Genomic DNA, 513229 nt, shown 5'->3' with positions numbered 1-513229 from the left:
CTAGGGTTACTAAAGTTGGTAGTACATATCGGTATCATCCTTGGGCTATTTTTTTCGGCATTGTTAATTTGCTAATTCTCCCTGCCAGTCTTACACTTTATTATTTTACTTATCAACGATATTCGCTGGAAGAATCCGGTGTATATTTTTGGAGTTTTCGACTATTTAATTTTGCTATCCTCCTGCGTTTGACTTGTATTTATATTCTACGTTTGTTTACGCATAAGAAAGAAGTACGTTTGTATACAGCTATTGATGAATTCGATAAGCAAATGATTGCGCTTGGTAAAAACAAAGAAATAACTGAAGCAAATAAAAATTTACAACGATGGAATATGATCGCCATTCCGATCGCGATTGTGACGTACATCTTAGGCGAAATATATATAAATGCCATTTCAAATACAGGAATCGCATGGTTTATCATTATTTCGAGATTTACAGGAAGTTTTGTCGGAGTTTTGGCCAAGTGTCAGTTTTATTTGTGGTGCACGGCGATTAAAGATAGATTTATCATGGTTAATGACCTAATGAGGAAGGTTAAAGAAAAATTTCAATTAAATAATATGTTTGTTGTGAGTGTGTATAAATATGAGCAGTGTATTGAAAAGTATGGCGATTTACATCGAGATTTAACGCATATGGCGCGTCAAGTGAATGGAATCTATCAATTTGATTTACTGTGGCATTTTACGCTTATGTTTATGGTTATCTTCACGAATGCTTATTATACCGCTTATACTATGCTCAGAGAAAAGGAAGATGCTAAACCTGTTGCGATGATATGTAATTTAATATTTATTTTTATTGAGATTGTGTTGAATATTTTCTCTAGTACGACACTGTGCAATGAGGTTAATATACTTAAGATTATTTGGTTGCCTATATAATATTTTATTCATTGATTTATTTATTAGAGTTATCAAGCATTGGATATATTCAATAATTTGAAAGTTGATCCCGATGACAGCTCTACTCAACGTTTGGTAATCTCTTCTATTTTTGAATTTAAAGAAAATCGTTTGGAGATTACAGCTTGCAGGTTTTTCAATGTGAATTTTTCAACGTTAGCTGTGGTAAACAATGAATTTTTTTTTTTTATGATTTATGATACATTACAGAAATTATTTTCAGATGTTGACTATTATAACGAATTACGTCTTTATTCTGATTCAATTTGAAGACACTAATGCTACTGGAGATAATAATTCTACGACGGCGATGATTACAACACTAATGCCAGCTGAATTATAAGAGATGTAATTGAATATAGCATAATAATTTAGTGTGATTATGTGCATTATATGTAGTGTGGTTTGAGCAAAAGATCGTAAATAAAACACTTCAATACGGTTGTTTCTGTCTTTGTATATTTGTGTAGCGTTAATTGTACAAGTAAAATTTATTTTTGACTAGCTTTTGCCCATGACTTCATCCTGGTAGTGTTTAATAAAAATGTAATTTGTTTTTACTCTCCTGTTCTAGACATAGTATTTGTCAATTCTATCAATAAGATTTGCAATTTTATTTAAAAAAATTAATTATATAAAGAATTGTTACTAATGCGCTTCAGCGCGCCATCTCGGATTCAATTATTCAATTGTAACTGTGATTGGATCTCAATGCCAATTTTTATCATAAAAAAGGCTGTCTTTAGGGTTTTCCCGGGTTTCCTAGGGTTTTTATTCGAATTTTTCTTGCCGTAGAAACCATCCTAGGACTTTAACAAATATTTTGAAACAAGAATTGGCCACATTGGTCTAGGCGTTGTTATGCGCGTACCAACAGATTTTGCGATTTATTAGATTACACGGCTCAACAAAAAAAAATTTTATTTTTTGTCCTAAAGTTTATTTTATGATTTTTGGGTTAATTATGCGCAACAACTACCAGCGAATACCTCATTTTGGTACAAAGTTTGCTTTTGTGATATCTGTAGTAATAATACTCATTTTCAATTTTCTTTTATAAATGTTCGGGTCAAGTCCGACAAACGTATTGATAACGCGGCGAAGTGTTATCATTTGCATTTGACAAAACACCTGCCATGGGACAGCTGCAATTATATGCTTTGTTCTCCCAGTTCACTCCAGACTGCAGCTGCATCATTTTTGCAACGTTAGCAGGAATGTCCCCAAAACCTGCATTTGCTGGTTGGTGGATGGCAGTCGAGTGACAAACTTCGATCAAATCGTTTAAAGTTAAAATGTCATCGCGAACGTGTAAACATGATGCTGATGCATTTTGTTATATATGTGGTCAGTTTATAAAAGTTCGAGACACAAAATTTAAACTGAAGACATCTCAGGTTCTCTGTGAAGCGTACGAAGCTTATTTTAATTTTCCTGTTCGCAATCAAGACAAGTCATGGGTCCCACATGTGGCTTGTAGTAGTTGTAAAAGATCTTTGGAACTTTTGCTTTTTACTTTTGCGTTGTAAATCCAAATAAAAGACGTAGCGGAAAAAATGCAAAACCTCTTGAATATCCTAATCTTGAGTCTTCTTCTGCTCCAATTGCACACGACCTGACACGACCAATTCCTTCTCCACCAAAAAAATTATCTCAGAAAAGTAGCTCATCTCTTAGTTCCATTGAAACACAATGTAATTCCGATAAAGAATTTTTACCTACTCCAAAACCACCAAGCTACCATCTAATTACAATGGAAGATTTTCACGACTTGATAAGAGATTTAAATTTGCCGAAAAGTAAAGCAGAGCTTTTGGGCTCTCGTTTAAAACAGTGGAATTTGCTTGCTGATGTTAAGATTACGGATCAACGAACTAGACATGAAACATTTTCTACGTTTTTCACAAAACAAGATGGACTTTGTTTTTGTAACGACATAAAAGGTTTGTTTGCAGAAATTGGCATACCTTGTGATCCTAGCGAATGGCGTTTATTCATTGACAGCTCTACGAAAAGCTTAAAAGCTGTTTTGTTACACAATGGAAACCAATTTCCATCTCTTCCTATTGCCCACTCAGGTCATCTTAAAGAAAATTATGAAAGTGTTAGAATCGTTCTTACATCGGTTAAGTATCACGAATATAACTGGCAACTGATTGGAGACTTTAAAATGGTCGGTCTGTTAATGGGAATACAGAGCGGATATACGAAATATCCATGTTATCTGTGCTTATGTGATAGCAGAGCAGATGCTAAGCATTATGTAGAGCGATCATGGCCTGTAAGGACGGAATTTTGCGTCGGAAAACAAAACGTGAAATTCGATGCAGTTGTTGACGTGGAAAAAATATTAATGCCGCCTCTGCACATTAAGTTGGGGTTGATGAAACAATTCGTTAATCAGCTTGACAATACCTCAGAAGCTTTTACTTATTTGAAAATTTTTTTCCCAAGTTATCCGAAGCAAAAGTTAAAGCTGGTATTTTTGTTGGTCCGCAAATTAGGCAAATTTTCGCCGATGAAAAATTTCCAAAATTGCTGAATCACACCCAAAAAGCAAGTTGGATCAGTTTTAAAGCAGTAGTAACTGGATTCTTAGGAAATAACCAAGCTAAAAACTACGAAAAATTAGTTGAAGACATGTTGAAAAATTTTAAGGCCATGGGTTGCAGGATGTCGTTGAAAGTACATATGCTACATGCGCACATAGGTAAGTTTAAAAATAACATGGGGGCATATTCCGAAGAGCAAGGAGAACGTTTTCATCAGGACATCAAGAACTTCGAACAACGATATCAAGGCCAATATAACGAAAATATGATGGGAGATTTATCTGGGGTTTATTGAGAGAAAGCACTTATGATCACAAAAGAAAGAGCAAAAATGTACACTTTTAAACTATATTTCACTTTTTTATAAGTTATTTTAATAATAAAATTTCATGAAAATGATAAATTAGGTTATTTGTATAGTTCTATCCTTAATTAAACATAAAAATCCCAAATTTTGAAAAATATTGTTAAATCTGAATTCTGAGTACAGAAGCAAACTTCTTTATGCCATATATTTTTTTTTCGTGTAGTTATGACCTAAATTATCGAAATTAAAACTTTAAACTGAAAGGCAAATTTTGTGTTGACCTGTGTTATAGATTGTTGCTTATTTTTGCATTGAACGTGGAACGCATTGCGATTATTGTTATCACTAACATTCTGGTCATGGCTGAAACGATCAAGGTGCATATATAAAGCGTAAATTTCTTTTAAATAAATATTTATTCATATTTACAGAAAAATAAACTTTAAATACAATACATATTATAATATGTTGAAGAAGTTTAATATATATAAAATTAAAGTTATTAGTTTAATTCTATTAATATTAATTGGGTGTAATTTGGTAGAAAATGTACATAGCTATTGTTTTCCTCGGAAACTCTGGCATGTAGAAAGACACACATTGCATTTTCCCGACTTGAATGAAATGGCACATGGTAAGTAAGTGTTAATATTTATTTATACGAAAAATTAATCAATTTATTTTAATAGTATTGTCGAAGCAATTAAAATCACAGTTCCATTATGTAAAAACCGAGGTTGCAAACTCTCCGGATTTAAGGGAGGAACCCTTTTTATTGACTACTGCAGGTAAATTTTATTATTTTCAATTAAAGTTGTTATTAATATTTGTATTCTATTTAGGATTAACTGGAAGTACTCGAGTGTTAGATATTGGTAGCCTTAGCAATCTAGTTCCACGTCCGAACCTTAAAAAAAGTTATTCTTTGGTTGATATGATGTCAATTGCTGAATTAAACACTGCTTATGCTTTTGGTGCCGGAGCAGGACCATTCAAGCAACTTGGGTACAATTCAGAAGTATTTTTAGTAATTAAAAGTTTTAATATATAAAAATGATAAAATTAAATATTTATTTAGGGAGTTTACAATTTTAACGTTAGAGATTGTACATTGCATCAACATTCTGCTTCAATTCGAGTAACGAACTTGCCAAATGGAACTTTTGGGTATAAACTTTTAAATTTGAATGATAGTCAAACTGACGTTGGTTTTCTTTGTAACTTGTTTGCTTCTAAAGGTCATCCTGGAAAAGTGAGTAATATATTTTTAATTAATGTATTGCTTCATGTTGCGTTAATTAATTTTTAGGTTGTTCAATTACATTTAAAACAACGCATAAATAGTACGTTTGTATTAGGCACAGGATTACGCCACATTCTGCGTAAACATTTTGGTTCTGAAAAACCCATAGGTGTGGGATTGGTTGGTTTGTTTAAAAATGGCGTGGCAGACACTTCTGTTATGCCAACTTTTTCTGAGGAACCAGTAGAAAATTTTGCTGATTGGGTGAAACATTTCAATACCAGTGCTCCCTTTGTAATGCTTGGAACTATTTTAACTGAAGATCAAGTTTGTATAAGCTGAAACTACAAAAAGATATATTTTAACAATATTTTTTTGTATAGGGGTTGAATTTGTATACGCCTCACATCCATTTTAGAAATGAACACCAAGGCGGCCATTTTATAAACGATATAAGCCCAGAAGATGTCGAATATGTCATATATTTAAGCCCAGCGGAGTATATTTATAGAGTCGATCAACCAGGGATAGCTAAAATTAATGGCAACTAAAAATAATTGATCTATAATGATACCAATATAATATGAACGTTAAAGTTTAAGGTTGAGGGTGATTTCCAAAAATTTATCTTAATAATATTTGATTATCAGATTTGTTTACCATAGACCAAAATATTCTACATCACGATTTCTGAAACTTTCATTATATAAAAATACACATTTTCTATTTTTATTTTTAATATAAAAAATTATGTAGATAATAAAGAAATCACTTTTACACGGCACTTTTTTTAATAGACCAACCAGTAAAAAATCTTTCAAGAAATAAGAATTTGAATTCTTTTTCCTCATTTACTTATTGAGATATTTAGAATAGAAATTTTTATTAAACTTCGACCTATAAAAACTTTGCAAAATAGTCCGACTCAGCCTTTTGACACAAAAAAAGTTTTAACAAAAATTTCTACCCTGGCTTTTGAGCAAAAACTAAAAAATACTAAAATATTAGGTCACATTTTAGGGAGAACTAAGGAAGTGGAGATTAGGCGCAAATAAAAATAAAAACAATCTTATACATAGAATATATATATAATTTAAATAATAAGATTAGTAACAACACAAACTGATAATTATTACATTGTCAAACTAAAAACTTAACATATTTAGAATAGCACCAATGAGCAAATTACAAAATTATTAAAACAATCGAAAGCATTATTAATTTAAATCAAGTTAAGCGTTGGAAGTGTGTACGACCTTCAACAAGTTTGATTCAAAACCAGTAGTAAAACACGATCAACTTGGAGAGATAGTTTATCGTATTTTACTTTGTTTTGCTTCCTTTCATAACAATTAAAATGGAGTCGCTCCGAGTGGAGAGCTTCTGAAGCGACGCCATCTTGCAACATTCAAATAGATAAAGGACATGACAAGGTGTTCCACTCCCTTGACAAACCTTACACCAATTTGAACATATAATGTTCTAGTTTAGTAGTATTGGTCGTACAGCCACTAATAAAGTATACGTAAGTAAACACTAAGAATTAGATAAAATTGAAATTTACATTTTAAAATCGTTCTCGCATCTCGTGTGCGTTCGCAACTCGTCACGCAGAAATCCCCCAATATACAAATACGTGTTCGATTCATGTACAAAATTTTACAATGTCTTCTTTACAATCGCTAAAACAAGTCTACGCTAAATCTCTATATAAAAAACGACATAAATACGCATCATCTAATGCCAGTAACTAACTAATCGGAATTGCACAGTCGCGTTTCAATTAAGTCGCGAAAATTACAATTGTTTTGCAAATTACAAACTAAAACTATTGGAATGACATTTCGTTCTCTGGACACATCTGCATTAAATTCAATACGGCGGAAATTTCCGCTTGTCTTTGTGTTGATTTCGATTTTGTTTGTGTATTTAGCCTTTCAAGATGGCCGTCGTCAGTGCCTTGTTTACACAGGCGGCGGCGGGCCATTGTGGTGTAGTGATGGATGCAAGCTGTTCGCAAACGAGTTCACAAGCGAGCAGCTAAAATCGTCCTCGGTAAACGGCACCAACGCAGCCGCTCCCAACAAGAGTAGCATCACCGCCTGGAAGGGCATCGAGGCACGCACGACGCGGCCCAAAAATGTGTAGCTTCGTCGCAACACGGACACATCTATTTCATCCGATTGCGTATTCCTATAAAAATAAACAATCAAAACATCAGTACCATAATTTCATACGAAATCAAACAGTCAATGTAACAAAAATAATGATATGATGTTAATGATGAATTATTAGTTGAGTTGAGTAGATTTGATGATTTTTCTGGGCTGTAAACATTTAGTGCATCTAAATTAGTGATTGATTGATAATTCCATAAATAAAAAGCACCATGATTAAACTACAATCAATTGTGTGAGGGTGTAATGAAAATAAAATTGAAAAAAAGATATTTACGTGTTCGCCTCGCTGCCTTGAGCGCTGGAGGGGCCCGGCTTGGCGTCTTGGTTGGCGGCGAGCTGTCCAGAAACGCAAACAAAGGTGAAATTGTGCTTAGATACTAACAACGGTACGAAACAAGGTTTTGGGGCATACAACATCGAGCAACAACAACAATCTGAATCAAAACGTAATCAGGAAGCCTGCGGCAACAATCCTTATCAATCAAATGTACCAAAATGGTAATTATAGTAAACGTATTGGTAACCAAAAAAATAAATACTTAATGAAAAACTTCAATAAGACTACAAAATACGGTCGAGACGTCTGACTAGCATCATTTTCGTTGCGTTTCTTTTAGAAAAAAGGTGAGAAATTTCTTACAAAATGTGGCATCTACTGGTTAAACTTACGTCTTGACTTAGATTGAGCATAGGGCCAGAGCCGACGCGAGTTTGCAAAATGGCGCTTGCGTCTCTGCCGAGCACGCCCGCGAGTTTCAGAATGTAGATGGTGGTGAGTCGCACGAGCGATTGCAACTTCAGACGTAGATCGGTAAGACGGGAGCAAATCCCCGACGAGCCGACGGGAGCATCTTCAGCGCGCAAGAGTTGATTCGCCGTTTCCTGCAGACTCATCACTCGCGGTTCGCAACGCTCCAAATCACATTTAAATTCAACAAACTGCATCAGCTTGGCGTCAATGGTTTCAGGCGATGCTGTGAGGTCAACTGGTTCCGAGGCACGTATCTTTTGTTCCTCGGCATCCAGCCACACGCAAAGTTCTGTCACCGTGTTATGGAATTGATTGTTCTGCAGAAAAACAAACCGATTAATTATAAACAATCAATTTATATTTTTTTAAATTCTTACCGCCATAAGTGCATGTTGTAAAGAGTTCTGCCAATCAGAGGCTTTATTACGAACAACGTCCCAGCGTTTGTTATCACTGTCGAGACGTTTCCTGAGAGAATCCGCCCGTTCAGTGTCTTCAGTATGGTCAGCCAAATGGGACCCGACGATATTCAGGGATCTGACTATACTCTTATGGCTGTCTAGGTCCAGTACAAACTCTAGATGGTCTTGAATAACGTCCTCCAACTGCTCAAAGTTGGACGGCGGTGATTTCTGTGTCTTCTGAGTACCTTCAGCAACCTGCAGCCATTGTTCTAAACGCCAAAGGTCGTTTTCCAATTGGGCCCAATTTCGTTTTGTGCACAAGGGACACAGGAGTCTACCGGCCTCACTATAAATAGATAAATATGTCATAAAAAGCTACACGCACTAAATAATAATAAACCAAAAAGAAATAACTTACTGTTCACACAAAAAGTTATAAGCATCAAAGGTAGACCTGCGACAGAATTAGTATTGCAATTAGATTAAAACCATAAAACCAATCAAACTCATTCAAATTAGTCGTTATGTAAAGCATAACAAATATTTCTGTTAAGTTTATCTATACATACCTAAGTTCTCTGATTTTATGTTCCTTTGTCTTGGCTTGTCCCAACAGTACTTGATACTTCTGAGACAGGTCCTTGACGCGGTCCGCGCAAGCTTCTTCTGGAGACGCGCTACAGTCGTTGATCAGAGTCTCACAAAGATGATTGATCAGTTCGACAGAAGATTCGCAACTTGCTGTCTGTTTGGCGATCTTCTTGCCTGTAGTATGAAGTTCAGGAGATCCTTGTTGAGGAATCTGTGCCAAAACCATGTCGTCCAGAGTGTTGATATGTTTCGAACACTCGTCCAAGGCGGCATACAATTCCATCAAATAAGCATCCTTTGCGCTAAGAGATGTCATGCGCTGCAAGTGTTTCGGCAAAGTATCCACCTGCACACCAGCGTCAGTTTCAAATTTAAGAGTCTCAACCTGAACAGCCTCCTCTCGTCTGAGGCGATCAGTTTGAGATTTGATCTGTTTCTGCAAATCCATTTTCACTGTAGATATGCGCGTTTGAATGTCCTTCCACAACAACTGGTATTCATCAATCATTGTCTGCACCTTGGAAATTTCCTCCTTTGATTGTTTCGAATCTTTGGGTTTGCCCTGTTGGGCCTTTTGCATAATCTTTAAGCCCAGCTCGTCTGCATCTTGCAGGGATTGATTGTATGTGGAGAGTTCTTCTTCGATATTCTAAGAATAATAAAGAAACATGACATAAACACAAAACAGAAATCAAAACAAAAGCAAAACATGGAATTTATATGGAATGTAGATAAAAATACTTACTTGTAGTTCAGCAAGTTTATCGCTGTCGCTCTGTTGATCGTCGCGTGCCAAATGCTGCAATTGTGTGAGACGCGCGTCAACCTTCGCTAGACCGACTAGGGCGCTGCCCTGAACGTCTCGGAATTCCTTGTAGACGTTGAGGTCGTCGGCGCGTGCTCGCAATGCGCCCCATCTGCTCAACAGCAATCTAACTTTAGCCGTCAAGCGTTGGATATTTTCAGGCTCCACTCCGCTCGTCTTAGCTAGTCGCGCATACGCCTGCTCCATCCTCTCACGCGCCCCCTCCTTGCCGGCAATTTCCTTCCTCACTTTGTCGAAGCGTTCAACCTTGTCATTGATCTTCCCATTGAACGCCTCCACATCGGCCAGCTTTTTCTCTTGTTGACCCACCCACTTTTCATTCTCATCATGCGTCGTCAACAGTTCTTGCAATAGTTTCCAAATTACCATAATGGCGTGTTTTCGTTCAGATGCCAAACCGCACAGATTCTTCCATCGTTTTTCCAGGTTTTTAATAGCTAGATTAAGAGTATCCGGGGTAAAACTGGTCCTCCAGACGTCCGTGTCATTCAGCAACAATTCACACAAATTAAGAACTTCACCAATTTTACCACTTTCCTTCTGAATGTTCTTCTTCAATTTTTCATTCTCGGCAATTAACTGATCATAGGACTTCTTGTTTGCTTCCGCAAACTCGATAGGTTTAGAGTGTTCTTGCTCCATGCTGGTCAGCCAAGTGCGAATTTCCGTAATCTGTTGTTCCAATGTGGACAAGGTCTTCATCATCTCCTGCAGTTTACTGCTTCGTGATTTCATCAGTAGTCCCAAGCGGTTCCATCGCTCCTGAACTTCGTTTGTCCTCACTTGCAGATTCTGTTTAGCCACTACATCACTGTACTCTTCGCCACATGCATTAACCAACTCATTACCCGTTGTCAACAACCACTGATATTCTCTTTCCTTCAAAGTCATCTCTGCATGCAGTTCAGTTTCTAATTTCCTGATGATTTCTTCGGGATCTACAAAAGGTCCGTAGGTTTCAGTCTCAGACTCAATCCTCCTTTCTAATTCCTTAGCCCAATCAACAAATCTAGTCTGTCTAGTCTCAAATAGAGTCCGCAAACTAGTCTTCTCTTCAAGTTGCAGTATCAACTTTTTGATTTCATGCTCGAGATCTTTCTTCTGATGCCACAGTAACCATACACGTTGACTAATAGTCTTCATATCAACTGGGCTGAAGCACTCCTTAAGTTGTTCCTTGATCACATCCAACTCCTCCAAATCCTTTGTTACATTCTCCAACTGTGACCTGGTCCTCTTCAGACTATCCAATCGATTGTTAATACCATAATTGGTGGATGGAATTTCCTGTGCAATAACATTCTGAATCTCATCAAAACTCTTCTGAATATTTTGCACCTTGCCCTCGTATGATTTATATTGATCCGCAATACGTTTCAGGAAAGACTTCCAACTTTCCATGGCGGCCTTAAGACTAGATATCCTTTGATTCAAAGCAGCGTGTTCCATCCTAATCGAGGTTGCAAAAGCATCATCACAAAACTGGAAGATCTTCTTTTGTTGTTTCTGCAGATTATCCAACTGATCTTCGCCCTGGGACATCCGATCAATCAGACTTTCAATCTGCGCAAGAAGTTTGGGCAATCGAATAACATGAATGTATTTAAGTTGTAGTCGTTCACGTTCTTTCTCCATCTCCTTCAACCACGCTAATGTGGAAGCCTGATCAACAGTGTATTGCTTCCAGGTCTGCAAACGATCTTCAACCTCATTGTACCTATCCATTATTTTAGACAGTGTTTCATTGTGAAGATTGGTTAATGTGTTAAACTGTTCCATTACACTGGGTTCAACTCCAGTAAGTTGTTGTTGTGGCATGAGAACCTTTTGTTGAGTAGTAAGCAAATTCTGATGGATTTGACAAAGATGTTGGTGTTCTGATAAACTATGTACATCACTAGGTATCGTGCCAGATAGGAACTGTTGCACATGAATGATATACTCCTTCCACAACCTAAGCGCGGCGGCACCATCTTCATTCTTCACTAGTCTTGAACTCAAACGATGGTATTGTTGGAACGTTTCCCGGAAAACGGTCTGCCAGAGTTCTAAAATTTCCAAAATAGACGTTTCTGTTGTTTCGGTAGTAATGGAATCTGAATCATAGTTTTCCAAGGTTTTGTCATGAATATCTTGTATCTGGTTTTCCGTCTTCCCAAGCCCCAAAAGATGTTGACGAAGAACATGAAGTTTCTCGTCGCTATCGGGGTCTGAGCCATTTTGAAGCTCGTTTACACTCTGTAATTGAAATATTAATGTATACTCAAGAGATATCAAGTGGTTTTATTATAGAACTTACTTTTTGAATTGAATTTAGGGTTGTTTTGGTGCCGTTAATCTGGTTTTTAGTTTGGTCGCGTTGCGCCGCCTGGTTCTCGGCCACGTTGGCCAAGATGGTGAGGGAATCCTTGACATCGACGAGCCTGCGACCAAGCGCGTCGACCTCACCGCCCAAAAGCGCGTCCGCGTCCAGACCGACGTCGGCCGCTATGTCTGAAACCAGCTGGCGCAATTCGGCAAGCCTTTTGGTGTGTTCGGCTAATGTCTCCTCGCAGACCTTTTGATTTGGAAACAAAAGAAAAACACGTAAACAATTAGTTAAAACCACAAACAACGACAAAAATAGAGTATAAAATAGGTTATGTTTAGTAATCAAAAACTTTTAAGTCTTAAGTCGGGTATAAATCAAATATAAATACATATTTAGACCTTAATTGTTCCGCAACATCCTGTGTATTCATCAAAAGCGTTTAATGCGTTTCCGGCCTTCATTTCTAATGAAAACGAAAACGAAGTATAAAACAAAAATGGACGCGTCGAACCGCCATTAACCTTGAACGCTGACTCGCGGCGCAACCGATATATTTATAAAATTGTGCGAGAAATCACACCTCTAGCCCGACCCAATTCAATTAGTTCCGTTGCTTTTGCTATAGTTTCGATTTTAGGAACGCGCGCGTGGTGAGCAAATTTTGAGCCGCCGCCAAGCGCGAGGCATCATCGCAAATGAATCCACATAAGTAATCGAGCATGCAGAGCGGTACCCGACACACACAATAAACGCCTTTCATTATACATATAAATGTGTGCTTTTGGGGCATGGGCATATCATCGAAATTGAAATATCGAAAACACGCAACGGCTCGAGTGCAAATAAAACGATCAACGCTGCAGCATGTAAGCGCTAATCACATTTCCAAATTGGGCGCAACCAAATTCTCACGATGCCGACCTCGGTAACGCAAATCGAAGAAAAACGTTTGAAATTAGTTTTGGCACTGTTTTGCATGTTGGCATTAAATTTCAGCCGGAAATTACGGAAATATTACATTATAAAGTCACAACTAACAAACGATACTCCAATTTCAAACAGTCAAACATACAACTACCTTGAGTTCTTCGCGTCCCCACATTTTTCCACATAATATTTTAATCACACGTATTTATCACCAATCTAAATGCCGTAATTATCAATTTAACTCGCGTGCCTTGTTGGTTCACACACACTTCGCTTGCATTTACGAATGACACCATTCCATTCATAAGCGCGTGCCGCATAATAGGGTCACGCACGTTTCACGAGCGGAAAATATTCGGCTGACGGCGCGCGTGCAATCGACAACTGAAAAAGCTTTGCGCCTCTCGATTCCTGCCACAAAATTTTCACACAAAACGAAAAACTCGCCGACACCGACACAAATTCGCGCGCGTAAATATGTTCTATTTTAAACCATTAAACGCATCCGAAACGTAAATATGCGTAGCGCAGCAAGAAAAGCAAAAATTCACCATCGACAGCGCGCGCGACGTGAAATGATGCATCGTATGCATTGATATATTTTCGGAGCGGATTTTTGTTTAATGCGTTTGGCTTAACGAGCGTTGCACCGACGACGAGGGGTGCGACCGCACTGTCTCGAAAAGCTCAGATGTTCGGCTCGTCGCCCACGCGTGAGGGCGAAACGACGACGAGCATTACACAAGGGAAGGGCATCGATCTTACGAGATGGGGATGCTGGGCAAAACTACTGCGCCACTCCATCACGCACCACGTGAATCGCAACGCAAATAAGTTCAATTCACACGAATCTAGGTAAAACGGAGATATTTCCCAACGTAAATATTTATGTGATAAATGCTGACATTTCATTTATAGCTTCATGTTCGAGCATAGCGCACAAATTCCAGCCGTTTAATGCACAATTGCTACGCAAACAGAGTCAAAGTTTGCGCACAGTCAAAACAAATGACTATGCTTTGCGGTATGCCTCATTTGTTTGCCGGCACCGTGCATCGTGTAATTTTACACTACTTTACTTACTCGCTTTTGTTAATTTACTGCGTGTTCCAAAGCGCGCAGAGAGACACAAAACACAATCGATATTCCGGCGAAACTTTAATAATCACACAGCGCAACTAAATTCACTCTAAACGTGCAAATCGCAATTTTAACTTCTACAACAGTTCATGGTATTCATTTATTTCGTGTGCGTTCACGGCGCAATTATACTTTCAAATGCCAGCAACCAACAGACCACTACTTTTATCCATCCTCAGGTCACAAATGGAAAATGCAAATAAGCGATTATGATGCTTAGCGTGTATTTTTAGCAATGAGCTTCCTCTATCTTCTTCACTTCTTCGCACAGGGTAAGATAATCAACGCACGCTCAAAATAGCTTCCAACTTGGGCGGATAAGTGCAACACTAAGTAAAACGCGCATAACGTAAACCAAACTTGCTCGTAAAGGATTTCTTCAAAGTTGGGTCAAACTAAAAACAGCTTCGAAACCTTCATAACCGATATTTTTGACCGACACAACATCCCGTACAAATCAGACTAGTCGTTAACTCGGCAAAACTGCTTTATCAGCGCGTTTCTTATCACTTCGCGCAAACACAAGTTCGCGCCGGTTGTGGGATGTCAGAGAAAAACTGTTTTTGAGGTCTCCCTACTTATGGCGCTCAATTATTGCACTAAAACCAGTTGATATACTAAATATAGTTGGATTTTTTAATTTTGTGCTAATCCATGATAAAACTACCATTAAAAAAACGTGTAAATCTTACCTTGACCTGTTTGACAACTTCTTCCGGTTGTTGTAAATCGCTGACACTTTCGATACTGGCATCGATCCATTCGCGCAAGACATCAGAAGTTTCACGATAACGTTGCCAGAGACCGGCGGCGTGTTGGTACTTGTCGCACAGCTGCTTCAGGCTGGCGCACGTGTCTTCCCAGGCGGTGCACGCCTCGGCAACTGCCGCCTCCACCTTCGCAGCCACCTCCGCGTCGCAGTCGGCCGCCAACGGTTCGGCGATCGATTTCAGCTCGTCGATCAGCGTTTCACGCCGCACCAAATCACCCGACACGCTCTAAATACGACAAAAAGAAAACAAACAACAAGGTATTATTAAATTATTATCACTTAATCACTTAATCCTCTCAAATTCCAAACTTTTAGTTACAAAACAAAAATTGTATTTTCAAGTTATTTACTTCTGACTACCTGCGCTACCGTTTTTACACAAACCACAAAATGTCAACAACAGTAAATCGATTCATATTGAAACGGACGTTGACAAACAACTCGTTTTCGACGCGGCAGTCGGTCTGCCGATAGCGCGGTTATTGTATAATGTTCAATAACGAGCATAAATTTGTTACCCAAACAACGCGCGTGCAATATGATTCGTTTTCGAAGTAATGTCGTTATGTAAATTTGTTATCAAACATAAAATGTGGGTCTTTGTCAAGCCAATGACATCATCCTCAACCGAAAATACCGTAAAATGCAAACAACACGTACTAATCTGTTTTACAACTTGAAAATGAAATCATTACTATTTTTAATACCATTATAACATTAAATGCAACTAACTCACCTCAAGACGCTCCGTGGCCTTCTTCAACCGTTCATAATCTACAGCTCCTTGAACAGTAAGCAACTCCATCATGAAATCAGCTTCCTGCACACTATGCTGTACCAATTCCAGTTGTCTTTCAAAGCGTTGCCACAGTGCCATTCGGGATCTCAGAAGAGCCAAAAGTTGGCCGCATCTCTTCTCCAACAAAGTATGATTATCAATCAATCCAGATATTTCCCGTTCCACTGCAATCGGTGATACAGAAACTTTAAGTCTCATTGGAAGCGTGTGCAGAAGTTGTCTTAAAGTCATCAGGTCTTGCCAGAGTGTTACCAGCTCCTCGCCCATTTCATAACATTCATTGACAGCCTTTTCCACACTCTCACTGCCCATTTTCTCGGCAGATTCGCAATGGTCCAAAACATCCGTAATTCTATTGTGATGTTTCTTGACGCGTTCTAAACCGCGTTGGATGTTCTGTAGACGCTCTTTAAGAAGTTTACTACCTTCCAATTCTTCTGCAACTTGCATTTCTAAGCGTTTTGATAGCGCAAGTAATTTACCAACTTTTTCAGATTCTGTTGCATTGAGCAGACCAAGTTTACCAAGTTCGTTCTCAATGGCTTCAATTCTCTTAGACATAATCTGTAATCTTTCCACATATAAATCTAGCTCATCTTCGTTCTTAATCACACCACCAAGTTGATCAATACTAGATTTCAACTCTTGCAATTCCTGTTCTAAAATGGTTAGCTTTTCATTGGTGGGTACATCAGAAGCTGAAATTGACTCCATGATGGCATTCTGTATTTCACCGATTTTAGCGGATACTTTGCCCCATTGTTGTTGCAAGACCGAATGGAATTGTCTTTGGACATTTTCATCAGCAACGGGTACAATCTGCATCGACCTATCCAGCTGGTTACCTGCATTGATGCGCAACGCGTTGTTAACTTCGTGTTGCGCTTTTAATTCCTACACAGAAAAAAAGAACACGAATAAAAAACAAATCAATAACAATGGCGTGTTTCGCATACATTTAGCAAATTATGAAATTATCATTGGTATTATGAAACTAAAACTCACCCAAAACTGACGCATATTGCTAGGGGCGGAGCCAACGGGTAAATTAATAGTTGCCAACTCCCTTTCGGCGTCCTTCAGCCAATACTCCAACTTATCACTTAGAATGTTGTACGTTCCCCACGTGTCACGGAACGCAATCAATCGCTTTAGGTTATTATTAACATCCTCCTGTAATCGCTGAATAATTTCCAATGATTCTGTATAAGTCTGCTCTAATGATGTGCAATTGACCAACTCTTGCAACTTGTTCGCTGTGTTATTTAAATGAACTAACTTTGCATGATGTTGTGCTATATCCAACGACAACGACTGATACAAATTGATATATTGGTCATAATCTGCCGAAGTGACATTATTCAGATTAGGAACTCTTTGCTGAGCAACCTGCAACCACTTCTGTTCATCTCGCATTCCTTGGTCTGAAATGGTCCATCTGGAAGCTGCAAGAGTCATCTGTTGGAAACGCCCTGTAGCTTGGTCCTGTAAAATGGTGCTCGCTCGTCTGTATAAATCCTGATGTAATGGAGAATGTTGATTCCTTGTGTCATCGTCAAGATTTTCCTCCAAAGATTCCAAAATACTTCTACAACTGCTCAAGGATCCAAAGAACTTTCTATGATTTTGAATTTCATCTTGAAGATGGGTCAAGTCCTGAACATTGATCGGACTGATGACTAAAGATTCAGCAATCTCAACAATATGTCCAAAATCTTTCAAGGTTTGTTCGTATTCGTCAGCAAGTGCCAAATGCTGGATGACCTTCTCACGCTCTGCTTCGATTCGGCGTTGGAGTTGTTTAGAAGTTTCACAATTAGCATAAACCTCGTGAGGAATGCTCTTACCAGGATAGTAATGCATTAAACTACGTGCTGTTTGTTTAAGTTTATGGGCCTGTTGTAGATTAGATTTATTTGTTGCTTCAATCTCTTCCAATAAATCAAATTTGGCCTGAGGTGACGCATCAACCGATGTAAGCTCATCCAACTTTCTGTTGACATCCTTTGAACTGTCCTTGATTGAATCAACACCAGCGATAAACTCTTCCCATTTATACAGATCCTCTGCGGCTTGTTGTTTATGCTCATCTGTAACTTCCTGAATTTCCGATAGTTTCTCTTGAAGTATAATAATAAATTGAATCAGACGATTGCGTTCCTGCTCGTTGCACACATCCTTGGTGTTGTTCAGAGTGTTCTCTAATTCTGTGATAGATTTTTTAATATTGACAATTTCATCGTTTAACGTTGTAAACTCTTTGACTTTCTCTTCAGATGGTCCATCAGGTGCTTTCTGTCTTTGCAGGTATATTCTGTATTCTATTGTTTCTAACCAAGTTGTAATGGTTTCAATTGTAGTGATGACAGTTTCTTCAATTATGACAGGATCTTTCTTTGCCACAGCATTTTTCAGCTTGTTTAGATTGTCTTGTACATCATTATTCTTTTGTAAGATAGATTCATCCGTAACAACCTCATTTAAGGTAGCCAAGTACAGAATGTTGCTCAAATGGGTTGTACTCTTGGCATTTTGCGGATTCTTCTTTTTGACTAGAGCCATGGCTTGATTCCACTTGATATCAACTTCCTGAGGTGGTGCTGTTTGTTTCTCTTGATCGATCAATTGTTGTGATGGTGATTGTCCCTTGGGTTTTACATTGTCTTTCCAAACTGGTTCATAACTCGTGCTAGGTGGTGATAGTGGAGTTGTATGAACTCCAGCTTCAGGACTAAATAGAGTATCACCAACAGGAGCTGGTGACATCACTTCTTCAATCGTGACAGATGTAGCATATTTTCCCTTTTGTTTACGTTTCTTTGGTTCCAACACATCTTTCAAATTGTCTGAATCTGGATGAGGTTCAGTTGGCGATGAGTCTGAGGAACTGAATGATTTTGGAGTAGAATCTTGAACGTCAAGGAGTGTAAGTGGTTGTGTAGTAATTTTGACATCGGTAAGAATTTCGGTAGGTGAAGATTCTTGTACTTCGGATGTAATAATTGTTGTGTGGATGTTGATTGGTTGACCATCTGCTGTTACCAATTCTGTTGTTGATGTTTGAATTAATTCTGGTTCAGAAGACTTTTTAATTGATTCCTCCACTGGGATTTCTAAACTTTTGTTCTCGGAATCTGAAGGGGAAGTTGGTGATGATAAGTCATCAGATTGTTTACCGCCTTTCTTCTTGCGGTTTCTTTTCTTTTTACTTTTGCCTGCGAGGTCATCCTCAGATGGTTCTTGTTCTTCGCTCATAGGTGAAATATGTTCATCACCCGGCTTGGCTTCTTTTTTATTAATAGGATCCTTCTGTTCCTCAGTTATCGTAATTTTCTCTTCAGAAATTTCTGTTTCTTTCTTTTCAATGGTAGTAACCACATCTGTTTGTACTTTGATTTCTTCTTCATCAGGCGTCTTTTCTGGTGTTTTAGCTATTGTTCGGTCTTCTGTTAGAATTTCTCTATCCACATCTGTTGTTGTAACATCTTCCTTAATTTCATCTCCTGTTACAATTTCCCAATCATCGTTCTTCTCGGAATCAATATCCCAAGAATCACCAGCTGCAAGTTTATCTTCGATGGGTGAACTACTAGACTTCTTCTTGGGCTTCTTCTTTTTATCTTTACCGATAGCTTCGCCAACCAATACATTATCTTGAACTACCATTTCTGGAGTTCTCACATCCGTAGAATCTTTAGTGTCTTTGGCGCCTTTATTTTTCTTGTTTTTCTTCTTTTTACCCTTTTCGCCTTTACCAGCTTTATCTTCATCCTCAGAAGATTCAATTTTTATGTTGATATTGACATCAATTTGAGTTTCTGGAGATGACACGGTTGGAGTTACGTCACCAGCGGTAGCCTGCATTCTTTCATTATCAAGCAGAGCAAGATTAGCTGCCTTGGGATCAATTTTCTTCATAGCTGTGGTTGTTACTTTCGTTGTTTTTACCAATACATCAATAGGTTCCTCAACATCCTGAACATCTAAATCTGTAACGATGGGTTGTTCTTGAGAAATGACGTCAACTTCCTGTTTGTGTTCTGAAGTTGCCGGTGATGTTGATCGTGATCCTCTTTTAGTTACATCTGCATAAAGGTCCCTTGGGTCAAGGTATCCTTCTACATCTTTAGTAACTGGTTGTTCTTCAGGCTGAGGAGACTCTCCCACATCTTCTTGGTGTTGTTGTTTAGGATGCTTCTTCCGATTACGTTTCCGCTTAGATTTTTGAGGACCTCGTTCAGAATCCAAAAATTCCTCATTGTCATCTTCATTACTCGAGGGCGATTTCACTCCGGTATGTGCTTCTCTTGGTGTTGTTAGATCTGTAGTTGTATCCGTATCAGACGGCACAACAATCGTAGTTTGAATCAAAAACTCATACTCAGTCGATGAAGAAACATCAGGACTCTTGGATTCTGCTTCCAAAACTGGGACAACAGGAGGTGAAGGAATATTTTCCACAGGACTACTAATTGTTTTCGCTGCATCAGTCAAAATATAACTTTCAGGGTATGGAATAGATGTCTGTGTTTCAGCAATATCAAACTCTGCAGGAGGAGCTGATGGCATTGGTGATGTTTGTGCCGAGTGCATAATAACAGCAACTGTTGGTTCTGCCTGAGTCTCTTGGCTAATCAATTGTACTTCAACTTTGTCAGGTGTTCTGATTTCTTCAATTTTTACTTCAGGCTCAATTTCTACAGTTTGAATGGCAGTTGCCGTATGTGGAACCTCAACAGTCTGAATACTTTCCTCAGTAAATTCAACACTATCTCTAACAGGTTTGTCTTCTGGAGAGGGTTCTCGGGATGTTTGAACCAGGACTTCAATTACCTCCAAAGGACTAGTCTGTGTTACAGTTTCAACAGATTCTGTGACAACTTGTGGTGATGGTTCTTCGGAAATTTGAGTTTGAATCGCCATTTCAGTTACTTCTTGAACAGGTTCTGGCGAGGTTTGAACAGAAATTACTTCCGTTGCTACTTTGGTAATAACTTCAGTAGCAACAGGTTGAACAATTTCTTCGGTGGGAATAGGAGATGTTTGAGCAATATTTTCTTGAGTGACTAGAGCCTCAACCACAGGAACCTGTGAGATAACACCAAATTCAACTTCTCGAATGGTTTCCTGATTATCAGGAGTGACAACCATTTGTTCTACAATTTTAACGGTTCCAACTTCCGATGGACTAGACATACTTTTATAGGAATCGTTTGGTGATGTAATTTGAACAACTGCAGCTTCCTGAAGGGGAACTTCAGCATCTTCAGTGTCTTTAGCTTCTTCAGTTCCAGACTCTTCATCCTTAGGCTTTGACTTTTTGCCCTTCTTATCTTTCTTACGTTTCTTTGCATCCTCCGCCGGTTTCTTATGCGAAGCCTCAGGCACTACTTCATCATCAGTAAACTGAATAGATTCACCCACAACCGATGAGTCATAGGTAGAAACAGGAGCGTTAGATTCTTCAGTCTCTTCAGGTTTTAATTTTTGCTTGCGCTTCTTGCGTTTCTTCTTCTTCTTATCCATATCATCATCATCTGCTAGGCTTTCATCTACAGTAGTTTTGTCGGCTTCGTAGCCAGACTTACTAGCAAATTCGTCTTGATCATGTTCCGAAGTATCAAAGGATTCCATGGTAGGCTTAGGCGATTCCTCCTGTCTGGAGGAATCTTCCTCTGGCATGCTAATCTCGGTAGAGTCAGCCAGTGAAGTTGAGTAATCGGGGGTCATTTCTTTCTGATCATCTTTACGTTTCTTTTTCTTTCGACTCTTTCGCCCTCCGCTGTCCAAATCACCACTGGTAATGCTATCTTCATGTTCGCTCTCTGGCTTGAAGACCATTGGAGAAACAGCGCTATCCTTGAACTTAATTTCCATCGACTTGTCCATAGTTTTTTCGGTTGTCTTCTTGGGTTGCTGTTCTTCCAAGTGTAGTTGAATTTCTACACGTTCTTCAGTTGCGGGTACAGAGCCATAAACAGTAGTAACAGAATCCTTTACCTCAGTAATGTCTAAAGTTGGCGAATCCTTCTTTTTGTCCTTCTTATCCTTCTTCTTTTTGCTGCCCTTTGATGGTTCTTCAACACTAGTAGGAGTGGGGATGCTTTGGGCTTTCTCACTTAGAATAAATTCCATGGTAGATGACTTGAAAGCAGGATCGTCATTAATAACACGTTCAATTTCTTCAGCAACAATCTCTTGAATATTCAACTTGTCACTTGCGGAATCATCACCAGCGAGAGATACAGTCTCAGAAACAGGCTCCTCCACCAACGGTACGTCAAGAGCATCTACCGGTGTTAGTGTGATCTCATATCTAAGTTCTTCAGGTGTCATCTCTACATCAATCTCAGTGTTGGTAATCTCTACCTTAATTCCAGTGTCATCTTCTTCTACAGGAACTGGTGTAGGTGTTCGTGTTGGAGTAGGAGTAGGAGTTAGAATCAAAGGTGTTCCGGTTTTCGATGTTTTAACAACAATTTTTGGACTTTCTGGTTGAATTACTTCCGGAACCGGTGTAATAGGTTTAACGCAAATCTCAGTCTGAGTAACATTCACCTCAATGGGTTCAGCAGTATCCAATTCATGTTGTAATTGAAGAAACTCCAATTTTGAACTAGGCCTTGATGTTTGTTCAGGTTTAGTTTCATCGCCAGTTGTTTTAATAGTCGGCGATTGCGTTGTTGTCGTAGTGGTGGTAATCTTAGTTTGAATCACATCCGGGGAAGGGTGAGGTGCTTGCATCGACGACACCGCTTCTGCAGAAATAAAATCGCTAACTATACTTTTATCATCGAGCGGTCTCTTGCCCTTTTTCTTGCCGCCCTTCTTCCGGCCATCGGATGGTGTATCTTCCGAGCTAGGTGGTGCGGAAAGCGGGTTCGAGCTACCAGAAGCCAACTTCTCATCAACTTGCGCCTCAATACGGGAAGTAACCGAAGCCGGTGCAGATACGGGGCTACTCTTGGTACTGGTTACTGATACTGGTGCAGCTGGAATGGGTGATGTGGCTACTGAGACATACCTCTCTGTATTTGCGGCATCCAAAGAACCCTGTTGTTGTTGTTGCGGGTCCAACACCTGCACACCTTCAGTTTTCATCACATTGATGCTCACCCGGGGAACACCTTCTTCAGTAATTTCAACTTCCTCGGGTTCTTCAATAATCTCCTCTTGAACCGTTTCCTTGCCATCAACAATGACAACTCTTCGGATGATTTTCCTTGTTTTGCGGATAATACGCCTAGTTACCTGTTGGACTACAGCTCTTACACTAGATGAAGAAGTGTGCAGTTCACCACTTTCAACCAGGTACTGCCCGGCTTCAGGAACAAGAACATTTTCATCAACCATCGCAAGATCTCCTTCATGGAATTGCACTCCTTGCATCTCCACTGTTTCCGGCTTTTGTTCAATAACGGAAAAGTGCGATTCTGGCTCACCTTCAAATTCATGCACTTGCACTTCGCCATCAGCACCTGATTTCACAATACGACCACCATAGTTGGAACTGGTCAGTGTTTCCTGTCTACCATTAGCTGCAATTGATGTACTACTCTGTTGTCCCATCAGGGTGACCTGAGAAAAGCTCTGCGTTATCGGGACATTATCATCTCCAGTGATTATAGTGCTGTGGCTACTTGATGTGGTAACATGTTTCTGTTGACGCTGCACCAGCGTTCTATGAAGTTTCTTTACAATAATACTCTTACTGCCATCGGGATTAACAATCACTTCGGTAGTAGTCTCATCAGGTTCAACAAAAACAGTTTCAAACCCTTGATTAGGTTTCATACTGGAAATATTAATCTCAGAAGTGGTTACATCTTCAATTTGATTATCAGCTTTTTCCTGTTTATAATTAGCTGCCACAGTCAAATCATCAGGTTCTTGCACAATAGGTTCCGTTGGATTGGTAGCAATATGAATGGTTTGCATCCCACCAGAAACCGTCTTGGTAATCTTAATACTCTCCTTTTTACGCTCCATGTCTTCTTCTTCAATAGGCACCGTCCCCAATAAACTGTCACCGGTTTGCGTTTCAATACAAATACCTTGTTGAAGAGTTTCTTCAATGGGCATAGAAATAGAATCCAAAGTGTCTTCAGACTCTTCCACTTTGAGTTCTTCTTTTACGGATAATTCAGGAGGTACTTCTTGTTGTAACTGTTGTTCTCTTTTAATATTTTCAATTTTACGCGATAAAATCACCTTATGTTCAGCAAATATTATCAAAATCGTTCTCAGCTGCTCCTCAAGAGTGAGCGCAAACTCTCTCAACTGAGGATCCTGCTTGAAACGTTCGCACACACTTTTAAGTTCGTCTAATTTATATTCTTTCGATTTAAGTTCGTCACTGATCGCGTCCAATGCGCTAGCGTCTCGCGTTTCAATCAAAAGGGTTTCGCGCACAGTATGCAACCACAATTCAATTTCAGTCAAAAGTTCTTGATAAATCACAATCTCCTGTTGTTGCTTATCGTGTTTCACTCTCGCTTCCTATATAAACAAACAAACCAAACACAAACAATTACATAACTTTTCTAACTCACAAATTTCATGTAATAATTACCTCAAGAGTCTTTTGACCAGCAGCAGCCTGACTCAACAGACTAGCTATCCTGGTACGAATCCCCGCAAGGGTCTGTGATAATTCGTAGACATCTTGATCCGAAGGCACTTCGATGACCAAACCCTCCAAACGTATCGCTTCGCCTGCGTGTTGTCTCAAATCACCAGTAATATCCTGCAACCAATCAATTAATGGCGTCTCAATTTAGTGCGCGTGTTAATTAAAACTAGAATCTGTTTGTCTAATTGAAAGTTACTTGAACAATGTGACTTAAGTCGCGACGAGCGATGCAAACGATGCGAGCGATTGATGCCAGCCGGCGTTAAAATAAGACTGACGCGCATCGATGAGCCGAGAATCAACCGGGACCACTCCGGCCAAAATTTCACAAATCGCACGATCACATCATCGCATACAAATACTACTTTGGCACAAACCAAACCGCAAACGAATGCATTAATATGTTTGCATTTCTTTTATTACAAGCAAGTGACTCATTAATTTTCTGTCGAGTTGAGGCGATAACGAAGTAAGCTAACGATGCTTTTATTTATAATTGTGATTTTTTATCAAAGCATGTCACAGTTACGCGTAAACATGTGCCAAGAGATTGCAATATAACATTGATTAAATAGGTCCTGCAAGCTCCAATTGCGCTCGTCCTGATTTATATTTTCAAGCCGCCCGGAATAAAAATAGCGATTGTGTTATCGTCGTAACTCGTATGACTAGTGTGTTAAGCTACTATACAGCACGAAACGTGCCGGCGAGAGGTCATTGTTAAAAATAGCATTTGTATAGACCGAGTTAACGATGATGTAATGTCCTCGTCGGACTCGCGGTGAATGTGAAGCTGAGCTCAACATGCGCGCAACAGACCCGTACTCGTCACGGTCAGATTTAACATCATAGCCACCTAATTTAAACGCCTTGAAAACAAAATCCGACCGATATTTAAGCTCAGCCTACTAAAGCAGAAAGATTAATGAATTGAAACTTACGCACTTTTGCGTATGGGACGCTTTATGAATGCACAATTATTTATAGCCCAACGCACGAGTTTTTACAAGGTGAATAATTTTCACACAAAACCGAAACAACCGATGACTAAATGCTAATAAAATGTTCTTTTAATTAATAAGCAAACAATAAAAATGACAATATTTACTGAGGCATACTTTTTATGATTTATTGATGACAAATTAATAATGACAGGTGAAATTTTAACTAACCTTCAGCGCGTTTATAATCTGATCGAATCCTTCCTTTGGTAATTCGACAATGGAATTCTCTGTGTTCTGCAAGGACTGATGCAGGTCTGCTACTCCTTCGGTTAAGGCCTGTTTAAAACATCAAATTAGTACAACCTTCACGATTAGCACGCGTTATGCACACATGGATTTATACAAGGGACTAAATTACAGTCAAACATGTTTTGTACAAAATGGCATCACGTAAAAATATCCAAGTAACCATAGAAAAACAAAACAATCAGTGATACAGTTTTGTTTTCCTCATTTACTCATTCCCACACATAAATAATGAAGATAACATGAAATGATTTTGTTTCCGTGTTAGATTTTAACTTTAGTTTTGTTTTTGGCATGTAAAATAGTTTCGGAACGTTTACATTCACTCACATTATGTTAAATAAACAAACCACGCACAACCAAATTATTAGAATTAAGAAAGACATAAAACAGAAGGCATTTTAAAGTGATGTGTATAATGATTGTATATTGTCATGCAATAAATAGGTGAAAAAGTAAAATGGCATGCAAAGGTCGGTTCAGATGATCGAATGCGAGCGGCGACAACGAGCAACACCATCACACAGTCTTTTTCACCTTCTTGCTCTGCTGATGGGTCTCGCCCATCTCTGCTTGGCTGCGTTGACGTTGTCTATTGGATGGCGACGTCGGTTGCTGCTTGGAAGGTCCTACAGGAGTAGTTTGGGCGGGGGGTGCAACTTTGGACAAGTCAATTGGGTTAGTAGTTGGGGTTTCACCTTGGAGATATGTGCTTTGGTCACGCCAATGGCACATTCCACCCGGAAGGGTTGCGCGAGTATATTGTGTATCATTTGAGGAGCTACCGTGTGAGGTTGGACCTTTACGACCTGAACCTGGTCCACCACCACCATTGGAACCGTCGGAATCACCTTTATCATCATGATCACCGTGATCATCTTTTGGACTTGTTTTAGATGGAGGGGATGATTTTTTAAATTGTTGGGCAAGCGATAGGAAGTAATCTTCTTCAGCACTCATGTACATAGATCTATCAGACCAGTAATCTTCTTGAACTAGGTTTTGTGATAGTTCGGAGTCATCAGTTTCTTCAAATGGTACCTGCGGTGGTGTTTTCGTAGGAGCAACTTTTTCAACTTTTGGTGTGACCGGTTCTTGTTTCAGGAGAACTTCTAACATTTTTGATTCTTTATCCAAGATATTTCCTTCAATGTCCTTCTTCGGGATCTCAAAAGTCTTTTCAGGTTTCAAATCAATGTCAATCAGTAGATTACCTTCAATGTCTTTCTTGGGTTTTACTTCTTCAATGATTTCTTCTTTGTTAGTTTTATTATCGTTTTTTGCATCCTTCTTCTTCTTTTTCTTTGATTCCTTTTTGCTTTCCTTTGATTTTGTTTCTTCTTTTTCAGATTGTTTACCTTCTTCTTCAGACTCTCTCATAGGTTTTTCTTTCTTCTTGTCTTTTTCTTTCTTTTCCTTGTGTTTCTTACTATCACCACCAGTCACCTTGGCTAGTAAACTGCCAATAAATGAACTGCGTTTTTCAGCTAGGGGATAATCGGCTGCAGGCTGAATACTAGTAGTTTCTTTAATGGCAGAAACTTCTGGTGTTACCTCAACTTCTACCTTCTCCACCTTTACAGATGGCTCAGATTTACTATCGGCAGATGGTTCAGTAAGTTGCACAAATATTTCATCAATCTCTCCTTCTAAAGACTCAACAACACCAGGAACCATTACAACATCGGACTTGGATTTCTTTTCTTTCTTGTCTTTGTCCTTTTTTGTTTTTGGAGGAGCTTGTCCCATCTCCCGGTAAACTTCCTTCACAATATCCTTAACTTCTTGTGCATGTGCTTCTGATTCTTCTTTAATCTTCTTGTCCTTTTTAGCCTTTTGTTTAGCTTCTTTCAGTTCCTTAGATTCCGCTTGATTAACATTCTTTGAATGAGAAAATACTGACTTTACAGATGATATCAAGCCACTCAAACCAGATGTTTGCTTTTCCTTCTTTTCTTTCTTAGATTTTTTGTCTTTTTTCTTATCATCGGGACTTTCTTCTTTAGCAGCTTCTTCAAACTGCTTCACAATATCTGAAACTTTAGGTACGTCAGCTTCTTCCTTCTGAGAAGCAATGTTAGCCCAAGATGGTACTTTCTCTTCCACTTTAGCTTCAATTTCAATTGTATCCGTCTTAGATGATTTATTGACAGGTGGAGATAGTGACAATGCGCCCTGAACACGATTCCTAGACCTCGACCTAGATCTACTACGAACCGGAATAGTAATGAAACCTTCTTCATCCACATTTATTGGATCACGTTTCGTAACAGTCGTAGTAGTATCACAAATAACCTCAATATGCACAGGAATAGATGGTTTCGCTTCCTTAGGACTATCCTTAGGTGATACCACCTCAATAGGTTGTTCTGAAGTGGGTTGTACCTTCGTACCAAATACTTTAGCATATGTTAAAGGAGAAGAGTTCTCAACTTGTGAAAGTTGAATAGGTTCAATTACAACTGGCTCCAATGAAGTATCAATGAAACTTTGTTCAGGTGTTATACCTTCCAGAGATTGATTCATGTGTTCCAAGTCATATTTAATTTCGTAATTCAACTCTCCTTTGATGGTATGTTTATTAGGCCTCTTTGGATCCTTGATCTTAACTTTTACATCCTTTTTATGTGTTTGTGGTGCAACTGGTTCCGGTTCAAAAGGTTCGTTGACAATTTCCTCCAGAGGTTGATCATTAGCAACTACATTCTTGTTGCCAGATCTAGATTTCCTCTTAGATTTTTTGGGGCTCATTTGTATATTACCATCACTTTCAGATGTTTCTTCTTCTTTTGTTACTATCACTTTAGTGAGGACAATCTCCACCGGTCTTTTCTTCAAACTTGGACTTGAAGGTGCTTCAACCTTGGTAGCATCAACTACAGGTAATTGTTCTTCGGATTTAGAGCCTGTATTTGCTGCAACAATATCTGCATAAGTCTGACCATCACTTTGTGCAGTCCAGACATTAATTGGTTGATTTATTAGTACTTCCTGTGTTTCCTTAACTTCTTTGCATAAAGGTACTAAATCCTTTAATTTTTCGGGTGAAGACCTTGTCTTAGGTGATTTAGATTTACGTTGCATGGGTTTTGCTTTAGGTTTGGTTTCACTAACATCCGACACTTTAGGTGGCGTTACTTCCTCTACCTTCACTTCAATGGGTTTCGGAGTTTCTAATTCTTCAGAATCATCCAAGATGTCATGAACCCATGAATGCACAGGAGGAAAATCATCGTCTTCTTTGCTAATGAAACCTGCAGATGGGCTGGTCATTACTTTGTCATATCCCCATTCAGGGTTGGAGGTTTCGGTTTTAATCGTAACACTTTCTATTATTTCAGATTTAGTCTTCTCCAAACCAGGAATAAATTCACGGGCATTTGGATTCAAATCTGAGGGTCTTATTTTAGGAACAAATTCCGTTGCTTTATGAACAATTTCTTCAAATTGGGATTTAGATGGTGTTGTTGGGATATCAACCGTACCAGTAGGAAGAGGGGTCAACATAGGTGATGCGTTTGAGCTCGAATCAGACATTTTAAAATCATCTAGGTCCAAAGTCAGTTCTTCTTTGTTAATTTTTGTAGTGTCCTTCTCTACTGTAATAATAGGTTCCACTACTTCTTCCTTTTTCTCTTTGTTACCCTTGTCTTTATGTCCTTTTTTACTCTTATGTTTCTTCGATTTCCCTGAAGCAACTACTTCAACATGGGTATCCTGTACCAAAGAAATATCTTCAATTTTGACTTCTTCTTTAGTTTGATCTGCAGCTTTCACTTCCGTAATTTCTTCAACTTTCGCATCGTCCTTAGTTACATCAACCTCTTTAACGTCTTGATTTTCTTCAACTTTGGGTACATCCTCTTCTAAAACCATTACAAAATCATCATCAATAGATCCTTTCTTCTTAGGAACGTCATCAACAATGTTATCTACGAATTTCGTAATTTCTTCCACTTGTAATATAGCTGGTTGCGTGCTATCATCGCAATTTTCAAGTTCTTCATCAATAATTCTAGCCATGTCATACACTGATGAATGGAAACCACTTCCGCTCATTGTCATAAAGTCCGGAACCTCAGTCATCAGCTTATTATCCTCAGCTTCTAACAAATCCGTCCATAACACTCCTGTTGGTTGAAACACTGGTTTCTTTGGTTTCTCAGGAGGGGGTGGTGTTGCTTCATGTTGTTGCGTTTCAATTTCAATCACCTGAGGAATTTCCTCAAATGAAACAGACTTTGTTTTCTTTATTTTGGGCGTTCTATCATCCATAGAATCAGATTTTCCTGTTTCTTCCTCAGTACTTAACTGAGAGGAAACATGTTCTTCAGGTTTTATCGATTTTTTGTTTCTACTTTTAGGTTTGCATTCTTCAAATGTCTCCCGAGTGTCAATAACTTTCGATGCAACAGTTTCTTCTGAAAGGATAGTGCCTGTTACAACAGTATTGTTATCAGTTTGGACAATTGGATCAACATTTGGCTCTTGAACAGTTGCGAATTGCATAAATTCAGGTGCAGGCTTGTTTTCCCTGGGTGATGATGGTTCCGAACCTGATTTCTTCTTATGCCTGTTACGTTTTTTCTTTTCAGGTTGCGGAGTTTCAGCACTTTCACGAGGAGTATCACTAGGAATTTGCTGCTCAACAGATATCAAAGTCTCATCAACTACGTCTGGTTTATCCAAAATCTTTTGAATCTCTGCTTCAACTGTCTCATCATTTAAAACATCAACCCTTGGTGTTGATGGTACGCTTCCAGTTTTCTTCTTATTACGTTTCTTTTTCTTTGTAGATGTTTCTGCCTCAGACTCTGTAGCAGTTTCTGATACAATAATTTCTTCTTTGTTTTCAACTTTATTCTCCGGTATCGTATCCGATATAATATCTTTGGTAAGCTCCGGAATATCAGCACAAGAATCATCTAATCTTGGAGTATTTACTTTCTTTTTATTTTTACGCTTCTTTTTGCTTGGTGCACTCTGTTCTTCAGTTTTACCAACATCAGGGACCTCTTCAGGTACCACAGGTCCTTCCTTCAAGATTTCCTCTACAACCTCATCAGGAATACTAGTAGGTGTCACTTCTGCAACATTCTCCTCAACAACCTCCTTTTTCTTCTTATTACGCCTGCGAGGCGTTCGAGGTGTTACCGCTTCACCCTCACTGATACTTTCAACCATTGAAGAAGGCATTTCCTGTGTTGAACTAGGAGATTCTGCTTGTTGGTGTTCAACTGGAGCAACATCTTCTGCTACTTTTTTAGTTTCATCTTCAGATTTTGACTTTCGATTGCGTTTCCTTCTACGCTTCTCAACCACCTCTTGACATTCAGAGGTATCCAGATCAGGATCTTCCACTTTTACAGGTTCCACATTTTCTGTCTTAGTTTCAGGCTGATAAAGAGAAAAAGAAGTTTGGTCGATGTTTGATGTCGTAATAGTTGTCAATGTCTCATTTGTTGTGTCATAATTAATGTTTTGTTTAATTACCTCTGCAAACGATTTTTTCCACACAGCTGGTTCAACCTGACTTGTAGCAACTACAGGTTGTGCCACTGCACATGCTCCACTTTCAGGAGTCACTTCTTCCTCACCACGAGGAGTTTTATTCTTATTGCGTTTGCGACGTGGTTTGCGTTTGGTGTCAGCCGGTTCATCGCGATTGCTCTCGCTTGTCTCGTCCTTCGCCGTAGTTGACTGGTCGGTTTCGTCATCTGAAAGCGGCGAGGGGATAATTTTAGCTCTGAGCTCCTCATCGGAACAACCGAGATATGTATCGACCACATCTGTCAGTTGCTCCTGACTATCAATCTGTTTAGGAGATTCTGACTCGGGTAAAACTGAGTCAGTATCAGGCAAACCTTTGCGTTTCTGTGGCTGTTGCTGGCCGCGCCGCTTCTCCACGATGTTCATAACTTCCTCAATCGAATGCACCTCGACATCAATCACCGAGTCTAAGCGGTCGATTCGTTGCGCACCTGTCACAAGCGTAGTTTCCAGGCCCTGTTTGTCATTTAGAGCTTGTTTTTGCGACGCCTGCTTTTTACCAGGTTTTTTGATTTCTGACGTGAGCATTGTTACAGGAGCATTTGGTCGGTGTTTCACTGAACCAAATATGGCCATTTCGATATCTATATCTTGAGCGCTAATAACACCAGAGTCTGTGGATTTGATTGAAATATCCATCGCTTTGCTATCATCCGTATCTTCTTCAAGTTTAGTGATCTCAGGTGATTGTTCAATAAATGTTTCTGTTGTTATCGGCGTCTCTACTAATTGTATCTCGCGTGATAAGACAGGTTTAAGTTTGATTTCTTCATGGGTGATTAGGACTATTTTGTTTGTGCGTGGGAAAGTTTCAAAGTGCTGATCAGTTTGTACAGAGTGAATTGTTTCCGGTTTAGATTTACGCAATATTTCAGAATATGATGTTACCGATTCGGAAGTTTCCACATTCTTAGTATTTACCGTATTGGTATCTGTTATTTTGGTACCCAAATTGTCAATTATATCAACCACCGCTTTAGGACTTGTTTCCTTCTTTGTTTTCCTCTCCTTTTTAGTTGGTTTTACTACATTTTCTTCAGGCTCTGATACTACCTTTTCCAATAAGTCACTTGTTTCTACAATTGCTGGCTTAACTTTCTTAGTTACAGTTGTTGTTTCAATAACCACCAATTCATCTACTTTATCATCCTGTTTAACTAGTTTCTTCTTCTTTTTATCATTTTTACCTGCTTTAGGTAATTCACCTTCTTGTGATGGTTCTGATTCACTTGCTTCAACCTTTTCAACTGTTTTTATAACTTTATCGTCCACTTTATGATCAACTGGTTCTTTGATAATTTCAGTTACTGTTTCAGTTATAATAGTGCTAGTTTCAACTGTTGGTTCATCATCTGAGAGTACCATTGGTTGATCGAACAAGTCGTCCCAAATTTTAGAACTGTCATCAATTGGTAAACCTTTGTAAGCAACTTTTACTGGTGTTTCTTCTTTTATTTCCGCAACCTCAACCGCTACTTCTTCTTTAATCTTTGCTACTTCAGCCAAAACTGGAGTCTCTGGCACAATTGCTGCTGGTGCATCTTTTTGTTCTTCTGATACAATAGGAATTGCTTCAGGTTTATCATCAATAGGCACTTTTGAGACTTCTTTCTTCTTCTTTTTATCCTTTTTGCTTGAGCGAGGACTCTGTACAGTAGCAGGTAATTCGACCTTCGCTTCTTCAGTTTGTTTTAAATTTTCTTCCTGTGTACTGATAGTATTACTAATAATTTCAGTTGTAACCGAAGTTACTTCACCAATTTCCGACTTTGGTTCGGGGACTTCCTGAACAACAACATCCACGGGTTTATTTTCACTTTCGGATGTAGTGTGTTTCTTCTTTCTCTTGTCCTTTTTACTAGATCCGGGCGAATCAACAACCTTTGGCTTTTGTTCTTCAATTTCATCTCTAACTACATGTTGCACTTCGGATTCTATAACTTTGTTAACTTCTTCGACAACTTCTACGCCCTTTTCAATATTAGTTACAACCGTTTCTGTTGTCGTCACTACTGGAGTTTCCTCAAGAGGAATTTGTTTTTTCTTCTTTTTATCTTTTTTGCTTCCTCTTGGAGAATCAACTACATTTGGTGTTTCTACGGTTTGCTCTGGTTCTGTAGATATAATCACTTCAGTTTTAACTTCAGAATGTTCAGTAGATATTACTGATTCCGGTTGATCAATGGAAATTTCAAGTTTAACATCAGATATTAATTTTTCTTCAATTTCTTGCCCTTCATTTGGTTTATTCTTTTTCTTGTCCTTCTTTTTAGATTTTGGTGACTCTGGTTTTTGTTCTTGTTCAGCATGCTGTTTTTCTGTTTCAATAAATGAAATTATTTCTTGAGTTTTATCTGGTATTTCAGTTACGTTCACAGTTTTAGGAATTTCAGTTACTTCAGTTGTCGCTTCAACAGGTTTATCTTCACTAGTAGATTTTGTATTTTTCCTCTTCTTTTTATCCTTTTTACTAGATGTTGACCATTCCACATCTTCTTTCTGATCATTCTGTTTATCAGTATCTGTATCAGTGGTAACTTCTGTCGTTACTTTAATTTCTTCAGTGACAACAATTTCGGATAGCTTTTCTTCGGTTTCTGATTTAGTATGCTTCTTTTTCTTTCTGTCTTTCACTACAGGTTTCCTTTCTTCCGGTTTTTCTTCAACAACTTCAATAACGTCAGAAACAGAAATTTCTTTCTCAGGTTCGCTAATTTGACTTATGGTTTCAGTTACAATTGGTTCATCATCCGAGAAAACCATTGGTTCGTCAAGAACACTCTCAAACAAAGATGTACTGTCATCAATAGGCAATCCTTTATAAGCTACAGCTACCACAGTTGGTTCAGGATCCGCTGGTTTTTCCTGCTTTACAACTTCCTCTTGAACTTCTTTTACAGGAACTACTGGAATCTCAACTTGTTCCATTCTTTCAAGTGTTTCTTCGGATTTACTTTCTGATTTCTTCTTCTTTCTATCTTTTTTAGTTGGTTTTGACGAACCAACAATTTCTGGTGGATCTTCCAAAATCTTCCTCTCCGATTCAGAAGTTTTACTTTTATCACTTTTGGCAGATCGTGGTAGAGGCATAGGTTTATCTTCATTTACTTCTAAAACAATTTCTTCTTTTTTAGTTTCAGTTATTATAGAATCTACAACAGTAACATCAACAGGTGCGACGAGTGTTTCCTCGTCTGATGAGGGCATAAGTTCATGTTGTTTCTTCTTTTTGTCTTTTTTGCTTGACTTGGGTGAAATCTCTTTAGGTTTAACATCTTCCTTCTCCAATTCAATAACTGCAACTGTTTCTTGGACAATTTCTTGAGTTTTAGGAATTTCGTCACTAACTACCACATCAGCAACAATCTCCGTTACTGTCTCAGATTTGACATTCTCAGTCGGCTTTTCTGTTGAAGAAATAGTCCTTCTTCTCTTTTTGTCTTTCTTGCTTGCTTTTGGTGACGGTGCTTCATCAGATTTCTGTTCTGGCACAGGATGTTCAATTGATTTAACTACAATGTCAACTACTTCTGTTATTTCCACCGGCTTGACAGAATCAGTTACGGTTTCAGGTAAAATTTCTTGTGGTTTCGTCTCAGTTTCAGATTCTGTTCTCTTCTTCCTTTTATCTTTCTTACTTGATCTAGGAGAATCAGGTTTCAAAGTTTCTTTAACCAAAGCATCTTGTTTTTCAGCTTCAATAAACGAATGAATTTTCTGAGTAACTTGGACAATTTCGGATTGCAAAGTTTTTACTTTAACGTCACTAGGTGGTTCAGTGATGATTTGATCAACTGGTTTAATTTCTTCAAGATTTGTTTCCGATTCAGATGTTGACTTTGTTTTCTTGTTCTTATTCTTCTTGCTGGATCTTGGTGATGTCTTCTCCTTTTCTGATGATTCCAGACTTTTTTCAACAACTTCAACTACTTCCGTATTCAATTTTACTGTTTCAATAACAATCGGTCTTTCTTCTTCTACAGCCACTTCCTTCGTTTCAACTTCCGGAGTTATTTTCTCTGATTCTGAGGTTGTCTTATTCTTCTTCTTGTTTTTCTTGCTTGTCCTAGGCGATTCAGGTTTAATGGTTTCATCAATCACTGCAGAGTGTTTCTCCAATTCAATAAATGTTTGTGTATCTAGAGAAATATCTTTAATTTCAGGTTTAGATATTTCTTTTTCAGCCTCGGGTTGAACAATTGATATTACATCTTCTACAACAACACTTTCAGGTTTAGTTTCGGTCCCAGATTTTGTTCTAGGCTTCTTCTTCTTTTTATCCTTTTTGCTCGGTTCGGTTAGTACTGTATCCTCCAGTTTCTCCTCGATCAAACATACTGGTTCAACTGTCTCTGGTTTTTCTTCTGATAAAACAACAACGTCAGGCTTATTTTCACTTTCAGATGTTGACTTCTTCTTTTTCTCCTTTTGCTTGATCTAGGCGTTTCTGGTTTAACTGTGCTATCTTGTTTATCATCTTCATTAACAGTTGGAACTTTAATTTCTTCTTTAACTTCTTCAGTAACAATTTGCACAGTTTCGGTTTTAACTTCCGGCGTAACAGAAACTTCAGGCTCAGTATTCTTAGGGTTTTGCTCAACTTCGGGTTGTACTTTTTTCTTCTTTTTATCTTTCTTGCTTGATCTAGGTGAATCAGATTTGATTTGTTCGGTGATCAAAGCGCCTTGTTTTTCAAGTTCAAGGAGCGTCTTACTATCCTGAGTAATTTCTTTGTTTTCAGGAATGGATGTATCCTGAAAGGTACTGAGTTCTGGGCTAGGTAATTTAGGCTTTTTCTTCTTTTTGTCTTTTTTATTAGCTTCAGGCAAAACGTTTTCCTCAAGTTTCTCATCAACTACAGATTTCTGAGTTGTTTTAACTACTTCAACGATTTCAGTAACCAATTTCGTTGTTTCAATTGTTTCTGGTTGGATTTCCGAAGTAACTAAAACTTCTGTCTCAATAGTTTCGGGTTGTTTTTCAGTTTCAGATACTGTCTTTTTTTCTTTTTGTCTTTTTTGCTCGATCTAGGTGAATCTGGTTTAATTGCTTCATCTGAAGATACAACTTGCTTCTCGACTACGACAACCGCAGCGTCTGATTCAAGTTTCGGTTGTTCCTCGGGTTGTTTCTCCGTCTCAGATTTAGTCCTGGGTTTCTTCTTCTTTTTGTCCCTTCTAGTTGGTTCAGGCAATACATCTTCAATGAGTTTCTCATCAAGCAAAGGTTCCAAAGTTGGTTCCACTACATTGACTATTTCAGTAACCGGCGGAACAATTTCGATTGTCTCTGATTTGACCTCCGAAGTTAGTAAAACTTCAACTTCAACATTTTCAAGCTGTTTCTCACTTTCTGATTCTGTCTTCTTCTTCTTTTTCTTGTCTTTCTTGCTCGATCTTAGTGAATCAGTTTTAGGCGCTTCGTCCGTTACTATAACTCGATTCTCAACTACGACCTCCGTTAAAATTTCTGTTGTAACTTGTGTTATTTCAGGTTTAGGTAATTCATCTGTTGCAATGAGGTCAGTGTTTGGTATCTCTTTTTCTACAAGTAGCTCTTTAGGTTGTTTTTCAGTCTCAGACTTTGTCCTGGGTTTCTTATTCTTCTTGTCCCTTTTAGTTGGTTCTGGCAATACACTTTCAACATGTTTTTCATCTAGCAAAGGTTCCAATATTGGTTCAACTACATTCACTATTTCAGTAACAGGTTGAACAATCAGTATTGTCTCAGATTTGACCTCCGTGGTTAGAAGAACTTCAACATTTTCAGGTTGTTTCTCACTTTCAGATGCTGTCTTCTTCTTCTTTTTGTCTTTCTTGCTGGATCTTGGTGAATCAGTTTTAAGCGCTTCCTCCGTTATTATAACTTGATTCTCAACTACGACCCCCGGTGAACTTTCTGGTGTAACTTGTGTTATTTCAGGTTTAGGTAATTCCTGTGTTGCAATGAGGTCAGTGTTAGATATCTCTTTTTCTGCAACCAGCTCTTCAGGTTGTTTTTCAGTCTCAGACTTTGTCCTGGGTTTCTTCTTCCTTTTGTCCCTTTTACTAGGTTCAGGCAATACATTTTCTATAAGTTTCTCATCGATCAAAGATTCCTGAAGTGGTTCAACTTTGACTGCCTCAACTATTTCAGTAATTGTTTGCGTTACCTCAATTACTTCTGGTTGAACTTCGATCAAACTTAAAACTTCAACTTCAGTATTCTCTGGTTTCGACTCAATTTCTGGTACTGCTGGTTTCTTCTTTTTGTTTTTCTTACTGGATCTAGGCGAATCAGGTTTAGTTGCTTCCTCAGACAAAATATTTTGTTTCTCACTCTCGATGAACGTTTGAATTTCTTGAACAACTTCTTTTATTTCAGGTGTAACAAGTTGTTTTTCTGCTGCAAGATCTTCAAGTTTACTTTCGGATTCAGATTTTGTTTTTGGTTTCCTCTTTTTATCCTTTTTACTTGATCTTGGTGAAGATACCTCAGCTGTCACAGGTTCTGCAATGACTTCTTTAACAACCTCAATCATTTCAGAAGTTAAGGAAGTTTCTAGTGTCTCTGGTTTGCATTCTTCAAGAACCTCCACAGGAGCGAGTACTATTTCTTCTGGTTTATTCTCCGTTTCAGATGGTGCTTTTCTTCGCTTTTTATCTTTCTTACTAGATCTAGGCGAATCGGTAATAGACGCTTGCTTTTCAGTATCAATAAATGTCACTATATCTTCTGTGGTTTGCACGATCGTTGTGGTTTCTACTTTTGTTTCGGGTACCACTTCAGTTGTAACTGACACCACCGGTTCAGATAATACTTCTGATTCAGAAATTGTTTTAGTTTTCTTTTTCTTGTCTTTTTTGCTCAATTTTGGAGAAACTTCAGCTTTCGGAATATCTTCAGCACTGGGTTCCTTAGAGACTTTTGTAACTTCCTCAACAATTTCAATCTTTTCAATTGGCTTCTCCTCCTTAGCTGCTACTTCAGTTGAAATTGTTCCCATCACTTCCTGATCAGGCACGATTTCAGTTTTAATTTCATCAGGTTTCTTTTCATTTTCAGATTTCGTCCTCTGTTTCTTATCTTTCTTGCTGGACCTTGGTGACTCTATTTTAGGCACTTGTTCTACCAATGTTTGTTGTTGTTCAGTTTCCATAATTGTAATAATTTCTTTAGTTTCAACAGTTGGTGTTTCAATAGTGGTTTCAGAAATCATTGTCTCAGTTGATACTATAACTGGTTCTTCAGGTTTACTTTCACTTGTTGATTTAACACGTTTCTTTTTTTGTCCTTTTTGCTGCCTCTTGATGAATCTGAATCATCCTTACGCACTTCTTCATGTAAGGCATTTTGTCTTTCAGCCTCAATCAAAGCCACAATTTCATGAGCAGATTGAACAACTTTAGCATTGGTTATTTCCTCTTTATCTTCTATTTTTACTTGTTCTGGTTTTGATTTAGCCTTCTTATCATTCTTTGAGGATTTTGGAACGTTAATTGGTTCTTCACTGCTCACTGGAACAACTTGTTTAATTTCAAGAGACACGTTATTTTGAATATTTTCAGTTGTTTCCTTAACAGTTTCAACCACATCTAACTTAATTTCTTCAGCATTTGTTTTAATATCCAAATGTTTATCTTCTGTTTCAGATTTAGTGCGCTTCTTTTTGTTCTTCTCTTTTCTGCTTGATCTAGGTGTTTCAGGCTTTTTCACTTCTTCATCTTTTAGTGCTTCTTGTTTTTCAGTTGCAATAAAGCACTCACTAACGTCAGGAACAATTGCTGCTATTTTCTCCTCCGTTTCAGGAGTTTCCGGAGTTTTAAATGTGCATTTTTGCATTTCGGCTTCAATATTAGTAGGAACTAAGGTTGATTCATCGACTATGAATTCAGTTGGTATTTTCTTCGCTTGTTTGTCCTTTTTAGAAGATTTTGGAGATTCTTCTTTAACAAGTATTTCAGCATTAGAGACATCTGCCACTTCAACAATTTCAGGTATTTGTACAGTTTCTTCGACAGTAGTTGACAACACAGTTTCTGCAACTGCAACAATTTCATTTGTCTTGATTTCTGAACTCTTAGATTTTTTCTTTTTGTCTTTCTTATTAGATTTTGGTGACTCCAATTCAATTGTTTCGGAAACAATAGTGATTTCTTCTTTCACAATCGGTTCAATGGCACTGGTTTGTTCAAAAACAACTTCTTCAATTGTATCTTCAAGTTTTGGAACTGACTGTTTGTCTTTCTTGCCCGTTTTGGATTTCTTAGTTTTAATCTTGTCTCCTGAATCAGAAGTAGGACTTTCTTCTTCAGGTACTGGTGTGCTAATTTCTTCGATTGTTGTTGACAAAATAATGGTTGGTTCAGGCTCTTGAACTTTTTCTTGTTGAATAAAAGCAGAAACTGTTTCTGTTACTTGTTGTAAAGTTTCTTCTTTTATTTCTGTTTCGGAGGGTTTCAAAGTTGGTTCTTCGGATTTAGGTGTATCTTCTTTTGGTGGCAATTTTTTAATTTTCTTTGATTTCTTCCTTTCAATTTTGCCAGGTGTAGCAAATGATTGTTCAGTAACTATGGGTTCAATTGTTTCTGTAGTAATAATTGTCTCTGTTTGAACAATTTCTACTGGTATTAATGGTTGTTCTTGAGCTGGCTCATCATCAGAGAACACCATAGGTTCATCTAGGATATTTTCAAATAAACTAGAAGTTTCATCAACTGGTAAACCTTTGTAATCAATCTTCTTTGGCTCTTCAACTGCTACAACTTCTACAGCTGGCGTACTGACCGGTTCAACTACTGGTTCAGATTCTGATACTTTAGGTGTTTTCTTTCCTTTCTTTTTCTTTTTGTCAGGAGTAATTTCATTTTCTGTCTTTTCAACAATTGTCACTGTAACAACTTCAGTTGTTGTAACTGTTTGTGGTTCATCAATAATAACAGGTTGAATCGTGGTATCTTTCGCAGCTTCTTCAGATACAGAAACTTCTGATGACACAGAATCGGTAAAGTCACTATCTTTATCTTTACCCTTGTTCTTCTTCCTTTGGGTCTTCGTTGGAGGACTATCAAGAATTGCTTCCAATTGTTGCTTTTCTTTTTCTATAAAGTCAGCAATTTTACTAGACACGTTTTTAAGTAGTATTGATTCTTTATCTTCTTTATCATGGGAAACAGTTTCTTCTATTTTAGTAGTTGTCACAGTAGTTTCTATAGTTGTTAACTCAGGTTCTTGAATGTGCTCAGTTGGTACCGCAGGAGGACTGTGATTTAACATCTTCCACTTTGGGTTCAACATCAATATCCTTCTTTGATTTTGACTTTTTCGGTTTTACTTTCTTTTCGACAACAGCCGGTAGATTTTCTTCTAAAGTTTCAACTGTTTCAATTACAGTTGGAGGTTGTAGCTGCTCTTCTACCAATTTTACAGCTGTAATTTCTTTAATTTTGGGTGATTCAGGTGGTGACTTTTTAGATTTTTTCTTTGATTTCTTCTCTGTATCCTTTGTGTCTTCATTTTGTTTTTCTGGCAGAGGAGCAACTACTTCGGGCACTACTTCAATTGGTTCAATGGGCTTAGTTTCGGATGTTGGGCTATCTGGCTGTTTCTTTGACTTTTTCTTGCTTTTCTTTGATTCTTCTTTTACAAGAATCGCTTCTTTTCTGGTGACTGTAGTTCATTAGTTGCAACAGTAGTAACTATAGTTGTAGTTGTTGTAGTCATAGTAACAGTTGTGCCTTCATCATCGGAGAAGACCATTGGTTCATCTAGTACACTCTCAAATAACGATGTGCTATCATCAATTGGCAAACCTTTGTAAACAACCTTTTCAACAACTTGAGGAACTTCTCCCGGTTTGACGACAGTTGTAATTGCTTCAATTACTTCAATAGCTGGTTGACTTGTCTCTGTTTTTTCAAGTTCTACTGGTGAAGATGGTTCAGGCACCTTTTTACCCTTCTTCGTTTTAGACTTTGATTTGGAGTCCTCAACATGAGTCTGTGGTTCTGGTGGCAACTGATGTTGTTCTTGCATAATAAATTCAACATTTGCATCGGTTGTTGTTGTAGAAACGATAGGTTTAGATTCTTCATCATCTGAGAAAACCATTGGTTCATCTAAAACTGACTCAAATAAACTTGTAGTTGCATCTATCGGTAGTCCTTTGTATGAAACTTTTTCTACAACTTCAACGACAGGTTCTATTTTAGTGACAGTAGTTACAGTAGTCACAGTTTCAATTATTGGTTCTGTTATTGTAACGGTGCTGGTAGTTTCTAAAGTTTCTACCAAAGAAATTTTATCTTCGTCTGATTTTTTACCTTTTTTCTTTTTGGATTTAGTTTTCTCAATTGCAGGTTGGGTAGATTCCGGTGGTAGTTGCTTCTGTTCTTGTGCAATAAAGTCTTGTATTTCAGTGACCAATGGAGAGCTAGATGTTTCAATTGGTTGCTTGTCTTCAAGATTATCATTTGAAGGTATTACTTTTTCACCAACAGCTTCAATAGATTCGGTACTGGGTGATGGTGATTTCTTTGGCTTCTTTTTCTTTTTCTTGTCTTCCGTTTCTACCTTTACTTCTTGTTCTACTGCTTTTATTTCTTCATCAGAGAAAACCATTGGTTCGTCTAGGACACTTTCAAACAAAGATGTGCTGTCATCAATTGGCAAACCTTTATAAGCAATTTTGTCTGGTTCTGTTTTTTCAACTTTTGGTTCAACTTTAGTTTCTGTAACTACTTCTGCCCTAATAACAGTTTCTTCAATTTGTTGTATTTGTTCAACTTGTGGTGTTTCATGTTTTGGTTCAGCTTTACGTGACTTCTTAGATTTTTTCTCTGGTTTTACTGGTTCTGAAACTGGTGTAGCTACTTTAATTTCTTCTAATTTCGGTTTTAAATCTTCTTCATCCGAGAACACCATTGGTTCATCGAGAACACTCTCAAACAAAGATGTACTATCATCAATTGGCAAACCCTTATAAGCTACTTTTTCTGGTTCTGCTTTTTCAATCGTTGGTTCAACTTTAGTTTCTGTAACTACTTCTGCGCTAATAACAGTTTCTTCAATTTGTTGTATTTGTTCAACTTGTGGTGTTTCATGTTTTGGTTCAGCTTTACGTGACTTCTTAGATTTTTTCTCTGGTTTTACTGGTTCTGAAACTGGCGCATCTACTTTAATTTCTTCTAATTTCGGTTTTAAATCTTCTTCATCCGAGAACACCATTGGTTCATCCAGAACACTCTCAAACAATGAGGTACTATCATCAATAGGTAAACCTTTGTAGACCACCTTTTCCAACTCTTTTGGTGAATCTTGAACTTTTGGTGGAACTTCTAAAACTGTGGTAACCTCTTTAGGAAGGTCTGTTACTTCTGTAGTGACAGTAAATACTTCTTCAATTTTAGGTACTTCAGGTGTTGTAGGTGGTGATTTCTTTGATTTTTCTTTCTTGTTTTTATTTTTCTTGTCCTGTTTAACAGGTTCAGGTAAAGGTGGAAGTTGCTGTTTCTCTTCGGTGATGAATTGTTGAATTACATCAATTGGCTTTGGCACGTCTGGAATAATAACAGCTTTGTCTGGTTTCTTTTTAGACTTTGATTTAGTTTTAACAACATCCACGGCAGATTTAATTGTTGTTTCTTGAACAGTTATTTCTTCCATAGTCTCAATTTTCTTCTCAGGGACTGACAAAGTATTCACTTCAGGTGTGTGCGGTGGTGATTTTTTAGATTTTGTTTTCTTTGGTGACGTTTTCACGTCGTCAACTACAGTTTCAACTTTTCGGTAACAATTGGTATTTCACTTTCTTCAATCTTAATCGGATCAACCTTAGGTGTATCAATTTCCTGCGGAGTTTTCTTCCCTTTCTTCTTTTTAGACACATCCTTGTTTTCTGCTGGTTTATCATCTATTTTATCATGTTCTTTTGTTTCAGTTGTAACTACAGTCGTAACAACTTCGGTAACAATTTCCTCAATCTGATCACTTTGTAAAGGTGCTTTCTTTGATTTCTTGTTTTTCGATTTTTGCGGCATTTCCTTCACTTCTTCCACTTTGACAGAATCACTTTCCTTAGGGTCTGGTTTTTTCTTTTTCTTGGGTTTTAGCTTCGAATTGTTCTCGCATTCTTGCGATATGGGAATTGCTTGTTCTTCCTGTTCTAAGGTAAAATCCTGAGGTGCCGGAGCAGGCTTAGTCTCTGCTAATTTCTTTATCATGTTAGGAACCAGTAGTGGTAGTTTCTTAAGTTTGGTAGATTCTTCAGCAACCAAATCAGGAGACTTTTCTTTCTTAGCCTTATATTCTGGATCTTCAAGAAGTTCAAGATATTCCTTCATTTTCTGTTGTTGATATTTAATTTCTTCTGCCTTTTCTTCTTCTTCAGATGGTTTCGGATCAACTGGGATAATTTCGATTTCAGCTGTAATTACTTCGGGTTCTGGTTCAACCTTTGGTTCATCAATTACAATTTCCGCTTCAGGTATTGATACTTCCTCAGGTATCACAGATTTTACTGGTTCTAGTTGTTGTTCATCCGTAGATAGTTGCGCGACTTCTTCTAGTTTAACAGTCAAAGTATCTTCAACTTTATTTTCAACCTGAGGCAAAGTAATATCACCATCTTGATCTAAGAGATCTGCCCAAGATGGGCCCTTAGTCAATCCATTCTTTATTGGTTCTTCTTCTTTGTGTTCTTCAACTGGTTGTTCAATCGTTTCTTGTAGAATTTCAGGAAGTGGTTCAGCTTTAGGCTCTTCAGATTCTGAAGTTTTATGTTTCTTATTTTTCTTTGATGATTTTGAAACTTTTGGCGTTTGTGTAACTTCAACTTCAATCACTTCTGTGCTTTCAACAACAGCTTCTTGAGGCTGCTCTGCCTTGGGTTTCTTATTCTTCTTTTTCTTACCAGTTTGAGGAGATTCAACTACTTCAGGAACTTGAATTGTACTTTCAGCAGCTTGTTTTTCTGCTTCGATTAACTCATTGCTGATATTAGTAACTGTACCATTCTTCTTGTTCTTGTTTTTCTTAGAACTTGGCATCAAGACTTCCGGAACTTTCACTTCAACTTCAGCTTCAGCTGTTTCAATCGGTACAACTGCATTCTTCTTGGCATTCTTCTTCTTACCTTCAGTTCCGGTCGTTTCCGTTATCGTTTTTGTCTTAGTTTCGTTAACAATCTTTTCCGGTTTCTTCTTTTCATCAGAAACTGGAACTTCGGTAACAGTGGTAGTAGTAGTCTTAACCACTGTCATAGTTTTAAAGTTCTTCTTGTTATTTTTCTTATTTTTGGGGGACACTGCTTGATTAGCATCACTTTGATCACTAGGTGACTGATTATCACCTCCCCGCTTAGGTTTAGATTCTCCACGTTGTTGAGAATCCTTCCTAGCAGGACGTTTGCTAAATTCGTTGCTTTCGTTGTGCCCATCTCGTTTGCGAGCATGTTGCCTATACGCAACAGCGAGGAATGGGTCCTCTTGCTCTTTAGTAGGGCGTGTGCCATCATCCTGAGGCATGGGCGTGCGTCGACCATGCGGTGGAGACGGCAAAAGTGGCGATTGTGGTCGTTTCGATTCGTACGTTGTGGTGACAACACTGGATGGCTGGAGATTAGAACGTTTGAGTCCGTGAGCGAGGACTTCAGCATAAGACGAGAAACCGGAAATCGAATCCGTTTCGGTCAGACTTGTCACACTGGTCATACTAGTCGCTGGTATATTACCAAGCGTCTTCGTTTCTTTAATTTCCTTCGAGATAATAGCTTCAGTAACAATCTCTTTTGCTACTACAACTTCTTCTGCTTTAGGCACTATTTCAACAACTTCCTGTTTAGGAACAGGTGCAGGTACAGGTGCAGGTACAGGTGCATGTTTAGGCTTCTGCCTTTTAGGAACTCTAGGTTTATCAAACCTTTCAGAGTGATGATGTTCAGGGGTCCTAGGAGTTGTAGGACGCGGCGGATGTTGAACATGATGCACTTCTTGGTAAACCCTTGTGTGTTGGGGTGGAGGTGCAGCTTGGACTTGAGGTTGTTGATACATATTATCATAAACAAACTCTTGGTATTGCTGAGGTTGGTACATCTCATTAAACTGAATGGCACTATTATCTTGATATAACTGATCACCGGGTGCAATAAAATTCACATAGTTGGGTTGTTGCATCAGACCATATAAATTCTGTTGGAAGTACTGCTCATTGGCATTGCTCGTAACCTGTTGCTGGTAGTAACCCGGCTGGTTGACTAACTGCGGTTGCTCGTAATTGTACACACGAGCTTGCTCGTAGGTCATGTTCATGTTAACATTGGCATTGGACCAGTTTTGATTTGGATGTTGAGCATGTTGTTGTTGTTGATGTTGCTGGGGTCTAGTAACATACTCACTGGGAGTAATGACAGGAGCTTGCATAACTGATCCCGTAGTCATCTTGACAGTTTCTTCAATTTGCTTCTGAATTTGTTCAGAAGTAGTTGTGGGTGGTTCAATTTGACCCATGAGAATTTCAGCATATGTGGTTGATCCAGGAACCCACATAGGACTAGGGGACCTTCCTCTAATATTCATAGGTTGAAGTAGTTGAGGTTGTGGTTCCATTCTGGATACCGGACGTGGATCAACATGAACTTGAACTTGTTGCGGACGTTGCATTGGTTCCTGAATAACAGGTGACTCAGGTTTTGGTGGTCTAGTATCAGGCCTGCGTTTCGGGGACCTTGCCCTTCGCTTAGCGGCTTTTGGTGTTGGAGCTTTGGGTGGTAACTTATCCTGGACATGTTGAACTGGTTCAACATGTTGTACTGGTTGTACTTGGACATTCTCTTCAACCTTTACGTTAACAATAGTTTCAACAGGAGCTTGTTGAACTGGTGTGACTTTAACCTTTTGAATATCCTTGCTTTCTTTTTTGGTAAGTTTGGCAGCGGGTGGTAGTGGTGCGGGTGAGGAATCGCGCGTGCTCGGATTGGTTTTCGGACTGGCGCGACCGAGCAGAGCTTCAGCGTACGAATAGCCGAGCAATGCAGTCTCGCTCGGTAAGGGCTGCACGTAGTACGGGTCCACCCGATGGATGATGGTGAGAAGGTGAGCGATGCGCCTCTGGAACACCTCAATCCGCGCCTGGATTGCCTGCGCCACGCAATTGTGCAAACATCAGTTATTTTGTTTTAAAACCGATCAAATGTGAAAGAAAACAACAAAAAAACAATAAAAATTTAGCACCCATTTTGTTTCTTACTACGATACGTTTATTGCTTGTTTTTGACTTAAAACATACTTTCTAAAACAATTTCAACAAGTTCTTGAATGATAATAATGTCGAATTTTGATTAGGCATACTAGAGATAAACATTGTTATGTGAGTATATCATTTCGGGGTTGAAACAGGCGGAGACAGGCGCGCAGCAAGTGATCATCCCCCGGATATTGAATCCGTTCATTCTTCGTTCTGCGACAGAGTGCGTGCGTTCGCTAAATATCATCGCTAGGTGTCTAACTGCACCGAGTCTGGCGTGCCCCGCTGTAGAATCAACTTGATGTGCTCATTGCGAGCCGCCATTTTAGTTTGTAGCGATCGCACTCGGTCTCTGCACGCCTGATTATTTTTTAATTCGTTCGTATCGTTCGTGTATTTGTCGTATCGTTTAGTGAAGGATATGTTGTGATAAAGATAGATTGAGAATAGGGAAAGCAGCACCGAGTAAATGATGAAAAGAGAAACAAAAACATAATGATAATCCGTGGCAGTGAAACAAAACAATGATCTTCAAATCAACACAAGTTGAAAACAAACAAAAACAAAAACAATCACACTCACGCATCACACACAATAAATATATATTGATGGCGTCGCTGTAAATATGTTTTCCTTTGGTTCGATGGCACTGTTATCATGTAAATGTAATTATTTCAAAATGGCGGTCATGTGAAGCGGTGAATCTGTGCTCGAGTTTGATAAATCGTGAGAAATCCCGGTGCATGTAGGTTAATATACTTGTGTGGTGCATGACGTGATCGAACAAACAAATGCGAAACGTAAAAGCGTAAATACACACACAGAAATCAGTGAAAACTATCAAGCGTAATGTAATAAAGCACAGAGAGAACGTTCTCAGACCGAATGTTTGATATTTCTTGACACAAATCGAATAAAGCAATAAATAAATTCCCAAAATTAGACCAAAAAACATAAAGTAGCCCCGATGCCCCGCGAGGACGTGAGGAAATTTTGAGAGTGGAAACACCTTGATGCAGAATGATATCAGTCGACGTCGGCGATCGGTCAAACTCTACTTACTTGCAGCGCCCCTCTGTCCTCGTCAACTCCCATCAATGACAAGTCACATCAATGTGTTTCCAAATTTATTTACTTCATTTTTTTAGTTTTAAAAAGTTTGTTTTAATTTGTAAATTCCGTACGCGCGTTAAATTTATTTTAATTTCAAGATCAAAGCTTTCAAAAACTTGGCTGTGCTGAATTACGTCGGAAGTATGAATATCACGATTTGCAACCTTGCTGGGTTGCTAATTTTGTCATCGGTCAACTAGCGACTACTTGGTGCGGCGGCACTCGCAAGAAAAACGAAATCGAACTCGCAAGTGTGTCATGGTAAGAAAGAGTCCTACCTGTTGATCCCGAGCAGCTTGGTCACGATCATGGGGCAGATGTGTTGGAGCCATGACTGCTCTCAGCTCCTGCTCTACTTGGACGATCTGTTGACGGAGTTGCTGCACTTCTAGTTGATACTTATCCACTTGAGCAATTGAGGATTCCAATTGTTGACTTTCTCCTTTGATGGTGGAATTCAACGATTCTAAGTCTGCTAAGATCTCCTTTGCTTGGTCGGACACCTTGGCATCTCCACCAATACCGGACCGGAAATGTAGCTGTAAGATAAAGTTTAGTAACCCTGAAAACACCTGAAAATAAAAATAAAAAAATGTACCTGAAGTTTTTCAATAGAAAGACTGATCTTGGTCTTTTGAATAGTAACATCAGCCAACATCTTTTCTCTAAGCGCATGTTGATCCCTTAGAGGTTTCTTTTTGTTCTGTTGCGATTCCAGGGCTTGGTGAGTTTTCTCCATCCATGTCTTGACGTCCTTCATCTTCCTCTCACATTGCTCCCATTCCTCAGCTGTTTCTTGCAACAATGCGTGCTGTAAACAGAAAAAAACTCAAGTGTTTTACTTTAAATTCCTCGTTTTGTGATTAAATCAAACGTACGATCTCTAAAATGTGAACTTCTACTTCAGTCTTGGCTTCTTCTGCTTCTTCCATTTTAAGTGGTAGGTTTCCAACTGAAGTCACAGCTCCGATATGTTCCAATTCCTTCGCCATGTCACTCAAGTTCTTCGTAGCTGCCTTACAAGACTTTACAGCGTTGTTGTAGTCATGAGACTTTTGCCTAGCTTCATGTAGAGTTGTCAGCTTGACTGGATCCTTCAAGAAAGTCCTCTTTTCACCAACCCAGGTCATAACAGTTTGGTAAAGTTGTAAGAATCTCTGCCAAGCATCAATAGTTTCTCCAATTTGTTGTCTCTTCTCATCCAACCAACCTCTAACCTGTTGCAGTTGGTCAGTCAGGTTGTTAATCGTCGATTGGATCAATGGTTTCTCTTCTTCATCCTTGGTCTTGTCAATAATAACCTTCCCGTTTTTGATCAACTTCTCCAAACGGTCTCCAATAGCTCCAATTTCCGATTGAATCTGTTGCAGGTGATCATTAAGCACATGCGGCTCAATAGACCGATCCTGCACTTTTAATTCAGCTTCCTTAATCCACGCTTGCACTTGTTCAACATCTTTAAGGTATTCACCCCTAACGGTCTTGGCTTTTTTGAATTCCCTATCTTTCTCATCCATTGCGTTGATTATAGCTTCCGATAAAAGTTCTAGATTATTAATATCCTGCGAAATGTCAGTGGGGATAAACTGTTGCTTCTTCTCGTAGGTTTCCTTAATGGCACTCAAGTTATCCTTTGCTTTCTTGATGGTTTCCTTGGTGTCCTTGCGTAACGCGTTCAGCTGCCGTTCGGTAACTTCGGTGTCCTCTCCAAACACGTAGAAGTTCTCGACGGTGGCTTGTAGCTTCTGTAAATCTTCTTTATGCGATTGTATCCTATTTAATGCGTCCTCGATTTGTCTCAGGTCCTCTGAGTTCTGTGCTTGCTTGCCGCGGAGATTCTCCAGGAGCCTGCGAACAAATCAAACCAGGTGCGATATGGTTTAGCGATGCGAGTACTTACGACGGCGACGAGTGTTTAGAGTGTTTACTTGACCGAAAGGCGCAAAATGGCAAAGCGCACTTGGGCGCTGAATTCGCGCGCGCGCACCCGCCTAAACGGTGGTTATTTTTAAAGATCGTGTGACCTCCCAGGACATGGCCGTGCCAACGTAAATACCTAACGGAATGCTGCGTTATTATCGCGATATAATCGTAATATTTCGACGGCGCTCCGCCACTTCGCCACTTTGCTAAAAATATTGTGTCGCGCAGCACGTGCCGCTCAAAGCTCAAGCTCAAAACCACAACGCAAACTTTCCTAGCTGTATGTATGGGTTGTGTGTAATGTAATCATTTACAATCACCTTGTCGCGTTTTGGCTGCAAACGTGACAACAAAGCACAGTCGGTTAGTCGGGTGGTGCCGCACGATGACGCACTTTATTTATGTCGAATTTTGAAATTTTCAAAAAGGTTTCACTCGATGAAAACTTTTGCGGCTCGTTATCGTGCTTTCGAAATGTTTGTACTTTTCGTCGGTCGGTGGTACGGAATCGATCGCACGTGGCTTTAATGTCGTTTGTACCAGGAGGTGAAATGGCTCCAGCCATCCAGTTGGGTTCGTGGTTCGAGGCGGTTTACTTTTCGGCAAGCGACAGCCGCATTTCGGACGCCGCGCGTCGCGACGCGACGCATTTAGAAAGTTTTTCAACGCGCATGCGGTTCGCACGTATTTTTGACCACTGCGCGTTCAAACAACCAGGAAGTTAAAAAATACCGCAATGAGCAATCAACAATTTTATGTTTCAACAACCGAAAACCAATTTTGCGCACGTAAATTAAAATCAAAATCAAAATTTTTGAAATCAAGCCAAAATGTGTCACACAAAGTTAAAGAAAAAAACTATATACATATTTACTAATATTATTCAATTGTTGTGCAAAACCGTAGTCACAACTTTAAAAAATTAAATAAAAGAATAGATAACTAGAAGATTGCGTAGGTGGTTTATATTTTTAGATTCTAAGACTAAAAATATCCAGACACCCAGTTACCAGTTAAGAAAACAGGTTTGTGACCCCAAAGATTTGTCATTAGAATGTCTGCTCTCCAAAATGCAGTAATATTTATAGAAATATTAAAGAAAATAGTGTTTTACTAATTATAACCTAATCTAACCTAATCTAACCTCTAAAAATATAACATATGCAACGTGCGAGTTGTCACGTTCACGTTTACGTTGTTCGCGGTCGCAAACAAATTAGATAATCGTTAAATTTTCTCAATCTGTGTATTTCCACGCAACGCTGCTATTCCTGCCTGGCAGGACGCCCGAAAAGGGAACGCGTGCTCGCATAACATAAACATGCGTACTACGCATTAAGCAAAAAAAGCGACTTACTTTTCGTAATGAGCGCCGAGGTTCTTGAGCTTGTCGCCCAGCGCAGTCGCCGAAGCAGCAGAGCATTCCTTCAAGAATCCAAGGATACTCTTTGATTTATCAAGGACTTCGTCGTGGAGATGCTTTAATGAGTCAGCCTCCGATTTCAGTTCCTGAAAATACAAAATTCAACATTACTCAAAATGACTCATCTTAACCTTGACATATATTTTACATACGACTAAAAATATTCTAAAACAATTCATTTTTTTTTAAATTTTGTTCTTGACCTACCTCAATAACATGTTGCGTAGCAATAACTTGCTGTCGATTTCTAACGATGGTATCAACATGTTTGGACTTCTCTTCCACTCCAACGAGGACACTCTCGAAGTGTTGCCACCGCCCCTCAAACACCTCCCAGGCGGCGGCGAGCGCATTCAACGCGTCACGACGCCGCTGCAAATCCGCAACTAACTTCTCCCATTCGTCGCTCACTTCCTTACTCTGACTTTGAATCGTTTGTTTATTCTTCGCGTCTGCTTGTTTGATGATTTCGGTTGCTTTCTGTTGCAGCGAATCCAATTCACCGTGTTGTGCCTTTGATAAATTAAAACAAACTCAATTTACTATCACTACAGCTAAAAACTGATACTTCAAGTAATAACAAGTTACAATTTTGTATTAATCACTGATCAAACACGAAGTAAGGATAAAGATAAAATTTAATCACCGAATTCGCTTGAAACGCGTACTGATTCGTCAATGAAGTACAACTAAATCATCAACAACTGAATTTACGATTGAATGAGTAAAAGTGTAAATTCCTTGACATTAAAACACATGAATTATGTAAATAATAATCACTTAAACTAAAAAAAATTTAACACACCACAAAACGTTGTGTGCATTTCGAGGCTCAATACACGACTGGAATAAAATTCATAAATTTGCAAAAAATGTTCATTTCGCACATGGCGCCTTGTTTGTGGTCAGCACCGGTGTTCATTTCGTAATAACGTAAAACATTTCGATTCGTTGAGCGAACACTATCGCAATGATGATGTCATTCATAAACGCGATCATGATGCTATTTTTGTATCGATTTCATCGACTTGTTTATCAAGGGTATACATAAAATATAAAGTGTTTCAATACCCAACATAATCATTACTTATATATAAATAATAATATTTAGTACACTCTGTATAAATATGTTTACTACAACTCACCTGAATGTCATTCAAAGCATGATTGATCTTCTGTATATTAAAATGGAGCCCAGCCAGAGTTGACACCGGCTCATCGGTGAATCTACTTCGCGCAATCACAGCTTTAACCTTATCCAAAATGGCGCAGTATTCCTTCCATAATTCTGCATCTTGTTCCAGTTGAGCTTTCTGTGATTTTGCCGAATTCAACGTGTTCTTCAACAGTTGCGTACAATTTTGTTGTTCACGACTCAATTCTTCTTGTTCACTTGATGTCAAACTAGGCCAGATCTTATCTGCTGCTTGTTGAATCGTCTGCGAAACCAATTCTTTCATAGTCGCTTCAGTGGAGAAGAATATTTTATGTTCTTCTAAGTCAGAGACAATATTCTCGAAGTCAATTCCTTCTTTGTTTCCTTGTAGTCTAATATCAGCTTCCTTTACCCAATCATAAAGACGCGTTTTTAGAGTATCATAAGTTTCTCTAAGAGATTTATTATTCTCCAAATATTTCTGTCTTTCATCAAGTTCCCTCGGCATTGAAGCAAGGAGAGATTTAGCTTCAGAAAGTTGTTCAGCCAGAGAACTAGGAAGACAATCATCATGTTTACAAGCATCTTGAACATGTTTCACTCTGTCTAGATATTTATTTATTTCAGACGCTAATTCTGTGTGTTTCTTCAAGTGATATTCTACATCTTTCACATCACGTTTTAGGAGAGGGCGTGATTGTGCTGCTGCTTCATTAGCATGTAACCAATCAAGTATTTCATCCAATTCAGCGGCGAGTTTACGATGTTCAGCTGCAGTATTCTCATGAATTTGTTTCTGTTTCTCAACAGCTTTACGTAAAGTATTCAGAGATTGTTTTAGTGTTTGTATTTGTTCTGTAATATTGTTACGATCTTGCGCGGAACCATCACAAGCTATTTGTTGTCCTTTATCAGCTGCTGATGCCAACATTGCTTCACATTCTTGGATTTTAAGTATGACATCGTTATAACGATCGATTTTTTCTTGTATAGTCACACCAGACTTCTCTATATCTCTTACTATTTCGGTGTATTTCGTTATGAAAGTCATAATTTCTGTGATCAACGCGATAAACTGCTCACGAAGTAGAAGAAGTTGTCTTAATCTCGCGATTTGGTCTTCAATTGACTTAATTAATTCATCTTGCAATGAAATAATATTAGAAAGTTCTGCTTTATTAGCTCCAGGAACATCTGATAATTTTGCTTTATTCGCTTTCAGATCTTTCAAGATTCTTTCATAAGTCTGTAAAACATTATGCACATCTTCAACTTTATTACCAATAGGTTTCGCCAATTCTTTAAGTTCATTCTGAATATCATTCATGAAATGAATACTATCTTGAATTTTATTGGCAGCGTCTTTCTGTTGTTGAATATTCTGTTTTAAAGCATTCGTTCTGTCATCGATGATATCTGATATCCGTTTATGTCTGTCTCGCATGTCTTTAAGCAATTCTTGCAATTCTAACTTATCGCTATCAGTTACAGTTGGAATAATAGCTTTTCCTTGCTCGTTAATTTTATCAATATCCCCATTAACTTTCTTTGATTCTTCCTGAAGTTTTATATACTTTACAAGCTGTTCTTCAAGGACTTCTAAGTTAGGAGTACGTAAATCTGTAGATGTTGCAACTTCTGCTTGTTTTAACCAATCGTTACAGGCATTAACACCGCTTTCAAACTCTTTTCTACCTTTCAGTAGATCACGTAAAGAATCGAGTCTTAATTTGGCTTCATTGATGAGTGTTTCGTATTCATCTTTAACTTCATTGAGTAAAGTTTGGAGACGAGCGCGATCTTCCTCGTCACATTCTTTTAAAACATTGTTTCCTAACTTCAAAAGGTCATTAAGGTCACCTTCTCTGAAACTCTTGATTTCTTTGGAGCATTTATTAGCCTGCGCGATTTCATCTTCTACCTTTTTAGTTTTTAGAGGTAAATAACCACTGAGTTTGCAAATATCAGCATTCTTAGCTTTAAGCCAAGCTTTAGCTTTTTCTAGATTACTCTCCAAGTTGTTTCTGGTGTTCAACGCTGCATTAACGCGGTCAATCTCTGATTTTGTTTTTGCAACCAGTTGTTCTTGTTCATTACCCAAGTTCTTCAACAGGGTTTCCAATTGGGATTTCTCACTAGGTTCTAATTCATTCATCATATTAACAACTCTCTTTCCGAGAGTATCTTTCAATACAGCTTTGTTTTCAGCTTCTTTGAGTAGAGTCTTCAAAGATGTTAATCTATCCTCTGCTTTTCTACTTTCAAAACCTAACAATGGAGGATGTTGAAGTTCTGATAGACGTTCTTTACACCAATCTCTTGCTTGTTCAATTTCGTTTCTTGTATCATCAATACCCTTCCTTGTATTGTCCAAAACCTGTTGTTTTCGTTGTAACCTTTTAGCGATATCATTATACCTTCTTTCAACACCTTTCAATTGCTCTTCAACTTGTTGTGAATCAAGATTATTCACAAACTCAATAATCTGCCCTGCCAATCTTTTAACTTCATCAACTCTTTTAGGTCCTTGATCATCAAACTCTGCTTGTAATTCTAAAACAGCATTCTGCTTCTGTGCGCATGTTAAACCACTGCCCTTATCGACAGCATCCACGCGTTTGATGATATTATCGAACCAGTTATTAATAACTTGGATCATTTGGCGATATTCATCGATAATATCTTGATTTGCTTGTTTTTGAGCAATTACATCAGAAAGATCTCTTTCGAGATTGTCTAACATTTTTTCTAACTCTGCATTATCGCCATCACCACTTTGTAAATCAGATTGTAAATAATTTTTACGTTGTTGTAAAGATGACATTAAGTCATTCATAGCGTTTAATTCCTGTTTGGCTGCATCAGCTCTCAATTTAGTTGGTTTAAGCTTCCAGTCTGTTATCGCAGCCTTTTGGCTGACGATCCAGTCTCGGAGGGCCGAGCGTTGCTTGGATTTCTCTTCAAAGTCGGAAACCGTTGCGGTTAGATTACCGAGATGAGATTGAACCTAATTATTATCAAAAATATTAACAATAAAATAAAAAATTTAAAAACCAAAGCATAATTAAAGCCACCGGTATTTTTTTAACTACTTTTTAAATAATGTTAGAATTATAGTTGCTGGTGTATTCTAATACCGATTGCTTTGTGCTAATGTTTTGCAAAATATAATTAATACTTAACAACAACCAACCTTATCAATTTGCATATGCAATTTGTTAATAAAACCATGCGCTTCTAGTTGCTGCAGGAGTAACTTCAGTCTACTTTCAGAATCTCGGTCTGAATTTGAAGTCTCAGTGAGCTTCTATGCGTTTTTTGGTCGCGTAAGCAAAACAAACAAACATACAGTGCGTGATGATTAAAGTTAAACAATCAAAACGTGAACAACACGTGCACAAAAACACTACATTTATTTTTGTTAAAGTAAACTTGGAACTTACCTGATCGATAAGGTCTTCCAACTTGGCCCTCACTTCAAGCTCGCGTTGTGGAATAGGAGCCGAAGGTCCTTCGTCAATGAAACTACCTGGGGTTCCAGGACGACTTATTGATGCTGTAGCAGCTTCACAGGCTTGCACAGCAAGAGCAAGACGAGATTTCTCACCTTGCAATTTGTTATGCATATTCTATAATCACAAACAAAGAATATTTTAAAAAAATAGAAAACACAATATTTTTATAAATACCTTAGCAATTTCAAGTTGTTCCTTGGCTTCCTTCAAAGTTTCAGTTGGTTTCTCAAGATCAACTTGAACGATAGGTTCGTAGGATTCCAAATTACTCATAATACTTTCCAAAGTGTCTTCATACTCCTTAAACTTGGCCAGCGACTCCAAAAGACGTTTCTTTATCTGTGTAGCAGTGTTTAACAGCGAATTATAACTTTCTTGCATGTTACTCAGTTGTTTCTCAATAACTTCTCTAATTTCTGGAGTTGAAGAAACATATCTAGCTATTTGTGCATGACCCATTTTCTTTACATCATCCAAAGTAGCTTGGTAGTTGTTAATATCATTTGTAAGAGCATTATGTTGTTTGATTTGCTCTTCAGTTTGTTCTCTATTACTGATATACAATGAATTATGAGCCATTAGATGGAAGGATACTTGAAGTAACCACTTTTCTGTATCTTGAATGCTTTGATGGTACGCATTGTAATCTAACATCTCTTTCTCCAACTCCATTTTTCTCATGTCACAGTTTTCGCTGATCTTGGCCAAGCGTAGTTGGAACTTCTTAAGTTCATCCCTCAACTTTGGATTCTTTGCCCAGTCTGATAAAGTATCACATTCTCCTTGAAGGCGTTCTAAGTCTGTTTGTTTTGATGTAATTTCATTCTGAATGTTTTTGTATCTTTCCATTTGTGTTTTCATTTCGGAAAGTTCTCCCTTAGTATTTATCTTATCCTTCAAAGTGGCTTCGTTTTCGTTAAGCCAGTTGTTCATAGCTTGTTTGGAAGCATTATAATCCTCCCATCTTGTTAGCGAAACCTTCAATTGGGCTTGAATTGAGTTAAGATCCATGTTTAGCTGATCCCAACTATTCTTCAAAGTAGCCATATCTTCTCGTAAATTATCCTGTTTATCAGCTGGTGCTGTATTGATTGCTTTGGTGAATGCATCTTGTAATGTCGTCAACATTCTCTGTCCTTCTGATAAATTGGTAGCAACACCACGTACTTTGGACATTTTGTCTTTCAAATCACTTTCATCTCCATTACCTAAACATTCTTGAATAACAGAATGAGCTTTGTGTAACCAAGCTTCTAACTCCTTTTTAGCATTCAAGAATTCTGTATGATCAGTAAGGTTCTTCTCAACTTTAGACACCAATCCCTGTGCATTTGTCAACAGATTACTGTAGGCAACCTGTAAGTTAACTGTTTGGTCCCTAACCCAACTCAAAGCACTTTGTTCCATGAGCATTTCACAAGCATCATTTAGCTGTTCCATTTGAACTTTACCACCGTTAACTTTCTCCAACAACACTTTACATCTTTCAAGATCTTCAGGTCGTTTATGTTCAGCTTTCATTTCTTTCTGAACCAAAGCATCATGTTCATTAATCCAGGACTTCATTTTGTTATAAGCCTCACTATAATCTTTCCATGCTTCAATACATTTGTTAAGATTACGATGTGTTTCTTTACAAATATATTGCAAGCCTTCCCATTCGTTCTTCAACTCTTCAATTTCGATTTTAATAGTGTCCTGACCTTCAGATCCTGTTGTTTTCATTACAGAAATACTCAATTCTATAGTTTTATCTACCAATTGGTCACATTCTGGGATTGATTCTAATATTTTACTTATCCTCTTTTCTTTATCTTTGATCACACCAAGTTGTTCATGAAGATCGGAACACTGTTGAGTTTCCACTCTTGTTTTCCTAATCCATTCATAAGCCTCATCGTAAGATTTCTTATATTTCTCATGTTCTTTAACTTGTTCTTGTAGTTGTTTAATTGATTCTGCAACTTGCACCTTAAGAGCGTTGTATTTATCAAAACAAGCTTCATACTCAGGTAAAACTTTTTGATCACTAAGTTTGGAACGAAGTTTATCAACTAAATCATGATGGCTACCAATTTCTTTCTGAATATTCCTGAACTTTTCAAGTTTAGCTTTCTTTTCACTGAGGTCATTCAAATCTTCACCGTCAGTTTGCATCTGTGCTTCAGTTTCCTGTAACCAGTCATTAAGCACTTTGTATGCCTTAGCAATATCTTCAAGTTGTGTTGCTCTATTCTGCAATTTAGTTCTAATATCATTCACGTCCACCAAAAGTTTTTCCATGTCTTGTTTCAAAGTCTCAGTATCTTCCTGAATTTTAGCCGCGCCACTTTGTTCAGTATTCATAATAACCCTCTCTTTCAACTCCATAATATATCTCAGTTTATTTTGTCCTTGTTCTAACATTGTCCTAATACCTTTGACAATCTGTAGTTTATTATTGACTTCATTCAAAGTATTAGGAATTTCTGAACATTCATTGAGTTTATCGCGAGTTCTAAACACCCAGTCTTGACATTCTTGATACAGGGTGTTGTGTTGTTGATGTTCTTGATAATGCATTTCTAAACGTCGCATAACTTCCTTCGCCAAAGATAATAACGCGTTGTATTTGGTAGACATTTGTGTAACAGCATTACTAATTCTTGTATCTGCACATGTTTCCAATAAAACTTGCGCTCGCATATTCAACCTGTCTAATTCCCTCTGCCAGTCAAACAAAGTCTGTAATTGAACTTGGAATTGTTCAAGAAGCATACGTTTCTCTTCTAGACTATCCTGTAATTTGTTATAGGACTGTACCAATTCTTCTGTCTGTGCAATCCATTCAGATGCCTCTTGATAATGTTCTTCATATTCTGTCCACTTAACAATTCCAACTTCAAGAAGATTTTTACTGTTATTAACAGAATCAACGTAATTATCAAAGTCATCCTGAAGTAAACCAATTTCTTCTTCGATAATATCTTTATCTTGAACATCAGCGCAATGCAAAGCAACATCTCCTTGTTCAAGAGCAAATTCTAACTTCTTTTGACCGTCGTTTAATTCGTTGAGTAATACTTTAAGTTGTGCAAGTTTTGAAGCAAGACTTTCTTTATCACCTGTTGGTTCTGAGCATTTACTCAGACGTTCTTTGGAGTAACGAATCCATTGAACAAAGTCATTTGCTGAAACCAAGCAACACGCAAAGTCAACAAAACTGGCATAAATGTCACGTGAAATTTCAAAATCAAAAGTCAGTTAATCACAATGTCACCTACTATGTACCTATTATGTACCGTTTTCTATTTATAGTTTTATTGATTATTTTATTCATAGAACACACTCATAGTTTTGAGCAAGTTTTAGATTTTAGAAAAAGCCGTAACAATATAAATAGCGATGGCATCATGGAAACGCCACAGTTATACAAAAAGAAATCACATCATCATCGATATGACGATATTGAGTTTGTACCACATCGCTTAAGACAAGTCAAATACAACTTTGAACACAACTTTAATCCGTACGATGAAGACACGCGATTGAAAAATAGAAAACATTACTTTCGACGAAAACAAAGAAGAACTACAATTGACTTTTTACCAGATCTTTCTAACCGAAAAAGTATTAATAATATCAACGAAAATGTTAATTTTATTGGTCATGGCATTGGTGGTGAGAGTAGAAAACCGCCAGCACAAATCAAACATCATGGTGACGAATATCAAATTATTACACATACGCCGCAACCTGTTAGAACTAAAGTTATTGTTAATTCCCATGCAGCTATGGATGAATTACCAGAAATACAGATCACACCAAGAACGTTCGAAACGGAAGCAACTAAATCCATTTTGAATTTGAATAAACTCGATATGCTTGAAAATTCGGAAGCTCAAAAGAAAGACGATGTTCGAATGATGACTGCAGAAGATTATAACACTAACATTAAACATTTACAAGATATTGTTGAAAGAAACAATGTTAATTTAAACCGGATGTATAAAAAAGACTATTTTAATCGCGACCGAGATTATGCAAGATTTTCAACTCCTACAACGACAATAAATCCACAAATAGAAGATGAAGGAATTATTGAAATTATTGAACCACCTCCTAAAAGTTATCAGAATGTTATTCCAAAGAGTAATGTTGATAAATATGATGAATCTGACATAAAAACATTGAGACCAAGTGAAATTTTGACAATATTTGGACCTGAAGTTGATTCTAATAATGATAACCCACTTAGAGATAATGTAGAACCCCCGAAAGAACCAAAAGTGAAAGTTAGTTATTTTAAACTTAATTTCAAAGAATCTGATGATAAGCCTTACATAGAAATATCGACTAATATGCCTTTATCAAGACAAAACATGGTGGAATCATTACCAACGTTACGTTCAGAACGATTCAAAATACAAAACTACCAGTGTTCCACGAGAATGAAGATGAAGATATTAATAAATGTTGTCATATAACAACTCATCAGGAGACATGTCATCCTAGTGATGATCTAACAGAAATAACAACTAGAGAAGACCAAGATCAATTTGGTGATATTACTGTACATGTTCGACGCTCCACTTCAAAATATGTTTATCTAAATCCTGAATTGAATAATCCTTACAAGGCGACAATGCAAACACATATAAATCAAAATTCAATGGAAAATGAAAAACTTACAACAGAATTGCCACAAACGGGTGTAATAAGAGAATTAAACAAACGTTTCTTTCATTTTGGTAAAAAATCTGAGAAAAAACAACATCCTGGCAGAATACAGTCTGATAAAGTTAAAGATAAACTTTTTTATGAACCTCAAGCGCAAAAATATGATAAGAATAAAGTGCAACATTATCCACCACAGAATAAAAAAATAACTCCTGCATTTATTGGGCCTCAATATACGACGAGTAGTTCAACTAGAAAATTTGATAATAAACAATTATCGAGTTTATCCAACGAAACAACAGAACAATCTGATTTAAGTTTGTTTAAAGAATTAGATGATATTAATCAAAAATTACGAGATAGTATCAATGAAGTGAAGAGTTATCATACAATGGTTTACGGAAATATTCATAAACCTGGTCATATTGTGTCAAAAATGGTACCACCAACAATGGATTATGAAACAACGGAAAAATTAAGTCCACGTTACTTCTGGGATGAAGATTTGGACCAAAAAGAATCGCCAAAAATGAATAAAAACTACAAAAGTAATAGCAACGCTGTGGATTCAGAATTTCGTAACAGAATGACCGAGACAGACAACTGTAAACCATCTTGTAAATCCATACACACTCAAACTACACATGGTGATCCATTATTGAGGGTTTTCGCAAATAATAACTATCCGGTACAAGCTGATGAGATTAATAATATTGCTTATCATCCCAAATATAAAACATATAGAGAATATTCAACGCAATCATCAAATGAGTACGATTTTGGTCCAAGTTTCCTCACAGAAAAAATGGATCCATTTCTAAACTCCGACTATTCAAGACTGAACCAGAGAAATATAGCAAATTTAATGCGAATGAAAGCACGGAGTAAAAATGTAGAACCACTGGAACCGAAATACGATTCCATTTACAATCGGGTCGAACCAAAGGGATCCTATGATTTGCATAATGTAAGTAAAATTTCATTTCATGCAATGATGCCGAAACAGTTTCCTAACAAGGTGTTGACAACGGCGATGCCCTTTGAAACGCTCACGAATAAAGGAACACATTCAAATCTTATTTTTGTTTCTGAACCTCAAGGACGCAGAGGACGTCAGGGTCGACCGCAGTTATGGCACTTTGGAGCTGGTGTAAAAAATCAACCATATCTCGTCGAAATGAAAAGAGAGAATCCCAGTGTAGATAACTTTGGAGGTATCACAAATTCTGCATTTACACTAGTGAATAAAAGACCTATAATACAAAATCAGTTAACTTCAGAAAATATGGATTTGGAAGATAATGTACCAATTGTGTATCCAAGACATTACGTTCTAAAACCTTTGGCCGAAGACCAACCAAACGACAGAATAAACATAGAAAGAAAAAGTAATGATAACAGCAATGATTACATCAGTTCCCCAACTGGAAGACTAAACAATCTGAATACGAATTTTAACAGACGCATTGGAACTAATAATGTAAGAGTCGACGATCTAAATAGTAAAGGTTCATCCTGTTCACCTCTTCAATCTCCAAAAATGCATTCCCAAGTAGCCAGTTATAAAATTTCTACAATGCCTTATGTAATTCCAGAATCTCAAATATATAATATACCAGAACCCGAACCCTGCAATCCCCCCACACCCGCAATAGACGACCATGATGATTTACTGGCATGTGATGATACAACCATACCACCAGTCCCCTCAGCTGGGTGTGAAGCTGAACCAATTACAGAATATACACCTTCAATTCCAGTAGAAATAACAACGTGTGAACCCGAAACAACTCCAATGCCTTTTAAATGTGGAACACCTGATGAAACAGATTATGATGCTGATGAAATTAAATCATCATCGTGTCCTCCAAAGAGTGATAACTCATATGTGCAACAACAGAGAATAATACACTTACAGGATCAATTGACGAGGTTAGAAGCAAAAGATAAATTCTATGAAGTTGAAAGAATTCAAATGCAAGCAGACGCTATAAAATCTCTAATACCACTGAAACAAATGATTGTTAGGTTAATGGAGGAAATTGATTTGATTTTAAAGAAGATTATTGATATGGAACAATTTCCACAATCGCCATCCGTTGCGGAACAATGTCAATCAAACCAAAATCATTTCAATGCTTTGGTTGAAGGCTTAACAGAATCTCAACGTACAATTAAACGTATTGAGAGTACTCTGGAGAAGATTGCTGAAAATGCAAGTGATTTGAAGGAGGAAAATGAAATAGGTTTAGACGAAGCCAAATTGAGAATGTCAGGAATATCCTGTCGTTTGGATAAAGAAAAACGAAGAATAATGGATGAGCAAAACAAACAATTAGTAGCACAACAATGTAAGAAACAAACAAAACGAAGGAATAAAAAGTTTCGTTTGTTTCGATGGAAGAGAATGTTGCAAGAAGCCATTGACATGTTGTCAAAATAGGTTTTGAAACATACTTATTTGTCAGTGATGGCATTCTGTGTGTCCGTTGTGACAATTCTGTAAGTGTCATTAAACGTTTCAGTCATGAACGAGCGGAAAATTTTGGTGATGTTAATTTTTGTTTGTATATTCATAGGTTCTAGCGCCGGAGTGGTGACCACTGATAGTGAAAGCGATGACTACAATGATATATCATTGGTGCTTGATAAAGAACAGAGAACCACTCCTGGAGGACGCAAAGCGACATCTAATGAAGATAAAAATGCAGGGATTAATTCACTGCAGAACTTTAATGACAAAGATGTTTATGATTTTATGAACATTCTGGGACCTTGTGATGACTACGATGAATGTCAACAACAGAAGGGATAAAATCTACTACAACCCCATCATCAATATGGCGGATGTTTCATTTATCTCAGGTGTTTATACCGGCTCCATCCCATAATAATATAAAAACTGGCAAGATTAATAAGAAAAAAGTGCATGCAAGGAAATCTCTTTTAAACCATATCAAAGATATGAAACGTAAAAGAAAGCAATCTGTAAAGATGAGAAATGTTGGTAATTTGCAACCAAGACAACATTGACAAAGTCAAAAATTGATTATCAGTCATGCGTCAAGTTAAATTTTCGAAAACATGGTATCAATTTTGGAATTATTCATAGTTTTATTATTTATTTTATTGGTTATGATTGGGCCTAACAATACCGCACCTAATTATTCCTCAAAACATTACGGGGGAAAGTTTAAATGCACAGGAGAATTGTATAAACCACATCACGCATTTAACTGCAACCCAATTAGCAAAAGTTCTTCGACAATAACCTCAACTATAAAGACAAGTATAGAAACGTCAACTATAACTGGAAGTACTCTAAATTCTTTTGAACTATGGAAGTTAACAAAAGTCTACTGCTTAGATAGCCAGTATAACCTAGAAGAAATTGCAACACTTCCTTTACCAACAGAATATCCTACATCAAATTTCGGAGATCATTCATTAGGAATACATTATCCTTACAAACTGAAAAGAAGAAAATCACGGCGATCGAGAGAAACTAAATTGAAACGAAACATTGTAGAAACCTTGAAAAGAATACTCAAGATTGAAGAAAGTTTACTCAAAACCGATGTCACTTAATATAAATGTTAGCTTGTAAGTTTAACTAAAAGTAAATAACACTCACCGGCATCGACAAACGCTTGATGTTGTTCCACGGTTTCCTTTTGTTTGGCATACAACTCCTTCGCATGTTTTGTTAGGGATTCATATTTCGTTGAAATTTCTGAAGCTGGAGCACCTTGCATCAAATTATCAGCTTTGGATGTTACCGATTGAATCATTGGTTCAAATGAGACAATATCTTGAACGATGTTGTTGGTTTCCCGAAGGGTTGCTTTACGTTCACCGATTGGTAATGAACTTAAACCACTTTGACCCTTTTTAGCTGTCACCTTTTGTTCACAAACCTGTTGTAATTTAGCTTCTCTATCAGTTATCCATTGTTGGAGTTGTGAGTAAGAGGAATCATAGTCTGCCCATTGAAGAAGAGCTGTTTCTAGGTGCACCTTTGCCGTGGACATCTTCTTGATGAGTTTCTCCCAATCTGATTGTAATTCTTTAATTTCGTTGTTGATTCTATCTCTACCATCAGATTTTGTATTACGAAGCACTTTTTCACCACTGTTGATTGTTGTATGAATCAAGTTTTGTCCTTCTTCGCGTTTTCCTAAGAGTTTTTGCACTTCTTCAAGACGTCCCTGAAGGGTATCTTTACTTGTGGTGTTGGCTCCTTCTGAACAATTTCTGATCAATTCACGAGCATCATCGATCCATTTTCTGCTCTTAGTTAGATTCTTCTCGTATTCTTTGTGTTGATCATGATTGGTTTCTACTTTCTTCAACACATCCTTTGCCAAGTTGATTTCTACCTGGTATCTTGAATTCAAAGCTTGTAGTTGATTGTTTACGTAGATATCCAAAGGTGAATTGAGGAATTTCTTAGCAAATTCGTTGAATTTGTCAAAATCCTTTTTGCCATTGTCTAGTTTTTGTAAGATTTCTTTGACGTCTTTGACTTGTTTTGCTTTCTCTGCTAAATTGCTAGATAAAGCTATTTTTTGGTTCTTGGTTAAGATAGCGATCTGTTGTAACCAGTCAGAGAGACGTTCATATTCATCCTTGTATTCCCGCCAGTGTAGAAGTACAACTTCAAGTTGTTCTCTTTGATCTCTTAATTCCTTGAAAAGTCTTTCGAAGGATTCCCTCAAAGCACGAATCTCGTTTTTGATCACATCCTGTCCTGAAGTGCTTGTATTTGGTAGAACTACTTGTGCAGTATGATCTAAAGTATCCAACAACACTTCACCTTGTGCTTGTTTGTTCAACAGAGCATCCAAAGGAGCAGAAAACATCTCAACAGACAATTTGTCACCAATTGGTTTTTGTTTAATTTGTGGAATCTTTTCTTGGGCTCTAGTCAACCATCTTTGGAACTCTTCATAAGCTTCTTTATAAGCTTTGTGATCTCTGAATTGATGTTCACGTGCATATAAAAGTTTTGTAATCTTATTAGACAAATCATCAAATTTATCCAAAGTAACTTTAGCTTCTTTAGCAGATTGACGTTGTTGTTTACTATTAAGTAATTCAGTTACTTTATTTCTAATGTTATCAACCTCAATCTTTTCACAACGGACTTTTTCTTCAACATTTTGAAGCCGATCAAGTTGTGATTTCTTTTCTGGTATGTTAGATTGTAGAACTGACAGTTCATCAACCTGTTGCTGCATCCATTCAATAGTTTTGTTGAGTCCTTTGGTTTGATCAAACAATCCAGCCCATTTTCTAAGACTATCATCCAGAATAGCTTTGGTGTCAATCATTTTAGACGCTAACAGAGACCATTGATCTGATAGTTTAGCCAGAGCATTGTTAACCTCTGCGTGACCTTCTGGTGCGGTATTTGCGAGAACAATCTGTGCCAATTCTACTAAATTCTGTATCTTACCAAAACCTTCTTCTTTAAATACAATTAAATCTTGTAATATCGCCATTTTCTTTTCTAGGTCTTTCTGTGAGGCAGCTCCTAAGTCTGAGCAATAGTTTAATTTGTTCTTAATATCATCTAACCAATGTTCAGCACTCTTAATTTTATTGTTGAAATCTTGATGATTTGCAACATATTGCTGCCAACGTGTTGTCAAATCCTTTACTTTATGATACAATTGTTGATATTTTACGCCCATTTCAGAAATCAAGTGAACTCCTTTGACTTAAACCTTTATGTAACATCTGAGCTTTTTCTGTAACGGAATCAATTTCTAACTCCTTTGCTCTAACTTCTCCTTGTAAATTTTTTAAAACTTCCAGTTGGTCGACCTTTTCATCAGCAGTTGATTTCAAATCAATTGAATGTAATTCTGTGTCTGTGTTTCTTAACCAAGCCATGATGCTGTCTTTCAATGTTTCAAATTCGTTCCAGTGTTGTTGTTTCAGTTCCAATGCATCTATTAAACTGTCAATTGTAGAAACCATAGCAGACCAGTCCTTGGTACAATTATCTACCTCAGTTCGAATTGCAGGCTGACCATAATCAATAGTAGCTGGGATGACTTTTTCGCCAAGTGATCTGATACTTGTTATTCTTGCTTCTTCTTCAGGGAGAGACGCCTTCAAAGCTTTGAGTCTGTCTAAGTTAGAAATCAAAGTGATTCTTTCTACGTCTACATCACCCCATGAAGAAATGGAACTTGTAGTGTTACTCATCCAATCATTCAAAGCACCAGTAGCTTTAGAGAACTGTTGATGATCATTTGTAATGACTTCATATTGTTCAACAAAGCCTTGTGCACGTTTCAACAATTTCGCATGTTGATCAGAAATTGCCTTCATCTGTTGATTAATCTTCTCGTTGACTTCCGGTAAATTATCAACATTATCTTTTAAGTCAATAATATCTTCTTGATGGAGAATTACATCATGTACTAAATTTCTGTAAACTTGCAATTGATCTTTCTTTTCTTGTAGAGTAGCTTTCAATTCTATTTCTTCCGGAAGTTGCTTAACGATTTGCTTAAGCCATGTTTTCATTGCTTCCATTGAATCTTCAAAACCACTTAGTCTACTCAACCTAGTTTTCAGGTCTCTATCTGTACTATTAATACCGTCATATAAGAGTTCTAAAGTTTGTTGTAGTTCTTGTAACTGAATACTAATGATTTCTCTGCCTTCATGTCCAGTGCTCTGATACAACTTCTCTCCTAATTCAATAGTATTGTTCAAAAGGGAAGTAGCACTTGTTTGTTGTGAGAGTAATTCTTCAAGTAAATTTATTTGATCGGCGATTGCCGATTTTGATCCACTCTTCAAATTCTCCAAACAAGTATCAAATCTACCTTTAGCTGCCGCAATCCAATCACTGCATTGGCGATATTTTTCGTTGTATAATTTATGATCAGCAACAGCTTGTTCGCATTTCTTAACAATTTCTTTCGCAGTGTTCTGGATGCTTTGGAATCTTGAAGAAACTTGTTGTACACTGACGGATATCCTGGTGTCTCCACTGCTTTCAACCAATTCGGTGGAATCATCGGTGAGTTTGTCAAAATCAGCTTCGTTGTGTCTCAGACTTACTATCAAAGCCTATTCGAGAAATAAAGTTAATTAATTTTGGGAAATTAAATGTAGAAACATGGATTATTACGAGAACATAGATAAAATTAAAAACATTTATAAAAGTACAGAATACAGAGATTTGAAGATACCATCACCTTGAATAAGACATGTAACATGCTATAATCTTAGAAAATTGAAATCATGCAGACATAATTTGCTCATGACATCAATCTTACTTGTTCTAAATGATCGGATAGTTTTGTAAACGCCTTTACGTCAGCAGCACGTGACTCCACGGTTTTACACAACTCCTAATATTTTTCAAAACAAAAACACAAAAAGTTTTAAAAATAAAATAAATAAAAATTAAAACAAACAAAAAGCATTTATAAAACATAAGATAAATCTAATATAATTTACCTGATATCTTCCGAATTGTTCCTGTTTTTCTTCCACAGTATTCCTGAATCCATATCCTTTGAGTAACATCTCAGCATCCGTCAACCACGCAAGTAAACGATCCATAATAGTATCATACTCGTTCCATTGATCAAGCCTCTGCTGTAATCTTCTTTGTACATCATTCATGGAAGTGGTAAACTTCTCCAAATCAAACTTTAGATTCGCCATATCTTTCTTCATCGCTTCTTTTGCTCTTGCCGGTAATACATTCGCTTTAGTCTCGATATGCTTTTCAAGTTCAGATAATTTTATCTGTGCTTCTGGAAGCTGATCAGCAATCTTGGTAACCTGTTGTAATCGTTCTTCTAAAATAGCTTTATTGCCAGAATAGTCTGAATATCCAGCGAGTTTATCCCAGAGTCCTTTCTGGTAATCTTGAAGTAATTTCTGTGTGTCATAGAATTGTTGGTAAACACCAAGACAATCTTCCAACTGTGATATTATATCATTGGAGTGTTTCAATAAATTTTGATATCTCGTATTGATTGAAGTAATAGTTCCTTCAACTTCGGAAGCCTTTTCTTTGTTATTTGTAAGTTGAACGATGATGTGAGCTTTTTCTGTGACACCTTCAATGACACGTTTGTGATTAATAATCTCTTGAAGATTTGTTTTGTATTTTAATAATTTAGCACGAACTTCTTGGACACTAGTCCATGTTGAAGGATCAACCTGCATCACCTTCTCCATTGAGTCCAACCATGCCAAAACTTGATGTAAGTTATCTTGATATGAACTCAACTGCAAACTTTGACTTTCCATGAGTTTTTGTTGGAGTTTAACACCTTCATCGAATTTATCCCAACGGTCACGAATATTCCTCAATTCATTCCGGATAATTTCACGTCCTTGCGCTGCTGTATCCGGGAATAATCTTTCTCCCATTAGAATAAGACTATTTACTTTAGGCTCACCTTGTTCTTTCTCTGAGACTAATAATTGTATTTTACTTGTGGTGGCTTCAATATTATCTCCTAAATCATCAGCTTTAAGTGTAGCTAAATGTTTTTCTAATGGAGTCAACCAATTAGACACATCTTCCAATTTTTCTTGGTAACTCTTATGATCATCAACCATATTCTGCCAACGGTTGAATACATCCTTACACAATGAATGTAATGATTGATAACGTGTAGTAATGTTGGATATTAAAGGTTTTATACGTTGAGACATACTTAGTTGGAGTAAAGCATGACTTTTATCAACAAACGCATCAACATTCTTCTCCTTAGCAACAACTTCATCTTTAGCAATTGTAATCTTCTTGAATTGTTCCAGTTTATCTTTATGTGTAATCTGCAAAGGTTGATCCCTAAATGCAGTTTCGGTGGTTTTGAACCAAGTTGTAAGATCTTCTAACTCTTTTCAAATTCTGACCATGATTGAAGTGTTCCTTCCTGTTTAATGATTGCAGAATCAACATTTTCTAGATGTGTATTTAATAAGAGTCTCAGATTCTTCAGCTCTTCATTACACATGTCAATTCCTTTAGGAGCTGTGTTGTTTCTCATGATTTCAATTTGTTGTTCAATTTCCTCAAGCATTTTTTCTGCGTCGTTTGTTTTCAAGGCTTTGATTGCTCCGATTCTCCGTTGAATATCAGTTTTCTCTCCAGATAAATCTTCAAGTTCTCTTACTTTCTCGCCTTGATCTTGTAACCAATCTTTGAAGCCCGTTACCAGTTGGTTATACTGAGTGTGTTTATCAACACAAGAATCTAAATTTCGCAATAAATCCTTAGATTTTTCTACAATATCTTGGAACAATTGTTTGATGGATTGTAAATAAATATTCAAAGATTTGTCTTGGGTTGCATCAACTAAATGTTGAGCTTTTTCACAAACAGACTCAACTAGTTGTTGATGAGACATAATTTCTTGATGCATTATTTTATGATTCTGTAACTGTGCACGTTTTTCTTGTAGTGTTGATTTTAATTCTGTGTGTTGATGCATTGCTTTTTCTACATCTTTCAACCATTTGGTGAGTTGTTCTTGTGTTGAAGTGAAATCAGCAAACTGAATCAAACATTGATCCAATTTATTCAAGGCTCCTTGAAGATCATCCGCAAATCCGTCCCAAATTGTTCTTAGATTCCTCAATTGTTGTCTGATAATTTCCCTTCCATCAGGAGATGTATGAGAATATAATTTTTCTCCGTTTTCAAGAAGATTTTCAAATGTTCCTTGACGTTGATTCTTCATTTCTAGCATTTTCTTAATTTTGACTTGTCTTTCCTGTAACACGTGTAAATCACCAACAATATGACTCATATCAGATAATTCTGACTCTTTCTCAGATAACCACTGCACAAAATCATGATATTCTTTGTTGAATGTTTGATGTTCTTTGTGGAAACCTTGATAACGATTGATACCTTCCTTTACAGCATTCTTCACTGAATTGTATCTTGTTACAAGTTGAGAAACTTTAGTTGCTAATTGTGTGTCAATATCAGGACTCTTAACTAATTCCCCAGCACTTTCTAAATCAACATTTTTAGTTAAAATCTCTTGTTCTAATAATTTTAATTTTCCACAATGCGCTAATTTAGTTTCTTCTGTACTCTTCAAGCTTTGATCTTTAACTTGTGCTTCCATCTGTTTCAACCAAAGATCTAAATCATCAATTAGTGCTTCGAACTCAGCATATTTGTTATAAATTTCATTCAGTTTTTCTTGGGCATCATTACACATCAATAAGAATTTATTCCAACTTTCTTCTTGTTCCTTGAATCCTTGTAACAAAGGTGGATGTCCACTTGGAGCTGTTTGTTTTAAAACAGTTTCAAGCTGAGCTTTACAGGAAGCAATAATTTTATCTCCGTCATCTTTCTGTCCGAGTAGATTTTCAACAATTATAAGTCTAGCATCTGCAGATTCTGAAGATCCTTCATCAACCAACAAAGCTGCTTCGGATGTCAAAGCACTCAACCAATCTCTACATTTTTCTAAAACTTGAATATAACTTTCATGCGCTGTAATATAACTTTCTGAGAGTTTTACTCTATCAGTGACTTGTCCTTGTAACAAATTATATTCTTCCAACTTTTCTTTCAGTTTCTTCTCTGCATCGGCATCTGATAATGATTTAATTTTATCAGAAAGTTGTTGTAAGATATTTTTATGTAAATTCACATCATTGGCGAGTGTTCTGTACTTATGATGAGTCTCTTTCTTTTCAGGTAATGTTGCATCAAGGTTTTGTTCTTCTAGTTTAAGTTTAGAGTCATCAATCCATGCACTCAACTGTTTGAATGAATCATCGAAGGAATTTCTTTCCATTAGAATATTCTCAACTTGTTTGTAGATTGTGTTGACTTGATTAATTAATTTTTCAGATTTATCTCTTAAATTCCTCAATTCAATTCGAATAGCGTCACGGTTTTCAGGAATTACTCCAGAGAACATTGCTTCACCATTTTCTACAGCTTTGTTTAGTAATTGTTGCCCAAGTTCTCGCTGAGCAGCAAATTGTTTTAACTCATCAAGAGTATTTTCACTGGGTTTGTAACCTTTGAATGTTTTTGCCTTTTTCTCTGCTTCAACCAACCAGTTTTCTACATCTTTAATACTCTCTCTATATTGTTGTTTATATTGTTTCAATTCATTCAATTTTTGCAGATAATGGGCTAAGAATTTGTTAACAGCCTGAAGTCGTGTATGGAGATGTTGTACAAATTGTCCTACACGTGATTCTGGTACTTCTTGCATCATATCATCACTGAGAATTGATAACTCGTCAAATTTAGGAAGATAATTCGTGATTGTTGTTTGCAATTTAGTAATTTCTTTAATTTTGTCATCCACTTTCTTAATATCCAACTGTGGAGTACAATCTGTTCTGGTTTTATTCTCAATATCTTTAAGCCAGTTGGAGATTTCTTCAGATAAATCATCATATCTTTTGTGTAAGTTGATATTTCTTTCAAGTAATGTTTTCGTAGTCTGGTAATTTTCTTTCAAGTCTTTTAGATCTAACAATAAATTATCTCTTTCGGCAATTAGAAGTTTAATAGTTTCAGGGGATTCTACACTTTCTAAAACTTTCAAAGATTCTTCAAGTTCCTTCTTTCTGAAGTCACAATCTTCCAGCGCTTTCTCAATGGGAATCAACGCGTTTAATTTAACTTCTAAATTGTATTTGTCACTAGCTGCTTCAGGCATACACCACTGAACCTTTTCTTTGTGGGTTTGAATTAATCTCTGCAAAGCTGCATATTTATCATTGTGATACTTCTTGAGGAACACTAACAAAGATGTTTCAATTTTTCCAGCATGAGCTAAAACAACATCGTATCTTTTCTTCAAATTTTGGTATTCTGATGGTAAAGATCCTACATTTGGATACGCAGCATTAAGATCCTTAATTTGAACATCAATTTGTTTAATATCTCCTTCATATTTTACCAACTTTCCTTTAGCTTCCTGTAATTTAACCAACCTTTCTAATACTTTAGTGTTTTCTCCAGAAAGGTCTTCACATTTGATAATTTCTTCTCTTAAGTTAGCAACTTGATTTGTAGCAATTTTAAGCGCCTTCTGAATAGCATTCTCCTTTTCGCTAAAGTTAGCAATAACTCCTTGTAATTTTTCTGCAGTTTTCTCAACATCTTCAAATTGATCTTCTAAAAGTTTCATCAATGCTTGAACAGTAGATATCTCCTTATGGTCACATAATTCTGAGAGTTGTTGATGTTTAACTGATACACTCTTCTTCAAACTCAAATAGGAAGGTAATTCATCTTTATATTTCGCAAGTTTAGCTTGTCCCAATTCTAACTCATTGGGTCTCTCAATAGCTAATGACAATTCCATGCTTTGTTCATTTATCCAAGCTAAAAGTTTGTTTTTAGTGTCTTCAAGATGTTTCCAAATCACTGCTTGTGATTCTGTAGTTTGTACCAACTTCAGAATAGTTTCATACACCTCACTCCATGATTTATGAGTGATTTGTAACTCATTACGTATGATTGGTGCCATACCATCAATACCAATTGATTTCTTGATGATATTATCTCCTTTGGCGTCCATTTTGTCCAAAGATATTTTGATCTTCTTCACTGCTTCTAAAGTTTTCTTTGCTTTCTCAGCATTTACATTCGCTTGGATGGAATCATTCGGTGTTTCAAGACTAATTTGTTTTACACTTTTAATTTCTTCATCAACACGATTTTTGATTTCTTTAAATTCATTGTAGGCATAGATAATATCAGAATATTTAAGTTTTTGTTCACGCATTTCTTCATGCAGTTTATCCCAACCTGTTTCTATAGTTGATAAAATATTCTGAATAATAGTAACATTCTGAATATCTTGTTTCATTAATTGTTGTCCTTCTCTTTGAAGACTTTCTCTTAAATCTGTAGTCTGAGCGTGTAAATCCAGTAATTTATTGATTTCATTAACAGCAGGTTGTAAATCTTCAGGTTTATTAATATTAACGTCAATGGCATTTAATTTTCCAATGATTTCATCTCTGTTATCATTAACTTGTTTCTGGATATCATCAAATTTATTCCAATGTTGTTTCAGTTGTTGTAAACCTTCTAATTTCTCAGAAAGTTGTGTTTTGTAACTAAGAGCCTTTTGTTCAATGTCTTTTACGAAAGATTCAGCAGTAACCGGAAGTCCTGCTTCATTCAAAACTGTCACAATCGGTTTCTTATCAATAGCAATAGCTGTTTGCTTCCACACAGTTAATTTATTAACAATCAAATCAATTTCAGCATTGAGTCTTTGTAATTCCTCTGGGTTACTCTTTTGACTTTCAATTTGGAATTTGATGTGCGATAATTGTTGACCAGTTTCTTGACACCAATTTAATAATTCATTCCATTTCTCAAGCGCGCCTTTCTTTTGAATCAAATTTGTTTCTATGTCTTTATAGTTATTAACAAGTTTAGAATATTCTTCATTAAGATCTTCATTTTCAGCTCTCGGAGTCATTAAATTGATGTTTTTCACTTCTTCGTAAATAGCAACAAATGTGGGTTGTTTCTCAGAATATTCCTGCATTAATGCATGGATATTAATCAACGCAGAATCAACTTTATCGGGTTTAATATCATCAATCTGTGCTACATTAGAAGTGAGCGTATCAACCCACGTTCTAAATTCGGTAATTCTTGTCTGGAATTCATGTCTTGCCATAATGGCATCGGAAACTTCATTAATTTTAGCTCTGGTTGCTTCCGCAAGTTGATTTAACCCTGTTTTTAATTCCTGTACTCTATGTTTAATTAGCACAGTTCCTTCTGGAGCTAAATTATGACAGACTGCATCAGATGCTTGGCTCAAAGTAATAACATGAGCTTGACGTTCGGAAATTTCGTTGTTTAAGTTTTTTAATTTTGCGAGTTCTTTTTCAAGTTTATCAGCATCTGGTGTATTTAAATTTATTGACTTTTGAACTATAATCTTTTGTTTTTCAATAGTCCATTCTTCTAATTGTTTGGCATTATTGTCAAAATCATTCCAATTAGCTACGAGTTTATCCAACCTTTGCGCTTGTTGCGCTGTAGCTGATTGAACATTCGAGAATCTTGCTTTCATAGAATCCACTTCATCTGGAGCATTTGTTTTAGTCACAATCATTTGGGAAATCTCCACAACTCCTTTTAATTTACCAAAATTAAGGTCACAATCCTTTGCAAACTGTGCATTTTCAGCTTGCATTTCAATAGCCTCCTGCATCGTAAGAGGCTTTTGTGGTTGCATAGCTATCCTAATCTCTGCTTGTTCTAACCAAGGTTTAACTTCATGTAAACTTCCTTGATATTTTTGCCACGTTGATAAATCTTTACTAACCAACGCAGCTTGACTTTCAACATTACCTTTGATGGTTCCAACTTTTTCTTGTAATGTTATAACATCGGCTCTCATTCTTTGAGCTTCAATATTTTCTTTATTGTCTGGTAGCCATTTCATGGCATCTGCTCCAAGAGAATCCAAAATTTTAATTTTGTGAACAATTTCTTTCTGTAGTAATTGTGTTTTTGCTACACGATCTTCAGGAGCAATATTTTCTTCATGTGCAGCGCTTAATAACTGAGGTGCACTTTGAAGTGTCCAATGTTGTAATTCAGCCAAATTCTTTTGGAATCCAGTCCATTTCTTGTTAAAATCTTCAAGAAAATCAACTTTTTGTTGAACATTTTCTAAAGTAGTGACTGTTTTCCTTTCAATAACAGTGACCTCTTCTTTCAGTTCCACTTTTTTAACTGGTGGTGCGACTTCAATGAACTTATTACACAAATCCCTCAATCTCCTTAACATTTCTTCAGTTGTTTCACGTAAATGTATAGCCATCTCTTGTTTGGCTTGTAATTCCGACACTAGATTACTAGAATTGTAATGACCAGGATGGATCCTGTTTAAGTCAGCATCAGCTTTAGCTAACAACTCCAAAATATCATTCTTTTGTTGATTGTAGCTGGTCCACAGAGTGTGGGTGCTCTTCAATCGTTTCAGACTATTGGCAGTTTCATCAAAAGCTTCCGTCCAACCTACTTCTAAGTTCTTGACTTCTTCTTTTACAAACGTGGGAGCATTAACATCTTTAGCTAACTCCTTACCACGTTGTAACATTGACATTATATTAGGACGTTGAAGATCTAGTTGGGTTATAGCAGTTTCTTGCTGTTTAATCATTGTAGAAACAGTTTCAAGACTTTCTAGAGGAGGTTGCTCCATAGATTGATCCTTAACGCGTTTTAGTAATAAGCATACTTCGCGCACCTCACGACGATAGGTGTAACATTTCGAAAGCACATCGGTTTTCACCATGGTTATCTCCAAAGTTGGGATAAGGTTCTTATAGCGAGAAATTAAGTTTTCTAACTTTGTTTGCTCAGCAATAGCTTGATTTTCCGGACAATGCGATGTAAGCGAATCTAAAGTTTGCACCAACCACTTCATATCTTCACGTTTAGAATCGGCATCTTTGCAGATATTCTAAAGTTTAAAATAAAAATAAAAACATAAAAACTACTCATAACCTTTTCCGATTTAAACATAACCTAATTTATGACCTACCATTAATGTCTTCAGCTTTTAGTTTGCGTTAAATTTAAATTTTAGTTTAATTTATTTTATGTTAATGAATATTTTAAAATTACACCTACTTGAAATACTGCCTTTTCTCGTTCAAACTCTTCTACGCTATTGACGTCGCTGAGAATGTTGCGCAGCATCCCGTCGACTTGATTCATCCATCCCACCATGGCATTAAACTTCTCATGATATTTCTCCCACTTTTCCGGCACTTGATCCAGCTGAATCTTGAGAGCTTCCGCCTTTGCATTCACGTTCTTCCAAGCAATCACTGCCTTATCGTAAGCTTCACTCAAACTCTTGTCATCAGGTCTAAATTGATTATAAGTAGTGGTGATTTTCTCCAAATTCATCACGCAGCGTTGAGTTTCAGCCATGATTCCGTGCGGGTTAAAGAAATCATTATGTTTACTCAAAATAGCATTGATATTTTCTTGTTTATTAAAAGCTTGCTGTTCAATATTCAACTGTTTTTCGATTTCTTTGATGTAATAATTAAATGAAGACTCATCCAGACGGAATTCTAATCTTATCAAATGCAACGGTGCAAATGACAAGATTTCCCTCCATTTTGTTTGTAACTTTTCAACTGATTGGATTATAGGTTTGTGTTGATCACTCGGAAGACAATTACACAAATCCTGAGCTGTTTGTGTTAAGTCATGTATCCATTTTTCATTCACACGTTCGAAGAAGTTTTTATGTAACTCCACAGCGTTTTTAGAATCGATGTGTTTCTCGCTTATCAGTTGATCAGCCTTGTTAAGCCAGTCAGCAATAACGCGTTCGCATTCCAAGAAGTTAAACCAACATCTGATTGCTTCCTGGAACTTATGCTCCCAGACTTGAGCATTCTCAACAACATAATCGAACCTGTCATTGAGTTGCTCCATTTTGGCATTTGTTTCAGCTACGTCCAGATTGGTATTTTGATCAATGCTTTTCACAATGTTCCGGAGGACTTTGTTTTTACTGTCTAGCATTGATTTGTAATACAGGGTCTTCGTGAAGAATTGTTTATGTCTATCCAGTTGTTTATGAAGTGTTTCTTTGTCACATGTCAGTGTTAAATGACTCAAATGATCTTCAGCTGCGTCTAACCAAGCATTAATCTCTTGTTGACCTGATTCTAAACTTTGTTGTTGAACCAAAAGTTGGTTAAAGAGATTAATCTGCATTGGGATCAAAGCTCTAACTCTGACTAAAGCCTCCTTTTCTTGTTTTAGAGTCGCCATCATTTTATCAACGTCATCTCTGTTCAACTCTTGAATCAACATTTGGAAAGTCTTGGAAACATCTTTGAACAATGATTCCATCGATTCAACTTCAGATTGAAGAGTCGTTAAGTCATTCAGGTGTTCTTGTATCTTTTTGGTTGATCCTAATTGTTTATTAGCAAGAATACCTTCTGCTTTTCTCAACCAATTAGAAATAGTATCCACTCCAGCTCTGAAGTCCTTTCTGTTTCTGAGGATATCCCCAGCATGACTATATTTGTTCACATGTGGGTATAACTTCTCCCATCTTTCTGTCATTCGGTTGTAGTGATCCCTCAACTCCATAGCAAGATTATCTTCACAGGTAGCAATCAGGAAACTCACTGTATCTCCAAGTAATTGATAGTTATCCCTCCACACACTGATATCTTGGAAGAATTCCATTTTTTGTTCCTCGTTCTGTTTGATGGCGACTTCCGCTTGGTCCAACCATTGATCAAACTGAACGGAGAGACCATCCCATCTACGCCAGTAAGCAACCACTTCTTCTAACATACTCTGAACACATCGTAACTCCATTGAAACATTCTTCCAACGGTCTGCTATATCTTTGATAAATTTATCTACTTCGTATTTTTCGTTTTTGTCTATGTTCCCATCCCGTTTGTATTCATCAATAACCGCTTGCATGTCAATATAAGCTTTGTTGAATTCTTGGAAAATATGATTCTTTGACACGAAATTTCTATACTGGTCTAAAAGTTGAACAACTTTGTCCAATCTTCCGTATTTGGCTGTCCAGGACTTTAACTTGGTTTCGGTGAGTTGCAAAAATGCAATAAGGCAACACTAAAACAATAAAAACATAAATTAATTTACATTTCAATTTAGTAATAAATTTAATTACATACTTTGTGTTCTAAGAATTTCAGTCTAACCCTCCTCTGGGCTGCTTTAGGTTTAATATCCCTTAGTCGTTCCGTCATGTTGTCCAACTGCACAGAAGGCACTTCTCGAACCAAAGGTCCCTGACAAGCCTGCGCAAACTTGGCTTCAATCGCTGGTAGATCAGCAAAGAACAATTTATGTTCCTCCAACTTCCTGCTGATAATCTTCGCAGTATCCTCATTCATAGCCGTTGGTATCTCATCATCATAAATCAATTTCTCAGCTTTCGCAAGCCATTCACCAACTTCCCCGAATTCACCAGGCAGTTGAGAATCCAACAACCACAACCAATACCTCATTTGTTTCTCTAACAAATACCAAAGTCTAGTAATATCAAACCATGATTCTTTTGCGATTGATACCAAACTCTGGGATTCAATCAAGTTCTTCAACTTCAAAAACACTTTTTCTTTCTCTTCGGCATCAGATTTAAAAGCCAAGTAATCATTATAATCACGAGATAATGAATTAGTCTGTTGAAGGTGTTCCAGATATTGAGTCTTCTTCAAAAGCCAAGCAAGTAGTTCACTGTACTCTTCTTGAATAGCTGCGATGGCGTCCGGACCTGTACTTTTAGGTTCCGGATATTTGTGCAGAAACTGTGCCACGTAAGTCATGATTGATCGTTCGTCCGGTTTAGGGACGTCTACGTCTTCAGGATCTAGGAGACGTGCAATACCCAATTCAGATTCAGCTACATCGAACGCTGTTTCCAGGCGGGTACGATTGGATTCCTTCTTCAATTCGGCGAGGTTCAACAGGTTGGCTTTGATGGCGTCGATTATGGCTAGGAAGGCTACACCATCACGCCAACTTGCTCCAAAGTCTTTTACTTCAATTCCTGAGTCACTATTTATAAAACAAAACATTAAATCTTTTATTATTTTAAATTTTATATAAATATCTACCTTGGTAAAGCATTAGAAACCCATTGTAGTAAAGTTTTCCTAGCTCCAAGTTTCCATTTGTCTTTTGTAGCAGAAGAAGTAGTTCCGGAGCTTTCTAAACTTGAAGAACTACCGTATTTGGCGAGATACTCCAAAGCTCTGCTATTCTCTTCAATCTATAAATGAATTTAACATTTTAATATATTTTTAATAACAATTTATAATTCTAAATGATCCAAAAATGAAGTGAACCTAAATATCCCTGTGTATATACAAAAATTCTCTGGACGAAACAGACACAAACACAAACACATAATTTTTAGTAACAAAACGTAATTATTTGTGTGTTTGTGTGCGTGAATGACGTGTGTGTGTGCTCGTTGAACTCAAGTTGGAGTTGAAAACGAAGAGTTAGTTTAATTTTTATGTTGATATTCGGTGTTGGAACTCACCACGATCCAAAAACTATTCCGTCGTCGCAGCTTTTAAAATTGTATCATGAAAAGATTGTTAAACAGTTATTATTTATTATTAAAATCATACAAATTAAAGAAAAATTAGTTTTATTATTGGTTTTATCAATAAATATCAATAAACTACAAGAATTGAATTTCTTTGTACATACCTGGAAGTATAAGATGATAGTCCAGATTAATCCTAGAACAACTGGTGGGCGTCCGTCGACTAGATCACTGGCGTTGATGTTGACTAATTTTATTCGTTTGCCAGCGAGAAATTGAAGGGCTGTGTTTGCGTTGCTTAAAAAGTGAGGACGTCTGAGAACTCTGCCTCTCTCCACAGGCTAAAATATAAAAAATTATTAATAATAATTCATTTAAAAATAACAATTTTTACTAACCAGCTTCTCTCCAGAAAGAACTTCCAACAATGCAAGTAATTTAGTGCCATCTTTGAGGTCGTTGATCAAATCGTCTACTCTTAGCGGTGGAACTCGCTGAAATCAAAAATAAATTAGTATATATTTACAAAACACGCGGCGGAAAAATCGTTAATCCTTTAATCACCAATTATTCGCTATTCGACGTTTTGATTTGAGATTCAATAGTAGTAGTGGATTTTACGTTTGCATGTTTTTGCGATGCGTCGATTAAGAGCCGTACCAAGTTGTACGAGCACGAGTTGAGTCAAATGCGTTTATGGCGGAGGCGCCGGGTGAAGGCACGAAACAAAAATGCAAACTGTTGAAAGTTTGGTGGAGGCGCCGTGAGCACCTCGTCGACTGACGGATCGCGGCGAACTGATCAAGCGAAACCGAAAACAGAAGGGTTGCAAGCCCAAAACCGACAACTAAACAAACTCAAACAAAACACAAACGCGAATGACATAGCTACAGGTATAAATCCATACATTTCATTGTCACTTCCTGAAATGTCTAAATTTTGTTCTAACTGTATTTTAAAACACCGTTTATTTCAAAAATTAAAATTTTGAAAAAATTTTTGCTTTTTCACTGATTTCTTTCCTTTCGTTGTAAAATTTAGATTAATGTAAAAACACCTTGTAGTTTTCATGTCACGTGAATTATAAGTTTCGCGGGCATCAATGTTCTTCATTGTTGTCCTGACATGCAAAGCATAACGAAACTTAGCTGCTTAACTGCGCGTAAAACGAACATTCTTAAACGATTCATTAACTAGTTTTAACTATGTGTGGCTTTAATTAATTTTCTTGTGTTTTGCATGCCTTGACATGCGTGCGTCCTGGTTTTTCTAGACATCTGCTTTCAATTATGAGATTGACATGAAGTGACTATAAATACCAGTGCATGTTGATATTAATTTGATGTGAAAGGTAAATTGTCTGCGTTTGTCTTCATTTGTCATTCAACTTACCTTTGACAAGTACGAATTGATCCAATTTACAAAGGTTTTCTTTTGTACGCGTTCTTGTTCATCTGGAAAAAATAAAAAGTCATTAAATATCATTAATATTAAAGACAGTCAAGTTTTCTTAAATTTAATTCCGATCAAACGCAAATAAATATTTTAATTGTGAATATCTCGTAAACTAAAAAAGTTAGAATTAAACGTACTTCAAATTCTCAAACCTCAATAGATTTTTAAGACTTTAGAGTAATCAAAACATAACATTTCAAGAACCGTATGATGATAGAAAATCCCAAAATGTTAAAAACCATAAAATTTTATTTTTACATTTGTGTTAATAAATATTGCGAAAAAATGGCTTGCAAAAACTCTCGCAAAAAACTCTCTTTATTTATGATGTAAATATTACCAATTTTCGATGGTACTTGTTAAGTTTGTTTATGCTCCGCATAAATTATCAACTGATTGCAAAATTTTTAGCTCGTGTTTTAATAAGCATCAATACTTATATTGTTTACTCAAGTTATTTAAGTTTGCACATAAATATTAAATAACATTTTTGCTGACAAATGGAGTTAAAAATAACGATGACATTATTGCTCATCTATGGACAGCAATTAAGAAATAACTAACATTGGAAACTGAAATAGAAACTAATTACAAATGGATTTTTATTGTCTCAAATTGCAAATTACTTAATTACTCGTAATATAATATAAAATTACAAAACGACAATCGAATCAAACCAAATAAATTTAGGTAAAAATTTTGTCAAAATTTATTTTATTTATTTTTTCACAATTCTGATTTTTTAAATTTATTAGTTATTTTCAATGTTTATTTAGGTTAATTTGCTAAAAACATCGAATTCTAGAATATAATTTTGTTTACTTTCGACATATTATTCCTAAGCGGCATTTTCAAAGACTAATAAATCGATAAAAATAAGGCAAGACTTAATTGCATGTCGCTGTCGTCGATGAATTTTAAACAATTTTAAGTCTCGCATCAGAATGCACAGGTTGTCGATTTCTACCAGCTTGGCCTACTCATACCTCCGTTTGAATACTACACTAGTCTAAAAATAACCCAGTGATGTAATACGTAATCGAACAAATCAAAAAGCAAAAAAAACGCAAGTAATTTTAACAAATTAAAATGTTTACTGCAATTCTACCAGACTTACAATATTTCCTTATCAATTTCTATCTAGTTATACTTCACCTTAGTATTCAACTCAATTAGTTAGAGTGTTGTTTTAAAATTAAAGCCAACAAATCCAATGTTTTCGTCAAAACGAAACTTCAACGATACACAAAACCAACATGAAACAATCATACAACGTAATAATCACGTCTTGTATTTTACTTTCATGTTCTTCTTGCACCTTTCTACGAAATATTTAATTTATGAGTATGTAAGTCCTGGTCTGATGAGTAAGTAAGGAAATGCCCTCGAAACTACTCCGGCGGGATAGGAAAAGGAAAAACTTCGGAGACGTCGCAAGCTATCATAACATATTTTTCCGCTATATACACTGCAGGGGCATGCACCCTGAAGCATCAACATGAAAAACGCAAACATTCAAACCCGTACTAATGCAAAACACTAAAACATTCGAATATCAAAAGGCGGAGTAATATTTTTATGTGTTTTATGTTTTATTGTCTTCTATTATACACCGTATAATAAAAAAACGCTTCCTGATCAATAATATCATAATTTAAATCATAACGTTATTTTTATAAGCATTAAAAACACTGTATATACCCTGTAGATATATTTTCGTTAGTTTTATTGTTAAGCGGAAACATTTTATAGATCCAGTTTTATATAGTTCTGTTCTTTTTTTGCGTTTTTAACGACATTTTTAAGAAATCGTACACAATAGCTCATTACTTAAACGTCAAGGGCGTTCCAGGTAGAATTATATTACAAGGCAGTGCTAATGTATTTCGGAAATGAACAAGATATTTTCAATTAAATTTGCCGCTTAATTATTTCATAATAATTACTTAATTTTTCAAAATTTCTATAGGTAACAAGCTTTTGCCCGTGACTTCGTCCTGGTAGTGTTTAATAAAAATGTAATTCGTTTTTCCTCTCTTGTTCTAGACATAGTATGTATCAATTCTATCAATAAGATACGCAATTTTATTTTAAAGAAATTAATTATATAAAGAATTGCTAATAATGCACTTCCGCGCGCCATCTCGAATTCAACTATTTAACTATAACTATGATTGAATCTCAATGCCAACTTTTATCCTATACAAAAGGCTGTCTTTAGGGTTTTCCCAGCAATTATTCGAATTTATCTCGCCGTAAAAAACCATTCTTGGACTTTAACGAACATTTTAATAAAAGAATTGGCCAAATTGGTCTAGGCGTTGTTGAGTTATGCGCTTACCAACAGAATTTGCGATTTATTTTTATATTATAGAATAAACCAATTACTTTCAAACCATAAAAATGGATGCTATTTTTTTCAAACAAACTTTCAACAAATATATTCTTGCATCTATAAACATTCATATTAAAAAATCTCTGTGTATAATGTTGTAATCTTTCAAATTTCACTTGAGGTGTTACATATCATGTAATCCATGACATAAAATATTAAATTGCAAGCAAAAACATGTACCTACCTAGTAATAAAGTAGGTTTATAAAACAACAAATCAATAAAGTATCAATAAAATTTGATATTTGCAATGAACTATAAGAATATTTATTAATTTAATACCTCTTACATCATCATTAAAGTGTAAATGAATAATGTAAATAGTAAATATTAATATCTTTTAGCTACCTATAAATTTCGCTACAATATTTACAAAAAAAATTAATTATATGTTTGCAAACATTTAATTTAAACGCAACTTACGCGTCTATCTAATACTCTTTTTTTTCTAAATTTGTTTATCCACAGATTATAAATTACACGTTAATTTGAATTCGGCAGCGATTAAATTAATTCAAAAAGTGTTGCATAATAATTTATTACATGTGCTCTTAACCTCCAGCCAAGAATGTACCGCTTGAGAAGTTTAAGAAGTTGAAATCGAGAGTCGCATTCGAAACTCTCGAGAATACTGCTGTTACATTGGCTCAATATTGTTTCACGGTTGAATTTCTAGCGATTTAGCCATGACCAGTCCAAAAGAATCTGAGTTCTATGAATTATGAATGGCTCGTAAATTGTGCTGCGAATAAATATTACAACATACTGTATGTAAATTTATTCGAGGATTTAATATGAATGTATGTGTGAATCTGTGAGGTGCGTGTGAATGTTAATGAAATTAAATGTTTAACATACAAGTACGAGTGTAGAGATTAAAGAATGAAAGTGATCGTTATTAAAAGAGATTAACTCATAGTATTAGTAATCAACAAGCAGTCAACACCGGATGAAATTAAAATTTTAACAGGTTTGATTTTAATTTTAAAATTTTTATGATTTTGACATAATTATTTGTAATTACTAAAAGAATTATATCTAATTAGCATAAATTATATCTTCTTATGAAATTTTTAAGTATTTTTATAAACTTTTAAACTTTCAAATTTTTAATGTCGCGACAAATTCACGGTTCCATTGAAAACATTTTAATATAATTTGATATTCAATCCATCTATAATCCTGGTAGCATTATGTCATTTTGAAACATTCAACATGAGAAGTCACATCACCACACGCACATCAGTACCAGCTGGCGATCATTCCAACATTCATAAATCTCGTAAATATTATCTTTAGCGTTTTACGAAACTTACGTCGTTGCTTTTTTCTTTTTCGATTCACTAACATACATAATTTCGATGTCGTCAGTTGACAATTTTATATTTGACAGTAAAGTAGTATTAGTAGTATTAGTAGTAACTATAAGTGGATACTAAATATATTTCGGGACTCCGGGATACGTTTTATAGAAGAAGTTATTATATTTGAATGAACCGACGTCAGATTATATCTTTTGGTGAATCTAAACTATATCTACTTTGAGTTAGTAAAATCTATTACCAGCGCAAATGTTCATCCAATAAACCTACTTTTTCTAACCTAATTTGAAAGCTTGCTATTTTGGTTTAATGGTGATTTAATGTTCAAATGTCACAAATCAGAATACCTACTTATGATAATCGTAATTTGCATTAAATTTTTAGTTTACTATCAATGAAACAGAAAAATTTACTACCTATACATTAAAACTAACTTATAATGTCTTAGTATGATAATTTTGGGTATTTTCAGCTGACCGCATTCAGTTTCCCAGCGCGTGTGTAATAATTGTATTAGTATGAGACAAACAGCCCTGAAAAAATCAATACCAAGTATGACTCACTGACCCTCAATTAATAGTGTGCAAACATGAACATGTAAAAAATGCAAGTAAACAAAAACGTACTTCTTCGTGTACTGTAAAGAAGAACTAGTAGGTATTGTTTAACTATATAGTTTATGTATCTTATTCGTATTATCTTCAACCTACTTGATGGTATGGTCGCGGGGAGTGGTGGACTAGTATGATGGAACTTTGTCTTTCATTCTCAGGGTTTGAGTTCGACTTAGGTAATACGACGTTTTCCGTGGCATTTGGTTCCCCCGTTAATAAATAGTGGAACGAAGTATAAAATAAACTTCGTGAAGTTTATGAAGCCATTGTTAGTTAATAAATTAATAATTGCTACTGTAACATGAAATTATTCCAATTTTCAGTACTGTATTGTGACTTATATAGTTAAATATACATTTCATTGCAGCATCATATTTATCACAAGGATTAGTACTTAAAGATAAGAACATGAGACACAGGTTGATATAAGGGGTAAAAGCAGATAGAGATCGTTACACACTTTTTGAATAAATTTAAAATCAAATTATACCAAGTAATTAAACTTGTACACAAAAAAGATGTTTCTACACTTTCTAATTTTCCAATTAGCAAGTAAGTTAACAAATTACTCCTTACAAGCCTAAAAGTGTAAAACCATAAATTACTACAAATTGTAACTTCTCCACAGCTTAAAAACTGAAATAAACTATAAAATATGCAGATTTATGCAAACTTATGTGCATATTGTTTTATTTTTTGACTTTTACTCATATCAATTAACATACAAAACATTCTAAAACGTTCTATATAGTTTGGTTTCATAGGATACACCAAACTTTAGTAGTACTCGTACTTTGCCTACCATAAACTTATAGCATATAAGGCTTTCTGGCAGTTAATTGCAAGCAATGCATATCAGCATATATGCAAATCGTGACTTGATTTGTCCGTCGACTGCACGGTTTTATACCTTTGTTGACCTAAATAAACTACTAGCATTAAATCAACGCCGAGAATTTGTTGTGACAAAACAAAACAAATTTCAAAATTTGAATTTTTAAAACGTGGCTTACATGTATTAATATACAAATAATTATAGTGTTGATGTAATTGTAGGTATGTTAATAGATATGTTTAATCGGTTAATTGAAATCCGTACAACACGCATCTCGATTAGCGTAAATTCCTAAACTGCTTAGAATGCCGACTGCCGAGTATGTTCAATTACGTACTTCACTTTTCGCACTTCGCGTGGCTGTGAGTACGCAATTGGAGAGTCACGTTAAGTGGCATTTCCGTTTGTGCAAATGTATACAATTAAATATAAATATACATTGTGCATTTCAAAATTAAAATTTGTTTATTTTTTCATATCAATACGGATTACGTGTATATTAGCATAACTGTGATTGAATTTGCATATCAACTTTTATCCTTTATTTTATCCTATTTTAGTTCTATTTTTGCGACAAAAAGTTACCTATTTGCTTTTCCAAGCTCAAAATTATTTCTATGTCAAAATTTATAACAATTGGTTTATTGAGATTTACGTGAAAGAGAACAAACACAGAAAAATTCTGAATAATAATATTGGAGAATAGAATGGGAAAAGTCAATTCAACTCAACAAATTATAATTACAACAAAGCTAAATATACTCAATGACAAATACAATATCACATAAAATACAAACGTCAAATGGTAAATTCGCAAGAAATGTTCTGCTAACTCCAACAAAAACAAATCAATAACATCTACTAAAATAGCTATGCAATATGCAAACACTTCATAATAAATCACAAGTAGTAATTAAATATCCAATATTAAAATCACCTTCAAAACTAATTTCTATTACTATTTTATTTATTTATACTAGTTGATGATGTATCTCAACTGCCTCAATAAGAGTATGCATGATCTGTTTTCTTGTTCTCGATTTAAGTAGGAGTACTTGACAAACAAAGCTCTAAAGCTCAAGTTAAGCAAAGAAACGCATGCATATGTCATCACAAACACAGAGCATGATCTCATCTCCTCAAATAAACATAAATATATTTCATCCAGTGACATAAACATTTGCTGTAGAGCACTACAGTAAATTTAGCTGGAATTAATAGCGCTGCATTTGCATAAAGTAAAGTTTAAACCAGTTATCATTATTTGCAGAAATAAACTATTTATAAGTTTTATTAATCAGGATGTTATATGTACATATAGATAGAGTTTTATTTATAAATGTAATAAGAGTAATTTTCATTGTTTAAAAAAAAAATTCTTATCATACTTAATATGAAAACAATGTCTGCATTAAGAAATGAGAAAGTAACCAGGTAATAAAAATATTAATCTGAAAATTCAACATAAAAGACTGTAAAATTGTCGTAAAATCTTATTGTTTAATATGCAGTTTCCAAGAATCAAGAATTGTCAAGAATTGTCATGGTTATTGTTCTATATTTTATATGTTCTGAGAGTTAAAATAAGTATGACACATTACATCCGGAATACTTGCATATCGATGCTAATTAAATTAGTAATAACATAAAATAATAATCAATTTTGTCATCGTATGCGTAATTGGTGTAAAAATAAATTGAGTAAACTTTTCCCATTAAAATAGCACATTTTTGCGGTATATATCTGAGATAAGAAGAATTAATTCGTTATAAATGCTGTTATTAAGTGTATTGCGCATGCGCTCATTCAAATTACGCGCCAGAGCATATCTATAATATAAAAATGTATCGCAAAATCTGTTGGTAAGCAAATAACTCAACAACGCCTAGACCAATTTGGCCAATCACTTTTTTTAAATGTTCGTTAAAGTCCAAGGATGGTTTTTACGGCTCACCGAAAAATTCGAATAATTGCCGGGAAACCCCTAAAAACAGCCTTTTTCTATACGATAAAAGTTGGTATTGAGATTCAATCATAGTTATAGTTGAATAGTTGAATCCGAAATGGCACGTTGAAGTGTATTAGCAAATCATTAATTTCTTTAAAATAAAATTGCGAATCCATTGATAGAATTGATACATACTATGTCTAGAACAAGCGAGTAAATACGAATTACATTTTTATTAAAAACTACCTGGAAGAAGTCACGGGCAAAAACTAGTTACGAAATGAAAAAAAATTTGATTTAATAAATATCACCAGTGCATTCACCGAAATTAATAACCAAAAAGATGAAGATATGATAAATGATAGACACTACAAACAAAATTAAACCAAATTAACGCAAGTTTTATTCTCCGCAATTAAATTTATATCTTTACATATATTTTCAAAGTTTCTGGCCTTTACAACGACCAATATCAAGTAAAGTCACTGAGCTGAAATAATTTTAGTGCTACTCCCATACACACGTGTGAAACAGAATTATTAACCGAATAATTATCACTTAAGTCACTTGAGTTTCTAGAAGTTTGTTGACTTGCTACATTTCAGACCTACAGATTTAGAGATTTAGAGAAATCATTTTTAAACAATTATATAATTTATTTTTATTAAATAAATCAAATTTAATCATCTTTAACATGATTTGATTTATTTACTTTGTGTACTTTGCGTAGTTCTAATAAATTAGGTCTGACACAGTGACGCTGTGCCGATTTGTGTCGATTGTAACTTGTTGTTCATTGCGCCTGCTAGCGTAACACGCCGGGACAAATTTAGTCCGAGGTTAAGTTAACATTGTGCGCGGATCGAAACGATAAAGTGATAATTTGCAAAACACACATACGAACACGCGCCAGAAATGGCTTAAATAAATTGATATCATTTCGGCGGACATTAGTTTGGTTAGGCATTAGTGCCAACCGATTTGGGGAGATTCAATCAAGCCGAAGTTGTTATTCTATCTTATCTTGAATAAATATTTATGCTTGCAATAGATATATGTATTAAAAATTGATCCCATAAAAAAACAAGTTGTAGGAGTCAAAATTCTTTAAATACAACATTTTTATAAAAAAAAGAATTTTCTTTATTTTAGTTTATAAAATAATTATTTAATGCAAATACCTTGTAATATCACTGCAAAACATAATTTTAGTCAGAACAAGTCTCCAAAAATAAGAAAAATGTAAAAAATTGCATTTTCCGCAATTAAATCATCAATTTTTAATTTAAAAAAAGTTTTTGTTGCTAAAATATTGATTGTCTTTATCATAATCTCAAAAACTTCAATTTTATTAACTTAACCTAGAAATATATCAATGTCTTATGAAATATTTAATTATTTTTACGTTATAAACACAATTTTAATTGACCTAATTTCAATTTAAAACCGAATTCAATTTCTTATCAATTAATTAAATTACATAACCAATCAGTCGGCGTTTACGCTTTGAAATTAAAACCTCGTTTATTTATACATCTCTTTCATTAAATTAAACCGTTATAAATAACCATGCATCTCGTAATTCTGCGTGTGAGGTTAAATTAATCGAAAATAAAAAAAATAAATAAATTAAACTTATGCTGACCTCTGATAACACTAATATGTTTGTCATACTCCGAGTGACTGTTGAAATAGCTCGCCGCATTGTTGTGCTGAAAACTCTGCGTCCTATAATCCGAATACCACTCTTGCGACGAATTCCTTCCGGAACTGTCACTATCCCATTCTAATCTCTCCTGGACGGGGTCTTCCTCAGGCTCTCCACTGAGGTAAACCTACTCGTTCCAGGTGAAGATGATTTATTCCCATTTGAAGTCAGACTTAGATTCGGATTATTATCATCATCAACATCTCCAATAGATAATTGGCTTTGACCATATCCGGCATATTGATGACTTTGTTCAAATTGTGTGTGATAGGCAGAATCTAGAACTTCTTCAGAAGGTGTTCTACTTGTGGAAGGTCCTATCCAAGTTGAAGATACGTAATGTTGTTTTACAGGACTGCTACTTCCGCCTTGGACTTTGACAGTAGTAGTTGTGGTAGTAACAGTCCTCAGGACCTTCCTAGTGATTCTTGTTGAAGAAGATTCCGATGATTCTATATCTCTCACATTGGTAGCACGTCTTGTATGAACATGTGTGGAACCACTTGGGGTTGATGCATCACCTGCACCACCCCCAGCGCCTCCACCCCAAATTTGTTCATAGAATTTCACGCGGTCGGAAAGCCGTGGACTGCCTGGTTTAAGCCGCTTGGGAGTCGAAGGTTCCTCCAGCACATTCTTCTTATCACGCTTATCACTCATCGTTTATTATACTTCTTCATATTTTACACAATTCACCCTTACGTCACATGATAAACTATGAAATTTTCAACACATTGCACCACAGATTTAAACCGAAGTTTTCACAAACACATTTTTATATTAAAACCGAAAAGAAAAAAGATATCAAAAGAGAATCTACGTTGTAGTTGGATTGAAGTGATCAACGCGCACCAGCTGGTTGGCGGATACTAATGTGTTGGTCGCTGGTTGCCGGTAGCAGAAACGTAATCAGCGATCGCGACGAACGAAAACAATGTGCGCGCCGCGTGCGCACTCCTCGCTGGAGGAGGAGGAGGAAGGTCGAAACCGGCGGACACGGACGATGGACACTACTTTCTGTTGTTCGTGGAAGTAACACACAAGTACTTTTAATTGTGTCCTTCAAAAACACTTCTTCATAGGCAAGAAAAGAATAAAAAAGAGAAAAATTCGGTGATTTTAAGAGGGTTATAGAGGGAAATTAATTATTATGAAATTATAATGTAATTTGTAATGCGTGAGTGTTATTTTGAGGTTGGAGAATACTTGGGGTTGAAAGGGGAGTGTGGCAGCCACGTGGCGCGCGTGTGGCGGCGCCAATTTATTGATCTTTTCGTGCACAGCCAAACCCTACGTCTTGAAACATGTTCTACGTCGCAGCATAATGCATTTAAAATAGTTTCAGTGGTTCTTTTAATTAAATTCTAAAAAATATATATATAACCTTAAATAATAAAAATTTTAAACTATCCACCAGCAGATGGCGCTGTACTTCACTATAAAACCCTTTTTTTATTTAATATTTTCTATTACATATTCTGAAATTTATCCATATGATTATGTTTAACTTGTTTAACATGTTACTCTACGTATTATATGTTGTAAGTTGTAGATAAACGAATGTTACGTAAATGTCGTCATGATGACACAACGATGACACTGACAACACGACTAAACTCTGAAAAACTCAAAATTTACAGAGTTGTTTAGTTTAGACTCGTTGAAGTAGTAGGTTTAATTTATAACTGTAGTATATATAATGTACTCGTTCTAGTGCTAGTTGTATTTTATTTATGTGTGTTTCTATTGCATTTGAACTATTCACATATTGTGAGTGTATTGTTGTGTTGGTTGCGTTCGACCTTGTCCTGCTCGACAACCGAACAGCGGCGAGTCTCAGTTACCCAATGACCCTGCACGTACGCAGGACGCACGAACTCGACCGAATTCTACTCTCTTCTCTTCTTTTTTTATTCTGTTTTGCTTTTAAGCAAAGAGTACGCAGGTTAATATTTTTCATTGTTGGTTTATTAAAGTGTACGTAGTTTATACGCAATTGTGATTTTTAACTGTGTGGATGTAAGGTGAATTTGTTTCTTTGGCAGAGTATTTTATTTCAACTCTAACCTAACCTAATTTAATCTAACCTAACTTCGAAGTTACCTCTTCATGTCGAAAAATAAAACGATTTTATAACTAATTTAAGTTAATGTTTATTGGCAGCTGCATTCATTCTCATTGCACCTGACAAACTACAACAGATATAATCAACGAACGGTAAAATACCGAAAATGCAAGGGGCGTTAAACACCTGTTGATTTTATTGCCAAAAATGTGTTCCACTTTTTTTTAATTTTAATAGAATAGATATAATATCAAAACTTTTAACTTTTTTACTGCTAATTAAACTTGATATTTTATTACTTTTAAAAATCGCAATTTATCATTTTTAAATGTTTTAAATTAAATTGAAGAAAGTTTCGACTTATAAGTTTATTTTTTAAAGTTAATTGTTTCGTTTTTCCGCACTCTGCACATTGCTAATATCCATATCTGCAGTTCGCTACAAAACTACAATTAATTATAAAACATGCACTTGTTACAGACGTAAACAACGCATTATAATCGACGTATTTAGAGCGCATTAAACAGTAAGCGAGCAACTAACTACGAGTATATTCTTCGCGACATTCGTTTATCGGTAATTCGAAATGCAGCTCAATTAAGTTAACTAAATTGACGTCATTAATCAAGGCGACACGCCACCGATTAACCATCGTGCTTTTTTTCTCTCTTTAGTTAAGTTTATAAATGTGTTCAACACGGAAATATTGTATATTACACATTCTATTGTAATAGATTAATATTTTCGCTTTATATGTTTAGATTATGTTTGGGTTATTAGCGCGTGATAAAAATTATTGGTGCATGAGCATTTTTTTAACATAAATTTTAAGAAAATAATAATATAACTACCCGCCAGATGTCGTAACTTTCAATTATGTGATTTTAATATTTCGCACAAATTATTTTTCAAACTACAAGCAGTTTCAAGTTACAAAACGCAGTCAAAGAAAACGCGACTCAAACCCCCAGATGAATTAGCAACACAAACAATCATAACAACAAAAGAGAAAGGTTAAAAAATCTCGGCTATTGCGATCAGTCTCCCCTCGGTTGCCGGTGGCAACCCCATTGTTGCTATGACAACGCCAAACAAACTCCAGCTACTACATAGTTACAACTTAAACTTTTCAAACAGAAATATAACTCAAGCCATTACAGTTATTCCAGTAAAATAAAGTAATAGTCAATAACAGAAACCGACAGTCTATATTATGTTTACACGCTCGATTAATATTTACTGCGGTTTAATCTCTCAGGCGCCGGTGCAATCAGTTAATACCGGCATAGCAGGTAATTCAGGCTACGCGACAATTCATAAAACCATTGGATTTACACTTGAATTAAAAATACTATTACGTCATCGATGTTTGCAAGTGTTGTATCGGCGCCAGCCGCGAATTAAAACGACCTCGCTTTATGCAAATTCAAAGTGAAGTACATCATGAAGTCATCGTATCAATGGTCAGTATATACATACACGTAAACAACCTCAACATTAACATTAACATTAACATTAAAATTGCACCTACATCTTTTTTACGACAGAAAAACACATTCTGATAATAATTAAACTGCATTCGGACATAGTTCAGCTATGTTCTTGAGACGTTAATTATCGCATTAAATGTTAACTTTTAAGTCATTGATGAATAAATAATTAATCAATAGTAGTACGTAGTAAATTATTAATTTATAAATGTCAATATGTATAAATAAGTAAGCATAGATTTACGTAAATGAAAACCATTTGACCTTTGTTAATAAATTTAAATATTTACAAACAAATTTGTAGGAAAACAGAACAAGAAATTAATGTTCAATATCAGCGCCATCTGATTATAGTGACACAAACTAAATACAGTTGTATAATGAGTCAAAGTCAATGTCAACTGTTATAAATCATGAATAACCGCGTAAAATTGATTTTCCTGCTAGAATGATCGATTTTCCAATTTTCATCGGTATTTTTTCATACGTCTCGACGTCGACGTCGCTTGAATCCATGCGATATTAATGAGCATGAAAGCGATGCCAACGCCGTCGATTACGTGGGCACCAGCGACCGCGATCGTCGCCGTGAGCAAAACAATCGACATCGTCCACGTAGCTATACGATACCTATGGCGTATTCCTCCAAAAGCGAGCGTTTCCTCACGTGCATGTTGACGGACAGAAACATGCACGAATAAATGTACAAATACGAAAACGATTCGGCCGACATTGCGGCGTGTTCGGCTTATCGCAGCCTCAGAACCTTCAGAACGCGACGAAATGTAGACGTAACGTTATGTAAAAACGAAGAAACTTTCAAACTGAACTTTCAAACAATAAGACGCTTTTATACAAGTCAGTGTAAGTGACGACGTTGATGGACATGGTTGAAAATTATGTTATTAAAAGTTTTATTGAATTAAGCAGTAATGTAGCATGTGATTTAAAGGATTAAAGTGTTATTTCTACTTGTTAGGGTAAGTTGGCTTAGTTTAAGTATAAAAAATATAAATTTACGTGCTTAAAGTTATAATTTTATGCATTAATCAGTAAAACAAGCTTAAAACAATATTTTTATGATTACTTTCTATTAACTTGCAAGAATACTCTCAAACTTAATTTTTTTAATAACATGTTAAACACTAACATTTTACTACAATACTAAAAATTTAACTTTTTCACACGTTGCTCTTAGCAACCACTAACAAGCATTTACTCTTTTTTACTTATTTTTAAATTTTACTAGTTTGCTATACTTATGTATCACTGGCATTCGGAAAATTTTCATTTTACACATAATGTACAATTCAATTGTTTTTCGAACAAAATTGGTAAATAATGGATCAAGTTATGCACGCACAATTACCTGCCGATCATTTTCATTTCGCCGCCATCCTACACACCACGCGATAAAATATAGCAAAACAAGATTTATGACACAGTGAAATTAAAGTGTTGACTGTCGATGAATCACTGACCTACTGTAGGTTTTACTCTTTCTTTCTTTTCTACGCTTTGCAAATTGTATTATTTTACATCATAGTTCTGGGATATCGATTGGGTACGTACTAAATTACTGAAACCTAAAGTTACAGTTGCGGAAAGCAGCCATATATGTGTCAGCAATGACAAAAATAAATATATGGTAGTATAATTTTATAAATATTATAAACTAACTTGTGCCCGCAACTTCGTTCCGGTGTTTAATAAAAATGTAATTCGTTTTTACTCTCTTATTCAAGACATAGTACTCGTATGTGTCAATTCTATCATTAAGATTCGCAATTTTATTTTAAAGAAATTAATTATATAAAGAATTGCTAATAATGCTCTTCAGCGCGTCATATCGGATTCAACTATTTAACTATAACTATGATTAAATCTCATTGCCAAATTATATCTTATTGAAAAGAGCTGTCTTTAGGGTTTTCCCGGCAATTATTCTAGTTTTTCTTGCCGTAAAAACCATCCTTGAACTTTAATAAACATTTAAAAAAAGAATTGGCCAAATTGGTCTAGGCGTTTTTGAGTTATGCGCTTACTAACAGATTTTTCGATTCATTTTTATATTATAGATATATGTATATGAATAATATTTTTAGGTTATAATTTACAATACACGATTTTTTTCTATAAAAAACAGAAAATTAAATTTTGAAACACACTGTATATTTTTATAAATAAAATCCATTGCGTGTTTAAAGTTGACTGGAGTAAAATGATAATAGTGACGTCACGGATAGCGTGCCGCTATTTTCGGCGAAAAAAACAACTAAAAAACTCTTCCTGCTATTCCTATACGAGTACATTTCAGTCTACTCGTAGGCATAATTTTCTATTTTGTCTCTATAGTTAGTCCGTTCGTCTGCATCTCTACATATTGGTTTGCGTGCGTAGCTGCAATAATCTCAGCGCACGCGTAACGAATCGGCGTGGCATGCGAATAGGTCGAAAGTCAAAGAATGTTTATTGCCCTCGTGCATAAATGTTAGATGTATACCGACTATCAAAAAACGAAAGAAGCGAATAGTAGGCTAGTAGTGGATTTAAATATAAGGAAATAAAATTTTGGTTTCGAATCAATATTTATACATAGGTTTAGGAATAGGTTAAAAATAGGGCTGAACTTTTAACTTTTGCCATTTTACAATAATGCGGCAAACGCAATATTGGCAATTGTAGTTTATATTTAGATAATATTATTAAAATAATTGCAATTTTTGTAAGTTTTTAGTCAAAACAAAAAGTTAACTAAGAGAGAAAATTTATGGAAATTTTGTGAGTAAAATAATACATATTTACTTTTTTATTTTAACGCAGCGCAACTTTCAACATTCAACATAAATAGGTAAACAACTAACTGATAACAAACAATCCGCCGTGTAAAACCGCGAGAGTTCACATGTACACCACTGTTTCAATTTAATTCAATATGCGCTCACTAACACCAACAAACAGAAATTTAATGCAAAAAGTGCATTCTACTGCCATCTCGTAGAAAGTAGAAACTAGAGAGGTAGATTTATCAAAAGTATAACCTCACGCAGATATGACTATCACCATTCAACACTGATAAAAATCATGATATCAATACGCAACTTTCTAGTAAACAAACAAAACTAACGCAAAATGAAACACGCTTCAATCCTACTTTAATGCAAATAAATGCATTGTATTGCCATCTATAGTCATATTAGTTAACTACATTAAAATATTGTGGGTATAACTCTTACGTTCACGAAAGCTGCATTTAATTCAATGCAAGTTCACTAACTTCAACAAATTATATCTAATCATTTATACAAATTGCAGTCTGCAAGACAAAACAACGTGATTTGTTATTCATTGTTATTCTCTATCACAACATTTATACCAATGAAGATTTTATCCAAATATTGAATTCATGTCTGCGAATTTTCCGCTAGCAAATAATCACGACGTTCCGTTTAATTTTAGACTCAGTCGAAATAATGAACCTCGCCGTCTGCTAATTTTAGCATTAATTTTCGCACTAATTTTATGTTTTAAGCAGATACCAGCCAAGAAACTATTCGAACTAAACGCTAACTAACGTCAAACAAGCAGTATTAGATACCGTGGAAATAAGCATAACCAGTAATTCAAAATTTAAAACAATTACAAACGTTGCCAAAAAGGCCACAGAAATAAAAGAAAATGCCAATGTTAATACAAAAGAATGCCAAAATGCTTTCTAATTATTTATAGTTAAAGGACACTTACAAGTTGTTTAGACATATTTCTGGCATGTTTAATGATGTACACTCGCGTGTGAAAATTGTAAAGTGTATCGATTCTAATTGCAATTGACAAGCGATTAGATATTACCAATTTGTGGCTGACTACAAACTCGTAACATATGCAAAGCCCCTATAGCTTGAAAGGCAGTGTCAAAATCAATTTAGAAACTCATCAACTAAACATTTCTCAGTTGGTTCTTGGGCGCACCATGTGGAAACGTCTGAACTTGGAGATCAAAGCCATCAAAGTGAAAATTGTGTGAAATTTTTACGAGCGAATGAATTTTGTGTGTTGGTGCGCATAAATTAGGCAACTAACTTTGCATGAGTGTAATTAGTTGCATAATATGTGAAAATAGCTTTCAACATAAAGGTAAAAATGAGTGGTCTAGAACACAACACGAAATCATTCATAAAATAAAAGATTACGACGAATAAATTTAAGAAACATAACTATTTTTCACAAATCACTTCCGTAAATAATATTTCGGGTATTTACGATGTATTTACAGCCTATAACCCGAATATTACGAAATTTACAGGCTGCTGCAAATCAAAACAATGAAGCAATGTTAAATTTACGCTTTTCATTGTCATGGAGATGAGTTTCGTAGACTGAAAGCAGTTTGTGGTTTACAAAGTTTTCACACCCGCTGGGAATTGACGGGGAAATGGCGCAACATGTCATTTTTTCGAAATAGCGATTAAACAAACAAACAGTCGTAAAATTCGGTGTTGATTTTCGTTTAATGGACGCGGCTCGACGTTGAAAACGGTGACGAGTTGCAATGATTCGACGCTACACAGATTTCAACGCCGAGCAGACGTCTTGTCTGTGGGAAATGTACACAAATGTAAGAACATTCATATAATTTAGTTCACAAAAGCAGATTTTATACAAAAAATTCAATGAATTTTTCACAATATTCTGTGATTTATGCTTGATTTAGCACAGGTAGAGACATCTATCGATAAATTTAATAACCTTTTTCAAATATAATTTCTACTAGCTGACCTGGCAAACTTCGTACCACCTTATTTATTTTTTATTAATTTAAACTTTATTACACAAAAAATAATATTGTACAAAAGGCGGGCTTAATGCCGTAAGGCATTCTCTGCCAGTCACATCGCTAGCGACCCGCCCCGGCTTCGCACGGAAGTAAAAAACCGCATCAAAATCCGTTGCGTAGTTTCAAAGATTTAAACATACAAAGGGACAGACAGAGAAAGCGACTTTCCTTCTCCAAACAAAAACATCAACCGATCAACTTCAACCCACACGTACACACATACACATGTCTATGCTTGGGGGGGGGGGCAAAATTAATGTATATTTTTCAATCTTTCTGAGACATTTTCCTAATATTTTTTCCGTAAGAACCTTCTACAGAGTATTAGGAAACTACAAAAAAAAATTAGCCAAATCGGTCTAGCCGTTTTCATTTTTATATATTAAGATTATCAAATAACTATTTAATATGCGATAAATGCGGAATAAATTCGTGAAATTTTGTACATTTAAGTTCAAAATATTTTATTTTTAAAACACTTTTATTTATTTAATCTGTAGACTCAACAATTGAAAGTATCTGAATGATGAGATTTACACTAAAACAATCAGAAATTCCCTATAAACACCAAGTCTGCGAAGTTATACTTTATACATCAAAGACATGCATGAAATGCGATGTGAAAAGTAAATGTGAACAACCTCGCTGAAAAATAATCACAGTTATTTTCACACTGCCCATCGTTGCACACACGAATTCAGAAACGCACACCACGACGGCTTACAACAGGCAGGCATATTTATAATTTACACTGGTTTTGAACTTTAGATGCTGCAAACTGGCCGGAAGTTATCATAATAAAAGATTTTAAAGACCAAAAAATGTTTAAACATGAAAAAGCATTGAACTTTTAGCAAATTTTTAAACAAATAAATTGTAGTTTATAAATATGAGTTTATTAAATGTCAATAAGTATTTATAATGATAAATAGTTACGCTGAAGTAAACTAGTAGAGTTTAAAATAAATATGGCTTCGTTGACTATTTAAAGCTACCGATAACCAATTTCCATACATTACTATTGATATATAAATTCCATAGATTATAGAAAGAGATAAGATGCAAGGTAATGCGACAATTTTGTACTTTCCGCTACTTTACTTAACTTTTACCTGATTAGTTAGCATAATTATCAAGTACGAGTAAGTTTTGACGACTGGTAGATAATTAATTAATTAATTAATTATGTATAAGTTAAATAAATTAATCTACTTGCTGTTGAAAGTAATATATACAAATATAACAACTTAATCAAATGTCAATCAAACTAAATAAAGAATGAAACAGGTTTATTTATACAGAATGAAACAAAAAAGCTCAATGTTAATCGACTACAATTTAATTTAAGTGTAGGAGTTTCTTTAAAGAATTACTAACTGTTCAAAAAAGGAATGTTTAAATATAAAATGATGTTGTAAATACTCAGACTTTTCAAATTGCATATAATTGCGTATTTTGAGATTAATTTTATTCTACGCGTGGTTTTGGTAATAATTTCACTTTGAAATGCATTTTATCCCTCTTAACATAGAGGGCACTAGTAAAAATCATAACCTTAACCTTACTTTTGTTCTACACATTATACCAATATTAAAATATTAAAATCTATGGATTTGTTTATTACTCTTGCACAATTCCTGCAATCCTTGTTAGAACTTGTTAGTAACCACGAGTATGTAATTATATGCACCATGTCATCCTGTGCCATCTAATAAACATCCTACGTAGGTAATATCATACATATGCGAACATGAGCAATCGCATGCGGTGATTTCCAAACACAAAACGTCTATTCATAAATGTGTGCTGTTTTCGTGTGTTGTGTTCCTATATGCATATTAGCACGTTAACGCTGATTGAGTCAGCAAGCAGCTCGCGGCGTACTTTTCTCTCTTTCGCTTTAAATGGGTTTGGTTAATGGCATTGACGGCTTGACAGCATGACGACCTGTGCGATATTTGGTTTAATTAACAATACTTGTTCGACACAATCACGTATCGAACAAGTGATACTACCTAATACTAAGTGTAAATATAACCTGGACTAGACAACAAGATATGTTAGAAAGAAACGTCATTAGTAGTATTTGTGTCATTATTTTGGCAGTTGACAATGTATACACTTATATTTTCCGCTTTGAGCGTTCTCTAGTGAGGTAAAGCTAAACTTTTATAATAATCTATAATATAAAAATGAATAGCAAAATCTGTTGGTAAGCGCATAATTCAACAACGCCTAGACCAATTTGATCAATTCTTTCTTTTTAAATGTTCGTTAAATTCCAAGGATGGTTTTTACGGCAAGAAAAATTCGAATAATTGCCGAGAAAACCCTAAAGGCAGCACTTTTCTATAGGATAAAAGTTGGCATTGAGATTCAATCATAGTTATAATTAAATAGTTGAATCCGAGATGGCGCGCTAAAGTGCATTATTAGTAATTCTTTATATAATTAATTTCTTTAAAATAAAATTGCGAATCTTATTGATAGAATTGACACATACTATGTTTAGAACAAGAGAGTAAAAACGAGTTACATTTATATTAAACACTACCGGGACGAAGTCGCGGGCAAAAGCTTGTTTAGATAATAAATATCTTAATACGGTGTAAGGACTATATATTTGACAATTATATACTTTACATGAAATAATAAAACCCAAAATTGAATAGAATTATATTTTGGGTGCGGATGATGACTACAATGTGTAATTGTAATAATCCGACAGGTGAAAACACGTCATTTAAAAACAATTTCAATAACAATAGACAAAAACAAAGTAAATATTCTAAATTTCAACTGCAATAGCAATATATATTTGAATATCAACACTTATACATAATGTTTAATTGACTGTATCGATTTCGATCGCATTACGTGAGATCACATGACGCGTTAGTTTTGCGCGTTCCATTCGAATAGTTGAAATCATTCGCGCCGCCATCGCCACACGAAATTGATGTTTGACTATTTGTCTACAACTAACTATACACGTACACGTAGACCACAAAGTTGTTGCCACATTCGGCGAATCGTGCAAAGCTGTTCCAAGTCGGTTGTTAGTCGAAGTCAAAGTCGCAGGCAAACCAACCGTTCGGCGATGATGCGATGATGGCGCACGACAGCAATGACAATTGCGTGTAACTAACCGGGCGTGCTTCCACATCACATCACATAACTTACTTGGAAACTTACTCAGCATAAGTGCAGTGAAATTTTAGAAACAGATTTGAACACGTTCGTTATAAAAGTGTAAAAATATCAAAACCTGTTTGCTTGGTATGCCTATGAGTTGACATCATACATATTATACAACATACAAGTAAGTTTTAGGTTACAAACACTTTACATAACCTTAAATTTGAGCTGAAGAATACGTCAAGTGACATATGTCAAAGAAAACCAATTGTCACGTGTCAATAATCACTTGTTTTTGTTGTTACTAAGCCAATCAATTAATTTTCCACTCGTTGAAAACTAGTTCAACAGATTATTACTTAACTATATACTAGTACTTAGTACTTTTCCAAGTTTCCATGCGTCCACGTGTTACTCGTTTGGCGGTTCGCATGATCACTTTGATTACTTAGTTAGTTATTACTTTGTAATTGGGATGTCAGTTTAGTCACGTTACGCATGCACAAAAATTACCGCTAGAAGTCAAACGAAAATAAAAATGAAAACGCGTGTAGTAAGTAATATTTATAAAACGAGTGTAGCAAATTATAAATTTTTAGTTTTTTTTAGGTGTGGACACACAGATAAAATTCGATTAAGCAACGTATACGTAATTTTATTTCTCGGTTTCGGTTGAAATGCTGGTTCAGCTTGTTCTGCTGGTGTGTATCGCATGAGTATTCGTGAATAAATGTTTGAATGCTCATAAAGCGTTGAAAACCAATGTCCTTGACATCGTTTTATACGCTATGGTTTTGCATTAGCTTTAGTTTTCACTTTTGTGATCAAATTTTAAAAAAATATATTTTTTATTATTTTTGAGAAATTTTTGGAAAAATATAATTTTATTTTACATAATTTTGAAATAAAATTTTGTGATTCATGAAAGATTATGTAAAATTTTTAAAAATCCTGTTTTATGCGAGTTTTTGCTGTTCATTATTTCTTTTCGGTATTTCCACCCACGACACAAGATATATTGACCATGACTGTCCATAACAGAGAGATAATTAACGCTCCACGTAAAATATCACCAATAAACCGCAATTAAACATAATAAAGCCAAAACAAATGAACAAATACACGCTGGGCATTTCAAAAGTGTTTTGTTCACGCAGGTATTCAATGTTTCTCGACACGAAATTCTATATTTCTCCTGCCTGCGTCCGTCGCCAGCGCGGCGTTATCTAATCTCCAGTGCCTTGCTTCCATTCATTATCGCCGCGCAATCGCCGCCATCGTGTTTGCGTTTATCATTATATCAATGTTATTAATAAAATTGTAAAATACGCGCTCGCGTTGCGCCTGCGAGTGTTATTGCGTTAATGACATGACAGTGTTCCAGCCATGGAAGCCGCCGACTCATCGCCACCTCAATGCGACACAACCGCAAGCAAAACGGAAGAAAAAGATGTCCACGAAGATAATGAAGAGGAGGATGGTGAATACACCAACGTCATTGACGAATCACCCGAGTTCCAAGAGATTATTGCACAGTTTAGGTGTAAACCGGAGCAGCTGGATGTACAGGTATGAGAAAAAAACAAAATGGCGTCGGATGATTGTATAAGTGATAACGATGTGTGATTGACACTGAATATTTTAGAGTATAAGTCTGGATTTACGCAATGGACCAGCCCTAAGAACATTTTTGACATTAATGTTGGCGTCGATTAGGAACCAGCCGGATGATGATACTCTCAAGAATTTTCTAACCTATGTGATGCATGATTTTGTAACGCTGGACGATTTCGACATCAAGTTTCAATTAGTCATAACACTCCAGGAGTTCATGCCAAGATTATACAGTAAAAAGACGTCGTTGATACTAATTGATCTTTGTGAGCAATTATTACTACCAGAAGATAGACTTATCAAAGAAGAAGCGTGTAAATTGACAGCCATATTGCTGGAATTGTTAGATGAAGATGGCGTCGCTGAGTTTTTAAAAGTCGTGCGCAAAATCTACGAAAATGAGTGGAATCGTTGTACTGGCATTGATTTAATGGCGATTTGTTTCTATAAACTTCCCGAAGCAACACAAAAAGAATTCCGCACGGAGTTTACAACATTGATGAATGATGATTCAACTTTAGCGAAAGCAGCAATGGCGCGGAATTATTGGAAAATTGTTCAACACTATCAAAAAGAATGGGTCGAAACTGAAGCAATTGAAACGTTACAACAATTAGTTGATGATATACAGGTAACATAACCTAAATTTTACTTTAAAGGCCTTATAACCATAAAAATTATATTTACAGGTTCCTGTAAGAATCCACGCTGTTGAAACAGCAATAACCATCGCTAGTTTAATCGAAGAAGATCTTATCGATAAACACCTCTCCACCATCTTTGAAAAACTCGCCCACGATAACTCTTGGAAAGTCCGGCTGGAAGTTGCCGCACGTATAGCGGACATTCAGAAAGCAGTCCGACCAAAGATGGCGCGCATGTTAATCATCACTCTTCTGAAAGCACTTAGTATTGATCGTGAAACCATCGTCAAAAAATGTCTTGCACACAACATTATCGACGTTGTAATACAATTTAAAGAAACAACGGACTTAGACCTCACGGATATATTTGAGGTTATCAACGAACTTAACAAAGATTGCAATGATGAGGTTAAGAACAACTTGATGAATGTTTTAATGGATTGTGCTTCGGTTCTTACAATGGAAGAATGCAAAATACACTTGTTACCTTTGATGAAAAACACTTTAATGTGTCAAAATATCACAGGCTTGTCCAAAGTCCACGAACAATGTGTACTGAACATCAACAAATTAATTACCGTCTTGGGTTATGAAGTAATGCAGGAAGAAATCGAGAAATTCATCTTTGGAGTTTTATCTGCTGATAGTCAATGGAGAACTAGAAGAAGATTAGTAATGACCTTGAATATTCTTGCACTAACTGCAAGTGAAGAATATTTCACAAAGATTTGTTTGTCTTTCTATAAGAAGATGTTGAATGATTCTTGCCACGCAGTGAGAAGGATAGTGCCAATGATACTTCCGGTGTTAACCGGAAGATTTGGATTCGATTGGGGAATGAAAAATATTTTAAGTTATATCTTCAGTTTTTACGATCATCCAACATCTTCGCAACGTTTATTAGTACTATATTCTATTGAAGAACTTGTAGATCCGAGTTTGATCAATATTTCCGGATCAAAGTTCGAGCAGAAAAGTTTTTTAAGTCATTCTATGAACAAGGATCATCTCTACAAAGTTTTCTCTTTGAACGAGATGTTAAAGTACAAATTGGATCAACTAGAGCTTAATTTTGACGATGACGAAGAAGATAATGTAATGAGTAGTGATTTAGTGTTTTATGGTGAAGATATGGCGGAGGAATTTGCAGAATTTGAAGTCCCATCACAGAATGTAATGGAGTTGTTGACTTTTGTTATAAAACATATTATTCCTATTCTAGCCAAGTGTCTCAGTGATAATGTTATTAATGTTATTAATAGAGCATTGAATACCTTTAAAATGGTCATGAATTTGCACAAGAAGATAACAAAAGAGTTCCAGCAGGATGTTTTTAAGGATATTTTGGATACTTTTAACAAAGAAAGTAGAAAGAGTATAGAAAGTAATATTTTGCATAAGTTAACTGAAGTTGATGGACACATGGAAGAGAAAATTGATCATCCAGTGCGCGGGCAAGATTTTGAGTCGAATGTCCGGTTTGAAGACGCAATGGAAGGTTCTTTTGATGGTGATGAAGTAAAACCACTTAATACCGATGAAGTATTGAAAGCTTTCGAAGAATTTGACATTCCCGATGATTTCAGGGATAGAAACAAAAATTTATTCGATTCGAGTGAAGATTTTCAGGAAGATACAGTGGACAGTTCAGAAGACAAAATGGCCGACAATAATAACGCCAAGAGTGAGAGCAGTGACAAAAATGAAAACAATGACAATGAAGTTGAGAAACATTTACTGGACGATGTAGATATGAATTTGTTTGACCAAAAAAAGACAGTTCTAGAGGTTTATAGTGATCCAAACAGCGATGCCATCGATATTTAATTTATTTTACTAGTGTAAAATGTTTAAATAATTATTAAAATAATGTATAGGAAGAATTATATGTTACCAATTTTAGATTTTGTTGTTCATACAGTTTTAAATTATTGTATAGTTCCTAATAAAAAGCAAACAAGTACAAATTGTACAAATTTTAGGTTTATGCAACATAACCTCAATTTTTAGCTACAATTTATAATACTTAAAATATCATTAGCAAAATTATTGATGATAAATGGAAAGCGTCATGCATGTTGGCAGGAGAATATTTTTTAGCGCAATATTTTGGCACTTCCTATTTTCGATAATGTTGAAAAACCGAGAGTGAATTATAAAAGCCAGCGGCGAAAAAAACACAAACATCGGCACATTTTAGGCACGCACTCGCACTACGTCCGGCTAAAAATAAGTTTGCGGTCGAGCGTCGCAGTCAATGGGTTAGAATATTTATAAAAATAGCATCGACGACGACAACTATTAAGATACGCATCGAATATTCCACCGGGAAATATTTCAGCGACGAGTATTTTCAGAAATTTATACAAACACCAATTTTATACAATTGTTATTTAAAAAGTATTTATTTGAGGTTATAACAGCATATGTATGAGGTTAAGCGTATGAATATTACAATGTTGGTAACATTAACCTAAAATTAGTATTGTAATGACCGCCATGTAATTTTTATGACCATTTCTAAACCTTAATAAAATTATACATGCGTGCAATACTCGTGTTTCAATACAAAAACATCGCTCAAATCAAAGTGTTAAACTTTTAGTGAGTGAAAATTGAAGTGCCGCTAATTTTAGCACGACGTATTTTAGCGTACTGTGAATAGTAACCGACCACGCGATTCGAGAACCGCGGTTATGTTATGTTATACTTTCAGAATATTACCACGACGTGACGCACTTAAATCTAGTTAAATCATACTTTACACCTCGGTTTTATGCGGTGCTTTATGTTCCGCCATTTTCATACATAACCTCATAAATACTCCATTAAATTGTTGGTAAAAACAATTTGTGACTTACCTTGTAGTTGGTAAATAGTCATCTGATACTCTGCTAGTTTCTCATCGATGTAGTCTTGTGATTGGTTGGCGATGATCTCGGCCGTCGAAGGCCCGTCGTTTTCGTCGTCGTTGGGGTCGTAATTCTGCGGTAAGGGAGGATGCTCCAACGCCGCGATCGCTTGTGGTGCACCCACGTATTCGTAGCTACGACTCGGGGGACCGTATTCGAAGTGTGGCGGCGTTGAAGGCATCGGTTGATAAGGAGACATACGTTCGGCAGGGATGTATGGGGATACTCCACGGAAAAAATCTGGTGGTGGTGGGACTGGGGATACACATCGCATCGGGGCCGGAGACGGCTGTAAACAAAAATTGTTTATGTGATTTCAATGTATTCTAATGTCATTTACATGTCAGTTTATTTTGTTATTCCATGATTATATTTTTTATTTTATTTGTAAACTTGGGGATGGTTTTGGGTACAAAGGTGTGTCATACGGAAAAACCTGCTGATCTGAGTGAGAAATGTAATGAGGCGATATTATTAGACACGAATGAAGGAAATTGTGAACCTGAGCAGAAAATTAACAATGGGGATAGTGAAAATGTTAAAGAAAGCAGGTCCGATATGAATTATGTATTGATTATGATCAGTCCAGATGTACCAGGTGATCCAAACTGTAAGGGCGTTTTTGGAGATGTTAAATTTCCAATGCATAGGACTATAAAGGTAATTTTAACCAGGAAAACATCCAGAAAATTATAAAAATTTATTTGAATTTATTTTTAAGCCTTTAAATGAGGAGCAACACTCAGGTTCGTGTTCAGCTCCAGGTAATAAAAAGCATCATCCAAGGGACATCAAGAAGACCTGCACTGATATGTTACATAAAAGTGTTTTGGATCTTGTTAATTGGGTACAACGCGAGAAAAAAATGAATACAGGTATTTTCTATATTAATAATAATAAAAAATAATAATAAATATATGAATTAATAAATTTATAGTCAGCATCACTGTAAGCAACCTCTATGTGGATCAAAACAAAGTGGTAAAGGTGGTACGATCCCCAGAGAAAGCTTCCTCAGAGAAAACTAAATCAAGATCTAGTAACAAACACCACCACCACAGCAATAATCATAATACTCATCATAACAGAAAAATACTACCTCATCCAATAATTTATAGATCTGCACGTTCACATAAGGTCCACAAATATCTGGATCAAGGTGATCCTGTTGATGATATTTACGATTTTGATTTGTTCCCCGAAGAAAAAGCTTTGGATTTGCAAATGGTTCCTACAGAATCTCCCCTTGATGCAAACTTGATTGCTATGACTAGAGTTGAAGAGGCACCTTTGGACCAAATTATTGCTGATTTTACTTCATCGAAACCAATACCAAAGAAGGAGATTACAGAAGGGGCAGAAAAATATGATGATAAAGGTAGTATAAGTACACTAAGTAGTATTAACAAGTATATTTAATTAATATTAATGTCTTTTGTTTAAATATAGTTTATGATGACATCGCAGATATGGTTTCTGACGTAGTTTCATCAGTTGCTTCCGATGTAACTTACAGTGTGACAACGGAACGTGAAATAACCTCAAAACGTCATCAAAAGTTCAGAACACCACATTCAACAACTTCAGAGTTACCCAAACGGACTACGGATGTTGAAAACAACTTTCATGATGAAGAAAATGATGAAACTCTTGGTATACTACGAAAAGTTAATGGTAAAAGTGCAAATGGTTTACCAATGTACGAATTGGTACCACCTGATATGCTTAACTCTAGAAAACCATCATATTCAGAAAAAAATGATTTGAATTTAAGCAATACTCCAAGAAATATTAAAATATTTGATAAGAAAGATACAGCAATCGATGCAGAATACGATGAAGACTTAGATGCAACCACAGAAGCATTATTGAAATACCGCACCACTTCTACGCCGAACGCGGATATCAAGACCACCCGAGCCTATTTACAACATTCATCTATAGATATGAGTGAAGGTTCGAAAGATGATAATACTGGGAGTAATTCTGAAGGTATTAACGAAGATTTACCCACAATAGCTCCTGAAAGTTGCACTTACTATACAAATGAATCTGAAGAGCCTGACTTAAGTAGTGTTCAAAAAGGAACTTCCACAAATAAATTACTAGAAGCAACTAATCAACCTCCATTGCTGGATATAATGTCTGTATTAAAACAACAGTTCTTTCATACATTTCTTGATACAATGTCATTGGATGAAAAAGGCTCTTCACCTTCATTGTTGGCAATGACACGAAATCTTTTCAAACAAATTGAGAGTTATCCATCAGTAAATGGTTACTTAGCATTGATTAATGGTGGAAATGTTAGTGATTTGAAGAATTGTTCATCAGATCTCGTCAAAACCCTACATTTTATATTCAGTGCTTCTGACCTTGAGAAAACTGTCATTGTTTTGACAGCTACATGTCCATCTGCTAATAATAATCTGCCATTTTTGGTTGCTGGCCCTAATATTGACAATTTTAAAAATGTTGTGACATTGCAAGATGTTCCTAATCAAATTAAAAATCATATACAACATAATGGAGGTACAAGGAATAATAATAATAATAATAATAATAATATTCATGATCGTAATAATAATAATTATAACAATGCTAAGAAACATGTTAAAAGTGATATACGTAATGGAAGACATAATATTCAGAGAAAACATAGAATTACCAATGCTCCAAGACAAAGAATTAACCAATTATTTGAATCTTTTCCAAATAGTGAAACATTCGGTGATGAATTAGCGGAAAGTCTAGTAGCGCCATCTGATATTTGGTATAGTGATATACAACTGGATAGCGATGCACAATTCGTAGACTATGACAAAATGGCGATGGATGAAGGTTATGAAAGTGAATCACATAATCAGGTTCAAGAGCCCAATTTTGACCAGGAGCATGAAATGGTTAAGAGAGAATCGTCAACGAATACTCATCTATCGATTAAAAATGGTAAACTTGTTATTTTAGGAGTGATTGTAAATATTGCAATTACTGTAAATTTATTATAAGTGTTTTAAATATTTGTTTGGTTAATTGTTTTTTACTTACCGGATGCATAGGCATTCTAAATGGCCGTGCGCCTAAGAATGGAGGCGGTGATTGACCATGAGGCGGTGGACCAGGTGAAGGCCAACGTGGCCGAGGGCAAGGCATGTGCGGTAAACGCGGAGCGCCAAACATCGGCATGCCTGGCGAGCCTAGACGCGGTGGCGGTGAAGGATTGTAGGGTGAACCGGGGCGGAAGTGCAATGGGGACCAACCCGGTGGACCACCACGCCCGCCTCCGCCAGGGCCCGGGCCCGGCGCTGACATCGGTGACTAGTTGGTGTACTACTAGTCGATGCAAAGAAATCCAAACATCTGAAATGAAAAATGAAATTTTATGAGATTTATTCATTCATTGTGATGTGAGTACATATCCACGTCACATTAATATTATTTTTACACAAAATACGCGGAATGAATCTCTAAAAATATCACGATTGAGTGATGCGGTTGCTATTAATATAAAATGCACACATATGTAGATGTGTGGAATGGCGGATACAATATGGCTGCGAATGCGTGGGTCGTGTATCGTGATGATGTGTGCCTGCAGAATGTTGCATATTTTGGCAATCGGTGGCGGCCAGATGCGCAACATTTGCTGACGCTGGTTACCGTGCAACCGCCGGCACCACGTTTGTTTACGCGAAATGTACGTATTTTCGGCGTTTATTTCAACATGTACTTAAGTCTGAATCATTTGCAGCGTGCTGTGATTTCCTAACCTTTAAAATCACATCAAACTATATGATTTCTTGCAAAATAATAATGAAATATCAAATTTACATATCTACATAGCCTCAAAAAATAACCTATAATATATATTTTTAATTTTAGTGATGAGACATTTTAATTAAGCCTATTTTACGACTTGCTAAATACAGACATTACGTAGCATGTTACATTTTGACTTTTCACCGCCCCAAAACTTTGGTTGGTGTCTTGACGACTCCGGCATTTCCAAAGTAACCGAAAGTTATGTGTCAAGTGTTGCGCGCTCGGAGCCTAAACATAGGAATTCATTTCTTGCGTGTCGCCCAAGCTCACGCGCGCATCTGTACTTAAGTAGCTTGTTCCTGAAGTTAAGTTCATTTTCCTATTTTTATAATGCTTCCGACGAAAATACACCTAGGTATAAAAACGCTACGCATTTTATTTTCTTACAGAGTACAAGTCAATTTGACCTTAGAAAAATAAAGAGTTAAAGAAGAGTTTTTTCCCCTGTCGCCATGTTTATGGATAATTTTTACTTCAGATACTATTTCACGTAATATTTTAATAAATATTTCTGTAAAAAAGTAAACATTACCTCAATACGTCACTACTATAACAATGAAATATGACAACAATGTATTTCTATATATTTAAGTTGAAAGTTTTGGAATATTGCCGATGATATTCATCACAATTAAATTTTATGTTTTGCGCTTGTTCGAGAAGTCTGCGATATTTTCGGCGGTAATTATTTATCCACGGTGAGCGTGTTGCATCTCTCGAAATAGATCGTAAATCACAGTGGGTCATGATGCAAGGCACAGATCGTCTCTGACTAACGCCGAAACATCTCAAACGCGTCGCGACGCGCTTGTGCAACATTACAACAGTGATATTCATTGTTAAAATACTTGCAATGCCAGCCATTACAACATGATGATATCAATGGCTGTCAAAAACATTATGAATGATCTCAAAAGACCAACATTTTAAAATTTCGAAATAATTTTTAAGATATTTTCAATTAAACTTGTCTTTAGTTAAAACTAACCTCAATTTAAAACTATTTGCAATTGTTTATCTGATTGATATAATTATTATCCTACCGTGTCCACTACGTGATCCAAAATGTCCCCTTCCTCCACGTTTTGGTAAACAAACTAAATGGCACAATAAAAAATTGAAAACTTTTGAAGGAAAAAAAGGACGAAAACCAGCGACGGTGCGGCACTACGAGGCTGCGTGACACGTGCGACGACGTGACCGAAACTAAGACCGAATTTTCGACGCCGGCGTCCGGCGTGCCCCTTCTTCCTGATCACGACGACGATGATGCTTCTCTCCGCCATCGTCGTCGTTAAATTTAGACACGGTACTTTTGGCACCGCTTGGCACTACCATGCGTATGACGACGCTGTTAGTACGGCGCTTCTTTCTATTAATCGACGATTAAACGCAAACGCGCTCGTTTTTCAACGCCCAGCTTAGATGAGCTTCGCTGTCTCGTAATTGATTACACGCATGAAGATTTAGTAGAATCTCTCGTCTTTCCGTAAAGGCGAAGAATGAAAAATAACAAAATGGCTGCCATTCCACTTAGGTTATTACGAACACCTATTTCTATCACATAATTTACAACGATTGTACTTTCTTAAAATTTATAATGTTTTATACTACAGTTTTATCACCTACTAGCTAAATCTTATGATTGGTTTTGGAAATATGTGATATAAACCAATTTGAACTGGAAACATTTCTCACTTTGCCATTATCAAACTCTTATTATTGAACTGCATGTAACTACATGATATAATAAGTATACTTTAAAACAATGGTTGTTAAATCAAGTACGAAAGTTGCAATAGTTGTGTTATGTTGAACAGTTTAGAACAATATTATCTGCTAGCTATATATTTCAATGTTAAAAAGTGCATCTTTGCGCCATCTAATAATGTTTTGGAATAATTTCACAGAGATTAATCAAACATGTATTTTAAGGAAGTTCTATGTTCTTTGATAAAGGTATTTATAACACCTGTGTGGGTACCTACTTTCACGTACAAGCATGTACCTCTAACCGTAATTCTACAACATTCATAAATATAACTCTACTCGCTTCTACTCGTATGTAACACCTGCAGATGTCGCTGCGATGGACTTGTCAGCATTAAATATTTGTTTGTTGTTAGTCGTGCGTTTGAATCTGTAAGTACATGTTGAATTTGAAGAAAGACAAGGTAAAAGTTACTTATTTATAGTGCATTAGACTTAGTTCTAGACCTAGACAATAAATAAATCCTTACCATAATCTTTATATTTTTCTTTAAAAAATGGTAACTAATTCATGACCATAGAAAAGATTAGAACAACAGATTTAAAACATAACAATAAACATAAACATTATAAACAACACCACACTAAATCCTTGATGCACTATAAAAATTATAATTTAACTTGAAAACTCTCACTAAACAAAATGACATTTTTTATAAACTCGTATATAAATTAATCCACAAAAATAATCCTCCTTCATTCCATAACAAGTAATTTGAGAAGTTTCGTAAAACGCGAAACATACTGCAGTAAAACCGAAAGCTGTTGAAACGTAACTAAGAGAATTAAAGATGAGTTTCATGATTTTATAAGTATCTAAAGTGAATCTAACACGTAATACAAATTCCTGAGTATAAGAATATGTGAATGATGAAGGTGATGAGCGCAGAAGTGCGTTGAATCCGTTAAACGCTAAAAATGGGAAAGTAATCGCAGTTTATGATTTGTTGCATCGTCCTTCAACTAATGTTATTAGTAGAGAAGACAGAGTTTAGCAGGTTTAACACAAACCCAATGTAAAAGAGCTGAGTGCTTGCAAGGTCGGTGAGTTCTATCTGAATTAATGTTAATGTACAACTAATGCAACTTTCTCAGTTGTATATTTGTTAGTATGGTTTAATTACTACAAATATAGGGTTAATATTCCACACACCTTCAAAATGAAAACGAAAATATGATTCATTCTTGCCTAAAGGGCTCATCCATATTTATCATCATCAATATTTCACTAGAATGAAAACAACTGCAGATTGCAAGATTTTTCGTCATTGTACTGAATGTGTTTATCCCTAAAAGCAGGTTATCTGATTCTTACCTTTACAAAAACACTATAAAACCCAATAAACATGTTGGGTTAGTTGCAGAAAACGAAAACAAACAGGCGAATTTATTAATATTATTGACTTGTACGTATATTTGTAATAAAAGTACTTCTTACATACTAATAATAAACAACCACGGTAAAAATATTCGTAATATTCATGTTCATGAAAAAACAAAATCATTCTACATCGATTTATTTCATTTATTAAAGTCTTCTAAAGATATTTAAAGCGTATCCGCATCTTCTGCTTTCATCTTGTACTTGCATTTCAACTTGTAGCTGCAGCATTCAAACAAGCACTACAATTCTCTACACTTTTTCAAGTTTTATCGTTTTACCTCGCACGTTGAAGACCAATTGACATCATAATCATGATCTAGATCAACATTTCATTGATTTGCAGGACAAACAACCAGTAACAACGATATGTCAAGTTATGTAAAATGATTTCCGATTTAAATTTAGTTTTTGGTAATTAACAACTGTTTCAAGCGTTCTTTTCGAAGAAAGCGTCAACAACAGTTAGTCGTACATAAGTACATCTTAAATTGCAACTTGCAACTGCGAATGATTTAATTCGGACGATAAGTTTAAGTTAAAAAGGTAATTTTGAGATAACAAACTTTCAGCGCACGTATTTACATGTAGTCGCATACGTTTTTGTGCTAGATACCAAAATAGGTTATTATTGAGGTTAGAACGTAATCACTCAGTGATCAAACAAAGCTATTTAATATTTCTTTGACAATGGTGAACGTGAACGCGAGCGAGATTTAGATCTAGATCGTGAATTGTGAGTTTTCGATCTTGATCTTGATCTAGACCTAGATCTATCTCTTTTATTATTTCTATTTGTATGAGGATGTGAGTGAGAATTTTTTGCATCAGTACTTTTTGCTGGAGTTGCATCCCCCCAGTCACTCAGATCATACTTAGATAAATCCCCATCATCATCATCCTCTTCCTCATCTTCTTCTTCTTCATCATCAACTCTTTTTTTCTCATTTTTTAAATCTTTTACAGCTACATTTTTCATCGGGAATCTATCAGATTCTTTACAGTTCTCGTTTCGCTTTTTCTTCCGCCCGAATTCATCATACTCGTCGTCTGAAGAATCTTCGCGCTCTTTGTACTCAACTACTCCTCTATCATTGTAACCGCCTCCAAAGCCAGTTCGTTCTTCAACTTCGCCGAATTTTGGCGCGTTGCAGACGTTACACTGCTGCCGACGCGCCCAGTTCACATTGCCGCACTTATTGCACTGCCAGTCGTCAGCGCTGAAGAGCCCCCGTGATTTTTCCGCCGCTTGTTTGCCGATTTCCTGACCGAGTTTCTTTTTCTTCTGGAAAGTTGGCGTGCGCGCTTTGGCGCAGCGGTTGCATGCGTTACGCCATGCAAAGTTGATGTTGCTGCAGTCGGCGCACGTCCAGTCACCCTCTGAAGAACCACCCTTCAATGACGGCGGGGGCGGCGGTGACGACGATAACTCCGCGTCGGACATTATCTAACAGTGCATTCAATTTGCAAGATTACACTACGGTTGGGTCGTTAGGCCGCAAAACTAGGGCATTCGCAATGTAAGACTTACTTCCTGAACTTGTGACTGAGCTTCGCAAACGTTCGAAAGTTGCGGCTTATTACTTAACTAATTAAAGAATAATATCAATTGGTAAAGCGAGTAAAACTGGTAAACATTTGTTGCGGAAGACAAACATTGTTTAAATGACAGCGCACGACAGTTAAATTAAAATGTCATCTACTTTTTGCAATGTTGACACTCCCCCGGCTCTGAAAAATCTGGAAAATAAATTATCTTGCCGTATCTTTAAACTAGATGATTAAATACCATAAATATTTAATTTTAGCATTGCTAATTGTTATTTTCCATAGTTTATTTGCATGCGTCGTACATTTGTTGAATTAACTGCTAGTAACTTTCATTTTTTTAGGTTGCATGGAATAGCGTTGCATTACTAGGTTGCCAAACTTCTACAAAACTGCACGTAAAGTTCAAGTTAAATAAAAATAAACAAATCCAAATAAAAGTTTTTACAATAATTAATAACAAACTACTAATTTAATAATAAAAATATATTTAGTATATCACTTTTATTTAAATTTATTATTTCAAAAATGTTTAGTGTTTAATTTAGTGCTTTTTAATGTTGGTAGCCCTTAGAAGTAAACCATTTTCGGCACATTCTCCGCTCGACCTGAAGCGCCGCCTGTCATGGGTTCTGCTAACGATTTCGTATAAAAAAACCTAAATCAAGAACGAGACGAGCGAGGCTTTGGCAACGTTTTTGATAATTTGCAAGCCGAACTCACCGAGGAAGCGTGTCGCGGATTTCGGTGCACGGTGAGAGCAACTCGCGCTTGCTTGAAAAATTCGTAGTAGTGTAGTGCCGCCCCGTTGCCAGCATTTGCTCCACCACAGATCGCATAATGGCAGCCAGCGATTCGGCAGGCGACGATTCGCTTTACCCGATCGCCGTACTTATCGACGAGCTGAAAAATGAAGATGTGCAGGTAAGCCACTTATCGCTCATTCACGCTCAGTCCAATCATTATTTTCTTTAATCTTATCTCCAATAATGCATCATACACACATACTCATCCACACCTACACAACCTAATAACATTGAGCATGATTACATATTTGAATGTTTTAAATTTGTCTAGTTGCGGTTGAACTCCATTAAGAAGCTCTCGACGATTGCGCTGGCGCTCGGCGTCGAACGCACCCGCACCGAGCTCATTCCATTCCTCACAGAGACTATCTATGATGAAGATGAAGTACTCCTTGCACTTGCTGAACAGCTTGGCAACTTCACCGTGTTGGTCGGCGGGCCGGAGCACGCCTACTGCCTGCTGCCGCCGCTGGAGAGCCTCGCCACAGTGGAGGAAACTGTGGTCAGGGATAGGGCTGTTGAGTCATTGAGAAATGTGGCAGTGCAACATAATCCTGGAGATTTGGAGACACATTTCATCCCATTGGTACTCAGATTGTCTTCTGGAGATTGGTTCACATCTAGAACATCTGCTTGTGGACTTTATGCTGTAAGTGATTCATCCTTTTTTCTTTTATGTGAGGTGTACAAAGTTTTACAATCAGTTTGTTTAAATGTTTTAATACATTAAATGCACTTGAATGTTGTGGTTAGACATGTTTTTACAGTTTGCTAATAATTCTATTATGGAAATTTTATGTTTTTGTTATTGTTATATAGGTTTGTTATCCACGCGCCTCAGCCACAATTAAAGCTGACCTACGTTCACATTTCCGCACCTTATGCACAGATGACACTCCGATGGTGCGACGTGCGGCAGCTGGAAAATTGGGCGAATTAGCGCGTGCCGTTGAATTGGAGTACGTGAAATCTGATCTTATCCCGATGTTTGTGAATTTGGCCCAAGATGAACAAGTATAATAATCTAATCCTCTATATATACTTTTTTATTGATTATTTTTTGTTATTGTCAGGACTCAGTTCGTTTGTTGGCTGTTGATGCTTGTATTACGATCGCTTCTCTTTTGGAACAAGAGGATGTTGAACAGTTAGTAATGCCTACTCTTCGTCAAAGCACAGGTAATTAATTAAAAATATTCGTATGATGTTTAATTTTACTTATTGATTTATTGTGTACTATAGGAGATACATCATGGAGAGTGCGCTATATGGTTGCCGATCACTTCACCAATCTTCAAAGCGCTGTCGGCGACGAAATCACACGCACCGACCTAGTGCCGGCCTTCCAGAGTCTCTTAAAAGACACCGAGGCTGAAGTACGCGCCGCGGCTGCTAACAAAGTGCGCGATTTCTGCGCTAACCTCGGTAAGCCCCATCAGGAAAGCATCATCATGACGAACATCCTGCCCTGTGTGAAGGAGCTCGTCGCCGATCCTAACCAGCACGTTAAATCCGCTCTCGCCTCGGTCATCATGGGCCTTAGTCCGATTCTTGGCCGTCACAACACAGTCGAGCACCTTCTCCCGCTCTTCCTTTCACAGTTGAAGGACGAATGCCCCGAGGTGCGTCTCAATATCATCTCAAACCTTGACTGCGTCAATGAGGTGATCGGTATACAGCAGCTCTCCCAATCGCTGCTGCCAGCCATCGTCGAACTTGCGGAAGACTCCAAGTGGCGTGTGCGCTCTGCAATTATCGAGTACATGCCATTGCTGGCTGGCCAGTTGGGCAAGGAGTTCTTTGACGAGAAGCTCAACGCTCTTTGCATGACGTGGCTTATGGATCACGTCTTTGCCATTCGTGAGGCCGCCACAATGAACCTGCGTAAATTGGTCGATCAGTTCGGCGCTGAGTGGGCGGAAAACACTATCATCCCTAAAGTTTTGGCCATGTCGCGCGACCAGAACTACCTGTACCGCATGACCTGCCTGTTTTGCATTAACGTGCTTGCGGAGGCGTGCGGTAGCGACATTTCTACGCGCCTACTCATGCCAACCGTACTGAGTATGGCTGGCGATAAAGTCGCCAATGTGCGCTTCAACGTCGCTAAAACACTGCAGAAGATTGCGCCGCAGCTAGACCAGGCCGTTATCCAACCGCAGGTGAAGCCAGTACTCGACAAGCTGAACGGCGACGCCGACATCGACGTCAAGTACTCAGCGTCGGAGGCCATCACTGGGATCGCAGGTAGTAGCACGGCGCAACCGCCAATCCCGGCACCCATTGCGGCGCACTAATAATGATGAAAATATTCTTTCGTCTGTTGCAGCCCTAGGTTGAACGAAAACTTGTTGATCGGGCGAACACACTGCATTTGTACACATAAATTTTCTAAAAACAAAAAACAGACAGATACAAATCCTCATTGATGCGACATACATAAAACAAACATAAACATAAAAAGCAAAAGCAAAAACAACCCAATAATCAACAACTCGTAGTTAGTTATAATTATTGTTTTAAGTTACTATGTCATGTAATCGAAATTTGAATTTTGAGTTGAAAACAAATGATGGACCTGGGATAAATACGCCGTAGAGAGAACATGCTAAAATGCGCTGTAATCGAGCGGTGCGCCGAGCAAAACCGGTGTTAGGGAAAATATGGTGATAAAAAGAAAACGTGTATAGATAATTTTTTTTATTGCTATATAATCGTGTCTCTTGTCTTGGTTCTCGAATAATTTGTAGGTTTTCGTTGTTCACACAAACACACCTTATTTTTGGGCACCTTTTGTATCGCGAAACGATTTTATTTATTGTAATGTATTAATTTTAGGGGAAACGTAATAACCATAAATTTATCTAAACATGATGGCGCATTCAGCGCGGCGACACGTGCAAAGTGTGGCATTGTGCATGCAAATTGACGATTGCTACTTAAACAAGTTATTTACTAAAACTGATATAAAAAATTGCATCGATTGTATAGTCGTAGTGCGACCCCCGATTGAATTGATTTTTGTTTCGTCGATTGCGATTGCGCCCGCTTGACTTGGAGCGCAGGAGGGCAACAAATACAGCACACACGACACACATGCGAAAGTCAGCATCGTTGAACATCTTTTTTTCGGCGACTTGGCGGCGATGAGTGTATAATCTTTTCTTTTGCATTGATGTGTATACAAAATGTTTGTTGATTTGGCGGCCATCATTCTATCTTACAAAATAAAATTTTATATAAAATTTAAAATCCGGTATTGTTCGGGGTGCTGTTTCGTGTTGGGGTTTTACGTTGATGTATTTTGGGTTGTCTAAAACAATGAATAAGTTGGACAAGCGAGAAAAGTTCCGTATTTCTGTTTTGGAGGTTTCGAGGTAACGACACCTGCAACAGAATTTAAGTATAGAAATTTTACATTATTTCCATAAATAACTTTTGTGATTAACTTCCTGAATAGCGACACAAATGGCATATTTCTGTTTCGAGTTGTTTAGAACTGCGGTGAAAATTGAACTTCAGCTCTTATCTCTATTTTGTACCACCTTGTTGTCGTCTAGATGGCGCGCTCATAGCTGCGTGCTATCCTTGCGCGTTTGATCTTCTGTTACGAGCCGGAAGCGCGCGTGGCTCAGTCGGCTGAAGTTGATTTGGTTGGTTGTTTCGATTCTCGATTAGTGGATGTGCTTTTCCTAAAACGTCGGTCAACATCTATGAGGTAAGCATTGCAATTGAAAACTAACCGAATTTTCATTGCGAGCATGTTTTTTCTCCCACAAAATTTGATATAGTAGTGCGAATTTATTTAAATATTCTTTTCCTTCTTGTTTCAGCACTTGCATTTAATGCGGGTGAGCGTAATATTCTGGTAAGTTTGGTTTTAAATTTATATTTCTAAAATTTACGCGTCAAATCTATCTAACTAAATTGTTTTGCTTTATTCTCGATGTGCGCTTTCGGTGTTTGTGTATAAACAACTTTTTTCATTGCTTTCATCACATTGAAATATCGCAAGATTTTTTTCATGAAATGCGTTGCTGCCCGCCGAAATTCCGCGTTAAATGTCTGAAAAACGTGATCAAACTTTGCCCTGTTTCGCAGTTTTTCAAAATATGCCGGCCCAAACCGATTTATATATTTGTTTGCTTATAAACAGTTATATTCGTATGCTATTTTGTATTTAGTAGGCGCAAGCGTAAACTTATTCCTCATTCTTTTATTTTATCAGGTAACCTCGGCGGTGGGTTGAGTTCGCCACACTTTACGATAGTCGATACCATTTAATTTCAGACGCTATGACCTATGAAGAGATATATTCAGGTTTCCTTTACTCTGAGGATTTTTGGTCTTGCTTCAAAATGTAAGTAATACATTGATAATACAATGATGCTCTAATAATTCTCTCTTTTCTCATATTAATTTTTCTTCTCTTCAGTTATTGACGATGCCCTGGAGGCGAATCATGTTTTTCCCAAAACCCCACTTATACTCTCTAAACTTATGTTAGTAAACCATCCGAATTCAATGCTAAATTTTTAAAAACATATCCATGTAGAGCCAAAAACAGATTCTGGAGTTTATTTATTAACATGTGAGGCTTGCCCAAAAGTATATGTTGGATAAACAGGGAGGTCCTTCAATGCCCGCTAAAGAACACGCGCACAGTTTCAAAACCAACTCAACACAATCTTCATACTCAGAGCATTTATTAAAACATAATCATATATTGCATCCTAACTTTTAAATTTTAGATAGGTATAAAAAGAGCACGAAATTAAACCTACTACAATGTTTGGAAATCAACAATTATAGCCCAAAGAGATTATTGTTAAAAGATCAGGTAGAAGTTAACAAATCCTCACTGCTTAATTTACACCCTTCAAAATAGTATCCCCACCACTTCTATAAATAGTTTAATTTTGCACTTTCACTTTTAATATTCATCTGCCTGATGATGCCAGAGTGTGGTGAAACTTGTTGCAATGTGTAACAAGTTTTGTGAAACCTTTAAGGTTTGTCCTTTCTTCTTCTTTCCTGCTAATCAACCATCGTGGACCACGCGAACATCATTGTTGTTGTCTCTCACCCGTGCTTTTTCATCCTTTCTGACTGATTCCTTCTTTGTTCTTCCGACAATCTGGACGGACAATAAAACAAATTAATACCACCATAAATATTATACATAATACAGCAAAATAAAATCAAGAAAAAATAGACGAAATACTCACAATTAAATACAAAATATAATTAAGGAAAATAAACAAACTGATAAAAAATCACCATAAAGTACAACCACGGGACCGACACATAAGAAGCAACAACTAATTCACCAACCCAACAAATATCAAGTTTAACGAAGAGTTACTGACGGTGCCTCCGAGACGAAACATTTATAACTCAAATACAGTTGTAATCTTTTCACGTTATGTAAATAACATTATATTAGTTTTCATTGACTTTCACACAGGAAGACTGAAAATATGCCAAGTGTTTAACAATGTGTTTTTTAGGTTTAAGTTTATGATGTTGCCCAAGAAAAGTGACATGACCCTGCTTCCTCTTTTCACCGGTAAATCAAGTCGTTCGAGGCAATTAAATGAGTAAATTAATTAAAAATAAAATAAGAAGAGATATCGAGTAAGCCAACTATCGCGATATCAGAATATGAATGGAATAGTAATTTGGAAATAGTTAATTGCACATAACTTGGCTGAAGGATATAATTATACATATAATTCGGACAAATCGGGGCAAAACTTGAATGCGTTTTTGAGACAGTTACCGCAGAATTTCTAAGGGGCGGCAAACATGCATCGTTTAGAATTACTCTTATGCTACAAGTATATCAAGGGGCCCAAGATTTGTAAAAATAATTCTTCTGATGTGCCGATTTTCGAGCAATTTTTAGTGCAATACTTATTTCTTCTGTGCTGTTTTAATTGTACTTAATTTTATATAACTTAAGTCAATTAATAACTTAATTATTATTAATTCTCACATTCTTCAAAAAAATCTTAAAAAGTAAATTTTTAAGGGCTTCTTAACTTTCTTTCATCTCAACATCAACATATCTTCTGCTCCACTACAAATAGGATCTCTTGCGCTATCTCTAGCACAGATTTCGCAGTCATCCGACTGATCCTCGCGTTCATCGACTTCTATTAAATAATCCAAAGGTTTTCTCGACCGCCATTTGCATGAGTGTATATCACAACAGTCGTTATCAGTCGTTAATGAAGAAACATTCATTGAACGTTGAGAATCTCGTTTTTTATGAAGTGGTGGTTTGGTTTGTGATTCTCTTCTGGGCGGAACACGCGGTGCGTGCTGGGTGTTGTGTTTCATGGATGAGGATGAATTTAAAGAAGGTCTATATGGAACATTGTGTCGATTAGCTGCGCCGAATCTATTTTTCATTAGGGATTCTCGTCTGGTTGAAATTGGTGGAGGACGAGAACTCGGATGAGATGTAAGTTGTTGCAGATTAGTCGCTTTTAGTAATACACTTGTTTCTGCACTTGCATCATCATCTGATTCGTTGGAATTTTCAGCATGATGTTCAAGGTCCTATTAAGAAAAATATTGTTACGATAAATTAATAAAATCCAAGGGTTGAAATTTGTTATAATTTCACATCGTGATAATTAATTAATTTTGCAATTTATCACAGGGTGAGATCACGTGGACATAATGTGGGACTCCGTGTCCAACATCTACCACTTATCCGTCCCGAGCCCCCAACACTACATTTAACAAAGAATTAATATAGACATACATATAACTTACAAACATTATCTCAGATAATGTCCTTCCACGCTTTTCAGCCAAACAATCTCTGGTAAATAACCATCCAGGTGCCTTACCCAGACAATTCCGCATAATTACTGCATTGCGACATGACGTATACAAGAATCTTGAGATAATTACTATACCCAACTATTAAAAAGAAAAATAAATACACTTTATGCCTCAAAAAAAAGAAATAACGTAGTTACTTGTATAAAAAGCAAGATGACACATATAGCCAGTATTATAACTAAACACATTTCGATTGGATATCGTATAATTTCTAAACATCCAGTGCGATATATACTCATTTCCGTTACTTCAGGTTGCTCCTGCCACATGTGCACAGAATCAATCTGTTGAAGCGGATCGTGGAAACATTGCATTGGAAAATCAATATCGCAACAACTCCAAGGAATAATAGGAAGATGCAAATGATCTTTACTCAACAATAAACTAAAATCGGTTGATAACTCAACTAAAAACAACGCAATTATGCTTTAACTTACGATTTTACCGTAGAACTATCTACTTTAATACGATATTTGTCCAACCATGATATCATGTACCAATCTTTATAATCGTTGACGCCACAACAACGCAGCGAAAACTGCCACTGATCAATTGTGTGTTTCCACAATGGATCTGCTAAATAATGCCTCATACCTTTTTCCATTGAATGTCGAATAGATCTGACGATGTGTTTCGATATTCTAACAATTAATCCAGCTAATATTAAAAGATCGAGGATGGTGTTACAGCAAATTATCAACCATAAATATAAATTCCTTTTTGTACTTCTCCTAATATAATAAAAACAATTAATAACTGTTTAAATATATTTTGTAAATAATTAATATTTACTTGTGTGCTTTAACAAAACAAAGCTGCACCAATTTAATCCCAATCAGATATTGTATGATAATATGTGTTCCAAATATGGCGAACACACTAAAAACAAACTGAATTTCTGCTTTCTCAGCGTACAGATTTTTCGTTACTGCAAGGCAGATGTAAATTGATCCGATGGTCATTATACAGCCTGCCAGAACTTGCAAAATGTTCAACGCGATAAAAACGTACGCTAAATATAATCGAGCTTGATAAGAAAATATGAATATCATAAAATTCTTCATTGTAATGTATTTTGAAGGATTACTAACGTCAAATAACTGTCAGATTTAAATTAGTTGAAAACTAGGTTAGATTAGGTTATATTTTCAAAATGGTGGAAATTCTAGAAGGCGTGGTACCGCGTTATTAAGTAACTAGGGTAACCAGAAACAAAATAAACAAAATTATATTGATCAAACAAACAGAACACGCAGCAGGAGAGAGATTGTGTGGCTCGCGAAATATTTCCGGTTTGATATTAATTTGTATTCGTAAATGAAAAGTGAATACGCAAATTAATACTCAAAATGGCCGGTGTATTGTTTGCGGACGATGTGGAAGAAGAAAAGGATTCATTATTCTCTGTAGATGATGAACAACAATTATGTAAGTGTTGCAGAATTTATATTTTATATTAAATATTTATTTTTAAATAATTCTTTAAAATTTAGTGGGCACTGATGAAAGTGCAAGATTAATCCAAGAATCAACTGAACCCGTTCCGGACTACACAGACGTAGAATTAGACCAACTGGTCAGTTTCGTAAAGCGTATGACAACACTTTACGATCTACGTCCAACCGATTGGAATGAACAAACCGACGACGCTATAAGGACTTATTTTCTAGAACCAAGTAATCAAGTTCTATGCGTTTACTTTGGCGGGAATACCCTTGTTGCTGTAAACGGATTTCCCAACGAGGTCTACGAAGATCTCACCTATTTCATTCGAGATAATCACAAAGAAATCTTTCGCGTTGACAATTTTCATGATAATATCACTTTCGGTACTATTAATGGAACCGTAGAAGGGACATTATTAGAATTATTGGAAAATGTCTACGCACCGATATTTTTCAACGCCAAATCATGGCCTGATAGTGTCAAAAGTGACTTTTGTGACCGACTACACAGTTTTCTATCGAAGTTAACTGATGTATACTACAAAATGTTAGGGTTTACAGTTTTGTACATCCCTAAAGAAGGATTAAACCTTACTATGGAAGAAGCTACGAAGGATAAAGAACTCGTAAAAAGACTGGAAGGTGTGGTTGTTTACTGGACCAGGCAGATACGAATTGTCTTACAGGATCATGACCAAAGAAAAAATGAAGTTGATTTGACTCCTATTGATGAGCTAGAACTATGGATATATAGATGTAAGTGTAATTTTAGTTATCGAATTAAATATTAAACTCTTATTTCTCTCTTAGATCAAAATTTATCTGGTGTAAGTCAACAACTTACTAACAAATACCTAAAGAAGACATGTGATACTTTAAACGCAGTACAATCATTGTACGTCAAACAATTTTTGACTGTGGTTGATGATATTGACGGAAAAATGGAGGAAGCTAAATCCAACATTGAATATCTTCAAATTTTACGACCATCTTGTGAAGATCTCAATAAATGCACAAATGCTTTACAGATACCTGAAAAACTACCGAGAATCTTCTCACAAATTCGATATATATGGCTACACAGCAAATTTTTTAATACTCCTTCACGTATTATCATATTACTACGAGCGTTGACTACGCAAGTCATATTAAAATGCACCGAATTTATTGATTTGAACTTGGTTTTCAAACAGAAATCAACTAAAGCTGCGATTCAGTTATTTAACACTTCATTAGAGTGTTGTAATCGGTATATTACTATTTACGAAATGGTAAATATTAATTTTATAACAAAATTTATAGAAATTAATTAATTATGTTTTAGATATGCAGTGCTCATACAAGATTAACAGATGTCCCCTGGGAATTAGACCGTCAACCAATTCTAAGCCATCTCGATTCATTCATGCAAAGATTAAAGGATATGATTGAAATTTGCGGGACAATGATAACTTTTGCTCGCTATGATGAAACTGAAGACATTCCAAAACCGAAATTTACTGGAACAAGAGCCTTTGAGTTTGAAAATTGGTGTGAAAAAATAGAAGACATGTTCGTTGAAGCACTCGACACTATTGGCGAAGTAAAAGATGTTATTCTCGCCGTGCAATCAGCACAATGGTACGATGAAATCCTAGTGTTTCGTAGTAAAATGAAAGATATCGAAATAGTTATCGAGAATTTAGTCAACAGTGTATTCGAACAGATTCCCACTGTTGATGAAGGTGTACAGGCTTTAGCAGCTTTTTATAATTATGCGCAACGTCCATCACTACGACCATTATTTGAAAGAAAAACAATGTATGTTTATAATTTATTTAAAGCAGAGATACAAGATACTAAAGCTGATTTAATTGCTGAGAAGGAAGAATATCCTCTGAATATGCCATATTATGCAGGAAGAGCAATAATGGCAAATTTAAAAGGCAATCGTTTGGAAGTTTTGAGAAATGTTTTGAAAAATGCGCATTGGATGATACCTTGCAGTATAGCCGATGAAGTTTTTCAACAATATGATAAACTAATGGCTGGTATTCATGAGTTTATCTTGAGTTGTTATAGAAAATTTGTTGAGTCGATTGATGACGATGTTCAAGGAAAATTAGAAAGACCATTGATGGCTCGCAGTACAGTTAAACCTGGCCTATTGGAATGCAACTTAGATCCGTAAGTTTTCAACATTTTTTTTTCAAATATTTTTATAAAATATTCATAAATATAATTATAATAGATCTTTGCTGAGCATGTATCATGAAGTAAGATACTTTCACCTCTTAAAATATGAAACCCCATCGATTTGCTCCCAAGTCTTCAATAAATTCTCAACCATTCACTTTGTTTTTGAAAATGTGATCCAAGTCGTCAAAGATTACAATAAACTGCTAGCTTCTTTATCTGAAGACGAGCGAGTTCTGTTCAAGCAACTTATAACTAACGTAGAGAAGAAAATAGCACCAGGTTTATCAAAGTTGACTTGGATCAATGAAATCGTCGATTCGTACATAGCAGAATGCTCTGCATGCACTGCAGATCTTCAAGATTTCGTAGATGATTACAAAACATGTAATCTTGAAATTGTTGCAATTTGTGAGAAGATTTGCGATACTTCTGTGGTACAAATTCAAACAAATTATTTATATACACTCGATGAATTAAGAGTGCATATGTCGACGTATTTGGAACAATCTGTTGATCAGTTCTTAGATTATATCAGACAAATATTAAATTATTTGATTATAGTCTATGAAGGTTTTGAGCAACATATTCAAAACATGTCCGATCAATGGATCAAATACATAATGCGTTTTGATATTCTGTTAGAAGAATCTTTGAAGATCAGTGTAAGGAATTCAATGGAACATATTTATGAGAGTTTGCATGGAGATGGAATTATCGGACCTAATGCTGTCTTACAATTGAATGCATTATTAAAAAATAATAGGGTAAGTTTAAATAAAAATCAGTACTTTGATAGCTTCTATTTAATGCGTTTCGGTTTAGATTGTGTTTGATCCTTCAATCACAATGGTTGCAAATCATATGGCTAATGTTTTATATGAGATAACAACGGAAATGCAAGCTGTACCAAGGATCTGTGAAAAATTTCACATCGAAGGTCCTGGCATCCAAGCATTTCACCTGCTTTTAGCTACCGAGTCAGAATGTGTCAATTTGCAAGTGTGGATTAATAATGGTGAGTGATACTTTTACGTTAGAAATCATAAAATATTGTTAAATTTCTATTTGAATAGAGGTGAAAGTAAATATTGCAAAGATACAAGAATATATTAAAATGTGGGATCCATTCCGTGATCTTTTCGAAGTCGATAAAGATAAATTTATCGAACGATACGAAGCAAATAATCCAGACGCGACCGATTTCGATGCGAATATCGCTCGCTATACAGAAATGGCAAACAACTGCCAAGTGATTGAAAATATCACAAACGTCTACTTTATTTTAATTGATTGCTCTGCTCTTAAAAAGGCTATAATTGAGCATTGTTTCGAATGGCAACTAAAGTTTACTACATTGTTATACAACAAAACAACGACTATGATTTTACATGTTTACGATTATTGTGCTTACCACTCAGAAAAGTACGTCTTAGTATGCTTAATTTATTAGGTGTCTTAATTAATATTATTAATATTTGTAGAATTGCTTATGTACCGCAAAATTTAAGCGAAATGTCATATGCAATTGATTATTACAACCGCTTAATTGAAGAAGTGCCCATAGAATCGGGCAAATTTCAACCTATTTATGACCAATCCGATATATTAGATAAATATGGAACAGAATTAGATCCGGAAGTTAAAAAACAAATGAGAAATATTCAAACCGAATGGGATTTGTATATCAGCGCTTTGGAGGAGGCTGATAAGATGATACAATTTACTAAGGTAGTGATTCCTTGCGAAACTGAATTAAAAAAGTTACAAAAATAACATACCATACCTAATAATCCTTATATTCCTATCCTAAAATCATTTTTTCCTTTCTAAAATAACAGAATAGTTTCCGAAATAACCTGCTTGAAGATGCAGAAGATATTAAGCGAGACGCTCAAGATTTGTTGGATACTTTCATGACCCAGGGACCTTTTAGTTCGGATGTAAAGTGCGCTGATGCATTGCAATATCTTGCAAATACTCGAAAACAAATTGCCGCGATTCGAAAAAGAGAATCACAATGTAAAGCTAATTTGGGAATATTTGATTTGAGCTTGATTGAATCACTAGATCTCATTGCTTTAGAAAAGGTTAGTATAATTTTTAATATTTTTGTAAAATTATTATAAAGTTGTTTATAGGAATTAGCTGTGTGCGAAATTGTATGGCAACTTACAGAAGAATGGGAAAAAGCGTGGAATAATTATAAAAGTGGTGAATTTTGGAATATACGCACTGAAGATATGGAAGATTTAGCACAGACTTTATTCAGAAAGTTAACTAAACTCGCTCGAGAGCTTAAAGAAAAGAAGTAATCAAAACACAAATATAATAAATTATAAATCTAATTTTAATATTTATTTATAGTTGGTCAATAGTGGAATATACGAGAAGTCGTGTAGATGCTTTCAGGCGAACTCTACCCCTTATTGCTGATTTGAAGAACTCGGCGATGAGGTCAAGACATTGGGATAGAGTACGTGATGCTATGAAAGAAGATTTTGACCAAAATTCACCCTCATTCAACTTGGAAGCGATTATTTCTATGAAAATGATTGACTATGCTGAACAAATCAACGAAATATCTAACGCCGCAACTATGGAATTACAAATTGAGAAAGGTCTCAAAGCAATTGCGGAAACTTGGAAGTTTGTCATTGTTGAAATGGCACCGTATAAAAATTTCTATCGTATAAAATCTGTAGATGATTGTTTTCAAATGTTGGAAGATAACATGCTTCAATTGTCAACAATGAAAAGTACTCGTTTTGTTGAACCATTTGCAAAAGAAGTGGATACTTGGGAACGAGCATTGAGCTATATTATGGAGTGTTTGGAGACTGGCCTTAATGTTCAAAGACAATGGTTTTATCTAGAGGTATGATATTCTTTCATAATACTAAGAACATTACCTATTGAAAATGTTTTTTTTTAAGAATATTTTTGGTGGTGAAGATATTCGTAGACAACTTCCAAAAGAAACTAAAGAGTTTGATGCTCTTACAAATGAATGGAAAGAAATATCAATAAGAATTGCAAATGCAAAAAATGCATTGAAAGCAGTCAATTATTTGCCGGTACCACAATTGCTCACGAAATTTAATAAAATGAATGATAAACTGGAATCAATCCAACGATCACTGGAAGCATATCTAGAAAAGAAGCGTCATATTTTTCCAAGATTCTATTTTATATCCAATGATGATATGTTGGAGATTTTGGGAAATGCTAAAAAACCTGAAGTTGTACAACCACATTTTAGAAAGTTATTTGATAACTTGGTCAAACTAAAACTACAAAAAGTATAATAAATCAAATAAATATTAAAAAATAAAAACTTAAACTTTCTTAAACCTAGAATCCTGTTACTACTAAAACGGAAGCCCTTGGTATGTATTCCGACGATGGTGAGTATATGGAATTCCCAAAGTTGTTGATTCTTGAAGGGCAAGTAGAATCTTGGCTTAATGATATTGAAAGCAGTATGAGATCAACATTGAAAACCGAATTCAAACCATGTCGAGCAACGTTAAAGAAAATGTTGAATAAACGTGATAAATGGTTGTTGACCTATTGTGGGCAGTTGTGCAACGCTTGCAGTCAAGTAATCATATCAATTTACCAAATAAACATAAACATAAAGTAAACAATTCTTATCTATAGATGCAATGGACTACAGATTGTACACGTGCTTTGGTCCACTGTAAACTAACAGAAAGCAAAAAACCTTTAAAGCGTTTACGAAAGAAGCAAAACCGAATTTTGCTCAAACTCTCCGAGTTAAGCCGAAGAGAACTTCCAATTTTGCAAAGACTTAAAGCAAATTCATTGATTACAATTGAAATACATGCAAGAGATGTGATTGATCGCATGTACAAAGCCAGTAAGTAAAAATTTGTAACGTTTAAGTAACTTTTTTTTAACACGTACGAATTGGTACGCATTAGATTGTATGGATACCGGTGCTTTTGAGTGGTTTTCCCAACTGCGCTTCTATTGGGACCGTGAAATTGATGATTGCATCATCCGTCAAACCAACACTCACTTTCTCTACGGATATGAATACAATGGAAACTCTGGCCGTCTTGTAATCACTCCATTAACGGATCGTTGCTATATTACTCTCACAACTGCTCTTCACCTCTTTCGGGGAGGATCACCCAAAGGTCCTGCTGGTACCGGCAAAACCGAAACCGTGAAAGATCTCGGCAAAGCCATGGGAATGTGGGTTATCGTAAATAATTGCTCTGAAGGTCTAGATTACAAAAGTATGGGTAAAGGATTTTCGGGTCTTGCCCAAACTGGTGCCTGGGGATGTTTTGACGAGTTCAATCGTATTAACATTGAAGTGTTATCTGTAGTAGCACAACAGATTATGTGTATATTGGCAGCGGTCTCGCAAAAACTAACATCGTTTGTTTTCGAGGGAATTGAAATTAATTTGAAACTAACTGTCGGTATTTTTATTACCATGAATCCCGGTTATGCAGGAAGAACGGAATTACCTGATAATTTAAAGTCTATGTTTAGACCAATTTCAATGATGGTGCCGGATACTGCAATTATTGCTGAGAATACCCTGTTCAGTGATGGTTTTCAAAACGCAAGAATATTAGCGAAAAAAGTGTTTACTTTATATCAATTATCTACAAGACAGCTAAGTAAACAAGATCACTACGATTTTGGTCTACGGTCAATGGTAGCCCTTTTAAGATATGCCGGTAGAAAACGGAGACAATTCCCAAATGTCCCTGAAGATCAAATTGTTTATCTTGCAATGAAAGATATGAATATAGCAAGATTTACCTCTGACGATCTTCCTTTATTTAATGGTATCATGAGTGATATCTTCCCTGGCGTATCATTGCCCACTGTAGAATATGAAGATATGACCACTGCTATTAAAAAAGAGTTTGCGCTTGCTGGTTTACAACCGATTGAAAGCGCTATTACAAAAGTTATACAACTTTACGAAACTAAAAACTCTAGACACTCAGTAATGATTCTTGGGAGATCTGGCACAGCTAAAACAGCCACATGGAAGGGTCTAAGAGATTCAATGACCAGATTGAAGAAGGAAGGTAAAGCTGGATGGAATGCAGTAGTGGAATACCCTATCAATCCAAAAGCCTTAAATTTGGCGGAACTCTATGGTGAATATAATCTCAGTACAGGAGAATGGACTGATGGTGTGATCAGTGCGACAATGAGAGCTACTTGTGCTGATGAAAACCCTGATGAGAAATGGATATTATTTGATGGTCCAGTAGATGCCGTATGGATTGAAAACATGAACAGTGTAATGGACGACAATAAAATCCTAACACTCATCAATAGTGATCGAATTACGATGCCTGCGCAAGTATCTTTATTATTTGAAGTTGGTGATTTGACTGTGGCTTCTCCTGCGACTGTAAGTCGATGTGGTATGGTTTACAATGATTATAAAGATTGGGGATGGCAACCATTTGTTGCGTCATGGATTCAAAGAGTTGAATATCGCGGTGCTGATTATCAAGCAATTGTAAGTACATACATTCATCAAAAACTATATCTAGATACTATTTTTTAAATCAGATGAAACAATATTTCAATTACTACCTCCAACCACTTTTGGACTACAAACGGCTCCATTGTGAAGAAACAGTTGCTTGCACCGAATTAAATTTAATTGCGTCCATGTGTAGACTTCTGGATTTATTTGCAACCAAAGAAAATGGTATTGATACTATCATGGAGGATCAGTTTGAAGATATGAGCAAAATTTGGTTTCTTTTTTGGTAAATTTAAGAAAACTTTCATTTGATTTATAATTAATTTTTCTTTTACTGAAAATTTAGTTTGATATGGTCTGTTTGTGCTACTGTTGATGATGTTGGACGTAAAAAATTAGACACTTACATTCGAGAACGTGAAGGTGTCTTCCCTTTAAAAGATACCATCTATGAATATTATGTAGATGTCAAAAATAAGTCTTTCATGTCCTGGGAAGAAAAATTAAATCTTGGATGGCGATATGAAGACAAGTAACTTTTATCAATCAACATAAACTGTATATATCTTAACATTAATATTTTTAGAATACCATTTTATAAGATTACAGTTCCTACAGTTGACACAGTCAGATATGAATTTATTCTGAGTCATCTTCTTGCAAAAGGACACCCTGTATTACTGGCAGGACCTGTAGGTACTGGGAAAACCTCAACAGCATATTCTGTACTCAGTAGTGTCAGTAAAGAAAAGTATGTTATCTTAAATATAAATATGTCTGCACAAACTTCTTCAATGAATGTCCAAGAAGCAATCGAAGGACGTATAGAAAAACGCACCAAGAATTCATATGCTCCACCAGCTGGTAAATTCATGATTACCTTCTTAGACGATTTAAATATGCCAGCTAAAGAAATGTATGGATCACAACCACCTCTGGAATTATTAAGACAGTGGGTAGACTATGGTTTCTGGTATGACAGGCAAAAACAATGGAGGAAATATATTCAGGTACTTATTTGGTACCAAATTATTCAAGTAAAAAGTTCATGATTAAAATTTTATAGAATATGTTTATAATGGCTGCTATGGGTCCACCTGGTGGTGGTCGTAATGTAATCTCGGAACGCTTCCAAAGTAAATTTAATTTAATAAACATGCCGTTCCCAGCTGAAACCACAATATGCCAAATTTTTGGTACCATGATCATGCAACACCTTGGCGATTTCTATGATGATGTTAAAGGTATTGCAAGAACTATCACCGAGGCTACAATTGACCTATACTTCAATGTTATCGCAAAAATGTTACCGACGCCAACAAAGACTCATTATTTATTCAATCTAAGAGATATCTCACGAGTATTTCAAGGAATGTTGCGTGCACATAAAGATATTGCAAACAGTAAATATTTTATATTGAAACTATGGATCCATGAGTGTTTCCGGGTGTATTCTGATCGTCTTATTGATGAAAAGTAAGATTTTATTACATTATCAAACCCAGAGAAAAATATAATTATACTTTTATTTAAATTTAGAGATCGTGAATGGTTTAAAGAACAAATAAACGAACAACTCGGCCGGTATTTCGAAATGACTCTACATTCAATCTGCCCGAATAAAGAGGTACCACCATTTGGTGATTTCATGCATCCATTTGGCCTCTACGAAGATTTTAATGATATGAACGTGTTGAGAACTCACATAATGGGCCAAATGGAAGAGTACAATGCATCCCCGGGTGTAGTCCGCATGGATTTAGTACTTTTCGAAGATGCTATCAATCATATCTGCCGTATAGTGCGGGTAGTATCACAACCTCGCGGAAATATGTTACTAATCGGCATTGGAGGTAGTGGAAGGCAATCAGTATCACGAATAGGTGCTTACATAGCTGAATTAAACACGTTTCAAATCAGTGTTACAAGATCATACAAAGTGTATGAATTTAAAGAAGACTTAAAGAAACTTAACCAGTTAACTGGCATAGAAGGTAAAGGTACATCATTCCTTTTTAATGATACACAAGTAATGGATGAGAGTTTCCTGGAAATTATCAACAATATGTTGAGTAGTGGAGAAGTAGCGAATTTATATAAACCAGATGAGTTTGAAGATGTTAAGACAAAACTATACAATGCTTTAGTGAAGTATAACATTACACAAACAAACGAAGAAATTTATTTATTCTTCATCAGTCGAATAAGAAGTAATCTCCATATTATACTTTGTATGAGTCCGATTGGTGAAGCTTTCCGTAATCGCCTGCGTCAATACCCTGCTCTTGTTAATAGTACAACAATAGATTGGTTTATGGACTGGCCAAAAACAGCCTTACTGGAGGTAGCCAACAAGTATATCGCTGATGTAAACTTTGTTGAGACTATCACTGGAGAAGATACCGTTCATACTCGAGAATCGCTTGTTATGTCAAGTCAAGAAAGACTCCGTAATGCCGTTGCAGGTATTTTTGCAACAGTCCATAGTAACGTAGCTTTCTATGCGAAAAAAATGAGTGAAGAACTAAAACGTCATAGTTATGTAACACCGGTGAATTATATTGAATTAGTAGGAGGATACAAAAGAATGTTGGATGATAAACGATTGGAAACTTCTTCACAAGCGAATAAACTACGCAGTGGTTTATGGAAAATTGAAGATTGTCGTTCCAAAGTTGAGACTATGTCTGTTGAACTAGCTGAAGCACAAGTAAAAGTTCAAGAGTTCCAAGCGGAGTGTGATGAATACATGGTGAAGATTGCATCACAACAGAAAGATGCCGATGAGCAAGCGAAACAAGTCCATGCGACCAGTCTTAAAATTGGCGAAGAAGAAGTTGTTTGTAAGAAATTAGCAGATTTAGCTCAGGCTGATTTGGATGAAGCTATGCCTGCCTTAAATGAAGCTGTTAAAGCATTAGACGCCTTGAATAAGAAAGATATTAGTGAAATGAAATCATATTCTAAACCACCTCAAAAAGTTGAGATGGTAATGGAAGCAGTAATGATTCTCAAACAAGTAGATCCTACTTGGACTGAAGCTAAGAAACAACTTGGTGAACAAAGATTTTTAGACGACCTACGAGACTTTGATAAAAATCACATTAGTGAGAAAACTTTGAAGAAAATAGCAAATTATACAGGAAATGAAGAATTTGTTCCGGAAAAAATTGGTACTGTGTCCCTAGCTGCTAAGTCCTTATGCATGTGGGTAATTGCAATAGAAAAATATGCAAAAGTATGGAAATATGTTGCCCCAAAACAAGCTAAGTTAGACGATGCTCTGGCTTCTTTAGAAGAAAAGCAAAAGATGCTCGCGGCCGCGAAGGCTAAACTAGAAGAATTAAATCAAATGCTGACAAGACTCCAAGCGGAATATGAAGAAAAACTAGCTCAGAAAGAAGAATTAAATCGACGTGCCGATCAGTTACGTATTCAACTAGAACGTGCTTCCTTACTAGTTGAGAATTTAGCCGGAGAGAAAATTCGTTGGGAAAACACCGTTTCTACCTTAGATGTATTCTTCAGTTCCCTACCTGGTGATTGTCTATTAGCAACTGCTTTTATTTCCTATCTAGGACCTTTTGTCTCCGAATACAGAGAATTGATGATTAACAATTGGTTAGATCAAGTTATTCTAAATGAGGTACCTGCTTCAGAAGATTTTAATTTTATCCGGTTCCTTGCTGATCCAACAACGATCCGAGAATGGAACATTCAAGGATTACCATCAGATGAATTCAGCACCGAAAATGGTATTATTATTACCAGGGGAGCTCGTTGGCCATTAGTAATAGATCCTCAGTGTCAAGCTCAAAAATGGATCAAAGCAATGGAGGAAGAAAGAGATCTCAAGGTTATAGATTTTGGTATGCCTGACTTTATGAAAGTGGTTGAGAATGCGGTATTATTTGGTCTACCAGTGTTATTACAAAATATAGCGGAAAGTATGGATCCATCTCTAAATCCGATCTTAGACAAAGCTGTAGTGAAGCAAGGTGGTATGGATTTGATCAAACTAGATGATAAAATGGTGTCTTACGATTGGAACTTTAGATTTTTCATTTCTACAAAATTGAATAATCCTCATTATCCACCTGAAATATCAACTAAAACTACTTTGGTTAATTTTGCAATCAAACAACAAGGTTTGGAAGCTCAATTACTGGGAATAATTGTACGAAAAGAAAGACCACAATTAGAAGAACAAAAAGACGACATGGTTACTACCATAGCCAAAGGAAAAAGAACCCTAGTTGATTTAGAAAATGAATTATTACGTTTACTGAATGAAGCTAGAGGATCTCTGCTTGAAGACGCCGAATTATTCAATACTCTGCAAATTTCTAAACAAACTTCAATTGCTGTTCAAAAAAGTTTAGAAATATCTGAAACTACCGAGATTGAGATTGATCAAGCACGTGAAGGATATCGTGCTTGTGCAGAACGTGCATCCATTTTATTCTTTGTGTTAAATGACATGGGTCGTATTGATCCTATGTATCAATTTGCTCTGGACTCTTATATCTACCTCTTTACTCAAAGTATTGAACGAAGTCCAAAATCTCAAAGTCTTGCTGAACGTATAGACATTCTCAATGATTATCACACCTACGCTGTTTATAAAAACACTTGCCGAGCAATATTTGAACAACACAAACTCCTCTTCAGTTTTCACATGTGTATGAAAATTTTGGAAGCTCAAGGAAAAGTGGTACCAGCTGAATATAACTTTCTGCTACGAGGTGGTGTTGTTCTAGATAGAACAAATCAAATAGAAAATCCTTGCTCCTGGTTAAACGATGTCTGCTGGGATAATATCAGTGAATTGGATAAAATCACAGGTTTCCATGGTGTGGCAGCGACTTTTGAACAATATCCGAAAGATTGGTATCAGTGGTATATTCACACCGAACCTGAGACACAAACTTTGATTGGTGAATGGGAGGAAATATGCAGTGAATTTCAAAAGATGCTTTTTGTAAGATCGTTAAGACAAGATAGAATATCTTTCTGTGTATCTGCGTTTATTGTGAACCAACTTGGACCGCGATTTGTTGAACCACCAGTTCTGGATATAAAAGCTGTGTTGAATGAATCAATACCACAAACACCATTGATTTTTGTTCTTTCTCCTGGGGTTGACCCTACTAACTCTTTGGTGCAGTTAGCGGAAACTGCAAAAATGAGTGCAAAGTTTCATGCGTTGAGTTTGGGCCAGGGACAAGCTCCTATAGCAACAAAGTATATTTTTATCGGGAATTTTTTTCTTAAAATGTATTAATTTGTATTATTTTAGGTTGTTAAGTGTTGGTGCTAGTGCAGGTCATTGGATCTTCCTAGCAAACTGTCATTTATCTCTAAGTTGGATGCCCAAACTGGATAAAATAGTAGAAACACTTCAAACTGGTAAAGTAAACCCCAAATTCCGACTTTGGTTAAGTTCAAGCCCACATCCGGAGTTTCCTATTTCCATTTTACAAACTGGTATCAAAATGACTACAGAACCCCCACGAGTATACCTTCAAAATATTTTTAATTTCTTTTATTATTTCGTACATTTTCCTAGGGTATTAAAGCAAATCTTAAACGTTTGTATCAACTAATAACAGAAGAACAATTCAACACATGTCAAGCAAAAGAAAAGTATAAAAAGCTCCTCTTTTCCTTATGCTTCTTCCACGCTGTTCTGATTGAACGTAAAAAGTTTCAACAACTTGGTTGGAACGTCGTCTATAGCTTCAACGACGCTGATTTTGAAGTCTCAGAAAACTTACTAACAATCTACCTGGATGAATACCAACAAACTCCGTGGGATGCACTGAAATATCTAATTGCGGGTGTTAACTATGGGGGTCATGTAACTGACGATTGGGATCGACGTCTTTTAGTCACATACATCAATCATTACTTTTGTGATGAAACCATATCATCAGCTCTTTATAGATTAAGTTCTTTGGGAACTTACTATATACCACGTGATGGTTCTCTTCAATCCTACCAAGACTATATAATGTTATTGCCAAATGTAGACAGACCAGAAGCTTTTGGCCAACATCCAAACGCGGATATTACTTCATTAATATCAGAATCACGTATGATGTTTGAAACTTTAATGTCCCTCCAAGTTCAATCCGCGGGTAGTGAAGAAGAAAGTAAAGAAGAGAAAGTAATGCAATTAGCAACTGAGGTTTTGATAAAAATCCCAGATGCGATTGATTATGAAACTACAGATAAACTGATTGGAGCTGTCAAAACACCTCTGGATGTGGTGTTATTACAAGAAATTTCTAGATATAACAAACTTTTGATTGCAATGAAAATCTCTTTAGAAGAATTACAAAAGGGAATTAAAGGTTTAGTGGTAATGTCTGCGGAATTAGAAGAAATCTTTACATGCTTCTTTGAGGGAAGAGTACCATCAAGTTGGCAAAATGGTAAAATCTAATATTCTGTGTGGTAAAACCATTTTAATCTATTTTTTATTTTTTGACAATAGCTTACAGTTCTCTAAAACTTTTGGGATCATGGACGCGTGATTTGATCCAGCGTGTTGAACATTTCTCCAAATGGGCAGAAACCACTCATGCGCCATTGCACTTCTGGTTAAGTGCATTTACATTCCCAACTGGTTTCCTCACAGCTGTATTACAAGTAAAATTTCAAAAAATCCCACAATTGTAATACGTTATCAATGTTTTTAAACCTTTTTAGACAGCAGCTCGTCTTCTAGAAGTCCCAATTGATACTCTAGGCTGGGAATTTGTCGTCAGTACAGTTGACGACGTTTTAGTACAAATGAAACCTGAATCAGGCGTATACTGCCGTGGAATCTATCTAGAAGGTGCCGGATGGGATCGGAAAAACGCCTGTCTCATTGAACCACAACCCATGCAACTAGTAACCCCATTGCCAATAATTAATTTTAAACCAGTGGAGCAATTAAAGAAGAAAACACGTGGTTTTTACGAAGCACCTTGTTATTACTTTCCGATTCGTGCTGGTACCCAAGGTAAACCAGCGTTTATCGTCGCTGTGGACCTTAAATCTGGCGTGGAAGGCGCTGACTTCTGGGTTAAACGGGGTACCGCATTATTACTCAGTTTAGCTAACTAGAGTAGTTGTATAAGAAGCACATTTTTGTATATTTATATTTTCAACAACCATTTGATGACCTTTTCTGATATAATACTAATGTAAAATGAATCACTTTCTGCTACGAATCAATACTAGATTCGAAAGTGAAGATAAACAATTCAATACCAGCGTGGGCAATATACAAAAATAATTATTTCATTCTCTTCGATAATTCAAACGTCACTTTCTTGATATTCAATAATTAACCATGTTTAACCGTATTGAGGTCATTATATATTACAACATGTGTTTAGTGTTATAACACCCTTAAATGTAACCTTAATTTGTAATTAATCACATTTTGACCTGTAATTGATTAGTTATGGTCTCCAACTATGAGTTTTAGTTGCCAATAAACTCATTTCTTTCTCATGTGAGAGTTTCAAACTTTTAAAAAGTGAATCCAAAGCTCTTAAATCATTCCGATCTTCATCAACCATTTTACTTCCAAACAACGCTGTAGTTTCAAATTTTCTATTACGATTAACATCCTCCGATCGTGGTTTTTTAACAAATAAAGGTTCTAGTACAACATAAGTTTTCGTTCGGATTAAATACTTTCCATTTAAAGACTTTGCACGTTGTTTTGGTTTAATTTTATTCGGTGTTACTTTTGCACTTACCGGTTTCAACTGCACCGCATTATTTTTACTGTTTACATTAATATTTAAACTTCGATCTCTTTGGTGGCCAACTAAATTCTTATCCGCCTGTGTTTTAATATGTATATCACCATCGGATTTGCTTTGTTTATGTTTGTATTTTGTTTTAATTGTATTAATAGGTTTGATTGATGATACTTTAGCTGTTTTCAGAGTTTTGACCCTTGTTCGGGTCGATCTGGTACGTGGTTTAGTATCGCGTGGTGAAATATCCGGTAATGGTGTCGTATTACTTGTAATCCAACTAGTTTGGTTGGATACTGTACTAGTTGTGGTGGTGATGAGTTGATTAGTAGTAGCGGGTGCATCGCGACGTTTTAACTTCTGTTTCTTGGACATTTATGTGTCCATTGCGTGTGGTTCTCAAGCGAGAAAGACGCGACACTAAATAGTGGACACAACTCGACGCCACGCGACGCTGAAATGATGTGACGACGGCACGCGACTGACTTTTCTTTAACGAACAGTGTTTCCCTTTCGACCGAAACACTTGGAATGAAAATTATATACGTGCTTTCAGACAGACTCGCCGTAGGTGAATTAATTCTTTATTTCGTTATTAATTTCCGATATTCGGGTGAGAAAAAAGCTACGAAAAGCAAAAATATTTTCAGTGAACTTTCAGTGCCTCACTCAAGTCGAATATTGTTAACTAAGGAAGTTAATCGTTGGCTATATGACGTTGAAAAACGAGCGAGTCTAGGTATATTACTACAAATGATGATGACCAGAAAGTATTCGTGCACACGCGGCGCCTTTCTCAATTTAGATATTCATTAAGATAAATATATATTCCGTGCCCAAATCCTTGATATTACTCAAGGTCATCAAAGAAAATGATCATGAACTTTTCTTTTCATTAAAACTTCGAGGAAACCATGCGAAACTAAAAAATGTAAGTTCATGAAACAATTCGAGTTAATCATGTACGTTATTTTTAGACTATTGAATTTTAATCCCACACATTGTAATCATACTCTCAAACATGACCAATACGAATATTTTTTGTTTGACTTTGTCTGATTAAAGTTCAATTACAATTTCTAGTATTCTAGAGCGATTGTACGAATAGGAAATACTGATTTTTAATTTAAAGCAGTAAACATAAGTTCGTGAAGCATTTACAATCAACAACGAAATGATAAGAAAAGGTTATGACACATGCGCAGAGAGTGGCAAGATTTGACCACCATCAAACCTTAAATAAATATATACAAAGTGCTCATAGATATTTATATTCAATTGAATTTTGAAGTTGGAAACAGAAATCTATGTCGGGGAATTTATCAATATGATAACACTTGTAAGAGGATGAAATCAATATGTTTAGTGCATGTCGATGGCCCACCTGCGCGACATATTCGATCTTTGAATATTTCAATTGATTTTTTCGATAGAGAAATAACTTGAAATGGTTTTATTATATGCCATTATCACATTACTCAATTAAACGTAATCGCAGCCTGACTAAGTTGCGGTGGATTTACTTAGTGAGTTAGTAACGAATTATGCGCGTTGCGTTAGGCAATTTGTACGAACGTGTGGAAAAGTTAAGTTGAATCAGCGGTTTAATTAATCAATCGACTTCGGAGTGATTGGACGCGATTCAATCAAAATTTCTGTTCATATTTTGTTAATTACTTAGCAAGTGTGTGAACATGAGTTCGTCTGATAAAGTTACAAAAGTGTGTGCTAAAAATGGTGAAGAAAGTGAAAACGTGGTTACTAAAAACTCTGCAAATAATAATACAATGAAAAATGATACGTGCAATAATAAAAATAGGTATTTAATTACTTGAAATAAGGACTGAACACGTGTGAATTAATTCGATTTGTATTGTTGTTGCAGAAAGTTGAAATTAAAAGATAAAGTGTTCGTCGAAAGAAAATCGCTCATTCATGAAATGTACGATGTGCAACACATTCGGAATATTCATTATATTTTTATGGTGTTGCTTTTGACGCTTATCGTTAACCATATTGTTCACGGTATTATACATGAAGGAAGGTAAATGTCTTTAAAATATTTAATGTAAAGTAAATTTAGCATAATATTTACTCGCTCCATCAGTAATTTTTTTTTGATAATTACTTTCGTATAAATCAAATTATATTGATTTTTTTTTACAAAAACTATTTAAGTATGAAATGCAATAAATGCAATATGAATTTGTTAATTTATACTCTGCAGTCAAATTTTGTTTCTATTTTATGATTTTTTGTGGAAAATTTTAATCAACAACCAAAAATGTATTATTATTTGTTTATCAATTAAGCACTAGCCACGTTAAAATAACATTACTCATATGTTACTCAATATAAAAAGATTCTAAATGAAAGTATATTAAAACCAGTTAACATATATTAAAAATTTTTAGACTGAGTTTACACATCACTCCAATCATACAGAATTTCTCCGATGGTCATCTAGCACTCGTAGGATGGCTGATTATTTTCGGATTAACTCTTCTCGTGTACCCTGTGTTTCACCTATGGGCATCAACTTACAGTCAAATAACAACAAGTAAAAGAAAACTCAATTTAATTGCTAAACTATTCCATAAACAACTATCGATAAAATGTTAATTACTTAAATTGTTTTATATGTGCAGCCATTTTGAAAGAATCATGGAACGGGTTATGGATAGCAATCGTGCTTGGATATTATTATGAAGTTTTCGAGTGGGCAGGAACGTACGTCACAGAAAACGATTTGACTTTTACGTCGTCCTTTGCATTAACTGTTGAAGCAGTAAGTTTTGTATTTAATTATAAATAATGTACTAATATTATTTTTATTTATACATTTTTTTTTACTTTTCGTACTGCTATTCGTAAAATAATTGATTGTATTATGTATTTTCGTTTACAGACTAGATTATTAATGAAAACCCACGCATTCATTCGCACCAACGTCACAAAACTCCATAATGAAAAAGAGAATTTCAAATTGGCACCCTTCCGCCACTATTTGGAGTTTTTATTTATGCCAACTCTAGTGTTCAGAGATTCCTACCCAAGGTAAGTCCACATAACCTCAATTCTGTGCTATATATTAACTCTATTTACATTGTATCCAGAACGAAAGCTATCAACTGGACGAGTGTCTTTGTCTACTTCTTTGAATTTTGTGGATGTGTTTTCTTCATCTGTTACCTGTACAACATGTACTTTGCGCCTGATTGCAACCACTTCAAAGTTTCTAGCAGCTTTCAACTAAAAGATTTCGCTTGGCTTATCTTTCGCAACACCGTACCAAGTCTCGGTATCATGATTATCATGTTTTATTTAATCCTACATTTGATCCAAAACTTGTTTGGAGAGTTGACACGGTTTGCTGATAGACAATTTTATCAAGTAAGTGAACTAATTTTCAGATTGAATGCCCTGCTATTTTAAATGTGTTTTTTTGTAGGATTGGTGGAATTCAACATCCTACGACGAATACTATCGAAAATGGAACGTTGTAGTCCACGACTGGCTGTACAACTACGTTTATAAGGACGTCTTTGAAGCATTCAACTTAAAATCCCCTTTAATACCAAAATTACTCGTCTTCCTCATATCTGCCATCGTGCATGAATACATTTTATATTATACCATGCGCATGTTCTATCCTGTTTTAGGAACAATATTCTTTACATTCGGAATGATTTTCACGTCGTTTAGAAGTCCCCAATATTGGCTAATCAGTGTTCTCTTTCTGTATAGTTATGGCTTAGGTTTTTCTATTACAATCACGTCGTATGTGATTGAATTTTGCGTTAGGCAGAACCCTTGCGCTGCCAATTCAACAATGATTCCTTTCGATTGGTTATATTCCAAAACTTTATTTAACGATTGCGTCAATTAGATTAAAATATAATTATATGGTGTATTTGGTATAAGTTGTATTATAGATCTGCGTATTTTATAAATTTTATACAGTTATTTGTAGGGTGAATAAATAAATAAATAGATAAAAATAAATTATGTACGAGTACTATTTAATTTCGCTGAAAATTCCATGATTGACATCATAAACCAACTCGATACCCGATACCCGATAATACGCATTAAATTAATTAATTTATATTTTATTTATATTTTAATTTTAATCGTATACACTGTTTTGAGCAGCAACAAGAAAATAATTATTTATCCACTAACCTTCTCATTGTTGAAGACGAAATGATGAAATAATCAGGAACCACAAGCAAAATAATAGCATTATTTTCACATATTTTACCAAATCGCGATTTACAACGTTCATTGTGTAAGTTTAACACATCTACCAAGTTATTGTTTTGATTTGTGTTGTTTACGAAGTTTTCGTGCGCTCGCTAGCAAGCACAATCTGCACGTGCAGATAAGCAGTATGCCATCTACCTATTATCCTTGTTAAACTTGGAATATTCTTTAAAAGTTTATCTTTGCGTCATCTAGTGACTGTTTAGAAAAGTGTTCTAACCTATACTTCGCATGTGTTTTAAATGATTCAAGTGCATATTCCAGTTTCACCTGTTTTTCATGTTAAAACTACTCGAAATTAGTGAAAAACTATAGAAAAATCACCAAATTAACAGATTTTATAATGTGTAGCGTTGGTGACGATAATTATGAAGGTGACGAAGCCTCGAAGTATTTACCAACAATAGAAACACTAAAGTAAGTCAACTTTTACACTTAATGTTTAGTAAACTGTTACTATTTTATTATTCTTTTAGACTTGATACACTTTGCAATAAATGCAGAACAAATCAACCATGCATAATCCTCAGACACAAAGATGCCTACTGCAAAGATTGTTTTCTGGCTGCAACAACTCACAAGTTCAAGGCTTTCCTAGGAAAACATAGACTAATTTACCCAAATGACAAAGTACTAGTTTCTTTCAAGGAAGGTCATGAGTGTGCTGCTTTGTTGCACTTTATAAGGAGTGGTTTGGACCTTACTACTCCCAAGAAGTTGAGATTTGAACCTATGATACTTTACATTGAAAGTGAGCATAATTCTCATGAAATTGCTTCAGTAAGAGTTAATAATGTGTTGCTTTTTTAGATAATAATCATTTAAATTCTGAAACCAGAAGAAATTTATTGAAATCTATTGATGAACAGGCTAAACACTTTAAATTTGACATATATTATGTGTCACTAGCTAAATTTATTGAGAATGAAGATAAATTTCTAGAAGATTTAACTCAGAATTATGAAGAAGTGATTTTAATTAATAAAGACCAGTCAAATGTGAGTGAGAAACTAAAAGATTTAAATAATAAAACCCAAAAGTTGGAAGTAATTAAACTTTTAGAGTAAGTTAATGAAACAACACTTTAATTTAATGGAAATATTTTTATTATTATGTTTTATTTAAGGAGGAATTTACTTTATAAAGTTTCTAAGCACTTAGGATGTAAACATGTGTTTACACCTGAACTAGGAAGTCATGTGGCTGCCGTATTGTTGACTAGTGTTTGTTTAGGAAGAGGAAAGCATCTACCACTTGATATTGTAAGTTAAACAAGTATTTAAATGCCATATAATACTCCATGGTATATAAATGATTGTTTTTAATTTCGAAAGGGAGTTTATGACAACAGAGACCCAGAAGTCAATATAATCCGCCCCTTGAGGCACTTTGAAACAAAAGAAGTAGCAATGTACAACTATTTTAACAATATCATACCAGTAAACTTGCCAAAAGCGCCAAATACTGACAGCAGTATTCAGAACCTGCTGAGGTCGTTTGTGGATAATTTACAAACTAATTTTCCAGCAACAATCACAACTATTGTTAGGACCGGCGATAAATTGGCTATGGATGATGAAATTACGAATAATCCAAGTTGTAAATTATGCAAAGTAAGTCATCGAAAATCTTCAGTTTGATGTGTTGCAGTTTAAATTTAACTTATGTTTTCAGGCTCCAATTGAAAATGCATCAACTGAATTAACATCAGCGGAATCTACAATGTTCTCTAGCTTAATTTCCAATAAACAATCGGACGAATGTCTGCCACCGGAAGAGGCCTATGCCAAAACAATTGAAATGTTTAGTGCACAACAGTCGCGGGATTATTGCTACGCGTGTTTACGATTACAATATACCTCTTAACTATAAATTTGTATTGTATATTTATAATAATTGTGATGCATAATTTGAAAATTGAATATATGTTTTACAAATCAATGGAATGATATTGCTTAATTTTCATGCATTAACGTTTGTCCACCATTTTACTTTTAACATTCTTGTGCGGTGCAAATTTCAGTCGAGTATTGATGTAAAATGATCTAGATTATATGGGCTTAGAGATTCGTACTTACCCATCCTATGGTAGATAACAGGAAACCAGTTCTAATAAACAAACCGCAACAAATTAATGCAACCAATATTTTATATCCTTACTAGCTTGAAATCACTGAAAGCAAACCAACACACGCCGTTGACCATCTTTGAATTGGTATAGTTTCAAAACATCCCGCTAGAGCACAACTTACTCTAATTTACACTGTTTTGATTCTAGGTTAACTTATGTTTACTCCAGGATCAAATCACCACTTAATTTTGTTTTAAAACAAAATCAATATACAAAACTAATTCAAAACACGTTTTATCGTAGTTCGTGTAGAATATGTAATTTATAATACATGACACAAGTTTAATTCAATTAAAATAACGCTAAAGTATCAGAAAACAAATTATGGATCGAAACAAACCAGCCCTGGGGACTCGCGGCCCCAAAAGTAAAATTACGCAGCAACCACCCGATTTATTTATTGCTTTAGGGGCGAAAGCAGGAAGCAGCCGAGATTCAGACCCCAAAAGAAATGTTCCAATACTTCCAAAAAGCACGCAGATTTCTTCACCAAACAGCAAAGGTAAAAATTATAATTTTAATAAAAACTATGTAAAATTGATTTATTTATTGATTCATTAATTTATTTATGTGAACTTTTAGTTCCACCTCCTGATAGAAAACGTGAAAACTCTTCAACAAGTCTTGGAAGTGGACCACCTTCAAAGAAACTAAAAGTTTTAAGCCGACCGCCAACAGGTGTGCCTGGACCTAGCATGAGCACAATTTTATCAAATGATAGAATAGCTTCACCTGGAGTAGAACCATGGGAAGCTGCAGCAATTGAAATAGAAGCAGTGGAATTGTTTGCTGCTGTTGTGGATGCTCTGAAAGTGAGCAACAATGATAAGGCAGTAGGTTTAATTCTCGGCGGAATCCGCAATCTTCGCTCAACGCAACGTTTCAAACCATGCAAAGTTTCATACAACGCCATTTTGTTAATCTGCCAGATTCGGCCATCTTTATTCGCTCATGATTTGATTGTTCAGGGATTAATGAGTTCGCTGAAACGCGACGTTTCTGGAGGAATGAAAGCCAACAACAAAGGGAATCAATATAATCAAATAATATTTATTAATATTTTATTATACGCGTTTGCGGATGTTGCAAACTGGCCGGAAACGTTTTTACGCATGTATGCAGAAGATGCAGTCGGCGATCGAATTTGGATCGACAATATTTATTGCAAACCTTTCGTTGATAATATAACAGCCGCTTTCAACACAAAACAACCTCCTAGGTCAATGCTACAGCCTGAATCATGGGTGCTACCTTCCGGAAGAGACACAGGAAGTCCTTTAACGATTACTTCGAACGATGATGATGAAGCTACAGCGGAACATCGTCAAATGGTTGAATCTTGGAATATTAAAGTCTTCAATCGTTACACACACATTCCGCAAGAAATCGAACATCTTATTCTGGAAGTTATTCAAGAACAAATCACACGTCGTCAACAACCTGAAGCAATCACTAAGAATTTCGTACGTTTACTGTCAACCACTAGCGGAATGGTTGAAATCCGCATAATTGCAGTGGCACGTTTGGAAACATGGGTACACAATCATAAACTAATGAAACCCGCACAGGAACTTCTCGCATACTTGTGTTACAATTGTTCTGCGAGTACACAACGTGATTTGGAGGTGGTCGTTCAACTGAGCAAGCTGCGTCTTAAAAACAAACCGATGGTAATATTCTTCAACTATTGCCTGAGAGAAATGGTCATAGCATTTCCCGAAAATCTTTATCCGTTGCTAAAATACACAATTTTCAACGAGCTATCAAATGCAAGAAACAGCAATAATTTGTTTGTCGTTGCCGCCATGTTCCAAGTTGAACCGGAAGCCAGTGCGGACGCATTTGCAGACATTTGCTTAGAGCTGCTCTTGAATAAAGACGATTATCTACGCTCATTACGCGCACTTTTCAAAGAAATCAACCGCGTATTAAAGCATGACTTTAATTTACCCACTGTGGTACATTCTTTGCTCAGAGAACGCAAAGATATGGAGAAAATCATTCGTGAATCCGAAGTTAAGGATAGATTATTTGTTTCTTTGACGGATTTGGTCGCAATGTGTATGTTACTGTGTGTTACACCACAAGTACGCGATGCTGCTACACAAAGTAAGCGAGATTTTACTGTTTTGCACGCGTTTCAAACACAAGTGAGCAATATTCAACGCGAAGCTGTCACATGGTTGCATGATTGGGGATTTAAGGTTTTCCGACCTTCCGCAATGGATTGTCAACACTCTTTGTTGAAATTAGTGTTGTTAGAACAACCAGAGCATTACTATAAAGTTGATTCATGGCCGGGTGAAAACGAAAGGATTTTATTTCTACGACTTGCTAGTGAAGTTCCATTATTGCAAGCTACACTGCTGAGGATTTTATTGATTGGAATATCTAAAGAGAATCCTATCAATCCAAATGATGTGATTGAAATCGCTGAGCAGTTAATACGAAGAGTCAGTAATATTGCGCCGTTAGAAATGGACAAGATTGAGATTATTGATTTCTTCTTTAATCTCTGTAGTTATAACTACCCGGAGAATATAGCTCTGCCAGTAGGTTATGTTCCGCCTAAATTGGCGATTTCTACACTTTATTGGAAGGTCTGGATGATGTTATTGATACTTGCTGCGCATAATCCGGTTACTTTTGGGAGTTTAGCATGGGAAAAGTATCCCACGCTGAGAATGTTTATGGAAATGTGTATTACAAAGTAAGTAAATTGCAGTTGGGTTGCCTATAGTGTTATTAATATATTTTTCTATTTTCAAAGTTTCTTCGCGTATCCTCCACCAACAATGATAACCGGCGATGGCTCCTATGACTACATCCTCAAGGATCAACAGATTCTTTCAATCGAAAGGCAGACAATCCTGGAATTCGAGACGCATCTTGCTGCCGGCAGTACCAAAGCAGAGATTACTGAACAGAGCAGTCTTTTACTTCCACAATTAATGGAACTGAATCCTTCGAGTCCTGCGCGTCAACCTCCGCCACACCTTCTTGAACAGTTAAACAATCTGAACTCAACGCTTAAATTAGGACATCTTTTATGTAAGTCACGACAACCTGATTTTCTTCTTGATATTATGACTCGACACGGCGGTACTGCGCATATGCCTTGGTTGGCTGAACTTGTACATAGTTCAGGATCCTTAGCGCATCTACCAGTACAATGTTTATGTGAATACCTGCTTTCGACTGGCCCAACTGAAAAATTAACCAAACACACGCAACTTTTGGCGCATTTGCGAAGAGTTGTAAATGGCCCGGATGCCAGTATGGCTTGTGAAGTTTTAGAATATCTTCTAAGGAGACTCACTTCTTTGCATGCATCTAGTAGAGCTCCTGCAATTCGAGGTTTGACTATGATACTATCGCCTGGAGAAGATATCGATCAGAATTCAGCGAGTATTGGCAAAACTGTTTGGTTGACACAGTATATTCTACAATTTCCACATCTGCCTAGTATTCGCCAAACATTGATACCGTACCTGAGACAAGCGACTTTACTTGAGACCAACCCAACCCATGTTGCAAACTATATTGGATTTTTAGCTGAGCATGGATTAGATGATTCCCTGCCGGAATTATTCGAGATGGTGTTTGATCTTGCGACATTAATCATCGAACGTAATAGTATAACGCACTATATTCTTCCAGGAGAGAATAATGATACAGTAAAAGCGTTGATTTCTGTATTTTGGGTGTATTTGCAAAAAGCGCGGGAATCTTCCGATTCTTTTTATTTATCTGAGAATCAAGATCATGTGCTAGTCACATGGGCGAATGGAGAACAATGCACTCTCCCGACTTTGACTATTCACGCATCAATTATTTTACTTACATACGGACCGATTGAAAAATTCGAAGCATTTGATGGTATGTTAGATCTATGGTTTCCTGTCAATGAAGAACACCCAAAGGCGAGTCTGATTGATTTATCCGAAGAAGTAATAATGGCACCCGATTGGTTAAAATTAAGAATGATTCGTTCGAATGTCCCGAGACTACTTGATGCTGCAGTGGAGAAACTCGAAGCACCACAGTTAGTTCTCTTTATTCAATCTTTTGGTATACCTGTGGTTTCTATCAGTAAGCTGTTGAAAGTGCTGGATAGAGTCACAGTAACCAATCCGAACCTGGTGATTGATTCTGTCCTTGATAAAAACTATATGATTCAATTAGTTGATGTTCAGAACAGACGTGGGGCGCTTGGAGGAAAAATTTTCGTTAAAGCTTTGGAAATGCAAACGCCACAATTGTACGAAGAAGATATGCACGTTGATTTTGAATCGAGGAAAATGGCTCCGAGTACTGTAACGAAAAAGTCTGAGAAACATTCACCAAACGAACTTGTTACAGCTGTGAAAAAGATATTTTATCCGAAATATGCGAGTGATTCAAGTGAACAAATCAATTTTGTGTGCAAAATTTTAACTACCGGAAAAGACAAAGAAGTTTCTGAAGTTATTGATGTCATTCAGAAAATGGCCGCTAAAGATTTAGAGGAAGCTCTGAATAACTGGGCAGTGCAGACAGTTCTGAAGTGTTTGATGACAAAGAAATACTTGAACGAACGCACTTGTAAGCTTGGAGAATATCTGTTAACAATCTTGAAACAGAATCAGAACTCAAATCCATTGATCAATGTAATAAAGCAATTTTTATCAGAATATCAGGAATCATCTAAAATGGATGTTTCCACATCGATTGACGATATATCTGGGAAGCTATCTGATACTTTGCTAGATAACTCGAGGGCATTGGCTAAACAGATAAGCAATATGCTGATTAACAAAGAAAATGTTGAGAAAACTGGTTTACTTGTCGATTGGTTGGCTACAGTTGAATTGGAAATGGCTAACGTGGATTCCAACAAAGTACAAATGGAATTACTCTTCGCCAACCAACAATTATCGTTCAGGCCGCTTTTGACTTCAATTGTACTGCAGCGAGCAAGTTGGAAAACGCTTAATAACGTGATTGACTATCTACTTATCCCTGATAATGTTTCTAAAAACTGTCCATCGTCTGTATTGGACTTTTTAACTGCTTTAACACAATGCCCACGATTATGGCAAGGTCGGGATAAGTCAGTGCCAAAACATTTCAAATCCGAAGATGTGTTACATTTGAATAACAAGAGAATTTTGACTGTAATTGACTACATTCTTGAAGAATACCACTTGGAAATGGATGATATTGACAAAATGGCGGAGAAAACAATGGAACGCCGACTATCATTGATTATAATAGCGATGAATAATTCGGATACAACTGAACAAGTTGTAAAGAAACTAGTGGGTTTGGAGCATCAACAAAGCGCAATGGATTTGTTATTGATGTTGTACATGAATTTACCACGAGTTGTAAGTTATTTAAGTAACAGACAATTTGCAAGTTTCCGCTTTGCCAAAACCAGCCGCAGTGCATTGGATTTGATCTCTCATACGATTCTAAGCGCTTTGACTGCTAATACACGTGTGAGGGATAAGGAATGGACTGCAAAGAGTCACGATTTGGAACTTTGTGCAAGAAAACTAGCGGCTACACATCCGGATTTAGTTTTAAGACAATTACCAATGCTGGCTGCTTGTCTGCGTGGGAGAGCGTTATATGACTGGAATGTTTTACGAAGTCGCGGTCATTTTCTTCTATTCGGGCAGATTATTGGACTTATGGAGTTGTTACAACCGTCGATCTATCAAGAAACAGAGACACTTTGTGCTCTACTGGATTCTTTCATTGATTTATTAAAATATCACGGGCATAATAAGGAGTTAAATAATATTGTTCCAAGAATTGTGACATTCTTACAAAACTGGATGATGCAGGATATGCAAAGCTCGTTGAAATATCTACAGAAATACGGTTATGTTCTTTGGTAAGTAATCATAACCTTAAAATTACTTACATATTCATTTAATTATTGTTTTTGTGTGTTTAGTGATCTTGAAATGTCTCATCCATGCGTGCGTCCACTTCTATCGAGTATCTCGTTGCCGTTGACTCCGGAAGCAGGCGGCAGTGAAATATTGGTAGGCGCACCAACTCCACCCATTATTCAACCGCCGCCACCCAATTGGCAGTCATTAATCGCAGGAATACAAAGCACCGATCCTCTGACAGCGCTTCAAGAGGTAGAACATTTGACTGTCAAACGCCCGCATCTGCTGGAGACAATCGCGCAGAACCTCTACCACTGTATCGGTTCTCGCAATGGACAAGTTCGAGTGGTTTCCATTAAACTGATGTCGCGATATTTAAAATACAACCCGAAGGCAAGCAGCGACGCATTACCATCAGTTTTAGCTTGTTTGGACAGCAGGGACGCCGATGTGGTGGATTCCATTCTGGAACGTCTACCAGAACTCATAATCGTGATGCAGGAATATGCCAAAGCTATTCTTACAAGAGTTTATCAATTGGGCATTCAAAGCAATTTGAATGCTTGCACAAATGTTGGAAAATGTATAGCGAGTTTGTGTCTTCAGCAAGGATGCTAAACATTTGATTTATTTCGATTTTAAGGTTTATAAAAACCTACCAAACAATAATGTATTATCTTTGATTGACCCTGGTATTATTTGCAAGATTTAAATACAGGTGCAAAAATTGCACAAGCTCATAACAAGAAAAATAGTTAACTATCATAGCGTACATGAAGTATTCAGTCATAATCATTGCTTCATCTCAGATTTATCATGAGAGAGAATGAAACATTTGATTAATTTGTACATTGCATACAGAAAATGACGATGGCACAGTGTATAGAATCAATTGAGCATATTTCAGACTTGTCTATGCCGATTACTTAATTTACTAAATTGTATAGGAATCACATGCTATAGAGAGCACTGCTTTCGTTTAGTTGGCGTGGATGACACTACATCCACGGAAGCCCATAACGACGTAGCTTCTGCCATCGTGGAGTTTATTGTTGAAGTTGTCACTGGCGCATTGGTTTGATTTGCTTGAAGAAAACTCGGAGCACTGTGATATCCCGATTCGTTGTGCTCATCTGTTTTGATGCTCTGTTGTGACATTGCCATGTAATCTTCATCGTCTTCGTCCACTTGGGCATCGTTGCCAAAACTGTCCGAGAGTTTTTTGCGCTGAGAGAGAACAGGACGTTGTTTCGGGGTGTTTAATCTAGACATCTCCATTGCTTCCGTGGCAGCGTTTGATTGCGCGAGTGGAGAAAACATGTCTTTGTACTCTATGTCCCAATTCATCGTTGATGTACCCAAAGCATCTGATGAATGATGAGATGAATCTTCCAAAAAATATTTTGTTAATATTTATTCAATTATTTATGGCAATGGAAAATAAACTGAAAGGGTGTTCTGCTGATATATAACATGTTAAGGGAGAAATATGAAAAACTACTCACCAAGTTGTGAACTGTTGTGTTTTTCAACAGCAGAGCAATCCGGCACAACGAAACTTCCATCAATTGACATAACTTGACTAGAATTCTTCTCCGTTTCATTTTTATCAGTCTCATCCTTCACACGAACAGCAGTCGTGCATATTGGCGACAATGGACAAAGATTAATCGCGTCATAATTCCCCGGAGTGCCGATCGTGCGTTGATACAACGTGCTATGCATATAGTGCAATCGTGACTCTGAAAGTCTTCGAACCGGCGAACTAAACTTCTCTGTTGGTTCATCATCACTTTCTTCATGTGGTGGTGATTGAGAATCATCGAATAATTTTTATAAAATTCAGAGTCTTGCCGAACGTCGTAGCCGACATTTTGTTGGTCTTGAGTAAAAGAGAAGTAAGGCTTCAGGACGCGTTCAACTTCTTCGGGGAGAACTGGTGGTAAAGTTAAAACTGTTTGAGCAGAGGATGATGTTATTTGTACTGGGTGAGCAGGTAATGATGATGTTGTAGTGGATGTGGGTGAGAAGACCTCACGGTCGGGTTTGATTAGGGGCACACCTTCACATGGCAGCATTGGACTAGGGAGAATTTGTTGCATGCTAAAGTAGGAATCGATGCGGGATTGAGTTACTTCGTCGTGTTCAGGAGATTCGAATTGATGGGAGCTGTTCTCATCGATTTCTGCCGGCTGCAGCATGGAAAGTTCGTCGATTGTCCATGAGAATTCCTTTTTCACCGGAGTTTTCTTTGTAAATAACGTTGGACTAACAAATAATGAATTAATATCTAATTTTGTGCGCATTTTAGTATAATTTGTGATTACCTTATGAAATTCGTGCCCAGATGTTCGCGAAGAACTTGCTCGAAGGGATTCTTCAGTTTGGTGATGCGTGCGGGTGGCGTTTGATAGTTATTCGTGTGAGATTGCCCCAGAAGTCCATGAAACGTAAATAATTTCTTCGGTGGCGTTTTGCAATCGTTTGCATGCATATTGCTAACTGGCGATAATTGTGTTCGGACATCCATTTTATTTTGCGCGCATGAGTTTCAGGTTTCAGTAGTTACGGTGTGGGTTTGTCGAATTTGCGCTGAAGCCAAAAAGCCGGAAGGCTCGCAACGGCCGCACCGACCGCTCACGTTTAACGGTTATCACAGTTTGAAAAATCAAACGTTTCAACTCGTCAAACAACCTTGTTTGCAAGGCCACAACGAATCTGCACGACTGCAAACGAGTGAAATTAGAGAGCACATGCGGTATTGTTTACTTCTTTTAAACGAAAAAGTAAACCCATACAAAATGTTAACTTGTAAATAAATGTTATAAGTTTAACTTATAATTATTATTTAGTTAATTATTTGTCAATATAATATTTATTTCTGCATATTTGTCTCTTTACCTATAGGCAACCAAGCACACATTCAAACCCAAACAAGTTATTCCGTTTATGCTATACACTTGAGCCGAACCAAACGTCAACAAAACTAACCTCTTCATATAACGAAAATTCCACAAAAATTCGGCATGATTTGATGAAAAACGCTCGAAAAATGTAAGAAAACTGTGCGAGTTTTGTGTCTGCCGTGCGTGTAATGAAAGAGTGCGAATAGACGCGTTGGTGCGGTGCTTGTGTCGTGCGAATTTCCGCGTATAAATGGATGATGGTGCGCCGAAGAGGGGCCGCGGACGTGGACGCGGCGCTCGGGGCCGGGGTCGCGGTCGCGGAAGAGGCCGTGGACGAGGCAAGAAAGCCATCAAGATCATTGAGAGTGATGAGGAACTGGACACACCGAACGACTCCATCGAGGAGCAACAAGTTCCTGCGATCGAGACTGAAAACAATGAGAACTCAACAACTGAAAGTAAGAACTTGAATAATAAATGTTAATAGTATTTTGAAACTTAACAAGCTTTGATTGTGATGGTTAGAATTGGATGTAATGTAATTGGTGTGTGATTTAAGTTGACCTGGAGGCTGATATTTCACAACTGGAGGCGCCGACGTTCACGACTATTAATAGAGGTCCGCCAGAGCCAATGTTGCGACTCGATTGGAGCCACAAGGTGAATCTCATCGGCGAGAAGGTGCTCAATCCCATGATACACTGCTGTGACAAGTGCTTGAAGCCGATTTTAATTTATGGACGAATGGTTTGTATTTTCATATAATTTTTTAGGTTATGATAAATAAACTTAGGTTAGATGCAGATTTCTTAAGGTTATGTTACCTGTTTTTGTTACAGATTCCTTGCAAACACGTTTTCTGCCACGCGTGCGGAAAACAAGAACAAAAACAATGTCCGCGATGCCTAGACAAAGTCTCCAGGGTTGAACAGACTGGTCTTGGTACAGTGTTCATGTGCACACACGGTGGCTCGCGCTACGGTTCCAACGGCTGCCGTCGCACGTACCTCTCACAACGTGATCTGCAAGCCCACATTAACCACCGCCATGTTTCACAGGCCGCTAACATCGAACCAGTGGAAGCCGCCGCGCCTCCACCGCCAACCACAGGTATTCCAGGTCGAATCAAAGGTAACGATCCACGTGCGGCCATTGCTGTATCAACCAACGTCCGCCAGCGTTCAAATGTTCCACCACCAGGAGGCGGTGCTGGCATGCGCACCAATCTCATCACTGTGCCCATCCAAGATTCCGCGCCGTGCGAACCACAAGGACAGCAGCAGCAGCCGCCCACGCAACAACAGTCGTATTACGGACAGTATCAACAACATCAACAAAACGCAGGCGGTGGATATGGACATGGACAGACCTCGCTGCCACCCATGCATATACCACCTCCGCAACAAAATCAGTACTACCAAGGTCATGGCTACGGTGGTAATCATCAAGGGCAGAATTATCAAGGGTATGGAAATCAGGCACCACCACCGCCGCCACCATCTGCGCAATACGCGCAGCCGCAGGCGGTAGGAGCGCCAAATAACCGCAACACCCAGCAGTACGATTACAGTTCGGCGCCGCCGCAACAATGGACTAACAATCATTTCTATAGATAAAGATAAAACGTTAAGTTAAGTTACTAAACCAGCAACAACAAAAAACAATTTTGTTTGACATTATTACGTAAGTGTAAGAGAATGCGATGTTGAAAGTGATGAGTTAAATAATTCGAACAAAGCTAACCAACAGTGTTTTATAATGTAAATAATGCAAAACTCACCACGGTAACAAACATGGCGGCCATTCGTGTGGAAAGAACAAAACACAATCGTTACTTACGTTTCTAGGTGCGTAACATGCATACAAAAACGTTGCCGTGTGGTTGAATGACGGGTGGTCCGCAATGAATAACTTCTCTAGCTCTCTCTCTCATATTTCTTAAAAAATAATCTAACAATGTTATTATCTCAATCAGTACACGTACAATACTCGTGATCCGCAATGCGTAATTACAGGTAAACTTATCGGCTAGTGGGGACACCGGTCCAGTCGAATATACATATACATACATCCGCCGCCATCTTGCTTCGTTTGTTGCCTTAAGTTTACGTTTCTTTAAAACTAGTTTCCGTAAATTTTGTGTAAAGCTTGCGTTAGACGTTCGGATGCGGCGTTGCGGGCGATGGCTGCGCCGCCGGAATTGAACTAGTAGTTGTCGCGCCACTGGTGGAGGGTAGCGACGACGTCGACGCTGACATGTGCATTTGTGGCTTCGCCGACTTGGCGAGCGTCGTCTTTTTGGGTATCAGCGGATGCTTGTCTTGGTGGTGAGATTTAGATAAGCGCTCACTTAATGCTTTCAGTGCTATTTGCCTGGAAAGCAGAAAAGATTACATTGTATTTGAACTGTAAACGTGTAACATGAGACAAGCGAAGCATGCACGCGCTGCATCAGCGGATTTGTGGTGAAGTTTACATTCATATCATTTCTAACTAAGAAAATAAGATGAGCAAAATTAATCTCACATTATTTTGCATAGAACATAACCACAAAACCGCTATGCTGTCACTCATTGGACAACCTTGATTGTCTATAGCAAGTTGTATTTACCTGCGCCGTTCCATATCATGTTGATCAACACCAGGCACACTGATCGTCACCCCTGTAGGATTCGAGATATCAAACCTCCGAATGACTCTGCGACAAATCCCGACCTTGACTAGCGCCCCATGCACTGTATTCCCCACCACAGCAATCGGTGGCTGGATAACATTCGGGAAGAAGCTCGCAAACGTAAAATAATCGGCTAGGTCACCTTTACTCCCATTGCTATGCCTCTGATAAAACCTCAGGTATATCCAGCTCACCAGCAGCCCACTCAGGAACATTGTTGGATATGTGCCATCCAGTAACCCTACCAGCCACACGATCAACGTGAGAAAGAACACGATCAGCGGCACATTCCTATTGCTCAACTTCCCGAGCGGCGTCTTCACCAGCACCAGGTCTGGCATTATTTGTTTCACGGCTACTGATACCCCAGCGATGTAACCCGCCAGGCCATGTATGTGTACAGTGAAGAGTAGATTCGTGTCAAATGTACACATGTACAAAACAAAGTAAAACGCGGTGGCAATGACGGCGACACCAAGATTGACAACAGCGAAGAATGTGAGCATCTCCTGCTGACCCCATAGCGGTTCGATTAGCTTACCGCAGAGACCCACAGTGACGATGTCGACGAGCACTTCCCAGAAGTGCAGCTCGAGGAAGCAGAAGGTGAATGCCGTCCACAGCCAGAAGCTGGGAGGCATCAGGTACCCGGGGGTCACCGACAACACGTCGACTGCATCCTGTGAGTAGGATAGGCAGTAGCTGAAGAGCACAACGCCGCAGATGAACTTCACCGATGTGCTGGTGTTGCCGAGGAGAGCGGCGAATTGCTGCCGGAGGTACGGGAAGTTTCTATTCAGCGCTCGGAATATTGACATCTTCGAACAACATTGAGAGTGTTGGGTTATGTTTTGAAAATCAACTGACGACAACTAAAAATTTTGAGTGAACACAACTGTTCGACGACTGCAAATCCTAGGGAAGTACTGCAGTGTTAGGTTGGTGTTTATAGAACTTCAAATATTAGGCGATAGATGGGGCATTGAGTACGATTCTCAATGTGAGATACATTGCAATGCAGCTATTTTACAAATTTTAGTAAAATTTAAGAAACACGATTTCATCTGCATGACTTTTTGTGCCATAAAAGCCTTTTACATCCAATTATAGACAACTGTGAACCGATTTACAACTTGCTGGTCGACTCAGACGCGGCTAAGGACTGTGACCGATGCATGGTACCCTTATATATACTACGTGCAACCCGCAAAAAGTGGTGTAGGTAGCCCAATCAGCGCTCATACAACCCTTGCAGGTATAAAAGGGCAGCGAGGTCTACATTGCTCAATTGTCCTTGAGTTGATCAGCAGTCCTCTCACAGATCTTCAGGTCCCTGCAAATGAAAAAAAGATTTCATCCACTCTTGTGATGCTTTGGTTACAACCCTACAAAAATAATTTGTTGGTAATTTAATTAAGCTATTTATTGAGTAACGCAAATACGCAGTTAAATGTCATCGGGTAGACTCCATAAATTTCGTACCTAAACACGAAATAACACTCGGTTGAAAAATAGCAATTATAATTGGAAAATTACCCCAATCAAAACAGCTTAATTACGACTGGTCAGTAGTTTTATAATCAATAATTAAACCAATATTAATCAGCTACCAAGTCACGTATAAAAGCCACGACTAGATGCGAAAATCTCTATTGGTTACTACTAATCCATATCTACGCATCTAATTTTTGCCGTTTAAAAATGGCCGAGTGTGAAAATTTGAGTGACTTAAGTGATATTCAAAAATGGTACGCCGGACGAAGTGTTTTTATTACTGGTGGTACAGGTTTCATGGGCAAAGTGCTTGTTGAAAAACTTCTTCGTTCTTGCAAACTCATCAATAAGATATATTTGCTTGTTCGTGCAAAAAATGGATGTACTCATGATGAGCGCCATGAAACTATGATTAAACTTCCTGTAAGTTAAAAAAAACATAACCTATATCTCTACATTTGTCTTATTTATTAAATTGTTTCTTTAGTTATTTGATAGAATTAAAGACGAATGTCCTAAAGTCTTGGGAAAATTGGTATTCATAGAAGGGAATTTACTCGATAAAAATTTAGGATTAAGTGATCATGATTGCGATGATTTAATTGAAAACGTATCAGTGGTTTTCCATTTGGGTGCGTCTTTGAAACTACAAGCAGGATTAAGTGATGCTGTTTTAACAAACACGCTAGGAACCAAAATGGTATTGGATTTATGCTGTAAAATGAAAAACATTGTTGTAAGTCATTAAAATAACCTCAAATGTTTGCTCCTTAATAATTGTCTACTATTTAGAGTGTTAATCACTTATCTACTGCATTCTGTCATTGCAACATCAAAGAACTAAAAGAACAAGTGTATAAACCAAATAAAAACCCGTACGAAATGATACACTTAGTGCAAAACGTGTCTGATGATGTTTTAAATGAAAAGAAAGAGGAGTAAGGGAATAATTAATATAAAAATTTGAATTTTTCCTAATTTTTGTTATTATGTATAGAATTTTGGAACATCATCCAAACTCTTATACATTTTCAAAATGTCTTGCTGAATGGATAGTAAAAGATTACGAACGTTATATTCCCGTAAGTATCACTCGTCCCTCAGTGGTCATTCCAGCTCTCCGTGAGCCTATCCCCGGATGGGTCGATTCACTAAACGGACCCACTGGTATCATGGTCGCTGCAGCTAAAGGTGTTCTCCGTTCATTAATCTGCAGAGAAGATTATCACGCAGAGGTGATCCCAGTTGATCTAGCTATCAATGCATTTATTATTATATCTTACGAGCGTGGAAATGACCAAAATTATAATGCGACGCAAAATCATATTGAAGAAAAACCAAACTGAAAGAAAAGAAAAACGGGTTGCATAAGACAATGCCAACTGAACAATCTAATGAAATAGATAATATTATGGAGACAGACAATAGTGAATCAAATTTATTCACAACAAGTGTTTACAACTTGTCATGCCCACGTGATGTAGTCACAATCACATGGGGAGATGTTCTCAACAGAGCAAAGAATCTTATTCCAGCCTATCCGTATGAATGGATGTTGTGGTATCCAGATGGCGCTCTACGTACAAATAAATGGGTGCATTGGCTTGTTGTAATATTGTTTCAGTGGTTGCCTGCATTGTTAGTTGATGGTTTGTTGATGCTTATACGTGTTCCTACTTTGTAAGTTATTCATACTTTACATAACCTATAATATATGTATATGTATATTGTGTTGCCTAGCATGGTACGATTACAACGTAAACTAGTCGCAGCCTCAACTGTTTTCGAGTATTTCACAACAAAAGTATGGAACTTTAAAGTGGAACGCGTTATAGAAATGACGCAGCTATTATGTCCGCAAGACCAGAAGACTTTTTACGTTCTTCATATAGATTACGATATTGATGAGTATATGACGCACTGTATTCTTGGCTCACGCAAGTTTTGTATGAAGGAAGATGATGGCAGTCTTTGGTTTACTCGTATCCACTTCAGAATGTAAGTTGAGTTTGTGCAAAGATTTGGATTCTCTGCTTGCTTTGACACTTTCTATGCGCACTTCGTGTTTGCACGTTGTGTTTGATTAAAATACTAACTGATAAAAATATAAACACTAAATATTTGATATAATTCCATTTGCTTTTTAAATAATAGAAAATAATTTCAGGAAATTTTAATAGTGGTTAATTTTAAGGTTATAGCACGCTTTTATAACCTCAAAATTAGTTTTCTGAACATAATACTGTCATTTTAATGAGTTTAGAATAGTTTTAACTCTTGTGCAAATTGCTTTCTTCTGTTTAAACACCATTCACACTTCCGCTTTGTTTTGTTTGCTTATTTGCAGATTGCAAGTGCTGCACTACGCTACGTTGTGCTACGTTTGGTATTGCTTCGTTTGGTACACGTTGCGGATTCGTCACGTTGAGCACTTTCTCGATGCGGTCCAAAACCGAATCTTTTAAATTTTAAGCCACACCGCACAGCCGCCATGACACTTTTTATGTTGTTACATTTTTATGGATTGGAATATTTACCGCTTCACTCTTCTCCGGCGACTAGTTAATTATTATTATATCATTTAAGTTATTTATCGCCATTTTATTACATAACCTAAAACAATTGCTATTTTTAAATATTTTTCTGCGTGTGTTAGGTTGCAAACATTAAGAATCCTATAAATATTTTCTAATTAAATTTTTTCTCTGCACGGTTCTATAATTGAATAATTTGCTAAACGGTGAGTAAGTTATTAAAACGATGATTGGGCTATTAAGTTTACAGACATCAACAAAGTAGTCAATATTTTATGGAATTGAAGGAGAAAAGTGAGAAATTCAAAGTCAAACCGTAGAAAAACACAAATTTGCCGTTTCATTGCATTTATTATTTTATTTTATAATTATATTTATCGTATTATTTTAATGAATTCAATAATGTATGTACATTTCTCTTATTACCTTCATAAAACCTTTTTAAAATTTGAGTAATTTTAAATTATATGTCAGCGTAATTTTAATTAAATCCACCATGACTAACCGCAAATCCCTATTCAACCTCTCAATAATCTTTTCGTGTGACTGCTCAAAGAAATCGAAATTATAAAGCGTTGCAAAACAGTAAAGTGCAACGTTTTTGTTGAATTAATTCTCGTTCGTTTTTCATTTTCACTTTTGAATGCATTTTACAATACGCAAAGAAGTAGATGATTGCAATTGCTATCGCAACTCATCAAATTATTTTCGTTATTTTCTTATGCGCAAGTATTACTATTAGTGAATGGTCATTTTTTCCGGTGCACTAATAAAGCAAGTGTGCGTAAGTGCCCACTGATTGTACTTAATAAATAATAAAGTCACCTGCCTTCACTTCATTTTACTGTACTTTTCTTTGCGTGGTCGTGATTATTGAAGTTCTTGCGACCGTTATTAGACGGGCAGAAAATGTGAAAATCAACGTTTGTGTCATTAGACGCGCTTGCGCATTCGGTGTTGCGTAATGTTCCATCGAATTATATCCTCGTTAGAGAGGTTAGAGTGAGGTTAGGTTGACATTTCTATATGTATGAATTGTAAGAAGACATAATGTTATAATTATTTGAAGATGTTGAATAGGTTATTATGCAAAAAATACAAATTACGACAATATTGTGTCAAATTGCATACAATCAAGTTTTTAATACCAGATGGCGTAGCTTTCAATGAAAATTTATACTAAAATAACCTCAAAAGTAATTTTTTGACGTTTGCTATGTCAATATTACGAATACAAATTTCCCATTAGAAAAAATAAGTGAAATGTTAATTATTATGTTCTCTTATCACTTTCTAGTGTTAATTTTCCCATAAATCCTATTTTTAGAATTACATTCTAAAACTTATTGAAAAGTTACGAACATTTTGTATGATTTTTGATATTAGTATGCATTAGTCGCATCAAACACTCTAATTATGCGCCCCTCAACAATCACTCGCCGCTGGTCACTACTCATCGGCGCCGTTGTATGAAATACGAATAAAATCGTCGGTGTTCGACTCGCACAGTTTAATTCAGCGCGGCGCTCCGTCTAAGCGCGTTCTTGAAACAAATTGCACAGCAACGCGACTTGATTGTACTTAGATTTTATTTTATTTATCGTTATTTAACACATTTTAGCTATCTTATTAAGTTTGTCGCTGTGCAAATAAAAATAAGCGTGAAACTTTATTTACTTATTTAATTTGTGATTTGTGATTTTTGTCAGTAGTGCCAGTAGTAAGAGAAAAGAAAATGTCGCGAATTCAAGAATGGTACGTGGGGAAAACTATATTTATTACCGGCGGGACTGGATTCATGGGCAAGGTGTTGGTGGAGAAGATTTTGCGTTCTCTGCCAGATGTTAAGAAAGTTATTTTGTTGATTCGGCCTAAACGAGGAGTTGATCCTATGCAACGTTTGGAAAATATTAAAAATTTACCGGTATGTACATAATTAGAAATTAAAAAACATTGACAATCTTGAAAAAACTACAATATCAATAATTACAACACATTTTAACTAATACTAATCTTTAAAGAGAAAAAAGAGTCGAAATTTAACAAAGGTAGATCTAACCTTGGAAGTTTTTGTTGGTGAACGGCCATTAATCAAACGGCTTTGATCTTGAAATTCACAAATGTTACAATACAGAAGTTGGGTTATACAGATAATGTATATCGCGCATGCGCGATATTGTTACGCGTGTTAAAAAACTTATTTCAAGTTATTTCATACCTTAAAAACGTAGGTTTTACATGGTTTATTTTACAACTATTTAAACTAATATATTTAAAACTTCAAGCGTTTAGTTTATGTTCTACGCTAATAAATACCCTTGACATGTCTATTAGAGATTCTTTCAATCAAACGCATTTATGTTCATCAAAATATGTTCAAAACGGAATAAAATTATCGGTGTCAATAAAATTCAATGTATATATCGACGCCTTTGTTATTTAACGATATAAAACAGAGTGCAAACTGTAATTCAGTGTTGATATTATTCACTATAAACAGAAAATATATTTAAGCACATACGCATGCATCACATATAGTGGGAGTAAAGTTAGGTTATGTCTAGTAGGCGGAGCATGTTCTAATATTTAAATATTAAAATATGTTTGTCAGGTTTTCGCTCGATTAAAAATAGAACGTCCAAAAGCTCTGGATAAACTTGTCATCATCGAAGGAAACTTAGAAGTGGAGAATTTGGGATTAACGGCCGCTGACAAACGTAAACTGATTGAAGTGTCGGTGGTTATGCATATGGCGGCGACTCTTCGCCTGGAAGCTGAAGTAAAAGACGCCGTTGTTGCAAACACAATCGGCACCAAAATGATTCTCGATTTGTGCAAAAACATGAAAAATTTACAAGTAAGTAAAAGTATTCCACGCCATAAATTTTCTTCTATTACATATTTATTACTCGAAACAAATTTGCATCGGAAATTGAATGATTTGTGTGATTTGAATGAAAATCGACGCGCTCATTGCGTTATTGCGTATCGACTGCGTAATTACACGAATAGAAAAGTTTCAACACGATCATCGTAAATTACATTCTTATTAAATACTAATAATATGTACATGTGAATAGCAATTTTCGTTACTGCATCGCAAAACTACGATTTGTTTGTGTGCACTTTGAAGCGAATAAAAAGTGCGCGTGCGATCTGAAAAGAAAATAGAAAGTAATCAATTCGTTGTTGATTGACGGCAAACTTGATTAAAAAACTATCTAAAAAACGAGCTGGTGCAATACAATACACCATTTATCATCCAGTAAAAATGTTATCACATGTCAAAAAACTGTTTTTTACAGTTTCCTGTTTAATACTTAATTAATTTTGTTGTTTGGCACTGGTGGCGTCATAAAATAAAAGTTTGATTAAATATTAACATAATGGTAATTATTTTAGTGTTTTATACATTTATCCACGGCGTTTTGCTATCCGGACAAGGAGATTCTCGATGAGAAGGTCTACGAGCCGCATCGCGATCCGTACGAAGTGATGAAATACGTGCAGACTGAGAACGAGGAGGTGCTGAAGAGAAAAATGCAAGAGTGAGTGTCTTTTTTTGCACTTGCGTTCGCTTCAACTATTTGCGACATCGCACAAAAATGGAATACGTTACAATGTCGCATTGGATTAAACAAGTTTGTTGCAGAATTTTAGGCCCACATCCAAACAGTTACACATTTTCAAAACGCCTAGCCGAATGGTTAGTAAAAGACTATGCGAAAGAATATCCTGTGGTAATTGCACGTCCTTCGGTCGTGATTCCAACATTTCGTGAACCTATGCAAGGATGGGTTGATTCTCTAAACGGACCGATTGGTGTTATCGCTGCTGCAGGCAAAGGCGTCTTAAGAAGTATGTTGTGTGTTGAAAGTAATCTAGCACAAATCATTCCATGTGATTTGGCAATCAATGCACTTCTTACCATACCAACTGAAAGAGAAAAAACTAAGTAAATATTTTCTCTCAGAAATATTAACAAAACAAATCATAACATATAAATAATATTAACTTTAGAGACGACATGTTGGTTTATAACCTCAACGTCCCAAGAAACGTAGTGGCGATCTCATGGGGTGAGATACTTAACCTAGGCCAGAAGATCATCAGTCAATATCCATTTGAATGGATGTTGTGGTATCCAGATGGCGCTCTACGCACTAACGTTTACATTCATTGGTTGGTTTTGATTCTATTTCAATGGATACCAGCCATATTTCTCGACATGTTGTTCTTTTTGATTGGCCGTGAACGATTGTAAGTAGTTATAACATAACCTAACTTCAAATATATACTAATTTTGTTTTCTGTAAAATTGTTTAGTATGATTCGTGTACAAAAGAAAATTATGGTTGGTTTGGACGTCCTGCAATATTTTACAACGCGTGCTTGGCAATTCGACACAACAAACTACGAGAAAATGTCTTATGCGGTCACTGGTAAAGACGAAGAGATATTTTACCATTTGAATGTCACTTACGACCTAACAGATTATCTCACTCAAACCTTACTGATGGTTAAGAAGCATATTTTCAAGGAACGATTCGAGAATCTGCCTTATATCCGTCTACATTATAAATTGTAAGTAAAAATTTAAAATATAAAAAATAATGGCGGTGTCAGGCAAGTTTTTGTTGTTTTGTTGACACTGAACTTGAACTATAGCATCAATCAAGTTTATAGTGTTTTAATGCACACTAATAGTAGTTGTGTGAATGTATCTAATATGTAATTATCGTTTTACAGTTTATGGTTGTTGCATAATACAATCAAGTTCACCTTTCTCGGCGTAATGGTACTCTTCGTTGTGCGCCTTCTAGGCATCGACGTATTACTCAGTCGATCTTGTTTCCACGGTTAACTCACTTAATATTTACTCTACCAACATTTTTTGTTAATATTTTGAATATATTGATATCAATGGTCAAGGTCAAAACAAAATATGGAAAAACAGTCTAATATCCAACAAATACAATAATTATTTACGTGTTAATCTAAGCTTTTAATTAGGAATGTGTATAAACGGTGTAAATTATTATGTAATTGTTGAAAAAAACAAAGAAATAAGCAATATTTGCATAAATAAACGTAGATATTTATTTTGGTAATGTTACGTGTGTGCGAAAATTGTACAAGCGCATGTAACAACGCGTAACGAGCAATGGGCGCAATTAAAAGCAATCAAATCATCATTATCGACATTACCGAACCCAAATTGCCGCCGACATTCGGCTGGTTCGATTGAGATGTTCCATTTTAGAAAATGTCATCGTAATTACATTCAAATAAACGTAAACGTCAATTATTTCCTGTTTTGGGTAATTGTTTTCGTTAGGTAATTGTGGTTTACGACAATTATTCACATTAGAGACATCGTACAGTGTGTCCAACAATTAAAGGCGAATTTAGCGTTTTCTATAAAAAATATTAGTACCTTTTACACGTGCAGGTACCAATCGTAATTATGTTTTGCTTGCAATACGCGAATTGTGAAATAGTGTTTAATGTTCGATGTGCATATTTAATTGGTGTCTATGTTTACTACTAATAATATTTTGCAAGGCAATTGTTAAATAATTTGTCTTAAAACTCACAAAACATCAAATTTGATCATTTTAAAGAAGGTAAACACTACTCTGTGTAACTAAAACAGTGAAGTCTATTTATAGACACTGGTAATGTATTAAATTGAGATTCGTGAATGCTCTACGCTGTATTTTAATTCATAAATATCACAAATTTTGCGCAACGCTAGGAATGAACGTCTAAATTCCGAAATAAGCGTACAAAAAACATTTAACTGTCTTCAGCTGAACAAATATCCACAATACTTTGCACTTTTTCATCAAAATCAAATCCTTCGCATTCCAATTTCCATTCACGTAAAGCATCCAACGCTCGTAATAATTTCTCCTTCTCTTCATCATCTTCACATTTACTTTTTAACGCAGTAATGAATTCATCATCACTAACATCTAGCTTAGAAAACAATTCTTTGATCAATTCAACGTAAGAATTCATGACTGTTTCCGTTACACTCTTCGGATTCAAAATGGCCGCCATTTTAATAATAGCCACCGTTAATTTGTAACATTTCATACCAAAAGCGCTTAAAACATAGTCGATCGATTGAAATACAAAACCAACATCTTCAGTAATATCAAATTCATCCGCATAACCTTTGAGTATTTCATGCAACTCGCCGAAAACGACGATTTTATGCTCGTCTACTTTTCGTCTAATAGCTGCCGTCGCCGGTGTTTCAATCGCTTGACAATACACCGCCATATTTACTAAAACTTGCAATAAATGATTCATGTTACGTTTCACAACATCCGTTTTGTACGCGTCTGTTTCTGAATCATTTTCCGAATCGTAAATTACTTTGAACGCGGTAAAACATGCCTCTAACAAATTCTCATGTAAAAATTCAACGGGTAACTTCTTATCAGAAGTCATTTTATCAACTGCATCCAGTGAAATCTCTAATAATCCAACGTTCATTGAATTATACAGAATGAAGATGATTTTCTCCATGATTTCTACATTAGCAAACTCGATTTTCTCAGCTTTGAATGCAATTACTTTTACAAAACGCATCAATTGAATCAGTATTAAGTGATCATCAGTATCAATATGATCCAATATAATAGGTAAATGTTCGGATTTTAATTCTGGCGTTGAGTCTGGTGTGCAAATATTGCCTAGAATGCCAATTAAGATCTCAATGAGTCTGTGGTTAATGTCTGCTTTGAGGACAGTGCATGCAATGGCTGGAAAATTCAATTCAAACAAGAATTTGCAGACATCTTCTTCCACAGTCATATCCCAAATGAAACAAAGATCATTTTCAAGGTCTTCTCCCCAAATGCAGTTGATTTCTTCAAGGTTATTAAATCTCATAAGTGTTTTGATGACAAAAGATTGGTTGTACATGGTGTCTCCAATTTGGTCGCCCTTGAGTTTCGCTTTGGTGTCGTCGTCGATTGAGGTGCTTTCCATGTTGTAGTGGCGTGGTGAACCACCGGGAGGTCCGAGGGGTTTGCAAACTTCAGGTGCCGAGGGTTGTGGTTCTTCTGAGGGTGTTTCAGGGGCTTCAGTGATGGCACAATCTATGTCAGCCATCTAAACAATCATATTCGTGCATAGTATGTTATAATAAAAGATTTACATTTATTACCTTTATCAGTGTATATCAAACAAGCTTCTTGGTAAGTTTATTTCACAGTTGTTCAATATTTAAACTGTTTATTTACTTATTTATGTTTGTAACCTCAAGCGAATGATTAACTGTCATATAGATGTTAATTTATGACCTTGAACATAATTTACAAAAATCTAGTAAAAAGCTACCATGATTCTTGTTAAATAATTAATGTTAATTAACAAAGTAATGCAATGAATTTATATTAAACATACATTTGTTTCGCTTATTTGTTTATTACAATTTATAGTAGTATTTAAAATCGACTTGTTCAATATTACTTATGTGTAGACCTTTTGTAGATAGATGGCAGCATGTATATTATTTTGTTATTTTATTCTTGGTTTTACACACACGAATCATTAGAATCGGATTTGCAAATACTTCTGCTTTTCTCTTCTGGCAGGAACTCTCCTTTGTATAATTATATTCTGTACAAATTATTACGTTTTATTTAATTTAAAATATATTCTCAATGATTCGCTGATTGCATAATCAAACAAGGAAATGGTGTTAATAAACTTTTCGCAGCAGTAACCAATTAAATCAATCGACACAAGATTGAAAATTGCAACAGAATATGCAACATTAGTTCAAATTATGAAATATTTGCCATTGTGGGTTACATTTAGCGAATGTATCACGTACTGTCAATAAAACCACCCCTAAAACTTCCCCGCGAGGGCGCAAAAGTTATTGGCGAACCTCAGAAGACTTCTTCATGCGTGGCATACAGATAAACCTACAGAAAACATGCGCTAGTAAAGTGACTACAGTGTACGTTATTGACTCGAAACTCTTATCTCTTAGCAACTTTTATCAAGTCCATATGATCACGTGTGCTTCAAAACCAGTGATGCCCAATCAGCAAAAGTGTTGTATCCACGAACTGTACACGTAAATGAACGTTATGAACGTCATCGCTGCGGTCACATTAAAATCTCGGTCAAAAACTATCGCGTCGAAAAATGTACCATGATGATTTCCGTAAACCAGTAGATGAGCTCACCAGGAAGTTCCTATGCGGTTTCCCAATAAAAACCATCACTTGGGATGTAAGAATTTAAACCTAATCAAAGATAACCTCAGAAATTATTAAATGAAATTTGCAGGAACGATTGAATAATTCGGATGCCCAGCGACTTCTTGTTAACAGCACTATAAATCACTTGCGTAACATTGCTTTTCCTATAAAGCGTTCCTATCAAAAAGCATTTTTAAAATGGGTTATAAATAATCTTGAACGAAACACTGAGACTGAAATACAGGATTGTGTTTACAATGCTTTATGTAATTTAGTGAGTGAAGCTGATGCTGATAATGTGAACTATCATAAACATTATTTGACTGAGTGTAGTGTAGTGAGTTTATGTGAGAGCGAAAAGATTATTTCAGAGGGCACGACTGGTGAGTATTTATAGATAGCTGTGAAGTCTTCCAAATGTGGGAAGTAATATCAACAAATACATTCTAAAGTTAAACAGAGATAATGCTATCTATAAAAAAAGTTAATATCCTGTTTATATCTTAATATATATAAATCTCGTGTCACAATGTTTGTCCTCAATGGACTCCTAAACCCCTTAACTGATTATAATAAAATTCGCACACCATGTGCAGTTCAATCCAACTTGAGAGATAGGGTAGTTTAAATCTCAAATTATAGTCGCAATTTTAATTTATTGCTAATTATTTGTCTGTTATTATTTGACAGTCACAATTATCTGTTAATTCCAAATGATTTTAACTGATGTTGATACCTTTCGACTGTTATTATTATTAGTTGACAGATAGAAACTCATTTTGACAATAATTATAAAAGTGAATGAATTTGTAAATTTAGAAATGGAAACTGTGAGTTTTAATAATGGATGTGGCACATATACCTAGCTAAAAAAGTCTTTCAGAAATTTCGAAAATATTTGTGAAAGATAAGTCGGGACAACGTTCGACAGGGCCGCTAGTATTTCTATATATTTAGTAATGTAAATGACAGTGACATTACCATGTTTTGTTGCTAAGATACAGATTATTTGGCATTTGTTGACATTTTGTTCATGTTTTATTCACTTGCAATGTGTTTTACACACATGAATCCATATTTATATATGTTTTTGTGCATTTTACTACCCTTTGCTCAGTTATTTTTGCTTGCATTGTAATTCCGGTAACATTTATGTAGTATTTTTGTATATTTTGTTAGTAAATTATGTTTTGTTTGTTTATCAAAGGTTTGAGCACGTGGCAAGCAGCTCTTGTTCTCTCCGAATGGTGCGCCTCGAATAAGTCCTTTTTTAAGGGCAAGACCATTCTAGAACTTGGCTCCGGTTTGGGTTTGGTAGGATTATCACTTGCTTTGAACTGTGAACCCAAACACGTAGTCCTCACAGATTGTCACCAAAAGGTGTTAAAATTATTGAGTCAAAACGTCACTTTAAACTTGACATTATCAAAAATCCCACAAATCATCCGAATGCTGAAGATTATTTACGAGGTGTTGATTGTCTTGTAAGGGGGTGTGTTGAAAGGAATGAGGGTGGCACACACACACGTAGTTTAATTAGTGTAGTCCGCCATTGTTGGGGAGAAGATGATAAAGCATTCGCGGATAACATAGGCGCTGATATAATATTAGCTGCCGATGTTGTTTATGACTCATCTTTGTTTCCTGCTCTTACTACTTGTATAAATGCATTTTTACAAATGAAAACTTTTGGAGATACCAAACCGGAGCTGGTTCTAGTTTGTACTGAGAGGAATTCATGCACTTTGGAAGATTTTTTAAAATTACTTAGTAAGTTTCAGTTTTTTTCTTATTCTTCTTTTTTTTTGTTTGAAATTTTGACTGAATACTTATGAATTTATTTATTGTTCCAGAAGAGAGTTGTCAAGTCACCGAAGAAGCAATTCCGGAACAAAAGTGGTTCGTCTGGTCAACCGACACGCCGATTAGATTGTTCAAAGTGATCGCCAACTAAGGTAGGACACACTTTTACTTATTCATAGCTGGAAATAGTTCTAATTGCGGTTTGACTTAACTAACCAAACAGTAAACGGTACATTTATGTCTGGTTAATTTAAGTAAGAAGAGCTCGGATCAATTATGTATTTATTGTGAGGCTATGTAGAAGTTGAAAGTCGATTTGGCTTTTGAATTGCTAATCTCAATCGATGCATAAATTAAGTGCACGAATTAAGAACTTGTTGAATTGGGTGCGGACGTCGTGCTGATTTCCGGTTTAATGAGCATTATTTATGCAAATTGATGGATTTGGCTAATTTCACTTTTTTTTTTCTTAAATTGGGTTTCTAATCTATCATATTATCATGTTTTATTCCATTCTTCTTTATTTCGCATCAAACCTGACATATTTATACTGAATTTCTTTGTTTTGATGTATTGGTAATGGAAAAATCCAACAGGTGGCGCAACGTGTACCACAATTGTAATTTTATGATAGTAAATTCTCATATATTTTATGTGTTGGAGACTGAGCAATAATAACATTTACAACAACGAAAAAAAACAAAGAATAAAACCACACGCAAGTGTTTAAATTTGTGTAGTTTCGATTAGTTTTCTTGAACAGGTCAAATGCCAGCCTCTATTTACATAATCGAAATCAAAGACAAAGGCGCGCAACTAGCCGCTGGGGAGATGCGTACGTCTAATTTATGCACGTAACTTGTGTGCGGTGCGCCGGCGTTTACCGCTGCGGGTGATTTGGATGTGGCGGGACCAAGTGCGCGTCAATACAACAACTAAAAACCAGGCGCGCGCGGGTTTTGAACAAAGAAATAATCACCTTGCACCCGCTTGCCTCTTTGAACTTTTCGTTTGGTGATGAGGGTCATGAACTTGGATTTTTAACAGCATGAATATAAAAAGAAACAAGCAGTGGAGATGATATAAATAAATATTAACAATATTCTTGAAGCACCAAGGTTAGAATAGGAATTTATTGGTTAATACTTGATTAATTGGATTTCTATATTGTCCTGTTTTCGTTTTATTGCGAGTTTAATTCTTTTTAGTACTATTCGATTATTTATGATTTAATGTGGTGCACTGATATAATACTCGTGTTTGGTTCCAAATTCGTGTAATTACTCGCGCGCATGTTGCGCAGTCGGGCATGTTAGAGGTTTGGCACTTCCGGTGCGCGTCGCATTTTAGGTTAGAATGCAGAATGCTCTAATCTAGTGAGCGGAAGTAGGCAGAAACAATGCATGACTGCGACGGCGTTTCGCTGGTGCAGCAATGCGTGAACAACAAAAACCTGTGTTCACACAGAAACTTACAAAAAAATTGAAAGTATGAAGTTTTTTGCGGTTAAAAAATTAGATTTTTATGAAAATTATATGAAAAAAAAATCCACAGTTTTTAATGTAATGTTTAAAAGAAAATTTATTGACCTAGATGTTATCTACGTTATGATTATTAGTAATTTGTATTTTTACCATTGACAACAGGAAGTTGTCTATGCCCGTCAACGCCTCACCGATTACAAATCACAATGCGAAACAATAGCTCTAGCGAAACAAATCGAGAAAAACTCAACCATTATTAAATATTTTGGTAGACAGACAGTAAATACAATGCGGCGCCACGTGCGCGCACGTTTCCTATCGCGCGCACGCTGCACTTTCTTTTCATTAATATTTATGGCGTTACGTTTATCGAATGCGATCGTTCAAGTCTCCACGTTTGTTCGTCTGTTAGCGCAGCGTTGAAGTCACACGACACTCGCGACGTGCGCGACATGCAAACACTACATTTATATTATAGTTTATACAAAAACAATATTTATATCTTGTTTGTGTATGTGGTTAAAAGTGTTTTAAGACAATAGAAAAATTTGATTACACGTTACGCTCGCTTGAGTTTGTAGATTTGCGTAGTTGAGTTGTCGTCTTGTCTTAAGGTGGCTCACCTCGTGTCGTCTTCGGTCTGCAGCGTATTAATTATACACGTTTTGCATATCAATATAGGAATGTCCTGTGTGGCTGTTTGTGGCTTGGTTAGTATGTGTTTATGTGATTTAGCGGAATCTGGCTATTGTTTTGTCTTCCATGGAAAAACTATACGCGAGGCGACACACACGACATGACAACGACATGACATGACAATAAAACAGCTCGTTGTGTAGTGTATTTAAGGCGAGCCAGGTGAGAAGAAGTTTGCTTGTGTACAGAGAGGAGAAAACAAAGAAATGCTTAATGACAAATATTGCCCGCTAAATATGCATTATGAGAAGAAAGGTGTAGTCGCTTATTAGTCAATCGGCTTTGTTTCTAGTACATACTTGGAGAGAAAATGTTGAGGGCAGATGCTAAGTTGTGAAATTATCGTACAAAGTCTCGTATAAATTATGAGATTGTTTACAATGTAAATATCAGTACAATTTCACTAAAATTTTATATTTGAAGTAAGTTGAGAGATGAAATTTGAGGTTATGATGTAGGAGATTATTTTAAATTATTTTCTAGTTGTTATAAACAATTATTTTGTTTTTGCTTTATTTTGTGTATTCAAGCGAATATCCTGGCGCCTCCACCATCTACTCTTAGTTTTTTTGTTTCGTTTAGTGATTAATCTTTATTATTATATCTTCTATGCATAATATAGCAATATAGGTATTTTTATTTTATTCCTTCGAGTAAAAGAATGAATCGTTGAAGTACTTACTTCGTAATAACTCAATTTTGAACTCGGTATTCTCCGATTTTTATGCATTTTTGACCGTGATTTTTTCGTAATCTACCTTTGAACCGTTAATTGGCTGTAATGATTCCCCGAGCTTTTCATAAAACGGTTTACGAGCGCATAAATATTGTTCTCTTACGAATGCACGGATGATTTGATGGTTGCGCTAACTTTACTTAACTGACTGCACGTTATTCGTTTGGTATGTTCATTTTCTTTTCGTTGTTGTTTTGTTTTTTATTCTGTTCATATCGTTTAAGTTTTGCCGCTGCGCTGCGCTGCGCTGAGATTTATGAACGTTAACTAAATGTTGTAATGTCATTACCGGCTCGAGCCGCGCGCGAGTTTTCTACTTTTCTCGTACTTTTCTTTGCCTTTTTTCCTCGTTTTAGATTTGTAATTAAACTCGGCGCTGGTGGTGATATTTGAGGAGTGATTTAAAGTGATCATTAGATTCGGACTGTTTTACGATCGAACTAAACTACCTACGAATATATACAAAGTGTTTTTTCAAATAATTTTTAATATTTAGTTTTATTTCTGTTGTTCCTGTATATTTACTTGCCAAGGACTTTCTACGTGTGGGTTTGAGATGCTAGTTTTCATATTTACTTATTACCTTTGAGGGCTGAACTTTAATCGCGGCGTTTTAATGAATCCAAACGCCTAATCAGAATCGAAAACGAAATTTTAAAAAGTAGGACAAACCCAGCGTGTTTTATTACATCCTAGGTACCTACATATATTTGGGTTCGTTTTTTTCTTCTGGCTGCCAGTTTCTGTATTAATTTATACTCTCTGGTTTTTCTTCTTTTTTCACTTTGCGGAGATAAGAAACTAAATGAATGCCTTTTTTACCGACGCGCCCAGCTTGCATCGAGATTCGAGCGTTTCTTGGAATCGTTTTTATTCTCATTTGTTATTCTCATTCTTATTTTGATTCTCATTCACGTGTGGAGTATTTTCTAGAGCGCTTTTTGTGGGCAAATTTCGGGCTCGGAAAGCTTCCGAATGTGAAACTCGGACTGGGCTCCGCTTTTTTTTTGCTTTTGTTGTCCGGATTTCGTATTGTTTTTATTCCCGGCGTCAGAAACACGGCGAGTTTCTTGACCTCGCCGCCGGGGCCAACTTTTTGACATTGTTTTAAATGGCCCTTCTACATCATTGCCTTATCTGATTGTTTCGAGCGAGTTTTATTACTTCATTGTTGTTTTTTTCTTGCTGTAAGTGTCAATTTGATTAATGTTGGAGCAAAATATTGAGACAATTAAAACTATTATTTAAATTAATACTTAAATTTAATAATAGATGGAGCAACTTGTCCTTTGTTGAGCGGGAAACATAGATGTCGCTATTATATTTGAAAATTTCTTGTAATTAGTTAAAACCGGCAGAATTTTTGGGATTTTTTTTGCTGACGTAAAAGGAATAAACTTAAACTTCTCGAAACGTCGTCGATGATGCGGAGTGCGTGACCGCTGCGCGGCATCGCTGGAATATTTAATAACAGTCGTTTGGGAAACGCCGGTAATTATGGGAATCGAAACGCCGACGCTCGGCGGTCCGAGGCCTTAATGTTTAAACGGCACCGCAACTTCTTCTTCGTCATCGTCGTCAGTTCTCCTCTTCTTCTTCTCCTGTTGACTCGTTCTTCTCGCACGATTCTCCTTCGTCGGAGATAATTATTTTAACAAACCTTTAACGAGAGTGTTTGTTTGGCTCGAAGCCGCCGCGAGGCAGGAAGCGCCAGATTTTCTGTTCCACGAAGAAAAAGAGTCGAAAACAAACGAGAAATGTCAATGTCAAGTTTACAATCAGATGACCACGAACTAAAAATACATATTAGAATATATTCAAGAAAACACTTTTAAAAAATTAGAAATATATGAAATTCTTACTTTAAATTAACTGTTTCATTCGATTTTTGTTCAATTTTTTATATCAGTTTCTCAATTTACAAGTTTTTACTTTCTCATGCAAATACTGCACTAAATTTGCATTCGTTTTGTCAATTTCTCACAAATTTCTTGTATGCCTCTTGTTGTTATTCAGTATTTGTACTTTTATATTCCAAAGACGATGAGTCCCACTGACCTAGTGCAGCGACGACCGCCACAACTACAATAAACATAAAGCAAACAAAAAAAAACACGCTTCAAATACGAGTAAACGCTTGTGAATGACGATGAATGACAATGGATGAAAACGAATTGAACAAATCTGCACGCGCGTGCAAAAGGCACACTTGTTGTTCGAAATTTCATCCATCACGACCCAGTTTTCCGCCGCTTGGGCGCCCGGTGTGTGCATCAGCAATAATAAAAATAAAAATCGAAGGCGAAGCAATAAATCGAAAATCAGAGGTCCGCTCGGCTACTATCAAAGCATTGGAAATCGAGGCGCGAGGTGCATGTGTGCTGCTGCTCGCAGCTGGCGACGCCACATAAAGTTTCTCTGCCAGAGATTTCAATTTTCTAATTTATTTCTAATTATTATTTGAGGCGATTGAGGTAAACCATTAGAAACGCGACTTGCTCGCGATTTAATCGCTTGCGGTCTTCGATCTGGGTCTCTTGTGCTGTTACAAAACCACATTGGTGAAGATTGAAGATTGAAATTTCGACAATTTGTTTATTTAGTTTTTCATCACTAGCCCTCTGGTGTGTGTCTGACTTAAATCTGTTTTAAGTTTTATACTTTTTTTTCATCTCTTCATCTTCAACACTTGAATGTCTAGAGGAAAATTGCCCGACGCCTCGTTCAAAACGTGATGAATTTGCCGGCGCTTTGATTTCGATTCTCGCCTCGGGGCTTGAGCTGTGGCGAGATGTAGCGCCTCCAATTAACGAACAAAGCGGCGACGCGCCGCACCGCGCCAAAGGAACATATAGTTTATACCAGGGTAGAAGATGTTTCAGAATGATTTGTGCGTGTGTGTTGGAAACATTACTAAGTAAATTTATTACCAATTGCGTCTGCACTCTCTAAAATGTTCATCTGCCGCAGAAGGTGTTCCTAAAAAAGATCTAGCGTTATGGTGTGATGAAAAAAAGTATAGTACAGGAAGTGGTTTCTTGATTTCTACTTAGTTCAATTTACTTTTTGCTGTTGATATTGTGCTATGAGCGGCATTTGTGTGCGTCTTCGTCTGGTTATTCTTCTTGTTCTTCTTTGGAGCCGCTGGACGCCGAACCAAACTCGTTCCCGTGCTTTGGGGTGGCCCGCGTTTTCGGCCTTCGGTTCCATGCGTGCGCTAGATGCGTGCGTGTGGGTTTTTTCTTCTCGCCGGAGCTGAAGAGTGCACGGATGTGGCCGATGATGATGATGATGCGTGCCGCGGCGGGCGGAGACGTGCTCGGGCCAGGCGAGACAAGACGGGACCACCCGCCAACTCGTTTCGTTCGTCCACTGCGCGTTTGCCCTTTAGGCTTTTGGGTACTGCCAAGACAAAGGATTTGCTGCTTCCTTGGTTTCCTGCGAACACATTTTAGTATTATTATTCTTAAAGACAGTTCACTATTAAAATTTTAATAAATTTGTTAAAGAAGACTTTCAGCAGGAAGTTCTTCACCATTCTGTTTTCTTTCGGCTCAGATTTCGGTGTGAACACTACCCCATTTTTATATGACTGTTACAAATTCATAGTGTCCTTCTCTGCGTGCCTAAGAATCCTCTAGAGAATTTTTTCATTGGTATTTTCCAAATTCGAGAACACTCTATTTTGTTGTATTTCTGCATTGATCCCAATGCAAAAGATTGAAACTTTGATTTGCAATGAGTAATGCAACTGGCTGGGTTAGTGTGAAACTCGCTGGAGGATAACCATCATAGGTTGGTCTTAAAAGATTTTTAAAATTAATTTATTCGTTCAATTACCACATTCAATTACAAACATTCATAAATAGACACATATACAAACACATTGACCTATCATTTTCCCTGTTATTTGGTGGCTTCTACTCGTGGTGATTGCGGCCCCGTAATGGTGTGTTATACAAGCGGTGCCCCCAGTACACCGCGGTCACCACCAGAACCCCTATACCCACCATGATCAAGAACGATAGCCACACAGCGGTGGACGAGGTATTCTCATTGAACAGCATGGCTTTAAAAATTTCTTTCAAATTTTCAGGAAGAACCTATAGGTAGATGTAAATTTTTATAACTCTATTTTGATATGATATGGTTAATGTACATTGAAACAAACTTACAATGGACCATGGCTCATCTTTGATAGGGTTTAAATGCTCTTTCATTGCGTTGCCCAATATTGGCAATAGAAAAAATAAAAATGCAAATTTCTTCATGTTTGAAAGATGACTGGGGAAATTGTGCAAACTGCCTTGTTCCCCACCTTTTGCGACTCTATTTCGGGGGAAATTCATTTATAGAAAATCACTAAAGCATTTGCTGCATACAAAGCTTTTTGAAAACGAGGTTTTAGAACAAATGATACTTCTCACCTGAGTTTCTTATCGGGTAGATAAATTCTGAAGTTAGCAATGGATTTATAGTATCCTCAAATGTCTTTTAATTTCACTTATGATTCCCGGGCATTTGCCACATTTTATATAACTTGTTCCAGGGCGTGAATGTTTATAAATCTCCGTTTATAAAAACGTGCAATTTTAGCTTGCTGTTTATTGGATACGACGTGTATAGAGTGCTACTGACGAAGAGCATTTGCCGAGTTTTTTTTGTAAACGTACAGGTTACGCTATTAAAAGAATAGAATTGATTTTTAAAAGATTAGAACTAGACTAATTGCTTTATTCAATTCTTATACAAAATTACAAAATTTATAAATAACCGAATGAAGAACAGTTTTACTCTCTTCTTCCGTTTTGTATTATAGTCCTTGTTCTTCATCGATACTGCCGTTTTATTGGTTATTACTTCATATTTTCTTCAGTCTTCCTGTAATTCTCTTTCCTTTGGTGACTTTGCTATTCGTACAATCCCATCCTCTCTCAGTCGTGTCAATTGCATGCAATTCTATAATGACTTCGATCCTGAATCCATTTCTGAATCCATGTTGTTCCTATTACACTCTGCTCTTCTGACCATCCTTCTTATTTCGCCTCTTAGCGTCTATACGTCTTAATATTAACATTTCGCTAGTTTCAAGGAGTTGTTTAGTGATTTGATCTACAAGCCAGGATATACAATCCTCGTTTTTGTACTTATGTGTTTGTGACGTTATTACTTATTTACTTAAGTTAAGTCAAAAGAAACGCTTTTTTCTTCACCAGGGAGACTATGGGGATGATGCATTCGTTCTATCTAGGTGGGCATCGAGTTTTGATGATTTTGTTGCAATCCGTGAGACACATTACAGCAGCGGGAATACACTTTATAACCACCCCAAATCAACAAAATGATAATACCTCCGCATAGCACCCAGGCCAGCAGCATGCCTGCCACAGCGATTCCTGAGGTTTCATCATTGTGCAATATGGCATTACCATTGTCTTGCCAATCTTTGGGAAGAACCTATAAGATATGAATGACAGTAAAGCAGCTGTTTTTAGCCGGATGTTAATTAGCAATTAATGGTTAATAATGGTTAACGCATGACAAAACCACTTACTTTTAGCGAAGGCTCATCTTTGATACGGTTTAAATACGTTTTCATCGCGTATCCTAATATTGGCGACAGAAATAATAAGACAAGCAATTTCGACATGCTTGTAGTTATCCTGGGCGAAAATGGATATGCTAATGAATTGATTTGAGAAGTGTATTGGGTTGTATTCGTATATGGTCGGCTATCTTCGAGAAGCGCCATCTATTATACAACAATTTGTCAATTGGAAATAGGACTTAGTGCTTATAATAGGAATGTTAGCAAAGTGTTTCATGAGAATTTAAAAGAAAGAAATCGTATTAGACATACCTAAGTTCGTTGTTAGATAGTTTATTCCCGGACGTATCCATGAATGGCTTGCAAAATTTACGGTGCACCACAAACATCATTTAAACTAGGTTTTTCACTTATTATTAATAAATCTATTGATTTAGACGCCTGCTTTGTGCACACTACAATTTTTTCTGGGAAATTGTTTTAAAAACGTGCATTTTTAGCAAGTGTTTACTTGAATCAGACGTGTACTTAGTTCTACTGACGAAGATTACTTGTAGAGCATTTCGTGACTACATCCGCTGGGGTTATCATGGAACATTGCTTATATAAAAGTCTGATAACATATTTTACTGATAAGTAAAACAAACTTGCAATGTATTTGATTAAGTATATATTTACTTTACATTTTGCATTAATATTATTTATTATATTTAGTAGGAGGAGAACATTTGAAAAAGTGTTCAATGTTTTTCTTCCGCAAAATATTACATCCAATATACATCTACTTGCAAATTTTAATTAGGAAAGGGGATTATGACGTCATATCTTGAAAACAGCGCCATCTCACAGTAAATGCATGTATTTTCCGTAAGAGAAGAAGAGGTCTGCTGCGTAATGAGAAAGTAGGGTTAATTTAAAGAATATGTATTTACATTAACATTTCATGATTACAATACAAATTGATTAAATTACAAACATATACGAATATATGCCGTCCTTCTGCGTTGCAGAGCTTCTGAAACGTTGTTTCAAGGGTAGTCGTACCCCTAGCATGTAGTTTGGCCAATGAATTCGTCTTCTTATCGAAGTTTTCCATGTAGTTGTCAGTGGCGTAGTTATCGAGTTGTTGGCGAGGCAGTGTTTTGGGGCCCCAAGGCAGGGGGCCCTCAAATCCTTACCAGAAAGTTTAGTTACCTAGCTACGCCACTGGTACTGGATTCTTGAATACCATTGCGCCCATGCCATTTGATGGCGATTGGTGTGTGGTTAATATACAAACGTTTTTCGTATATTCACACCATCGCTGTTGAATTGTTGGATTATACGATATTCGTCATTGTGTTGTTATGCTTCTTTTTGTATTTGTTGGTACAGCAATGGATACCAGCTGCAACTATCACTGCAATCACGACCAAGATTCCAATACTGTATTTGACGTATGGTGGAGTGGTTTCAAGATATTGTAGAATATCTTGAATTTTTTGAAATCCTTCTGGTGTTGAGGTTATGATGGCCAGTAGTACAAAAAATACTAAAGTAACACCCACTGCAATCCATACGAATTCAGCCATCGTGTTAGAATTTTTAATAGTGTTAACTATTACAATCAGTTATTTTGCTTATATTTTGTTTGCGTTTTACGTGCTAACCGGTGGTAATTCGCTAGTGTGACTGAGCTCGCTGCCGATAGTGTGCTGTGGTCGACCGGGTGTGGCAGAAGATTATTGCGCAATGTTCATTAATTGCTCGAAAAGACAAGAAAATCTATTTTTTTTTTCAATTTATTTAATATTAATTTAAAATAAAACAGCGATAAATATAGATTATATTATTTCTTATCACATTGTTTTCAAAATGAAATTTACGATCTTAAACCCATTACTGCATATAAATGACTTATCAGTTTTCAGTTTGACTTAATAATTTCTCTCGCCAAATAGATGTCTCTACAATGATAGTTTTTTACTTAAATTAAGACATTTCACTGCTTTCATGTTTGAACACACACACATGATGAACACACATGTTTCAGACACGCTCGGCGCAGGCTCAAACCTGTTCAGTTTGAACCCCTCGCATTACGCTTAGTGGGTGAAGGCTTATTATTTTTTCTGCTTTGAGTGTCTTTTATGAGCTTATGAATGATTACTTCCTGCAGTGGTTTTTATTCTTCGCCTACATAAAACTGAACAACTACCTGAGTAGCGATGGGAAAATTTCAGGCATTATCTCGTGTTCAAACGGTCGCGATGGCCAAGTTTCTCAATCAAAGAAATACATTAGCAGCCAGAGATCGGTTTTTACGCACGGCAGGTAGAAACCGAATCCGGGGATTTCGGGGAAGATTTGATAAAGGCGAAAGGTTCGCATTGACCGTGTTTGAACGGACGGACAATAGGTGATTATTATTTAAGTACGGCGTTTTGGTAGGTAGGCATTGCTTGAAATTTTGAAACAAAAACACGAATGATAAAATATTTATTCTAATCTGCTTATATTTAGTACAACGCCTGCGTTTTTGTTTTGTTTATTTCAAAAAAGCAGCGTGCAGCGTAGAAAATTAAAAGTAATATGGACATGCGCAACACGCCACACTTATGAGCGTTTGCGCGTGGTGGTGGACGAACTCAACGCAGACAGTCTGACTAGCCGCACGCGAGAATTGAGTCAGTTTTACGCCGATCGTTGTCGGGTGCAGTCGTGTTCCGCGTTCGCTGCTTTGTTTTCTTATCTCGTGCGCGCAGAGTATTTTGTTTACGCGTGTAGTTTTTTTAATAAATTTATTTATGATTCTGTACACCTATCGTTTCGCTTAGGAAATAGGCTGGAATATTATCAGCTGTACAATAAATGTAAGTAAATTTTGGTTCAATTACATATTAAATAATTTGCCAAGAAATGAATTTGTGTAAAAGTACATCAGCGTGGACAGTGTACATTGTTGTTCATTTATTCGTCACGGCTTATAAATAAACTAGCGTAAGCAGCAAACCCACATTGATAAAATAAACGCCCGCTAGCAGGAAAACAATCAACAAACGAAGCACGCGAACAATGCGAGCGTCTTTCATTCCGAAGTTTTTTTTGTTTAACGTTGTGCGTTCCGTAAATTAAACAAAGCACAAAACTTGTCATCGTCGACAATCGAATGTCGGTCGGCCGGTGTGCTAAATCTACACGTTGCAATTTGTCGCGTGAAAACAAAAGCAAAAATTGTCGTGTCGCTGCTTGCGATTTGATAAATTTCACTCATTTCGCCGGAATCTGGGTTACCAAAGAACAAAAAACAATGCAATTGAGTTTACACACTGTTACAAATTGATAGCAAATTAAATTAATCTATCGGACGATAAAATGCCAATAAATGTTTCATTTGTTGCTGCAGTTATGTGCAGCGTTCGCAATTTGTGCTGCGTACTGGTTTGGTTTGTCACACGCGTGTGGTAAGTACTTTGTGTGCATGTCGGGAGATGTTGGGAGTAATTTCAGTTCATTTATGTACTTGCGTACTTGGGTCGATTGCAGCAGCGTCGCGCGATCAAGGTAACTGGGTAAATGTCGAGAAAAAAGTCAAAGCTTATAAATAAACGCGAATGGTGAACCAGACAAACAGGTGCCTAACCTGCAGACCTTACAGGCGATAAACCTGCACGATTACGCTTTAACAACAAATTGGTGCGAAATGATTTCTTAGATTAGTGAAAATTAGATTTTTGTTAGTTTTACGCTACTCTTGATAAGTCTCTCTGCTTTGCAAAAGCACGCACCAGCATAAGTAATAGCGGCGCGGGCACGAAGACCGTTATATCGACTCGTGAGTCTGCACAAACGAAACTCGAAGCTCTCGGATGTGTACCATCCACATCATATATGTACTTCCTTCGTCGACGAGCCGCGCCGCGCTCAACTTGCTTCTTTTCATTTTCGTCTCCTTCACACACAACTTGTTGGCGTTGCTTGCGTCTAATCTAAACTTTTTCTAAACTCTCCTGCTGCTACTTGTTACTCTGTCTATTCGTAGGTCTCTTCCTCTTGATCCTCTCCTGATGATCTTGACTTTGGTTTAGTTTTTATTATGTATAGAGCTGAGCTTGAAGCGGTCTAGTTCTAGGAGTCTTTTGATGACTAGATTTAGTCAAGTTTTTGTCTCTTTCTTTGCTTGTTTCGTTTGTCTGGTGGGTCAGGGTCTGCATTTGAGTCTAGGCGCATACGTAACTTGAGAATAGACTTAAGTCGGATGAGATGTGATGCGAGGCCTTCCCAGCGTTATTAACTAGAATTAGAGAATTTTAGAATATCAAACAAAAAAATACAACATGAAGACTGAGCCTGGAACTGTATTATTGTTACATTTTTCTTTACACAATGGTTATTTTATGTTTGTAGCTGGTTCATTGATGCAGTTTACAGTTGCAACAACTTGTTAGGAACCGTTTACCGTTTTGGGTCGGCTTGATATAGTAATTTCTATAATTTGAATGTATTGAATGACGTGTAGTTGTTGCACTTGCGAATAGGCGGCAGGAACACGCGGTAATGGACTTGAATTTGATGATGTTGTTTGTTGTGTTGTTGATCATTGGTTTGCATTTGCACCGCATTTCAGTGCAGTGCATGCGCCGCTGAACGGTTGTTTTCGTACGCCGATGAGGTGTAAAACAAACTATAAAACGGATGACCGGATGACGGACTGGATTGAAGAGAAGAAGAGAAGTGAAGTGGATCGTGAGGATTGTATGCGTGTTGAACGATGTGTCGACGAAGGCGGACGTGTGCGCATTATTCAAATCATTCTGTCCGATGGTGCACAATAATCGATGCAATAATCGTTGTAATTTAACGGCATTTGGATATCTAGATATGTTTAAATGTTAAATTTACTAACATTCGAATAACTTTTTCGAAAAATTTGCATAAAATTAATTATTATTTAAAATTTTCTTGTTTTTCATGTAAAAACGAAGAAATATGCAATATTTTATTGTTATAACTAAATATGTTGTACAATTTTTATTTTTTGTTGTGTTCTGATGTTTTAATAGAAATTCTGATATTCGAGGCAGTTCCAAATCAAAAAATTAAGAGGTAACAAATATTTATTCAGCAGTTCTTGACTTATAAGTAGCGAAACATAAATCTTTTTGGTTTTGAAATATATTGTATTGCAATTCAGCAGATTTTATTGCTAGATTTATACGAATATTACTAGTATGGATGCTAATGACATTGTTTTACAAAATACAACATCAAAATCCTTAAATGTCTACCCTCATTACAGATATAATTAACAACAAACATTAACCGTTGGTGAATTTTTTTTCGACTTGCTCCCAATGAAGCATTTGCGCCTTTGAGCAAAATGCATATACCGTCTGACAAAATGACACATTGAGTAAGCTGTAAACATAAATACATCTCAGCACGCTTTTCTTACTTGCTTGCAAGCTCATTCGCTCGTTTATTGTTCAATTACGCCCGAATTGAAACAGATGTGGCCACTTGTAATGACATGTTATGACATGGTTGTGGCAAAGAGGACAATATCATCATTATCCATTATTCGCGGCGAATTGAATGAATGATGATTCTGTCAAAAGTGTCGAGTTAACGTCTGCTCCATCGTGTTGACCGGCACAATTTGTTCAATCGATTGCGCGTGCAATATGCGATTAATTACGAAACGCTTCAATTTATGTGATTTAACTTGTTATTGCCTATTGATGAAGATGCAATTGTTTGAATTTTAATATTCACTTGGAATCAACAGATGTTTTCATCGTGGAATGAAATAATAGGTTTTCAAGGACGTTTTGTTATTTTTAGAAACTTTTAGCAACGCAGGATGATTCTATGACATTGAAAATTGCATGAATATTATTATTATGAAAAATGCTTGTTAGTTAAAATTTTATTCAGTGTGGAAACAATTTGAAAGACCAAAAACGGATGCCCATGAATGAGTTAACTGTACATTGAATTTTACTGCAGTTTATTGTTGAGATTAAAATCGCTTTTTATTCGACATTTCAACAGATGGACAGGAATTCATAACATCGCAATTCCAGTTAGGATTCGTATATAAAATTTGAAAAATTTATATTTTTAACAGATGTTCTTGTTATTGTGTTGGTAATTTGTAATTATTTTCGTTAACAAGATGGAATTACTAATTACATTTAGACATTATCGTTAAAATTAGTAGTAGTTGGTGTGGATTTTTCAAATGCACCTTTTAGAGTTAACAATTACGCGTGGAGTAATGAGGATGTGAATGTGAATGTTGTGTCATAATGTACAATTGCGGCGCGTTTCGTGGAATCGCAATTTCGTTGAATTACGAGTGTTCTTAATTGTGCGGCTGAGGCGCGGCTTGTGCATCGGGTTTGGGAGGATGATGAACGCAACGCGCAAACCAGTGTCACAAGAGGACGTTAACTTTCGTTAATTAAAACCACCATAATTGCCCTGAGCAATGATATGTTTGTTGAACTCTTGTATGCGGTGACATATTTCAACAACTCGAATGGTTTAAATTTTTCGGCCCTTTTTCGGGTGCAGTGGATTTTTTTGGCTTTTATTTTTAATTTTTGGGTCGTGGAACTCTGCTGCCAGATGTAATAATCATGTTGGGTACATACGGTACACATTACCTATTAGCCGCATCTCGTGTTCTCGTGTTCGCTCGACTGCAAAGTCGTTATTACTTCGTCGACTCCGGTGACTTTGTAACTCGCGCGCGCTCGACGGCGGCGGCGGTGAAGAAGACCGTTAGTTTTGCTATAGGTGTAGGTTTGCACCGTGACCATCGCACGTACGAACGGACAGCGCTCGCACGTAACACGTTCGCGGACGAAATCACAAATGCAATAGTTTTGTGAGAAAAAATAAAGTTTTACTGATTTGAAGGTGACGCATTAAGACTCCATGTATTGACACGTGTTTTATGATATTGAATGATTTTTACGTAAAAGTAGTTGATTTTTCTATAGTGTTTAAGTTGTTTTGTTTTTGTTTGATACGCATGCGCGCCGAAGAAGTCGTAAGGTCGAGGCGATAAATAAACCCACGAGGAAGCGAACGTGTGCCGCGGAGCGCATATCGGACACGCTGCGATATTGTATTACACGTGCGGAATGCGCATCGAACATGAACGATCGACCGACATGTCGTCCTCAGAATGCACAGACACGACCACGTTTTACATTTTTTTCGTCACGTTGAAAATTGCATTTGTTTGCAATATATTAGCGCACAAAACACAACTGCAGTTTCCCTCAAAAAATCTTGTGGACAATTTTATAATTGTGCGCTGCTTACGACAGAAATTAAAAGTCTTTGCTGCAGCCGCACTAATTTACTGTAATTACGATTAATTGCACGTGGGTTTGGTCGCTGCGCGAGCGGAATTAAATTGGTCACTAATAAAACATGTCGAAATCGTGTAAATTGTGTAGAAAGTCGGCGTAATTATTGTCGCCGCGGTTGTCGACTTTATTAATTTTATTAAGACCCACAGAGCGTTCTGTGATGAAATTGTCCACTTGAATTCACGTCGTTTTACTCCACTACTTTAGATTAATAAAAATAAAAGTGAAGTGGAGAAAATTGTTCATGTTGAAATCATCCTATTAATCATAAAAATATAAATAGTTAGAATTACTTGCAGTAGCCGATAATATAATGCAATATCAAGAGGGTACACTAATTAAATTGTAGAATGTGACTTGACTGACTACCAGCATGCATAAAAAGTGCATGATTGTGATTTATTTGAATTTCTATTAATGGTATTTGTAGAAATTGTTGAAGAATGAGTGCATTAGCACGAAATAAAAGTAAATTGCACGTTGTAGTGCGTTAAAATTGCATTAATGCATGGAAATTCATTTAGTCTCGTGTGAAAAAACGCGTACGTGTAAGAAAAAATGAGAATGTCGGCGATATCGCACTTTATTTATTGCTCTACGCTTTTAAATACAATGCGCAATTTTGATTCTTATAATGAAGCAGTAATTTGATGCATTGTTATTAGCGAACGAAACGATATGGCAATAAAAAATTATTATTGATAGGCTAATTGGAAGGAATCGCATGCAGAAAAAATATGCAAGTATTATACGAACCTAACTTAGACTATTAATTATGAGAGGTTAATTAGTTTACTCGTATCAAATTTTGCTAGTGACTATGGAAGATTTGAAATGGAAATGGAAGATTTGCAGTAAAAATAACCAGTATTGCCTTTTGGAAATTTAGTAATTAAGAACATTTTATGTTTATTACACTTTAAGTTTTCGCTATTTGTTCATTATCTGCAGTTCGTTGTTTTACTGGCTTCCATCGTATTTGGCGTTTTATGATTTTATGTTGCATCCTATTGCTGGCTTTGTTGACGCTTTCCAATTATATGAAACCAGTGAGCTTTCGACTGCACTTGCTTTTGCTCTTCATTTCATCTAGCGCAAGCTTTTTAGGACGAAAAGTGCGCTGCCAACCTGTTACTGTGAATGTTTGTCGTCAAATTTCTCATCCGCGTCTCTTGACGATTTCTTTACTTTGCTCTCTCATAACTTCTCTTCTTATATGTAAGTTAAGTTAACTTCAGCTGAGTAGACTTAAAAATCATGATAACCGATAAGTAATACGAGTAGTGTGTCGAATGCTGCACGCGCGTGATTTCTAATTTATAATTAAGTAAAAACATCGTCGCCGACAACGCTGTCGTTTGCGATGAGTGTTTGTGGTGGAAGCGCACGAGCAAATTTAAAAATTAACCGCGCGCGCGATGAAAGACAAAAGAAACACGAGAGCGAGGAGAAAGAAAAAAGAAATGTCGCTCGTGAGTTGATTGATTTTTGTGTGTTTTGTTGTGCGTGGTAATTGAAGGGGAACAACACGAGGAAAGTGAATATTTGCTGCATATTCAAGTGAAAGAACTGTAATAATAGACTGCATTCAACAAAATGTTTGCAAAAAATGTAGTGTGTACTTAAATTGGAATGGAATTTGCTTTTCCTTTTAAGTAAACACGCAAAATAGAGTTAAATGAATCAAAAATTAAAATAATTTAATTTTCTTGTTTTGTTTTACGTTTTTAGTTTAAGAGGTTAGGTTAGGTCAGGTCAACATAACCTTCATTTTTTTCAAGTGTTTCACTACAATAATACTTAATCTTTGCGTTTGTCTTAAACACACACGTGTAGTTTTGTTTGACATCGATTATTATAAGTCGTTTGTAGTTTGTGAGACGGCCGGAGCCAAAGTTGAAGTCGTTAAAGATTTTTTCACCCGCCGCGCGCCGTGTTTGAATTTTATGTGCGGCGGCGAGGACGCGAGAAGGACGCGGTGCGTTTTTCAAAAGAGAAAGCCTCGTCCGAGTGTGTTTGCCGTTTGCTTCGTTATGATGTTTACGACGAGTACAAGTAAGTACCACCGTACACCTCAGTCGCGGTACATGTAGTACATCTACATCTACGTGTATTTAGGTACTTTATTTTTCTGAGGACTCAAGTATAAGTATGTTTACTTTGTTTGAGGGGTTTTTAAATTTTAACAATTGTCAATTTTAATATTTATGATGAATGAACGTAATTTAATTAATCTCGTATGTTTTTTTTGTTGCAGATTTGTGATTTCAAGTCAACTCGTAATTTTTTTCCTCTTCGATTAAATTAAATTGTAAGTATCTTAATATTTAATTAATTAAATAATTTAAGCGGTGATTTATCATGGTGGCACTTTGAATGTTTCATCTGACAAGCAATTTTTTACTTCCTACTGTTTCTCGTGAAGTTTACATTTATGTAATTTATGTAATAGAAATATTCTCACGTGCGTATGGATCGCTTACCTACTATAGCAGCAGCAGGTTGTTCGGTAACGTAACATAACGTGCGTTGTTGCTAAATAAATAAAGTTAAACGTATTCAAATTGAATTTGGGTTTGTAAACGAGGAAACCCTGCTTCATTCACGGCGACCACGTGCGTGTCGATTGATCTAGAAATTCACGCGGCGTGCAACGATATTTACGTATACGCATTGCAACAACTTGCAGCTAACGAAAGTAGAACCACAAAAATTTGAATTATTAATATTACGGCATTGCTTAATATTTACTATTAGAGTAGTAATAGTAGTGTGTTGCGGAATTCGAAAATATTGAGTTGCAAAATTTTGAAATAAATTAAACAATCACATAAGTAAATATATCTACTCTAGGCGAATGTAAGCTTCAGTTGCGGTATTTGTACCGATCGCATATTTTTTTCGAATACAAGCTTTTGCCCGCGACATCATCCCGGTATTGTTTAATTAAAATGTAATTTTGAAATATTTATTTATTTCTAAACTTTACGTGAATATTGGATTTACAATTTTATTTGTAGAGTTTAACATGTTTAGCCCTGAGGGCATCTTCATAAACATTTTGCGATTCATTTATTTTATTAAATTCATTTAGTTTATTAAACCAAATATATAAATTTTCTCACATGGTTTTATTTTTAATGTAAAATTTTTCATTTTCTTTGTTTAATAAGTTAATTTTTATCTATATTATTTTTTAATCTAAACTTCATTGCAATAATTGGTTAATGAAGATAATACATTATATATCCCACACGATTATTTCAAAGTGTTATATGAAGAGAAAAAAATTACCAGCTGAAAAAAAAAACGTAACCAACGCGATTAATCGCCTGACACGACTGACCAACTGACCATGATGCAAATAATTAGAACGCATTTCGTAATTCGGCGCTGCTAATCACATATCCACATGGAAGTAATTATCGTGTTGCGTTAGTGTTACACACATGTATCTAACATTGGACAGACTGCCTTTACTCGGAATCGATATGAATAATTTTGGCAATAAATTATTACACCTTGGAACGAACGCAAATATAAAGTTATAAATTATACATTTACATTATACAATAAATTAGGCATATTGAAGATTATAAATGAGCATTAAATAATAGCTCGTAACACTTTTTAAAACATTTAGTAAAATTTATTGAAGAAAAGTAATTCGATATTGAAGTAAAAAGGTGTCTATGCAATGAAGAAAGTTTTGTGTAACAAAAAATTGAATTTTTTTATTCTTATTGTGTTTATTTAAAAAATTTACGAATTGTTGTGGTTTGGTTTCACCTTAATCGTAATTTTAATTTGCGCACGGTGAGTTTTAAACGCCGTAATCGGCGTGTAAGTTGGTTTGTAGAGCAATGATTTATCGAGCGTGCGGAACGACACCTTTAAATTTCACCTGCGCCTCTTGTAAGCTGTTTTATATCCATCAGGAAGTGTTTAATTAATTACAGTGAGCACTCACAACAAGTTGTAATAATACGTAATCATTAAACTCAAAACTTAGCCAATTTAAACACTTTTCAATTTAAAATTTTAAAATACAACAATCCACCTGTTTTATATTTTATACTTATAAATAGAGGTCACGCATAATTTCAATGTTTTTTTCTTTGAATTTCAATGAATTTACGCGTTGATTTTGTTTATTTCATCGTTGACTGAGAGAACTTATCGGTTGTGTGTCTGACTCTCGCTTTATAAGGCAATTCGGCCTCCGATGAGTCGAAAAAAAAGTTCTTCGTGTAGCCAACGCCAAAAGAACTCTCATTCATTTCCATCCGATTCACCTGGCCATCCTATGCGTGCGCCTACTTGCAAAGTGTTTACATTTCACATTTTATCATGCGCGCATGTCGCGTTCCGGCGTTTGATTTTCGAATTTGGAACTCCTGCTGTTTTCGATGTTTATACTCACGCACACTGCGCGCCGCATGAGAGAAGAAGCCGACGAGGATTTTCTCATCATCGTCATCTTAGTGTTTCTTTTTTGAAGTCATCTTTTTAGTCAATGTGAATACATAAACTTCATCGTCATTCTGTTCGGGTTTTTTAAAAACTAATTTAACACGATTTATTTTTTGGGAAAACAAAACGAAAATTAATTTCTGCTGCAGAATATCTTGGATGTTTGTTAACTGTTTGTGACTTAAGTCTGTTGGTTTATTTGACATACTACCTACAAGCTGCGAGAAAGATGAAGGAAATGAGAAAACGTTTAAGGCTTTAAGAAGTCTTTTTGGGGCTTGAATTTAATATATTTAAGGCTGGGCGACGTTAAATTCATCTCGCGCTTGTTAAACGATGTCCAAACACCGAAAGCACACACGCGCGCACCTACTTTGTGCATCGAGACAGAGAGTAAAAACTTTCTTTTTTGAGCTCCATGGGCCGAGATAAACTTTAATGGAAATGAATAAATGAAATGTGTGTTTGTGTCTTGCCGCCGCCGTCACTTAAGTACACTAACTTGGCCGCTCTCAATCTCATCTCGACTTGATAAACATTTATTTTGATTTCAGTGATAAAATTATGCTTAAAATTTTACTTAACCTTATTTAGTGTTTTTTTTTTGTTTTGAAAGATTTATCTCTGTTTACAAATTGTTTTAACGAGGAAATCATGTGTTTGGCAAGTTTTAAGCGTTACTTGCATTACAACATCTCATTATTCAGTCGGGTAAATTAATTAAGCACACTTTGTATAGCACTTTGGCTTGATGTTTATGCGTGATACGTGTCTGAATTGCATTTCACCACACTTCTCTTCTGGTAGTTCAAGTAGCAATAAGTTAAGTAAGTTTAAATTTAGTGCGACTGCTAATTAAGAGCATTCATTCAACTTCAACACGTTCAAATTAATTACCTATACAGTGGTAAACATTTTAAAATGTGGGTTTTGTCAATTTAGTTATGGCTAATTTTAAAAGTAGACGCTTAGACTTTCCCAAAATCGCAGAATCTCCACTTTAGTTAAATTCCCACGCTTAACATTTTCAGTTCGCGTTCGATAGCGATTTACAATTTGGAATAATGCAGGCGTGCTGCATTTGTGCAAATATCCACACACTTTGTATCTAATACAATTGCTAATGCTATTCGTTAGTCGACGTGTCGCAATCTCTCGCGCCTGTCTGCGAGTTTCGCGGCTCGCAGCGCTTTTCGCAACAATTCACCGATCAGGATTATTCGTCCGTGTTCGATTCGTTGCGATGCAAAGACATCTTATCGCCTCGAAATCATCTCCAGTGTACGCGCGCGCGCCCATATTTTACGTTTTTCACTCTTAATCGAAGTCTTGCGAACTCTCAACAAGATTGCGCGATGTAGGTAATTACACTTTATGTGGCAACACTTGCAGATTTATTTTTATTTCGTTAATAATTGTGTTTGAGTGTGATTTCATGTGTTAATTTGATGAGTTTTACTCCGCCCTGGGTGCGACGCAAAGAGATCGTGCATCGTTGCTCATTTGTTGGTTTTATGCGTTTAAATATTCTGTAAATACTATTTGCAAGCTATTATAAAGAATTTTTAACTTTGCCGATTTATTTGAATTGCATTGAGCAATAAATAATGAATAAAGCAATAATTACCGATTGCAAATTGCACGTGATTCGCAACGTGCAAGATGTGCAATCCGCACAGGTGTACGCCGGCTAATAAAGTGTCCACTTCTTGTTTCACATTCACGGTTCACGTTCTTCGCCACATGTGTGTATGTTGTTGTTGCTTTTTTCTTCATCATCATCTTCTCTCATCTGTTTCTTTCCGCAGTAGTAGGCACGATGCCGCCGCACGATGTTATTGCAGATGTTATTGCGTTACGTAATACCGCTGCTCGAACCGTGCGCAGCCTTCTCAGCCTCCTCATCTGCATTCGTTTTGTTTCGATTTCATTTCGTCTCATCTGGTTTGGGTTTCACCCGCATCTGTAACTGCAACCGATGAAGCGAAGATTCTTCTTCCTCATCGCATCTGGCTGGTTTTTGGGTTTGGTGTGTTGTGTGTGATGTAATTGATGTTACATAAGTAGCATCAACGGAGGTAATTTTGTGTCGTGTACTTGCTGACTTTCTTCCTTGAAGTACACATCAGCGCTGGAGTGAAAATTAAGGAAATTCAATGTTTAATAACTTTTTCTTGGTACTTTCAATTTCCTTATTGCCTTCGTATTTTGTTTGCGCAAGATTATAATCTGAAAGACACTAGGAAGTTATCTAGTGAAGGTAGCAATCAATTTATGTCAAAATATTATCACAAACTTTAAGGAAGTTTATTTTTTTAATATAGAGGTGAGCTATTTTCCATTTGGAGCAGGAAAAACAGTTACATTGTTAATTGCCGATGTGATTTTGCTAAATATGGTTGTACGGCATAGAGTTTGAATTTAAAACTTATTTTTGTCTAAAGAAGGTTATTTCTCAAAGCTATTAAGGACAGAAATGGTAGCAAGTTCTGATTTATTGTTAGTGATTTTATTTTCCGGGATTTCAAAGTCATATCTAAAGAAGTCAAAGTCAAATCACAGAAATCTTATATAATATAAAAATGAATTGCAAAATCTGTTTGTAAACCAATTTGGCCAATTCTTTTTTAAAATGTTCGTTAAAGTCCAAGGATGGTTTTTATGGCAAGAAAAATTCGAATAATTGCCGGTAACGCTAAAGACAGCCCTTTTCTATAGGATAAAAGTTGGCATTGAGATTCAATCATAGTTATAGTTAAAAAGTTGAATCCGAGATGGCGCGCTGAAGTGCATTATTAGCAATTCTTTATATAATTAATTTTTAAAATATAATTGTAAAGAACAAGAGAGTAAAAGTGAATTATATTTTTATTAAATATATAAAAGTTATGAAATTATTTTCATAAAAAATTAAACATTTCGAAATGTCCGAATTTATATTAAAATCAATCTATCCTCGCAATCTACAGGAGTGCCAACACACTTGTATCACTTAATATTCTGCAACAATTGATTGTATTCCACGCCAAGAAAAAAATATTACCTAATCATTTACTCACGTTCTACCTATAATGCTAAAAATAAAAATTATAATGATAATGATAAATGTTGTCCCGGATTGTGCGCGATTATTATTAAAGTCAAGGAAATCCACTCTTGGGAGTGTATTCATTATTCGAGTGGTGTTTGTCTGTGGCACTATACTATGCGATCGCGGATAATGAAATCACTGGGATAATGACAGTATTGATCACGAACACACCGCACACACGAGAGGAGATAGTAAGGACGAAAACTACTACGAACTGCTAACAACTAAACAAAAGCGTTAACAACTACGACATCAATCGCTACGCGCAACAATAAGCATACAAGAGAATAGAAAAATATAAAATAAAGTGGCCGACACGCATTTATGCGTGCGTTGCGCGTTTGTTAACGTTTAGTGTAGATTTTTAAACAATTAAATATGTTGTACGCTGTGCCCCTGGGATAAGAGTTTCGTCATTGCGTGTGGTGTATGTATGAATCTTATGACATAGGCATGACATACTGGCATATAGAGGAATATAAATTACTAATCGCTAAAATCGTGCTTTCTGCACCTTAAATATGTTTATAATTAAAATTTAAAGTTTATTGTGCTATGGATACGAAATTTATAGCAATTAAAAAGCATTTTTGTGAAATATTTTAGGAAATGAGTAATTTTCTATGGAAAAAAATTTGCATGATTCTTAGTTTTTGATTAAACCGAACATACGAGGCCACGTCGCGCACACACTCACAAAATATGTTTCGTTCCTTTCATCTTTCAGCAATTATTTAATAATTACGTGCACGATTATTGTGCTACACGATTTCCTCACGGATGATTACGCAAATAATATTAAACATTTTTTAAAAACCTGATTCGAGGTTTTTACATTCCATTATATTCGTAATTATGATATTAATTCTGAGAAACACAAACAATAAAAATTTAACCACAACATATTTGAATATATTAAATTCTTGCAGTGTGCTTCGATTTTGTACGGTAAGAAATTTGTAATATATTAAATTTAAAGTCAACGCTGCACTGGGTGTTACCATAATTATTAATTATATAAATTATTTAAAAATAGTATATTTTATGATTTTCACGCAAATAAATGCATCATAGAACAACCTGGATTCGAATTATGTAACTAAAACTATGATTGAATCGCTATACTAACTTTTATCCCATATTTTATATCCTTAAAGTAATATTTCCGCTATAAAACTGCACAAGATCAACCGCTGGACTAATCTAAAGACTACCTGAAAATGTCATCAAAATCGATCCAGTCGTTTTTCGATCAATGAATTACATACATACATGTGCATATGTATAATGTTGGGAAAGTGGGCTCATAAATGTTGTACCTCAGAAGTCAATCGACGTCGATTTTATAAAGTTGTAGTTGACATTATTACAATGATTGGACGTGTATCCGTTTCACTGTGCAACGCACATGGGGATACTAAAAGCGGGGAAAATTGTAGATTGCACATGTAATTGAAATTGAAAGCTGCCCAAGTGGAACGCGCTGATTGATTGCGCGCTGCAACTAGCGAAAAACAACTGCTATTATAGTCACACCTCGTCATTTTCTTTCAGCACTACATGCAGATAGACATAAAATCAATTGAGTGCTTAGTGGGTTACAGTATAATTATCTGTTTTAAACCTACTGAGCTGATATTTTATTTTCGCGTATCTGAAAGTAAAATAAGTAATAATGTGATGGTAATTTATTAAATGCATTTTTAAGTAGATTATGTTTATAATTTGTGTTAATAATAAATAATTGCACATCAGTCGGAGTACATTATGAAGTTTATAAACGCTTAATAATTTTATGAGGTGTATATGAAAATTTTAATCAAGATTTTCCTCATTATCGTTAATAATAATAATATGAATATGCGCACGTCTTGTATACAATATCTGCTTTCTATGCGCATGTTTTTCCATTAAAAACGAACAATAATTCAGCGGAATCCAAACTTAATTCAACGACGGAGAAAAGTTAGTCGCGCTAAATATGGAAATATCTATTAAACACTTTAATGGTCGCATAATATAATACGCCGCACAAAAGACGATAAATAATTCGCTTGAGTCTGTCGACGATTTACGATTTATTATGCGTTTGATTTTTCAACATTTTCAATGGAGATGATTTTTTAATTCGCGCGTTTGATTTTATTGATGTCTCGTGGGCAAGTTGTAAAAATTGATGAATAAAACGTCCTTGATTGTCCTCGTCGCGTTGCGAAATGAGCGAATAGAAAATGTAAGTAATGTAAATGGGTATAATGAATAATAAATAAATAATGAAAAACACCTGCATCGTTTATAGCATAAATTATTCCAACGTGCACAATCACAATCGCGTTTTGCAAAACATTGCCGATTGTGCAATGAGCATGCGCGGATCGCTTACATCGATTAGTTACTACTTACGTGCTGATTGTATTGCTATTAATAAAAGCTTGTGTTGGTAATTTATTCTATGAGATCTTTGTTTTGCAATCGAAGAATTAATTTAGAAAAAGCAGCGAAGTTGATAAATGACCATTATGAGATGTTAAGCTGGTTTTATGAGGTCACGTTTTTTGCGCACATGTTTTAAATGGAATTGTTAAATGTTATTTATGTTTATTTCTATTTGTTACAGAACTATTAACTACAAAATATAAAATGGGTGAACGCAGAGGGCTGAAAGCTTTGGAGTTGTGGTGCAAACGCGTCACAGAGGGTTATCCCGGTGTTAAGATTGATAACATGACCACATCGTGGCGTGATGGTCTTGCTTTCTGCGCCATTATCAATCACTTCCGGCCAGATCTCATGTAAGTAAAAGAAATGTTTTTTCTGTTGTTTTTTTTGGCGATAGTTAAGTATATCTTAATAACATTTTAATTATTGTATACTAATATTATATATAAATATGGTTTTTGTAAAAAAATCTATTTACATAAGCCGGCCGATCAATTAATCATGGCTCTCACGACTGATAATCCGCGCTAATTAAACATACCTAACCGTTTCTTCTCTCGACTTCTCATCACTAGCAAACCGTAAGCTTTGCATCGTAATGAGAATCGGAACATTTGAGTGTTTTAATGTTTTGGCGTCTATGTTTATTCAACCTGCTTATTTGTAGGTATTTGTTTATTTATTTAGTCGTCTTCTCGTTATCTCAGATGAGGTAGAAATCCGTTTTGTGTAGCGTTATCATGAATTATTAATACAGCTGATTCATTTTATTATCTAATAATTTTAATGTGTTTTATAATATGATTTCCGTTTATTATCAGATTCATTATTCATAGATATTGATGAATAACTTGCAAACTATTTGCATCAGAATTATCATTCTTTCCGGAATAGATTCATGATAAGATTTTACATTTAACTGTGTAATTATTTTGTTAATCAGATTATTATACAAAAAATTACCAACAATTTAAATTAGATTTTGTAATTTTGTGCATATTACAATTTCACCGACTTAAACTAGTCTGTAACATCAATTAAAAATTTGTTATCAATAAAATCTTAACATAATTACATCCACAATTTACCACTGATCAGATTTGTGCATAAATGGTTAATAAAATTTTATTGATTTTCAAGTTATTAATCAATAACTATAAATATAATACTCCTAGTATATTTCATCACACGAATGCTAAAAGTTTAAAAGCTTCACAGCTTCCTGATAACTAGCACTGATGCTAATATTAATCTTAATAATGCTAATCATATTAATCCAATCATTCCGATGCATAATGTCAATACGGTCTCTATCTCCTGTCGTTTCTTTTACGTTCGCTTGGTTAAAGCCCAATTAAATCTTTTATCGAGTCATTGGCACTCATTAATAAGCAAATCTGCTAACACTAACTCTGTTATCTGCTATCAATATAAATATTCAAGTGCCGTCAGCTTAAGCCATTTTTCGAATCGATTTTATTCGTTTATTTAGTCATCAATAAATGTATCTACAAGTTGGTAGTAATTAAACTTGGCTTAAAATTAAGCGGATTATTTTTTTTAAATATATAGAATATATAGATAAGTTGAGTTAAATTTAGAAATTTTCAAACTTTTTAATAAAACTCGCAAAAAGTTTGATTTTTAACTTTAATATCATTAATTTACATCCTATTTTGTTACTAAAAGCGTTTTGGTACTAATTAATACGAGATGATGAAGAGATAGCTCTTATTTATTATCGATATCACAGATTCGGAGATAGATTCGTTTGATACATTCGAAAAAAATGTATAAACTACATTGATTTTTTTATGGTCTTGTCCGAGCCTGGCCCGGCCCAGTCCGGTCGTGTTTCCAAATTAATTATTAATTAATGATTTCGTACTTACACGTGCGCCTCCGATGACCGCGCGAGATAACAAGATAAAGCGGCGACTCATTAACAAAATTGGAAATTTCAAATTTAAAATTGGATCAACTTTTCTACATCAGGTTCAAGTTCAACACTTGAAAAAAATGATATTTAACATTTTCAATGCCGCGCAGCTAATGTTACCAGTTATGCGCTGCGTTGTGTTTTGTATATGTGATGATTGCCTGATTGGCTCTGATGCACGGCTGAGTTTTACGACGCCAGCAACGTCGCAGCAAACTATAAAATTCTAATGAAGCCATATAAAATTAATTACAATAAGACTATGCCTGCGCGACTCCCGACGCGACAAGGAAACTCTTGCGGCTTGCGGCTAGCGAATGAAAACTGACCGCTTAGGTTCTTTCGGATGGCGTGAGCATATCGCATTTCAATTCGGTTTTATGCGTTGAGTGTTTATGCTTTTCGAGTGTGCCGTTTAGGCTCTCGTCGATGGGGGATTAGTGAGTGAAAACGAGCGAAAATTGCGTGCTATTCTCGTAAAATTTTGGTTATAAAATGATCGTTAACGAGGTAATTATGAAATTATGGAACTGTTAAATTATAACCCTATTTAAACGGCTAAAAAGTCATAAAAATAAATATGTTTAATTATTTGCTATCCAGTTTCGTCATCTACCGATTATGAATTCGTAATTTTTTCTATTAATTAGTAAATTCTGTTGTATGCATTTACATAACTTTGGTATTCAGTAAACTTTGATGTAATTACAATATTTTCCTATTTTCTATGCAAGTTTTTAGTTGTTGCGAGTAACTTTACGTAGGTTTGCGCGGAGTTTTCGATTGCAATTAGCGTTAATTTCCTCTGACGACGTATTCGCCTACTCGTGTAATACCTTTGCAAAGTAGCAAAGTTTACGCTAAGCGTTGCAGTCACGCTAAAAGCCAATGAATTAGCGAAATTGCCCTCGCACGCTTGGCCTAAATTCGCCTCCGGGTTGTAAATCTCACGATGCGATACAACCCCAAACCACACAACTATTTTTTAACCTGGAAACACATTTTCCATCATTAAAAGTTTAAATTTTATATTTTTTTTGTTGTTTTTGCAGTGATTTTGGAAAACTAAACAAAGATGACGTTTTGCGCAACAATGAACTGGCATTCCGCGTGGCCCAACAGTATCTTGGCATTCCGGCCCTCCTGGACGCAGAAGACATGGTCGAGTATCCGGTTCCGGATCGTCTCTCTATTCTCACATACCTTTCACAGTTCTACAACGCATTGGCATGCACTCCAGGTTGGTTATTTCATCATATAACCTCATTTTACAATATTCCTTTAAAATGTTTTTTATATTTTGTTTTGTATTGCATGTAAGTTTGCGTGCGTTTGGTTCGCACGCCACACCTGAAAAGAAAGAAAATATGCAAAGTATTACGTTACAATTGCTTTTTAAGTGCTTCTAGAAGTATTACTTTAAGTGTCAATACGATGAGTGTACGTATTGATAAAAATCGTTATTTTACTGCCGGTCCGGCCCAGACTAACGGCTATTATATTACGGTTTCCCCTTTTTGTTATTGGTTGTTTAATTTACACATAGATGTCACTAGATGCAAATATGCCGTTAGTGGCTATTTATACATTGCGTGGAGAGGACCTTTTTCAGCGCGCTTTTTTTAACGCGAATGCAAATTTACAATTGCTGATTTATTCATTGCGCACATGTTATTACCGCAAGTAAATCATGCTAGCGCATCGACATCCGCCGTGTACTACCTTCGTGGGTTAACACCGCGATTAGGTTGATTAACCGTATTAAATATAATCGTTTGATCGGCTGACAAATATGGCAAGATGACCATCATCGCCATCTTGTTTTGCGTTACGATCTGCACGGAGCTGTGACGCGCGTTTTTTCTCTCTACGTGCAGCAGGAAAATCGTTTCTGGTGCGAAAACGGTGTTATTAATTTCATCCCAGGATGTCGTGTTCGTTTTGAGGCCGTAATGGCTGCATCGCAAATGATTTCCTAGTCGCAGCAGCGCTCACCTTGCTCCCGGACTTTTTCGATTCGCATGCGATTTCTGCCGTGCGCACAACTTGACTTAACTTGAGTCAAGTGGACCGAGTATCGTGTGCGAGGTGTATTAAACGCGCATAATTGCCGTAATTGGTGTTTTCAACCGTTTGTCGGATGCCCGTCTTCCATCTTAACATGACTTATCTTGAGCGAAGATGGCGGATGTCGAATTAAAAACGTTTAAAAACAACTAAGGTCACATTCATTCTCTCGTGGTTTTTATATAAATTTTACTTTTAATGTTAATTCCCTTGAACTCAATTACTGACAACATGAACAATTACTTAAGTGTTTGTGTTATTAAACCTACAATTAGTGTGTTGATAGTTGAAGTGTCGATTTAGCCAATGTCGAAAAAGTCAAAGCATGAGTTTAACATGAGTTAAACTTTAACTTCAACTTGACTGCGCGTCTTTGCTGCTAGAAATTCGAGTATTTGCAGAGTCATGAGAGTCATGCGGCTGACATGGTTCACGAAATTCGTGATTGCGCTCGTCGGGTCATTACGTACGTCTACGGCACCGAAGGTCGGAGGTTAATTTTTGCACTGAGGTAAATTAAAGTGCGGAAAGTGCAATGAGCGTTAAGAAGCGAGCCGTGGCGAGAAAGGCCAGCGGATGAGACTTAATTTTTCCTCTTCAAATTTGCAACACTATTGCAACTTCATCGTCAATTGCAGCAGGGCATTAGTGATGCGTCATTATGTTTACAAAATGGCGGATTAAACAAATCTTTATTGAACCTTAACCTCAATTCTACAATATTAAACTGAAAGAAATTGTAAACGCGCGCCAAATTCAAAAAAAATGAATTTGAGTTATGCAAATATGTTGAATTTTATATTGAAACTGTATGATTAGTAGCTAGTGCGCATGCGTGATGAATGGCAATCAAATACGATGGTATTCTGATGCGTCGCGAAACGGCGCGTAATAACAGCCCTCTCGCGCGCCTAGCTAATAAATATGTTTCCGCGAATTGATTTAATTGACTACTCCTCTCGTCATGCGTGTGCTGTTACTGTATTTATTCAAGTGTCAAGTCGGTTGCGCGCTCTGCACTTGTCGCTGAACCAATGAGGAAGAATGCATAAAATGTATAATTTGGATATACCGCATATAATCTTGACCTAAACGTGATAAATTACCTCTTTTACTTTTCAAAATGACACAGACCTACTCGCATATGCAATATACAGTGTGTTCATTTAAATTTTATAAGCATGCGTATGGTTTTATGTTTATGTTAATTTTGTATTTTCTGAGCACTTTAGAATTCATATTATTCTAATCTAAATGTCAAGTGCTGAATCGCAAAATTGCATTTCATGCTTTCGGCTGCAATGAAACTGCTCACCATACACACGATTGTTGTGTAGGTATGTGTGTGAAGATGTGCACGAAATGTCGGCGCGACTGCTGCTAAAAGACAATATGGCGGCGTCGTGCGGCGCACCGAGGCGATATCATATTAAACGCTCGAAATTATCATCGCCGGCGCGATTGCACAAGACCCGGCGCTTTACTTCCACCTCAATCTTGAGACACATGTCTGCTAAGACTATACGGCGCGCAATTCAATACTTTCTTGCGACCGCAGTGTAATTTGTAATTTATGTATGCTGGTGGTGTAAAGTGAGTAAATGATACGCTTTGTAGTGCGCCACACACTGCACGAGGTCGGTTTACATACTCACATTGTTACATTGTTGATGTTTCTTTGTTATTACATATATAGGCAGGAGCGGAGTATCTACATTGTTTTCGAACGAGATGAGTTTTGACGTTTTACGGTTTGCGCTAGGGCGCTCTCTACGTGTGTTATAAGCGTTAAATGCTTGGTTCTCTGATGTATGTAAGACGTGCGCAGGCATTTGTTTCATTGCTAAAATTGCTTGAAGTGAGATGATGACGCTGGAAGTGAGACGCGGTTCTTTTGTTTCGTCATCTATAATGGCGAATCTTGATGATGAGCGCTATAAATTTTGCAATTTGTGATTACATATCTTTCGAGTATAGATTAGTCTGTGGCAATATTATTGTTATTGTTATGTAGGGTTGGGCGAAGAAATGTGAAGTAAAAGAATTGGAAATTTAAAAAAAATATTTTCTAAAGGTGATTTCGCGGAAAATGTTCATACATTTTGATGTATTTATGTATTTATTGCCTCATAGGTATGTTGAATGAGCTGAAAAATATTTGTTTACAGTTTGCATGATAACACCTCGCATTCCTGCCGTTTGCTGCATGATTGCGCCGAGCAGCTTGCGGGAACGCAAGAATTTATCCGCGCGATAAAGAAATTACGAACGTCTTTAATTAAATTGCCCACTACTACCGGAGTCTGACACAATCCGCGATATGTGTCCGAACGCGCTTGAGCATTCTGTTGAGGGCTGGGAAAATCCATCGAGTTCCAATCGACGCATTCAGAGAATGCGCCATTATCTCACAAACTAATGCTGTCGATTTTTGCGCATGTCATTAGGCAAACAAATTGCCGCTCATGCCCGCTGCAATGCGCATTGTATGCGCATGCATTTCACGAATTGTTGTTATTGTATCGCGTGGAAATCGTGCGCAAGACCAAAGCAGCAGCCCACACGCGCAAATTCCGTCGGCGTCGTCGCCGCCACTATTAACAATTGTCGACTGGAGCAAATTGTTATTGCACAACGGCTCGTAAAAGGAGTAATTCGAGCGCGAACGACATTGGCAAGGCTGTCGGTTCGCACCTTGGCGTTTGTTGTTGTGCGCGCTCTCCGTGGGGCGCGTTTTAATCCGATAAATATATCAAGTTTGATTGTGCAATGCGCTTAAGTAGCCAGGCCTGCGCGCGCCCGCGTTCGATTCACAAAGCTGGGTCGTAATTTAAGCGCAATTTAAAGCCTGCGGTGCGCAGAAAAGTGGGCTTGCGACGCGCTTTTTTTCGATGCATAAAGAAACGACTAGATAGGTACTTAGTGCAATTCTCGCGATTCTTTTCATAGCCACACGTCCACTCCGGGAGTGAGCAATTAATTAGCGGCTGGTTGAGTTACGAGCGATCGGGAGTGCTTTATTTTTGTTGGGCAATTGAAATTTACACGTGTTTTACTTATTTATAACTGCGTACACTATAAATTCTAGGAGATAATTAAAATATTTTATTACTTTAAGTAGTTTACTTTGCAAATATTTGTTTTGCTTGAATATAAGAATATGAACAACTAGATTGCGGATATAGCATGTTAGCAATATATTGAAACGTCAGATTTGCTCTTTTATTAAAAAAATATATAAACTAGGTGGTACCTCTTTGTCCGAGGGCTCCGTGCATGTCACATCTTGTCGCTGAGTCAACTATGTTACTACTGCTTATTACCGAGTAAGCACTTCTCGCCCACTTCTTTTTGCGGGTAGCACGGTGGTATAAAAGGGCAACGCGTAGCGAACTAGGGTTCTAGGTTTACCGTCTCCCTTTTTTATTTGCTACTTTCGTTTTTTCAAGTTTTTGTCAATCAAAACTGAAATTGATAATAGGGTACTTAATATGATTTTTCGATAATAGTATTATTGCTTCGTCAGATAGATTGCTTAATGTAAGTTGACTTAAATCAACAAACTGGAACAGGAAGCGTTGCAACTTTAATTGAAAGCTGATTAAATCAAAATCCCACGAAAGAATCACAATCTAATTCTTTTACGATATTATATGATAGCCTAGAGTAATGTGAGTGGTGAACGCTCATTTATTCTACGTACGTGTTGGAAATACGGAAGTCGCCGTTTTAACGCGTTACTCACGTTATGTGTATCGCGAAATCTGCGCGCCGTGTATGGTAATTATTGAGTAATTATAAAGATATTGCGAGATTGCAAGAAAAAAGTCATCAGTTATTCTTCCGATTCTATTACTGCAGATATTATTTAATCGACATGCCTAATCACACTTTTATTTTCATTTCGTAATTTTATTCACACAATTTAAAGAAATTACTTTTTAATAATTACCAAGAAATTATGTTTGTATTACCTTTGTTTTTTTCGCTTTTTAAGTAATTCTGTCTTGAAATAATTTTCTTCCTTTAAAACGAATTTTCTAATAAAATTAATTAAAAAGCTAGCAAATTAAATTGGAATTTTTCTACGGATATAATGAAAGTCAAAGAAAAATAAAATGCTGTTTGATTAAAGTCCTTGTAAAGATCTTTCACTCTCGAAACGACTTTAATCACAGAGTGATTAAAATTTGAAAAGGAAAGTGTTGTCTGTTAGCGTTGCTAAATTGCTATGCTTTAAATCATTTCTGATTGACGTTTTGTGCCGAAATTGGTTTGATGCGGCATGGCGCGGTTCTAATCGCCGCCGGATTTCTCGCCGGAGAGTCCGGTAATTAACACAAACGTACAGCGCAAAAATTGCAAATTGCCGCTCGGCGTCAGCACCGAATGTGATTTATATATGTACACATCGCCAGATTTAGCAGACTACAACCGGTATTGGCGATTTATTTATGATTTAATTACAGTCTTTCTAAAAATTCGACTAATATGGAGAGCAGACCGGTAGAAATTCAAGAAATCAAAGCACATTCATTTCGAAACATTCAGGCTGAGATTTATGGATTGTATCTGCGGTAGTGTCTCGTGCGCAGATTGAGATAGAGATAGAATTAACTTTCTTTTGATCGAAAATTTAAGTCATAACTTTTGATGATTTTTTTTTATTTCGAGGTTGCAGTTTTGCGTTTCACCGCCTTGTAATTAAGACACGTGCGGTTTATTTAATTGACCTGAACAAAAAAGGTTTAAAAATTTGTGGATACCTAACAATCTGCTAATAGCAGTTGATAGTTTATAATTAATTCCTAGCTATGTTTAACTTTAAATTTGTAGGAGAAAAAATTAATGGAATGATAAGTTAGAAAGTAAAATTGCTTTGATTAATTCCCAATCAATTTATTTTAATGAATTTATTTATTTCCTCATTTATTTTAGGAAATTTCGTTATATTTTTAGACAAAAACAAGAAATAAAACTTGAATTTAATGTCTACATAAATAACTATGTATTTTTAATTTCTAATTATTTTTAGATAATGCATTTAAGTGTGAGAATTCGAGCTTGGTTAACATTTTAAGTCTGTGAATAAATCAGTTTTATCACGATTCGTATGCAGTGTGCGCATTTCTTGCGTTTCGGTAACTCTGCGCGTGCCGGAAACGCGATAAATCTTTGTAATTAACGAGCATTTGATAACGACAACGAGCAATGCTTACTTTGTGCTATAAAACTTTGATTCATACAAAATATTACACGTTGTGAACGGTTGGGAAAAAAAATATGTAGTCAGTCCCGCGAAGCATTTTAACGACGCCACATATTGCTTTCTTGTAATTTGGCGTTTGACTTTCAAATCGTATCGATCGCGTCTGAAAATATTCCATTAATGTGTTTGTGAATATGTATGCACTGTTTTATTAGTTATTTTATGTATTGTGTGTCGTGATATTATGAATTCACCGCGAGCGTATGCAAAACTAGACTGGATGGAGGTGATTGATACATAGGCGCTTTCCGACCAGATAATGATCTTGTTACTAGTTAGAGAAGTTAATAGTTGCAAGTAACAACGTCATAGTCATAACGACAAGGTAAGGGAAATTGGAAATATTCGAGTAAGATACCGTTTAAAATAATACAAAAGTTTCAATTTCAATTCTTCTTATGTTTAAATACGTTTTAAACTTGATTATTAAATTTGTAATATAAAATTGAATGGCGAAATCTGTTAGTAAGCACATAACTCAACAACGCCTTGACCAATTTAACCAATTCTTTTTTTAAAATGTTCGTTAAAGTTCCAGAATGGTTTTTACGTTGAGATAAAAGACAGCCCTTTTCTATAGAATAAACGTTGGCATTGAGATTCAATCATAATTATAGTTAAGTAGTTGAATCCTGGATGGCGCGCTGAAGTGCATTATTAGCAATTATTTATATAATTCATTTCTTTCAAATAAAATCGCAAATCTTATTGATAGAATTGACACATACTATGTCTAGAACAAGAGAGTAAAAACGAATTACATTTTTACACTACCGGGGCGAGGTCGCGGGCAAAAGCAAGTAAAATATAAAAATGTACGCAATTTTTTTTCGAATGTCAAGCCCCATTTGTATCGAATTCATCTAAAAATAGATTTATGCGTAATTTTTTTATAAATGTTTTGTTGAAATGTTGTTACCTCTTTTTTGTCATGTAAATTATCATTTAATTTGAATATTGCTGACTAATTTACATCTTTCAACGTTTGAACCGGTGGAAGTCGCCAACACGTCTGTCTAGTTTTGTCTCGTCTGGTCGTAGAAAGAAAGTTTTTTACGACTTTACACTTTACAGTCAGTCACACATCGTTCGTGTTTTTCTTTATTATAAATCATTTCTTTTTTCTGCCTATAATAACTTTATTTTATATGCCGCGGCGTTTTTTTTTTCTCGAATGCGTCGTTAGTGTTATTTACAAACGTGTTTTGAAGGCACAGGTTATTATTTGACTGCTCCTTAAAATGTTCAAACGATATTTAATACTAATACTTTCCTATTACCTTTACTAAAGCGTAGTGTGTTTTTGGTTTATAGGCGATTAGATGGTTACGTAAATCCGATTTGATTCGATTTGCGGCGAGTTGACTTTTGTCGCGAAGAAATGAAGGAATTATTATCGGCTGCTGGTTTCATGTGTTTCATTTTAACTGTCACTTTCTCTCATTTTCGAAGTTGCTACTTGGTGCTTGGTGTGGGCACTTAAAAGTCGAGATTTGTTTCTTCTTTATTTTTATTTTTTCTCGTCACGCTGAAAAGTTTATCGACATTTAACGTCTCAGGTTTTTCAAACTTGTACTCTGGGTACGTCAGAGAGTTGGACATCCGGCGATTATAGCTTATTATTGCGTTATTTTTATGTTTTTTTGTGTGTTTTATGCGTTTCGTTGAGGTTTTCTTCATGGCTCATTAAACATTTGAACTTAGAAATTTACCTTTTGAATTAGAAACGAAGAAAGAGATTTGTCAAAAGCAGAGATTCTTAAACAATAAAGTGGTGCTATGAGGTACCAAAGAAAATGGTTGAAGTTGCAAAAGAAGTTTACAGTTTTATTTTCTGCGTCTAAATTACCCGCCGATGTTGTAAAATGTATGCAATTTTTTAAAATAAGTTTTGCCAAACAATCTTTGGTTGATGGGTTGATTCTTAATGTAATCTTTAACATTTTGTACCCAATGAGATTCCCTTTTATTCGATAGGCATCATAGTCTAATAAAAAATCGCAAAACGCCCTCAAACTTTTGTATTTTATTGAAAATTTCGAAAACGCGCTTTCGAAAACACCCTGTAACTCAATTCCAACATATTTTTCAGCATTTTATAATTCTCTTTCGTTTTCTAACCATTTCCGCTCTTAAAGTCTGCCCATGTATAAATTTTGATGCGTGAAAATGTTGCTATTGTTTGTACCACACTTACTACTCTCTGAATATCCACTAAACTTTTGTAGTATTATTTAACCTCGGGATCATTGACTGAAACATCCACACGCACGCGAATGTGTCTCAACTGACTGAGTCACTTCTCCGAGTCCGCACGCTGGAAAATTACGTGCAATAAGTCGTTCATCTTTCGCGTTCGTCTTTTCCGCGTACGAATCGTAAGTAATAGGCACCGTCACACCGCACCTTGGCCGTGACGATTTTCACGTCGAAGACGATGATGGCAGATTGCCATCGTGCCATCATGCCATCGTTTCGCATCGCGAGTGTGCGTGCTGCGCGGAAAACGTGCGGCTAATAATATAATACGTAATAACACCGTGGAAACGGAAAGCGAAATTGGTCGACTTGACTTGACTTAGACCGTCAAGCAGGAAAAAGAAGGATGAAAAAACAGACCGAGCTAAATCAAATTCACACAAATTATGCATACGTTTGACATTATATGCGTTTTCTCACGTTTCTCATGGTAATGAATCGATGTTGAATCAATGTTTGCTTATTATTTTCTTTTTATTGCAGGAAATTCTCCTTCCAGACTTGCCCCTAAGAGACAAGCCCCGGTCCCAGAGCGCAACATTGTCCTGCCGTCGTCGGCCAGCCCACCAACTAAGGTATTGGGGTGCGTACCCTTCATCTTAAAATAGACGCGAAACGGGCGGACAACACGTAGAAAACGCAATCGACAATATCGATTCATTCAGTTTCGATTAGATTTTTCTTGCTTTTTGGTCTTGCGTACTGCGTTTTCGCCGGTTTTCCGCCCGTTTTTATACATTTGGCATAATCACAAGTCGTAGATTGTGATGCGTATGCGTTGGTTTCGTTTTTGTGCAATGTTTTTATTTGTTTGTTAGTGTTGTGCGAAGTTACAGTAAAATTAATGTAAGCGTGATTTAAACATTAAAGTAGAGTGCATTTTCATCGTCGTCATCGTCGCCGTCGTTTGTCGTTGGTTTTACTGTTATTGTTTTGTTGGGTTTGTTCTGTTTCACGTTAACAACTTAACATAAAGTGCAGTTTGAACTTTTACATCGTTTCTGGTTGTCTAAAGAATAGAATTGTCCAGGAAGTAATGAAGCCGGTGTTGGAGTAGGCAACCAAGTATTCATTTACATACATGATACACACATTAGACTTTATACACGACTGCCATTTGCGTTTCTCGACTGTACTTGACTTAATTTAAGTAAGATCAAGCTTGGTAACGATGAGTCATCACTTTTGTCACACTTTTCTTTGCTTTGCTTTCTTCTTTAATTGTTTTCTTGTGTACTTCTGTTGTTTTTCTACAACATGTCACTGATTTAGCTATTTCTCGTATTTTGTTCTGCTTATTTTATGCATTTATTATCTAAATGCATCCGCAAGTAGTAATTCACTTTCTTTTTTATTTATTTTTTTCTGCACTGCAGACATAACGCACAATTAGCTGTAATTAGTCTGCTCTGCGATTGCTTGAAATGCTATGCTGCTTTGGGAAGCGTTCGCACAGCACAGACACTCATAATCAACTCGTAATCTCTTCAACAATGGCAGAAACTGATAATTAAATGAATACACGTTTCGGTTTTAAAGTTTCATTTTTCATTTCATTGCTTATTTATTTCACTTTTCGCATGAAAATGCGAGAAACATGAGAAAACACCAGGAAAAAACAAAACCATACAAAGATGGCGGCGCACCAAAGATCTACAATTAATCGAGAGATAAATTGATATCAGTTTATGGCAATTACGCGAAGATTATGGGAACTAAAGTGAATGAAATCTAGAATCTAGAAAAATTTCGTTTTCTGGTCTGACTGTGTATTCGTAGGAAATAGCAGTGGTACAATTTTCTAGAGCACACATTAAACACACTACATTCTTCTAACAGTAACACTCTATTTCCACATGCTCTACAATCCTCAAACTCATACTTGATACTTACGGAATTCATTACCATACTTTGAACATAAATGCCGCATGGCCGCCGGTGCCGGCCGACACATCATGGCGCATATATTCATGGACGCGGGCCAATCTATTTCGAGTTCGAGTTGTTCGAGTTCAAGCGGCGACTCAGTTCATGTGCTTTCTGTTGTTTGAATGCCAGTCGGGCGTTCGGCACGCTGCACCGTCTCGATTGTTACCAAAATTTTCGGCATTTCATCATTATCGAAAGTGTTACAAAACAAATGTTACCGACAACTTATCCACAGCACAGTTTCAATAGAACGGTGTTTAGTTTCGAGTTTAGTCTCACTCTCGTAGACGTAGACGTTCGTTAAGTTGAGTAGACGTAGAAAAAAAAACATTGCATAAAAAGTGAAACCTCTCTTCGTCGTTATCTCGTCATACATACATTGTACAATTGTGCTTCGTGTGCTTAAATCGTCGCTCCTATCTGTTGTCTCTAGGAGGAAAGCTTGGATATTATGGGACAGTACAAGCCAGAAATTTTCTGCTAAAGGTAAAACAAATATCTCAAATCCATTTCTATGAACTTTTCTTCTCCTAACTTTTTTGTAATCTAAATCTAACCAAATATATCTAGTTAAGGGACGCCATTTTAATTTTACTTAACCTTTCTGAACTCATAAGTCTTCATTATCATAAAACTTTTGTTTATTTTTCGCATGATACATGTTTACTTGTTTACCTTGCATGTTGCTTGTTTTTGAGGCTTGGATTGATTCATCGATTCATGCATTACTTATGCATATACTTTCATTCAAGCGATTGTAATGATGATTCATTCAATGTGAGTAACCATGGATCGCGTTTTTTTTTATTCTACAGCTGGCGAGAAGCACTAGCGCAGTAAAGCAGACCTGCGTGGAGTGCAAGCTTCCCGTTTTTGTGGACGAACGCAAGACGGTCGGTAAGCAATTGTATCACATCGGATGCTATAATAAAATGGCGGACGGGGGAGGCAAGCGCACCGAAGAAGCGCAGGTGGTCCCAGAAGTGGTAACTGCAGCCATTGTAAGATCAGTGCTCGAACGGTCTCTCAGTGATGAGGAAAAAGCCAGCGGATTACTCTACGATGATGATACTACGAATGGCACCTACCGTACCGCCCTCGACAACACTGTACCTTCGAATAATACCAGTACCACTACAAGTTCAACAACAAGCAGCGAATATACAATGGCGCGATCACATTTTATGCAGGACCTGATCAAACCACCTGCACCACATCAAGATCTTGATCATAAAGCGACTGATCAAGGTACTGATGTTTCGGAAGTGCGTGAATGTAGTGACTATGATAGTGATTGCTTACCCCCGACGGACTCATTGAAACTTAGTGTAGTTGTAAATAATAGTGATAGCAGTGGACTTAGTGATACATTAGCCGCGAACGTTGTCAAAGACGAAAAGGTTACAGACGATTTTATTACCAAAGATGATCTCCACAAACATGAACGTAAACAATTCTCCGCGTCAGATAGCGACGATGTGGTTGTGATTTCGGACGTGTCCATGTTGCATATTACAATCTCTGATAACTCGAATATGGCCGCTACTGATTCATCATTCAACGAAGGAGACTCCAAAACTGCCTTGGAGAATCCATATAGCGAAGAGGTGAAGGGCGACGATGAAACCAAAGTGCCTGTGAAAAAGGATGCGGACACAACGAATCCATTTGACGATGAAGATGATGATGAAATTGGAGAATTTCCATCTGCTTCCAGCTCAAGGTAACACCGCATTATAAATTGACACGCATGTGTGCTTTGCATTTTTTTATCGTATCGAATTTATTCATTTATTTTGGCGTTTGTTTGATTAGAGTGGACGTCAAACCAAAGTCCCTTAATCCCTTCAGCGATGACGAAGATGAGGAAGAGGAGCTGGAAGAGAAACCTAAATTGAAAAGGATAGAAGGTAGCAAAAAGGATTCTCCAGAGGATTATGCTGGTAAAAATCCTTTCTCCAGCGATGAAGACGAGGAGGAGGATAAAAACAACAAGATGGATAATCCTATGTAAGCAAACACATATTAAATTACAAAACCTGACCTAATTATAATTTTTTTTTTTTATAACAGTGATGTGAAACCTGTGACAGTATTAAAAAAGATCCAACCGCGCCACTCGGACTTCAAGATGACGACTGGGAGCATGGGTGACACCCCTGAGGATTACAAAACCATTTTCTACAAGCGGGAGAGCGTCGCACCGACGTACAAAAAGTCACCGCCGCGTATTAGTCTCAATCCCTTCTCTAGCGATGAGGACGAAGATGACAACACATCGCTGCCTACCACACACGGGTCAATGTGAGTATACACGCATTACGACAACGTGATTAAAGTATCCATTGCGGTTAATTGCCGTAGTCGCGACTTGCGCTTAGAAACACTTAAAATTCATTAAGCGTTCACGCGTGGTCATGTGAAGGTGCCTGCATGTGATATTCTCAATAGTCGATTGTTCGTTATCGCCTAACAGCTACTTTGTTTTATTTGCATTCGTTTGTGAGCCGCAGTCATGTCGGAGCGTTTGACGAGTGCGTTATGTTGAAATATCGTGTTTGCAGGGCGACGTTGTCGCAGCCGCGGTCATCGTTTGGTTCCACCAATTCCCTTACGAGCACCGCCTCTTCGAGCATTAACTCTACCTACCGGAAGAAAAAACCCGCACCTAAGCCACCCATTCCGGCGTTTCAAAATCTGCCGAATTCAACGGGCTCATCTCCGCATGCTTCCATTACGTCTAGTCCATCTACAAGTGCTGTAAGTTTTTTTTTAATTTAATCTTGCATTTTTAATATTTATACTGTTGTGGTTCATTATAGCAACATTCGCCGAAACCAAGAAAATCGAAACGTGCGCCTCCACCACCGGTACAAAAAGCATCTGAGACTTCAACACCTGTCACACGACCTAAACCCGCCCCTAGATTATTTAATCCCGCGTCCCCAATTAAATCTATGCCCACACAATCACCTGGTCTTGATTATGAAAAAGAAAAAGTCGCCAAGGATGAAGCAAATAGGCAAACTCAATCATCAGGACAGGAACATGCTGATTATTCACTCCCACCAACGTATAAAAGTAGTTATGGTATGTGGAAGAGGAAGAAAGGGCAGGCCCCAGGTCTCCCAATACCACAAAAACGCACGATTAAAGCCCTTCCGATGACTGAATTGAAAAAAGAGTTGGATATCATTGAACTTCAACTGCAAGGTCTTAGCAAACAAGGGGAACGTCTGGAAAAGATCATTCGAGATCAATGCGAAGGACCTGATGCTGATCCCAATGCAACTGAGATTCCGATCGAAGCAGAGGATTTAATCCTACAGCTGTTTGAAGTTGTTAATGAGAAGAACGAATTGTGTCGAAGACAAGCGGAATTAATGTATTTGTAAGTATTAACTGTTCACTTTTAATCTACGGTCAATTAACCTGTTATTTATGAAATAGAAAACGTCAACATCGTTTGGAAGAAGAACAAGCTGATATTGAATACCAAGTAAGATGTCTAATGCTGCAAAGCAGTAAATCCGATTCTGAAAAACTGCGTGAGACTGAACTCATCGCTCGTTTAGTGGAAGTTGTCAATCTTCGAGCGGAAATCGTTGAATGTTTAGAGATGGATCGAGTAAGAGGCGTTGAAGAAGATGATAGCATTACGTACTCGATGAACACCTACGCGAATAATCGAGATGAAGCCGCTGCGGCTTCATCATTGCCTAGCAGTACCGATGTAAGTCCGAAGAAGGAAAAGAAAAAGAAGTTCCGCAAACTCCTCAAGTTCAAAAAGCTCACCGCGAGCAAGATGGACGCCGACAAAGATGTCGACGAGAGCGAGAGTTCACCGAAATCTAATAAAAGTGTTAAATCTGATAAATCTAGCAAAAGCAAGAAGAAAAAGTAGAATTAGGTTAGGAGATGAGAGCTACTAAATATTGTGTATGTTTATTTTTTATTAAAACTTTTTTTTATTAGATAAACAAAGATGGCCGACATGGACGCTTACCTGTTACAAAAATATGTCGGCCGGTTATTTTACGAATAAACGATCAATGAACCAATGAAACTTCATAATTCGGGTGATGACACATTTCTGACCATGATACGCACAATATTTTAGAATTTTACGTCTAATGGGCTACGTTATTCCGTCTTGGGGGGTTCTGACGTCGCGGGTTCTATTGTGTCATTTAACATCGTTTTAGATTCAACATTGTTCTCTTTGCTAAGGTTATCCCCCGCGCCATCAGTTGATACAGTTGTAGCTGGTGCAGTTTTGTCATCTTCTACTTTAGCGTTTAAATCACTACTAGTGTTCAAATCAACAACTTCCTTATTTTTAGATTTCTCTTCGCTGTCCTCAAAATACGAGGCGACGAACATGTAGAAGCTCGATGTCTTGCTGTATTTGCTGATTAGCGACGTGTAACGCGCCGTGTCTCCATAAACAAGATTTAAATAATTCACCTCACAACCGGTGGTGATAAGTGCGTTCTGAACCTCATCGTCCAGTGTAACATAGTGCGTTTTACCCCCGACGATCGAAGTGTCGCCGACGCAGAACATAACATCCAGTCTATCTGCGTTATCTTGGGTTATTAAGGAGTAGGAACCCGGCGTCCATTTTTGAAACTCCCACTTCATTTTTCGCAATTCTAACCCTGTGTACTGATCTAAGCAAGAGAAAAATGTTTTCGATTTTAAAACGGATATGAATTTTTTCAACTTTGGAGGAAGATCAGAATCATTAGCGATGTACTCGTAGTTGCGGCGATTTGGTGGACCCATTTGCTTCCATTTTATTTCTGTGGAGAAAAGCAAAGTTTGTTTTTTTTCTTTGTGCAACAGCTGGTTAACATAATATTGAAATAATGCGATGACATATTTAAACATGAAAAAAGTTAATAAATAACTTTTAAATTTCAAATAGGAAGATTAAGTAATAAAAAAATTGAGTACAGTTTATTTTGTAATTAACTATGTTAGAGGTGCGAGGAACTTATGCGCGCAGACTAGATTTTTTAAACATCTGATTAATCAGATATATACTGCAACAACGTGCGAATCGGCAGCAGTATAACCTGTGCGAGTGTCGTCGCCGGACGCAACGCGCAGGAATGCGCGGCCGTTTTTTGGTAACTCGTGATTCAGTACGGTTAAATCCCGAGTAAATTGTAATTTTGCTAAACAAGTGATGTCTTACCTGGTGATACCAAATCGTCGAAGACAGCAAAGAACTCTTCCTCTTTGAAATAGAGTTCTAAAGACATCTCGGAGTGTTCTTCGATATATTGCTGTATCGATGTGACGGTATCGTCAACCAGATAACCATCGTCGATGTAATCAGCAAGGACGCAATCGTCTTCTATCGGCTCAAGCAACGTCGTCCCGTATAAACCATCGCTTGGCGGTTTGTAGATGGGCGTTTCAAAGGTTAGTGGTTCTTTGGTATGAAACCAGCCGTTGATACTCAAACGGCAGAAGTTTTACATTGTACTTCCTCAACCTTAATAACGCAAAAATTATTATTTTCAACGTCACTTTGAAATAATACTCTTAAATATTAAAAATATTCGAATATTTTCTACATGCAAACAAAACTTACTTGATGATATGATCGATCCGAGACAGGAAACAAAACCAATTGATTATTACGCGGTAGAATATTTTTAGTAACTTTCAGGGGTTGAATATCTTCATCGGCATTCAATAATTGCAAACACCCGCCCCAGTCAGCACACCAACCCTCCTTCCCCGTCAGGTACAGCACAAACGCGACAGCTCTCGTATCTCGTTGATCGTCATGCACAAGAAGAAAGTCAGTATCGCTATAGAAACTGCACGTCGCCGATACTTGTACTAATTCAAGATTGGTTAATTTTGAAACCCAGGACATTAAATCACCTTTCAAAAAGTCATAAACTAGTCCAATGTGTTCCTCATGAATGTTTTTCAAGTCTTCTGACTGATTGAACTCATATAGGTCCATTGTTCGAATATTCCAATCGATTTCGTTAAATTCATGACGAACTTTATCAAGTATTGACACATCATCAACTACATTATTGATCACTAAGACTTTCCATGGATCTGTGATCAATTCACAGTTTTTCTCCTCAAACGCGTTGTCGTTTAGGTAGTTTTCTTTGATACTTTTAAAGTTTATTTCATTACTAAGCTGCTCATTAAGTTCCACACTTAATTTTTGTCTTTTTATATCATTGGGCTCTGGCAGTGAGATATATTTTGTGTGATGTACTAAAAATTTAAAACAAAAACCGGTTTTTTATACTAGCACTTTGTAGAGTATGATATAACACCTAACTTACTTCCTTGAATAAGTTTTGTAGTAATTGTAACATTGGAAATCACACAATCATTATCCCAGAAGTCACATTCATATTCAGGTTCACTTTCTTCAGACTCTTCTTCAATAAATTGCACATCGTCGCTTTCGTCCGAATCATAATCATCGTCAGAATCGAATGTGGGCCTTTTTACCCCTGAAGTACCACTACCAGAGGCACCTATATAATACAATATTAGTATTAACTTAGGTTTGGAAAAGTATTTTTAAATGTGAGTTAAATTACCTGCGCCAGAATCGTAAATTGCCTCGCAACTATCGTCAGATATTTCGATGACGTCGTTGCTGTTGCTAGTTTCGTCATTCATTATGGTTGGCTGGACACCACGAGCACAATTGCAGAAAAATTAAACATTCGGGATAAACAACACGCAAAACAAACCACAAGCCGCACAACAGTTTGAGAATAAGGTTATGTTGACATTTATGTTGCTCGGTTTGCCTAACTTTGCAATACTTTCGCGTACCTTCGGAAAATCTGTTTAGTACCGAAGTTTACAACTAGGTAGCGCTGTATGTTCGTTTCTTCATTCTCCATCACTACAAGTAACTTTTAGGAAGTGCAGTGTTTTAAAACACTGAAAATTCAATATTAATGCGGTTAATATTAATTTATTTAAACAAAAATAATTATTACATTCGTACAAAAATTCTTCTATACAATCTCTCATTTCTGTCTCATATATTTTGTGTTTCTCATAGTAATTTCTTTTTGCTTGTATAAATACATCATTTATTGCTAACCAAAGGTAAATTTTTTTTGATTACGTAAATTCTGTTCAAAAATGTTCGAATTTGTACTCTTTGTACTCAAGAAACGTGACAATTGCGCGTGAAAATAAAACTGCTCTTCTGCCGGTAATGACGTAATTATATTTCTAATGGTAGGTTGAACGCGTTAACGTGTAACATAATCTAGCACTCATTCAAATTTTAATGTATGTACAAAATTATACATGGCTTCCAAAATCTAATCGCTCATCACCTCAACAAATTGACAAACATGTAAGACAATACACAAGACTGAAACTTATTTTTAAAGTTTTGTGACTTGCCTTTCACGGGTCAGTATTTAATATGTATAATCATCAATGCTTCGAGCTAAAAATGTATCGAAACAATGACGTCATTTAGTATTTAACATAATTAACTGTAAACAACAAACTAGGATGATACCGTCACCGTGGTCGCGTGTTCGTCGAATAAATCACTCGCTCCCTCCGTGTCTGATAACAGAAACGCGAAATCCTTCGATGTAGGCGGTGATAGATGCACGAATTTTGATTCTGAAACAAACATTAACGCTAATAGAATAAAATGTATCCGTATTTCTTATTTTAATGAAAACTTACTGTCAGATTTCCGATTAGTTCTTTTACTGGGCGTTGGATTCCGTAGTAATATATGCGCCACAATCATATCTTCATCAACATCTTCATCACTTTCTGTTTTTGATTTTTTACATGGTACATCCTCATCATTTTCACCACTGTCTTGTGGTTCTTGTTTTACTGGAGTTGTTGGCTCCTTTTGAATGTATTCACAATCATCATCCAAAGACATATCATCCTTGCTGATGCATGCATTGATTGTGCCAGTTTTAGATCTTACTTTCATCTTATACCCTATCTCTCTGTTGTCATCCAGTTTGATAACAGAATTGAGTGGCATGTGCAGAAGAACTATTCTATCTTCATTTGTGGCAACTGCCTTGAGATCATCCTTCTTGATATACAGATCTTTGGCTATATCTTTGTCACTGGTGACATTTTTTAAGCTCTGCTCCAACCAGGAGATGTGTAGGTCTAGGTTTGACTCAATTGTATCCAGATTAGATATGTCAGACTTGAGTTTCATTACTTTGCTTGCTATATCTTGATTGCTGGTGTTTTGCAGTTTGTCTTTGTAGGTGTAAGGTCTAAAAATTGCATTTGAATAGTTGTAACTTATTATGAAAATATGTACTTACTTCCATTGAATACTGTTTTTACTCTTCTTCTCAATCAATCCAATGCCTTCAAGAACATTTGTAATATCATAGATGCGTCGTTTTTGCCTCACAGCTAGTTGATCCGCCGCCTATATGCAAAAAATTAATATAATTATGATAAAATAGATTGAAACGTGTTGAACTATGCAAACAATGTTTATGTTTGGGTGCACTGCAGAGTGAAATTAGATGCGTACCATTTTCAAATCGAGGACCCCTCCGTCGCAGTTCTGTAAAAGATTGACGAACTTGGTCGTGAGCAAACCAAGCGACTTTTCGAACCGGCTGGAGGGCACGTCGGACATCATCCTCGAGGGGCGGCAAGCGGTTCGCGGGCGAACCTAGTTTGAATGATGCCGTCGATGGCTGTCGAACTCACAAGACGCAGCGCGAAGGTGCTTTTAGTGATATTTTGGCGAAATCAAAAACGCTGTGCGGCGCTTCGCTTTTGTTTGACAGGCACGCGCACTGCCTTACCGGCATACCAAATGTGCACTTGTATATTAGAAGAAGTAGATGGCGCTCGCAACAGTAAATTTGCCGTCAGTCTCTATTTGACAGCAAGCATTTCTTTTTCGTTATTCTAGTTTTAAACGTGCAGCAGTATAATATAAATGGATAAAATCAATTCTTGCATTTCTTGCGAATACCAAAGTATATGATTGCAACCTTGTTCTTCAACGTCCCTTCAACATTCGCAACATACAGAATTCAAATGATAAGGTAGTATTAATTTAGTTTTATTGATGTAAGTAACTTCAATAAGGATCCAGGCATGACGCCATTTTTAATTCGAGAATCTCCTAAGAAGTAAATTTATTTTCATAAGTTTTACACACATAACCAACATAGAAATTATATATGTACATGAAAAAATAAAATACACGTGGGCACAGAAACAGGCATGGTACTACGACCTTAGAGGTCTTAAACCATACCAAAAGAAATAAAACCCCGTAAACGGTATTGCTGGCGGCGACTTTCAAATTTAATACATACTAAGAAACAGAGAAGAGACTTATGTGTATGCATGCATGTGAAAAATGAATCATATCCATAATTTCTTCGTTTATTTTCACCGTAACTTCATCCCCGCACTCATTGAAGACTTCCGAGCATTGAACTTTTAAACGATTTATATTTTATAATTTCAAATTTAGAAATTAATCGGTTTGCCAAAGTAGGCAGCAAGATTGGCTTCTCTGAGGGCTTCGGCGCAAGTTGGATGCGCGTGACATACCCTCGCAACATCTTCCGCGGATGCTCCGTATTCTTGCGCGAGTACCGCCTCGTTGATCAGTTCTCCTACAGTGGGTCCAATCATATGTGTGCCCAAAATCCTGTCTGTGTTCTTATCCGATAAAACTTTCACAAAGCCATCGGTTTCGTTATTGGTCTTCGCTCGAGAGTTAGCCATGAATGGGAATTTGCCCACTTTGTATTCCACTCCTTCACTCTTGAGGTCTTCTTCGGACTTGCCTACCCAGGCAACTTCCGGATGCGTGTAGATCACCGAAGGTACGCAGTTGTAATCAATATGAACTGGACCACCCTTCATACCTTCCACGCAAATAATACCTTCATCCTCTGCCTTGTGGGCTAACATAGGACCATGAATACAATCACCAATAGCGTAAATATTGGGAACGACAGTTTGGAACATAGAATTGACTGGAACCCTTCCGCGATTGTCACGTTCAATTCCCATTTCTTCCAAACCAAGATTATGGGTGTAAGGTCTTCGGCCAATGGAAACCAGGATAACATCAGCGTCTAATTCTTCTTTCTTGTCGGGATTTTTCACATCTTCTACGGCGACTTTAATACCTCCACCGGTCTTTTGTGCTCCGACCACTTTGGTACCCAATTTGAATAACATTCCCTGCTTGGTTAGTACCTTCTGGAAGGTTTTGCTGACCTCACCGTCAATGCCCACTCCTCCGATTGAGTCCATAAACTCCACTGCGGTTACTTCCGCGCCCAAACGAGACCATACAGAGCCCAATTCAAGACCAATGACACCAGCGCCAATAACAATCATTTTCTTAGGGATTGCTTTCAATGAAAGGGCACCGGTTGAGGACACGATTGTATCTTCGTCAATCTGAAAATAAACTTTATGCAATAATGTGTGGGTAAATGATGTTTTTAACTCACTTCAATGCCCGGGAATGGTGTTACTTCGGATCCAGTTGCGATCAAAATATTTTTCGTGTTAACAATTTCGGTAGAACCATCAGGTTTAATCGCGGTAACCTGGTTCGCTCCGGTAATTTTGCCATGTCCTTTAACCAAGGTGACTTTGTTTTTCTTGAAAAGCATGGCGATGCCTCCCGTGAGCGATTTGACCGCTCCCGATTTGGCAGCCATGAACTTTTCTAAGTCCATGCGCACATTATCAACCATAACACCGCGACTTGCAAAGTCACCGGAGTGCGCCAGATGGTAATAGTGAGAGTTGTTCAGCAGTGATTTTGAGGGGATGCATCCCACATTCAGGCATGTTCCTCCTAGTGTGGGATCTTTCTCAATGCAAACTGTCTAAAAAATCAAAATTTCCATTATGTTAATTCATGTATTAATTGTTAATTAATAACTTAAATAACCTTGAAACCCAGCTGGGCTGCCTTAATAGAGGCAACATATCCTCCAGGTCCTGAACCAATGACAACAATATCTGCTTCATGAGTGGTGGAATAGTTACGATTTTGCTGGATGCCGGATAATACGGTAATTTTCGCCTGCTTCTTGATCGTCGGCTGTAACCAAATCAAAACTGATTAGAATACTAACAAAAGTTTATTGCCCGGTTGACCTCTGTTTGTGTAATATGGTTTGATAAGTCGCGTTTTGAGGTTGGATATTACGTAAACGATAGTTGGAATAAGTTTAATTAAGTGTTGAGGAAGTTGACTGAGTGCTGAATTTGTAGGAAGTGTAGTAGTAGCTTACTCTGATCGATGCGCCGACTATATTCCAAAGGTTAGCTTGCATTTTGATTGTAAAAAGGATAAATTCGAATCAGCTGGATCCGTCCAGAGTTTGCTGCTGGTCTGACACTGACAACCTCGTTACGCCTGACAGGACTGATACAACCAAATGGACGTCACTGTGAGTCAGGGAATTTTGCTTTCGATGGTTGTCAGGAAACTTTTAAACCGGGTGCTTAAAATATTCACTTCTAATGATCTGTAGCTCCGGTAGGGTAGTAGCTTTTAGTACCGGTTCCAAGCAACGACTATAAGTTAACTGCTTGCAAAATTCTGTGTTAGGTATTTACTAAAATACAATAAATATCACTCCATGATCATACTTAGGATTCATGTTTTATGTCAACTTCCAGTTCCACTTCTAATACACGTGCTGAACACGCGCACATTTTTTAAAATTAGTAACGAGTAACACTTGGTTTATCTCTAGAATTTAGTTACTTTTCCATTAAAGTAGAAAACGTAAATAATAATTGACTTTCAAATAAACCACATTAAAAGAAAATACATGATCAAAACAAATATAAAAAGAATATAAAATATATACCATGACTGGAGGTTTATAACAACCTATTTAGAAAGAATAATTGAACAAATATATTTCCTTGTTTTTATAATTATTTATTACAAATTAAACATAATTCTAAATTAATGGTAATCTATCTTAGTGTAGCATTCAAATACATGATGTCAAAGTCTATTATACTCTATCCAGTGCCTCCAACATTACAATGCTGTTTCCTCTGATAACCTAAAATAAAATCAGATAATGTATCAATCTTTTCCCTATGATTAAAGATATTTTTATTATCTTACCACCATGCCAACATTGTTCTTTGAGCCGTCCTTGCACTCCTCGATGCTTTCATCAACCACGAGGTTCATGAAGGGATCAAAACCACGCAAAATGCCGGTAACTTGTCTTCCTCCATTCAGTTTCAGGCTGAGTTTCTTGTCCATGAATCTATAAATTTAATGTTAAAAGTTTATAGGAATTGGCAGACTGCAAAACATACTTTTTGAGTTCTGGAGGATGTGCTTTCGACATGTTTATAAACTTATTTAGATATTTATTCAGAAATTAGTTCGACTTGCTGTGAACGTTGAATAACGTAAGTAAACGCGCGACGCTCTTGGTGAGGTTAAGTTTATTAAACAGCGGTTGTAGTATACTGAGTGGTGCAGAAATATTTAAGAAATAAAAAAGTATTTTTATCCAAGCAAATTTATTTACTGCGTTACAATTTACTCCAGTGATAATGATTATAGTCAAAACGTTGAGTCTGCGTAATGAAACAGAATTCTAATTTCTGAATGCATTAATTAATTAATTAATCCAAGTGTTTCAATAACTCAATTCTGATCAAACCCAGATGGCATAATCGATATTGGTCAATCTGTTTCACTATCATCATGCTGCGAATGTACTGTCGGTTGCGAATGGGATCTGAATAGGCATCTAGGCTTGGGCTTTCGTCGGAATAAACGTGCGATGGAACGGTACATGTAGAGGTAGATCGAGGTTATGAACGCAGCAATCACCCAGAGTAGGAATGTAAAATTCATCGTTCTAGCGTTTGCGGTTGTAACTCAAACAGCACAGACAGGATTTGATGATTTTTGACAGTCTGATCGTTTCAATCCATCAATTTTCAACCTTACCATGGTTTCCTTCACCTGTTTTCATTTTGGAATCCTTGATATCATTTATCTTTCACAGACATGCTGGTATAAATAAACAAGGACTGTAAATTATTTTTGGTTGCACAAAAATAGAAAATGGCAAAAAATCTAAAAAAGTGGAAAATTTTAAGTGTACGTCAGTAATTTACATTTTTTTGATAATAAACAGCGAGTTGCTAACTTTTTCTTGCAAATAAAAAATATTGATTGCTCTCAATGATTCATAAATCATAAGGACTTAAATATAAAATATACGTAGGAAGCGGGAGACGAATAAAAAATTCTTTTATTATTGTTACGAAAAGAGAGACATTTTATTCTTCTTTCTAATCTCAAAAAATAAGATAATATACTTACATATAATAATTCCGCATTGAATAATATTCTACAAAATTTTAATACGCTCGATAAAAATAAATCTGTCGTTGTGGCACACATTGGCTCTAATAAAAGTTAATCAGAAAATCGCATAAGTAGGTAATCGGTTTACAAATTTCATATAACTATAACATTCCTCGTTTGTAACCCAGTAATAAGCCGGTGTTGGTATGCGTAAACCTATATCACAATGGCAAATCCGTTATGCATTCAGCGATAATAAGGATAGTCACGATGATTTCCCGAATGAAGCGCGTAGCGGCCGTACAACCGCCACCGGTGGCGACACAGTAATCGGGACAGAGTCGACTGTCGGTGTGATGGTGCGACGCTTGCGCGCCTTATCACTCGTCCTTTTTGGCGAAACGTCGAACGCCGAACGCCGACCGCCTCCGCGCGCTCTGCAGCCAGTCAGCCAGCCCGGCAACCAGCGGCGGCGACGAGTCTATCTCGATCGGCGGACCGGGACGGTCGTGCGCGTTCTCGCTTCACGATTCGCGGATATTCAGTTTTCCATTTCCAGACCAACGGCCGAAGTGGTTACGAAACAACTCGATATGTTACGTCAAAATAACATAGTATTAAATTAAATTCAATTCAACACGAACTGACTGAAAAGAAACTATTGGAAATAATTACAGTAATTTTTATTAAGACATGTGTTTAAATCAAGTCATGGTACTTGAATAAAACCAAAATAGTGATCGAATTACACTTAATAAAATATCAGTGTTAGTGCTAGGGTGCCAGGAATTTTTTAATCTGGCACGCAAGAATTTATTCGCAGGACGAACAAACAAAACAGATGAATATCGCTGAACGGTGAAAGGAAAGTGGCGAGTGTTGGATTACATTCATCCTTCGACGACGTACCTCCGGTGTCAGGTGGCAGTGTCACTGTCGCTGACCTTAAACATCGACTAATCATCGAATAAACAATAACATCAAGGATCAATTCCTGACAATTTCAAAAGTCCGCGAAAGTTACTTTCATAGCAAAAAAGTAAGTTAAACTAAATAAATTGATTAAATTATTGATGTTTTGTATTTGATTTTCAACAATTGAATATAATAATCACGAGGGAAATGTGATTATTATGTATTATTTAATGTTTATTGTCGTACGCGATGCGAAATTCGCACTTCCGCGCATTTCGATATTCGCACAATCGAAACACGAAACAGACACATTCATGTAACAGTAATAGAAATTGAAGCGGCAGCGGTGGCGGTAGTGGCGGCGCGTTGGAAATTGTGTGACGGTGGCGAGACGCGTATAGGGGACCATGGCGCGCGCGGGTAAAGCGAATCGCGGCCGGCGGAAAACGGGGCGCCGGGGTGCCGGGACGCCGGTTAATGCACATCCCGCTTTGGCGGGCGCCACGCAGCCCTCACGCCGCCCTTTTGCCGCCCCCGCGCGCTCTCGGCGCGCGTCTTCGTCCGCCGCACTCGCCGGTTGATCGTATCGATCCTCGAAGCGCCGCCGAAAACGAAAAAGATACATTCGGGATGGTCACCCGACCAATTTTCACAAAAAATCATCCAAATTATTTATCATCGGAAGTGAAACATTTGAAATTTAATAAGAATTTTAATTACTTTTTTTATACATATCAGCTTTTTCCCATTTTAATTCGTTTTGATGTTTTATACCCTCCGAATTCATCCGTATATCATACTTATCGGTGGAATTCCAATCTAAAGCGAAATCCGAGTCCCGCGTCGAATTTCTGCGAGCGCACAAATTAAATTATTACTTTTGATTGAATTCCACTGTTTATTAAGCGTAATAAAGATAAAGCTGACTATGTGCAGTTATTGTGCTTTGCAAAATTGGTAGAACTCTCTACCATAATTTTGATTATAAATTCTACGCTGTTATCTAACATTCTGAATTAATTTAATAAAGAGTTAGGGAATGATTTGTGTCAATTTTCGGAATTTTACAAAATCCAACTTTAACCTGTTTTTCTGAAATCAGATCATCAAATCATCTCTTTACTGTTTTATCTAAAATTTAATTCTGAATCTGCCTTTAAAAGATTTTGTATTGTGTCCCAACTAGTTTTTGAGTAATTTAATTAAAAATTAATAAAAGGTTTTAATGTTCACATCACGTAAAGTTATACTATAGGTACCACCTGTTCCTATACACATAATTACTTTAAAATAACTTTACCTCCTTTGGAATTTCGAACATTAAATCAAATCGCATGCAATTCCAACAAATTCCACATTTTATGAAATCAGTACTCTGTGTAAACGTAATATTATAGTACTGTATACACAAACATATTATTTGTTGCGTCTATCATGCGATCGTTCATATCGTTTACATTTTCCTTTCTTCGGGTTGTTTCTGGTTCCGATTCCGCCGTCTACGTGTATTATGTGCATAACATGCGACATGAACGGCGTGCATAATGACCAAATTGCTTCACAATTTGTCGACGGTACGCACAAACACGTTGACACACGATGACACGTGCAAACAAGTAAACGCGTTTAATTCCTATCGTGTTGTCGTTTTGTCGTGACTGCCGGCTCGCAATCGGAAAACACTGAAAGCCGTAATCACTAAACGGTAAACAGTTAAGCATTGCAAGCAAGCACAGCACTTTGCGTCGAGTTAGTAAGCTAGCTGAGTCAGATTTCAAATTCGCAATTAGACACAATTAGACGATTAAAATTCGCATTGTTTTCCTACGAGTTTGGTGAATTTTCAATTGTTATATTTACTTGTTTATTGTCAATATAAATAGCGTGTTTACTCGTCGAGGTAATAGCTTTATTAGAATTTTCATTTGATATTTGTGTTTGTTAAACCATAGAACAAACATCGTAATTGCGAAAACTGAAAATAATTGGTAATAGGAGCCACAGATAATTGGAAAACCTGTAACAAAATAAAAACCAACCTCGGTTTTTAATCAAACTCTTCGTTTGGGTTTTAAATTTACGCCGATGATGAATTACGACCGCGACGGGAGCTCGCTGAGTTTCATTACTTTTAATTATCTGTCAAAACAAAAAGCGCAATTTTCCGTGATTAAACGTGCCATAACAGGCGTTTAATAACCTCACCGACGGTCATAAACACGTCGTTAATTTGCACCCCCTGCAAACAGTGAAACAGCACCTTTATTCTCATTTATTTTCATTTATTTAATAACAAAAGAATTCCTTTTCCTTCAAATTGTATTTTTATCTAATTTAAAGTAGATAGGTTTTATGGTTAGGTTTTTTATATGCAGGCAACCAGTTGTACTTGTGTGTGAGTGAAGTTTCGTCAGAGTAAGCGTGAGCGTGATGTGAGGCGACGTCGAGGCGAGATAATCAACGGTATTCAAGACACTTAATTATCAACTCTTCCGAGCGCAATGCGTTGGCAAGGGTGTAGATTCGCTCCACGCGCGGCGATGGCAATCATGGCGATGGCATCCCGCCGCGGCCGGCTTAATTTATTGTCGCGATGCCTTTGATATCGAAGAGGGATGGCACGTGACTGCGCGATTGTGTAAGGTTATAACACCGTGTGCGGATGAAAGGGACAGACAGGACGCAAGAAAATTCGCTCGGTACGGTTTTGCATTCATGTTTGCATATACAATGTGTTTTGGATGGTGTTGTAAAAGTTGTTGCACTGCGGGTAAAACTGACAGCATGACAGACAGTATGGCGGCAAGTCAAGGTTGTTAAATAACTATTCGGTAGCTCGTTCATCAATCAAAACCGCAAGTCACTGGACTGCACGAGATAAGCAAGAAAGTCGAACAAAGAATTGAAAAGTGATAAAGACTGCGCGTGCGCAGTAAAAAATATAATAACAAAAATAAATGATTTCATTAAAATGTAGATTTTTTTTCTTATTTTTTGAACAATGCAAACACTTGAAATTTAATTAAACATAAACAACAAACAATAAAAAAATTATTGTTGTGTGAAATTGGTATATAAAAATATTTCATGTTAAATTGTTGGTTTCACACCAACAATACACAAGTCTGTATGGATATTGTGCGTGGATGTTTGGCGGCGTGATCGACCGTGACGAGGAGACGTTTGCGACGTAACGCCGCTTGTTAACAACATAATCGCATCGTCGCCGGCGGCTGGGCGCAAACCGAAACCTATTACGGGCTTCCATCGGTTTCCATGGATATAATAATATACTCTTTGAGGCGCGACCGCCGTCGGGTTCACTCAGCCACCTCTTGCCAATATCTCGGGTTCGATTATTTGACTGTTTCCTCATTTCGCTCGATGATAATTGGCAATTCATGCATTTCGAGCACTTCGAGTACCTATTTCGTAGATACTTGCATTCATCTTGAAATTACGCTGTTTGTTAGGTTGATTGCATAAATTTAACCTGAAAGAGATTTATTTTTTGTTGCGGAAAACTTGGCAACAGTGCAATTGTGTGCTCTGGAAAGTTCTGCCGACTGGAACTGAAAGACAAGCAAAGCTCTGTCACATCTCATCTGAAAAGAAGTAATAGATGTGAACGCGTTTAAAACTCTTATGAACACGAGGACTCATTGTATGGTTGTATGTGTGTAAGTGTGTGTTTGCGTTATGGCCGCCTGCGGCACAACGATTAAGTTTTCAACTTCGTTTACTTTGTTTCCTATCCGAACACAAACGAATGAAAAACGACGTGGACAACCGCGCAACCAAACATACACCATTCTGAAAATCTTTGGTTAGGTTAGTACTACACATCCTTCGAGATGGTAGCAATGTAAAAATCATCAAGTGCGATCCCGTTCACAGTGCATGCATTGTGTTTGATATGGATTTTTTGACACGACACGTCGTCGTCGAACGAACGAACTAAACGAGCGTTTTGGTTTGATTTTGATTGATTGATGGTGATTGATGAACATTGCAAATCACTGCCGCTGCTAATAGCGCTCACACATAACCTATTCGCTCACAACATATTACACATATGGCGCCTAATCTTTTCGCGCACAGTTGACAGAGAAACATGAATTTACAATCGCAAAATTAATAACCTTCTGATGTTGAGACATTTTTTAAATTTTATTGTAATCACATCATTAGGGTGTAAATAAATATTTGATATGGAATCGAATCAATTTTATGCATTAATATTCTGAATAATGAATATTTGTGTACGAGTTGTGTGCACAATATTCCAAGTCTATTAGTATCGATTTAAAGGTTCGCTATCAATAATGCGCATAAATATCATAAAATTAATGTTCAACGTGCATTTCTTGATGCGCACGATCTCTCTCGTCCTTATTTTACCTCAATGGTTGCTGAGTTATCAGTTTCCGTCATCTAAACGACGCTGCACTCAATACTTGCTTACAAAATAAACATGAAAATGTTTGTAAGAATGCTGAATTACCATTAAACAAAAATTTCAAACTTAAAATTAAATAAAAGCGTAATTTTGTTGATGAAAAATATGTTTACTTTTGAAAGTTTTATACGTTTTACGCTTCGAAACCGTCGCTAAAATATTCAACGTAATTTGCATCTTTGATAAAAACCCAGGATGACAGTGTGACGCTGGGACGAATATAAATTATTCCCGGAAATATGTGTCGCATAAAAGTTTCTGCGCTTTGACGGCAGAGATGTTGGATGGTGGAAGCGCCGGGCGTACGTTGGCGCTGGCGCTCAAATTAGCGAAGCCTTATAAATTATTACACCGTTGCTGTTAGGTCGTTTGGTAAATGTGTTCGCTTCTACCTTTACATGCAGTAAATCTACCTCCGCGCGGACGCATATGCATATTCTTATTCACAATGACGTGGAGCAAGTTCTGGGCTTCTGATTCACGTCCTGTTTGCTTTTCACATCGTTACAATGTTACCTTCGTTAGGATCTGTTTTATTATACACGTCTGACACATAAACATTGAAGTATAAATATAACCTGCAGGAAACACGTTTGAATAAATTGGATATAAATAAAAATAGATAATGGGTATTTTTAGTATTTTTTCCTTTTGGTGAACAAGTGACAAATAAATTGTTCTTTAAATTAAGCTATATTCCAGATCGAGTGGAACTTTTACGAGTGTCGCGTGGCAACGAATCACGTGCTCGTGAATAAAACGTAAACATCATGAATTTGCCTCCGACGGGTGTTCTCTAATCAAGATTTTATTACCGCGCCGCTGGCGGCACAAAAGCTTGGTCGGGATCGGCTCACGGCTCGAAAGTTGATATTAAATTTTCTTGCCACGCGTCCCCAGGGTCCTCTTTCGTTCTTTACTGCAACGTGTGCAACACATTTACGCTAATAATTTCATTACGAAACAACTTTAGCAGATAATAAAATATTAATCTTGCATAAATTGAGAAAACCATTTATTTTCCTCAATTTGTAGCAAAAACTACTAGAAAATTGTTATTAACTGCTTAAATTAGATAAAGAATTAAAGTGAACATGTTTATTAACTTTTTATTTGGATTTTCTTAGAATGAGGTTTTTCGCAGTCGATAATTCCCTAAACGCAAGGATGTCGGCATGTTGCTCGGAAATATCGCGTCGCTTCGGCCCTTCTTCATCGCTTAGCGAGAGCGCGCGAGAGAGGAAAACGTTTTGATATGGCAAAGTAAAAGGTATTGATCCCCATGGCGGAAGATACACGGTCGCGGCGAGCGCTAACCGCCCCCGCTGGTATCTTTCATTGGTTTACATCAACAAACGCTATAAATTGTGTAAATTTATAATGCATTGTTATTATTGAACTTTGTGGAGGTTGTTTAGTTTACATTAAATTAAGTCCTAAGCGGATAAGTACTCATTTCTAATTTTAGTTATAACTCGGTCGGTTTTAATGCAATTTTGATTAAACTTTTGGTACGGGTAGGGAATTAACTTAACTAGGGCTTGATAATAATAACATGTTATTGGATTATTCAAAATGAATAATATTCCATCGTAAAATGAAATTTTAAACTTTTTAGATTTTTCTGCAAATAAACTGTATGTTTGATTATTTGACTATAATTTCTGGCATTTTCCGACATGGCCGCCATATAGCGAAAGCGAGAATGAACTCACAAACGGTCCTAACCGAAAGCGTGACCGAACATAGCCCTGCAATGGTAGCTCTTCGTCTCCGCTTCTCTGGTCCTCTGGATTCTCACAGGGAACGAGAAAGTTGAAGCGACTGGAACCGCTGAAACGCTGGAAATGGAGCAAAGGTGACACGTCCGGAATATAAACGAATGTGTCGCTTCGGCGTGCCGCGCACGTTTGCGCCGAGGCGAACGAACAGAACGTAAATAGGCGAAAAGTTGCGTCCGGAACGGCCGAAACGTGGCTCGCTTCCAACTCTTCCAAGTTTCCAAACCAGGGTATCAACTTTCCAGCGCCAACTTTCTCGTTCTCGCACCAACGAGATTACAGCTGGGACAGATGTTGCAAAAGGCGCCATCTTGCAACGTTTTTGCTACGTTGCCATTTTAAGGTTATTTTCACATAGAAGTTTCCATATGAAAAGAATTATACAGTTTTTTTTTAAGTTCTCATTATTTAATTGATTTCCGCTTTGTTCTTGATCATCTTTTTGAGGAAACTTTATAAACCGCTTAAATTCGCATTCATCGCTTTCATCGCATTCATTCGCGTATTCTCGATGCTCGAGTTTGAAGAGGTTTACGTTGCGTTCAATCGCGGCACCGATATGCTGAGCATTCTTCTATCTTCGGCGCGTTCGCACTTGATTTGCGCGTGGGTTGGAATCAGGTTGAAGCTGTGCACTCGAGAATCGTGAGCGTCGGCACATTAGCACGTCATTGATGCGCTTGACGCTGCTCCAACTTCAAGTCCAATGTAGGTATTCATAGTCAAAACTATATGCGAATACCCGACAATTCTAAGCGGACATGAAAGGTGTGTACGCCTTCTTTAATTTGTAGAATTATGTATTTGACAAATACCAGGTCTTTTGACTTTCTACTTATTTTTATTTTCTTTTAATGATTTTTGTATTTCACAACTTAAAAAACACGTATTTTTAAATTTTCTTTAATTTTCGCAAAATTTTGAGTAAAACTAAATTATTTGAACTAAAAAAACTTTAACCATACTGTATGAATCATCCACTTTGTCAGTAGAGAGTTGTGATTTGTATCGCCATTATATTTTCGAGTACTCTCGGCGTCTCCTTATCGCTATCTGGGAAGCATCGTATTGATGGCCATTCACGCGCCATCTTTGAGTCTCTTTGAGGCGCACAACATCTTGGAGGCACCCGGAGGTGCCGCTACCGCGTCGTCATTGATACGCCACGAGCCCATTGAGCATTTGACATCTTAGAGTGGGTATTATTCACGCCCGCATTCACAATTAACGCACCGGAGTGGTGCCGAATTGTCGAATTTCACGCGGGTCCGCATCGGGCCACCGAATTGCCGGCAAATATATCTAAGTGCTCTTTTGTTGCGCACAAAAACCTAACACGCGAGGTGTCAAATTTGACAAGTTGCTTTTTTAACTTTTGATTCACATAAAAATAGAATTACACAAGTTGTAACAAAAATTGTGTTAATGCATCGATCTGTTTTCGTTTTGTGTGTTTTTCTGGTGTGATCAAACTAAAATAAAAAAAATTATACACTTGGGGAATCTTTAATAACCCCTCGAGCGCGTGTTTGCATTAACCATTTGCGTCGTTCCGCTCGAGCGTCCGACCATTCCGGGTCCGGTTCTACAACTACCCACACACTTTTTGAATAGCTTTATTAGCCATACCCAAACAGCTAGACCGGAAACACTCACGTGTGTTGTTTATATCTATATATCCGCACGGCACCATAAAATGATAACATAACAAGCGCAACCTGGAAGGGACGACATCTACCCGAATCTACCCCGACGCGAGCAAACACGAACGTGTGCAAATATTTAAACGGCGAGTTTAAATGTCACGGGTGCACGTCGAGGCCTGCGGTGCTCAGCTGTGGCTTGCTAGCGCAGATTTCCAAATGGGAGGGAAGTAATTGAACCACCCCCGCGGAAAAGAAAAAATATAGCGTAAATGTTCACCGTGCGAGCGATAACGGTCAACGACGTCAACCCGTTGACTCCAATTTATGTTTTTTGGTTCTATTTCACTTTTTATGTGAATTTATGGTGATACACTGACATTTACTGAGATATAAAACTGAAAAATATAAACTTGTGTGATAATTTTTCGCTAACTTCCGGTTTTCCCTTTTTGATTACTTCAGAATGAGACGCACAAGACGCCACAAGTTCCTCCAGATTTCTGTCTTCTTCCTGATCTACTCGATCATCCACGTCCTGTCGGAACACTCGGGCAATAAGACAGAGGTGTCCATCAAGGAAGTGGTAAAGGAAACTATCATTAATGATCCAGTGAAAGAAGCAAGTGAACAGCTGAAAGAGGTGGGTGATAAGCTAAAGATAGACTCGACGCCAACACCCGTCGTTTTGAGATCGACTATCGGGCCGCAAAAGCGCGAAGAAATAAAAAAAGAGAAAGAATTAGAGAAAGAAATAAAAGAAAAAGAGAAAGAAGCGGTGACGTCAACACAAACACCTTTGACTACGGAAGCGCCACACAAAGGTCATCCAACATGGCGGCGTAAACGCACCAATTGCACGCCACCTGCCATTGAACAAGTAAGTTAACATAAACCAGAATTCATTAAAAAGACACACTGTATATTTGTGTTGTGTATTGTGGAATTAACTAGTTTCCGAGGCCATTGATGGGGCCCTGGGGACGTAAACACGGCGGCTTGCTTCTTCATGTCCTGGTCGCAGTGTACACGTTTCTAGGATTAGCCATCGTTTGTGATGAATATTTTGTCGCATCACTTGATCGAATATGTGAAGGTACAATTTTTCCTCCCCAAAAATTTAGTGTTAAATTAAATTCCATTTTCCATGTGTTAGAATTAAGACTATCACCAGATGTCGCCGGTGCTACTTTCATGGCGGCCGGAAGTTCTGCTCCCGAACTGGCCACTGTAATAATCGGTGTATTTTTTGCCAAAGACGACATAGGTAAATATATTATTTTGGAGGTGAAATTAAACCTTAAACAATTTATAATCAATTGTTTAAAGGAGTTTCCGGTGTGATTGGTTCGGCCGTGTTCAACATCATGTTTGTCATCTCCGTGTGCGCTCTGTGTACTTCGACCGTCAGCTATCTCAACTGGTGGCCACTGGTGCGCGACTGTTTCTTTTACGCCCTGTCAATACTCATCATGCTGTTCACTATTTACAACGATACTATCACCTGGTAGGGCAACTACATATACGACAAATTCAAAACCAAATACTCTTACCTCTCAAACAGATCATAATAGTATTAGTTTTCAGTGGTTACACAGGTTGCTAATATTTTTTGTGTGTCTTTTGGTTGTTAAAGGGGTGAATCCTTATTTATGTTGATCATGTACGTGGTCTACTGTGTGGCGCTCCACTTCAATCCATTATTGGAGGCTTGGGCGCACACACTTCCATTACCATTCAAACTGCCCACTCCTGAAGAGAATGCTGCTATTGTGAGCAACTACAAGACCTTGGATGAGGAGCGTAATAAACGTGCCAGTTATGGTAGCCCTGTTGGTAATCCCGAAAATATTGAACAAGGTATGTAATGGTAATTATAATTTATCTAGAAATGTACTGCTTTGAGATTAGGAGAAAATGTAAAAAGTATGCTAAAATTGTATAATGCTAGGATATGATGATATGAGCGGTCCCAGCTTGAACCAAGTACAAACTGAGCCGGTAGGAGCAAATGGCGACCAACAACCTCCTCCACCGGTGGTAGCACCTAGTTATTATCGACCTAAGGAGAATAACCCCAACCAACCGGTCGTTAATCCACTGGAAAAGCCCACAGGTAATGCGTTGTGTAGTTTGGTTGCCTGAGACTTTTGGTTAAATTGCTTAAATAGTAAATTTATGGAAAAATGTCAATTTTCACTGTTTAGAGGGTACAATGGTTGAGTTAATCACGTGGTACGTCGTATATCCTATACACTACATGTGCAGGAAAACAATGCCCGATTGCAAATCAGAAGAATACAAAAATTGGTACCCTTTCACATTCTGTATCTCAATGATTTGGATTTCGTTTTATTCGTACTTCATGGTTTGGATGATAACAATTATAGGTAAATTAAAATTAAAATAGGATGTTGAATGAAATGTACATGGTTTTAGTTGTGATTCATAGGTAGCACTCTGGGGATCCCAGATACAGTCATGGGATTAACTTTTGTCGCTGCCGGCGTGTCTGTTCCAGACGCCCTGTCTAGTATTGCAGTTATAAAAGAAGGGTAAGTATACAATTTTCTTCAGGAAACCGGCTATTTTGCAATAAAAATGTTTTTAGTTACGGTGACATGGCGGTCTCAAACGCAGTTGGATCTAATGTTTTTGACATTCTCGTCTGCCTTGGTCTACCATGGTTCATCCAAACTGCAATCATCAAACCTGGATCACATGTCAACGTGATTAGTAAAGGTATGTCTGTTAGCATCTCTTGTTAAACATCAAATTATATGATTTGTTCATGGTAGGTTTGACTTATTCAACCTTATCTCTGCTCTCCACCGTTGTATTCCTCGTGGTGGCAGTGCACATGAACGGCTGGAAACTGGACCGCAAACTCGGTGTGGTTCTGATGGTGTGGTACCTTATCTTTATCATCATTGCCAGTATGTATGAGCTGAACGTCTTCGGTCAACTCAATCCACCCGAATGTACTAGCTTGTTTTAAACAAGTACATGATGAGTTTAGGCTTAATGTAAGTACTACTTAAACTGAATTAAATAACATTTCGGGATGTATATATGTAGGTACCCACAACCATTCCCATAATTTCATAGCATCGTGCGCAGTGTTCAAGTTAATGTCAACAAAACTTGATAATTTTGTCAGAAGACAAATGGTCTAATTTATTTATTGATATATATGTTGTTTGTGTATTTATCTCTCATCGGATCAACACAACACAATAACAACTACTTAATGCTTAATGTTAGTTTACGATTGTTATTAGCCGTCCCGTAAGTATAAAACGTGCGCTAGCATCGCATATATCATAATTATTTTACCATTTACACTTACGTAACAATTTTATTATTTATATTTTATGGTCTATATGCAACTAAATTTGTGACTGATCTTTCAATAGTTTTTAAAAACATCGAAACATGTTTATGATTCCTTCCATTACAAAACTAATGGCACTTTAATTATTTCTTCTACGATATTGCGTGACATTTAACTAACAATAAAAATGTATCGTAGAAGAAATAATGTGTCCTTACTATATTACAAAAGAAAAACTGACTTTGAAACACAGAGTGTTGCATTACCCCGGCTGATATTATACAAAGAAATAATAGGTTATTATTGACAGGAATATTAACCTTAAATTACATTTAACATTTTTATGGTTTGGAAAATAAAGATAAAAGCTCTTTTTAACGTTATACCGTCAGTAATAATATTACTTTATTTACTTTATACGGTTCATACCAATCCGAACTGGTAAATTTGATTTAAATTTTAAATAAATATGAAAAATACTAGTTTTAGAAAAATATTGCATTATATACAAGGTGTTCCTTTGTTTTTAATATTTTAACATTTTCTTTGGATAACACCTTGTATAATCAATGCAATACCTACATATTATTACGAAATTTAGAGAAACGTAAGACAATAATAAACACAGCCTTATAATATTATAAATAAATATGAATAACCATTTATTATTAATTTAAATTATTACTGATATAATATTAAGGGCAAACATTCGTAGCGACTTAATATATTCCAAACTTTATTTCATAAAAACTACTCTTGAGAAATACGAAAATAAATAAAAAATAAAATCAATATCGAAATTGGAAATGACAGTTGTATAATCTCATGAAACTGCGTGTATATCTGCACGCATGCTATAAATAAAATCGATACCACACTGAATAAATAAATATGAATGGCCACGCTTAGCAAATAAATAGTTACTTAACTAGATTACACATTACAATACATAGTTTACTGCGATATAAAAAAACAACAAAATATATCGTATTTTAGCTTACTAGATTTTCTTTCATTTGCTTGCAATATTCGCACATCTTCATTCTATTTTATTACCCTCCACTTTATGAACCAATAAAATGCATAAAACGTTTAATATTAAATGAACTTCCATATGGAGTACTCGTATATCTCCAATTTGTAAGTTTAGTTTAGTAATTACTCTATCAGATGATATTTATTGCTATGCGATTGGCTCCTAAATGTGTGCAATTCAATGTGCATCAAAATAAAATTTCTGTTGCTTACGATTCCAACTTAAATTAAAAAGAAAATACAGACACAGATTATTTAAGAATATTTAAATAGATAGCAAAAATGTACATGAACTGTAGCTAGGTTTATATTAAATACGTGAAACAACGAAAAATCGCTGAATCTACAGATAAATATGTAGAATTTACGTAAAATTAAAGAATTAAATTAAAACTACCACCTTAAGTGAAAAAAGAAAACTGTAAAAAAAAAACATTTACCCTAAACGTAAACGCAATTGCAGTTTTGTTTAATCTCTAAACTGTTCACGCGGGCACTCTAAATTTAATTACTCTTAATGTTTAATACAAACTGCTAACAAATTCCCAACTCAACTCGGGTGCTTCATCTAACACCGTTTAACATTTTGAACAGTTGCGTTGTTGGGCAAAACAAATTTGCCAAAACTTTGTCGAGCAAAGTGTAATTTATATTTCAATGTTTTTATTTAAAGCATCAAAAATAACCGCGGGAAATATATTTAGCAGTCGTGTTAATGTCAAATTCATCATATCTTTATTCAAAGGTAAATCACCGTAGATAAATTATTACTAATTGAAGTTAAAAAAAAGCGTATAGATGTCATTGTTATAAATGTTTGCACCAAATCTATTTATTGAACCAAAAGATATTCCTCCTATACTTCCTATACATTCCAAAAGTATAAACAAAGAACTAAACGTAAACAAAGTTACCAAAAATGTAGAAAACTAGAATTATTTATACATACGTAACTTAACTTATCATTCTATCATGATATCATCCAAAGAGCAAATATTTGAAATCGAATGTTAATTAAAATTTGCAATTAGACGAGAAGCGGCACGGTAGTCAATGATAAAACGTAAAATTTAAAACGATAAACAATTGAAAACTTAAAAAATTATTAAATTATACTCATGAAACAATTCCTAAATCTAAACATAATAGCTTAGCATATTACTTACTACAATTATTCGCGTATAGCATAACCACAAAAAGAGATATTTACAGAGTGTAAAAAAATCTAGGACATTTAAAACGTTTGAAAACAATTGACACAAATTTTAGAGTAAAACAACTTACAAACACAACAAATAACGTTAGATATTTATCGTATTGTATTGATGCGTAGATTTTAATATTAATAATAATAATGTTTACGAATATTGAATAATTGAATATATTTCTGCGATGTATTGTAAAATGTACTTGTATTAATGTAATGGATATAATTACGCATTGCAATTATTCAAAAACGTTGTTGACTGTTAAATGTGTAACGTTACTTCCGTTACGTCATTGTACCACCGCCATATTGAGTTCTAACCATAATTTTATTCTACCAACCGCAAGAGAACGCATTTAATGTAAATATATTTGTGATTTTATTGATTGTGATTACGTAATAAGTTGTGATGATTTCAAATGATTATACACTGTTATTGAATGTTTGCACTGTGAAGGTCGTAAAGCACTCGAAAGTATTTATATTTGTAAGTGTTATAATGCTGTTCGATGATGATGGTTAAATGATTCATTAAAAGTAAAAACAAAACAAAAACAAAACATGCTTATTTTGTGTAGAAGATAAAACATGGTAGCCATGACTTTATTTCATTAGAGAATGCTATGCAAAATAATTCTCGGTACTTTTGAAAATTTTTCATATACAGAAAAAATGGAGCGCGGCGTAGTTGAAATCACGCTTCCTTCGTTGAAGATTGGTGACCGCTACGGTGAACAATACATCCAGAATAATCAAGAGAAATTAAACGTGGATTTTTGTAATATTTTGTGTGGTAATCCAGGGGTGCTTTCCTACGCAGAGCAGTACAACATTGTCGAAAATCTGTGTTTTCTTCATCAAGATGCCACACTACGTCATAAACAAGAAAACCTCGTTGAGAAATACCTTTGTGATCAAGTATTTGAACTGGACCAGTTAACTGAAGTTGAATTCCTGTCACATCTCTGTGCATTTTGGTTCAATTTTAAAAATAAAGTTAGTTTGATTAACAACATCTATCTACCGCTGAAAACCGCAACGACGAAAGATCAACGCATAAGGTATGACTTCAATCAAATGGCGTTCAAAAGCTTCAACATTTACGTACTTCAAGATATACGTTTACATTCAAAACTATCATATATTTTTGAAATGATTGATCAACACCGAAATGAAACACAAATTGATGTTCAACTGCTGGAAGATATAGTCGCCATGTTGACTACTATGGGTCTCTACGAGTCTTATTTTGAGGTTAAATATTTTGTATGCTTGCATAACTACTATCGTCAGGAGCGTGATATTCTCTTAAATGGTCCAATTATGGATTATTTTATGAAACTACAAGAAAGATTAACGCAGGAGAATAATATGGTTGAAAATATTTTCAAAAATCAATCTGGAGATAAAGTATTAGCCGCCATGAAGGTGATTTTTGTTGATGAAGTTCTACCAGTGTTGATCAAACAACTAGCTGATTGGGATATTTTTAATGCCGGTACAATTGAGGACATTGCAGTCGTTTATGAACAGTTAAAATATCATCCCAAAGCGAATGAAGATCTGTGTAAAGTATTCTCAAAGTTTATAGTCACCAAAGGAAGGAATATTCTTTTCGACGCAAAGAATGAAAATAACATGATTGCAACCCTCCTTACATTTAAAGAACGTGTTGATGGGATAGTGGAGACTTCCCTGGCACATTCCTACATGTACGTGGATGCTGTAAGAATTGCATTTAAAAAGTTCATTAATCAACGAAAATATAAACCTGCGCAATTATTGGCAAAGTTTATCGATGGAAAAATGCGAGATAAATTAATCCCTGAACATTTGTTTGGACGAATTATTGTTTTATTTAGATATATTCAAGCGAAAGATATTTTTGAAGCGTACTACAAGAGATATCTAGCTAAGAGGTTATTACTGGGTAAGTCATCATCGCAAGATGCGGAAAAAACTATGATTAGCAAATTGAAATTCGAGTGTGGTGATGGATTTACCCTAAAATTGGAAGGTATGTTCAGGGATATTGATTTGAGTGATGGATTGATACAAGCCTTCAAGCAACGCGGTTGTAGATCAAACGATACTATTGATTTTTCTGCTCAGATACTAACGTGTAGTTTTTGGCCGACTTTTAGTAAGTTTCAAATGTCGCTTCCCGAGTCTATGCAGTACTATCACAATATTTATCAGGAGTTTTACAAGGGTAGATATTCAGGCAGATCGCTGGAGTGGACGGGAAGTTTGGATACGTGTCTTCTTAAAGCTAATTTTATTGCGGGCGCAAAATTACTGCAAGTTTCCCTATTTCAAGCTGGAGTTTTACTTTTGTTTAATGACTCACCGTATATTGGATATAATGATATTGCAGATTCTTTAAATATGGAAAATTTTGAATTGCGTCGTACTTTATCTTCTTTGGTGACTGGTAGAGTTAAAATTTTGAAGCTTTTGAGGGCTTCGATTCCTGGTGAGGAAACGGATGATAATATACAAGAGACTGAAGGTACATCGCAGACTGGCTCCGTTGAAGTTTTATGCGACTTTAAAGATGATGATATTTTTGAAATCAATGATGAGCTTCAGCATAAACAGTTTCGCATTAAATTGAACCAACTGCAGTATAAAGACACTGAAGAAGAGCAGAAAATAACGGAAGATGAAGTTTTTCTTGATAGAAATTTACAGATTGATGCAGCTGTTGTGAGATTGATGAAACAACACAGAGAATTACAACATACTGATTTACTAACGAAAATGTTTGGTGTGCTTAAGTTTCCAGTGAAGCCTTATGATATTAAGAAAAGGATTGAGATTCTTATTGAAAGAGATTTTATAAGAAGAGATGCTAATGATTCTTTTGCATATTCGTATATTGCTTGAAAATTTAAGTTATTTTTGTTTCAATTGTTCTTTAGTTTGATTATATATATATGATATTTGGTAGTGTGTATTTATTACTATTATAATTTAGGATATTCCCCTAATGAAAGGGAAGAAGGGGACGGTTAAAAATACCACCCTGGTAACTAACACTTCAAAATAAAGCCGACCCTGTCTATAACAATAACGGCGCGAACGTCCTGTATATGCCACTTAACACTTCAAGTCCGACGGTTGTGGTTGCACCGGCGCCTGGCGTAATTGATTGACCGCTTGCTACGCTCGCTCTCAGTCAAATCTCGTCTGTAATGCCCTCGTTTAGCCACTTGTTACTTAATATACTATAGTATGTGATGTTTACGCCATTTTTCCTACTTTCTTTCTATTTCCACGTTGAGGTTTTTGTATTTGAACTATTGTATTTTAAATCTTCGAAATCCACCCGCACACTACTGGGAAATGTAAGGTTATAAATACTTTAACAATATTATTTTATGAATATTTTAAGATTAACATTATTATTTTACAAACATTCTATCTCAATCTATGTCAATAGAACTTAAGAAGCTACTCTGTATTTGACTTTTCCCTCGTCCGTGCATTTATTGATTCCAGATCGCTAACAGATTCCATCTCTTCCATTTTCTTCTGGTGTTCAATATGCTCTGGACTCTCCTTCTTTCCATAATGATCCTTAAGACCTTCTCTAAATTTCCCCATTCGCAGAGTATTCCACCGTTCGCTGTTCTGCCTTACATCGCTCATTTCCATTCCAGTGAGTTTCAATAGCAAAAGCGTAGTCGCGCCCGCGACTAAGCCCAATGTGCTACCAAGTACACCGCCCACTAGCATTGCTCTTGGTCCACTGTTAAATTTGTACATGGAACCAGCAACCCCGCCGCCGATGATGTGTTCCAGAAGTCCGTTCTTGCCGCGGTATACTGACACAGCCGTAGTGAAAGTTACATAACTAGTGGAAAAAACAGTGACACGCCATCCTAAACGGAATGCGCCCTTGCCAAAAGCAACTGTAACCTTGTCCTGCAATATTCTCTGTAACAGAAAAAAGGAATAATGTTTCCATCAATGTTAAGAACAGAAAATCTAGATAATACAATGGAATCCCGGTAATCAGACAATCACTTTGTAGGGCATTGTCGGATTATAGAGGACTGCCTAAGACGGCTTACAGTCCGGAATTTTTTATAAAAGAGTACCTTGTAATCTGACAAATTACAAATTCTAAAGTACAAACATATGGCATATGACCATTGGATTACAAGAGGTGCCGGATGAAGCCGAGTCCAGATTACTGGGATTCCACTGTATAGTAATGATTCAATAAATTCGGTTAATATAAAATCTTTACCTTTGCTTCAAAGTGATTCTTAAAAGTTGTGGCCTGATTGTTTTGGAAGAACTCAAGGTAAGCAGTTTTGCTACTCATCACACCACCATATAGACCCGCAATGAACATGCTCATGCAACCAACTTCAATTATTGAGTTGACCTCATTGCTAAACTCCCCAAATTCACTGGAAAAATTAAATAAAGTAAAGTACATTTTGAAATTTATAAAACTTACTTTGGTGTGAATGTTTTTACTAGTCTTTCATATGGAGTGGTCTCTTTGGGGATTGTGCTCAGTTCAGTTCCTTCCGGTTTATCGTAATGTCCGTATATATTTCTAAAAACTTGCGCTGCCATATTTCTTCTTTTGAACTTCAAATTATTTATATAATCGTCAAAATATCATTATGAACTTTGTTATGCATGTAGATTCGTTTGAAGGGATTCATTTGTTAGGTTATGGATATTTCACAGCTGGTTCATCTTGTCACGGACATCGTGTTAGTGCTTTTGCATTTGATGGTTGCCTACCACGGAAATATTTAAAATTTCAATTTCTTCCTTCTGCGCTCTGAGTACCTTTAAAAAATATGTTTTATGAAATGTATATTAAATGATTGTATAATAACTCTCTTCTGCAACGACAAAAATGTGCAAATTAACAGCACATGAATTCAAATTAATACAGTGCCAAACATTATTTCGTTTAAAAACGTGATTTATCAAGATTACACTTCATCTAAACATAGTCAACCATTCGCAAGAACAGTATCCTTATATATTCCAGAATAAAAACGATAACAGATATTGAGATTCCCACACCCCAAAAGAAATACGCAGCGCGCAAATGCGTCACATTCAATTCTGTCAAAGCAGCTTCATAAGAAACCCTATAATCTACTATGTCTTTCATTGCTATCATGCGATAAACAGTTAAAGTATATTCCCATTCCCACCGAAGATGTAATCCTGATGCCTTACACCACAAAATAAAATCGTTTAATCTGGGCATTAGATGAAGATACGCCGTATTTTTTGATACGAATTGATATTTGGAATAGGTACGAAAGAACGATTCTGCCATTTCGATATGAGTGAAATGAACAGTTTTCCAAACTGAAATAAACAAAATGAGTACCATCTATTTACTTGATATTTTACAGCCCAATATACTTCTATTTTCCGTACGCAAACATGTTAATGCTTGTCGGTTGGGGTCTTTAACATAAAAATAGGATTGGCTCCTTCGATTAGAAAATATTACGCGCTCAAATTGCTAGAAATTAATTAAGTTAAATTTGTATATTATTGTCAATATTCCTAGGTATATACTGTCATCTGTTTCGGCGGTATCTTTGCATATTTATGATCATAGTCGATTCTTATTTGCAAATTTGAATTTGCTAGATCTTCCATACTTAAAATGAGCCTTTCATATTTTGGATAGATCATTTTACTGACAATTTCAGATGAAAACAGAGATCCGTAAAGAAGTCCCAAAATGAGTAGTAAACCAAAAATAAATTTTGATCTAAAATTGATTGGAATTTCGGCGTCACTGAACGATTGCATTACAAAAAAAGAAAGAACAGATTCGAATTTGGGAGCTGGCTGATCACTGCAACACACAACAAATATTGTATTGATATTATCAGAATATGTACTTATTACGTTTCAATCCTTTTAATAATCCAAAAATATGCTCCTATTGATAGATATGATATAATTATAAGCATCCATAATGTAGGTCTAAATACCTTAAGCAATTGCAACCAATGATTGTACATTCTTAAATAAAACGTTCAATAATTAAATTGTTTTTTTATTTGTGATGAGACATACTTTGGCTTCGGCACTAAAAATGTTATTTCAATTCCAGTTATCGGGTACGAATAAATACTATCATTCCTTCTGAATGTGTCCCTGTGAGTGACAGCAAAAATTGGATCTTGTTCGGAATCATCAATTAACGTAAATTTATTCGTCAGTGCAAATTGTTTTAGCAAATGATAATTGCTCCCCGATGAAAACTTCCGGCCTGCAGTCGTTCTCCAATAAACCGGTATCACCGTTTGATATGGTAACAAAAACGCGCTTCTTTTATTATTTTTCCATTTTCCGCTGAAAAAGTCAACCGTGCTGTATTTCGACCTCAAAAAACTCTTTGTTTTAATACACCATTGATTTAATACAATCATTTGCGTTGCTTCCCAATCTTCAAAAGCAGCAATTGTAAAATAATCATTTTCTCTGAATATAAATATTGCATCGGAAGCGTAAGCTTTTCTAACGTACATATCAACATTATCAGAATTCAGTAAAATAATTGCTCGGAATGTATAATCTCCATTTTGGAGCAAACACTTGTCAATCCAAGACGGTATTTGGTCACTCGGATTATGTAAAATGTAATGAGAACAACCCGGAATGCAATGTTGCGGATTGTTCGCAAAAGATGTGTTAACATCAAACCTGATTGGAAAATGAAAATGTGCATCGTTCTCATGTGAATTTGAATAAATTACACAGCGGACGTTTTGGAAACTTGTCTGTAGTATTAACCGCAAAAGAATACTTAAAGCAGTTTCGGAAAGTGGAGTAGTTACATTTGATTCAAGCATTTTGATTTAAATTTGCTGTGCAAGATTTCGTAGTTCTAGAAACAAAGTCAAAGTTTCCTCGTATTTATGGCATTGATAGCTTATATTATCATTAGCTGTCAAGCCTGGTGCACCATTTTCAATATTAATAGTAAACAAAGTTGTAATCTGATGCTATTATTGTTGATCGTGTCATTGCATATTGTAATGTAACAAAATGCTTGCCAATGATACTTACATACCATTCAAAGCAAAACCTTTCTTTTACCTCATTAATGGGTATCAATTGTGTTTTATGTTATAAAACAAGCTAATACAATATAGTAATTTAAGGTTTTTGCTCACCTAAGGGTTGTCCTTTTCTTTAGGTAATAAACTGGTGCCTTTGGAAATATAATAAAATAAAATTCAAAGTTTGCGAACTTGTTTTAATACAACGAGCATTTATTTTTACTAAATCTCGGGGGATCTTAACGTTAAAAGAAATTGATTGCATCGTTGTTAGTTTAAAAAATGCGTCTACTCTAATTTACTTAATTAAGTATCGGTTTAACACTTAGCTTTAGTTACACTTCTTCGGCAAACGAAGATAAATCACAAGTAACAATTGGAAATCGAAACCGAGTCGAAACACAAACCACTGGAATAGCAAGTCTCTTGGAGACAAAAACAAGTCCTATCGACTGTGCTCTAAGGCAATAATACAACGGTTGATATCCTCTACGCTGAATGTGGAGGTTCGTCATGTCTGCGAATACAAAAGAAACACGAATGCATTCAAACAACATTTTGGTATTTTTAAAACAATACCTATCCCTAGGCTCTTTCTCTGGTTTGTTCAAATCATTCAAAGGCAGTGGCTTGAACAGTTTGGAGGGCCTGTTGGCGTTTCCGCGTTGTGGAAGCTGCATAAGCGAGGAAAATGGTGGCGTCCAACTGAATGCTGACGACGTAGAAGGTACAGGACAATCTAACAGCGCAGAAATAGAAAATGATGTCGAATACAAGAAAGTAGCGTAAGTAGCAAATAGCAAAAAGGGAATTACCTTGGGTTGTAAGTCCCAAAGTGGGTCGTGCCGTCGAAAGACCCGCCTCCCATTCGTCACCGCCTTCGGGAATAAACGCAGGCGGACGCAAAACGCGCAACTGTTCCGGATTATTCAGGTTGTTGATAACAGCGAGTGGTTTAATGTTGGGCGCGTTGGCGCTGGCCGGCTGTTGAGGTTTAACTCTAGAAGTTTTCGCTTTCTTAAGCTGATCGTGTTCCGGATAGCAGTTTATCGATCGCAGGAATGATTCAAGTGGTCCCATCACGGATTCCTTTAAAACAACATGTCAACATTTTTACTTGAGTTAAACTGAATAAACTAATACTAAATGTGTTAAGGGTATAATGAATTTGTGAGAGTGAAATGTTAAATTAGTAAATGGCACCTTGGTTACTTGATTAAGTGGCACGGTTTCGGTCCACGTGACATTAGTTGCAGCGGGGGTGCTCAACGTAGGTGGTTTCTTCGCACGATGCGTGAGCCGAACTGCAGGTGTACCGCTTGTGCCAACGTTACCATTTGTACGGTCAATGTTACTCGCGGGTGCTGCGTCGCTAGTCGTCGCCGGCATGTGCATAGGCAAATCCAATCTATTTAGATCGATTAGTGGCAGCTGATGTGATTCTTGTGAATCTGTAAGTTTCAACCAAGGTTATGGGTTAAAGGCGTATTTATTGGATAGTTATGGGTGGAGTTAATCATACCACGTGGTGTGGGCGTCAAACCGTCGAAAGCGCAACGTGCGGCGTCTGCCGCCGCTGTAGTTTGAAACGGGTTGTTAAACTCGGGGAAAATATCGCTGAACGTGAGTGGAGGCGTGGCGTGAACGTTGCGTCTATTACTAGCAGCCGCTTCGTTGTTGAACATCACGCCCTGCGCCATCGACAACTCAACGTATTCGACATCATTTTCACCTAACACAATTAAAATAGATTCAGAGATAATTACACAATCAACGGAACATATCCGTAACCAAAATCTCAAGCGCAAATATTGCTGGATGTTTAGCAAACGCACTTTATTATTTTGATCAAACGATTTTTCAGAATTTTCAAAAGCGAAACCGCATTGCAATAGAAATAAAAGTTGTATAAAATATATAAAAAAATGTAGAGGAATGAAACTGGAAGAGGTCGTGGTTCCGCACTATGGCGAGTTGCACGAAGAGGAGGTCGAGGGAGTGGAGTATGAAGGTGTGCCCAGTGCAGAATCACCGCGTTCGCGCAAAACTTCGCGCTCAGCAACTTTATCGCCCGAATCGGGTGCATCTGCAGCTTCGTAATTTAACGCAATATCATCACCATAACCATTGCCTTAAAATTAGTTACTGATTAATATTAACTCATAAATCAAAGGAACCCATCGGGATAATTAGAATATAAAAAATAAAAGACATGCTATAACCTACCAGACATGGTCTCATCATCCACATCATTTTCATCGTTGGCACTATCCTCGATGTTGATCAGATTGGTGTCGCATTGTTCGGTTTCGTCCAGTTCAGTCTCACTGAGATCATCCTAAGATCATAAATATTTATCACTCAAATTTATTAATGATTATTTATTTAAATTTCCTACCGAATCACTACTGCTTGAACTTAAAGTCAAATTTGCAGTAGTTGTGGTGAGTAAATTGGGCGAGCTGAGAGACACGGTGAGTCCAATCAGTTGCCTTGGTGTCGCATGCCCCTCGGCGCTGACTTGAGCGCCGCCATCACTTGTGGTCATCTTGATAGGTGTGACCGGAACAACCACCTGCGTCTGGAGCGACGAATCAGAAGACATACTTGTAGTGCTGCCTTCCTGAGCCATCGTACTGCAATGGCCGACATCTGTCGCCGACGTACGATTGCTTTTAGGAGAAGTATGCAGTGTATGCGGATTATTATGCGCAGTCTTCCCAAGAGCCGCCTGCGAGGAGCCTGTCGGCAAGCACAGTTCCAAACTGGCAAGATTATATGTGCCGACCACAGTCATACCACAAGCTTCGGCAACGCCGGCGACACATTCTTGATTGGGATTTCCTAATTGTGCAGCCACCGCATTGCGGGATATTTCCGCGGCCAAACGCTGTAAAATCACAACAATTCATGTTATAAAATTATAAAATTTAGAAGAAATTACAGCATTAACTACCTCTTTGGATTCGTTGATTTGCGATATGTACTGATTCTGTACAGTTTGAAGTTGGTTGATATACCATTGCTGGTCCCGACAGCGCTGGTAGAAGGTAGGCGCGCGTACTTGGAAGCGCAAAACAAGAGTGTCTAATGGCACATTCAAATAACCCTCAGATGCCAGAAGATCCAACCGGAAGAACCTATTGTAGCCCCAGCACTCTCCAACTTCAAAGTCGGAAGCAAACTCTCGGACGATATTTTTGGAGGAATCGCGGCTTGCTTGATGTACCATCTCAACCCGGTACTCGTATTTGGAAGTCTCCGGATATCCAGCGCTCAACTCCAAAAACACGGATAAGTAATTACCCCTCACGACGCCATTACCATCCGGGTAAACTTTAAGTCGCCAACACAAACCATTGCAGTGAAGGGGTGTTGAATATACCGGATCTGCCTTACGTTGTAGTTGTGAAAAGCCGTGCATCACAAAAGTACTGCTATCATAGCTCGGCACAATTTCACTATGAAAATCAGCCGGAACTGGTGCAGTAACAAAACTGGTCATAGGCTTCTTACGAATGGCGTGAATCATCCTGCTGAGATCGCCGCTCTTGGAGATAAGCTCCGAACGCGTGCATGTGTGCAGTTGATGTTCAATCTCGTGCAACATCTGCTCCAACTGCTCAGTCTCTTGTGTCAGCGAGTCCTTTTGACCCATCAAAGTCAATAGCTTGGTCTTAAGCTGCGAGTCAAGGCGAGCAATCATCAGCTCGACAGCGTTGCGTATTTCACGAACGCGTTCGTCCTTCGCCGAGCGCACGGACTCCACGTTACGCTCCACCTCCTGCACAATACTGATCAATTCCATAAGTCGGCGACGTAGTTGAGCCACCTCATCTTTAATCTGTGTGATGTGTTGCTCATAGACTTCTTCAAGCGGTTTAAATGTGTGGCCGGAATGCGTACCGCCCCAAAGTGCGCATTGGTGGCAGATACAACAGCGACATGTCCAGCAATACACTGAGAGTTTTTCAAAGTGTGTCATACATTTATCACGATCTCCTTCTTCATTACGTGCTGAAGTGAGGTGTGACACCGCCTGAAGACAATCCAGTTGCTGCGTGACTTCTTCCACCCAGCGGCAGTTCACCAACTCGTGAAGGTGCAGAGATGCACGACAATGTGGACATTGCGAGCGCTGTTCAGTCAGCCATCGCCGAATGCAAATGTAGCAGCAGAGTTTCGAACAGTGTGGACATAAATGCGCATCACGCAGTTTTTCCATGCAGATGAAACATCGGAACACCTCTGCCAAGGTCTGAAAGAATGACAAAAAAATATAATTCTGATATACAAATATAACTATAATTTCGTTACAGATTCCGATGTGTTATTCCAACACTGCAAGTTCATGGTGTTTTATATTTCATTATTCAAAGTGCACAGAAGAAACAGCAAAAACGTGGAGTTATTCAATGAGGCAACTTCAAATTTTGACAGTGGATGTGAACAAACAACTTTTGTTTAATCATATTTTTGCATGGTATTGTATGGTATCATAGGCAAAAATTAATAAATAAAATAACAAAAGTGTATTAGTTAAAAACCACTTACTTCAACAGAATGATCATCATTCTTATTGCTGCTGGCTGATTTACTTCTAGAAGTCATTTTGATCACCAGCTCAATGAATGTCTTTCTGCTTTGGAAGTTGGAAATGAACTACCGTCTCATAGTTTTGAGATCCACGAGGTTTTCTGCGCCGAAATTTGTTTCTTTGTTATGATCACCACCACCAACCGTGAGTTCTTCGACTTCTTCGCACGGTGTTGTGGTGAATCATCCAAAAACGAAAACGATAAACGAGACGCGACGCTGCTCAGGGTTTTTCGGTGCGATCTTCGCCCACACAGTCTGTTGCTGAATTATTTACCTCCGAGGATTGTTTTTGTTCTTCTCGACCTCGATTACTACCTCAATCAGCAATCAATGTAGTCTCGACGCAGGTCGTACTCTCGCCGTTGTTTTGTTTTTGTTCTTTGTGGTTCAGTTCAGTGTCCCGCGTTCTGGGTTTCCTCTTCACCTCCTCCTCATCGTCTTCCACTACGACTGCTTGTTTCTCAAGCAGCGAGACGTTCTGAAGAGGGTCGGAATTTGCAAGAATGTTGTTTGGTTATTGGCAATTTTAAAACTTGATGAGAGTGAGCAAACAGCAATGCATACACGCCAAATTTATAAGAATAACAGTCAGAATTAATTTCAGAGATTAATTTGTGAGTCGCGTTTTAACGATTACTGTTTGTGGATCGCGGACACCGAATACAGCACTTACACTGAGTGAAGACCACACCGACCAGGAGATACGATCATTCTCTGGCACAGACACACAGAAACGAGCTCACGAACGGGTTGCCGAACGTCAATTGCAGAGCTGTGTCAGCTGATGAGAAAATAGTAATTTTAGAAAGCAAAATGTGATTGAAATCATGTATCAATTCTAAGGAAATGCAATAATTTGGACTTGATTAAACCATACCTCCTATTTTGTTGTTTTCAGCGATTTTTTCCAACAAACAACATTTGTATTGTGTGTATAATTGGTTGCGTATCATACGAAAACCTAACAATACGAATTCCTGCAAATATCGACAAAATTTAAAACATTTCCTGGTTCTATCCTCAGATAAATATTGGTGACTTATGCACTATAATATCAGCTGCAATAGAATGATATTTGCGTTAGCAAATAAAATAAAATCTTGTTATCGCTGTTTGGTAAAATTTTGCACGTTTACTGATTTCACCGCCAGTATCTGACCCTGCAGGAGTGTTTATCGCAAATTCAATTTCCGAAGCAAAGTCATGATTTCATATTTTTATATTTCACTAAACAGTTTTATTTTAAGTATTATTCCTGGCATCATATAATTTTATAATCCTAGTCAACTGAGACACATAAAACAGTACAAAAAAAGTACAGAAACTCCGCTACCCACGCATTCGCAAATCGCTCAAAGACGTTTAAATAATGTAGTCATAGAATAATATTAATTATTTGTGTCAAGTATCAATTTTTTAAACTTTCCAGGTAAATGTTTAAAAACTATCCAACTCATTACATTCAGTGTCGTTGGAAGAGAACTTTGTGGATCGTCGAGAGGTCCGGAACAAGTTTGTCGACTGAATTCGATGACATCTGCTTACGGACACTAAGAAAAAACAACAACATAAATTAACATAGGAACATTTAAATAAATCGCTAAACTTACACATCATTTGCCTTTATCGCAGGAGCAGTTGGATTATTCAAAGGACGCTTGTTCACGAGCAGGCACTTCATTGGCTGCCCATCCAACTGTCGGTTGTGGTAAGTTTCAACCGCCTTCTGAGCATCTTTCAGATTCTTGTAGATTACCTCAGCAGTACCGGGTCGAACCAGGCGAGCAATCATTAGTTGACCAATATCTTCAAACAATTCCTGCATAAAGCAAAATAAAACGGTGTTAATTAAATAACAAAACCTTATAATGTTTAAATAATTTACTCTAATATCATCCTGAGTGACGGTCGATTGCAAATTCGAGACGACAATCCTATGCCCGGCTGGTACAACAACTTTTGCTTTCTGCTGGCCTAGAATCCCGTGTGTAGTCGGCGCTGAGTCCAGCCGAGAATGAACACCTGATCCACCGCTTCTACCAAGCCCCGCCCTCGATGATCTCACATGCTGCTGCTGTGATTCTTCATCAGAATCTATTTCCATGAAGTTGCCATTTGACCTTAACGGAGATGCGTACGTTTTCCAGGTGCCGCTGCTAGCGTCGCTCACCATTCCTCTGGGCATCATCTCCATCACGGGACGACGTATCTCCATCGGCGGCATCATCGGCGACATACCGGAATATCCAGCTGCAGGCGGAGCGTACATATCATGCGCATGATGTGAATGCATGTGATGGCCATGTACTTGAGGATAGTACCCACCAGCAGACATTGGCATACTGTACTCATTACTGATTGTGCGCCTTAGTTGCAATGGGCCTGTTTCCTTTCGTTTCACGGCTTGTACTGGCATTTTCTTCACACGTTGTTGCACACCAGATCCGGCACGAGGAGTCAGACCTAATTGTTCACGAATTTTCGTGTTGATATTCGCGGCGGCTTTGTTCTTATTGGTGACAAGCATTATTTTGCCATTCTTGTCAGTCTTTTGCAGAATGTGTTTCCCGATTTGTTTTATATTGCTGGCAGGTTTCGGGGCAATGCCGCGAAGTTTTTGAAGTTTAGCGCGAGCATCTTGACCCTTCGCCATGCTGGCGAGCACATCACGAGCGTCCACGACATGCGTGCGCTTTTTCTGGATAATCTTTTGGCGTGCATCGATCACCGTCTTCGGTTTGCCTATGGTTTTCTTCAAGGTTTTGCCGGTCGTAACTCCATTACGTTTTGTGTTCGGCCGTGCATTTCTACAAAACCAACACATTTTTAATAGCAAAACACCACAACAGACTTAACACAAATATTAAATATAACTGCAATACAAAAACATATAATCTAAAAATATTTAATCAGTTCACTTACTTGTTATTATAGGTGGTACGATTTTTAACCATTTTATTGCTGGTTGGAATGCCAACGCGTTTATTTCGCTAGACTTTTGATGCTGCAGTTAATTTTTATTTATAGACGTGTAGCTTCTTCGTAATAGTCAGAAAATCCCACAGGCTCCGTGAGTTTTCGTCGTTTGTTGACACCGAACTGATGGAAAATGGAACAAGCGAGCGATGAGAAACGAGCACGAAGTAACTGAGGCGACGCTCACTAGGTTATGTGTGCTGTACGTACGCTGATCTGTGTATCGTACGCTGTAGGTACGTACGATCAGCGCAGAAAGCAAACACACACAACAAGAAAATATCTACTTGCTTACCTTGTTTAACACCAATGATAATAGTCGACGTTAAGAGAAATAAATAAAATGAACCGCCTATCTGCCACCTACAACCCGCTTACTTGCCTAACACACTGACAGTTCATCGATTACTAAGGAAACGCAAAATGTGGGTACACGACTGTTCGCCGTCGACAATTCGTCGCGAGATGTTTCGCCGCGGTAGATTACGGCTGCGGACAAGTCGCCGCCAGATGTATGAATAAGCGACTCATGTTTCAACCAACTGCATCAATTCACCCACAAACGTATTACATGCGAGAGATTCGAGATTGAATGCATATAAATCAAGCTTAATATTCTTTCATATTTATTATTGTTCGCGGGGAAATGTTACCGGGGGAAAAAGTCTCGCGGGGAAACCTCCCGCGGCGAAATGTCGTGTCCCCGAATATGCTCGCTCTTAATCAATATCGTGGTTAAAGGGCCGTTTAGTGCACTTGATATTTAATCTACTATTAAATATCAGATGTGTCCTACCTTTCCACAGAACATAATTTAAATTCTTCGGATTTTGGGAATGATTTACATATGTATGAAATTGAATAATGTATATTATTAAAGAATTAATGAATGGTAATTAACATATAACAGAAGTACGATATTTAGCTTAAAATACTTAGAGCATTTTGAGCTTACATAAAAATGTTTGATACAAATGCTTTATATCATCAAATATGAACTGTTCAACCGTTCAACCGCTATATATAAATATAAATATTGCTAATATTGTTGTATCAACAAAATAATACTTTAAAACATTCCTGTACTTCAAAACGTATCAAAATTGAATTGTGAATTGTAAAATTAAAAATCAAGGTAGTTGATTCCATTTTAAGCCATCATTGTATCATTTAATCTGTGGGTTTTGTGAGACGGCGGGGTCCGCGATTTGGAGGCCCTTTTGGTTTGGCAAATTTAGGCTGATGTAAATTCTTGATAGGGTGTAACTCTTCGTATAGATATTTCTCAGATAATTCAGAGGCATCATCAATCTCCAACTATAATTAAAACTAAACAATTATAAACTATTCAATAATTCGAATTATTTAACTTACCTTTTTGGCTATATCAACTCCCCAACTTGAGATTGAATCAACTAAGGGTTGCTTGCAGCTGGAATACAGCATTCTCTCCTTGATTGTGCAATTATATCCAGGCATAGAGTAAATGAACACTACAAATATGTTAATATGGTTAAAACTTTCAGTTGATGATGATATTATGTTTTAAACTCACCTATACTTTCCAAGTAATCACCCTCATGAGTATGACAAAACTTGTATAAATGATAACGCGCATGATCTGCTGGAATTTTCTTTGCTAAGGAATCCACCGTGATTTTTTCAGCTGTTTCCAGCAGCACTTTTTCTGCTTCAATGTCTGAAATCATTGTAAAATACAATTTTTATCATAAACATCAAAAATTTTTCCATAGACTCACCAATTTTCATCTGAATATAGTCAATTTTTCCTGAGCAAAGATGACTGAGAGAGTCCTTGATTTCTTGAGCAATAGGAAATAACACACCACTCAAAGTTTGATGCTTTGAATCAACACTGACATCGGTTCTTACTTCAGATTTCCTGATTTCCTGCAATTCTTCTTCCCTACTAGTTAAAGGTGCGGGCGCATTTGTAGTACACTTGTGTTTCTTATAGCCATCAAGATTTATATCACCCTAAAATATAATATTGTTAAATTTTTATTGTGGCATGATTCTGTTTTAGATATTTTATTAATAGTTACCATTATTGTGCAATGCATTTCTTCAGTAATCAAAGATGATCCAAACTCAGTCTTTAGTGTAGCCTTGGTAGAAGCATACAACATCTTCTGCCTGACACTAGCACTATCGGGCACCCAGCTGATAAGAAGCCAGTCATAACCAGACACATTCCATGAATCAAACCTGTAAAGTATATAGCAAGGTTTATTCCCCTCAATTTGGGGCAAAATAAAATTATCATAATCCTCTTCCCAGGTGCGCTCTTGCTTCATACATGTCCCCAAGACTAATTGTTCTAAAAGTAAAATAATTAATAATTACTCATTCACTTGGAAAAGGCATATCAGAAGCTAAAATTCAATATATTATAGCACTAACCATTCTCAATGATGACTTTAAGAAGACGAATTTGACCATCCCTACACTTGGCAAAGTATGTTTTAAGTTCATCATTGGCTAAAATCATTTATATTTACAATAATGATATGATTTTGAACAAATAGAGGTATGGTAAAGTATTGAATTTTACCTTGGATTCCAGTTTGGTGTGACATTGTGCTTGATGACAGATATTGGGAAGATTCTTTACACTAATTTTACGTTGATGGCAAGAAGTATGTGTGGTAAGACACTTGTTACTCTAATTTCTATAAATCAACAAAGAAATAAACGTAGTTGTCATATCCCTGCATGATACACGCATGATATGGTTGGATATGATTCGGTTTTAAGGTGGTGCAGGTTGGTGTACTTTTGCCGCGTACAGAGCCATCTAGACCATAACAGCTAAACTTCAATATACAAAGTGTTATTAATACACAGCATTAATATTTATTCAACATAGAATGAAATTTACTGTATTTCTTAAATTGCAAACTTGTGCACTGATAAAGATTGACTTCATAAAAATTTGTACGTTAATTCGAGGTAAAATGTAGTAACACGGAGAAATATAACAATAAATACAAAACTCAGACAAATATTATGCTTCATCTGTGATTATCACTGTTGATGATGGCCCAGCTTCCACCCTGAGAACTTTCTTTTCTTTAGAAATTTCGTAAACCTTGGTGGGTTTGTTGACGACCATTTCAAAGTCAGGAAGACCCAATTGATTGAATTTGTTACATCCATATGCGAAAACAATTTGATCACCTAAAAAACATTTATAAAAATATCAACACATCAACATAGACTAATAAATTTACTCGTAATGCATATGGAGTGTCGTCCTCCCGCGGCAATATGAGCAACATTTAGATTTTCCCCTGGTAACGGCAAATACTGAGGAATCGACACCACCCCAAGCGGATCATTGTGATCGTCAAAGAGTCCAATTTGACCATCACCATTCCAGCCCCAAATATACACGTCGCCGTCACGACTCAGGGCCATCGAATGCCAACCACCGGTGCTAACATCCGTAATGAATATTCCTTCAAGCACCTGTATTTTTCGAGGGGTTTCTTGGATCTCTAAGATACCATTGCCGAGTTGACCGCGTCTATGTTACAAAGATTACTATTTAGAATTCAAAATGGTATTTTCATTGAATCATGGATACCTTCCGTTACCAAAACTGTAAACATTACCAGCTGTGTCCAAAATGACAACATGTTCGTACCCAGCTGTCATTTTTTTCACTTTAACGTTTTCCTCCAATCTAAAATCCAACCTCACGGGGAAATTATAAAGCATCCCTGTCTGCGTTAACCCTACATTGATAGTGGAACCCGAAGCAAAGTCAACCACTTTATCAATCATTCCAGCGTCACTTCTCTTCAATAGGCGTATAGTAAATCCTGGATTTTTCGCCAGAAAATCCAAAACAAACAACCTACCCTCATCGTCCAGTACAAGTACGCTGGTATCACAAGTCTTCACCAACTTGATCTTTGCTTGGGTAGGTACATCCATTTTGGTAATTTGATGGGTCACCCGAGGTTGTAACCCATGCCCATGAAAGTACAACCCATCTTTTTTCAGGTACACCGTAATCGAATGCCCAAGTGCAATGTCAATGAGGTCATCTTCCAGAGGTAACTCTTGAAAGTGATCGATTGCTAGTTCCCGCGACGTGGGCACCTGCCCAAACAGGTTGCAGCCGGCGTAGGTGAGACGCATGACTCACCCGCTTCCCGCGCTCACCCTTCCAGGCTTATTTGAAGTTTGTACTTTTGAGTGTTTGTATCGATTCTAAGCGTGGCGTCGCGACGCGACAAGCAGGTCCAGTCTACCGAGGTACAGTGCAGTGTCCGCTGCTGGCGGAATTACCCACCACGACCACCAACAATTTAACGACGTGTTCAGAAATTACCTTCAAAGTGCCCACAGACCACCAATATGGTGAGTATCATTCTACGGAACATTCGTTGACAGATTTACTCGATTTGCCATTACATATTTACTTTGGAAGCAACAGTCATGCAATGGACTTTAAATAAGTTTAACGGTAGCCATGGCAACCCGCTGCGAATCAATCACCACAAATAAACAAGCGCACCTCTTTAAAATTAAAAGCCGTGGAATACAAGAGTAAGAATTTAATTGTTTTTAAGGGTTTGTTATCGATTCTACGTAAACTACGTTCCTCGCCCGAACAAGAACTGCGTCTTCTATTACTAGGTCTTGACAACGCGGGGAAGACCACAATTTTAAAAACGCTCGCATCCGAGGATATTACTCACATAACACCGACGGCTGGGTTCAACATCAAGTCCGTGATCAGTGAGGGATTCAAATTGAATGTGTGGGACATCGGTGGTCAACGCAAAATCCGTCCTTATTGGAAAAACTACTTTGAAAACACTGACATTTTGGTAAGTGATGCTTCTACTGATTCGCTACTAATTTTAGGTTAGGAAAAAGAAGAAAAGTAGACTGCGAGTGCACGCACGTGTTCTGAGATGACCTTCGACAACTGGACTATGTATTTCACATAGGGACATGAGAAATCCATGATCAATACTTCGTGTTTTGTTTTTGACCCGTTCTCGTTGATTAGCATCATAAACATGCGATTTCGACATTAATAAACACCTCAAAGTACATACATAAATTTCCTCTTTAGTTCACCATATTTGTTATTGATCAGTTAGTTTTTGTTTTCAACTAAGTCGCCATTTTGTCTATAAATGTTTTTCAATTTTAGATCTATGTCGTTGATGCGGCAGACAAACGGCGCCTCGAAGAAACTGGGATAGAATTGTATGAACTGCTTAACGATGAGAAATTGAAGGATGTCCCGTTGCTGGTGTATGCCAACAAGCAGGACCTTCCCAATGCCTTGTCCGCAGCGGAATTGGCCACCACGTTGGGCCTACCTACGATTAAAGATCGTGCCTGGCAGATCCAGGCGTGTGTCGCTTCGAAAGCCACCGGTGTTCGCGAAGGGATGGAATGGGCGTGCAATACTATTAAGAAGAAATAAGAAGTGACATTGATATTGGAACATGCTCGGCCATGTTTGTTTAGCTTCGTTTTATTTTTGTTTCATTGCAGTTTATCGCGCGACCGATGCATGCGAATCGACTACTATTCGTGATAAAAGTTAGGCGATATTCGTTCCCGTTTATACAATACGTCACGACACGGAAATTTTTATAGAGTTTTATACAATTATGAGCTTTATGTAAATGTGTAAAATTGTAGAGAAAATAAAAAAACACTTAGATAATCGTTGACCAAAACTTGCGTTTTCCATCTAGCGCCACCTACAATATTATAGCTGAACTAAAGCTTCGTGCAGAATTTGTAAGTGATAAAACGAGTGTTACAACATGCAGAATCTATAAAGTTATCCCCAAAAAAATATTTTAAAGGATTTTAATGTAAAACACGTTTTGGTTGTAGTTCACAGTATAATAAATACTGGTATACTTCAGTATTACATTATAAATATACAATGTGTATTTATTTTCAATTTTTTTGTATTTTTTTGTGGTTTTTCAAAATATTTTCTGAAAATAACAATTTCCCACAAAGCATTATGTTTTTTTAAGTTTTCATCATCATGTTTAAATTCTTATAATGTGAATTCTTCAGTTTCGTCAAACATTCAACTCGAGTGTTTTGCGATTCTCTTGTAATACAATATGAAGTCACAGATACAAATATGACGTTTATTTCCGTCATAATGATAATACCCGAAATGTTAATGTTAACACTCTCTCATAAGTTATTGAAATGAATAGATCAAGCAAATAGTCGGGAAGAAAGCGCTCGCGTTGTGTGAGATGACTTCAAACTCAGCTAATGCTAGACACGACACGTTTTCAACACGCTTACGAACGTTTACAAGAGAGGTTATGGGGATTAAGGTACGAAAAGTTGCAAACATCGAGCTATTCATTGTGTTCTGTGTTCGTTTGGTTGCGGACGTGCGTGCGCTTTCTTCCGGGTGAAAATATTTGTATTTATTTAGCGTTTGTTTGTTCATTGAATTATAGAACAAATTACAGTTTTTCATCGTTATCGATCTTCATTTGTTTTTGTTTGTTTGTTCGTTTTAAAATTTTACAATATGTATACATATGGATAAAACACAGCATTAGTAATTAATATTTAGTTTGTATTAATCGTAGGTTGTTAATGTTATGATATCGTTATTCATATAATTTTCTGCTTTTTAGAGATTTTTATTATTTTGAATTTTTTTTGCGCGTTTTTTCTTCCACGAAGTTAGTTTTATTTCAAATATTTATATAATCTGGTACTTTTTCCCCTCATCAGGCTAAAAGGCATTTTGTTAGTTCACAATTTATCGTAATTAGTCATTAAATATAGAGAACGATATAGCAACATCTTTCATGTACATTAATTTGCATCTTTTGCGACATTTTGTGTTTTGTTTCTCTCTTAAGACAAATGCATATGCTGTTAAGTTGTCACATGGTCACATGATGATAATGATAATTTCTATGTTTTATGCAGAAGAAGATGAAACTCTGGTGGATATTCACTTGTTAAAATACACAACAAAACAATTCAACATTCCAGAATTCCAGAATAATATTCTACATACAAATCAACATTAAAGATGTAATGAAATACTTTATAAGTACATTTTATCTATAGATGTAATATTCTTATGCTCACATTTAGTTTCATTTTCCTTTTGTGTGTATTGTTTTAATTTGTTACTTAGTAAATGTAAAACCTGCGTGCAGTTTTCCTCTGGATATGACTCGGTTTTGATTTCGCATCTTTACGTTGTTTGGTCCCAGTGTTCTCCTCACAAAACTAAAATGGCTACCAACGTCTGCCAACGTACGGATGCGTTGCATATGTTAAGAGTGCGCACATTTATACAGTTTCACATCATCAAATATTTGGCTTCGTTTTACTTACTAATGTATGTTTTAATTTTTCTTTTAATTCAAGCAAAATATTTCTTACACATTATCATCTCAATTGTTTGTGTTTGGTTTAGATGAGAATATGATATTAATAAGATTTAGGTTAGTTTAGATATTCGTAGATAGATCGATAATAAAAACAAACACATTGATAACAATATACATTATACAATAATACACAATAATTTCTTTCTTGTTGCTTCAATTTTCTTCGTGTTTTCATATGTTTGATAGGTTTTGTCACCGCTTCCATGACGCCTAGCGATAATTTGGTGTGTGTAAATAATTTGGTTTAAATATTTTCCCAATCGTATATAGCGTTAACATTAGATTTGTTAAAATTGTTAATTTGTTAATTTTGTAAGCCTTATCAGTTAACAAGTCTTTTAATTTTACAATTTTCAGTCTTTGCTTGTCGTCGAATCGAATTTTACTCTTTGGTTACTTAATTTCATCATTTTCACATGGTTTTTGTTTCTCATATCAAACATTATTTGTTGTTGTTTGTTTAATATTCATCGAATAAGCCTAAGTAAAATATTAAAATATCTCATCAACAGGTACAAGAAATAATATTACGTCTTGAGTTCAGTTAAATTCAGTTTAGTTGCGTAAAACTCAGTTGTTCGCTTTCCTTCATTTTGGTTTTGTAGTGAGTACTCATACATAACGTTAATGTAGTTTAATTAATTAATTAACTAATTAATTAGTTACGAAGACACTTTTTGGTGTAATTTCACGTTTTTCAATTTCAATTTTGATAATTTCTCATCATTTATAGGTTAATTTCTAATTTTCTCTAATTTGTTTAATGCCAATTTGTAAAAGTGCTCAATTTTTTTTAGGTTAGTTTAGTTTGAGTCAATAAAATCGTGTATGTAATTAGGTGTAATATTGTAAGTGTATTGTAATACATTTTAGTTTAATTAAAGCTTCGTCCGTCGATCGCTCCCTAGTTTTTCTATTAGAAATAGTAAAAATATCGATTTTATTTATTCATTATTCAATTATTTTGCAAGTTTCACTAAAATCTGTAAATACGTAAATAAATATTCTTTTTTATAGTGTTTTACGTTAATTTCTCGCCTAATCCAATTCAATTCAATTCGATTTTATGCTAAAACAATATGTAGGTACTAACTAATATTACTTAATTAATTAGAATAAAAAACGAAAACTTTATCAGCATGGTTAAGTGGCTATAGTGAGTCTGAGTTGAATCTGAAGAAATATTGATGAGTTTGTGACTATTGCATTTGTTGATTTCATATTGGTATTTCTTGGTTATGTAACTGTAACCTGTAAAATAATTCACTGGAGGCAACCACGTTAATAAAGAGTTAAAAATATGATATAATATATCTACAACTAATAATGTATTAAAACTGGCTCATAAAAATTAATATTGCAACATTAACAACTAAAAATTCACCTGTAGAAATTGTGACTATCTAATCCAACCAAACATGAGAACTCTTGGTCAACGTGGCTGTCATCAACTGTCCTTTGTTTGCGTTAACTTTAAACATTAAATTATCTGTGGGCAAATTGTTGATTTCATCTGTTCCTGCTTAATTTGAGGGTGTGGGTTATTTGTTTGTTTGCTTGCTTCGTTATTCAACTATTGTATTGTATTTGTATTCTTCAGCTACGCTTATGAAAAACTTATCGTTTACACCTGCTCTGCCTCCAGTTTATTGTTATCGTACTTTGTACTGCCAGTAAACTGTCGAAACTGTCAAATACGCGAAAATCGTATGAATGACATAAGTGAGGCTGAATTACTGAATTACCATCGTAGAATAAAACACTAAAGTGTATAAAGTATGCTTAAGTATTTTCTCGCGTTCGCAATGACAATTCTGCCAAAACACGCGATTGCCATTTTAAATACGCGTTTTAGAGAAAAGAGGGAGGTGCTTAGAGCTAGAGGCTATTGTTTCTTTATGCTTAGTTTGGGTTTTCATCTGTCAATCATTAGTTAAACCTGTTTGTGAGTGATTTACGTGTAAACAAACATTCATAAAGTCAAATATTTCAAACTCGGCTATTGCATACACGGTTATGTACATCTGTAAAGTGGTTTGCCTATGTTAAATATCATCTACGTTCACTGAGTGTGTAAGAAGCTTGCAACGCGATGAAAAACTCAATCGTGATCAAACCTGTTGTGTAATCCTATCATAAAACTACCGCCTATTACAAATTATTACTGTTTATCGTTATCCTGGGCTATTGTAAATGCATTATAAGGTAGAATAACTTAATCCTATTTTGTTTCACTGTCTAATTAGTATATCTTGTTTGTTGGTTATATTGTGTTCAAGGAGGGCGTGGTCATCGCGAATTAAAGTGAAGATAACTGATAAGTTCGCGTTTTCTTTCTTTCTCTGTTTGCTTATTTTGGCGTGTATATTGATTAGTGGCTTCCGGTGGAAAATTGATAAGCGAAACGAAAACAAACGAATTAAATTGAAAATTTTATGGAATGATAATATTATAGTCATAGAGTCATCAATTCAATAATAAAAAATCATGTGAATAATACACAAAAACACAAAATAAATGCGGATCATGTAAAAAATATAAAATATGAACAATTATAGACAAAATAAGTTTACACCTACACATATACACTACTACGCTACGAACTAATTAATTCATTGACAATAATAATAAAGACGTAATAAATCGAGCAAATTATTAATCGCGCTCGAAATTGAAGCGAATAAAATCGAACACGTTTAGCCACTGCCAGCCTAATTATTATAGTCTAGCATAATTACGTGTTTATTGTATTTAATTGATTTATGTAAACGTGTTTTATTTCATTGCTGCAAATTTCTTTCCCAGACGCGTTCATACGTATCATAGAATAATCACTTAAATTAAAACAATAGAATAATTTCGCATTAATTACTAACATAGAATAAAATAAAAACTCCGTAAAATACAAATAAAATAATAATGATAATCAAATATGCATGGGATACAAAATTAATGTTCAATTAAATGCACATTCAATTACTCGTTTGCAACTTAAAATTAATAATAACTAAACGTAATACGAATAAAATATAGATATACGTTTAAGGTACGAATTTCAATTACTTAGATTCACAAACATAAAATTAAAAACATCAAACATAAAACGTAAAATTTGGTCCAATTTGAAAACAATAATTTCATTTAAAATGTTTTATAACCATTTGAAATGGATGAATTTTTTTAGTGTTAAAATTTTTGTAAAATTTTGTAAAGTTCTCAACATTTCATGTTCGTATTTTTTGGCTATTCTCACATTAGTTTACTTTTCGTACATAAATTCTCTCAATAAATATGCAAAAAGGCGATTTGTTTAAATTTTTTACCGCAATTTCTTTAAATGTTCATAACCTCCTAATGTTTTATCATATTTTAACTGTTATTAGTCGTCTTTTTTGCGTATACTCAGTGTATGTGTGTCGCTTAGTTTTCTTTTGTTTTGGACCACGAGGAGAGAATGATAATTGCAATATTGGAAATGTTTTGACAATAAATACAATGCGTTAAAATTGGAAACGTGAATTTAAAAATAATTGTAAAAATCTGGCACATGTCTGGTTGGAATGTTTTTGGTTATGTTCTCATGGATTTAGCCACACAATGAAAATGAAAATTGAATAAATTAACACCTTGGTTTGTTTGATTCTATGTTTTGATTGTGTGCTCATTAGCTTCTAATATGCCAATAAATATGAGTATAGAAGTACTGTAATAACTTTGATTTGAGGGTAAGTCATGTTTGTCTAAATCCATTCGAAAAACGATATGTTTAAATTCTTCCAAATGCCTATCTTTGATGCAAAACTTGAAGAGTGAAGTTGAATTTCAGTGATATACAATTTTTCTCATTTCCGTTTACGTTTTCGTAATCTTTACTTCAACTGTCAGCATTTATCATATGATATAGTGTGTGTGAGGTGTGTGTGTATGTGTGTTTTGTTTCTTTTAAATTACTTAGACTTTACTTACAACTTACGAGATAGATAAATATCTATTTTATAGAGAAATATTGGTCCAACTTAAAATATGTACTGGTTAAGTGTGTTGTTTTAGTTATGTTTTTAGAGTTGTGTAGCATTTGTTTAGCATTTTAAAATCGTTAAAATTCAAAAAATCCATAGACACATTAGTCTACAAGTCTACAACAACGTTGCACACGCCTGCCATTTCATTCAACTTGCCATAATCTATCGTAGTAGTTAATAATTGAGGTTAAGTTCTATTTTGATTTTATTTGTTTTGTGAGTGTGTATGTGTGTGTTTTCATCAGTTGTTTTGTAATCTAAATATTGTTACCTACGTTGATGTGTCTACATTGATACCTAGCCTGTGATAACTAATTATTCGATAACTGTAACTACGAACTATTTACGTTTACGGTTCTTTTGTCTGTTCACTTTTTTCGTGTGTGTTTATCCTGTTTATTGAATTTCAGCGGGTTGGTTTGATATTGTTGTGATATTGTTTGTTTTTGGGTATGATAATACTATTCTATCCGGATTTGGGCCTGTCCCGTTGCGCCCCTGGCTTTGGGGGCGCAACAAGTTGTTGTTGCAAATTGCAAAATCGACTGTCGGTTTCGGTTCGGTTTGTCGGTTGATTTCGTCCTGCATGTTTTGTATGTGGTTGTGTGGGTTTTGCATGAGTGCGATCGGCTTTGATTTGTATCGGACTACAAAATATTCAAACAAAACTGACAAAATTGTATCTGTGCAAAATAAATCTTTTGGTTTCATATTTTGATTCTTCATCTTTTCATAAATTAATCCTACCTATCAATGTCTTACAAGTTCATCGAAACCAAATTCAATCAAAAACATGTTTTTGAAGTGAATTGAGCATTTTGATGACTTGTCTTATCAATCTTTTATCTCTCGAGAAACAACAAAATACATTTAATAAGTTCCTTTGAATCGCCACACCTTTTTCTTCTTTTCTTTTAGCTACGGTTTCGAACAAACAACATTTTAGTGAAATTTTTTAGTCCGCGTCATCAGTTTCGTGCGTCGCATAGGTTCTTCATAGTTTCTTCAAATATATAATATCTCGTTAAATATACTCTTATACACTAATTAATATTGATGTAAATATATATGTTATGTATATAATCGTCTAATTGCACTTCTTTGTCATTTTTTCTCATCGAAAACTTGAAAAATGGAATAAACACGCACACGCTGAACGATAGAAATCAAATCCAACAAAATTTACAAGAATGCGAATGCGAACACATCACACTTACCACGGTAATTAGAGTTTTTCTTTGATCTTTTAGATTTTCTATAGCTGTAGGGAAATTTGAAAGTTTCTTGCAAAAATTCATGTTATGCACCGAGAGAAATCGCATTTTTGTGTGTGTTTGTTTTTAAGTAAATTTGCATTATAGATAAATATAGTTTCAACACCGACACTTGTTATTTGCAAGCCGAATAATTATTTATGCACCAATGAGACTCACATTGTAAAGTTTTATAATTTTATACATATAAATTTCATCATCATCTCTTCTTTTGGTTTTGATATTTAATATTTTTTCCACATCCTAAACGCTAATTTTTTTCGCGAACCACGAACCGATTCGAAAATTTCATCTTCGTCCCTTCACCTACACTTAATAATCAATATCATATCATATCGTATTATCAATATTAATTTTTTTCTGCATTTTCCTTAATAGTTACTCAATAATAATATAATAGATACTTTTTTGTTTCTTAGAGAAAATATACATCAAAAATTTTGAATAAATCACAGATAGATATAATTTTTTCCATATTTTATCATATTTTCGAATGTTAATAACAACTGCCGCTCGCAGTTCGTGTGTTTTGTGTGTTTTATTTTCACCTTGGGTTTTCACAAGTTCTCCAACAAAGTGAATCTATTTCAATGCGGCGAGAACAATAAATCACTTTTCTTACACGCATGCAGCGCCATCTCATAGCTAATAGTTATGTATACGCCATTTTAAAATCACCTCCACTTTGTTTGTAATTTGTTTCAGTTTGTTGGTGTGTTAACATCAAAGCAGTCAAACACGCGAGTCGAACGTATGAGATGCAACATTTACAAATATGTAGTTTTATTTTTACAGATCTTTGATGAGGTATACGCGAACGTTGAAGACACACACAGAGAATACACACCGATTGAATTTTTTTGGTACGCACGTACGTGTTACGCATTAATTTATATATATTTTTTTGTATAATTTTAGTTTTAGTGATAAATTTATTTTGGCGCATTGTATATAATATGAACATGCCGAGACATCGAAACAGAGAAACACAGACGTGGGTATACTGTTTTTGTTTAGAGGATAGAATATACACACACATCGTTACGTTTTGTTTATATAAATGCACATTGTTTAAAATGCTCTTTGAAAATGTGGGTTCGCGATAAAATGTAATGCAAAAACACCGAATACATACGATACCATTTTTATCGTCCGTCTGCTTTGTTTAACACGTCAGAAAGTTGTTTCGTTACTGCTTTGATGCTTTATGTTTGTTGTGTATGTGTGTGCGTGAAAAAGTGTAGTTGGACTTGTGAAAAATCACCCAATTTCCGTCATCATCATTGCCATACCTTGTCAAACACCAACACCACCACCACTCTGTGTATGCGTGTGTAGTTTAACCCGCTTGCTTTGTACAGTTCGGTTTGTTTTTTATTATAAGATAAATTTGTGGACCATTTGTTTTCTTGTTTACTTTACGCGTTTAAGTTTACGTGTCTCTAAACCCGACCGCCGCACACGTTCAACTGGCGACGCGTCGAGTCCAACTTGGTTCGGCCAGTCGCGCACAAAAGGCGCTAGTGATGCAGCACCGGATGCCTGCCGAACGCGAGCCGACGTCAGTCGTGTGTCTCCGTCTCGGAGGCGCTTGCATCGTCCCCTATGCCGACGCCGTTGCGCGGCGCATCGTGGAAGCGCACCAGCATCTCGGGCTTGAGGTTCTCCGGCTTGGTGAGCTCCTGCTTCAGGTAGATCATCCCCGGTCGGGGTATCACCGCTGGCGCGGTTGTCGCAAGTGGTGAATGTCCACCATCTTGCCGGCCATTCTCTTCCGTGGCTCCGTTATTGTTCGTCTTTGAGTCGTTTGAGTCATTCGACAGTTCAATCGTAGTAATATCAGGTTTGTACTCTACGGGATCATTATCGTCCTCGGGAGAACATGCCATATCTCCATCGCCGTTTTCTTTCTTACGTGACTCATGGTGATGTTCATTGGCGAATTTTGACAGTGGAGCAAGCCGACTATTACGACACAGTTGGTCTAACAATGTTTTATTGGACATATTCTGAGGTTTCACATTACTGTCTTCCTTTTTATCATCGCCTGGCACACCGGATTCCAAACTAGAGCGGATGATACCATCCAAAAGACCATTGCTTTCAGCTGGGTCTAAAAGAGATTCCGCCATTTGACGCGTGGACTTACTCATGTTAGCCCCGCCGGGTGGTTGGATGGGTCCCCCTGCAGGCGGGTTGATAAACGAACGCGACTCTTCATGCAGTTTCTGAATCATTTGTGACGCATACAATTGGTCGTGATTAGTGGCGGGAAAGGCGGCAGCTGCCGCTACTGCCGCCGCAGCCGCGCCCGTAGGTCGGCCATAGTCAAGCGGAAGGTGAGGGTAGCTGGCGGCGTGTGGCCAGAAGGGAAATGGATGGGTGTTGTATCCCAATGGTCCCAAGGCAGGGTCATACATGGGCAGTTTAATACCGTTCGGAGAAACAGGTGAAAATTTACCGGCCCCTGGACCTGGTTTTATCCCCGCCGCCGCTGCAGCCTTCATTTTTTCATTAGCCGCAGCTGCGGCGGCGGCAGCATTCCGTAGATCATTCTGCTTCAATGAGGCAATTTTTTCATCAACTGGATTGGGTTTGGGATCACGTTTGCGTGGCCTCATCAGATGGCGTTCTTTCACTTTATATTCCAGTGTCGAGTGTGGCACGCCGTAATAGCTACCAGCACGATGTACAGACATCTCGCCACGTTGCACCGCCCTCACCGCCTCTACCAATGAATCGCGATCGTAATTGCGATACTTGCCTCGCTTAGGGCGGGTACCTTTTCCGCCTCCGCCGCTACTACCTCCTCCGCCACCTCCTGAATTCGAATTTTGGGACTTTTGCGCGTTCTGGCCGTGGCTGTGTGGCCCGTGCGCGTGCGAACTCTGTTGGTGGTGGCCATGATGCACGCCTTGATATGGTACCCTAGGTTCCTGCGCGCTCTTAATTACAGAAATGCCACCTCCGAGAGGTGGAGTAAACCGTCCGCCTTTTCTGATCAGATCATAGTCTAATATTGGATTGCGCATCCCGGGGAGTTGTTGTTGTTGGGCAGAGCCTTGAGGTGGCTCGGGGCTCTGTTGGAATTTTTGGCTTATGCTTTTGGCTATCAGGTCCTTGACGTCCTTCTGGTAGAGTCCGCGGCCGGGCAGCGGCAGCGCTATGGGCGGCGATGTGGAGTCGCTCGTAACCGAAGGCGACGCCATACTACCCGCAGAGTAATCACCACTTCCACCGCCTCCACCACCGCCATTCTTGCTGCCCGTCGAGGTGGGCCTGAAGGACGGAATCTTAAGTATCACATTCGAGCCGGAGTCCTCCGTCTCGGAGTCGGAGTCGCGGTCTCGGTCGCGCTTGCGATTCACCGAGTTGGACGGGCTGGGGCGGTCGCGTTCACGCGCGATCTTCTCCACGAGGTCGCCGTTGCTCTGCGCATGCACATGTGCTGCCTGCGCCGCCAGCTGCAATTTAAGCTGGTCGTTGAGAAAGTCTTGTGCAAAGAGGCGCTTCATCACATCGGGCAGCGGATCTCCTCCACCCCGCCTCCATCGTGCATTTTGGAGCCGATGAGGCTACGTAACAATAACGCCTGAATATGCGGGCCAAAAGCAGCAGCCGCCACGTTTTGTTCGTCGTCGCTACCGGCTCCGCCACCACCGCCCATCTGCTTGGTGAGCAGCGCTTTCAACGGATCGGATGTGAGCAGATCATCGTAGGAGAGCAGCGGACCCTCAAGCGCCTTCTCCACCTCCTTCTCCTCCTCGGCGCCGGAGAGCTCCTTGTCGTCCATGTCCGTCGCCTCCTCCTCGTCGGTCAGCTTCAAAGAAGCAGCGGATGTTAGATGCGCGTCACGCTCGCGCTCCAGCGCTAATTTGTATACCTTATTGCGCAGCGTCGACCGCGGTATGCCGTAGATGACGGCGGCGCGCCGCGTGCCCAGCTTGCCCGACTGAATGTCGCGCAGCGCCGCCTGCAGCTCCTCCTCGGTGTACGTCCGCCGCCCTCCTACCGCCGGCATCCTCGGCTTTGCTCTAAAATCAGAACTGCAACAGCAGAAAAAAAAAAACAAATTAGTAAATTGCCAACAAATATATTCACCACTGCCAAAAACCGTAAAAAAGCAACTCATAAGTGTGGTTATGTCACCAAGCGTATTTACACACGCTTAGAATCATTATCATCATTACCGACAGCCTCCAAAGAAGAGAGGACGACAAAAGGACAACAATTACGCAGAATACGCAACACACTTTTTGTTGTATTTTTACTTCGCACAGTTAAACTCTACCTATGCAACCCAATACATAGAGCATAAACTTACAAACTCATCATCTCGCAAGGCAAGAAAGATGGTTATTAACGGGAGGAATAATTTGCACGACGGCGTGTTTCGAGTGTTTGTTGAGAGCGCCGCGAGCGAAGTTCGTTTCGTGCGCAGTTTGCCCTTGTCCCGAATTGGGCTTGCTTTTCAGTTTGCGCTTGCACGATGCTCAAAATCGAACAACACGCAACGCAGCAAAGTGCAAAATGTGCAGATGGCATTTGTTGTAACAAGTTTCATCGATCAACAAACTAACATCATCGAGATCTAACCTCAAGTCGATATTGAATCAACTTGGTTTGATGGATTTTGTAATTATTTTATAACACAGACGCGAGTTTAGTAGTGTTTGGAATATTTTCGCACACGCGAAGCTTTCACAAAATCACGGCCGGCGGAATAGAATAAAAAGATGCGAGGCGTAAAACTAGGCGCCGAGCGTAGTGCGCGACGAATCTAGGCCAAAAAAATTTCTATAATTTTGTCAAATAATTGAAGTAATGGCGGTGCAGAAAGCAAAACATGTCGAACGCGCGCGAATCGTTTGAAATTGTTAAATTCGAAACGCAGAAATATGAGAAATCGAGGTCGATAAAACTGCTGCCTTTCTGCTCGCGAAATTTTTACATTTTAGCATGAAACCGCGATTGCGATTGTTTGGGCAAAAAAATACATCATGGCGGTATATGGCATCATGGCGGAATAGGAGTAAAAAAAGCGCCGACAACGAAAACGCAAAAACGCGCTTTATTGCGCCAACTAGGCCACCGCGCAAAATTTTAAATTGTCTGCGAATGGTTTTGCTGCTTGCGGCTGTTTGAGTGTGTTGTAAAGTTGGTTTATTGTTGGCGCATATCCGTAAAAATGCACGAATTACGCGCGTCTAATCGATCTCAGCGATCGAAACGATTCGACGGAATTAGCGATTTGTAACTGTTTCAATCCGTTGCGAGTAATTTAAGCATTCTTGATCAATTCGCTTCGAAATAGTTTGCTAAGTAAAAAGCAAATTTTGTAGATTTTACTAGATGACAAGAAATTTAATAATCTTTAACACAAGCTATAAATTTAACCTAATTAAAAGTGATGTTTGTTCAACTTTGTTTTTACCGTTTTATAGAATGTAATTGGCTATCGACTTATGAAGAAATTATGTGAAAACATCAAAAACAACGTCCGCAATGTTGAAAATTCAATCTAACGGCATGCAAAGCTGAAAAAATAAAAAACTCAAAATATTCGCTGTAAAATTTCCGTCCGTCGCGCTCTGATACTCCAATAAAACGACCAAATCCATAATTGCGACTGCAATAATCGCCATAATTATCGCGGCCGACCTGCATCCCGTGCGACGCGTAATGCAATAATAACCGATAATAACGCTAAGCAGATAAATAGTTAAGAAGTTAATTGTGAGTGCAATTAACATCGACACGAAGATAAATTTCATGGGTAATCATTTCCTCGGAAACAAATTCAAAATCACAAATAAATAAACATTAGTTTTGCAACAAAACGAAAACGTACAACTAATGAACGTATATTACATACGCCATAAAATTGTAAATGTTGCATGAACGAATATTATTATTAGCATGGTTATTATTATATTGTGACAACAAGCAAGTAAAACAAATCCTTGATCTCGTTACGAGCTTTGCAGCAATTTTTCGCCGCCAACGACTCGCTCACAATTATTCACGAAACGCATTTAAACATTAAAATATGTGCATTACATTAAAAACTATTCAAATTAAAAACTTGCTCTTTGCACACTTGAAAACACTGAAATATTAAAACAAACGACGTGCGTTTCATTTCGTCGCGCTCTATTTGCGACGGTTACATGTTAATGTTACAAATATAAACTATAAATTTGTACAAATGTCAGAAATGTAGATTTACACTGATAAATAATGCAATAACTTAAAGTTGGTTACCTTTGCTGTGTATATTTACTAAAAGCGTGTTCAACTGGCTGCCTATATGAGACATCATGTATGATCACTAGGTTTAACTTTAATCGGTTTTTATTAAAAAGTTTGATTGAAGACCTAATTAAATTTAGAAATCATCGATGCGTCACGCGATGCGATTCGTCGTTTGATTAATGGCACATTATTAATATGTTGCTAATAAATAAAGAGCGCTTTCAGCTTGTGGCACGTTTCACATGCGCAGCCATGCGTTTTGGAGCTGCTAATCTAGGTTAAGTTTTAATATTTTATAACTTTAAGCACAAAATTTAAAAATGTACATTTTAACTCATTTTAGACACATTTTAGGTGAAAATAATTAAAAGCGTTTTTTGCGAGCGGAACATCACCAAATGTCTGAACGTAGGTCAGTTTCACACGAATGAGATTATTTTCGGGACAGATAAGAAACAAATTAAATTTAAACACTGATAACACGGTTTCACACACTATTGAACTACAATTAACTGTAAACAGTTAAATTAGGTTAAAATTTCGTTGTTGTTGTTTTTTAATTGTGTTGTCAAAGATAAATGAAAACTTTTTAAATGAATAAAATTGCGTGCAGTTTAGAAGTGTGCGTTGGTTCGAACTGATTTCGCAAAAGAAAATGCAATGCAACGAGCACAACCTCGGCCTCGGCAAACACAGACAGACGACGGTTTTACGCGCCCGTGCAAACACTGCCATCACACATACTCGTAAGTACGTGAATTGATACGCGTTTTCATCTTGCGAGATGTGCGCGTGATGCACAATCACACGGTGCAGCGCAAGGAGATAAATTGCATAAACAAACGATATAAAAAGGCAAATAGACACACGACGGGCGACGCTATCGCTCTCCGCGCGTATGATTCGCGGTGTGATTGACCTTTTATATTGTTGTTATTGTTGTAAAAAAAACGCACACAGGCAGAAAGCGCGTCGTAAAAAAAGCGGCGAGCTGGTGATAACACGCGCGCGCTCGTTCGATCTCGCGACTTGAGACACAAAATGCATTTCAGGGAAGCCGGCGCTGCAGATGAATCGAGACGAAATCAGAGCGCATCGAACTGTGCACAAATAATTTCATGGACGGGCGCGAATATAATCGCCGTCGTTGCGTGAACCCGCCGCTATCGGGCGTCGGAAATGTTTACACGTTTTATTCCGATATTTCCGATGTCATTCGACAATCAAACGATACAATAACATCAAAACTACAGAAAAAAATTATAATTGCATAAAAATCTTAACTTATTAAACCTTTAAAAAATATTAAAATTATTTTTTTACCATACTTTGAACTCTCTTATCAGTTATTACTTTAATTACTTATCAGCCGCTTGAGAATAACTCATATAATTTAATTAATTAGTTGGTTGTTGCTCTGAAATGACTGGAAATTTTAACAAAATGTTGAAGAAAATATTTTGACGCTTTTGTTTAAGAAGAAAAACACAATTATTATTATTTCTTGTTTTTGTGATTTCTTATCACCGCAATCAAAAATTTAATGATTTGTTAAATTTTCGCAAATAAACACCTTGTAAAACAAAAAACAATGAATAACCATAAATCTATTAATTGACTTAGCCGGGAATGAGAATATTGTAAATATTTTTTGTTTAAAAAACATGACATCAATATTACTTTTATAGAAGTTATAAGGTGAGTCTTTTAAAAGTTTATATCCAATGTGATTTACACATGAAGTAATAAAAAAAATGGGACAAAGCGTATCGAAAATAGATTTTTACACACTGTCATAAAAAAGTAGGTAAAAACAAACGTCATATAGTGACATTGAGTCATTCACAAAGTGACATTAAAGTGTGACGTGTGATTTTTCGCGCCTTGAGCAAAAACAATGCAATATCGCAACTTCAATCATAGATTGCGACCAAAATTAACTCGTGATTCAAATTAAACAAACACAAATCCGTAAATAGCTTAATTGTTAATTACTCAAGATCATAAAAAGATGCATCGAAAAAAAATCAGGTAGGTAGATAAAAGTGTTGTTTTCTGTTTATATATTACTAATTTTCCACCATTAACTCTTCTACCGCAAAAAGTAAACACTCCACAATGAAAATTGAAATGTCACATGAAACAACATTGCGTGCGCAATAGGTCAACGCAAAAATAATAATTCGCCCGACCTTGGGGTGGTCGTATTGGGTGTGTGAATTATTTTAAACCATGTCGTGTGAATTTATGCTATAAAATACTACAAAACCATAAAAGTGCAATTTGCACAAAACAAACCCAAACCGTGTGAATACAAGCAAATTTGTTATTTTGTTAAACTAAAACCGATTATTAGAAAAATATTCAATAATTACTTTAATTTTTTTTCTACTAATGCATTTCTAAACTATGAATGTAATAATGCTTGATGTTAATAGAGATTGCAGTATTGATGATTGTTGAACTAAACGCTGTGGTGTCGCAATTCGTGCGCAATGAGCGCGGTAATAACGCGTCGGCAAGGCCACGGTTTATTGCCGATCGGCGGTGAACTCAACCTCTCTCTTCGCTCACGCTTGAACATGACTTAAGTCTACTAATCTATCCCACTAAGTCATCATGAGATGACTTCAGAGTGAATTGTGTAAGAAACAATAAGTGTTTTTTTTTTGCAAATAATGAAGCATTTACCTGCAATCAAATTTACGTTACTATAACAACACCAAGTCAAACTTTTATTTCTAAAATTTGTTCTTATTTGTTCTTATAATTTAAAATGGCTGCATTTTATTTGTTTACTTATCCTATTGGTGCACCTCTATCGATTGCAATTGGAATTTGTTTGTTTTGATCGCGTTCGTGTTTCGTGCTGGTTGTTTGTATTCAGTTAGATACTAGATTTTTATTGGTGCGGATTAGACGCCAAAAGTTTGATAGGTATTGGTGGCTCGCAGTGCGTTTCAATCCCACCACAATTGTCAACCAGCCCACCACTCACATCTAATTTCTAAAGTACTAGTGCTGTAATAACTGCCCGGGATTATATTTTAGAGATAATTAATGGTTGTGGTTGAAAAGGACAGAAAAAAAGAGGAAATAATATAGGGTTCGGAGCGCAAACAAAAAAAATTGTCAACCATGTTAAACGAACTAAGGGAATATTTAGTCGTAGCTGGTTACGAATTCGAAGAAGTCGTCAAGTAATGTCACCCTAACGCAACTACTCTAATCGACATTTATTTATTCATGCGGAGAAAAAAACTATTCAGGAAAAAACGGAAAATGTTTCCTGTCATTCTATTTTATGTTTTATACATGAATATTAGGTGTTTTCATATTTGCTCTGGTTGGCATTGAAGTTTTATCGAATTTAATTAGGAATAATTCGGCAACAACCACATTTTGATTATGCCATTAGGCGCGCACACAAATATATCTATATAACACCCAATTTACAGAATATTGAGTTGGAGCGTATATTGAGTTTGTGTTGGAATATTTGATGCATTTTGTTTTCGGCTTTTCAATTTTCAATTAATCTATAATTACAATTGATTAGTCCGCATGTCGCCCTTTCACCAACATTCGCTTCCATTTTAACAAAGTACCCGTGCATGCGGCAACCCAAAACACACCAAAACCTAAAATAGACAGCTACTTTTAATAAATTCAATTTAGTTATTAATATTTGTTCATTTATTTAACGCATTAATTTTTATGCAAAAAACTGCTAGATACCTACATTTGAGTGCCTATCTAAAGTGTAAAATGTGAGAGTTATCCATCCAACCGTTATTTTATACCGTTGCAGGTAGCGTTCAACACCAATCCGAATGAAATCGATAATTTTAAGATTTGCCATTACATCAACCAATCAGAAACACCTAAAGTTTTTACTTTATACTGTTTGATCAAACTTCTTTAGCAATTTGCAAATAAATATCCAGGTCGTTCAATTGGTTTAAACAAACGCCAACGACCGGATGAAATTGATAATATGGTTAAACATTGCGCAAATATTGCTGAGATTCACGGGTAGTTGAAACCGTTGCCACGCATTGTTTGCGCAACATTCAGAAATCAATTGACAGTGCAGCGTCGACATAGGGTATACGATTCGAGTGGATGCTGTTTGAGTTTGTCACGAGCTTCGAACCCGATGATGTGAAATCAAACAAGTGGTTGTCGATTTGCCATTTCAATTTCAACATATTCAACATGATTGCAAGCAAGGTCGGAGAGGTGAGAGAAACAATGAACCATCTTATGTGCATTGAGCTGCCTATTACTTTCAAACAATCAATCATCAAACAACAAATATTTATTTTCTTCAATTGTCTTTACATTGATGATTGGTATCATTTCGTGAGAGTGCAAACCAATGTTGATTAATTAACGTATTAATTAATTCAGTCTCAGAAATATGATAAACTAAGACTACTAGTCTGGTAGCGTTGCGGTTAATTTGCAATTTTCTCGTGGTAAACGCATGACCCGAGATGATCATCGACTTCTGGCTCTTCTTCTTGTTCGTCTTCGAGTCTTCGCGTGCCGAGTGTTTCGCGAAAAAAATTAGAATATAAATCTGGGAAGCAAGCGAGCGCAATCGAATCGAATTAATTAGAACATTAGAAGAAGTCGAAGCGCAACGATGGCTATACGAATTAAAAATTAATTGAGTTCAAGAGACGAGCAGAAGAAAATTTTCACGCGCCCATAAAAACAATAAAAGCACGAGAAATTCATAACGAATATAAAGTGTACACACAGGTAAGCAACGCGAAATAAAACGTGCGTTTCGTGTGCGCATCGTCAGGTTTTTTCCACTTTTAATTACGACTTGATTTCTAAATCAAATGCATATGTGCATTGTATGTTAAACTATGTTAAATTAATTAAATAATTAATATGAAACGTGAGTTTAACAAAATAGCAACAAAAACTAAGAAAATTTCCGTTATAAATACCGTTGATTAAAATTTTAACCACGATAAATCAAATTAAAAAGTAAATATTTCGAAAAATGTTAACTATTATACCTACACTAGATGGCATTAGTTGGAAATAAAAAGAGATTCTTTGCACTTACTTGAATAAATGTTTGTTGTCCAAAGTAGATAGCCGTAAGGGGGCGGCATTGGGATTGTGCCGGGGCGTATCGGTAGGCGTTGAATCGCCGCTACCCGCTTTCGAGCTGAGATCAAGCGGCTGCTCACCGCCGGCGGGTTTATCCTCTTGGCCGCCGGCGGCGGCAGCAGTGGCCGCCTGATGCAGACTCCGGGACATCGAGAGCAACCAGGTGGGACCAAGCGGTCCATAATAGGCAGACGGAACTTGGCCTTGAGCACCGGTTCCAGCGACACCACCACTCAGTGCCGCCGCCGCGGCCATCGCCACCATCTGTGTTTCTAGCGCGGTCATTCCGCCGCCGCCGCTCGCACGCCGCTGATGGTTGCTCAGCAGCGTCGAGTGCGTCGTCGGTGTCAGCGTCGGCGCCGTTTCGGCGTCGCTGGCAGCGTCGCTTGATTCCGAGTCACTCGGACGGGGACTCTGAAAATGTCGAATCGAAACTATTAATACAAGTAACGCCATCTATTAAGCAGTAGTCACGTATTGCTATGTTTATCGAATTTCGTTTAGTGATGTAAAATTTATGAACGTGCGCGCGCTAACGAGCATGTGAAAACCCATTTGCATTTTTATTGCCGTTCGTCTTTCGTTTCTTTCTTGTTGTGGGCGCTTTCGGTGCTTGTGCACATCAAAACACATTAATATCGTGAACGTGTACTGCAACGTTCGGCTGTCAAATCCGGCGGCCATTTGCAATCCGAACAAAACACAAACAAACCAACGAAACAAACGAAAAGCACGAAAATCGAAGTCTTCGACAACCAAAGAAAATTAATCACCACCACTTCGCCGGCAGTGCTGCAGCAATGTAGAAAATAACAAACGAGCATCGTCAATCATCGATCACAGTCTCAACATTTGACAATCGCACATTCATTTGATGATTTCGTTTACTTTATGCAGTTCTACGTGCCTACAATGATGGCTGCAAGTATTAACCTATTTTCACGGCTAGTTTCATCATATTCATCATTATTCATTGCCTTAATAAATAAATAAATTACAAATTCATCATAATAAATATTATTCACAGCGATAGGCAACCAAACGAACATGTTCTGTATATTCTTTTGTTTTATTTTGTTTAGTTTTTCATCGATTAATGGTGATTTCCATTAATTAACATACGAATGTTAAAAGAAATGAATAGAAAAAGAAAGACGAAGGGAAAAAAACTAATGCTATACGATTGTTAATTAGTAGTCCGGTCGCTATCATAAAATATGGAGATCGTCGATGTGCGTTTCTCATGCTTCCGCAGCGCGTGTGTTCGAAAAGAAACGAAACATGCGAAAATAGCAAAATAACAAACGAAACAAGAACGACGCGCGCCGATGGCGGCCATCTTGCTCCACGAAGGCGTGACGAATAAGACATAAAAAAATATATAGAATATAATAACCGAGCATAATAAATAATAATATGCGATTATAATATGCATGTAGCGAACAGTAAACTGCTAACCAGCATGAAGGAATATTTTATTTTATTGCTCGTTTATTTCTTCTTTTCTTTTAGGTATATAATTCTATATATGTTAAAACCATTTTTAACTCTTTTTATTTTATTGTAGTTATATTTCATGTGATGCAGTTTAGTTGAGTTTTCTTTTGTTTATTGTTTTGTGTGCCAGTTCGGACGGGTCATCATTGTTACGGTCTGCGATTCACTGGAAAATCTTTTCAGTTATACTCCTATCAAAAACTTACAAAGTTAAACTGAATAAAAACTGGCAGTTTCACATGATATGAACACGCGATGTAATTTCGGTGTCAACTACTCGATGATAGATGGCGTAGGTTTTTCAGAGTGATAAAATTAAAATATTAATTAGTAAATAGTTGATGATAGTTTTAATGCGCGTCGTTCGCTTGTTTATGCTTCTGGTGCGGGCTTATTTCTTCCTGCTAACTGTTTACATCTCTTCGGTAATTATCCGCGCGCGGCACATGAACAATTTCGCGAGCAACAGCAGACGAAGACATTCCACGCTTGTTGATGACGTGGTGACATACGTTTTAGTTTAGTGTGCAAGGCACAAACGTTAAACTTTTATACCTACATTTATTTAAAAACCCGCTATAATTTAATAATTAAAAAGAACGCTAACAATAGTAAGAATATTTGGTTGCCTAGTGAAATTCAAGTTGTGTGTTACTTTTTGTTTTATTTGTTTAATATTGTATATTTATTTTTACTGGAACAAAGTGTATAATGCTAACATATGAAATATGCAATGTGTGAGGATCGTAACGAGCGCCGGCTGTTCATTAACACCGTGTCGGGAGCGTACCGTTTTCTTCGCGTCTCGGCGCGGATTCGCATATGATACGCACATGCTCACTTGACAGTTGACTTGTTCGCCTGCTCGCCTCTATGCACCTATACCCGTTCAATTTCACCTCGGTGCGGTTCACTACAGGTTCACACTGCGAGTTTGCACACTTGCTCCGCAATCAGGCGAAATTTATCGATCGAATTAAAACGGGAAACGTTTAGGCTCTAATTACCCGAACAACTTCTAATATTAGGTGCAAGTCAACTTAAATCATCGCATAACGGTCAGGTTCTACAAAACAAGACGCGTAAAATATTACCATTTGTAGGTATAAATGTCGCCATCTGTTGGCAAATAGTTTCACGCATGAAAAACCACATTTTTTTTTCTAATTGTGTTTATGTGTAGATTGTTTTTAAAAAGTAATCATTATGGTAATATTCGACGTGTATTTACATGTAGAAAATGACGAAAATGGTAATGCTGAATGGAGGTCACATTGTATGCTAATGTCCGAATGCATTATGTTTTCGACGTTTCGACGTTTGGACCTTTAAACGCGCTCGATACGAAACAAATTCGTTGCATATTTACGGACATAATGCGTTTACTTTGTATGTCAAGGCAGAAAAACCAACTAAAAAAATACTCTATTACACTATAAAAACTAATTTAAAATATTTCCACTTTGAATCTTAATTAAATGTTAACGCTGTAGATACTTAGATATTACTTATTTAAGTATCGAATATCGCTTGAATCGTGGCGATCGATGCATAAACGACTTCACAAGTCGTGTAAAAAGAACCAGAACACGACGTTACGTTGTTTTACGTACAAGTCCCACCCTAATTGCACACAGCGTGCACATTTTCCAATAAAATAATTAGTTAAACACCGCGCAATCGTACGGCATGACGCCGAAACGCTGAAAACTTAAATATCAAACAGTCATACACACACACACACACACATCACAAACATACGAAACATATTAAAACACATACGCTCACTAACACGCAATGTGAAACAAAGTAGAAACGAAAAACAAGTGAAACCAACGAGGAGGAAATTTAAGCAGTAGAAGCGAAAGAAATAGATAGAAAGAGAGAACAAAATGGAATAAAAGATGCGAAACAAATGCAACAAACAAACATGGAAGTGTGCATGGGTAGGGACCAAACGGGTCGTTAGAGAAAATGGGCAGGAACCGCTTCTTTTGGGCGTGCACCAAACGACCACACTACATTGACTTGAAATATGAATACACTTCATACAGCAAAGTAAGTACAAATATAATTTTGGGTTAAATTATGCTAGTTACAAAATAAACAAAAAACGTCGTTGGTACGTAACAAACAATTGATCGAAACAAATGAAAAGAGGTGTGGTGGTGTGGTTTTAGTAACCACATAAAACGAAAGTAAAATATTCTACCTACGAGTATTCTTGGTATAAATTAGTACCTAAAGTTAAATAAATTTTGCTATTTGTTGCATAGATAAATGTGATTAACTGTGCATCTTTCTACTGTTTGTACTGGTTGTAACTGTGTTGTTGTTGTGTGGATGCGGCATGCAAACGCATTACAAGTTGCAAAGTCAACGGCGACGAAGACGGTGGCGACGTGGCGGCTGGCGACGGTTGTCGCAACCCGTTCGGCTCTACTTCCCAATTCAATTACCGCACATTATGCGCATTATCCGTTCGCGGCCACGTAGCTCTAGCATAATACACACTGTGGTGGCTCTTGCCAGGACTAAGAAACAAATGACTAACAACTAACGACTGACAACGACCAGCCAACTGATGGTAGCAATAGTACCAGCGGTAGAAAAGAAGTACAGTAGAAAGCACAAGAACAAGGTAGTAAAGCAACATAATGACATATTGTCAGAGTTTTGTCGTTCATGAATTTTTGAACGTGAACATGAAATTGTGAGAAAGACCGTTACAAAGAAAAGAAAAAATAATTTTAAATTTGTACTGAAAATAAATGTAAGAAAAAATTAAAATCTGCTAAGAAAAAATCGATAATAGTAAGTAAGCAAAAAAATTTAACCAATAATTAGGTTTTTTGTTATATTTTCGTGTTTTCCAAAGCTAATTATGAAATAATTCTTATAAATTACAAAGTAAAAAAGACTACAAAATCATTTCTATGCAACAGAAATGTTAAAATGGATAGAAACATAATATTTAAATAATTATATACCTAATTCAATAAAAACCCCACAAAAAATGACAAATATTGAAATACCTACGATTTCGTAATCCAAACTTTACAATCGAATGCAAATTTACAACACTCTAAAATTGTATCTACCTACTCCTAATATTCTAATGAGATCGTGTCGTGAAGGAATATTTAACTGATCCGAAGATAACTTCGATTCGGCGGGAACTGAACATGCTGTCCGAATACAGCATTTTAAGTTGCATAAAGTGAGGTACGACCAAATATTGTAAAAAATTTACAACACTCTAAAATTGTATCTACCTACTCCTAATATTCTAATGAGATCGTGTCGTGCTGATCCGAAGAAACGTGATCCGTAAAAGTGATTTCGTGCGCACTACAAACACAGTAACGAGTAGCATTGCAGTTTCAAATGCAAAAACAAACGCAAATCTTGCACCATCACAGGTTTCTAGCTCTAGTTCAAATCTGTTTAAAGTCAAACCTCATGAATGTGTATTTTCCACGTGTGAGTTGGTGTGTGGAGGTTTTGCTCTCGTAAACTGGGACGATTTTCGATTTCAACCGCGCGCGTCATGTTTCCTCAGCGTTGCGCCGAAGTCGAAGGATTTCAATTACAAATTTTATGGCGACCTTGTGCCTCTTTCGCGCTGTTGCACCGCAAGAAGTTAGCGCACTGTGCTGTACTGCTGTGATGCTTAGAAGTTAGAACACAACACGACTCTTACACGACATACACATGCAATTTGCAGTCAAGCGCTTTTGCAGAGTGTGAGCGCAATTGCGAAATTTTGATTTTTGCCTCGCGACTCTGTTTCTTGTTCGCCTTGATCCAAGGTGTGCCGAACAAACAATTTCAATTTCGTTTGCACGATTAAGATTATTTATGGTAGCGCAATGCATAATTTTTACTTATTGTGGTTAACTAACACGAGGTTAACCATAAAATTGAAAAAATTTAAATAAATAGATAATCTAGATATTATTCGGAGTGGAGTATGAATATTTGAATAACAATTTTGGTCAACTCACCAAAGCCCCGTGATTGTTGTGTTCATCCAGTTTGCCGTCGACGCAAAACATGCACTTGCTTGTCGGCGACCAGTCCTTGACCTTGTACTCGTCCTCCGCGTCGGCCTCGTCGTCGCGGTGGTGGTTGGCGTCGCCGTTCTCGGCCGGCGGTGGTGCGTCGTCGGCACCGCCCGCTTCGGGGGCGGCGGCGGGCAAGGGCGAGAGCGCTGGTGACGCGCGAGTATCCTGCTCCTGCGGCTGCTGGCGCTTCGCCTCTTCGTCCTCCTCGCTCTGGCTCTGCTGCTTCTTCACGTTGTTGTTCAATGGCTGCAAGTAGTTTCTTTGTTGCATCGAGTCTTGGTACAGCTTCCATTTCCTCTTCCCCATCAAGTCCTCAGCAATCCTTTCCAACCCTTAAAACAATCGAAACGAACGCATTCAGTAAGGTAAGTACAAAACTTAATCGACTTAAGAGCTAACAATGACTTGTTTGCGTTACAACTGAACACTACTGAATAACCCAAGAAATGCATGTGTTTTGTATATTTGGTTGCCTATAATAAATAGTCACTCATTGATTGCGTAGTGTGGTTATGAGGTTATGGCTATTGTCACTTAAAAGGATTGCGAATAGGTATCTTACCAATAATGCAACTGAATAACACCGTTTGTTTTGCGTTGAGCTTTGTTTGCATTTTGTTTTGTTTCGTGGATTTACTGTAGCTATTAATTAAAATCACGGTCGATTTGCGTACAATGATACGAGTGTGCGATTGCGAAACGAATTGTCTTCGGATTGTGTGACGACAATTCGCAACGATAGCAACAAAATGGGACATTGATTAACATAAACTTTATTAAAATCATGAACACAATAGAAATTGAATTAAAGTGAAAAATCGCGTATATTAATCGCAAATCAAATTTTATACTAGAAATTACAAAAAAAAATGGTTGATAAGATAAATTTTGAAAAAAAAAATTGTTAATAACATTCGATAGAATAATCTGATCATAATATTTACGCAGTTACTAGTAAGATTTCGTAATTTGCCACTAATTTGGAGAAAATCATAACTTAAATCCAAATATTTTTCGAATTACACGAAAAATTCTTAAACTGTGATATTTTTCTTTTGCTTGATATCAGCAGCTGACATGATTTTTTTAATTAAAAATTTACTATAATTTAGAAAAATCACATCATATTTAAAATTACCAAAGTAAAAGTTTTGTAAGAGTGTTAACATCTAGTTCTTGACTTTCGATTTTGATAGATTGCGTCGTGAAATCTCGCATCTATAAAGAAATTTCACAAATTAGAGAACACACGTTAGTTTACAGATATGAGATAAATGATAAAAATAAAACTGTGCATGCCATTCCGCACGTCAGAAATATTTTCAAAACGTGTTAAATATTCATAAAAACACATGATTTCGTTGCCGTTTCAAATAGGTATTACGCCTAAATTTCAAACAAAATTATATATTTAAGAAGTGAAAGTCAAAGCCACGCTCGGTAACATTCCACACACTCGCGAGAATAATTTATTCTGTTCTTTTCTCGTTATTTAGTCATTTTGTTATTTGGTTACTGTGTTGTTCCCGGTAGTTATTTCATTATCTTCTCTCTTGTTGAATTCGCTTCGACGGCAGGCGGCAATTTTTAATATGCCAATGCACGCAAGGTGTTTGGATTCGATCGTTTTTTGGTTTCAGGCGAAATTTCTAAAAACCGAATGCCGCAAATACCACAAAATGCACACACCACGCACGTCGTGAACAAGAAACAAGCAGAAACACGCAAAACGCCGGATGTTATCTTGTTGAGCGTCTTAAAACCGTGCCAAACATTACTAAATAGCACAAAACACACTTGTTAATCCAAAACGAAAAATACCTTTTTGTTTTTCTCGTTGATACACTCTTTTTCGAACGTTTTTCGACGACATTTTTAGCGTGACTGAATAGACAAACCTATAATACACTGGAACCATTCAGTTACTTAATACAGGGTGCTGCAGACATCAAAACAATTGATAATAATAAATGGGTGTTTGTATAATATTATTTTAAGAACGCGAATGCATTTAGCACTGTTCGGGTTACCATTTCGACAAATCAAATTGCAGCGAGGCGCGGTGGCTATTTAGATTTAGATATCTAATCCGTGAATTATTTTGCATTTTACGCAGGCCGGACGCGCGTTCCAAACGTAAAACAATGCGCGCTTGTTCTTCTCGGAAATCGGCGCGCAATCGCCGGCGTAATCGCGCAGTGGTTTCGTTTCAATTTTCGCCTTACGACGAATTGTCGCACTTACACGCACAGGGCAGCAAATGACTCACACCAACACATACCTAAATTCATGATGGCGGAAATTGTCTGCGAAATGCTTAATAGACAAAAATAAGCACTAAGCTAATAAATAATGTTTATATATCTTTTGTAGCAGGATTATTTTGCACACTAGGTCACAAAAATAAACCACAATCAGCCATATTCAAAAGATGGCGTCAACTATTGTCAATCAAGATATTTTACAGGTTATAGCGCTGCATAAACCATATGTTTGTACATTATAAACGTGTCATTTCTTCATACTCCTAAATATTCTTAAAATTAAATACGAAACTACAAATCCTTGGAATGTTGGCAATAAAACGTGACAATATGTAAGAGAAGAAAACGTGTGCATCAACGTGGATTCCAACGTGTGTGCATTTTCGTAGAACCGAAAATAAATTTAGGAATTTCATATAATACATCGTCAATTGGCATGCATCGATAAAATTGAAGAAAACTAAAAATAAGTGTCACAATGAAGATGTTTGTAAAGCCTTGTAGCATTTATCAAATCGCAGTCATTTGTTGTCGTTTATCCCAGTTGAGGTTTCTCTAGTGTAAAGTGTAAATCGTTATCCACTCGGCCAACCAGCCAATAATCCAATTAGGCACACGCGTTGCGTTTAATCCTACAGGATACCACCAAACACAAACATACTTCTATGTGAGACTATATAGTCGCAAGTCTTTAACTTAAAATGTGAAAAATACTTTTAAAAATATTTTTAAAATTTTTTATTAATAACTGTACACGCTGTATATTTCTATGAATAGACTTAGCATTCATCAATCTTCTTTAGATTTTTTTGTCAACTTGATTTTTTTAGTTAGTTATCATTCAATTGTTTTCTTTTTATCAACGATTTCTGCTTGAAAAGACCGGAAAAGCGTAAAAAACACCGTTATAAGATTCAACTATTACTGGCGTATTCTCTGCAGTCTTTGGAATCTAAAAATATCTTACTTTTCCCTTTTCTGCTTCTATAAAAACTTAAAAATTCTTCCAGGATTTTAAACTCTTCACATTAAAATGAGTAAAACAGAAGATAATGAGAAAAAACATAAAAGAGTAGCTTTCAAATTGTCATTATGATACGACGCCATTATCATTACCGCCATTACCAATTCTGTTATGTTGCCAGGGCCGACCGAACCAACGATTCGACCATTTCGGCCATTAGTATTATACCTAGACTCCACAATGGTCGTCGTAGTCATCCGCCATGTTGTTTAGTCAAAGTTACCGTTCGTTTGCTCCGAGCGCTGCGCTACGTTTTCTTTTGATAATGATAATTACCTCAAACCAGCAAATATCATTAGGACAAACTCTCATATACTCTTATATAAAAATGTGTTCATGTGGTAGCATTCCAATCTAACGAATAATCCAAATACCATGAAATAAAATTTATAATAAATTTGTAATCAAACTGATTACGAACCCTCTGTATATTCAATTCAATTGCATTTAGTGTTTGATATCATGTGTGTCTGTGTGTTTTTTTCTTCTCATGGCAAATTAATTAAATCAAAGTTGCAATGCAAGCTGCACTGCGCCATTACTCATCGTTCGTCGGTCGTAATTTGCTGTGTCGACGAAATGGAAATAGAAAACGAATAAACTAGAAAAACAAATAACAGAATAAAATACTCTCGCAGTCGCATGTCTAGTGTGTGTGTATTTGTGTGTTGGTTTGGCCAACATTTATTATATTTATTCGTTTGTTTTGCAAAGTCGTGGGCTGTGAGAACCGAGAATCGCGTCGCAAAGGTGGAAAGTCTTAAAATATTTTCTTTCTAGAAAAGACAATCGTGCCGTTAAAGCAAACAAATACGATGCTAGCGGATGAATTACGCGAGTAACACGCACTTATTCATACAAATCTCATAGAAATCATATGAATTAATGAGAAACAAACGAAAATTCAATTAAAATTGGAAATTTTATTCACATAATTATAAAACAAAAAAATTACCGATGAAGTTTTCTAACTTTTTGTTCAATAATCTAACAAACAAAATTTTTATAGATTTACCTTAATGTTAAATTTATTGCAAACTTTACTTTTCGAAGTTAAATGCTTCCGAATTCTTTCCAACTATATAATCCTAAAATTCATATGAATGTGTTCATGAGATGGATTATGAATGTATGAATGAAAGACGTCGTATGGCGCGCCGTGACATGCCTGCTGGCTTCTGGAAGACATGATGGTGGAAGATACACATCCACATGCATCGGCGAGGAGCAACATCTGGCTAATATCGGTGTAATTAGTTTGGCCGTTTGTGCATGAGTACTCTTTGCTTCTCCTCATAATATCTCATCATTCTTTAGCAATGGTGTGCAATTTGCAAAAGTACGCGTGGTAAATTTTCAATCTATTCTGATAACTAAACCTTCATGCTGCTCAAAATGCCTCCAGTCAAGAAATAAATTCCAAGGAAAATTTCACTGATTTTTAAGTAGGTACCAATTTACTGGTCAATTGACGTCAACAGTTAATTTGCACAAGACACAAATATATTTCGCTAGCAAAAGTGTGACATTGACTCGTGAAAATTGCATTCGCAATCACGTCCAGCGCATGCACACATTGCATTTGAGCGACTTCTTCGATTTTTAATCAAATCCAAGCCCTCAGCAAGCAAACAACAATGATAATAAAGGCGACCGAGCGAGGGAATTGCATTCGCAGAAGAGGAGTATATTTTCTATGAGCAAATAACACGTCAATTGGAAAACTAGCCAAATATATTAAAATCACAACAAATTTCAGAACTAAATGGGAAAGCGTTGTAAAGATAACCAAATAGAATGGAAACAAAGACTAATTTTGGGAAAATAAATAATCCTAAATATTTAATTCCATTCAGGTGAAGACAAATCCATTAACAAGCGGATAAATATGATAAAAATTTAATTAAACAAACAAAAAATGTTCAACTTATTTCCGGTATACGTAAAGTAAACATATTCAAAGATATTATGAAAACTACGTGATTTAAAAGGTAATACAAATTTCACAATGTGAAAAATTAACATGGAAAATAGAAACTTCACAAAAAACTACAAAAAACCTCATAAAAACTAATAAATTCCTAAATGAAATTACGAAACGACCACCGGTTGTTAACAACTGCACACAACCTTCCCAACATTTCGAGATTGCGACACGACAGACATGAAATAAACACACGTAATTATTGCAATTGCAATTGTAATAGCCAGTAGCCGCCTCGTCGGTTTGTTTTTTTCCATATACAAAAATTCGTACCGCAAAATTTCCCAATTCCAACCAAACAAACAACTCACGTCAGCATATCATAAAATTATACGGAATTGAAACTATAAAAACCAACAAAAGCAGACATAGGTAGCTGTAATGCTGACGGTGCTGACTTGCTAAATTAAAATTTAAACAAAAATATGACATTAACGAAACCTGTTATTTTAGAAAAGTCTCGATTTGATTTAATGTGGACAATTAGCCATATTTAAAAATTTGTGACTTCATTTTTCATTTGATTTCTATTTTTGTTTTCTAATTGCCCGTTCTGTGAGCACGCCAACGCACACAGTTTGATTACGACAGGAACGTTGAAATAATTGTAATTTGCGTCATTAGTCATAGCAAATCACCGGAAATTAAGATATGCACATTTATATTTTAATCCGAAACCTAAGTCAACCCTACTTTTAGAAAAAATAAAGATAGACTATGCGCACTATACCAAAAACAGAATAAAACGAATGATATCAACAAAATTTACAATTTAAATCTCCGATTGCGACTCAAACATGGCTTCAAACATGAATGATTCATGAAAGTTTTAAATTGCGCACAACGTTTTGCTTCGCGGTTCGGCTGACGAATTTGGAGGTCATTTGAGAGGCACGAAACAAAGGCCTGTATTGGTTACATGCAGCTAAGCACACAACACGCACGCAGGCGGCGAACAAAAGAATAGAACTTTTTGGGCGTCCGGTTCAGGGACGACCCCAAACTATTCCACCTACACCAATACAAACGCTCCGAATGTGCGATAGGACTACTGCGACACAGTCACGACTGTCACGAAACGCCCAAAAACTACCGCCGCCGTCGCGAACCAGACGTGTGACGTCGGAATAACAAAAAAAAACAATAACAATGTTTTGACGTAAAACAAACGTTATTTATAGCAAAACACAACGTGTGTAGGTAAGTATAATTCTATTTATTCAAAATAACAAAGTTGAAAATTTTCAGCTGCATTGTATTCATATTCCGTTGCCATTCGCAGCACGATACCTAATTACCGATGAGTAATACTCGCCGCCTGCATTAAATATTTGATGAAAGCGAATGCAAATTGCGCGTCGATTTCGACTGCTTTCGGACGGAGCCAATCAGCAACGAGGCGATAAACAACTTTTGCTTTATTACTCTTTTCATGCGTCTGCAACACGAAAAATGACGAAATTTTGTTTGAGAAACTCATGAATAACCGTCGAGAGGTAGCTACCTACCTACCTATAGATGGTTAATTATTTTTACTGCCATGCTGAAATAATTGATTTCATTTGATTTGGCGTGTCACGCCGGATGATTCATGTGAAAATCGTAGAATAATAAAAATTCGAAGGCTTCTAGTGAGTTTTTCTACATTTAGTGACTAGTTAAGCTGAGATCCTGGAATTTTATTATCGGAAATTCTTTAAAGATTGTATCATTTATCAAAGTATAAAATAACATTAAATCTTGTGTTTTAAAAGTCTGTTAAAATTCTAGTAGGCAACCTGAATAACATGAGTTATAAAATACTAATTGTCATATTGACATGTGTTTTGTCGGTTTGGCAACGAGAAATAAACATCTTTGAACCTGAATTTCTGCGCAATTCTTTAGTAGTGTTTCTGTTATTCCTATTTTATTTGTTATGCATTTTCTTTACTTTCTTTCATTCTATTTGCTTTCATCTCTCGATGTGCGTTCTTTTGTTATGTAGGTAAGTACCTACATATTTGTTGGTATTGGTTTTGTTACGCGTTGTGTACAACGTGACGATGTGTAATAATTACGTTTGAAACAGATTTCAAGGTTAGCAAGATGGACTACTGCAGTCTTCAGATATTTAAAAGGATGTAGGTATACCTAAATACATCCAACTGCCATCCGCAGCAAAAACTTGTTTACTTAGAGATTCGACGACAACATTTTGCAAAATTATTCAGTTTCCATATTTCAAACCCTTCCAATTCGAAATTTCGTCATTCAATTCTGATAATTTCAAATAATAATTCCGCAGCAACAAAACAAAATTTATTGTTAAAGAATTTAGGTCGACTATTTTAATGCACCTACGTAAGTAAATGTCTCCAAGGTGGCCTAAATATGAAATAACAAAAAAACAATGTACAGAAATATTTCTGCTACAAAGTTGTAAAAACATATTTAAGTAAACACGATTATATTTTTCACTGGTTCTACATAACTAAACCATACCACCACACAACAACAAAAGCAACCAAATGCTCACCATTTAAATTTTCCGAATATTCGCTTCTAGAATCATTTTTAATCACCCATTGTTCATCTCCACGTGAATACGGATCACTTTTAGTCCCAAAACGCAAAACAGAAGTCCTCCTCGGTTTAAGTCCATCACAATATCTTGTCACAAACATGTTAACCATTAAATGATAAAACTATACCAACAATCACATTATCAACACTTTTAAACGCAAAAATATATCTAAAACTATTGATAATATGCAAATATCCATATATAAAACACGTCTGACCTAAGGCACGTCCGCGTTTGTACTAACGCCGTCGCTTCCTACCTGTTTCACAAACGCTAAACAAGCTCGACGATGGTTGGACGAGTATAAGGTTTGGCGATAAGTATTTTTTGTATTTTCCATACCGCCGATATCGATGTGCTGCACTTACGACGACATAAATACTACAAACGAAGTGCGCAACATTATACCACTTGGGAGCGAGCGTGACAGCGCACAGCGCGCACAAAGTGATACCGCAATATTGTTTACTATCAATTAATATCCGACCATGCAGTCATGCAGACATACAGATATGTCGAATTCAACAACTACTACAATCAATAAATGAGAAAATGAAAACAAGTAAAAATGCAAGCCGATAATGACGATAATAAGTTGAGGCGTTAGAGCCAACAGCAGGAAATATCAAGTCGTGAAAAGTTGCAAGTATGGAGTCACCTTGAATGCACCTAATTCACACATTACACGTAAATATACAGCGTAGTAGAAGTATACATAAATAAGTGCATAATAATAATAATAATAATAATAGCAGTGGTGGAAGTCACGCAGTCAGTCAATCAGTTAAAAAGTTAAACACAAATCAGAGAATAGGAATAGGCGACAGCTTTTGCCATTGGAAAGACGCGGCAACATTGTATTTTGCACTAAATTCACCTGTCAATTATAGATGTCCTAGAAACAAATTTAGAGCTATTTAACACGATCATTTTTCTTGTTTACGTTTTTCGCTAAAAATGAATACCTATTCAGGGTTGTTTTAAAAGCAAACAAGAAAACAGATATGACTAATTCTGTAATTGAATAAATTTTTCGATTACTTATACCTGAATCTGTAATACCTACTTATTAATTGTACAATTTGTAGCGTCTAGTGTTTACGGCTGTGTGTCATTATGTTTTGTCATGTTACCTACATGTTATACAGTGCTAATAGGCATTGCCGAGTACGAGTGCGCCTTAATTAGCAATTTACAGTGTTTACTGCGGACGCGGTCGGAAAGCGACTCGTCTGGACGTCTGTTTTTCATTTTCACTTAGAGAATATAACGTAATAAGCATGCATGGAGTTTTTCACCTTTCAAGATCTCGTTGCATATGGGCACCATGTCAATATTTAGGTACAATACAAACGGTGTACGCAAAATTTGATTTATGACTTTGTTATGCCTTTGAATAATTCAATATTTTCATCAAAAATCAACACCTTCATGGTGCGAGGTGTGATTTGTGTGTATAAAGGTAATCTCGTGTAAATATTCGCTCTGAATTCAGTTTCAGTTTCAGTGTGTGTTGCTTTTCTGTCTCGCCTTGGAATGACGTGAGTCGCTGAGAGGAGAGGAGGGAAGAGAAAAGGAAATACGTTACGCTGTTGATTGTTAAGCTAGGTCAAGAACTTACTACGTTCACAACTCATTATGCAAGTGTAGCTACATAACTTATTTTACACTAGCTACATACCAGGTGTTTCAAGTATCAGTGGCGATAGTTTATTAATAATAATGGATAAGTTGTAAAAATGGGTTGTGATGAAATGATTAACGAAATTTCTGATATTTGGGAACAGTCAAAATTTCAAGCTGAATAAACAAGTTGAAGTGTTCCGTATTTTAGGAATTATTCCACTACTTAAAATAAAATAACATTCAAAACAATAGTGATCAAAATATCTCAATGACTTGATAAGAATTTGTAAGTTGAAATACTTAGTCATGGCCGGAAAATAATAAATAGTTTTATGTTTTTACTAATTATGTAATTAATCTAGGAATTATTTAATTTTTAAAGCTACAATTTCATATCAAGTAAACTTATAAATGAATTATTAGTATCCGTTGATAAATTTCCAAATATTTTGGAAAAAACTAAAACTGTGGCGCCTTGAAATCGCATATTAAGTAAATATTTTGCGCAAAATTTAAACCCTTTCGAAATTTCGTGGAATTCATGAAAAGCAATTTTTTTCAATGTCAATGTGATAAATGATTAGATCTAATCTCTCATATTATTCAAATAGAGCGCAGTCTGGAGACAAAAATCAGTCAATAAAATCAAATATTATCGAAATTATATTAGACACAATTATATTTTAAACCATATTTTCTCTACTTATTTTTATTATTGTAACAAAGATAATTAAATCTATGAATTGGGAAATAAACAAACTAATACCTTGATAAATAGCAAACCAAATCAAATTTTCGTGCAGTGTGCAACTGTGTGCAATTTTATCATCAACCATGTAGAAATTAAATAACCTGCACTCATGTTGAGTGCATTTTTAATCACTACATCAATCAACAAATTGATTTGATAATTATTTCGAATTTAATTTGTTAAAATTTTGCAATAACTTCAAGTCTAGACTCGTCATTTAGACTGCACATTCAAAATACGTGTTTTTTTGTTTCCATGCAAAGGTTTTCGAGTTGATAAAAAAATAATCTTTTTTATCTGTGGCATAAGCGCCTACATCTACTTTAATTAAAGTAGGATAGGTTAAGTCAAAGGTAGGGAAGGTCAGAATAACCAAAATAAACGTGATGGATATTTGATAAAATCGGCTGATAGGTATAATACTTAAATTAAGTATTGTGTAAGTGCTTTAATCAAGGAATAACTTGACATAAAATCATGTAGGCCATAATTATTTATATATTTCGGTAGAAATTATACCTTTTCCAAAAATATACTTTTAGTAGATACTACCAACGCCATCTGGAGGATTAATCACAAAAATCAACTGAATAACACATTAATAACAATGATTATTTCCCTATAACTCAAAAAATACTTAAATTCCAGGCAAAATTCTTTCACAAATAAATTTTTAATTAAAGTCTACACCTAACTCGTTAAATTTGTGTTAAGTATCACACTGCATCAAAAGACATTATCAATTAAAGTTATTATTTGACGATTTTCTAATATTAATAAATTTTAATAGAAATTAAACGTAACGCAAATGCAGAAACAAATAAATTTTCCACCTGCAGTCTTCTGCGTTGTGCGAATTGTCACGCAATAACAATATTGCAATTCCTTTTCGTCATGTGTGTATCTAAATATCCTCTAATTATCTTCTCGTCTGTACATTCACACATGAAACTTTAAATTTTAATTTGATTGAGAGCTGGTGAGAAATTCTGCAGGTACTAAACTAAATCCAACTGGCATCAGTTTAATTCACACATCATAAAATCGTTAAATATTTAATCATCGAATTCAATATAAATATGTTATAATCACGCAAGTATGTGTATAATTATCATTGCTGCGTTTTAGTAAATATGTTTACAATCACATAGTGATCATGTTATCAACTTCTCGAGTAATGCCTTCATAGATGACGCTAGATATGAATAAATATTGCAATAATTTGTGTTTTCGCGATTGTTTTCTCTGTGACAACCATCACAATATTAAAATTTACATCATCAGAAAGGGGTTAGGCTGTAGTACCTACTAGAACTTGGTATTGAGTTTGAGTAAGTATTCAAATGCCGTTCGTGCGCGCACAATAATAAGCAATAAGTCGTTTTATTGCATGTTTATTGCCGCACGCGTTTATCGTCGCGCTCGGCGTGTTCGAAGCCTTCATTCATTCATCGATGTTGTTTATTGATAATAATTATCCGTCCGCCTGGTGAAAATCCGTTCATTGAGTAATCCTACGAATGTGTTGATAACGCTCATTTTAACATTTAGTTTTGTCAGTATTTCACTACGAATTTATTCCGAATGTAAATAATCACTCACATCAAATTGAACCGAGTGTATCTACAAAACATGTCTAATTTTAAACCGTTTCAATTACTACAACGCAACTGTTTTTAGTTGGTTTGTTTTTGCATAGGGTGAAAGTGAAGTTAATCACCAGTGTATGTAGTGCAGTTTACAATTAGGTTTTTATTCAGTTTTTTTGTCGACTATGTTTTTTAGCTGGCACCCCGAAAAACTCCAATTAAGCGCATGGATTTACGCGTTATCACATTCGCGTTTCAACACACATTGCCCCGGTTAGTGTGTGGTTTGATTTATACGCTTGTGTGTGTGTAGTTCGAGTGTGGAAAAATCCGGCGGCCGAAAAATTAAAAGGTCAACACTTGTTGAGCCTCGATTTGACGATGCGCTCGTGTGTACATTCCATGTTCATGTGTTCATGTGTCAAAATCAACTCCAATCGTTTCGTTTGCACTACGTTTGTATTTCGCGTTTTGTGCTGCACACGAAAAACCCGCTCGAAAAGCCCGAAAACGTGACAAAAAGCGTGAACACTGTTAATATTTTGCGGACTTTCCACGGTTTTTCCAATTTCCGACTGTGTGTGTTCACTTTTTGCCGCAAGTTTAATCGACACTAAAAAAGCGATTTTTCAGTTGTTAACTGTTGCCACTGTGGCACGTTACAAACTTTAATTCACACATTAATAGTTGGCCTGTCAATTAAAACTTTTTTCATTAAGTAATACTACACAGCGTAGAATTAAATTTCCATTGTGTTATTGATTGTTTAGGTAATAATTATTTAATTCGGCGTCTATTGAATGAAATTATCGGATAAGACATGCGTAACCATGTCCAAACTTATCTTATCGCTGCGAGACGATAGCGAGACTGTTTTATTGACGATTTGTTTATCGTCGCACGACAATAAATAAATTCTCTGCAGGTAAACCGACACCGCGCTTAAAATTAAATCAGACCCAAATAATAACGGATATAAAACTTATTTTTAAACTTATTAGCTAATTAGCTGTAAAAACCAAACCATCATACCTAAAATATGTTAAAAACATTCTTTAAAATTTCGTACTGGTAATAAATTCAGGAATGCACCAACGACCAACATAATATTACATTGGTAGATAGTGTGAAAATTATTCCTGCGGGCGACTGTACGCCTTAAATTGCAAACGAGTAAATTCCTGCTGATATTTACGAAACGCTAAAACATTTGTTAAATGTACAAATTCTGATTTAAATTTAACAGTGTATGAAAATTATCAGAGATGCTATGCGCCCACATTGTGTATTTACCAATTTGAAAATATTTTCTATAAAAAAATTCTTGTTTAGAAAGTTTTGTTGCAACTAGCGCCATCAATTGACACACATGCAAAATACACAGAATATTATAATGCAAGTATGTAAATGTATGTAATACATATTTAGAATGTCGAGATATTTTTGTTGGATATTTTAGAAAATATGGAATGGTGAGTGAGTGTGACTGTGACCTCCATACTTTAGTTCAGTCTAACACTCTTTAATTCGTCATAGGCGCGTTCAGTCCGCCGCTCACTCGAGAGTTCCCCTTCGACAAAATGGCTCCTACACGCACGACCAAAACCACTACTACTACTAATACCACTACTACTTGACTAGCTGTTGTACAACCAGTCAGTCGGCGAGTTAGAAAAACGCCAGGCGGACATTTTTGCATTTAGTTTTCGGCGTTTTGCCCCCACCATCATGTGTCCGCTGAGCAATCCAGTCGACCACGAAAACCAGTTTCTAGTTTAACTAAAACCGACACGAAACTGATCGCGGGGCATGGCTGTGGCTCCTTGTTGATGGCCTCGAAAGTCGTCGGTTCGCTCGAAAAATGTGGTTAGACGAAACCGACCGAAACGCGCGGACTAGAAAAAAAAACATCGCAAACAAACCGCAAACGGCCGAACCACTGCGTTCCTAGTGGAAAGAGAAGAGAAGACTTTGTTTGCTGATTGGTTTAGTTAAATGTCAGCCATAATTTTATGCAAAATATTTCGAAATATGTATTTCTAAACCTAGTAAACAATAACCAGTTTTTTTTCTATATTTTCGCTGGTAAAAACAGTAATTGTATATTCAAACAAACCAGCTGAGGTCCAAAATAATACGATGGAAAACAACCGAATGACGTCCGAGGTCTAATCAAAACACGAATTCACGTAAGCGCAAATCTCAAGGTTGTAAGCAACAAAAAACACCTACCTACCAAACTATTTTTAGTTGGAAAATATTTAAATCTCAGAAATATAAAACGGACCCCTTGAAAAAAAGCACAGAGCCTAATTGGATTATACCTGATAGTGACGAGGGTGGCACTTGTGGTAGTGTGGGATTAGTTAGTTTTAAGGCGGTGCGCGTGGGTCGATGGTGGTCGGAGCCACGATTGGGGCGGTTTGGACGCCCGGGGGCGGCGCAAACATACCGGAAACAAGGCCAACTGCAGGGAGGGAAACCCTCGAAAACTCGACGAAAATTGACGAAACCTCGCTGGGGAGGAGAGCAATAAGTTTAAAAATAGAAACAAGCGGGTAGCTGCTGAAGAAGCAAAACGTAGAATGTAAAAAGCGACGATACCAATGCGCCCTTATAATTACCAACCCTTCAAACTTTCAAGCAAGCACAACTAGCGCAGAAATAACCTCAAGTAACTTCAGTACCAACCAACAAAGTGGTCCTTCTTTCTTTTAGACTTCGAAAATAGGTACTCAAAATATTAAAAACTCCAACAAACAAACACGAAGAATCCAAATAGGATTCTATCAAAATCAGTTGTTGGTTATTTAGGCCAAAGTGCCACTGGAGTAGTAGTGATGCTGTGCTATGTTGTTGTGTCGAATCCAGGTTCGGGTTCAAACACTCAACAGGTTATATCCCGACCTGCGGCACCCGGCAAACAGCATACAACGCGACCAACCGACCTAACTCTCTACATGTAGGTACTATACAAATACCTACAATCCCGTCAATACCTATCTGTTTTTCATATCTTTGTATGCTGCAGTAGCTTGTATTTGATTGCAACTGGTAGCTGTGTCAGTGGTGTGATTGTTGGCACTTGGCGATCTTTCTCTCGACGCAGGAGAGGAGGAGAGAGGTTATGTACGCTCCACGCAGCGGCGCGTCGCGGTGCATGAACTTCAACTTGCGACTCGCGACCAGCCAGCCGCATAACACATATTCACACAGCGAACTCGTAACAGATATAGACGCAAATAGACAACGAGACGGACAAGCTAAAGATGTCACCATGTCAGATAATGCAGATTATTGTCAAATCTTTAGTTTTAAACTTGCAGTTATTAAAAACAAGTAAAACACGCATTTTATTGCTTAAATTCTTGCAAAGTCATAAAAAATGACAGAAACTGTCAACTTTTTTGACAGTTGTTCAGAAAATTTTCTAAACAATTAGGTTTATACACCAGCATAACTAGATAATAATCAAAGTAACTCACCGACTATGTACACCATATTTTTTGTCCATCGCTGAAGTTCCCGTTTAATATTGCGTCGCTGTTGTATGCATCGCGAGTAGGAACAGTCCGCCATTTTTTCGCGGCGCGGCGTGACGAACGAAACTCACTGCGGGTGCACGTGCTGATTGCTGCTGCGCGAAAAATCCCAGCGACAATGGCGAAACACAAAATCCTGCCGATGAAGAAGGAGTCGAAGACGCTGTTCGGGTGATCGCTGCGATGGATGGCGTCGTCGGCGGCTGCTGGTCCAACGGCGAAGCGGCGCGTGCACGCAGCTTGCCCATCGCTTCACTTTTCTTGGCAACGCCGGCGCCGCAACGTGCATCACACACTAACCGCCCACCCAGGAACAACACATCCGGAAACGAAAAACGAAAACGCGACTTGACAACTTGAATTAATCCGCACAAAATCAAAACCAATGTGGTCACACTGTAAATGATTGTATTTGTTAGTCCTTGTTTTTTGGTAAGAGTTTATTTTGTTGTTGTTTGTAATGTTTGCTTCACTGTTTATCCACTGAGGTCGCAAGTCGCAACGTAAACGATGTTGTCCAAGGGCCAAAACGCGCGTTTCGCACAGCACATGCACGTGTTTGCAAATCCACGTGCGTGTGTGTTTGTGTGACTGAGTGGTTGGTGTGTGTGTGTGTTGTTGGCAGCACTGCCGAAATTGCAACCGGAGCGCACTCGGCTGGCCGGCTGCGTTTCACTTTCGGTCGTGCGGCGCGGGTTTTGCGGCGTGCGGAATTTAGTTCACGGTCACGCCGCTCGTCGCGATATCGCACACCACACAACGAGCAAACTGCAACTGCGTGCGTGAGTGCATCCGCGAAAACTTAACTTAAAATTTTTTTATCACAATTTTCTTTCAACAACGCGCACGCCACAATAAAATCAAACAAAAGTCCCATAAACGCACGTCGATTTGATGTTCTTTGCTTCTTTGTTTTTTGGATTTTAAATGTCTTTGTATATCGTTTGTTTTTTTATTCTAGAATGTTTTGTTGTTGTTTTTGATTCTAGAATGATTTGTTCGGAGCGTCGACGATGCGCGCACTAAAAAATTACGAAACTAACTAGACGTCGACGGCCGCCGGACGACGGAGGACCGACGACGACGGGTGGCGGCGGCGGTGGTGGCGGCTGCGGGCGGCGACGGCGGCAACGGTGGCAGCACGACGATGCCGCACCATTTCGGCACACGGGCGCGCATCCTCCAATTTTTCTTTTCGCTCCTATTCGCACCACTATTTTTCACGACACCATCGAATTAATTCCAATCCCAACTCTGGAAATAAAACAAAAGTTGTTGATTTAATTCAAGAAAATGATTAGAAACTCACGAATTTTAACAACGCGCAACACTTACAAATTATTTCTCGCATTCTTTTGTTGCCCGACTAGTAAAGTGCGTAGAGCAACGCGCAAAAACTTAAAGAATTAAAAAATATCCACAAAATTGCACTTTGATTCGTAAATTTTTTTTGCCGTCGCGAGCGTGATGCGAATTCCTTATTTATGTGTATTGGTCGCGCGTTTCTCGTTTCTGCGTTTTCCGTGCGTGCGTTTGTTTCGTTCGTTCCGTACGCGATGCTCGGTACGTCTGGCACTAACTAACTAAACTAAAACGCGACTACGGCCGGCGAGCGCTGCGAGGAGTCTTGTGCACCGAGCGCACATACACATGCAAACAGCAACACATACACTATTGCACCCAGCACCGCCACCAGCGCGCGCGCACATACACACACCGGCGCGCTTTTCATAGGTTTGGGGGGAAACACGGTGCGCGTTCTGGGGACAATGTGTGTGTGAGTGCATCGTGCAGCCGCGTCGCGCGCACGAGAGTCACGGCCTACCTAATTTTTGCTACCTACAAAAGTGCTCAATGAATCGACACATACGCACACACGCACTCACACCAACCTGGGCGCCATCTGCAACTGCGATATAAACAACATTTGTTTCACGTATCATGCTGCACTTGCACGGCCTGAACCTAAACGTGTGTGCGTGTGCGTTAAGACTGTGACTGTACCTTATCTACAGCGGTTTGTAATGCGTCACAGTCTAAGTTAAAGCTGAAGGTGACGCAACAAGTACGACGGCGCGACGCGAGTGCATCCGAGTGCACGCGCTTCTTCTTCGGCGCGCGCGCGCGTGCGAAAAAGAGAAAAGGAGCGTGGTGCTCCCCCACCGCCATCGCCGCCGCCGAACTTCGACTATCTAACGGCGTCTCTATCTCTTCTTCTATCTTCGTTGCCCCCACTTGTCTTTCGCACGCAGTGCATTGCAACGGATGCACGAAAATGCACGAACATTGCGACGAACGGCGACGACCACGACGAAAAGAAGCAAAGAAGAAACGCACACAGTTGCGCGAACGCAAGTGTTTATACACCGGCGTGTCGAAAAGTTTCGGTGATTGTGCGCTCGTGGTAGTATACGTGCGTGTGTGCAGCAGTGGGGGGAAAGAAAAAGGAGCAATAGCAAAGAACGAAATAGACGAGTGAGCCGGCCGAACCGAACCGACGCGCGTTTTTAGGTTGACGACGCCCCGCGCGACCCCCCTCGCGCACACGCTGCGCATTGCACATTTACCATTAAACTAGTTTTAAAAGGAACGAAAATTTATCGCTCGGACACTGGCGATGCCCGTGCACCGACATTTTGTATATTACGTTCATTTTTCTGAGCGTGGTGCAACCGAAAGATAGATGGATAACAAAAATAACAAACTTTGTTTTTCGACCATTTTGAAGCATTTTCATTGTTGAAATTTAGAATAAGTAACATTAAAAGGTCAGTCATGCTCACATGAATTATTACCACATTCACAAAATGGCTGCCATTAGTTTAAATCAAGGTAATTTTGTAAATGCAATTAGTAATTTTGTAATTTTCAGTTTCAGGAAACGATTTCACCGAGGATTACGAACGTGTTTGCTCAACAAGTTCGTGGATCGTGTGCATCGCACAAGTTTCGGTTATCCCAATGCCACCGATGCAACACGTTGCTCCGCGCCGAAATTTACATTCGGTTCGATGAAAAAACATTTTTGTTTTGCTGCCCAAAATTGATCTACACCTTTATGTATTTTGGAGGTGGGAGTTGAGAAAAAAATAGTCCACAGTCGATGTTTTCAGTTTGGGTGTGGCCTACGTGCCGGGCCCCGGACCGGTTTAGACCAAATTCAAACTAATATTTCGGTCACGCCCACATTTAACTAATCCAATGATGGATAACTTAAAATTCTACAACATTGCTCCCATTTTGGAAGATAAGAAATTTTAAATTAAATTTTAATTTAGTTCAGAAAAATTCATCCCTTAATAATGGTATTTGGTTGTGGTGGATAAAGGAACGTTTTCGATGTTCAACTGCGTGTAGTGCTTTGCTAGAAATGGGAAAATACCCTCCTGTTGCATCGTCGCAACCGCCGCCACCGCCACACCACCTCATCCCCTTTCTTCCAGCCTTGGAGCGTGTGGCGGCGGCGGCGATGAGCGAGCGCTTGCCCTTCCTAACCCAGCGCCTCTCTAAACCACCATCTTTGCCACGCCGCACGGTGTTGCCCCAGTCACTGCACTAGAGGGTGACCCATAAATTATACAATTCGAGACGTCATCCCTGCAGACTCTCTCCTGTGCAATAGTTTAGCAACAAGTGTCTAAAATCTAAACATGACTTTTCCACTAGTAAAATTATTAAATTTCGAAATATTTTAAACGAGGAAAATAAAAATTTTAAAACGTTTCATAAAACATTGAAATATCTTAATAAATTTTAATTATTTATGTACAAGTGCATGTTTGGGTGAGTTTTCGAGGTTGGTTGCATTCGGCGATAGCACAGTTTTGACAGCGCGTGGCGGCAGCGGCGGCGGCGCTGCAATTGTGCGGAGAGGGTATAAGAAGCCGTTATTGATCGCATTTTTTGATCCTGTTACCCTTCTTTCCCTGCCCTCGCCGCCGCCGCCGAGTGCACGGCGCGCCATCGTCATATTCCTTTCCTTTTGCGTCCTTTTTACGCCGCCTCGCGCGCGTGCACTCGCCGCATGCACCGCGCGCGCGTCGTCGCCGACGACGTTTTCGTTTCGTTTCGGTTTTCCGCCGCTCCTTCGTGTGCGCCCCGCGCCGCGTCACCTCCTCGCCGCCTCCACGCGCGTGCTAAATGCACCGAAACGCTTCGCGTTGCAACTAATTACATGCGCCGAAACGAAATCGAAGCGGCGGAACGCTTACAGTGTTGCCGATACTGCCAGCGGGCTGCCGAAAAATAATAAAAACAAAAAAAAATCCACAGAGTGGCGACAAAATCATTATTAAGATGTAACAAACACTCAAAACAACAATTCTACAATTATATAAGCAAAGTAAACAAAAAATATTAAAATTATAAAAATTTATGTTGTTTGAAAGGAAAAATTTGACATAAAGACACCAAATTTACTTGTAAGGGCAAAAAAAAGAAGGCGACACAGCCGGCGAGGTCTTAACTAGGTACCTATACACTCTCAACCAAAATGTGTGTGTTCTTCATGCACTTTGCAGCTTGAGACACACGCATACGCTGACCGAACGCGAGTGCAGTGTGCATCGCGTCGAAAATCGATAATGGGACTTTTATTTCGCTCCTTCCTTCCTTTTTCCTGCCCCTCCGCCGTCGCGCACGACCTCGCGAAGCTGTAATGCCTGAAATTTCAGCGGAAACTTCAATACGCGCCGAAATTGCCAGCGGAAATGAACAAAATTCGTGCAATACTATTATAGATTAGGTTACATACATTATTTACACGAAGTGACATCTATCACTTACACTTTGTACCATTTTGATTGCTATTGATTGTGCGTGTTGCAGTCAGCACCAAAGTTTCTTCATGTATTATCACAAAAAATATAGAGCGTTTGTTCGGTCCGATGGCTATTGTGTTTATTTTAGTGTATTCTCTTGGCTGTGATGCAAGGTGAAAAACAACGACGACCATCAGCAGGCCACCGGTAACATGTTAACAATAATAAGCTACAGACGCGCGCCTCGCGGCGTTTTCCGCGTGCTCCCGTTCCGTTTGGTTCCGTGGCGCGTTTGATCAAATGCACATTATTTCCATTCGCTGCCATTTTGCTTTTGTTCACTATTGCTATATTATTCGCCCGCGGGTGGTGTATGAACTGCTTCTTCGTTTTTTGAGGCTTGACCGACGCAAACAGCACTTGAATAAAAAACCACTCAAAACAAAGCTACGAAAATAAGAAAACAAAGTTTTGCAAGTGTGTAGATTGATGAATTTATTAAAACATTTCACTTGCAGCCATCCGTGCATCACATCAATTGAAAAACACGTAGGTATGCGAAATGAAATGATGAGTCGAGCATGGAAAATTGAATATTAATTTTATTTTTTGAGCGAGGAAAGGAAAAATTTAGTTTGGTTAATTTAGTGCACAGTTTGATTTCCGCTTTGGTTTAGTTTAGTTCGGGGGCACCTCGCCATTTAACTAAATAATTACCCAGATTGCAATGTGATCATTTCGATGATGATTATTTCGATAGGCTAAAACCTAAATCGTGTAATGCACAATGTTGAATGCGCGTGTTGTACAAGCCGGGCAGCAGGCAGAAAATGTCATTAATATTCATCGACAAAACGCAAATGCCACCACGACAATCGACGCAAACGAGTAAACGACAGCCAAATCTGCTTCCTGCTTCTATTTGCGAAACGCCGCACAATGGTCGCCATCGACATCCACACCGACGGCGCAGCCAACAACAATCGACAAGACTTGGAATTATATCTACATATCATGTTTAAAAATTAACAAACTAAATTTATTTACATAACCGGATAAATTTTGAAGTAAAAAATTGTTTTTTACTGAAAATTTTGAATTTTTTAGTTTAAAATGTTTTAAATTGATTTTGTAGGCATATTAATTTTAATTTTAAATGTTTAGCGTATCATCCTGTAAGTGAGGATTCGCGACGAAATTGTGTCCATTGTAATATCGGTGTCGGTGTATCGGTTTGGTGCGTTTCGCGTGTCGCAAGTGTTGCGTTGGTGGAAGCGAGCCGGGGAATGCGCGCCGAACATGCATTTCCGTTACGAAGATCCTCCTGGCGTGCGGCGGCGGCTCCGTCCTCCGAAACGAACGGAAGTCGATGCCGAACGTCGATGATAACGGCTGGAGCAGGCGCGCGAACACCAAGCGTTCGATTACGAATGAATTTAGCACTGGATTCAATTTTAAGTATGTCATAATATCAATTTATTTACTACCAAACCCTGAATTTGGAAAATATTCGCATTATTCGCGTAAAAAACAGGCGAAAAGTGCAAGTGCTTACATAATGGCGTGAACAGCTGCTCGGGTGCACTGGTGCAGACCCCAATTCATGAGTGCGTGTGTCGAAAAACGCGGTCGACGTCCGAGCGCAGCTTTTTCGTGGGGTCGTCGCCGAGGAACATGACCTATCACAACGTGCAGCCGGTTGTGTTAGCCAAGCTTACACTCACACACATCGCACTAGCCGAAACTCGGTCGAGTGTCGACGACTTGCTGCCGGCAGCAGTCGAAAAACGAGTAGAGCGTGACAAGCGCGCGAGTTTTGCGTTCGCGAAACGAGGCCAAAATTCATGTGCATATTGCATTCAATGCGCCCGCCAGCTCAAGTGCACTGAACCGCCAATTAAGTCATAAAACACAAAGAACATCTCCGCATACACACCCAAAACAACCTCATCCACAACTCATAACTTAGGTTATGTCTACGCAAACTTAGGTTATGTTGATCCAACTCTAAAATAATAAATTTCTTAACTTTTAGATTTAGTTACGTAGTTCCGCTTAAGTATCAAAATGTTTTGTTACTTTGTTACAAACAAATGCGTCCCCAGCGAGGGCGGCGCGTGGACGTCGCGTTGGCAGCGTGCGCGGAAATTTTCGTAATTAATAATCATATTCGTCGGCGCCGGAAAATAACGCCATTAAGTAACTGAAGCCGGGTAGTTAGCGCGCGCATTGAGTGTATAAATACGCATCGAGTTTGGAGCTGCTGCTGCCGCCACCTCCGGCGCTATATCCCTACCACCCGCTGTTGCTGGATGAGGGGTGGGCCCTGGTCGCCAGGATGAGACAACGTTTGCAAGGTTGCAGCAACCTGCGCGGCGCTATAAATTTCGCACCTTCACATAATGAGCCCAGTCTCGAGTGGGTCACTACTTTATTACGAACTGAAAGTTTAATTGCACCCAGAATGCTCACCATCCCGAACGACGATGGCACCGTCGTGCAGTTATTATTATACAGGATATTTATAAATATAAATAAATAGTTTCGAATTTATTTTTATTTATCTTTTCCCATTTTTTGAAATTTTGTTAGATTTGGTTATGTTGAGGTAATGTTAAGTTATGTTTATTTTGTTAGTTATGTTACACTACTGCCTGTAGATAAGTATCAAGTGAAAACTGAAAACTATACATATTGCACTATTGCAACTCAGGGGCATGCTCTGAAATTCACCGGTTGAAAGCGGCGCAAAAACAGTTTGAGTCCTTTTCGGGTTGTCTCCAAGGACACCAAACTACAACAACGCATTTCAAGACGATTCGAACCTATCCAAAAACATTTTCAACTAAAAAACTATATTTAAATAATTTCGTAAGTCAATTTCCTGTTTGAGAAATTCAACCCCTATTCCATACGGTAGATACAATGTTTGCAATGTTAGGGGCGGCGGTAAAAAGGGGGCAAGCGGAGCGACCGGCATAAATGGGGTGAAAAAAGTACGAAATCGATAAGTTTTATTGCCGGACTAGACGACGGTCAGCGGACGTTCGGACGCGAAAAGAGGGAGTGAGTTTGGAGGTTGGCGGCGACCTGCGGGGGTGGCGGCGAATTGGTGGTCGAAACGAGACGCGCGGACAAAGTCGACCCACAAACTGGCAAAAACGTTAAAAGCCCGGCGCCCTCGTGCGCGAATGTAAGTCGAACTCCCAACACACACACCCAGACTCAAACACACATGCAACCCTTATGCGTATCATGTGGCACACTACCACACACAAACATGAAACGCGTGTATATACACACATAGGTATATGAACGTCTCTAAATGTAGCAAACTGCGCGGTTGGTTATATTTTTAATGCAATTTAAGTTATTAAAACCGTCGTTTTCAACCCCCTTACGACCCCACCTTACAAATCGATACTTTTTATGCATATCCACGCATTAAAACAGAGATAAATATATTCAAAACAAATTTATGTGCGATGTAAATTTAATATGCATAGTTCATTGCCCTTTTTGGTTTATGTCTTGAGTGGGAAGTCTTATCAGCACGAAACACTAAATTTGCGAAGCGTCTCGATTTACTTAACGTTATCACTTATCACCTTCGATGCTAAACGACTTCCCAACAAGCCCAACGGTTTGTTTAATTTGTTTTTTTACGATTTTTTACGAGTGGCGTGATGCGTCGATGCAATTGTGTGCATTTTTTGTATGATAACGCAGCGCAAAGTTACCGAAACGCACTCGAAGGTAAATATGAAATTTTCCACGAAGTGTTTACGCTTACGGGGTGAACAACTGATAGTGCTTATAATCGCAGACTAACTTTTTCAAGAACACACTTATATTGTATGTAACATAACCTAAGTTTAATATTAATAGTTTTTCAAATGTAAATTTGGTAAAACTGTGCAATATGTGAACTTATTCAGAATACTTCTGATTAAAAAATGATTATTTTGTTGTTATTACATGCGCAGTATAAGAAATTTTTACACCAACGTTAAAGTTCAGAACACGCGCATAATGGCACATAATCGCCAGCGAAAACATTAAATAAACGCCCACCGAAATTCGAAATATCCGCGGCGATGAAGCCATAATTCCTTATTTCGTTCGATGCACATTGCACATTGTGCAGTGCACTACACATTATACCTACATTCTCTTTTAAACAATCCCAACATAGCAAGTTCTTTAAACAATATGTTAAAGTCATGAATTTTGAACATATCACATTTTAGAATGATTTTTAAGGTGTGGTCAATCTAAATACATACATATTTGTTGATGTTATTTACTATTTAAAAATTGTGTTTAAGAGTAAAAACACGTGTTTTGTGGAATAAATTCAACATAATATTAAATATTTGGTTTCTGGCGATTTCGAACGCTTTTTGAATATTTCGAACACATTGAACACACCTAGTTGGCAACTTTTAATAACTATAATAAAAGTCTTGAATGTTATTACGTTGAAGGTTGAGATATACGTTCTTGTCTTGTATTTTTGTTAGTATAACGCGGTTGAAAATTGAAAATGACGTTATTGCAAAATGTATGAATTGTGCGATTGCGTGGAAGGCAAAATTAAAGTTTTTGCTATTTATCGACCACTCCAAAGTTGCACACGCCGTTCGTTTTTCGTCTGGGCATCGAAATAAGGCGATGAAATCCGATTTCGCAAGACGGCCATCTTTGGACCGATGTCTTGCTCGGTTGTTACCTGGCTTTCGCCATCGCACACACATACCAACAAACAAAATTTTGAAACGTTTCGGCATACATACTAAACACCGTCGCGCATGTGCTCGCCGCACACACCCAGATTTAATTTAAATATTTAATCATTCACATATTCAAAAACATAAACTTTAGTTGGTTTAGTCTGGTATAAAGTAAATTCGCGGCACGAAACAAGTATTGCACTGTTACTAAATAGTTATTTATGTATAAAAACATTCAAAGTCATTAAAAGATGTTACTTTATTGTCGAAACAGTGAAATACTACTTCAATATCAGTTTGTAAAAAATTTAATTTTATGATTAAGCTGATATTTCAAGTTCTTTTAGCGAACACACCTTAACTCAGAGTTATTCGTCTAATAAAAGTAATTGTTGAAAGGCGTGTAGGTACAGAGCATGCGTTGTGGCGGCGGCAGCTCCAAATTTATTATGCACGCGATTCATTCACTCTCGACTTGAACGCTGAAGAGTGAACTGGGAACACAGTCAAATGTAAGCAAACGTGTAGAAGTCGTCGACGTTATTCCACTTTAATTACTTATTTGTGCTTTTATTGACTCATGAGCACATTATTTTCAATAAGAAGTTTCATTTTAGTTAAAAATTATTTCTTTTTTTAGGAGAAACATTAAGATAACAGAAAATTTTATGACGTCTTAAATTTATCTTTACTAAGCGTATTGGGGAACCTCGAGATAGTGAGGTTTGAGTTGAGGCTTCTAGGGATTGCGCTCGAATATAAATTTCGCATCGAGAGCAACGCGCGAAAAATTCCGCGAATGCTTCCGCCGCGACGTCGCCTAACGAACAGCCTGAGCAGTGGCGGCGATTTTCTGCCTGCTCAGCACCTTCTCGTGCCAGTCAGCCAACCAATCCGAATAGTCAAGATAGTGTTTTAGTGATTTTTACGACTTCGAGCACACGATATCAGCTTACGCCTACTCTAGTCTTACAATTTCATAATTCTCAGAATTCAAATTTAAATAATTTTATCAACTAGGTCAGAATGTACAAATCTTCTTTTTAAAGAGATAGTGTAAAAGTTTTCTTTAGGTTTCCAAATAGTTTCAGTCTTCTGGAAGACCTAGAACCTCGAAAAATGCAAATTTTGCTTTTTTTTTTAATTTTTTAGTCAAAACACAAATTTTTGATATAAAACGGATTCTAAAAAAATTATGATTCTAGAAGATTGATAAAAGTTCTCTGTTTTTATTATAGGTATAACTAGCTGTTGCCCGTGACTTCGTCCCGTTTTTTCTCTCTTGTTCTAGAAATAGTAGGTATATGTGTCAATTCTATCAATAGGATTTGCAATTTTATTTTAAAGAAATTAATTATATAAAAAATTGTTAATGATGCACTTCGGCGCGCCATCTTGGATTCAACTATTTAACTATATCTATGATTGAATCTCAATGCCAACTTTTATCCTATAACGATTTTTCCTCGTTGTAAAAAACATTATTGGACTTTAACAAACATTTTATAAAAGAATTTCCCAAATTGGTCTAGGCGCTCTTGGGTTATGCGTTTACCAACAGATTTTTCGATTCATTTTTATATTATAGATATAATTATACATTTTGGAAATTCCAAAACAAGCTCATTAATATAATTTTAAATGTTTTGTATGTATGAATTTGTGGTTTTATGCTAAATGCAATTTATCATAGTGAAAATACAATCCATCTATCATCAATTTGATAGCAGCCCAACCAAAACTACCACACACCGCAGGAATAACAAGCCAAACAAACCAAACAAAACGAAAAGGACGCAAAAAAAGAACGAAAGATTGGAAAACAAACCCACTGCCACTGCTGCCTTGGCAATTACTTTGCCTGCCACTATACTGCCACCAGTTAGTTGTCTAACGTTTTGTGTGCAAAGTGAAAATAAAAAAAGAACGAACGAAACTACACAAAAAGTTTTCGGTTCAGCGAGGGCGAAATTAAAAAAAGGGAGTGCTGCGTAACCCGATCCTGCCGATCCTGTCGATACTTAATACGCGCTTTAATGCGAAAATATTCTATGCGGGCTGGGGCGCAAATAACGTCGAAGCATACATCATCCGCGCGTGAAAATATTGGGGGAGCGTGAACGTGAACGTGAAGGATATAGAACAATACAAAACGCGAAACATGAATACGAGGACACTTTTTGAATTTTTAGACTTCGAATATTCAAATTTTCAAATATTACAACCTTAAAATAAGTATTAATAAGTATTAGAAAGTGGATCTTTTTAAATGTTATTCTACATAGGGAATAAGAAAATAAACGTTTTGTTGTTTGACAGCTCATCATCAGTAAAATCACTCAAAGCGAATAGGTCTAAAAATATCCCATAGAACTCGGTTTGTTTGCAATGTTTGCTTCAGCTATCTATCGCTCTCTCGTTTCTTTTTTATTTGCATATTGTGCGAAATGTCCACGTTCACCGAAATATCGGATTATCGATTTGCATCGTGTAGAAATATTTCAATTTTCTGAATACGTACTCTGATGAATAGATAATTTGTTTGAGCTCCAAAATATTATAGGTAGGTATAAAAATACATAAAAAGTACAAAAGTTTGGTTAACATTACAATCTTCACGGATTTCGGATTATTTCTCTACTTCTTGTCTCAGAAAGACATCAATTTGATAACATTTTATTTCGCTCTCAAAACTCGTGGCTTTTCGATTTTATTATCGTCGTACTCGTATATAAATTCGGTTTTAAAATGTAAGAAATGTAAGACATTCGTCATTTGTTTTATGTTGTGTCATGTATGCAACGTGATGCAACCAAGCATACAAATAACGATGAAAAAGTTTGTTGTTTTCCACGTTACGTTCGTCAGTAACGGTTTTATGCCTTTTCGGTAGTGATCGTATTCAATTCGCTAGATTTAATTTAATTTCGCTCAACTTTTAGACGCCGCCGCCATTTTGTTTCGCTTTTCGGTTGCTGTTGTTTTAATCCGAGAAAAGAGATTTCGTGCGTTTGTTTTGCTACACAAAGTTCTTATCGTTTGGCCGTTTCGTTTATAAAGTTGTTTACAATTCGGAATTTCGTTATCGGCCACGTCGGCCATGCGGCGCGCCATTCGCGGACGTCAACTTCGTTTTGCGTTTATTGTTATTGTCACATTTCGTTGGGCGATTTTCCTGGTTTTGTTCTTTTCGGTTTTACGGCCGCACAGGCGCGCGCATTTTATAGCCACCACGAAATGCACAAAATGCACATTTGGTGCACAATAAGTGCGAGTTAAAAATGGCGGCCGACTCAAGGAAATACAAAAACAACTAATAAAGCAAATGAAAGTCATGCATACGTCAACCTGTCACAGAAAGAACACATAAAATATGTTTGCAACAGTTGAAAAACTAAAAATTATTAAAATTATTGTATTTAGTAATTTGTTGAACGCTGTGTTTCGTGTGGTTGAACGTACTCTCGGCGCGCGTTCTCGGCCGCGCTCCGAAAGGGGGCCAAGGATCTATTTTTATTTATCATTTTGATTAAATTGACGTGCCGTTGCGTTGCGTTTCGTTGCGTTTCGTTTCATGTGCTAAGTGCACACCAACACCTACAAGTCTTGACCATAGTGCAATGTGCACATACATTCTCCCGCGGGCGATGCATCGTCATTAAAAAGCACACGCACGAAGAGATAATTTTTCCAAGGAATTAAACAACATACTATTTTTTATTCATTTTTTTGCATGCACAAAACAATATTATTTTATTACTGTGCGCTTCGGCTGGAATTTCGCATTTGTAAGGTTATTGTTTGTTTTCCAACCGCAATTAATCGCTTTTTATCCTCAAGGATATTTTCGATTAATGTTAATTTAAATAACAATTTAATTAATACTATAATATAGTCACTTGCATTCAATTTAAAATAATACCGCTAATCTTTTTAAAAATACGCGAAACGATGTTGAAGTCATGTTAGATAATAGTTTTTGATGATCTTTAGATCGAGTCGTCTTTTCGTTCTGCTAACTGTACAAAAACAGTTTCTGTGTCGCAAACTTGCGACGCGTCGAACTGGAGCTGCAAGTGGTGAATTCTTGTCGACTTGACGAGACGTGTTATGGCGTTACACGTACACACAAATTATGCAAAATTATGCGCATCTGCACGAGAGATGCAGAAATGCAAAAAAAGAGGTGCAGAAACGGTTTTCGTTTACTCTCCATCCGCTAAGTGCTCGAGTTTTATCGCTATGCGTGTAATTATGAATATCAAACATTTCAAAAACCAAAGCCGGCAAACCCACACGTCAAATCTACAAAACCCATGCGGCCATTTTGAATACGCAGTGCACACAGTGCACGGAATATGGCAGTTAACAGTTGCTTGGTGAATGCAAGTAATTAATTGCGATTTTTAGAGCAAAAATTTATGAACTAATTAGGAAATTGAGCAAATGAACATCAATTTCGCGTAGATCATAGATATTCGCATGTGTGTATCTAATAGTAGTGTTGGAATATTAGTCTAATATAGTGTTTCATTAGTTTTCTGTCTGTGTATGTGAATGTGGAAGCAGATATAATAAAATCCGACGGCGAAATTCACCGTTACATTTCGTTTAATTGCTCCACCACAGCAGCAAAAGCAACAACAAGAGAGCGAAGAAACACCAACTGAACAAGCGAACAAGGCGACCGGCATCGAACGCCCATCGTGCGAGCACCAACACACAAACTGGAGTAGTGCCCGTGATTAATCTTTTTTTCGCTTTGTTAATCGTATTTCGCGTGTGCGTCCTGCAGCGGCCATTTTAAAATCTAATCAATACCATAACCATTTTATTGACTCCATTAATATACACTTTTTTCTGTTATTTTGTTGCACATTGTATTTACCTATTCGTTATTTTATGCCGTTGTTAATTTGTACAGCGATAAAGTGCGTAATAAACGCGACCGCTGTTTTTTATGAAACTATGTGTGATATTTGAAGTGTGTGTGCTGGTGTTTAATGTTTATCGTGATTCGGTGCAATTGCACAAAGTTTGTCGCTGCGCCGAACCGCATCAGTCAACATTCAGCGACCGAAATTGGGACAAATTTTATCGCCCTGACGCGCCACTCATATATCGTCTTACTAAAATTTTGAGCAAATAAAAGCCGCACAAACTAAATAACAACCTAAATATAGCTGGAAAATCCTATAAATGCACACACAATCAATGCTTTTGGTATTTATGTAGCGGCCATTTTGATTTCAACACTAATTAGGAATCAGTTCTTAAAATATATTTTTACTACTGTCATTGTTAGAAATTACAGTGTGGTTATTGCAAAGATAGTGCAATTACAACTACATCTTATGTATGTGGTTGTGTGTGTGTGTGCAGTCAACAGCCGGCGCATACATCTGACTGGCATGGCCGACATGGCTGGCGTTCTAACCTTGACACTCTTTGGCGCTGCGAGTGCAATGCAACACGACTGCACTTATACAATTGCACAGATCGTCACACCATACACAAATTAAACAAAAACTCAAAATGCACACAATCACGATGTGCGCATGTTCAAAATTTCATTTCTAACCTAACTTTACAGTGTTGCCATTATTTTCTTGTGTCACGTGATCATGAAGTTTGATTAAATTTAAGGATTGAATTTATAATGTGAAATGTGAACTTAAAACCCAACCGCGAGCAAATCTTGTGTGTCCTCTTGCGCAACGCGATTGTGAGATTGTGCAGTGCGTGCACTTTGTTTGCAATTGTGCTGTAAAAGTAAAGTTCAGTGTCTGAATCATAATGTCACTACTTCGATTAATATGTCATCTTATCAGGCATTAATCATTTAATAGCGCAATCGATGCTTGACTTGCTTCTAACCTACAAATCCGTACAAAACCAATAGAATAATATTTAATATTTATATACTTACACACAGTTTAAATTTTTATTCAATGGGCTTAAATATACCTACACTTTGCACTTTTGTGAACAACTGAATCGTTTTACAGAACCATTCATTATTAAACTGATTACAAAAATGTTAATTAAAAAGTATTTACAAGCGATTGTTGCGATTATCGTCAGTAGACAATTATGAAAACCTGCAAAAAATTGTTTAAATATGCACAATTCATTGTAAAATAATAAATATTTTATTTTTGTATGATAATTACCATGTTTTATATTTATTTAGATATTTATATTAATGCGAATCTTTTTTATCTGTACACAATACTGTGGTGCATATTTTTTGTTTTTAATTAAAATTAAATATTTTAAACTGCATACAATCATTAATTTCCTGTATTTTTCAATAATATTATCATAGTGTATTTTTTTTGTTTTCCAGCGCCATCTAGGAATTGTGGTTTTGTTACATAATAACTACATATTTATTACCTGTTAACGATTCGCGCTGTCTTAAGCTGATGATGAATGTCCGCATAAAATATGTGAACTCGGCAACGAATTGAAATTTCTTCGTTCGACGTGCACGACTCGTCATTATGCCCTGCCATTAACGGCGTTTAATTGCCAGTGGAGACTTCTGTTTCTGTCCGCATGTCTCTCGCTTCTTGCGGCCCGGTCGAGAGATAAGTAAATCGTAATTAATTCGATTGCGGGGCGCGTTTTTCGCTGGAATTTCGCGTGCGTTTGACTTCTAGAATTCCGACTAATTGCGCGCGCGCACACCGCAAGGCTTCGGACAAGTGGAGCGCGACGAAAAATGCTTTGCATACGCAGCGTGCTTCTATGATAAACTCTTAAGGTAGAAAAAATTAAAAATGCAAATTAACCGAGAAGCCAACGCAACAAATTAACATTTGACATACGCACAGTGTATACCTACATAGCTAAATATATAGTCAGGGCGTATAGAAAACATAGAATTGGCATTCAAGTAATATTTAGCCGCCTAGGTATTAAAGTAAACATGTTGTTTTATGACGACTTGACTATAACTGCGTTTCGAAATTATTAAGATGCGTAAAAAATTGTTGGGTGGCCTTCACGCGGCGATGCGTTTGCCGATGGCCGGAATTATGCAAAGCGCGAAGAAAAATACTCGGAAATCGTTTTTCATGCGCAAGCGCCACCCTCTTATTATTATAGGTAAGTACTTGCTGAATATTATGCATTGTCTCTTTAGCTACCACGTACGACAAAGTCATGTGCGTGTGTCTGTTGCGTCTATGCGTAATTTTCCCAAGCAGGAAAATTATATGCAAATGGAACGAAAATTAAGTCGCGCATTCAACCCACCTCTAACAGCCTTTGAAATGTTCTCGGAATAATAACCGTAGTCTATTCATTTCAGTGTTCCGGCGAAAATTGCTTAAATGTGATGAAAATATTTATTTATCTAGTAGGTGTTTTATTTTGTGTTGGATAAAATTTGATGTTGAATAATATAGCGACATGAATGTGTCATTTTCAGCTATTAAACCGATTTGGCATCGTCGCGGATTCACGGATTCACGTTGCCGCCGTCATTTCGACACCCGACACATTTCGCACATCTCCAGGACGCGGCAGCGGCAATATTCGCGATGAGAGTTGTCGGCGTCGTCGCATTGTGTGCAATGTGCACAATTTCGTCGGTTGGAGTTCTGTTTTCGCATTTTCTCTATTTCCTAAGTGTCACATCTCACAACTCGTTTCGCTATCGACGTTGTCAATGCGCGCAACAATCGGAAATGAATTTTTCATCTAGATATTTTTCTAATAAGTACACAAAACAACAAGTATTTAATAAATAGCGGAAATTGTTCATAATTTAATTATTTTTGAAATTACAAGTTATTTTTGTGCGTTGCATGACCTTGGAAGACTTGAAAAAAGCGTCGAAAATATTTGCGCAGAAAGTGCAAGTGGTTTTCGTTTTCGGCATTGGCCCGAACGGCCGTGACCAAAAATTGCGCCGGCCGACGGCCGTGAACGGTGAACAAAGCCAGCCGCCGAAAAAAGCCAACTGCACGCCGGGCAATAAAATCAAAAAAAGCAAACACAGCCGACGCGCGTCAGCACGATGCGGGTGTGTCAAATGCATGTGCAACCGGCCAAAAAGCTAAAATTCGTGAATTGCCCGTGAAACGTTGAAAGTGAAAACTGAAAACGCAAATAAACCCAAACACAATTTCGTGGTCATTCAACCAAATTTGCAAACTGAATATTGTAAATTTATAAAATATAATTTTAAATTTATAAAGGGTATGGAGTGACATTATGATCTTGAACCGAAGAAGTAATATTCGGTTGTTTTGTCCGGTCGCAGACGACCTTCGAAACGTGTTGCATTGAAGTGCAATACGTTGCAATGTCTTGAAACTCGCGATTGCATCGCTTTTCAATGCGGTGCAACAACACATGTGCATCACCCTTCAACTTGCACTGCAAGTACAAGTACAAGTACAATTCACAGCACCAAACATTGCACTCTGCCAAACTTACGACTTACGACTTACAAAGCTTTAAAAAAGCTCGAGACGAAATAATAAAATATTTCAAGTACATTTTATAAAAACTCCTTTAACAACCTTAAATATAATTATTAAAAATGAAAGTACTTACTTTGGTAAGGTGATGAAAAACTTTTGTGTGATTTGCAAAAAACATGCACACGATGACACCGCACATAATCATCTGACGGCGAAAATGTGGTGTCGTACGTTTGGGGTGTTTTCGGGGCGCGTTGCATTTTAAGGTTTTCTTTCGCTGACACGTCGCCACTCGTCACTCGGGCGTTTTCCCCCTAACTCTTTTCCATCGTGCGCTTGCATACAATTACATGCAATTGCACTCCACGAGTAGGTACACTCAACGCGAATTTTTTTTCGACGATGCACACACGAAATACTAAAAACAAAAGACGTAATAATACATATACCAAACCAGCAACACACTCTTAATTATCTATAAGTAATTAATTAATAATTCAGACAATTTTTTTCCTTCGCTCAGTACTCTCATGTCGACGCTTGCTTTTATTCTCATTTTGAGTTTTTTAGAAGCTTCTCGAACATGTGCCCATGCACTCAAACACGATTGTTGAGGAGAGTTGCAGTTGCAAGTTTCGAGCGGAGCGTCAAAGCGCAACCCCAAATGTCGCCCGTTCGTCAAAGGCGCTGCAACAAAAACAGCGAAACAAAAAACTGCACGTATCGCATGCGTGCGCGATGCATACAGCTCATGCCTGCTCGAGACAATGCACAAAGGAACAAAAAAATTGTTGGCAAAATTTAGGGTTTCGTGCGGGCAGGCGCAGCATCACTGGTTGGTTAATGAATAGGTTTCCAGTTGCACTTTAAAAACTGCATGCACGGTCGAAAATCTATTGTCAACTTCATACATTGTTCCTGCTTGATTACAACAACCTTAATAATTAGTAGGTAAATTTCATTATTTTACGAGCACACTGAAAATAAAAACTGAAGTGGTCGAAATATCAACTCTACGCATATAGGTATAGATGGCGTTACTTGTAAAGTAATATTTTTTAAATTATTTATTTTGTTAACTGCATTCACATACATTAGCCTGATGCGTTCTGTAAACAATGCGAAATTACACAATTGCATCACTGTCATTTGTTCATACAGCAGCGTTGTGTGTTGGCTTGTTTAGCCGATTTTGATAGACGAAACGACCGTTAGGTGAAAACGCTGGCATTAAGAATAAAACTGCATAATGGCGGTTGTGCGGCGCACAGTGAGTGGCGTGCCGTTTTGTGTTTTGCGAAAACGACGACATTGTGAGATCGGTGTGTGTGCGACCCGCGAGCCCCGACGTTTTGTGCGCGGAATGAACGAAAATTATAATAATTACTCATTGTGTTTTTTTCGTTTTCGTGTGCCGGGGCACAACAATGCGGGTATTAAAAATGAATGTCGGATGCAACCGCTGCACGAAAATCACGGTGATCCGCAAATTGCCGCGAGTGATGAACGTAGAACACCGCAGAAAACCTAGATTTCGCTATAGAATTTACGATATTGATGATTATAGATCACTTCAACAATATGGAAGATTATTCCAGATACGTATTTGTTAATTTGGATGACTTTGGATGTTTTTGCGCAATTTTGAAGCAGTTGAAAGTCTTTGTTGAATGTAGTTTGCCAAAAAATGGCGGCGCAATCTAACATTGAGTTTCCGTTACGTCCTGTCGTTTATGCGCATCGCCGCAAGTGCTTTTATTCCGTGTGGGATGAACGCGAACGAGCGGCGCTTTATCGATGCGCTTTATCAGTGCTTCGGATCTCAATCTGGAGCAGAAGCAGAAGCGGTAGCGGCGAGCGCAACGCGTTGCACAATCGCATCGTTCACGTCGCGAACGTTTAGATGCAATATGCAATAATACGAACAATACGGACACAATAACGATGTAGAAATTATGGCAGAAAACGTTTTTTATGTCAATTTTCTAAATGGACGCCAATTTTTTTTTTTTGCATTTTTAGCATATATCTTTGATATTATCACAAAATTTTTATGACAAAATCTGAAAATTCGTTACAATACTAACAAAAATCTGTTATTTTAATATAGCATTGTTAAATTATGTAAATATTAATAGATGTCACTATTATCAATGACGTAACATGTCCCAGAGTCCTATTATAATATCTCCAAAGCTATATTCCTCAAGAAAACGAAGAGTTTCTCATGGAAAGTTTTCTCTCCGCGTGTCTACGATAATCGCACATAGCAACAGGCGTCCCCGAATCGAAAACACATTTCATTCCGCATTCAGCCCTCGGAACCGCCACCAAGCCGACATACACACCATGTGCGCCCTCTTCGTCTTGCACCCATTGTCTCGCATATATGCGCCACGCGCATCTAGCCGGCCATGCTCCGGCCGCTCAATCGATTGTCCATAAAAGCAATAAACGTGAAAACGGGAACGCACAAGTTTTGTTTGCGCAGGCCGCCACGCCGGTCGTGTCGGGAAGTTTGGAAGAAACACGTTGCGGTGCACGACGACGCAAGACTCTGCAGAGGAAGAAGTGAGAGCGCCAGGCGGCGCAAGAGAAAGAAGAAACGACGCCGTCGTCGTCGTCGTCCTCGCCGAACCGTCGACGCATTGGTGTAGGTCAGCGACCCATCCGGCAGCAGCGCACGCACACACGCAGGAAGAATTTCGCGTACGAAAAATGAAAACGGAAAGAGAAGACAAGAGAATAGACACATGTGAGAAAAAAAGAGAAACAAAAAAAAAAACTACACAGAGATACAAAAACGGAGAAACATTAAATTAGAGAAGGAAAAAAATCTAACACGAAAATGCGTGGATGAGTGGGTGAACCAGGACAAAACACTGAAACATGTCTAACAAGGGGTGGAACAAGCAATCGATTTCAGAAATGCAGACCTGAATAATTCCCTCACTGGGGATTTTTTTCTCTCTGCGCAAAGTTCATAAACCTTTCCTCTCCCGCGCATTAAAATTACAATCATTATATAATCATAATCATAATTAAACTTATACATATTTCAAATTAAAAACGTCATTATCATGCTAATCTGTGGTATGCCATCGCTTAATAAATTATACGAATCAGAACGAATTAAAGTACGTCCTAACCTCAACTTACATCCACATTAACCACATAATAAGAACATTTGGTTGCTGTTGCTCTTTGTGTATGAGTGTGCGTAGAAACGTGTAAGTTTTCGCGCCGGGCAGAAAAACCGTTCGGTAATGAAATGAAATTGCTTCAAGCGGCCATATTAAAATATGAAATACGACGAGGCATAAGTTATGCGCGCGCCCAAGTCGAAGGAAATGCTACGGGAATTATCATTTTTCTCTAATTAAACAATAAAGCATTTAATTCAAGACTTCCGGAAAACGTGCACTCATAAAATACTTGTTTTAATATTATATGAGCGGTGCATTAAACATGCAATCATGATAAATATTTAAATTTTTGTATTTTTCTGGTAAAAAAATACTAAAACGGTGTTATTATGGTTGCATACGTTAGGATTTTGGTGATGAGATATAAAAGTAAGGTTAATTTACGTTCTGAAGACTCCGGACGTCTTTGGTCGTTCGGTGACGTTTTGTGATGTGATTTGTGAGTCGTTTCCTGCTCCTTGGACAGCTTGGACGTCGCGGACATCATCATTCACTCGCTCGACTCGTCGATTTACAGTTGTTTCGCTTGTTCGCCAGCCCGAACATCAATTTGCGTGCGCTCGCACTCACTGATGCATAACGAACTGGTGCAGACTGCAAGAGCAATGGGATTTTATTAATTAATAAAATATGTGTTTATTACGTATTCCAGGGCTTCACAAAAAGAATATTTTATCGTTAGAATCCAATTACTTTATACAAACATAAATTTTGTTTAATGTTGTTGAATACGACGAGAAATTTTGAGGTTAAATTTAAAAATGGTTGAATTAGGCATGGACGAATGAATTTATTGCATAATCCACGTCCATAGCGGTCAAATGTACCGTTAACGAACGAACTAACACCAGACACCAGCCATCATCAAGCGCCGAAGAGCAACAGGCAGCACCAAACACAGCAAACGCCTCTTTAATCTCCTCATCGCTGTTCATCTAATACAATCCGCCATCTTTTAAATGTTGCCATCTTGCTTTATTATTAGACACTAGCACTAACTAAGCCCGCTTTATATTTATATTATAACTTATACTAATACATAGGTATAAATTTACTCGGCCGCAATCAAGAGTTGAGGAGGAAAAATGGCGAAATTGAGGAAGAGCGAAACCAGAGCAGAACCGTAAAAACCTCACCGAACATGATGAACACGTGCAACGTGCAGAAGTTCTCTCGCTGTGATTTTCGCAAATGCAACGAGTGCATGGCGATAAACGACAGGAAGAAGATAAAAAAAAGACTAAAGTATAAATGTTGTTAATAAAATTAACTTGTACCGTTTAGTTTCGTTAATAAATTAAATTTTTTGTTGTAAACATGTCACATGCTGAGTGGAAAGCAGAGCAGAGATGATCTATGAGCTTGACGTAAGTAATAAATTTATTTAATTAAGTGTTATCAATTTATAATGAATTACAGCTGATGGCCGTTAGAGGGAGCTACTTCATCTAGACAAAAATGAAGGTTATGTCAAAAGAAAACAAATCCTATTTGTAGACTTATGGAGAATCATGTAATGACCGCCGCTAAACGCTGAAACAACTCCGACACGACTTTGACTCGAATAAGCTAAACTGAGCATCTCTGAGCTGCGGTGCTCACACATGAATGGATGGAAATGGATGGCGATGGTGGCGGTGGCACTCGGTGGCAGTGTGCCACGCGGGAGGACGCGAGAAGTAGGCAACCGTACACCCAGAGACCGCGGCGTGTGGCGTGTGTTTCATGACCAACACAACACACAACACACACACACACAGCCAAAGCAAAGCGAGAACGCAAGGCCCGCCGGTGTGGTCGTGGTCATGGATTGCAAACGCTGTGTATGTATGTATACTCGACTCGGGCTTCATTCACTTCATTCACATGCACACGCGTACTCACAGTCACACCAACGCACGACAATCGCGCATAGTCACATGGTCACACATTTGCAATTCGCTTCCAACTTTCAACTGTATGTTCTCACATGCATAAATCATGTTCAAGTATTGCAACGCACACACACCATGCGCGGAACAGAACATACGTAATGGTCGTAATGGCAATAATGGCAATGAAAGTAGTCGTGATGCGGACTTACGGCGTACCGACGCGAACAAATGTACACAGAAACAGAAATAGACGTTGTAGATGCAGAAATAGATGTTTGTTTAATCGTTGATTATAACGAGTAAGTATAAACAGTGTGAAATTGAAATAGAATTGGCTTTTAAATAGATATGTGCTATTTCAATACAGATGGCGCTACTTGAATTTAACATCACTCAACTTTTATATTTATAGTTAAAAAATTTATTATTTTAAACTCGTGGTGTTAATCCACGATTAATATAAATATTTAATTGCAGTAAAAACACAAAAATTCACATTTTTCATGGGAATATTTTATAATATTTATGATTCTATTGTTTTGATTCTAGCAATTCACGTGTTTATTAAAAAGTAATCAGCTTGCTTTCGATGTGCCACATTGATAAGCGCAAATGATTTTTTACATGTTTCTATTTTTTTAACACCAACACTGATTTTTATAAAGCGCTTTTGTTTCCGTGCATGAATTTAAATCTATTTTGTTTTAAATATTTTGCTGCAATATTTTATTTGTCGGTAATCGTGTGTTTGTTTTTGCTTTGGTGTTGATTGCTTTAGGTTTTTGTATCCGCCATGTTTTTTCAACTGACCGATTCGATGGGTAAATCGTCGAACGGTTTATCAGTTTACATGGTTTTGCTTGTTTCGTAGGTTAAGCATTTGAGCTTTTTGTGTTTTGTGAGATTTGCGAATAAAATATTAATCAATCGGAACCTAACCAAAACCGAATAACTGTAGAAAAGCAACAATGCATGCATGAAATTGAGTTTCGCATTGATTTGTCTTTTATTATACAGGGCGTTTAAAGGTTAATAGAAATAACCTCAAATTTAATTAACGTGTTTTTAGTTGCATACCTACATTAGGAAGCCTATAAAGTTAGAACATAAACTTAATCCAATTGATTTGTGTTGCAGCACCGTGCATAGAGTACACACGCTCTAATACTGCAAATATTTTTTAGGCTTTAATTATAATTCAATAAACCGGTTGGTCGACCAAGAGGCGACCCGATCGAATCAAGTTCAGCTCTAGAAAAACAACGAAAAGCATGCCGCAAAGTTCAATCTAAAAACGACTTAGTAGGAAATCGAATTCATTCCAGGAATTAGAAGATAATTTATAAACTGGTTTTAGCAACAAAATAAGATACTAATAAAAACCGTCGATTTTGATTGGTCATAGTAGATATAAATCAACGTTACTTTAATTTTGTTTATAATGGCTTACAATGTAAGCCAATGAATCAGTATGAAGGTGGGTCCTAAACATACTTAAGTTAATATTGGTCTAACCAATCAGAATGCACGAATTATTTTTTGGATCTTAACAAAAATGTTCTTAAAAATGACTGCTATTTGGTTAGTTTTTTGGTTTTGTTTGATTCGATGTAGTTTGGTGTCGATTCGTTTTGGTTTGGTGTTCGTCGAGTGTTCGAAACTAGTTTTGGCGTCGAAGGTCAGCCGAAAACGAGTTTTTATATTCTGTGCGCGCGCATGGCGGTCAGGCAGTCAAACGCAGTCAACTCCACGACTCGCATTCGTTTTTGTTCATACACATTCATAGATACAACACACAAACGTACCTGAGTTGGACTCGGGAGCGTTTTTAATTTGGCTTGGCCATGGCCAACGCGGCTGCCATTGGCTGATCGCTAATCTTCTAATTAAATTCTTACGCTGCCGCCATTTTGTTGCAGCATGTTTTTATTCGTCTGCGCCTTTTGCTTAGCAACTAATACGCTCACGAACAAATCAACAGCGCGCTTAATTTATTCCAAATTATTTTATTATATCAGTCTCGCAGATTTGATTCAGGTAGGCTAATAGATACATTTTTAGCATTAGCGTTATTTGCAATGCTAATTAAGTCATGAACAAAAGAATGATCGGATCAATAAATACAAATGCATACAACTGTTATTTAAAATCGGCAATGCGATCGAATCAACGATGTGATTCGTTTGATTCGTTTTACAACGTTTGATTTAGATGATCCAGAAGAAGGCAATGAGCTAATTCGCAAATGAAGTTACTACGCATTGGACTGAATTAATATTAATTATGCTTGCGAACGGCGGAGACGCCAGCAATGTTAATCTATTTAATTGATCTTAATTCGTTTCGAACTGCAGGAATAAAATAAAATTGAATCGAATCCAATTGATTCACATCCATTTCATCATAGATAAAATAAATCCCAGAAGAGTTAAGTTATGGAAAGCGACAGGAAACTCTAGACACCAGACGGTTATGTTGGTTGCCTAAAAAAAGCCAACCAGATATTCAAAGTAACCTTAAAAAAATAAACATGCTAAATAAAACAAATAAAAGACAAAGCAAAAAGACATGCCTCTGATGTAGGTGGCTAGCCGGCGGCTATCAAAAGCCGCAACCCAACGAACCCAACCACATACACACACATGATACGTAGGCTTGATCTGAAAATAAAACAAAATATGATAACAAAATAACGCCGCATTTTCTAGTCTGTAGGAAATTGTTGCAAAAAATGTGCGGAAAACGTGGGCAAAAAAGAGCAAAAACTCCTCGTCGCATAAAGTGCAAAAGCCAAAGCGCAACCAAAGCACTAAAAGCAACAAAACACACCCTCTGGTTGAGGCCGATGCAAGTGATGCAATACACGACACGCTGAAAAAACGATTTTTTTAAGGTTACGTTTTGCTCCGTACGCGCTAGCAACCCAACGATTTATTTGTTTATTTTGTTTATGGTATTTATGAATTTCATTTCATGGCGGAATTCTGTGCAGATTGAGACTGAGCATCGAGAATTTTAAAATTTAAATATCATGCGTGCAAAGCTACATCAACCAATACAAATAAAACAACAAGGAAACTACGCGGCACGCATTGACATACAATTTTTTATTCATCGACGATTTGCGTATTTACTTTTTTGCGTTTGTACGATTCGACTTTTTTGCAGCCTTGTTTGCGCATTCGTGTTGTGATTTGTGATTTGCTTATTGCCTGATGTATTTTTATTGTGCATCTATATTTGCATCAATACAGTTTAGATTTTGCTGCGCACTTATTTTTTATCCGGTTGGCAGTAATTTTAATATTGTATTTTCACGACGCAAAATTAGTAAAAAAAAACAACAGAAATCTGTTTCGCAATCAGTTTGGTTGGTTAATTGTCAATTCAATAGTGATAGCACCACTAATTGCAAAACTACACTGAGGACATTTGGTTTATAGTCATGAATTAAATAATTAATATGTTATTAAACTAGTTGTAATACGCAAATTATTAAATTTGATGTGATAATAAATATTATTGGATTGCAATTGTTGTTTCTTTGTGTTTTATTGTATTTGCTTTCGTATCAGAATTTGTATTTGAATTTTTATTTCATCTGGATGCATCATGCCGCCGTCGACAAATTGGTAATTTGCATATTGGTCGGCAGTCGGCGGGTTTCGCCTCGTGTTTTGCTCCTTTTTCTGTTTTCCGATTCGAGAATTCGCGTCATATCTCAAAATCTGAAATTCATCACCACCACAAGCTGAAACCGTCAATAAACCAATACGAAATAAAATTCTAGCGTTCCAGACGCAACTCTATTCAGATTCAGTGTTCAGTAAATTCAGAATTCGACGTTTCTGTTGATTGAGTCGCATAAAAATCGTAGTTATGCAGCCAAATCAACGAAAACATCCGTTTTTAATTTTTCCAAATGCATATTGCGATATTTTACAAAAACATAAGTTTTAAACCACGTTAAATTTAAAATAAATATAATCCAGATATGAAAACTTGTAGTGTGTAATCATAAAATTAGTTTCGAAATAATTGTAAGAATCAAACATAATTAACGAATTGGAACGTGAAATGCACAAAAAGTTGCATTGTGCACACACGCGAAGGTTTTGCATCTAATGTCTAATGTGTATTTATACAATTTCTAAGCACTAAATATTGCGATATTACTCATGCGCGTTTGTGAGCTCGGTCACAGCCAATTTATGAATTTAGCGTCGCGCGTCGTGTGTTGCGTTCGTTGCGATAGCGCTCAAAATCCTTGGACGAAAAGCCACTAAACAACCGCCATTGCGCCGCGGCGCGCAGATTCCTCTCTCTTTTGACTTTGAATCGACAATTATTTCGTAACGATATTTGTTGGCGATGCAAGCACAAACGCACGACTTGTACTTCATGCTCTGAAAAATTAGTCAAGAACAAATCGAAAATCGAAACACAGCACTACACAAATCTATAAATCACTTTGCATAATGCAACAAATACCAAAACATACCTTCCCTTTTTTAGGACTCAACATTTATCTATTTTAATTAAATCTATAATTAAATTTAAACTTTGAGGTTATATTGATCATTATTTATTATTGTTTAATTAGTTGTGTGTTCTCAGAGTTAAAAAAATTTAATTACGTGGTTTCTATTCTAAGAATCATGAAATTATGCGAAAAGACTCGTAGTGTGTTTATATTATTGCAGAATTTACGAGTTTTTGGTCGATTAGCGTGACGCCATTTTCAGCCGCGTCAAGGCTGCCAGAATCGCTTGGAAGCCGCGGGCATCCGCGCTTTTTGTCACGACTCTCACACTCAAACACTCACAAATCTAATCCTAACAAAATACCTACATCAACAAATATTAAACCAGGTCTACTTAATTTCGCAACAATTTAAATTTATTTCTTTGTTCTTTTTTCCTCTGCGTTGTGTACTACGTTATAAATTATAATTTGTTATGGTATGTAATGCGTTTGTTATATTATTATTTGTGCATTTAAATGGAATAATTTGCAGTTTTCAGGAATGCGCAAGGACTGCGAGGAGCTTATGTTATTGGTTGTGACCGCAGTGGTTTTGTTACGAAACGAAACTCGAAACTCGAGACGAATTCCAACGAAGAGATACGTAAAGTACCTGTACACGTAAAATGTGCACACAGATACAACGCACGTAATATTTTGCTCGAGAATTTATTTATTATACGCAAATAAGTTGATATTTGATATGAATTAAAATCAGCAACAATCGTTTCGTTAATCAGAATATGATATTTAAGCAATTTTAAGGTAAAATTTACCTATATATTAATCTGTTGAAAGATTTAGAAAATGATAATATTAATTATTCAAATTAAAATGTTTGTTAATTATTGAATAATTTAGCATCAGCGAAGCGTGGAGACCTTAACATAGATTTGTTCTTTTAATCATTACCAACAACAACTAAAAATGATTATCTGCAACATTCAGGTAAATTACTATTTAGTAAATAAAATACAAAGTAAACTTTAATGAATTTCTAATATTAATATTAATTTAATTATGGCTTAAGTTAAGCTACTTTACGAGTAAATATATTTTATTATACTTAGTTTATTAGTCTATAATGATACATTTTTAAATTTTAGATAGTGTTTCGCGGTTGGCTGTCAATTAAAACTTTCCGGTTAGATTGCGCTACCGCGGATTCAAGGCTTTTCGTCAATGATTTATAATTTTACGCGCTGCGATTGGCGTGCTATAAAAGTTTAGACGAAACATGTTGGTGAATGTCCGTCCGGACGATTTCAAATTAGAAAACGATTTCGAATCGTTGTTCGTTCACGCTATATCAATTCAATGCACATAACGCCATCTAACGACAAATAATAAATTATTGTTCATAAATTACTAATAGAAAATAATGGTTTGAAATGTTCATTTATTTATTTTGTGTACTCTTAAACAAAATTTAATTTTTTAATTAATTAAAGATTTTATTGCTTAAATTTTGTTTTATTTTCTTGAACGTTGACAAAGGATGCAAAAGTATATGAAAAGAGATGGCTGTGATGGCGTTATTAAATTGCAAAAGTGCACCGCATATTAAAATAAATAATGTGTCTCTGCTGCCACCGTCGTTGCGGCACCCCTCTCGGCGCAAATGAAAAATTCAAATGACACCGCGTCGACCGGCGCCTCCACCAACATAACTTACATGCTAATATTTCTACTAAAACTAAAACTTCTCACTAACTAAAAATCACCATAGAAAATAAACTTTGTAAATATTATGTATGTGATGCGTTATCATTCCCATCACACTCTTATTCATAAATATCTATTATTTTACGTGGGACGTCGCTTCAATCTCGTAAAATGTCAAAGTAATCTTGCACTCCACTTCCGCTTCGTGAAACTTGTTCTTCTTTGTATTTTGAGGTTACATGAAAGGCAATGGCCGTGGTATAGAGGTGTAGAGGTGTAGAGGGTAGGTTATGAGGGATGATGTGGGGATAGAAGTTGGTGGTCGTATTTTTTCGTATTTTTTCGCGACTTGCACAATGCAGAAATGCACCAGCACCTCTCAACCCAACTTACCACCTCCACCTTTATCACAGCACATTGCATTCAAGCACGGGAGAGGGTTGGTGGGTGGTTGGCCGTGGCGTCGTGGAAAAGTTTAATTTCCCAACGGTTTTAGTATAAATAAAATACGTGCATTAATTTTGATATTTCGCGCGCGGCGCGCACCGAAGGACCGACAAAACTGCATTAAAACTACCCCCGACGTAAAAAACAAAGAGAAAACAAGGTTGCAATGGTGGATATGCAAGATCTTCTTAAAAAACCCAACAAAAACAATAAAAAAAATAAAAATTGTAAGTAAATTAGTCATTATATTGTAATATTTACTAATTATAATTTTCCAATTGTTGTAATTTTGTACACTCTGTATTAAACACAAAAAATAACATTCTCTTGTGAAATACCTTATAGAATATAAATATATTCGCCAGGAGAGAAAAATGTTGTTTGCTAATGCGCTCGCGTTCACCAACACCCGGCACTTCATCAGCACTCTTTTCTTTTGTTTCACTGTTTGTTTATGCGTTTGTTTCTGTGCCGCCATTTTGCTCTCCACAAAAGTTTAACTAAACAACCGAAGAGTTTTACATTTTCGTTTTTAGTTGAAAAAGCAAGTTGAAAACTGTAAAGAAATAAAATGAAAAACGATGTCAAACACACAAAAAACCGAACAAAATGGCAACAACTATGCCTGGGGAAAAGTTGCGCGACGAAAAATTGCACCCCGAAACTAATTATAAGAAGACACGTTCGCGCAGCGTGGTGGAGTTTTCAATTTTGCTTACAGTTTACATTTTTACAGCCACCGCAACGTCGAGAAATTTCGTTGCGATGGATGATATCGTCTTAACCTAACTTTTTAGCTTTCGCAAACTTTGGCTGCAGCACATCAAGTTGCTACATTTAAAAATTAAACATGAATTTCTGATGGGATGCTACACCAACATCTGATAAAAATTTTATTTATAATTTATTATTTCATAAGTTCGGTAATATTTTTAGTTTATTGCATTATTTTCTCGTTCAAAAAAGGAGAACATATCAGTTTTGTCCTGTTTGTTGTTTTGTTTATTTATATAAAAGAAATAAACAACAAATAGTTAATTAAATTCGCGTCCTCGTTGTTTTTCACGCCTTTCGCGCGTTCGCTTGCTGGCGCAGAAAAAAAGTCATTGAAAATTATTTAATGCCCGCCCGAGACAAAGAATTTCGCTTCAATGCCGAACGTGCGTCGTTTCACTTCCTCGTTTCGTTTTTCGCGTCGACGTTGGTTTCAAATCGATTTTTTTCGTCACTCCCAGGTGATTAATTTAATTGATTGCGTGTATCTACTGGTTATTACGCGAACAAAATGTAATTAACAAAAAAAGAACACAAAAAAGTATAATTTTAAGGTTATGTTGAAAATCATAAATGTAACCATAAAATTGATATAACCTTAAAGAGGTTTTTTGCCCGATAAACAATAGCGCTTAATGGTTTATTATTTTTATTGATTTTATGACAAGTAGTGTATGTGAAGTTACGAAATCTACAAGAAAACCAATAAAATATAATGACCATTAACAAACATTTCTTGTAATATCTTTTATGTTATGTGTTACACGTCTGCAAGCTAGTTGATGTTTAGATGTTAGATTACCTGTCCGGTAAGGTAATATTCAAGCGTCCTTGATGTCGCTAATCGCTTTTAAAATTATTCGCCGCGTCGCAATTATAAATTTTCTTGCGGCACTTGCAGCCATACTGATTTACCGATTTTTTCGTTTCGATTCCTCTCGCTCGCTCACTCAGCCCCGGACGTGTGTTTTGTGTTGTGTTTTTCTATCGAAAACCTTGATGTCTGCTCGCAGCTGAATCTGAATGTTTGTTTCTGTTGCTGTTGCAAATCTCGCTAATATTACAAATGTTGCTCGACGTCATTGTGTGCGAGGAGTGTTTATGAGCCGTTCGAATGTGTATTGCAAAATTCCAATCAATTGGTGTGCGCGAACACACCTTGTGAATTTATTATTGGCGTTATTATTGCGGGCAGGCGGATCGATAAATCACTAATAACTTGACAATAAACCATTGAACAATCGGTGATATAATAATAATATGAAATTGTCACTAAAAACAATTAAACCAGTAATGATATATAATTACAATAAATACACACTATTTATTTTAAGTCGTATGTTTTATTTTATGCATCTTTACTGCCTAGGCAATAATATACTATTTAAGTACCAATTGCATACATTTTCTCAGTGTAAGATTCAATAAAATAAGCATTAGTATTGATTAACTCGTTAATGGGTCAGATTGAGTAGGAAAAGGCATATAATCAGCACTCACCTCTTTAGATTTTACCCCAAACGACCTCTAACTCACCCTCTGGAATCAATCCCTCATTTTAACCTCCACCTCAACCTTAAACAGGACAAGCAGATTCCAGCACACATTCAGGTTCATATACAAAGTGTTTTAATAAAGATATACCTATTAAAATTTAATTATACTGACATATAAACATACTGATCTTAAGTTGGTGGATTTATAATAAACACTTTTATGTTTCATGAGTTGGAGTGGACGTGAATGGTGAAAATAAAAACTAGGGTGATAAAGGGCAACAATCAATGAGCGTGCATAATGAGCGCAAGGGGATTGCACATCGCACATCATTTCATGCACCTGTAATTTTAGAACGCCCGGAATACGCCGGAATGGACCGATGAGTTCAGATGCTTCAACAACCGAGGGTGCATTTGATGGTCGAATGCATCCCCTACCTCTTCAACAAATAAAAAATTATACATCTACACGTGTATGAACTTAGTTTAAATTAAAAAATAAAACAGCAAATAAAGAAATACTGCTTTAAATAATAATTATAAGTAGATAATATAAATACTTATAGCTAGGAATAAAAAATAAGAGAATTTTTAGAATAAAATGCAACCTTTTATGTTTTTGTTTGGTTTGTTTATTTGCGAGTGGGTTTGTGTTTGATATAAAATGTAGGTTATGAAGATCAGTCATTCGTTGGACGTCGTGCGCTTTTGATCAGCGGAATAATCATCATAATCACGAGTATCGTGCACTATATGCACATTTTTCATTTTTTATATATATTCTTCTCTCAGTTTTTTTTTTCTACATCAAACGCATCGATATACATACTCGTACCGCCCCTCTTATTTCATCCTTTGCATTACCAACCGTGTGTTTGTGTGTATGCGCCATTTTAGTTTGGTTAGGTTTGGTTTAGTTTTTGTTTTTAGTTCATGCTTTCTGCGTGCGTTTTGCGTGTGCGTGTTTGTAAGTTGGGTTGCATACGTCGCGTGGATTCCCTGCGGCCGTGTATATCACTGCGTATCAAAACCCACCCTTAAATCTACACATCTCTAAATATAGCCGGCGCTCACAATGTGCGTTACGCAATGGCGTGCACTTGATGCACGCATGAAAAGCGCAACGAGAGCAAAGCAAACGAGCACCGCCGTGGTAGAGGTAGAAGCATCATAGCCATCGTCTATTTCCGCAAGGGAAAATATTTATATACGCAACCTGCCGCGGTGTGCACAGCGAAGGGTGAAGAGGGTGCGAGTTGGGTTTGCGCAGTGGATGAATCTATCCACGGCGAATGTAGGTAAAAACTGAAACTGGCAAAAACGAGTAAATCGGGTAAAACTGGCAAAATGGGTGAGCGGGTTGCACGCGGGGTGTGCACAGGATGTGAACAGGGTGAAGCAAGCACAAACGGGTATAAAGGAGTTTTTAGCATTGCGCACAAGGTTGTAGGTAGGTTCAGTGTAGCGCTGGGAAAACAAAATGTTTTTGAAGCAAAAATGGAAACTGTGATAGCGATCAGGATCAGGATTGGAATCAGGATCAACAGAGAGCAAACAAATATTTACAGTTCAAGTAGAGGAGAGTTATAAAAGAGCATAGCAATCATATAAAATTTTAATATGTGCGAGTAAATTCAAATTCAATTTTTTTTGTATAAAACTTTTTTTTGTAATTTAATTATCTTATTTTAAATGATGCAGGTGAATTTTACCAATTCGTTACGTCGTTGTATAATTGTATCGTCATTTCGTGACGATGTAATTGTAATTGTAATTACAGTCGCCCTTACATTTTGCAATTGCGAGCAAAATTTAATTCATTTTCGTTGTTTTTCTGTTTTTTGTCGCACGCGCGTGAAATTTAAGAGCAGGTGCAGCGCAAACTTCTAAACGAATGTAATTGTCATTTGTCATTCGTGAACAATTAATGACTAATGAAATTAACTACCAAAACAATAAAACTAATGCACAGGCAAAGAAAATATTATATTCTTACGTAATTTTTTTGTGTTGTTTACGTGAAATTCCTTTGTGCAACGACTCGAATTGCAATTGGCTGTTATTTGCGCATTAATAATAATTTGCTACAACTTTCCGACTTGTTTGCATTATGCTTCAAGAACTTGCACCCGCATCCCGGGCACCCTCCGCGCCCGATTACACTACGATTACGTATACATCCTTTATTCCAGCTCACTCTATCTCGGAAGTGACTAAGGATTGGCTGCATGCTATCCAATGCAAGTTACGCAAATCGTGTGCACGCGTGAGCAAGGACGCGGGTGCGAAAACTTTGTTTACGTAATTTCGGTCCAAACAATAGCGTATAAACCGAATCAGCGCCGGGAAACACAATATCTTTTGTAACATTATTAAGGGCGCGCGCGTGTGCACGCGTCGCGTCGAAGATCAAAAGAAGTTGTGCAACTGAAATGCAAGTCGAATGCAAACTGCACGAATTACGTTGAATTTGTTGAGTGTTATGCGCACATAAATATGTTTTCATTAAAAAGTAAACAAAAACGCAGGCTGAAAACCAAAAGAACAAAAAACCAAATTAATAACCTCTATTTAAAGCTTTAAACCAAAAATCAGGTTTTGTTATTATCCATTTTCCGGTAATATCAATATTTTGTTATAAATTGAAATAATCGCAACAACTATTAACAACGGTAATTAGATTGACTAAAATATTATTAATACACTAATTATCATTAATATTATTGTACAGTATACACACTCGCGGCATTATCTCTATTATACGCTATTATTCGGCACTCAAACATCGCTTGAATGAAATTAGCGCACGAAAATGAATCGCGCAGCAAACTCAATTTGCGCTCATTTATTAGATGTAAATACGTTCGGACATTCGGCGATTAATGAAAACGAGCTGCATTTTATACAATCATGATGTGTGATGGTTTCCATTTGACAAATTACCTCCAACTTTACATAACTTCAATTCAAAACTTAAAATAAACAAGTTTAAATTCGTATTTTTTGTATTTTTTGTAGTTTTTACGTTTATTTTAGCAAAAAAAAAGGGTGGCCAGTGGCGCGTCTCGCGTTACACACTTTCCGACGCGTCTGAAAACTGCGCCGCGGTGTTTGTTTGCGTTTGGGGAGCCGCGTGCTGAAGGGGGGTATTGACCTCGCGAGTGCGTTTCGGGGATGGCATCGGGTTCGTTCACCCTCTTTTTCCTTACATGCATATTACCTGTGTGTGCTGTTTTCCCACATCACATTGTAAGCACACGTTCGCTGTGTGTTAGTGTAAAACTTTCAACTCGTCAACCCCTTTAGGGAATGCAGACGCTACGAACCTACCCCAACAACATTTCAACCACTAAATCTATCAGTATTAAGTTTTATGCTAACAGAACATATCTAATCGATTAGATTACATCAGAGTAATGATGTGATAAGTTTGGTTATGTTAATATATGTTAAATTATGTGTTCCGTAGAGTTTATTGCGTGCGCGTGTTTTTTCGCGTCCTGACGTTCGGTATTCGGCTGTCCTATCCCAAGCAGGCGTCTGTTGAGTAGGTCATTAACCCACGTGTGTGCGCCCCGTCGACGACGATCGTCGTTCGTCGTTCTGGAAGTTGAAATTGCACCGCACTAACAAAACGCACTCCAATAAATTCATATGCACCAAATTCAGCTCTACTTATATTACACGGTGAGTGGAGAAAAATTAACTCTGTCAATTCGTCAAGATAATGTCTGGCTTCTGTCAAAAATAAGTCTGTAACTGTCAAACATGGACAAAATCTGTTGTAAAGACCACACCCATCAAACATAAACGGTTTACGTTTTACGTCAAGTGGATCAGTGATGTCGCATGTTTTGCATCGCTTCGCATGTTACCCGAGTGTTTTACATGTATTACGTGTTTTGTTCTTTCGTATTTTATTTTCTTTCGTGAACTAAACGAACTCCGGAAGGAAGCTATGTTTATGCACGCATAATACGTTTATTTTCGTTGCTATAAAACTTCTAAGAACTAACCAAACATGTTCGGTCAAATAACGAACTTTAACCAATATAACATAACCTAAACTTAGATATTTTAGGTTAGATATGAACTGTTATAATCTACAATTGATAAATCATAATAAAATCTATAAAAAGTCAGTTTTCCAAGTGGGAAATGTTCACGACAAAATCAAGTTCAAGTTGAACGTAAATTTAAACCGACAAACACAAATAAAAGCAGCACACAACGCCCTGCAACGAGTGTGTGGCTGCGTGTACAGTGTGTACAAACACAAGCTGACATTGGCACAAGTTGGCGGCCAGCCGAGAAGGACACAAATAAACCTTCCAACACTTGCAGCAGTTTCAACCTTCCAACTTCTAACCTTCCGAACAGTTTTAGCCCGCACTTCCAGCAAACATTCTGGATCAAGCTCGACCGCAATCACAATCAAAATCAAACCAAAACCAAAATAAATCCCAAAAATAAATCACGCAACATGTTTAACTTAAATCATAAAACCTCAAATCAATATCTATTGTAAATTGTTCTCTATCAACCAACCATCAGTAGAACAAATGAACACGCAAGCAGACGAGAACATTGAGACACAGCCAACGTAATGGATGATACGCTCTCACAGTTCTATATTTAATCTTTTTGCCTTTTGCGCTCCATCGCATCGGATCGCATCGCATTGCATCTCTACGGTCAAGTGAGATGGTCATACTCAGACCGTCACACGCCGGAATAACTGTAACACGAATTGCAACGAATTGCAGTCTCAAGACCAACGTCCACTATCCGTGTGTTCTTATTCTTATTCTTATACATACACACAGCGTGCAGCTTTTGTTTTGATCGATCTGATAGAGACGAGAGAGTAAAAATCTAGCTGCGACCTGTGATACTCTTTTGTATCGTGTTTTTGTTTTATTTCGATATTATTCGGTTTTGTTGCGTTGTAGCTTCACTTTTGTTTTCTTGAGTTTTCATGCACTTCTTTTGCAGTTGTTCGCTTCGTGCGGTGCACTTTAGTTTTGTTGTCATGTCATGTCGTGTCATTCGAAGGCTTAACTCTACTGCAGTCGAAGTCTTCTCATGTCTTCTTAACTATGAAATTCTTTAAATTGCACCAATCACGCTGATCACACGAATTATTTCTACATACAGTGTGTTTAGTCCAGCGAGTTATATCTCTATTTTCTAATTCTATGCTTTGTGCCGATTGGGCATGCAATAAAGTGACGAGCGTGCATAATGTAGTCGTTTGTTAATAATTGTTTTTATTCGACTCGTTACGATCGTTTATGAGCTGTCAAATGTCTTGAGGTGAGCAATAAAATCTGCGAGCTCACCGCGTTGGCATCGGTCGTGTGTGCGCATCGCTGTTACGACTTTAGTCGTGCTCAGCCAGCAACACACTCCTAGGTTACCTGCTGCCTAGGTGCACTACTGCAATAACTATAGTACTCACTACCAGCAAGTGAGCCAACATACGAGGACACGAGTTGTAAGCAATTGCAAGATTTACTATTTCAAATTTGAAACAAATTGCTTCCATACACGCATGCAAGCAGTGGTGTTACCATTCCAAGAGACTGTGAAGAAGATGAAGAAAACAGGAGTGTAAGAGAAGAACAAACATGCACCTTGGTGAATTATAAAAACGAAAAGACTGAAGCCTGGAGAGCTGTATATTAAATGTTTATGACTTTGACTAAGGCTATCAAACATTTTTCTTTAGTGATAAGAAAGCACTCGGCGGATTTTAATGAGGTGGCGCCACCAATACTACAACAGACTACTAACAACATAACCACAATTTAAACTTTGATTGGGATAAAATTATAAACAAAAATATTATGTTCAAGACTCATGTAAGTCTAATACTTACACTGAGCTGAGTGTTGAATGTGAAATGTAAAAGTAGAAAGGAAAAGCGTATCGTGCGTCTGGAATACTAAAGTGACTAGACTTCCTAGAATCCAGACAAAGCTATAAATAAATGTCTCAATCACAACACAAAGGTCAACTGATACCTAGTTACTCTTTTGTTCTAAGTATATTCAAACTTGACGTCTTAGTTTAAGCGTAATTGTTCTTCTAAATATTATGTTGGCAATCGGCGACCGGTAGCTGTGTCGTGTGTCGTTCGTCGATAATTACAATATTTAATATCGAATTTAACGATTGCTGGGAATATCTGCACGAGGCACATGCACGGAGACGCAGGCATAATGAGCGTAATGAAAATTTATGATTGTTTTATCGTGCGCGCGCTAGCTCGAAACATAATAACACTCGGGCATTCCGCGCGCATTCAAACATTCATAAACTCGTAAATAAATAGTGGATTCGCGAACGCATTAGAAAATCGCGCAGGTCGCCAAAGAAGATTCCTGCGTATTCTAATGCAGTGACGCACAGGTGTACAAGAAGGATGCGAGTAAAAGAATGATAAATTATGAACGGCGCGAATTTGCCAACCGCAGGACGACAAAAAAACCGATCGGCATAGTCACAGGTCTCGGCTGAGAATCCACAACAACGACGCTAGTCTTCATCGTGTGTAGCGTGCATATTTAATTTGCATATCATTACAATTGCGCTACTAACTATTCGATATATAAAATAATCATTTCGCCGTTTCGTCGCGTTGGGTTCCCGCGGTCCGGTGCGGCCATTGGGCGCTTCCTGCACACACGTTTCTTCGCCTCGGAGGACAAAGAAGACACGTACGCCAGTGGCCACCTGCTCGTCGTACCGCGGGCCGAGCAATTCCGAGCATTTCATAACTCAACGACCATTCCACACTTTATGGATACACATTTCTTAGCTTAGCTGAGTTTTAAACATCACATAACCAGACTTAACCTAAAAGTATCATTAACTGATGCGTTTTATCAACGAAATTCTCGAAAATCAATTCGACTTAACTCTAAACGCATCTACATGTGCTCTGAAATCTGGATTATCTCGAAGAGAATTCCTTGTAGATGCTTGAAGTATTTGTATCAGTTATGTGTCGCCATGATACGATTAAACAACTTCTTAGCATCGCTTTGCATATTGCATTCGCTCGGACCATTTTCAGATCTTTTGCGTTCGGCGAATAATATCGAAACACATCCGCACTCGCTCGGTGCGCACGTCACATTATAATAAGCGTTAATAAATAAAATCCATTAATGCCGGCGACCGGCCCACCAGTTGCTAATAATATATGCGCCGGTATGTGCATTCCGATGTGAATTTTACGATTTGGTCACCGCTTCCTATTATTAGACAGCGTAAATTTATAGGATAAACCGTTTTAGTTGTGGGTTACATAATTAAAACGAAATTTTACACGTGATATTATTCGAATTATCTTTATCAAACACGTGAGTCGGTCAGAGTGGTAAAGTTGCAAATTATCTCTTCAAGCAGACAGGGTTCTCAGAGTCCCAGAGTCCCAAAGTGACCCACTGTACGCCACGCGTTAGGAAATAGTTTAAAGTTTCCAAAGTGTTAATTATCGTCGTTCATAAATTATGATGTCATACAAAACCATTCTTTACAAGTATTACATGAACGGATTTCTTCTTGATGTGGGTGTAAAACGAATGTTTATAAATGTTGGAAATGCTGGTTGTGATTTTAACTGGAGCGGTGTTTGTGGGTGCTTCGTGAATGTCGAACACTTGTTGCTTTACATCTACTCTTACCCTTTTCCCGTTTCGCATTTGGTGAGGTCGTAACACCGACTTCACTTCGCATGCTGAGATCCTCGCAAAACATCAGAGGGCTTACCGGCATATATATGTCTAGCAAATCTCACTTGAGTGGTTTGGCGTCATTTCGATTGGATTCTCACGCTGAAAACATTATGCACGCAATTAACACGACTAGGAAAAAGATTTAGAAAAAAATTTAGAAGTGTCTAAGGTTATGCATTCATCTTGTAATCACTGCAAGACTTAAGACGCGCTTGAAGTTAAATGCAAGAAGAGGGAAAAAAATGACAATTGAGAATTGAGAGTTAAGATTCCAGTCACAAAAGGTCCTCGCCGTCGCGGTTCAATTGTTTCGTCGTGCGCCGAAGTGCACACACGTACCGACGTAATCCGCGTGTATAATGCGATCCGTCCATCCGTTCTGCCGAGATCGCCGGACGCTCTGCTTTCCTGCGAGCCGCTCTTCGGACAAAAACCTGCAAATCGCAGCGGTCATGACTCTCTTTCAAGTTTCGAGTTTGAGTTTGACCACTGGCGTTGAGACAACTTTTTGTCTCGCGTTTCGTCGTTTCGTATTTCTTCACTGTCTAGATTTCAACTGTGGACGTTGACAAACTGTTGTAAATTATGCTACAAATTCATTTTTATTGAAATTTTCCATCATGTAATTTTAGGTTAGATTTTGTGAGTTTTGAAGGTTATGTTTTTCGTTGTCCTACGGATGCGATGTAATTGAACTCGACTTTTTTCCCATCCATTTTCCCTCCTCCGTCTCCACGTCGTTCCACGTCTCTGCAGGCAGTTGGGAATGCGACCGCGAGTCGAATGTAACTTACCAAACTCAATGCGAATCATGTTGCGCCCGACGCATTCGGTGATCAGTAAAAAGGCACCAGCCGAATGTTCGTCGCCGGCCGGCTCGCGCACTCGCGCCGGCACGGCCTTGAACGAGTGCATTGCCTACGAAAAAGCGCGCTCGCACACGCACGAATGCATCGAATGTGCATCGCATCGCGCGGCGAGCGCGAGGTTCGTCGTGCTCGTCGGAGCGCCGAAGCCAAAGCTGCGGGGCTCGCGCTTCCTTTTTGTGTTGTTTTTCGGAGAGGGCCGGCGTGTTTGGCAACGGTCAATAGCCCTGGCCAAGGCCTCAGACGCGGCCCGAACCTACGCCAACCGCGCCGGCGTTGAGCCGCACACCAAACTCGACGGAGCAACTAAATTAACAAAAAACTCAACGCCACGCACATAAAACACACGAAATTACACCGCGCAGCACCGCACACAATGGACGGGGACGAAAAGAATCAACAAGAGTCACCACGTCGATATTGCTACTCACGGAGGTTTGCGTTTGTTTCCTATTTTGACCAATCACGATTTTGAGTCAAATTTAAATATTTTGAGATTAAACCTAGATATTTTTAGCATTTCGTTCGCAGTACGGGTACTTTGACACCGAATGTTAGCTCTCATTGTGTGTCCGTAATTGCTCCGCTCGGAATTTTCACGTCCCGCCGCGCGTCTTTTTCTCCATCCGCGCCGGCCATCTTTCTTTCTGTTTTTTTGCGAGCTGCGTTTCGGTGCGTCGTCTGCCCGTCGATCGACTCTTGGTAATTGTTCGATATTTCGCATACCGCCTGCCTCCGAGTGCAACGAACACATTTCAGCTTTTAATTCGCGTCGAGCCGAGCGTTCGGCGCGGCGTGCGCATTTTAACCGCTTTTTATTTCGCGTAGCTTGACTTACAATTCAATAGCACACACACAGCTAACAAAACGCATACAGCATTAACACGTTGCACACTGTTTATGCAATATAAATATAAGCATGTGTAAGTATTCTTTTTGCGTCGTTTGTCGTGGGGCCTGCCCCAATCTCGTTTACCTTGTCGTTTCGGGGTCCTTAACCTCTAAAAGTCAAGCGCGCACGCTCGCCGAGTCAAAACTTTGTGTAATTTTTTTTCTGCGAGAGCTTTCAGCTCGACTTACTCGACTTAAATTCAACTCATGTTTGATATGCACTTAAACTCACTCCTGGCAGTCACACATACAATGCAAAGATCTTATATATCTTGTTCTGTGTAATTTTGCGTCTTGCAGCGAAATTAGCACCCAAGCACGCAATTAATGAATTAATGAATAACTGCAAACGTTAAAAAATTGGTGTAATTATGAGGGAGCGCGCTGGAACGCAAAAAACTATTCGCATCCAACGGAAAATGCGTTAACGAATAAAAAAATCAAATTAATTACATTGCTATAATTTAAAGCCATTGTATGCTGTAACATTGTGGTGGCATTGTTTGCGGTTTCGAATTAAACTAGCTTGAGTTGTTTTTTTCAACCTGAATTTGACTTTAAGTTAAGTTTAAGTTTAAAACTTTAGAAAGAGTAGAAAAAGTGTTTGGTGCACATGAACGACCATCGGGTATGTAGGTAAGTACTATGTATGATGGTAGGTTATGGTGGTCGAGTGGAAGTTGGCGGAGTTGGTTGGAGTTGGAGTTCAACACCACAGCTGAAAATTACAATCATAATTTCGCCGCAGATACATATCAAATATTATAAATTAGCAATTCAGCGCTCGCCTCGACTTGCACTCCTCTTGCTTTTGCTGCTTGTCGACTTCTTTCATTTGTGCTCGGATGCTTGCATACTTGCCGCGATGGTTGTTGTTAGCGTGTGCACACCCGTACACTTTGCTCGTTTTTCTTCTTGCATTATTGCATTATTTTAGACTTTAATTTTATTTTTTCCTTATTTTGTAGCTGCTTTTTTTAACGAGTGTGTACTCGGTTAAAAAGTAATTTGTAATAAGGTGTATTAAAGCACATTAATGTGTATCTTGTTATTTTAAAAAAGAATAAGAAAAAATAAACATAATACAAAGTTTTTTTATATTGTTTGTATCTAAATATTTTGTTAAAAAAATTTCAGTAAAAAGACAACAAGAAAATACCATTATCAGACACGAATGTTCTAAATGTTAATGGTGCGCGTTGAATGTTTGAATATTTTAATGTTTAATGTGTGTAATGTTCAGCGCTTAATGTTTCATTAGCCCTACATTTGAGGACAATTTGTTTGGAGGACAATTACGAATAGTTGGAAAATAGAATTTATGAAATTATAAACATTTTAAAGCCAATGGCGGCGAAAACAGTTGAAACAATGAAAAGAGTGGAAAAACCAGAACGACAACAATAACAACAACATGACGAAAAATGGAACGCATGAAAATCGTCACTAAATATCCACGTACGCTAATGTCCGATAATTCATGCTCGTTAGACGTAATTATCTTTAATACATCAACTATCTAACATACAAAGTGTTCATTTATATAAACATTTGTTGCATGCAAACAATTTTAGAATAAATCACAACAATAATTATTAAAATGAAGGAAAAACTTAAATTTTTTGATTAGAAATATGTAGGTATTTATTAGCGACAGAAATTTGAAAAAATAATTATTGTTTATGTTTATTAAAATTTAATTTTAATTAATGAGGTGATTTAAAGTCGCTTTTTAATTTGTGTGTAGTACCTAAATTAAGAGGCAACACAACATAAAATAACTTCTTATCAAGAACCTGCAAAAAAAAAATTAATTTGAACTCAGATTAATGACCGTAGTGTATGCATATTTTGTATAATACTAATTGTGCATAGTGTACAATGTATGCACGTTAGTGGTCCGTGTCTCGTGTCGCGCAAACAAAAATGCGATTTAAAAAATAAATACGCGCACGAAAGTTGAAAAGTCGCGTGTGCGTCGCGGTAAACAATGACGAAAAAAACCACCGATACCAACGTAACTTAATATTATAGCTGCCTGATGCAAAACGAATAATGAAGTATATACAAAGTTGGAAAATTGAAGGAAATCGATAGGGGTTATTTAAAATTTCACGAGGCTCATTTTAACTAAACAAAAGAAAATCAATAACTTTATTAAAACAAGATAAAATTAAATTTTGACATAAAATAATATAATTAATATTTCCATTTTTCAAAAGAGAAAAATTTAATTAATCATGATTTTTACTAATTTAAGACACACTGTATGTAGGATATTAATAATTTTTGCGTTGCCTTTATTACCGTCGACCATTCTGTGTTCCTATTAATTTCCTCTCGTTTTCTTTGTGACCCGAGCTCGCCTTCTTTTTTCCCTTCTATTTCCTATTTCGTCGTCCAAGTTTTTTCACGTTTTTCATTATTCGGTTGTTAAAAATTCAATAGCAATTTCTTTTTGAAATTGAATTTTTTGCGCGCGCGCACACCACACGCACATTCGTGTGCATGTGCGTAATTTACTAATGCCGTCTAATATGTCGCTCGCGAAAGATTCACCCTGCCGATAGCGGAAAATATGAAATGAAATTCAATACACACAGCCGGCCACGCTCGGGCGATCAGAATCAGAATCGAAACTCGATAAATAGAAATAGCAGAAATGCAGAAACACACTAATGCAAATACAAATAGAGACAGTGCTCGTGTAGGGCGCAGAAGTACAGAAAAATCGAAAAAACGTAAATCTGCACGTGCAAAACAACAACGACAGAGGAGAAAAAAACTGTTTTGAAATGGAAAAATTGCAAACAACTTTTTGCAGAGTTTCCAATTTATTCGGTCTTGTAAAGATTACGAATTGAAATTAAAACCAAGCTATGAAGGATCATCTATAATCTGATCACTATAACAAACAACCACAAATAAATAAAATTTTACAACCTTTTTCACACACACCACAATATTTTTTGTAAATAAAAAATAATTTAAACCAAAGATTCTCATTTTAAAAGTGTAGATATTTTGAACTTGAACAAAGTATATTAACCGAATGCATGATTTTGTACGAGTATTACGTGGATGTGTTAGCATGTTATCGATATGATCGCAAACCGTGGACGGTAGAACTAGAGGACGAGATGATGGGATATGGCATCGATGTGCATTTTTAATGGCCGCCCGTCTACCCTCGTGTCCTCTCGCGATGAGCACCGCCTGAAAATGTAAAATAATTAAAATTTAGCGTCGATTAAATTCGTCCGGATCGGACTTCACCTGTGGCTCGGTCGTCGCGCGAGGCACATGAACATTCATGAAATCATGAAATCATGAACACACGAAACACGCCGCACTATCGTCGATCGCCGATCTCGGAATTACATGATTGCATATACATATTCGCTCACTGCTCAGAGATGTATTAACATTTTAAACACATGACTGCGTTTTGTGGCGACATCTTCTTGTACTAACGTGTAACTAATGGAGGCCATTTTGGAGCATGTTTTAACATAGTTTAGCTACTATAATGAAGTAACTAAGAGAGCAGGAGAGGAAAAGTGTGCAGTGGAATTGTATAGTGGAAAAATTTGTTTTTATGTTTTCATCAACATAAAAACTTACAGCATTAAAAAAGTTAATTGCAGATTAAAAATAGACATAAGGTCTCGCGCGGAAAACTCTTTCACTGTACGAATAAAGCCAGTGAGAACGACTGCAGTCTAGTTTGCAATTTCGTTGTTCTACAATTCGCACTTCTAATGAAATGTTAAGTGTCGCGCATAATTTTCAGTAGTTATCACTGAGAATATTTTCAGCAATACCAAAATGCACTATATACACACTTAAGTTATCACAAATTTAGTTATTACACGCGCAGTGTGAAATTTTATGCACGAATTGTTAGTAAAATTAAGTAAAAGATGTAATTTAGTACACAGCAATAATAAAAATGAAAAGTCAATAAATATTCATATTGGTTAGACCGCGAGACTATAGTATTACGTTACGATGCAAAAATTTCGAAAAAGAGCATCTCTTTAAAATAGATGCATGCATGTAGTTGTACCTAGTAGTTTTATTATCCTTTTAGTTCAATCATGAGATCACAGACGAGCGTCGCGTAAAAAAGTGCACCGCCGCCGCACTGAATAAAAAGCAAGGGCGAAATTTAACGGCCGTCGAAAATCGAAAATTCCTCTGCTCGCACGAATTGCCGTATCTGTATGTATATCTATTTATAGCGAAAATACCGCATCGCCACTGATCGTGCATTTTTTCAACTCGATTGTTTTTTCCCCAAATGAATTAAACTTTAAAACCTCATAAGTCCACAAAAATGCTCATAAAATTATTATTAACAATGTTGATAAATATTGAGTTTTATTATAAAATATTTTGAGTTGCACTGTATATAAATGTTGAATTTTTATAATTTTCAAACAAAAGAAGACCGGACGATGGCTTGGATTGGCACACCGCACTGGTTAATTACAACTGGCGAGACTAGCACGTCGACATTGTTGTAGTAATGCAGTGGTAACCCGTTGCGTATAATACGATGATGATTATTATAATTTGGCGCATTTGATGTGCGAAACGCTTTTTAACTCGCGTCTCATTCGAAGTCTCAATTTAGAAACATACAAACAATACAAAAACACCATTATGATTCAAGTCAATGCTGTGACACGTCATCATATTTTATAACCAAACATAACCTAACTATAACCTAACATTTTCAACAAAAGAAAAAAAATAACAATGAAGATGAAGTGTCTGTAGTCAGTTCAGATGGATAGACGATAGAATCCTTCTGTTCTTCATACCAACGATGATGGTAGTGGTTTGGTAGCCGATAAGAATTAGATGCATCGCAAGCTTGACAAAAATGCACGCCACCATCTGAGATGCAGCCCATGCACCCGAGCTTAAAACATGCGATGCATCTTTGCTCCTGAGATGCCTCTGGACAACCGCGAATTGCGATGCTTCGACGCCCGAAGAACCCGAAGAGATCATCGGCGTATCGCTGGGCGATCTGCGGCCGGACTCGGCTTAGAACTATGCGCCTCTATGCGACGCAAAAAGTTTATCGCTTATAGTTAGTAATAAACCAGTTTTCAACTGGTCGCTCGATCGAGAACGCCGTCCCTTTTTGTTCTTGATTTAATTACTCCCAGGGAGATACCAAACTACAACTTCAATATCAACATCAACTTCTATTCCAACCAAAGACCAATACAATAACTAACTTCATCTTAAAATATAAATCTTATGGTTTATAATAATTTTCTGGTGGGACAGTATGTATATTATTCGAGGTTATGAACTGATGGGAAGCAAAACGAAACTTGTTTCAATTTCGGCGAAAGCAATTCGCCGAGAATGTCGTCCAACGTTTATTCTGACGACTGAAGTCCAACTTCAACTCGAACGTCGATTTAAACTGCTCTTTCAACCAGCTGAAGTGGAATGGAGATAGGACGAGTTCGGTATTGACCAATTGCAATTGGCACTGACCTACACACTCCAGTCTGCATTGCCACCAGCCGAATTGCCATCATGTGCCCGCATGTGCGTGTCCTGCGCGAGTGTGAGCCATTAAGTGGCAAAGTGGCCTGGCTTGGTCGATCCGGGTGTCGTTGACCCGGCAGGAAAAAAAAAACACAGCAACCAACGCACGAACAAAAAATTCCCCTACCTCAACACGAAATATGTTTCGCAGGTTGTTGTGGGATATTTTTGAATGCGCATAATTTAGTACTTAAAATACTTAATAGTTAATACCAACCGTCGTGATGGTTGTATTCGATTCGAGAGTTAACCACAGTTGGTCCTGCGCTGGTCTGGCTTATGACGATCAAAGCAAGCCGCCACATAAAGCATACAAAGATTCAAATATCAACGACGCTGATTTATGCGATGCAGTCTGTTGCAGAACAAAAAGACGCCGGACAGCCGGACATATGGCGTCGGATCGACCGATCATCATCATCCTCCTGCCTCTCGGTGCATGGCAAATCGCAATTGCAATGACAAAATCGAAGATGAATCTCACTGTCAATGTCATTCCGTCTGTCTCTCACCTTCATAATTTTTACCCATCTCTTTTATTCTTCATTCTTCTTTATTTTTTCTTGATTTATCCTTTCGCGGGCCTTCTCCTAACTGGATTATTTCTTATTTCCACTCAGCGCGATGCAACAGTTTGAGCTGTTTGAGTTTGTCGACACCGGCGTCCAAAGTTTCTCGCTTGGTCGACTGGGAGTTCGAGTCCATGACCAAACTAAGCTCTCGTTGTACACAGTGTACCCGTACACGACATAAATTTTATATGGATCATCGACACGAACCGGCGGACATTCGTTGCGCTCGGCTAGGCGTAATGTGGCGTCAGGCGTCATATTTCGTCCAAGATCATCATCGGTTGCGAATCATAAACTCTTCCAACCAATCGACTTCTAAGAAGCCGCCTCATCGATAACCAACAGTTGTTGACACAACACAAGCGCCATCTATCATTTAAAGGTTTCAATCAACGCAACCAAACATTAACACCTCGCACGTCACCTTCCTAACCTCTGTAATCACATATAGACTATAAAATTAAAGGTTATGTTGTGATGAGCTTAGTGAATCTCGACGTCGAGGATGCAGACAGAAACGGAAAGCAAAGCGCTTAATGCATGTTTAATACATAAACAAACGAACGTGCGCGCGATGCGATGCCGCGCCGTCTGCGCGCTTCGTGCACAGAAACGTGCCTTACATTTTATGCCAACCACACATCGCATACAAACACATCGCTAAACATATACACACCTACACATTAGCATGTCGAGTGTGTGTGCTGGTGTAAGTATGGTAAGCTACTCGTCCGTGAGTTATACAACCCACATTACACGTGCGGAACGTGTGCAACATGTGTTGCATGCAGTCGCAGAGAATTGTATGCGTGGTGGTGAGATAGACAGATAGATCAACGCAGATTTGTACTCGTGTACTTTCTCGTACTCGTGCTCACTTAGTATCTTCTTGGGGATGTTTTATTCCTTGCTTTGTTGTGCTTGTTTTTGTGTTGTCTTTCGCAAGTGTTGAACGTCTTTATGTCGCATCTTGCCGCTTCCTTATGCAACAACAACGCACGTGTAGGCACTGTGTATCTACGGTGTAAGATCATGTGTTAGGTTAGGTTGTTTTATGTCCTTTTGCGCAGTGCTGATCGTGAACGCCAAACGGCGTGTAAACAACTCGTAACGCACGCCGCTTACGACGCGTTTATTGTTGATATAATTATTGTGCGCGGCTGCGGCGCCGTCTAATTATCGACTCACATCAAAGGTGAGCTCTCCGCAAGACTCAGCTTTGCAGCGCATCGGGTACCTACAACTCCTAATCTCAAAAAGTCTCAAAAACAAAGCGTCTTGTTAAGGTATTAAATTATTGCTTTTCTTGAACGCGCACTGAAAAAAAGTAATAATTTCCTCGGTGGCAGATTGCAAATGGTCGTAAATTAAAATTAAAACGAGAATTAGAATTTCAGATAACGATGAGTTAGTGCGATGAAATTATGAAACAAAATGTATAAGCTCAAGCAAGAAAAAAACATGGTACGCTTGGAAAATTCACGCACGACGCATGCGCGCTAGGTTTAAAAGTGCGAACGACCCGCGTGACCTTTCTTCATCACTCCCGCGTTTCGCTTGCTTCTTGCGTTTTCTTTTTTAACTTTTTAACTTTATATTTTAATGTTAATTTTTTAATTATTCGCACGCAATGCATTTTGAGAACGCATTCGCTACGTCTTTCCGTGCGCACGGACGCGTGTATTATGCAAATCATGCGAAAATTATGGCGACCGGCCAAACAAAAAATAAATAATCATAATCATAACCTCAAACTCAAAGTGTAGGCGTTATAATTACGATTCTGACGGGTGAAAACTTCTTAAAATTGATTTTATCACTTAATTTAACCAAACTTTTTTGTTGCGCTGCAAGATGGCGTTTTTTTTTTAATTTTTAATTTTTTTCTTAATTTTTCTAATTGTTTATTATTAGTTTTGTTTTTATTTGTGTTTGAAAAGTTAAAAGTGTTGCTCTTTCTGGAGTATATAATGAGTTTCCTTTCGCCGAAGAGTCCCGCCGGCTATTTTCGAAAATTGCGCCGGGCTAAAACGCGCGCCGCACATTGCACGTGCAATGTGTACTACACTTGTACGTGTACTCAAACTCAAACGCAATTTCCGACGACGAACGGCCACGAGCATCGCATGGCTGAAATAATTACAATACTTATTATATACACACACATGCACAAACAAAAGACGAACACTTACCTACCACAAGTAGGCAACGCTTGTGTATCGCTGGCGAATTCTTGCAGGGACGTTGTACATTTGGTTCTTTTTTACGTCTTCTTGATGTTGGTTTTTGTGCGGTTGAATGGCACACCGACAAAAGTGACAAAAGTGACATCACGACAAATTGGCCGTGCAAACAAAACAAGTTTTGTTTTCTTTTTTGACAGCTCTTCGTGTCCCTTTAGAACTCTTTTGACTTTTAAGCAAAAAAACAACGTGAAATTCAGAAGCAGGTGAAATTTTTATTTATTTTATCATAATTTAGTCCATTACCGAACGTCTGACAACAAGACTTGTATAGATTTAGATCACCGGAAATATTTGAGGTTAGATTTTGAGAAAACGTTTAAAACTCTTTGCAAGTGGCGCTTCAAATGCGAATTCCATCAGACGTTTTGTTTTCTAGCATGCAAGGTGTGCACACACAATGGCAGCATGCACCTGCCGATTTTTTAACTCCTCTTCAACCTCTTCTTCTCCTTTCATACCTCAACATACCATCAGAATACAAAAAAAAATCATACACGAACTATACACCGCTGGCGCCATCTTGAATAAGCCTGTAGGTATTTTTTGTTTGTTTATTGGTTCATGTTTTGTTTTATTTGCGTAAAACTCAATTTCCTCTCGAAAATCATCATTTTAATCGAGCGGAACCACCGGGCGCGCTTGTGTTTACTCCGTCTCCCTCACTCTGCACGCGAATTAAAATTAAAACTTGTAAAAAAACCAAACGCAACAAAATAAAGTCGGTGTGAGACCAAGACCAAGATGGATGCTGCCACGTCGGCGCGCATCCTGTGTGGAAATAATGAAATTGCTTTATTAATTAATGCGCCAAACGCGCGCGCGCCAGCAACAAATTTCTTCTTTCAATTTTAATTAACGCCTGGGCAAATTTGTTATGATGTCAAGGGCCAAATATAAAACGTTGGTTACTAGAAAAAAGGTTTAATTGAAAATATAAAACAAAATTTAAAGAGTTAAACTTAAGATGAAAACGGTAGGCAACCCAAACGACGCAATTTGCTATTTTACGATCGTGATGACATTTTAAACATGGCTGCCAATATCATTCACGCAAATTGCCAACTGTCTTCCGTCTTCCGCGTATTCGACGTTATTACGATTATGGCCTAGCAATAATGCTCAGATAGGGTTGTGTCCGAGCAGAGAAAAGAAAACCAAACATAAACCGAAAGTAACATATAACATGGCGTGAAATGTGAATTGCAAATGTTATTACGAAAACAATATGTTAATAAAAGTGTGTAGTAGTGTGTAGTATTATTTGCATTTATGCGTATAGTGTCCACTTGCCAAGTTTAGTGCCTTCTAACACGTTACCAGCGATGGTCGTAAAACTATACGTGATGATTTGCGTCCGAGAAGACATTCGGTCAATTCATCGAAATATCAAAGTGAGAGTGAGACAAGTCCTAGTTGTTGACGTTGCTAATAGTGACGGAACACGTTGCCAAGTAACGAATAACAAGCAGGGGAAAATATGCTAACGGTCGTATTCAAGTTAGTTTTAACGTAGTGACAACACAAAAATGCATCTTTAACCAAAAAAACTGTGAGAATTAAATTAAATACAATTAAATAAATCAATAATTTAACAAAACATTAAGTATAAACTTGAACAATTAGTTAGTAACATAGTAAAATTACGTGCGGAGCCAAAACAATCGCGCATAGTTAATAACAACCGAGAAATTCAACTCTTGTGCTCATCTGAGCAGCCATAACTTCTTTACGCTTGCATTTTCACGTGTAGCTCATTTGTTTAATACTCACGCACACAATCCCCGCCATTGCAGCATTCAGCTGTTTGTTTCAGTTTGTATTAGATGTTATTGTATGTATGCGTTGGTGTAGTATGGCGTTGATAGAAATGGAAATACGAGTAGTGGCCATAACCTAAGCGCGCGCCGGCAAGAAAATTATCTGACACATTACGACTCCATAATAATAATCATAATGGCTGTGTACGGGCGAACGGCCTGACCTGTACGCATACGGCAACCAAGCAACATAATATAAATTCATAATTAACTTGTTGGGCGCCTAGAAAAGCGAGGCTCGGGTGTGCGTTACGCCGCGCGCAACGCTTAAATGTGACAAGTAATAAGGTGATAACAACGTAATCAATCTGCAATTCAGCAAAGTGGCGTGTTACACTTGAACCTATTGCAATCGCAACTGATTTCAATCCAAATGTTGATTTTTGTTACGTTTTTTTTTTATTTCGATTATTATCGCAAATCCTTTCTTTGGATGAAAATACATGTCAAACGCAAGAATGTACTATGGTTGTAATTATCGGCGGATTACCGTCGAAGCGTCGCTAATGTTAATCCGCAATTATTTCCATTCCTACCCCGAGTCCAATAGGTCTGTTTCCCTGGACGCCGGTTATTATTCCGTCAGCTTGAACATTTGCGCACTTTTTTACCCAGTGGGCGTCCTTGCGGAATCCTCGCGTTTGATCCTAGGACCTGCTCCTCGACGGGCTGGACTAGAGCGAAGTGAAGTGGAGTGTGGAGTGGTAATTAAAGCCGTAGTCCGACAAAAGATAATGGAAAAAATCGTCGTTTGTTTGCAGAAACACAAACCCTCGATGCAGCGCGTATAAAGGACGAGGTCCTCGACGATGTCTGATGATAATCTATACATCAGTAATGTTCTTTCATTTTTGTGCCACGTGGCGTGTCGTTACGTAAAATTAACGAATGCGTAATGACTTGGAAAGTCACAACTGGTAAGGTAATCATGCAGTAATCCATTTGTAGGGATTAACTCTTAGGGGTAAGACTAGTAAGAGTATTAATTAAAAAACGGATCAAAACACAATTTTTGTTTTGCTTGGCTTTTATCATCATTTTCATGATTACAGACAGCATATGCAACTGTTAATAATCGTACATGAGTATGAGTAGAGTAGATTTTTCTCCATCATGTTCTTCAATTTTAGATTCATTAATTTCATAGTTTTTTTTTCTTGTTGACGTCGATTTCCCGATAAAAATAGTCCGTTACTTCGCAGCCGTTGCCGTTTTGTTTCATTCTGGCTCTGTATGTGTGAGCTTTTTTTGCAACGCGTTGCGTTTGGTTCGGTCGGTTCGGTCCCTGGCCCCTCTGGTGGCTCTCTCGGGTTCTCGTTTCTTTCCGTTTTTCGCCGATGGTTTGGTTGTTCGGCTGGTTCGGCGTTCGCCGCGCGCGTGTTCTTCTCCCCGTCTTCCCATCCACCTCGCGCGGTTACTGACCTTCCACACGACCGACTGAGTAAAGCCATCCGCGGCGCGCACACGCACACCCAAACACCGGCAGCCGCCACCAGCCACCGAGCGCGAATGTCGGCGTCGTCGGCACGACACTCGAACGCACATTACACATTACACACGTTCGCACACTTGTGCGATAAAACTTACGGACGATGTGTACTAGGCGTGTGAGTAACATGGACCCTGCAATCATCCCTAAATTTTACTGAAAATTGCCAAACTTGTCATAAGAGGACAAAAAAAAAACATCAAAGGTCTTACAAAACTTTCAGTAGGACTCTGGTAAAACCTTTTAAACTTCAAACACGAGAAAACAGGAAAAAGTTCAACATAATTAAGGAGTTTTATCAGAAGCCATCTTAACTTTAGGACCTGGAGTATACCTATGTAGAGAGGTTTTTAAGGATTAAGATGAAGAGAAGAACTAATTCTATAGTTTTGTGTTGATTGTTGGTGTGGTTGAAAGCAAAATGTCAATCTTGATTGACGACTGTGAGTTTTTTTGCTCGTCGCGTCGACGAGTTCGGCATGGACGTGCAGGACGCAACAAGCAATCGCAAAAAATTTCGCCGGCAGTGTGCTCTGTCTGTCCATTCCAACCTGCGCGTCCATCCAAGCGAATGTTGGGAAACTCAAAACGCAATTTCATTACAGTCCTTTGAAATTCGATTATAATTTGCTACGTCCCGGGAAACTGACCAACTGCTGATGATTGGAAGGAAGAGCACATCGGAATAAAAACTGCAACTAAATTTAGCTGCCATTGTGCATTTTGGAAGAACATGCACCAACAAGACACAAGTTGCGCTAGTGCAGTGATATTTAATTAACTATGCGTCCATCTGCGTTGGGAGGACAAGACATGTATACAGAAGGAGGAGAAGGAGGAATCTGGCGCGGAATGAGTATGAGGTTGCATGGAGGTCGGATCTGTTGGATCGTCGGATGGGTGGCACTTCAGTAATAACTGATATTAGATTGCATCGCATTACGCCGCGCGCGGCTGTGTCGTGCGCGGCGTGCTAGACGACTCTAAGGTCGTTGTCGTTACGAAAACGCTTCGAGGAAATAAAGCGCGTGCGGGGCGAAAGAGGAAGGAAGTCCCCCTGTAGGAAGGGGGGCGATAAAATTTGACAAGTGTTTGTTCTCAAGGCGGTAAGGAGCAACTGTCCTATCAATCAACGGTCGCCAAGGCAACGCCGGCGACGGCGGCGGCAGCGGCGGCGCCTCCGAACTGCATCCCGCGATGCGTCGCCGCCGCCGCCCTCGTCGCCCCCTTCTTAAACCAACGCCCAGTTTTTTTACGATAAGTGCGCCCACCGTGGAGCGAAGCGAAAAATCAATAACTACATAAATTTCAGATATTAAAACACCGCCGCCGCCCGGGTCGCCAGCCCGCGGAGTGGACTTGCAGGCGGGTGCGGGTGTGCGCGGATGCGTTGCACCCATCTACCCTCTTCTTACGCCAAATGCAAGACGAGCGTCGTACGGATATAATAATAATAATCGTAATCGTGATAATAACGCCGGAACACGATCCACGCTCGAATTCCACCACCAAAGAAATGTCACGTTTTGCGACTTGCATCATGTTGCATTTCTTAAATCATTTTTCATGACACTTCTACCTCAATCCTAGATGATAATCCTCCAGCGCCATCTGAGGATATTCTTAAAAACATTAATAACGAGAGGAGTGAAATGGTTACGTGTTTCATATTAAAGTTGCAACTATTGGAAGTCGGTGGGAAGTGGTTGACGAAAATTCGCATACGAATTTCTTGGCTGAATGTTTTCAGCGCGGCTAGTAGCGAGTGTGCAGCGCAAACGCGGCTTGCACTCGAAATCGGGTCATGGTACAACGAAATCGTTTTAGAGTTAGTTGCATCGGCACGGCGGCGCTGCGGCGCGAGGCACACAAAAACTCGTCCCAACCTTTCTTACGTTCGGCCGCCCCGTCGCACCGCCGCACACCCCCCGCGCCATGCCGCCGCCCGACGACGGCGAAAGAAGCGCGACCGAACCAATAAACCGGTCCGTCGCGCACTGCACCGACGACGTTCATCATTTTTTCCTAGAAACTACAACTCCTAGATTTGAACAATCTTACCGTTCTTATCCATCATGCTAACAACACTTACCAAATTTAATGAGTCATATTTGATTGGGTTTTATTAAGTAAGCGCGTTGATTCTATATTTACATTTGAAATAAAATCGATACATATAGAGTGCAGTATTGAGAAATTGCATTCCTTATTAACTTGTTACTGTGCTATCTGAGTGTAGAGATGCAATTGCGTATTTATTGCTCGTTTTCTGTTTGTCGTTTGTTTCAAATTACACAGATACAAAGTTTCAATGGGTATTTTAATATACATTTAAAGCTCTTTGCGCCATCTAACGGCATGTTTTAGTAACTTAAATCAAAAAGAACATAAGGATAAACAGAGAATTCACGGCCTTGATCAGAAATATAAAGTTTCAATGTCTCCTTTAATTCATATTTGGAACACGTCGCGCCATCTATCAACGTGATTTAGTGACTCAAGTTTAAAACCGCAGTTTAAAACAGATGAACATAACCACAGAAAACATTACTTGTTTATAACTTAATTTACACATAGTGTAAACTATTATTAATTGTTTTATTATTAGTGTTGTGCACAAAACATTTTCCAAAATGGATGAAGAGGACATTCCGCTGAAAATAGGTCTAATAGAATCAGAAATTTACGAGTTAACAAGAAAAAGAGAAGAACTTACAAGAAGAATTAACAGATTGAAGTCACAAAAAGATGAACTGCAAGCTAACTACAATCTTAAGAAGAGTTTAGAAGTAGACGAGACTTTAACCAACGTAGATTATGCGTGGTCCAAGAACGCACAGAAGGTACTAGAAGAAAAATTCAATTTAAAGTCATTCAGAACACAACAACTTGCTGCCATTAATGCTACATTATCAAAGAAAGATTTGCTTTTGTTGATGCCCACTGGTGGTGGTAAAACTTTATGTTACCAACTGCCTGCTGTAATTGACAAGGGGATGACTCTAGTTGTTTCACCTCTGATTGCATTGATGCAAGATCAGTTGATAAATCTCAGAAAACTAGGCATCAATGCAATGTCTATGTCTTCAACCACTGATAAAGATGCTAAGAAAGCTGGATTTCAGTATATGTCTAAAGGCATTGGACCAGATCTTAAGTTGATGTATGTTACACCAGAATGGTTGGCAAAGAGTAAAACTTTTATGTCATCTTTACAAAAGTTACATGAAAGAGGAAAATTGGATAGAATTGCAATTGGTAAGTAAAATGTAGCAAAATTAAGGTTTCTTATAGTTATCTTATTTTAAAGTGGATTTTTTATAAACTTTATTGTTTTACAGATGAAGTTCACTGTTGTTCACAATGGGGCCACGATTTTCGACCAGATTACAAATATCTGGGTCTATTGAAAGGCATGTTTAAAGATGTGCCTATTATAGGCCTAACTGCTACAGCAACAACTTCAGTTCTCTTGGATATTCAGAACATGCTGGATATTCCAGGTTGTACAATATTACGCGCACCGTTTGATAGGCATAATTTAAACTTCAAGGTAAGAGATATACATATGTGAGCTTAAGACTTTAAACTTATAGCTCTTATTTTTTTTATTCTGGCAAGGTTGTATCAAAACCAGACAAATCAGATGATTGCTATGATTACCTTGAAAAACTCCTCACAAAAACATTCAAAGATCAATCAGGTATAATTTATACTGCCACTATTAAAGATAGCAGTGAAATTATGAAAGGATTAAGGGCGAGAAATATCAAAGCGCTTAGTTATCACGCTGATCTTGAAGAAGAAGTAAAAACACTAACACATACAAAGTGGTTAGAGAGTAAGATTCAAGTTGTGGTCGCTACTGTTGCCTTCGGCATGGGCATTGATAAACCGGATGTTAGATTTGTCATTCATTATTCAATACCGAAAAGTATGGAGACTTTGTATCAAGAAAGTGGGAGGGCTGGAAGAGATGGCAAAGATGCGCAATGTATTGTCATGTTCAAGTTGAGCGACTATATGAAGAACAGCGGGTATGCGCGGTCTAAAGTAGAGGTTAAGAATGCTTTCTCAGTGTTGGAATATTGCCTATCTCTTAAACAGTAAGTACGCCATATTTGTTTTCATTTGAAAATTTTTACCTGAACTTTATTGCGTAGCTGTCGCCATTACCTGATTGGTTTGCACTTTGAAGAAATGGAAATCAGAAGGTGCAATTCAATGTGTGACAATTGTAAGAAAGCGACAAAAGAAAATAATCATTTACAAGATTATGACGTAGCCGATGCAAATGTTGATATTCATAAATTAATAACAACATCAATGCAAGGCGATAAAAACTTGACCGTTGCAAAGTTGGTGGATGTCTGGTTAAAACCTACAGTAAAGATTAGGAAACCAGGGATATCCAAGCAGCAGGCTGAGGATATAATTGGACATCTTTTAATCAAGAAGTGCTTGACCGAGGAGAAAAATTACACACCTTATTCCGTGAACTGTTACCTTCGATGTGGGATGACTCCTGAGAGTGTGGTGATATCAATGGTAAGTGATAAAAGTCTTGATAAATATTTAAAGATTGTCTCTACGGATAAAAAGAGACAACTTGACGGTTCCGACGATGATTGTGTGGTTGTTATTGCTGGTGAAAAACCTTGTACTAGTAACAACAAAAAGACCAAACGCTAATTTATTTATACACCATTAATTTTACGATCAAGTTGATAATTATAAACGGAGAATTTTGATTCCAAGTAAATTTTTTGTTTTATGTTCCGCTGCGGGCCGCTTGTTTTGCCGCCTTTTTGGCTTCTATAGAGGCCTTGTATTCTTCAGCCATTCTTGCTTTTGCAGCCACGGCGTTGGCTTTTCGATTTTCTACCGCTTTCTTATTGTTTTCTACGCGAATGGCGTCATCGGAGGGTGACATTTGTAGGTACCAATGCTTTGCCTTCTTCTTGGGCGGCGGCTGTTCTCCCTCTTTGTAATCCCATTTCCTGCGGTCGGTTCCTGATAGTATAAGGTAAATGAGCGATGTTAAAACTTGAATGCCAAGCATTCCAAGAAAGACGTAGAACCACTCTTCGTGTGCGTTGTTGGGTGCAACTTTGGAGATAATAAAGGAGCAAAGAAAGCCTGGTATGGCACCAATTCCGTTGACAACCGCCATCACCAAAGCGCTATGGTTAACCGATATGTCGACGATGTTTACTTTCATGCCAGCAAAGAATATTCCCTTTAAGAAGATCGCTATTCCAAGCATGCTTATGGCTATCGGGATATTGCACTGGGCCATGCCGACGAAAAGTAGAAATAAAGAGGACAAAATGTTGGAGACGGCAGTATAGATTTTTCTCATCCAGGAAACGTTTGCATTTTTCTTCTTTACCAAGTGGTCCGATAACATGCCTGCCAGCATTCCAGACAACCATTGAAATATGAAAAGCAAAGCGGTTAAGGCGTTGCTGACAATATCAAAACCGAGTACATTGTTGAGGTACTTTGGAAGATTATTCTGTAGTGTAAAAATAACGAATCCATGTCCAACTTGAGCTGATACTAGCCCCCACACACATAAGTCCTTCAAGATGGGCCCCAGTGGGATACCTGCAGGTTCTTTAAAGGTCATCAACTCCGTGAGGTAGTTTAGTTCTACACTAGTTAAAACGGCGAGGTCCGTGGGTCCGAAAACACGTAGCCTATGTAGAGTATTACATATACCATTCCGATACCCGACCACATATAGAATGGTATTTGCCAATCTTTAACCGCTCGAATAAGTGTTCCGGTGATTAAATTTCCAGACAATATTCCAAAAGCATTGGCGGCAAAAACCATTGCACCTACCGTTGCTCTTTCTTGCGGTGGTATCCATCTGCTCACCACCGCAGACACTCCTGGTATAAGAGGTCCTTGCGATGCCCCTGTGATCAAACGAATAATGAAGACTGCCCACCAGGGAAAATGTCGGGCCGCCATTGGAATCATGGCTGTGGTCACGGACGAAATAATGAAACACCACATTAAGACATGACGCGCTCCAAAACGGTCCATCATGATACCGCCTGGGACGTGCATTATGAAGTACAGCGGAAAGAATGCTGCAATTACCAGCTGTTGTTCAGATTCGCTCCAATCAATTTTACCACCTCCGATATCAGTAATTACGGAATGGCTTCCTCTAAGCGAGGGGCACGTTGTACCATTTCTTGTTTTTCGGTTGGAGACCATTTCTACTATGGCGATGTTTAGAACAGATCGGTGGGTGTTGCTGACAATGATGCCGATGAATAATAGGAAGACTACCATGTATCGGACCTGGCCCAGGCAGCAGGGGAAGGCGCAGGAGAGAATATTACACGGCATTTTGGATCGAAGTTGAATTTCATGAAAAAAATGTGAAAATTAAAAGACATCAAATTTTCTTAAAATTTTTGGAGGTGATCAAAACATGACTTTTCAAAATAACTAACAATGACGTTCACAAATCATTTTATATATCTAGTAATCAACGAATTTTTTTTTTTAAAACAATTGCTTGTATATTAATAGCGATCTCGTCGTTGAAATATTGGAGAAGGTTGCTGTAGTAGAGAAGTATCCGGATTAGAACATACTTTTATTCCATAGATGGCGCACTCTGTCCTTTTTGATACATTTTGTAGATATTTTACGAAAGCGAAACTCATCTTAAAAATAGTACACTGAGATAGTCCACCGTGACATTGAAACATATATTTTCATTATCAGCCTACATATCGCAATGTTTGTTATTATTCTGCCACCTTGGCATCACGCATATGTTGTTGCTTCGAAATGAAACGTCTCGAATAATATTGGTTTCTAAAGTGCTAACTTATTAACACATTTTTATTTCTTTCGTTAGCGGCGCTCGGCTTTCAATTGATGCTTTTACTGTTGTTGTTGTCCTTTTGTTGGCTGCTAATGCAGTATGATCGAAATGTATTATTTCGCAACGATGGCGATTGATAAATGGGATAAATAGGATGCGGATGATTGACGCATTAATTGTGCACATCCACCTCATCTATTCGCATAAATAACTAATTTTAAAGAAATCCAGTGCGGTGGCACTAAATATTAGTAGTTTAATGGTATTGAATGGCGTTAGATATGGCACACGTATGTTTACAAACATGCCGACGTAGAAAATCAAACGATGAAGAAATTTATATGTTCGCGGTATGTTTGATTTACGCCGATTTACATTTCCAATTTAATCCGGCGATCTGCCGTCTATCGGAATGCATTTCCTGTTATTTGCGAAGGATTGAAAATATTAACAAGCGATCACAATCGAAACTGTGTCATATGTAAACATTCATGATAGTTTTTTATAAATACTTATACAAATGGGTGTACTTAAATTTATGTGACCGTTGACAATTGACAGATGACAATTGACATATGAGGTTATGTGTGTACAGATTTAAGGTTATATTGTATTGCGGAACTTTTACGTCCCATTTCGGACTCTTGATGATTCTGCTCTCGCGAGATGTTGAAATCGTTATTTTCACAACTTAGAGCGCGCAATACACTGAGACGTTGATTGTTATTAATAATCGTTTTGTTGATTAATGACACTTCCGCGGCGATGAGTGTGTATAGTGAACAAATCGTACAAATCATCGTTGCTCGTTTGTGCCATGCTCGTTTGCTGCGTTATTGATAAATCTGTACCTGGAACATTAATCAATGCGGCTGCATAATATAACTATAAACATAACCTTTAAATTCTTTAAATTTATAAAATACGACTTAGAAATTATGGTATATTGTACAACAATTTTTAAATAATTCGTAGATTTAAATATTACAATTTGAACATGTGAACATTTATGTGAGTTGGTATTAAATTTTCCGAGATTTTCATGAAGCATATGGGTTAATCAGCATGCAGTCCCAGATCTTGTGCTTGACAGCTTGGAAACTGAAATTAAGTTCAGCAATGGCGGTGACGCATGCACAAACAGAATGATATTTAATGAGAGAACGCGTGCGTTTCGCATATAAACATAACCGCAGCCGAATTGTGCGGTCGTGAGAAATGTTCCGGAAACTAAAGCGTTTCATTCATTTCTACTTTTACATATAAATCTTTTAGTATGTTAGTTTAATTTCTCCGTAAGTTGTACGTTGCAAGCACGTAAGCGATCGTTTTAAGTGAATAATGTGCGAACGTAACCTCAATTGCTGATGACAAACTCACTCGAAATACGTGTAATCACAACCATTTTGAATTGCCGAGGTGTATTGACGCCGTTATCACGAGCAGTACTAAGTGAAATGCAAATGAGGATATTAATCGACGGATAAATTGCGTGAGTAATAATAAATTTATTTCTGATGAGACGTTTGCGACTATTGAAATGTATTTATGCATTGCGATCGGAGCGTCGTAAATAAAATAAAATGCGTGTGGGAATTATTTCGCTTCACACTATCGGGCAATAGTGTACTGTGTTTAAAAAAAACATTTATTCATACAAGAAGCGCTTCTGTTTCCAATGCTGATGCGTACGAATGTTTCGGTGTTGAGAAAAAAAGAAATGAGCGAAGATTCAAGTGAACACTAAACATAAACAGCGTGAAATGAATATTGTAATGAGTATTTGTTTATAGTACAGGCACCAAACGAAGATATATTGAATTCTTAAGTGTAGATAATTTAAAAAGAGTTTTTTTCGGTAATGTAGATTAAATTTACCAATTTACAGACCAATAATCGGTGCAATGGAAAAGTTAAAAATTTTCCGCTCATAAAAAAATCTACACATATTGCGATACTTACTTTTAATTTACTTTGTTTTGCGAACAGAAGCATACGCAAAGCAACGTGAATGAATTTCCACGTTTTAGATGTTTCCGTTAAACGAAAGACAACAAACGCATACGTAATGAAGAATAGCATTCTTCAGGATATATAAATTATTTATTTAAAGGAATAAAACTTTAAACTTAATACCATTAATTATATACTAAATATTTATTCATGCACCTTGACAAATTATCAAGTACAATTTTCTGCCAATAGGATTAAAACTGTAAACATGATCATAACTAATATTCCATATCCATATGAATTGAATTTGCTTTCTAATGCACGCTAACTAGTTATCGCGCAAATCAGTTAGCTATCCGATAAGTGAATTAAATCATTCGACGCTTTTACTCTAATAAACAATCAATATTGACGTATTGACATAATAAACCTCTTATCAATATATCAACGCTTGATCAAAACTTACAATTACCGATATTTCTGCATAATAGCTGTTATTTCAAGGTGTGCATTGGTCATAAGTCATGTAAAATGTCTTGTTGGAAGTCGGATGATATAGTATTAAGCATAAAATCACGAAAGAGAAATAAAGAGAGTACGAAAAGAAGGAGAACATTGGGATGAGAAAATTGCGATCGGCGATTTTGCGATATTGTCGATATGAATATATAATCAGCGAGGGATTGAATAAATTACAATTAGTAATGGGAGTTTAATTAGAAAACTGACTTATTGCTAACTAACCGTAAGATAATACTGGAATACTGGATACTTCCATGTATCCGGAGAGTAATTTATCACGATTTATCGACAAAATTGGCGTATTGTAAGTGATACGTATTTTAATCCAGTTATCAATTGAAACTTTTTACGTTTTTTTTTTTTGTTAAGTATAAAAATGAAATTTGAAAACGGTAAAGGATTGAAGTCGTTGATGAATACAGCACAATTTCTTGACTAAAACAAATTGCATATAATTACAATGTGTGTATTTGTATGTGTTGCAATGATTAAATACTGTTTGCCGTGCTTTCGTCGTAATGCTTTTTATGCGTTTGATGCGCTTTACGCGTTTAATGCGTTTTATGCGTTTAATCTTTATGCGATGTATTTGATCATAAGTAGGTACTCACATTCGTAATATTACTACTGTTATTAGAAAATACTGTAATGCTCGAAGTATTTCAAACGACTGTATTTAATTAATGCGTAGCGTAATTTCTTATCTTATCCTGAGAAGATGTTGAAGATGACCATGTCTAAACTTTGCAATATACGAAATTAAGATACGTACGGTTATGTTTGTGTTTTTATTCTAATAGTAATTTATTTCCACGTCTTGCAAAATTTCAATTAAATTTAATTTTATATTGTTTGAGTGCTAACGGAAGTCTAGTGTGACACGTTACGTCACCGATGACTTTTTATATTTTTTAAACAATGTTTTTGTGTTAATGAGTTTTAATTGTTTCAATTCTTAAATTTAGCTCTGAATAGAATACTTTGTTGAATTTCTACCTGAATAGCAACGGTTACTTCTGTTTGTCTCCATATTTGTACTTGTCAGATTGTAAGCTTATTTTTGACCATACACCTTTTACATGTTAATTCTGCCATACATTATGATGCAAGCATTAAAGTAACTTTGCTTCGAGTTCCAAGTGACTTTAAGTATGATTTAAGTACAATTTGGCTTGGCTTGAGTGTGACTAAAGTGACCAAAGTGCGGCTTGAATCATGAGTGCTGTGTAAACTTAAGGCATTGGTGGCCAACACGTTTGTAGACATCTGTAATATTTCACTAGACGAATAGTTAAACAATTTGCTAATTATGCACTAAGGGCAACGAACAGGTGTGTCTGGAAACGCTGTAAATATTCTCGAAATAAATCACAAAGCAAACAAAACTGTAATGTAATATTTTAAGTGTGAGACTTCAAAAAATTTCGGCCCTGCAATCAGTTTCGGCCGAAACCGAAACCGAAACTAATTTACATAAACATATTTTTCTACTTTTACCTTCAAATCGTAAAAACGAGTTGGTTACATATTACAGACGAAACTCAAAGTGAGGAATTGAATAACAAATAGGCAGCTGATAAATATTCTGGGCATCTCCGAAAGTTGTGTCGAAAAGTAAACGGAAAAAATCGAATTGGAAATCACTGGTTTGGAATTTGGAATTTCGTGTAATTCTAGATAAACTTTAATCATCAACTTCACTGAATAACTTTATATAGTGTCTGAAGAATGTGCTTATCTGTTTTGAATTGTACTGTGGGAGTTCCTTATGGTGGCTGCACTCTAAAGATTCGACTAGAAAGTCACACATCTGAAATATTTATTTATTTATCCTTAGTTTAGATTTGCATCTTAATATATAAGCAACAAACGCGTCCCACTTCCAAAGTTGACCGTCGTTCGCTGATTTTCCTTGATAATGAGAAACATACGAATCATCATTCCAACAATCCCCGAGTCGTCATCAACGCTGTGAAATGAGCGAAATCGGCACCCAGTTCGCTTCGTACGCTTCCTTCCTTCTTGCAAAAGCGTTATCTACGCTTTCTTCAATTTTCTTACATTTCTTCAATGCCTTCAATGTCTTCAATCACTTCAATCTCTTGGAATCGTCGAGAGTACAGTAATCTACGAAGCACTTCGACACGTTAGGACTTGAATATCTTCATCTCTTCAGCGGTTCGTTCCATTTTGTTTGTCTGTTTTTGCGATTTTGCTGTTTTGCTCTTTGCTATTGTCACTTCTTTGGTGTGCATTTGTTGCGTTTGCAATGCTTCTGTTTGGTTGGAGGCCGGCAACGTGTTTTCTTAGAGAGTGCTACTTCATACTTTCATTGTCGCGATGGTCACGATCACGATGATTGTCATCGTCACTGGACGGCGCGACATAGAAAAACTGATTGCTCAGATCATACCATTCTGACAAAACATTTTTTATAGAAAATCTAATAATTTTTGGAAAAATGATTTTAAATTTATTCTTGAATTACATTGCTATTATAAATTTCCAACTTCTAAGCTGTCATCATGTTTCAAGTTTCAAGAATAATTTGCTTTGACTCGCACTTGACTTGACTCCGTTTGGTCTACTTACGAACTTGTTTATTTATTTAGTTATTATTTATTATTGCGAATATTATTTTATGTGTCAGCACATATTGCCACGGCTGATGAGCGCGCGCGCTCGGAGATTAGCATCGCGAATAATCCGCGAATGTATTCTGTGCCTAAGTAATTTAAATGAAGCGATGGTGAAGCGAAGTGAAATGAAATGAAATATTAACAATAAACCGTACGTCCTCGTGTGGTTTGCTGCCGCTGAAAAGGAAATAATATATAACGTGTCAAATTAAAGGATCAAGTTGATAACGCGCCGCTTTTCAACTTTTCAACGTCCGTTTGTTTCCAGCGCGGAAGAACCAACAGCGTTCGAACGCCAAGATGATGATGATGAAGAAAAGCACATAAATAAAACTAATGGCACACTTTTCCGTACAGTTAGATATAAATCACGGGCCATATATGTACGCGCATGCACGCCGGATTGAAAATAATTGTTTCGCGAATGTGTACGAATGCTGGTTTGAGTGCATGTCCAGGATGTCTTCGCGGTCGCTCAGGGCACATTAATCATGAAAACTTTCCATGAACACAGAAAGTATTTTTGTGCTTAACCACTGAGTGTTATAGACCAGTAGTGCCATCTATTTAATGCATGTGGCGCCATCCAATTAAAAAATAGCAACAGAATTGGTTATTGTTACTAAACACGCGGCCATTTTAACTGTTTCTATATATTATTGTGTGTGCTTGCCCGTTTGACACATTTACCAGCATTACTATGCTAATTTGTGTAGAATTCCAGATGTTTTGGAAAAAGTAGTGCTCTCGCAATTGTAGTGTGTACCGCTGAAACGGCCTACCGGCTGTTGTTTGGCTGTTCGCCGGCTACCAGTGGCCGCAACAATAACAAAACCGGCTCTTCTGCCATTATGTTCACTGCACTGTTACATGCCGGAGTATATGGGTAACTCAATGTCAAAGTCAAGAGCGCGCGCGCACGGCCTTAATTGTGTCGGCCTTGTGATCTGCGTTATGATTCATAATCATTCATTTTGCGGAAGATGTATATGATCCAAATTAAAATTAGGAGAGCAAGCAATTGAGGTTAGTGTCGGTTGAATTTGACGTCCGTAGATGTCAACCATGTTAAAATTGCAATATTTACGATGACTTTGGTTGGATTTGAATTGCTGAGTAGCAGATTCAAAGATATGCAAAGAATGGTCGAGAACTGAGGAAATTATGAGCATGTAAACCATATGCAAAGCGCTCCGACGAAAAACGGGAAACGCGTAATGACAGACATTTTTCTTTTGTCTCGATGGTGGAATCTAGATTAACCGGAATTTCAAAAATTGCAATGGCGCAAATTTCGAAACATGAGAAACCAACTATATACGAGTAGATAAAGCAATGCGGTAAGACGAGAAATTGAAATGGACTTAATTTGCTCCACACAAAAATAATATGGCGGTGAACTCAAACACGCAAAATGCAAATTTTCCATCGTATTTTCTCATATTTTCTACTAATCTCCATAAAATTACGTAAAAAAGCATCTTAAAGTAACATTCAATCAATAATTAAGTTATAAATCAAAAAGTAAATAAAATCGTTCGCTACTTATTTATTAATAAGATTAATGAGGTTTCTAACACTTTTCTACACACTGATGGCAATTAAGCAATTAACAGAAAGCAACATTGAACACACTCGTGATTAGTTACTCGTTTACCTAGTTATTTAGTCATTCATTGCGCGACGATGAAAAGTTATCCGCAATAAATTAGCCGACGTACGCGTTGAAAGTAAACAAAAGCAACTACCACGTAAGTAATTAAACTAACAAAAAGCCACACCAACACGCAGGGATATTAGAACTAGAAGAAAAAAACAAAAGAAATCTATTAGTTGCAATGGAAGTAATGAGTCGATTATTACGCATCCAGCGCGGAACGAAAATTAGCCGCTTGGAAAAGTGTTTTCACAGGCGCAAATAGAATGGAACTTTTTTTCAGAGGTATTACCATTAAATCTCTTTATTTAATCATTTACAGAAAATTTTCTATTATAACTATTATTTCCATATTCTAGCAAAATTGAAAATTTCAAACAATGGTATTTTAATTGAACATAAATTGTTTAATTAAACGTTTTCTGAGAAAGTTATGTGTAAGAAAATGAACGTAATTGTTTTTGGTCGGTTTTTAAATCTCTATTCTTAAGCACTTAAGCTGTGAGATCGTTTTATTTCGAAAAAGCAGCTCTTTATTTTCCAATTTTCTTAATTCTTTCATTCCCCAAATTGCTTTTTTTGTGTTTTTTGTTTTCTCCCCTCGCATAAATTCATCTACCACATTGCAATTCTCAAATTGCAACCGTTTTATTTTACGTTCCTCGTGATTCTTTTGTTTTCCACGTTTGCTTGCTACATTTTCGGTTCTTTTTGTTTTTTTGTTTTATGAGCATTTTCCGGCGCTTATTTCGTATTTTTATTTTATTCCTCGTTGCGTTTAAACCGCGATCAAATCCTATTTACCGAGGACCAGGACAAGACTGCTTGTCAAGTATTTTATTTTTGTTTTGTTTAGCAGGGGGAGAATGTTAAGAAAATCGAGGAAAATAAAGAAAATTCGGGCGCAAAAAGAAGGAGAAAATTGTGATTGCTATTAAATTTATGTCCCGCCGTTACCGCTCATTCGTCACTTGCGCAAAGGGGAAAAACTGAAACGTCGTAGGACTCCTTGTTGTCGCAAGAGGAAAAATGCATCTATATTGTATGTCCACAGTACCCATCAAGCCATGACCGGCGATAGTGCAACGGAAATTGCACTAAAATTGTTTTTTTGCACAAATATTCAATTACAGAAAATCTTTAACTCAAACTTAATTCAAACAAAATGTTTCATAAAAACCAAGCCCATGACGTCTTGACTCATGAGCAAATTAATTGAAAGGAAATGAGAAAATATTTTTTCCTCGCTGATAATTTACTGGATCTTGATTAAATGCAATTTTTTCTTTGGTGGGCTCTCATTGGCGATTGTTTCCTGCCAATTTGTTCCTCATCATCATCTCGACACAGACGTCGGACGTCATCGCTTCGCGTCTCTTCACATTCGCATCTTACAAGTTAAATCTCGCATCTTCTGTTAAATCCATCGCTCATCCTTGCTCGTCCGTCGTTGTCTGCGCCTTGAATAGAGGATCCTAACTGTTTTCGTTGTACTCGCTCGCTTGCGCTGCCGTTACTTTACGAATGCCAGTCAGTTTGTCAGTAGGGAAATTGCGAAACGGCACGGATAGTTTGCCTCTAGTTTTGAGCGACAGTGGAAAATGCAAATCTGGTTCACTTAAATTATTAAAAATATACATATGTACAGCATTTGGTTGCTTGTATGCTTGTGGACGATGGTATTGTGTGAGTTGGACGCGAGTGATGCGCAGCGTGCGCGCACGCCTGCTCTCCAGTTAAATCTTAAATTATAAAGTTTTCCATGGCAAGCCACGCGAATTTCAATCAGCGTGGAACACATGCTGCGACGCCATGTTGTGACGTCCCGCGTGAGTTTTCACGATGGTCGACTCGTGTAACACTTTACAACCAAGTCAATTGATTTTTCGTATGAAGAAATCTGTAATACCGACTTTTTCACTAGTCGTAAACTCATAACTTAAAAATTGTATGTGAGTGTTACAATATGATAATAAAATTATGTTTATTTCTATGATTAGCAGAATCACGAGGGTTTTAAGTGTTTGAAGAGTAAAAGTGTAAAGCACACGTTCGTACGCTCACGACGTCACAGTTAAGCTCTTCGAAGTGTGCGCACGTATGCGACACACAATAATTGAGATAACGACATGCCATAAAAACCTCTAAAACACCATCTGCGTGCTGCACTATTGCATCTTATAGCGAAAAGCAAAGTTATGTATTAAACCTAAGCAAACTCAAAGAAAACCGTTTGCATCCTGTCAAACAAATGCATTTTTACTTTGAATGAAATGAAAATTCTTCAAGCTTACGAAGGTTCAGGACATGGCCAGTTATACCACTATCTGATAGCTTGACTGTTTGACTCTGACTGTCTTCAACTGTTTGTTTGTTATTTGCACTCTTGCGGCGTTCGCATGCATTTCGAGTTGTCCATGTGCTGAAGTTTGAGTCGGTGCGTGAGCATCGATGTGCAAAAAGCGTGGACGACGTTGGACATCGTGGTCGTAACTGTACATTTCGAGGTTAGACCGCGCGAGGGGACAAAAAACGGTGGACAGGCGAAACGATAGCGACTAGAGACGCGACACACACTCACACATGAGATATAAATACGCGCTTATTCATTTATGTGGCTGACCATCGATGCTTTCTTGTCGGCCCGCTGGCTGCTGGCTGGCGAAGAAGTTCACAAGTTTGCACGCTTGCATGCGATGGCGTGCAACTTGCGGTTTTTGTACGCTTCCATGTGCGGAGAGAACAACTTTCTTTCCTTCTATGTTTCTTTAACGTACACAAACATTTACTATCAATGAGAAGAAAAATAAAGATTAACGCAGCACAGGGTGAAAGAATATTACAAAATTGAGACGTTTGACCAGGACAATGCCCGAACATTGCCTTATCCTTATTGCATTTTACACAAAATGGCTGAAAATGCTTTTCTTATGGTTATAGTGCTATTTTACTACAGATGGCTTACTTACTGTTCACATTTATTACATACTAAAATATCTCAATTAAAACCACGAACAAAATAATTAAGTTATAATAAATTAAATTTAAGGCGTGATTAACTGTATCTGTAATGCTTGAATGCTTTGTTTATAACTTAATTTTTGTTGTGCCGTTGTTATTAACGCGTTTTTCGTGTTTTATTGTTCTCGTTTCGTGCGCGGAAAACTAGTTCATTGAGCAGTAAAATGCTTCCGTATAGGGATTCTTTTATTTTTAGAATTTTGTTCCAAGTTTTACACAGAAAAAGCGCAATTGTTTATGCTTAAACATAAACATGGAAACCGCAAAAACAAAAGAAATTTACTGATGTTTTTTCTCATTGTACTGCTCACTGAAGTTGTAAATTCTTTAAGTATGACCAATTGATTTAAATTTTAATTCTTTTTCGTCATTTTTACTTTAAGTTCTAACCAAACTATAATTAAATATTTAGGTTAGACTATTGTTTAATCATGTGTTTCTTTTGAATGGAACATGGCTTGTGAGGACAATAAATTAAATGTGTTTTTGATTAATGTCGACGTTAATTCTGACAAATTACGTGCTATAATACAAGCTCACAGTTGCGAAATACGGTAGCTTACGTTCTACGATTATGATTTAAATTTTAGTTGATTTATTTCTTAGTTCAAGAATTTATGTTAATTTTCTTTAAGAGTGAGACACTCTGTATATTGTTTTATTTTTGTTCACTGCGCGAAACAATTCTTGATTTTTCTTGTTGAATTAATTTGTCTGAAACTTTATAAGTCGGAAAGTTTTCCTTATGTTTCTTGTTTCAGTAACGGATCCTTAAGTTAATGTTTTCCTTTGTTTTTCTTTTGCCCTTTTCTTACCAACCTCAGGGACTACCTACTCAATGGAGACGTTTCGGGGAAGACGTTTGCGTTTGAATAATGCAAATTTTAAGTGGTGCGTACGATCCCACATCCGGAAACGTCGACAATGTCGAAATTCTGGCGCTTACAACGCCCTCTACCTCTCGATTTGCGTGCGCATGTGTGTTTGTGTTTGTGTGAATGACTTTAAGTGTTTTCTATAGATATTTTATGTATTTGTGTGACAATGTGTGTGAGCGAGTGTGCGTGCAGGCTGGCATGGACGCAGATATCGAAGGAGCTAATTGAATTTCCCCCGTTCTCTGGTTTTGCAGTCGCGAAGGAGGGTCGTGTGGACGCACTTTCCCGCTTCTACCCGCTTCAACCCCACAGCACAAAACTCAAGCGCCCCTGTTGCCATCTCACTTCTCGTCCTCAGTTCCTCACTCCTACGACGTGTTTATGACGATGCGACGTCTCTCAACCCCAAATCTATCTTTTTCTAATCGGTTCACATACAGTGTGTTAAAATAATATGTTTATTAATAATAATAGCGCTCTTCATATATAAAACCATCTTGTAGATTTAAATGTTATGAACAAAATTAATATTTTTAATATTTTATATTTTTTCAGAGCTACTGCGCTGTAGATGGCGTTTGAAGTAATTTCGTTTGCGACCAGTATGCTCGAGAGACTAAGCGAAGAGGCGGTGTATCGGTGCCGAAGTGTTGCTCTCGAGGAGGCCAGGCTTATTTAGCGAACCGTAAGTCCAGACAATTTCCTTTTGTGCGCCGGCAGACTCCATTCACTTTGATTCACCAATGTACTCAATACACCTCCCATCTACTCCTGCCGCATGGCCTCACGTCTATTCCTGATACCCTATATAGCTAATATACCTTTTCCAATATTCTTCCACCGATACGAATACCCTCATACCTTTAGAGTCAATGAATATTAACTTCATAAATTTCGGGTGCCCATGTGACATTTACAATCTTACGATCTTCTATAAAAAGAAAATCACGTCGTGTGGACAATTTTATGATGATTTTGTATAGTGATTAGTTTGGTAGTATTTGTAGGGCGGTATGAGGGGATGTTTAGATCGTCGATCGTCGATTGTCAATCGCACGCCGTGCCACGCGTCGCGACGTGATTGTGTCGTCGCGCGTCGTTGGCGTCGTACGCCTCCTCCGAAATCAATGGATCGATGACGAGAAGCATCCCCATCATGTGCCATCACGTCTATCCAACTCTATTCTTTTCAAATTGCAGTCTAATACAGATCTATAAGTGGCTTCAGCACTTTAAGTATTTGTATTAGTAGGTCTTAGGCTTTTAGGAGGAAAACACAAAAGGAGCAAAAATTGCAAAACATCACAATTGTTTCAAAATGTTTTCCTTAATTTTATTGCAATGACAATCAACAATGGCATTGACATTGCATGCCTTTACCTAGGTATGTGTGCAAACATAGTGCGTGTGCGAATGCAAACACACGAGTGGAGTAATCTTTCCGTTGCGTTCGTTGCATGTTAGACGCATACACATTCGATGGCGTCTCCCGCGCGCGCCGCACCGCTTTGCTTCTTCTACTCTTCGGTGCTCTTCGGGCGGGCGGACGCTCATACACTTGCCGCGCGCGCCGGCAAAGAACGACAGTACGCTCTTGCTAGCGTTCGTGTGACGATCTTCTGACACATCACACGCTGATAACGCGAGATAACGAACGCGATAAAACTTAAATACTGCCAAACAGTCAACTAACATAAACGTAAATAGTGCGAAATAAAATTATAAACACCAGACAAATTTTATTCAAAATTTTGATATTAATAATTAATTTTAAAAATTTATAGTATTTTATAAAGTGTGTGGTTTTAAAGTAGAACGATTTTCTCGGTCGAGTAAAATCGGGAATATTTGCAAAGATTGTTGAATGATATTCTAATTCAAAGTCAAAGTCACCAACGCAAACAAAGTTGTAAACTTGCAGAAACTTACCGACTTGCGGTTTGGCGTCGCGCAGAAAGCGCGGAGAAGAAAATTGGAGTAAAATTGAAGTGATCGCCGTTTGATCGAGCAAGAAATCGAAGTAACAAGATTGAGATCAACAAACAATAATAATGCAATATCTACATTTTATATTTTTACTGGTGAGTACATTTCATTTAATTTTTTCTTCTTTAAAAAACAAAAAAAATTATATCATGTCTGTTATAATTGTACGGGTAAATTCATTACAATGTAACATGTTTCTTGTTAACTTGATCGAAGTTTGAAAGTTAAGTTCGTTAGTACTGGTACTTGTACATAATCAATAAGACGCGTCTCGATGTCTGCCGCCGTGCGGTTGTGGCGGAGGCGAAGATTGTTCACTGTTTCCCCGCTAAATTTAATTACGCTATGCTACTCGACGAATTTCCCGCTTTCCACACAACAAAATCTTCTACCTCAAGTCTAAATGTCTTGACTTGAGAACTTGTAGAAGTACTTCAACGCAGACGTTACATAATTTTTGGTTTAACTTTAAAGTAATATATCCCCTTAACTTCTTAACTTAACGGAAAAACAAGTGTTTGTTGGTAGCAGTTGATATCATCGTTTGTAATTTCTTTGCACTTCAAATGATGAGGACATCGTGCGTGTGAGCACGTTTAATTGAAACGAATAAATGTGAAAATGCGAAATTGCAAGATTGCAATTTCGAGCTGTGTCTGTGTGTGTGCTTGCAGATGATACTTGTAGTACCCGTGTAATTTCCGTATAGGTTTATACGCATTGATTGCATTTTCTAAATGATCGTTAACCAGGAGACAAGAAGACATGATCATTATCATTATCATCGACACGTTTCACACATTACACATTTTCTAAACACATACACACATTTTATCGCTCTTCGTATACCGCTAGTTTATTATTTATTTAATTTCAAAGTTAAATTAAATTAAAGTAAATAAATAGATGCTTTGTGCAATATAATTAATTATTTTTAACTTTCGAGTCTACAGTCTACAAATGATAACAATTAAGTGAATAGTTTATTCATTCATTCATTATTTTATTCTTTCATTCATTCAATTCTTGGTATTAAAGATTCTACTTTTTTTCACTTCCTCACTCTTGATTCTTGAATCTGTGCGTGCGCGCGTGCAGAAAATTACTCGTTATAGATTAAATTGTCCGAAAATAAAAGACACTTTTATACAGGTATAATAATATAAATTAAATTAGTAAATTTAAGAAAATAGTATTCCTTTTAAATTCTATGCAGATGTAAAATTTGATGAATATTTATTTATTTATTTAATTCTGAAGATCTAAAGATATTTCCTCTTGAGGTAAAAAATGTGAAACAATGCTCGCCATGTAAATAAAATGCGAAATTCAAACCGCAAAACCAACAGATCCAAGATCAAGCGTGTAATAAATTATAATACGATTTAGCGCGATTACTTTTTTAAATTTTAAAGCAAGTTTTTTTTTCTAATCATAGTCAAGAAACGGAATTTTACACTTCATTTAATACCAAATCATGTATCAAGCGATCTTTAATCTAAATTGAATTAAATCAGTAAATATTTCTTCTAGTATTTTTTCCAGCTACGTACACACTGTATAGTTCAGTAGTTTCATCGTACAATACTAGAAATACGATACCCGCGCAGGGTTTCCTTCATTCTTTTCTTTCTTTCCTTTAGCGTAGTAGTACTTATACTTACATACATTTCAAGGTGGTTGGTGTTTTCGATTCTTCTTCTTCATTCGGTCGTGTGTGTGCACTCGAATTCGCAAACCCGAGCAGTGTGTGCACCTGAGCGCACCTGAAAGCGTGCTGGGTGCGCGCGCTTTGAATCGACTCTACGAATGGCGGCTGTCGTGTCGGCGGGTTCGCTTTCTGCGAACTTGAATGAATTATAGATGCCGTGGTCGGGCTTTTACGTTTTCACGTTTTCCATCCGCACACATACATTTATACACGCGTACACATTGTGTATATAGGTGGAGTACTTTTGTTGAGTTTTTACATTACTTTTTACCTTTACCTTCCACTGATTCTGTTGGGATGATGCCCAAGGTGTAACTTTACCCTCTTTTGATGCATTCAAATATTTTCACCTGCTTCTTGAATTTTTTATTTCTTTTTTTGTTATAAATCATAGAATGAAACGTGGGTAGCTTCTACAAATATTATGTGCTATTTTGTCATCTGAAATGAGCAAATGTATCGTCTTTTATATCTGTGTAAAAATGTACAATGTATATGTTAAATGAATTTTTTCATTTCAATACGAGTAACTTTTTAAGTGAGTCAAGAGTTTTTAAATCTTATATTATGATCATTATAATTGCTTACGCCAGCAATTCTTATTTGTACAATAATCAGAAACCCAATTGTACAGTTGACCATCTATCATTTACGCTTGATATGCTGACGTGTGTCATTTGCACACACCTTAACCCTAACCAATTCTGCACACATAAATTACGCGTACAGACATCGCACTGCTTTGCAATGTCAATTGCAGTGAGATTAATTGCATTCGACTAATCTACTAATCCTCTTGTAGATTCACTTCGTTTCAATCAAGTATAAAAACATTTCCTAGATGGCGCCACGTTCACACATGAGCACCAATCAATTTTTGTCCATTTTGTCTACCTATATAATCTTGTATAAAGTAGGAAATGTTATTAATCTACTAATGGAAAACAAATTAATGATGACATTACTTGCGATAATTATTACTTCCACATTGGACGACTTGTTGCGTTCACATCTTGTGATTCTCAAACGCATCTCGTGAATGTCGAGCCACATCGACATAAAATAGACATCAAACGGACCTGCTGTATAATCACAGTCATGGTTCTCCATTGAGGTCCATTCGATGCATGTGCATTAAGTCAACATCGCGTATTCAGCATTCAACCACATTACACTTAACATTACCAATCACAAGAAGCACAAGAACGCCAGTGTGTTGTTGTGGAGACCTGTCTCTACATCTACGACTGGATGCTTAGATTTTACTCGAGCTAATCGTATACCTCAGAGATGTGAATGATGTTGGCAACGTGCGTTCAAAGCTTTCAGAAGAGGACGCACTAGTAACACAGATTTGCGCTTATTTACACTCCTGGACGTTATGCATCTGTCGATGTCGCCATCGTAACTTGTTATTAACTTATTGAGTATCTCAGGCTTAAGTAATTTCTAAGTAACCTGTTAAGTAAGTAAAATTTATTACGGTGGTACAACTTCATTTGCGTCTTGCTATTGATTTTGTCTGTTTTGTTAGTTTTGTTTGTGGAATCTTCCGGTTTTAATGAGTTTAAGTCGATTAAGCTGCGAAGTTGTCACTTAGCGCCGTGTGCGCTGCATAATTAATGCGTTGCATTCCCGCTGTTTTATTGCATCTAACATCTTACTTTGCGGTTTAATTGATAAAATTAATGTGAGACTTAACCTAGAAATTTTAATGTTATGCAAGGCGTGATTAAATATGGAGATAACCTAAATTACTCTCGTGTACGAAAATATTAACTATTTGCCAGTAGGTGGCGCTACTATCATCATCTAAATATAGTGATTAATTTAATTCTGTTCCTTGCATTGTTTGTGCGCTTTAATGATCGTTGGCAATTTGCGCGCGCTGTAATTAAACATAACCTCACATCTTCGTATCGTATAACACGTCATACATCACGCAGGAGGTGAAGGTACTCTCTTCTTCTGGTAATTTCTTCGTCCAAGAGTTCATTTGTTCATCGAGTTAACTGGATTTGACTAATTAACAATCGTGTTGCATGAGCCCACAAAACGCACATTAAATGCATTAAATTTTATATCGGTTATTAGTCTGACTAACTAACAACATAACAAACTAATAATTTTTTTCTTTGATGCAAGCCGTATGCATTGTGCCAGCATACACATGATGGTTATTTTATTAATTGCCAGAGGAGGTCTGATTTGTGGTTATTTGTGTGTATTGATTATGCAGAAAACTGTAAAATTAATTTAATTTGGTTCTTGATTGTAAGAGTCACAGATGGCAAAAATGAATGCCTAAAAGAAACTTTCCAGAATCTATTCTAAAATAAATTTACTGATGTGATCTTCCTAGTTATCGCTTTGCTTCGCTTCACAGTTAGTTGGCTCTCATTGTTTCGGCGTGCATTTTCTCTAATTAGCCAAAACGTGCACACCATCGTCGTCGAATATGGTTTATCTTCTATCTGGTCTCGGGGATTTAACAATTTCCTCTCTCCTTGTAAGTAGGGAAACGGCAGTATCACAGCTGTACAGCGCTTGGAGCTTTGTGCTTTAATTGTTTTACAATTTCACCGTTTCCTCGACTGGCATTGTCTTGTTGTCGTGGTGTTTATCAGTACATTTATTGTTTTCGTGCAGGAATCTTTTCTAATTTACTTGATTTTTTACGTAACTGAACTTTGTCAATCAAGATAATAGTTTATGCTACACTTGTCTTATTTTTTAAGTTGTTATTTGTGCTATCATCATTACTACATCGACAGCTCGTTGCTTGTCGTTCCCTTGTTAGTTTCCATCTTTGCATCTTGTGCCGATTTTGTTCCTTACCGCATGTCGGCGTGCGCTGAGCGCGCTCGTCGTTAACAGCCGTCGTTAACAGCAATCGCCAATGCTAATCGTTATAGCGTGTCGTTCGCTGTTATTTCCTTTCGTCGGTTCCTGATTCCCTTGTTTGGCGGTTTTCCTCCTGCTATCGATTGTCCGATCGGCCATTATTGGTGGCCATATTTTCGCCATCGGTGGAAACGCTCACGATGGCCGATCGTAAATCTTTGAAATGAGGCTAAGCGTGCCTTGTGTCCCTTTCGCTTCCCGCGCGTATCTGGTACCACCAAGGGGGGCCATATTTCTCCTTTGTTTTCGTGCTTTTTGCACAAACAGCACGGACGTGACGGCTGGTTATCGGTGGAAGAAAACGTGCAAAACTGTTCGTGAATGTTGGGAAATGTCATCAAATTGAAACAGCTTGATAGAAAGCAACAGATTGTAATATCAAAGACATCCAACAACCAACAAAAAGGCAAGAATGCATATATAAAACATAAATATGCACAAAAGGTAATAAATCATTCAAAAAAGTAAATTAAATGTACAGAAAACAATCAATTTGACAAGAGTATTGACATACTTTTCTTTCTCATAGCATTTTTCTTATTGTTCTGTGATTAGTTCTGTGATGTTTTACAATTCTCAAGCATGTCCATAAGTTAATGAAACATAGAACACCCACGCGTTTCACATTCATAAAAATACAACAACAAAAAAACATAGAAACTGTAACATTTCATAAATTGTTTTATTAGCATCTATTTTTTTCCTCTTCTTTCACTTCATCATTCAATTCTTCGCCAATTATGCTATAAACTTGCGATTATCAAATTTGTGTTCATCTTTCGTCTGCGATAGTTAACTGTGAACCAGTGTGATCCATGTTCCTGATTCTTTAATCTTTTCGTGACGTTCGTATTCGTTCTCCGCGAGTTAATTGTGTTTCGAATGTGAATCTGTGAATCTGCGAAATGATACGATTCACAATTTAACAATTTCACGATTTCGGCCAAAACAGTCGGCAAACAACAGTAACACAATGACGTGCCATCGAGGTGAATAATAAAAACGCTGGCAATGCCGTTAAACGCGCGTTACCTGCGTCGGATTCCCATAACCGATTGTTTTATTATGCGGGCTTTCCACTTTGGGCAGTGTCCAGTTATAGGACACGCAGAATCTATCTACGTATATATGAAATAAAGTCGGAGGTGTAATACTATTTTTAATTTTAAGGTCAGCTGTTCTTTGATTTTTAAATATTTTGTTTTCTACGGTTATTCCCACCTCAAATTACTGAATAATTGTTTTGCTGGGGCAGCTTAGGCGAAGGGGTAGAAAAACCAAAAGATCTGCGATCTGTTTGGACCCACAGACAAAACGGAGCACTGTGGTCGCCCCGCGCTGCCCTCTTCCCCTAGCGGCCGACCCGCAAAGAGAGGTGGGGAAGCTGTACAGGCAAGGGTTACTAGATTTCTTGCTTGTCGTAGACATCGCAGGGAATTCAGAGAATAAAATATTTCATTACAATATAAATTAATTTCTCCAAGTCCCAACTAGTGGCCATTCATCAGCAATGGTAGTTTTATCAACTCACTTTTTAGTTGTGTGTCGTTGTCACAACGATAACACCAAATTTATAAGCAATCAGATAGGAATATTCCCCATTTACTGTTCGTTTCATGGCGTGTGTTTGGCTACTCGCGTGCATATTCTCTACACTTGTGCGCATTATAATTCGAGCTGCAAGTATTTTACCCGAGAAGCAGATAACATTCGAACGTGTTGGCGCAGTCGAAGATTCGTACAGTCGCATCGAACATTCGAAACCGTTTGAAACTCGTCGTTTTTCTTCGCTTTGTGCGCGACCGCATCTCGAAGCATCTTCGAGCATCGAGCGAAGAAATTCCTCTTTCGGACGCCGCGACGGGTTCGTGCGCGAATCGGGGCGCGCATCTTCCGAAGAGTCGGCGGTATCGCAAGAGCGTCGTCGTAAATATATCTGGATGAGGTTAACCATCTCCAAGAAATTACTATACGACAAATCTGGGAATATAGTCTGTTTAACTTAATAGTAGTGATAAAAGTATACATGTAGCTTTATGGTAGTTTTTTGTTTTAATCATATATGGTTGCAGCCAAAATGAAAAACGCGTAAAATTTGAAATGTGTCTACATTTCTTTGTGCATGACGAAAAGGAGCAGACTCAGCGTTTGTTCAAAACTTGGAAAACTAAAGCATCACTTGTTCTTAGACAGTCGTGAATGCTACGTTTAAGAGTTGACCATTGCGGATGGTTTGCGGATGCTTGATACTTGTGCGCCAGAAGATGGATCGTTTCTTTTGAAATCCTTTTCCTGTCGGTGTTCGCGTGTACTTGTCTCTCGGAAAGCTTGGTTTGCTTGGGCGGCATTTGATTTCTTGCATTTGATCGGAACTTGAGACATTGGTCTGCAGTGGACTCTAAAGATCATGAGATCTTCGGGTTTTTGATCTGGAAATGAATGGTCGTTAACTTCTTGTTTAACTATTGATGTCAACTGTGCAGAGTATTTCTGTAATAATTTATTGCTTTTTATTACTGCAAAAAACATTAAAACGGGAATATTATTAAATAAACTAATAATTTAATGTGTCTCAAAGCACTTTAAACTAATAGCAGGCAAAAAATGTGTTCGTAGCAGTTTGACAGTTAAATAGTCGAGAGTGCTTTAGTAGTTATGCATAAATTAATATTAATTTGTTGTAATGACGACAAAATTGTTTTTTAAACTTGCGAATATCTTAGATTTTTAGATAACTTAGATGTAAATCAATACTAAGTAGTAAACATCGATATAAATTTACAAAGATCATCTTTGCCGACGTTTTTATATCGCGAAAATCGAATAACGTGTAACACGCGATGAGTAAGCATTGCCCGCAGCTAAAATTTTAATTAAAATATTTAAAATCTGAGGGATTACATATATTTACATATTTTGGTATGATTAAAACGGTTCTAGAACAGTTTATTTAATTGATTTAACTAATAGTCGTAAATAATGTCTTATTAAATACGACTTTTAAAAGTTTTAAGCACTTTTCTTACTTACTTTTGTACCCAAACAGTAAAATTAGTTTATTTGGTATATTTCCTATCCAAAGATCAAATGTAACAATAAATAATTAATGGTGTTTTGCACAAGTAATAAATATTGTATTATACCACCCGATGTGTAGCCATCAGGCACAGTTATGTGTAATCAGTGTGATAAACGCGCAATAATCGTGCAGAGTGCACGAATAAATTTAGCGCCTCGCATAAATTCTATTCTCTCATTTTCTCTCCAGCGTCTGCACACAAGCTATGAAGTATTACTTATAATCTACATTTAAATTCATTTGTAACTTTCATATAGGAATATTTATCATCAGAAATAAATAAAACGATTAAAAAATAAAATAAAAATGTATCAATTTAGTAGCAATTATTGTATCAACTTGTTGTTTGTACACATGGTAGACATATTTCTTGGCTCATTTTACTGCACCTGTTTATTTTGATATGTCTTTATGTGTATATCTTCGTTCTTTTTATTAGTACACTTATTACAGGTATTTTCATTCGGTAGTAAAAACAAGATGTACTTGCGCTGAATTTACTCTTCGGTTGCAGACATAAACAAAACAAAAAGATTTTAATTGTCAAGGACAACTATCGTGCGGCGTGTGAATTTGAGGTTAATTAACTTGCCAATTGTATGCAACATAATGAGAGGCTATACATGACCAAAGAAGATTAACAAATAGATCTTATAAGATATCTGTTCTGTTTATTATCGAAATGATTTTCAATAAAACACGTTATGTTTTTTGAATGAATGTGACTGACTTGAACGAATCGACGCCAATGCGTTTTCGATTCCTAGAATTCTGTCGGCAGCATGAAAATGGTTAACAAATGCGAATAACGTGTAAATCAAGCGTTAAATGTTCGAAATGTGCATGAAACAATGACGAATAACATCTTCACATATGAAGAATTAAATTTTGAATTGTTGTCTCTTTGATGCGCATTACTAGATGGGGTTACTGGAAATACTTAAGTTAGTTATTTTATTATATACCTATATTATGGGTTTCTTTGGTCGATTAATTTTATGCATCTTGATTTTATTCCTTCCTTATTTGTTATAGAAGAAATTTACACAATAAACATTAATACCCATTGATCGTTTGGTGCTTTCGTTAGTTCTCTTTTAAGTCGTTTGTTTCTCGGGCGTAATTTCCGCTATTATAATGGTTGCCAATCGTTTTTACTGATCGCTGTCAGTCTTCACCTAACTGTTTTATTCAGCTTTAAACTTAGTGGGTTCCACCAACTGAAGTTGTCGATCATATTAACTTTTTTTGGTACGAAAGCCTATTATCTTTTATTATTGCTTTGTGTTACTTTTAAATTTATATTGAAACTTTGCAAATTAGGATGCAATAATTGACAAGTTACAATTTTTCTATGATATTTACTTGTACGTGGACGTTAATCGTCATTCAATCGTCATGCATTCGTCGTCCAATTGTTATTCAATCGTCATTCAATCGCCATCCACTCGCCACGTAATCGTCAAGTTGGTATAATCAAAATTATTGTTGCAATTACTTTCCATCTCCGCCTTGAAGAGTTTTTCTGTGGGTATCTCGGATAAACAAATAAAATTACATCGACACTTTAAGGTTATACGAGGCGGAACATACAATAACAAGTAGGTAATAATAGAAATAATGGCAAATCACATCTATAAAGTATATTCAAGATGACGTTACATAACTTATAACCTAATCTTTTTTAAACATAAAATAATAGAAATGTACTTTTAATTCGTACTTTATGCTGGTTACTTCTTTTTTTTTGTACTGAGGCGGTGTCTTTTGACGTGGTCGCGTTCACCTCTTCTTGGAACGCTTGGAAATGCAATGAAATATTTTATGTACTATACGTTTAGAGAGCGAAAGTATCGCAGTGCGATGACACTAATAAACTTTTTTGTTTTTTATATAAAGCTTGTAGATTTTACGCTAAATTAAATCCAAAGTTTACTAAAACCGCCTTTACGAATAAATTCTGTCCAAATAGTTGTCTTACCACATTTTACTCTTATTTTTGTTTTCATAATTTATTAAAGAAGTACATATGGCCTCCTTAGAAGGTTTATTTGAGCATTGAGAGAACTTTCAATTTTTAATGTAACTAAAGTTTTTTAATTAGTAAATTTTAAGCCCACAGCTAATGAACATGTTTGCAGGCACACTTTTAGTTAATTCTAACGCGACATTAATTGCTACTCATTAAGCTTTAGAATTTTTTAAACTCGCTTTAGTTTTTATTCTCTTAAAGAAAAACTTTTCCAGCTATGCACTGCGTGTGTTCTGAATTCACGTAATACCGTAAACTTTTAACATTAACCGAATAATTAATTGTTATCAACCTTGAGGAGGAAACATTTACGAGATAATGTCAGAAACGCAATCAATTACGTACTGATTTAGTTAGAGTGCGCTTTTGGATTTCAAGATTGATATCGATTTTATGACCGACACATTTGACGTCGAGTTAAGTTTCGTTTCGAGGTTAAGTTTATGCGCAGAAAGTGAGGATGCTGAGGATGAAAGCAAAAGCGACTAGGAATTTAAATGGGTATTTACCGAATGCGCTCGTAATGACTTAATCCCGTCGGACTCGTTTTGCGGTCCTCCAGTTCTCTTCATCTAACTCATGCACGCACATATTACATTTATAAGATATCCATAATAATTTCACTAGTTTATCGCTTAATTTTATTTTCCCGCTTGTATCGTTTTATTACTCACTATTATCTTGCGCTATATAATTTATAATTTACAGCTCGAGAGGTTGATGATGATGATGATGATAAAATGAGATGGATGTGAGTGATAAAATTTGCATGAAATGGCATAAATTTTACTGATAATGAGAACAAAGTTTTGAGGGTTGCTTTAATTAATTAGTAATTATAATGTATAATAGGATACAATGGCTTTAATTTTACACGTAAAAGTTTCATTATTTGCAAATCCAGCAAATCGTATAAATGAAGTTCAAGTGCGCGACATAACCGTTAACTGAAGCAACTTTGAAGTTGAAAATGTTTTCTGTGCAGTTGTAACTTTAAATGTTTACCTGTTTACATGCTAATATGTTATACCATGTCAAAACAACCGCACTATACTGCAACGTGCACGGGAACTACTTGGAGCTGTGTATTTACTTATTCGTTTGCTTCTGGAAACATTGTCGCTCTTGAAACATGGAAACATTCCTTGACCATACTGGGCGTTCTAGTGTTGGCATTTTTATGGACGTGTCGATGACGCAACGCGAAAAACTTACAATTTATTTACCAAAGTGACATCAACCTATTAAAGGAAGTTTAAAGTAGCAGAGTACTCAAAATTCCATAATCAGTAAACAATAACTGTTCAACACAGTTATTATTTAATACAGAATGAGGTTCGTATTCAACCAGCATTTATGCATAACCTAAATTATGATTAACGTTGTACTCGTGTGCAAAAATTGATGTAATAAAAATCTATCGTGTGGATGAAATTGAACAATATCGATTTATAGATTAAAATGAATACTTTCGTGAATTATTGAATGCTTGTGGGCGGTGTACCCCGCTAGGCAACACACCTTACATCGCTTTTATTCGGACGTGTATAATACCAGCGTATAATTAATTATTTTTTACACAACATAACTGTTGATTTGATTTTCTCCATTTTTTGTTTTATGCTATCATAATCTTATTATTAACGCTTGCAAGGTGGAGCATTTTCATGGTGTTATAAAATCCTATCATGCTGAGTACCTTAGTGGTACCATGCAAACATAAAATACAAATATGTAACTTAAACTGAGGACTGAAAAGTAAATAAAGTTAAGAACAAGTTTTGAAATTGAAAAGGAAGTAAAACTAAATGGAAAATAAATATATGAATAGGATATGTTTGTTTAGGTTTAACATTTTAATATTTTTGAGTTAGGTTCAATATTACTTTTTTGAAAAAAGAAAAATTCTATGCGTCTAGGGTGATAATTTAGGATGAATCATACATTTAGTCACTTGATCACTCATCTATTCAGTATCCTAGCAGATGATAAAACTGAATTTGCTCGGGGATTTGCGAATTTCCGAATTTACGAATTCACTTGTTTTGCCCCTCATTGTGCGTTAGTATGTAGTTTGCGGGGGCAATTGTACGGAATCGTGCTCAATTCCCGACGGGGGTGATTGCCCACGTTTCTCTGAGTAGACTACATCCCTTCAGCATGACAACATCCCTTACTGGCAGTAGTGCTTATGCGCTTAGAAGACGAGTAAGTAGTGCGCATTGACATGAAGTGAAGTCGACGTTAGCAAACGGGTGTAATCATCCGGGGGTTAGTAGGTTAATGTTTCGGTTTTGTCCGCATCGATGTAATCAAGTTGGACGCGCATTGGCGGTTCGCCAAATGTGCACATTTTGGAATTGGTATTTTGGTGACGTTTACTGATATGCGAAATTCCCAATGCACCACTGCAACAGCCGCAATCGAGGAGTGAATTTAGGTTACGCATTTGGTAACATTTCATTTGGACAAATTTGACAATTATCTCATTAGGCATGAAAAAGAAGAAAAATATAATTTGATAAGTGGATGTTTTTTTTTTTTAATTTGTTGTGTAATTCGTCCTCATTCAGGAAGTAAACGAAAATTCAAGTTGTTGACACGAAACACTGCATTCATTGAAATGCATTCCGGCATTGTAAAAATTCACACACAGCATCAACTCTCGACTCTCCCAAGCAACCGCGCAGGTAATTGCCATTGGATCATGAACTTGAACTTTTTTCTTCCTCCTTGACTGTGTTTTTTCTCTGGCTGCTTTTTTCCTTGTTCGCTAACTACATAAGAACGTGTACAATTAAGTCTATGCACACATACTCTAAAATATACAATGTGTTCACAGGCATTAAACATTTACGAAGTTTGAAAACACATTGAATGTTTTCTTCAAAATACAATTTTTATATTTATGTGAACATAATGTATTAATTGTTGGTAAAGTATAATATTACATAATCGCATAATGTAATTACGCGCGATTATTTAAAACTCACTTCACTTGACTTCCCATTGTTTGAAAGAAGCGCTTGTAAGTAATATCCCTTTCTCGGTGCTGTGATGATACGTCTCGTTTGGCTTTGACGTCGACGTCGACCTCTTCTGCATGTGTATGTGTGTGTGTGTGTGTTTTTATTCCCGCACGCAACCGAAGAAAGAATATTTCACGGCTAGTGAATTATAAAGAACTTAACCGCGAACAATAACGTTAATCAACACGACGCAACCCACTATACACATAAACAATAAACACAAATGAAGCTCGTAAAACAAACGAAAGGTAATGAAATGCAATCAAACAATCGAAACAAATGAACTCAACGAAAGGAATCGAATAAAGTGAAATCCATTCAAAGAGTGTAGCAAATAAATAACATGAAACAAACATACAGTTTGTTAAATTTAAAATGTTCTTGTTAGAAAACGATCAACTGCGATTAACAGCATTGCCACGTTTGTTTACTTACGGCGTTTACATTACCATTACCTGTGCTTAACTAAAAAAGAGATGCGATTAATTAACACCGGTTTAATCTGTAGTATCTATACTTTTATAGCAAACACATTCCGGAGACGTGTTCGACATTGCAATTGCCATTTTTAAACACCAACACGTTCATTTAGTTGCATACTGTATCGCATAACCTTAAAGTTAATGTGCTGTGCAAGCATAAATGATAATAAATATTGTTGGGATTATTGGGTGCATCTCGTTGCTAATCATCACTTTGCGTTGAAGTGAGATTCAAAGTGCACTAGTTACGGAAGTTCCAAGAACCGGCGCAACGTGATGTGAAATTACACACACATTCTACAATGAGTAAATGAAAACGAAACATGCGATTAGACATAATTAATATGTAGATCATTCATGGGAGCTTTGCGATAAGAAAACACACCGTGAACGCGCTACCAACGCCATCTCTAGTGATAAAATACAAGATAAACGTTGCGATTAACCTCAACTGAAATGCAGAGAAACACGTTTGAAACATGAAGCGTAAAATGATAAAGTTAATGTCGTCGAGGTTTGAAATTATTATTAGAATTATGTATTATTATAATATACAGTTATTACTTCCTCAGCTGGTGATGCGCTACGTAATTTAATATTTCGAGTGTCGTAATCCGAGCAAGATTTTCAATTAGTGAGAGCGCCACCCATAGGTTTGATTAAAAAAGGTTGCATAACACGACGCAACACAACGCGGAACATATTTATAATCACAAAGTTCACAAACTGAATAACATTTTAAAGTATTTTTTCACTAACAAAGAAAAAAATCCAAATCAATTATAAATTATTATTAATAGTTTGCAATTAATTTAATGCGCAGACAATTAATCAAGTTGTTCTACGCCAAACTATTAATAAACATAAGCGAATTGAATTTCATTTTACTTTGTGTTGATGAAGCGGTTAATATATTAATTGCACTCCACTCCGCCCTGTTATTAGTGATCGATTGGCTTTCATTAGTTTCAATTATCTCATGCGCCGACGATTAAAACACGGCGCAGGTAAATACGTTAATTCGCTAATAAATCAATTCGCGCGTTCCGGGGCGGTGTTGCGTTAATAGATTAATTCATTAATAAAACTCTAGCGACGAGTGAAAGAGTCGAACGCGACGGGCGTGATTGATCGATTAATTAATTGAAGCCTTGTGGAACGACCCGTACACATATAACCTCAAACAGGATCAGACATTATCTCATATAACCTCACCTATGACGCATCATTGCATGAACATGCGTATAGTATATTATGCGTACGAAAACGAACGCATGCAATTTCATAGGCGGAGTGTGTTCGAGTATATTAATTAATAAGCGTCGCGGTGATCGTGATGGGACGCCGACGAGCCGACAGTTTGATACATAACTCCAGTTGGGAGAGCCGACGAGTCGGGAGTTGATGGGATTTATTAAGTCTCCATGACGATGCTCGCCGCCGCGCTGATTGCGAAAGAGGAATTAATCAAATCGCGGACGGTTATTAAAATCGCTTAGTGAGACATTGCGCACATGAGCGAGCGCATAAAATTTAATGCAACATGCGTCGAGCCGCACTATGCAATAAAATAGAAGATTCGATTCGGTAAATAGGATTTATTACTATTATCGGATTAATTAGGTTTAGCCGTCGTAATTGAATTTAATTTTCAACGATGCATAGTGTGATTTTCTAAGGTGGCGCCACTTATTGATGAATTATTGAAGTTGCAAACCGGAAAACAATGGTTAAAGTTCCAGTAAATACTTAAAGATCTATAGATTGCAGATTAGAGATTGTATATTACAAATTGTCGATGATTTATTTAGTGCTACGTGTTTAGCTGCAGATCGTGCGACTCGCGACTTGGCAGCCATTTTGCGAGATTACGTGTACGTGCATGACTCGATAGGTTAGTTCCTCACGTGGCACCGAACAAATTTAAATTGCTTTTAACTGGTCGACTCTCACTATACGTGCGCTAGTAGAGTTTAGATTCCGCAAGAGTTGCGCGGAGAGAAAATTTAAATTGGAATAATTGGAAGTGTGTATTGATTGCATAATGCCTGCATGCTGGGATGCACGTGCACACGTGACTAGAGGTATTTATTCTGGTGTGTGTTGGTTTGCCGGCTGGAAGAAGAAGTCGATGGAAGTCTAGAGGTTATTTGCCAAAGTGGCTAATTTGTAAAATTTCCAACCTCACAATTCTACAACATTGCAGATGCTGAAGATATTGAAAATTGAGATCTCGTGCAAATTATAATGGACTTTAATGTACTCAACTTGTACTTAGTAACAAAAAAATCCAATATTAACAAATTGTTTGTATTTTTATACTTTACAGATCTTTTGTGTTGGTTGTCTTCATGGTGCACGTCTTGGAACGGAGTGCAAGAGTGATTGGCAGTGTAAGGAGGACATCAATGGTTCCATGTGTCTCAGAGGGCGCTGCGCGTGTCAGCCATACTTTGCGCGTGTCAATGCCACCTATTGTGTTCAATGTAAGTTAATGTTACTATTACAAACAAATTAAAATCAGTAAATTGTAATTTGAATGCTTTCTGTAAACAGCAACGCTTCTCGGTTACGATTGTGTGGTAGCTGAACAATGTTCCATGAAAGTTGCCAACTCTTCGTGTTTAGAGGGCGCTTGTCGATGTGTGGATGGTTTTCTACAGTTTCGCAAACACACTTGCCTTGGACGTAAGTAAAATTCTTTATTTCAACAACTGGATGTTGTATTGATTGATTACGTTGGTCGTAAATTCTTGTGGAAAATGAAATTTGACTCTCTCTCTCGTTGATGTTTTCTTCCGCGCTTCTCGGAATTCGCTTTTGACCCGCGAGTCGCAAACGTGGCCTATCATTAATCAGTCAATCCTTCGGCGCGCTTCTCACGTCATTGGCATCGACATTACACACTCGACCACTTAACATCCGCGCGTTCGAGGATGAACGTCGCGCTTCACCTTGCTGACGTATGTACTTCTCTGGCGCTCTTTACTTTTAACCTCAATCGTTATTCTACCCTCTTTATTTGTAACAAGGTACTTGCTGTCGTTTTCCTCGAGAACTTGTCGTTGTCTACATAAGTTGATGCGTGAATGGTGGCTGGCAATTTCGTTGATTTCCTCAAAGCATCTCGGCGCGACCCGCGCAATGCAATTGCATGCAATTACAGTCGTGCTGCCGTTTCGACTTAATCAGCGAAATTGCTTTCGATGCGTTTTCGATTCCAGGCCGTAATTCCAACTATCTTGGTTGAGGTGCTGCTACTTTAGATTCGCTCATTTTGTGTTGAACGACGACCTTGCCCACATTGAATGGATACAGGGTGAAGCAGAATAACTCAAAATTTGCACGAATCATAGTTGGAAATAAGAAATAAATTAAATCTTAGTTTGTGTTTTATACTCGTCAGGTCATAAATACGGTTTTAAAACATCTTTTTATACAGAAATATTATAGGTTGATAAAATATGAAGCAGGAAATTAAATTCAAGTATCGTTAAATACTAGGCAACCAAGTATTCATCGACGCTTAGTGCATGTTTTGCTACCATTCCAGCATTGCTATTGCCGTGTTTACCGCCATGTTTGCACTCATTATTGCGCATTAGTACGCGTTTATTCGCCTGAATGCAGTCACAATCTGCAACATTAGGCACTGTACATCACTGACATAATAACACCAGACTATGATTCATTCAGAAAACTCAGCGGAACTTGATTAAAAAGAAAACCGCACAAATTTCTTGCAAAGATTTGCATAATTTGTGATGATCTCGGGTAATTTTCTAGAACATTTCAGGAAGTATATAATGGCTGAACTAAGGTGCTGATAATTGCAAGACGTCGATATAATTTATTAATTTCTAAAGCACAACAACACATAATTAAGCAGGAAGAACTTAAAATGTTACTATAATTGCTACTAATTTTTCACAATTTTCATAAATTAAAATTCCACATTAGGATAAAATGGAAAATAGTTTTTAATGATATTGTGAGGCATAACGATTTATTTATTATTGGATGGCGCTACTTAGCACACTCATTTGTTGTTAGTTACCGGCAATATTACATTTTGTAACTTATTGCACAAACAATTTCGATCAAGTGCATATTCGCGTTTATTGAATACGTGCTCATGCTTAAATCTCCGCCGCATTCCGCTTTGCGCACGTCGGACACGCACGCCGCCACACGTTTAATACGTTACGTGCCTTTTGGACTCCGACTTTGACTTTAACTTTGCTTTGCTCGAATGTTTAAGCTACGTGTGGTGACTTAGCGCACTTGCATATTGCAGTAATACAATATTCGAGCTTTTGCATTCATTCGTCGTACGAGTTTGACTGGTTGCATATTTGTGGTTTTGTCGAGTCTATATGAAGTTACATCGCATCGCATTAATTATAAAGTTCATGCACCTTTTTTTGTGGAATGTAATATATGACGTTTTTGTTTTAAATGTTTAGTCATATCTTTTTTTATTCTTTTATTTTCACGGCAGCCTATTACGATTATGTTAATGTCGAAAGTGTAAGTGTTGCTGACATGTGTTTGCGCGGTGAAGTTGAGGAAGCGTGATTACATCTTGTGTTTTGACTTAACTTGTTCATCTTTCCGATTATTACACATTCATTTTTTTTTCGGTTCCTCTTCGTTGCCTCGTTATTCTTTCGTTTGGAGGAGCATGCATATATTTCGTTTACTTTTTGCGTCGGGTCTTGCCCATCAACATTCTCTTATTCTATGCTGGTACATACATCAATTTTCATTCTTCATAAGTCATAATATTTTCTGTTTCTTTATTTGTTGTGCTTAAAGTAAAAACAAAAGTCAGCACAAAGAGCGCACGCAATTTAAACAAGGTGCTCAAGTCGTGTTACGAAAGAATGGATGCGTTTAACTTCCAGTACGGTTAAATGCATCATGAAATTGCATTTTATTTTTTTACATTTTGAAAAGCATATTAAGGGAATAATATAAAAAATTTGAAATGGTGTCATTATCGAATAAGTATAAAGTTTAGAAATAACTGAAATTAACGGTAATTCTTGAGGTAATTTACGTTTACAACTTCATTTACATGAAACGCGAATTGCCGTATTTTCGCTTTGATAATTATAGATTTACATGACGTGACAAATCTCTTCATAGCTATACCAAGTCAAATTCTTAACTAAAGAGCAAAGTCAATCTGTAAACAATTCTTGTTACTATTCTCATTATTCTCATCATTCACATTCAAATTCTCCTTTAACATTCTCGTTACATTCGAATTTACGAGCGATTCGTCTGGCGATTTCTTTCCTCGTTAAAGCTTAAAGCTCTGCGCGCGCATCTACTTCGCGCTCGCGCAAACAATTAACGTGTTCGTAAATTGGTTCCGTCCTATTGTTTGCCAAAGTTATCGTTCGAACGTTAGCATGTTAATGTAAATGCACTTGCTGTTACTATCGGGCGTGTGAAGCATGCGCAATACACACTAGCACACGCACGAGCGCAAAATATTGTGAACATGGCGAGCATGAATACGATCCGATGCGCGTACGGGTTCATTCTTCCTTTCTTTGGTCGTTTATCTTTGGCTTCGCGAAGAAGTTGACTAGGAGAGCTGCGTGTCGCTTATCGGCGCATCTTCGCGCAACACAACCGCGACCTTCGCGAATTTACCGCTAGGATAAACCCAACTGTAAGAAACTGACTGGAAACGAGTTCAAACGAAAAACAATTTGAAGAAAAATCTTCTAATATTTAATGTGTTTCATTGTTTGTTTGGTCTTCTAGCGGCACGTCCTGGAAATGTGTGCTACTCGAACGCCCACTGCAGATTGTGGACGGCTGACAGCCATTGTGACTTTTTGATACCCAACCTCTTCGGACGCTGTCAATGTAATTCTCCATTCAAACAAGTGGGCGATTCTTGCGTTCGCTCCGCCTTTCCTACCACCACTACCCCTACACCGCCTGTAACTCCATCTGTTGGTACTACTGCATCCTCAATACCCACGTCTTTCTCGGCATCACCTCCAGGAGGTGGGACTGTTGGTCCACTCAGTGTTAAGCCTGATCAATCGACAGCACTTCCTGACATCGAAAGTAACTCCATTCCAGATTCGACAAACCCGATTTCGTCTACTCCCTCAATTAAATTTGTGCCGTCCAAATTGTCTACACCCAAACAAATCCACACTACTCATCGACCCGATGTTACCACACGGTTGGCAATTGCAAGACGCAGCACCACCATGGAACCCTATTCAACACCCATGCCCTTGCATGCTGGATTGTTCTCTAGCACCACCACACCTAAACCGTCATTTATGTCAACGTTGACTACTCCTGCCAGCTATAGAACAAGCACTAGAAAGCCCAGTAAGTTAAGATGATATCTTCCTAATATTTAAAACTAAACTTGAGGTTATATATTGCTAGCTTCGAAACCAAGCATCAGAATACGCACAAGAGTGGATGATAGTCATGTAGCTGTTAGTTTGGGGCTACCCTGCGTGACCGATCTGCAATGTCGTGCCGCTGACTCCTCTTCTCGTTGCATCGATGGCGTTTGCGACTGTATTGTCCGTTCGAATTTTACCAGTAGTTGTTCAGCACAGAATCGTGGTTGCATTCCTGGTACATTCCAGTGCCGTAGTACGGGAACCTGCATCAGCTGGTTCTTTGTCTGTGATGGTCGTAAGGACTGTTCGGATGGTTCAGATGAAGAATGCACGTCGACTAAATGTCCAGTTGAAGCGTTCCGATGCAAATTGGGTAAGTCACGTCGTTGTATATCGCGCGCCGCTCGCTGTGACGGCGTCAAAGACTGCCCTGGAGGAGAAGACGAATCAGATTGTCAAGCCATCGGCAAAAAGGGCTGCCCAACGGACACGTTTCAATGCGCCGATGGAAAATGTGTACCGGAGTACGAATTTTGCAACGCCATTATTGGCTGCAGTGATGGTAGCGATGAACCTGCTCATATTTGCCGCGGAAGAGCGCGGCGACGCCTTTCAGAATACTGCCCTCTGCGATGTGGAAACGGTCGATGTCGATCGTCGGCCATTGCTTGCTCAGGACGTGATGGGTGCGGAGATGGTACCGATGAGAATCATTGTTCAGTTTGCAGTAAGTTTACTTGACGCCCTGTTATTCGAAAATTTCAAATGTTTATTTTTATTTCAGGATGCCCTCTGATCAAAAGCAAAGCGTTAGCCCCGAATTAAATTTCAAGAACGAAAATATCTACAGTACTTCAAAAGCAATGTTTAAATAAACAATAAAAAGAACATAATTGAATCGACGCGTAAAAAAATCTGTTTATGTTAATCGATGCCAAAAAAGAACGACCGAAATTAATACGAAATCCAACAAGAGTTTGTTCAAATGTCTCTGCAAACAAAGATGCAGTTGGCATTCAATTGGAAGGAGGGGAACTTAAATGAAAGTACTTGTATTATATTTATTGTATTATTTATTTATATATTTAAATCTATTACATAACGTCTATTACAATTATTCGTAGAGTAAATTGCAACTAAAACTATTGTCCTCTTCAAAGAGGGAATCATTTTCAATTCGATGATAAATTGGAGTATGAATCAATCAGCAAATTCATGCGCGTGACTTATTTGATTTTTTTTGTAAATATTATACAACATTTAAGTTACTGATACACTTTGTATACATGCATTACTCCAGAACTGCGAACAAAGGATATCGGCAATTAAAAGCACCGAATTCCAAATTAATTTGTAATAATTATAAAAGATTTTAATTATTGTAAAATTAAATAATATTCCAAACATTCTGTATCTTGTTTATTTTTATGACATGTTTAACTCCACCGTTTACTACTTACTGTTCGGTAATCATTTTTTTATATTTTTATATATTTAAACATGAATCGTTATCCGTTAGCGACTTAAGATCTTAAGACGTTTGATAACTACTGCGAGGTAATCATTGCAATTAGAAATAAATCAAATTATCATTTCTTATCACCAAACATGTTATTACTGAAGCGTCTTGCGAAATGATTTAATTTCTGTTCTCCATTCCTGTTTTAGTACATATGTAGTTGCCTTTTATGTCGCGGTTTGCCATACGCTGGTAAGTTTCTAATTAAATTATTCGTACTGCTAAAATAAACGCCAAAAATGTATGTGAAAGAATTGTTCTCGTTATCATGCGCTCTTGACGCGTGCTATTACAGCATGCATAGCGAAAATTTGAGTCAGTTTTGTAATAGCTTCGTCGGAACTTGTTTCCCACAATTATCTACCGAAAATTTTATTTTACACACAAAGAATTGATCTTTAAGGTAGCCATAAAACACCTTTAAACGTTGTTCAATTTTCCAGTTTTTCAAAACATGTTGTGGAAATTGACCTGCATTTAGCTAAACGTTTTATATATTTGATTACTTTCTTCACATTTAGATACCGCCAGACATTCTTCGTATGATGCCGCGAACAACAAAACAGCATAATGACATAAAATTATTTTTATATTGTGTAACTAGCGACCCGCCCCGGCTTCGCACGCTGCTAAATTCAAAGTGCTATAGGGAAAACCGCGGCCTCAGACGCGCTACGAGTATTTATAGGCATGCTCTTGCCGCACCGGGCGGCCGGCCAATACCGCCGCAAACTGTAATATCTTCGAAAATATTCACTTAAATCATACGGTGTAAAGAGCCATGTAGTCTATATTAAATGAACAATGTATTGGTTAAAATTGCTTCGAAAATTAGCCATTATTTGTCGTAAAAAGTAAATGACAAAAAAAGTATTGTGGGTTATCCATAAGAGATAGACTTTTCTGTAGACCTTTTCAATGTTTACAATACTTAGTACATTATTTTGATAAAACTCATAGGGTTCAGCCTGCGTTTGCAATTTAAGCGGAAAAAATGTAATTATTTACGACATCACATTAGGAACCTCAAAAATAACAGTACTTCTCCACTATTTAATGGATGTTATTATACATATAAACCTTCCTCTTGAATCACTCTATCTATTAAAAAAAGCCTGAGTTTTTCCAGGAGTTTGAACTGTTGAAATGCCTGTTTCATCACAATTATAAATATTCCTTGGAACATATCTTTTCCATCAAAGAACATGCTTAGTTCGGTTTTATTGAAAGCTGTTATTCTGTTTATGCTGGTCGTCTCCGGTTTCCTAATAGAAATTTTACGTCTAGTCATAAATGCAACCAATCCCGTCCAGTAATTCTGGAGGACTAATTACAATTACAGTGCTTTAAATTCAATTTTTTAGCATATTCAACAGTCACTTTTCTTATTCGATTAGCAGAGCAAACTTAAAAAATATTTGCCATTTTCTTCATCAAGTTTGCTAGCTCCTAGATGTGGTGCTGAGGTAGAACCTTTTAAACCTCCTTTTCCCAAAATTACACTATTGAGAAAAAGAATAACTAAAAATCTTCAAAACTAAGACTAAGACCAATTTAAAGTCTTATTCGTATACTGCAAGATATTCTATACTTACCTTACATAAAATTAGATCAGCGGAGCACAAAAACAAACACCGGCGTATCTCGATTCTACACGCACTCAGGGGCCAGAACGGGGGTAGGGGCGACAGTATTAAAATATTATATTTTGAATATAAAATTTTCGTTAAGTGAAAAAATATAAACATGAATCACACTCTACGCACGTGAATAATTCAACGACACGCGACAAGAGCAACAGAAAGCGAAAAAGAGACTATTTCAGACACAAACACCCGGAATAAATCGATTGCACGAGTTCTTTGCATCCCTAATAAGAATAATTTTATTGCACACTCATGTGTGTATCACGCACCACAGAACCAAAGAAACAGGGATAAATCATTTCGAACAAAAAAAATGGGCGAAAGGATATACTTGATGTTAAGAGAAAATTATTTGTTTTGTTCGCCATTGCGCCGCTTAGCTCACAGCTTCTAAACGGTGATTTGGGAACATTTCACGCGAGATGAATCCTCAACGGAACACAATACGCGTATTTCCCAGGTAAGTGAGAACTATCTTGGAAAATGGTTTACGAACAAATAATAAATAATAAAACCGGTCACGATTAAAGGCACGCGCGTATGCGGTGTGAGCCATGAGAGCGCAATGATGGTGTGCTCTACAGTGATAAGAGAATGCAAAAAGATTCGTAAAATCAGACCCAAACCCGGGTGATCAAAATAAATTTTCTCTAATTCTCAAATATCTATAAACTGTTAAAAATAAACAGCCTAACAATACAGGAGAATCCCGCTAATCCGACAATCACTTTGCAGGGCAGTGTCGGATGCCTAAGACCCCTTACAGTCCGGAATTTCTTTTTAAGAGTAGGGTGACTGCACCAGTAACAAACCAATTAAGCGACATTTTGAAAGTAATTTTGATATTGTGACTTAATTATTACAACAATCATTGCAAAAAAAGGATTACATACTCCTTGTCTACCATAGAATCATGTAGCTTATTCAAATTTTCTTAATAGCTGTTACGTTTTTGGTTATTTAACAATAAATGTGGAAAATCGCAATGTGCCTAAGGTTGACCAGACTGTACCAGCAGTAGACCAGACGTTGAGCCAATAGTGAACCACTCCTTTTTATGTAGTAATCATCACAACTTTTAATCAGTCTACAAGTTTCAAGTAATATTTAAATGCTACAAGGCTCATAATGTTGTTAACTAGTTTAAGAACTAGATAATTAAGAAAAATTTGTATCACTTACACAAGTGTCATAGTTATAACACAATATTTATGAATTAACATGAATCAAAAAATTAATATAAAATAAATTAAAATAAATAGAAAACCATGAAAGTACTTCGGAAAAAAAAATTATTTATTATTGTATTAACTTTATTTTATTTATGACCGTAGTGTGGGGTATATTGTATTCTTGACATATTTCTCCAATTTTTGCACCTTTATTTATTTCATTTATCGCTTTTAACACATTTTTCTCCTTATAGTTAAAAAATGTTCTTTTCGGTGGCATTGTGTATAAAAAAAATGTAGGTGGTCAGTTACTGGAATAAATCCGTGGTACGGATACTACCAGTAGTAAACCAATGGTCTACAACTGGAACATTGTGAATAATGGTATTCTTTTTGTTATAATATCTTATTGCAACATAAAGTAAACCAACATGTAAGAGAAAAAAGAAAAAAAATATCAAAAAGCTAAATCACCAGTTGTAGACCAAATGGTATATTACTGGAAAAACATTCAATTCGTGTTCCAGTAGTTTACCAATGGCAATTATTGATTTAAATTAGCATTTTCAGATTATATAAAACGTAATATTAATGCTTCACAGTCCATAGTACGCAATTGATTAGCAAAGCGGTTACAGAAATTGATATAAACAAAGATTTAAACAGAATTAAGAAAACTTTCCGTCGACGTGTCGCTTATTAGAATGGTCGCTCAAAACGAAGTGCACGATTGTTGTTACGCATTTTGCTTTAAAAACTGATGTGGATGGCGAATTTGTCGGTTTTTTTACGATTATATGATTCGTAGAAGTACGGCAGTTCTATCAAATATAAAAAAAGTGGCGGAAAATTCGACAGAACGTTAATATTTTAATGTGAAAGTGGAAATGGTGCACTACTGGTGCCTGGTGCGGCACTGGTGCACCCACCCTACTTTGTAATCCGACAAATTACAAATCCTAAAGTACATACATATGGCATATGACCATGTCGGATTAAGCCATGGGCGGATTACCGGGATTCCACTGTAATTAGAAAAGAATTGTTAATCATCATGGATATACATTCCTGTGTTAACTTCTGCGTAACAACCATCCTTCAAAAATGAAAAAAATTTCACAGTTTATTTTGATTGGTATTAAAAAGATACAATCATAGATTTCGGGATACAATTTTATAATAAAATAAATTCTAGCACATCATTCGCATTATCTATAAGTGTTATAGTGTGGGTGGGCAACAATTGGTAATACATGTTTCTAAAGTCGTGTGTTGAGTGGTATACATAGATAAACTTGAACGTAAAACAACGTGTTTTTTTCTTTCATCAGCGCGGCTTTAGATTTCGTTTTCTTTTATAAAGTTAATAACAAGTACGGATAAGTAACACTTTAGCTGCAGCACGACGCAGGGTTGGGGTCCTTGCCGGAACGCTTCGTAATGTTAATCCTGGTAAACTCTTCAGCAACAGTTGGATGGATTCCCACTGTACTCATAAGGGTGTTCATTGTCAGATTACTCCTAATAAAGAAAACATGACGAATAATTTAATAGTGTCAATCTCCTTATATTTAGAATAATAAATGACGAAAAATGTTGAAAGAAATAAACTTACTTCACTGCCGCTGCAAAGCCTTGAATTACTTCACCGGCCTGTGGGCCAATGAAATGCATTCCGATGACCTTTTGATCCCCCTCGCGAAGAGCGATAACCTTAAGGTAACACTGAAGAATGCTCTTTTGCGGGATGAAGAACTCCGTTGGCTTGTAGAAGGCATGGTAGATTTCGATGTTATCAGCCCCATGGCGCGCGGTTGCTGCCTCTTCGCTCAGCCCCACGCATGCGTACTCCATAGGGGTAAAGACAGTCGTGGCAACATTATCGTAGTCCATCGTGACATTGCTACCACCGAAGAGACGACGGGCAAGTAGACGGCCGGCATGAATTGCAACTGGAGTAAGTTCAGGTTTTTTCTACACATAAATTCATACAATTATACAAAACAATATTTACTTGTTATTATATTTTGTACTTACATAAAGCACATCACCAACAGCAAAAATATGCGGTACGTTGGTCTGTTCGTTAACAGCATCAATTTTTTCACCATCACTTGCAAGTGTAACACCAGCCTTGTCAAGATTCAGCTGGGCGGTAAGTGCACGCCGCCCAATAGCAAACAAGACAGTGTCATAAGTGTCGGTAAACTCTTCCCCATCCGCGTTTTTGTAAGTGACACTTAGTTTTTCGTCAGCTTGTTTATCGACCTTTACTGGAACACACTTATCCAAAAATCTGACTCCACGCTCAGCTAAAGCAGCTCGGATAAGGCCACCCATTTGTTGGTCAAACTCACGAAGTACCACCGAACGTACCATCACAGTAGCCTCATAGCCGAGTCCTCTCAAGAACCCAGCACATTCCAAACCAATATCTAAAAAGAAAATAAGTCTTAAAATACAGTAATACTAATTAAACTAATTGAACTTACATCCCGCACCGATAACAAGAGTTTTGCCAGGCGGTTTGGTGTAACTGAAGAGATCGTCACTGGTGATGCCGTATTCCACAGCCCCGGGAATTTCATTATAACGCGGACGACCCCCAACAGCGATAAGGAAGTACTTGGAAGTTAGCGTTCGCTCACCCTGCTTCGTCATCGTCATCACCGAGTTGGCATCTTTAAAAGCTCCTAAGCCATTAATGTATTCCACTTTCCTAAATAATACAAATAACTTAAAATTTCGGCAAGTATTATTTGAATAATATCCTTACTTATCACGTAGTTCCACCCTGGTGACCCAGTTGACCGATTTAATATGGTTCTGGACATTCTCCCTCAGCGTTTCCCAATTGTGTTTAATATTGTCGGCATCAGGAAACTCCCAGCCGTAACTTTTGGCATCCTAAACCAAAGAACATTTTACATTTGAATCATCCTTTGTTTAATTTTGGTTATGTGTATGCTTACATGTACAGCTTCGCCCAAAAGTGCTGCCTGGTGCATCAATTTTTTAGGAATACAGCCTACATTCACACAAGTGCCGCCAAGTCCCCACTTTGTTCCAATAGGAGTAGGTGTGACGTAATCCAGCACGGCAACCTTAGCACCAAGGCTAGCCGCCTCTTTAGCGGCCGCCAATCCTCCAGATCCACCTCCAAGCACCACCAAATCATAATCGGTATCACCTGAAATAAATAAATCCGTAAAATACGCACAAATCGAAGTAAAGGAATAATAGCTAACGACATGCACAAACGACCTTTCCGTTTTTGACTTCGGTTTGGGCGACGATCGGCATGCTTAACCCCTCGAGCGCGTTTGAATCGTTTGTGAGGAATTCGCCTGATCACACTGTGCTAACATGAATCGCAAAACGCAACGGAACCGTTAAAACACTCTCAAAATGTTATAAAAAAAAAACAGGAACTTGTTACCGGGAAACCCAGTGGAAATATGATCGAAAATCATTGCAACACAACATTTCGGAATCCGCCACAAGGATATTTTTTCAGAGTGGAAAAAAACTGTCAGCCGTCAGTAAATGGAATGTTATTGAAATCGGGATATCAGGTGTAATAGTGTGTAAAATCTACCTACGCTCGGCTCTATCGTCTGGCATCCTGTCGCCGCTCTCGCCGTGCATTTGCGCGTATAAGACACCGGTGCACGCGAGATTACTAACGATAATGAAAGTGCGGCCGGCGAAGGTCGAACTGATGCGATCTGATTTGCACACACACACACACAACAAAACAACTCAATGTCAATGCTACAACATTCTAGTAAACGTTATTTAAATAGGCAAGAGTGACTGATAAATGAAACATTCATTTAATTGTCACTGACTATGACTTTTATATCAGCGTTTTAATCTTTACTACTTTAGGTTGTACTACAAATTTGATTTATGAAAACTTACGTCGTGTTTGTGTGCTTGCACATCGATAAAAATGTCTATTTCGGTTTTCAAATAGCAGGAAAGACCGGGTACCACGAGTGGATCCGCGCACGATGACGTTCACATTTCGAAGGAAAAACGAGGCGCCCGCCATTTAAATTTCACGCTCTTTACTCCACAAGTACTAGAACTTTCTGATGTGACAAGTCACAATTTGCGGCAAGTAACGCAATCGCGGTTTCACGTTGTGCTCACAACTGAACTACCGATGACAATTTAATTTCAAGTTTACATCATTTTGATGTTCACGCACCCGCTGTAACCTCACAAGTGTTGTCAGTTCGACAGTCAGCTGAGAAAAATTCTAAAGCTCGCTTCACGCTTACGAGACAACTATAGAATGAATTTATTTTTTTCAATTAAAGAATTACAAAAAATACGGATTTAGTACACATAAAATGTGTACATATATTATTATAAATGTTGATAAGATTATAGCAAATATCTTTGAATTGTTCAAAGATGCTTTTTAAGGTTGGTGTGAAGTGGATCCTACTCATTCGCCATTAAACAAAACAAGATCGCACGATTGACTGCAACCGCAATTTTGAGGCGTTTAGTTGCTTAAAGTCTCAATTTCGTTGCGACACGTCGCGGAGCAAGTCTATTGAAAGTGTGAATAATGCGTTCGATTTTGATTACTGGATGTAACCGTGGTCTGGGACTAGGTTTGGTCAAGCACTTGCTGAAACGTGCCGACCGGCCGGAATTGCTCATCGCCACATGCCGGGACATGACAAAAGCTCAGGTAATCAAGAACAGTCTATTTGATAACAATCGTACGACCGAGAACTTTGATTCTTTAAAGTTTATACTTACCAATAGGAGCCATTTTTGCAATGTGGTTTGTTCTACACTTCACAATCAACAAGAAAAGAAACAAAAGATCTTAGGTTTAGATACGAACAAACACGAAGCACATACACGTCCGATCGGAACCGCGTTCGGACTGACACTGGCGCGATTAACGAGGAAACGCGAATACCTTACGACCTCACGGGGTCCCAATGTGAATGTGAACGTTACAGAGGCGTAAAAAATGTCTGGCGGATTACAGAGAACCACACGCCGCGGTGTAATAAAGCGTAATTACAAAATAAGTGTCGTCATGATTCGTCACTACAGCTCGAGAAGGTTCTTTCATATCGGTTATAAAATAAGGCAGTGTTGCCATCTACAACAAAAGTTGAACGAATCTTTCAAAATTGTAAAGCTAACGTAGCACAACAGTTCTAAATATTTTTGAGTATTTTATACTCCAGAGTTACAAATGACAGAAAACTGTACGAATTCTGGTAGATTAGGTTACATTTATTTGTTTTTAGCTCATAGATATTTTAAAAATTGCTAATTGTATATAGATTTTTTTTATCTTCAGTAGATAGATCTAAAATATCTTATATAGATTGTTCAAAATTATTTAAATGGTTAGAATATAAGAACATACTGCGCATTCCTACAATTTGCACTGTCATATAATTTTATCTATGAACGTACTAGAATGTTCACGATCGAGAAAAACAACCGATGTAATGCACCACTTGTGATAGTAACATATGAGTTGGCGTTATATATGTTTTAGTCTCAATCGATGGATTACTCTATGTAATTGAAACGGTTATTGAAATATTAAATGCACATATAACGCACATGCAATAGCCAAATGTTGATTGCCTATTATTTTAGAAACGATGAATGCAAGACGTGCGTAGCCATAAACAAAATCGTTCTCGTCGCAAATTTTTACAACAAAAACGTATTTAGATAATTTTTGGTAAAACTTGATAACATGCTAATCTTACAACTATATTTAATACTATGTATTTATATTTAGATTTAGTTGAATTGCTTACATTACTGTAGTTAATGAAGCAAATTTGACTTTTATTATTTATTAGTTAAAATATTTTACTTACGTTTGTCAGAATCAATACACATCATATTATTTGCATATTCAAATTCGAGTATTTTATTAAATTCGCTGAGTTTAAGACATGTTTCGGGATCTATTGGCAGTGCGACGACACTGCACAAACACACAACACAAACAACACCAAAAAAAAGACAAACATTTGACACAAAAACACTGGTTATATTGAATCCCTGCATGCTTTTTATTCTTTTAACATTAATTTTTTTTATTATAGACGTGTGGCCACGTTTTGTTTTATTGTTGAAATGAACGAATCAAAATCATTACTAGAGTTTAGGCCGGTGTTATCAACAATAATGTTAATGTGAATCGTTGCGATGTTGGGCATTTTGACGATTTCTTTTTTAAATTGTTTTTGTATTAATGAGACGACAAGACAAACGGCAAACGCACTGATATGTGCTGTGATTGCTTAATGTTTAGGTAAACGAGCGAGAAAATAATTGTATTAACCTTGGCTGTTTAAATTTTATGATAATTTAATTCCAGTCGAAACATTCACACTGTTTTTCTGTGAGATGTATGGCATTATAACTTCAAAATATTTAAGAACAAAAGATGTAAATGTGTAATATATTTTTTTTTGTTAAAGGAACTGCAAGAACTGTCAAACAGCAATAAGAATGTCCACATTTTGCAGTTTGGTAAGTGTAATTACCAGTAATAATTAATTCTATTTTTATAACACATATTTAATTTCATTAGATGTGACTGAATTTGATAAACATAAACAATTTGCCACGGAAGTGCAGAAAATTGTTGGAGATGACGGCCTCAATGTACTCTTTAACAATGCAGGCACCTCCCCAAAATATACGCGCTTACCCTTTGTCAAACCCGAGCAATTGATGGACACATTCCGAACCAATACAGTTGCGCCTATCATTTTAGCTAAGGTCAGTTCATTACGAAACTTTTAATATTAGTAGGGTACCGCCGATTCTTACACCCACAAATCTTAACATTTTTAATTTTTATATTTGAAATGTTGGCAGACATTGTTGCCCTTTTTAAAACAAGCCGCACAAAAAAATATCTCCTTACCAATGGGTGTTCAACGCGCAGCCATTGTCAACATGTCGTCCATATTAGGTTCTATTCAAAATAATCAAGATGGCGGATTGTATCCCTACAGATGTTCTAAAGTAAGTTGTATAACTAACCTAATCTAACCTAGATACATCTAATCGTACAATTACCTTCAGACAGCATTGAATCAAGCAACAGCCACGATGCGGATGGACTTGAAAGAAGATGGGATCATGGCGGTTGCACTACATCCGGGATGGGTGCGCACGGACATGGGCGGATCCAAAGCTCCTTTGGACGTCGATCAAAGCACTTCGGCAATGGTCGATTTTATATATTCCATGGGCGAATCCCACAACGGCGGCTTTTATCAATATGATGGAGAAAAAATTCCATATTAATTGTTACAGAATGTTCTCATAATGATTTCAATAAAATTTACAATCAATTTATTTTATAAACTTTGAATCCTCTCTCATTTATATACGTCAATCCCACGGGTGACCCTTAGTGGGTGGTACGCAATGTTCTACCTCCTCTTTTGGACAACCAAACCAAGTTTGTGGCGTTGGGAAAGGTGAAGAAGCCGTTGTAATGATCCAATCATTATCAAATTTCCAATAACAACGTCCTTTGAAGAAATACGTTATACCTAAATACAAATGAATTAAAATCTAACCTTTTTGTTATTAAAACCAAGTATATACCTTTCCATGTAGTAGCAGAATCCATGTTTGAAGGTACGCCGCGCCACCTATCCATCCTCATCGGATATTCGTCATCCATCCTTTTCTTATTCTCATCATACCTCCAAAACATGTTCCCTCTATAAAAATAAGTTTTACCATTCCGTCCCCAATTTTGAACAGCGTCCAAGCTCTCCATACTATCTGGCAAACCCAAATCGGTCAATAGACGTGGACTACCTTCAACAAATGTGGTCCCATCAAAAACCCAATACTGTTTTCCACTAAACAATACAATCTGTCCATCTGGCCGTTGGTACGCAGCGTTTATCTGCTTTACAGAACGAGGTAACAACGGAAACATTTGTCTAAATGGTATGGGATACCCTGGGATAATGTCATATTCCTTACGCAAACGCCACAGATATTCTCCTTTAAAGACAAATAATTCACTACGAAGCGCTGCGATGGCATCGTAATCACCCTGACAAATATCTGGAATATTTGGACGATCTGAACGACGTGTAGGGTTTAATTTACTGACAGTTGTCCTCCAAGGTGGTTGAGTTGCAGGTATATGATGGGTAGGATCATGGGTTTTGTGATCATCCACCGATTCAGAGTCACCGTGGTAATTTATAGTAGACGACCATGAAGTTCTTTCTGTAGTGCTACTGGACTGTGGAAACCATCGACTAGTCACAGTCATTTCTGTGGTTGAAGAAGAGTTATAATATTCATCGTCATAGTTAGATGTTGTTGGTGATGATGACCAAGACGTCGACGTAGTACTCGACCAATTTTGATCGTCATGTTCCAAACGCCTTTTTACTTCATTAAATTAAAATATTTAATATTGGCATTTTGTTTTCTTAATTTATACGTACTGTAAAGCTCGTACATTCCTAAAATGTCATCGTAGTCTAATGTTTGAGGACCACTGCCAGTGTAATAGGCGAACATAACAGATGAACGCACTGGAGAATGAGACAAACCTAAAGAGTGTCCTAACTCATGGATGGCAACTTGGAAAAAATTGGTTCCTATTTTAAAAATTTAAAAAAAATTAAAAACGGGTTTATATTTCAATCCTTTCAAAGACTTGAAATGTAAATATAAATAAATCAATAAAATAGAAATTATTCACCAAGAAAATAATCAATAGAGACTGATTATATTCATTAAATAAAGTGAATATGACGTATGATCTGAAAAGTGTTTGTTTGTTCTACTGTACACCGTGGCAACACTTGTTTATAAGCAATTTCTTGTAAAAAAACTTAAGCATTTGTTTGCTGATACTTAAAAACTATAATTTATTCTCAAGTTTACCTTTTGATGGATCCTCATCTTCAGTCCAATTTTCGTCATCGTCAAAATGAATATCACCACCGAGACTTTGCTGTTCGTATGGAAAGAAAGCATGTGCAAGAATATTTCCAGGCCCGTCAAATGGATATCTAAAATATCATGCGCAAATGTTTTATTCGTTATCTTCTCTTTTTTAAATTAAAAATACTTACGAGTCACCATGATAACCACGCCCAAACGCTACTATAATGTCTGCTTCAGGACTATTTACCCTTTTAAACTGCAAGTTAGCATATCTTCCCCATGTTTCAAGACCTAGTGTAATATATTTAGCCACTATTTCTTCTGATAATTTTCCTGACCAGTTTGCAATACTACAGATGTCAATATTGAAATAATTAGTTGGTATATCAACATGCAAAATGAATTAAAAATCTTACAAGAAAGTAATGCTTCGTTTATTCCAACCTTTGGGTCCAAGAACAAATCTTTTCGAACGTTTTCCGCTTTTGTCTCTTAAAACATCTGCAACGCCACATCTTGGTTGTTGCATTAACTAAAAGTGTTTAACTCATAGATTTTAATTTGGTCTTTGTTAAAAGTCTCAAAAACTTACAGCTAATGTATCATTATCTAATTTTCCTGTTTGTTTTAAAGCACCATATTTCTGAATCTCTTTGATTACAGTATCCAGTCCATCTTCAGTGAATAATGCTGCTGAATTATCACCGTCATCCGGAATATAACCATATTTCCGCATAAAATCAAACTACAAATACACACATCAAGGATATGTGATGTTTGCAATCATTATACAAGAACGTACCGTTTCAACTGATGGAATATTTGAAACCGGAGCACACAAAACACAAAACAATAGATTCCACACTCCCAGGAATGAAATAATTAAAATTTTCATAGTTAATCAATTAAATTGAACACAAACACATTAAATTATTATAGAGTTGTGGATTGAACTAGTTTGCTTCACAACTGAAGTCAACACACAATGTAGTACACAATTGAAAATGCAAATGGCGGACGTGGTAACCGTTCTACCGCTTTACAATAATTTTTATTCTGAGATTTTTCCGCATTTGCACATGCGCGACGACATTGATATTAACAATCAATCGTAATTTATTCCATTGGCATTTTAAGTCCACAACAGTGCCTTAAACTGCTTTAAAATGACTTAATTAATGTATTTTAATTCACTTTTACGCGCTTACGCACTTTTATCGACTTTGAGACACAATGAGACAATGAACGATCGAATATGGAATAATTAAATGCACGAGTACCGATGAAACAAACCAAAATCAAGTTAAACTAACACAGAATAAGAACTAACACAGAATGAAATCAAAAACCACAATTTATTTATTTATAACAGATAGATTATGAATTCTGGGTTTTACACTCGTGACGTGCTAAGCCACGCAACAAAATGCCGATGAAATAAATCCACGATTCGCACAAATGCACGAACCAACAAAAAACTCTCACGAAAACCGGTTGCAATCGATGATTCGATGATTCTTCCGAGAACGTTAAAAAACATCAATATTAACAAGAAACAAGTTTCAAGTGTAAACTACGCTTTAGAATAAAAATCAAACCGTTGTCATAATAACAAATATTATTTGTAAAAAAAACAGGAAAGGAAGTCAAACGCTATACAATAAATATACAATTTATATTTTATGGAGGAAGAAGAAGCCGATGATTCAGAATTCTACCGCCACCTCAAGCAGCAATTATTCATCGAAGGAGACTTAGAAGGGGCCGATGGCTCGGAGACTTTGCCAACCTCCACCACAGAGACGTCCGAATTCGATGCGGACGCTGAGGGCGAGACCTCAACTGACGATTACATTTGCACCTGCCCGTGGCTCGATGAGATCGCGCGGGAACCGTCTGAGAGCGAGGGCGGCGGTACCATTGCGTCGCCGACGCCGTCGGATCTTCTCTATGATGAACTTGTCCATCGTAATTACGTGTGTACGGACATCGAGGGGCCGTCAAGTGATGATTCGCGTCTTACACCCGACCGTGTAGGTGGCGGGATTAACTATATGGTGCCATTTGTAAGAACACAAAAAAATCTCCATTTTCAAAGCTTTAAAACGCCATTTTGATTTTTTACAGAAAATAAGATGGAGTTTCGGTTTTGCAATCAAATCAATGTTGATCAACTTAACGCGTGTTGATCGTAAAGAGTTTTACATTGCCACAGCGCATAAAGGGAATATATTTAATTATGAAACAAATTCAATGCGATATGTACATGGCCATGTAAGAAAAAATCATAAACGAAAAGATTATATCATTTAATTTTTTAAAATTTAGATTAAACCTGTAAAGGCAGTATCTGTAGATCGAACTGGAACATGGTTAGTCACCGGGGGATATGGTGAAAATAGTAAAGTAATCGTCACTGACACTATAAAATGGTACATCTAACATCAAAAACAAAAAAATATCCACTGGACTAACTTTTAATTTTTAGCAAACAGTTGCTAATTTTAAACAATCCACCTGGTGATTTAGGCTCGTTACTTTTGGGCATGGCTCCAGACGCACGCTACTTTTTTTCAGTGCATTATCCTGAAGCGCCCGTAATAAAAATATGGAAGTGGACATACGGAGCAGATAAACCAGATTGTATAACAAAATGTTTTAAATTACTATCAATAATCTATTGTTTTAATATTTAGCTGAGTATCGCATAACAAAAACGCACATTGGTAAACCCTGTCGAATCGTTTTTCATCCGAATGATCAAAACTTTTTCATGATTGCATTCGAAAAGATAATCATGTTAGCTCATTGGGTAAATAATCACACATAATATTTATATTTACTTAATAAAAATTATATATTTCTTAGAATGGCGATGACAATCAAGTTGAAGATGTAGTTTATGTGAATGCAACGCGTAAAATGGGAATAATGACCGATTGTGAGATGGCCATGAATCGACATGAAGTGTACGCATGTACTAGTACCGGATATATTGCTATTTTCGGCAATGTGCTCTTCACCGAAAATATTCGTGAGCATCCCTTGAATACGAATAAAATGTATGTAAAGAAAATTAAAGTTACACGAACCAGTATCAAGACAATGCGCTGTCCCGATAAGTAATTATTTAATACTACTTAAATTTCTCTACTAATTAAATAATTTTTTAGTGTTATTTGTATATTAGACGAAAATGGCATACTGAAGTTTTTAGATACAAATATTCTACTTCTTTACTGGATAGAAAGTGAATTGCCGACTATTCAAGTGATTAGTTTTAGTCTCGAGCATATTAAAAGTGTCAAGAGTAAAATGGATATGAAACTTGGTAAAATATTTAAACAAACGAAAAAATACTAAGAAAAATATTTGTTTTTTGTTTTTGTAGCGGCATCACCAAGCAATCAGCAACCATTTACCGATGAAGATGCTGAAGAAGAAGATCGATCTTTGGATTACGAAATGTTATTGAAAAAAGGAGTGCGTTCGCGGGCGTCGCTTTTACAGCGACCTTTTATCGTACGCGATTTTATAGTCGGTAAAGAAAATTGTATCAGATTGCAACAGCTAAAACTAAAGCATTTTACTGGATTTTTTATAGGTTGTAAAGATGGGCGCATTTTTCACGTTGATATCGTGAAGGATATTTATCAGCCATACTTTTCGATTGCCGATTCAGCTGTTGCATCATTATCTGTTTCAACAGTTCGATCATTACTCTATGTTGCGTATCAAAGTGGACGTGTTACTATCTTTGATTATGATTCGTTGCAATGTGTCATTACATCTACGGCACTCGTGCAGAAACCGCGCCGGCGGCGAATAAATGTACACGAAGAGGAAGAAATCACGGTTTTGAATAGTTTTATACTTATATCAAATATGGGTATGTCAATAGGACATATAAAATGAAGGTAGTTCATGTTATATAATTTTTAAATTTAGATATTCACTTGGTTGTCGCTAGAACAAACGGTGCTCTTATTTTTTTGAGTCCTGATTTGAGGCCAATCCGAGAACAACGATACAAGTTTACGACTACAAACATTGAACGCATGGCTTTTTCAGAAAACAATCAATTTTTAGCATTTTGTGTAAGCATTTATGGCTTATCATGTTTCTTTGGTATAATTTATACTTTTAAAACTTGGCATAAATTTATATTCTAGGATTCTGGTAAAACAATGAATGTGCTTCGTTATTACGAAGAATCCTGGTACATGTACATGAAGTTTCGAGGGCATACCGAACCGATTACCGATATTTTGTTTTTGCATTTTGAAAATCCGAGATTGTATACTATCGGGGAAGATCGCTATATAGTGGAATATAGTTTAGAAGAAGAAGACAAGTAAATGTCTTATATATTAGGATCATTAACATTAAAACTTATTATTTTCCAAATTTATCAGGGAAATGCCATTGAAAAACCGTACGAAAATTGAAGATACTGCTATTCCTTTATGCTTCCTTTACTATCCATCGCCGCCAAACGACGAGAAATATTTTTTCGTGGCAAATAGCGAGGTAAGTTAAAAAGAGAAATAAATGTAGACGGTAGCGATATTATTTGAACAGAACAGAATGATATCGGATAAAACGCGTAAACAACACTTATTGCCATCTACAGATTTAAAAAAAACGAAACACGTCCCCTTACGTAGCTATCGGACACAACAAAACAATTTCAACTAATGCTTCCCTAAAATTAAAATCAACGTGTACTGCAACGGATGTGAAAAATATATTTAAACTTCTGAAGTGAAAAATTACTCAATAATTAGACAATCTCTAATTTTTTCAAATTATTTCTTAATTTTCTAGTACAAATTTAAATTAATCCATGAAAAAACTATGAAATGTCGATCGTTAACGGTTGGCCCACATCATGGGTGCTACGAAACCCCAGTGTCACGAATGAAAGTACTACCAAATAGCAACGGAAAGTTTATCATCTTTCAAAACAGCACCCACATGGGCATATTAAAAACCCCATCAGATGGTAATCCGTACAAACACATTGGCATACTTGCTAATCCCAAGGTAACTTTTTTTTAAATATAATAGATATTCACTACATATTAACTACAAAATAAATCTAAAATTATTTCCAAGTTGGGAACGATCGGTATATGCAATCAAGGAAAGTACGTGTTCACATATGCAAAGGGCGAGGGCGGCATATTGGTTTGGAATGTCAACACAACGTAATTAATTACTACTACCAATAATTAGAATCAGTATAACTTTTTTATGTTGTAATTAACTAAGAAATCGATAGCAGACAAAACAAAAATAACTATTTATACGACTTACGATATTTCCCAAGGTCATTGGACACTTTACATTATATGGGTGGACCAGAGTTAGAACCGTATCATGTCCTGATAGAAGGAGGAGCAAACGGGTGGTTCTTCAAAGAGATTGAGGATCTCTTCTGTTACATACAGATTCTGCATCAAGAAGATGCTTACGCATCGCAGGCGTTCGGCGATCGCATTTTTATTGATGATCTGCCTGATTTAATACGCGCATGTGGATTTTATCCAAGCGAATATGAAGTAAAGTACATTCTAAACATTTGAAGCTTTCGACTAACTGTTTTCTTTAGGTAGAACAACTTATTTATGAAATCCAATATAAAGACTATGAGAAAACAGGCGAATTGCGAGATTCCATCAGTTTCATTGAATTTGTAAAATTATTCCTCAATCATCGTCCAGCTTCTGGCGTCTCCACCGAGGAGTTGGAACATCATTTCAATATTCTACTAAATGGTAAAGATGAATTATCTCCACACGAGTTTGCCAAAAAGATGTGTAAACTAGGTACGCAGCAGTACTAAATATGTAATTAAAATAGAAAAAATATGCTATAGTATGAATATGTTTAGGGGAACCATTTACACCTGAATCACTCACCACATGTCTGGACAATCTAATGTCAAACGAAGATATGACATATGATGAAGATATTTTAGACCAATTGCAGGTAAATTTAACAAAATAGGACTGGCCTTAGTTTTACAACCATATTTGCACTTTAAGCCAATCAACTTTGAATACTTCACAAAAACAATGCTTGGAATTCTTCAAGAATCGGCCTACACCGAAGCGCAGGAACGAGCTATACGAGAAGATTCAGAAAATGATTTAAGCTAGTCTATAGTATATTTGGTTGCGTACATCAATGAATAACTAAATTCTAGGTTATTTTATATCAACTGTACCCACAAATGATCATTCTTTCCTTGTATTTCACACAAATTACTACATTTTCGATATCAAACTTACATTATATCAATTATCAAACAAATGTTCACTATTAATCTGTTGCACGTGTCTATATTTATAAGTTCTATGCATGTACGCAAAATGAACAAAAATCAAACTCAAGATCTGCACAATTGCTAAAATGCTACAGACTAATAATCTAGCGCCAGGCCTCGGTATTGTTTTCAACACGACTATAATCAATCTCAGCGTACTCATACCACTGAAACATATCAGTGATAAAAAGAAAAACACATTGCTCTCTTCTTGAAAACAAATGTATGACGTAGACAAAGTGAAAATATGACCGAATAAGGCGTACCCTAATAGGGAGATTATTTCAGATAAATTTATCTCTGATTTTCCTATGTATTTACTCAAAACGTAAAACAAACCAGGCACTAATAGACAATACAAAGAAAGAAATTCGTTAGGGCCTAGTGACATAACGTGTTTAAAAGAATAGCCATAATTAATTATGGCCGCCAGAATAAGAAGAGCCAAAGATGGGCCTAGAAAATCTACGTTTATCAATCGATAGTGTTTACCTAAAGGTGGCACAAAAGATGCGAATATACGAAATAAAATATCGTACGGGGTAACAAAAAATGAATCTTTAAACGAGGTTAAAGTCGGTTTGTTGGGGGTCTTTTCCGGACTACCAATAAATATAATCGATGACATTTTGTTGTGTTTAGCTATGTAATTTTAATATTTTTAAATTTGCGCCCTAGTTAAAAAATCTTTACTTCTGATTTCTACGCTTGATTTCTTCAATTTCACTCTTGACGTCTTGAGTAAACTTCTGTAACATTTCTTTTAATTTGGCCGGCTCAATTTTATTCTTTAAATCATGCTCTTCAGCAAAATTTTTACTTTTGGTTAACAGTGACGCCGTAGCACGTGCAGCTTCCCTGATCGGACCTGACTGACTCAGACGCTTTACGAGCTCTTCATTATTAGCCAAATATTTAAGTAACAATCGTATCATGCTTATTTTTCAAATTAAATTAACAATTTTCACGTTTAATGTCAAAGGCGAGGTAGCGGTATTTTTGGAGAAGTTCTTGCTTTAGTTTAAGCTGTGTTTTGAGTGATTCTAGGTGTTGAAGTTGTTGCTCTTTGCTGAATTCAATTCCAGGTAATTGTTTGATCTATGAAACAAACATTTAAAATATTTTTATGACTTTTATCAACTCATGCAAAAGTAAGCTATGAACTCCTCAAATACATATGCATAAATCCCAATGCAAAATACAATAATCAATACCTGGGTTCTTGTTTGTTCCAAACGTTTCTGCAGTTCTAACACTTTCTGTGAGCAGTCTTGTGATTCTCTGACTTTGACTGTATTATCGTGATGATCTTTTTCCACACTGTAATAAGTCATACAAGTATACATCGTTAAATATAACCAGCATACCTTGTCAATACTAGTAAATAAAGTACAACACATCAATAGTTATGCAATGAAAAGACGTACCCGCGGATTATTTCATAAATCACTGGAAGAATTTCAATGTTGAGATCATCAACAGTCAATTTGGTTGTTGGCTGCACATTCGCTGCGCTCGAGTCGACAACCTCCATTATAAGCGATGCATTTCTGCAATAAACATCAACTCGTCACAGATTAAACAAACACTGCCTAGTGAGGATAAGCGAGATATAAAATTGATTAAAAATAGACAAATACCTTGGCACTGACAACACTGATAAAAAGGTTATGGCACAGCGCAGCGCGTAAACGAATCGAAGAAACGCGACGACGAAATGTAAAGCTAAGTTACCACAAGTATCAACTTATATAAAGCTTACGTATAAACACCACGAACACAAAGACAATAAAGGTAAAGAAGTTAGGAAAGATGAAAACAAGGTGCTATATTTTTAAATAATGTCATTTATTAAATAATTATTACAAATTACATTATTAAAATTACTAATTGCACATAAATAAATATAAAATAAATACTTAACTAGCGTAAATAGCTTATTTTTCAAGTTTATTATTAATTAATTGTATTCATATAACAATTTAATTTTTTTGCGTTTTTGATTTATAGCATTATTAAAAAATTCCAAAAATATACAAAAACATGATAAATCGTATAAAATTGAGCGTTTGGTTCGTTTTTATTTCGTTCTTTTGTTCAAGTTTTAAAAATTTTATTTGCTACAGCAGAAAATAAATAAATAATCTTAAAATCTAAATGTTCATTTAGAGTGCGCCTTTCCTTAATCAATGGCAAGAGTTTTAACCGTTAGTTAAGTTCCATCTTTCTTCATATGTTTTGTTTAAGCATTTTTTGTAACTAAATCTTTGTCATTTTGTTTCTACATTTTGTTATTTTTGTTCGTTTGTATTTTATCAATAATATTTTCGTTATTTTTGGACATAGTGACTATTTTCATCTTTCAACATCAAAGCAGCGTTCAAAACTTACATTTTCTTCATTACATAACTCACAACTTGATACAATAACTAGATACCTACTACCAATCCTAAGCAATTATTATAAAAGTGTAACTTTGGTTGCCTATTATATATGTTTTTAATATTTTTGTTCGTTTTGGTTATGTTTTGAGAAGAAAATAAAGTTTTGCGTGCCGCTTCGTCTCGAGAGTAGATTTAATGTTCGCCGCCGCCCTTAAGACCCATGGTAGCTGCGAAGAGCGCAAAGAAGAAGCCTGCCAAGCCTGTCGCTCCTGTTAGTAACACCAAACCGCCGATTAGGATTGGTACCAGCGTGAAGAACTTCAGTTTGTAGGCGAGTAACAGAGGCAGCATGTATTTCTTATACTTTTTGTAGTATTTATTCTTTTCTCGGCCTTCTTCCACTTCATTTTCGAGGTCTACGCGACCAATACGGCTTATGCTGTTTGCTGATTCTAAAACAAATAAAAAATGTATAAATAAAAATTATGTTTAAAGTGCTAGAAAGATAAAAGTAAACATTTGTACAAAGGCGTTCCGAAAAAATAATGTTGCAGTCTAAAGACCATAAAATAGTATTCAACAAAATACCGAATATCATTTTAATTAGTAAAACCACAAAAATTAGCAAAAAAATCTTAATTTTATTAATAATAATGCGTTCTGCACTAAAAAACAATTAATTGCAGATTACTCTAACATAGAATTCAATTTATACTTTCAAATTTAGACCGGTCTAATTTACAAACACGATCTACTATTATTCCAACACACAAACAAACTAATCTACAAATAATATTACGTTCCACTTTGAATGTACTGCGTATATTATTACTCAAATTAGCTATTCTACATTTGTGATTCTAATTAAATTTTTAATTTATTTCTTATAGGTTTATAACTAGGTAGCGCGCATCTTTACATTGATGTATATTTATAAGTTTTTGTTTTATTCGTTTCTCCAATTGTTTTTCTAAACATACGAATGAATTTATTTGCGTACCGTGTGTTTTGTGGCGCATGATAAATAAAATTTGCGGTGCTCATTGCGGTAGCACGTCCTCGGCATTCGTATAAATCACAACTCTTCAAATTGAATTTGAATGGCTTTTTGATCAATTTAATAAATTCCTTCTTACATCGTAGAAATTTCATGCGTTGGGAATCGATTTATTATGGGAACATGAAATAAAAACATTCACAGATAGACCAATATTGTGTTTTACGGGCATATAAACTTATCTTAGTTGTTTTTTTAACAAGATAAGATAAAATTTATTTCCAGCAAAACGCATTGCCGCCGCTGCTATTGCAACAAATTAAAAAAAAAACATTTAAAGGACGTATAGTATATATTTGCCCCTATATCGCGTCCGAGATGGTCAAATAAACCAACAAAATGAGCTATAAACTGCACTAATGCATATTAAACACAACCAATGAATATCTAATGATAACGCAAACACATGCGCTCAGGAATTGTGCATGTAATTACCATCAAAGATCTCTTCAGAAACGCTACGATTGTCAGACAAACGACGGCAATAAGCAATAATTTATATTGTGCTGCGGGAGCGGAATCTCCACATCTATTCCACAAGATAAAACAATATACACAGTGTTTGCAAAATAATCCTAAAAATTAAATTTAACTAATGTTATATTAGCACGTATCGTATTTATAGAAAGTAGTATACGCAAATGAAAATAAAATAAAATGCACTATGGATACGCCAATATAATAAATAACAGACTAATATATGCTTGCGCACATTGAGTTAGTTATTTAGACGAGTAGCTCAAACCTAGACCTAGCATATTACATATTTAAATATTTATGTATTTATAGTAATGTAAGATGTATGCAGAGTTAATGATTGAATTTATGCGCGAACATTCGCATACTCGCGACGTTCAAATATTTTGAATTTCATTTGAATGAAAACCGGGTTACAACTTGCTATTTTCCTATCTTGTTATCTAGAAAATTTGATGTATGCATCTTAAATATCACATGCCATAAATAATATCTTATTTATTATTGTTTTATATAAAAATACTACTTATACATCCGGAATCATGATGATTAATGCGTTGATAATTTAATAGATTGGATTCCTATCAGTATTTACTAATTAATTAATAGAATGAATTTAAATCTAATTGAATTTGTCTTTAATTATCACTTTGTTTCTTTGGGTTTTATTTTACTGTTTATTTGTTGTTAAATTTGTGATTGTAGGAAAGGAATCGAGTCAAATGATGATTGCGTTTTTATTAGTGTCTATTACAATAAATAATGAACGCAGGATGTGTACAGGAAATTCTTTTTTTGTGGAAAATTGCTTCTGGATAATAATTTGCTTAGATTTATAACATCATGAATTTTATTGTGACATAAATACTCAAATCAAAAGAAGTAAATAAAGAGAAAAGAATTATTTGTTGAATTTCGCGTAAAATACTAAAAAATATACAAAAAGTGAGGAGGATATAAAAAAATTCCAAAAATAGAAAAAGTATTATTAGTTGCCTACTCATAGAAATTTAACACGATAGCGTAGAAATTGAAAATTAGAACTTTCTGTGTTTACTTTGCAATTGGACTACTTGATAATCAATAATTATGTTACAATTGAAGGATGCAAACCTTTAATAACTGACCTGTAAACATAACCTTCCCATTCTTACAGTAACCTTTATCATTAAAACATGGCTAGAACAACTTTGTATGCAAATTAAATTATACACCACAACTTTACCATTTGCGTAACACCAAAAAAATTAAATATGTAAACACTATGAAATACGTTGCTCTATAATAAATAAAATTGTGCCAAGCACCTAAGAAAAATGTTAGTTTCGTACAGCGTAATTACATCGATGGGAATTATGCAAATTAGAAGGTGCTCGCTGAACTTGCTACACTTTCGTGTACTCAATGGAATGTTAAGTAACTAAACAGCTGAATGGCTGTATGACTAAACCGACAGAACTGCGGCGGAACTGCGGAACAACAAATTAATGCACTACCCGAGTGCCCGACAAAACACTTGAGAGCAAACATTATTAACAATTATGTGTTGTAATAAAAATTCTTTGGTGTTTCCTAATGCGCGTTATTTTCGTGTCTGGCGTTTTGTGTTTTACATTTACGTGCAACAATTTGAGGAAGCGTGTTATGATTAGCCTAGTTTTATAATTTTCATCGTTTTCATTCGGGTTAAGGTTATGTTTATGACTTTTTTAGAAGCTTAAAACAATTGTTTTCATTTCTATTCAGTGAAACTAAAATATATGTAATATGTTGTGAACTAAAAGCACTATAAATAAAAAAATATATAAAAAATATTGCCACAATGCAAATTATAATTTATATTATTATAAAATTTTATATAAATACTTATTTTCGGTGCAAATCGAGCATTTTCATTAAGCATATATTTAAACCGTAATAATCTTAACCTACAAAATAAAATAACAAATAATACGTTGATATCTTAATTTTTTATTTAATTTTATGCTAGTTGGATAGTTGGATAATATTATAACATTAATAGCTATTTGTTTTATTATTTAATAATTTTACCATGAAGAAAAAAGAAACAATACAACATTTAATCCAACTAGCATAACCCAGCAAGACGCCAAAACGCTAAGAAAGATATCCGGCGCGACGCCGCTACGAACACCACTGCGCATTTCTAAACGCCAGTTATGAGAGGTGTACAGTTAGTTAATTATTCTGATGATTTTCCTCCTAAAAGTTTATTGTGCGTGCGTGCCATTATCGCGGCGCGCTACCGACTGTGTCCAATGCTTCAAATAAAATTTAAACAAACCAGCTTAGCGCACAGCTTACACGTTATGTTTTAAAATATACAATGTAAAATTGTTATGTTAAATTAAATAAGTAAATATTTAGCAAAAAATGAAGCAAAAACCTTCAAAATTAAATGTAGTAAAAAATAGGTTAACTAACGGTTCAAAAGTAACCTAACCTAAAATATCTTTCAATATTCTAACTGTAAATCTTGTAAATTTATTGGTTTATTCTATTTCCATATCTAAAAACTTAATTTAAACATAAGTAAATCATTAAAAAGAAATAAAATTTAAAGTGGCAACTAATACAACTAAATAGATAAGCTTAAGTGACATAACCTACATAATAAGAGTGAAGCAGTGATGAAACACAATATGGCGTTGTTGGAATAGCATTTTAATATCATAAAAGATCAGTTAAAGTGTGAGTAAAAAATGAAAAGCGACGATGACTCGATTGCCACCTTTCAGCATTCATACATTAACATTTAATGGTTTATAACCTCGCGACGCGAATTGTTTGAGATTCCTTGACGAACCGATAATCTCGACGCCGGCGACGACTACAACGCCATATGGTGTACGGAAGAATTTATATTGCACACTATACAGGATAATAGAAACAATTATAAATTATGTAAAATTATGGTATGTAGTAAAATATTTTTGTTCCGGTTGCGCAAAAATTTAATTTTTGAGAAAATTTTACTTTTAAGGCATAAATATTGTTCATTTTATTAAATTAACATTAAAAATGCTAAAAATAAAATATTTACATTCTGATATAAATATATCGCCGAAATAGTTTATAAATTGATACTAACTGAATAAATCTTTAATTAAACACTCTCTTAAAGCATTTAAACGACGCCAGAAATGACACCGTGTGAAGTATAAAATTCTCAACGTATCGTAAGTTTTTAACGTTCTAAGAATATTTGCAATAATTCTAATTCACATTTATCGCACGATAAATTCGAAGTAAAACCACGCAAGTTGTACTAATAGATAAAAAGCAACTCAGCGCGGTCAATACTCATCATTAACGTTAACTGATAGACTTATAGGTTATTTACCAACGTACACGCTGGATTTTTCGTTTTCAACTCTTAGGAATTCTGTTTTGTGTGCAGAAACAGATGTTCGTGCTAACAGTCTCAACGCGCTTTACGCATTACGATTAGACAATTGCTAATGGCGGCCAGTGCATGTCATGGCGTCTCGTCTACCTACCGCATGAGAAACAAAACACAATCGTGCCCACGTTGAAAGGCTTCTATAATAATTCACGTACATTTAATATTATTGTTTCTTATTGAATTTATCACAACACTCTGTATAATACGAGTGAGTAACGGCCAACTTTTCTAACAGTTCTTTCAGCCATCAGCGTGGACTCGACCGGACTTGAAGCTCTAAGCTCAAAGTCGCTGCGTTGTGCGAATTTCAGAAGAGGACGCGATGCGCACGCTCATTGTGCTTGTTAATTAAAATGTTTAATTGTGCGACACGCGGTAATGTTGATAACAGACGCGTCTTGCTGCAGGAATAATGACTTGAATGTAATTCGCATTTATAAATGTGTGTTTTGTTTGAAGCGATTTACGTTTGAATGAAATTTGAGGTTAGTTGGTGTCCGCGCATGCGCATTGCTCATTAGATGCTATTAGTTTTACGATTGGCGGATCTGCAGATGAATATTAGTCGTTTATGCCCGCGCATCACATTTCCGATCGGCTTTTACAAAATGGCCGATGAAAGGAAATCGCTAATGGTTGCCAGTCGATCTCGATCTCGATCCACAAAACATATTTTCACATTATACTCATCTACATATTTATTACCATTTAACATACCAAGTGTATCAAAAACAAATTTACCTCTATTTAATCATCAACAACATAAGTTACCAATAAATTAATTTTTTAATAAAACAAATTATATTTTAAAAAAAATTGTTTTTGTGCATAATATAAATTGATAGTATATGAACTTATTCCGGATATGTTATTATCAAATGTAGAATGAATTTCACCTGTGCATATATATTATGATTAGCGACGAGTGTTCATGAAACGTGAAATGGATCACAGCTCGGCCCACAGACGTCGACAACATGAAAACAACATAGAACAATTCGCGACGCGGATCGATTTTTCCTCGAATCGTATCATGTTGATTTCTACCAAGAAAATAACGCTAGCAACATTGTTTTTACGTCCCATTAAACATAAACGACGCTTTTCTATAAGTCGCGTCGTTTATTTTCTTCTTTATTTTATATTTGCAGTTACAAACACATAAAAATATATATTTTGAAGTTTTATCATAAAAATGCACTCAACATTTTCTTTTATCTTTTAAGGTCAAGAGGTAAATTTTTTATAAAAGTGCAAAACAGTAATTACTAAGACTCAGTTCGTTGATTTTTATTTTCTGCTTCTGTTTAATACGTTCTTGTGTTATAAATTGCTTTGATCTTTAGTTCCGCAAACCCATAAACCCCTAATAAACATTGCTGCAATTTACAGCCTGGTTTAAATCGCGTTGCAATTACATAATTACTTTATTTTCTTCATTTTATTACTTTTTTGATTTATTTCAGTAAAATTACCTTGATTCATTGGTATCCGACTATCAGCATCCCAACTAGAAAGCCGACTGGGCACCATACGCCATTCACCCCCATTTTGCCACATCCTTGACGAAGTGGCCATGTTTGAACTGGGCGCATGTAGCGCTTTAGCGCTCCTCGCCGATAGAGGGGCAACTGTCGTCGCTGGTGACACCGCATGATGATAACTACCACTTGTCGTGGCAGTCCCCTTAGCGTCGTTATCAACAAAATGTGTCACCGTCGTCGCCGCCATTGCAAATGTTAACAGCAATGGCGTCACTGCGATAAGACCCGCGATTCGATACACTCCGTACATTTTTATAATCAGAATGTCAAAAATATGAATAAAATTAAAAAGTCACTGCCGAAATATCAAGCACGATTAACTGACGTGAGGGCACTGCGTTGTGCGCATCGATGAGTTGCGAACTGAAGAAAGGCTGCGCGTTTGTTTCGGTGCTTAGCACGGTTGCTAAGCGACTGACACCGGCCGAACACGAACGACCGTTGAAAAACCACCGATGCGTCGTTGTTCACACAAAATATATTGAAAACATAAAATCCTCAAGTGCCAAATGCGTCCTTTATTTATATCAATTTTATATTTAACTGTTCACACTTTTTTACAAACTTATTAAAAATATTTATTTTAATGTGTATAAAAAAAATATTGAGAGCGATGTGTACGCTCACAACGACGCCGAGGAACTGATACGCTACCGGGGTCGTGATAAGCTTATTAAAACATCGTCGGCGAGAGTCGCTTCCTTCCTACTACCATCACCTACCTACTACCATTTCTTCTTCTTCTTCTTGTGCTCTGCGAATATAGTTCAATGCGCGTTCAATGTGTTACTGTCGAACCGCACCGCACTGGGGCGCAGACAAAGATGGCGCGACGAATATAGATATTAAATTCGCGGTGGCCGCACGAAAAACGAAAGATTAGGCCTGGTGCGTTTTACTTTTTCCGTTTCGGCGCACGAGACGGCCCCGCTTCGCTTAATTCGGCCAAACACCGAGAGTTGAAAACAATAGAACACATTTTTTGCACAAAACGCTATAACTTACCTTTTAAGAAAGAAAAAAATCACACACATACAAAAATAAGGTTATGTTTAGCACCTGCAACTAATGCATACGTTCACATAGCGGCATCTACATTATCGATATTACAGTTTCCTATAATGTATATTTTACTACTTGTCAATTTAATGTAACATTTAGTATTTCCTCAATTCACGCATGACTTCGCACTTTGTGAGGCCGAAGAAGCACTGCCGATGTCCGAGCAGGTTACGGTAGGACGAACCCTGCAATTTTTGCGGTCGTCCATGTTGCCTGTTTATTTTTCTATTCCAATTCGGGCCCCCATCATATACTAGTATAGTATTATTATGTTATAGTTTATAGCGGCCATTAGCGGCATATCGAACAATCGACAATCGACGAACCGCATCGATAGTCGAGTAATTCCTATCGTTGGGCGTCTAATACAAAGGTCGCATATTTACGCAAAAATATTATACGTGTAATTTGCAAGCGATAGACGAATTGAAGACATTGAAGACAATTACTTGGATCGTTGCGACGCATAATTATTGTCGCAATGAAGAAGTCCGCGATTCGCAATTAGCAATCCTTGCTTCGATGCGGATGTGCGTAAAACGGGCGCCAGTGAAAATATTTTAACCTACATCTGAATGTCTTCTGTCGCACGCGTTTAAATAATATAATTGGTTTGCTTTTTGTGCGGCATTCTCATAGAAGTGAAAATGATTATTTGCAGGGATCATTCCCAGTGATGCCATCTGTAAAAATAATTTAAAGTAAAATTTAATTTGCAATTAAAGTTTACAATTTTCATGGTTTGTAGAAGAAGTATTGGTTTTCAAAGTGGTAATGCGTGAATTTTATAAATTTACTTGCGAGATGGGGTTTTTGTATTGACATGTAGCTAACAGTTAATTAGTGCAAATTGAGTATGTGTCAAGAGTAATATCTATAGATGAAGAAGACACGTGTATAAATAAGTACGAGTACATAAAAATGTAAGGTTGCATGCAACAAGCCACATAAATTACATATTAATTGGTATGTAACCAGGTAGCTACGAGGATACCATAGCTATGGTGTTGATGTTTATTGCGTGTTTGCATCTTGTAAGGTAATCGCCAACATAAAGTTAAACACCATTGATATGATATATTGAGTTTGACAAGTATTGCATGCAAATTGCACATGCAAAGCTGTTTTTGTAAGATTTACATTAAAAATCAATGAGTTACGCCCTCTAGTGGGAGTAAATTGAGTAACATATGCAGTTCTGCCACCAATGCAACAGGTGCACTATCTAACTATTTTTAACCTACAAATTATATTAAAATAGTAATAAATAAATATATAACAGGTGTATTTCTCTTTGCTCTTCTGAAACTATAAAATTAATGGGTGGTACTTTTGTTTTCAACTTAGTGGTAATTGATTTTTCGCTTCTTTTATTTCTTGTTGTAAGAGATAGATGGGCAAAGATTGATTAGTTTTTAATTGGTACGTAGAGTAACCAAAACCGCAAAGTTGCCCAAGCACGTTTGTTAATAACACTTTTTTCAAATTTCAATGAAGCGTCAAGCCTAACCTCAAAATATAACGTCATAGCACATCTTCTACCTACACACTCCGCAGCATTCATGATATGCTTGTTTTGGACCAAATTTAAGACCAACGCAACAAAAAAAATTATTAATAAGACATAATCATAGCGTTAGTGAAGGAACATTGCTCGCATCCATTCTCGCTTCTAGCTAATACAAATACCAGTAATCGACATTTTTTTTCTAATGCATTTTTTTCGGTTTGACGTTATGCGATGTGACTTAAAAAGCTCTTTCTTTAGGCCACCAGTAAAAGTCAAATGCTTAAAGTAACTTTGCAAGTATGGTAAACATAAAAGTAGATTAGGAGGGCTAATTTGTGAAATTTTCTCTTTTAATCTAATAATTTCGGTGTCCAAAATTGTCGGACACGAAACGACAGCGAGCAAAATTAGGAATGAGGAAGCGTGCGAAGACGTGTGCATCGTGTTCAACAAGCTAATTGTTACAATTGTTGCAACTAGTAACCAAATTCTACATTTTTAACATTAAAAGACTTAAAATGAACAGATTTCTAAATCTAACAACAATCATAAAAAAAAGTTTACGTAGGTATAATTAATCATTAGTTATGAGGTATTTTTTCTGCAAATTTTGGTGCTTGGTCGTAATATTTTTATTAATTAACAATTTTGTAACCGTTTACTTTAATTGTTAATTAAATATTGTATTTATAAATAAAAAATGTGTTTTGTTTCTTGCAATAGAAACCCAAAGTAGAGTAAATCTAATTGAAACAATGTTATGTTGTATAATTAAAACAAATTAAACCTGGATAAGAAGAAAATTAACTATAAAACTTGATGTTTAAATATTTAGCTGTTTCAAGTCGTAAGAAATTAGTAATTTGACGGTAAATGGAAAATTTAAAAAAAATAATAACAAAACATTCGGTCATTTTCGCTACGCGTTATGTTCGTGTGAGTTCGTGTAACCTACGTCACACTGAACCTCAGCACATAACTTCAATGCAAAAATACTTCACTTGTGATTAATATCATTTATAATGCATGCAAAATCATCAAAGAATTACTCAACCAAGAAGCACGTAATTACTCGGTATCAAGACAATTTATCTAACGATCGCACGTGTGAAGATAAATCTAATTAATTGTGTTTATCATTTTTTCATCAAAGTCGATAATGATTATAATTGTAAGTAAATAAAACCTTCCTACTGCAAGGTATTGCAGTTTCTTGTTGCACAATTTTGTAGAGCAGACTGGTGACCAGACACCATGACCTCTTGTCACTCAACGGATCATCTAAGTTTAACATGGTCTCACTATGATGATCTCTTAGAAAATTGCAGATAAACAAGCAGCAACTGGGAGCGAAGAAGCAGGAAAAACAAAAGAGTACAAGAGTTTACGACGCCGTTCACATCCTTGTCACATCTGATTGGATGATAAGCAATTAACTGCAAATTGTGTACAAAATCACGTAAAATTTTGATTTAATATTTATTATTTTCAACAAGTGGACAAAATAGGAAGTATAAAAAAAAGTAATAAGTATCTACTTAACCTTAGCCCACGATAAGTCAAATACCAACTAACTTTCTTATGTAAACACTTGTCGCACACGCGCATGTGTCTGACCATGTCTCTATTAATTCGATTGCGCGTTATAGCTACACCATGACGAATTCAATTATTCCATCTTGGGCCGTCCGCCGTCCGTCTCGCTTTATTCGCTTGGTCATTACGGTAGGCAAGCGTCCGTTCTGGATGCCGTTATCCTGGCGACGACCCAAGAAATAACCGACATTCAACCAACACATTTGTCATTCAATCGTTTGATTCCATCGATCAGTTCAACGCTAAACGAGAACTGCAGATACAGAAGTGATTTAGTTGTAATATTTAGGTGTACGAGTATGATGGTTATCTGCGTCTCGTGCTGATTATTAATTTGAACAATTTTGAACGAAATTGGCCGAAACGTACAAAAAACAGTTTTGGAATATAAATCACCTCTAAATAAATTCCTATTTATGTAGGATTAGCTAAAATATTTTATCATTAATTAAAACTGAAGATTCTTGACTCTATTAAGTCATGTTATGTTATAGGTCTGATTACGCTGACCAAACAATGAGGTAACGTCCAAAAAATGTATCTAACGCATAAATATTAATTAGATTTGTAGCTAAAATTTACATTTTATAATGTTTTATATTTATTGCCTCATGTATTGCTTTATTATGTGTTTATTATGCGCGCTTGCAGAATTTAGTAAACCGCTTAAACATTACTGAAATTTAAAGTTGGTCAGCGTAAACAACAGCCACAAGTTATTGTACTGGTGCTAAGTTATTCAAACTTAACTTGAGTTTACACTGAGTAGGTACAAGTCAAAATATTCTACTTTCTGCGAGCGATATGTGATGTTTTGTGTGACTTAAGTCGAGCGCGCACGCGTGTATCGCTTCGTTTCCTACTAAAAATGCATTGGAAATTACAAATTAAGTGTAGTATAGTAACGTACATATCGTAGTATAAATCGTAATATAAGTTGACTTAAGTTGAGTCAAGTCCAAGTTTAAGTTCAGCGCGGATTTGCGTAATCAGACCGTTCCAATGGTCATTTTTCATGTTTTAGGATTGAGGATGATTATTGAACAAACAATAATTTAAACAAAGGAATAACAAAGCATGTGGATAGATGTGATATATCTATAGATGCTAGAGATATAAATCAATTTGATTGTTATTCATGAGTTATTAATTATTAATTTCATAATTAATGCCCAAAAGTTTTCTGAAATACACCAAATAATCAATGACTTCATTAACTTATATATCATATAACCATATAAGTGATATTAACGATTTCTTCAGGAAATAAATTAGTAGTAAATGTGGAATTGTTAATAACTAAACGAAAAATAATAAGGTTTTCATAATTTTAACTTTGTACGATAAAAAATTTAATTCTCAATTGATGATATAATTATAATATTTGTCTAAGTAACTTTCTAGTAACTGATTATTTACCCAAGTATAACATTGAATGTCACTCGAATTGAAATTCAATTAAAATTATAGTTTTGTATAAATTACTGAAAAACTCTCTTATTCATAAGAACGATTTTTACATATATTCAATTAGTATTTTATTCTGAAACAAAATGTATAAATATTTAATTATATACTATTTTTACTTGCATGTTATACCACAATTCCTTTCAATTTGCTTTTTACTATAAATAAATACAATTTTGTATTATTCTCACTTATTTTTGATGCATAGACATAAAACTATTTTGATTCTACCTTAATTTATTTAATTAGTAAATTAGTATTATGAATTAGTGCGTTAATTACGTTAAAATTATTTGTTTACTACAACAATCATATAACTCAAACGAAAATACCGTAATGTTAACAATAATTAATAATTAAATAGAATTTATTATTATATCAATAGAAAGTATCATCAAGAGCAACTGTCAAAAGTAATAAAGTAAATAACTTAGTTGATACTCGTAACGAGGTAATAACAATTGAAAAATTCATTTTTCTTCTTCACTGTGAATTTTCTATCACTTATTGTGATTTGCCGATAAAATAGAGCAGAATGAACGTGGAATCTTGAAAGTCGATTTAATAAACATCTCAAGATTTCTATAAATATCTATGAGGAGTAGTACAAATCAATGATTTCACTATTTATTCAATATTTTCCAGAAAAATACATTAAATTTACGCTATAAATTGAATTTATTACCGATTAGCTCCAATTCGTAATATTAAATAATTCATCAGGTAATAATATGGCAGATATCTAATAGTTAATGATCTTATGAAATTAATTATAAGTATATTATTCGGCGAGAAACCGTTAAGTACGAGTACCCTCGAAAATATCAAAATCACTTTATTATTCAAATTAGCTGTTAAAAAGCATAAAATTAAAATTGGAACTATATTTAACTAAATTGTTATGGATAGATTTCCTTAGCATAGGTTAGGTTAGAAAGTACAAAATTTCCCGCAATTATAAGAAGCAGTAATAGTATTTTGTTATTTCATTTAATTAGTTGAAGATCTGTGCTTCAATTGTTTCAATTTCATGGCGAGAATGTAAAATAATTAATGCTAATGCATGACTGATGTATGCTTCGATTTGATGAGATATTAATTTCTATTGAATTGCCGAGAGCGCGCTAAATGGAACATGAGGAAACATAAAGTCTGAGATGAAGATGCAGAAAATTTGGTCAAGAATTAACCCGACAAGATGATGAAAGTTGAAGAAATCATCTCGAGCCAATGTAAGTCAAAGATGTTTTAAAGGAAATGCAGAGCAGGTTGCACACACTCGTAGTGCAAGTTGCTGAGTTAATGATGTTACCAATGTAACCTACATGATTTGACTAAGATACCTGAATGCGTGTTTGACAGTGACGAAAAAAGTGACTGATAATAGAGACTAAAGATGTGATGAAGAGGAGAAGCAGAGAAAATGAGAACTAGGAAGACGCGCAATAGACATATGGCATTGTTAACTTTTCATTACATATGTTATTTTCATCTTACTATCGGTAAACGTTTTGCGATTTAGTGTTCACTCATAGCAAGAAAAATTCGAAGATAAAATGAAAACAGATGTTGCGAATGTGCTTTAAGCAAATTTTAGAATTTGATTCTACAATCATATTGCATGTCAAGCAAATTCTTTAAAATACACTTTACTTGACAATAAAATTACCCAATTTCTCGCTAATCAATCAAAAAAACAATTATTTGAATTATGCTCCAAAAATCTTCTATAAAATAATTATAACAACAGGATTCAAATCTTAACTTTGTAAGTAAAACTGTACAACATTCTTCAGTTTCCAAAAAAATGTCTCCGAGAGCAGTTAAGTTACCAACTCGTAAAGTCTGTATTAAATTACTTATTTTAGAAATGCTAAATTTATATTGCGCATTTGCTACAATTGCTTATAACGTTCAGAACGGAATAAGTTTGAGTACTAATAAAATTAATACGTGGTCAAGTATGAGTATAATATCCGGCGTAAGAAATTTAACCAACAGGTGCACTAATTTCAGATAGCATTGATAATTCGCCGGTTTACAACCAAGATGAGAATGTTAAAAAAGAAGAGAATCGAGTAACAACAAAAGAAATTAATCAGATTGAAAAATTGACAAAACGTGATGAACGATGGGCAACCAGTGAGAATTCTGGGAATTCACGGTTTGATGGAGACAAATTGATGAATGGTGCGTAGAATAATCAATTATTTACTTTAATGTCTATTAGATACTATTATGTAAACTTTTAAGTTGCTTGTCATATTTTATTACAAAAATTACAAAACTCATGTTCTGCTAATTTTTTGGTTAAAATACTAAGCTATCAATAGTTTTAACCTCTTATAACCTCAATTCATATCATTTTAGATATTTCTGCGCCAAGAAAAGGCAAAGGAAATAGATATCTATGGCCTTTAGGCATTGCCATTGCAGTAACCGCAGCATCAGCCCTTGGGATGTTCATAAAAATAATATTTTCTGTAAGCATGTTATCTACAATGGTGAGTACAGCGAGCATCATCCTCTCGCTGCTATTTTCCTTCGGGAAAGGAAACTCGCACCGCCGTTTCGAAAACGCAGCGTACAACACTTACGCTGCACCAGATCAGTATTTCGCCGAGAAGCGCATGGACGCTTCGGACGCACACATTGCCGATGGAATTACACGCGATTTCACTACTGAATATGCTAATCTGCCAACCTTGTAAGTTGATGTTAATCAAGTCAATCAACTAATCTCACTGAAGAATTCAAAAGAGTAGATGCAAAGCAAAAGCGTATACGGATATAAACATACGAAATAAAATAAACCATATAAAACAAATTGGCGACATATTTGCACACTCCTCTAAACGGATTATCATCGACATCTAATTATGTGCTTAATTACCAAGCAATTTAATTGTGGGCGTTTGCGACATGGGACTTGTGACTAATCCTCCAGAAATGAAAGTATGAAATGTAGAATACCACTAAATTCGATTAATTAGATACTGATTTAATAAACATCAAAAATCAACATGGCCGACAGCTCTGCTGATTGTATTAATCTTCGTGAAGTTTTCACTCGCATCGAAGGCGTGTTTAATCATCAATTAAACGCGTATATTTCAAATGAGTAATTAATATTCACTTGTTTGAGATTAATGTACGCTCGTGGAAGATGTGACTGCGTATAACTCACTCACAATTAATCTTTGTTTGTAAATAAGTTATTGAATCCGCTAACCACGAGCACTGCAAAAAATAAAAGAATATCGAGTAAAAATCATGTACGTAGCACCATCTACAACAAACTAGAAGAACTATATTACTACCAACTTTAAAATTTTTAATTTTTAACTATTATTTCTTTGTTTTGTTGTAGTGAGTTCAGATTAAAACAATAAAAATAATAAATGTTAAAATATTTAATTAGTTTTAACTTAAAATTAATTAATATTTCAGAAAAAATTGAAATTTGATAAAAATCAGCTTTATGTTGTAAGCTATGCAACTTTAACAGCTTTTTAACATGCCCAAAACCTAATATAGTTTATAACTTATAAATTTATTATATGCTTTGAACCATCACATTTCACAAGAAATTGTTTATTGCCTCGATGATCACGTTGATCGCTTGAAAACAACTCGTTGCCGTGTTATTGTCTAATGTTTTCAATGCTTTTCATGTTAATGTTGCGGTCGTCTGTAAAAAAATCATCGTAAAGTTAAATTGCACGTAAAATCGTTCAAACTGCAATAACACACGACAAGTTTTTCATTTGATCTTCACTGTTCTGCACAGTTCCGCTCCTTGATTGTAACACTGACACAGAAATTCTGAAAATTTCTGATTTATTGCATCAAATTGCATAATAAATTGCAATCAGAATAAAACATCAAAACATTCAGTTCAAGTTGGAACTTTATATGGTTAGTTGTTGATGCAATGTCGTCCCGAAAGGTCCTTATTGTACTTTTGTGCATTTATTGTGTTTTGTGTTTATTTGTAATGGTATCAAGTGAAGAAAATGTGGATTCTTCTGAAAAAGAAAGTAATTATCAACTTGTCCAGTGTTTCTGATGGTATTTAACATTTAAATAAACATTTATTTATTTATAATTTGTAGTGTCTGGAATGTATGAGCCACGAAGAAGAAAGAAACATACGAAATATTTTGTGCCGTTGTTAACAGCTGCGCTGTTAATTAAATCAGTTTTGTTTCCGTTGGCTTTCAAATCGATGGCGATAATGGCGGGCATTTCTATTATCTTAAGCACGCTGAGTTTGTTGGTTTCAAGCATGGTTGGGTTTGCAAAAACAGCAAAAGATTCTTATCAGCATTATGCTTTAAGAAGAACACAACAAACTGCAAATGAAAAAATTCAAGAAGCAGAGGTTAATAAGGAAGACTATACGATTCAAAATGGCGGAAATGTGGCAGTTGGAACACCACAACTTGGAAATCGGATTATTTTGAGTCCTAAATTGAAAACTTTTAATGCTTACGGATATAAACATCCAAATTATATTTAATTAAAAAAATCAAATTATTTAAATGATATTAGTTGGAATATATGTTTAAAATGGTAAAATGAATAAATTATTTATTGCTTTTTAATGTTTTAAATTAATAATTTTCATATCTGTGTAGTTGTATATTATGTGTGAAGTTTAAAAAACGGTAATGAAAAATGATTCTAGTTCAATGTGTCAACGTTGTTTGCGTTATCACCCGAAAAGTTGGTTTGCCGCGCCTTGCCTTGACTTAACTTAACTTAACAAATTAAGGTTGAGCAAACAATAAGTCCTCTTCCTTCTTAGCATCATCAGCGGTGGTAATATCGAAGTAAAAAATAAAAAAATGCCAAAAATTCAAACTTGCATAATATTTTAAATTCATTGCATTAATTTATTAAACAGCATCTTTGCATATAATCTTTGTAATGTACAATTAAACTTTTTTTAAATGAATAATAGGTTTATATTTTGTAAAAATTCAAAAACAAAGAAAACTTAAATTTTTGTTCAATTGATATTTAAACAAATATTTTAAACATAATAAATATTTGAAATTTCAAGCTACTTTAAAAGATTTATTAAAAATTTTCTATCTACCGCCTGTGAGTACTTTAAATCTACCTAAATCTTTAGTTTACACAAATATTTCATATTCCAACGCAAACATTTTTTATAAATTTGTATAAATTATTAGTAAAAGAGTTCAAAGATCCGATCCGAACGGTATTGTCACACACATTTTTCTCCGACAACCAAGCATTTTTTTCAACGCTTAAAACTTTAAATATTAAAGTTTAATGCCGAAAACTACAAACGTATAAAATGCCACGCAATAATACATATACGATTCACGTCTGATTGATTATTTATTCATGGGATGCGTGCTCTTACTCACATCTCACACATCTCTACATACACAGGAGATCATGATTATAGCAGGCTTAAATATACTCAGCGGTTTTGTCATGGCATACATTTTAGGGTGGGCCGAAGAAATACTTGTGCGATGACTTTTCTTCACATTTCTCCGCATTTCTTATTCATATTCTTTCTTTTTCATTATTCATAATGTTCCATGTTCATTGGTAATACAATTATTGAATTGAGAATTGTTTTTAAGGTCGTTCAGCAATGACAATGGCAGTGACACTCAAACAATACTAAATCAACATACTTATTTCATACAATATTAATAAAGTGGTTCAATTACATGCAGAGTAATTCATTAAAATTTATTTTGCTTTTGCGTCATACAAAAAGTAATTTTTTACTGACCTAATTTTGATTAAAAATCACTTGTTTTGCCTAAAATCAGCGCATTTTCTTTTTTTCTCCTCAGATTATTTGTTTCTGCATGAATTGTGCATTTCTCCAACAGGTTGTAGACTCATTTAAAGTCAAACATTGTTTTGAACACATTTTTACCTCTTGTTTCACTTGTTTCACATCTGCTTTTAGAGGTTAATGCGCGTTGGGACGTGCGTTTAAGATGGCGGATTTCCGGAGCGTGTGCGCGCATGCAACATATGCTACCTAACAAATTGGAAACAAAACAAGAACAAAACAAATACAACCGTGACCATGCACAAATGCTTAATTGATATTCGAGCACGATCGCAATTTAACTATCAATTACAAATAGTTTTAATGATTGACTACTTGTAATAATTAATTATTTACAACAACAAAAACTCGTTAAAACTTCAAATAGCAAGTAATAAAACTTACTTTAACGCGGTAGTTACTATGGTTCACAAAGATTTTTTAGGTTAAACTGAAAATTTCACTCTGTGAAAAACTTTACCTACATTGTTTAAACAGTAAATTGTTTACGTAGTTCAATGTGTATTCGGCTTCGTTTGTGTATAATATAATATAATCTATGAGTATTTATGAGTTTTATGAATGAACGCCCAAACGCACGCATAAATGAATACGGAATGCGTAAGAATTTGGTAATTTGTCGGGCGGCTGGACGCGCCACACCGATTTCCGTGCGGTTTCTGGTTCAAGGACAAGTCGAGAGTTCACGTCTTCACGTGCGGTTTCCTCGTAAAAACCTATCAACCTACTGCCCGTTGACCGGTGCCCCGATCGACGATGCCTACGACAAGTTGATGACACAAATACAATTGATTTTTAACGAGATTTTGGTGTGAAATTTTAAATTTCAAACAGGTCCCATAGACTTTGTTTCAAATTATAATATTGTCTTGATAATGGTTCTACTATATGGAGGAAACTGTCAAAAAATAAATAATGAAAGTTTTCACACGTTTTTTACTTTATTTTTTTGATGTAAAATATAAGAATTTAAGTTTGTTTTCTGTGAATTTTAGGTTAAAACAATGATGAGAATACATATGAATATACAGGGTTAACAAACAAAACCAATAATATCTTAACCTAGTTGGGACAAAAACTGTGTTACCCCAATTCTTTTCCTAAAAATGGCTTTTATATACATCTCCAACTGAATGCATGTATTGAAATTAATTATTCTTATATGTTAACCGAAAATTAATGATATAATCATAAATTTAATGAATTAGTAAATTGCAATGACGTGAATTGTCAAAAAACGGTCCCCATTTAGCCATCGAATCTGGTTTAATCAAACATCGTTTTCGTTAAAAGAGAAATTGCTTTGTTTGTCTGTTTGCCGAATAGTTTTGTCGTTTATCACGCCCTGCTGGTCAATTACCACGTCGCCATTGAACGCCACATCTTCGGCACACGGTAAGGCACGCGGAATGCGACCGCAAACGAGAACGAGAACGTCGGCCACATCAACGACGCAAAAATGACGAAGACGAAGAAAAAAAGAGAATAATGTGTGAAATGGTGTGAAAGCATAAGCATCTCTTCCGTATTGTTGCCGTATGTGTGTATGTGTGTGTGTATGTGGGTATCGATTTCAATGGTAATTTCTTCGTTCTTCATTTTTCGTGTTCACATCTCGGGCCTGATGCTGTGCGTAATCATGTAAATGTATGTAAATAATCTGGATTGTCAACTCTTGGTTTCGAGTAGGTCACCCGGAATGGCTGGCTGCGGCGAGGCGGCGAAGATGTTAATTACATGCGCAAACACACTCGCTCCTCGACGCGGACTCCCTTTTTCATTGTTAACTCACGCACTCATACACATACACGCAGAGATGGGTGTCATATGTGCACGTGCACGCACTTGTCCAAGTCACCTCTTGGCAGGTGTGTCGGGTGTCCATCCGCGTTGGCGAGTAGGGGTGATCAGAGGCGACCCGCGCGACGTATAAATATTACGGATTGTTTCGGTCGATCAGTCAGTTCGAGAAAAACTCAACTTGAGTTCACTACCAATAGTTTTGTCTATTGTTGACGGAAGTTTAGTCAAGAAGGAAGCAACAAGTGATTTTGTGATCAAAGATGGCATTCAAATTTGGACTTTTGGGGGCTTTCCTTTTCGTCGCTGCTGTTTCAGCCGTAAGTTTATTTTATACTACCAACAGGAACTAGTTTTATAAAGCTCAGTAATTTTATTGTTTTTTAAGGAATATATTAACTCTTAATTTCATTTATTTTGAATTAATTGATAGATTTAATATGATTTTACAATTTAGTTCAGTTTAAATCGTATGTGTTCATAGTTTAGTATGATTTTAAAAAGTATTCTCAAAATTATAAGCGATTATAACATTGTGTTTGGTTTGTTCGGTCATAATTCGACAGTGCTTAATATACAACTTCACATACCTTCAGTTGCGCCTTCAGTTTGAGAACTATATTAACCAAACAGCCAAAAAAATTTTATGAAAAAGTTTTCATCAAAATTTATGCGCTCGTATTTTTTTAGGTTCCTTTATCAAATGAAATTGATGGATCCGAAACTACGGTAAGTCTTATTTTGCTTTCATATTTACTTGTTTAAAAGTTTTTATACTTTTGGTTGCCTTTTGGATAAAGAAAATTTAAAAATCATTTTAATTTTTAGACCGATACCTTAAAATCTCTTTCAAAATGTGCCGAAAATGGCGGACTCACAGGAGTAGTAAACTGCGCTGCCGTCAGGACATTGAGATCCCTTCAACTTTTGACCAGACAACCATCCTTGGAAATTCTGCCAGGAGTAACACTAAAGAGGTAATTCAGTCTTTTACTGCATCTTTTCAAACGTATTTTAGACGTCTTACAAACATTTTCGTTATTTCCTGATACGCCACGTGCCAGTTTTTATCCCAATACACAATCTAGCATTTGAAATCAATACTAAATCTTAAAACTTAATTAAAACTAACTTTTAGAAAAGTACCATGAATTTGAGCTTATTAGACATAATTAAAGCGACACCATAAAATAAACAGCTATGAACATAAAAATTCCTCACGGGTTTTCATCTGATTCGATTAAATTTGATTTAATTCATGCTTAGATTTGTTTGTTTCACTATTTTAATCTTAATTAATGAGTATCATCTCGTTAAAAAATTAAAAATTCAGTTTTTGTTCCACAAATTCCAAAATTATTAATAATAATATTAATAATAAATGCATATATTTTAGCGATGATACTACATCCCAGCGTGTAGGCAAAGAACTCTCTGATGAAGAACTCCCGGCTAATCCCGAAGAGCGCGCTGATAAACTCTACGAACTCCTTTTGGAAAACAGCGCTAAAGCCATCTCTGGTCGCACTCTGCAAGTGAAACTCCCTGAAGATGTTGCCGTCAATGTTGCTCGCTCTCTGGAAGAGGCCCGCAAGAAGAAGAAGGGTGGTATGTTCCCATTCATGCTCAAGATGGGCGGAAAATTGGTTGCGTTGGTTCCTGCCGTTATTGCTGGACTCGGTCTTCTGGCTACCAAGGCACTCATTGTTGCTAAAATCGCCCTGGTTCTTTCTGCCATCGTATTCTTCTCCAGCGGATTCGGCGGAAAGGTAAATACAAATTTTCACAACCCATAAATCATTTAAATACGACGATCACTAATTTCTTGCAATATTTTAGGGCTCTTCAATTTTGGGATCCCTCGGAGGTTTCGGAGGTGGACATGGTGGATTCTCAGGTAATAACTACAATTATGGTACTGGTTACGGCAGCTACAGTCCACCAACATGGACTACTAACTCGGTTGGTAACTCAGGTTCCTACCCGTACGCTCGCTCCATCGATGTTGCTGAGAACGCTGCTTCTTCGTCAAACTCCGCACACGATCTGGCTTACTCCAAACAGCAGTAGAGAGCGCCACGTAGCACAAAGCAGCAGAAATATAGCCTGCTTGAATGTTACCTGTGTAAGAATCTGACTTCAAACATAATCGAGTGTTCCACATAGCGCATAGCACTTTGACCACTAGTATCTAGAGGGCGCAACGCGTCCGACGACCAGTTATTTATTACTTAGTATAATACATACAGAATGTTACACTAAATTAAATTATTTAAATTATTTGCGACAAAATGAAGCAAAAATTAAACTAATGTAATTTATTGACAATAAAACGTTATATATAAAATTATATATACTCTGTTTTAGTTTATTCCGATAAAAATAGGTGGCGCAAGTCGCATAACTAATTGTCAAAATAAATTAATATGGCCAACGCATTTTTTAGTGATTTACGCGTATCATTACAAGTTATTAATTAAATGTTAAAAAAGTTTAGAGAATATCAAAAGGAAAGTGTTTAAGTTTTTGTTACAAGGTGAAATTGAGTCAAGTTTACGACGATAATAAATTTCTCTAATTTCGAGCATTTCGCAACTTTCCCAAAAATGATTTACACGCACATAATAGTAGTTTAAATATAATATTAAACTAATTCGTATTTAAATTTTTGAATTAAGTTAAAAATTATTATATCCAAAACATAAATCCAACTGTATATCAAATCATATTACATTTAAATTATTTATTTGAAACTGCGTGTAAACGCAAAAAGTGTTTTTATTGCTTAGTGCAGTTGGAGTTGTTCGCAATTGCTCAGAATTATCCTGGATTACAGACGATTGTATGCGATTTAATATAACCTCACATGCGCGCTGATATGACATACATAACCTCAACGTGTCATTATGCAAATTGTAGCTACGTGTACAACCGACTCGGGCCGAGTGAAAGAAACTGCAGCGTGAATGAATGCATGAATTGCTATTCATATTTTGCAATGAATGAATGCAAAAATACAATTGAGTTTAAGATGAAATATGAAAAAAAAGGAGAAAAATAGTTGCAAAGAAAGACTTTCGCATTTTAATGAATTAACACAACACACAACTGTTATTCCTTTGTAAGACATAAATAATTAAAGTGTGAGAATGGCGTGATATAAGTATGCATTGATGAAGTATGAAACACATCGGAAACAATTGAATAATACTATTGAATAACATTGAATAATACTTGGCATTAACATTGAATTGTGTTGAAAATACGATGAAAACAGAGCATGTTATTGTATATTATGTAACTAGTGAGTTATGTTGGTCATAAACTATGATTTATTACAGTGTAAAATACGAAATGTGCCAGAAATAAGGAAACTATTTGTAACTATTTATTGATAATAGTATATTAAATATCATGTATCAACGTTGTTAAACACTCGATTTGTTAAATGCTTGCTACGATCGTTCTCAATCTATCACGTGACTAAAGCCTTAGTTTAGCCACGTGACGCTTACGCAAATTTTTCTACTTATCTTCGAAATTCTCTCGCACACTACAAAGTAATGTAAGGTTATAAATTTCGTGCAGCGCCTACACGCGCAGGAACAGGGCCTACTTTATTTACAAGCAGCAGCATGGCATTTTATATGGTCTGGAGCAACACCGTAGGCAAATGTGCAGATGCAAGCTCCGCTCAGTAGATAATGCCCGTGAGTAATGTACTTTACTCACGGCTTGGCCATCCGTATATAAAGTACTACTTTTTGGGTCAAAAATTGTGGAACAACTTGCGCTTTGTAGGTGAAAGTAGAAAAAGTACTTTACTTACGGTTTTGTCCGCCCGTATTTAAAGTATCACTTTTGTGTCTAAAAATTGTGGAAATTCTGACTTTATAGGTGGAAGTAAGAAAAATATTTTATTTAAATGAAAAAAAGTTTGCTGGATATAAAAGTAAGTCAAAGTAAATTAATAAAACTAAAATGTAATCGTCAAATGTCCGTTAACTCATTGCCAATGTCAATTGCAACGATTTAAATTCAATTTATCGCCTCATTACATTTTCGCTCGTGCTAAAAGTTAAATGCAATCGAAATTTCCATGCAAAACTTGTAACACATGTAAATTAACATTTCTCCTATATTGCCGCAATGTTTCAAGTTTAATTTCTGCGGAACACGTCCAAAAGTGTCCGAATTATTCGCACCGGACATGATTTCCATTAATCATTATTCCTACCAATTGTAGAATTGTGTAGGTTTCAATTTAAATTTCTGGAAATGAAGAAAAAGTTCACAGAAGTTATAAAAACATCAAACAATCCACAACATTTCACAATTAAGTCAAGCATTATTCAAAATGTCTTCATTAAAGTTAAAATTTAAATTACAATTGCTATTATTTTGTTTTATTATAACAATATGGTTAAAAAGTGTGAGTGGGGAAGTAAATAGTTTGGATCGTACTTTAATCGGTGCTATTGACGCTTGGGATGCAAAAAATCCAAGTTATAATCTTCTGGGAGGGTGGATGACACTCAAAAAGACTAACAACATAATGGCGCAAGAGGAAATGGGTGTACAACGTGCTAATGAAGACTTTCTTGGCCGTATTTCAAGATTTTTAAGCTCACATCAAGTCGAGATGAAGTTTCCATCAGCAAAAATTTTGGGAGGTAAGAATTACATCAGTACAAAACACTTTGTATGTTGAAGAATGTTTAAAAAGAAAAAAAATGAATTGAACAAGGTTAAATTATAAAGATGTGCATGAATATTTATAAACAATTTGCATAAATTGTGGCAATCGGTGCAAAAATGTGCTTCGAACGGTTTTTCTCTAATTTTGTCCAGAGATGAATCGGTTTTGCGCCGAGCGTCGGTGTACTCTGTTATTTCAAACTATTAATATACTCCTCCAGTGGAAATGCTCGAATTAATTATCATTAAATCATTGAACTAGATTCGAATCGATTTGGTGCTCAACGACCAGATGAGCAATGCATCTAAGATCGTATTTCAACGGTTTTACCACTTTTTCAATCATTTTTTTTAAATCTGAATTTAAAAAAAAAAACGATAATTTTTTTTCATACTATGCATGTAAAATTAATTTTTAAAGACCTAAAAAAAACAAAATTAATTTTTAGAATTCAATTAGTATTTTACCATAGATATAATTAGTATTGATGATTTATTATTAACATTTTTAAACAATATGACAATTGTCCCCAGATGATTATGTTAAAATGACTACCGTTTTAATAATAGTGTCATCAAACCACTTATGTAGTCCACTAGAAAGGAAACTTATTTAATTAAAGTCCGGCCTACATGCTCAATGTATATAAATATAGGAATTTACAATTTGTTTACATTCCTTACACTAGAATCACATTAACAGAAAAGCCCAGCGCGGAAATGCTTGAAAATTTTACTTTTAATTGTTTACACTTAACATTTCCACTATTTTCCAATACATTTTTTTAACGTAAAGTAAATGAACTACATATAAAAGTATAGTTGTATAACATTAAAACAGATGGCGCTAACTGAGTTATGAATACTCTCTAACCTCTTTGATTGAGACGATTGCGACGAAAGGCACTATATTTTTTGTACATATTACATTGGAATTAAATCAGTAAGCAACGGTGCCAGATGTTAATGGTAATCTCGGCGTTAATAAATGGAATCAACACCGCATCGCTGAAGATTCGCGAGTGCGAGCGTGCGCAGCGTTGTTGATGGATTTTAATTGCGCTCGCAATATTTTTATACGCTTCAATCGTAAACGGCCATCCGGCCGTCATTGCGTTTTTTGTTCTTGTAATATTACACACATTGCAATCAAAACTGTCCAAGATTAATACAATTCATGAAATGACATTCATCAATAAATGTCAAAAAATCAGAATTATTTAACCGCCATTTTGATTTCTTTAGCTATTATACTACTAAAATGGTACCGATTGCTAATTTTGTTAACTTTATAAAGAAAGTTAATTTAAAATATTATAATTAAGAAAAAGTTTTTGATAATTATCTTAGTGATTACTAGAGCACGTAATATAATTCGGTAAAATCCATAAATTTAATATTTCAACAAAACGAAATCCTGTAAACGGAACAAATCAATAATTTTAATACTAATTTATAACTGCAATTTAACACGGACTGCATGAAATAAATTAAATTAAAAATTTTGGAGCAAAAATTACAATTCTGATCCAGATTATAATAGAATTCGTGAATGCGCGTACGCAAAACCGTGAAATGCAGAGCGATGAATTTTAATGTCACAACACACTCACAACGCCTCTAATTACATGAGTACAGGTGTAATTAACTTAACTTTAGTAAATTGTTTAATTTGTTTTTCAACAGTATTTATGGGAATTTTAATCAGCAACTAGAAATAAATAAATTTAAAAACTAAGTTCGGTCAAGCCGACTTGTACTTATGTGTAGTCATGTGTGGATGTGCTGATCGAAGAAAGATGGATAGATTAAAAACCGAAACTAACAGGAAATTTGCCCGCGATGCCGTCGATGTGTCGACCGTTAATCCAGTTTCGTCGTGAATTTGTTCTAATTTATCACATACATTATGTCCACACTTAAATTACAATTTAATCATTTTTTCACTGGAACACAACTGAACTAAGTCAGAAAATATGAAATAATGCTACTTAAGTAGTAAAATACTGACTTATTTTATTTTAAAAACATGAAATAAACGTCCAGAAATAGAAATGTGAAGTCAGTTCGAAGAATATTAGAAAGGAAAATTGAGTGGCAGTAAAATTTCAAGAACATTTGACTTAAGTCACTTTTAGTCATTATAAAGCTCAGAAAATAGCCAATATAATTTTCGCGTAAGTAACTTGTGTGAGTTCTTTCACACACTTAAATACTAAATATCAAATATCTTTATCAGCCGTTTGTGATCGTAACATGGCTGTCGGACGGTCGACGACGAACTCGACGCGGCAGGTGGAACGCACGCGCTTTTTGTACTCAGTGTGTTGTGGCTTAAACACAGCACTCTAAACATTTACTCAGCTACACACACCTTCAGGTGTAAGTGAGTCTACTCAAAGCTAGCGGAGAGGTGGTATCGGTCTTGGACTTGACTTGGCGTTAAGTCAGTTTCGTTCATGGCGCGCATTTGCCTTCACCTGGGCGTCGTTCATTCGGGTCACGGGCAAACGGAAGTGGCGCCGCTCACTAGGTCAGTAAGTTAATAAGCGGTGCGACGCGGTGCGCCCCAGACGTGCTACCATCTACTACTAGTACAACTCCTGCTGAAGACTTAAGCCTAAGACTTAAGTGAGGTTAGGTCGAGCCGCAGACCAACCGAGCGTAGTAACTAGCCGCTCACAAGCACGTTAATTTGAAAAATTAGATCGATATTAAATTGGAGATTAATACAGCAAAAAAAAGATGGCGGCGTTTAGAAATTGTTGGAGTAATTTTCACCTTGTTGAAGCGAATCTTTTTTTTATAACTGACCGCAATTTTGATATAGATATTATTCAGTTAAAAACAAAGCAACTTGTTTAGATTAAGTTGAATCATCAACAAAATTAGTCTATTATAATGTTAATTAAACAATTTGAAAGAAAAGAAACGTGAGAAACATTAGATACAAACATCAACACTTAAGTTGAAAGTTGAGACTCTTTATGGTTTGGTACTAAATGTTTATGACGAGAGAAAGTTATGTAATTGAACTTGACTTAACTCTATTAAAACTTTAACTTTAACTTAAATAAGGCTTAACTTAAGTAAAGTATACTTAAATTGTTAATAAAAATAGTTTCATGTCCTGCATTCATTTAATTAACTTTCTTTTCTATCATCAATCAATAGTTTTGTTTATAGCTTTTACTACTAATCTATAAACATTTCCAATTTAACCTAAAACTTGACATTAAACTTAAATTTAAACTACATTTAAATGTAGGCATAAAAAACGTTTTTTTGTTGTTGTGGTAAAATACATTTTCTTTCTTGAACGTTTTTTGTTTGATGTGATGTGATTCATGTCGGTTTAACGTCATTTGTTCATTTATTCGACGTTGTTTGGTCTAATCTAATTTTTTAACGCTTTGGATATCGGTCGACGGTCAGTCGAGTAAAAGTTGTTTTATCTGATTTTGATTCACGTGTTTCGCCGGCATCGCTCACAGCGAAATTGATTTCTTTTCAATTTTTTTCTTTATCAACTTTGGCTTCTTCTACGCATTTCTTTTTGTTAAAAATGTTTAAATTTAGATTAAATTTATAATACATTGTCAAAACACTCTGTATATAAGAAACTAATATTTTTATCTTCCTTAATTTAATTTCCTTTCACGCAATTATGCTAAACGAATAACTTACATCTCATCATTTTGTTTATTTCACAACCGTTTTCTCATCATTGCAATCATAGAAAGGTTTCCACAAGGGATCCCAAGATGTACGCGCGTGATTTACCTTCTCTCGACGATAATAACAACCATGAATATAAATAACTACGTGAGTTTATTCGCGTGCGGACATTACGAGTTATTAAAATTTCAATCCCGTCCACTCTCTTTATAAAACTCGAGAACAAAAGCAAACAAACTCGAAAGAAAAGAATAAAAATCTCATTTCAGGATATTAATTTTCATTGCATACACATTACTAACATTATTCTATTATACACAACAGCGAGTGTGTCGTACGTCGTTGGTTTTGCATATATGATTGCTACCCGCCGCCATTTGCAATTACACGTCACTGCACGTCATTACGCGCCGACAAGAAACAAAACATGACCGTAAGCGGCTGAAGCCGCGCACGGTGCTCGACTGTAGGCCGGGAAAAGTGAAACATTGACATAGAACGAACGCATGGAACGAACCTGAAGACGCAAACATTGAAAGGTACTTTTGCTAACCCAAATTCGCGCGCCGAAGCGCCATTACACCATGTGATACAACATACGTTTTTCTTTCGTTTTTCGTTGCGCTACGTTCTAAACTCAATAAGCAAGTTATTCTCCACTTTTAAAACTTTAATACAACAATAACGCATAACCTTAAAATTCAGTAAAAATGTCGTTTGCAAGTGTCAGCCATTTTGTTTACAGTGACGGGCATGTGAATTGTCCAATTATATGACTCTACTTTTATGCTGACGATTGTTTTGTCAACTATACTACCGTTTTTATAGCACTCTATTACACTTTTATTAACTGTGACTGGGTTTAAAGTGTCCTAACTATGTTTCAGTTATAAACGTCAACGATTCGTGACAGTTTTAATGGTATTTACATCAAAACAGTTGAAATATAGAACTACGAAGATATAAAAGTTAATAAAAAGTTTAAACAGCTCCCATTCTGAAACTACCTGATATAAAATAATAATTATAACACAATATAACAGCATTTTAGTAAATTAATTGCTATTAACAATATTTTATAAAAATTATTAATTAAAATTTTATCGTCTCTTCAAAGTGCAACAAACATTTTAGGCATGTTTCTACAATTTCAATAATAACTAATGCGCATGCGCAGTATAAAGCTGAAAGTATAGCAAATCATTTCCTTTATTGTTGTTAACTAATTAAAATGTATTTCACGTTTGTAGCTTTTATAGCATCGGAGAAATGAAACAATTTGAAACGAAAACGAAGTACATAGTTAACGATAGCTATAATTACAAACAAATATGGCAAATACACCGAATAAGTATTATTACAATTCGAAACTAATAATAGCCATGTCTGTTTGTTATTAAACCGTATGCGTTGAGTTCGTCTGTGCTTTTACCGACCGACAAAAACGAATGCCGGACACCGATTCGATTCATCGATTTTATAGACTTTTTGGCCGCTCGAAACTCGCCTAGTTAGTTGTTAGTTAGTACAGATATGCTTTCTTTCTCGTCTAAATTCAACTTAAGCGAGCGAATTGACCCGAACCGACCCGAATGCATTCCAATACACAACACCACACACCACATTTAATATCGATAATAATCTATTTACGAGTAGACATTAAACATTAAACATCTTAAACGGATGTTAATTAATCACAATTCGATAACACTCTATTGCGCTATTAGGAAACAAAATGGCCGACAATAAAATTATAAGTTATCGCGAGGAGCGCGGTTATAAAAGTTCTGGTTTTATTATGAACCGTTAATTTGATTCACATTTCGGCTGCTTCCGATGATCTGATGATCTAAATGTTTAAACTTTAATACGTACGCTAAACGTTTAGGTGTTTTGAGTTACTTTACTTAACTTGCGATGGAGTTTAAGGTCGCGCCGTTTTAATTACCATGTGAAATCGATCGAATCAATTTCGAAATTCTTCTTATTTCTAATCTTATTCCAATGCATTTCATTTCCGGAAGTTTCACATCCGTGTTGTAAATTATAAAATGGCCGCATCAAAAAAATTATAGGTTATGTTTAGCCATTTTTTTTAAGATCTGCGTCTTAGATAATTAAATTGCACGCATTAAGTTTTATGCAGACATGCTTCATGCAAATTGCCATGGATCATTATCATGATGAACGCACATTTGCTCATATCGATCGTAATAATTCATAACCGAAGATAATGCACATTGTGGAATAATGAGCGATTACAAAACATAAACTCCTTGTAGTATGCAACCCATTATACATTGTGTGTAATGTCTTTACTTTGATTTTGTTTTAACATTATGTATATTATAATCTTTTGCATGCTGGCACGCTTCGAATAAAAGGCGTTGTAAACGCGACGATGCAATCGACAATTATCCGCCTGATACGCAACGTGTAATCACTGCCTGCGCGCGTTAATTCGTCGCCACAATTAAGGCAACAATTGGACTTTGTCTAAATTTACCTCAACCAAGTCAAATAGAATTAGAACAAAAGTAAATTAACTTTATATTAATTAATGTTTTATTTTATATTTTAGAGGAACGCAGCAGCAAATTAAAACGATTTCTGATTCCTTTCGTCATTTTGATGGTATTGAAGAAATCTATTGAGATTCCAATCGTCCTGGGAGTGTTATCCATATTGGCGTTTAAAGGATTAGGAGCAGGATTGATTTCGCTGATGTTATCAAGCGCCACAGCCTTGAAAAGTTTATTGGAACATCATTCTTCATCCAAAGTGAGCTACGAAGTGGTCCCGCAGGTTAATCACTGGAGTCGTTCAGGGGATGTTGACTACCCAAATTTGGACAGGGTTGGCGCAATGCATTATCAAACAATTCCAAACGCAGGAGCTTAAATTCTATAGTATTGTTTTTTTTAAATCTATTTATGATAATATTTATATTTTGCTGTATGTTGTTGTTTTAAGTATCTTGTGCATGCGCAGTACACACCTCACATAGTTCCGCATCCGCAGCGTGTGAATCCGTTTTGTCCTCCTGTCCACTCCGCGCGATGATAATTATGCGCGCCGCACCATTAACCCAGTTATACATTTTTTTCTCATCCACATTTCATCGTCGATCGTCATGTTTTTCTTCACACTAGACAAGTCCATTCCAGCTGGACCGCCGTGCGCCGGACGTTCGGTAAATAATTAGAGCCGACTGCGCCGACTTTTTGCCCACAGCGCAGATTTATTTTTTATCTAGCATCTCGCATTTCTTTTCGTCTTGGTTTCTTTCTTTGCAGCTCAACGCACTTATAGTGGAGTATAGGAAACTAAGCCGGTATGTAAATGAGCGGCATTAGAGCATGAGACATAAGGCGTGTCCGCCAACGGATGAAAAATTAATTAAAAGTCTCGCCGACCGAAATTTCACATGAAATTATCTGGCGTTAATGGCGGACAACGGATATGAATATTTATACGGATTAGATTCAATTTTTTTTTTCACTTCATTCATAAAAAATGACATTTTTGACAGTTGGGTACTTGCACATTACTCATTCAATTGTTTGAAAACTCTTTTTATCTAGTTCTTTGCTTTAGTTTACTTTTCCTTCCTCGAGCAAAATCTGCGTGTCATTCGGTGAGATCTTCGTGTTGGAGATTTTTTTTCTCGTCCTTCCGTGACTAGGATGCGGACGCTGTGTTGCGGATAAATAATTGGACGATTTCTAAATCATTTCTCATGTCAAACACAAAGTACTACCAAGGTACAAAAAGAAATACCAGAAAGAATGACAAACCAACACAAAGCTACTGCTTTACAACTTTGAAAGTCAACTTTTGAGGTTAAATTTGCATGTAAACAACGTGTAACAAACTCTGAAATTATATAAGGTTAGGTTTATGATTTAAATACGAATTTAGTAAAAGTTTATCGTGTTTATGAAGTTAATCTAGTTTGTTGTCATCGGAGAAAAGGAAGGAAGTTAAAGAAGCGAACGGAACTCGAACGGAAGTGAATTTCTGACCCGGATCACACTCACTGCCAATGTCCACAATGTCCGTCATATCCGCCATCTTGTTTTGCATATCTGCGCATATTCTAGTAATCGTAATACAGTAGACCAGTAGAAGTATCTGTTTCTTAATGCACGATTATATCAATATGCACGATTGCGGCTTGCCTGGTGAATAATCACAATCCCATCGCGACTCGCGTCTAATCACATTCGTACGGGCAAAAAAGAGCAATCAGCAGCGAAGAAATGTGAAATGTAGAGCAGCAGCGGCGAGCACAGGTGGAGAAGGTCGATAATATGGAGCGATTGTCTTGCTCGCCTGCTCGCCAGCGCGCCTGCCTGTCATACTTTCATGCTCTTTTTATTAATTCATCGAATTCCATCTTGACCGCGGCGCGCAACTTCTAATGCATCGTCCATCAGCCGCCGCCGTCTTCCATGGGTGGAGTCGGCGTCCACACCGCTCTTGCTTGCTAGCGCTGCGAGCGAAAAGTGAATGGCCATGGCGCGAGCACTAGGATGATACCGATTCGGATTCGAATTAGAATTCGTGCGACGAGCCGGAACGGTGGCGAGACAAAGATGCGAATTGTTACAGATACAAGATGCTTGCTTTCCTTGTTGGACACAACTGTTGATACGACGTAACAGTTATTATTGAAAAATGAAATATATGTAGCAAACACATGCAGACTTAAGCCTAGACCTAGACCTAGTGATGATGATGATATGTATGTGTGCGTGTATGTGCTTGTTGGTGTTTGCTGGTTGTTGGTTGCTGGTGCGGACTTCTTGCTCCACTTGGTGCGCGCGGGCTCCACCTCTGCGGCGACGTTACAAGTATATAAGCTCGCCGGCGACGGGCAGCAGGCATCAGTCGATCAACACATCCTCACAAATCGCAAACACAGCTCCATCCAGCACCTGCTCAGCAGCGATCCTCAGAGAGTTCAGCATGTTTGCACACAAGTTGACACACATCATCGCCGTCGCGGCGCTTCTGCTGGTGTCGGCGTCCGCTCAGGATAAGCCCGTCGATCAAGCGCAGCCAGCAGCCGCCGCTGGTGACAAGCGCTCGTTCGCTCGTGATTGCGCCAATAGCTACTCGACCACCTGCCTCAAGCTGGATATCGTCTCGTGGGTGGATAAGCTCAACGAGAACGACGACTACAGTGTGGTACCGGGTGTGACGGTGGTGCGCGAAGATGGCTCCGCCCGCTCCAACACCGCCGACATGGTGGCTGAGTTGGCCCGTGACTTCCCCAATGATCCAGACGCTCGTCTCGACGCTTTCCTCATGAAGAAAGTGACCAACTACCTCAACACACACTCAATCAAGATGAACCTTTTCGATGCCCAATCTGCTGTGGAGTCCGCCCGTAAAGGATCCGGTTTCGGTGGTACCAAGGGAGGCGGCGGTGGCAAGAAGGGCGGTATGGGCGGTATGCTCTTGGCTGCTGGTGCCATGATGAAGGGAACCCTCTTCGCGCTCGCTCTCGGTGCATTGGCCGCTTTGGCCGGTAAGGCTTTGATGACAGGTTTGATCTCCCTCATGTTGTCCGCCATCATCGGTCTGAAATCCCTGGCTGGCGGCGGTCACAAACAGACCACCTACGAAATTGTCTCCAAACCGGTGTACTCGCACTCCAACACACACTCCAGCTCCCACGAAGAGCACGGCGGCCATTCAGCTGGTTATTCCGGCTACGGCAGGAGCTTCGACATGCCCCTTCCTCTGGGACTCCAACCCGGCTACCAGCCACCCCAGTGAGTGATGATGCGTCCACCAAACGTACGCCCTCTTCAGCGGGGCGATATTTATAAATTATTTTAATTAAATTATTTATTTATTAACGTTTCCAATGCGACAACACACTCTGTCTAATCTTGCGATCACACCAGTCTTCGATCATTTCTGTTGTATAATTTTTGTATTGTTGTACCAATGCCGATGATAAAGATGCGAGGATCGCATCGAATCTGTTAAATAAAAAATATCTCACCAAATATTTGTTCTGTAAAAGGTCCCATTATTTTCCTCTCAAATAAAATTAAAACATAAATCTTATACTCATAATTATTACACTGCATCCACCTTAACTTATGGTGTTAAAAATGTAATCACAATTACATTCACAATCAAACAGAAGATGAAAAAGATGCACAAGTTGAAGAGGAAATAAAGTTACCGTTTCCTCAATGCCGCTTTGAGATGCGCGGCATCAGAGCGTGAAATTATTGACCAATCTGCTTCTTTACGCCATCGCCGTTTTCCGAGCGACTTATTATCATTTAATAGCTTAATACAATCGCAATTCAAACAAAAACATGCTATCAAATTAATAACCTTGTATTTGCGCAGGTCTGCCATTATTTTAACACTTGCAGATGCATTACTATCAAGTACTTGCACATAAATTGTACCACTTTACATCAAGTATGCAAGCAGAGATTTAAAAACAAAAAACTAAATATCAGTGATTACTGTTCGGTGAATATAAGTCATATTATCATTTGTAAACTGGTAAAAGTAAAATTCAGTAGAGAAAGTACAAATCACATTTTTCTTCATCTATGTTACAAATGAAAATATCCCGGAACTAACCCCAGAGCAGAAATTAGTGAGAAATCAAACATCATCATAATGTACTGAATATATTTATTGATTTCTGCTTACTTCATGCTTCCATACTATATCAATAATTTCTATCTGCGATTATTTATGATTATCATGCTAGTAAAAGGATCTTCTTCGGCGCAATTTGTAATTTGTAATTTGCAATGCATTATGCACGCTTAGTGCACTCCGCATCAGCGTGTACGAACCTGAGTGAAAGATGAAGTACAATGCAAGAATGCGGCGGTTGGCGTTAGCTCACAAACCTACTAACGGTCGATAAAAGTTCGAATTGAATCACTGTCACGTCCGAAGTCACGATCATCACGATACCGCTTTGATTGTCCATCAGCAGGGTATAATTATACATTATCAACACTATCGTCAGTCATCATCCCGTCACCTCTATTATTTGCAAACTTACTTACTGATGATGGGTTTCACTAATGCGCTGCAACTGTTTGATAACTTAGAATCTCTACCCGAGATTAATTAAATAAAAGTACTAACTTTTTCACTCCAAATGTTTTGATAAACAATGGACGAGTTGTTTACTTAACACAATAATCGGCATAACCGTTGGAAATCTTAAATTGTAATCGGTAGCGCCATCTGTCGACAATTGTACAAAGTTAGCACTTGTATACCAATGAGTGTTTTATAAAAGAACGTAGCTTTAGCAATGTTTGCTCGTGATATTTCAAGTGCTTCCAAAATTTAACAGTAAAAACGCATGAAATTACATGAAACGTAATAATTTATCGTTTATTTAACACACATCGTACAATAAAATAAACGCATTCATCAGAAAAAGATTTCCACATAATTCATTCATTGTTGCATGTTGTCATTGTTTTCACCATATTGTGTTTCATCAGTCCAATATTATTTATGTTATCACCAGAAAGAAATGATCGATTAATTGAGCTGATCCCGCGCGGTTCATCTACCTCCAACAAATTGCCAGAGGTCGTGCTTTAAGGGATACATGCTTAACATTAGTACTTTAACCATAAAGACCAAAGCGCAAATGACATCCCAAATCTCTTGATGTTACCGGCTTGCATAAAGTAGTGTTTTACTTAAAAATAGTTACAATATTAACTAGCTAGCGCACATTTGAAATTTAATAATTAAACAAAATGAAATGCAAACATACTAACAATAACCAGTTGCGCTTCCACTTGAAACGCAATCTGCAGGAATTTAATTTCTGTTATTGTTGTTTTGTGGTGTGTGTGAAGTAATTACGCGTGTGCTAAAGTACAACCGATGACGAAACCCTCGTAAAAAAATATATCGAATGGCAAATTACAACAACATCGCGCGCCCCCACAGTACCAATTTTGATGTTTACAAATCGTCGTCGTCTTCTGGCAGCGCTGTTTCTTGCGCCTCCTTGAGGTCCTTCTCGATCTGTTGTTGCCAGTGGGGGTCCATGGTTACCTCTGGAGGCACCAACGCCGGCATAGCGACAAACTCCAAGTTCGGGTCACCAATCAATTTCCTCGCCAACCACAGGAATGGTTTCTCAAAGTTGTAATTCGACTTAGCGGAGATATCGTAATACTAAAAGAGTTGGAAAACAATATAAAACACAATTCAAAACAAAGTTAACATTAAAAATATCTACCTGCAGATTCTTCTTCCTATGGAACACAATTGTTTTAGCTTTGACCTTCCTGTCCTTGATATCCACTTTGTTGCCACAAAGGACAATAGGAATGTTCTCACACACTCGGACTAAATCCCTATGCCAATTCGGCACATTCTTGTATGTGACGCGAGATGTTACATCAAACATAATGATGGCACACTGGCCCTGAATGTAATAGCCATCCCTCAACCCACCAAACTTTTCTTGGCCAGCTGTATCCCAGACATTAAAACGAATGGGGCCTCTGTTGGTATGGAAAACTAGCGGGTGCACTTCCACACCCAAGGTTGCGACGTACTTCTTTTCGAATTCGCCCGTTAAATGACGCTTCACAAACGTGGTCTTACCGGTGCCGCCGTCGCCGACGAGCACACATTTGAAGGTTGGCATTTCTTGTTCTTGTGCCATGTTTGATTTCTAAAAGAAAACAAAGCAAGAGCTTTAAATTGTATTCTCCACTACCTTGTTTCAAATGCTGTTGTAATTTTTCCGTTGGAAATTGGCGCGGAAAATTTTGAGGTTACACAGACTTGTTTCTTACTGCGTTGTAAGAAACCAATGAAGAATCTTTCGAATGTTCTGGAATTTAAATGAAAACGAAATTGCGCAAATTACTGCAAGTATTACTTTGTGTGTCACTGATTAGTTGTAATTATCACTGGCGAAGATGATCACGAGTAGAAGTTTTGCCGCGACCGGTCCAAGCACGTTTCGGTGGGCGAGTGAGCGCGCTAGCAATGAAATCTCGGCGGTATGGCGCCGCTTGAAGCGCAACACGGGATTCTCGTATTCTGGCGCCGACTTCACATACAATTTCCGCTGTATCTGGCAGTTGGGTGTCAAAAATATTACAACAAACGGTTACCTTTTGTCGAGAGTAGCAGTTGATGGCACGAAGAAGGCTGTCCAAGGGTCGATGGTGTCGATTTAAGCGGATCACACCAACCGTACCACAGAGTCGTTACGGTTCACAATGGCGTCCCCTTCGTCTGCGTATGACGATCTCACGTGAATTATACAATTTTACCTTCATATAGTATCTATATCTAAAAAATATCACAAATTGTTGTACTAGTTTCAATATTGTTTTGACATGTATATAATAGTGATCTGCTGATGATTTTTTTCATAAATAATTGTTAAAGTTGAAATAAATTCGTGACGTCACATGTGGGTACGCATGCGTGGTGGGCGCGCGCCGCTGCGGGCAAAGCGCGGCGCTGGAGTCGCGCGCGCGCGACGAGCCCTCGTCGGCAGCGGCGCTATCGATTTTGGTCGGCGGACAGCGCGGATCACATCGCTGCGTGAGTGCACATCGCACGGCGCCCGGGTGCTCGTGGTGTGTCGCGAATAATTTAGTTTAGTGCGGATCCGGTGCGTCGCCTCGCTGTCCACCTGTGCTGCACGCGAGTGCGGGGTGTTGAATGGGATTGCTACTACGCGGACGGCGCTCTGCTGCTTTCGGTGCGTGATCGTGATCGCGAGCGTGATCGAGACGACGACGACGACTGTGCGCCGGCGACATGACGAAGGATAGATTAGCGGCGCTCGTTGCGGTAAGTTTTCAACCTGACTACGAACAACAATCGAATACCTATGCATAGAGACGATTGTCATCGGTGTAGCGGGTGCACTTGTCCGTTAGTTGAGGTTGAAATGTGAAACAAATGCAAGCTGTCAGGCGGTGTGTATGCGGGCACAGGCACGGCTGTTGCGTTTTTGGGTCAATCACTTTTACTCTTGCTGCCTGCTGTGTGTCAGCTAATCATATGACAATTGACAATCGTGCGGTTAGCCTACAAGTCTGAAGATTATATCGAGCTTCGAGGTTAGAAACAATTTACCAACGAGCAGAACCAGCTGCTTGCTGGGTGAAAACAGGCGCGGCCTTTTTGCCATGCATGGTCGATGCGTCGTTGTTTAACGTATTTCCATGGCAACCAGGTTAATTTTCACCCATCAACAATTGTCTCAACAAACAAGACTGACAAATAATCGATTAAACTGCTCACGTAGTTATAGGTTAGTTCTTGTGTTATGTTTGACATTGTTTTTGATATTTGACAGGTAGCCAAATGTCAGCAGCTGTAATGGCGTGTGGCGAATGAATCATTCGTTATTGTGTTTGCGATTGTACCGACACATGCATGCCGCATGCACACTTAATTAGCGACGATTGCGATTAATGTCGCCGTGTCATGAGTGATTAATGCTCGACCTACGCCAGCGCGGCAAGTGCTTAAATATTATAAATTTGTGTCAACAAATTGCCTAAATTTGGGCTATCTATGTTTGACAGCTGTCGGATTATAGCTGTCAGCTGTCAAAAATTTAATCTAGGTTATCTTCTCTGTGTAGATGTTAAAGTTTATAATAAAAAGTTTTAAAATGATTATATTTTGTTTGATTATTTCGATGTTTCAAATCTATGAAGTGATTTTGCGTTTGTGTCCAAGTCAAGTTTGCTGAATGACGAGCGCGGCGAGGGTACCTGTTACGTTGGGGCGGGCGTGTTTGCACATGTCTCTCATCCGGGCGGAAAGGAGATTGAGCGCGAGATTGATGCAGTACTCTGCCAGCATGTCCGATGGGAGGATTTGTTGAGATAGGACGCCATTTTACATTTTAAGACTCAATCGAAAGCCAAATCAAGTCAAACTAAAACCAAACGGGGCACTTCTGCTTGATTTTGTACTTTTTCTTGTTTGTATACTCTAGGGTTTACGCTTAGTTTAATAAATTTGCGTAACGATCGAATCCCGGGTCGAAAATTGAATCATTTGTGATTGCGCACTCTGGATGATTGCATTAAGATGCTCTCTCGTCGTTAATATCCATCCAGAGCGCGCTTGGCGGGTACTGGCCGGGGATATTGCGGTTGACGTTTTCTATTGAATTAAAAATTATCGATTATTAAATTTTGCGACGCTCATCGCACATTGCGAATGTCCATAATCGCTTAGCTTTAGCTGCCGCAGACACAGACAGGCACTAGTAAACTCAACTTAATTTATCGTTTAGGTTGATTACATGTTAAATATTGTTAATAACTATAAAGTGAAATGTTTTGTAAAGTTTATGTGGTTTGTAATTTTAGGCCCAAAGTGACGATGATGACGTCGGGCCGGACGATACCGCCATCAACGTCGAGGGACGGGATGGCTTCATGGATGCATTTTTTCAAGAGGTAAGTTTTTAATGAATTTAATTTATGTTTAAGTGACATAGAAATAAAGTGTATATTTATTTCTGTATAAAACTGTGTTCAAATTTTGCCGAACAAATTATTGGGCAAAAAGTTATTATATATTGAATTAAAGTTTGATTATGAAAATCATAAAATCGAAATGGACAGTTATAGCCTTCTGTTATGTTAAATTTTTAATCAAATAAAGTGTTAGATTTAGTGTATAATATATTAATTTGAATTCAGAAGAAATTATTCATCAGAGGTAATTGGATTTTGTGTTATTAATTAATTATCCCAACAATCGAAATAGAATCAACTCACCAGGTTAGGGTGGAGACAGATTATCTTAACAAAACTTAAAAACGCTATAAAGTTATATTTGTGGTAGATTTTTAGTCATATTTTGCATTAAACTTTGCTAAGCTTTTATTCATCGAGTAGTTTTGCAATTAAAAAAATTTAACTGGGATTAAATATTAATCCACAACTTTAAAACTGCATTAAACTTTTGAACAGATTTCACAATAATTAATAAAAAATATATTTGATTTTGAGTAAGTTATTAATAACTATCGAACCTTAATACCTACACTTGTAATTTATCAATGAATGATAATCTCAGCACGACACGATTGAAGGGTGAATTTATCAAATCCTGAAATAGTTTCCTTGGCTGGTCGTGTACGCTCATGACAAATGTATGTCATGACAATTTAATAGTTCACGTACTTAAACACTTATAGGTAGCAATATGTACTGCTAATGTCTGTATGACACTCGATATTTGGGTCATTTGATGTCGCGGCGCGCACATCGCATTAGGAATCGTTAACGTATTCAGTATAAAGCAACCGAATGCTTTCGAGCGCGTGCAGGACATGCAGGTAGGTGTCTACATCAGGTTTAGCGGTAGGGTCAGAAAAAGGCCACTGCTCGCCAAGTAAATCGTTAATCGAAAGTCACACAGTTTAAATATTTACGCGCGCGATTAGGAATTTACGAATAGAAAATTGGTAGAGGACTGTGTAAATGTTTGATTTAAAATAATTTGCTTGAATTATTCATTGTTTTTAGTAAATTTAATTTAAAAAATCACCGGCATTACGGTAATTAAAGTAAATACAATTTTTGTACGATTTGAATTCCGATAGCTTGTTAAATCATGAATCAGTTGTATTTATAGCAGCTGATTTCAGGGTCATATGATCAAATATTCAAGAAAAGTGTTTGTTATTCAATCATTTATTTATAGATGCACTTTCTGTTTCTCTTTTCATTTTAGGATTGATCTATTATTGGTTGTCTACATATTACTAGCCAAGTTTAAAAGAAAATAAATACATTACTGCATGTTTTAGTTTATATTTTGTTGTGTGTATATGGTATATTTTCCTGCAACATTTAATAATTTATACTTTCATAGTTTTTGTTCATCTTTTTGTTCAGTTATTTTCCGCTAGTTTAAGCATTACGGTGACAAAACGTCCGCAGCAGCAAATTATGCGCTTGGTGAACACACCGCACTGAAACTCGAAACATGTTAAAGAACCAATTTTTAACATTAACATTTTCCGTTCTTTGTTGAAATATTATATTACTTTTTTAGAGGTACATTATTTTGCTATCTATATTAACATAAATTCTTGTCCGTTAGTTTTATTATTTGAATTATTTCTTTCTGATTTGTTTTTTTTTTAAACGACTGGATAAGGGAAAGGAAAACTGAATAACCCTAAAAAGGTGCAGAGAGAAACCTATAGACCTCCGACTATTTTGCTTTAACCCTCAGGAACAGCTTATCACGTCCCGTATTGTGGGTTACTTTTTTTTATAACAGAGGGCGACCCACAAAAAATAGTGGGGAGAAACGTGAGAGGATACACGGTGCGGGTACCTGTAACAGTCCGTAGTAACAGCAGGACTTTGATTTACTACTGTACAAGTTTGGTTCCTAGTATTTAGTAATACTAGATTTGATAAAAGAAACATTCAAGCTTATAAATTTGTCTCGAAATTGTTTCTATAAAAACCTAATAAAAATGCAGGACGCGTCCACGTAAAATATATGTACTTACACGAAATAATATAAAATATAAAAGAGATTATTATCACATTCTCAAGGATACAATAAAGATCTCTGCATAAAGATGTTTTGCATATTTATACATTCAATATAGGCGAATAGAGTAGAATTACTGTATGCAGTAAAAGATAATGCAGGTAGCTGATAGTTGAAATTCAACACGTATATTTGAGTGTGGTTTTACGAGTGTTTTGCATTTATTATAGTGCATTACGTTTTTATGCACGTGCGTCATTAACGGTTTCAATTGAACGACGTAAACGCATTACGCTTTCGAGTACCTTCGTAGGCGTTGGCGATACGTGATGTAATACATTCGAGACTATTAATGTGCGGAATATTGCTAAAACACAGAAAGTTTTTTTGGTACCTTTTATTTGGTAGTGTGCGTGTTTCTTATTTTTTTATTTTATCGAATGTTGTTTTTGTTCACAATACGAGTACGTACATATTTTAGATCCCAGCTGGGTTTTTGTAAACTGTTTGTGAATGATGTGATTAATTTGCACTTGAAATGAACACATTTGTGACTTTGAATTGTATGATTTCATTTGCGGTATGTTTAATCAGCTCTAATCGGCATTATTGAAGTCGATTGGAACACAGAACGAGAGTACAAGCATAAACTATAGAAAACTTTCGTTGACTATGAAGCATGAAGTGATTTAATAACTAAGCTATTTAAAAATGACGAATATACATATTTGGGGAACATTTTTGCACACTCTAGAGTAAAACACGACCAGTGATTTAACAAACTTTTATTTTCACTTTTTTGTTAATGATTTTTTATTTTTTTCTAAATTAAAGTCTAATATGTTTTAGATCTGAAAATGTCAGCAACTTAGTTTCTTACCACCAGAAAAATAATAATGAAGTATAGAATAAACGAAGGAAAATAGAGAACTACTTAAATGTGATTATATAATTTATAATAATCATATCTAAGTGGTCATTATTGCTATTACTCTGATGATTCATACAGGCTTGTTGTTTTTTTACGAACAGAAAAACCTGATCTATTTATGTATGTTTTATGTTGTTTGTGTTATCAGTAGTTACATTTGATGGTTATGATAACAATGTAGTTTGGGTAATCATATCAAACCATGTTACAATCGAACAAAATTCATATCATTAGGTATTGTGAGTTTGGAGGATGATGAAATTAATCAAGATAATAGAGAAGTGTGGGTCACTGTTATTGATTGATTGAGGGATTACTTGAAAGATATGTGATTACTCACATCCTGCAAATAATTTAATCAATAATTGTTTATTGTGAGTTATGTACAATATTATTTTCTATTTACTTTTGAGTAAAATATGTTGTTTTTAAAAATTTGTTTAATAACTACAATATCATATGATTTAATCTTTTGAACCAAATACTCATAACAAGCGACAATAAATTGGTTTAACTGCATTTGATGTAAATGCAGTTATTTTTGTTTATTTTCATTTGTCGCTACCATATTATTATGCATGATGGTGAAAAATAGCTTGATAAATAACTCATTTTACTTATTTTTAATATGAGGCTGTAAATGCATTCGTAAAAGTTTTCACGAAGTAAAATGCATTTATACAATTAATACATGTAATCTTCTTAATATTCCCCGGGGATGCGTATATTAGGAGTAATTTACCTGTGGTTTTATGTACACTCCTTGTTTCAGTCGTAATTGTTTGTTATTATCATGCGCGATGTGCAATAATTTACAGTAGACTGATTTAACTACCGCGACTAGCGAGGGAATGAGTCATCATGGTGTCGTCCGTTGTTTGCATTATCACTTTTCGTGATTGTGCGAATTTGTCACACCAACTCCTACGAGAAAGATGATAGCAGCGCGAATATTGTTTTTTAAATATAAGTTGCGAATAATTGAATGTAATCTATATAGCACAATACATCGGTATTATACAAAATAAGTATTACACTTTTGATAAAAATTTACTTACTCTAATTTCTTCAACCTGAATTTCGAAAATATGTTGAATATATTGCTCCGCCATTTTCTTTACGCTTCCTTTGTTCTATCATTCTTATATCGTCGTTAGTTTTTTCTTTCTTTACTTTTTCTATCTATGATTTTCATGATTGCTCGACTATGCCGGGTTGCGTGCTTCAGCTATCTGCGTTTTTGTTCCGCTTCGGTGACATTCGCCATCTTGCGTTTCCACACACGCGCAGAGATTTTTTTCTAGGCTAGAGGTAAACACATACAACTCATTCAATAGCACACAACAACACATTTGTATTGGTTTTACTTGGAACTTCTTGTTGAGGTGATAGTATGTGCTACAGATGTAGGGTTGCGGGTAACTTCGCATCGCGATATATAAAATAAAATCCAACAAATCCAAACCTACCCAAAAAAAAGACAGACAGAAAGAAAGGCAATGCTGTGAACGAACTTGTTCCTACTTTTTGAATAAGAGCAAAGCAAGATGGAAAGATTCTAGATCTCTTCCATAATTCATTCTACGTCTTAATGGTCTTTTCATCCTTGTTCGTCTACGTTCGTGAGATATTTTCAGGTTGTGAATAGATCCATTGGTGCTTTTGGGCAAGTAGGCAACACAAATTGGTTTTAGTAAAAGCAGAGTGCATATTTGGTTGCCTAAACTTAATCAAAAGAAAATATATCAAGTGGATGTGGATAAATATTTATTTACCTTGTTATTTATTTATAGGTGGAGGAGATACGGGACATGATAGATAAGGTGCAGGCGAATGTTGAAGAAGTAAAGAAGAAACACAGTGCCATCCTATCTGCACCCCAGAGCGATGAAAGTAAGTGTATAGAAAAATAATTTTTTATTTTTTCTTTGGTAAATAAGACTATTAGAATATATATTGCAAATTTTCATTTGCTACAACTTCCTTTTTCGAGTTTTACTCTTGTTGCGTGATACACAGACTTGTAAAAATGGAATGGTTGATTAAATTTCCTCTCCAAGCAGGTGAATGCAAGTCTTGTAGTCGTGTACCAGTAGAGATTGAGGTTGGAAGTAATACTGTAGTAGGAATCTAGAATCTAGGAAAGAGGAAGGATACAAATTGCTTAAACAATTTCGCCGCGTCGGCACGATCCCGGGCGTGTTGCACTACTATTGCAAAGGTTAGAACGGATGTTTGTAAAGGTCCTCTCCTCCGCGCCGGGATGCGAGCATGTGTTGAAGAGTAAAGGTGTCGGGAAGTGTATTTGCAGGTCGATGAGAAATGATCACGGTTCACGAGCTTCGTGCAAGTTGCAACCATCAGCAAACTTGACTAGACGCTCGAACACTTTCTTGTCTTCAAGAAGGAAAATGTCGAAAGGGTGGAGTATTGGGTGCGGAGAGTTGTGTTTAGTCAAGTGAGAAGAACATTCTGTCGATTGCTAGTTTCTGGTCGAACGACGAAATGTCTACAGGTCTTCAATTCAACAGTTGAGAGATTTAGAATTGATAAAATAAAATATATCTTCGATGTGAAATTAGAACTGCGTTTATTGTGTTCGGAGAAGTGGACTCAGGTCAAGTGTGAAATGCGTGGACAAATTGCTCTGATGGCCTGATGGAGATGCCACTTTCTATGCCTTTTTGTTTTTCTTTAGTCTTGGAGAGTCGGGGTGGCAACCTTGATTGACCTGACCGCATACAAAACAACGGTTTGCGTTTGACCGCGCGGTTTTTGTTCTAAAAATAGAGAAAACTGGGGAAAAAGAAAAAGAAAACCCTTGATTTAAGGGGACGGTGAGTTGGCGCCACTTTGCTTGCTATGACACACCAACCCTATTAGGGCATACAGTTACATAGAAAATATCGAATATAAAAGTTTATTGTATTTTATTGAATTTTTAAAATACTTTAATGGAAAACTGCGCATTATAATTGGAAATTAATAATTGGTATCGTAAAACCGTATTAACGGCTTGGGATTAAGTTAAGGGAAGTGGTCCAGACCAATAAATTTGCTCACTTGTTATCCCAACTTGATTTTAGAAGCAATTAAACAAGAATGCACCTTGTGGGCATCCAGTACACAATTACACTTTATCACATCTTTCTTATCGGGCACAATAATTGGATGGCTTTCTTTTTATTCTCAATTTGTTTATTTGGCTATTTATTATTACGCATAAAAAACCTGTAGATTTCAATTTAATTTTTACGAAGGATAAGACGATGTCCTTGATGAGTTGAACGCCTAACATAGGCACCTAGAAATAGTCCAATTTACCAGTTTTAGTAATTAATTTCACGTCGTGTCTTGTTAAGATGGTATTACCTTCCGGCCTTACTCCAATTACTGCTTGTATTTCATGTTTGTACTTCCGGGTTGGTAAAGTGTCTCATGGTCGTGCCTGGCAATGTTTTCGGTATTGTTTCGGTTTAGAAATCGATTTCTTTGCATTGGTACGCAGCGAACATATACGCCTGCTGCCATTTGAGCGGGAGGGGGTAGATTTGCTAACCGCCCCTCACCCTTTTGGCCCATACCCGGCGCGGCATATAATTGACCTCATTACTTAGTCGCGGGCGGCGGCGAGCGCCTGGCGGCTGCTGTGGCGCGCGTTTAATTTGAGCATAATGGAAAACGGAATGAGTATTGCTACCGCCACCACCATCACCACTACCGGCGCTATACAAACCATAGCCATTTCTACAGTTGGCTGTACAATGTACAACTCATGGGGCTTGGGAGGCGGCTACTAGCAAGGATGTAAAAGCGGCTGAATAAATAAAATAACGAGATTATATTGTGAAAATTTCACACAGCGGGGGATGATTTAATTATTCTAGGGAGTGGATGTTTTTTAAACGAAATTTATTGCATATTAAGTCAGAAAGTTTTGTTGTATTTCCTAACGGACTCGTATTATTCATCCGTTAGATTTTTTCCTACCCTATTTTACTTTCAAGTGTTTTTCCAATAAATTTCTCACTTTCTTAACATGTTCTGTTATTCTTCCTTTCCAGTCACGTTTGTACTTTTTTCTGCGCTTTGTCTCAGGCTCTGCCTCTTTGTTTTCATATTATGCACCTTGTCGTACATGTCGACGGGTCGCACGATTATGCGAACATTTACGTTGAGCGAGGATAACGCTCAAAAAGAACGCGAGCAGCCTTTGTTCGACGCAACGTAGCGCGAGTTTGGCAGGAGTTCGCTGCGACTTGCCTTTACTTTACGCTTTCCGGCCCGATGGGGTGGGGCTCGACGGTAGACTTTCGTCGTTTTCCAATTTTCTCTAGCCTTTATAGTCATCCACATTATTCACTTTATCGATGCTAGGCCAAAGCGATTTGAAATCGCGCTAGTAAAACACGCCATCCCAATTTACTAGCTATTTTCTCTACGGGTACTAGTGACATTTTTAATAAGCTAGTCTTTTGTTGTTTCAGTAGGTGGGTTCGTTTAAAGTTTGATATTTTTACGAAATTGGTGTGGCTTGCATGGCTGAATTTTGAAGGGCGGCTATGATAACGTAAATTAACTTTATTCGTGTAGTCGAGTGAAAACAACTTAAAAGTTAAATTCGCAAACTTTGAACAATCGCTAAAGATTTTAACCTTTTAGGCGGGCAAGTGAATACCGCTCTAAAAGAATACCGGGTGTGATTTAGAAGTTAAAAATTCTATAAAAAGATTTTTTATTAGGTGTTAATTCATTATTTTAACCACTTTAATATTTAGGGGTAGTTTTTATATTTTGGTTGGCCTGTGCTGTATTTAATTTTTATAGTGCTGGTGTTGTGCTAAAATTAAACACGCGTTTGCTATTCTGGTGCGACAGTTATTCGATTGCGTGTGCGGCGCCTCCACCACCACCTAACTCTACCCTTATCCCCTTGGGCTAAATTTAATAAGTCGATGACGATGTAATGTATTTCCTTTTTCAGTTTTTTTATCCTCTTCTTGCTACATTTTTTGTTTCGTATGTTTCCTTCTTCTTAAGTTTTATTCCATACATTTTGTTTTAACATTGTCGAGTCGTGGATAAGAGTGCTTTCACTCTAGCGCTCACAAAGCGAAACGTAATTTCCAACCGGAATATAAATACGTTGTAGGCTTCGCGTTGTTTTTGTTGGTGTGTAAGTCTCAAGAACGTTCGGATACTTTGCGAAAATGGATATACGTATAGGTTTACTATACACTTTCGAGTTCACACAGGACTGTCGCCAAGAAAAACGAGCCTAATATCCTTCGGCGAACGTCACCGCGCCGTGTCAAAGCAAATTGATGTTGACGTCGAAATGTTGGAGAGCTGTAGGCAGAGTTATATAAGAGTGGGGTATATTTAATAGGCGGGGCATAAAATAAACTATTGCTGGTTAAATTAATGTATTTCGTGAAAATTTTGACCAAAATGGGAGTAAAAATGTGTACAGGAGATAATTACAAACTAAATATGCTAATTACGGAATATAATATTAATTAGCTGGTATTTAAGTGCGTACAATATGCTTTTTGGTTACTTTTGAAATATGGTTATTGTAGTTTGGCGATTCCATGCTTCCCCATTTGCATATTTGTGAAAATTATGAAAATGTGAAAACTGGCGACGATGCTTAACGAAATTTATGACTTGTAATTATCAAGACCCTCGCCGCTTTTTGTCCTGTGAATAATAAGTTCATTTAGTGGCGGTTTTTGCTTTCCTACATTATTTTTTCTTCGGCAGTGTTTTGTTGTGTTGCTACTTGGGCAATTTGCGCTGGGCTTTTGTCTCGAAACGAATCGCATGTCTGCAGCATTGTTCACGAAATTAAGAAGACGTGAGCGTGAACATAAACGCGTAATGGAAAAATTTTGCTTTGTCAGAAGTGTCTAGAGATTTTTTTCTTACAAACAAATGTAAAAGAGTGAGTATATTTCAATTAAAATGAACCTTATTTGATTTGCTGTGGAATTGAATTTTTTAGAAGAGTATTTTGTTTTGTGCGACGCCATTTTGTAATATGTTTCCAAACAATGCAATTCCCTTGTGGGGAGTTCAACGTAATGTGGTCATTTTTTATACTTGGTTTTGGGAAGAACTAGGGCATTTTGGTTTTCTACGTATGGCAGTTGACAGTTCCCAAGAAAACAATTCTTATCTGTACAGTTCAGAAAATATATATTCTTATAAAAAAATCATCACATTTTATTCAGATATGTACCATTTTACAACTTTAGATTCGCATACTTTCAGTTTTTATTCTTGATATCTGAATAGATTGTAATTTATTGATGTTGTATTGGGGGAAATACGGGTATGTCGAAAGTCGCATTTGATTTATGATGGACGTACATCACATCCGGCTGGCGTGCGAAGGAATGAACGAACACGCGCTCAGGATGATTGAATGATGGGGAGCCTCACCTTTTATCCGTCGCATTACTTTGGTCCCTGATCCTTGATCCGCAGATCTTTCTTGGGCTCTTAATTCGATTTTATGATGGAAAGAAAGAACAAAAAAGAAGGGATTTAGGCTTTACATTTAACTAAAAAATATAATTTTGTAGAAAATGCAATATGTGGCAATGTGGAATGTGAAATGTTGAAGGTGAATGCAAACGAATTAGTCAAACATGCGGGATGGCAGGGGTAGATAATGCCTTCTCGACCGCATTCGCGGTTTTGTGTCGGTGTAATGCTGGTGCGGGAATTGAATAGCTCGGAAGGAACAGATGCGTTTGAGCGGGCAATTGGTCGAATGACAAAATGTTCGATGGAGAAAAGACGATGAAAGGGACATCAACACCAACACAGAATCAACCGAGTATAATATGGAATCTTTCGCTTGAAATGACCCTATCATTCGTCGAGGAATATATCAAATGTAAAGAGGTAGAGATGGGCGCATATGGAAACAGATTAATTAAACGAGTTCTAGGAGAGAGCAAGAAAATCAATGGCGATTAGTGGTCTAGTTTTTACCCGTAGATCTAGTATTTGGATTGTACAGGTCTTCTGAGCTGTATTTTCCACCCAATGAGTTTAGTCTATTGTATATTGCTGAAATAGAAACAAATATTTTACTAAATAATTTTCTTATTTGATATTCTTACTTGTATGGCTTTTGATGGTGTTGTTGCCAACTTGTTTGTGGTAATGTTGCCGACATTGTGCTCATATTGCCACTTTTTTTTATTTGTTTGCTTTCCGCGCGGATTCGGTGATGTGAGATGTTTGCGTTCAACGCGCCGCGATGACTAGGCGAACAACGACGTCGACGGGTGGCGGGTGAAGGAGAGCGTGACGATGACGAGCAGGTGAAACCCATGAGCGAGCCAAAGTGCGCACAAGGGTGGAAAGCGGTAAAACAGGAAAAATGGAAGCGGCGTAAAACGATACGTCTCGACGCGGCGCTAAAGGAAAATACGAGTTGAGGTATCATTGGAATATAGGTTAACGACTATTTTCTTATTAGGTTTACTTGGTAGCAAATACCATGTGTTTCAATACTCAAATAAAAGATTTCTTTGCGATAGATATTTCGATATTTCAATAGTTATGTTTCTGAGTGGTGTTTGGTTTCAATTTGTAGCGGGGCGCTGGCCGGCGACGAATTTGCCAGCGCGCTGGGGTGTTGGGCGTTTGCGTTCGGCATTTTCAGCGGCGTGTTCGGCGTTTGCCGCCGTGCGAAGGTCACCGAAATCGATAGCCGCGCCAACGGCGGCGGCCGCTAAGCTTTCGCCGCCGACGCTTCCACCATTGAGCATGGCACGACTATTTTCGTCCGCGCTCGGACGAAATCGTCAAGGATTCGGGATTTAACTCTGTATTCCGCGCTCAACTTTGCAAATTACACGCATTCGTGATATTTTTAGAATATTATGAATTTACGTCAAGCATAAAACTTGTTAATCTACCAGTTTAAATAATAAATGCATTGATTAAACGCTAAACCTTGGCATCAAAGTTTCGAAACAAAATATTGAACACGAAATTTTTCGTTTGTGGTAAATTAAGGGGTGAGGGTTTTAGGGTGGCACTGGAAAATGACGAAAGATACACAAAAACCGCGCGGCAATTAACCGCCGCTTGTTTACTCTGATCTGCGTTTGCCGGCGTCGCCAGAAATCTATAGCTTTCTGAATCAGTGTATGTGTGAGTGGTCCTTGCGCGGCTGCTGGCGGAGGCGCCGGGTAAATTAACGCAAAAAAGAAAGAAATACGCCGAACAAACGGACTAACGGGCAAAACGCCGGATGCTGCATGTCGTATGTATAGCGGAAAGCGGAACTGAAGAGCGGAAAGCGTTCCGTAATTTAGCTGTAATCCTACGCTCCAACACTACGCCAGCAGGCGACGGTGCCTATTAAATGCGAACATGTTGGATTTTTAAATATGCAGAATTAGTTTTTTCATTCTTTTATCACGTGATTTGTTAGCGCTTTAATTTGCACAAGTTTTCTTTCATTTGTTGTAACTTGCTTTGTGCGAGGGTTAAATTTATTCATAGCTTGACTGCGCTGGTGAAAATCAACGAGGAAATTAATAAACTACCCTTTGTGGTATTTGTATGCTGTGTGTTTGCGTCGGTTGCGGAGTTGCAAATAACTCAACCGGCGAAGGGATGGAAAGAGCGTATGCCTGCGGGGGCATTGGGGATATTGGGAATAAGGGACCTGCGGGACTTTTGGAAGGACTACGCTAGATGAATGCAAATAGGGTCATAACATAACAGAATGACCAGGAGCAGAAAATTGAATGCAAGCAAAATTTGTAAGTCTAATTTAAAACTGAAGTTATCAAAGTTTGCGGATAGTTACTAATCTAATTTAAAATTGGTATACCTAAACAGCATTTTTTTGGGTTGTGTGTATCTCGAGAACTAATGAAAACCAAGGTTGGCCGATTGGGGTTTGACCTGTATCCACCCTTTTGGTGTACAGCCGTTTATTCACACTATTCTCGTGAAAACTTTGACTAGGATTAGTAAACAACCAACAAATAAATTGCTTCATTTTCTACACTTACCATTAGGTTAGTTTTGTTCAGGTTGTGTTGGTTCTAATATATTATGAACAAAAGGCATATTATATATCTTTTGATCTAACTTCTCTTAACGCTTAGTTGACTACACCATTAACAATATTAATTTACATTATGGGAACCAATGATATCAATTGTATAATTGTAAAAGTCTATCATTTCCTACGAGTATATACACATGCTGTCTCTCATCCGTACTAATGTGGACTATTGATGACCTTGTAAGTCATTCGATTTAAATACTGTCACACCTGGCATCCTCTGGTTTGTTCAGTTCCGACGTATCGATAATAATATATTGTAATCCTGCTGGTAGCAGGTTGCAAGACCTACCGCATGCAATGGTGGTTCGTTTTGAAGTTATTCGGTTTTTATTTGGCTTTATTACTCTACTTGCTATGCAGGATGTGTGCTGCTTGTACTTGTACCTTACAACCTAACATCTACATTTGCACCTTGGTACACTTGGTTGCTCCGGCAGTGTTTTACGGTTTCACGCTTTTATTGTCGGCCCCGCCATTTCAAATTCAAATTCCAACTTCAAACTCCAGTACTCAATCCAGTATCCAGTATTCGCTATGGGGAAATACGTGTAGACTTTTGAGTCTTTATGCAAACACTTCTTTGTGTGGTAGTAGGGTCTTGTTGAATTTGTGGGACTATATAGTATATAGTCGATGCTGTGGAGTAGTAGTGGAGGTGGTATTGTTGGAATAACGTAGAATTGCCAGATACGGATAAGGTTTATCTGCAGCAGTGTAATGCTGTGTGGGTATGCGTGTGTATGTATGGTGGTGGCGTGCGCTACTCTCAACCGACGGCAGTGCGCACGACCGGACGGAAATGCTTTTTCCCGCCCGGCACAAAACCGATGGACCTTGACCTCGTTTCGGGCGCGCGTTTCACCTACGCTGTCTCTACCACCATTTGCCAGCATGCCATCAATGTTGTTGCCGCCGCCGGCGCTCACCTATCGCCCAGATAGCTAGAAAGCTACGATATGCAACACATTTTATGTGCGAAAATATTTGCGTATATGGTACTATGATACTATTAACTTGTTTTCCAAGGAAAAAAGTTAAGCCCGAATTGAAAACATTTCATATTCAATAGTCCATCAACAAATTTGCACATCAAAGATGGAATAGTTGCCGGTATGGATACATCTTTTACATCTTTGAAGAAATGTTTATGCAACAGTTTCTTGTGCTTGTCATCGCTTTGAACCGAACTGAATAGCTGAAAGGTGATGTTTCGAAAAGTTGCAATGCTCGCATGCCGGCCGTGACTTGTAGCTGCCAAGTTGCACCAGGGGAAGAGGAAGATGTTTTGTTGAATAAAATAAGTTTCAAAAGGGATGCGAGACATCGGATGGGATTTTATTTATTTTTTACTCTTGTTTTAGAAAGTTGAAAATAGAAACACATGTAGGTATAGAGCTTAAGAGAAACCTTCTTGCCATGCTTGAAAGTTTAAAAAAATTTAAAATGTCGAAAAAGTTGCGATAACTTGTGATGTCATCCCGAATGTTTTTGATATATGGTTAGAGCATACCCAACAACTAACTGCGAAAGCTTGTTTTGACTACAACTTTCCGATTGCAAGTTGCATTATATTTTCTGCAATAGTTTGAAGAATTGCTATGACAGCGTCGTGAAATTGAGCTTGGACTATTTTCTTCGTAAGCGGGTTATAGACCAAAATTGTGCGAATATCAGTCGTGGTAAGATCCCATTCAATATTTCTACAATAATGAATTTTTTTTGTTGAGCATTGCCACAGATTTTAAAAAATAAAACTTACTTAAAATCAAATTTGTAATTATCAATTGTGATGTTATTCGGATTATTTTGATGTATCGTATATTGCATTGGAATTTGAAGTGAGCTGATATTTCCAAACCCGTGGCCTTCAAATCGTAGGATTACTGTTTTGTAATAAACAAAATCACACTCACACTAATTTAGTATTTCCTTACATTTTGCAGTAGATGATCCTAAACTTACCCTGAGATTGTGAGCAACAAGAGTAACATTTACAATATGCGTATCCTGGTTAACTTTTAAATTGTATGAAGTACTAGTATCTACATTAAGACTAGATAATCCTCTGATTATTATATCGTTCCAAATCAAACGCTAAAATAACAAAAATATTGTTTTTGTGTTTTTTAAATTATATTAATAAAACTATTCCTACTCCTCGTAAGTGATCTGTTGACGCAATAGGAATCAAAATAGGATCAATGTTGCTATTTGCGATTAATTGTTGTAGTTGCCCATTGAAAGTATTGATTATATCGGCATCTTGTTGATCACTGAAAGCAATAGAAATGTATATTTTAAATGTTTAACAGATAAGTAAATATTTTTATGCTATATACATACGGGGGTACGGCTAGGATGTTAATTATAGTTAGGCAAACTACTGCGTAGAAAATAGCACCTTTCATGTTTTATTTTGTGAATTGGGTACTTGGAAGAGCACAGTTGCTTTGTACAAATTTACTAATTCTGAGTTTGCTTTTTCAATTTAAATAGTTATCGCTAAGTTATGCTTAGCATTTGCTATTTTTATGTAAATGTTTGAAAAACCGATAAATATATGTTTATATTTATTTATGGGTTATGTAAATTATTTTTCGTCCACCTCATGATAAAATATTTGCTGTTGAAGTGCAGAAAATCTTCGTTCTATATTTTTGTTTGTTGAATAAATGAAATTTGATATATATTTGTATTATTACACTGAATTTGTTGAATTTTGAGGACATCTGATGAAAGTTTTTGTAGTATTTGATTGCAGACTATTTGCTTGTGTAATAAATAATTCCATGGCGTAATTTATTGCGTCTAGAGGTACATATACTAATTTTTCTTAAGATTAAACTAAATTATAATTTATCGAATTATTAGATACGAAGGGCATTTAACTGTGGCTGTAAATTTTCCTGCATGCATCTGATGGTTTCACGTACAATACGCGCACCTTTCTGTTGCAAAATAAGACGAATGTCCACTTCTAGGGCTGGCATTAACGCTAGTTTAATAAGCGGGTTGTTCATCAGTTCGGTGGTGGCGGTATCAGCGTCGTAAATTTCAAAATTGATGTTTCTATGAAGGCAAAAATAAATACTCAGTTATTGTAAGAATATGGTATCTATTATAGTTTTCTTATACCTGAATCTGAACGGTGTTGGAATATTGATTGTCACAGCCGGACCAGATCTGATATTGATCTGAAGAATAGAGGGGAAGTCGGTGCTGTCGATGGTACCACGCACGGAACCCCTGAAGGTTTTAAGCATGAAGTCGTAGGAGAATTGACAAGTAAACTGAAATAGTAATTGTATTTATATTAATTATTCTTGCGACTCTAATATCAAAGTAAGATTTATGTTTACTTACACTAATGTCTTCGGCCACTTGAGGAATACTCAATAATATTCTGTTCCTAGTACGATCGTGACGTGCTCCATAACGGAAGAGGACGCGATTTACGTCCAATTCGTCATGGGCCATTCCAGTCACATAAATATTTTTGCAAGTCAAATACTAAAATTTTAAAATTCGCATCAGTATAATGATTTTTTAAATTTTTGTTATGAAACCTTAATTTTAGGAGCAATTCCTAGTCTAGCAATGGGGATATGTGCAGGATCAAGCCCATTCTCTTCCATATAATGTCCTAGTTCTTCAACGAAGTATTGCAATACTTCTCGGTTTGTTCTGTATGTGAATTGATTGTCTGTTTCTTATAATATTGATGTAACAAATTTGAATATTACTTACGTTAATTCAACAGCATTACAACTTGCGAGTGCAAGAAGCAAAATAGCGAACGACTTCATTGCGGATGTTTGCAAATTGACTACAAATGGGTTGACTTTGTCCTTTAAATATATTTGTTTGATATAGGGAGATTTACATTTTTAAAATGCAAATATTGGGATAATCAGTTGTGAATACCAATAATATAGGAACTATTTTTAGATTTGCGTTGATGGAAGAACAAAGTCCTGAATATTGAATTTACAATATCTGTGCTTTTCTGATATTTTTTATCATATCATAACCAGTGGGTATTTACAATTTAAAATAGACTCTCACGTGATTGTACGACAATGTATGCATGATATAAATATTATAAATTATTTCTATTATAAATCACAAACTGCTACCAGGAGAAAAATGATTTATTTACTTTTTATTTGACAATAAAATAGTAAACGACTGCAATCCTGACAAATTTATCGGTTTGTGCGAATTTCATTTCTATTTCCGATGAGTCATTGTTAGATTAATTTTTTTCTAATCTTAATCCCCACAAAATATTGCATTGTTATATTTTAAATCAGGATAAAGTATGTTTACGGCGAAAAAAAATAGATTAAAATGATGCGCATTTGAAATATTTTTGTTACGAATAAATTCATTCAATTGTAAGAGTATTTTTTATTTCGGGAAGTAGCGCGTTAATATATTAGTCTATTTTATGGATTAAACAAGGTTTGTATTGATATCTGAAAATTTTAATAAATCTTTCATATCGAACATCGATAGCCTCGGGTTTTATAAATATGCATGGTTTTATCGCAAATGGCAGAATATCAAACTTGTTCTGTTTTATTGAATTTCCGCTGTTGGCGCGTGTCTTATTTATGTTATTTTTTGTTTGTTCGTTGTTTATATCAATTTGCAGTGGATGGCAAAATGGAGGATAATGTTTTAATGGAGTGTAATTTTCATATCACGCGTGCGATTTTTACATTAGCAGTATTGTATTGTATTGTATCGTTCAAACAAGAGAACATATTTGTATATCTATTCGAGGCTTAATATATTAAATAGATTTGGATGTACGATAATAGATGTCGCTACACATATCAAATTAAAATTAAATACTGCGTTCTTTCATGACAAATAATGTGAATTTAGTCATTTGTGTGTTTTGCAACACTCTGTGGGTTTGAAAATATTAATTTGTGCTTTACTGTTTCGTCGTTAAAAGCCTACCTCCTCGTTTGCTCCCTTTCTGTCTCATTTTTTTTTACATAAATTTGTAACACCTGATTAATTTATATGCGTTTTCAACCTATACACGCATCCCTTTTTTCATTTACCACCTTTTTTCATAGTACTTCCTATTTGCATCCTTGTCTAAATTTTGCAGATGAAAATGGCTGTACATTTTTACATCCCGCGCTTCTCCTCTTTCGCCATTCCTCTATTTCTATTCCGTCGGCAGTTTTCATTCAACGTCGCTTTTCAATATTCGCTCTTTAAGCACGCGCCCGCTGAACGAGTGCTGAACATTCGGTCGATGCTCGCGAAGGGTGGAAAAGCGGGCCGCGGCCGCCATTCTGCTGTAGGTACGTGCAAACGTTGAGGTTTTTGAATTTTTGCATGAATATGAAATGAATCTCGGCCACTTTGTGCGGCGGGCGGTGCTGCTGATAAAAAATGATAAAAGGGGTGTAAAAAGTTGCTTTCTCGTTGGAGTTTTACGAGCGGCATTTTGAGGATGTATTATTAATTTTTGTTTAATAATTTATTTATAACTTTAATGAAATTTTGTACCGCGATTTAATAAGGAACCAAATTTGATTAAGAGATGTTTTATCGCATAATTTATAGGAAAAGATATTTGTATTGTAGCCGATTCTAGACATTGTTGTAATTTCAATGAACCTATAACTATGATGAAGCGATATATCGACTAAATTGTTGGGAAAGTGGTGAATATGCTGAATACTGGGTGGGAAAAGCCTGATACGAGTTTCCATCCGCGCGCGCGATGGGGTGTAGTCTGGGAATATTAAGACAATAAATCACCGCGTTTCCTCACCCGGTTGCCGCCGACGGCAGCACACATTCACGCGTTTTTGCTCATCCGTCCGATTCAACATGGCGCTGTTGCACCCTTACAGCTAGGACGTGTTGCCGCCACACCCAATTCTCAATCCTGCGACCACATGTGCTATCCATACTGACACTATCTGTTTTGTGGTAGTTTTCGTGCGTGTTTGGGTGTATGCGTTTGAGGAAAATTCACATCGGCTCGGCGCGGTTGTAATGTCGTAAATTAAAAATAAATTCGCAACATGTGGTTATGTTACAGCGCTCTTATCGCCAACAAGAGCGATTGTGCCTTCCACGTTTTATGCGGGGTCATAAAGACCTGGAAGCGTTTTATTTCTATCCGACGACAAGTTATACTATTTTTTACACTTCAAATTAAATATAATCACATAGAATTTTTAATAAAAAAAAGCTCTATAAAGCTCTATTCACTAGTTTTCTACATCCTGTGCTATTAACTAACAAGAGCCGTGCACGTAATGTCCTGGTTAAATTACATTGTGCGCACTACTTGCAAGTTGTATGGTTCCCTTGAGATCGCTTGGAGTTATGCGACGAAGGTGAAGGAAGCTGTCAGGTGCGAGGGTTGGAAGCGTGCGTTAATTTATACACGAAGATGAGCGCCTCGCTTAATGTTCCCCATTTCAGGCCACCCTTTCTACTACAAGTTCCCTACTTCCATCGCTGGAATGTCACAGACTGTGTGGTTCACATCCGTTGCAGGGTGCAGAGTGCTGACTTCTTACAGCTTCCTGGCTGGTTGTTGATACAAGCATGCTGCGGCACTTAACAAATCTAATTAAGTGGAGGAAGAAGCGTAGCATTTAAAAATTGAATTCAAATTGTCGGCTGGCTTGTCAGCTTAACACTTGCCCTGAAGTTTTTATCTGAACCCCTTATTTCTGAAGATTAGGAAAATAAAACAAATGAACTAAATAAGACAAAGTGTTTGCTGCTGATGTATACTGACACCTACATTTCCTCGGTGATACTGGGATTTCGAAGATTACAAGCGAATGCTTCTTCTTCTTCGTATCCTGCTCCAATTGCGTACTGGTGTGAACGGTGAAGGCATTAACTTTGGTGTTCAAGACTTCTGGCGTGGCGGTTACTGTCTTGGTATTCTTTACGGTGCCTTTCGTGTCGGGAAAATGTCTTCTCGTGTTTGTAATGTCGGGTCTTAGGCCGTCGGCCGGAAGCCCGGCGGTCCGTGCCAAATTAGTAAAAATCACGTTCGGGCGTAATTTAATTTTCTTCATTTCGTGCTTCTTCGTTTCTTGCATCTACAAACTCCACTAGCATAAAAAATTCAACATTTAATTTTTTCTTTTGGTTTTAAAAAGAAAATTGGGGTAATTATTGTACAATTAGTTGTTCTATTTGATATAAATTATTCTCTGTGTAATTTATTTATTATGAATCACGTGCTGGTAGTTTAGAGTAGTCTGGTTTATCCCGGTAAAGTTTGTAATGGTCTGGTGCGCGTCCTAGTACCGTATTTTGCTCATCTAGGACGAGGTCGTGCTACTACCACTACCACCACCATTTCTCCACCCAGTTTATGTTCATCTCGATTCAGTTGTATTCTGCGTTCTATTTTGCTGGTGGTGGTGAGGTCTGGCGGTGGCATTGCCAGCGGCGTTGGCAGATGGCGAATCGACGAAGGTCAAAACCATTCAATTCCCCTGGACGCGTTTGGTGTCCTGGGCTGCGTACATTGCGTTTCTGTGTCCTCGTGTTTGCTCCACTTTACAGCAATAAAGCAATGATCAATTGAACAAATTATAACATTAATAATACTAATAACATTTATTTTTAATTTTTTCCATGTGTAATTTTGTCTCAAAATACTCGTATGTGACTCTTCAAATTCAGTAAAATGTCACATTACATCAGATAAGTGAAGATTTAAATAGCTATTGATGTTTGGGCTGGTGGTGGAATTGGAGTATGAGAGATGTCGATGGTGGTTGACGCGATTCGATCATTGCGAGACGAGTCGCTAGTTTGCGCTGGGAAGGCGGCTGCCGGGAGTCAAAAGACATGAGGCGTGATTTCTGATTTTCGAGTTCTGAATTCGAAATTGACTTGTATCATAGTGTCAATTATTAAAATGATTGCTTCATGAATCTCTAACATAAACGGACATAACGATGATGAACTTTAAGGAAAGTTATTACTTTAAGAAGAATTCTTAATCATTAAATAAATCCTACACTTTTTTCTCTCTCCGTAATTGTCTACCAATTAAGTCAAAAATTAACTAATTTGAATGTAATTGCTCGTTTATTATCTTCATCTAACGGGGGCTTGTCTGTTTTTACGTTTTCTCCTTTGCATTTTGCGCTTTTTTGCTGCTTGCGTAGATGGCTATCGTCAGAAGCAAGCGCGAAAGATCAAGAGTTCATGCGTATACACGTAAAGCAACACACGACGTGGGCGGAGATGATTCTCGTGGGCAGCACAATACGTGTATTCCAGATGGTCTATAAGCTAGATCCCCAATGCAGATTGGCGAATGTTTAACGTTCGACAGTTCGCATTACACGAATGAGTGCATGAATGAATGTGACGACAGAATGCGTGGGTGGTACGCGCACAAAAACCGACGCGTGGGTATGCAACCGAATAGACTTCTTCAGGCATTTCATTCATGCGGTTTCAATAGGAGCGCTTGACATTTAACCTTCAAATAAAATTCAACGATAAATACATTTTATTCGATACTTGCAAATTTATTTTTGTAACTATATTTCTGTTTGTGTTAATTAATTTTTATGGTCGTTGGTATTTTCCAACACGTAAAATTGATTATTTATCGTGTGGGTTAATTAAATTTGTAATTTCCTCCGCGCTGCGCATCGAGTTTTGCTTGACGTCATCATCGTCGACGTTGATTCGATGTCGACATCAAACAAAACGCAATAAAACACGCATTCGCCGACTAAATATTGATTGATAAATAATAATTATCTTCCACCGCATAACCACCTTCCTTCGTTTGCTCCCATTCCCGAAATACGATTAAGCGGCTTTCTAATTAGCAACAATCAATCTCCTAACTAATTTTCCCGAGTTTACTACACATTTTATGATATTCGGTGATTATACGAGTGACAAATGTATATCTTTATAAGCTATAAATTAACGTAATGTTAGTTGGTTGCATAAAAAAGTCTTTATAAAAAAAGGAAAATACGAAATAAAAAATATATAAAAGCAGCAGATAGGATGAGAGGAGTAATGAACGAAATGATGCGAAGGAAAAGCACGGAGGTTAAGTGGACTCAATCTATTTTCTTTTTTTTTATTATCTTGGTCATTAATCACCTCCGCAAATTAAAAAAGAAAACTTTATAACAACTTTTTTAATGAATACATTCACAGTGTTGGTATACCCCAAAACAAATTAATATATCTTACCATAATTATTGCATATAGATATAAATTATGCACGGTACAGTTTTTTTTTTGTGAAATTAAAAGTAATGGCAGTGATTACCAATTTAGTAAAACTATTTTACCACCCTGATGTTACATTTTTGCGACAAAAGGTATTCTATATTCTTCTCTAAGCTCAATCTATTTTTATACCAAAGTTCATCAAAATTGGTTCATTGCTCTAGGCGTGAACAGGGAACTAAGTGAGTTTGTGGAGACTTTAGTATTTATTGCAATAATATGGGTTTATATACAGTTTAACTAACGGTAATTAACTTGAAGCTCAAAAATATGAAATAAATACTATTCTTGCTGTTTATATAATAACGTATCATAGTTTGAAGTGGATCAGAGTGTGATTTGTGATTATAAGTTTTATGAGTCAATAACCCGGTCCTATCCTATTCCGGATTCGCTTGCTGTCTCTGATGACTAGCTGACTTTTCCGCTTCCCGCATTCTACTTTCTTTGTTTTATCGGCTTGAATCGTTCGTGCACCTCCGAACGGAAAATCGATAACGTGCCATGACACGCACATTGGCACGTCTCGTCGGCGGTGCGACGAACGATAAATATTTGAAGCGCTCGCAACATACCCACCACACAGAGATTTGAGGATTCGTATTTGGATTCAATTCGATACGACGCGTTGCGAATAGAGACTTGAATTCACTGATTGATGGTAGGCGCGATGTTGCGCGATTACTAATGATAACGTCGATATTCGACGATTCCATGCGCGTGATTTACGTGTTTGAATAGGCATTGAGGAATTGTAGCGTAAATTTGTTTCAATCTAATCAAAATTGTTCGAATGTATATATGTACCATCTTTATTATCAGGACGATAATAATTTTATAGTAAATTTTGATGTAGGTGGGACATTTAGAGATGAGATTTAGGTTGCGGAACTTTTTGAAAGTGAGCTATTGGTAGATGTTAAGAAATTGGTTGAAATAAAAACGCAGAGATGGAAGGTTTTTTTTGCAACTTGCTTGTTTCGCTTGGGTGTTTTTACTTTCTTCACTCTCGTGAATTATAAATAAAGTTAGGGAGGCTCGGAATTGCTGCTCTGTTACACGTACCAACGTCTCACATTCTATCACCTCTATTTATATCTACCAAAGAAAAGGATGGCATGAAAACGAATTGGAACGAGTCTGCTTCAATGACGAAAAAATGTAAATCAGAAAGGATTCAAAATCTTTCAAATATTATAAGGTATAAAGTGAAGAATGGTGAGGAATATAAACGTTTCAAATTTGGTGGAAGATATTGAAAAAGGAAGGTGTTGCAAATGGTAAAATATATTATTACGAGGACTGACTTTCAATTTTACTTTCTTCAAAAATGATAATATTGGAAACTGTAAAGTGAAAAGTAAAGAAAAAGCTGTAAAAAGTTATAAATAGACGTTATTTTACAGCTAATCACCATTTTTACTCATTTTTCAGAAACGAAACAGGAATTGGAAGACCTGATGGCCGACATCAAGAAAACTGCCAACAAAGTCCGTGCCAAGTTAAAAGGTAAAACGGTACTTATTAAAATGAATGAATAATAAACTAATATATTTTTTGTTTTGTTTATAAATAGTGATAGAACAAAACATAGAAACGGAGGAACAGAACAACAAGTCATCGGCGGATCTGCGAATACGAAAAACGCAGCACTCGACACTGTCGAGGAAATTCGTCGAGGTGATGATTGAGTACAATCGGACGCAAACGGACTACAGAGAACGATGTAAAGGCAGAATACAGCGACAATTAGAAATCAGTAAGTAGATATCAATAATTATGCTATGAAACCATTTTAAGCTATATATTTATTTATTAATAGCTGGTAGACAGACGACGAATGAAGAACTTGAAGAGATGCTGGAACAAGGCAACCCAGCTGTCTTCACACAGGGCGTAAGCATAACATTTTTTAGTCCTCACAAATGACCCAACTTTGTTGATAAATATTTATGGGGTGAATTTAGATTATCATGGAAACGCAACAAGCCAAACAAACGCTCGCTGATATTCAAGCGCGGCACGCGGACATCATCAAGCTGGAGACGTCCATCCGGGAGTTGCATGACATGTTTATGGACATGGCGATGTTGGTTGAAAATCAGGTACGACTTAATTTTAATATTTGCATCTATTTTCATGAAAGAGAAAGATTATACAAAGTATATTCATTTATAATATTTTTCCAAATACTTTGTATCATCTAACTAATATTTATTACAATTACATAATATTTTCAGATATTTCTTGTATGCATAATCATGTTTACACCATAGTTAATCACCGCGATAGTTGCTATGACTCCCAACCAATGTTTAACTAAAAATTTTAGACCAATAACTATCAGCAACCTGAGAGTATGAATTTATTTTACAAAAACGATTCGTCCGACAAGTGCAAGCAAGTGTAAACATGATAGCTTACATTATTATGAATACTTTAGCTGTCGGTCGACATAAACCTATGCCATCCGTGGCAACTTATTGCTCGTTGTACACGTTTGTACGCGGGAATTACTAGATGCTCTACTTGGTATCACCGATCGTAACGTCATGTGCACTCCACTTAATTCCGCGAGTGCACTTACCACACACATATATGTATACCCGCAGGGAATAAAATCGTGGTGTGTGAAACCCTGCGAAACGAAAGCACGTGCTTTTCAGTCACCGATAGGCGACGCTAATGCTTTCGGACATTTTCCTAAATACAGAGTGTTTCTATAAGTGAATATCTGAAACATTCTGTATTTGTTACTAATCACGCATGTAGGGGATATTTATTTTTGAAATGATAATTTAGATGATCTAACTTGTTCATGTCGGTTGTAATAATGCATTGGTTGAATAATTGAATTAACATTGGGGTATGTTTTCTTCTCTTTCACCTTGGCTGTCTGTCATCTTCTGTTGCACGCGCCTCGCATTAGGGCGAAATGATCGATCGTATCGAATACCATGTAGAGCACGCCGTCGACTACGTGCAGACGGCGACGCAAGATACCAAGAAAGCCCTCAAATATCAGAGCAAAGCGCGACGGGTGAGTCCATCGTCGGTCCACGACCGCACGCCCTCACTTAATTCTAGTGATAAGGAACAGTGTTTTCTCGCTTTTAATTTGTTTTTGTTTCTCTTTTTATGTTCCATGTTGTTACCAACAACTTCTATTCATTATCCTTTCAAACATCAATTTTATACAAATTTTTATACATTTAACCTAAATCCTCCCCCTTTTTATTTATTTATTTACTAATCTATGTACTATGTATTATTATATATGATGTGTGCTTTCGTTGTGTTTGGTGTCACGAATAACATATTCTAAAAACGTTACACAACGATTTGGTCTAAAAAACTAACTCTACTTGCTGCTGTCATTACTACTCTTAACCTCAATCATAATCTACTGGTGTGTGGATATTTTGTGTGCTTGGTTATGTTCTAATATTCTATAACTGAATGTCAACTCAACACTCTTGGCGTGCTGTGTATAAATCTAATATGTAACTGGATGTCTAATAATTGTACATGTACATAACCTAACTTTACGATGACACTTATGGCTCGCCTACTCGCCGCTGAATGGTGACGCTCTCTACTGATGGTTGGTGTGTTACTGTATCTATTTGTATTTATACTCGTACTGGTGTCATCTTGTCATCTTACTCGCTTGTATCACAAACACGCACGATCCCCCGCAAATCTCTGTCTCACGTCCGTCCTCACAAAATGGCGGCCCCTGACGCCCACCGACGCATCAGGGCGAGCTGGTCGATCGCGTCGAGTATCACGTTGGCCAGACGCAAAATCACATTGAATCGAGCAAGCTGCAAATCAAAGCTGCCAAAGAGTATCAGAGCAAGGCGAGAAAGGTAAGGGCGAACACTTGCTCACAATGGGGACTCCTATCGTTAAACTATTTGCAAAGGAAACATTTTTATTCTAGATCATTCCTAAATACAAATCACCATAATCACAAGACATATTTATCCATACACTATATGTATTATTTTTTCTGCATTTGCTGTTTTTCTTGTCGTAGCTATTCTGATTTTCACTCACTCGCAGCCATTATGTTCACATTGTGTGTTTGTTTGATGTGCAGTATCGCCACCTATCTGGCGTAGCGTGATTTTAATGTGTGTATTGCTGAATGCCTTCAATATCATTCATTTAATTGGTCATAATTTCCTTTGTTTGAGTGTTTTGTTTTGAGTGTGTTTAGCTTTTGTCAGCTACAAATTGAGTTGTTTGTGTGAAGAGTTTTTGCCTTGTTTTAATTTTACTTTTCATTAATTATAATTTCTAGTCTTCTAGTCAGTTTAATATTACTTTTATTTTTAAACAAAGTTTTATTTTTATTTAACTCTTGCAAATCGCAACATAAAATTTTATTTTTGTTTTTACTTTGTTTGTTCACAGAAAAAGATCTTCATCTTTATCTGCTTGGCAGTGGCCATCATCATACTTATCGTTATTTTAGCAACCCTGTTGCCGGGTGTTTAACTACCAACGTGGCGAACATCACAAAAATAAAATTCCTCACAACCACAAATACCACCTACCACCGCCAAACAACTAACCTTATCTCTTGCGTTTCAATCCCAATGTCAAATGGAACACAGTGCACAAAATGGCGACATATCACCCTTACTCATGTGCTGCGCAATGTAGGCAACCTAAAAAATACACGCACGTGTTGAAAAAATAAATAATGAGAGGAACAACGGAACGAGAACAATAAATCAATAAAATTGTTGTAACGTCGGAACAGGATGTGTCACTGCGGACTAGGATTAATGCAAAGCTTATGGAATTTATTACTCACTCGGGTGTGTAGTGGGACCAAACAACTTTTGTTTCATCGCTGCCAACCACTGAAATTCAAATAAAAACAAAAAAAGTAAATCTAAATAACGGAAAGTCGTCGCATGGCTGTACACCCCAAAGGAGATGACGACATTGTGGTGCACTTTTTTGTTATCTTTGTGGATGCCATTGACACAGGATGACGTCATTGTTTTAAAATAAACTTAATTTTAATAGGCGAGGTTAGATCCACATCCGCGTCGTTCAATTCGTATATCTAAGCAATAAACGAATGCATTAGAAAACGTAAAAACGTCGAAATACAATATGGAGGATAAAATTCAAACAACATGGGATTAAAAATACTGTCAATGATAAATGAGATTTGATTGAAGTGAATTTAGCGTTGATAAACTTTTTTGTAAATATTGTATAGACACATTTGCAATACGTATGATATATAATTAAACTTATTTAGATAATTTTAATTTAATTATGCGATTCAATCTAGGTTTGTAAGCGAGTGTGGATTTACTAACGTAAAAATGGTTAAGTTTTTCAACTGTCAATATACCAATGTATTACCATTTTTATAAGTTATATATTTGGTTATGTCACATTGTATTGCATAACCTGAATAAGTTTAAAAGCGAAACATACTCAGCGCAACGTAATAGCACCATATTATGGAGATAAAAACAATTGCGTAGATCTGTTAAAAACTTATCTCATAGATTCGTTTTCTGTTGAACTGAGTTAATGACAAAACTATAATACATCACTGCAACATATTTAGAATATCTACATGTGTATGAAATGGACAGTAATGTAAATTTATTGTTCCTGCGGTTATCGAAACTGAAAAAAGTTTATCTTCATGAATATTGAAGGTGATTAACTATGAAGGAACAAAATGTTTAATGAACCAAAGACATATTTTTGTGTGTTCCAAGTTATTATTTATCTAATTGTCATACATGTACATTATAACCTAATCTTTAAACAAAAACTATAAAATTGATGATATAATGAGATATAAATTCATATATTAGATAGATCATAACCTACTAGTTGAACAGAACAAGAGTGTTGACAAAATATACGAATTATAATGATAAATTATTAGGTGAAACGATTATATTAAATTAAAACAAGTGACTAGTTAGATGCAGGGGTATTGTGTTAGCGCCAACTTTGTGAATTTTAGGTAGAGCATAATTGAGGTTAAATGCAGTGAGAAAATCTGATGGGGTGTAATGAACGCATTTTATTTGAGATTTACAAAATGTGGTAACTACGCCAATTATGCGATTATGATCAGCGTAATGATCACGCATCATCGATTGTACATTATAACCTAACCTGTGTGTGCGTGTAATTAATTTATATTCGTTTATGTTTACTATTATTTAATATTCAGTTTATTGGAGGAGTTACGATTAAATAAATTTGTGTTTTTTATAATTTTTATTTTGCATTCGTTTATTCCATTTGGTTTTCTTTTATTGGCAATTCGATGATGATTATTTAAATGAGAAAGGAAAGCGCAACTAGAGTTTGAAAGACCAAGGTGTTAGATGATATTGTGTAGTAGAGGGTAGCCATTTTGAATTTGCAACAACACATTGCCTTTTTGTAACCTTTTTTGGTATGTTGCATTCTGCAGAAGAAGATCATGATCTTGGTTTGCCTCTCCGTACTGGGCATTTGCTTGGCTGGCACCATTGGGTCATACTTTGGACTTTAAAAATGTAAGTATCCTATGATAAAGTAATTTAAGTTTCAGGCAAATGTAAATTTTCAATTCCCATTTATAGATAAAACAAACTCATCGCAAGTCAACCGGACCTCACAGTGCAAATCAGCAAAGGAAAATCAGCACGTAGAATCTCAGCATCAACAATTCGTAATTCGATCAAAATCGAAAACTGATCAAGCCACACAAATATGCTTATTTACAAACAAACAAAAAGCGACAGGTAGGATTAACTGCATCGTTTTGAGATAAAGATGAAAGCTGACAAAAATTACATTCAGCCACAAATAAAATTAAAAAATATGCAAACAAAATTGCAATCGCATTGTTCACATTGTTCGTTGTTAATTACCAAACAAAAATGTTGATTACGGCTTTCTGTTGAGTACATTCATAAACATGTATAATCTAATTCTAATTACTATTAGTCTAATTAATACTAAACGAGGACAATTTGAGCGGATCATGATGAGATTTAACAGTTTTGAAGTTAGAATTCGTGGAGTAAAAACGGAATGCGAAATTTGTTTGACACGCAGGAGGGATCGATCATCACAATATTAACTATAAATTAATAACTAATTAATTAAATTAATTAACGATATTAGCTTACAACTTACAATACAAACAAAAACACTAATCAGTTTAATTAAGCGATAACGAGAGTGTTAGCTAGCGTCGACGCGGCGAATAATTTTAACAATTGATTATATATTACTTAATTAATGGCGTATTGAATTTATTGAATGCGTGATTAAGCAACAAGAGCATCAAGCGAGCAGTGAACATAAGCTAACATTAATTACGACGACTACGCGTTTGTTTGAATTCAATTATTGAGAAACAAACCAATGACAAGAACGTTAACGTTGTGCTTTCGGAAGCAGCAAACGATTTGTAGTTTAACGATGGATATACATTAATATTATAAACATTTGCAAACACACACATTTGCTGTAGCAATAATATTATTACTAACATTATCATTACTGAATGTTAACGATAAATCTTTTGACGACGAGTTTATTAGGCAGGCAGGGAGAGGATGCAGAAAGATTTAGATTTAGCTGGGAAACGAGAGATGATGGAAAACAAAATGGCGTATAGAAAGATTGGTAACTCTAATTATACTTAAGTAATACGATTTCTGTTTGTCCTTACTTGAGTTGTGCGCTAATGGTGGTTCAAAATGTGTGATTTTTACCTTTATTAGATATATTATATGAACATAGAGTATATCGGCAGGTAGTTGTAGTGTGTTAGATTTGCTTAGTGAAACTTTTAAAAAACGTTTAATCTTTGTTTCGGATAAAAAGAAAATTTATCTCACGTTAGTTGTACATAACAAGGAAGCATAGGATAACGAGCACGTAATATAAAACAAGTTTACTAAAACGAAACATTTTCCGTTTGGTTGATGAGTTAAGGTTAAGGTTTGAGATCAAGTAAGGTTAATGGATTCGAGCAGTGGGATGTTTAGCCTACACCATTACAAATAGTGTCAGATTAATGGATTAATGCAAATTGAAAAAAGACGGAAATTCTTATTGCCGCATCGATTCAATTAATTTGTATCATTACCTGTAAACTTAATAATTAAGATAAACACATGAATAAACAATTAGCGAGAACAAATGAAAATCGTTGGACATAGAGAGGTGCACAATCAGTAGCTATTTTCGAGAATGATCAAGAGAGCGAGAGGCCTAATATGTTTTCATTGAAGTACGTTTAACAATTAAATCTAATTAACATAAACCATAATAAAAGACGAAATATTCCAATAGTTTCAATAGTTGAAGAAAAGAAGAGAAAAACATTCCACATAATGAGCATATATGCAGTTTTTGATTAGCTAGAAGTGAGAATTTAATGTTTACACCAACAAATATAAACAATTGAACATCAACACATTATACTACAGTGAATGATGCAATAAATACACGAATAAAACACGTTTTTATTACTTTTACTCATTATTTTGATGCGTTTATTGGATAATAATGAATTTCTCAATAAAAATGCGATGTTTGTTTTGTGATTCAAGATTGCCATTTTGTTTGGAAATTCGTCCGCTGAAAGGCGTCACCTTTTGTTGTGTTGAATCGAGCTGGGCATGCTTTTCAATCGAATTTTAGGTTAGAATTCTAGGTTAATCGTGCGGCGGCTTCAAACCGAGATGAAGTTAACAACCTAAAAACGATTTAGTGCTTGAATTTTTGCTAACCAAAAGTAAGATACATTTAACTTCGTAAACAAAGAAGCAGTCGCGTAAGACGCGTAGTAAACGAAATAATTAAGTAATTAATATTCTATTGTAACGAACATAGTTGTATTATAGAGTGAAAGAACTTTGATCGCGACAATTTCAAAATGGCGGCGCGCGTAAATAACGGATCAATAACTGACAAGTAACGGAAAGCAACATCGAGTTAAAGTAAATAAAGTTCTTACCACACGGAATGTCGGAAATTAACCTAAACAAATTGCAGAAAAAAAAAACGCTTGTAGTGAGAAGACAAATCGCACGAATTATCACGATTAACGTTTAATAAGCGCAGTATTAATCAATTATATCGATCGTAAAGCAAGTATCTTAACATTAGAGTCATTTATATAGGACGAAACCCTTGTATTTAAAGTAAGATTAACGCTTAGATTTACGCGACATGTTTGAAGCTGCCGTCGCGTCTTCATAACCTCTCACGGAGTTGAGGTTAGATGTTTTTTACTACACGTTGTTTCGTAAGTTTCGAAATTTTGGCCGGAAATTTCGAAATCTTGTCGAAACGCAAATTAAAATGATTGTGTTTAATTTCTTTTCATTTCTTTGGACTTTCTTTTGCAAAACAATCGAAAACTGTAAATGTAATATAGTCACACACGTAAGGGCGTGCGATGGTATTCTCTGCTGGCCAGAGAAGACCGACCACGGCGTTCCTATACCTATCCGTACACGAATCCACGATGAAACACATTCATATCCTTGTCTTCCGGCTTTTTCGAATTTAATTTGCGTGCATGCGCGCTGCGCTTACACTTTGATGTGACGAATGCCACACAACACACGCGCTACACAAAGAAACAAAGTTGTAAACAGTCTCAACGTAAATGTAAACTACTTTTGTTTTCGTCGATTATAACGAAGCTTTCAAATGGATCTCATTCACATCATTTTGATTACAAATGTAGTTTGTGCTAACCTGACTTAAAGGTTGGACGATAGCGAAATGGAAACTAAAATAATGAGAAGTTGATAAAAAAAATATACGAGATATATTTGTGTAACGTTTAGATAATTTTATACTGCATCTTGTTAGCGTTAATTTAGCGATTTGTAGTCATGTATTATCAAGGAAGAGTTAACGATTTGTTTATATGTTATTAATTTAGTATTGTATAATGTGTGTGTAGCGTTTATTTGTTTCTTTAAACGTTTGTGTTTTGGATTATGTCGTCGTGACAGTGCGTAGGATTTAAGTAGCACCACCAACACCATAAGATTCAAAGTAAACTTATTAAGTAAATTTATTAAGCTATACAAATTAAGCTAAGGCAAACAAAGTCATCAATTCATAACTTAAGTGTCAATTGGAAGAAATCAAGTAAGAAACATGTAAAACACACCGCGGGCGTGCTGTATGCGATTGGGAGTGTCATGGCGTACTTTTGATCGCATACATTGTGCGCTATAAATATAGCGTTAAGAGATGAGTAAAAAAACGAAAACATACAAAAAAGGATGTGCGAACAAGCCTGAACAAGATAACAAAAGGTTAAATGTAACATTTAAACATTTTTCTTGCATCTCTGTGTGTTGATGCGACAAAGTGAGATATTATTGTAGTGCAGAAACTTTTTATCATTATAAAATTAATATTTAAATATAAAGTTAGAAAAATATATGATATATAAAGTGTAATGAGGTAAGACAGAGCATGAAGTAGTTGAGAGTTTGAAGTTTGAAATCAAACGAAGGCACAGAGTTGAAGTATGACAATGTTGACTAAGATGGTGGATGTGATGAGTATGCGAGTCAGACATTGGGCGAAGACGGAAAAATATCAACACTGTACAAATATGGCAATATTACTTATTATTAAAATGAAAAACTAATCGGTGCAATATTTCCACGATGATGACGTCTCGTTTGTGTAGTATACACAACGTGCGTCATTATCTCCGAAATGAACATAACACAAGTTGTGATTTAAGATTTAAAAGAAAAACATGAATGTGTCCTTTTTCGAATGATTCAAAACCAAAACATAAGAGAAACGAAAACAAAAATGACCATCCTAACAAAGTTTACGTTTACATTTGAAAGCACAAACAATTGAATAACAGATATGAAAGCGGAATATTTCAACGTTTTGGTGAGCGTCGCGGGCGTTGACAAGATGGCCGCTTGTTTGCAATTTGAGTTGCTAATGATACCGGGAAATAATTGGCAACGCACGCCACGCGTCAACAACCCCTCACTCGTGTGTTGTGTCCTCTTCTACTACTAATTAGATTCGAGAAAAATGGAAAAAAGTACCTACCAGTACCTAAAAAACACGAAAAAATCACAAAAAAAAATCAACAAGAAATTACAAAAAAAAAAACTAACTAACTAAAACTATTACTTAGTTGCACCCATAATGTCTGTGTCCGCTCTTGTTGTATAAGTCTTTTAATGAATGTGCACGTTTACACAAATCGGCGTTCATCCAGCAGAAAATTGGACTCGGGCGACACTGAAACTCAAAAAATGCAAACTATGAGTTGTGGGTTATCAAACCTAATCGAAACTGTAAGTTGTAGTCATTCAATTAAAACATCCTTGTGAATTGTCGCAACACTTTCTACACCCCACATCCTTGTATTGTATTGTATTATGTCTTGTAAATACACTAGTTGGTAGTGAGGCCCAAAAGAAACTATGCTAATTTACTCTCACAACAAGATGTTATATATATTATTAAAGTACTACAAATGTTAATATAAATTAGACAATAATGAAGCAAAATGAAAACAAAAGAGGAATATATTGCATGTGTACTTAACTAACTAAAAAAAACTATCGAATAATCGAAGTGAATATGAAGATGAACATAAAATGACATATGAGATGAGGATATCATTTTTCTAAACATGCGTGTAATTAATTCTCTGTCTCTCTCTCTCTATAAATATAAATGTATTCTTCGCTCTGTGTACACCTAACAACCTAAACCTAACCAAAAAACTTAACCTAAATGTAAAGTTACATTGTATCTATAAACAAACTAACACATCACAACTGACAGTTGGGAAAGGAATAGCAAAGCATTAAGGAAGCTAACAGCGAAAATGCAACATAGCAGACATAATCGAAACATGTGGAATATTATCATTATTATATTGTATTCATTGTGGCGAATTGTGAATGATGACGATTCGGACTTGAGTTGCAGTGTCGCTTCGTGTCGCCGAGCAAAAAATTGTACCTATATTGTATATTAGGTGATTCATTTAAAAATCTATATAATATACATTTGAAAGTGGAAGTTTAAATTATATCATCTTCCAATAATTAATTGAGAATCTATGTTTTAATGATCTTGTTAAAAGTTTACCTATAAAATTTCAACTCCATTCCACAAATTGATCCATTATACCTTGTGGGTGACAACTTTAAACGCCCATGAATTTTCACTGTTTATTTCAGTTTCATAGTCACACATATATAATACTTTGGATAATCTTATTGAATGTTTGATATACTTTTGATGCTTTCGGCTCAAGCAAATAGGTATAATTAAGCACATAGATGCATTTATAGGGAATAAATCTGTGTAAACTTCTCACAGATCTTGTTATCTTTCTCATTTGAGACTTTCTTTGCTGGTTGGGTCAACCCCATCGAATATCCGCCATTTTTCGTTGTCGTTTCCGGTGCTCGGTTAGCGTAAGTCGAGATAAATTTGACGGCAATGGGCGCATCAAATTTCGACATAAACATTCGGTTTCCCCATGTTAACAACGCTAATGGCTACAGAGAAAACATGAGTTATTTTTAGTTTACTAAGTTTGTCTCAGTTATATTGTAAACCTACCCTGTCCTGATGTAAGTCATTGCTGGCGGTGATGATGTGTCTATACATGCAATTACGAACGATATCTTTCAAATGTACTACTTCATTGTAGTTTGCACAGGGATGATACAACATAACTACTGCTCCATGTTCCAAACTGTGCAGCCATCGCTGAGTTGGTAAGTAGTTGTATTCACCATACTGAGGCCAAACAGGTCTATGCCCACCACTGAAATATAAATAAAATAAAAATGGATAGTAAAACTTAATACTGTTATTCAACTTTGATCAATTTTAATATTTCTCACTTACAAACTAGGAATTGTACGTTTGTAGGTGATTGTTTCATTCATACAGTAATGTGGTGCCTAAAAAGGTAAATTATAAACATTTTTTGTTTTATTGGTTGGTAAAAACTTACACTATATGCTTTTGGAATGTGATCATGTTCTAATACTGGATGAATTTCTGGATTTGGCAAGTACAACAATCTGTTTCCAAAGCATGTATATTGTTCGGGAGTTCCAGCATAATCAACATCTAAGTGAGTCTAAAACATTTGTTGCAAAAAACTTTATTAATCTTTATTCATCTTTATGTTGGAAACTAATGAATATTACTTTGCCATCATCACAATTTTCAATTTCACCCATTGGAATTCCGCCATGTGCTTCACGTTGTATCATTGGATCTGTAGGAAACCAACGTCCAGTCCACTCTTCATTAGTTTCTGATCAAAATTCATAAAAAGAGAATATGTGTTAATGTTCAATATGTTGTTGTTTAATGCTTACGACTGACAGAATGTTTCACAGAGAATATCACTAAAATTAGAAATAACTTATACATTTTTATAACTATCCGATGTACGGTATAATCACGACCTAACTAATCACTCATAATATTAATATTCGGATCACAGTGCACCTATTTTTCGGCAAATTTTTGATAAATCCAATTTATTTTGACGGATTTCAAGGTTTTCCAACCAAATTGCCGTCTTTGCACGGCTGACATGTAAACAAAAACAGCGCAACAAGTTTCATAGTGAATAGCTGCTCCATCTCTGGGCCAACACAATGCTACTAACATAAATGATTCAAAATATCATCTATTTGAGGAATATGCCCTAAAAGTGTACATTTCAGTTATTGATTTTTTTATAAATAACGATGGAGAAAATAAATATTCTAGTTTTTCGCATTTTTCTTGCAAAGCAATATAGCTACGTGTATAGTAAAACTGTTTTTGATGCGTATTTTGGGTATAATAACATTAATTTTCCAAACTCTCCACTCTTATGTAATAATTGAAAATGGTTTATGACTCAAAAACCAATAAAACTATTGCAACAAATATAGTACAAACAAATTTTTTGTATCATGCTACATCAATCTTCAAATTTTAAAGAAAATCGGAGTTATAATTCGGAGGTTTAATTTGATCAGTATCCATGTTCTGACTGATTGGATATCTTTCACCGCATTGTAATTCTCAATCCAAAGACGTATTTTACCTTTCGCTAGCTTCAAATTTAATGTTTTAGCCAAAGAATAATCAAGTGTAACTCCCTGCAATTTAAAAAACTTATCTGATATAGAATTTTAGTATAAACTTATCCCTGATTTGGGTTTTTGCTGACCTCTGAGATAATTGGTAATTAAGTATTGTTAGAAGTTGACGTTTTACTTAAATGCATCTACAGGGAATTAGTGCTATTAAATAAAATGTTGTGTAGATAAAGTAATCAAATGCTTTTCAATTCCATGGTATAATTAATCTTTAATAATTTGTATAATTACGATATAAAATGTCATTTTTCTACTTCCACGGTTTTTAGACACAAAAAGTAAGTACGTGAGTAAAGTACTTTATCTAAAAAGTTCAAATACAAAATCTAAACGTGGAAATGGAGTGGAAGTAGAAATTGATTGATTTAACGCTCGCTACTCTCGCTCTCTCTTAATCTCGTGAGTAAAGCCCTCGTTTAGCCACTTGATACTTAATACTATTGTAATATGACTAACGGTTTAATAGATCGTAGTTATATAAGTATTATATACAAATACTAATGGGCTAAAATTTCAATAAGATTTAACAATTGATACCAGCTTTTAGACATAAATAAATCGCGGCCCTATTATTCGACCCAAAATAATTTATAAGAAAAAGTTCGATCTGTCAAAAATACGCAGGCTACTGAGAAAGCATTAGAGCGCACTTGTTAAATAAAAGTGTAAAATAAATACAGTAGAGCATTATAAAGCATATATAATGCGGTTTGTTATTGATCGGTTAAGACGACTGTCAGCCAACCTGCACTTCAACTGACTAACGTTTATATCAACATACAGCGACGATAATCAGTGTTACTTTAACTGATAAGAGCATTACAACAAAAACAAAACATTTAAATATATGGTACAAGTATTACAACGCAACACAGCTAATTAGTTAAATTGGTATATGCAGTAAACATACAACACACTGAAATCGCTTGTGAAGTTTAACTATAAATATACATTACCCACCGCGTAAATACGATTAATCCAAGTTATTTTTATCTTAATTTCAATACAATGGCAATACGAGTATACTGATTCAAATTCTCATAACCTTTATAATTTATGAAAAAGCACGTCTCGTCGTTATCACTGTCGCGGTTTAAAGTACCAAGTGCTTGATTAGACGACTTTTAATCGGATATTGGATAACACGTAGACTAGTATTAAGTAGTAAGCTAAATATTATGTTACATTACTAAAATTTGTGGAAGATTCAAAAGGCTGTAAAAATGTTGTGCAGTTTGTGCGGTGTATTATTTTATTTTGTGGTATTTGTTGGCGCTGTTCTCGTCTTCTTCCGGTTTTGGATCAAGACGTTGGCAAACCCTTGCAAAAGTTACACATGTATGGTTGGTAAGACTGTCATCGTAACTGGCGCTAATACAGGTAATTGAAAAGACATTTTAACTTTATTAATATTGTATTACCTAATGTTATTATGTGTGTTTATTATAGGTATTGGATATTATTCTGCATTAGATTTTGCTAAGCGAGGCGCAAATGTTATCCTGGCATGTAGAAACGAAAGGAAAGCTAATGAAGCAAAAGACTCAATTATCAAAAAGTCCGGCAACCCAAACATTTCCATAAAATTAGTCGACTTCCGGTCACTGAAATCTATTCGTGAGTTCTGTGCTGATGTTAACAAAACAGTGGAGAAAATTGACGTTTTGTTAAATAATGCGGGTGCGGCTGGTCTTAAACCTGGACTGACAGAAGATGGCCTAGATGGTGTCTGGCAAACAAACTATTTCTCGCCGTATTTGTTAACTGTGTTATTAGTCGGTAAGTCAGCAGGAAAAAAAATTGATAAAACTTTGAAGATTAATTTTTATTTGTTTTTAGAAAAATTGAAGAAATCAGGGCCATGTCGTGTTGTAAACGTGGCGTCCATCATGGGAAAATTATCAAACGTAAGTTTAGAAACAGTAAATACATGCAACGAATCGATGGTATATTCTTGGACAAAGCAGTGTAATATTCTTTTCACACGTGAGTTGGCAAAGCGTCTAAAGGATACTAAAGTGCACGTGTATGCTTTACATCCGGGGGCCATTTACACTGATATTTGGCGCCATCTACCTAAATGGTTTCTGTTAGTTTGGATTCCTATGATGAAATTTATTTATAAGGTAATTGCGATGTTGTTTAAAACTTTTTATTCTTATAATTTTCATCTAGACGGCGGAAGAAGGTGCCCAAACCAGTATTTACTGCTCAGTGGCAAAAGAATGCGAAAATGACTCCGGAAAACTTTATGCTGAGTGCAAGGAAATTGAAATGTACGACAGCTGTAAAGATATGACGTTCGCCGAGGCTCTCTGGGAGAAATCGGCTGATTTAGTCAAATTACAAGAGCACGAGCGCATCTAAGTACATAGGATGCTTTGTACTCGTAATATCATTGAAATGTTATTGCTTGTTACATAAAACCTGTAAAAAATTAAGAAATATAATAATTTAATTAATTAAATATTTTTATTAAAATTCTAAATACGCAATAAAAATCAATAATATTAGTTACCTATTTGTGTTGTGAAATTGTTGATTAATAAAGTTCTGCTCAGTAAATTTTAATAGTCTTCAAAGCTGCGTTTTTTGTAGTATGACAATTACATAAATCTGTAAACATAGAGTAGACTATGCAATTAAGTTTGTTATCAGGTGCATTCGTATCTAATCGTATATTTGTCATTATCCGAACTTAAATTTGTAGTTTTAACATCAAAATAGAGGCCAATAGCATAATAATATAGCATAATATTTTTTTATAATTGTTTTTAAACTAAATGTAAAATGTAAAAAATCAAATAAACATTATAGAAAACTTCACAGGGATTATAAAAAATAGTGTGTCACGATTTCAATTAACAATTGAAACAGGTTTATATAGTTTTTGTGGAAGTAAAAACTTTAGATCACATTACAAGCACCGATTCTGTTCAGCTCAGTCGCAAAACAACATTCGAGTAGGTCGGAACAACTTCTGCTCTTGCGCAGTTAACTAAGCACCGAACTAGATTCCACATTCTAATTTACATTATTGCGATAGTTTTACATACATACTCAAATATACCTCAAAATAAAATCATAAATTCATAAACCATATCTAAAATAAATTTACTTTAAGAAACTAAAGTAAATATTCGTTATTTTCCATTGCTGATAAATAATTAATTTATCAGTTGCATTTGCCAGTAGTGAACGATCATGGCTTTCATGAAACAAAGGAATCGGGAAAGTGAAACTTTAGTATTTTATGTCAATGGCAAAAAGGTAAATTTTATATGTTTTTGTTTTTAATTTATAAAATAACGATTCTTTTATTTTAGATTATCGAGAACGTCGTTAATCCCGAATGGACATTATTGGTATATTTAAGAAACAAACGTATCCTTTGTAATAACGATAACAAATAACAATTGGTGCAATTATGTGTAGTCACGCAATATAGCTACTTTGTTACATGTTAGTGAAGGAGTGGTTTAATTACAACATCAATCAATGTGATTCAAAAAAGTAATTTCCTATTTTTAAACGATTAGTCTCACTATGTGGAACGAAATTGGGATGCGGGGAAGGTGGATGCGGTGCTTGTACTGTTATGGTGTCCAAATACGATCGAAATACGCAGGAAATTATGTAAGCTAGGTGTGTAGTTTTGTTTTTTAGTTATTTATTTATTTTGTAGCCATTATCCAGTAAATGCTTGCTTAGCACCGGTATGCTCGATGCATGGATTAGCTGTGACCACAGTGGAGGGTATTGGATCAACTAAAACTAAGCTACATCCGGTACAGGAACGTATTGCCAAGGCACATGGCTCACAATGTGGATTCTGTACACCTGGGATTGTTATGTCTATGTATACACTTTTGAGAAACCAAGGAAAGCCAAAAATGGAAGACTTAGATGTGACTTTCCAAGGAAATCTTTGCAGATGTACCGGTTACAGACCTATTATTGAAGGGTACAAAACATTTACTGAAGATTGGGAAGTGATGCAAGCTACCAATGAGATAAGCAACGGTAAAGTTAATGGTTTAAATGGGTGTGCCATGGGTGATAAATGTTGCAAATTGCAACCAAGTGATGATAATAAATTGTTTGTGCCAAGCAAATTTGTACCATATGACAAATCCCAAGAACCAATATTTCCGCCAGAGTTAAAATTAACAACTGTTTATGACATGCAGTCTTTGGTCTTCAAAGGAAATAATGTCACTTGGTATAAACCAACATCAATGGATGAACTTCTTCAATTAACACAAAAATATCCTACCGCCAAAATAATTGGAGGTAACACCGAAGTTGGAGTGGAAGTTAAGTTTAAAGGGCAACTCTATCCAGTATTGATTTATCCGTCGCATGTTAAGGAACTTTCCCAGATTGAAGTTACTACTCATGGTATATCAATTGGTGCTGCTGTCACTTTAGATAAAATCGAATCTACTTTTAAAACTGTCATAAAAACTAAGCCAGAATGGGAAACACGAATTTGCCAAGCAGTTGTAGAAATGCTGCATTGGTTTGCCGGTAAACAAATTCGAAGTGTTGCTTCAATTGGTGGTAATATCATGACTGGAAGTCCAATTTCTGATCTCAATCCAATTTGGATGGCAATTGGAGCACGTTTGCATTTATGTAGTGTTTCTGGCACTCGAACTGTTCTTATGGATGAACATTTTTATACAGGATATCGGAAAACAATTGTCAATCCTGGTGAAATTTTGCAAGCCATAGAAATACCATTTACCCATCAAAATCAATATGTTTTTGCACATAAACAGTCTCGTAGACGAGATGATGACATTGCAATTGTAAACTGCGCTGTAAATGTCTGTATTTCTAAATCTCCAGAATATAAAATTGAAGATATCAACATTGCTTTTGGTGGAATGGCGGCAACCACCATCTTGTCTAAGAAAATCAAACAATTAATTGGACAAAGGTGGGAAGAAAAGATGTTAGAAAATGCATATCAATTGCTTTTGGATGATCTTCAATTGTCTGAAGCAGCTCCAGGTGGTATGGTCGCTTATCGACGTTCTCTTGCAATGAGTTTATTTTTCCGCACTTATCTTAACATTTCCAAACAATTAAATCATTGCATAGATTCAAGAAATCTTAGCGCGTTGGATAAATTTACTCCAAAAACACCAAAAAGCAGTCAGTATTTTCCAGTTGATAAAAATCAACTTGGATCGGATCCAATTGGTCGTCCAATTGTTCACACTAATGCCTTGAATCAGGCAACCGGAGAAGCAGTTTATACTGATGATATGCCCAGATACGAACATGAATTACAATTGGCTCTGATCTATACCAAAAAAGCGCATGCTAAAATTCTGTCAGTAGATATCAGCAACGCACTAAAACATCCAAATGTGATTGATTACGTACTCCCTGAAGACATCCCAGAAGGTCTTAATATATGTGGGATTTTTGGCGATGAAGAATATTTTCGTGCCAACTTGGTAACCAGTCAATATCAAGTCTTAGGAGGCATTTTAGCAACCGATCTCCTTTCAGCGAGAAAAGCTGTCAATTTTGTCAATGTAACTTATGAAGAATTAAAACCCATCATAACCATTGAAGAAGCCATTGAAAATAATTCAATGTTTACATTTGAAGCAAAATTGGACCGCGGTGATGTTGCAAAAACCTTTAGCAACTGCAAACATATACTTTCAGGTGAAGCACGAACTGGTTATCAAGAACATTTTTACATGGAACCTCATGCTTACCTAGCAGTACCAAGAGAAGCTGAAGAAATTGAAATTTATTGTGCAAATCAGGAACATGCGCAGACTCAAGAGATTCTTGCAAAGTTACTGGGAATAAAACAACATAAAATTGTCGTGAAAGTTAAAAGAGTTGGAGGGGCGTTTGGGGGCAAAGAAATGGTGGGAAGGAAATATGCAGGATACGTAGCTCTCGCTGCAAAGAAAACAAAAAGACCTGTTAGATTAGTCCTGGAAAGAGATGAGGATATGGCGGGGACAGGTGGACGTAATCCATTCTTGGTTAAGTATAAACTGGGATTTGACGATAATGGTAGGATTCATGCTGTAACAGTGGAATCATATCTGAATGCTGGTCATTCCGCTGATCAATCATTTTGGGTAATGGCCCATGGACTTTCTCATTGCACCAACTCTATGTGCATTCCAAATGTTGATGTTGTTGGAAAAATATGTAAAACAAATCTACCAACAAACACATCTTTTCGTGGGTTTGGTAATCCTCAAACCAATTTTGCTGCGGAGTGTATGATCCGCGACGTTGCTGAATACCTGAAGAAGGATTTGATTGAAATTGCAAGAATTAACATGTATAATGAAGGTGATCGTACAATATATAATCAGCCGATAATCAATTGCAATATTCGAAGATGTTTTGAAGAAGTTCTTGTTAACTCCGACTTTTACAAAAGAAAACAGGAGATCGAGGAATATAACAAAGTGAACCGTTGGAGAAAACGTGGTATTGATATAGTTACCACCACATATGGTATTGGTTATGGGTACGACAGCTTTCAGCAAGCTGGTGCTCTGGTTTTAATTTACAAAGATGGCTCTGTGTTATTAACTCACGGTGGAGTAGAAATGGGCCAAGGATTACACACTAAAATGATACAGGTTGCCAGTAAAGTTCTTGGCATACCTATTGATATGATTCACACGAGCGAAGTGAGCACTGATAAAGTGCCTAACACCATTCCGACTGCTGCAAGTGTTTCTTCTGATTTAAATGGAATGGCGGTGAAAAACGCATGTGAAAAAATTAACGAACGTCTAGAACCAATCAAATCTAAGAACCCAAATGACCATTGGGAGAAATGGATTCAAACAGCTTTTGATCAACGCATAAGTCTTTCAGCTACTGGATTTTATTGTGAACCACCTGTTAACTTTGATTGGTTTACTAAAACTGGGGACAAGCTTCATAATTACTACTCTTTTGGAGCTTCTGTAACAGAAGTAGAGATTGATTGTTTGACTGGAGATCATAAAATTCTGAGAACTGATATTGTCATGGACGTTGGCAACAGTCTTAATCCCGCCATTGATATTGGTCAAATTGAAGGAGGATTTATACAGGGTTATGGAATGTACGTAATGGAGGAAATGGTTGTTTCACCAGATGGTACCTTTTTAACTAAGGGACCAGGAGCTTATAAAATTCCAGGTTTTGGAGATATTCCTATTGAATTTAACGTTGCATTATTAGCAAATTCTTCAAATCCAAAAGCTGTTTATTCATCAAAAGCCGTTGGAGAACCACCGTTGATTTTAGCGTCGTCGGCTATTTTTGCTATAAGGGAGGCAATCAAAGCGGCTCGTAAAGAAAATGGCATCGAGGAGAACTTCCGGTTGAATGCGCCTGCAACAGCGGAACGAATTAGAATGGCTTGTGAAGATCACTTAACTAAAAAAGTTCGTAATCTGAATAATATATATTTTATTACAAAATAAAATTAACATTTATTTTTACAGGTTGATCCGATCAAATCTACCTGGAGAGTAGAGCACCTTTAATATAGTTTTTTAGTTCTATGTTTAAAGTGCCATTTTTCCACGGTTTTTAGACACAATAATGGCATTTTAACACGTTCACGACGGCGTGTACCACCAGTGGTACACGGCTCACTTGAAACGAAGCTTATTCATTTTTGACTACGTTAGGTTATACTCGTATCTGCTTCTCGCCTCACCTAAAGAATCAGGGCCTTGCATCTTTGTCACCAAATGTGTCACTCGGATTACACATTATAATAAATAGTGACCGACCGAAATTTCAGTTTCGGCCAAGAAATTTAGTTTCGGCTTCAATTTCGTTTTTGCTTTCTCAGTTCGCACGAAGTTTCGATCGGACTCACCTGAAAGAACAATCGCTTTTTGCTATAGCAATGCATAACCACCAGTGGCGCACAGCTGAAGTAATTAGACGGAGGTGATAATGCTCAAACGCCGCCCGATGCGGCGGAGACTCAAAAACCGCGCCGTCGTCAACATGTTAAAAACGGACGACCAGGGTCGTGAGTAAAGTACTTTACTCACGGGCGTTATTCACGGGGCGGAGCATGCGCCTGTGTATTTGCTCACCGCACCTGACCGTATGAAGGCGCTGCTGCTGCTAGAGTATACTCGTATAGCAGCCGCTGCTGCTGCTGGTCGACGTGCCACGGCATTTATTACCTTACGTTTCCCAGTAGTGTGCGAGCGAATTTCGACGATTTGAAATACAAAAGTTCAAAGACAAAAACCACAACGTAGAAATAGAGTGAAAAAAATAGTGAAAACAGCACGTGGCTAAACTTTCTTAAACACACACGTGAATAAAACTCCCGTTTAGTCATTTGACTCTTAATATATTATTATGTATTTGCTAATGCAATTTATTTTTGTGCATAAAATAGTTACAGTTACGTTCCGCACGTAATTGTGCACCATTCTAGAGTTTTATTGACGCTTAATTATGTGAAATTTACTGGGTGAATACTGTATTTGTAGTGTTAAAGTATTAGTGTAAAGAAAATTATGTAATCTAAAAGAAATTATAAATAATCTTGTTTGATTTCGTTGTTATAATCAAATTAAATTACACTTTATTTACGTCAACTTCTTGATCCCAGAATTCCTTTATCTTTATTTGTCAAGATATTTGGTAAGACAATACAAAAAAAACTAAGTACTCTGTATGTAAAGCTAGTTTTCATAATTTATAGCTAATTATGCAGAAATGTGTTTAAATGGTGCTTGTTTATCATAACTTAATAGGACAAAAAATGTAAATATGGTTTAAAATTTACCAACCAGCTTCTAAATCATTACTTAAATTGTCGGAAAGAACGTCATTACGTTCAGCCTTTGCAAACTGTACAGTAAAATTTGTTTAAGAGCTTTCAAACAAACTATAAATCATGTGGAATTATATCATTTTGGAACCCGTGATGGTCATAAATGTTAGTTCCTATATATACCCGAATTAAGAATTGGCTCTGAATACAGCTCTAATTTTCGATGTATCTATAGATGTGTAGAAGAACTTAATGTAATATGAGACAAGACGAAGAAAAAGTAGATCTGGTGTTTTATGTAAATGGGAAGAAAGTAAGCAATATACTTTAAATTCAAAAATAATAACTTAAAAAATAACTTGTGAACAAAAAATATTTTAGATTGTTGAAAAAAATGTTAACCCGGAGTGGACGTTGTTAATGTACCTCAGAAACAAATGTATCCTTTTATAAAATTAACCATCTCAAATAACAATCATTAATGCAATTATAATTTTCTTAATATTTGATAATTAGTATCATTATGTGGTACAAAATTAGGATGTGGAGAAGGAGGCTGCGGAGCATGCACAGTTATGATATCCAAGTACGACCGGAACGCTCTAAAAGTCAAGTAAGATAATTTAAAATCTTAAAAATTTTTGAGTATTAGTTATTCTTTTTCGCTTTAACAGACATTATCCGGTAAACGCATGTTTGGCGCCAGTATGCTCTATGCATGGGTTAGCTGTGACGACAGTAGAAGGAATAGGATCTACCATTACTAAGTTACATCCGGTACAGGAACGTATTGCAAAGGCACATGGTTCCCAATGTGGTTTTTGTACCCCTGGTATTGTCATGTCTATGTATACTCTGATAAGAAACCATGAGAGACCTATGATGGAAGACATGAACGTGGCCTTCCAAGGAAATCTTTGCAGATGCACCGGGTACAGACCTATTATAGAAGGCTACAAAACATTTACTGAAGATTGGGAACAGGTGCATGTTTCTAATGGAATCAACGGTAAGATTAGTGGGGTTGATAAGCAAAATGGTTGTGCTATGGGTGATAAATGTTGTAAAATGTTAAATGATACCAATGGAGTAGAAAGCGATAAAATGTTCGAATCAAGTAAATTTATACCGTATGACAGATCTCAAGAACCAATTTTTCCACCAGAACTAAAATTATCTGATGCGTACGATACCCAATCATTAGTGTTTAGAGGAGATAATGTTTCTTGGTTCAGACCTACTACATTAGAAAAACTACTTTTGTTAGTTGAAAAGTATCCTGGCGCTAAAATAATTGTTGGAAATACTGAAGTTGGTGTTGAAGTAAAGTTTAAAGGTCAATTGTATGCTACATTCATCCAACCAACATTGGTAAAAGAACTCACTCAAATTGATGTTGGAAGAGAGACTATACGTATTGGAGCAGCAGTAACTTTAGATGAAATAGAATCTACTTTCAAAGATATAATTAAAACGCGGCCAGAATGGGAAACTCGAATTTGCAAAACAGTAGTGGAGAAGTTACATTGGTTCGCTGGAAAACAAATCCGTAGTGTAGGGTCACTTGGTGGTAATATCATGACTGGAAGTCCTATCTCCGATTTAAATCCAATTTGGATGGCGATTGGAGCACGTTTGCATCTTAATAGCGTCATGGGTCCCCGTATTGTCAAGATGGATGAAAATTTCTATACTGGGTACAGAACAACCATTGTAAACTCAAATGAAATCTTAGAAGCCATTGAAATACCTTACACTTCTAAAAATCAATTTGTTTATGCCCATAAACAATCTCGCAGAAGAGAGGATGATATTGCTATTGTTAACGGTGCCATAAATGTTTTGTTTTCTGAAGAAGCAGATTATAAAGTTGAAGACATTAATGTAGCTTTTGGTGGAATGGCTCCAATTACCAAACTTACAAAAAGCACCAAACAATTGATTGGACAAAAATGGGACGAGACAATGTTGGAAAAAGCATACCAATTACTATTAAATGATCTGCCACTGTCCGAAAATGCTCCAGGTGGAATGGTCTCTTATAGACTATCACTAGCAATGAGTTTCTTTTTCCGTACATATCTCAACATTTCAAAGCAACTAACAATTGTTCACTCAAATGCTTTGAATCAAGCCACAGGAGAAGCAGTTTACACAGATGATATGCCAATTTATAACAATGAATTGCAAATGGCGATGATTTATTCCAAAGTGTCTCATGCTAAAATTATTTCTATTGATGTATCCACAGCACTGATGTCCCCAAATGTTGTAGATATCATTTTAGCAAAAGATATACCAGCGAATCGTAACGCAGCTGGATGGCTTGAAGACGAAGAATATATTCGGCGGGACCTAATCACCAGCCAATATCAAGTATTGGGGGCAATTCTTGCCACTGACCAACAATCCGCTCAGAGAGCTGCAAGACTTGTTAAAGTAATTTACGAAGAACTTACACCAATTGTTACAATTGATCAAGCAATCGAAGCAAAATCGTTTTCTTTCAAAGCAAAAATTCATTATGGTAATGCAGCTAGTAAAATGGCTGAATGCAATCATGTTATTTCTGGCGAAGCAAGAACTGGTTACCAAGAACATTTTTATATGGAACCACATGCGTTTCTTGTGGTACCTACCCAAGGTCAAGAATTAAACATTTATTGTACTTCCCAGGACCACAATGGAGTATCTCTAGGTGTTTCAAAGTTATTAGGAATTGATCAAAACAAGATTGCTATCAAAGTAAAACAAGTTGGAGGTGCTTTTGGTGGTAAGGAAACACCACCAAGAAAGTTTGCTGGTTACGTGGCTCTCGCTGCTATGAAAACACGAAGACCAGTAAGATTGGTTATGGATCGAGATGAAGACATGTGTGTAACTGGTGGCCGTCATCCTTTTTTGTTTAAATACAAAGTGGGTTTTAATAATGACGGAAGAATTCATGCTATCGTAGTTGAATTGTACAGTAACGCTGGATATTCCGGAGACAAATCATACAAGGCTATGTTGCATGCTCTTTCGCACATTAATAACTCAATCTACATTCAAAATTTAAGTGGGTTTAGTTATGTATGTAAAACTAACTTACCTACCAATACTTCATACCGTGGATTTGGAAATCCGCAGAGCATTTTTGCTGCGGAATGTATGCTTAGAGATGTAGCAGAATTTTTAAAGAAAGATTATGTTGATATTGCTAGGATTAACATGTTTAATGAAGGTGATCTAACTATTTACAATCAACCTATTGTTAATTGCAATATTCGAAGGTGCTTTGAAGAAGTCTTGATACATTCAGACTTTCATCAAAGAAAACTAAGCATTGAGAAATTTAATCAAGAAAATCGATGGAAAAAACGAGGTATTGATGTTATGACCTGCACTTATGGGATTGGTTATGGATTTGATTTTATACAACAAGCTGGTGCTTTGATTTTGATCTACAAAGATGGCTCTGTGTTGTTGACGCATGGAGGAGTTGAAATGGGACAAGGACTTAACACTAAAATGGTTCAGATTGTTAGCAGGGAACTAGGGATACCTGTTGAAAAGATACATACTAGTGAGGTAGCAACTGACAAAGTTCCAAACAGCAGTCCCTCAACAGCTAGTATGACTTCAGATTTGAACGGCATGGCAGTTAAGAATGCGTGTGATATAATCAATAATCGATTAGTGCCAGTCAAAACTAAAAATCCCAATGGTACTTGGGAAGAATGGATCTTTACTGCTTACAATCAACGAATCAGTCTTTCAGCCACAGGTTTCTATCGTGAACCTCCTGTTAACTGGAATTGGGATACAAATACAGGAGATAAACTTTACAATTACTTTTCTTTTGGAGCATGCGTCTCCGAAGTAGAAATTGATTGCTTAACAGGAGATCATCAAGTTCTACGCACTGATATTGTAATGGATGTTGGTAACAGTCTTAATCCAGCAATTGATGTTGGTCAAATAGAAGGTGGTTTCGTGCAAGGTTATGGCATGTATGTGATGGAGGAAATGATTGTCTCTCCAAATGGTACCTTCATGTCGAAAGGACCTGGGGCTTACAAAATACCAGGATTTGGGGATATTCCTATAGAATTTAACGTTGCCCTTTTAAAAAATTCATCTAATCCTAAAGCAGTTTATTCATCGAAAGCTATTGGGGAACCGCCGTTGATTTTAGCATCGTCTGTATTTTTTGCTATACGGGAGGCAATAAAAGCAGCGCGAAAAGAAAATGACGTCGTGGAGGACTTCCGATTACATGCGCCAGCTACAGCGGAACGAATTCGGATGGCTTGTCAAGATCACATTACTAAAAAGGTAATTTAGATAACATAATATAAAAAAAACAAATATTAATTTTTTAAATTTTTAGGTGAAAGTTAATAAATCAACTTGGAAAGTCGAGCATTTGTAAAATATTTATAAGTATTTTATTATCATGAGAGTGTTGTTGACTCAATATAAATAACACGAAATAATCGTTAAATAAAGGCACACTTGTTGAAAGTATATGTGTACATACTTCACTACTACAAATGTACCATTAGCAAATGAATTCATATCAATTTAGCTACACTATGGAATATACCGGTATACGACCTTGATTTTAACCTCATGTAACATCAACATATATCGTGACCAACCAGACTAAAACACGTGGTAAACAAATAAGTCAAATGCAAACACTATCATTCATTGGAGATCAATTTGAAATATATTAAAAACCTTCGGTTTTAACCACTTCAATTGAAACAAGTCATTCTGATAAAATTGCATCATTTTATGATCAGCAATTACTTAAAAAGAATAATTGACTTACCGGACCACTCTGTTTCTAGATGAGAGTTTAACTACTCGACATTAATGCGCAGTTTGTTATTTCATTTTGCTTCTCTGTTAATTCTGATTCAGTCGTAACGCAAGTGTCGACGTAATATTACTAGTTGCTTACACTTGTTATTATTGCCGGTTGTTTATGTTTATATTTTGATGTCATTATTTATGGTTATAAAATATGACCAGAACTAAGGAAGATGATCAAGTGGATGCAAGTTCAGTTTTGGTGTTTTACGTTAATGGCAAACGAGTAAGTTATCAGTTTATTAATTATATTATTAATTTTGGTGGTTATATTCTAACACTTATTGTTATAACACCAAGTGGGTGTAAGTTTAAGTGACATTCATTTAATTTACTGTTTTAGATTGTTGATGAGAATGTAAATCCGGAATGGACACTGTTGGTCTATTTAAGGAATAAATGTATCCTTTATAATTCATTCAGTATTCTACCTACAATTGTTACTTGTTTCTTAATCATATATAATTAGTATTATTATGTGGAACCAAATTAGGATGTGGGGAAGGTGGCTGTGGTGCTTGCACAGTTATGGTATCCAAATTCGACAGGACTACTCAAGAAGTATTGTAAGTTGCATAGTATACCTACTCTAATTGCGGAAATGTTATGGTTCTTTGATTATATTCATATATTTGATAGGCATTATCCTGTGAATGCCTGCCTAGCACCGGTATGTTCTATGCATGGATTAGCCGTGACTACCGTTGAAGGCATCGGTTCAACTAAAACTAAGCTGCACCCGGTACAGGAGCGTATTGCTAAGGCACACGGCACTCAATGTGGTTTCTGTACGCCTGGGATAGTCATGTCCATGTACACTCTTTTGAGAAATCATGGAAAACCGAAAATGGAAGACCTTGATGTGGCTTTCCAAGGAAATCTCTGCAGATGTACCGGGTACAGACCTATCATAGACGGTTACAAGACATTTACTGAGGAGTGGGAGGTGATGCAGGCTGCCAATGGTATGACCAATGGAAAGACTAATGGTTTGAACGGATGTGGGATGGGTGATAAATGTTGCAAATTGCAAAACAGTAATGCAATCACCAATGGTATAAACGGCGTGCATAAAACTAAAGACGAAGTTGGCAAATTATTCGAAACAAGCACATTTGTACCGTATGACAGTTCCCAAGAACCTATTTTTCCTCCTGAATTAAAACTTAATGACGCTTATGATAAAACATCGTTGGTGTTCAAAGGAGAAAACGTTACTTGGTACAGACCCAAAACAATAGAAGAGCTTTTACAGCTTACCCAGCAGAATCCTGGTGCAAAGATAATTGGAGGTAATACAGAAGTTGGTGTGGAAGTGAAATTTAAAGCACAACTATATCCGGTTTATATAAAACACACTTCCGTTGTTGAATTGAACCAGATTGTGATTAACAGTGATAACATACGTATAGGTTCTGCCGTTACGTTGGATGTCATTGAATCCACATTCAAAAATCTTATTGCCACTCGCCCAGAATGGGAAACACGCATTTGCAATGCTGTGGTTGAAATGTTACATTGGTTTGCTGGTAAACAAATTCGGTGTGTAGCTACAATTGGTGGTAATATCATGACTGGAAGTCCGATTTCAGATTTAAATCCAATTTGGATAGCAATTGGAGCACGCTTACACCTGCGAAGTATTGCAGGCAATCGCACAGTCTTGATGGATAATCACTTCTACACTGGATACAGGAAAAATATTGTTAACTCAGATGAAATCTTAGAAGCAATTGAAATACCGTTCACCAGGCGTAACCAATATGTCTTTGCTAATAAACAATCTCGTAGAAGAGATGATGACATTGCTATTGTGAACAGTGCTTTAAATTTAATTCTTTCTGAAAGTCCAGATAATAAAATTGAAGATATAAACATGGCTTTCGGTGGAATGGCCCCAACTACCATCGCGGTCAAGAAAATCAAACAATTAATTGGTCAAAAATTTGATGAGAAAATGTTGGAAACTGCCTACCAACTGCTGTTGGACGATCTACCATTCCCCGAAAATGTTCCGGGAGGAATGATTTCGTACAGACGTTCTCTTGCAATAAGTTTCTTCTTCCGCTCTTATCTCAACATTTCGAAGCAATTGAACGTATCAATAGATCCAAAAAATCTAAGCGCATTGAACAAATTCACTTCAAAGCCACCAAAAAGCAGTCAATACTTTCAAGTTTTTGAAAAAGAACAAGTCACGGATACAATAGGACGTCCTATTGTTCATACTAATGCTATGAATCAAGCCACGGGTGAAGCAATCTATATTGATGACGTACCAATCTTTGAGAAAGAACTGCACTTGGCATTAATTTTTTCCAAAAAGTCCCATGCCCGAATTCTAAATGTTGATATATCTAAAGCACTTGCGGCCCCACATGTTGTGAATTTTATCTTACCAGAAGATATTCCAGATGATCGACAGGCTTGTGGGTTGATGGGAGACGAGATATTAGTTCGTAGTGATCTGGTTACAAGTCAATATCAAGTATTAGGTGGTATTCTAGCTACAAATCAACTAGCAGCAAAACAAGCTGTTAATTTGGTGCAAGTAACCTATGAAGAACTCAAACCAGTTGTGACTATGGATCAAGCCATAGAAGAAAACTGTTTCTATCCACCAGAGGCTAAACTATGTTTTGGTAACGTAACAGATGCAATGCCAAAATGTAAAAATACTATTTCTGGTGAAGCTCGAACCGGATACCAAGAACACTTTTATTTGGAACCTCATGCATATTTGGCAATACCCAGAGAAGCCGATGAAATGGAAATTTATGCTTGTTCCCAAGATCAAACAGGGTTGTCAGAAGTGGTTGCTAAATTATTAGGTGTAGATCAAAACAAAGTCATCGTTAAAGTGAAACGTATTGGTGGTGGTTTTGGTGGTAAAGAAACAACCGGTAGAAAATTAGCGTTATATGTTGCTCTGGCTGCAAAGAAAACAAAACGTCCTGTGAGATTAGTCTTGGAAAGAGATGAAGATATGGGTTATACTGGTGGTCGCAATCCTGTTATGTTTAAATACAAATTAGGTTTTGATGATGATGGCAGAATCCACGCAGCCGAAGTTGACATGTTTGTAAATGCTGGATATTCAGCAGATGTGTCTCTTGCTGTAGCTTCCGTTGGAATCACTCATGTTACAAACTCTACAAATATACCAAATATAAGAGTAATTGGTAAAGTATGCAAGACTAATCTACCTACAAACACTGCTATGCGTGCGTTTGTCAACGCACAAACTAATTTTGGAGCCGAAGCAATGCTGAGAGATGTTGCTGAATACTTAAATAAGGATTACGTTGAAATAGCCAGACTTAATTTGTATAAGGAAGGAGATTTAACTATTTATAATCAACCTTTGGTTGATTGCAACGTTCGAAGATGTTTCGAAGAAGTTTTGGTTAATTCTGACTTTAACAACAGGAAGAAAGCTGTTGACAAATTTAATAAGGAAAATCGTTGGAAGAAACGGGGTATTGATGTTGCAACTACTACATACGGCATTGGTTTTGGAAATGATGCATTGCAACAAGCTGGAGCTTTAATTTTGATTTACAAAGATGGTTCTGTATTGTTAACACACGGTGGAGTAGAAATGGGTCAAGGACTTCACACTAAAATGATACAAGTAGCTAGTAAGATGCTAAACATTCCCATTGAAAAAATACATACTACTGAAGCCAGTTCTGATAAAGTTCCTAATACCACAGCCACTGTTGCAAGTATGTCTTCTGATTTAAATGGAATGGCTGTAAGAGATGCCTGCATTAAAATTAACAACCGCCTAGAACCTATTAAAGCAAAAAATCCGAAAGGCACTTGGGAGGAGTGGATTATGGCAGCTTATAACCAACGCATCAGTCTTTCCGCAACAGGATTTCATCGAGAACCACCAGTTAACTGGGATTGGACTACAAATACCGGGGATAAAATGTTTAATTACTTCTCATTTGGGGCGGCTGTTACTGAAGTAGAGATTGATTGCTTAACTGGTGATCATCAACTACTGCGTACTGATATTGTCATGGATTTAGGCAACAGTTTAAATCCAGCAATTGACATTGGCCAAATTGAGGGCGCGTTTATGATAGGGTACGGCTTGTTTGTCAGAGAAGAAATGGTCACTTTGCAGGATGGTACTTATTTATCCAAGGGACCTGGAGCTTATAAGATCCCATGTTTTGGAGATATTCCAATTGAGTTTAATGTAGCGCTGTTGAAAGATTCCTCTAATCCACGAGCGGTGTTTTCGTCAAAGACAACTGGGGAGCCACCTTTGTGTTTAGCAACATCAACATTCTTTTCAATTCGGGAGGCAATCAAAGCAGCACGCAAGGATGCAGGTGTCACAGAGAACTTCCGGATGCAAGCTCCCGCTACTCCTGAACGTATTAGAATGGCTTGTCAAGATCATCTCACCAAAAAAGTAATGTAATCTAAATATAAAAGGGGATTACTAATTAAAACAAATTTGTTTGTCTAGGTGGAACCAGTGAAGTCAACATGGAACATCGAGTATATATAGAGTATATATACTTACATATTATATTATATTATATTATATTTCATATATGATCAAATTTATAAAATTGAAAATAAAGTTTAGGTCGCGTTAACAGGTTTCCTACCACTTTAACTGCGTTGTGAAATTTCTGATGAAACAAATTTCTTTTTGTACATATTTGTTTTAATGCTTTAAGCAATAGAATTATAGTTTTGGGTGAGTGTAAGTAATCTCAAGTGATGCTTCACTATTTCAAAACTCATAATATCGTGAGATGTTTTGATTCAAGTTGCTACGCAAATACATAAATTAAATCAAATATGTACTTATGTACTAATACCACAATTTGTGGAGAGGCTCATCCCACATGCACGAACCACGAACATAATAATAATATGGAGTTTAAGTGCAAAACGCATTGTCACGTACATGAGTTGAGCTACAACCTTGAACATAATATCATGTTATACAAGTAATTCGACCACACAGAAAGATAAACACAAACAAAACAAATATTACTAATCCATATATAACTCAAAAATTCCAATCCATAAAAATACAAGGTATGTATTACAGTAACATCAAGCAACTCAAACATTAGTAGATAGAAGTTGAATCAACTTTGAGTGGAATACCAGAGTTCATGCGCACTTAGTTAACTTTATATAGCTTTTCTATTGAATCTGATTCAGTTGATTAACGACTGTTCGACATCGCACACAACAGATTGAACTTTGCATTTAAAATGGTTAATAATGATAAAAGTGGTGTTTTGGTGTTTTATGTTAATGGCAAACAAGTAAGTTTTTAATTTTATTGTGATTTATTTTCTTAATGTTGCGCTTCATTTTTAGATTGTTGAGGAGAATGTTAACCCAGAATGGACTTTGTTAATGTATTTAAGAACAAAGCGTATCCTTTTTACACGCTTTATATTAGCTTCACATGTATGTTTGTGTGTTAGCTTGCTTGCTTGCTTGTTTGTAATCGGCACGGTACATTTTACCAATTTCGATGAATTAGCAGACTGAGACAGCTACAACACCTGCCTAGACACCTGCAAGAACAATTTCTTAGTTTTTTTTAAACTATCTTTTATTTATACTGTCATATCTAAAATTAATTTTTTTTAAAGAAATATTGACTTAAAGTATTCTTACAAAATTAGAATATTTTTCTTAATATTAAATTATAAGTTTCATTATGTGGAACAAAATTGGGATGTGGAGAAGGTGGTTGTGGAGCTTGCACAGTCATGGTGTCCAAGTACGACCGAAAATCACAAATAATTAGGTATGTTAATTGCAAACAAGTATTACTTTGTTTTAATTTGCCTTTTTAAGACATTATCCGGTGAATGCCTGCCTTGCACCGGTATGCTCACTGCATGGATTAGCAGTGACCACAGTAGAAGGAATCGGATCAACTAAAACAAAGCTACATTCAGTTCAGGAACGCATTGCTAAAGCACATGGCTCACAATGTGGTTTTTGTACACCTGGAATTGTTATGTCAATGTACACTCTTCTAAGGAATCATGGAAAGCCAAAAATGGAAGACTTAAAAGTAGCCTTCCAAGGAAATCTCTGCAGATGCACTGGGTACAGACCAATCATTGAAGGGTACAAAACATTTACTGAGGATTGGGAGGTGATGCAAGCTGCCAATGTTATGACCAAAGAAAATACTAATGGTTTGAATAGATGTGGGATGGGTGATAAATGTTGCAAACTGCAAAATGGTACCACAAGCACAAATGGTATAAACGGTAATCATGAACATCAAAATGATGTTGGAAAATTGTTTGAACCAAGTAAATTTGTACCATATGAAAGTTCCCAGGAGCCTATCTTTCCACCAGAATTAAAACTAAATGACACTTATGATAACACATCAGTCATGTTTAAAGGAGAAAAATTGACTTGGTACAGGCCAACATCAATGGAAGAGCTTTTACAGCTTTTACTGCAGAACCCAGGCGCAAAGATAATTGGAGGTAATACAGAAGTTGGGGTAGAGGTCAAATTCAAACAACAATTTTACTCTTGTTACATACAACCTGCGATGGTTTTGGAACTTAATCAGATTGTTGTCAGCAACGAGACCATTCGTATTGGAGCAGGGGTTACCTTGGATGAAATTGAATCTACTTTCAAAACTCTAATTAAAATACGACCAGAATGGGAAACACGCATTTGCCAAGCAGTTGTAGAAATATTACACTGGTTTGCTGGTAAACAAATCCGAAGTGTAGCCTCAATTGGAGGTAATATTATGACTGGAAGTCCAATCTCAGATTTAAATCCAATTTGGATGGCAATTAGGGCACGATTACATCTTCGCAGTATCTCAGGCAACCGTACAGTTTTAATGGATGAACACTTTTATACTGGGTACCGGAAAAATATTGTAAACCCACATGAAATCTTAGAGAGTATTGAGATTCCTTTCACGCGCCGCAATCAATACGTTTATGCCCATAAACAATCTCGGAGAAGAGATGATGACATTGCTATTGTCAACAGTGCTTTAAATTTGGTTCTCTCAGAAAGTCTACAAATTGAAGACATCAACATTGCATTTGGTGGAATGGCCCCAACTACCATCGCGGTCAAGAAAATCACACAATTAATTGGTCAAAAGTTTGATGAAAAGATGTTGGAAAATGCATACCAATTGCTTTTGGATGATCTTCCGTTATCAGATAATGTTCCAGGAGGAATGGTTTCGTACAGAAGATCACTAGCATTGAGTTTCTTCTTCCGAACATATCTTAACATATCCAAGCAACTGAACGTACCAATAGATCCAAAAGATCTCAGCGCATTGGATAAGTTTACTTCAAAACCGTCTAAAAGCAGTCAGTACTTCCAAATTGTAGAAAATGAACACGTAACTGATACAATTGGTCGCCCCATTGTTCATACCAATGCGTTGAATCAAGCCACGGGTGAAGCAATCTACATTGATGACGTACCAATCTTTGAGAAAGAATTGCACTTGGCATTGATATTTTCAAAAAAATCTTATGCAAAAATTTTAAATGTTGATTTATCTAAAGCACTTGCGGCTCCGCATGTGGTAGATTTTATCCTACCTGAAGACATCCCCAAAGATCGTCAAACCTGCGGCATGATGGGCGATGAAGAATTTCTTCGTCGTGATTTAGTTACAAGTCAATATCAAGTCCTGGGTGGTATTCTAGCTACTAATCAACTATCAGCAAAACAAGCCGTTAATCTTGTGCATGTGACGTATGATGAACTCAAGCCAGTTGTATCTATTGATCAAGCTATTGAAGAAAACAGTTTCTACTCTTTTGAAGCTAAAATAAATACTGGTAATGTCTCAGAGGTAATACCAAAATGTAAAAATGTAATTGTTGGTGAGGCACGTACTGGATACCAAGAACACTTCTATTTGGAACCACATGCCTTCTTGGCAGTACCCCGAGAAGGAGAAGAGATGGAAGTTTATGCTTCTTCGCAAGATCAATCCGGATTATCCGAAACTGTGTCCAAATTATTAGGGGTAGAACAAAACAAAGTGGTTATTAAAATCAAACGCATTGGAGGTGGCTTTGGTGGTAAAGAAACCACAGGACGAAAATTTGCTTGCTACGCAGCTTTAGCTGCACGAAAAACAAGACGTCCTGTTAGATTGGTTTTAGAAAGAGATGAAGATATGGGAGCTACAGGTGGACGAAATCCATTTTTGGTAAAATATAAACTTGGGTTTGACGACAACGGAAAAATTCATGCCGCTAAAATTAATTTGTTTCTAAATGCGGGACACTCAGCTGATATGTCTTTTGCTGTTGCAATGCACGGCACAGCACATATAACCAACTCCACTAACATAGCAAACATTAATGTTATCAGCAAGGTATGCAAGACAAATCTTCCTACAAACACTGCTTTCCGTGGATTTGGTAATCCACAAACCAATTTTGCTGCGGAATGTATGCTTAGGGAAGTAGCTGAATATTTAAACAAAGATTATGTTGAAATAGCCAGGCTTAATTTGTATAAGGAAGGAGATTTAACTATTTATAATCAACCTCTGGTTGATTGCAACGTTCGAAGATGTTTCGAAGAAGTTTTGGTTAATTCTGACTTCTTTCAAAGGAAGCAAGCTGTTGACAAGTTTAATAAAGAAAATCGTTGGAAGAAACGTGGTATTGACGTTGTTACTACCACATACGGTATTGGTTTTGGATTTGATGCCTACCAGCAAGCTGGTGCTTTAATTTTGATTTACAAAGATGGCTCTGTCCTGCTATCACACGGTGGAGTGGAAATGGGTCAAGGTCTTCACACTAAAATGATACAAGTGGCTAGCAAGGCTTTAAACATTCCCGTTGAAAAGATCCATACCAGTGAAGCAAGTTCTGATAAGGTTCCTAACACTACAGCTACGGTCGCAAGTATGTCTTCTGATTTGAATGGAATGGCTGTAAAAGATGCTTGTATCAAATTAAATAACCGTCTAGAACCTATTAAAGCAAAAAATCCAAAGGGCAGTTGGGAGGAATGGATTATGGCAGCTTACAATCAACGCATCAGTCTTTCGGCAACAGGTTTTCATCGAGAACCACCGGTTAATTGGGATTGGGCTACTAATACAGGCGATAAAATGTTTAATTATTTCTCGTTTGGTGCGGCTGTTACAGAGGTAGAGATAGATTCCCTAACAGGCGATCATCAGATTCTACGAACTGATATTGTCATGGATTTGGGCAACAGTTTAAATCCTGCTATTGATATTGGTCAAATAGAAGGTGGATTTATGCAGGGTTACGGGTTGTTTGTAATTGAGGAAATGGTTACCTTACCGGATGGAACTTTTGCATCCAAGGGCCCTGGGGCTTATAAAATTCCAAGTTTTGGAGATATTCCATTAGAATTCAATGTGGCGCTTTTGAAAGATTCTTCAAATCCAAGAGCGGTTTATTCATCAAAAGCCATTGGAGAACCGCCATTGTTTTTGGCATCATCCGTTATTTTTGCAATCCGAGAGGCAATCAAAGCAGCTCGAAAGGAAAATGGAGTCAACGAGTACTTCCGTTTACACGCACCGGCTACATCAGAGCGTATTCGAATGGCTTGTCAAGATTATATCACAAATAAGGTTAATAACAACATAATATTTAGTAACTTTAATATTCAATTACTAATTAATAATTCTCACCTAGGTCGAACCAGTTAATTCTACATGGAAAGTCAACTATTTGTAAAAACACTTACAAGTTTTGGGGTCTTTACTTTTTGGGATTAGATTCAATAACCGTTTATCTAAGATATGCTAAAAATAATTATATTTGTGCTTATTAGAAATACGTTAAGAATAAGCTTAAAAAACTGCAATAAACCACCTTATTTTTGAGTTTTATTTCAAAATGTATATTAATTGTATTGATTATGATTATTCCAAAATAATTATATTATAAATTATATTTCATCATAAACAGCCAAGTACGCACATCATATTTATAGAAGAAATCAGTCACAAAAGCATCGCATGCGTATATCACCTTACGAAGCCTATCGGCACCCCCTAGCTACGAGCCGAAGCGTACCCCCCAAAAAACCTATTTTGGCCGCTCAGAATCGCAATTGGGAATTTGAAAGAAAATATTCTCTATTTTTTGTTATTTAAAACTTTATTATCAATTATATATTACAAAATTTAAAAAAAATGTTTTTTCAATTAATTATGTACAATTAAAAATTGATTACATTAAAAAAAAAACACGTGACTATGAACGCGCTTGGATTGGTCGCCAAACTTGGGACGTCATAATGTTAAAGCAATTTCAAAATAGTACAGCGTTTTCGGCTATTTCACGTAACTTGACAATTATATTGTAAATTTAACGCTTGTTAAAGTTAATTCTGCTAAGTATGGCCTTGTGGCGTAGTCGGCTGGACTGCGCACAAGCGCTGCGGGTGAAGGGGGAAGGATACTCGAGGAGTGCGAGAGAAGACAGGCAGGAGGAGGATCGAGTAGAGAACGCGGAAGAGAGACGACAGTGTAAAAAAGGAGAAGTTGAGATTGTGAAACAAATAGAGATTGTATAATTAGAGAATAAAATAAAGATTTTGAATTAGACACATGCGGAGTTATTTCTTAACATCAGAAGTGGGATAAATTGAGAAGAATATATCCCGCAGAGACAACGCAGATCGAGAAATTGGAGCCGACCGTGAAGAAGAGACGAAAACATGTGCTTTCGTAAGATCAGTTTTTTTTTAACGGAAAAAAATCCGGATTTATCTGCTGCATCCGGGCTCATCGACGCCGGAAAGGAAGGGAAAGTGGATTGACACTACAACTACACGTGATCTTGGCAATATTTGTAGTTTTTTTTAGAAGTTTTGAAACCACGTTTTTCCCGATCGTCACTGAGGACGCTATGTCTACGCACGGTTCTAATGATTGCGACGCCCCCGAAAACCCAGGACATTCTCGGGACATAACCATCGAAGATACCACCGGCGGAGGTTTGCCAGACGTACTGCGAAATGTACGCACCTTCTCCGGCGTAAGCGACCAACCGGAGGAGTGGTTGGAGACCTTGCGTAGGATTACCACTCTCCACGCCATCCCGGACTCATACATGCTGGAGACGGCGCGCACTCGACTGGAAGGAGGGGCCAGACACTGGTATGCATTGAACGCAACCCAGATGAACACGTTTAGCGAGTTTGTTACAGAGTTCGAGGAGGCGTTTTGCGAACGTAAAAGCCTGACGGAGCGCTACGAGTCCAGCGCCGCAGCGAGGCGACCGACGCCTACGTATATGAGAAGGCCTCGCTTTGCCGCAAACTAGATCTCAATCACCGAGAAACATGCGAATTTCTGGACACAGCCAACGCCGTAGCGCTCAACCGATATATGAGTGTCAACGATTTACTTCACGACGTTTTAAGATGGTAGAAAATATCTCTTGACCGAGGACGGGCCCACCGGCAGTCCTTTAGGCAAAGTGAGGGGCTCTCGACGCCGAAACGGACTACCCCGATGACAACGACCATGTCTTCTCGAGAAGTTCCCACAAGCACTTCATGGCGTACATCGACACCAGCGACAGTGCAAGACCAACCAGCCGCCGCGGCGAGACCCCCAGCTCGAGACAGATACGGACGGCCGTTATGTCTCCGTTGCCGAAGCTACGGTCACATCGCACGCTATTGCCATTCGTCTCCAGTAACCGCCGAAGTTAAACAAGAGTCCCCCGGAACACAGGCACAGTTCCACGTTGCCATACCAGGAGAGGAGTTTGGCAAGTACCTGAAGGAAGCCCCCATAGGTGGAAACCACAAAGTGACGGCTTACGTCAATCCCGGGAAAGCTGTGTGCACTATCAGAGAGAGCGTCGCGTTGGCGAAACGACTGAAGGTGCTGCCACACGTGACCTCTTTGCAAAGTTTTGGCCAAAAAACGGTGGAGACCAAGGGTAAAGTAGAGACCACAGTAAATATAGATGACGTGTGCGAGCAGGTATAGCTACTCATCGTGGAGGACTCTTACCAGCCTTTTGAGCTGTTGCTGGGGAGGACGCTCTTAGATCTTCCAGACGCCGCCTTCGTAAAAATCGATTTGATGCTTAGGGTGGACTACAGCTCCCAGG

The 513229-nt window shown here is 36.6% G+C and overlaps 58 protein-coding genes and 7 long non-coding RNA genes across 91 annotated transcripts; 33 read left to right on the top strand and 32 right to left on the bottom strand.

Moving 5' to 3' along the window:
• The first annotated feature begins 4096 nt into the window (after window positions 1-4096).
• Window positions 4097-5790, top strand: LOC135789658 (ester hydrolase C11orf54 homolog). Its single transcript, XM_065299592.1, has 7 exons — window positions 4097-4147; window positions 4202-4404; window positions 4460-4558; window positions 4613-4788; window positions 4849-5022; window positions 5080-5340; window positions 5397-5790. Exons 2-7 carry the CDS (start codon window positions 4236-4238, stop codon window positions 5562-5564), a joined length of 1047 nt encoding a protein of 348 aa, XP_065155664.1. The 5' UTR covers window positions 4097-4147; window positions 4202-4235; the 3' UTR covers window positions 5565-5790.
• A 292-nt stretch (window positions 5791-6082) lies between these two features.
• Window positions 6083-35998, bottom strand: LOC135803615 (titin-like). The gene is made up of 17 exons (XM_065317283.1): window positions 35979-35998; window positions 35634-35922; window positions 31090-35583; window positions 26134-30993; window positions 25519-25626; window positions 24287-24460; window positions 16720-24213; window positions 15652-16608; window positions 14836-15141; window positions 12065-12322; window positions 9685-12003; window positions 8918-9588; window positions 8767-8802; window positions 8322-8694; window positions 7863-8261; window positions 7468-7529; window positions 6083-7206 (listed from the first exon to the last, which is right to left on the bottom strand). The coding sequence occupies exons 1-17, from the start codon at window positions 35996-35998 to the stop codon at window positions 6978-6980; spliced, it is 23049 nt and encodes a 7682-aa protein (XP_065173355.1). The 3' UTR covers window positions 6083-6977.
• On the bottom strand, window positions 35955-40401 carry LOC135789659 (titin-like). The gene is given in 2 exon segments (XM_065299593.1): window positions 35955-38362; window positions 38365-40401. Coding segments are annotated over 2 exon segments (4308 nt in total). The 3' UTR covers window positions 35955-36091.
• Window positions 40402-40625: 224 nt separating this feature from the next.
• On the bottom strand, window positions 40626-42927 carry LOC135789657 (titin-like). Its single transcript, XM_065299591.1, has one exon. It carries the CDS (start codon window positions 42787-42789, stop codon window positions 40768-40770), a length of 2022 nt encoding a protein of 673 aa, XP_065155663.1. The 5' UTR covers window positions 42790-42927; the 3' UTR covers window positions 40626-40767.
• A 3428-nt stretch (window positions 42928-46355) lies between these two features.
• On the bottom strand, window positions 46356-90423 carry LOC135789653 (muscle-specific protein 300 kDa-like). The gene is given in 25 exon segments (XM_065299582.1): window positions 46356-46725; window positions 47757-48017; window positions 48077-48289; window positions 48357-49326; window positions 50759-50910; window positions 51032-51337; window positions 51970-54987; window positions 55174-55287; window positions 55424-55609; window positions 55670-58665; window positions 63789-65862; window positions 65864-67246; window positions 67456-67530; window positions 67640-69045; window positions 69048-75636; window positions 75718-75732; window positions 75807-77801; window positions 77864-78749; window positions 78809-78963; window positions 79240-79269; window positions 79413-79589; window positions 79647-79742; window positions 80641-80702; window positions 89463-89612; window positions 89615-90423. Coding segments are annotated over 25 exon segments (23991 nt in total). The 5' UTR covers window positions 90186-90423; the 3' UTR covers window positions 46356-46614.
• Window positions 60120-63801, top strand: LOC135789655 (uncharacterized). The gene is made up of 2 exons (XM_065299587.1): window positions 60120-62656; window positions 62734-63801. Exon 1 carries the CDS (start codon window positions 60120-60122, stop codon window positions 62595-62597), a length of 2478 nt encoding a protein of 825 aa, XP_065155659.1. The 3' UTR covers window positions 62598-62656; window positions 62734-63801.
• A 3321-nt stretch (window positions 90424-93744) lies between the features above and the next one.
• On the top strand, window positions 93745-105286 carry LOC135789654 (serine/threonine-protein phosphatase 2A 65 kDa regulatory subunit A beta isoform-like). 4 transcript variants are annotated; one of them, XM_065299586.1, is made up of 4 exons: window positions 93745-94060; window positions 102437-102621; window positions 102698-103297; window positions 103356-105286. In XM_065299586.1, exons 2-4 carry the CDS (start codon window positions 102439-102441, stop codon window positions 105135-105137), a joined length of 2565 nt encoding a protein of 854 aa, XP_065155658.1. In that variant the 5' UTR covers window positions 93745-94060; window positions 102437-102438; the 3' UTR covers window positions 105138-105286. The 4 variants fall into 4 exon arrangements, with proteins under 4 accessions (XP_065155658.1, XP_065155657.1, XP_065155656.1 ...); XM_065299585.1 differs by having other exon boundaries at window positions 102429-102621; XM_065299584.1 differs by lacking the exon at window positions 93745-94060 and adding an exon at window positions 100786-101236.
• Window positions 105287-106286: 1000 nt separating this feature from the next.
• On the top strand, window positions 106287-109673 carry LOC135789656 (anaphase-promoting complex subunit 1-like). 2 transcript variants are annotated; one of them, XM_065299589.1, is made up of 5 exons: window positions 106288-106882; window positions 106944-107097; window positions 107160-107600; window positions 107672-109171; window positions 109282-109673. In XM_065299589.1, exons 1-5 carry the CDS (start codon window positions 106586-106588, stop codon window positions 109323-109325), a joined length of 2436 nt encoding a protein of 811 aa, XP_065155661.1. In that variant the 5' UTR covers window positions 106288-106585; the 3' UTR covers window positions 109326-109673. The 2 variants fall into 2 exon arrangements, with proteins under 2 accessions (XP_065155660.1, XP_065155661.1); XM_065299588.1 differs by lacking the exon at window positions 109282-109673 and having other exon boundaries at window positions 106287-106882; window positions 107672-109242.
• Window positions 109674-113200: 3527 nt separating this feature from the next.
• LOC135789473 (zinc finger Ran-binding domain-containing protein 2) lies at window positions 113201-114888 on the bottom strand. Of its 2 annotated transcripts, none has more exons than XM_065299315.1 (2): window positions 114727-114888; window positions 113201-114642 (listed from the first exon to the last, which is right to left on the bottom strand). In XM_065299315.1, the coding sequence occupies exon 2, from the start codon at window positions 114637-114639 to the stop codon at window positions 113869-113871; it is 771 nt and encodes a 256-aa protein (XP_065155387.1). In that variant the 5' UTR covers window positions 114640-114642; window positions 114727-114888; the 3' UTR covers window positions 113201-113868. The 2 variants fall into 2 exon arrangements, with proteins under 2 accessions (XP_065155387.1, XP_065155388.1); XM_065299316.1 differs by having other exon boundaries at window positions 113201-114672; window positions 114727-114880.
• A 440-nt stretch (window positions 114889-115328) lies between these two features.
• Pp2A-29B (Protein phosphatase PP2A regulatory subunit A) lies at window positions 115329-118801 on the top strand. The gene is made up of 6 exons (XM_065299132.1): window positions 115329-115667; window positions 115821-116198; window positions 116369-116563; window positions 116623-116728; window positions 116792-117796; window positions 117879-118801. Exons 1-6 carry the CDS (start codon window positions 115584-115586, stop codon window positions 117887-117889), a joined length of 1779 nt encoding a protein of 592 aa, XP_065155204.1. The 5' UTR covers window positions 115329-115583; the 3' UTR covers window positions 117890-118801.
• Window positions 118802-119174: 373 nt separating this feature from the next.
• On the top strand, window positions 119175-139030 carry kl-2 (dynein heavy chain 2, axonemal kl-2). Its single transcript, XM_065299130.1, has 26 exons — window positions 119175-119267; window positions 119383-119400; window positions 123577-123835; window positions 123901-124608; window positions 124663-125123; window positions 125177-126018; window positions 126083-126794; window positions 126853-127045; window positions 127104-127452; window positions 127512-127758; window positions 127869-128117; window positions 128169-128338; window positions 128395-128905; window positions 128964-129329; window positions 129386-129631; window positions 129691-129910; window positions 129975-131551; window positions 131605-131807; window positions 131868-132053; window positions 132108-132531; window positions 132588-132997; window positions 133061-136765; window positions 136821-137037; window positions 137091-137958; window positions 138021-138175; window positions 138236-139030. Exons 3-26 carry the CDS (start codon window positions 123757-123759, stop codon window positions 138635-138637), a joined length of 13500 nt encoding a protein of 4499 aa, XP_065155202.1. The 5' UTR covers window positions 119175-119267; window positions 119383-119400; window positions 123577-123756; the 3' UTR covers window positions 138638-139030.
• Window positions 120239-145761, bottom strand: LOC135789351 (uncharacterized). 2 transcript variants are annotated; one of them, XR_010547530.1, is made up of 2 exons: window positions 145629-145761; window positions 120239-120686 (listed from the first exon to the last, which is right to left on the bottom strand). It is a non-coding gene; the product is annotated as an uncharacterized lncRNA (long non-coding RNA). The 2 variants fall into 2 exon arrangements; XR_010547531.1 differs by lacking the exon at window positions 145629-145761 and adding an exon at window positions 143470-143772.
• On the bottom strand, window positions 121515-123503 carry LOC135789349 (peripherin-2). The gene is made up of 5 exons (XM_065299140.1): window positions 123200-123503; window positions 122845-123138; window positions 122545-122791; window positions 122336-122485; window positions 121515-122116 (listed from the first exon to the last, which is right to left on the bottom strand). The coding sequence occupies exons 1-5, from the start codon at window positions 123469-123471 to the stop codon at window positions 121601-121603; spliced, it is 1479 nt and encodes a 492-aa protein (XP_065155212.1). The 5' UTR covers window positions 123472-123503; the 3' UTR covers window positions 121515-121600.
• On the top strand, window positions 140240-143289 carry LOC135789344 (sterol O-acyltransferase 1). Its single transcript, XM_065299133.1, has 7 exons — window positions 140240-141103; window positions 141170-141328; window positions 141699-141844; window positions 141933-142072; window positions 142193-142341; window positions 142401-142677; window positions 142736-143289. The coding sequence occupies exons 1-7, from the start codon at window positions 140979-140981 to the stop codon at window positions 143171-143173; spliced, it is 1434 nt and encodes a 477-aa protein (XP_065155205.1). The 5' UTR covers window positions 140240-140978; the 3' UTR covers window positions 143174-143289.
• Ctu2 (Cytosolic thiouridylase subunit 2) lies at window positions 143756-145491 on the top strand. 2 transcript variants are annotated; one of them, XM_065299135.1, is made up of 6 exons: window positions 143756-143967; window positions 144027-144301; window positions 144361-144613; window positions 144677-144812; window positions 144885-145163; window positions 145225-145491. In XM_065299135.1, exons 1-6 carry the CDS (start codon window positions 143894-143896, stop codon window positions 145414-145416), a joined length of 1209 nt encoding a protein of 402 aa, XP_065155207.1. In that variant the 5' UTR covers window positions 143756-143893; the 3' UTR covers window positions 145417-145491. The 2 variants fall into 2 exon arrangements, with proteins under 2 accessions (XP_065155207.1, XP_065155206.1); XM_065299134.1 differs by having other exon boundaries at window positions 144677-144816; window positions 144889-145163.
• Window positions 145762-145799: 38 nt separating the features above from the next.
• Window positions 145800-152321, top strand: IntS1 (integrator complex subunit 1). Its single transcript, XM_065299131.1, has 4 exons — window positions 145800-146183; window positions 146264-148391; window positions 148452-151565; window positions 151629-152321. The coding sequence occupies exons 1-4, from the start codon at window positions 146006-146008 to the stop codon at window positions 152185-152187; spliced, it is 5979 nt and encodes a 1992-aa protein (XP_065155203.1). The 5' UTR covers window positions 145800-146005; the 3' UTR covers window positions 152188-152321.
• bora (aurora kinase A activator-like protein bora) lies at window positions 152243-154283 on the bottom strand. The gene is given in 4 exon segments (XM_065299141.1): window positions 152243-152957; window positions 153075-153213; window positions 153216-153837; window positions 153897-154283. Coding segments are annotated over 4 exon segments (1395 nt in total). The 5' UTR covers window positions 154100-154283; the 3' UTR covers window positions 152243-152526.
• A 231-nt stretch (window positions 154284-154514) lies between these two features.
• On the top strand, window positions 154515-156217 carry Hakai (E3 ubiquitin-protein ligase Hakai). The gene is made up of 3 exons (XM_065299137.1): window positions 154515-154933; window positions 155035-155222; window positions 155315-156217. The coding sequence occupies exons 1-3, from the start codon at window positions 154726-154728 to the stop codon at window positions 156089-156091; spliced, it is 1173 nt and encodes a 390-aa protein (XP_065155209.1). The 5' UTR covers window positions 154515-154725; the 3' UTR covers window positions 156092-156217.
• On the bottom strand, window positions 156215-158036 carry LOC135789347 (transmembrane protein 115). Its single transcript, XM_065299138.1, has 2 exons — window positions 157087-158036; window positions 156215-156848 (listed from the first exon to the last, which is right to left on the bottom strand). The coding sequence occupies exons 1-2, from the start codon at window positions 157965-157967 to the stop codon at window positions 156629-156631; spliced, it is 1101 nt and encodes a 366-aa protein (XP_065155210.1). The 5' UTR covers window positions 157968-158036; the 3' UTR covers window positions 156215-156628.
• A 560-nt stretch (window positions 158037-158596) lies between these two features.
• On the top strand, window positions 158597-161624 carry LOC135789348 (putative fatty acyl-CoA reductase CG5065). The gene is made up of 7 exons (XM_065299139.1): window positions 158597-159066; window positions 159131-159379; window positions 159436-159581; window positions 159641-159936; window positions 160065-160323; window positions 160384-160641; window positions 160991-161624. Exons 1-7 carry the CDS (start codon window positions 158851-158853, stop codon window positions 161106-161108), a joined length of 1542 nt encoding a protein of 513 aa, XP_065155211.1. The 5' UTR covers window positions 158597-158850; the 3' UTR covers window positions 161109-161624.
• A 1043-nt stretch (window positions 161625-162667) lies between these two features.
• LOC135789799 (putative fatty acyl-CoA reductase CG5065) lies at window positions 162668-166288 on the top strand. Its single transcript, XM_065299825.1, has 7 exons — window positions 162668-163101; window positions 163789-164034; window positions 164580-164725; window positions 164830-165132; window positions 165198-165437; window positions 165504-165761; window positions 165927-166288. The coding sequence occupies exons 1-7, from the start codon at window positions 162913-162915 to the stop codon at window positions 166039-166041; spliced, it is 1497 nt and encodes a 498-aa protein (XP_065155897.1). The 5' UTR covers window positions 162668-162912; the 3' UTR covers window positions 166042-166288.
• On the bottom strand, window positions 166254-168510 carry LOC135789800 (uncharacterized). The gene is made up of 2 exons (XM_065299826.1): window positions 168361-168510; window positions 166254-168305 (listed from the first exon to the last, which is right to left on the bottom strand). The coding sequence occupies exon 2, from the start codon at window positions 168303-168305 to the stop codon at window positions 166977-166979; it is 1329 nt and encodes a 442-aa protein (XP_065155898.1). The 5' UTR covers window positions 168361-168510; the 3' UTR covers window positions 166254-166976.
• Window positions 168511-168793: 283 nt separating this feature from the next.
• On the top strand, window positions 168794-180569 carry LOC135789801 (uncharacterized). Its single transcript, XM_065299827.1, has 4 exons — window positions 168794-169439; window positions 169497-169791; window positions 171262-171363; window positions 180393-180569. The coding sequence occupies exons 1-3, from the start codon at window positions 169353-169355 to the stop codon at window positions 171360-171362; spliced, it is 483 nt and encodes a 160-aa protein (XP_065155899.1). The 5' UTR covers window positions 168794-169352; the 3' UTR covers window position 171363; window positions 180393-180569.
• On the bottom strand, window positions 176014-180265 carry LOC135789398 (uncharacterized). 3 transcript variants are annotated; one of them, XR_010547544.1, is made up of 7 exons: window positions 179988-180264; window positions 178555-179584; window positions 178303-178456; window positions 177663-178230; window positions 177191-177565; window positions 177058-177106; window positions 176014-176209 (listed from the first exon to the last, which is right to left on the bottom strand). It is a non-coding gene; the product is annotated as an uncharacterized lncRNA (long non-coding RNA). The 3 variants fall into 3 exon arrangements; XR_010547545.1 differs by lacking the exon at window positions 176014-176209 and adding an exon at window positions 179682-179879 and having other exon boundaries at window positions 176552-177106; window positions 179988-180265; XR_010547543.1 differs by lacking the exon at window positions 176014-176209 and having other exon boundaries at window positions 176552-177106.
• A 14-nt stretch (window positions 180570-180583) lies between the features above and the next one.
• On the bottom strand, window positions 180584-181413 carry LOC135789803 (uncharacterized). Its single transcript, XR_010547656.1, has 2 exons — window positions 181280-181413; window positions 180584-181221 (listed from the first exon to the last, which is right to left on the bottom strand). It is a non-coding gene; the product is annotated as an uncharacterized lncRNA (long non-coding RNA).
• Window positions 181414-182348: 935 nt separating this feature from the next.
• Window positions 182349-214574, top strand: MICAL-like (protein). The gene is made up of 11 exons (XM_065299823.1): window positions 182349-182527; window positions 189300-189353; window positions 197224-197398; window positions 200037-200224; window positions 209063-209154; window positions 211324-212231; window positions 212324-212518; window positions 212582-212812; window positions 213073-213268; window positions 213331-213899; window positions 213959-214574. The coding sequence occupies exons 3-11, from the start codon at window positions 197247-197249 to the stop codon at window positions 214410-214412; spliced, it is 2985 nt and encodes a 994-aa protein (XP_065155895.1). The 5' UTR covers window positions 182349-182527; window positions 189300-189353; window positions 197224-197246; the 3' UTR covers window positions 214413-214574.
• Window positions 214442-217291, bottom strand: sud1 (Prolyl 3-hydroxylase sud1). Its single transcript, XM_065299828.1, is given in 5 exon segments — window positions 214442-215313; window positions 215712-216004; window positions 216097-216766; window positions 216838-217035; window positions 217102-217291. Coding segments are annotated over 5 exon segments (1905 nt in total). The 5' UTR covers window positions 217184-217291; the 3' UTR covers window positions 214442-214651.
• A 180-nt stretch (window positions 217292-217471) lies between these two features.
• Window positions 217472-219330, bottom strand: E2f2 (E2F transcription factor 2). 2 transcript variants are annotated; one of them, XM_065299318.1, is made up of 4 exons: window positions 219063-219330; window positions 218845-218954; window positions 218228-218793; window positions 217472-218179 (listed from the first exon to the last, which is right to left on the bottom strand). In XM_065299318.1, the coding sequence occupies exons 1-4, from the start codon at window positions 219171-219173 to the stop codon at window positions 218040-218042; spliced, it is 927 nt and encodes a 308-aa protein (XP_065155390.1). In that variant the 5' UTR covers window positions 219174-219330; the 3' UTR covers window positions 217472-218039. The 2 variants fall into 2 exon arrangements, with proteins under 2 accessions (XP_065155390.1, XP_065155392.1); XM_065299320.1 differs by having other exon boundaries at window positions 217472-218161; window positions 219063-219328.
• Window positions 219331-219664: 334 nt separating this feature from the next.
• On the bottom strand, window positions 219665-222096 carry LOC135789980 (dihydrolipoyl dehydrogenase, mitochondrial). The gene is made up of 4 exons (XM_065300071.1): window positions 221818-222096; window positions 221472-221624; window positions 221023-221406; window positions 219665-220969 (listed from the first exon to the last, which is right to left on the bottom strand). Exons 1-4 carry the CDS (start codon window positions 221857-221859, stop codon window positions 220022-220024), a joined length of 1527 nt encoding a protein of 508 aa, XP_065156143.1. The 5' UTR covers window positions 221860-222096; the 3' UTR covers window positions 219665-220021.
• A 359-nt stretch (window positions 222097-222455) lies between these two features.
• Window positions 222456-223031, bottom strand: SNRPG (small nuclear ribonucleoprotein G). Its single transcript, XM_065300075.1, has 3 exons — window positions 222872-223031; window positions 222672-222819; window positions 222456-222606 (listed from the first exon to the last, which is right to left on the bottom strand). Exons 1-3 carry the CDS (start codon window positions 222901-222903, stop codon window positions 222556-222558), a joined length of 231 nt encoding a protein of 76 aa, XP_065156147.1. The 5' UTR covers window positions 222904-223031; the 3' UTR covers window positions 222456-222555.
• Window positions 223032-224326: 1295 nt separating this feature from the next.
• LOC135789979 (probable sodium/potassium/calcium exchanger CG1090) lies at window positions 224327-238814 on the top strand. Its single transcript, XM_065300070.1, has 11 exons — window positions 224327-224919; window positions 233144-233558; window positions 233633-233774; window positions 233835-233945; window positions 234008-234185; window positions 234315-234538; window positions 234630-234794; window positions 234886-235068; window positions 235131-235233; window positions 235290-235420; window positions 235477-238814. Exons 2-11 carry the CDS (start codon window positions 233145-233147, stop codon window positions 235674-235676), a joined length of 1851 nt encoding a protein of 616 aa, XP_065156142.1. The 5' UTR covers window positions 224327-224919; window position 233144; the 3' UTR covers window positions 235677-238814.
• A 112-nt stretch (window positions 238815-238926) lies between these two features.
• Window positions 238927-241143, top strand: LOC135803614 (cullin-4B-like). The gene has a single exon (XM_065317282.1). It carries the CDS (start codon window positions 238927-238929, stop codon window positions 241141-241143), a length of 2217 nt encoding a protein of 738 aa, XP_065173354.1.
• Window positions 241144-241617: 474 nt separating this feature from the next.
• On the bottom strand, window positions 241618-243006 carry 140up (RPII140-upstream gene protein). Of its 2 annotated transcripts, none has more exons than XM_065300072.1 (3): window positions 242729-243006; window positions 242513-242678; window positions 241618-242196 (listed from the first exon to the last, which is right to left on the bottom strand). In XM_065300072.1, the coding sequence occupies exons 1-3, from the start codon at window positions 242848-242850 to the stop codon at window positions 241711-241713; spliced, it is 774 nt and encodes a 257-aa protein (XP_065156144.1). In that variant the 5' UTR covers window positions 242851-243006; the 3' UTR covers window positions 241618-241710. The 2 variants fall into 2 exon arrangements, with proteins under 2 accessions (XP_065156144.1, XP_065156145.1); XM_065300073.1 differs by having other exon boundaries at window positions 242749-242971.
• Window positions 243007-245516: 2510 nt separating this feature from the next.
• LOC135804107 (E3 ubiquitin-protein ligase TRIM37-like) lies at window positions 245517-250914 on the bottom strand. 4 transcript variants are annotated; one of them, XM_065317867.1, is made up of 10 exons: window positions 250801-250914; window positions 249879-250704; window positions 248281-249582; window positions 247723-248214; window positions 247551-247662; window positions 246847-247056; window positions 246537-246775; window positions 246140-246413; window positions 245904-246063; window positions 245517-245841 (listed from the first exon to the last, which is right to left on the bottom strand). In XM_065317867.1, the coding sequence occupies exons 2-10, from the start codon at window positions 249933-249935 to the stop codon at window positions 245814-245816; spliced, it is 2874 nt and encodes a 957-aa protein (XP_065173939.1). In that variant the 5' UTR covers window positions 249936-250704; window positions 250801-250914; the 3' UTR covers window positions 245517-245813. The 4 variants fall into 4 exon arrangements, with proteins under 4 accessions (XP_065173939.1, XP_065173937.1, XP_065173938.1 ...); XM_065317865.1 differs by having other exon boundaries at window positions 246528-246775; window positions 250801-250912; XM_065317866.1 differs by lacking the exon at window positions 250801-250914 and having other exon boundaries at window positions 246528-246775; window positions 249879-250754.
• A 213-nt stretch (window positions 250915-251127) lies between these two features.
• Window positions 251128-253413, bottom strand: LOC135789314 (uncharacterized). 2 transcript variants are annotated; one of them, XM_065299101.1, is made up of 5 exons: window positions 253195-253413; window positions 252846-253022; window positions 251809-252730; window positions 251534-251742; window positions 251128-251473 (listed from the first exon to the last, which is right to left on the bottom strand). In XM_065299101.1, the coding sequence occupies exons 2-5, from the start codon at window positions 252875-252877 to the stop codon at window positions 251386-251388; spliced, it is 1251 nt and encodes a 416-aa protein (XP_065155173.1). In that variant the 5' UTR covers window positions 252878-253022; window positions 253195-253413; the 3' UTR covers window positions 251128-251385. The 2 variants fall into 2 exon arrangements, with proteins under 2 accessions (XP_065155173.1, XP_065155174.1); XM_065299102.1 differs by lacking the exon at window positions 253195-253413 and having other exon boundaries at window positions 252846-253144.
• Window positions 253414-253751: 338 nt separating this feature from the next.
• Window positions 253752-255661, bottom strand: twf (twinfilin actin binding protein). Its single transcript, XM_065299104.1, has 7 exons — window positions 255475-255661; window positions 255324-255401; window positions 254966-255240; window positions 254660-254897; window positions 254455-254598; window positions 254274-254392; window positions 253752-254216 (listed from the first exon to the last, which is right to left on the bottom strand). The coding sequence occupies exons 1-7, from the start codon at window positions 255497-255499 to the stop codon at window positions 254070-254072; spliced, it is 1026 nt and encodes a 341-aa protein (XP_065155176.1). The 5' UTR covers window positions 255500-255661; the 3' UTR covers window positions 253752-254069.
• A 71-nt stretch (window positions 255662-255732) lies between these two features.
• LOC135789315 (RCC1 domain-containing protein 1) lies at window positions 255733-257069 on the bottom strand. Its single transcript, XM_065299103.1, has 3 exons — window positions 256510-257069; window positions 256154-256449; window positions 255733-256100 (listed from the first exon to the last, which is right to left on the bottom strand). Exons 1-3 carry the CDS (start codon window positions 257067-257069, stop codon window positions 255928-255930), a joined length of 1029 nt encoding a protein of 342 aa, XP_065155175.1. The 3' UTR covers window positions 255733-255927.
• Window positions 257070-257151: 82 nt separating this feature from the next.
• Window positions 257152-258634, top strand: LOC135789318 (ADP-ribosylation factor-like protein 3). The gene is made up of 3 exons (XM_065299105.1): window positions 257152-257291; window positions 257504-257764; window positions 258097-258634. The coding sequence occupies exons 1-3, from the start codon at window positions 257289-257291 to the stop codon at window positions 258373-258375; spliced, it is 543 nt and encodes a 180-aa protein (XP_065155177.1). The 5' UTR covers window positions 257152-257288; the 3' UTR covers window positions 258376-258634.
• A 4135-nt stretch (window positions 258635-262769) lies between these two features.
• Window positions 262770-299717, bottom strand: Eip93F (Ecdysone-induced protein 93F). Its single transcript, XM_065299106.1, is given in 6 exon segments — window positions 262770-269164; window positions 269167-269692; window positions 276991-277451; window positions 282542-282933; window positions 297891-299201; window positions 299283-299717. Coding segments are annotated over 5 exon segments (3429 nt in total). The 5' UTR covers window positions 297985-299201; window positions 299283-299717; the 3' UTR covers window positions 262770-267208.
• Window positions 288744-289741, top strand: LOC135789320 (uncharacterized). Its single transcript, XR_010547528.1, has 2 exons — window positions 288744-289069; window positions 289122-289741. It is a non-coding gene; the product is annotated as an uncharacterized lncRNA (long non-coding RNA).
• Window positions 299718-335252: 35535 nt separating the features above from the next.
• Window positions 335253-335880, top strand: LOC135804309 (uncharacterized). Its single transcript, XR_010551011.1, has 2 exons — window positions 335253-335364; window positions 335432-335880. It is a non-coding gene; the product is annotated as an uncharacterized lncRNA (long non-coding RNA).
• A 17702-nt stretch (window positions 335881-353582) lies between these two features.
• Window positions 353583-369710, top strand: LOC135789325 (putative ATP-dependent DNA helicase Q1). 2 transcript variants are annotated; one of them, XM_065299112.1, is made up of 5 exons: window positions 353584-354328; window positions 354412-354623; window positions 354692-355176; window positions 355234-355618; window positions 369152-369710. In XM_065299112.1, exons 1-5 carry the CDS (start codon window positions 353704-353706, stop codon window positions 369176-369178), a joined length of 1734 nt encoding a protein of 577 aa, XP_065155184.1. In that variant the 5' UTR covers window positions 353584-353703; the 3' UTR covers window positions 369179-369710. The 2 variants fall into 2 exon arrangements, with proteins under 2 accessions (XP_065155183.1, XP_065155184.1); XM_065299111.1 differs by lacking the exon at window positions 369152-369710 and having other exon boundaries at window positions 353583-354328; window positions 355234-355832.
• LOC135789326 (putative inorganic phosphate cotransporter) lies at window positions 355748-357592 on the bottom strand. Its single transcript, XM_065299113.1, is given in 2 exon segments — window positions 355748-356736; window positions 356739-357592. Coding segments are annotated over 2 exon segments (1596 nt in total). The 5' UTR covers window positions 357440-357592; the 3' UTR covers window positions 355748-355841.
• A 456-nt stretch (window positions 369711-370166) lies between the features above and the next one.
• LOC135789558 (uncharacterized) lies at window positions 370167-391617 on the top strand. Its single transcript, XM_065299450.1, has 6 exons — window positions 370167-370677; window positions 386149-386305; window positions 386376-386507; window positions 389601-390188; window positions 390249-390938; window positions 390996-391617. The coding sequence occupies exons 1-6, from the start codon at window positions 370648-370650 to the stop codon at window positions 391034-391036; spliced, it is 1638 nt and encodes a 545-aa protein (XP_065155522.1). The 5' UTR covers window positions 370167-370647; the 3' UTR covers window positions 391037-391617.
• A 4041-nt stretch (window positions 391618-395658) lies between these two features.
• Window positions 395659-399592, bottom strand: Trxr1 (Thioredoxin reductase 1). Of its 3 annotated transcripts, XM_065299888.1 has the most exons (8): window positions 398473-398776; window positions 398151-398276; window positions 397521-397738; window positions 397325-397455; window positions 397041-397267; window positions 396586-396983; window positions 396164-396522; window positions 395659-396069 (listed from the first exon to the last, which is right to left on the bottom strand). In XM_065299888.1, exons 1-8 carry the CDS (start codon window positions 398603-398605, stop codon window positions 395940-395942), a joined length of 1722 nt encoding a protein of 573 aa, XP_065155960.1. In that variant the 5' UTR covers window positions 398606-398776; the 3' UTR covers window positions 395659-395939. The 3 variants fall into 3 exon arrangements, with proteins under 3 accessions (XP_065155960.1, XP_065155963.1, XP_065155962.1); XM_065299891.1 differs by lacking the exons at window positions 398151-398276; window positions 398473-398776 and adding an exon at window positions 399331-399592; XM_065299890.1 differs by lacking the exon at window positions 398151-398276 and having other exon boundaries at window positions 398473-398775.
• On the top strand, window positions 398999-401921 carry sni (SDR family oxidoreductase sniffer). Its single transcript, XM_065299892.1, has 5 exons — window positions 398999-399259; window positions 401037-401088; window positions 401150-401340; window positions 401440-401589; window positions 401650-401921. Exons 1-5 carry the CDS (start codon window positions 399134-399136, stop codon window positions 401872-401874), a joined length of 744 nt encoding a protein of 247 aa, XP_065155964.1. The 5' UTR covers window positions 398999-399133; the 3' UTR covers window positions 401875-401921.
• Window positions 401871-404922, bottom strand: LOC135789842 (matrix metalloproteinase-25-like). The gene is made up of 8 exons (XM_065299887.1): window positions 404297-404922; window positions 404087-404239; window positions 403911-404026; window positions 403683-403844; window positions 403492-403619; window positions 403047-403202; window positions 402181-402990; window positions 401871-402125 (listed from the first exon to the last, which is right to left on the bottom strand). Exons 1-8 carry the CDS (start codon window positions 404387-404389, stop codon window positions 401962-401964), a joined length of 1782 nt encoding a protein of 593 aa, XP_065155959.1. The 5' UTR covers window positions 404390-404922; the 3' UTR covers window positions 401871-401961.
• Window positions 404923-405080: 158 nt separating this feature from the next.
• On the top strand, window positions 405081-409812 carry LOC135789841 (cilia- and flagella-associated protein 251-like). Its single transcript, XM_065299886.1, has 18 exons — window positions 405081-405560; window positions 405622-405768; window positions 405823-405926; window positions 405983-406137; window positions 406191-406306; window positions 406363-406616; window positions 406668-406825; window positions 406886-407035; window positions 407099-407383; window positions 407443-407591; window positions 407667-407848; window positions 407910-408024; window positions 408322-408540; window positions 408613-408704; window positions 408827-409058; window positions 409109-409325; window positions 409391-409488; window positions 409545-409812. Exons 1-18 carry the CDS (start codon window positions 405177-405179, stop codon window positions 409656-409658), a joined length of 3171 nt encoding a protein of 1056 aa, XP_065155958.1. The 5' UTR covers window positions 405081-405176; the 3' UTR covers window positions 409659-409812.
• On the bottom strand, window positions 409734-410586 carry LOC135789845 (protein YIPF3-like). Its single transcript, XM_065299893.1, has one exon. It carries the CDS (start codon window positions 410451-410453, stop codon window positions 409797-409799), a length of 657 nt encoding a protein of 218 aa, XP_065155965.1. The 5' UTR covers window positions 410454-410586; the 3' UTR covers window positions 409734-409796.
• A 119-nt stretch (window positions 410587-410705) lies between these two features.
• On the bottom strand, window positions 410706-411538 carry MED9 (mediator complex subunit 9). Its single transcript, XM_065299895.1, has 4 exons — window positions 411466-411538; window positions 411253-411375; window positions 411040-411145; window positions 410706-410923 (listed from the first exon to the last, which is right to left on the bottom strand). Exons 2-4 carry the CDS (start codon window positions 411357-411359, stop codon window positions 410780-410782), a joined length of 357 nt encoding a protein of 118 aa, XP_065155967.1. The 5' UTR covers window positions 411360-411375; window positions 411466-411538; the 3' UTR covers window positions 410706-410779.
• Window positions 411539-411654: 116 nt separating this feature from the next.
• On the bottom strand, window positions 411655-419372 carry LOC135789846 (uncharacterized). The gene is made up of 2 exons (XM_065299894.1): window positions 418646-419372; window positions 411655-412661 (listed from the first exon to the last, which is right to left on the bottom strand). The coding sequence occupies exons 1-2, from the start codon at window positions 418962-418964 to the stop codon at window positions 412402-412404; spliced, it is 579 nt and encodes a 192-aa protein (XP_065155966.1). The 5' UTR covers window positions 418965-419372; the 3' UTR covers window positions 411655-412401.
• A 2892-nt stretch (window positions 419373-422264) lies between these two features.
• LOC135789883 (uncharacterized) lies at window positions 422265-422819 on the top strand. The gene is made up of 2 exons (XR_010547678.1): window positions 422265-422457; window positions 422519-422819. It is a non-coding gene; the product is annotated as an uncharacterized lncRNA (long non-coding RNA).
• A 5329-nt stretch (window positions 422820-428148) lies between these two features.
• Window positions 428149-428948, top strand: LOC135803999 (uncharacterized). The gene is made up of 2 exons (XR_010550952.1): window positions 428149-428389; window positions 428465-428948. It is a non-coding gene; the product is annotated as an uncharacterized lncRNA (long non-coding RNA).
• A 3166-nt stretch (window positions 428949-432114) lies between these two features.
• LOC135804369 (uncharacterized) lies at window positions 432115-434278 on the top strand. Of its 2 annotated transcripts, XM_065318236.1 has the most exons (6): window positions 432115-432320; window positions 432691-432729; window positions 432829-432977; window positions 433397-433769; window positions 433840-433897; window positions 433976-434278. In XM_065318236.1, exons 1-6 carry the CDS (start codon window positions 432264-432266, stop codon window positions 434068-434070), a joined length of 771 nt encoding a protein of 256 aa, XP_065174308.1. In that variant the 5' UTR covers window positions 432115-432263; the 3' UTR covers window positions 434071-434278. The 2 variants fall into 2 exon arrangements, with proteins under 2 accessions (XP_065174308.1, XP_065174307.1); XM_065318235.1 differs by having other exon boundaries at window positions 433840-434278.
• Window positions 434279-445277: 10999 nt separating this feature from the next.
• LOC135803998 (uncharacterized) lies at window positions 445278-446352 on the top strand. The gene has a single exon (XM_065317749.1). It carries the CDS (start codon window positions 445348-445350, stop codon window positions 446161-446163), a length of 816 nt encoding a protein of 271 aa, XP_065173821.1. The 5' UTR covers window positions 445278-445347; the 3' UTR covers window positions 446164-446352.
• A 1396-nt stretch (window positions 446353-447748) lies between these two features.
• Window positions 447749-449692, bottom strand: Ran (RAN, member RAS oncogene family). 2 transcript variants are annotated; one of them, XM_065317768.1, is made up of 3 exons: window positions 449532-449692; window positions 448643-449083; window positions 447749-448578 (listed from the first exon to the last, which is right to left on the bottom strand). In XM_065317768.1, the coding sequence occupies exons 2-3, from the start codon at window positions 449072-449074 to the stop codon at window positions 448363-448365; spliced, it is 648 nt and encodes a 215-aa protein (XP_065173840.1). In that variant the 5' UTR covers window positions 449075-449083; window positions 449532-449692; the 3' UTR covers window positions 447749-448362. The 2 variants fall into 2 exon arrangements, with proteins under 2 accessions (XP_065173840.1, XP_065173841.1); XM_065317769.1 differs by lacking the exon at window positions 449532-449692 and adding an exon at window positions 449294-449454.
• A 226-nt stretch (window positions 449693-449918) lies between these two features.
• Syx1A (Syntaxin 1A) lies at window positions 449919-485367 on the top strand. Of its 4 annotated transcripts, XM_065317764.1 has the most exons (10): window positions 449919-450222; window positions 451764-451853; window positions 456640-456739; window positions 474669-474743; window positions 474811-474993; window positions 475057-475130; window positions 475202-475339; window positions 476164-476274; window positions 479710-479794; window positions 479861-485367. In XM_065317764.1, exons 1-9 carry the CDS (start codon window positions 450190-450192, stop codon window positions 479788-479790), a joined length of 885 nt encoding a protein of 294 aa, XP_065173836.1. In that variant the 5' UTR covers window positions 449919-450189; the 3' UTR covers window positions 479791-479794; window positions 479861-485367. The 4 variants fall into 4 exon arrangements, with proteins under 4 accessions (XP_065173836.1, XP_065173835.1, XP_065173837.1 ...); XM_065317763.1 differs by lacking the exons at window positions 479710-479794; window positions 479861-485367 and adding an exon at window positions 477657-479507 and having other exon boundaries at window positions 449920-450222; XM_065317762.1 differs by lacking the exons at window positions 476164-476274; window positions 479710-479794; window positions 479861-485367 and adding exons at window positions 476996-477106; window positions 477657-479507 and having other exon boundaries at window positions 449921-450222.
• Window positions 465270-466438, bottom strand: LOC135789627 (uncharacterized). Of its 2 annotated transcripts, none has more exons than XR_010547621.1 (5): window positions 466299-466438; window positions 466111-466228; window positions 465918-466049; window positions 465715-465838; window positions 465270-465655 (listed from the first exon to the last, which is right to left on the bottom strand). XR_010547621.1 is itself a non-coding variant. In XM_065299545.1 (5 exons), the coding sequence occupies exons 1-5, from the start codon at window positions 466361-466363 to the stop codon at window positions 465496-465498; spliced, it is 630 nt and encodes a 209-aa protein (XP_065155617.1). In that variant the 5' UTR covers window positions 466364-466438; the 3' UTR covers window positions 465270-465495. The 2 variants fall into 2 exon arrangements, 1 of the variants encoding a protein (XP_065155617.1); XM_065299545.1 differs by having other exon boundaries at window positions 465715-465869.
• Window positions 466721-467781, bottom strand: LOC135789626 (uncharacterized). Its single transcript, XM_065299544.1, has 5 exons — window positions 467703-467781; window positions 467522-467639; window positions 467319-467465; window positions 467091-467245; window positions 466721-467024 (listed from the first exon to the last, which is right to left on the bottom strand). Exons 1-5 carry the CDS (start codon window positions 467759-467761, stop codon window positions 466823-466825), a joined length of 681 nt encoding a protein of 226 aa, XP_065155616.1. The 5' UTR covers window positions 467762-467781; the 3' UTR covers window positions 466721-466822.
• A 101-nt stretch (window positions 485368-485468) lies between the features above and the next one.
• LOC135804011 (uncharacterized) lies at window positions 485469-486889 on the bottom strand. Of its 2 annotated transcripts, none has more exons than XM_065317767.1 (6): window positions 486706-486889; window positions 486479-486588; window positions 486280-486408; window positions 486171-486226; window positions 485880-486087; window positions 485469-485815 (listed from the first exon to the last, which is right to left on the bottom strand). In XM_065317767.1, the coding sequence occupies exons 2-6, from the start codon at window positions 486542-486544 to the stop codon at window positions 485600-485602; spliced, it is 675 nt and encodes a 224-aa protein (XP_065173839.1). In that variant the 5' UTR covers window positions 486545-486588; window positions 486706-486889; the 3' UTR covers window positions 485469-485599. The 2 variants fall into 2 exon arrangements, with proteins under 2 accessions (XP_065173839.1, XP_065173838.1); XM_065317766.1 differs by having other exon boundaries at window positions 486653-486888.
• Window positions 486890-488181: 1292 nt separating this feature from the next.
• LOC135804009 (retinol dehydrogenase 12-like) lies at window positions 488182-489896 on the top strand. The gene is made up of 4 exons (XM_065317761.1): window positions 488182-488809; window positions 488879-489208; window positions 489269-489555; window positions 489605-489896. The coding sequence occupies exons 1-4, from the start codon at window positions 488653-488655 to the stop codon at window positions 489794-489796; spliced, it is 966 nt and encodes a 321-aa protein (XP_065173833.1). The 5' UTR covers window positions 488182-488652; the 3' UTR covers window positions 489797-489896.
• Window positions 489897-490366: 470 nt separating this feature from the next.
• Window positions 490367-496003, top strand: LOC135804006 (xanthine dehydrogenase-like). Its single transcript, XM_065317758.1, has 5 exons — window positions 490367-490699; window positions 490756-490813; window positions 490969-491065; window positions 491115-494862; window positions 494923-496003. Exons 1-5 carry the CDS (start codon window positions 490634-490636, stop codon window positions 494962-494964), a joined length of 4011 nt encoding a protein of 1336 aa, XP_065173830.1. The 5' UTR covers window positions 490367-490633; the 3' UTR covers window positions 494965-496003.
• Window positions 496004-496413: 410 nt separating this feature from the next.
• On the top strand, window positions 496414-500735 carry LOC135804008 (xanthine dehydrogenase-like). 2 transcript variants are annotated; one of them, XM_065317760.1, is made up of 6 exons: window positions 496414-496539; window positions 496608-496665; window positions 496743-496839; window positions 496901-497235; window positions 498502-500543; window positions 500599-500735. In XM_065317760.1, exons 1-6 carry the CDS (start codon window positions 496486-496488, stop codon window positions 500638-500640), a joined length of 2628 nt encoding a protein of 875 aa, XP_065173832.1. In that variant the 5' UTR covers window positions 496414-496485; the 3' UTR covers window positions 500641-500735. The 2 variants fall into 2 exon arrangements, with proteins under 2 accessions (XP_065173832.1, XP_065173831.1); XM_065317759.1 differs by having other exon boundaries at window positions 496901-500543.
• A 364-nt stretch (window positions 500736-501099) lies between these two features.
• Window positions 501100-505728, top strand: LOC135804005 (xanthine dehydrogenase-like). Its single transcript, XM_065317757.1, has 5 exons — window positions 501100-501312; window positions 501430-501487; window positions 501556-501652; window positions 501726-505518; window positions 505576-505728. Exons 1-5 carry the CDS (start codon window positions 501241-501243, stop codon window positions 505615-505617), a joined length of 4062 nt encoding a protein of 1353 aa, XP_065173829.1. The 5' UTR covers window positions 501100-501240; the 3' UTR covers window positions 505618-505728.
• Window positions 505729-506002: 274 nt separating this feature from the next.
• Window positions 506003-510987, top strand: LOC135803817 (xanthine dehydrogenase-like). Its single transcript, XM_065317516.1, has 6 exons — window positions 506003-506159; window positions 506289-506395; window positions 506451-506508; window positions 506793-506889; window positions 506940-510726; window positions 510791-510987. Exons 2-6 carry the CDS (start codon window positions 506342-506344, stop codon window positions 510830-510832), a joined length of 4038 nt encoding a protein of 1345 aa, XP_065173588.1. The 5' UTR covers window positions 506003-506159; window positions 506289-506341; the 3' UTR covers window positions 510833-510987.
• Window positions 510988-513229: the final 2242 nt, after the last annotated feature.

The sequence above is a fragment of the Atheta coriaria genome, unplaced genomic scaffold (assembly GCF_025399875.1).
Source record: "Atheta coriaria isolate IRGN ID8LTWV9N9 unplaced genomic scaffold, Caltech_Dcor_3.1 hic_scaffold_3_pilon, whole genome shotgun sequence".
Classification (NCBI taxonomy): Eukaryota; Metazoa; Arthropoda; class Insecta; order Coleoptera; family Staphylinidae; genus Dalotia; species Dalotia coriaria.
The sequence above is the reverse complement of the archived record's forward strand: the minus strand, read 5'-3'. Positions and strand labels throughout refer to the sequence as shown.

Bases quoted from the DNA above. Each gene is read 5' to 3' on its own strand.
- LOC135789658 (XM_065299592.1), top strand. From the start codon at position 4,236: ATGTTGAAGAAGTTTAATATATATAAAATTAAAGTTATTAGTTTAATT. The intron at 4,559-4,612 runs GTAAATTTTATT...TATTCTATTTAG, and splicing joins CTTTTTATTGACTACTGCAG to GATTAACTGGAAGTACTCGA. The intron at 5,023-5,079 runs GTGAGTAATATA...ATTAATTTTTAG, and splicing joins CTAAAGGTCATCCTGGAAAA to GTTGTTCAATTACATTTAAA.
- LOC135803615 (XM_065317283.1), bottom strand. From the start codon at position 35,998: ATGAGAAACTTGAGGAAAAC. The intron at 25,627-26,133 runs GTGAAAAAGACT...TGTTTTAAACAG, and splicing joins CCCATCAGCAGAGCAAGAAG to GCCTTAACCGAAGGAGTAGC. The intron at 15,142-15,651 runs GTGAGTTAGTTG...TGTCGTATTTAG, and splicing joins AGGCCACGGAGCGTCTTGAG to AGCGTGTCGGGTGATTTGGT.
- LOC135789657 (XM_065299591.1), bottom strand. From the start codon at position 42,789: ATGGAAGAAATAACTGTTCAAGAAACAACAATTAAATCTGCCGTGGAT.
- LOC135789655 (XM_065299587.1), top strand. From the start codon at position 60,120: ATGCAAACACATATAAATCAAAATTCAATGGAAAATGAAAAACTTACA.
- LOC135789654 (XM_065299586.1), top strand. From the start codon at position 102,439: ATGGAAGCCGCCGACTCATCGCCACCTCAATGCGACACAACCGCAAGC. The intron at 102,622-102,697 runs GTATGAGAAAAA...TGAATATTTTAG, and splicing joins CGGAGCAGCTGGATGTACAG to AGTATAAGTCTGGATTTACG. The intron at 103,298-103,355 runs GTAACATAACCT...TTATATTTACAG, and splicing joins AATTAGTTGATGATATACAG to GTTCCTGTAAGAATCCACGC.
- LOC135789656 (XM_065299588.1), top strand. From the start codon at position 106,586: ATGATTATATTTTTTATTTTATTTGTAAACTTGGGGATGGTTTTGGGT. The intron at 106,883-106,943 runs GTAATTTTAACC...TTTATTTTTAAG, and splicing joins CAATGCATAGGACTATAAAG to CCTTTAAATGAGGAGCAACA. The intron at 107,098-107,159 runs GTATTTTCTATA...ATAAATTTATAG, and splicing joins CGAGAAAAAAATGAATACAG to TCAGCATCACTGTAAGCAAC.
- LOC135789473 (XM_065299315.1), bottom strand. From the start codon at position 114,639: ATGTCCGACGCGGAGTTATCGTCGTCACCGCCGCCCCCGCCGTCATTG.
- Pp2A-29B (XM_065299132.1), top strand. From the start codon at position 115,584: ATGGCAGCCAGCGATTCGGCAGGCGACGATTCGCTTTACCCGATCGCC. The intron at 116,564-116,622 runs GTATAATAATCT...TGTTATTGTCAG, and splicing joins ATTTGGCCCAAGATGAACAA to GACTCAGTTCGTTTGTTGGC. The intron at 116,729-116,791 runs GTAATTAATTAA...TGTGTACTATAG, and splicing joins TACTCTTCGTCAAAGCACAG to GAGATACATCATGGAGAGTG.
- LOC135789349 (XM_065299140.1), bottom strand. From the start codon at position 123,471: ATGAAGAATTTTATGATATTCATATTTTCTTATCAAGCTCGATTATAT. The intron at 123,139-123,199 runs GTAAATATTAAT...TTATTATATTAG, and splicing joins TGTTTTGTTAAAGCACACAA to GAGAAGTACAAAAAGGAATT. The intron at 122,792-122,844 runs GTAAGTTAAAGC...AACCGATTTTAG, and splicing joins GATAGTTCTACGGTAAAATC to TTTATTGTTGAGTAAAGATC.
- kl-2 (XM_065299130.1), top strand. From the start codon at position 123,757: ATGGCCGGTGTATTGTTTGCGGACGATGTGGAAGAAGAAAAGGATTCA. The intron at 128,339-128,394 runs GTAATCAAAACA...ATTTATTTATAG, and splicing joins CGAGAGCTTAAAGAAAAGAA to TTGGTCAATAGTGGAATATA. The intron at 129,330-129,385 runs GTATAATAAATC...TCTTAAACCTAG, and splicing joins TCAAACTAAAACTACAAAAA to AATCCTGTTACTACTAAAAC.
- LOC135789344 (XM_065299133.1), top strand. From the start codon at position 140,979: ATGAGTTCGTCTGATAAAGTTACAAAAGTGTGTGCTAAAAATGGTGAA. The intron at 141,329-141,698 runs GTAAATGTCTTT...AAAAATTTTTAG, and splicing joins GGTATTATACATGAAGGAAG to ACTGAGTTTACACATCACTC. The intron at 141,845-141,932 runs GTAAAAGAAAAC...TTATATGTGCAG, and splicing joins TTACAGTCAAATAACAACAA to CCATTTTGAAAGAATCATGG.
- Ctu2 (XM_065299135.1), top strand. From the start codon at position 143,894: ATGTGTAGCGTTGGTGACGATAATTATGAAGGTGACGAAGCCTCGAAG. The intron at 144,614-144,676 runs GTAAGTTAATGA...GTTTTATTTAAG, and splicing joins GAAGTAATTAAACTTTTAGA to GAGGAATTTACTTTATAAAG. The intron at 145,164-145,224 runs GTAAGTCATCGA...TTATGTTTTCAG, and splicing joins CAAGTTGTAAATTATGCAAA to GCTCCAATTGAAAATGCATC.
- IntS1 (XM_065299131.1), top strand. From the start codon at position 146,006: ATGGATCGAAACAAACCAGCCCTGGGGACTCGCGGCCCCAAAAGTAAA. The intron at 146,184-146,263 runs GTAAAAATTATA...GTGAACTTTTAG, and splicing joins TTCTTCACCAAACAGCAAAG to TTCCACCTCCTGATAGAAAA. The intron at 151,566-151,628 runs GTAAGTAATCAT...TTGTGTGTTTAG, and splicing joins AAATACGGTTATGTTCTTTG to TGATCTTGAAATGTCTCATC.
- Hakai (XM_065299137.1), top strand. From the start codon at position 154,726: ATGGATGATGGTGCGCCGAAGAGGGGCCGCGGACGTGGACGCGGCGCT. The intron at 154,934-155,034 runs GTAAGAACTTGA...GTGTGATTTAAG, and splicing joins TGAGAACTCAACAACTGAAA to TTGACCTGGAGGCTGATATT. The intron at 155,223-155,314 runs GTTTGTATTTTC...TTTTTGTTACAG, and splicing joins TTTTAATTTATGGACGAATG to ATTCCTTGCAAACACGTTTT.
- LOC135789347 (XM_065299138.1), bottom strand. From the start codon at position 157,967: ATGTCAATATTCCGAGCGCTGAATAGAAACTTCCCGTACCTCCGGCAG. The intron at 156,849-157,086 runs GTAAATACAACT...TCTGCTTTCCAG, and splicing joins CATGATATGGAACGGCGCAG to GCAAATAGCACTGAAAGCAT.
- LOC135789348 (XM_065299139.1), top strand. From the start codon at position 158,851: ATGGCCGAGTGTGAAAATTTGAGTGACTTAAGTGATATTCAAAAATGG. The intron at 159,067-159,130 runs GTAAGTTAAAAA...TTGTTTCTTTAG, and splicing joins AAACTATGATTAAACTTCCT to TTATTTGATAGAATTAAAGA. The intron at 159,380-159,435 runs GTAAGTCATTAA...TCTACTATTTAG, and splicing joins GTAAAATGAAAAACATTGTT to AGTGTTAATCACTTATCTAC.
- LOC135789799 (XM_065299825.1), top strand. From the start codon at position 162,913: ATGTCGCGAATTCAAGAATGGTACGTGGGGAAAACTATATTTATTACC. The intron at 164,726-164,829 runs GTGAGTGTCTTT...AGTTTGTTGCAG, and splicing joins CTGAAGAGAAAAATGCAAGA to AATTTTAGGCCCACATCCAA. The intron at 165,438-165,503 runs GTAAGTAGTTAT...AAAATTGTTTAG, and splicing joins TTGATTGGCCGTGAACGATT to TATGATTCGTGTACAAAAGA.
- LOC135789800 (XM_065299826.1), bottom strand. From the start codon at position 168,305: ATGGCTGACATAGATTGTGCCATCACTGAAGCCCCTGAAACACCCTCA.
- LOC135789801 (XM_065299827.1), top strand. From the start codon at position 169,353: ATGTACCATGATGATTTCCGTAAACCAGTAGATGAGCTCACCAGGAAG. The intron at 169,440-169,496 runs GTAAGAATTTAA...TGAAATTTGCAG, and splicing joins TAAAAACCATCACTTGGGAT to GAACGATTGAATAATTCGGA. The intron at 169,792-171,261 runs GTGAGTATTTAT...TTATTGTTCCAG, and splicing joins TATTTCAGAGGGCACGACTG to AAGAGAGTTGTCAAGTCACC.
- MICAL-like (XM_065299823.1), top strand. From the start codon at position 197,247: ATGGGTGAACGCAGAGGGCTGAAAGCTTTGGAGTTGTGGTGCAAACGC. The intron at 197,399-200,036 runs GTAAGTAAAAGA...TTGTTTTTGCAG, and splicing joins CACTTCCGGCCAGATCTCAT to TGATTTTGGAAAACTAAACA. The intron at 209,155-211,323 runs GTATTGGGGTGC...TTTATTCTACAG, and splicing joins CGGCCAGCCCACCAACTAAG to CTGGCGAGAAGCACTAGCGC.
- E2f2 (XM_065299318.1), bottom strand. From the start codon at position 219,173: ATGATGTCCGACGTGCCCTCCAGCCGGTTCGAAAAGTCGCTTGGTTTG. The intron at 218,794-218,844 runs GTAAGTACATAT...TGCAATTTTTAG, and splicing joins AAAAACAGTATTCAATGGAA to ACCTTACACCTACAAAGACA. The intron at 218,180-218,227 runs GTAAGTTTTCAT...TTATTCTATTAG, and splicing joins AACTAATCGGAAATCTGACA to CGTTAATGTTTGTTTCAGAA.
- LOC135789980 (XM_065300071.1), bottom strand. From the start codon at position 221,859: ATGCAAGCTAACCTTTGGAATATAGTCGGCGCATCGATCAGA. The intron at 221,625-221,817 runs GTAAGCTACTAC...ATTTGGTTACAG, and splicing joins TAGTCGGCGCATCGATCAGA to CCGACGATCAAGAAGCAGGC. The intron at 220,970-221,022 runs GTGAGTTAAAAA...GTTTATTTTCAG, and splicing joins CACCATTCCCGGGCATTGAA to ATTGACGAAGATACAATCGT.
- SNRPG (XM_065300075.1), bottom strand. From the start codon at position 222,903: ATGTCGAAAGCACATCCTCCAGAACTCAAAAA. The intron at 222,820-222,871 runs GTATGTTTTGCA...TTAAATTTATAG, and splicing joins CATCCTCCAGAACTCAAAAA to ATTCATGGACAAGAAACTCA. The intron at 222,607-222,671 runs GTAAGATAATAA...ATTTTATTTTAG, and splicing joins AGAACAATGTTGGCATGGTG to GTTATCAGAGGAAACAGCAT.
- LOC135789979 (XM_065300070.1), top strand. From the start codon at position 233,145: ATGAGACGCACAAGACGCCACAAGTTCCTCCAGATTTCTGTCTTCTTC. The intron at 234,186-234,314 runs GTAGGGCAACTA...TGGTTGTTAAAG, and splicing joins TACAACGATACTATCACCTG to GGGTGAATCCTTATTTATGT. The intron at 235,234-235,289 runs GTAAGTATACAA...AAATGTTTTTAG, and splicing joins ATTGCAGTTATAAAAGAAGG to TTACGGTGACATGGCGGTCT.
- LOC135803614 (XM_065317282.1), top strand. From the start codon at position 238,927: ATGGAGCGCGGCGTAGTTGAAATCACGCTTCCTTCGTTGAAGATTGGT.
- 140up (XM_065300072.1), bottom strand. From the start codon at position 242,850: ATGGCAGCGCAAGTTTTTAGAAATATATACGGACATTACGATAAACCG. The intron at 242,679-242,728 runs GTAAGTTTTATA...TAATTTTTCCAG, and splicing joins GTAAAAACATTCACACCAAA to TGAATTTGGGGAGTTTAGCA. The intron at 242,197-242,512 runs GTAAAGATTTTA...TTTCTGTTACAG, and splicing joins AGAATCACTTTGAAGCAAAG to AGAATATTGCAGGACAAGGT.
- LOC135804107 (XM_065317865.1), bottom strand. From the start codon at position 249,935: ATGACTTCTAGAAGTAAATCAGCCAGCAGCAATAAGAATGATGATCAT. The intron at 247,663-247,722 runs GTAGGAAATTTA...TTATGATCTTAG, and splicing joins GTTCAAGCAGTAGTGATTCG to GATGATCTCAGTGAGACTGA. The intron at 246,776-246,846 runs GTATGATTAACT...TGAAACTTACAG, and splicing joins TTTGACGCCCACACCACGTG to ATTCACAAGAATCACATCAG.
- LOC135789314 (XM_065299101.1), bottom strand. From the start codon at position 252,877: ATGGTTAAAAATCGTACCACCTATAATAACAA. The intron at 252,731-252,845 runs GTAAGTGAACTG...TTGGTTTTGTAG, and splicing joins CGTACCACCTATAATAACAA to AAATGCACGGCCGAACACAA. The intron at 251,743-251,808 runs GTAAATTATTTA...TGCTTTATGCAG, and splicing joins TCACTCAGGATGATATTAGA to GAATTGTTTGAAGATATTGG.
- twf (XM_065299104.1), bottom strand. From the start codon at position 255,499: ATGTCACACCAAACTGGAATCCAAG. The intron at 254,898-254,965 runs GTAACTATTAAT...ATTATATTTTAG, and splicing joins AAATGCATTGCACAATAATG to GGTGATATAAATCTTGATGG. The intron at 254,599-254,659 runs GTGAGTCTATGG...CAATGATTTCAG, and splicing joins CTATATTCAGATGAAAATTG to ACATTGAAGCAGAAAAAGTG.
- LOC135789315 (XM_065299103.1), bottom strand. From the start codon at position 257,069: ATGCGTCTCACCTACGCCGGCTGCAACCTGTTTGGGCAGGTGCCCACG. The intron at 256,450-256,509 runs GTATCCATGATT...TTTGTAACATAG, and splicing joins TACAGTTTTGGTAACGGAAG to ACGCGGTCAACTCGGCAATG. The intron at 256,101-256,153 runs GTAAATTTATTA...AATGTTTTTTAG, and splicing joins ACACTCCATATGCATTACGA to GTGATCAAATTGTTTTCGCA.
- LOC135789318 (XM_065299105.1), top strand. The intron at 257,765-258,096 runs GTAAGTGATGCT...TTTCAATTTTAG, and splicing joins TTGAAAACACTGACATTTTG to ATCTATGTCGTTGATGCGGC.
- LOC135789325 (XM_065299111.1), top strand. From the start codon at position 353,704: ATGGATGAAGAGGACATTCCGCTGAAAATAGGTCTAATAGAATCAGAA. The intron at 354,329-354,411 runs GTAAGTAAAATG...ATTGTTTTACAG, and splicing joins ATTGGATAGAATTGCAATTG to ATGAAGTTCACTGTTGTTCA. The intron at 354,624-354,691 runs GTAAGAGATATA...TATTCTGGCAAG, and splicing joins GGCATAATTTAAACTTCAAG to GTTGTATCAAAACCAGACAA.
- LOC135789558 (XM_065299450.1), top strand. From the start codon at position 370,648: ATGCAATATCTACATTTTATATTTTTACTG. The intron at 370,678-386,148 runs GTGAGTACATTT...TATACTTTACAG, and splicing joins TACATTTTATATTTTTACTG to ATCTTTTGTGTTGGTTGTCT. The intron at 386,508-389,600 runs GTAAGTAAAATT...TTGGTCTTCTAG, and splicing joins CAAACACACTTGCCTTGGAC to CGGCACGTCCTGGAAATGTG.
- Trxr1 (XM_065299888.1), bottom strand. From the start codon at position 398,605: ATGGCGGGCGCCTCGTTTTTCCTTCGAAATGTGAACGTCATCGTGCGC. The intron at 398,277-398,472 runs GTAAGTTTTCAT...TGTGCAAATCAG, and splicing joins TGCAAGCACACAAACACGAC to ATCGCATCAGTTCGACCTTC. The intron at 397,739-398,150 runs GTAGGTAGATTT...TATTTATTTCAG, and splicing joins GCCAGACGATAGAGCCGAGC to GTGATACCGATTATGATTTG.
- sni (XM_065299892.1), top strand. From the start codon at position 399,134: ATGCGTTCGATTTTGATTACTGGATGTAACCGTGGTCTGGGACTAGGT. The intron at 399,260-401,036 runs GTAATCAAGAAC...TTTTTGTTAAAG, and splicing joins GGGACATGACAAAAGCTCAG to GAACTGCAAGAACTGTCAAA. The intron at 401,590-401,649 runs GTAAGTTGTATA...AATTACCTTCAG, and splicing joins ATCCCTACAGATGTTCTAAA to ACAGCATTGAATCAAGCAAC.
- LOC135789842 (XM_065299887.1), bottom strand. From the start codon at position 404,389: ATGAAAATTTTAATTATTTCATTCCTGGGAGTGTGGAATCTATTGTTT. The intron at 404,027-404,086 runs GTAAGTTTTTGA...AAACACTTTTAG, and splicing joins TAGATAATGATACATTAGCT to TTAATGCAACAACCAAGATG. The intron at 402,991-403,046 runs GTACGTATAAAT...AATTTAATGAAG, and splicing joins AGGAATGTACGAGCTTTACA to TAAAAAGGCGTTTGGAACAT.
- LOC135789841 (XM_065299886.1), top strand. From the start codon at position 405,177: ATGGAGGAAGAAGAAGCCGATGATTCAGAATTCTACCGCCACCTCAAG. The intron at 406,617-406,667 runs GTAATTATTTAA...ATAATTTTTTAG, and splicing joins ACAATGCGCTGTCCCGATAA to TGTTATTTGTATATTAGACG. The intron at 408,541-408,612 runs GTAACTTTTTTT...ATTATTTCCAAG, and splicing joins GCATACTTGCTAATCCCAAG to TTGGGAACGATCGGTATATG.
- LOC135789845 (XM_065299893.1), bottom strand. From the start codon at position 410,453: ATGTCATCGATTATATTTATTGGTAGTCCGGAAAAGACCCCCAACAAA.
- MED9 (XM_065299895.1), bottom strand. From the start codon at position 411,359: ATGGAGGTTGTCGACTCGAGCGCAGCGAATGTGCAGCCAACAACCAAA. The intron at 411,146-411,252 runs GTACGTCTTTTC...GACTTATTACAG, and splicing joins ATTTATGAAATAATCCGCGG to TGTGGAAAAAGATCATCACG. The intron at 410,924-411,039 runs GTATTGATTATT...TTTGTTTCATAG, and splicing joins TGGAACAAACAAGAACCCAG to ATCAAACAATTACCTGGAAT.
- LOC135789846 (XM_065299894.1), bottom strand. From the start codon at position 418,964: ATGTACGGAGTGTATCGAATCGCGGGTCTTATCGCAGTGACGCCATTG. The intron at 412,662-418,645 runs GTAATTTTACTG...TATTTGTTTTAG, and splicing joins TCGGATACCAATGAATCAAG to AATCAGCAAACAGCATAAGC.
- LOC135804369 (XM_065318235.1), top strand. From the start codon at position 432,264: ATGGCATTCAAATTTGGACTTTTGGGGGCTTTCCTTTTCGTCGCTGCT. The intron at 432,730-432,828 runs GTAAGTCTTATT...TTTAATTTTTAG, and splicing joins TTGATGGATCCGAAACTACG to ACCGATACCTTAAAATCTCT. The intron at 433,770-433,839 runs GTAAATACAAAT...GCAATATTTTAG, and splicing joins CCAGCGGATTCGGCGGAAAG to GGCTCTTCAATTTTGGGATC.
- LOC135803998 (XM_065317749.1), top strand. From the start codon at position 445,348: ATGTTTGCACACAAGTTGACACACATCATCGCCGTCGCGGCGCTTCTG.
- Ran (XM_065317768.1), bottom strand. From the start codon at position 449,074: ATGGCACAAGAACAAGAAATGCCAACCTTCAAATGTGTGCTCGTCGGC. The intron at 448,579-448,642 runs GTAGATATTTTT...CAACTCTTTTAG, and splicing joins ATAGGAAGAAGAATCTGCAG to TATTACGATATCTCCGCTAA.
- Syx1A (XM_065317763.1), top strand. From the start codon at position 450,190: ATGACGAAGGATAGATTAGCGGCGCTCGTTGCG. The intron at 451,854-456,639 runs GTAAGTTTTTAA...ATTTATTTATAG, and splicing joins TGGATGCATTTTTTCAAGAG to GTGGAGGAGATACGGGACAT. The intron at 474,994-475,056 runs GTAAGTAGATAT...ATTTATTAATAG, and splicing joins ACAGCGACAATTAGAAATCA to CTGGTAGACAGACGACGAAT.
- LOC135789627 (XM_065299545.1), bottom strand. From the start codon at position 466,363: ATGAAAGGTGCTATTTTCTACGCAGTAGTTTGCCTAACTATAATTAAC. The intron at 466,229-466,298 runs GTATGTATATAG...TATTGCTTTCAG, and splicing joins AACATCCTAGCCGTACCCCC to TGATCAACAAGATGCCGATA. The intron at 466,050-466,110 runs GTAGGAATAGTT...TTGTTATTTTAG, and splicing joins CAACAGATCACTTACGAGGA to CGTTTGATTTGGAACGATAT.
- LOC135789626 (XM_065299544.1), bottom strand. From the start codon at position 467,761: ATGAAGTCGTTCGCTATTTTGCTTCTTGCACTCGCAAGTTGTAATGCT. The intron at 467,466-467,521 runs GTTTCATAACAA...TTAAAATTTTAG, and splicing joins GAATTGCTCCTAAAATTAAG to TATTTGACTTGCAAAAATAT. The intron at 467,025-467,090 runs GTATAAGAAAAC...TTGCCTTCATAG, and splicing joins CCAACACCGTTCAGATTCAG to AAACATCAATTTTGAAATTT.
- LOC135804011 (XM_065317766.1), bottom strand. From the start codon at position 486,707: ATGTATAAGTTATTTCTAATTTTAGTGATATTCTCTGTGAAACATTCT. The intron at 486,589-486,652 runs GTAAGCATTAAA...AATTTTGATCAG, and splicing joins TGTGAAACATTCTGTCAGTC to AAACTAATGAAGAGTGGACT. The intron at 486,088-486,170 runs GTAAGTGAGAAA...TTTATATTTCAG, and splicing joins AAACGTACAATTCCTAGTTT to TGGTGGGCATAGACCTGTTT.
- LOC135804009 (XM_065317761.1), top strand. From the start codon at position 488,653: ATGTTGTGCAGTTTGTGCGGTGTATTATTTTATTTTGTGGTATTTGTT. The intron at 488,810-488,878 runs GTAATTGAAAAG...TGTTTATTATAG, and splicing joins CGTAACTGGCGCTAATACAG to GTATTGGATATTATTCTGCA. The intron at 489,556-489,604 runs GTAATTGCGATG...ATTTTCATCTAG, and splicing joins TGATGAAATTTATTTATAAG to ACGGCGGAAGAAGGTGCCCA.
- LOC135804006 (XM_065317758.1), top strand. From the start codon at position 490,634: ATGGCTTTCATGAAACAAAGGAATCGGGAAAGTGAAACTTTAGTATTT. The intron at 491,066-491,114 runs GTAAGCTAGGTG...TTTATTTTGTAG, and splicing joins CGAAATACGCAGGAAATTAT to CCATTATCCAGTAAATGCTT. The intron at 494,863-494,922 runs GTTCGTAATCTG...TTATTTTTACAG, and splicing joins AAGATCACTTAACTAAAAAA to GTTGATCCGATCAAATCTAC.
- LOC135804008 (XM_065317759.1), top strand. From the start codon at position 496,486: ATGAGACAAGACGAAGAAAAAGTAGATCTGGTGTTTTATGTAAATGGG. The intron at 496,666-496,742 runs GTATCCTTTTAT...TTTGATAATTAG, and splicing joins AATGTACCTCAGAAACAAAT to TATCATTATGTGGTACAAAA. The intron at 496,840-496,900 runs GTAAGATAATTT...TCGCTTTAACAG, and splicing joins CGGAACGCTCTAAAAGTCAA to ACATTATCCGGTAAACGCAT.
- LOC135804005 (XM_065317757.1), top strand. From the start codon at position 501,241: ATGACCAGAACTAAGGAAGATGATCAAGTGGATGCAAGTTCAGTTTTG. The intron at 501,313-501,429 runs GTAAGTTATCAG...TTACTGTTTTAG, and splicing joins TTTACGTTAATGGCAAACGA to ATTGTTGATGAGAATGTAAA. The intron at 505,519-505,575 runs GTAATGTAATCT...TTGTTTGTCTAG, and splicing joins AAGATCATCTCACCAAAAAA to GTGGAACCAGTGAAGTCAAC.
- LOC135803817 (XM_065317516.1), top strand. From the start codon at position 506,342: ATGGTTAATAATGATAAAAGTGGTGTTTTGGTGTTTTATGTTAATGGC. The intron at 506,509-506,792 runs GTATCCTTTTTA...TTAAATTATAAG, and splicing joins AATGTATTTAAGAACAAAGC to TTTCATTATGTGGAACAAAA. The intron at 506,890-506,939 runs GTATGTTAATTG...TGCCTTTTTAAG, and splicing joins CGAAAATCACAAATAATTAG to ACATTATCCGGTGAATGCCT.